Raw genomic sequence first — 576716 nt, 5'->3', positions numbered from 1 at the left:
TTTATCTGTTTTAAAAATAACACATAAATAAAAGGCATTGTCATGTACAATGCCAATAACTCCAACTCTCGTAAATAAGAGACCTATTGCATTGCAAATGCTTGTATAAATGTGTTGAAATGTCCCAAGTCCAGATGCCTCCCAGTTATTTAAGGTGGTACACCACTTACCCTGTGCAAGCTGTGAGGTGACTAAGGACCAAAAGTGGGAAACGAACGGGTATGACCATACAATATGGAACAGATTGGTGCTAGCTGAGTTGCAACGAGGACAGCAGGCATTAGCCACTGGAAAGTTTTCATTACTTTTAGTAGGGATGAGGTGAGCTCTGTGAGTTATGCTAAATGGTCGTTTCTAGAAACTGCTGATGGTAGGCCAGTATTCTCTCTGATTCCTTTTTTGTGGAACATTTTCTCTATCTCTGTTCCCCAGTTATCACAAAAGGCTGTCAAAGATATCTGTGTAAGCTCACCCAAAGCCTTAGTCAACCAGCTAATTAGATGATGACTGATACCCATAGTGTGAATGCATTGCATGACGGAGCGGGTTTGTGGTTCAGTCAACATGATGTATCAGTAAGTGCAAAAGAAGTGTGTCAGGGCCGTAAACATTAAGAATTGTCCATTGCGAATTTTGAATTATTCCACCAGTTCATCAAAGGACAAGAGTAGCCCATTGAGAACGAGATTGTTCCATTGTCATGTGCCTACAGAGTGTCAATGTTTTAGATCAAAAGGCATCAATGCATCTTTGTTCATTGGGAGACCTATTAGAGGGTTAGCTGGCACATATGGTGCAGTGGTATGCTGAAAGTAGTAAGCTGAGTTTAGGGGGACTGCATGTGGTAATGGACAAAAAAGCTGCAGTAGTTTCCCCAGTTGCCATTGATTATACATTGTGGCTTTGTCATCAAGATGGCACTTGGCCAACGACACACCCTTTACAAGAGTGTTCACAATTCGGGAATCCCAGGCCACTCATTTCTATAGCGAGTCTCAGCTAAGTATGGGCGGAAAATTTGTTCCCTCGTGGAATTTGCCGATTTTCCGCGATTTCGCAATCCGTGAATCGCGTGAAATCGCAGATAAATCCGCAAATCCGCGAGCGGGACAAATTTTGCTCAGGAAGCACTTACAGGGTTACAGCAGGTGCCCAAGTTGAAGCTAATTTCTTTGTAACCATTGCGGCGCCTCGTTGCCTACTTGCAACTATTCTCTGACCCTGCTCAGACCCTCGAAGCAGGGTCAGACAATAGTTACAATTAGGCAACGAGGCTCCTGTCACAAAAATTAAACCTCAGCAGGAAGCACTTACAGATATAAATCAGGTGCCTGAGTTCAAGCTCAAATTCAGTAACGCATTATAATCAGCCCAAGAATCTAGTGAGCACGGTCGATGCTAGGCAGGTGTGCTTTCTCCCCAAATAGCTGTAATCCGTGGTGGAGGTCTAGGCATCCACAAGTTTCTCGAGCGCAATCCGCCTGTACTTCCAGTGGCCAGGAGGCTGCTTTCTCCTCATCTGCTGCGCTGATTGGCCTCTGACCTTTATAAACAAGAGGCATGTGAACTCGCACAGAAGCCCGGCCCCACACACACTAGGCTATGCAACCTCTTCCCGCCCATTCCCCCACTGTGATGGACAGCTCACTCGAGGGACTTCGGTGCCTATGGGCGCGGTGACAAAGTTACAGACACACGGGCTCACTGGAGACAACTCTTCTGGGCCTTTACTCAGCTGTAGTGCAGGAAAAGCACGATACATTTATCCAACGAGGTAGCACTTACTGCTTTTTCCTCATCTGCTGCGCTGATCGGCCTCTGACCTTTCTAAACAAGAGGCATTTGAACTCGCACAGAAGCCTGGCCCCACACACACTAGGCTATGCAACCTTTTCCCGCCCTTTCCCCCACTGTGATGGACAGCTCACTCGAGGGACCTCGGTGCCTATGGGCGTGGTGGCACAGTTACAGACACACGGGGTCACTGGAGACAACTCTTCTGGGCCTTTACACAGCTGTAGTGCAGGAAAAGCACAATACATTTATCCAACGAGGTAGCACTTACTGCTTTCTCCTCATCTGCTGCGCTGATCAGCCTCTGACCTTTATGAACAAGAGGCATGTGAACTCGCACAGAAGCCCGGCCCCACACGCACTAGGCTATGCAACCTCTTCCCTCCCTTTCCCCCACTGTGATGGACAGCTCACTCGAGGGACTTCGGTGCCTATGGGCGCGGTGGCAAAGTTACAGACACACGGGCTCACTGGAGACAACTCTTCTGGGCCTTTACTCAGCTGTAGTGCAGGAAAAGCACGATACATTTATCCAACGAGGTAGCACTTACTGCTTTCTCCTCATCTGCTGCGCTGATCGGCCTCTGACCTTTCTAAACAAGAGGCATTTGAACTCGCACAGAAGCCTGGCCCCACACACACTAGGCTATGCAACCTTTTCCCGCCCTTTCCCCCACTGTGATGGACAGCTCACTCGAGGGACCTCGGTGCCTATGGGCGTGGTGGCACAGTTACAGACACACGGGGTCACTGGAGACAACTCTTCTGGGCCTTTACACAGCTGTAGTGCAGGAAAAGCACAATACATTTATCCAACGAGGTAGCACTTACTGCTTTCTCCTCATCTGCTGCTCTGATCAGCCTCTGACCTTTATGAACAAGAGGCATGTGAACTCGCACAGAAGCCCGGCCCCACACGCACTAGGCTATGCAACCTCTTCCCTCCCTTTCCCCTACTGTGATGGACAGCTCACTCGAGGGATCTCGGCGCCTATGGGCGTGGTGGCAAAGTTACAGACACAGGCTTACTGGAGACAACTCTTTTGGGCCTTTACAAAGCTGTAGTGCAGGAAAAGCACGATACATTTATCCAACGAGGTAGCACTTACTGTTTTTTTCCTCATCTGCTGCGCTGATCGGCCTCTGACCTTTATAAACAAGAGGCATGTGAACTCGCACAGAAGCCCGGCCCCACACATACTAGGCTATGCAACCTCTTCCCGCCCTTTCCCCCACTGTGATGGACAGCTCACTCGAGGGACCTCAGCGCCTTTGGGCGTGGTGGCAAAGTTACAGACACACGGGGTCACTGAAGACAACTCTTCCTGGCCCTTACGCTGCAGTAGTGTGGAAAAAGCACGAACATTTACCCAACGAGGTAGCACTTACTGCTTTCTCCTTATCTGCTGCTCTGATCGGTCTCTGACCTTTATGAACAAGAGGCATGTGAACTCGCACAGAAGCCCGGCCCCACACACACTAGGCTATGCAACCTCTTCCCGCCCTTTCCCCCACTGTGATGGAAAGCTCACTCGAGGGACTTTGGCGCCTATGGGCGTGGTGGCAAAGTTACAGACACACGGGCTAACTGGAGACAACTCTTCTGGGCCTTTACTCAGCTGTAGTGCAGGAAAAGCACAATACATTTATCCAACGAGGTAGCACTTACTCCTTTCTCCTCATCTTCTGCGCTGATCGGCCTCTGACCTTTATAAACAAGAGGAATGTGAACTCGCACAGATGCCCGGCCCCACACACACTGGGCTATGCAACCTCTTCCCGCCCTTATCCCCACTGTGATGGACAGCTCACTCGAGGGACCTCGGCGCCTATGGGCGCGGTGGCAAAGTTACAAACACACGGGGTCACTGGAGACAACTCTTCTGGGCCTTTACACTGCTGTAGTGCAGGAAAAGCATGATACATTTACCCAACGATGTAGCACTTACTGATTAGCCAGTAGAAAGTACTCCAGTTGAGTATAGTGTTCAATTGCAACAAAATCCGCGATTTTGCGGGAAAATCCGCTAATTCGCGGATTTTTTTTTTATTTGCGAACCGCGAATTTGCAAAACTCGCCCATACTTAGTCTCAGCTTGGCCAGTGCCCCCCTACAGTGCTCAGTTTGCCAGATATGGTCCCCCAGTAGACAGCCAGGGTAAAAAAAAGTTTGCCATAAAAATAGTTGGAGGTTTGCAAAATAATATAACAACCTGGGCAGCATACCCATTTTTGCAAGGGCAATACGACCCATCAAAGAAAGCTGTAGAATTTCCCAGAAGGTGATTTGCCTGAAAACCACTGTCACTGTCTTGGTGATATTGCCAACTTGTAAGTCTTGTTCACAGTGGTGAATTTCTCTTTTGCCCGTGGAGCGCTCCCCACGTTTATCCAGGAGCATTACGAGAAGGGAGAACAGGCACTTTTTGCAAGTTGACCCTTAAACTGCACTCCCTAGGAAAGGTGCAGAGTTTTAACTCTGTCGTCTGGGACCACAATACCATCCCCTAGGTAAAACAGGAAGTAATCAGAATAGAGGGATAATATGAATCTTCTACACCAATGGAATGCCCCAGGGAACAGGGTCAATCCTGTCCATTATGAATGTATGTCGATACTTCACATACCATTACTACGCATGATTTTAGTGCAATGTTTTTGTGAGAAGTTGGCCTGATATATAGTGCTCACTATTCTAGTGATCACTGTGTATCATTCCAAACGACCCTTATTGATGATTGGTTGTAAGTCAGCCTTATAGACCAGCTATCCTAGTAGCATGGACAAGAGCAGTCTTTAGGCTAAACTCTAGAGGGCTTGTTAAGCCAGCTGTTATACCATCACATATACCCCTTGAACACCAAGTGAAAGGACACCCCTTTGTCCAAGCTCTCCTCGCTGGAAGGACTCCCAGCAGCAGGAGGTCAGACTTGTGTCTGTGGTGGCAGCATCCATTTTGTGATGCTGAGGCTCGAGTTAGCTTTAACCGGGGTTCACAGTTACATACATGTTGTGTCCCTCTAGAAGGGTGGAATGCTAACCCCGTCGCCAGAATTGGCGAGGGGTTAGTATTCCAATTCGTATGACACCTTACTCAACATGTTTTGAAAAAGCGATACCAAAGATAGCAAATAACCGCGAGGATTATAATGCACTTAAGAGTATATGGTACGCGTTATCATAGAACAGCTATTAGGACTTGGTTCCGCAAGCTGCAGACGGGCTCAGCTCATGCCAGAGCACCATCTCACATAATTCCAAGCACTCTGCCTTCAGGATTGTTAAGGCCTGCCATAGGAGTGACTGATAGGAATACATGTGTCCATTTTAGGGTTAGATATAGGAATACTATATCTAAAGCAAAGGGTGATTACACCACCTTGCCCCAGCTGTCGTGCAGCCAGTTGTGTCAGATTTAGATGGCCAGCAAGGGGTGGCATAATACATGCTGCAGCCCCTGGTAGGCCCTGGGTACACCTATGCCCTGGGTACAGGGACTGATAAGGTGGCCCAGTACCAATTGGTAAATGTACCTAAGGTACACGTGTCAATTTAGAGAGAGAACAGCTAGGCTGTGGGTCTGATTAGCAGGCCCACAGCCAGGGAAGTCGTAAACCAGTGAAGCAAAAAGCAAAAATCTGGGGTGATCATAGGATTGCAGACCCTACTCTCCTACAGTTTTTACTTAGCATAAACCATTACATCTGAAAGAAACAGGTTAGTGTTAGATTCCTTACCTTAGAATATCCCCAGGCGTCAGACTGAATCCAGAAAGTTTTGCGTAGCAGTACCCCTGCGTGTCGGTAGGCGTTGTCTGCGGCTCCGCGTCCGTCGTTGGCGTCGGGATGACATCGTCGGAGTACTTAGACGCCGCCCTCGCCCGCTAACGTCAGTTCTTCTTTTTTCCGAGCCAGCAATTGCAGATCCGGAAAAAGCAGTACTTCTTAATCACTTTTTGACTAACTTTTTCAATGCTTTTTGGATCACTTTTTCGAGTCGGTAGACTCTAGGTGCCGATAGGGATGCCCCGGTTCAAACCTTGTACCGATTGTAACCACCTGATGTCGGTTACTGACCCCCACCGTCGGTGCCTGTATTGCCTTGGGGCCGACCACGATGACAAGTCGTGCCCCGACTGCCGGGCCTTGACGTCGAAGGCTAGGCGGGAGCGGTCCCGTAATTGGCTCGAGCTACGGCAGTCTACCTGCGCCGTTCACGGTCCCGGTTGAGGAGGAGGTCGAAGGACCGGTCACGGGGCCACAGTCATCGCAGCTCGGCGAGTCAACACCATTCATCGGGCTCCAAATCCTCAGGTAAGAGGCACAAGAAGTCGAAGAGACGACATTGCTCTTCCGACTCCCCCCGACACTCACGTGATGCGGCCGGGAGTTCGGGCGAAACTGCCCGCACGGCTCCACCGGAGCCGCAGGTGCCGCAGCCAGCTGCATACCCACCGGTCCCTGATATGAACGCGACGCCGGAGGAGATGGATGCCTTTCTCACGGCCATGATGTCGCTCACTCCTCTGTCGGGTCTCGCTGTGGCGCCTTCGGGCCCCGCGGCCCCGACTGGGAGCCCAAGCTGGCTGGGGACTTCGGCCCCGGCTCCGTCGGGTGCTTTGGCCCCGGCGCCGTCGACAACTTCGGTCCCGACACCGCAAGGCCCCACTGGATCCGGGTCCGGATCCGAGTGGCCACTGGTCGACCTTACGACCCCTCCGCCGGCGCCGACCCCCAGGGTGTCGCCCTCAACGCCGTTCCCGGACGACATTGTCCCCGGTCCCTCCCTCGGTCTGGATCCGGCGTCGGACCGCGTCGCTCGACGCCGCATTCGACGCCGAGAGAAGAGCAATTCTTCTATGATCCAGCCCCATCCTTGCACCTGACTATCAGGAGATGGGAGACGAGGAGGATTGGGAAGGTTCTGAAAACCCTCTGGCACAGGAGTGCCAGTCGTATCAGGACTGGGCAGTTGAGCTAGGGGAGGCCAGTGGTCTGGACACTTCGCCCGACACTGGATTTGTCTCCCCTCCTACCGGGGCTACGGAGAAGGGGGCTGCTTATAGCATGGTCTTGACGAGTGCGGCCAAGGCCTTAGCTCTTGAGCTCCCCGTCGCGGACGTGAGGACTAACCTCCTCAACGAGGTCCTTAAACCGCAGGCAAGCTCTTCGGAGCCTCTACTGCCGTTTAATGAGGCCCTTACTGATGTTCTGTTGGGCACCTGGTCCAGGCCCGCTACAGATCCCCTGTAGATAGGAACGTGGCCAAGGCAGGAAACCTATTGTCGAAGCCTCCCTCACTGGAAGGACTCCCAGCAGCAGGAGGTCAGACTTGTGTCTGGGGCAGCAGCATCCATTTTGTGATGCTGAGGATCTGGTTAACTATAACCGGGAATAGTAGGAACAACATGTCTTCTCCCTCTAGAAGGGTGGAATGCTACCCCCGTCGCCAGAACTGGCGAGGGGTAGTATTCCAAATCATATGACACCTTACTCGACATGTTTTGATAAAGCCAAACCAGAGTTAGCATTTAACCGCGAGGTTCATAATGCACTTAAGAGTATATGGTATGGCAATATCCTTGAACAGCTATAAGGACATGGTTCCGAAAGTTGCAGACAGGCTCAGCTCATGCTCGAGCACCATCTCACATAAAACCAAGCACTCTGCCTCCAGGATTGTTAAGGCCTGCCATAGGAGTGACTTAAAGGTATATATGTGTCTAGATATAAGGTTAGATATAGGAATACTATATCTAAGCAAGGGGTGATTACACGGCCTTGCCCCAGCTGAGTGATCAGCCAGTTGTGTCAATGTGAGTGGCCAGCCAGGGGTGGCATAATACATGCTGCAGCCCCTGGTAGGCCTTGGATGCACCTATGCCCTGGGTACCTATAGTACACTGTACAGGGGCTCATAAGGTGGCCCAGTATCCAATTGGAGATGCACCTAGGGTACATGGAGTCCATTTTAAAGAGAGAGCAGATAGCCTGAGGCCCTGATTAGCAGGATCCCAGGCCAACTAAGTCGAAAACCAGCTAAACACTAGGCAAAAAATCTGGGGTAACCATAGTCAGGTATCCACCTTCCTACATTAGCTGCCCTAGACCCTGGAGACTGGATGGTAGCGTTGGACTTGCAGGACGCATATTTTCACATCCCCGTCCTGCCAGCCCACCGGCGTTACCTGCGGTTCATGGTAGGCCACGAGCACTTTCAGTTTACCGTGGTCCCCTTTGGCATTACAAGCGCCCCTCGGGTGCTCACGAAAGTGATGGCGGTGGTCGCAGCTGATCTGCGCAGATCAGGGATGTCAGTCTTCCCCTATCTCGATGACCGGTTGTTGAAGGCGGGCTCGCCCCAGACAGTCGGCAGCCACCTCCAGACTACGGCCGACCTCCTGCACCTGCTGGGGTTCTCCATCAATGTGCCGAAGTCACACCTGTGTCCCTCTCAGAAGCTTCTCTTCATCGGAGCGGTTCTGGATTTGGTGCAGTTTTGGGTTTATCCTCCCGAACAGTGGGTTCAGGATATTCAGGCTCTGATTCCGATCTTTCAGCCTTTATCCCGGGTCTCGTCAGGTTGACGCTGCGGCTTCTGGGGCTGATGGCCTCCTACATCCTTATGGTGCATCTTGCCAGATGGCGGATGCGGGCTCTGTAGTGGCACCTGAAGTTTCAGTGGGCCAAGCATCAGGGCAACCTGTCCGACCACGTCCTGATCTCGGAGGGCACTGCGAGACAGTTGCAGTGGTGGCTCACGGACCGCGATTGGATCCCTCTCCCTACCCCAACCGGAGTACGTAGTTGTGACGGATGTGTCCCTCCTGGGTTGGGGGGGCCACATGGGAGAGGCGAAGATCAGAGGCCTCTGGTCTCCGGCGGAGTCCCGGCTCCACATCAACCTTCTGGAGCTGCGGGCAAGTTGGCTTGCACTAAAAGTCTTCCATCCCTCTGTCCGGGGAAGTGTAGTGCAGGTGTTCACGGACCACAACCCCGCCATGTGGCACTGCAACAAACAGGGCGGGGTGGGGTCGTGGACCCTTTGTCAGGAGGCTCTGCGCCTCTGGCAATGGCTGGAACGCCAGGGCATCACCCTGGTGGTTCAACACCTGGCAGGTTCCCTGAACGCCAGGGTGGACGAACTCAGCCGCCGGTGCATGATGGATCACAAATGGCGTCTCAACTCGTACGTGGCGCATGGTCTCTTCCTCTTCGACGCCGACGATGACGGGCGCGGAGCCGCAGACGACGCCCACCGACATGCAGGGGTACTGCTACGCAAAACTTTCCGGATCCAGTCTGACGCCTGGGGATATTCTAAGGTAAGGAATATAACACTAACTACTGTTTCTTACAGATATATCGTTACCGAAGGTAAGTAACTTGTGCTTCGCAAGTTTTAACTGCCCATGCATTTATAACGCAAATGGTTATAAATGTACTATGGTTTATTCTAATTAAAACATCGCACTAAAATCATGCTTACACTACACTACCTTACACTACTTAAAGACCACTACACTACCCTAAACCCTAATACACTACCCCTACACGACCTTCCCCCTTCCTGGACCCTACACTCTAACACTACACTTCACGACCCCCCCGACACTACCCTAAACCCTAAAACACTACCCTACACTACACAAACACCACTACCCTCCACCCTAGAACACTACCCCCTGCACAACCCTCACCCTTCCCCCAGTCCACTCCCTACACTACAACACTACCCTGCACGACACCCCTACACTACCCTAAACCCTAAAACACTACCCTACACCACACAAACACCACAACACTACCCTAAACCCTAAAACACTACAGTACACTACACTAGCACTAGCACCACAACACTACCCTAAACCCTAAAACCCTACCCCCAGTCCGGTCCCTTCACTGAAACACTACCCTGCATGACCCTGACACTACCCTAATCCCTAAAACACTACCCTACACTACACAAACACCACATCACTACTCCTAAACACTGCCCTTCACAACCCCAACATTACCCTGAACTCAAATACACTACTCTACACTACTCAAACACAACCCTACAACCTAAAAGACTACCCTTGCACGAATCAAAAAAACTACACTTACCTCTCTCTCCTCCGTTGTTCCTCTCTTCTCCGGCTTTTAAGCGGCTTCCAGCGACGCCAGATATGCACGTCGTTGTTTGGAAACGGAAGCGCCCTCCAAACAACGATGTGGATAGCGCACACCATTACAACGCATGCGTACCACCAACGCTTGCGATGTAATAACTTGCGTACTAATGGTACGTGTTGTAACATCGCAAGCGTAGTAAAGCTTGCAAAGCAATGGTATGCGCACTAGCAGCCGCACACTAAATGCCGTTTACCGTCGACCATAGGAATGAAGCAAACACAAGGAGATTATGAATGGAGTGCCTAAACTTTTCAGACACTCGCCCCCAGTCACAGATCAGGGTTCAATCCATCATCATTATTTAGCTAACTTCCCCACCCCAGTTCAGACCCAGCCATATGAAAATCCGTCTTGACCATGGGCCTCAAGGGAACGTCCAACCCGAACTGCCAAGTCTGGTCTTCCCTGGACCGCAAACAAGCATCCTTGGACCGGTTTCGGGTTAACACCCCTCATCAACCAGGCTAGCTTGAATCCAGTGGCAAAGGCCCACATGCATCAAGCACTTTTTCATTCGCAAACGGTGCGATTCCTTAAAATCGGCCGTTTGCGAATGCAAAAGTGCTTTTTGGGATGCATGAAGCAATTTTAGAATTCGTAACATGTTTGCGAATTCTAAAATTGCGGGTGCTTTTAAGAAGTCGCAGATGTGCGATTTCTTAAAAGCAATGCATCATTATTTTAAAAAGTGAAAATTCGCAAATAGGGTGCCAAATTTACCGAGTGGTTGAACCACTCGGTAAATTTGGAAAAAGTGTTTAAAATGTTGAAAATGCTTTTTTTTCAACATTCATGTTACGGACACACATGTCCTTAGGACATGTGTGTGTGCAACATGATGCGAAAAATACATTTCAGGGGTGCATGGGGGGGTCCTTTGGACCCCCCCCCCCTGCACCCATGAAATTTTCTAAGTGCCACTCGCAATTTGCATTGACTCCTATGGGCCTTTTGGCCCATAGGAATCAATGGGAATTGCGAAAATTAACTTAAGAATTCGGTATTTCTTTGGGATTCGGTAAAAATTGCGATTTTTACCGAATCACAAAGAAATACCGAAAAAAATGATGCATAGCATTTTGCACTTCTTAATTTGCGATTCCTTATTTTTCGCAAATTAAGAAATGCAAAATGACACAATGATGCATGTGGGCCAAAGTGAGCAAGGGACCCCCGTCTGGGCATACCCTGGCAACTTAGCGTAAACGAAGCACACACAAGGAGATGATGGATGGGCGGCTGCAACTTTTCAGACACTCACCCCCCAGTCACAGCTCTCCCTGGTGCTTCTCAGAAGCACTATGGGGTCCGAGACATATCTCCCAGTTCTGACCCATGCCTTAGGAGCTGTGTAAAGTAGCTTTATCATGTGTCTCATGTATCTAACAAGCCAAATATCTCGATTATTGTAAATAGATAGTCCCAGTCTAGAGGGTCAAATGCTTTTTCAAGGTCTAGGATCATGCAAGCTGAACAGGGATAGGATCTGGGAGCGAACACCATCATCTTAAATATTCTTTATATATATTGAGCGAAGTGCTCCTTCCTAGAATGTAGCCACTCTGATTGAGGTGCACCAGAGTGGGTAGCAACTGTAGCAAACATGCAGCCAGTATTTTTCTGAAAATGTTATAATAAGTATTAAGAATGGCTGAGGATCTATTGGAAGTGCTGTCACTTGCATCCCTTCCTTGCATACAAACAGTGGTGGATGCCTGTGAACGGTGGTGGGTCGGGTGAATGGATAAAATGTTTTTTTTTTAAACGTATCTTCTGATAGATACATCTGCCGTGTGGATTCCTCACCTTGTGAATATCCCCCTGCGTCAGCAACATCCGGAAATTCTAATGTAGCTTCGCGCCGACGTGGACCCGGACGTCATAGAGGCACGGCATCGCTCGCGACTCCGCTGTCGTCACCGACACCTATAATAGGCCCACGCCGGCGTGATGACATCAGTTTCCTTTTTTCCGCGTCGTCGATGCTAACGGTTTTCTGGGATCGTCTGTAGCCTTGGCTGTAACTTTGTTACATGCTATTTGTTTCTAGTCTCTTTGTCTTCACTTTCTTTCGACATGTCCTCGAAGAAACCGGGTTTAAGGCCTGCGGAGAATGTAATAAGATAATGTCCATCACAGATCCACATGAATGCTGTTTGTGGTGTCTGAGCTCCGACCACAACGTCGAGGACTGCCAATCCTGTAGGAAGATGACTCCAAAGGCCCTCCAGGAAAGGGAAGCAAAACTTCTGGTTGCCAAGTTTAAAGAAGGAAAGGGAAAGAAGAAATCGAGATCGCGGACTCGACGCTCGAAGTCAAGGTCTCGCTCGAGGTCGCGATCGGATTCGTCCTCAGCCCATGCTTCAAGGTCTTCTAGAAAGAAGCATAAAAAGAGAACCCATGAATCCCGACATCGATCGAGGAAGGAGTCGGGTTCCAAGCCGAAGTCGCAGGTGAAGCTGGTCGAGAAGGTGGCGGTATCTTCGGCTTCGGAGGAACAGGATGCCGAGGCTGAGGCATCGCATGCGAATTCACCGAGTTCGCCGAAGCAGAAAGCTGTTCCATCTCTGGACCCATCCCATCCTTCAGGTCGGGAGGATGAAGGTGAGGAGGAGGTGGTTGGAGAGGGAGAGGCTCCGTTGCCCGTAGGTCTGTCGACTCCGGTGCACCAGATTGAAGAGGAGGTCGACGCCGCTTCGACTCGGCGCCCTCGAGATCCGCCTGGGGGTTCGTATCCAGCCTTCCCAGGTCCAGGTCAGGATCCTTCGCATTTCCTGAATGCGATGTTCGGAATTTATTCAAGGGCTATGTATCCCTCTGGGACTCCTGCTGGTCCCCTGGGTCCGTTGGCATATGGTCTGGGTGTTCCTCAATCCTATGCACCTGCGCCCTTTATGCCCTTTATGCCGGCTCCGACGCCGCATTGGCATTATCCGAATCCGGCGAGGCCTTCGACTCCGAAGCCTTCGACGCCGAGGTCGGCGTCTCCGATTCCATCGACGCCAGTCCCATCAACTTTGAAGCCGAACCCTGAACGACGTCGTGGATCTCTTCCTCGTCCGACGTCGGGTTCGACGCCGGCTCCGGCTCCGTTGGGGTCGATTGCGGATCCGTCGGCTTCGAATGTGAAGCAAAGATCAAGGCGTGAGGCCCAGAGGTTGATGGAGGAGGAAAGATATCGTGAGGTAAATCTGGAGGAAGGCGAACTACAGGATTCTGAGGACCCTTTTGAGGACCTGTCTGTGGCTAGTGGCCTAGAACTGTCACCTGATTGGGACCTTGCTTCGGTTTCTAATGAACCCTCTAGGGATGTGACGCCTTATCATGTAGTGATAAAGAAGGCTGCAGGTTTGTTGAACATTGCTCTACCAACTGCAGAATTTAAATCTAATATGCTCACGTAGGTCCTTCATTCTCCTTCTTCAGTGACTGAACCGTTGCTGCCTTTTAATGATGCCTTAAAGGATCCTATTTTGGAGATTTGGAAAAAACCTGTATCAGCTCCTGCTGTATCTAAGGCTGTAGCTAGGAGGTATAGGGCGGCTCCTGAAGACCCGGAGTTTTTAACCTCTCATCCTCTACCTGAGAGTTTGGTGGTGCAGGCTGCCTGTTCCAAAAGGTCTACGGGTGCATTTCCGCAGGTCCCAGTGGAAAAGGAGTCGAGAAAGCAGGATCAGGCTGCTAAGAAGGTTTTCTCTTCTGCCAGTATGGCTTTGAAATCCACGAATGCTACCTGCTTGATCGGGCAATATATCCACGCACTTATGGACACTGTGAAGCAGTTGGTGCCCAAGGTACCTGAAGAGAATAGAAAAGACTTCCAAGAGGTAATCTCTGATACTCAAGCTGCAGCAAGGCAGGTTATTCAAAGTGGATTGGACACAGCGGACTCTGTGGCTAGGGTCATGGGTTCTTCCGTAGCCACAAAAAGAGCTGCATGGCTGAAGTCAAGTGAGTTTTCCACAGATGTTCAGGCGGCATTGATGGATCTTCCATTTGACGGGTCTGGTTTGTTTGGGAAAAAAGCGGACACTGGTTTGGAACGCTTTAAAGACAGCAGGGCGACTGCGAAGTCGTTGGGTTTTCAGACCAGGGGCACTTTTGGTAGACGTTCAAGAGGATTTAGCAGATCTTCTTTTCGATCCTACAAGTCAACCCAGCAGCAGCCGCAGCAGCAGCAAAACAGGTTGTATAGATCTTATAGAGGCAAGCAGAGGTCCCGGGCTCTGGGCTGTAATGCTTCCTCCTCCTCCTCCTCTTCCCTTTCCCCGCCCCCAGCCTCCGCAGCCAAGCAGCCCTAGATCCGCCATTCCGGATCATGTGGGCCCAGTGGGGGGCCGGCTTACCCATTTTCTTCAAGATTGGGAATTGATAACATCGGATCTTTGGGTTCTCAATCTTGTAGAGAATGGGTATGCTCTTCCCTTTCGGGAGTTTCCCCCAAATTATCCTCCTTGTCAGGGTTATTGTTCGGAGGACCACCTGCTTCTCCTGCAGGAAGAAGTCCTGGCACTGTTTCGAAAAGGGGCGATAGAGGTGGTTCCGGAGCAGGAGAGGGGTCAGGGATGCTACTCCCGGTATTTCCTGATCCCCAAAAAGGATGGCAGGCTTCGGCCAATTCTGGATCTCAGGATCTTGAACCTTTACCTGAAACAGGAGAAGTTCAAGATGCTCACCCTTGCTCAGGTTCTTCAAGCGCTGCTGGAAGAAGACTGGATGGTGTCGCTCGACTTGCAGGATGCGTATTTTCATATCCCAATCCTGAAGTCGCACAGAAAGTATCTCCGTTTCACGGTTGGGTCGCAGCACTACCAGTTTGCGGTCCTTCCGTTTGGTCTTACTACTGCGCCTCGAGTCTTCACCAAGGTGATGGCTGTGGTGGCAGAACATCTCAGAAGGTCAGGGATACCTGTATTCCCGTTTCTGGACGATTGGCTGATCAGAGCGGAATCTCCGGAGATAGTGCTCCATCATCTGCAAGAGACAACTCAGTTGTTGCACAAGTTGGGTTTTTCGATAAATGTACCCAAATCTCACCTGGTGCCCTCACAGCGCAACCTGTTCATAGGTGCGGTACTGGACGCTACTGTATGTCGTGCATTCCCTCCTCCTCAAAGGATTCGCGACATACAGGACATGATTCCTTTATTCTTCAATGGAGTGGTTGTTCCAGTCCTGAAGGTCTTACATCTGCTCGGTCTTATGGCTTCTTGCATTCTGTTGGTCAACCATGCACGCTGGCACATGAGGGCACTCCAGTGGTGCCTCCGCAGGCAGTGGTATCAGCACAACGGGGATCTCAGGGAGTCAGTGAGGATCTCCAGAGAAACTGCAGCGGATCTATCTTGGTGGAGCGTGGAAGGCAACCTGTCTCAAGGGAAGCCTTTTCAGCTGCCTCCTCCGGTGGCCACGGTAATATCGGATGCATCCACTCTGGGGTGGGGTGCTCATCCAGGGGACCTCGAGGTCAAGGGTCTTTGGTCTCCAGAGGAAAGGTTGCTTCACATCAACCTGCTGGAATTACGGGCGATACGTCTGGTGCTCAAGGCCTTCCTCCCTTCCCTTCGCGAGCGGTCAGTTCAGGTCCTGACGGACAACACGACCGCGATGTGGTACATCAACAAGCAGGAAGGAGTGGGGTCGCGGTGTCTCTGCAGAGAGGCTCTGCATCTTTGGTCCTGGGTTCAGGACCATCGGATTTGTCTGATGGCAAATCATCTGGCCGGAGTTCAGAACGTTCGTGCAGACAGTCTCAGTCGGCAGTTCTCTGCCGACCACAAGTGGAGGCTTCACCCGGAGGTTGTTAACGACATCTTTCAGATGTGGGGGACTCCTCGGGTGGACCTGTTCGCCACTCGCGAGAATGCTCACTGCCTGTCATTCTGCAGTCTCCAGTATCCGATGCGAGGAGCTTTGGGGGACGCGTTTCAGTTGAGTTGGTACTCGAAGCTCCTTTACGCGTTTCCTCCCATACCCTTGATTCCTCGGGTTCTGAGGAAGATTCGCCAAGACCGGACCCAAGTCATATTGATCGCCTCGGATTGGCCAAGAAGGGTGTGGTACTCAGATCTTCTCCACCTCTCCTCTCACCGGCCGCTCCATCTCCCTCTCAGGGCAGACCTCCTCTCTCAGATGGAGGGGCAGGTTCTACACCCCCACCTCCAGACCTTACACCTTCATGCCTGGAGATTGAACGGGGCAACCTGAGTTCTTTTTCTCTCCCGCCTGACGTGGTGGATGTCATCTTGTCAGCCAGGCGTGACTCCACTAAGTCCATTTATTCTTATAGGTGGTCTAAATTTGTCATTTGGTGTGGAGAGAAGTCTATAGACCCTTTGAGAGCCCATTTATCTGATGTTCTTCAGTTTGCCCTTTCTCTGGCGCAACAGGGTCTTGCTGTTGCCACAGTGAAGGGCTATCTTTCAGCGCTGTCGGCATTTCTCTGCTTGCCTGACCAGCCTTCTCTTTTTAAATCTCCTGTGGTTTTAAGGTTTTTGAAGGGCCTTATAAATAAGTTCCCTCCTACTCCTTTTGTTGTGCCTCAGTGGGACTTAAATCTTGTTTTGGCCTTTTTGATGGGTGCTCCCTTTGAGCCTCTTCACAAATGTCCTATGAGGCTTTTGACCCTTAAGACAGTTTTCCTCATTGCAATAAACTCGGCAAGGAGGGTTAGTGAGCTTCAAGCTCTTAGTTCCAAGCCCCCTTTCTTGTCCGTTCATGCTGATCGAATGGTTCTTACGACCAGGGCTGCTTTTCTGCCTAAGGTGGTAACTCCTTTCCACCTTGGTCAATCTGTAACCCTCACTACCTTTTATCCTCCCCCACACCCTTCCAAGGAGGAGGAGAGATTGCACCGTCTGGACCCCAAGAGGGCGGTGTCCTTTTACTTGGACAGATCTAAAGGCTGTCGGTTGGATGACCAGCTCTTCGTTGGCTTTGCTGGCTGCAAGAAAGGAAGAGCGGTCCATAAAAGAACTTTATCAAGATGGATTGTCCTCTGTATAAAGATCTGCTACTCTTTGGCCGGTAAGGAACCTCCAGAGGGTATAAGGGCTCATTCTACAAGGGCTAAGTCGTCTACCTCAGCATTAGCTAGAGGTGTTCCTGTAGAGGATATTTGTAGGGCGGCAACTTGGTCTTCCCTCCACACTTTCGCAAAGCATTACTGCTTGGATTCCGAGGTGAGGAGGGACGGCCACTTTGCGCGCTCTGTCCTTCAGGATTTCCTGGTTTAGAAGAGTGGACACCCTCCTCCGGGAGTGGGGACTGCTGTGGGACTCTATTCACAAGGTGAGGAATCCACACGGCAGATGTATCTATCAGAAAAACAAGTTACTTACCTTCGGTAACGCTTTTTCTGGTAGATACAATATCTGCCTGTGGATTCCTCACTGACCCACCCGCCTCCCCGTTGTCCACTCTTCTATGTCAGTGTTTCTATTATGTATTTATTTTATTGACAAAAGTTTTATTGCATTTTCTTCACACTGTGTGTGTTACCTTGATATTGGTACTGCGTATACTGTGTTTATGTCTACTGTCATTGGTCCGTCCGTGTGCCTCGAAGGCACGGAAAAAAGGGCGGAACTGATGTCATCACGCCGGCGTGGGCCTATTATAGGCGTCGGTGACGTCAGCGGAGTCGCGAGCGATGCCGTGCCTCTATGACGTCCGGGTCCACGTCGGCGCGAAGCTACAAAAGAATTTCCGGATGTTGCTGACGCAGGGGGATATTCACAAGGTGAGGAATCCACAGGCAGATATTGTATCTACCAGAAAAAGCGTTACCGAAGGTAAGTAACTTGTTCTTCTCCGCCGCGCCGCACCCGCACCAGAAGCAGCAAGGCTTCCGGACTCTCCCAGCCAATCACAACGCTGAAGAAGCATCGTCTTGACTGGTTTGAGCATCATGTTTGGACAATCAGGCAGTGCCTGGGAGCCTGCGCATGTTCTCCATGGGGTTGTGCAACACAGCCCAATGGAGAACATGCCAAGGGCGCATGACGGTTTGACCGGCCCTGGAGTGTTTGCCAAACCATCACATGCATGCCAATCACTCCTCCCCTGCTCTAGTGTCAGAGCCCGCCCCTCCCGACTCCCGCGTAGAAAAATAAAATGCTAATAACGTCCTGTTATTATCATTTTCTTTTTCTTGTTTGCACCGCTGAAATAGCAGTGTGGCGACGCTCCTTCGCCTTAGTGCAGGAGCTGCCACTGCTTAGAAATAGAAATGAAGAGGACCTCTCTGAGAGAGGGGAGAAAGTTCAGATCACTGCTGACACCTACAGTTTTTCCACTTGTGGGACCAAAAAGAGTATGCTTGGTAACATTCAATTGGTAGCCCACCAGGAGTCATGCCTGTGGCTAGGTAGCCTATTTCTTCCTTTATTTCAGTAGCACTTATAAGGGCTTCCAGCTCCTGGTGCTGCTCTCAAGTAAACTTGGACAATTGGATGTTTTCCAGAAATTCCACAAAGTGAGTGTGAGATCAGTCATGGGTAGTGGTGTAGAGTGTTTTATAATATTGGGAGAAAGCTTTCTTTATGTCAATCTGTGTGTATGCGACGGTATCTGAGGCAAGCAGGTTGGAGGTGGCGTATATTTTTCTTTTTAGTTAGCCAGGCAAGCATAGCACCAGATGTATTGGCCTCTGTGTGAGTCTCACCGCATATTCAGCAAACTTAACACCGCAGATCCGTTTGAGCAATGAGGTATACTTGGTACGTGGCTCTAAAGTGCGCCAAACATGGAATTTAAAGCTTGATTTCCTAAACGAAATAGTGATTCCTCAACGGTTTGATTTCTAGGTCTAAAGTCCGTCTGGCACTCACTACTGTGATCTCTAACCATGGTTTTAAAGGCCACCCATTCTTCAGCCCAAGATGCAATGTTTTGAATGAAGTAAAAATATGCAGCAATATTATCTCGCTGTGATTTAGAACACCAGGTCTTACAGAAGTGAAGGTTGTATGAGGGGGTGTACAGTTCCCCAGCTAAAGCCAGCCCATAGTAAATTGTGATTGGATACGGCCCTACCTAATATCAGTGCAGGTTTTTGCCGAGCATAAGGAAGACAAGCGCACTATCTTGTCGAGCTTAACATGGAGGTCATGTGGGGAAGAGTAGAATGAATAGATCCGTATTCTAGCATTGCATTGAATTCAGGACTATTGATTTAGCCAGTGTGCAATATGCCGGGCGTTGTGGGTGCTTGTGGAGTAGATTGAAACTACCTATCTAGGGACCCATTAAGCTTCAATTGAGGTCTCCGCCAAGCAGCCAAGGGATGCCGGCCCATTGTGCCTAGGTACCTGAATGTCTATTGAGAAAAGTAGCGTGTCCGTCTATTGCTAAGTGGCTGCCATGAGGACATGCTTTCCTTCGGTATCAAGGATAGTAGCATGAGCCTGAAACAGCACACCTGCTCTGTAAGTAAGGAAGATGTTTATTCTTCAAGTTTTAAGACCATACAAAATATGCATGAAAAAGAAAGAAAATAAAGATTAAAACAATAAAATCTTACGTTAACAACAAAGAGGAAGACCTTATATTATTCTACAAATGAAGTAGGCTGCAGCTATCCTTACCCTCTTCTTGGTAATAGTGATGAATATGTAGTCATGTGACTCAGTTATATAAAACCAAACGCAGTATAAAAAACCTTACAGTCTTGCAATAAGAGTTGTCAACAACCCTTATAACATTCTATGCAATTAAATGATTTGCAGTTTTCCTTCCGATCTTTTAATTGCTTTAGATAAAAATGGCGTTACTTGTCCAACCAATTTGGATGTGGACCCCTGAAAACAGACAAGAATAGCATCATGTATCGTTCTTATCCGTTCTGTGCTGAAGGAACTCTCCAACAGCTTCATCCTAATATACATTAATTTAGGAGTTAAATAAATGATATGGCCCAGCGTCTCGTGCTCTGCATTGCAAAGGCAGCACATGCTGTTAGTGCGTAGGGGTTGTTTCCATCGGCCATCGGTCTGAAGAAATGGCAGGTACAAAGTCTAAAACGTAAAAGGAGGAGATCTGCTTGGAATTCAGGTTGAAGTCTAAATATGATTGCCTTTCGATTGTGTATGATGTCATAGTATACATGCTATTTTTGTATTGGTACGCTCTTTCTACATCAAGAAGGCAGCTGGCCATTTTAATTTCTTGCTTTATCAGCAGTTTCCGAACAGTTTTTGTCATTTTGGCAATTTCACTTGGAGTAGGTATATTATAGTTAACCAGAAGAGCTTTAACACGGGAATCTGCCAGTGGAAAATCACTTTTTAGGTTGGTAAGCTATTTGTTTATAATGTATCTTATTGGGTTTTTGGACGCCCCTTACATTCAATGAGTCAATGCAGTAATTAATGCAATTGATATTAATTTGAGCCGTGGTTGATAGCAGGCCCAATTCCATCGTGATTAAACATTTGGGGGAGGCGGGAAGCTTTCTATAGATTATTGATTTTCCTTTTCTCACCCATAAATGCTGATTTTGTCTCTTTATAATTTCAGCAGACCAGCATACTGCTCCGTAAGTACAGACCAGAGCCAGATTGGCATTAGCAACAGTCACAGTAGACCCAATGGCGTTTCCACCAAATTTTCAAACCTTTTAGCTTGCTATCAATTTTCATCCCCAGATATAATTAATTGGGCACCTGCTCGATTTCATCGGTCCCGATACACCAGGTGTAACAGAGGTTTTTGCATCCGAAAGCCACAATTTTTCTTTTGCTTATATTGATCTGTAAATCATTAGCTAAATGGTGTGCATATAAACGTGTCAGCTGGTTTTGAAGCCCAATCTGTGTGATTTACAGCACAACTGCTTTGATCAAAATAATTGCTCCTTACGTAAAATTGAAAAGTCTGTGGCAAATACTTGCCCACTCTGGATTTCTTTGTAGACACTTTACTTCTAGGTTTGTAATGTGAGATTCTTGCAGTAATGAAATGTGTGTCCCTCATCCTCGCACCCTGATGGGGATATTCCTCTGGGCACTGATGTTAAGAATGTATGCTCCATCTGTGCCTTCTGTTCCATGTCGCCTTCAACCAGTCATGAACGTTCACCGATGGGCAAGGTCGACATGTTTCTGCCCACACGAAGATCTAACAGTATCGGGGCATTCCTCAGGACCAAAAAAAAAAGCAAGTAATATATAAGCTGCTGCTGAATATCACACAGTGACGGCCTTTGAGTTATGACCGGAGTCATTACTCAAAGACCGTCTCGGGGTACCGACGGAGAGAGCGGGCCCCCTTCCCTGAGTAGTTACCAGGTAGAGGTGAGGGTGACACCCAACTGATATGGGTAACCGGTAATTTGTTCCACTACAGTTTAGTTGGAGATTATCAGTGGAGTATATGAAATGTTTCATTTGACATTCATCACTGTTTTGTTTTTGTTCTTCACTGTGTGATATTCAGCAGCAGCTTATATATTACTTGCTTTTTTTGGTCCTGAGGAATGCCCCAATACTGTTAGATCTTCGTGTGGGCAGAAACATGTCGACCTAATCCATCGCTTAGCACTTGACTTTTTCAAATGTAACACACTGCTTTTTAACCATGACATGGGCACTCTGATAATAAAATGGATATAGAGATCCTTTAGTCATTTTTAAAACACTTTTTCGTATCATTTAGCGCTGCACTATTCTTCTTTTTCTTGTAGAAACCCTCTTCACTTAGTATGAATATATGCCTATGGGTTCCATGCTGTACTCTATGGAGTCATCAACCATCCTCTAGTCCTTCATACAGCTAAGGGTACTCCAGTCAATTCCCAAGACTGAGTTCTCTAGCGAGAGGAGGCCAGACCCAAATGATGATACCTCACAATCTGTGAATGATGGGTTTTGGCAATGAAGTTTCTCCTCCCTAACTGAGATGGTTGGTGTCTTAACCTGTTGACATATTTTCTTCTGTGCTTGTCCCTATCTGGGTTATATTTCTCCTTTTTGCTTAGACCCGAGGTGTTGTATGGTTTTTGTATGTTATATAGGGGAAACACACCTTGCAGGTCTTTAAAATTTCCCTGAGACATCCCTTAATGTTTTGTTTTCCATAATATGAGTTTTGACATTAAAATACATTCACAATGTGGCATATGTTTCCAATCACAGAATGTCCCAAATGTGCTTAAAAGTGGAATCACAATCCATTTGCCTCCGAACCATGCAGTTTCTGTCATCAGCACTTCTTCTCCCTTTTTCCACAAGAGCAGTTCAAACATGAATGGCGAAATATCCTAGTTTGCAGATGTTTTCCACATAATTATGACTCTGCAGTATTTGTCACATAATCTTACTCCAGTATTGGAACTTTCATAGATTCCCATTGCTTGTATCATTCCCCGTCGTCGGAATGGGAGCCTAGGTAATTATATATATATATATATATATATATATATATATATATATATATATACCTAGGTAAATACACCCTAATAGGTGCAAAAAAGTAAAAAATTAGGCCTAGGCCTCATTATATTTTGTAGCCTATAGGTGTCCTTATGTAAAAAGACCAAAACTTACATTATCAACTAATCAGATCAGCCTCACCCTGTGGAACCTTCCTGAGAAAGCTCAGAGCCTCAGATTTTCTACCGCATCGTTGGTGACAGGGAGTCTCCTTAGAGCTCTGCTCTAACTTCTACTTGAGGTACTATTTAAGCAGTTTTTTGACAGGATTTCTTTCAGCTTTACTATGGCTGATAAGGAAAAGAAGAGCCTTTTCAGGCCTTGTGCCACTTGTGGCAAAAAACTACTTTATACTGAGGATAAACACAAGGACTGTATATACTGTTTATACCCCGACCACAAGGCAGAGGGTTGTAAGATATGCAGGATGATGTCTGTGAAGACCCTCCGTGATCGTGAAGGAAGGTTACTTATTTGGCTCAGGAAATTGGAAAGGAAGGAGGTAGTGGTATCTAGTGACAAGGAAGATGCCAGATCATCATCTTCTAAGACATCTTTGAAGAGGGGTGGATCATCTGTGGAGGTTTCATCTGAACCCCCACTCAAAGGCTATGCGTGGGACCTCTGATAGGTCTGGCAAGCCTGGGCCTAGCGAATCTCCTCACGAGAGTGTAAAGGAGAGGGAAAGGCAAGCACCTCAGGTGCAGAAGGCAAAACTGGATGAGAGCTCGGCTGGGCCTTCACATCAGGAGAAAGTTTCTAAGTCCTTCAAAAAACCAACTGTAGAGGCCTCAACAGTGGTCAAAAAAGGCTCCAAAGCCTCTGTGGTGACTTTGTCTCCTCAGTCGTCGACGAGCCATCCAGCGACGACGAGGACGACGACGACGAAAGCGTCGACGAGGACTTCGACGACGATGCCGTCGACGAAGACTGGGTCGACGACAGCGTCGACGACGATGACTACGTCGACGGTTATCACCTCGTCGACGAAGACCATTCCGTCGACGATGACTATCCCGTCGACGGTGGCAATCTCGTCGACGACGACGAACCCGTCTACGATGACAGTTCCGTCGACGATGATGAACCCGTCGACGATGACGAGCCCGCCGACGATGACGATCCCGTCGACGGTGAAGGTAATCTCGTCGACGGTCCCGTCGACGACCGTTCAGACTATGGAGATGGTGGATTCGTTTATGACGCCGTCGACGGCAGGTGCTAGAGAAGGCACCAGGAAGAGGAGGATAACTCCGGATATGACATCACCTAGAAAGGTGCCATCATTACCCCCAGCCCTGTTGTTGGACGAAGAGGATTACTCGGAGGAGGAGAATGAGATGTATGGGGATGCATACAGTCCATCTCAGTTGAATCTAAAATACCATGATTCTGACCAAGATGAGGAGTATTATTATCGGCAGGAGCAGCGACCACAAAAACAGGTCGCATACCAGGAAACCCAGGCACAGCAGGGCACGGTGACAATGCCTATGAGTCTTTTGACAGACTTAAGAGCAATGCTGGAGGAGTATAGGAGCAGACAAGGGTCGCGACCAGTGGAAGGTCAAGCGCAGGTTCAGCCACAGGTGGTGGCAGCTCAGTCTGTACCTCCCTTCACAGGGGGAAGAGGAGAGGGAATATCCTCGGCAGACACAAGTTCAAGTTGATACCTCGGATGAGGATGAAGCAGGTGACAACCAGGATCAGGATCCTGATAACGAATGGAACCAGTATATAGCTCCGGATCCGACTTCTCCGGTGCCGGACCCGGTAGATTCACCTCCGGCTGATGTGGGAGGTTTCTTCAGTTTGATGGAAAGAGCCACGGCACGCTTTAAGCTAACCATGCCTGCAACATCTACGGATTGTTTTTTGTATGATTTTAAAGAGGCATACCGTAAGACAGTGTGTTCGATTCCCATTGTAGAGCACATATGGGAGGAAGGAAAGAAAGTGATGCAGTCCCCAGCGACGGTCATTCCAACTCTTCCACGCTTGGAGAAAAAATATAAAGCTCCTGATGACAGTCCCGCCTGCTTGATTGGACAACCTAGACCAGACTCGGTCATATCGCAGGCGGCGCAGAAGAAATCACGGAATCCTTCGGACACCCTCACAACTCCACCAGACAAGGAGGGTAGAAGGTTAGACAACGCTGGGAAGCGGTTTTCGTCTATGGCTAGCTAGTTGGTCAGAGCGGCCAATGCCTTGGCGATTCTAGCAAGATACGACCGCCAGATGTGGAGTGATGTGGCACACTATGTGGACCTTCTAGCGGATGACCCTAAAGCTGAAGCACAGAAACTTCTAGAAGAAGGACAACGTTCTTCTTCGGAAATGATTGACTGCGCGATGGACATCGCCACCATTTCTTTCCGTGCTCTGGGCAGCGCGGCGGTTCTTCGACGGCAGGGGGGGCTACGAGCGACTTACTTCCGACCAGGGGTCCAGAATAGGATTCTGGACTTGCCCTTTGACGGGGACATGTTATTTGGGAAACATGTGGGCTCGCCAGTTCTGGTACACAGAGTTGCTTCTTCTATCGGAGAAGCAGCCCATTCATCTGCACCCCAACCAGACTCTTCTATCAATGTACAACGGCCAGGTTCTCCACCCGAACCCGAGCTCACTTCAGTTGACAGCTTGGCTCCTGAATACAGAGAGTTTAAAGATTTAGACATTTCAGAGGAATGCAGGAACATCTTGGAACAGGCACGAGCTCCTAGCACTAATAGAACATATAGAGCAAAATGGAAGAGGTTCTATTTATAGTGCCAGAGAGAAGGAGTGCATCCATTCTCATCAGCTCCGCATCAACTCTTGCCATACATTCTATCTTTGGCACAGGCAGGTCTGGCTCATGCTTCCATCAAGGTCCACTTGGCAGCTATTTCCAGGTATAGAAGAACAAGATCGGGCCCTTCTCTATTATCAGCAAGAGTAATAAAACAATTCCTGAAAGGACTGTTTAGAGTTTTTCCGCCAGTTCGGCCCCCACCTCCGGTGTGGTACTTGAATGTGGTCCTGGCTCAACTGATGAGATCGCCATTTGAGCCAATACATAGGGCGGACCTGAAGTTCCTATCATGGAAAGTGGCGCTTCTTCTGGCACTCACCTCTGCAAGGAGAGTAGGAGAACTTCAGGCTTTAACTATCAAAGAACCTTTCTTGCAGTTCAAGAATGATACATTGATCCTACGAATGAACCCCAAGTTCATTCCGAAGGTGCCGACAGACTTTCATCTTAATGAACCGGTGGTTCTGAATTCCTTTTTTCCTCGGCCTTCAACCCAGGCTGAGAGGACACTTCATTCTCTGGACGTTCAGAGATGTTTGAAATTCTATCTACAACGCACAGCTGGATTTCGGAAGACACCCCAGCTGTTTGTGGCTTTCGGAGCCCCAAGGAAAGCATTTCCATTGTCAAAGCAAGGGATTTCTAGATGGATATCAAGTGCGATCCGTTTCTGCCACCAGGCGGCAGGCAAGCCTTTGCAAGGACAGGTGAAGGCGCATTTCACAAGATCAATCTCAGCGTCAACAGCGCTGTTTGCTGGGGTATCGATAAAGGATATTTGCAGAGCGGCCACCTGGAGCAGTACTCACTCATTCACGAGGCACTACTGCCTGGAGGCGGCTGCAAAGGAGGATTCGGCTGTTGGACAAGCAGTCCTGAGAAATCTCTTCCAATAAGAGGTGAGCTTTCCTCTCTTCCCTCCTCCTGTTTTTTCAAACATTTTGTTTATTATGCTATGGTTACTGATTTATAGTTGTTATGATGTGTGATATCATTGGTTTATAATGGTTCTGTAACTATGCACGAAATGTTTGAGGTATGCTAACTGCTATCTACTCTGATACAAGCAATGGGAATCTATGAAAGTTCCAATACTGGAGTAAGAAACAAGTTACTTACCTGTAACTTTAGTTCTCCAGTATTGGTAACTTTCATAGATTCCCATGCGCCCATCCGCCTCCCCTGGGAAAGCTCACTTTTGGGCTAGATGATTATGTGGCAAAGCAACGGCTACGAAAATCTGAGGCTCTGAGCTTTCTCAGGAAGGTTCCACAGGGTGAGGCTGATCTGATTGGTTGATAATGTAAGTTTGGGTCTTTTTACATAAGGACACCTATAGGCTACAAAATATAATGAGGCCTAGGCCTAAGTTTTTACTTTTTTGCACCTATTAGGGTGTATTTACCTAGGTATATATATATATATATAATTACCGAGGCTCCCATTCCGACGACGGGGAATGATACAAGCAATGGGAATCTATGAAAGTTACCAATACTGGAGAACTAAAGTTACAGGTAAGTAACTTGTTTCATCTGCTGCATACCAGATGATTTTAACAGAAAAATGTTTGTAGCTTAAATGGATCAAAAGTTACCAATAAATGTGACTTGTGTTGCTGCGAAGTGAAGGGTCCTTTGCAAAGGTTGACCGGTCACCTTTCTTACTGCTGCATTTGCACAATCTTTGCAGAGACTGTTAGTATGTGTAAAAATGTAAAAATAATAAAGTATCAGAAAATGTACTGCATTACGCTGCCGCCTTTTTTTGCTTCATAATTTAGTCAACGCTGCGACATAATTTTGTCCTCAATTGCTGCATAATTCAAGTGGCCTGTAGCAGGCAGCACATGTTAAAAGTGCTTGTACATGAAGCAGAGAAACGGTTAAGTTTGTGAACTTAGTTTGGTGTGTGTGTGAATCCTACATTGCTGATCCCTGGTGAGTTGCTCTACTACTGCTGAAACAAGGCCAATGGAGGGAGGCAGACGGGCCTCAAGGGCCTTGTGACCTCAGTGACAGAGTCACTCTCGTCTAGGGTGTGCTGCTTCATAGGCCTGCCTGCAAAACTCGAGGTGAACTTCAGTAACGAATGTGGTGGACAGGCCTTTAAGTTTGCTAATGCTAGGGCCCACCTGCTGGTGTAGATACCAGGGCTTCTAAGGTCTAGCAGGGCCTTCTAAGGACTAGCATGTGTATGTGCTCCATCAGGAGTGTAGCCTGGTGGACTTGTCATGAAGACTGAACCTGGCTCCCCAGTTCCAATTTTGACAGTTCTGGCCATAGTGCCACATCCTCGCCCCCACTGAACACCATACTGCCCCACTGATAGAAACTTGCACTGCCTTCAGGTACAGCCCAATTGTGCCCGCTATAAACACCTGGATGCGACGCAATTCAAACTATGCACTAGACAAGAATAATATGCTGCCTGAAAAAAAAAGTAACAACACACTAGAAAATGCAAACACCCATAGGGAATACAAGACTAAGTAAAGCATGTGAAATGTAAGCAGGAACAACATGGTTACCTTAACACTTTTACACTCATTATTCAGAAATTAATGAGTGTTTTTGCTTAAAAAGTTGAAGTACAGGACTGCAGGGCCCGAAGGGACCCATTTCAATTTCCATTGCTTTATCCGTACAAAATGTAAGCAGTGTGGTTTCAAAAGACCACATCCCTGAACACAGAGCCAAGGTACACATTTTATAAACTGAAATAAGAGAAAAAGCTGATTAGGATGACATTAAACGTTTTCCACTCCGTGCCTAAACCAGGTATTGCAGTACTTCCAGCAATGGTGAACTCCCACCCGGGGAAACAATGCTGTTCAAAGACAGATGAGAAAATGAAAGTAGCGCTTTACTGGCAAACTCTGTAAAGTGTGTGGTTGTATAAAAACAATCTGGCCACTTTGAGACCGCTCTGTCTTGCTTTATTCAAATTATTTTTTGTATTTTGAACTTTTTTTCTCCCTGTCCCAAGGCTACACTTTGAAATAGAAAAATGTTAGAAAAAGAGGAAACAAAAGTGTGTCTTTCTTTTTTGGATCCATTTCACAGCAGAAAGGAATGACGTAAAGGAGAGGAAAGAGAGGTTAAGAGCAGTTTCTTGAAGTCAATGCTTTCATTCAGCCAAGTGAGGAGGGGCGAGACAGAGACAGAAAGAGAGGGAAGAAGAGGAAGAAAGAGGGGGGACAGCTGACCGCAGCACAGCAGGAGAAGTGGACACGGTCCTTGTCTTCTCTGGGTCAGAAGAAAGAGACCAAATCCTTTTCATTCTCTGCCCACCCCACCCGTCCCAGAAATGCCAGGAAGGGCTGAGACATCTCGATAGCCTTGATTATTTCTGTCATCCTGGGACACATTTGTTTAATAAAAAAGTAGGGAAACGGATTCTATTAAATTGAAAAACCCACTTTGACAACTGATACCCACCCTCAGAGGTTCAAAAGGGCAACACCCCCATTTTGAAGTACTCGAATGGTCACGTGTCAGTAAGTCTAAATATGGACAGCGCCTGCAGAAACACAAAGGGTTTTTTTTCGTATCGAAATTCTACACAAGGGGGTCAGTTGCTACAGGATTTTGTGGCAGTATATCCTGCAATTTGTAGAATCACAGACTTTAAACTGTAAGGTTCAAAGTTGATATATCAAAGGCAGATCGAGATTTGCAGCTGTTTGTATGAGTCATGTTGTACACTTTGCAAACCTGTGATTCTTTGAGAAGTGAGCGTCCTTCCTTCCAGTTGATCTGTGTCTATGTGGCGTGTAACGATGGTTTGCAACTGATTGCACACCACTGATTGGACGCAGACAATCGAAAAAAAGTGAGATCAATATGAGTTGTGGGTATTGGGCAGAACACATAGCTGCATGAACCCCTACTGTCAGGGTTGGACTGGTAAGGAGGGCACTCAAACAGTAGGCCGGTATCTGAGTTTCAACTGTGGGCCGCTTTTCAGGGCAGTGTGGAGCAGGAGCGGCTCGTATCAGGGAAAAGAGGTGTTGCGTGGAAGGGGTTTGGGGGAGTACGGAGACAAAAAATAAATAATAAACAATTTACCTGACGCCCTCCAGGGGCGTGCTCTTCTGCTCGGCTCCCAGATTGCTCGGAGGCCAATCCTGAAGCTGCTCTCATGGGTGAGAGCAGCTTCAGGATTTGCCTGAGCGCCGATGATTTTCGCTCCCAGACTGGAAGCTCTCTCCAACCCGGCAATGCAGCCGCGGTTGGAGAGAGCTTCACTGTGCATATGGGATTGTCAGGTTTAAGACAGCCGGCCAAACCCACATGCACAGTGAAGGCAGAGCCCACCACTCCCGCCAGCCTGTCATCAACTTGGCCCCATCCCCAAGACTTGTCTCAAGAAATATAATACAGTAAAAAAACAAGTTTTTGACCTGTTTTATTATATCATTTAATTTTTCATATTTTTCAGATTGCTGGCAGGGGGGTCGAAGTTCCTCCCCCATAGCGGAGGAGCCGCCGCTGGCCTAGAGGTCGATTTGGGTTGTGGCTGTTCTGTTCAGATGCTGCCAGCAGCCAGTGGTTGCCTGAGCAGCCTTTCATGTGCAGATGGGCCTCTGTTACCTCCCTTTTACCAAGGGGGCGGAGGTGTCATTCCCAGTCTCTTGCTGGGCCGGCCCACTAATGTATGGAGATTAAGCCTGAGCATAAGTAGCATCACTTATATTCAGGTGTGGTTCGCCAGTGTGCACAAAGAGTGCTGGCAGCATTTGCATTTTTTTTTTCCAGTGAAGATAATCTCTTTTAGACAACGCCGCTCCCAATCTTCTTTTTTATAATACTTAGTAAGGTAAATTAACTTTATTGCTTGATTAAAAAAACCTTTGCAAGTTACAGAATAAAAAAAATATATATCAAGAAATGCATGTAAAAGAGAATATAAGATCATATGCGTTATGAAGATTATTAAAATATATCAAAATATACTTGTAAAAAAAAGAGCTAAAGTTCATGTCCGTTATACAGTACGGTGGCAGTTGGAACTAGCCTAGTAATTATGCTGCTGAAGATTTGCATACTTGGGTCCCCTTACAAAGTTTTTTTCTGCTTGTTACAAAAACCTTACTAGGGCACAGTTTAATTTGGTGTTCCAAGGGTCAAAGCAAGCCAAAACTGCTGCTCTTCACGATCTAATCATGTTTGTGTTCCAGAGTTTCCTCAGGAGGGACCGTCTTTCGTTCAGCAGGTTTGGACAGAGACATAGAATGTGTATTATGTCTTCTTTGTGGTTCCCGCAAAGTCTGCAGTGTTCCTGACCATGGGCTCTTTTCCATTTTGGCAAGTGGACCAGCAGGTTGATGACTCCCATTCTTAACTTTAAAAAACTTCATTTTGTTCGTGCAGTGAATGGTAGAATTAGGTACTCCTGTGGGGTCAACTGGACGTAGGATTGCAAGAACATCCATCTGTGACTTCTTTTTGCTAGCCGAGCCTTGCCCTCCACTGAAGAGAGCTTTTTTGTGCTTATAATACTTAGAACATGAAGCAGTGTTCTTCGAAAAGGTGCAATCCGCAAATATGGGTCACTTTTTTTAGGGTGCCCAGGCCTATTTTGCATCCCAATCCAACCCTGCCTACTGCCCTTTGCATCATGTTAGTTTGTTTCTGATTGTAATCCGTTAGGGATTCGAGACTCGAGTAAGATGGCGATTTGGAATGCAGGATCTCGCAAGTCTCCATCCATGTCCTCAGCCCTGTTGTTAAGAGGGGCTTCCTTAATATTAATGCCACAAACCTGTGAATCCTACAGAAAGACCACTTTGCTCTACAAAAGGTCAGTGCATCCTTCTCAGCACAAAGTAAGCTTCAGTTTGCAAGTCAGTCGCTATGCAAACAGAGCAACTGTTTTACAAGACCAGGCTATTTACATCAGGCCCAAAATGTCAGTGTTTGACCTCAGTCCAAGAGTACAACAAATCGTATTCACCCGTTGGCTGCTGCTGTCGGCCAACGGCCGCCGCGAGCACTACCTCGGTAGTGCTGCGCACGTCCGTTGGCCAACGCGGACCCGCCCGTTTCTTAGAAGGTTCGCACTGGCGCGGAACGTTCAGCGCAGCCAACGGGTTAAACTCTGGAAAGGAAGATCAAAACACGTTAACTCCATAACTCTAATGTTTTAAACCTGTAAAGAAGGGCATTTTCAGGGGACAAATCATTGAATAATCCAATACCTTAAGGTGCTCCTCTATATCCAGAAGCAGTGTTGCATTGCAGCAAGAAAAGCATGCACCCATTAGAAATGTATGCGCCCATTAGAAATGTATGCGCCCATTAGAAATGTATGCGCCCTTTAGAAATGTATGCAGTCGTTAGCAATGTATGTGCCCATAAGCAATGTATGCGCCTGTTAGAAATGTATGCGCCCATTAGAAATGCATGCGCCCATTAGCAATGTATGCGCCCATTAGAAATATATACGCCCATTAGAAATGTATGCGCCCATTAAAAATGTTGGCGCCCATTAGAAATGTATGCGCCCATTAGCAATGTATGCGCCCATTAGAAATGTATGCAGTCGTTAGCAATGTATGTGCCCATAAGCAATGTATGCGCCTGTTAGAAATGTATGCGCCCATTAGAAATGCATGCGCCCATTAGCAATGTATATTTACAACAAGGGGTGGTGAGGGACAGAGTCTCTGAATTAAACAGAATACTCTCACCCAGTCAAGAGATCAGGGCTAGATCCAACACCGTTTTTTAGCTCACTGCACCATCCCAGTTTCAGAACCTGGCTGTATGCAAATTAGTCTGTTCCTGTCCCAGTGCATGATGGGAACAGGGCAAACCAAACTACAAAAGCCAATTCTTACACTGGGAAGGAAACAAGCTACCGGGGACCGGTTTCTGGCATTTCAGCCTCTTCGGCCCGGCTTGCTTGAATCCTGATGGTGCAATGAGCAAGGGACTCACATCTGAGTATACCCTTCCACGCTTAGGGTGGACAAAAATATTTACAACAAGGGGTGGTGAGGGACAGAGTCTCTGAATTAAACAGAATACTCTCACCCAGTCAAGAGATCAGGGCTAGATCCAACACCGTTTTTTAGCTCACTGCACCATCCTTTTCATTAGCAATGTATGCGCCCATTAGAAATGTATGCAGTCGTTAGCAATGTATGTGCCCATAAGCAATGTATGCGCCCATTAGAAATGCATGCGCCCATTAGCAATGTATGCGCCCATTAGAAATATATACGCCCATTAGAAATGTGTGCGCCCATTAAAAATGTTGGCGTCCATTAGAAATGTATGCGCCCATTAGAAATGCATGCGCCCATTAGAAATGTATGCGCCCATTAGAAATGCATGCGCCCATTAGAAATGCATGCGCCCATTAGAAATGCATGCGCCCATTAGAAATGTATGCGCCCATTAGAAATGTAGGCGCCCATTAGAAATGTATGCGCCCATTAGAAATGTAGGCGCCCATTAGAAATGTATGCGCCCATTAGCAGTGTATGCGCCCATTAGAAATGTATGCGCCCATTAGCAATGTATGCGTCCATTAGAAATGAATGCGCCCAGTGGAGAAGTGTGGCTCAAGTGGTTGGAGCGGCAGACCCTGATGCAGAGTTCTGGCCCGGACCAGGGTTCAATTCCCCGCCTCGGCGGGTCTTGGGCTCAAATTTCCCCGGAATGACAATTCTCGCCTCGTTGCCTATTCCAATCATGGAGTCCCACTCTGTAACTCTGGGCAATAGCTTGCTTAATCTCCACAACGGCCCCTCGCAGCGGGATGCCTGGCTTTCACCTTGGGGATGCCCAGTAATGGGTTATCTCGCAGGGGAAGACCAGGACGGGTTCCCTAAGCAAGCGCTGGGACGCTTTCGGGCAGCCATGCGCTCTACAAATCAAATTTCATTTCATTTCATTGATTTCATTTGAAATGTATGCACCCATTAAAAATATATTCGCCCATTAGAAATGTATGCACCCATTAAAAATATATGCGCCCATTAGAAATGTATGCCCCCATTAGAAATGTAGGCGCCCATTAGAAATGTAGGCGCCCATTAGAAATGTATGCGCCCATTAGAAATGTAGGTGCCCATTAGATAATAATAATGATGATAATGATAATGATAATGCTATTTATAAAGCGCACAAATACCAAAAACGGTGTCTCGGCGCTGAGGACAACAATTAGAAATGTATGCGCCCATTAGTAATGTAGGCACCCATTAGAAATGTATCACCCATTAGGAATGTTTGCACCCATTAGAAATGTAGGCACATATTATAAATGCATCACCCATTAGGAATGTAGACACATATTATAAATGCATCACCCATTAGGAATGTATGCACCCATTAGAAATGTAGGCACATATTATAATTGCAGGCACCCATTAGAAATGTAGGCACATATTATAAATGTAGGCACCCATTAGAAATGTAGGCACCCATTAGTAACGTATGTGCCTATTAGTATGCACCTAGTTCTCCTCACAGTACCTGTGCCAGTGAACAGGTCATCAGCATTCTGAAAATAATACGGTAATAGAATCGCTGCATCAAATGCTAGGTCGGAATATAACATAGCACAGTGCTGCTGATCTGCAATACGCAGTGCTGCCCAGTATGTCACAGTATGACTCAGCACTCTGTAACCTAACAGTGCTGCTGATCTGCAATATGCAGTGCTGCCCCCTATGTCACAGTGTGACTCAGCACTCTATAACCTAACAGTGCTGCTGATCTGCAATACGCAGTGCTGCCCAGTTTGTCACAGTATGACTCAGCACTCTGTAACCTAACCGTACTGCTGGTCTATAGTACACAGTGCAGGATGTCACAGTATGACTCAGCACTCTGTAACCTAACAGTGCTGCTGATCTGCAATATGCAGTGCTGCCCCCTATGTCACAGTGTGACTCAGCACTCTATAACCTAACAGTGCTGCTGATCTGCAATACGCAGTGCTGCCCAGTTTGTCACAGTATGACTCAGCACTCTGTAACCTAACCGTACTGCTGGTCTATAGTACACAGTGCAGGATGTCACAGTATGACTCAGCACTCTGTAACCTAACAGTGCTGCTGATCTGCAATACGCAGTGCTGCCCAGTATGTCACAGTATGACTCAGCACTCTGTAACCTAACAGTGCTGCTGATCTGCAATACGCAGTGCTGCCCAGTATGTCACAGTATGACTCAGCACTCTGTAACCTAACAGTGCTGCTGGTCCATAGTACACAGTGCTACCCAGTATGTCACAGTATGAGTCAGCACTATGTAACCTAACAGTGCTGCTGGTCTATAGTACACAGTGCTGTCCAGTATGTCACAGTATTGCACAGTATGGCTCAGTGCTGGGCACCCTAACTGTGCTGCTGATCTATATACACAGTGCTGTCCAGTATGTCACAGCATTGCACAGTAGTGCTCAGCGCTGTGGAACCTAACAGTGCTGCTGATCTATAATACACAGTGGTGCCCAGTATGTCACAGTATGACTCAGCACTGTGTATACTAACAGTGCTGTTGGTCTATAGTACACAGTGCTGCTCAGTATGTCACAGTATTGCACAGTATGGCTTATTGCTGTGCAACTTAACAGTGCTGCTGATTTATAGTACACAGTGCTGCTCAGTATGTCACAACATTGCACAGTTGGACTCAGTGCTGTGCAACCTTACAGTGCTGCTGATCTGTAATACACAGTGCTGCCTAGTATGTCACAGTATGGCTCAGCACTGTGTAACATAACAGTACTGCTGATCTACAGTACACAGTGCTGCCCAGTATGTCGCAGCTTTGCAAAGTAGGGCTCAGCGCTGTACAACATAACCGTGCTGCTGATTTATAATACACAGTGCTTACCAGTATGTCACAGTATGGCTCAGCACCGTGCAACCTAACAGTGCTGCTGATTTATAGTACACAGCACAGTAAGGCTCAATGCTGTGCTGTGGGGCTGATAACGGGTATTATCCAGTGTCACTCGTACTGAGGGCCGTTGTCAGATATGATGGAGCCCAGTTGAATATGACACAGCGCTGCTGAGGGTGACAGCTTCCACCAACATAACAGCGCTGGCTTTCTTCATACCGTATGTAACGTAAGTGCTGCTCAACGCGATGCAATCTAATATTACGCTGTTTTGTAAAGTGTGACCGGGCACTTCCAGGCATGATGGTGTTGACCTGATTGACGGTGTTTCCCTGGTAAAACGCAGCACTATATTGTGTTAATAAATACACAGCGGTGTGCTAAATGCCACTTGACTGCCTGCCCAGCATAACACAGAGCTGCCCCGTATGAAACCGACCTGTTCAGTACCACATAACCCTACCCCATAGTCTTTGATTTCGATCCGTAAACCGCAGTGTAGAGTCGATCTATGCAGCAGGTGCTGACCCCTCTGAGCATTGCTTCCCGCTTGGACGGAATTGTATTCTGCAGAGATTTCGCATGCCTACACCCTGCGTGGTACTTAGAACCAGCTGCTATTTGCTGCCTACTGTGACATATCCGATTGTGCAGGCTTGTCACCCTGACAGGTGTTAGTATGCCAGTGACGTAACTGCATGTTTACCTGAAAAGATAATGGCGGCCCGCCCTGTTTATAGACACAGCATAGGCTTCCGGGCTAAGGGCGGATGCTGAAAGATCCAGAGATATACAGTCTGTTGTTAAAGGATAAAGGGGTTAACGGACTAGACTTAATGAGGAATCCTTACAGTGGGTGGTGGGAAAGAACCCTGAGCTTTAAGGAGTTCCCAAGAAATCTACAATTATAAAACAGTTTCCCTAGTGACACATGGGTCAGTACTCCAAAATGTACAAAAAAAAAATAACCAAGGTTAATGGAGCAACATGTTATAAACTGAAATCAAACGAAATTAGCAGACCACCCGTAGAGTATATATAATCATGCCTATCTCTCCCCATCCCCCAGCCTTCCAGGTCAGTCAGGATGTCCTACTTTGAAATAGGCTTCACTAATTGTAAAGTAGCATCCTAAAATGTGAGTAAAGACGTTTTAAGGCATGGCCAAGGTGAGCAATTGCCCAGGGAAGGTGACCCCGGGTACAGTGAACTTTCTTTGTAGCTCACATCTGTACATATCTCCATCTCAACTTTAACTTATAATTCAATATTTGTAGGCAACATAGGGCTTGAATTAGTTGAAATGTGTTATAAAATGCAAAGAGAGTCCAAAATCCTTAAGATGACACTGGGTGTGATGCCTGTGACCCGCCAGTACAATATCGCTTGGGATAGAATGAAAGGTCCGAGAACCATGAGGGTTGTTCGCTTCTCAAGCCATGAAAGGTTCACACTGTCTCCCTCTGCTGATCTTAGAATGCCGAAGATTGTGACGGGACCATCCATGAGCTGCAGGACTGCCAGAAATCCCTCAGCGACGCCCTCCAGGAGAAGCAGCTCCGCAGTGCCAGCCTTCAGTCCAACAGCGATGCCCTGGACGCAGAGTGCGAGAGGCTGCTGGAGAAGAAGCGACAGGTACAGCGCCACTAGCCTGCTGTGAAGGGTGGGTGAGGGAAATGGGGGAGGGGGGGGGGGGGGTTAGCCCTCCCTGTACGCATGCGCACCTGGGGTGTACCGCTGTGTACGCATGCGCACCTGGGTTAGCGCTGTCCCAGGACTCCTCTGAGGAGGCCGCTTTCGAGAGATAATTGTATTGTATTGTAATTGCATTTATATAGCGCTTACTACCCCAGACGAGGCGTCGAAGCGCTTTTTCGGCAACATAACCCATGAAGGGTTAGTGGTGAATTAGTATAGTGAAAACAGGAAAGTAATTTGAGTGGTGGATAGGTTAGTTATTTGGATTGAGAAGGAAAGCGAAAGGGTAGAAGAGGTATAAAGGTTAGCATTTGTATAGCGCTTGCTACCCCTGATGAGGTGTTGAAGTGCTTTGTTGGCGAGTAGCATGGTACTCAGGAACCCATAACGAATTAGTGGTTGCTTGTGTTGTTCTTCTGTGTAGATGTGTGTAATTATGAAGCACTTCTCACCTCTACCCTCAATATCATGCCCAGTCTCCCGTTTTCCTGCGACCACCAGTGTTAAGTTACTGCCTGCATTTCCTCCTCTCAGTCAGACTTGCTGCGAAATCGGCACTTTTGTAAAAATGCCGCAATTTTTGCAAAAGTGCCCGCGAAATCAGCACTTTTGTAGAAATCGCGGCATTTTGACAAAAGCCGCTATATCCTGGGGGTCTGACTGTGGTTACAGACAGACAGAGAAAGAAACGTCACGTTGTAACATAAAAAAAAAACTCTTTCCACGTGCACAGAAGACACATACCGTATGCTCCTGTGATCAATAACCCCCACCCCCAGCCAGCCAATCGGAGTGAGGGGGGCAGGAGAAGCTGCAGGCACACGCTGGGCAGAATTAGCAAGTCAAAGGCTGCTGGTGCCACCGGGACAGCGCAGACAGCGCACTTTTGTAGAAATCGCGGCATTTTGACAAAAGCCGCTATATCCTCGGGGTCTGACTGTGGTTACAGACAGACAGAGAAAGAAACGTCACGTTGTAACATAAAAAAAAAACTCTTTCCACGTGCACAGAAGACACATACCGTATGCTCCTGTAATCAATAACCCCCAACCCCAGCCATCCGATCGGAGTGAGGGGGGCAGGAGAAGCTGCAGGCAGACGCTGGGCAGAATTAGCAAGTCAAAGGCTGCTGGTGCCACCGGGACAGCGCAGACAGCGGCTGACACTCAATTATCACCGGCCCCACTTCTCCCCTCGCCCAGCTCGGCCCGTCCTGATCTATATCGGCCCCCGGCGATCCTCTCACTGATATGCTAATACTGGCGTTAGAGCACTGGTCCGGCCCATCAAAGGGCGCCGGGCTCCAGGCCTTGGCCTGGTGCATTTCAAAGCACCCCGCCCCCATCGAATGAGTGTCAGACATTGTGCATCAACCTGGAAACGCTCAGGTGGGCCATCCGTCTCAGTCCTGTCCATCGCCCCGTGCGAGGCTTCCTTTACATGTAAGCGTTTTCAAAAGAAAATTGCCCCAGACTGACTTCACAGACTGCTGAAAGGCCACAAGAATGCAGCTTTTTCCAGCCTTTCTGTCACAGGAGCACTGAGTCCCCCAAACCGCGCTGCAACAATTTGTGCAGTCCTCCTAGGAACAAAAACAGCTGCTAAGTCGCCTCATCATGACACGATTGAGCTCCATCAGCGTTTAGTATGTCGGGATTCTGAGCTCATCCTTTTATTTAAAAAAACTACAAGTCCCAGAATTCCTTTTCTTGAATTCTTAAGAGTCAGGGCTGACTGAACATGTAAAAAAATAATTTCTTGAAAAAAACGCATCTTGTGCAGTTAATTCTGTCATTTTTCGTCTTCCAAAAATTCCCAGTATATGCAAGTAGGAGTTCAGGAGGTTTTAACAAAAAGTAACCCCTAAACCAGAGCTTTACCACTACATTGTGGACATTCATTTTGTGTAACTGTCAAGCTGTAGGAAAAGGGAATTACTTAAACCCACAATCAAGAGTGTTTCTATGGAGGAATGCTTACATTAGTATACATACACAGCTTCATGTTGTTAAATAACTAAAAAAACGAAGATATCTGTGTTTGTTGTAGGAAAAATGGCCAAATAAAATGCCACAAAATTGCCGCTAAATTTCCACATTTGTGCCGCAAAATTTCCATTTTTGTGCAGCTAAATTTGCTAATCCATGCCGCTATATCCTGGGGGGTCTGTCTCAGTATAATTTACTTGTCGTCTCCTCGCAATACTGGGCAGCAGCTCTTCGCGCCCTTATTATCTCAGCTGATGGTATTCGCTGTGTCTACGCGCATCCCCACCTGGCAGGGGCCCATTTACTGTAAACTGCAGCAGGTGCTAAACTGTGAACGGAACACTGTGTACTGCAACCGCTGGCTGTCCCCATTTGTCATTGCATTGCTTTACACATTCGCCCCCTGCTCCGAGGCCCCAGGAACAGCCTTTGTGACTTAGGAGGTAAAAGGCCTTCCTCCTGCCATCTTTTTGGTTGTTCCACCTTGGTTGTGTGAAAAGCGTTGTCAGCCTTTGCTGCCTTCGGGCTTGCACTGGTTCAGGACTTTCAACACCTTTTCTTTCAGTCAAAGAAGCACCACCACTAGGGCCCTGAATATGAAAAGGCATATTCAATGCGGAAATTCCCAGTGGCTGGATTTATTGTTACCAGACATTACCTCCTCATGGAATTTTGCTTTTTATAAGTTAGACGCCTTGGAATTTGCAATGGCTAACTATGCAAACAACGAATTACAATGCAGAATTCCATATGGTGTTACCTATTCTTTCTGAGGGGTTTAACGCTTCCATTTACCACCCCTGCTGTGAGTTGGTGGTAAATGAGAGCACTGGGTAATGACACAGGGCGGGAGTGGAGGAAGATGGGGATGGGAGGATAGGAGAAGGAAAGGGATGAATACATTTGGCAAATCGTTTGTCAGGGACCGGGAGATAGGGTGTTGCTGCTGCTCTTGCAGCCAACGCCTTATTCACATTTTCTGGCCAGAATTTCCACCTGTTAAAATCAAGTCCAGTGATGAGGCAGAGAACTACATACGGTAATTCCACGTGACTTGGCTCGTAATCAGCGCCTAGGTGTTCATTGAAGCCTAAATTGTGCATTTGCTGTTATGGGATGTCTTGAAGTTGCATACAATAGCGGTTGGTAGCATGAACTGAAAGAGAAAATCAAAGTACAACACAAAGAAAGTTGTGAACTACTAAGACCAGCATGCATCATTGCCTTTGTAATAACATATGAAAATAACTAACTTGAAATTCCTAGTTTACCTTTCTACGTGGTGCACTGGCCAAATCATCAATTCGGTACTGATAAAATCTAAGATAAAGTACATAACAAAGCTGACAACATTAGCTAAAATGGAAATGTTTTTAAAAGAAAAAAGGCTCATAATAGCATTAAACAAATGCAAAACGTTTGCAGGGAATTTGGGGCAGATGTACCAAGAGACTGGTTGCAAAAAGTGGTTGCAAATTGCGCACCAACTTTTTGCAGCTGGTATTCGGAGCACGCGAAGGGGAGGACTACCTGCCTAATGGAAATTAATTAGGCAACTCGCTGTTTCTGGCCCCGGTGATTGGCTACAAATGCAAGAATAGTGGCTTGTAAAGAGCATCAGACGGACATCCCTGCATTTGCATTCCCAAACGGGAATCTTTTTGTAAACAGTCCATGTACCCTAATGGAACCGGTGAAGCCATACCTCGCTCAACAGGTATGAAAACCATAACTTGTACACCACATTCAATGCTCATGACCTCATCCTTAAGGTTGCAGAAGCATTTAGAAACATCATAAATGACATTACAGGTCACATTAAATATCACTTATCTTGAACACTATGAAAATGACTGATATACATGTAGTAATATTTAGAGTATGTTATTTAACAACTTCTGATAGAGGCTATAGCTGCAGATTCCTCACCTTTTGAATACTCCGCAGGCGTTAGACTTGATTCAGATTCAGAAACTTTCCAGAAACACCTCTATGCTCAGGTAGGTGGCATTGTGCGGCTCTTCACCGACTCTGTTCTGCTCCGTAATGACATGCAGAGCTTATATAGGCACCACTCCCGCGCGTTGGTCAGTTCAATTCTTTTCACGCCACCAGCTGCAGACCCGGAGCTCTCTCTCTTCCCTAAGACAGTTTACTTCAGTATTGCACCACATTTTCGCAGTGTGCAATGGATATCAACCCCTAAAACAACAGGTTTTAAACCCGTACAGACACTAGCAAGCAAATGTCTGTGACTGATCTCCATCAGGTGTGTCTCTGATGTCAGGGTCGGGTCATGACTTAAGGGCCCACATCCTCTGTGGGCCAATCAATCCAAAGCCATCCAGGACCGTAAGGCGAAAACTTAGAATGGCACGCAGAAAATGACTTACCGCAGAGACCGCTCTAAGTCACGGTCCAGTTCTAAGGTTCAGTCACAGTCCTGTTCGTGCTCCAGGAGTTGTCAAAGCCATTCTTGGGGCCATTTTTCATCTCAATCCACATTTTCAGGTAAAACTAAAAATAAACATAAGAAATCAAAGCGTGACTCTGCACCTTGCCGCCACTTGTATTCACCTGATCATGCACACTATAGATCTTGTTCTCGCTCCCTGAGTCAGCTGACTTCAGAGCTGATCCTGCAACCTCTTCCGGCACAGCCCAAGTTTATGAGGCTGTCTGCCTCTCCACAACAGATCAAGAAGCTCCTGCTATTTGAATTCCTGCTGACTCCCTCTGGCGCACCTTCAAGCCCCAAGGAGCTGAGAGGCCTTCACCTGGAGTACCACAGGCAAGTTTGCCCTCGGTGCCAGTTAGACCATCCAAGTTTGTTCTGACACCTCTGGCACCATGATCCAAGCCAGTACCTGGGGCGTCGACCCTGGCACCAAATCCATTGACGCCGGACGAGCTTCCCATAGTACTGTCTGACTCTGCACCAGTCTGACTTCACATAACTGCACTTGATGACAGTTGAGGCACCTTTTCCTCCACTTGTTGTGCCGCCTCCACAGGGAAGACAACACACCCTACATTCACTTTTTGGTATTGACTCATGTAATGATTATGACGCAGGTGATGGGTTCGCTCAGCCCTATCAAGACAACAATTGATATGATGACTTTCAGGAGGCTAGTGGTCTTGTTACCTCCCCTGAAACAGATAATGTCACCCTCTGGGGCAGCGACAGAGGAGTCCGCTTCCTACGTCCTAGTAATGCGTACAGAGGCTAATGAATTTTAATGAATTTGTAAAGCGTACTTATACCCCAACCGGGGTTTCCTGGCGCTGTACGCATACTGCTGTGGAACCCTTCCTGGTGAAGCCAGGCATCCCAGCGCTGTTGGGGCCGTTGTGGAGATTAAGCAAGCTATTGCCCAGAGTTGCAGAGTGGGACCCATGATTAGAATTGGCAACCAAGGTGAGAATTATCAGGTCTGAGGAAATTGAGCCCAAGACCCGCTGAGGCGGGAATTGAACCCTGGTCCTGGGCCAGACCTCTGCATCAGGGTCTGCCACTCTAACCATTGAGCCACACTTCTCCACTGACTAATGTATTGTCAGAAGTTCTCTAGCCACTTCAAATATCTTCTAAGCCCCTTCTACAATTTAATGAGGCCCTTACAGACACCTTATTGGGGGCATGGTCCAGACCTTGCTCTGGTCCACCAGTCAACTGCCAAATTGCGCTGCACCATTGCCCTTCCCCAGGTGATCCCGCATTTTTATCTTGGCATCTGTTCCCCGAGTGCTTGGTGGTGCAATACTAACCCCAGCATGGTGGTGCAATACTAACCCCAGCATGTTCCCAACTACTACTCTAATAGAGTGTCAAGCATGTTGAAATCTTTGGCAAATAAGTATTTTCGTCCACCAGCTATGCGCTAAAGTCACTGAATACCAGCTACATACAGGGGCACTATTGCCTTGCCATTTGAGACTTAGTGGCTCAATTACTGACAGAGCTCCGATCTGCCCTTGCCCAGACCATTCATGATGGGCAAGATGCTGCTAAGTTCATGATTCATTGTGGCTTGGACACCACTGATTCCATCTGGCAGGTCATGGGCACCAGTGTTGCCATTCAATGCATGCCTGGCTGTGGTTTACTGGTTTTCCAGGCGATGTCCAGCTGTCTCTCATGGACATAACGTTTGGCGGGACTCGCCTGCTTAGTGGGCAAAGCATACTCCGCTCTTGAGTAGTTCAAGGAGGGCAGGACCTTGGCATGCCTTTTTGTGCTTCTCCACTCCACCTTGTCAGCCACATCAGCCCTACCGCTCCTTTCATGGTTTTGGCAGAGGTACCCCATACTGCCAACCAACCCCAACATGGCACCCAACAGATTTGTTGTTGCAGCTGTCATGCCCACTGCCCATGCAGCCAAGGTCAACAAGCCGTCCAGTCCAATACCTCCCTTCCTGCAAAACCTCTTTAGCTTGCCCTTAGTGGAGCACGGCCACCCTATGAGAATCAGGATCTGATTGGTTTAGCTGGGTTCGCAGGCCTTAACATCATAACATCAGACAGGTGGGTCCTGCAAATTGTTCTAAAAGGCTATGCCCTCCCCTGCAGCAGGAAGTGCCAGCCCTATTGAGAGGGTGCCTGTGCCAGAAGTAGGACATGGTTGTTACTCCTACTACAACCTGGTGCTGAAAAATGACGAAGGCCTATTTTAGACATGCGCCGTCTCAATGCCTTCCTCCGGAAGGAAAAATTAAAAATGCTCACACAGGTGCAGGTCTTGCCCACTCCTGACTCTAGAGACTAGGTGGTAGCCTTGGACCACAGGATGCTTATTTCCATATATCCATGCTGCCAGTCTTCTGGCATTACCTATGGTTTATGGTGGGACAGGAGCAGTTTCAGTTTGATGTGCTCCCCTTTGGTCTCACTAGTGTCCCTCAAGTGTTTGCAATAGTGATGGCGGTGGTAGCAGCACATTTTCGGAGGTCAGGGTGTCCGTCTACCCCTACCTCGACGGCTGGCTGTTGAAGACATCCTCAACCCAGGCAGTCATCAACCACCTTCAGACAATGGCGAACTAATTGTCATCTCTATGGTTCACTATCAGCATGCCCAAGTCACTCCCGTCCTCCTCTCAGATGCTCTCTTCATCGGAGCCATCCTGGATGCAGTTCGGTTTTGTGCCTTTCCCCTAGGACAGGGAGTCCAGGACATTCAACCTATGATTCCAATTTTTCAGCCTTGGTCCTAGATTTCAGTGAGGTCGACTCTGAGGCTGCTGGAACTGATGGTCTCCTTCATCCTTCTGGTCGAGCATGCCGGATGGCATATGCAAACTCTTAATTGGGATCTGAAGTGGGCCCAACATCAAGGGGACCTCTACGACGACATTCAGTCTTCGGAGGAGACTGCAAAATATTTACAATGGTGGTTGCTGGTCCTCGCTTAGGTCAGCAGCAGAACCCTTTCTCTTCGCCACCCAGCGCTGACAGTGGTGGCTGGTTTGGGGGTGGCAATCTTGGAGAGGTGGAGATCAGAAGCTTCTGGTCTCAGGCAGTGTCTCAGCCCTCTATTAACCTTCTGATGCTGAGGGTGATCTGCCTGGTGTTCAAAGCCTTTGTTCCATCCATCAAGGGGAGGCAGGTGCAGGTGCTCACGGACAACACACATGCCTTTTGGTACTGCAACAAACAAGGCGTTGTAGGGTCATGGGCCATGTGCCAGGAGGCCTTGTGCCTTTGGAACTGACTGAACCACCAAGGAATTTTCCTAATGGTGAGCCACTAGGCAGTATCATTGATTGGCAGGGCAGATAAGCTCAGCCGGATCAAGCAGATCACGTGTGGCAGTTACACCTGGAGGTGGCGCAGGGTCTCTTCCGCAAATGGGGAGAACCGTAGCTCCATCTGTTAATCATTTCCAAGAACATACAATGTCTGCACCTCTGCATGCTGGAGTTTGTTTCCAAGGATCTCTTGCTCAGAGATGCGTTGTGCCTCAAGTGGATCTCAAGACTCCCATATGCCTTTCTGCCTATACCACTCCTGCTTGTGTTCTAAAGAAGTTCAAGAACGACCAGGCCAAATACATCCTAGTGGCCCCGGATTGGGCATGGAGAGCATAGTATCCAAAACTCCTGAGCTTGAGCATCTGTCCTCCAATCAGGTACCCCTTTGGGAAGGACCTACTGTCACAGCAGCACATCAGGGTTATAGACCCAGAGATTCATAATCTCCACCTTCATCTCCAGAGATTGAGCAATGACAGCTGAACACCATTGACATTCTCCGGAGGTTGTTGATGTCATCTTGGCATCCAGGCGTCCCTCGACTAAAACTATATACGCCTGTCGTTGGGATACATGTCTTAACAGATTAAACTATTATATCACACAAGAGGATAGGTACAAGGCATTAGAGGGCTCACGCCTGCCAGTAGTCACTCATCAAAACACAAAGAATCGTGTGACACCCCAATGTTTATCACCAGTTTGCTATTTAGCGAAACCTGAGGACGGGATGTGTTGACATCCCTGCCCCCACTACATACTTCACGCCCAGTTTATTGGCAATTCCAAGAATTGGACGAGGATCGCTCACTCACATAATGTGACATGCTTCATCATTTGCCACCTCTCCCCACCCTGGTTAGGTAGTGCTACCAGGGCAGACTAGCCCTCAGGCTGGGGCTAACCTAAGGCAGTTCTTAGATATTACGTATCTTTTCTGGATAATACTATAATCCAGTTGACTGGTTAAAAACAATTGAAAAAGAAGGCTTCCTTTGGATTGCTAAATTGCATATACCACTCACAAACAGACGCTCATCCGCTTATACTCACATCAACTCACACAGGGGAGTCTAGTTGCAGACCCAAGGCCAAAACATAAGAAATAGAAAATATATCTATTTTTTATTATTAAAAACATACAAAAAATCTCAAAGTCATTTACTCATTAAAAACAAGATTAAAAGAATTACATTTAAAAATTATGTGAATTTCAAGTTCATATATGGATTTGACAAAGCTTTCCTAAACAGCAAAATCAATACATTTATGGCAACTCATCAAGATAACAGATAATAAAAATAAGGAAAATACACAAAAAGAAGACAGCCCTTATTAGTCTAATGGCCACAGGTAGCAGTTGAACATTTTAGCACAGAATACGAGGCATTTGACCTAGTACTGGCAACATACCGGTGTTAAGGGAGTTATAATTGGGTCTTGAAAAAGATGGTCTAATTGGAATTTACCATCGAAACGCATCGACGTTTGAATACACAATCCGTGTGGTGGCTGGAACTACAGATATTAAATTAGGCACAGTTTATCGACTTCCAGTCTTTACATGTCTTTAACACGGATGTGTATTTTTATATGACAAATGGTCTCTTTTTGTGTACTCTCCATGACAAATTGTGCTGTCTTCTTTTGCCATCAACTTGGTGGGTAACGTATTCACAAATGGAAAGAGGTTCACAGGGGATCCCTTCCCCTTTGTAAATGTTTGCAAAAAACATTTAAGAGCAGGTGCCTACTGTAAAAAAACGAAAAGAAAACTTACTGCCTACTCTTAAAAAAAATGAAAAGAGAACTTTTAATAAAACAAAAAAAATCATCCAATTTTCCTTTATGGAAAACGGGCTGCATTTAAAAAAAAGATTGCTTTATTTAGAAGCAATCACAGACATGGTGATCTGGTGACCCCAGCAGGCCACCATCCCTGTGATTGTTGCGATTCCCAATGGGTCGCAAACCGAAACCTACTTCATTAATATTCATGAAGGAGGTATATTTGCGACCCATTGGGAATCGCAGAATGAGTCAAAGGCACTTTTGTACATTGGTGTTTGCGATTAACAAATAGCAAATCATAAATATTTGCTATTTGGTCATTTCAAGCGATTACTGACGTACATCTGGCCCTTTGTTATATAGCAACCTAATTATCATGTGCATGTAAATAAAGAATTATGTTTCTATAGTTCTTGTGCTTATTATTGCCCTCTTTTCACACCTCAGCCAGATACCTGCCTGATTTAAATTGTAACTTAGTTATGTGATTTAATGCAACATGTAGGTCTTTTTTTGACAAGCAGATGTTAAAAGACGCTCTTTTTAGCTGGTTTTTTATGCTGCTGGCTTGCCTGGTAACTGCTCCCTTTTGTCTATCACCCATCAGAACCTCCTGGAGATAATCGCGCACCAGACCCGCCAGAAGCACCTGCAGGCGGTGAAGGATGGTAAATACACACCTCTGTGCCGCAGCGAGCAAAGCCTGGACTGTGAGCAGCAGAAGCAGGAGAGCCGTATGCACAACATCAGCACCATTGTGCACCAAATCCAGCAGGAGTATCCACAGTTTCAAGGAGCCCTGCGGAAGGTGAGCCTGGCTCTGGAGGCCAGACTTGGTGCCCCACAGGACACTGAGAGAACTCAGTAGGCGTTATGCAGATGACATGTGCTGAGAGATGCTCCTTGGAGAAGATGCCCATGGAACTTTCGATGCAAATGTAGTTTCATCTTTTATTTTACACAGAGTTCTGGTTACAAAAACACGAATGTTCTATAAAATACAAGGACAAAATAAATGTCTAATGTATTAATAAACAGAATGTGCAAAGACAGTTTCTGACTCTGGGTATATGGAAACTCAGTCACTCAGAGATAAATGTTCACCCTGTTAATTGTCATCCCTCTGCACCAGCATCTGCCAGATAGGAATAGTAGAAGTTGTGAGGTAGACCTGTTTCAAACTGTTCATTTTCTAAAAGCAAAGAAATCTTAGGGCCTGATTTAGAGTTTGGCAGACAGAGTATATTGGCCCGGGATCGTGGAGGACATTACCTTCACAGTCGTAAGAGACCTTCGCCCAGCCAATTTTAGAGATGTCCGCTGGCCCCATGGACAATTCACGACATTGACAGGAAACACTGTCATGGCAGTTCCTGTCAAAGTCGAAAAAGGTTTGACGGGTGGTACCTTTACCGTTGTGCAAAAAACAAACTCCCCAAGAGCTTTTAGGAGCGCTACAGAGAGGGACTGTCGCTCCGCCCAGATGTTCGTTTATCTGCGTACAACTTTTGATCTGTCAAAAGCGGTCTGCTTTCACAGAAATAGTGCTTATCATCCAAGCAGTGTCTAGCTGCTTGAGCCAGTCTCCTTATCAAGCAAAGCTGCTTTGTTTGATCTTTCAGTCACACACATGCCTCTAATGTACACAGCCTGCCCCTTAAGGACACACAAATGCCCTAATAAATATCTTCTCCTATATAATTAAATAAGCTTGAGGTTTCTTCTTTTCTGGTTGCTATGTGTGAAAGCTTAGGCTAAATACCGCATAGCTTTGTTGTTTATGGTGGCAAAACAATGACCAAGGCTGTAAGCTAGATAGATCTGTTTATTATGAAAAGTTACAGTAAAACCAGTAGACCTGACTTATTTATTGAGAAAGGTTATATCTAATAGAGACTACTAGCCCCAGATTCCTTAACGTAGAATTATCCCCAGGCGTGAGACTGGTTCCGGAAAACTTTTGCCACAGCATCCCTGCGCGCCGGGGGGACGGCATCACGCGACTCCACCCAGGCGTTGTCCGCGTACGTTACGTCAACGAGGTCACATAAGTCCCACCCCGGCGAACCTACGTCAGTTTTTTCCTTTTCTGCGTGCAACGTGGATACGGATCATGCTCCGGACCTGTTCAGGCCTTTCTCTTTCGCTTATTGAGTTGTGTGTGGGAACAGTGTGCCAATGCCTTTGGGCTTTAAGACGTGCTCGTCTTGTGCGCGCCAGATGTCGGCGACGGATCCTCACCTCATCTGCATGTGGTGTTTGGGGAAACACCACGATTCCACTGATTGTGAGGCGTGCCAGCAGATGAAACCGAAGTTCCGGCTGGAGCGCCGGAGGAAACTTCTCTCTGCTGAAGTCGGCGTCGTCACCATGCCCGGCCCCTGCGGAGGGTTTTCGGAAGCTTCGCCTCCGCCTTGGACATCATTCCTCTCCCAGGCCGCAAGAGCGTCGCTCACCTGTCGGTAAGTGTCGCAGTTTGTCCCCGAGGGCTGGTTCTCGGCCTAATGGGGGCGCCAGCTCTCCACAGGTGGTGCGGCCCGTGTGTCGTCCCCCTATCCGCTGTTTCCCAGTGTGGAGGTGACTACAGCCCAGATGGCGACATATGCGGCGGCTTTGCAGGCCTTGCTGGCTTCTCCTCCTTCTTAACCTCCTGGGATGTCAGCAGATCCCTTGCAGTGTGCGGGGCCCTTCGCGACTTTGCCGGCGGCTCCGGCCCCGGCGCCGACTTGTTCGGATCCAGGTTTGGAGGATGTTGCGCCTTTGGGGTGATGCCCTTCGGGGGTCCATCCTTCGGCCCACGGTGCCTCTGCTTCGTCACAAACTCCAGCGGGAGTCCCTGTGGTGTCGCGGGAAGTCGTCGGGACTCGGGTCGCACCCCGAGTCCCACTCGATCCTCGGGACAGGAGATGACCTCGCGCGAGGCCGAGGTGACGCCGCTACGGCGCCGGCGGCTGCTGGCCCTGGTGGCGCCACAGGGGCTGGCGGAGGGCCCTTCTTGCCCAGTCACGGGCCGAGGATGGCGGGGGACCCCTTGTCCTTCCCCGGGTCCCTCTCGCCTCTCCACGCAGGCGGCTGCCTCGTCGGAGGCTGGGTTGACGCCTTTCCGGCGCCGTTCTCTCGCCGCCCCGGCTCTGGCCCAGCCCCGGTCTCCTGCGCCGAGCGCTGTGGCTGAGGTCGTTCCTTCGTCTCCACTGGCATTGGACGACGATGTCCTGCCTCAGATTGCAGACTCTACGGCGCCAGGCCGACGTCGGGCCGTTGACTTGTCCTCGGACGCCTCTTCTCTAGAGGTTCGACGCTTGCTGGTGTCATCCTCACCAGAGACGGGCCGACGGTCGTGGCTTTTTCCCCTAATTCGTCTAAGGACGGCTCCTCACCGTTGCCACGATTGCGGTCTTTGCCGCAGGCGCCGAAGGTCCCCCATTCCTCGGTCCCTCTTCCTCCTTTCTGGACCTGGCCCTTCTTTCCTCCGGTGGGCTTGGGGGATGGCTGCCTTAGCTTGCAGCCGTCACCTACTGAGGAGCTTCTTTCCCCACCGCGGGGCCCTACGGAGGCAGGTTCTCCTTCACTCGCGCTGTTTCCACGGCTGTGGTAATTTTGCGCATCGTGATCCAGCTGCCCATTTCCCCGTGGATCATCTTCTGCAGGTTCTCCATCAGGGCTCTGGTGGTAGGGAGCTGCTGCTTTCCTTTGAAAGTTCGCTCCATTCTTCTCTTTTGGGGATTTGGGGCTGTCCCGCCACGGGGGACCCGGTGACCCAACACCCTCTGCACCACCTCTATCCGGCGCCGCATGACCCGGTGTGTCTTTCCCTCCACCGCTCTATCAGAGGCCCTCTTTTGCAGAATGCCTTTCCCTCTCTGCCTACGCTGTTGTCTCCCCCTTCACGGGAGGCCCACTGGCTGGATTCCTGGGGGCGCAATATATTTGCCTCAACCAGTGCAGGTCTACGTGCCCTTAACACACTGTGTGTTTTGGCTAGGGCCACTTCTTGCTTGAGGAGTCCCTTATGCCTGCCACTTCTCAGGAGGGTGCCTGTGTTGATTTGAGGCACCCTGTGTTGGATAGCCGGGAGCTGGCGGCGTTTATTCTTCGCTCCGCTCTGGACATCTCAGAGGTGCTTGGTCGTGCCATGGCTTCTTCGGTTGCAGTTCGTCGCCATGCCTGGCTTCAGGACAGTGTGTTCCCGGAGAACGTTCGGGAACGGCTGGTGGACCTTCCTTTCTACGGCGCTCTTTTGTTCCACGCCCCTGCGGACTCGGCCATTCAGAGGTTCTTGGTGGGGCTTCGGCCTCCTCCTCCGCCTCCTCCTCCTCAGTGACCTGTGAGTTGATCTGGTTTTTGGGAGGTGCTCTTCCATTTGGGTGGGCCGCCCCAGTTGTGTGGTCTGTATGCTCCATGGGCATTCAAGTCCTCCTTGTTGGGACTGTGGTTCTTTTGGCTGGTGGTCGGCCCTTCTTGACTGTATGTTTTTGCTTTGGGTTTCTACGCCATGCTGGTCCTGAGTCTAGGCCTCCTGTTTTTCTTTGGCTGCTTGACAAGCCTTCTGCTGGTTTTTGCCTTATGTGGGGCAGTGGTAGCTGTTATAAAGCTCTCTCATGCGCTGGGGAGCTGTGGTTGTCTTCGGGCCTCTGTTCTCCGTAACGTTACAGCATGTTGCAGATGCAATCCTCTTGCTGATGGCTTGGAATGGCTTGAGTTGCGCCCAGGGGTGTCCTCCACAGTCACTGCGCTGTTCGCCTAGTCTGGCCAGCTGTCTGCGGCCTGACGTCTTGTCTCTGTTTGGTTCCACTTCTTTTTGGGCTGTGTGTTTGGACTCCTCTCTGGAGGGTGTCCGGACCCTTCTTCGCCTTCCTGCTCTCTGTCGGCTGCCTTCTGGCTTGCCATGAGTGCATCCGTCCGTGGTGCTCTCGGCGTCTGTCTGTGCTTGCTGGTGCCGACCTGCTGTCTATCTGCACCATTGTGCCTTCTTTTTTTTTTATTTTCTTTTTTTCAATTCAATTCAAAGAAGTCTTTATTTCGATAAACATATCATAAAAGACTGTACACATTAAAAAGACATAAACAATACATTGAGAGTGACAGGGCATCGCTACTAGAAGATTAAGTCATCAATTTAATCCATACAATATGTAATAATTTAATCTTAAAACATGATATAAAAACCTATAAAGTACGTTAAAAAATTAAAAAAAATTCCAAGGTCAAAGATCAGTAAACATCACAGAATTATTATTCACACAAGGAACGCGTAAACTAGATAAAACAGTTTTAGTTCTGGCGTAGCGTTCTAATCCGTATTGCCCACATCCAATGTAAAAAATTTGCGACAGTAATTACAATAGGTTCTGAGCAGTCAGTTTGGAGAATCCTTAGTGCCTCTGTTCCAGTAGTAATACCCTTCAGCAAGCAAATGGGCTTCAGCCACTTGTGCCTGGGATATTTATACTCTGGGCAGATAAACAAGATAAGGGCTATGCTTTCCGGCTGAAATGGACAGAATGGACAACATATATTAGTTTTAGCTTGCCATTTGCCGGTAAAAGAATTGACAGGAAGGGTGCCCACCCTGTATTGGTGGTACCGTTTCCTGTCTTCGGGAAGTGTGATAAAATCCCAGTAGCCCTCGTAAGTAGCTTGTTTAAGCTCGAGGAAGTTTCTTGGGAGTGATGGGCCAATGCAAGTTCTGAAATTTCGCATTGAACCCATTGACCAATATAGTTCCCTGAAAGCCTTTCTAGTTGGAAAAGAATTAACAGTAGGATTCTTCCACAGTAAGCTCAGCCCCATAGCAGTATAAACTGCCTTGACCTCTCTCAACCATAAAATTCTATTGACAGTATCTGCTTCTCGGACTTCGAGGAGGGCCTGGGCGTAGTGGGAGAGTTCAAGTGTGACCCAAAGTCTCCTCCAATAGGCCACAGGTCTAAAGGGTGCCATGTCCTCTAGTCGCTGGCAACCTAGATCATAAAATAGGGGCAGAAGTGGCGTAGATGGAGGAAGACCAACTAATCCCCTCACAAACTTATTTTGAGAGCTCGTGAGTTGAGCTAAGTTACTAAACCCCCATAATTCTGCCCCATAAAGAATAGATGCGCTTATTTTGGTACTATACATTTTTAGCGCTGGGGCGATGGGTTTTGTGGCTGAGAGGCGCAGTTCCTTTATTAGAGTACCTGCTAGTTTAAAATTCTTTATGGAGAGTTTTGTAGGTTTATTTGTACAATTCCTTGGCACTTGGTACATCAGTATATTTTTGCAGTTCTCATTTTGCGGCAGATGTACATGGGTGCTCCGGCATAGGCATCACATTATAGTACAACTCATACATAAAACATTTCTCAGTACTGGGAAGTAAAAAAAAAACATCTGTAGTACAGGCTTCAAACCGCAGTTGCACTGACTGAATGTTTAGCCACCTGACCCGTGCTTTATGACCATAAAGGAGAGTTTCCCGAGGGGCTTAGGCTGGTGTATTGCCTCCCACTCCCTTCTGGTGTACCATACCGATTGGTACCCGTGCTAGTATAGCTGTTATGTAAGTACCTACTCTCTGAAAATGGGGGGCAAACAAAAACCAATGAACTACAGTAACAGGGGGGTGGGAGTGTGGGGGGGTCTGGAAGGGGGTCCCGGGGGGCCGGCTGTCTATATAGGTACGGAGTGATGAGGAACTATTACATAGTGATGTCCAATCGTCTGTGGGGAGATCAGCAGTGTCAGGTTCCGTCTACGAGCAGTGTCCTCGACCGGCGGTCGGTGCTCCAGCGTGTAGGGGTCCTAGTGCTTGTGTATCCCACCCTCAGGTGTAACTATTGTGTTATATCGTTCGCTTGTGCTATTGGGGACAGGGGTGGAGTGCGGGACTGAGACGGGGTAGCTCCAGGCGAGTTTTCAAGCGCTGTCTGATGTGTGAATTGGTAAAGGAGTTGTGTCTATTCCAATGATATGGGATGTTTCCGGGTCCCTTTCACCTCTTCCTCCCTTAGTGTTGCCTCCTCTGCCGCTCCCCATTTCTTGACCGCACCTATCAACATTGTGCCTTCTTGGCGCTTTAGTGGGACAGTCATTCTTGCCTTCTCTGCTTCTTCCAGTGGGCCCTGCATTCAGTTCTACCTCTCCTACCTAAGGATGAGATGGTTCTTGTGTTCTTGCCCTCGTTTCGGGCGCAGTCTGTCCCTGCGGAGCGTTGGATGGTTCTTCCTGGGTGACATCGGGCTTCCCTGTCTGCTTCCACTGTTCTGTCTGGTCTATTGCCTTCTGGCTATGATAGCTAGCGGCCCTCTTCACTGTGGGTGTGTTCCCGGTGGGGGCGCTTGCCTTTGCTCTTCCTCTTCTCCTTGGAGTCTCTGGGTTGCTCTTCACCCTCGGTGCTCCTCTTATTGTCTTGGCCTTGGGTGGAGGTTCTGTATGGGCATGGGGTGCTTTGGCCTCCTTTCGCCTTGCCCTCTTTTCCTCTGCTGAGTGAGGACAGGCTACCTCTTTTCTTGTCTTCTCGCATCCCATCTGGGGTCGGTGGTCCTCTAAGTGTAGGGCTTTCCCTTGCCTGGGGGGACGGGGTTCTTCACCCTGTCCGTCTGAACCGTCCCCTGTGGGACACTCTGTTATGCCCAGGCGGGTGGGGTCCTCTTGCAGACCCTCCTACCCTCTGGGTATGGCTAGGGTATCTAGTCTATGTTAAGGAATCTGCGGATAGTAGTTTCTATCAGATGTACAAGTTACTTACCTTCGGTAACAATGTATCTGGTAGAGACGATTCTGTGCTGCAGATTCTTCACGGCCAGTCCTTCCTCCCCGTTCTGCGAGGACTTTTGGCTTGGTCTTCTGCCCTCGCCTCCACGTGTGCGGCTGTGTCTTCTATGAGTACATTCTTTCCCTGTTTCCAACAGGATGTTCGTCCTATTTATTTCTTCCCTTTACTCCCCTTTTGGCATGTTGGAGGATAGGTTTATAGGTACTTAGGTTCCCTTATGCTCAGGTTGCTCCAAGCAGGGGCCTAATCCCCCCTCCCCCTTTATTACTAGGGTTCGGGCCCTCTGCTATCCTCTAGGTTGGGGTCTTTTGGCTGTGCCTCTGCCCTTTGTCCCTTATGAGAGTTGTCACACTCTGTGATGGGGCTGCCTTGGAGTTTTGCCATTCCTGGTTTGTCCCAGACTGGATCCCTTTCATTGTTTTTGGTTGGGCTTGAAGTCCTGCTACATGTTATCATGACATTTTTACGTCTGTTCTTTGTCTCCAAGGGGGGCTATCTCTGAACTGGCAGGGTTGCTGCTCAGGGCTGGACTCTGTTCTTTATTCTTTTCCCTGCTTTTGGGTACCGCAGTGCCTGGCACTGCTCTTTATGGTGTTGTTCCTCACCATTACTTTTTCTGCTCTTTCGCACACTGTACCTATACTCTCACAGTTTTGTCTGCTGGCTCCGCGTTGTGGCGTGGAAATGTTTTCCGAAGAAAACTGATGTAGGTGCGCCGGGGTGGGACTTATGTGACCTCGCTGACGTCACGTACACAGACAACGCCTGTGCGGAGTCGCGGAATGCCACCCCCCCCCCCCCCACCACCACCCCCCTGCGCTCAGGGATGCTGTGGCAAACGTTTTCCAAATCTAGTCTGACGCCTGGGGATAATTCTACGTTAAGGAATCTGCAGCTAGAGTCGTCTCTACCAGATACATCGTTACCGAAGGTAAGTAACGCGTACATTAATGTCAATAGATATTTGAGTCTGAATTGTTATTACGCTTTTAACATCTATAGAGAGGTATTTTGTTAGGTGGAATCTCACAGTTTACCATAGTAAGCAAGGGTTTATAGTTGGTTACCCCTTCTGACAAACCATGGAACTAGAAAATTTGCACAGTGCTAATCCTTGTTAGGACATCTCAGAAGAGCCAGTATTTTGCTTTGCCAGCTTGAATGTTGTGTACATTTCTAAATTTGTGTCTGTATACCTGATCACTGCAGTGTTGCAAAGCTTATGCTCAGTACAGTAGGCCTGTTGGTCATGGTGATAAGCTTTAGGCCTATTTGGGTTACTCGTAAAAATATGCCTAAAGCCATAGGTCCGTACCCTCTTTTTTTTGATAAAACATTATGACAAACGGAGAAAACTTGGCTTATTTATTATGAAAAAACATTAGTAAAGGACAATAGGCCTTTAATGGTGGATTATTGTCACTTTGTAACAGGCTGTAGACAGGTATTTTGTTACATGAAATCTTGCACACTACTATAGTAAGCTAGGGTTATAGTATTTGTGTGGTCGCAGGGCATGGCTAAGTGATATTTTTTAGTCCCCCACCTTTTTTCTGCACCCGTTTGACGGCTTTCCCAAAGACCTCCCAAGAAAGAGTTTATGGGGCTAAATTTATTTTTACAAATGTTTTGTGAAGATTTGTCAAACAGCACCAAACCTATACTTATCTATATATTATCTTTTCCCCAGTATTGGAACTTTCATAGATTCCCATGCTTTACATCATTCCCCGTTGTCATCCTGGGAGCCTCGCTAAATAGAAAATACCATAGCAGTATGTACAAAATAGAAAGTAAGTCCTAGGCCTCATCTCATTTTGTAGCCTATCTACCTCTTTTTGTAAAACAGACCCAAATTTTTGAAACAGACAATCAGATTAGCCTCACCCCATAGAACCCTCCAGAGAGAGCCTCAGAGCCTCAGACTTTCTACCGCACGTTGTGCTAAGGAGTCTCCACTGAGCCCTGCTCAGTTTTCTCTTCAACTTTGGATTTCTACACCTTTTTCTCTTCAGGATGTCTGAAAAGAAAGCTTTATTCAAAGCTTGTGCTACTTGCTCAAAGAAGAGGCTATATTTGTAAGATCTGCAGGACCTTCTCGACCAAAACTCTGAGAGACCGAGAAGGAAGACTTCTGACTTGGCTACAGAAGATGAAGTCTCTGGAAGGAAGTTCTGTCTAGTGACAGTGAAGATTCTTCCTCAGCTACATTTTTGAGGAGGTCTATAAAAAGGGGTAGGTCTTCCCCTTCTACTTCAACCGAACCTCCTGCTAAAGCCTCTCAAAAGACCTTTGAAAGGTCTAAAAGGCTTACAGCTAGATTCATCAACCAAAATTGCGTTCGCAATAGCTGCGAATTAGCTATTGCGATTGCAATTCAATGATCTGCAATTCATGAAAAAAAAAGACCAGTTAGCGAAATCGCAAAATCGATTTAGCGAAATCGCAAATTAAATCGCAGAATCTAGGTGGAACCCGCTTAGCGAATCGGAATTTGCGAGAAAGCAATTATATTGCGATTTAATTTGCGAATTCGCTAAATAATCGCTAACCAAATTCATAAAAAATCGCAAATTGCGAAAAACCACAAAATTGCTATTTGCGATGCGCAACTTAAGGAGAACCCAAACCAGGTGGTAACCTTGAAGTCAATAAAAAAAAAAGAAAATCACAACCTAGCCACAGGTACGGCCCTGACCAAACACACTTAAGGAGACACAGTAGGAGCATAAGGACATTCACAATGCCAGGACTCTACATGGTGGTTTGGCGGCGAAGGCTCCAGGCTGCAGCAAGGAACAGACGCAGGATCCAGGAGCGAATATTCCGCCAGCGGGTCACACTTCTGGGCCAAACTGCGGAGCAAATCTACTCAAAGTATCGGCTGAATGGGGCAATGATTACAAAGCTCATCCGGGACCTTGACCCCCTGATGCAGCACCCAACAAGGAGGACCAATGCCGTTTCCACCCATGTCCAGGTCTTGTGCAGCCTGCACCTCCTGGCCTCGGGAAGCTTCCAGGGGATAGTTGCATATGCAGTGGGGATATCCCAGAGTACCATGTCCCGCTGCCTAAGGACTTTCCTCGAGGCCATGCTGACCCAGCTACACCATTACATCACATTCCCGACCAACCAACAGGACTTGAATCAAACCAAGCTTGATTTTTACAACATTGCGCAATTCCCCCATGTAATTGGATGCATTGACTGTACCAACATCCACATCTGCCCACCTGCACATACAGAATACATGTACCGGAACCGCAAGTCCTACCACTCACTGAATATCCAGATGGTGTGCAACGCTAAGACAATCATCACGGACATAGTCGCACAATACCCGGGGAGCACACATGACTCCTTCATATTCCGGCACAGCGGCATGCACACACGACTGGCCAGGGTAGACTTTGGCGAAGGACACCTTCTAGGTAAATACACATGCCAACAAACAGTACATTGCGACCATGTAGCTGCGCATAACATGCACTCACCCTCTGCTCCTTTCATTCAGGTGACAGCGCCTACGGTCTCCGTGAGTACCTCCTTGCCCCATACCTCAACCCTGCCACACCACAGCAACGGCGTTACAATGCTGCACACATCTGCACAAGAAATTGCATTGAGCGCACATTTGGGCTTTTGAAAAGCCGGTTCCGCTTACTATGAAAGACTGTTGGGGCCCTCAAATACCAGCCTGAGGTCTGCTGCCGCATCGTGGCCGTGTGTGCAATACTCCAGAACATTGCTACCATGCGGAGGATACCTGTAGAGATCTCTGGCAGTGAGTCGGAAGGGGACAACCGCCCACCTGCACATGTGCGTCATGTACGCGGGGAGAATCCTGCTGAAGGACACAGGCGCCGCAACCAAATCACAATGAACTGTTTCTAGTGTACCCACTCCCCTCACCCAACACTTCACTCATGCATGACAAATTAAATAATGACATGAGTCAGATTAACTTGTGCATATCAATTGTTGTTTTTTTCACAATAAATTAGTAATATTTTTATATTGCATGAGAACTGTATTAACTCATACATCCCCATGTATGTGAAGAGGGCATGCTTGTATCATCAGCATGGCCCTGCAGGTACATTTCAAAGAGTCAGTGGCGCCTCCGGGCGGACATTCCCAGTCGCCTTTCGACTTCCTCCACATCAGCATTGGCCTGTGAGGCTGCAGTGGACCTGGTGCTGCGCCGGGGTACCGTCACCAGCGGCAACGACAGGCTGCTGTGGCTGGAATTGCCCTTACTGGCATCATCCCCCCCACTAGCTTGGCCATGGCCAGTCGCCTGCAGACCCTGCACTGCTGTGGTGACTTGCTCCAGTGCCCTAGTGACGTCCTGGCAGCACTGCACCATTTGAATCTGCATCGCTAGGGAGAAACGCGATAGTTGGGAGGTGGCATTCCCGATGATATGATTTGAGTGTGTGTTAGCTGACAGGCAGGTCAGCAGCTGGCGGTGGTGGCGGCGGTTGACATCCTGCTGGGACAACAGGACCTGGCTGTTTTCATTGACAGCAGCGGTCATGGTTTGCATGCTGTCAGTGAGCTGTCCTACATTACGTGCAGTCTTATGCAGCTGCAGGTGGATGGCTGCCAAGTGACGTGCCTGCTTCTGATGGACTCAGAGCATCCGACGTTCAATGGACAGGCCAGGACCCCGGACATTTGCCCTCCTGCCAGCACGTGGTGTTGTGTCGTGCTGCTCCCTCACCAGTCCACTGGACTGTGATCGCACAGTGGCTGTGCGCCTTGTCTGCTTCCTGGCTGCAACTGTTGTGGGCTGTGCCACTGCCATGGGTGTTACACGGTGTGGTTGTGGCGCGCCTATGGCTGCAGGGGTGGCACTGTCCACAGGGTCAGGTGGTGGTACGACTGCTGCTGGTGCTGGCTGTGATGGTCCTGGTTGAAGGGAAGGATGGCCCTCTCCCTCTGTGTCGTCTGGGTTGTCGTCGATGTGTAGGGCCTCACTGTCGCTACTGGGTTGTTGTGTGCCACCTGTGATGTAAATGAGACCGTGATTAATGACATGTTTCTTGCACATGGGAGGTTGCTACATGCATGCAGGCTAGCATTCCCTGACTGGTTTTAGGAATGACTCTCACTTGACAGGTCTGGCTGTATGGGGCTATCTGGAAATTGTGAACACACTACAAGTCCCACAATGCAATTGGGCATTTCTGGTGTGCATGCCCTGCATAACTGGGGTTTTCTAATGGGTAGCTCTGGAGTCATAGCCATTGTCAGAGGACTGGGTCGCAGTCGCATGGCACTTACCTTGGGTTTGTTGGGTGGGTCGGGAGGAGTCCAGCCAGGTGACCCCGACGCATGCTTCGGGATTCAGGGTGTCCTCAGTGAGGTCCTCCAGTGGGGTGTTGGGTGGTACAGTGGGCTCTCCTCCTCCGGTTGCAATTCTCTCCCCCAACCTCTCTGCAATTTGTTCCTTTGCTCGCCCTCTGAGGTCATACCACCTGTTTTTTGAGTTCGTCAATAGAGCGCTGTGTCACTCCCACTGCATTGACCTTTGCGCGGATGCGCAGCCAAATGCACCTTTTGTCCGCCTCAGGCACCCTCCGTGAATCCTTACCGAAAAGTCGGTCATGGTCCTTTGTGACTCCCTCAATTAAATATTCTAGTTCCTGCTCGGAAAATTTAATTTTCCTTTTCCTTCCAGGGGCACTGCTCCCTGCTGCTTCCTGGGACATTTTCTGGGGTTGTTTGTCTCCTGGTTTGCTGCTGCAGGTGGTCTGTAGTGGAGCTCTGGCCAGTGCTGATTCCACTTTCAGGCTCAGTGAGCAGAATGAGGGAGGGAACTGCCTACTTCCTGGTTGTGATGTCATCATTGTGCTCAAAATGCGACTTCCCGTTTTTGCAATCTCGCTATTAGCGAGATCGCAATTTGCGATTTCGGTAATTGCGAGATCGCAATTTCTACATGGAAAAAGGTCGATTCTGCGATTTTTCTGCGATTTTGGCATAATCGCAAACGGCAATTGCGGCCGATTGCGATTCGTTTTTTTTATCTCATTTCTTCATGAATCCCATTCTGCGACTTCTAAATTGCGAATCGGTAATTTTCGCAATTTGGAATTCGCAGAATGTGGCTTTGATGAATCTGGGGGTTAGTCCCAAAAAATCTCCTCACCACCCAAAGGAGAAAGAGGGACATCTTCCTGAGGTGTCATCTGGAAAAAAAGCAAGTCAAGGCCTTTATGTTGCCTTTTCGCCATCAGAAAATGAGAAGATCTTGAAGAAACCTTCGAGTACCCCTTTGGAAGCAAAAGGAGAGAAGAAAATTCGTCCCACGGCAATCTCTTCAGTTACGTCGACGACAACGTCAAAAACTCAATTGATTTCAATTTCTGCTCAGTCGACGGGCCCATCGTCCAGAGTTTCGCCGACGACATCGTTGACGATGACTCCGTCGACGTTACATCCTACCTCGACGAGACTAACAACGTCGACGGTGATGTCGCCGACGATAGTGTCGCCGACGACGATGGCTACGGCGACAATGATCCTGATCTGACGATCTCGTCGACGGCACCATCAACGATCAGCCCTCTGTTGACGATTACTCCGCCGTGGACGACGCTTCCAATTACGACGATTCCCTCATCGACAACACCATCGACGATCCAAAAAGTTAAACATTTCCATCAGGAAAAGACTAATAACACCGGAAATGTCATCACCTCTTAGGGTAACACCATTGCCTCCACCTCTTCTTCTGGAGGAGGAATATTTTGATGAGGATGAGAGTCCATATGGGGATGCTTATAGTCCATCACAACTTCAGGTGAAGTACCAGGATTCGGACTCAGAGGACTATTATCTGGATCAGCATCATCCAGAAACTCATTTCACTCCACGTGAGACATATCAGGAACCATCAGGACAAGGTATGGTTGCCATGCCATCTTCACCTATAAATGGTCTACAACTAATGTTGTTGGATTACAAGAGGAGGTTCCCATCAGAACCCTCCGGAACCATACAGCCTCCTCCGCCACCACATCAGCAACCTCCTGTTTCTGTGGCATCAACCTCTCAAAGGTAGGGAGAACAACCTTAGACAGAAGGGCATGATTTAGTGACAGTACCTGATGATGATGATGATTCATCAGATGAGGACCAGAATATGGAACAGACCCAAGATCCTAACGCATAATGGGACGATTATGTTATCCCTGATCCGGCTTCACCATCTCCGGACCCGGGGGATTCGCCTCCTGTGGATATAGGAGGTTTCCATAATCTGATGGAAAGGGCATCAAAAAGATTTGGACTTCCTTTTCCTGTGTTACAGACTGTTTCCTCTATGATTTTAAAGAGACCTACAAAAAATCATTTTGTTCCATACCCATTGTAGAACATGTTTGGAATGAAGGCAAGAAGGTAATGCAGTCTCCAGCGACTATAACTCCGGGCCTACCGCTCCTGGAGAAAAAATATAAAGCTCCGGACGACAGTCCTGCCTGTCTTATTGGACAACCTAAACTGGACTTGGTTATTTCTCAGGTGGCCCAAAGAAAGTCAAGGAACCCGACGGCACCCCTGACAGCACCGCCAGACATAGAGGGCAGGCGCCTGGACAATGTAGGCAAGAGGTTCTCCTCTATGTCTAGCCTCCTGGTTAGGGCCTCGAACACACTAGCGATTTTGGGACAATATGATCGCCAAATGTGGTGCGATCTTTCCCCTTTCATTGATCAGCTTCCTGAGAGCGCCAAGACGGAAGATCCTAGAAGAAGGTGAACGATCTTCATCTGCGATTATAGATTGTGCAATGGACATTGCTACAACGGCTTTTCGCACCTTAGCAGGTTCAGCGGTCATGAGGCGTCAAGGTTGGCTGAGATGTACCTGGTTTCGCCCTGGGAAGAAAGCTGTGGAGATATATATATATATATATATATATATATATATATATATATATATATATATATATATATATAGCTTTATTTCACCAAACCGGTAAGAAGTTCACAGACACCCGCAGTGGCAAATGCATTTCGGCATCATATCAGCCTTCCTCAGCGCCGTGGGTGTGACGAACAGGAAGCAGGTGAGTAAGCTGATTTAAATATCGTCCCGCAACCTGCTTCGTGGACTGCTGCTCCGCCCATTCTGGTCAGTGCCAATCGCCTTAGCCTCCTACAGGACGCCTCTCATCCAGCGCCTACAGGTACCAGCATGCACAGGAAACTGCTGGTAGGCAATGCGACGGGTGGAGCAGCGCCGCCTGAAACTCCAAAGTCCGGAATTTTGGAAACAAGCCCCTTCCTCGGGTCCCCAACCGCATCTCCTACCACAGCACAGGAGACTTTGTAGCGGGGACTTGGAAAACAAAGTAGCCTTGTCCTGCGTGATGTCGATGACACCTACTCCGCCTCTTCATCTCCAGTGCGAGTAGGCAGGTTCAAGACATTCCTGTAACCAGGACAGCAAAAATCCTCCACGAAGGCGGGAACCAGTGGGGCTTGAACCCAAGATGATGCGTGAGCCTTGTGAGCGCGACACTGGAAATCGCGCTGAGATAATATCCAGAACACTCTTCCAAGGAAGACAAGGCCACAACAGGGGAAACGTGGAAAGCAGCTTTATTTCACCAAACCGGTAAGAAGTTCACAGACACCCGCAGTGGCGAATGCATTTCGGCATCATATCAGCCTTCCTCAGCGCCGTGGGTGTGACGAACAGGAAGCAGGTGAGTAAGCTGATTTAAATATCGTCCCGCAACCTGCTTCATGGACTGCTGCTCCGCCCATTCTGGTCAGTGCCAATCGCCTTAGCCTCCTACAGGACGCCTCTCATCCAGCGCCTACAGGTACCAGCATGCACAGGAAACTGCTGGTAGGCAATGCGACGGGTGGAGCAGCGCCGCCTGAAACTCCAAAGTCCGGAATTTTGGAAACAAGCCCCTTCCTCGGGTCCCCAACCGCATCTCCTACCACAGCACAGGAGACTTTGTAGCGGGGACTTGGAAAACAAAGTAGCCTTGTCCTGCGTGATGTCGATGACACCTACTCCGCCTCTTCATCTCCAGTGCGAGTAGGCAGGTTCAAGACATTCCTGTAACCAGGACAGCAAAAATCCTCCACGAAGGCGGGAACCAGTGGGGCTTGAACCCAAGATGATGCGTGAGCCTTGTGAGCGCGACACTGGAAATCGCGCTGAGATAATATCCAGAACACTCTTCCAAGGAAGACAAGGCCACAACAGGGGAAACGTGGAAAGCAGCTTTATTTCACCAAACCGGTAAGAAGTTCACAGACACCCGCAGTGGCGAATGCATTTCGGCATCATATCAGCCTTCCTCAGCGCCGTGGGTGTGACGAACAGGAAGCAGGTGAGTAAGCTGATTTAAATATCGTCCCGCAACCTGCTTCGTGGACTGCTGCTCCGCCCATTCTGGTCAGTGCCAATCGCCTTAGCCTCCTACAGGACGCCTCTCATCCAGCGCCTACAGGTACCAGCATGCACAGGAAACTGCTGGTAGGCAATGCGACGGGTGGAGCAGCGCCGCCTGAAACTCCAAAGTCCGGAATTTTGGAAACAAGCCCCTTCCTCGGGTCCCCAACCGCATCTCCTACCACAGCACAGGAGACTTTGTAGCGGGGACTTGGAAAACAAAGTAGCCTTGTCCTGCGTGATGTCGATGACACCTACTCCGCCTCTTCATCTCCAGTGCGAGTAGGCAGGTTCAAGACATTCCTGTAACCAGGACAGCAAAAATCCTCCACGAAGGCGGGAACCAGTGGGGCTTGAACCCAAGATGATGCGTGAGCCTTGTGAGCGCGACACTGGAAATCGCGCTGAGATAATATCCAGAACACTCTTCCAAGGAAGACAAGGCCACAACAGGGGAAACGTGGAAAGCAGCTTTATTTCACCAAACCGGTAAGAAGTTCACAGACACCCGCAGTGGCGAATGCATTTCGGCATCATATCAGCCTTCCTCAGCGCCGTGGGTGTGACGAACAGGAAGCAGGTGAGTAAGCTGATTTAAATATCGTCCCGCAACCTGCTTCGTGGACTGCTGCTCCGCCCATTCTGGTCAGTGCCAATCGCCTTAGCCTCCTACAGGACGCCTCTCATCCAGCGCCTACAGGTACCAGCATGCACAGGAAACTGCTGGTAGGCAATGCGACGGGTGGAGCAGCGCCGCCTGAAACTCCAAAGTCCGGAATTTTGGAAACAAGCCCCTTCCTCGGGTCCCCAACCGCATCTCCTACCACAGCACAGGAGACTTTGTAGCGGGGACTTGGAAAACAAAGTAGCCTTGTCCTGCGTGATGTCGATGACACCTACTCCGCCTCTTCATCTCCAGTGCGAGTAGGCAGGTTCAAGACATTCCTGTAACCAGGACAGCAAAAATCCTCCACGAAGGCGGGAACCAGTGGGGCTTGAACCCAAGATGATGCGTGAGCCTTGTGAGCGCGACACTGGAAATCGCGCTGAGATAATATCCAGAACACTCTTCCAAGGAAGACAAGGCCACAACAGGGGAAACGTGGAAAGCAGCTTTATTTCACCAAACCGGTAAGAAGTTCACAGACACCCGCAGTGGCGAATGCATTTCGGCATCATATCAGCCTTCCTCAGCGCCGTGGGTGTGACGAACAGGAAGCAGGTGAGTAAGCTGATTTAAATATCGTCCCGCAACCTGCTTCGTGGACTGCTGCTCCGCCCATTCTGGTCAGTGCCAATCGCCTTAGCCTCCTACAGGACGCCTCTCATCCAGCGCCTACAGGTACCAGCATGCACAGGAAACTGCTGGTAGGCAATGCGACGGGTGGAGCAGCGCCGCCTGAAACTCCAAAGTCCGGAATTTTGGAAACAAGCCCCTTCCTCGGGTCCCCAACCGCATCTCCTACCACAGCACAGGAGACTTTGTAGCGGGGACTTGGAAAACAAAGTAGCCTTGTCCTGCGTGATGTCGATGACACCTACTCCGCCTCTTCATCTCCAGTGCGAGTAGGCAGGTTCAAGACATTCCTGTAACCAGGACAGCAAAAATCCTCCACGAAGGCGGGAACCAGTGGGGCTTGAACCCAAGATGATGCGTGAGCCTTGTGAGCGCGACACTGGAAATCGCGCTGAGATAATATCCAGAACACTCTTCCAAGGAAGACAAGGCCACAACAGGGGAAACGTGGAAAGCAGCTTTATTTCACCAAACCGGTAAGAAGTTCACAGACACCCGCAGTGGCGAATGCATTTCGGCATCATATCAGCCTTCCTCAGCGCCGTGGGTGTGACGAACAGGAAGCAGGTGAGTAAGCTGATTTAAATATCGTCCCGCAACCTGCTTCGTGGACTGCTGCTCCGCCCATTCTGGTCAGTGCCAATCGCCTTAGCCTCCTACAGGACGCCTCTCATCCAGCGCCTACAGGTACCAGCATGCACAGGAAACTGCTGGTAGGCAATGCGACGGGTGGAGCAGCGCCGCCTGAAACTCCAAAGTCCGGAATTTTGGAAACAAGCCCCTTCCTCGGGTCCCCAACCGCATCTCCTACCACAGCACAGGAGACTTTGTAGCGGGGACTTGGAAAACAAAGTAGCCTTGTCCTGCGTGATGTCGATGACACCTACTCCGCCTCTTCATCTCCAGTGCGAGTAGGCAGGTTCAAGACATTCCTGTAACCAGGACAGCAAAAATCCTCCACGAAGGCGGGAACCAGTGGGGCTTGAACCCAAGATGATGCGTGAGCCTTGTGAGCGCGACACTGGAAATCGCGCTGAGATAATATCCAGAACACTCTTCCAAGGAAGACAAGGCCACAACAGGGGAAACGTGGAAAGCAGCTTTATTTCACCAAACCGGTAAGAAGTTCACAGACACCCGCAGTGGCGAATGCATTTCGGCATCATATCAGCCTTCCTCAGCGCCGTGGGTGTGACGAACAGGAAGCAGGTGAGTAAGCTGATTTAAATATCGTCCCGCAACCTGCTTCGTGGACTGCTGCTCCGCCCATTCTGGTCAGTGCCAATCGCCTTAGCCTCCTACAGGACGCCTCTCATCCAGCGCCTACAGGTACCAGCATGCACAGGAAACTGCTGGTAGGCAATGCGACGGGTGGAGCAGCGCCGCCTGAAACTCCAAAGTCCGGAATTTTGGAAACAAGCCCCTTCCTCGGGTCCCCAACCGCATCTCCTACCACAGCACAGGAGACTTTGTAGCGGGGACTTGGAAAACAAGGTTGGCTGAGATGTACCTGGTTTCGCCCTGGGAAGAAAGCTGTGGAGATATATATATATATATATATATATATATATATATATATATATATATATATATATATATATATATATATATATATATATATATATATATATATATATATATATATATATATATATATATATATATATATATATATATGGTCATATGGATACAGTTATGCTGTGATATTGTAATTCACTTGTAGCAAAATGTGCACTGGTGGCTTACTGCTAGCTACTCTGATACAAAGAATGGGAATCTATGAAAGTTCCAATACTGGGGCAAGAAAACAAGTTACTTACCTGTAACTTTGGTTCCCCAGTATTGGTAACTTTCATAGATTCCCATGTGCCCACCCTCCTCCCCTGGGAAAGCTCGGCCTTCAGCAAAACTGGTAACTGTTACACAACGGCTACGAAAATCTGAGACTCTGAGGCTCTCTCAGGAGGGTTCTATGGGGTGAGGCTAATCTGATTGGCTGTTGCAAAATTGTGGTCTCTTTTACAAAAAGAGGTAGATAGGCTACAAACTGAGATGAGGCCTAGGCCTTACTTTCTCTTTTGTACATACTGCTATGGTATTTTCTATTTACCGAGGCTCCCAAACTGACGACGGGGAATGATACTAAGCATGGGAATCTATGAATGTTACCAATATTGGGGAACCAAAGTTACAGGTAAGTAACTTGTTTTCATATTTATCATTTATGATATAAATTATATATATATTCACTGAAAAAAACTAAAGGTTATAGGGACGTTATAGTTAGGCTCAGATTTCATTCGTACAAAACCATCGAAATTGAGCAGTTATAGTTACCTGAGCTAACAATAACGTATGCCCCGCAAAGCACTGCTTATGACCTCACATATTACATCACTCATGACATGGTCAGTGACATCACTTATGACATCTCAAATGACATCACTGATGACATCATCCAGTGATTTTGAGTCTTACGAATAGTTTGAATGTTAAAGATATATACTAAGTTACTCAAAGTTAAATTAGTATACCTTGTGTACTACTAATGAGTGATACTCTTTCTAACATATATTATGTGAGTAGCTGTGTGACTGTATCTGTGTATGAGTGTGTGTATGAGTGTGTGAGTGGGTGTATAGGTGTGTAAGTGGGTGTGTGAGTGACTGTATGGGTGAGTAAGTAGGTGCGTGAGTAGCTGTAAGGGTGAGTGACTGGCTTTGTAGGTGGCTGTATTGGTGCGTGAGTGGGTGTGTGAATGGCTCTATGGGTGAGTGAGTGGCTGTATGGATGGGTGAGGGGTTGTGTGAGTAACTGTGTGGGAGAGTGAGTAGGTGTGCGATTGGCTCTATGAGTGAGTGAGTGGGTGTTTAAGTGGCAGTATGAGATTGGGAGTGTGACAGGCTGTATGGGTGAGTGAGTTATTGTGTGAGTAGCTGTAAGGGAGAGCGGCTGTGTCAGTGGCCTGAAAGCTTTCCTCTTTACCAGGAGCCAGGTGGTGGCTTTGGGTGAGTTTGAGTCCAAACCTTTCAAGCTTCCTCGTGGGGTGCCCCAGGGCTCGTCCCTGAGTCCCACCCTGTTCAATGTTTATGTTTCAACATTGGCCGTAGTCATTCGATCCCATGGGTTTGAGTTAACATCATACGCGGATGACACGCAGATTGTGGTGTCACTGCTTCCAGGGAGAGAGGAAGGCACTGCCAGCAGGTTCAAAGAGTGCATGCTAGAAGTCAGTGAATGGATGACCAGGAACTGTTTAAAATTAAACTCCAGAGAGAACTTCTGGACCCCAAATTGGTGGCCTGAAGAGTTGGGCGTCCCTCCCTCCCCAGTCATGAAGAACCTTGGGGTTTTGATGGACGACAAACTTACCTTTAGGCCCCAAGTCAATGCATTGTCATCAGCCATTCATTTCACATTGAAAATAATTCGTAAGATTCTGCCCTTTTTACCCGACGAGTATAGGAAAACAGTGGTGACAGCTCTGGTCCTGTCCCGCCTTGATTACTGTAATGGCCTACTGCTCAATGCCCAACAGGGGCTTCTCAAGAAACTACAGGTGTTGCAAAACGCAGCGGCTCGTCTTGTCACAGGCATACTTAAGTTTGCCTCCTTGTCCCAAGAGCTGGCGAAGTTGCACTGGCTCCCAGTGCGGAAACGGATCGCCTTTAAAGCCTTATGCACAGTATTCAAGGCTCTTCGGGGGTTGGGCCCGCCTTGCCTAGCCCAGTATTTTCAATGGTACAGGCCTGGTAGACATCTTAGGTCAGCTGATCAGGGGCTGATCGTGATCCCTCGAATAAGGAGAGCACGATGGGGTGGCAGAAGCTTTTCTGTGGGGGCGGCGAGGGCTTGGAATGCTCTTCCTTTGGCCCTGAGACAGACCACAGAGCTAATGACCTTTCGAAAACTTGAAAACATGGCTTTTCGTTCACTAATTTCAGGCTGGGCCAGGGGAGCTTTCATTCAGCGCCAGGACACCGTCTGGTAACAGTGCGCTTTATAAATGTCATTGATAAATAAATAAACTATATTGGTGAAATAGTGACTGTATTAGCGAGTGAGTGTGTGTGTGAGTGTTTGCATGGGTGAGTTTGTGGCTGTGAGACTGTATCAGTGTATGCGTGGCTGTGTGAGTGACTCTATGAGTGAGTGAATGGTTGTGTGAGTAGCAGTATGGGAGAGTGAGTGGCGGTGTGAGTAGCTCTACGGATGAAAGACTGTGTTTGTGAGTAGTTGTATGGGCCTGTGAATGCGTATATGAGTGGTTGCGTGGGTGGGTGAGTGCACTAGTGTTACGAAACTTGAGGGGGCTACCTTGCAGACTACATGGAGGGGCGCACCTACAGACTCAGTCAGGAGCTCTCAGGACAGACTACTGTGCTGAGGGCCCCCCACATCACGGGTGCTGAGGAAACCTATGTTACGCAGTGTGTGAGTGGCTATATGAGAGGTTGTATGGGAGTGTGAGTGGGATTGCTTCTGTGGATGATGTCATCAGTGATTTCATTTGAGATGTCATCACTGATGTTACTGACCATGTCATATGTGAGGTCATAAGCAGTGCATTCGGCGGGGGGGGGTGTAAGGTATAGTTAGCTCACATAACTATAACTACTGAATTTCGATGGTTTTGTGTGAGTGAAATCTGAGCCTAAATATAACATCCATGTAACCTATAATGAATGTTGTTTTGTTTTGGTTAAGGTTGACTAACTCCCACCCATGTTAGTGCTTGATAGAGTTACAAATGAAATGTATTTGAGAGAGTCATTGATTATGTCCATGAGTTTTAGGATCTATGATAGTGCCACTGAGTTGTTTGATTAACAATGTCGCTCACTGGTAAATGGTGATTATGTAGATGTATTAAGGTTGGTGAGTGGTTATATACAATTACCCAACACCCGTATGAAGCATGGTGTTTCTTAGATACTGGCTAACCTTTCTAAATGGTAGCTGTGTGGGTGCATGTTTGGTCATGGCTGTGTAGATTTACCTTGGTGGGTGTATAAGCATTTGATGTGCATGAATTTATGTTGGATATAATTGTGTGTATGAATTAGCCTACGTGGTTATGTCATTGGGGTTGGATCTGTGTGGGTGTCCTGGTAATTCAATGAAGCGACCTTTGACCCTGTCACCAGGTAGGTCGCCGCCACACGGTCCCCCGGTGCCACTGTCCTGCTGCCCGTTGTGTCCTCGCCTGTGATCGTTGAAGTCCTCCTCTTTTGCCTCGGACTGTTTTTTTACTTTTTTAAACTTTTTTGTGCCATTGTTACTGCCTTTCCTTTTTGTCACTACTACTGTTCTCCATATTTTCTGCTTCGTCGCCCCTATTGCCTGTGCCCTCCCTCCCTGCCCCACCCGCTCCCCTCCCTCGCGCTTCCCACCGCTGCCTCCCTGCTGCCCCGCCCCCCTGGTGCCCCATTCGCCGGCCCGCTCCCTCCTCCCAGCTGCTCCTCCCTCCCATAGCCCTTCTTATGAAGGCCGCGCAGTGGCCGATCGCAGTGGGCGCGCCAAAGGCAAGACTGTCTGCGCCCGTCCGCGCTTGGACCGCGCCCAGCGCTAGAACTCACGGCCCCCGCAGAAACCAAGAAACCCAACTGAGATACGACACCACCACCCTCCGACCAGCCGCCTGCTACCAAGCCACTCCGAAGCGCACCCACGGACCCTTCTCCTGCCAAACCTGCAAATTCACCTGCGTCCAAACCTACATCCCACCACCCAGACCAGGCAACAACAACAACCACCTCAAGTGCATCCTGCTCAACACCCGCTCCGCCCACAAGCACGCCGTCGAACTCTGGGACCTCCTCGATACAACAGCACCAGACGTCGCCTTCCTCACAGAAACCTGGATAAACGCCTCCTCAGCCCCCGACATTGCCATAGCCATCCCGGACGGCTACAAGATCACCCGAAAGGACTGCGTCAACCAAACCGGCAGAGGAATCGCCATCATCCACAGGAATACCATCGACTTCACGACCAACTCCGAAGATGCCCTCACCACCGCCGAACACCTACGCTTCCAGATCCACACCAACCCCAAGACCACCCTCAGAGGAACCCTCATCTACAGACCCCCGTACCCACGTACACAATTTAGTGAAGCCATCGCCGACTTCATCAGCCCATATGCCCTCGCCTCATCAAACTACATCCTCCTAATGGACCTGAACTTCCACCTGGAGAACAACAATGACAACAACACCACCACCTTGCTTGACAACCTCGACAACCTCGGACTCAAGCAACTGGTGAACACCCCCACCCACTACGCCGGCCACACGCTCGACCTCATCTTCTCTGCCAGCAGCCACGTTGCCTTCAGCCACTCCACCGGACTACACTGGACCGACCACAGCTGCATCCACTTCACCTTTAAGAAGACCACATCCCACCACTGCCCGCAACAGATCCCCTGTAGATGCTGGAGCAAAGTCACCGCAGACCAGCTAACCACATCACTGAGCCAGAACCCACCTATCACCACCACTGACACCAACGACGCAGCCCGCAACCTCACACAGTGGATCGTCAACTGCGCCGACGCCCTTGCACCACTGAAGAACCCTCCAGGCAAGCCCGGCAACAGGAAAACAACATGGTTCACCGACGACCTCAAAGAATCAAAGAAACCCTGCCGATCCCTCGAGAAAATCTGGCGCCACGAACAGATGACAGAAAACATGACAGCCCTCAAGAACGCCACCCGCAAACACCACCAGCTGATCCGCTCCATCAAAAATACATCGTTCAAAGGCTGGTCAACAACACACACAACAGCAAGGAACTCTTCAGCATTGTAAAAGAGCTCTCCAATCCCAACGCTAACAGCAACGACATCACACCGTCGCAAGACCTCTGTAACTCACTCGCCACGTTCTTTCACCGCAAGATTGCCAATATCCACAACAGCTTCGGCGCCCAGACTCCGCCCCCAGCCACCGAACCAACGCCCCCTACAACCACCCTCAGTGTTTGGACTCCCATCAGCACCGAAGACACCGCCCACGCTATGAACACCATCCACTCCGGCTCTCCTTCCGACCCATGCCTTCACCACATCTTCAATAAAGCCAACACCATCATCGCTCCCCACCTACGGAACGTCATAAATAACTCCCTCACGTCCGCCACCTTCCCAGAGAGCTGGAAGCACGCAGAGATCACTGCCCTACTGAAGAAACCCACAGCGGACCCTAAAGACCTCAAAAACTTCCGCCCCATCTCTCTTCTTCCCTTCCAGGCGAACGTGATTGAGAAGATCATCAATAAACAGCTGACCGCATTCCTCGAGGCCAATGGATCCCTCGACCCATCCCAGTCCGGATTTCGAGCCAACCACAGCACCGAGACCGCCCTCATCGCAGCCACCGACGACATCAGGACCCTACTCAACAACGGGAAAACTACCGCCCTCATCCTCCTAGACCTCTCAGCCGCCTTTGATACAGTCTGCCATCGCACCCTAATAACCCGGCTGCATACAGTGCACCAGCGCAAGGAGAGAAGAGAAACAAACTTTATTCGGTTTTATGGGTAAAACCATAAAAGTCATATTCATGTTCTATATCTTTGTACATATGGAGCATTTCGGCTCTCTCCTTTTCACGCACTATAGTGCAACAAATCTGCTTGCTGTCCTGCATTGTCTGAATGATTAGTAAATATGCCGCTTAAAGTTCATGTTCTGTAAAATATTCTTTGTTCTTTTTTCCCGGTGGTCTCAGTTTTTACATGACCAACATGTAAGTAGTCCGCTGCAATGGTCTCAGAATCGTGGGACAGGTCAATGATATGGCCTCCTACGCTAAGAATGACAGCTCCGTCCCCTCTATCCCCACACTCGATTACCAGCAAAGGTGAAGTCCTCACCAATCTGTTTCTGCTCAGTCTTCGCCATGCCTAACTTTCCCCATAACCTGTGGCACCCACTCTGCAGTCCATGGAGGTGCTGTTCGACCCTATATACCTAAGATGGTCTGTCTCGTTGATGACATAAGTATTAACACCATACTTTTAATTCCCCTTTCCCATTAATCCATCGGTGCATAACCCCAAAGAACTAAGAGACAGTGGGCTTAAACATAGATACCTTGATCGTGGATCCTTCAAACTTCCTTCCAAAATTCTCCACATTTTGTACATAACCACTGGAGATTAATCGATGTTTACTCCCCGCTACTTTCCCACTAGCATTACTCGAATACTTGGTAAATTGACTCAACCTGACTGGCCTTTGTACAGGATTTGTATGTTAGCCTCCCTGATGCTAATCCCCACTGTAGATCTTAGACATTTTAACTCTTTTTCTCCACATGTCTTTTTGAAACTCTCAATCGGTATATCTCACACCTCATCTCTTTCCCCTTTAGTACCCTCTTTTCACTCTCTGCTGCACATACTCCCTTTCATCTCCTGGACTTCACCAATCTCCCCGACACACACACTCCAACACTATGCACCCTTTAACCTTTATGCACTGCATTCTCTTAATCTTTTGTCCTTTCAATATTTTGATAGCTGGGGACCTCCTTCACACACTTTTGCATACAATCCCATTTATATTTCCCCCATCTGTCCACTGCTTTGCGGACTTTGCAGAGAGGCCAAGGACTGGATGAGCATGTATTTTGAACCCTTTTTAGGTCTCGGCCTGCGATGGCTGCGCACATGCGCAGTCTGTCTGGTGAGACTTAATGACTTAGAGTGAGTTTCACTAGCGAGGTTAAGCCCCGCCCCTCTTTTCCATAGGCTGGCATCACCGTTAATGCTAAACTGTGGCCAGCCATTGGAAAAGAGGTCTCAGTGACGTACTTCTTTCTCTTTAAGCCCCGTCCTTTTCAGACTGGCTTCCTTGACTTACTGCTGCGGTAAAAGGTTTCTTATCTTCTTTATGGGGCGAAAGAGATGGCCCCATAATGAAGATAAGGAACCTTTTACTCCAGCACTAAGTCGGGCTCTAAAAGAGAAAGCAGCACGTCGTGGCGAGCTACTTTGACTTTAATCGCGGCACCCACGCTTTCACTTTTAATGTTAAAAGTAAAGCGCGGGTGCTGCGGCTGCCTGGCGAGCGCTTATTTTTACCGTTTAGGCATATTCTTCTGTTGAATAGTCTGTAATGAAGAATTGCTTTCGAGTCCCAACTAGTTTGGTTATGGTGCACGGGCAGATGCCAAAAATGGAGACTGCACATCAACGCATGACTTGCATTCTAGGCTTTTAATGGCTTCTAAGGACTTGATGTGTGGCAATAGTTAACACGCAGTTCTGGTGACTGGCTTCAGGGACCTCTAGGAGCGGCTGTGGTCCTACAATGTACTGCAGCCAATGCTAATGTCTGGCCCGTGAGACCTCTAGTGACGACCTGCTGTACTGCAGTCAGTCATAGCTTTCGGCTACAGGGACCTCAAGCGACGACTTGCTGTAGTGCAGTCAGTGATAGGTTTGGCTCTAGTGACCTCTAGCGACGACCTGCTGGACTGCAGGCAGTGATAACGTTCGGCTTCAGGGACCTCTAGCGGTGACCTGCTGTACTGCAGTCAGTGATGGTAGTATTACGGCTCCAAGGACCTCTAGTGACGACCTGCTGTTGTGCAGTCAGTCATAGCGTTCGGCTACAGGGACCTCTAGCGACGACCTGCTGCGGTGCAGTCAGTGATAGGTTTGGCTCCTAGGACATCTAGCGAAGACCTGCTGGGCTGCAGTCATTGATAGTGTACACTGCTGTGAACCTCTAGCGATGGCGTGAGGCATTGCAACTTAGTGCAGTCAGTGCTGGCGTCTGGCTCCAGGGACTAGATAGAGGTGGGCGAGCCGCCAAATTAATAGCTAGAGCGGAGCCAGTGTGAGGGGGGTGTGACTTTAAGAGCCGGTACGTGAGATCAGCCATGAACATGTTTAGCATGTAAATCATGCAACAGAATTCATGTGAACGTGGTATAAGAGGCCAGAGAGCGTCTCACTTTAGTACATTAGATAATATCGTACATGGAGTGGCAACTATTGAAGTGAGTTTCTAAAGATTCATTTAGAAATCCGGACCTCTAGTAGCAGCCTGTGGTACTGCAGTAATTAATCAATGCTACTAATCCCTGCCACTAGCGACCATGTTGCACTGATTACAAGTATCTTATTCCCCCTATGTTTTTGCCTTTTCTCGTTTATAGCCCTTGTGTGCGCGCTCTATATTTGGGTGTCGTCCACATGTGTTCAGGTGTATTATGGAAGGTGGAAGGCGCTATTGAATAACCTTTAATCTTCAATCGCAGTGCATCGACGTAACCCGGGTTCCCGGTAAATGACATAACTTTTATAACAGTGATGGATTTCCAAGTTTCCTCAATTTCTTTTTGTGCGGAAGGATGCTGGGCAATGCTGGCTCTAGGCAATGCTGACACTGGGCATTGCCGACACTGGGCAATGCTGACACTGGGCAATGCTGGCGTCTGGCTCGACTGACGTCTTGTAACTCGCACCCAATGACGCACACGTGTTGCACTTCCAACGTGTGTCTTGCTTGACACAAGAACGGGAACTTTGTGGAAGATCGATAGAATCCCCCTCTTCAGCCCTCACACCTCTGAAAAGAAAGAATAGCATTGCAGTCCAAGCTCTAACCAGGCGTTACCGGTAGCTTATCAGAATTCATTTGTCTCTCTACAGACACTCAGCAGTCTGGAGATACTTCGGTGTCTGAGTAAAGAATGAACCCACTTTGGTATGTTTTGTATACACTAGATTGGCTCTTGATTAAGGAGACTGCAGCACGTCAAAAGCCCTCGGGTACATAAGAGCTTAGGTGGCAGTGACCCGCAGCCGGGTGTCACCACCTTCACATTAAAATACACACCCCTGTTTGCCGCAGCACTCCTTTTACTTGCATGTCCTTTCATTTATTACACTTAAAACATCAAGGTAATTTGCAAATTAAAAGACAATAGGTTTTTTTTGCACTTGAAAACAATGTATTCCTTTACATGCATGTGTTGTAATTTAGGACTATGCCATGAAAACATCAATAGGGACAGCAGTGTGAGAGAAAATGTATTTATTTTTTGGTTTTTGAAACATAAATAAAACGCATTGTTATTTGCAATGTCAGTAGCTCAAACTCGCGTAAATACACGACCTGTTGATTTGCAAATGCAATAGGTCTCGCATTTGCGAGAGATTAAGCTATTGGCATTGTAAATTACAATGCCATTTATTTATCTGTTTTCAAAACCAACACATAAATAAAAATGTTGTAATTTACAATGCCAATAGCTATAACTTTTGCAAAGGCGAGACTTTTGCATTGTAAATGCTTGTTTGAATCTCTGACAGGCACTGCAAGAAAGTCGTGCTGTGTTTGGCCTGAACTCCACAGCTCTTTTCATACTACACACTATACATTAGTAATGAGTTGCATGAAAAAACTACAGAAACACACCGTCCCTGCAAGAGTGAGTAAACAAGCATTTGCAATACAATAGGTCTCGCATTTTTTCAGAGTTAGAGCTATTGTCGTTGTAATGGAAATGTGTTTTATCAATGTGAGAGACATGGCAAGTGCAAAAATTATAGAAAGGTAGAGCGAGATGGTATATAGAGATAGTTAGAGTTACATGTGTATGTAATTGTGAGGTAGAGTGAAGGGCGAGAGAATGAGATAGAGACTGAAAGAAAGTAGAGTTACATGCTGGTGGCAGGGGATACTTGTAAAAAGCATAGTCAGGGTGAAGCTGCTGCCAAAGCTACTGATTATATTTTGGCATCACCCTGTGTTTATTGAAATACAAAATACAATGCTGTGGATGCATCATGGTGGCCATTAGCACACGCTCACCTGGTGCAGTGTCCACAGGCAGCTCCATTGCCCTGAACAGCCTGCCCACATTGCTGTTTCTTGCTGTGCTCTCTCTGCCCGCACAAACATCTGCCACGCAAGATGAAAATGGTGTGCCGCACTGTTTAAAAATTAAATATATATATTTTTTTTAAATGACTTTGTTAAGCCACGCATACCAAAATGAAAGAGCGTGGAGGAAATCACCCACTGTATCATTGCATCGGAGACCTGCAGGATTCGACGCTCTGTTTATTTGCCACAATTATTGCGTAGTTTGAAGTGAATGAAATGGAACCAAGCAGTATTCTCAGGTTCCCAACGGGCTATTAGGGCTGCTGGCTACCATACATTTTTAAAGGTAGGAATAAAGTTGAACATAGCTTTGAAAATAATCTCTTGCTGCATTAAATGAGTTTTTTATCCAGGCGTTACAGATACTGTCCTACCTATTAGCATTTTAAAAGTTTCCCTCGTATTCATTTTCTAAAATGTAAGTGACACCTCGTACAGAAGCAGGATTTTTTTAAATATATTACTTTCAGAGTTCAATAAAAGTTGTACAAATACATGCATAGTAGTTTTTAATGTAGAATGAAACAATTCTCAGGAAATACTCCAAGAAAAATCATTTATATTTTTTTTACTAAACTACTTCTAATAATAGTGACCGATATCAGAAAATAAATGAGATACATTAGTCACTGAGTCATGATGACTGTTAGAACGCTCACTGTGTGTATTGCCAAAAATACCAGACAAACAAAATGATTGCACATTGGCTTACATAGTCCATGCAAAACACCACTGTGTACTTGTGGCACAGCTTTACCAGTCTAAAAAAGTGAACACATGACCAAATGATTCTTCTCGGAGGTTTTTGAAGGATTGTGGCTAATACTAAACAAGTACACACACACCAAGCACCACAGAAGCTGCCCATGCGATAAGTAGGACAGCATTAAACGAGACAGTAACTTAATGTTGTGTCTTATGCCACAGTAGGTAGCCTCATGCCTCTATTACACTGTTCATATCATGGGGGATATTACATTAGAATGTAGGGGAAGCCTGGGCATTGGCATCCTCTTAGCAGCATCACTTCCTGTGACTGCAAGGGGGGATGCTTGGCTTACTGTCATTAACAGGCAGCAGTATTGTAGAGGACAACTTCTGTGTGCTTTATGGCCTCAAGATGAAAGGGGTGCACCGCTCTCCTATGGAAAATACCCAACTGCATAGTACGCCTTTCTGTATGGAAGCAAGTTTTTCCTGGACCACGGCATCAGGGTGCAAAGTGAACGTTCAAAAGACAACACCAGATTCTAAACAATATCTGGAGGATGGTATCAAATAAGATGGGCAAATCAGCTTAGGTCATCTTGGTCTTCCTGGAAATACCGTAAATGAATGCAACACTTTAATAACGAAGTAAAAAACATGAATGGAGTATAGAAACAAAATACGTGTGGCGTCATTTATTTTAGGTTATCAGGATATGTACATGTTTGCCTCAAGGTACTATGACTATGGTATAACAACCGCTCTAGCAACTAATTCCTAGAGTCCTTTTATAATGGCACTTCTCATTTATTGTATAACGGGGTATTGTCACGAGGGAACGCCGTTGGCGATGAATGACAAAACTTTGCTCAGAAACTTGTCACACTAAAGTTATCGCTAATGAGAACTGCAGACCCACAACCGTGCTACTTCTGTTCACAGTCAACTTTTCTCTTGATCTTTTGTTCAGTTAGGCTGCAGCATCCTGCAGGACAGGAGTGTGACTGCTGGGTTTACAATTGTTTCCTACTTCTATAAATAATCCCAACGAGTGTCACATCAAAGGAGGAAAGCCCACTCGACCACTGCATAAATAAATAAAACATTGCGCGCAGGAGGGGAGGGACGTACTCCGAGGGGAAAAAAGACCCAGCTTGCTCATCTGCAGCTAGCTGTCCGGAGAGGGAGCTTGCAGAAGAGCAGCTTGTGTCATGGGGTTTCCCGGGAGAACTAAGGGTGCGGAACGGTAGGAGGTTACAGAAACATTAAAAAAACATAAAACCGGGCACCATGCTAGGCAGCGCGGCACCCACTTAATAGGTCTCGCATGTATACGAGTTTAAGTTATTGGCATTGTAAATGACAATGCCTTTTATTTATGTTTTAAAAACCAAAACATGGATAAAAGACATTGTCATTTACAATGCCATTAGCTCAAACTCGCAAAAAATGTGAGACCTATTGCATTGCAAATGCTTGTTTTTTAAGTCATTTAAAAAGCAAGCATATGTCTGGCCATGTGATAATGCAGGTAAAGAAAGGCTTGCACACAGCCTATTTGCATGCGTTGGCGCATTCGGGTGAGAGATATGAATATATAGGTACCGAGTTTGACAACAAATAATAGCACATAGTAAAAGCATTTAAAATAAGCAGTTGGGTGCGGGAAAGCTCCAAAGGCGCACGTTTTTGCAGAAGAGAGGGTGGGGGAGCACAGGAGGTGGGGGGTGGGAGTGAGTTTCACGCAAACACCTATTTGTTTGCGGCATGTGCTTGTGCACAAATGGAAATGAAAGAGAAGGTCCCTTTTTAGGTTTCGCCTCGCCGAAAGCTGCGCAAGCAGCGTTTCGCGCAGGCGAAATCTTTAGTCTAGAGTATGTGTGTGTAGTCCCGCCCCTCTGTTCCATTGGCTCGCTCCATAAATGGAGGCTAGCCATTGGAACAGAGATCTGTCCATCAATGCCGGAGCAGATTCGTGGGCGTTCCGGCGACTTTTAGGCTTTTCGCAACGTCATGAAGACGTGTCCACTGTGGGCGTGTACTTTTTTTTTTTCTTTTCATGGCTGTTTTTCCTCATTTGTTTGATCGTCCTGGTCCCGCATGGTTGTATCCTGCTGTCTGCCCCACCGTCACATAATCTCATCGTGCAGTTTGGGCCCTCGGTGGAAGGGGAGAGGAGCGGGGCAAACGTTCTGCTAAAAGAGCCACTATGTCTTTCTCCAAAGCTGGGTTGCCTTTCTCATCGGGCAATCACGTCTGCCTCATGAGAGTCAATGCACCAGACTGAGCTGCTTCCTTCAGTGGTCACTCCCCAGGGGCACGTCATCCATGTTTGTCCCCTATTCATGCCTTAGGATCCCTCCCTTTTAATAGTCCTGGATTTCTATGTTGCTAACCCTCACGATTAATAATCCTTCCGCGAGAGCGCCACGCGGCCATCTCCATCGGTGTCTTGTGATGAAGCATTAGTGAACACAGCCGGCATTCGTCACGATTCTTTTACATTGCATACCAGATTCGCTGTTTCTGGCCGTGCCTGAATTCCGCTGTTCAGAGCTGCATTGCGCCGATAGGGGAAGGCTCCCCTCAACAAACGCATCTTCGGGCTGTAGAGACCCCCCACCGTCTCCCTTCCGCCGTCCTGCTGTTTCCCTACACCGACAGCGGGGCCGCCGAGTGGAGCGAGGCGAGGGGCTGCCTACAACTCCCGGCAGCCCTCGAGGTCTCCAGCCACACCCCCAGCACGCCGCGCCAGGAGGCGCATAAAGGGCGTCACTGCTACATGGAGCAGTGACACGCTGTTTCTGGCCGTACCTGAATTCTGCTGTTCAGAGCTGCATTGCGCCGATAGGGGAAGGCTCCCCTCAACAAATGCATCTTCGGGCTGTAGAGACCCCTCACCGTCTCCCTCCCGCCGTCCTGCTGTTTCCCTACACCGACAGCGGGGCCACCGAGTGGAGCGAGGCGAGGGGCTGCCTACAACTCCCGGCAGCCCTCGAGGTCTCCAGCCACACCCCCAGCACGCCGCGCCAGGAGGCGCATAAAGGGCGTCACTGTTCCCTCTTGCGGGACGCGAGCGGGACGCTGGGCGAAGCCTGGGCCAAGGGTGGGCCCGTCCTAGCCCGTCACAGACCGGAGGAGACTGGGCTGGGCCCACCCCCCTAACATCTGCTACCAGGTAATACGAATCTACAATCTATACGCGATTTTGGGGAGGAACTGCTTAGTACTTACCTCTCTCCATTAAGAGTAATCCATCATCAACAACTCACCTGGTCAAACCAAACATAATGTCTACAAGAGGTTCCAGGAGTAAAACATTGAAAAATATGACGACTTCTACAGGTCCCATAGATCAATTCATCACCAAGGTGAACCAAACAATAGATCACACTGTCATGCTGATCGACAGACGTGTTTCATATGAACTTGAGCAAGCAAGACGCTCATCAATGGGTCTGCTGGCACAAGCACGAACACCAAGTGTGCAATCTCATAATAATATCACTACATTGGACTCACAAGCTGACATTCAAGTAATTCTAAATACTATCGATCTGTCGGTATCCTTACAATTGTCTGACTCACAACTGTCTCAGGGACTTGAACAAACCCCTGACATTTTTGCAAGTCCACAGTTACCTCAAAACGATCTCATACAGAGCGAAACTAGAGGGATAAGGGAAGGAGCAATCCCAAAACACCCAACGTGCAATGAAACTCAACCAGGAAACCACGCAAAAATAGATGCTGTGATCTCAGAATCTAATTTATCATCCGATTTCTGTGATACAAATAAATTCCAGAGTTCAAACAATATCAATACCACAGCAGTTACAGTACATAACAGTAACATCAATACAGACGTACTTACAATAGAAGATCACAATAATGAAACTAAATCCAACCAAACTCATAAAAAATCAGCACCACCGCAAGTCAGAAACTTGAATAACGATAAGACTCTATCCTCTCTGACAAAAGAAATAGCGGAAATAGTAAAATATCAGCTACAACCCATCCAAAAAAGCTTAGAACTGATAGAAAAACAAGTAGCGATATTAATCGCCCTCTCAAAAAAAACCACAATTCCAAGACTTTTAGATCCATCAACATCGGCAGGGCCTACAGCCCCAACTGGAAACGCAAGTTCTGCAAATAACTCAAAACAATTAGCCAACAACTCAATTACATCAAACATTCCAAATACAAAAACAGGTCAACCAGAGAAAAAATCAAAAAATTCCACCTCTTCAATCAAAACTAAGCCTCTCCAAGAACCCCCTAAAACAGCATTAGACAGACAAAACCAACCATCAGCAAGTGCTCCCTCAGCTAAAGCCCCCCCAGTAATCGCGTCTCCTAGACCACCTGCATCTTCAGCCCCTCACCCCGACCGTACACAAAGGCACTATAATAAACCTGAACGACCAAAAAAGAGATGGACCAAGCCAGCAAACCTCCCCCCGGAGGCTGCCCCCTTTGTAGTCATTCTGACAGGGGTCCCAGAACTAAACAATGACACAGACGAACCAACCTGGTCTCTGTTAAACAAAACCCGGTATTGGCTGAACATCAACAGACCTAATCATCCCAGCAATATTACCAGAATTACCACGGTTAGAAGGGTTTCATGGATAGGTCATCAACCAAAAACGATCCCTGGTGACTGCATTATAGTCAACCTTGAAAATCCCCGCGCTGTGGACTATATATGCTCCTGGGATTCATTGGAAGGTAGTGGCGGAATTAACACCAAACGCTTATCTTTCTTCTACCCTCGACAAGGTCATCATGCAGAGGACTCTAACTGGCCATCAAATTGGTCCTGGAATCAGTACGAGCAAAGTAGCAGGAATCAGGGCGACTGGGGCTTTGGAAACAATCAAAGGAGCAGATTCCAAGGAGAATGGGGGTATGACCAAAAAGATCGTGACGAATGGAACACCTACGGCAGGAGGGCTCACCAATTACCACAGAGGGAACCATGGGCCGGAATTCCAACCTTTAACACCTATAGTTGTCTAGAGATGGTCGACTGACCATCACCACAGTCTAATGATAAGACTTTCTTGTCGGAAAACAGTCTCCCATCAAACAACGTAGTAAGTCCTCCCACAAGCAATCTACCCAATAAAGAATACCTCACGCTAAAGACTAGGACAAATGAACTAACTAGGATGCAAAAGCCCCAAATCAAGGCAAACATGGCACATGATTTAAAATGTCTATCCAAGGTTTATATGAGTCCCTCATCAACAATACAAGCACCTCAAAAGATGCAGGCAACTGTCCTAAATACGACATCTGATCCGCAACCCATCCAATACGAAGAAACTACCGCTGAGAATTTGACATCCACTGCAACCCCGGAGAACCCCGACAAGAGGGTGCTCTTCTGGAATGTTGCAGGACTAGCGACCAAATGTGCAGAAAAAAGCTTCCTTGACTTGATTAACTCGAATGATGTAATCTGTCTTCAGGAGACATAGCTTAACAACCCAATCCATTTATTGGGATATAAAACATTCTTCTCTCAAGCAATAAGATCAAACTCAGGGAGAAGTAAAGGAGGTCTAACAGTCTACGTTTCTAACCTCTGGCCACGTCTTGAAACAACTCTCACAGTAACTCATCAGAACTTCCAAATCATCAACCTTCAAGAAAACAACCGTGAGGTTTATACCATCATAAACTTTTACAATAATATGAATACGACGGAGTTGACTAATACCCTAAATGAAATTCTGAACCAGACCAACGATCTCAAAATAAAGCACGCCAAGGTATCTCACACAATAATCTGGGGAGGAGATTTTAACCTTCACATATGCAATGAAATCAACACCTTCATTTGCGGGACCCCAGACGAACAAGGACACTGCCTTACCCACTTCTCCCACACTACTGAAGGCAACAACATGCAGGCCATCATGGCCGAACTAGATATAGGGTTTGCCAACCTGCTAATAACTCCTACAATTCAATTTACTCCCACCTTTCATGGAAGAGGTCTCGAAACTTTAATTGACTATATTTTAATATCTACCAACAAAGCCACACGTATCAAGACCTTCGAGGTGCTTAATAATGTACTCAGTGACCATTTTCCAATAAGATTGACCTATCAAGAACTGATCCACCGAATGAAAAAAGATAAGGTCAATTTTGGTTTGCTCAATCAGGAAGATCTAACATTGGATAGATTAAACGGATATACCCTCAAATGGAGTAAAATAGACCAGCAAGCTGTCAACACACGAATAATTAATACGTGTAAAAATCAAATAGACAAGTGCCTAGATCCCTCAACATCTTCATTAGAGATCATGGCTAACTATGAAGAGATCGTACTGAACATAAGAAATGAACTAATTAAACCTTATAAATCTAATAAGGCAATAAGAACGGGATGGTTCGATACAGAATGTACCAAAGCCTACTCGGAACTAAAGAGGGCTCTAACAAAAAAAGACAGAAACAGACAAGAGGTAATAAATCTACGAAAAATTTATAAGCTAGCAATCAGGAAAAGAAAAAAGGACCTTAAAACAAATCTCTGGATACAACTACTGAAAAGTAGCTCCCTAAAAGATAGCTCAGCCTTTTGGGAGATAGTAAAAAACCCCTTCTTAAGAGACAACCATGACGATCCGTCCCTGGATGTAGCTATAAATGCACAGGACTGGGTACAACATTTTTCAGGAGTATTTGGTGAGGATACATCTGCAGATCTAACCGCCCAGAAATCACTTCCTCCCGTGAATTACCCAATAGCCATTCACTTCACATTGAGTGAAACAACAAAAGCAATAAAGATGGCCAAAACAGGAAAAGCACCAGGACCTGATGCGGTCCCAATGGACTTCTATAAACTTCTACCTGACCTCTGGTCCCCCCTCCTTACCAAAGTATTGAACGCGGCAAAGAACACTAATCTCCCCGACTCCTGGTCCACTTCAATACTCGTTCCTATTTTTAAGAAGGGCAATAGGGACAGTCCTTCATGCTATCGCCCAATTTCCCTCCTGGACTCTATAGGAAAGATGGCGGGCGTATACTTCTCGATCGTCTCCAGGAGTGGTCGAAAGAACATAGCGTGCTCTCAGATCTGCAATATGGATTTAGGGCAGGACTGAGTACAGTGGACCAAGTGCTAAATTTAACACTATTGGTCGGAAAATACGTAAACGCAAAAAGATCTTCCTTACACATGGTTTACGTCGACCTAACTGCAGCATTCGACTGTGTGCAACATTCTAAACTTTGGACAATAATGCTGCAAATGGGGATTGAACCATCAATAGTTGACTTCCTCCGCGAACTATACACAGGAGCCACGGGAAAGGTTAGATTCGGGACAGGTGGACAATTGACAGACAGCTTTCCTATACAGAAGGGGGTCAGACAAGGGTGCGTACTGGCCCCCTTCTTATTTACGCTTTACACCAATGGCCTCGAGAGCGCAATGCTAAAGGATGTAAAAGATCTCCCTGAAACCGGTCGTCGCCAGATTCCTGCGTTATTATACGCCGACGACGCGGTAATCCTTGCCCAAACTCCTATCCAACTTCAACGGGCTATAAATAACTATTGCTCCTTCATGACCAGCTTAAACCTGAAAATTAACATCAAAAAAATGTATGTGATGCATGTGGGCACAAAGGGGAAAAAAGTAAAAACTATCTACGTAGACAATCTACCCCTCGAAAGAACAAACACGTACCCCTATCTAGGCATCACCATGGACGAGGCTTTCAACTGGAAAGAAGCAGTCAACTCCCGAAAACTGTCCCTTATAAGAACAGTCGGTGCACTAAAAGCCTTCTCTCTTCGTCTCGGAAAAAGACCTCCGACCGAAATGATTAAAATCTATAACGCTAAATGCATAAGTACTGCAACTTTCGGAGCAGGGGTATGGGGAATGACAAACGTCGAACAAATCCAAAAAGTGGAAAATTATTTTCTTAGATTTTTACTGGCCGTCCCGAGAAGTACAACCACATATGGTTGTCACCTTGAACTCGGGGTTGACTATATCTCCGATATCATCAAAATTCAACCCATCATGTTATGGCGTAGAATATGGGCCACGGACGAGTGTCAGCTTACAAGAACAATAATTCAGGACTGTCTGAAACTAGACAACAAGAGAAAGATAAAATGGTTGGCCTATGTGGAATCCTTTTTTATAGACATTGGTTTCCCGAGGTTTTTTGACGACCCACCGTCAGTAACAGACATATCAAAAAAAGATTTCATAATACTTTGCATGTCACACTTATCTCAACTTCGGTTGCTGACTGAAATAGGGAAGCCATCAGTTCAGCATTGCTTATTAATTCAGCTGGTTCCTACCATCCAACCTTATCTGCAGTATGATTTAACACAATTTGAAAAATTTCTTCTTACCCGTTTTAGGTTTAATTTATATCATTACTTGGTTCTGTTTCCCAAACAAAATGTCTGGACACATAACACCTCAGTATGCCCTTGTGATTCAATGTCATCACAGTCCACTATTCACGTTTTATTTTTTTGTAAATTTTATACCCCATTACGCAGACGATGGATATTACCAGTATTAAAAGTTCTAAAAATCCGTAGATGCCGCCCAGCCTATCTGGCACTACAATTTTTGGAAAACAACCTGATGACCAAATCGGTTGCTCAGTATCTCAAACTTTGTATTAGGCATCGATTGAACTTATGATTTCTGATGGTGAACCCTGTTTTAATATTTGATATAAGACGGAAGTCTAAAAATAAGTTCCTATGTACAGTCTGATTTAAATTGAATGTAATTTTTAAATTATTTATTGCGTTTTTATGTACTTTTATGGTCTTCAAAAAAACCGAATAAAGATGATTTGATTTGATTTGATTTGCCTTAGGATCCCTCCCTTTTAATAGTCCTGGATTTCTATGTTGCTAACCCTCACGATTAAAAATGAACATGTGGCGGAGAAAGAAAGCAGCTGTGCTCCCCAGCAGCGCATCCAGACTAAAATAAGAAAAGGCAGGCATACATGGTATCTAGTTTGCGCCCCTAATAAAAGAAATTAGCAGGAGCTGTTACAGTATCCGATCTAGAGTCAATTGCAGTTTTTTAACAAATCGTGTAGTTAGTTCCCTTTAGCGTTTTGTATGTAGGTCTGAATATTGACAGTTTGGTATTTATCTGAGTTTGTTACAGGGTCTGATGGCAGTTGGGATGGAGATGCTGCGGAGATTGTAGGATACGGAGCATCAGTAGCAAGGGAAGAGTCTGAGGCCCCACAACATCCTTTGTGCCCCTTTCTAACACTCTGTGGCTAGGCTCTCAGATTGCTGATGTGTGACATTTCCATAGTTTCACTGTGGATCTGAGTGATACTCTAATGCCAAATGTATGACACTTCGAGCAACACTTTCTCTGGAGTAAATCAAAGCAATAACCAGTATTTAAGTAACTGAATTTTCTGCTCCTATATCCAGGCATTGCAGAGCAATAAACATATGCCTAAAACTAGCCAGCCCTATTGACTTTGCTAATGCTTGTTAGAAGTATCAGATCCAGAAGTAGCAACAAAGATTGTGTTGTGAATAAATAGAACGAAAAATATTTAAATTCACGGTATGTTAAACTGTGAATTGAAAACTACTAGGACTGTGGAAGGGGTATTGGTCTTCAGAGTGTCTCAATCCCTCCTGTTTTTTATTTCACGCAACTTTAATGTGTCGTTTTTCACTCGATAAGTCACTGATGCTGTTTTTTTTCCTCACATCTTTCAGAAACCCCCCATCTACATATATCATGTCATCTCCTTTCTCTTCACCTCTTCTTTTCACTTTGTCTCACTTCCTTGTGGTACCCCTTTCGCCAGCAAAACACACATACACACACACGTATGTTCACACACACACACACACAACCACACACACACACTCTCTCGCTTGACCTGTAAATACAGCACTATTATCAGGGTGGGTCCTCCTAAAGAGGAAGGAAGTAGCCCCACCTGCTGCGACCACAGCAGGCATACACAAATAAATAAAATGGCATGTTAATGCCATTTTATTTTGCCACTGCTCACGCTGTGTACAGCTCAAGGGTGGGGCTGAATCCTGCAAATGTAGAATGACTGCACTGGTCTACAGTGTGCATTTCGTCTACAGCCATCCTGTCACATTGTAGACCCAGCAATCCAAGGGATGTGAAACAGCCTGTGGATTGCTAGCAGAGGTCACCGGCCTCAAAATGAGCGCCGGGTTAGCCTGCTCCAACCAACCCTGGAGCTGCTCTCATGCTGAAAACAGCATGAGAACAGCTCCAGGATTGGTTGGAATCGTGTTCCACTGAGCAGGAAGGAAGTCCTTCCCGTTCCTGCTCGTGGACACAAGGATCGGGATCGTCGGCAGAGAAGTGTCGCACCGGGCATGCTCCCGCATTTATTGTGGGTTGTGCGCCATCACGCCCACCAAATTTTTCACATGCTAGCCTCCACTGAGTATCATACATGGCAGTAGACCTGATTCAGGTGGGATACTCCTGTTTTTTTAAGCCAAAAATAGCTTTATTTTGGCTGTCTCCCTCCTGAAATTGCCTTGCCCTCAATAGAAGTCAATGGGGGAAATACATTCTACCGATTATTTTTTAAAAATCTCAGAGTTTCCACTTTTAAAATGTTGGCATGTATGCAGTATTTCAACAGCTGTATACCTCCTTCACATAAAATAGTAATTTCAATTGTCATACTGTGATAGTCATCTGTGAACATGTAGTCGAAACAACTTAATGACTAATCGAGTGGCACTATGAGAAACTTTCACTGACTTCAGCCAAAACTCCAGAGGAATCAGTTGTGTCCTTCCATGCACACCCAGTCGCGTCTGGCATGACTTGCGGGTGGGGGAGGGGTTCGTTGCGCCGGTTGTTGTGCGGGGAGGTGGGGATCGCAAAAGTTTATCTTTTTTTTAAAGATAAACTTACCTTGCCTGGTACTGGGTTCTGCGTCTTCTCTGTTCTCCTGCTCTCCAGGAACAGGAAGCAAAGGCAGGCCAAGCTCCCTCCCTCCCCTAAGCCAATTACAACGCTGCTCAGGCAGCATTGTGATTGGTCGGGACGCTGACCAGCCAGGCTCTAATTGCCCAGCCATTTTCTCTATGTAGGCTGCATGCAGCCTACATGGAGAAAAGGCAAAATGTGCAATACTGGTTTTGGGCGGCCCCAGAGGGCCGACCAAACCATCTTGCTCATTCAGGTGTGGGTACACCACTCCTCGCCTGCCCAGCCCTGTTCCTAGAGCAGCCTCGCCTACCCGCCCGCTCGCACCATACACTTCGGCTTTCTCACAGTGCGAGAAGCAGTAACATAAAATTGTAGTTTTACCATTTTATGTTTCTACTTCTCGCACTGCGAAAAGCAGTGAGGCAACGCTCCTCCGCCCTAGTGGAGGAGCCGCCCCTGTGCACACCCACCCATAAGATGAACTTACCCAGATACATAGAGGCAACTCTATTCACAGTATTCACTATACAATAGTCAGGCGTTGCTTGAAAACAAACTACAGAAACATGACATCTAGGAAAAAATGTACTTCTAGGGAATGCAAGATCAAGTAAAATATAAAATGTAAACAGGGATTGCTGCCCTAACATGGCTTACTGGAGGAGGTTTATCATCTTTATTGACCTTTGTAGGCATGTCAATCATTGGATGAACACATGGTCTAACACCTTTATGAGCCACCATGTGAGAAGCTGTCAGTGCCTTAATCCTCCCCCGGGGCTTTCAGTCGTGCACCATAATGACCACCAACATATCACGAATTTACACAGACATTTAAAGGCAACTCAGTTCACCTTTTATGCATTAAGCAAGAGTTACATATTGAATGTTATTAAACTACAGTAACACAGCTTGTAAAAGTATGTATTCAGACAGAATTGAAGATGAAGTAAAACAGAACTGCGTCTCTTACATGTATTACCTGGTTTAAGCATTGAAAAAATGTGCTAGTGGCTAAAACTCAGAGCTGCAGTCTGGGTTCACCAGCGTAGCTGCTAATCTGGAAGTGATCTGTCAAAGTCTCAGACTGGAACAGGGTTGGGCTGGGATAGAATAGTGGACTGGGAAGCAAAATAAAAGTGGCGCTCACTAGCAAATTAGATAGCTGAAAAAGTGGCCCACATATGCAAATATGGGCAGTATTAAACTTGTAAAGACAAGCTGTAAATGTGTTTTGCAAGGTATGGGACGCGACATACATTTGTGATTGCGGCATGCAATGTAGTACTAAAAGGGAAATAAACAGTAAAAACGTCACAAGCAGTCTGTAAAACAGGCCAAAAACAGTGACTTTGTCGGACCAGCCCCTCTTCATACATGCCAACAGGCGTGACTCAAGCAGGAGACTCCTAATGTTTGAAGCCAAAAATGGCTTTATTTTAGTGGTCTCTCCTGAAATTGCCTCTGCTGCAATAGTAGCCAATGGGGAAAATATATTCCCAAATATTTTTTTTAATTCTCCCAATTTCCTGTTCTTAACTGTTGCCATATCTGCTTCCAGCACTTCCAGGTTGTCCTAAAGACCAGTCCATCCCTGGATTGGAGGATTGAGGAGAGCACAGAACACTTGCTCTCAAGAGCTGTATGCAGCTTATAGTCTGTCTGTGTATCTTTGCAGAGACACTTTGATCATTATTTCCATCCATGTGTCAGAAACAATGTATGTAAATTATATAAAGCTGTGGCCAGAGGAGTTTTCCATGGTAACCACAGTCACCTCTTCATTTTAGACCCAGCTCACATTGCCTCGAGATTAAACAAATGATTGCTGTCTGCTCTCAAAACAGGAGAAAGCAAAGCACCTTGAGCACTGCTCAGAAGAGCAATTTATGCATTACAATATATAGTGGGGAACGCAGTAATTTGCACTAAAATGTTCCACAATAACCCCTGATGCGTGGTACTTAGCATGGCTGCTCACAGCACCCTGTGACATGCATATAATTGAGGTGCGACTACCTGGCTTGCCTCTTGTGACCCTGGCAGTGTCTTTGGGACAAATGCAAAAAGTACAATTGATGGACAGAATGCTGAACAATGTCAAGCATTTATCTACAGGACAGAGATCTGGGCCTGAATCCATACTTCTTTTGCTCCTCATACCATTCCAGTTTAGACCAAGTCATATGCAAATCAGTCTTGACCCTGCTCCCCATGGGAACAGTCCCGGCCGAACTACCAAGCCAGGTCCTCCCTGTGAGAAGTTGGCCTGATATATAGTGCTCACTATTCTAGTGATCACTGTGTATCATACCAAACGACCCTTATTGATGATTGGTTGTAAGTCAACCTTATAGACCAGCTATCCTAGTAGCATGGACAAGAGCAGTCTTTAGGCTAAACTCTAGAGGGCGCGTTAAGCCAGCTGTTTTACCATCACATATACCCCTTGAACACCAAGTGAAAGGACACCACACAAGTTGTTATGAAAATAAAGGATATTTATTTATAACAAGTCTACCCTGAACTCTTTATGAGTCAGGGAGCTAAGCACAATACAAAACTCTTAAGAAAATACTTCAAGTTGCACAATTTACACAAATGCCCGAGGGGCACGAAAAACCATATACACTAAAAGTGGAATGCGAAATACCAGCAGGTAAGTAACATGATCCAAAGGCTTCAGGATCGCTAGGACTACACTACTGAACCCTAAGGTTAGGAGCAGGAGGCCTAGGGAGATCGGGTGCAGAGTGTGCACTCTCACGCGGGATGCGGGACAAAGTCTATGGAGGCTAGTATTTGTAAAGTCACTGTTTCCGGACGAATCCGACTAGGTAGACTAAAACGAAAAAGGATATGGACACTTAGATAGTGAACCTACGTTGGAGCACCGAAATGCTCAGGTTACCTAGCCCACGGGCTGCGGCTGCATAGGGTTCAAAAGACGTCTGGAATCCTCGTTGTAGTCTATGGAGCCTGAAAGAAGAAGTTGCTGGCAGGCGACCAGTGAAGATGTTCGGAGTGATCCAAGCCTGGATCGGTGATAGAGACGACCTGAAAGCAGAGGGGACTCAGTTCTTAATCACTAGCCAGTGATTGTGTGGGCACCAGGATGGCACCGGATGAAGTCACCTCGACCAGGTGAGTGGGCGACGCTGGACTCTGCTGTCCCTCGGACCAGGAGGCGTTGTCGGCGACCAGGCTGGAGGTGCGAGCTGTCCCACGAAGGTGTCTTCTGTCGGCAATGCTGGGACCAGGATTGGAGCAACAAGCCTTGGCAAAGGCAAGCCCACGCGGTGGAGTCAAGATGGCGTCTGGAGTGGACCAGGAGGGTCCGGGGTGCTCCTCTTTTGGAGGGGAGCAAGGGCCAGTCTGGAGCAACCAGACCAGTGGTGAAATCATTGTGGTACGTCGTCAGGAGGGCCACTAGCCAACGGGCAAGTGACCGGACAACGTGGCAAGCAGCAAAGAGCAGAAGGGCCCCACGCAGATCTCGTGGATGCTGGGGGGCTGGACTTCGGTGCTGGAGCTGCTCTGGGTTGGGGCTTCTCAAACCCCAGTGCACTCACTCGAGGATCCCTCGGCGGTCGTGCTGGGCAAGCTTCGTGCAGGTTTTGAAGATGGCCGGTCCCTCAGGTCTCGTCACACCCACGAATCTCAGCTGGGCTGATGATGCAGGTCGAGGTCAGAGATGCCAGGGAATCCGGGTCTCGTCGAGCTGGTCAGTCTTAATCCAGAGGATGGGCTTGCAGCAAACCGCAAGCGCTTAGATGGTGCCTGCTGGTGCAGGGTGGCTACTCCTTAGCCACAAGGGAGAGTCTTTAGAAACAGTCAAGAGTTCCTTTCGTGGAAAGTAGTTCAAGATTCAGAATTATCTAATTTGGGAAGGGGGCCTGCTCCTACCTTTATTCTAAGAAAAGGGGCTTGCACCCGACTAGGTCCTGCCCATGGGTGGGACCAGGAGGGGGGTGGTTACACCCCTCTCCTTTGTCCAGTCTCTCCCCAGCTCAGGGGCTGGGGTGCCCCTGGAACTGGTTTGAGCCGGCATATGCACAGTGAGCACCGGGGTGCCACTTGCAGTCACCTTCCTCTCAGCCCTGCCTACCTGGGATACACAAAACCCTGTCTGGGATGGTGCTAGCACCGCCCCTGACAGGAAACCCTTTGTCCAAGCTCTCCTCGCTGGTAGGACTCCCAGCAGCAGGAGGTCAGACTTTTTTTTTTTTTTAAATTTTTGTAAACCTTTATTGTGCATAAAAAAAATTAACAAATACGGGCCCACAACCGTCAGGCCGGCCACGATACTTTCAGCACAAGAGCGAACAATACAGATTCCCAGCGGCACCAGGATGAATAGTAATAGTGATGAAATAATTCTGCAAACGATTACGTGCCACCAGGAAAACAGGATCAGTGAAGGTTAGTTTTTAAAATTTTTAAAGGTGTAAAACAATAAACAGTGAAGAATAGAGATCAAGGAGTACTGAGTCCGTGTCATTACTTCACATCATGAGTAGGTAACAGCATAGTATGGAATCACCCGTATAAGCTAGCATCTGAGACAACATGGCGGATTAAGGAAAAACAACAGGAGCGCAGACTGGCAAGCACACGCCATGCTTAGCGCCACCCACTCCCACCAACCCTTCCCTCGGACCCAGGACAGAAACAGATAAAGAAAAGCGCAGAAAATAGAAAGGCCCATAGAAATGAACTATATGAAATTAAACCCCCCCCCCACCCTACATCAATGCAGAGGCTACGGCCTACCCCCCCCCCGACAATGTGCCTGTCGCCCACTAAGAACCCGAAATATAGGAAAAGAAAAGGAAGAAATAGAAAAAGAATACCCTAATACTGGAGGAGGGCCAATTCTAAATCACCCGAACTCCCCGGCCATCAAGTCTCTTCACTTCCCACAATAACAAGTCAGAGCGTCCATACATTTAGAAAACAGGGAGAGACATCAGAAATCGCTTCAGCACGTGTCGAGGAAGCGTCCCGTCCCGGGCCCCCACCCGTCCCTCAAGCACAGTCAACACAACGAAGGTTACACCTAACCCTGGCCAGATTTCAAGCGTCCATCCAAATATGACCCCGGATTACACTCCGCCCCAGATAGAACAAAGGGACAAGATGGCCGCCCCCCATATGGATAAGGTCCCCCTGCACAGATTGTACACACCCAGTCACAAACCATGGCAGTGATCCAGAATAGTGTCGCACCCAAGTCCACCCAATGCAGCTTATCACAGCAGCGTAAACCCACAGCAGCTCCGGCCTGGGCAGCTTGGAAACATAGTTGCATCCCCAGCTGAGCCACGAACAAGGGCAGGGGTCCATTGTTCGGCAGTGAAGGCTGAGGCAGGCAAGGAAACAAAGTAGTCTCCACGACATGGGCTGGCGGCAGTCCTGCAGAGGCTACAGTCTCAAAATGTTGCTCCAGTTGATAGGTTCGCTGCAACAATGTCCCCGTGTCGATTTCAGGAGAGGCTCGGTCGATCACACAAGGGGGGCCAGCTGGCGAGGCATTCTCCGGCCCGAGAGCGGCTGCATCCAACTTATCTCCGAGCGCACAGTAGCGATCATGCCAGTCCGCCCTGAGCTCGGTCAGCGCTGCAAGGATGGAGGCATGGGTGATGGTAGGCGGCCGATCTAGTGAATCGGCAGTGCGAAGATCAACAAAGTGTTCCGACCGCCACTTGAGGCCATGGAGGGCGACACCTTCAGGGGCAGAGACGGAGTCCATTCGTGCCGCGGAGGAGACGACCGCCATATTGTGCACCAACAAAGGGTCTCCACTCATTCGGGTGGATCCCACGATAGGCAGCTGGAGTGCGATCTCTTATAAATGCCTGAGCTCCCCTCAGTATCGTGTAATGAGTCCTGTAGGTCCCGTCATGGAAACCCGTCCCGGCGTGAAGCAATGGCGAGTCGCAGCGGCCATTTCCACCTCATCGGTCACAAAGCAGCGCGGCTCACCTTAACACCGCTATGAGGGGAGAAAGCGAGGAGAACCCACAGCCGGTCGAGTAGCACTTCCAGAGGAGGGATCGGTGCGGGCACCTGACAGGCAGTCGTAGCGGGGGGCGCAGGCACACCATCCGTCGGTGGGATCCAAGGAGCTCCGGCCGTCTCCAGCTGGGCGCATCGACCCGGGGCACTGATCCAGGGCTCGGCACCGGTCGTTGAGAAAGCCCGCCGTTACCACCAGCAATCGGGCAGGTAGGAGCACCGGAGAAACGCCACCAGCAACAGCGCGCCACACTCGTCCTTTCGCGGCTACTTTGCCGCAGGATAGTAGTCAGGATAGATTAATAGCAGAACAGGCTCGGGGAGCCGGGCGATTACACGTCCGTCTCCGCCGCCATCTTGGCTCCTCCCCCAGGAGGTCAGACTTGTGTCTGTGGTGGCAGCATCCATTTTGTGATGCTGAGGCTCGAGTTAACTTTAACCGGGGTTCACAGTTACATACATGTCGTGTCCCTCAAGAAGGGTGGAATGCTAACCCCGTCGCCAGAATTGGCGAGGGGTTAGTATTCCAATTCATATGACACCTTACTCGACAGGTTTTGATAAAGCGATACCAGAGTTGGCATATAACCGCGAGGATTATAATGCACTTAAGAGTATATGGTATGCGTTATCATGGAACAGCTATTAGGACTTGGTTCCGCAAGCTGCAAACGGGCTCAGCTCATGCCAGAGCACCATCTCACATGATTCCAAGCACTCTGCCTTCAGGATTGTTAAGGCCTGCCATAGGAGTGACTGATAGGAATCTATGTGTCCATTTTAGGGTTAGATATAGGTATACTATATCTAAAGCAAAGGGTGATTACACCACCTTTCCCCAGCTGTCGTGCAGCCAGTTGTGTCAGATTTAGATGGCCAGCCAGGGGTGGCATAATACATGCTGCAGCCCCTTGTAGGCCCTGGGTACACCTATGCCCTGAGTTACAGGGTCTGATAAGGTGGCCCAGTACCAATTGGTAAATGCACCTAAGGTACACGTGTCAATTTAGTGAGAGAACAGCTAGGCTGTGGGTCTGATTAGCAGGCCCACAGCCAGGGAAGTCGTAAACCAGTGAAGCAAAAAGCAAAAATCTGGGGTGATCATAGGATTGCAGACCCTACTCTCCTACATGACCCCCCCCCAAAAAAAACTTTGGGACAATAAACTAACCTTGACCAGGTGAGTCTTCTTGCTCTAAGTGGAAATACCTGGAGAGCCCATCTGCATTGCCATGATCAGTGCCAGGTCTATGCTCCACTGTAAAATCCATCCCCTGTAGGGAAATGGACCACCTAAGCAGTTTGGGGTTTTCACCCTTCATCTGATTTAGCCACAAGAGGGGCTTGTGGTCGGGCTGAATTTTGAAATGAGTGCCAAACAAGTATGGCCTCAGTATCTTCAGGGCCCAAACCACAGCAAAGGCCTCCCTCTCAATAGCTGACCAATTTTTCTCTCTGGGGGTCAGCCTTCTGCTTATAAAAGCAATGGGCTGGTCATGACCATCAACATTCAGCTGAGATAGGACAGCTCCCACACCCAACTCAGAAGCATCTGTTTGGACAATGAATGGTTTGGAGTAGTCTGGACTCTTTAGGATAGGTGCTGTGCACATGGCCTGCTTTAGGTCATCGAATGCTTTTTGACAGCCTGCTGTCCACTGAACTTTCTTTGGCATCTTTTTACTTGTCAGGTCATTAAGTGGAGTCACAATTGATCCATAATTTCTGAAAAATTTCCTGTAATAACCAGTCAGGCCCAAGAAAGCTTGAACCTGAGTCTGGGTGGTTGGAGGAGCCCAGTCCTTGATGGACTGTATCTTGCTCTCCAGTGGCTGAACCTGGCCTCCACCTACAAGGTGGCCCAGGTATACAAACTGTGTCTGCCCTATCTGGCACTTTGTGGCCTTGATAGTGAGACCTGCTGCTTGCAGTGCCTCTAACACTTTCCTCAGGTGGACCAGGTGATCCTCCCAGGTGGAACTAAAGACAGCTATATCATCCAGATATGCTGCACAGAAGTCATCCAGCCCAGTGAGAACTTGATTCACCAGCCTTTGGAAGGTGGCAGGTGCATTTTTCAGACCAAAGCGCATTACCACAAATTGATAATGCCCACCAGGGGTTGAAAATGCTGTCTTGGGCTTGGCTTCCTCAGCTAACCTGATTTGCCAATACCCAGCTGTCAGGTCAAATGTACTTAAGTAGTTGGCAGAAGCCAATCTATCTATAAGCTCATCTGCCCTTGGTATTGGGTGGGCATCAGTCTTAGTGACTGCATTGAGGCCCCTGTAGTCTACGCAGAACCTCATCTCTTTCTTACCACCCTGGGTGTGAGGTTTAGGCACTAGAACTACTGGACTAGCCCAAGGGCTATCTGAGGGCTCAATGACTCCCAGCTCCAACATTTTCTGCACTTCATATTTAATGCAGTCTCTGACATGATCAGGCTGCCTGTGGATTTTACTCTTAACTGGCAGGCTGTCACCAGTGTCAACCTCATGGGTACACTAATTGGTTTGACTGGGTGTCAGAGAGAACATATGTCTAAAGGATTGAAGAACTTGTTTGCAATCCTTTTGCTGATGTTCAGAGAGGCTGCCACAATAGAGAAAAAACACCATCTACTGACCCATCATCAGGGTTCTGAGTGAGCAGGTCTGGGAGAGGGTCACTCTCCTCCTCCTGTCCCTCATCTGTGGCCATGAGCAAGCTCATGCCCTTCCTGTCGACATATGCCTTGAGCCTATTCACATGGAGCACCCTGAGGGGGCTCCTGGGAGTTCCAAGGTCCACCAGGTAGGTGACCTCTCCCTTTTGCTCAATGATTGTGTGGGGCCCAGACCATTTGTCTTTGAGTGCTGCTGGGGCCACTGGCTCCAACACCCACACCTTCTGTCCAGGCTTGTACACAGTCAGGACAGCCTTTTGGTCATGCCAAGCTTTTTGGAGTTCTTGGCTTGCCTCAAGGTTTTTAGAAGCCTTTTCCATATACTCAGCCATCCTGGAGCGGAGACCAAGTACATAGTCCACTATGTTGGTTGCAGGCTTTTTGAGAGGTCTATCCCATCCTTCCTTCACCAAACACAGGGGTCCTCTCACAGGATGCCCATACAGAAGTTCAAAAGGGCTGTAGCCAACCCCCTTCTGTGGGACCTCTCTGTAAGCAAACAAAAGGCAGGGTATCAAGACATCCCATCTACGCCTGAGCTTTTCAGGTAGTCCATGAATCATCCCTTTTAGGGTCCTGTTGAACCTTTCAACAAGCCCATTGCATTGTGGATGATAGGGTGTGGTGAACTTGTAGTTGACACCACATTCCTTCCACATAGCAGTCAAATATCCTGACATGAAGTTTGCACCTCTGTCAGAGACAACCTCCTTAGGGAAGCCCACTCTGGAGAACACTCCAACTAGGGCTCTTGCCACAACAGGTGCTGTAGTGGTCCTAAGGGGAATAGCTTCAGGATACCTGGTGGCATGGTCCACCACCACCAGTATAAACTTGTGCCCTGATGCTGTCTGGGGTTCCATTGGACCAACAATGTAAATCCCCACTCTTTCAAAGGGCACCCCCACCACAGGCATTGGTATAAGGGGGGCCTTTGTTGTGCCACCTGACTTACCACTGGCTTGGCAAGTGACACAGGAGCGACAAAACTCCCTGGTATCTTCATTCATATGAGGCCAGTGAAAGTGTGAGACAAGTCTGTCCCAAGTCTTATTCTGGCCTAAGTGTCCTGCAAGGGGAATCTCATGGGCCAAGGTAAGAAGGAAACCTCTCTGTGACAAGGGGACGACCAGCCTCCTGGTTGCACCAGGTTTGGGGTCTCTTGCTTCAGAGTACAGGAGTCCATCATCCCAGTATACCTTGTGGGTACCTGTGGCGTTCCCTGCAGCCTCAGCAGCAGCCTGCTGTCTGAGGGGTTCAAGAGAAGGGCAGTCTAACTGTGCCTTCCCCAGGTCTTCTCTGGAGGGTCACCCTGAACCCAGAAACTCAACCTGATCAGGTTCAAGTTCTTTAGGCTCAGTTTCCCTCAGCTCTTTGAGGTCAGCCTCCTCTTAGACTTGATCCACAACCTGGGGCAAGGGGGAAGGCAATGCCTTAACCCTACTGCTCTTCTTCTTGGACGGTGTCTGGTCCATTGTTCCAGGATCCAGCACCTGTTCAGTGGGGCATCTTCTGGCCTGTGACCTAGTCACAGCAAGGACATGTGCTGGCACACCTAACATCTCCATGTGAGTCCTCTGCTCCACTTCTGACCATAGTGATGACTCCAAATCATTGCCCAACAAACATTCAACTGGGAGGTCTGAACTAACCACAACTTTCTTTTGGCCACTTACCCCTCCCCAGGAGAAAGCCACAATTGCCATACTATGGTGGGTAGTGACATTGCTGGCATTGGTCACTAGGTAGTCTGTACCTAGTATGATCTGTCCAGGGTCCACAAAGTTAGGTGTCACCATTGTGACACTGGCACAAGTGTCCCTATAGGCCTGAGCCATCTTTCCATTTATAAAAGGTGTCTGCCTGTATTTGCCCAAAGTATTGGGACTTGCATCAGGGGATATATCCATATCCCCTGTACAGACAAGGACAGCCTGAGTGAGTGTGCCAACTAAGTTGTCATACCCCCCAGATCCCAAGGTTAACCCAACTAATCCCTTGGGAGGTGCACTACCACTGCTGACTGTACTAGGGGGTGCAGGTGCCTTAGGGGCTGCAGTGGTAGGAGTTTGCCCTCCTTTCTTGGTGCACTCACTAAACCAATGAGTTTTACTTTTACAGTATTGGCACCACCATTTAGACTGGCCTTCCTGAGTCTTCTTTTTCTGCTGTGAAGCCTGACCCCCACCCTCTTTGGTTTGTTGGGGGCCTGTCGAAGACTTCTGGTCATTTTGCTCATTCTTAGTATTACCCTTTTGGTCTGCTTTCTTCTGACAACCCTGGTTCTGGCCCTGGTTCTGCTTGACCCTTGTTCTGACCCATCTGTCTGCCTTCTTTCCCAATTCTTGGGGAGAGGTCAGATCTGAGTCAACAAGGTGCTGATGCAACAACTGGTTCTGACAATTGTTTAAAATCTGTTCCCTCATGATCAGATTGTACAATCCTGTATAATCAGTAACCTTACTGCCCAGCAACCAGCCCTCCAAAGCCTTAGTGGCACAATCCACAAAATCAGACCAATCCTGAGACTGAGTTTTCTGGGTATCCCTGAACAGCAACCTGTACTGCTCAGTGGTTAGGCCAAACCCATCTATCAGTGTATTTTTCAGGACTTGGTAATTGTTAGCATCCTCAGCTCTAGTAGTGAGGAGCTTATCTCTACCTTTGCCTTCAAAGGAGAGCCACAAGACAGCTGCCCACTGACTCTGGGGGACGCACTGGACAGTGCAGGCCCTCTCCAAAGCAGTTATCCATTTGTGGATATCATCCCCTTGTTTAAAGGGGGGCACTATCTTACTCAGGTGTCTAGTGTCTAAACTCCTGTCCTTTTCTCTAGGTAAAATGCTGCCACCAGTGGGATCTAGCCCACACAATTTTTGCTCTCTAGCAAGGGCAAGTCTTTCTTTGGCCAGGGCAAGTTCTTCCCTTTCAATCCTCAGATTGACTTCCCTCATCTTAGCTTCATGCTCTCTTCTCTGAGGGGATGTCATCCCTCTGTGAGAAGATGCCTGAGAGCCATGGGAATGGATAGATCTGTTAGAGCCTCTGGAGTGAGACCTAACTCGTCTATTCACAAGGTTAAGCCTGCCTGAGAGTGGGCCTGGGGGTCCCCCAGTTCCATTCTCATGCATGCTTAAGTTGGTCCTGGTGAGCCTACTGACTACTACCTGACCTTTGTCTGCCTCATCCCCTGACAACTCCTGTACCTCTTCCTCCTCATCACTCTCTGTTCTATTGAGGTTGAGGTCAGGGTCCCCAAGGGTTCCCTCTAAGGGGGGCATGCTCCCATCTGGATTAGAAGGGAAGGGGTCAGAAGCCCTCCTGGCATCATAAGTCTCTAAGAGACCTATCAGAAAAGGAGTGGTAGGGTTAGGACCCTGTTTTAGCTTCCTGGAGGTACACAATAGTCTCATCTCCTGGAAGCTAAGAGCTGCATATCTGAAAGTGACCTGTGGAGGGTCAACAACCACAAGGGGAGTCTCTGAAGACTCTCCGTGGTTAGACATGCTTCTAGTGAGGTGTAAGTGATGCACCTACCTACACTATGGGTTTACCTACTGATCCCTTGCTAGAGTTGTAGTCAGGGTGTGCTAAGCCCTGTTACACTACAAAAGCTGGTTCAGTAGAACTCAGAGTATTCTAAGCTAAGTTATATGTACCTTGGTACTTATGTGATCTTTCAAATGATATTCTTAGGATACGTGTGGTAAAACAACAGCAAGTTCAAATCCCAACCGCTGCTCACCAATGTGAGAAGTTGGCCTGATATATAGTGCTCACTATTCTAGTGATCACTGTGTATCATACCAAACGACCCTTATTGATGATTGGTTGTAAGTCAACCTTATAGACCAGCTATCCTAGTAGCATGGACAAGAGCAGTCTTTAGGCTAAACTCTAGAGGGCGCGTTAAGCCAGCTGTTTTACCATCACATATACCCCTTGAACACCAAGTGAAAGGACACCACACAAGTTGTTATGAAAATAAAGGATATTTATTTATAACAAGTCTACCCTGAACTCTTTATGAGTCAGGGAGCTAAGCACAATACAAAACTCTTAAGAAAATACTTCAAGTTGCACAATTTACACAAATGCCCGAGGGGCACGAAAAACCATATACACTAAAAGTGGAATGCGAAATACTAGCAGGTAAGTAACAAGATCCAAAGGCTTCAGGATCGCTAGGACTACACTACTGAACCCTAAGGTTAGGAGCAGGAGGCCTAGGGAGATCGGGTGCAGAGTGTGCAGTCTCACGCGGGATGCGGGACAAAGTCTATGGAGGCTAGTATTTGTAAAGTCACTGTTTCCGGGCGAATCCGACTAGGTAGACTAAAACGAAAAAGGATCTGGACACTTAGATAGTGAACCTACGTTGGAGCACCGAAATGCTCAGGTTACCTAGCCCAGAGGCTGCGGCTGCATAGGGTTCAAAAGACGTCGGGAATCCTCGTTGTAGTCTATGGAGCCTGAAAGAAGAAGTTGCTGGCAGGCGACCAGTGAAGATGTTCAAAGGGATCCAAGCCTGGATCGGTGATGGAGACGACCTGAAAGCAGAGGGGACTCAGTTCTTAATCACTAGCCAGTGATTGTGTGGGCACCAGGATGGCACCGGATGAAGTCACCTCGACCAGGTGAGTGGGCGACGCTGGACTCTGCTGTCCCTCGGACCAGGAGGCGTTGTCGGCGACCAGGCTGGAGGTGCGAGCTGTCCCACGAAGGTGTCTGCTGTCGGCGATGCTGGGACCAGGATTGGAGCAACAAGCCTTGGCCAAGGCAAGCCCACGCGGTGGAGTCAAGATGGCGTCTGGAGTGGACCAGGAGGGTCCGGGGTGCTCCTCTTTTGGAGGGGAGCAAGGGCCAGTCTGGAGCAACCAGACCAGCGGTGAAATCGTTGTGGTACGTCGTCAGGAGGGCCACTAGCCAACGGGCAAGTGACCGGACAACGCGGCAAGCAGCAAAGAGCAGAAGGGCCCCACGCAGATCTCGTGGATGCTGGGGGGCTGGACTTCGGTGCTGGAGCTGCTCTGGGTTGGGGCTTCTCAAACCCCAGTGCACTCACTCGAGGATCCCTCGGTAGTCGTGCTGGGCAAGCGTCGTGCAGGTGCAGGTCGAGGTCAGAGATGCCAGGGAATCCGGGTCTCGTCGAGCTGGTCAGTCTTAATCCGGAGGATGGACGTGCAGCAAACCGCAAGCGCTTAGATGGTGCCTGCTGGTGCAGGGTGGCTACTCCTTAGCCACAAGGGAGAGTCTTCAGAAATAGTCAAGAGTTCCTTTCGTGGAAAGTACTTCAAGATTCAGAATTATCTAATTTGGGAAGGGGGCCTGCTCCTACCTTTATTCTAAGAAAAGGGGCTGGCACGCGACTAGGTCCTGCCCATGGGTGGGACCAGGAGGGGGGTGGTTACACCCCTCTCCTTTGTCCAGTCTCTCCCCAGCTCAGGGGCTGGGGTGCCCCTGGAACTGGTTTGAGCCGGCATATGCACAGTGAGCACCGGGGTGCCACTTGCAGTCACCTTCCTCTCAGCCCTGCCTACCTGGGATACACAAAACCCTGTCTGGGATGGTGCTAGCACCGCCCCTGACAGGAAACCCTTTGTCCAAGCTCTCCTCGCTGGAAGGACTCCCAGCAGCAGGAGGTCAGACTTGTGTCTGTGGTGGCAGCATCCATTTTGTGATGCTGAGGCTCGAGTTAACTTTAACCGGGGTTCACAGTTACATACATGTCGTGTCCCTCTAGGAGGGTGGAATGCTAACCCTGTCGCCAGAATTGGCGAGGGGTTAGTATTCCAATTCGTATGACACCTTACTCGACAGGTTTTGATAAAGCGATACCAGAGTTGGCATATAACCGCGAGGATTATAATGCACTTAAGAGTATATGGTATGCGTTATCATGGAACAGCTATTAGGACTTGGTTCCGCAAGCTGCAAACGGGCTCAGCTCATGCCAGAGCACCATCTCACATGATTCCAAGCACTCTGCCTTCAGGATTGTTAAGGCCTGCCATAGGAGTGACTGATAGGAATCTATGTGTCCATTTTAGGGTTAGATATAGGTATACTATATCTAAAGCAAAGGGTGATTACACCACCTTGCCCCAGCTGTCGTGCATCCAGTTGTGTCAGATTTGGATGGCCAGCCAGGGGTGGCATAATACATGCTGCAGCCCCTTGTAGGCCCTGGGTACACCTATGCCCTGAGTTACAGGGTCTGATAAGGTGGCCCAGTACCAATTGGTAAATGCACCTAAGGTACACGTGTCAATTTAGTGAGAGAACAGCTAGGCTGTGGGTCTGATTAGCAGGCCCACAGCCAGGGAAGTCGTAAACCAGTGAAGCAAAAAGCAAAAATCTGGGGTGATCATAGGATTGCAGACCCTACTCTCCTACACCACCTGGACCAGAAATAAGCCTTCTAGGACCAGTTTCGGGGTCTCACCCCTCATTAGCCAGACCAGCTTGACTCCAGTGCCATGGTGAGCACGGGACCCACGCCTGGGCATACCCTTCCCCTCTCCCGCTTTCCTGGCTGATGAGGGTAGATACCCTCAAGTCAGTCCCAGTATGCTTGTGGGCCCAATGAGGAGCACACGCCAATGATGAAGCATGCCACCTTGGTGGGTAGAGGGTTTGTGCATCCTAAGAAGGATGTTACCTAAGAAAAGTACCTAGAGGCTGAGTGGGGTCAGCTGTGACATAGCTATCATTGGTGCAGCAGGTGCAGTGCACTAGGGCCTAGAGCCCGAAGGGACACATTCAACCATGATAATTGCTGTGTATTACTACACCAATAGCAGTCTAAGGGGCCGTGTTCCTGTTTGCACCAGGGCCAGTGGCATCTTTGCTATGTTACTGGGATATGACCAGACTTCTTATTGCTTTCGGAACTGCACACAATATTTATGTTATGCTCTTTTTGGCATCCCATCAGCTCCCTTCCTTACCCACCTCTACCACTCCCTGCAGCCTTACAGAAACAACTCACTTCCGTCCTCAACAAGCAACATGGCACCAGCATGACTGAGCTAAGCTGCCAGTGATTCAAGTGAGTTGGTGGAGGTTTTGTGTTCAGAGGCCAGTCTCTGCTCTCATGTAATCAGCCAGGGACTGACCTATAAACACAAAAGGTGCCCTCTTCTGCGCGATTTTATTCACCAGTAGCATGGTGTCAAGTGTATTTCTTTCCACAGCACTATCCTGGCAAAGGGCAACTCTGGCTTTATGCCATCATTCATGTTCCGCATTTTGATAAACCTGATTGTCCACTGCCACCTAAATAGGATCCTCCCTTCTGACTACATAAACATGTTTGGCTCTCTGTACAACACTGTGCCAGTGCCAGCCACCAGCGACGGAAGAGGTGGCGGAGGTACAGGTTAGTGAGTTGCGTCTGTGTTTATGCTCGGTCACTGCCGACACAAGTCTGGGAAGGGGGGCTCAGGTTGTGCGCGTAGATAATTCACCACACGGAGCATTTTTATTGTAAAACGTCCTTTAAGCGTAGTTGCCAAGTTTTTAGTTTGCTTATCTTATCTGTGACATTTGAACGCCTGCAGTCTGATTATGTGTGCCATTTCCAAGCCTTCTGTGGGCGACACGTCGGTGGTACTTTCTCGTGCGCCTAGATCCCTCTAATCTTTGGCGCGTGCACGTAGGTTTCCGTCGCGCTGAGACCTACAAGCAGCGCAACCACCACAGAGCGTTCCACTGCTTCGGTGAGGTCTTTGAAGTGCGGCAGAGGCGGCGCAGCTGCTCTGCCGAAAGCATATTTAAAAGATGTGGTTTGGAATAGCGGAAGTGTGAACACCTGCAGTGAAGGGCAGTTCTAAAGCAGCAGGAGAGCAACCCCAAAGCTTCCACTGCAGCCCAGAGCGTGAGAACATGCAGAGAAATGCAGGGTACCCCGTCATTAGTGTGCTTTTGAAGCTGAGGAACACACCGGCATTCAGATTCAGGCGTCAGCTATCCGTGACATCCCAGAGGCTTAACCTGTGTGGCCTGGGGCGCTGTCGCTGCAGTGGTTTGTGCTGCACCGGTTGCAATTATTGTTTCATCCACCCGCTCTGATTATTTTGGTAGTGACTGCCTAGGCCTCCCTGGGGCCCTACTTGATGTTTACTACTATTGTGAGGAGAGGGAGTTAAAGGTGTGAGTTAATATTGTTCCAAGCACTGCTTTAAGTGGAATGAAAAAACTAGGGGGTCTCTCAAAGGGGCGTGACTGATGTAATTAAGGGCGCGGCTTAAAACTACGCAAGCTAAACATCTGTGTGTTGTAAACAATAAAAGGCAGGATACGAGTAATCAGTGAAGTTCAGCGTAGTAGTTTATTCACACAGATGATAGGAGCAATCCTCTTCCCAGCTGACCCAACTCGTAACTGACACAAGTTAGAATCGTGAGGAGAGACAAGAGCATAGAACAACCAAACGCTCTGGAACACAACATGGGAAAGGACACAAAGGAAGGGCTAAGCCCCGTAAGGTGAAACACAGATAAGCTAATTTACAACACATCTTATCCCTTTAAACAATGCAACAAATACATAACAATAAAGAATTTCAAAAAACAGTAAAGCAAGACATATTGAAAGAAAGTAGGCTCAACACAGATAATCATTCAAATAAGGTGGAGGGCGACGAGTTCTAGGGGCCCTTACAACAGAAGGTGAGTAAACATCAACAGGTAACGAAACGGCCTGTTGGCACACATTAGAAGCATCACCACCACCTTCTTCCCTAGGAACAACAGAAGGAATAGAAGGCACCTCTTCAAAAGAAGATAACATGTAACCAGAAGTTGAAGGTAACTCAGAATCACAAGAATTTGAAACCAGAGAGTCATCTCCCAAGGAAACAGAACCAGAAGAAAGACCACACTTCTGAAATAAAGCCACATTTCGAAGGTTCCATTTCTCACCATTCTCAAGAACAACATACTCAGGAAAAGAAAGTTTAACTTTAAAAGGACCTCTAAACTTGTTTAAGCCTTTACTCACTCTGCCAGGCTTAACCTTGACTAGGTCACCACAGGAAATTTTCCGTACAACGACATCAGGTTGACACAGACCATAAAGTCCCAGAGACTTGTTCTTCAACCAGGAAGGATTCAATTTAGTACCCGGACGCCTGCCCCTCATCAACTCAAAAGGAGACTTGCCATTAGACTCATGAGGAGTAGACCGATACGCCCAAACCATATCACGAACAGCATCATGAGAAAATCCACCTGAAGCCAAAGACATTTGAATAATCCCCTTGATGAGTCTATTAGCCCTCTCACAAACACCATTGGCACGGGGATTGTACAGCGAAGTCCTGTGATGTGTTATACCACAACTAACTAAGAAATTACGCATATCAAGAGAACTGAGTTGAGTACCATTGTCAGTAACCAAAGTATGGGGACACCCCTCCTCAGAAAACAAGATAGACAAAAAATTTATCGTGGAATTAGTAGTTATATCACGAACAAATTTCACCGTAAGCCACTTAGAAAAAAGATCAATGACCACAATAGCAAAACGCTGATCTAGGGGCAACTCAGAGATGGGACCAATGAAATCAAGGGAAATGCTATGCCAAGGTCGTTGAGGAACAACAATCTCACCACAAGTGTGAGTACCAGCTAACTTAAGTCTTTTCTCACTATTCTTACACCAGGAACAATTCTGAACCCAAGAAGCGATCTGGGCATCCATAGTTGGCCACCAAAAATCAGTTTTAACTCTACGTTGAGTGAAAGTTTGTCCCAAATGGCCTTCATGAGCCAAAGCAATAACTTTAGATCTTAACGAAGCCGGAGGAACAAATTTATCTCCTCGCATCAAAACAACACCATCAGAAAAAGACAACTCATCCAAAATTTTAATGTAAGGACGAACAGAAACAGGAACACAACTTTCACGACGTACACCTAATTTCAGCATCCTCGTCGCCAAATGTTGTAAACAATAAAAGGCAGGATACCAGTAATTAGTGAAGTTCAGCGTAGTAGTTTATTCACACAGATGATAGGAGCAATCCTCTTCCCAGCTGACCCAAATCGTAACTGACACAAGTTAGAATCGTGAGGAGAGACAAGAGCATAGAACAACCAAACGCTCTGGAACACAACATGGGAAAGGACACAAAGGAAGGGCTAAGCCCCATAAGGTGAAACACAGATAAGCTAATTTACAACACTGTGCTTAACAAAGTGTGCCAAATGCAAAAAGAACAATTGATGTACAGCATGCAGAACAATGTCATACATTCACCCCAGTACAGGGATCTGGGCCTAAATCCATCGTTGTTGTGCTCCCCATGCCATTCCAGTTTGAACCCAGCCACATGCAAATCAGTCTTGACCCTGTTCCCCATGTGGGAGCAGTCCAGTTCGAACTGCCAGGCCAGATCCTCCCTGGATTGGTAACAAGCATCCTAGGACCAGTTTCGGGTTTTGTATATGGCGGGTCTGAACTGGTGTGTTAAAGTGAGCTAAAGAACGATTTAGGATTCAACTCAGATCTGTGACTGGGGGTGAGTGTCTGAAAAGTTTCAGTGCTCCGTCCATCATCTCCTTGTGTTAACATAGTGTGCCGCCCGACTGGTATTTTGTTCCTTTTGTCATTGCATCCAGATATATAATACAACATGTAACATTATACCTACAACAAGTCAGGGATATTGGCTTTGCCAATGGTTGTTAGTTATGTATGTTAAATAAGCAACAACTATGGCTTCGCTGTATACAATATTGAAAATGCTTCAGTTCTGAAATGATGAGACTGAAAGAACTATAATGAGTCTCTTTGAAGTTACTGTAAAGTTTGGAAAAGGTGTTACTGCTGCAGAGCTAAGCTTTTATTTTCACACCGATGGTGAGGGCAAAAACAGAGGACCCGACAGGGACCCGTCTTGGTACCTGCTTTGTAGAACTGCCAGTGGAGAGCACCGGCAGGACCATGCCCACTTATAGCCCTGGTTTCAAGTTTGGGACGATACAGCATAACATTACAAGGTACCACGGTCTCGATGGCCAGTGTGCACTCTAAGCGGGGACTAAAAATACATGTCCAGGGCATTTGAAAGGCCATCGGCATTAAGGGCTGATTGTACAATCACTCATCATGTTAAGCAGCCTCTGGAAATAAACGCTCAATTCAACTGTTCAGGATTTCTACCTGAACCACTGTAGGAAAGCCTGGTGCTGGCAGAGTTATCAAGCAGCTCAGTAGCAATTATAAGGGGTTTTGCTACTGTAGTCGGTAATGCAGTCTGGTTATGCACTTTCACTCATCTGATCATAACAACAAGACTGTAGGTCTCTCGTAACATGAGCCAGAAAGCAAGGCTTGGCTGAGGACGTCCCAAATGATAGGCCCATACACACAAGCCAGTTCCCTGTGTGCTCACGCACACCTTATAGGCTGCTGCAGAGAGCCAACCACTGAAATCTGAAGGCATTCCAGACAAGTCGATAACCAGCCTGCCGGCTATCTGCAAGGTCGTTCTAGACATGTGGTGGCGTCATCCTCTTTGGCGTTTCAGATAGGTCTCCGTGGAAGCAAATGTTCTTCACTAAAAAGGAGATGCGCTACAGAGCAGTCTGCCAGGTGACTGAAGACCCCCTTACCCCTTCCGGCAATCTTCTCTGGGAACTCGAGAATGGAAATTACGAGTTAAAGATAACTGTATATTCATCTATTCATCCTTTCCATTTATACTTTGCAAATCAAAATAGTTCAAATAATGGTAATCTTTATGCTGTTACTCCATTTGAATAACTGAATTAACAAGCATGCAAGCTAAGCAGCGAGTGAATAAATTAATGAGAAATGCAGATGTATTTCAGCGTTTATCGCTTTTCTCAATGCTGGAAAAGCTGATTTCAAGAGAGAGGTCTGACAGGAGAGGCCAGTCCATGCACACCCCCTACTATGCACACCTGCCATCTGTTAGAGAGGTGTCAAAGGAGAGGCCAATCTTTCCCAACAACCCACTATGCACATCCGTCATTTGAGAGAGAGGTCTCAAAGGAGAGAACAGTCCCACCCTACTCACTAGTACGGACACCCATCATCTGAGACAGAGGTCTCAAAGGAAAGTTAACTCTATTCACACACCCTACTACGTACACCCATCATCTGAGATAGAGGTCTGAAAAGAGAGGCATGCACACCTGTTATCTGACATAGAGTTCTCAAAGGAGAAGCCAGTCCCACCACACACCCTACTTTGTACACCTGTTATGCAAGAGAGGGCTTTCAGGGGAGAGGCCAGTTCTTGCACATGACATATTTTGGATAGTTATCCTTTAAGAAAGAGGTTTGAAAGCAGAGGGTAGTACGTCCTCATACTCCAATATACACACCCATTATCCAAGAGAGGGTTCTCAGTGGAGAGGCTAGTGCTTCCCATATACTATTTCCCTACAATTGAAACCACAAAAATTCCACAAGACAAAAACATACAAACGCTCCTTCTCAGGGATGGCTCCAAGGATTTGGAATGCCCTCCCTCCAGAAATAAGACTTATCTCATCCACTTCATCCTTCAAAAAGGAAGTCAAATCGATCCTCTTGGCTAAATTCACTGGAACTTAAAACTGTGTATATATTATTTAACTGTTTCTCTTTCCCCTGTGTTACATTGTTTTTGTCTTCTCATTCTATGTAAAGCGCTCTGATATCTGTAAGGATCTTGTTTGCGCTATATAAAACCTTGACAATAAATAAATAAATGGAGTAAGGCTTGCCGGATAGGAATTGTGCGATCCCGCGGGACACGCGCAAGATTCGGATGAGAAATTGTTAAGCCTGCCACAAGGTGTTTTACTATCCTGCCAACCTCTTCTGAGACCCGCATGGAAAAATAATGGGCCTGCCACAAGGTGTTTTCGATCCCACTAGAGTTTCAAAAGATCATATTGGCGTTAGTAAAAAAAGGGTCCAGTCTCTTTCCACTATGTACTACGCAGACTTATCATGCAAGAATTATCTGTTAGCAACCCCCACAACCTACTATACATACTTAACAGCATGGGAAGAGGTATGAGCAGAGAGATACAGTTTTCTGAAACCCTACTACAGACACCTCTCACCCGGTAAGTTGTGTTATCAGATATGCCATTCCCTTCCCAGGCACCACTGCGTATCCCGGTTGGTCTTGGGAGAGGTGTCAGCAGAGAGGCCACTCCTTGCCATCATTCTACTGCACATCCATGTTGTCTTGGAGATAGGTGTTAGTGGAGAGGATAATATTTCCTCACAACTGTATATGTCTGTCATCCTGGGTAGAGCTGTGGCTGGATAGTGAAATCCATCCCCGTACCCTAATATATATGGTTATTTTCCTGGGGAGAGGTCTCAGTGGAGAGCCCAGCATTTGTCATACTTACTATGGAATAGTAAGGTCCTACAGGTGAGGTGTGTACCTTCCCCTCCCTACTATTCATACTGTTGAGACTGGGGAAAGGCGTGAGTGAAAAGGAAGTGTCTCTATGCACCCTATTCTACACACTGGGTTCCTTCATGCAAGGTCTCACTGGAGAGGCCAGTCTCTTTCTAGAGTCTACTATGCACAGTTGTTAGGCTGTGGAGAGGTCTCAGTGAGATCACAGTGTCTCCTGACACCCTGCTGTGCACTGTTGTTATACTATAAAAAGGTCGCATTTAATAGTCAACTTTCTCCACACACCCAACCAATGGGGACTATAAGGCATGAGTACTGTCATGAAGAAAAGTGTAAATTCTTCCTGAAAAAACAAGTTTACGATCTCGCAAGACTCTCGTGGGATCATTAAAAAAAGTAGTGATTTAACTTTTTCTAGTAAAAATAAAAGGACTTAGAGTATTAATGTGTGCTATCTACCACTGTTTGTCTCATGCAGATAAAACGTGTGTTTTTTCATAAACCTAAGTGATTTCTTTTTCCCCATAATTATTTAATGGGTTGCATTTCATTAAACTAAACACACTATTACTATTCTGGTGTATATAAACTATGCATACTACATTAGGAAATATTTAGTTTAAATGCAAAGACCATTATAAAAGGTACGATCCCACGAGGGACTCGCACGATCAAACCAGGAAGCGCTGAGACTTGGACTGCATATGAGGGTTTTGCCTCCCTGGCTCTTGCAAGAGTCTCACAAGAGCTTTGTAGAAGGGAAAACAAGAGAAACAGTACAAACAACATAGATCATGAAACTATAAGTTAGCTCTGAGATGAGCCATTTTTGTTAACGGTTTTCAACAACTATACGTTTTTTTGTGTTTTCAAACATTATAAACATTTTTTGGTATGTTTAAGTTTTTTAAATAAAGTGTAGGATAGAAACACACAACTTGAAGTGTTAAACAAACACCTAGATCATCTTCTTAGAAACAAAAAGAAGAAAAAGTTGCAAAAAACTGTTAAAAACAAATCCTACTGCCTTGGGGAGCACGTATAGTCTTGGACAAGTTTCACCTGGTCAGACCTGCTTGTCTCTTATTAAAAAATTATCTGCTTATACAGCAGCAAAACAGTACTTTATCAAAAAAAGTAGGCTAATTGTCTGCTTGTGCACTTAAAGCCTGTGCAGGCACAGTATCTCCTGGAGCAATTTATGTCGAAGCCCTTGTAGAGTTGTCTAGCTTCACAGCATGGGCCAACTCTGCCCGTGCAAGCCTTTGTGGATGCATTGACCTCAGGTGTCTCCACATACCTGTGGTACACATGCTATATTGTTTATTTCTGCTCCCCGGCTGAAGAATTTGCTGTAAAGCTTACAGGTAACATACTTTGCAGAAACGTTATTGCTACCTGGCCTCATATTCCTTGGGTGGCTGAGCTGGTGCAGAAGCCCCTGGCTGTTCATTTGAAACCAATGAAGACATCTTTGTGAAGAGAGGGAAGCAGGAAAAGTGAGCAAGCCAAATATTTCTACTCTCACCAAAATGTAATAGTGAAATAAAGTAAGAAAAGGTGGAATCTTCTTCTTCTAAAAAAACCATCCATATGAAACAATCACAGTCCTTTCTTATGGAGCAGTTCCTCTCCTGGACTTCTCGTGAGACTCCAGCGAATGTCTCACGAGATAGTACAAAATATTATTGCTTTATATATTTCACGGAACAATTCATATAGCATTTTTCCAGGCTAATCAACCTTTCTAATATCTTAATTTGTTCATAATAACAGTAAAACATAGTTAATAACCTAATTCCACAAGCACAATTTCGTGGGTAGATTGCGAGAGCTGAACATTCCCCTCGGAGTCCACGCAGAGAATTGTGTGTTCAAGTCTCACAAACATCTTGCGAGAGCAACCACCTTAAAAAAAAAGAAATAAAAATTACAATCATATTTTAATGACTCTTTTTATAGATTATAATTAAATAATAAATGAACAAATGAAAAAGAACTCCAAACAGTAGATTAAAACAAACTATAGAACTCTAATGAGTAATCTTACACTTAAAAAATAATTTATATTATTAAACTTAATACTATACAATATTAGAAAACGGATTACTATCTTTTCTGAATTATAATAACGACTATAAACTAAAAACACATACAAAGTCTATGAAAAGTACGCTATTACAATATAATGAACTTGCTGAGAAAATGTTTCAATATGAGAGTCAAAAGAACTGGGGAGATATGTAATCCCAACACAAATATTATGGTATTACTCTGTTTTACACTCAAACATCATTTTTTAGAAATGTTTTGCAACCTGTGCACCCTTTCTTGTTAAGTTGCAATATGAAAGCAACTCCCTTTCAGAATCATGTCCACATACAGGATATATTATTCAGTTATTGTACCACATATACACAAAAAAAATGACTTTGAAAAAACCTAGAAAATCCCTGAAAAAAAACCCAAGTTTAAAGTAACAGTTTAGTTAGGTGAATTTCTCAGTGACAACACTAACATTTTGAACTAAAAAATACACAGAAAATCATCAGTTATAGTTAGCAGCACTATAACTTGCACCCCTGCCATGAACTACTTTTGACCTCACATACGACATATTCATTACATGTTGTATGACATCATTATGATGACATCTCAAATGTCATCATTGATGACATCACTGATGACAACATCCAATGAGTGTGCTAGTTTTTGTGTGTGTTTTTTTCTGGAGTTTTATATAGCATGAACTTGACCCAAAGGTATCAGAGTGCTTTACATGAGCACCCGACCGGTATTAAAAAAAGAAATGCAGTGGCATCTGCCTACGCTTTACAAGCAGCTTCGACTTGTGGCCTGCTATCAGTAAATTTTCACTGCTTTGCGGATGGTCTTTGTGGTACGAAGAAAGCTGCCTCCCTTTCAGTTATGAGTTATGTAACATTATTTCAGATTTGTCACTGAGGCATACCAATTGCAAAGTCCTCTGTGATTTTAATGTCCACATGGACAATGACAACTGCTCCTTGGCCTCTCAGTTGGCAGACATACTCAAGGGTTTAAACCTAACTCAAAAGCAGTTTGCGCCTACCCATATTGCTGGCCACTCGCTGGATCTCATTTTTACGAATGATCCCACCCTGAAAGTAGAAGCCCCAATACCTATAACCTGGTCGTACCACCGATTAGTCCCTTTCAGTTTGACTGGCACTCTCTCGACAATAGTGCCAGGTCAAAGTATGAGGAAAGGAGAAACTGGAGGAAGGTCTCTCCTGAGACTATGGGTCCAGTGCTACAAAGTACCCCACTTCAGCTCACGGGAGACCACAGCAGAGATGTATCTACTTTGAACTGCTGGGTCACTTCAGCCCAGTGGCGGCTGGTGACATTTGAAAGTGGTGAGGCGGAAACAGATATTCATACTGCACCATAGCGAGCGAGCGTAGCGAGCGAGCCCGAACCCCCTAAGGAGGGTTCGGGGGGAATTCCAACCGAGAAAATTTTGAAAAAATAGTGGAAAAATGGTGCATTTCCAAGCAAATCTGAGAAAGCAGGAAGGTTAATAAAGCAATTGTGAAAGGGCAGGGATTACATTATTAAAGAGCTGTCATATGACATACTAGGTAGCTGCTTATTCAGTATAACAACAGAGCTTCATCACAGACTTCAAGATACAATGCTGAGAACCTCACAGATTGTATTTATTTAAACTGCAAACAACAAAAGAACCAACTAAACAGGTCACAAACTATCACCATTCAACAGTATGCAGTGACGAGATTCTTTACACAGTTACAGAGGCCATTATATAGTCTATTTTGGTGTTCTATGATCACATGAGTTGAAATTGAAATTGAAATTAAAATATTTATAAAGCGCACGACTACTAAGCGGTTTCTTGGCGCTAGGGATACGGACCAGGGGACCGAGGGAAGGGTAGGCCGCTAGTGTGGGAAAGCTTGGGTAAAGAGAAATGTTTTTAATGCTTTTCGGAACTCCAAGTAGTGTGGAGAAGACCTAAGGGAGAGGGGAAGGGTGTTCCAAAAGGCAGGGGCTAGAGTGGAAAATGTAACACCTCCAGACTTCTTCTTCCTAAAGCGAGGGACAGACAGAAGAGATTGCGAGGAAGAACGTAACTCTCTAGTGAGGAGGTAGGCCTTAATTTCAGAGGTGATAAAGGCAGGGGCCGTCTCTGCCGGGGCCTGGAAAGTAATGCAGCCCATCTTAAAAAGGGTGCGCTCCCGGATGGGAAGCCAATGCAATGCCTTGAGCAAGGGAGTGGCGTGATGAGACTTGGAGAGATTGTAAACAAGTCGAGTGGCCTGGTTTTGCACCAGTTGAAGTCGCCGAAGATTGTATGCAGGGACGCCGGTATACAAAACGTTGCCGTAGTCAAGGCGGGAGATGACCATGGCTGAAAGAATAAGTTTGAGGGCGGAAAAAGAAAAAAAACGAGAAATCTTTCGAATAGTGCGGAGAGTGAGAAAACAGGATGAAACAACAGAACTAATCTGGGAGTGCAAGGTGAGGTGAGCATTTAATTTGATCCCTAGGGTCATGACAGAAAAGGAGGGGGAAGGAGGGGAGCCTAAAGATGAGGGCCAAAACAAAGAATTCCAGGGACTGGAGCAACCACCTGTCAAAACCAGCTCGGTTTTATCCGGGTTTAGTTTCAAGTGGTTGTAGTTCATCCAGTCCCTAATAAAAAACATGACAGATTGAAAATTGTGGATGGACTCTGGGGAGGAGGATAAATTAAAAATAAGCTGGAGGTCATCAGCGTAATTGTAAATCGTGACCTCCATCTGCTGTAGTGCAAAAATAAGAGGGGAAATGTATAAGTTAAAAGAGGGGACAAAGAAGACCCTTGTGGAACCCCACATTGAACCTTACAAGAAGGAGAAGAGAAATCAGCCAGGTGGACAGCCTGAGTGCGGTCCCTCAGGAAGGAAGAAAGCCAAACCAACGCGGTTCCGCTGATACCAGCCGCCCCGACACGGGAAAGAAGAATGGAATGGTCGACCGTTGTTATACGAACACCACAACCCTTTATGATGTCACACCAGATTTAAAACAGCGACCTACCCTTTATAAATTTTGAGAGGAGGTTGGACATTCGGGCAACATTATACAATGACAGGTACTATAGCAGTGGAAAGTAGGTCTTGTGGACGGTCACTGTCGGGGTGTAGTGCAGGTTTCACAATGCCAGTCATCGCTGTCGACTGGAAGAGCAGGTCTAGCTGGGCTTTCACTTTGGAAATCATCACAGGTGCAGAGCTTTCGTATGAACAGGCCCGGTTACAGTCATGCAAAGCCCAACTTCAGGATGTTCACCTTATTTCATAGGAGGGACCCTTATTGATGCACGATTATGGTCCAGGAAGGACCTAGGGAGCACGTCTTGGGGATTGTCTTTTATAGATGGCAATACACAATCACGTAAAAGTCACGTGCTAAGTATCATTTATGTATCAACGTTCGTACCTCAGCTTTGGCTAGAAAATATACAGTCGTGCAAGTTAGGAAAAAAGTTGTCTTGCATATTTGTGAACGTATTAATTTAGTCAGGAGCAACTGATTATTCTGCATTACATCAATCAAGTTGAGTGCTCCCTTCAAATGTGTTTTGTGACTTTTTCAAAGTGTCTCAATTACTATAAAGGGGCAGCACACTGCTCTGTTTTAATGTATAGATAGAGCTACTGGTGTGGAATTGGAAAGACTCAGGTTCAGTCTGTTCTCAGTATTGCGTTCACAGATCAGATTGAAGTGGGTTTTTATTGGAAAATGGGTCTGCTACAATAACTGTAACATTTTAACATAATGAAACACATTATGTCAGACTTGAAAATGACAAAAACAACATCATCTCTGTTAAGGGCCAATGAAACTGCATGTAACTTATTGTATCCAATATGTCTTGTTCTTCTGATTAGCTGTAAAGTAAAATGTTTGATATTTCCGACGGTGTGAACATTTTTGAATTCACACAATGGAAAGAAGTGTTGCTATCTATATTTTATAGATGCCCGATTTAGCCCAAATATAGCGCGAGGGAGCATGGAAGCGCTTTACACAGAACATTTGTATTGCCACCAGAATTAACTCAAACAGAATGTTTTACATAGAACAGAATAAGGTGCGAGTCTGGGTGAAAAGATGATGCTCTTGAGAATACACAGTTGAGACAGAACTGGAAAACACCGTTAATTTGAAATCACCCAAACGTCACAATGGCTTCAATGGGGATCTTTGGCAGGATAATGAGTGTACTGGGTAAGGCGGACTTTCACAGATTTACGAGTCTCTACAAACAGGCTGTGCAGCTCACTAGCACACAAATCGTGTACTTGTGTCTTCCCTTCCATCAGTACTCCTGACTTGGTTAGCAGTATCATACCGCAAGACAGGGAAGTGGCTGAAGGAGGAAACTAAACGGCGTGGCCTGGCATTCCGACTGCAGTTTTTCACTTCTTAAAAGTCTCTCTTGCCTCAATGGATTCGAGGCCGTGCCCGTGGCTAGCAAGATTAAATTCCCGGCCCCTGACGTCATAAACTGTTTTTCACTTTGTGGATCTGCATCAGTGCTTTTAGGGAAGTGCATGTTTTAGTTGGTTAAAATCGCATATTCTGTCCCATCAATAGCGGGCAGTTACTTTGAAGGGTGTCGTTTCCCTTCACAGCAGTAAGTATGACTGCCTGCATTTTTGCACGACGACCAGAAATTAAAGTCTATCCTTCTCACATCTTGGCTTGAGCAATGGCCAAACCAGCCCAAAAATAACAAAAGTTATTTACAAAAGTTAAAGCTATTGCCATTATAAATTACAATAGCTTTTATTTAAGTATTAATTATTTAAAAAAAAATAAAAGCCATTGTTATTTGTAACATCAATACATCTTAGTCACGTAAATAATACACATATTGCATTACAAATGCTATAGGTGTCACATTTGAGAAAGTTAAAACTATTGGCATTGTAAATGACAAAGCTATTAATTTCGCTATTTTCCAAACCAACACATCAATGAAAAATGTGTCATTTACAATACCAATAGCTCAAACTTTCCTAATGCGAGACCTATTGCATTGCAAATGCTTGTTGTTAGGACTTATTAATCCCTCTGCACAGACACAGTGGACTGTTACTGCTTGAGACACGAGGCTGTCCATAGGCCTGCACAGAGACAACGTCGAGCACAAGTGACAACCGCATGACACTGTTACCAAAGACCCATTTACTCCTCGGGAAACTATTTTACAATACGATGTCCTCACACGGGAATTGCACCACGCACAAAATTATACAAAGACGTCTCCAATGCGGTGCAAACAGATCTTTCCCAGAGTTTTATCACACTGAGGGTTACAAAAAGAAGATATCAAAGTGAATAACCAATAGATTTGAGAATAACACACAGAGGAGGTAAAAGCAGTTTGATAAAATAAGAGGCAAACAAGTGCAAACCGGAGAGTTTTGGAACATTGTTATTACAGCAGTTGGCAACCAACAGGAGCTTGTTTATCAGCAACAAATAACTGAAAAACTTAATCGAAAAGAATTGCCCCTTGGAGTTCATTATCATGTTTCATTGATCCGGCGGGAGCAAAAATTGAATAATAACTCACAATGGTAGGTGTGAAGTAAAGCGCCCACCCTCTGTGTATCCTTAATTGGTGTTAAAGGCCTGACGCCCTGAATAAGCATGTTTGATTGTAGCAAAAGGCCCACCACCTTGTGCATTTGAGTATTTTCAATGTGCGCATGCATCCACACCACAGGTACTAGAGGCCGATATTAATCACAGGAAGACTCATATTGCAAGGCCCAGCATGCTGAGCCTCTGATTGAAAGCCACCCTTGACACCAAGCCACTTAATATCACTGTATTCATATGAACTCCCTGCGCACCTTTATCTCCAACGCGGACTCTTACATCAAATTCGCTTCACCTAACAGCAAAAGATGTATGGAAATGTATCAGAGTGCCGGCCCGCACTGTGATGTGAAATACACACCTCAGCTGCAGCAATCTTAACAAACACTGCGAGAGATGTCACACTGCTCCGGTTGTAATGTGAGGAAAACGTCACATAATAATGAGATATTAATTCCAGTGACACTAAAATTATGGTATTTCGTGGAATCGAAAATGAAACCTTCGCGTATGTACGGTCACACGGGCCTCACTTCTAGCCGCGCTGTCCTTTGCATTTTTTTTATATGATATAAAAAAAAATGCAAAGGACAGCGCGGCTAGAAGTCTTCCCTATATTGATGCGATGGCTGAAGGCAGAAGCCTCGGGCTAATTCCAGGCAGCTGCTCAGCTCTATTTACGGGCCTCACTTCTAGCCGCGCTGTCCTTTGCATTTTTTTTTATATCATATAAAAAAAAATGCAAAGGACAGCGCGGCTAGAAGTGAGGCCCGTGATGATATGGCCGCGCAAACTCGTCCCTAATGTTTTAGAGCGCTTCGGCTTCCATGTGTGTGTGGGGGGGGGGGGGCGAGGGGGGGCAATACAATGCCTGCAGCAGTCGAGGTGGCTCATCTGAGAGGTTAGAGAGACTCAGACTGGCTGCGGCTGGGAGGTGGGCAGATGGGCGCATAGAATAAAGGTCCAAGACTCCAAGAGGCTTGGAGTTACAGTACCTCATGTGTGTTTGGGTATCACGGTTAATGCGCAGAGTGTGACTAGAATTCATTTTGCCAATCTAATAATTCTTTTTTTGACTACAAACTACAGAGAACATGCAGTAATTTAGGAAAAGAGAAGAACATTACATCATTAGCTAAGCTCACCATGCACAGACCGACCATTTATTATGTGACTACTACACGGACCGTAAAGTTAAACAGGCAGGGCTGCGGCTGGGAGGTGGGCAGATGGGCGCAGGCACACACCGCGGAGCAGAAGCCTCGGGCTAACAGAGGCACAAAGAGAGATGAGCTTTCTATACCTGGCGTATCAACAACCACACTATGCAGTGATCAGTGGAAATACAAAAGGCTGGCTCACCTAAAAGATCCTTTCCACACTGAAAAGGAGACTTCAGTCCCACCCTTCACCGCCACCATCTTCCAAGTGACGGCACTACAGGAAGACTAATCCACAGCTCCTCTCAGCAAAAGGGCTTCAGTGAATTTCTGAAGGTGTCTTGTCTCCACCCTCCAGCTTTAGGAATGTCAGCAAAACACTTACACTGTCTGGGAAAACAATCTCACCTCCATCTTGTGTACCGGAGCAGATTTGGGGCTTCCAGAATGGAATCCAGAGGCATCCATTACATGGGCACACTTGTGTACATATTGCATGTACCAAACAAGACACAACATAAACACACACAGCATATATTTGGAATGTTAGCAGAAGGGTTAGGATTAGTGCACTGAAGCAGAACTTCACATTGGTGGGGCCTCCACACCAGTGACACAGATAAAAAGGTCTGATCATGACTATGCATTCAACAAATACAGTATGCTGTGCCGTCGATCTACATGCTTAACCCGTGGCAGGCTGGTAGTCCACTATCAGGACAAAGAGGGCATGCTTGACATGTCCCTCCAGGTCACAGGACAGGTCCATGACCTCCATCACGTCAGGGGACAGCATAGGCCTTTATGCACTAGATAACCACAAGGTTAGGGCCAAAATTAAATAATCTCTGGGAACCCAGCTGCTCACAGTCGAGTTTTCAAGATAGGCAACCTGACATACCTCACAGGGAACATTCCAGTCCCAATAACATGTTCAGGCAATATTATGTTTTCCTAAATTAATATTGCTTCCTGTATGGTTTTTCCACTATGTAGTTGTAAATCTGATGTTTTGTGGATTCTAAACAAGTGCACATGTGTGTCTTAATGTATAGTCACTGGTCTAAACAAACATTATTTCTATGCACACATGCGGTAATAGCCGCTCTGCAGCCTGTAAACGGTAAACAATGTGGAGAGCTGCTGAGTGGCATGTAAACCTGATGAGGGGCCTGTAAGTCACAAGCTACAGCCCCTCTACACGAGTTCAGAACAGAAAGGATCAGCCAACCGCAATACCTGAAGTGGTAGTACCTAAGGACAGCTTGGTTCCTTGGCAACACACCGAAAAGGCCTTCACACCCCTGACCCTGGCTGTCTGCAGGACACACCTGAAATAATTCCCACTCACCCGTCAGTCTTCCTCCTTTGCCTTCCCACTGCTTAATCACAATTCTAGCAGCACAGCTCAGTTCACCAGAAAACAAAACATGAAAGCAATTACAATTAATCACCTTTAACCTTCCTAACCATAGAATATTTCATCAATGCTGAAAACTCTTGCCTTTGGGATAAGTCTGTCTGCTTGTGCCTAGCTACCTAGGTGTAAGCAGGGGTTATCTTGAGTGTATATCCCCCTTACCCTGACTAGAAGCAACGGTCCCAATTTGGACAAAGGTACCTACCCCTGCCAAGTAGAGAACCCATTTCTAACAATAAAGTAACATGTCATAAATTGAAATATTCATGTGCGGCAAAAGGATCTAACATTGCTATGAACAATTTGGCCTTAGTAGCTAGCCCGCCACATAACTCAACCCTAGGGAGGAATATAGGGGTAAACATGGACTCCAATCTTTCAATCCTAATCAGATTGGGTTTGTCCAATGGGTCAAAACTACAAAATGTGTCACTTCTTTCCCTCATATTGGCTATGAAGATGGCTCTACCCACATTGCCTGAAATTCTTGGCCTGCACTACTTTCGGGAAGTGTTAGCCCCCCTTCCCTGACGCCCCCCCCAACGGTTGAGTCTTGTTGCTCTCCTAACCTGAGCACAGGTATCTTGCAGAGCTGCCAATTTTTCCGGGTCCATCCGTGTTGTGCTGCTCCAGTCCACGTTTTTTCCTGGAATTCTAGGACTTGTAGTCTTGTTTATTTCATTATAAAAGAGGAATACACGTCCCATAATTCAGAGGTAAAAACCTGGACTGGCGCGGCACATCACACAATGACCGCAGAAACTTGGCAGCTATGACTAAGACTCACAGGGAAAGTAGAAGCACCCCGGAGCAACACACAGTAAAGATTGTACTAGAAATTCGCACAAGTGAGACCCCATTACGAGCCTGGTGAAGAATGAGAGCTCCTGTTGTGAATGGTGTACCGTCCACGAGGGGAGACCCATCTATCAGCAGGGACGCAACAACTGCACCCGGGTGTGATTGATTCGAAGTTATCTCACTGTGACCAATGAAGAGTGGCCCTCATTGGGCCCTCTTGGTAAAGTTCATAATAAATTGTAGCGTATGACCCCCCCTATGTGAGTGACTTCGCACGTGCTTGTATGGATGTGTGTGTGTGCAAGTTGTGACAGCCTTAGGACCGCGCCTTCCCAGCAGCAGAATCCTGTGGAATGAACACCTGTGACGTGCCATGCAATCCACTGTGACGTCACTAGGTCGAGGCCAGCACCAGCAGGGGAATCCTGTGGATAGAACACCTGTGAGGCGCCAGGCCCTTCGCTGTGATGTCACGAGGTCCAGTCTAGCACCAGCAGGGGAATCCTGTGGATGGAACACCTGTGAGGTGCCAGGCCCTTCACTGTGATGTCACGAGATCCAGCCTAGCACCAGCAGGGGAATCCTGTGGATGGAACACCTGTGACGTGCCAGGCCCTCCACTGTGACGTCAGGAGGCCCAGCCTAGCACCATCAGGGGAATCGTGTGGATGGAACACATGTGACGTGCCAGTCCCTCCACTGTGATGTCACAAGGTCGAGGCTAAGTGCAGAGGGGAGGCTTCCGCCTCAGCAGAGACAAGGAGAGGCCACTGTGGGGGGAGAAGGTCGGGCAAGATTAGATCGTCTTTGAGGCTCGTCGCAGGATCCTTTTGTGATTAAATAGATTTTTGCTTTTTTTTTAGGTGATTGAATTAAAACCGTGCCTCGCCTGCTCTCCCCCCCTTACACTGCAACACCTGTCATCGCCCATAAACCGGTGATGCATGATGACAGGTTGAAGTTTTCTATTGTGACATGTCCGTGGTATACAAGGCTGGTAACCAGGCAGCCTCGGCATTGCACTCATGAGCACAGGACGGAGAGGACCACTGATGGCGGCTGGAGCCGAGGCCCCCGAGAGGGAGAGACCGAGGGGGCCGGGGCCTCACAGGCTCCAAAAAGAAATGGGTGGGCTGGGTGAAAGGGACGAGGTGAGTATAGAAACCAAATGAAAACCGAACTTGAAACTGAACTGAAACCAAACTTTAAACTGACTTGATACTGACTTGAAACTTCCCTTCCCTTTTCCTTTCTCTTTCCCTTTTTTCCTTCTCTACCTTACATTCCTATCTCTCCTCTCATATCCCCTTCTCCCCCTTTCTTTTAAGTTCCCTTTTTCTCCATCACTCTTTAATCCTCTCCCCTTCTGTCAATCCCCTCCCCTTCCCATTCAATTCATTCCGTCCCATCCTGCACTCTATTCCACCTCAGCCAGTTAGATCACGGGCCTCACTAGCGCGCGCACAGGGTAATTCTGAGTGATCAAGACAAGTCCTTATTCAATTCAGTTAATATCTTTATCTTATTCGTCCCCTCCCCCTCCCGTCGTGCTTAATTACAAATTTAAAAATAGTATAGTGTATTAGACACACACACATAAAATCATCACACACGTAAATTATTGGTTGGTGGCAGCATAACTTACGTGGGGGGGCGCGGTCTCGTCGATGTCAACTGTCACACAGGCAGGCGGTCCAGTGGCAGACACCAGTGCGCTGATCACACACGTCTGGTCACGACTCACGAGTCACGAGTCACGACGAGTCCAACAACAACAGTCACGCGCCCACTGTATGACTCATCATGAACACATCATCACTTTCACTTTCACTTACTGTTGTTGACTGCCTTGTGCCATGATTCCAGCACGCGCAGTTTGGCCAATCACTGGTGACATTGCCTTACAGCAGCCAACACCACGCGCGGCACCATCCAGCTGGAGTAGCCAATCCGGGCGCGGCGTTAGCCAGGATTGGCTAAAGAGCAGACTGATATCTGCCCATTTTTACACCCGGGGCCCCAGCTCCATGCCTATGTCCAACATTACTGTAGAGGGGAGGGGGGGGGGGAGGTCTCAAAAGTGTGCATGCGCGGGCCAGTCGAAATCTCGACTACTCCGGCCTTTTGCATGCGCACAGATCTGCTGTGCTGCCTGCTGCCTGCCTGCCTGCCTGCCTGGTTGTCACTCTGACACAGCCCCGCCCCCCACGCCGCCGGCCCATTTCCCTAATGTAGTCCCGATCCTGTCGGGCTTTTCCGGGGCCTGAGTGCGCTCTTGTTCCACTTTTAATTTATGTACAGTGCAAATACTTTTTTTATTAGTGCGGTCGGTCTGCGGTCGTCCAGGCTAGTGGGGCAACGCCCCAACGCCCCTAATGGACGCACCGCCACTGCTTCAGCCCTTGATAGTGTAGCCCAGCTTAAGACTATGAAACTTGCCAGGAAAAAACCCTCTCGCCCCAGGTTCACTGCAGGACTCAGTTTGGAGAAAAGCTTATGTAAGAAGCTGGAGCGTGCTTGGCGTAATGCCTACAATTCAGAGGCCAATTGCACTTACAGAGCAGCGCTACAAAAATTCCATGGGCTAAAACGTAACACCATCAGAGACTATGTTGCCAACCAAATTAAGTCTTCTGATAACTCAGTCAAAGAAGTCTTTACGATAGTTCAAGGCTTTATTAAACCGAAGGCCCTGGAGAGTACCATTGCTCCTTCAGCTACCCTATTTGAGGACCTATCTGTCTTCTTCCGGGAGAAGGTACAGGCTATCTACTCCTCTTTCTCCTCAACGGGGTCATCATCCATGCCAAAACCCTCTCTTGACCATCCTGGTGTGTGGTCTGAATTTCGCCCGTCATGCCCAGAAGAATCCCTGCTAGAATTGAACAAAATTAAATCCGGCTCGCCCGGCGATCCTTGCCCAGCTAGGTTTTTCAAATTGCTGGCCCCATGGCTCAATCTGCAACTAAACCCTATTGGAATTCATCTCTGACAATGGGTAATTATCCATACTCTTGGAAAATGGCCTATGTCCTGCCATTTCTTAAGAAAGCGGACGTGGATCCAGCAGAACTCAAACATTTTAGGCCTAGCTCTCTCTTGCCAGCACCAGCCGAAATTCGTGGGAAGGAAATCCCGAAGCAATTATCCAACTTCCTGGAGTCTAACAACTGTCTCCATGACTCCCAATCTGGTGTTATATCAGGTTACAGCACAGAGACAGCTCTGCTGGAAGTGGCGGAAACAATACGTGAAGCCTTAGACCAGGGCAGCTCCGCAATGCTTGTGCTGCTGGATTTGTCCGCAGCATTTGACATGGTATCTCACCGGATACTGTTGAATGGATTTGAGCACCTGGAAGTGACAGGAACCACGCTTGCCTGGTCTCGTTCATTTCTTGAGGGTCGGTCTCAGCAAGTATTTCTCCGCCCCCATGTCTCTTCACCTAATTCTCTCTTGTGCGGAGTTCCCCAGGGTTCGACTTTGAGCCCTACTCTTTTTAATGTCTATCTTACCCCCTTGCAATGCTAGTCGAGCAATGGGGAGTGAAAGTTGTTTTGTGTGCTGATGACACTAAACTGTTGTTCTCATTTAGAGAACACACAGAGGCAGATTTCAACAATGTTAAGCATTGTCTGATCAACATCTTGACTTGGATGATGGATAGCTGCATGAAATTAAATACCGATAAAACTGAGGTATTGTTTTTCAATCAATCTTCCCCTCTAAGATCCCAACTCTAGTGGCCGTCGGAGCTAAATCTTCCACTGATCCCAGTAGATTCAGCTAGGAATCTTGCGTTTAAATTTGATACTAACCTCTTCGGCAAAGCCCAGAAATGCCAAGTTTCCTCATTTTTCTTCTGGAATCTGAAAGCCTTGCAGAGATTTCTTCATTTCCTGCCTATAGATTGCAGGAAAACTGTGGTCCATGCACTAGTCACTGACTATGCCAATAGCCTGTACTTGGGTCTTCCAGCGTATTTGATCAGAAGACTGAAAATTATTCAAAGTGCAGCAGCCAGACTCATTAGAAACAGGGCCGGACTGGTAAATTCAGGCACAGAGCAATCCCCCAGTAGGCTGGATGGGGTGGGGGGCGTTTTTTTTTACAGGGGGCCTGTTTTGTTGCTGGGGCCGATTTGGCCGTGTCGGACTCGGACCGACTGTGAGCACAACCAGGCCTGAGCACAACGATTCTCTCTGCAGTGAGTGACCCTGCAGCTGCTGCCGATTTCATTTAGGCAGGCTGCTATGATCAGGCCTGACTATGATCATTATAATTTATTAAAATGAAAACCACCTGACCATGACGTAGACCCGTGCAGCGCGCAGATGTCTCCGCCTCCGCGTGCCGCGGTTTTACAGTTATTTCAGCCTTAGAGGGTAGGGACGGGGTCTGCTGTCTGGTGATGCTCATGCGCATTGGGGCTCGAGCAATGAAAAGTGTATGTGACCCTGAGGCGAGGTCGAGGAGGCAGGCATCTCAGAGGCCAGAAAGAGGACTGTGAAAGAGAGGTACCTCATAATTTAATTCTCCCTGTCTGCCGCCCGCAGGTGAGTCTATTTACGACTGGAAGGTGTCCCGTCGTTTAAATTGCATGCAATTCTGATCGGATGATCTGATTCATGGGTGGCACTGTCTGCCCCCAGACAGTGCCACCCATGAATCAGATCATCAAGTACCCGGCTGAGCCCGTTTGACGGTAAAAAATCGCCTTTGCAACAAATGGGAATGCCACACAAGCGGGCCGCTCTGTCACCCAGCTGACCTCCGCGCGGCAGAAAGAAGCACTCTCCGGCCACAAGTCAAGCTGCAGAGACAATCCGTTATTAGAATTGCTTAGAACAGGTGTGATGGAAGGCGATGAACTCATCTGGCAGTGCCTCCCTGCTCTCGTGTTTGCTGGTCAACCTTGCTAAGAAGTGCCTTTCAGATGTCAGAGGCGTGGCATAGGTCAGGCGATCGCAGTGTCAGTGCATGGTGGCAAACAGGTGGAGGTGACCCCTGTGACCGCGGGCGCTCGTTAATGCACACATGTGCTTATCGGTGTCACATGAGGCCACGCAGTGTGTGCCCAGGGCTCTCTTTTATTTCCCTACAGACAAGCCTTGTTTGACAGACGTAGGTTTAACACAACATTATGAGAGTATGACCAGTGTTATCTGCAAACATATGAATGTAGCTAGCACATGCTTTATTGAACAACATAGCTCACATTAAAAAATAAACCGAAGGGCTGAAACACATGATTTTATAATACAGCATTTTTTTTAGTAAACATGACTGTTGTTTAGCCTGCTCGTTTCATAATCCTGTTTTCAGTCTTTCGAGATGAGATAAAATTATTTTTTCTTTAATCCTGGCTGAGGCAAATCTACCCAAAATGCGTACACCACAACGGAAGGTCCCCTGAGGCAGGCATCTCATGAATGGGCTATCAAGTAGGCGGCCTTTCATAGCCAAAAAATATCAAGGTATTGCACTGTCTTAAAAATCTCGAATAACATGGTTGCTAGGATTATATGAATAGGTGTATTTTTTGGCACTTCCGCACTTTGTTGAAATGCCCCAATGCCTTAATTAATGATGTACATTGTATATAATGGCGTTAAACAGGGACCCCCTGAGTAAGATTAAATTCCTGGATCAGGGCTTAAGAATTGGTAGAGGAACAAAACATCCAGGCAAAAACAATGTAGGTGGCTGGCAACAAAATAATCTAACAAATATGGACACAAGTAAAAGAAAGATCTTTTAAAACAATAAATGTAATCATACACAAAATTTAATCACATTAATAAAAATTGATAGACATGTTCAATCAAATAAAAGATTATGTAAAAACAATAAAAAGAGAGTACAATATTCAATTTTAGTAATCTCTAGTGTTGAAGGGGAAAGTTAAAAACTTATGATGATTCCCACAGTTGATTATTAGAAAGGATGTCTTTCTGCCAACGCGTTTTGACGCAGACAATGCTTCTTCATCAGGGCAACAACAGCGTTTATCTATAATTCAAAAGATCATATTATTTAGAATCCTTTTACTTGTGTTCAAACGGATATATCTTTCATTAAACTATGATAGTTACAATAAAACATGAGAGCCAGACATTTCTTACGAAAAAGACATAATGTACCGCAAGATAAGGACACATAAAATAACTCATAGGCTGGTGCATACATAATTTTGACCCTATAGTTTTTTCTTTAGGTATACAGAACACGTCTGCATACTTTCTTTAGTAGGGTACATATATTTTCTCTCTTTCTTTTCTCCCCTTCCTCCCAATCACATAACAGAACATAAATAGTATTTCGATCTTACACAAACAATTAATCCTAGTTCATTCATTAAAAAGCTTCTAAAGGAAGATACAGATAACTGCATTAAGTAAGGACAGAACAGAGATAGACAAGAAGTCATTTTGATTTATATTCTATGGGTTTAAAAAAAAAAAAAAAAAAAAGTAACCTTTGTTTTATTATTATCTGTCCGGGGAGTTTCCAAGGTCTGATTGCACATATATATTCAAAATAACCTATTTATCCTTTACAAGATATTAGCCTATATGTATATTAATATTATGCGTCTCTGGTTCGTTTTTTTTTTTTTACATTGTATATGACACAGTGATTAGTCAATCGGTGTACTGTTGATCTCTCTTTAAATTAGCTCACTAAAATAAAAAAAATAATGATTAAAAAAAAGTACACCTTTCAACTTACCCCAGCACAGGCCTTACTAACGACAAGGTGCTTGGCGACAAGCCATAGTGACGAGCAAGGGGGCCCTAGAGCAAACAAGCAAAATGGGCCTCTGACCACTTGTTGGGTAGTCAATTCCAACAATAATCCAGGTTAAGTGGGCCCGCACCTCTTCATCTTCTACACCACTGATATCTGCGCCTCTGGGTGGCACCGATTCATGCACTGAAAAGCCACACGAAAGGCCACCTTTGGTTGTCTGTGTCGCCTTTCTTCGTGATGCCCCTGAATGCAGCTTTGGTATAGATTAGATTTGATTTATACTTTTAAAGTGCAGATTAAACCTTAACCCCTTCGAGGCTGATGACGAGCTGGGCTCGTCATGGCGTAGCCCGCTCGCACGCTGATGACGAGCCCAGCTCGTCACGCAAAGTGCGATTTTAAAAATCTCAGCGCAGGAGCGGAATTCCGCTAGCGCGCATGAGGTTAAGGTATAGTTCCGCTAGTTCTGCACTTCTTGCCTACTGGAGAAACGATCATAGGACATTACAAGTGTAGATTACAGGGTCGATGAAAACATCCCAGGATTTTAGCTGCTTTCTAAAATCGTGAGGTTTACCTGTGATCTCTGATGAAAAGGCATTTGGTTCCAAAGAATGTCCAAAGCATAACTAGATCGTGTGTGCATTGCTTTGTAAAACTGAGCCTTCTTCTTAAGTTTGTCAGTTTGTATTTCTTCTGACCCAGGAAAGCGCTGCTTTCTAGTACACATGTCAAACATAGGACCTCTCAGCAGATGTTTAGGCATTGCCAGTTTTATGAATGTTTGTATCCATGCAAGAGCTGTAAACATTGTGTTTCCAGCACCAGTTTATTATTAGCAATTGGATTTTCACAAAGATGCATACGAATTTTCAAGACTTTGGAGGGTATTTTACAATACGTTTTTCAAACATGAGGTTTATAATGGTTTTTGTTTGTGCTAAATAGAAATGAAAACGGACAGATTAGCAGATCTTTTCTAAAGACAACTGCGTAATAAGGCCGAGTGATGGGGGGCACAAATGTTTCAATACAGAAGATCAAAAGTCAATAAATGCCACATTTCGGATAATTCTGCTTACTTGTCTTTGTAAAATGGCCTTGCTTAAATGAGAAGATCATAATAATATCTGTCTTATATTACACTCGAGGATGACGTCCTCCTGTTTCTAGGTGCTGAATACCAGGTGATAATGTTACATTATAAAATGTTACCCATCCTATCAACCTGAGAATAGTGTACGACGAAGGTAGCCCAGGTGGTATTTGACTCCTTGAATGACAGCTAGACATCGAACTTAGAAGGTGGCGTTTGACTCACTGAGGCATCTTGGCCCAAATGTACCCATCAATAACGTAATTGTTTTCAACTCATGAAATGTCCCTAATTACATCATAGATGACATCACTGATGACATAATAGGCCCCGGCCCGGATCCGCAGCTCAGTGGCTTTTGTTGTGAGCTGGGGCGGAGCGAGTTGGTGGCTGGCCTCAGGCTCAGCCTGGCTCTGATCTAGGTCTGGGTATGACTCGAGGTGGATGGGTACTGCTGGCCTGATCTGCTGGTCCTCTGAGTGCATCCCTGGGGCAAACTAAATGAAATTCCGTCTGTGACATAGTTCGAAGACCTGCTTGCAATACAGATCAGAAATCCATGTCTTAAGGAGTGGGTTAACTGATGGACATGACCGGTATTAAAAAAAGAAATGCAGTGGCATCTGCCTACGCTTTACAAGCAGCTTCCACTTGTGGGCTGCGATCAGTAAATTTTCACAGCTTTGCGGATGGTCTTTGTGGTATGGAGAAAGCTGCCTCCCTTTCAAATACCTTTGCTGCTAACTAAGGGGTCGATTAGGATCGCGGACGGACTTGCGTCCGTCCGCGACCCCAGAGCAGGAGGGAACCTCCGCATGGCATGCGGAATTCCCTCCTGTGCAATTAGGATGTGACCGCCACCCTGGCGGTCACATCCTCTATTTTTAACATTGCCGCGGGTGCAGCTTCAAGCTGCACCCGCGGCAATGTTAAAAATGCACGCATTGCATTTGCATGCAGAAAGAGGCAGGCACCCCGCGGTGCCTGCCGTTTTCTGCATGCAAATGCAGGGGGGAACCATAGGTACCCCCCATGTGCACCCCCCACCCCCTTCACCTAGGGGGCCCGCAACGGGCCCCCGCAGTGAAGTTCCGTATGCTTTTCCACGGCAGAAAACCCGCCACAGAAAAGCATAACTCACTGGCCATCCTAATATGGTGGACGGTGTCTGGAAGACACCGTCACCATATTAGAGCTTTTCCGCCGCGGTTGTAATCCGACCGCGGCGGAAAAGCTGCGGACGGAAACCAGGACCCACCAGCCATCCTAATGTGGCGGTGGGTCTTTGGTCAGTCCGCTGCGGTTTTTCCGCATCCTCGGGGCCGGCGGTGGCTTCCGCCGGCCCCGAGGATGCGGAAAAACCGCAATCGTAATGACCCCCTAAGTTTTAGCCAGGCACATCAGTCTGGCGCAAAGAGTGCAATACATTCTGAGGCACTCAAAGAACATTGTTTTATCAATTCAAATGTATTTGTGTTATGAGCCTATTTTCGATTTGCAGAGCAATTGTGTAAGTTCTAATGGTGCTCTCTGAAGTCTGCATGGTAAAGAGCTCTTACCTGTCAACGGGACACAACAAAGGGAGATAGTAGAATATACTCTTCGATCTTTTAATCCAGTAAAATATCATGCACAAATTGATCAATTTTACTTGTTTTCACTTTGTTTCTACTTTAAGGAGGGCTGGGCTGCAGAGTAATAGATCGCATTTTGCTGTTTTCATGCCTTGTTCTGAGTGAATCTTTCAATTTCAGAGATTTTGTTGTTACTGTGTAAACATTTTATCACCCCTAAGAAAAATCTGCGAATCCTCCAACTGCGTTAGTAGAAATATAGGCAAAACCACTTTCTCGCCCCTCATTTCTGTAAACCAAAAATTCGTGGTTTTTTCCCCCTTGAATTTGTAATGAGCAGTGAAACTACCAAGCATCATTGCAATTTAGGAATTCAGTTTGTCCTGAATTTCTACAATTTCTGAATTTGCTGCATAGCCTGCCAGTATTTGTGAGTGAATGCCATGCAGACCACGCACTTACTAACCATTCGTCCTCAATTCCACAAATCGCCAGCCTGGTGATATATTAATGTGTGAATTTAACGGCACAACACAAATTAACTTAAATGGAATAGTGGTTGGGAAATGTTTTCTGTATATATCCTGGATGCAAATTATACTATTTACAAGTCACATCTGATCCATAAACGTGACTCTGTGAAGTGCCACCTTAAACCTCTGTGGCATGAGATGGGTTGAGCTTCATGTACGGCTTTGGTTTTGTATTTCTGTTCTTTCTGTGGCACTCTACTGTGTCGGGAAGTCGTGCTTTTACTTGCTTCAAATGTAGGATTTTTCAACATTACTTCTGTTACACTATTTCCTAGTTCTTCAGAGTACCTGGGGATGTCGTACTTTTTTCTCGGATTTCCTTAATAAGATTTTGTTAATCTATTTAGTACCTCTGGCTCAGTAGTTTTCTGTGATCTCAGTGGTGTTTAGTAATCATGCATGTAAAACCACCACTCGAGCAATTGTACAACTTTGGATGCAATAACGGTTTTTGAAATTGCATTTTTGACTGACAAGCTAAAGGCGCAGCAATTCAAATGAAAATAGGTAAAATATTTGTTTCTTTTAAAGTGCGGCCTGTTTTATACGGTTGAGTCACCTAAACAAATTTATCAGTATTTGATGTCACGCTTTGCCAGTCTGGATATCTATTTTGCTTAAGATTTTTTTTGTCTTTACAAAAAATTTGTCTATGTATGGGACAGAACAGGATGTATGGGGAGGTAGTGTAGCATGACGAATGACGTCCCAACAGAAGCAGACTGATGTACATGCAGTGTGACGTGGATCTGTGAACTCTGGTGTTGCTTCTGGAGCCCCCCCTGCCGCTACTGTTTACACAGGTTATTAATATTAAACAATCAGTTGCATGGGTCCGGTGCTATTGTATTGATCAGTTGTTTTTATCCAAGGAAGACAGGATTTTGCTAAATGCGGATAGTATTTTAATATGCCTGGAAGACCCTGAACAATCTTTGCCCAGATATTCATAAATGGGATATATGTGGGGCACGTCTGAATTCTTAGTTAAATGGGAGAAAACAATGTATATGCTGATAGCAGGTGACCATATAGACGCAGAGGAAGTGTCTACCCTTCTAAGGGCAAATGATTATTTTAAATACCTTGGCACTGTCTGTGATAATCATCATAATTAAAATTTTTGATTTGGTGCGTGCAGGTATTGTGGTCCCCCTAACAAGAAGTGGAGATGGCTACTACGCTTTTATTTGGCTTTGCACGGGTGGGAGATAGAACAGATCTGCCGGATTGTAAACCCAGATTTTTTAATTGAATGCATTACCACAATGTGTGCTTGGGCCGTGCGATTATAATATATGATGGTGCACTGTTTGTATTTTGAACCGGCGAGGGCTTTGTCTTAGATATACTGTGATAAAGCTGTTGGGCCAAACTCTTACAATGTCCTTCGCATACATCTGTGTCCTCTAATCAAAGCTCATCCATCTATCCATTCATTCATCCATCCATCCATCCATCCATCCATCCATATAGCCATCCATTTAAATGGGATTACTCTCCGTAGTCCCCTCCAGGTTCTTTTGAGATTCAAAAGGCTGTGCACATGCGATGCACATGTAAATTACATGCCTGTCATAAAGTGTCCTACAAGTTGTCACACAAGTGAATTGTCACATAAGTGCCCTTGAGGACAACCTATGCTTCATGTTCACGGCCGGGCTAAATGCTTGGTGGGGTCTGTAACTACTTGCTGCTGATACAATGACAGTGGGATATGCCAATTATTAACTCCTCAAAGTAAATGGACATAAGTATCTGCTAATCTGCTTCACATAACACTCAGAATACTTTAAAAGAACTTTAAAGATTATGCATCCGTAAACTCTCTCCTGTGTTAAACATTCAAAATGATACTGGGACTTCATGGGGAGATGCTCTTCAAGGATGGTGAACTGTAGCACTAGTTTTCCACAGGCCTCCCTTGTGAAGTGTTTTTTAGATACATATTGTTCATACTGACCTCTGAGACATGGTTAGATAAGACCTTGTCGGCCTAAGATTCCTCCAAATTAAATTCAGGTTTGATCTGCTTTATTACATCAAAAGCCATTTGTGTTGGCTCTTAGGGCTCAGTGCACTTTACCACCGCTAACCAGTGCCAAGTGCTTGCGCTCTTTCCTTTAAACATGGTAAAATTGGCTTACACCGAATTGGCAAATTAATTTACTTGTAAATCCCTAGAAATGTGGTTCTACATGTACACAGTGACTGTAAATTAAATGCTGCTAGTTGGCCTGCAACACTTATTGTGCCACCCATGTAAGTAGCCTATTTAAGCATGTGTAGAGGCCAGGGCCTGTAATCGCAGTGTGCCTGTGCAGTTGTAAAGCTGCCATTTTGACCTGGCAAAAGGAACCTTTTTCCAGGCCTAAAAATATACCTTTTACTACATATGTCAGCAGGATGTCACCACTAGCGCAAGCCCTTTCCATAAGGCAGGGTGCAGTATGCAGAGTGCAGTGTATTTAAATGGTTTGGCATATACTTTTAAGTTTTATATGTCCCGGTATAGGCGATGCTGAATTGCTACCCTTGTTCTTTGTGTGATTTTTGAATTTTTCACAATCCCGCGATTTCAGTGATGTACAGGCAACAATGATGGCAGCACCCACACTCTGGAAAGTGTTCCAGTGCCACCGGCCTGGGTGCCTTTGTGTGAATTTTTTATGCTATCTGGCTAGGGTGCCATGTGAGACATTTCTATGCCTTCTAGCAGCCTGGGTGCTTATGTGTGATGTTTCCATGCTTTCTGGCCTGGGTGCTTATGTGTGATATTTACATGCTTTCTGGCCTTAGTGACCTCGAGGCTCATGTGTGACGTTCCCATGCTTTCAGGCCTATAAGAATGCCTATGGGTACATATGACTGGGTGGGTAACCTGGTGCTCTTTAAGGTCATCATCTACTATTTACTGTGCTTTCAAAGTTGATACAATTGAATATGTAATGAGAAATGTGCTGTAAAATTCACAATTTTGGTCTGGCTTTTTTCAAAATTTTCTTGGGGTAGAACACCCCCAAACCCCTCTAGTAGCAGTAGGGCTTGCTCGCTGTGCTCAATTGCTACGCGCCGGACGGGGGGCTGGTCTGGAACCATTTGCCAGTGCTGCTTTCAGTTCCCTGACTGAAAGCAGGTTTTCAGTGCGCTGAGAGTGGGGGCTGAGCAAGTAGGGGAAAAGGGCTTCAGTTTAGGATTGCCAGTCCGCAGCCGGGAATCATTGAAAATCAAATGTGAGCGCTTCTCTGATGTAAACCACTAAAACAAATCTAACCTGTGTTATCGGTATCCCTCAGTTGGAATGAATGAATGTACTAAAGCACTTATGCCAACCAGTGAAAAATAAGAGAAAAATTATAATAGTTTTAAAGATGGTGTTCATAATGTATTATGCTGGTTGCATCAATAAGTTTTAGGTAAGCTCTTAAGGCCATATTTTGTGTTGTAGTAATGTCAGACACTACAAAAGGCAATTGTTACATTGTTGCCTTTACTCGGAATTGGGCTGGAATGTTGAGGGCATGTTAATGCAAACAACTAATTATTTAGAGATCTTTAAATAAGGATAAAATGTACATGCATAACTAAATCTCCTGATGCTTGCATTTCAATGCAATACATGCCGAAAATAAATAAAACAGCTGCTAATAATGTTGTAACCCCGTTTAGCTCAATGTCCAGCTTCTTCCAACTTGAGCAGTAAGCGTCTGTAAATATTGGCATATCCCTGCAGTTTTCCAAGCCAGCAGGAGTTCCTTTCTAAAATGGTTGCATGCTAGCCCCTCACAATACAGACATTATAAAGGGAAAACTATTGGCTTTGTCAGTGCTGGCATTCCTAAAGCTATAGTGAGGTCGCTGTGGTTTGCCGTAACTATTATCTTTCTAGACTCGAATGTTAGCCCAGTGTCGCAAAAATTAATGGAAATGTTAAGGGTGTGTGGTCCTGTCCCTTGACCCCTCAGAGTCTTGCTGTTGTGCAAATCGATAGCTAATCGTCATGACCTTCCTGGTTGGTGTTAGAAAGACCAGGCTACGCCGCCATCCGTTTTATATTTACCAGCATGTGAATAAAAAGTGGCAGGAAAAACCTAGTAATTGCATTTTCATGGCGGGTTTTCAAACAGCAGCACATTACCAGAACAAGGTCAACATGTACAGTGTCAAAGCATAAGAAAGTGGCTATTTATACAATAACCTTGATTAGAGGGACGCCATGATGTTTTGAAGTGAAGACGTAAGTAGTAATTGCCACTATCTGCAAGTCTTCGCAGCCATCAACCAATTTACATTTGCGCTAAATTCAAGCTAGGGGAAGACAAACTGTGGAGTACAAAAAATTTTATGAACATGATTGACGTTTTTGCATGGCTGGAGGAGTTTCTGCTCACACAATGCGGCAACCCTTCTTGCCTGCTCCCAACACACACACTCCCGCGCTCGCACGCACCCTTTACCCCCGCCCCCTTTCCTATTCGTTTCAGCGGGACAACATCCCATGATTATGAGCAAATCCCTTAGGGCCAGTTGTAGGTAAATAGCATTTACCGATTCCATATTTTCGAATCGGTAAATGCTATGTAGCAAATCATTCGGTAAAAATTACTGAATCGTTAAGATTCGGTATTTACCGAATCTGTATTTGCGGTAAAAGGGGGAAAACATTGAAGGGTGGCAGGGTGTCACTTTGACACCCTGTTGCACCCTCAATTGTGTATGAGTACACATGTTGCAGACATACATGCCCTAAGGGCATGTATGTCTGCAACATGGCACTGAAGCAATTTGCACAAAATTGCTTTTTGGGGTGTTTTCGTTATTTACCACCAACTTGTAGTTGGTGGTAAATAACGAATCCTAACATAGGATAAGCACTCAGTTAAGTGCTCCCTACATTAGGAATTCGGTAATTTACAGAATCAGTATGTTATATCCTGATCATCTCTTTCCCTGCTGCTCAGCCTGTGTGTGTGATGTCATTAGAATGTTCCTGTGTGCATGGTTTGAATGTGTGGTCAGTTTGAATGAGTGGGGCTGAGCAGCTGGATGCTGCTCCCGGTGGGGCCTTCCTATTTACCTATTTACCAGTTTTAATTAATAAACACGCTTTCAAGAATACCTACGACTACTGGATCTTCTTACCTTACAAATTACATTTTCTACATTGCAACAATGGCGACGATGAAGAAAGAACTACGCGTGCAGGAACTATTTCTGAAACATGGAACTACAGAGATGAGAAGTAAAGCTTTTAAAAGAAGACAAGCAACGCTTTTGATGCCCCACCGGTGTCATGTCACATCTGACAGCCTACTGGAAACATCCATAAAGGTATGTTTCAAGCGTTGGACTTTGTGTGGCTTATTGAATTTAAAAATGGCAGATTTATTAACAAGACCGTCAAAATTTCAAAGTTATGACTGAGTGTCAGAGTGAAACAGTGGAAAACTTTATTACCGTTTGTGCTACGATATTCAGATCCCAACTTAAAATGACAATTTATATTATCAAGGGCATAGATCAAAAAACAATATTAAATTAAAAGATGTGAACCTTTCAGCAATTTTTGTGAGGCGGCAAAGATTGCATATCGGCGGTTAACATCGAGCCCCGGTGTACTGATTACTGGCTTAGTGAAAATTTTGACCCTGACTGTATTTTACTCACCGTATTTCCAACGGTCGTTTTCATCAGCTGAAGAACTGTTTCTTGGCCGGCTGGATACTGAATGATGACGCAACAGAATACTACCACAGTATTGGTGATTCTGTAGAACGCGCCGTCATCTATGAACGTGCATCGGCGTCATGAAGGGTCAAGTTCACGCAGGGTTTATGCGCACGTACGTGCATCATTGGAAAAAACTGTCATGGCAAGTTCGAAGAGCATCGAGATTACGAATGACTGACTGCCTAAGTTCTTTTATTGTGCTCCTGTCTCCACAATAACATCGGGCGCATTTTCAAACTGTTCTTCATGAGAAAGGTACTGTTATTAAACAATTTGACTGAAATTGATTTCGAAACTGCCACAGGTTGCTCACCGGAGTTGTTTTCTTCGAGAAATTCCTACATTACGTACTGCATACATTAATTCTGTTCAATCTGCGCCATCTAGTGTCTATTTTTCATTATGGCACGAATACAGGAAAATATTATCCATTCGAGTTAGACACTTTGGATTCAATTTTGTGAATGTCATTTACCTGCCTTACTGAAGAAGTGGAGCTGTTCAACATGACAACGGTGACTACTTTTATTGTTTTAGTTTCTTGTTTTGGATTATTTGATAATCACATGTGTACTTGTGATGATATGTTTACGCTTGTTTACATATGTTCAAATAATATGATTTGATTTACTCTTACTACATGAAATATTTATATAATGAGATCTTTCTTAATGTGCTCCTTTACTGTCATTTTAATTGGTTAATTTACCCTTACTGAATTTAGTCACTTATGTATTGAATTTTTAGTGGTCATGTTTTACTATGCAGAGTCGTGGAAGTGCTAGATTTTTATTTTTTTATTTTATGGAAATGAACCACATTTGTGCTCAATTTATTTGAGGAGTTCATTCTTTGTAGAATTGGCTTTAATTAGTTGAGCCATAGGAGTGCGTTAATTGAGTTGAGATGCAAAAATTTAAATTAATTCTAGTGATTCTTAGTTGGAGCGTTTGGAACTACTTTAGGTAGGTCTTGTGATTTAATTTTGTGTATTTTGATGAACCACTTATTTAATAGTGCTCTATTTTAATAGAGGAGTTCACATTTTTACTGCGAAGAGTCGTGCAGAGTCTACATTTATTGCTTTGAACCACATTAAGTGCTCATATGTTTTGAGGAGTTCAATGCTAGTGTGTATTTTGGATTTTTAGTATGCATATTGTGCGGAGCCACATAAGTGCTCATTGTTTGAGGCGCTCCATCTGTTTAAGTGTATTTTCTGAAGATTAGTTCTCCAGTTTGGATTTTTAGGATGCATATTTTGCGGAGCCACATACGTGCTCATGGTTTGAGGTGCTCCATCTGTTTCAGATTGAATTATATGAGGTTGCAGAGTCCTCATTTCTGTTAATGCTCAGTTGTATACATTATTTATTTTTTTTGAACCACGAAAGTGCTCTATTCATTTAGAGGTGTTCATTTATAAAGTGTGCCATTGGGAAGTCATATACTCCGTGCATTTTATTTAGTTGGGTTCCCTTTTTATTGCTTTTCGTGACAGTCTGGCCAACTGGCATGATTGGTGATATTTTGGGTTTGGTTTGTGATGGGGGATGGTGGTTATGTGATTCCACATTGGTTTTGTGCGAGAGGATATTATTCCTCTTTTCATCTTTTATGCAACAATTTTTATGTTATGATATATTGCTATTTCATAATATTATTTACAGTCATTCATTTTCTTATGTTGACTGCTTATTTGAAATCCTGACCTTGTCATCATCAGGGCATACTGTATTTAGTTTTTCTTCCTTTCTTTTGTGTTCGTTGTTTTAAAAGAGGGAGATGTGTTATATCCTGATCATCTCTTTCCCTGCTGCTCAGCCTGTGTGTGTGATGTCATTAGAATGTTCCTGTGTGCATGGTTTGAATGTGTGGTCAGTTTGAATGAGTGGGGCTGAGCAGCTGGATGCTGCTCCCGGTGGGGCCTTCCTATTTACCTATTTACCAGTTTTAATTAATAAACACCCTTTCAAGAATACCTACGACTACTGGATCTTCTTACCTTACAAATTACATTTTCTACATTGCAACACAGTACTTAAGAAATCGGTAATTTACCGATTCCTTAAATTACCGAATCGTTAATTTCAGCCCCTACATCAGAAAAGCCTATTACCGGTGGGTAACGGCCGAAATTCCTTAATTTCGGCCGTTAACGACCAGTAATAGCCTTCCTACATCTGGCCCTTAATCTCTCCCTAAATAAAAATGATTGCGTCCAATCGTGATGCAACTGGTTCCTCATGTAAATCGCTGCGATACCTTTGGGTCGAGTTCACAGTATATTAAAGTGCAAAATACAAAAAGAGGAGACTGAGTTTAAACACATGCATTCGTATCGAGGGCGGGGACGGATGTAAAGGATGTCGTGTGCGGCTGAAGCGGTCGTCTTTGAAGCTGGAAAAACAAGTTCAAGTCTGCGGAGGCTCAACATACTTAGCTCCGAGTGCATTAAACAAATAATGTGTTTACATAAATAAAAAAAAGATGTAGTTGGAAAAAATTCTGGAAGTCCGTATGCTATGTTAAAGAAGGGATGTTTTGCAAAAAAAAACACAACTGCACAAACAAATTAGATTCAGTGGACGAACAAGCTTGATTACTATCAGCTCCCAAGCAGAAGTGCAGTTGACCATCAAGCTTCATGACAAAGAAAAAGTTGCTCAAGTACGATGGATGAAATCTGCAATAAAAAGGAGTACTTGCTCCACACTCCACAAACTCGAAAACACATGAAAACGAAAGAAATCGACCAGAAACGATCAGGAAATACCACTGCCAAACCAATAAAAACAAGGGAAGCAGAGTGGCAAGCAGGGAAACAAATTGAAAGTTGGAGGACCTTTGAAGAAATGGATGGGGTAGAGATGTTAATATGGGGCAGGTGAGTAGTACTGGAGAAAGGTGTGTGGGTAAGGTGAAAATTACTGAGATCTTGGAAGGTGAGGAGTGGCTAATGTGGCTGTAGGGGCATAGGAGGCAGGTGTGGAGTGAATGAAGTGGGCTAAAGAATTAAGAGTAAAAACTGGGTTTGAAGCATTGGCATTGCGATATGTGCATATCTACTAACGTGGAGCTATGGGCATGTAGCAGGTAAGTAGTAAATTAATGGGTGTTGGGTGGGTGCCTAGTGACTGGTGGTAGTTAGCTAATAGCCACACCACTAAGTGTAGATTAGATGTTCACATATTAGGTCTTGGAGAATTGCCACAGATGTTTGAACCAATAGTCAAGAAACATGTTGACCCCACGAGATGAGCAGAGCTTTAACTGAACCTTCATGTCAGGGAAGCTGCCACTCTATTTTCTTTTATTAGGTTGGATACCCAGCCAGAATAAAGGTGTTATTTGGATTATCTAACCCTTTTTAACGCTCTCACTGCACCTCACTGTATCTACACTTGTACGGGCCACACACCCCCACTTCATCATAAGGCTAAGGAACAAAAGATCTCAGAGAAAGAGCCCTTCGCTGGTGCCCGTTAAATATTGCAGCACCGACCCAACGAGGAGCAGGTCCAAATGAGGAAGCATGACACCTAGTTTGATGGGTGTGTGAGGACCCTAGTTCCGCAAAATTGGGATTCCCACCGAATCCCCCTCCTTTCCCTCCCCCCTCCCCCCTCCCCCTTGGACTCCTCCACCACCATCCCGATGGTGGATGGTCCCCTGATTCCAACTCACTAGGCACCACTGCAAGAGGAACGGCATTCCACTAGCATTTTTGCTAGTGACTGTGTCAGGAATATGGTGGGGTCCTGCTTGTCATCGCACTGGCTCCAGTCACCAGAGGAAGCACACAGATGTTCTCATCTCAATAATGATGTGAAATTCAGTAAAGTTAGGAATTTGGCCTAGTGCAAAAAAGAGTTACAGTAGTGTCCCATACCACAACCTGTCTGTCAACCATCCTATCCCTGTCAACCTCCCTGTCCCTGTCACTCTCCATGTCCCTCTCACACTCTGAGACAGTGTCACACTCACTGTCACCCTTTGTTTCCCTGCCACTGTTCTAGTCCTTGTCATCCTCTAAATCTGTCACCTTCCTGATCAGTACAATACTCCGAAGGCCACTGCCCCTTCCGCAGACCTCAATAATGTTTAATTCACAGTCTCATATTTTCAGAATTGAAACATTTTCAATTCTAATTATTCACCACAAAATCATTTTTGCTACTCATTTATTTGATACTGCTAACAAGCATAGGAAAAGCTAATAGGTCTGGCTTGTTTTAAGCATCATTTTATAGCGTGCACAATACTACTCAAAGGCATCTTAGCGCTAAACAACTAAAACCTGGAGAATCTTCTGCCAGGACAATAGACAAATCTAAGGGAAGTGGTTGATCTAGTGAGTAAAGAGGGGCATTCAAATACTGGTCAGTTGGGCATGCATTTGTGAGGCATAGAAATTTAGTTTATGTGTTTTAAGACACGCCCTAAATTGAGTATGCCACGCCTCTTGGAAAGAATTCATAGTTATGGTGCTTTCGCCATGGCCCTTTTAGAGAACCCCACCTTCTTCAGCCCACTTAAAACATTGCTACAAGACAAATAACCTATATTGAAACAGAGTGGAAAAACATAAAATGAATAAAACCAAGGTTGGATCACGTGAAGCTGGCACTCTACTGGTTAGGGACCAAGGAAATGAAAATGCGAGTGCAGGACTCAAAATCCCAGGATTCAGCTCTGAGCAAGAAAGTAGCTGCACGAGTCCTTCAGCTTCAATTGAAAGCTTCATCTATTGGACGCACAGCAGCGTCGTTGAAGTAGCCCCATTTTAAGGGGAAATGGCCGGCGGGAGGGATTAGTCCGTCATAACTGAGGCGCGTTAGCAAGGCGGGGGGAAACTAAAATGCGGAAGAAAGGCAGCTCTCCTACCAGGTGCTAAGGTCCTTTGCCACACAGTACTATGGGGCAAATAATTCAAAATAAAAGAAAAATAAGAAACAGGAATAAACAAGAACTGAATAAAAGCAAGGTGGGATCATTCAAAGATAGGCACCTCCTCGTGTTGTGGACCAGGAAATGAAAAGGTGAGTACTGGACTCAAAGTCCCACCATTCAGTGTCTAAGTAACAGAGCCCTTCAGTTCCACGAAGAAACAGATTTATTAGGAAAAATTCCCAGGCAAAAGTCCTTTGAAGACATAGCAAACTCTCCTGTTGTCAGTGTTTTGCCTATTAATATTTGTTTTAGTGCTTTGTTGTGAACAAAGTAAACCAGGAAAGAACAAGGGGTGGTCTGTGCTCTGAAAGATTAAAAAAGATTAACCCCTTTGCTGCTAGGCCTCACCCGCCCCCCAAGGCTAAGCCTGTTTTAATGGCTATGTGGGGAAGTTCGTGTTTAGGCCCCTGTACGTTTTTGTCCACATAAGGTATCCACACCAAATTTGGGTCCTTTTCATCCAACATCTTGATGATTCTAAAGGTATTCAGGGTTTGAGGATTGCCCTGGAGAGGCCCAAGAAATTGGCCAAAATACAGCAAATTTTTGTTTTTTTTAGGAAAAATGGGAGAAAAGTGCTGCATAAGAAGGAGTCTGTTTTTTCCCCTGCAAAAAGTATCAAAAAAGGGTTTATGGTGCTGAAATCACCATCATTCCAGATTTCAGGAACAGGCAGACTTTTGTCAGAAAACCCACATTTTCTACACAGTTTTGGCATTTTACTGGGGCATAGCCTATTTTTTATATTTTTTGTGCTTTCAGGCTCCTTTTAGTTAGTGGCAGAAATGGGTATGAAACCAATCATGGATCCTGGAGACTGAATTTAGCAAGGGGTCATTTGTGTACACCCTTTAAGCATTTTCTATAGAAACTAACAATTAAACTAATAGAGAAATTGAGTTGGAAAAAACTGCCATTTGGTGCCAACGTTTTCACCTGTAACTTCTAGTATGGAAGATTTTCTAAAGTAATATACCGATAGGTCAGTTGGACCGTTCTGGTTGCTGGGATATATAGGACTTGTAGGTTCACCAAGAACCAGAGGACCACGAGCCAATAACGAAGCTGCCTAATACAAGTAGGGGCCCCCTGGATCAGATGCAGGGCAGACCAGCAGGGGAAAAGTACCAAAGATTAGAGAAGATATGTCTGCCCTATGTATTTAAATTAAAAGCTCTTACAGAGTCCAGAAATATTGTTCAATAAACACAACTTTGAGCTCACTATCAATCAAGACCGCTTACTGTGATTCGGACACATGATGCAAAAATATATAATTTTATTTTTATATATGTTTCTCACATGGTATACAAAAGCATAATTGTCAAAAAATGTACATAAATAACAGTAATTCAGTCACATAGAATTAAATAAGACGCCACAGGTCTCCCATTCATCTTTCATTCATCATCACAGACACATTCTACTAGACTATCATCACACATTCCAACATTCATATTCTATTCATACACTCCAAAGTACTTCAGTACACATCGTACACTAATACACTGAAGTTGTCCTGCGACGTCCTCTCAGCGACTAGCTGGGGAACAACGATGGTGATAGCAGGGCAGAACGCAACCACGCTGTGGTTGCGTTCTGCCCTGCTATCACCATCGTACTTTGGAGTGTATGAATAGAATATGAATGTTGGAATGTGTGATGATAGTCTAGTAGAATGTGTCTGTGATGATGAATGAAAGATTATTGGGAGACCTGGGGCGTCTTATTTAATTCTATGTGACTGAATTACTGTTATTTATGTAAAAAATTTTGGGCAATTATGCTTATGTATACCATGTGAGAAACATATATAAAAATAAAATGATATATTTTTGCATCATGTGTCCGTAAGCGGTCTTGATTGATAGTTAGCTCAAAGTTGTGTTTATTGAACAATATTTCTGGACACTGTAAGAGCTTTTAATTTAAATACATAGGGCAGACTTATCTTCTCTCATCTTTGGTACAAAACTAAGCTGCGTCTTGCAATGTATACCGGGTATATAGCAATTCGTTTGGTAAAATATAATGAGTGAAAAATAGGTACCAAAGAAACCTATATATTTCCGAAATAGCAACAAAATATAGAGTTTAGAAGCAGTGGTTATTTTCACATCTCCGATATTGTGGGTACCCATACAATCATGTGAATTAGAGGACATTTTTCAAAGTGTCTTATGTTTTACACATTGTCTTACATTTGGAAGGCAGAAATGCAAAGAAACTCAATTGGTAATAACACTTGTTCTACTACTCTGTGCTCCCCTAAGTCTCCTGATAAAAATAGTACCTCACTTGTGTGGGTAGGTCTAGTGCCTGCAATAGGAAATGGTTCATCACACAACGTGGACACATTGGGGCCGATTCACAGAACTAATCTGAGATAAAATCCTATACTTACTACTTTTGGTATTCCCAAAAGGAGTTTAGTAGTAGTAAAGTTAGGGCTCCTAACTTTACTTCTACGAAACTAAGAAAAAATCCTAACTTTACAACTTTTGGTATTCACAAAATGCATTTAGTAGTAGTAAAGTAGGAGTCCTAACTTTGCTTCTGCTAAATGCCTTCTGTGAAAACCAAAAGTAGTAACTTTAGGATCTTACCTCAGTTTATTAGAAGTAAAGCGAGGAGTCCTAACTTTACTACCACCAAATGCCTTCTGTGAATACCAAAAGTAGTACGTTTAGGATTTTATCTCAGATTAGTTCTGTGAATCCGCCCCATCATATTTTACCAGTGAAAACTGACCCTTTTTTGTGTCTTGTAACAAATTTTGGACCTTAGCTCAACCACCACCTAGTGAACCCTACCAAACATTACATTTTTACAAAACTAGACACCAAGGGAAATCCAGGATGGGTGACAAGTGTGGCTCTCACAAGGTTCTGTTACCCAGAATCACTTGCAAACCTCAAACTTTGTCACAAAAACATATATTTTCCTCACATTTCTGTGATGGAAAGTTCTGAAATCTGCAGGGAGCCACAAACTTCCAGCTACTCAGCATTTCCCCAGGTCTCCCGATAAAATTGGTGCCTCACTTGTGTGGGTAGGCGTAGACCTTGCCATAGGAAATGGCCCATAACGTAATGTTGACACATCACCTTTATTTTAGTAAAAACTGACCCCTTTTTTGCAATTTGCCTAGCTTTGGATTTTGGACCCTAGCTCAGCCAGCAGCTAGGGAAACCTAGCCAACCTTCATCCCACCCAGCATTCCTTAAAGTCTTCCAATAAAAATGATTCCTCACTTGTGTGGGTAGGCCTAGGACCTGCCACAGGAAATGGCTCAACATGGACACATCACATTTTTCCAGCGAAAACTGACCCCTTTTTTGCAATGTGCGTAGCTGTGGATTTCGGATTGTAGCTCAGCTGGTGTTAGAAATGGGATTTCTGGTTGACTAAGGCTTGCGCCAAAGCCAGGCAGAAACCACAACTCTAGTCAGGGCGAGGGAGTAACACGCCAAAGATAACCCCTGCTCAGCCCTTGATAGCCTGGCACGAGCAGTCAGGCTTATCCCGGTGGCCTTGTAAGCAGGCTCCAATGCCCTGTGTCCAGAATGTCAGGGCTGCTGCCTATACAGCGAAATCCAATTGCGCCATTGCGCTGGGGCAGGAGTGCATCTTACTCCTATCGCTCACCAAACATGCTCCCAAGAACTGATGGCCTAAACGTGGTAGCTAGCACTAAGTGCTGCACAGCTGGCAACATCCCATAAAGGCCTAGCACTCACTGTGCCTTCTGAACAAATGGGTAAAAACGCAGCAGCTGCCCGCGCTGGTGCAGTGCAGCTGAGAAGACTAGATTTGGGCCCTGGCATGCCTGTGCCCCACTGAGGCTCTCTCCAAAAATGCCCCTCTCTTTGCAGCTGCCCTCTCGCAAACGGGGCAGCTGTATACAAATGGCCAACACGGGAAGGTGCACGTGCCCCTCTGGGCCCTCTTAACACAAATATGCCCCTTCGTAGGAGCGGCCCTCTGCCATGCGGGCCGCTCAGACTTTGTGCCTTGCACAGGCACCGACACCAAGGACCACCACGGAGCCCCACTCACCGACTGTGAGCAGGACTCCTCCGGTCTTCTCGGGGGATTCTGGCGGCTGTACGCTGGGCTTCTCTCTCACTTGGGAGACTTCGGCAGCGGCTCTTCCTAGCGGTAACGCTGTGGCTGCAAGCAGGGCTCCGTCTTCACTACAGGAGCCCCGTCTGGCATTGGCGGCCTCTCCACTTCACCCGGGCCCCCTCCTGGGACCTGGGACTTCAACGTGGAGCCTGCCCGGCTCCGGATGGGCGAACCCGCCTCCCTCCCTTCAAGACGAGGAGAGGGGGCGGAGATGGAGCCCGCAAGGCTCCCTTTTCCCCTCGCTTCATCCGGGCCCCTTCCTGGGACCCGGGAGTTGTTCCTCTGCACTCGAGGAGGCGGGTAAGCTCCCGTCTATTCTCATCACGGAGCAAACTTCCATCTGCACTTCTCTCTTGCTTCCGGCTGGCTGGCCCCGCCCACAACCAGGCGGACCACGGATCGCGGCGGCAATCTCTGCTCGGTAATGAAGGTAGGCTTCCTCTTAATTTAAAATATGAAGCGGGTGGGCTCTCGCTACTCTGCATAAAAATAAGAATAAAGCGGGTTAGGCTCCCACTATGAAAGGCACCATAATGCGGGGTGGGCACCCGCTCCCAGCAGCATCACAGGGGAATCCCTCCAGTGGGGATTCCCTCAGGCAATAGGCAGTAGCATGCTGCAGAGCTCCTGTGCTCCTTCAGGAGCCCAATTTCTGTCCCAGGGCACAAAAGTCAGCAAATGTCCTGTATCCACAAATAAGGGATCCAAGCATGCAAAAGGGTCCCAAAAATTCCTCACAGATGAAAAGGACAATGCAGGGCCCAGGGAGGCAAGCCCTCATCGTAGCCCCCCCCCCCCTGGGCCTCAGCAGCAGCACACCCTGGCAGGAACAGCAACGAAGAACTGAACATTTACATGGGGTCACAGCCCCTATATTTATACCACATAATCCTTTGTGTCAAAGTGCAGGGCATGGGAGAACCAGATGCAACTGGTTCATTGTAGTATTGGAGCACTTTGTTTGGCTCAGCTCCTCTCTCCTTTGTCAGGTGGGGGCCCAGTGCTCAGACGCACCACAGGGGGCTGCGCTAGCATTGTGGAGGGAAGGCACAGTCCTATTCAGGTCCGAGGTGCAACTCCTCCCTCAGATCTGCATGCAGTTCGCTCTATTCACCACTGGGCAGACTCCCCCTGTGTCCTGGAGCCACCCACACCTCTCAGCTCCTGTCAATCACAAGCCAGACATGCAATTCACATCAGGCAGGCAGACACACAGAAATGCCAACTTCTAAAAGTGGCATTTCTCCACCAGTCACCATAAATCTGCGCACACCATTGCGCAGCATTTATCCTCACGTGTTCATACATACTAAACTCGCCCCTGCACTCCTCTCACACCAGGAATTACTATGGACACACATATCACCCATGCATTCCTATGTGAAGGCAGGCCGTTCTCACCACACATACACAGAGAGTGCACCACTTTACACTGGACCACAGTGCAAAAGTGCTCAGAGGCCTAAAATGACCAACACCAGGTTACAGAAAAAGGCTAGGAGAATGCAAAACGTTTTGGGGTGAACCTGCCAGAAGGGCCAAGTCCAACACAACCCCCTTCCAGCCAAAATGCAGGGCAGACCAATCACTCCCCCTGATGGGCTTGCCTGCTTTGGGTGATAGAACACGGACGCAGGCCCGCAACGGCAGGGACACCCTCCGGTTCTACGCCCCTCTCAACTCACGTGGTTCCCTCTAGAAAATATCTCTCTGGCCCAACTAGGCTAGCCACTGGTACTCCCTTGTTGTCCACGTCCCAGGCCCTAGGCCATCCAGATGTCACAGGTCCTTGCCAATCCACAGAGTGGGGGCAGTAACACCTGGCACACGATAGTCATTCTCCACTGCCCCTCTCAGTGTGGTTCCAAACTACCACTGATCCTTCAACCTAGGATCCGCACCCTCAGGCTGACGAGAGGTTACGGGCAAGAGTTGCCTCACCCTACCTCTACTTCTAAAGTTCTAAACCCTCCCTGGGAAGCACCCTCCACAACAAAACTCTCCCACCAGTTCAGGACCTCTCTCCATCAACTGGTCTACCACCTGGGATCCACATTTACAGGATGCACCGGGGTCAGAGGTGAGGACTCCCTCCCTCTGCTCCCCCTTCCAGAGTTCTGCACCCTCCCACTGTAGAACAGGGTCCCTTCACTTAAGGTAGGACCCACCTGCTTTAGGGTAGTACTACCACACTCAGTCAGGGACCCTAAAGATCCCGGCTAGGCCTGCACTACCCCTTCTGGAAAACACAGGGTCTCTTCACTTAAGATGGGCCCCACCTGTGTTCACATGGGTACCCCTAGAAGGCAAACCGGCCAGGACACTGATCACAGATGCCCTGCCCTCCAGGTCAGGCTGAACCTGAAACTGGCTTCCCCACCGTCAGGGAACAACCTCCAGAAGCCCCACAAATGGATCAAGCACTCTAGGTGGTCAAATGCCCGGTGAACCAGGACTTCATGGGGAGCACGCAAGAACCTTACTGAGGGTGACACATAACTAATGTGTCGTGTGACAGTCTGCCTGGTTCTAATCTCGCGATCTCCTGTCCACCTGACAGGGTGCAGAGATCCCCGAGGACAGAAGTGGCATCATCATGGTCACTCTTTGGTGGCTCAGGCCTTCTGGCTGGCCCCTGACCCAATGGTTCTTTCACTGGGTATTCTTTCCCCCTCTCACCCCTCTCACCCCTCAACAAGGACTTCTGCACCCTCCACTTAGGAGCGGTACTGCCCAAAACCAGGACCGCTGGAGCTCTGGTTACAGACACTCCACGTCCTCTAGACACAGGAAGATCCTCCTCAAATGACCTACAAGTACAGCCTAGGCCCCGACCTGGTGCCCCTTTAGGGAACCCTTCAGGTCCTGAGACAGGGTTTTGGGCCACCATGGGACACACCGTCCCACACTCACTCCTTCTCCACTGAGACAGGACGTGAGCCCCTACACCCCTCCCATTCCACTGGGACGTAGCTGGGCTACACTGAACCTCTTCCACCACACAGGACCAGAAGATACCCAAGCCACTACTTTTGGAATCACTCCCCAATGCCCGTGCAGGACTCCTAGCACACAGCCAGAGGTCCACCTTCCATGCAAGCTCCTTATCACCAAATGAACTCACACCCACTCGTCCAGCGCAACACACCACTCATCCACAAACTCCCCCCCCAGACTGGTGACAGGTCCTCACTGCCCCTGAATCACAACCTGTACCCCCCTTACTGAGCACCAGGTACCATACTCTCGGAACAGGACTGGGACTTCATGCACTGGACACACTTCTGCTGCCACCACTGGATTCCACCCTACTGGTGAATCCAGACACTCACACTACACTCAGGGGATAACTACCCTGCCGAGCTAGCTATTCTCCTCCAAAGTCCCTCTCTTCCCTCCTATCTACCCACACCTCTGGGGACAGGAAAAGGGATGGGGCACTGGACCCATCGAGGGACTCCCTATCTATGGGAACCCTCCCACCTACTGGCGTCCCAGCCCTGTCATTTTCTCTCTTCTGCCACTAAACATAAAATCGCAGAAAACACCATTTAAAAATGGCACTCTTGAGAAGAAAACAAAATCAGAAAAAATAATCCCCAACATGTGACTATCTAAAAGGCAGAGTTTTGTAGTGCAGCCAGTTGTCACTGTGGTACTGCGCAAAAACAAGTGCTATCCTCACCGTTGACAACCAAAGTTAGAAATGGGATTTCTGGTTGGCTAAGGCTTGCGCCAAAGCCAGACAGAAGCCACCACTCTAGTCAGGGCGAGGGAGTTACACACCAAGGGTAAACCCTACTCACCCCCTTGGTAGCTTGGCACGAGCAGTCAGGCTTATCCCAGTGGCCATGTGTAAAGCATTTGCGCATGCACACAGCAACAACATCCCAGGCACACCACAAAAGGAACTCCACAAAAGGTTGTATCAAAAATAGATTTTGTATTTTCATAACATATTAGAATAGTAAACACATATTATACATGGTGCCACCTGGCACTAGGTCATATCTACAAGGGATTATATACAACTGATAGGGCCCACTGGACCACTGTCAGAACCATCACAAAGCTAACTTAGTAAAAGTAAAACAGATCGTAAACGTACAACCAGTAACCACTGGTAATCACTTTATTTAGCATTAGCCTGTAACATAAACTACATTATGCCCAGCATCACATCCGGCGTGAAATACATTCTGCGCCAACCTCACCAGCATAAACACATTATACAACCCTCTCATAAGCCTAAACACATTAGACCCTAATCTCCTAAGCACAACTCACATTAGGGGCATAAATCACACAGTGAAACATAATCTCACTAGCATAAACCATAATATGCAAAACAACCTCATAATCACAAGAACCACATTTAGAGGTATGAACCAGGGTGCGTAAATCATACTACATACATTACATTTCCTAGCACCCTATAAATCATATTAGGCCTGGTGCCCTACAATCCTAAGAGTCCCCCTGGCCAACTGGCCTTCTCAATAAGGGGGTTCAAATGCCCTGTGTCCAGAAGGTCAGGGCTGCTGCCTATGCAGCGAAATCCAATTGCGCCATTGCGCTGGGGCAGGAGTGCATCTTACTCCTACTGCTCACCAAACATGCCCCCAAGAACTGATGGCCTAAACGTGGCAGCTGGGAACATCAAATAAAGGCCTGGCACTCACTGTGCCTTCTGAACAAATGGGTTAAAACGTAGCAGCTGCCCGCGCTGATGTGTGCAGCTGAGAAGACTAGAACTGGGCAGGCACGCCTGTGCCCTCGGGCCCCACCGGGGCTCTCTCAAAAAATACCACTCTTGTTGCAGCTGCCCTCTCGCAAGCGGGCAGCTGTAGACAAATATACAACACGGGAAGGTGCACAGGCCCCTCTCGGCCCTCTTAACACAAATATGCCCCCTCGTAGGAGCGGCCCTCTGCCATGCGGTGCCGCACAGACATTGTGCTTTGCACAGGCACCGACACCAAGGACCACAACGGAGCCCCACTCACCGACTGGGGGCAGGACTCTTCCGGTCTTCTCGGAGGATTCTGGCGGCTGTACTCTGGGCTTCTCCCCCACTTGGGAGACTCCGGCGGCATCTCTTCCTGGCGGTACTGCTGTGGCTTAACGCGGGGCTCCCTTTTCACCACGGGAGCCCAGTCTGGCATCGGCGGCCTCTCCACTTCACCCGGGCCCCCTCCTGGGAACCGGGACTTTAACGTGGAGCCTGCCCGGCTCTGGACGGGTGAACCCACCTCCCTCCCTTCAAGACGATTAGAGGGGGGTGGAGAAGGCCGCACTTCTCTCCTGCCTCCGTCCGTCCGGCTCCGCCCACAACCAGGCGGGCCGCGGATCGCAGTGGCAATCTCTGCTCGGTAATGAGGGGTAGGCTCCCTCGCAATTTAAAATATGAGGCGGGGTGGCCTCCCGCTACTCTGCATAAAATAAAGAATAAAGCGGGGTAGGCTCCCACTATCAAAGGCACCATAATGCGGGGTGGGCACCAGCTCCCGGCAGCATCACTTGGGAATCCCTCCAGTGGGGATTCCCTCAGGCAATAGGCAGCAGCACGCTGCAGAGCTCTAGTGCTCCTTCAGGAGCCCAATTTTTCAGTGCTCCCAGGGCGCAAAAGGCAGAAAATGTCCTGTATCCACAAATAAGGGATCCAAGCAAGCAAAAGGGTCCCAAAAAGTCCTCACAGATGAAAAGGGCAATTCAGGGCCCAGGGAGGCAAGCCTCATGGTAGCCCACACCTGGACTCCAGCAGCAGCACACCCTGGCAGGAACAGCAACGAAGAACTGAACATTTATATTTATACCACATAATCCTTTGTGTCAAAGTGCAGGGCATGGGAGAACCAGATGCAACTGGTTCAGGGGAGCTTTGGAGCACTTTGTTTGGCTCAGATCCTCTCTCCTTTGTCAGGTGGGGGCTCAGTGTTCAGACGCACCACAGGGGGCGGTGACAGCCTTGTGGTGGGAAGGCACAGTCCTATTCAGGTCCGAGGTGCAACTCCTCCCTCCCATCTGCATGAGAATCTCTCTATTCACCACTGGGCGGACTCCCCCCCCTGTCTCCTGGAGCCACCCACACCTCTCAGCTCCTGTCAATCACAAGCCAGACATGTAATTCACATCAGGCAGGCAGACACACAGTACACAGAAATGCCGACTTCTAAAAGTGGCATTTCTCCACCAGTCACCATAAATCTGCGTACACCATTGCGCAGCATTTATCCTCTCGAGTTCATACATACTAAACTCGCCCCTGCACTCCTCTCATACCAAGAATTACCATGGACACACATATCCCCCATGCATTCCTATGGCAGTGCAGGCCAGTCTCACCACATATACACAGAGAGCGCACACACTTTACACTGGACCACAGTGCTAAAGTGCTCAGAGGCCTAAAATCACCAACACTAGGTTACAGAAAAAGGCTAGGAGAACACAAAAAGTTTTGGGGTGAACCTGCCAAAAGGGCCATGTCCAACAGCCGGCACCTAGGGAAACCTAGCATCCCTATCCATTTTTTTAAAACTAGAAAACCAGGGGACTCCAGGATGGGGTGACTTGTGTGGCTCTCACTAGGTTACGCTACCCAGAATCCTTGCAAACCTCAAACTTTGTCCAAAAAACACATTATCCTCACATTTCTGTGAAGGAAAGTACTGTAATCTTTTAGGAGCAAACAAATTCCCCCCACCCAGCATTCTACTGAGCCTCCTAATATAAATGGTACCTCATATGTGTCGGTAGGCCATGGCCCGTAACAGGAAATGGCTCAAAATGCACTTTGGTGACTTCAAAATGATTGATTACAAAATACCTCGTTTTGCGAGGGGGGCCCCTGTGTTTTTGTTCCTGGGCTCGGCAGCCATCTAGGGAAACCTACCAATCCTAGACATTTTTGAAAACTAGACACCTGGAGGAATCCAGGCAGGTTTGACTTGCATGGATCTCCGAACGTTTTCCTACCCAGAATCCCCTGCAAACCTCAAACTTAGCTTAACACATTAAATTTTCCTTCCGTTTCTGTGTGGGAAAGTTGTGGGATCACTGTTCTACACAAATTTCTTATCACCCATTATTCCCCCAGGTCTCCCAATAAAAATGGTACATCACTTGTGTGGATGGGCCAAGTACCCGCGGCAATGAAGGGCCCATATCATATTGTGGAGACATCAGAATTATCTATTACAAAATGAGCTGGTTTTGCAAGGGGGGTCACCTGCATTTTTGGTCCCGGGCAAGGCGGCAGTTTAGGTAAACCTACCAAACCCACATATTTCTGAAAACTAGATACCTGGAGAGTCCAGGTAGGTGTGACATGCATGGATTGCCAAATATTTTCCTACACAGAATCCCCTGCAAACCTCCGAGCCCATGTTGTGTTTTGGGTCATTTCCTGTCACAGGCCCTGAGCCTACCCACACAAGTGAGGTACCATTTTTATTGGGAGACTTAGGTGAATGCTGGGTGTGTGGAAGTTTGTGGATGTGCACAGATTCCAGAACTTTCCATCACAGAATGGACAGAAAATGTGCTTGTTTTTTACAAAGTTTGAGGTTTGCAAGGGGTATTGGGTAACAGGACCTGGTGAGAGCCACATACCTCACCACATCCTGGATTCCCCTGGTAGTTGCAAAAAGGTACAGGTTTCCTAGGTTTCCCTAGGTGCCGGTTGAGCTAGCGTCCAAAATCCACAGCTAGGCACATTGCAAAAAAGGGTCAGTTTTCAGTGGAAAAATGTGATGTGTCCATGTTGCATTTTGGGACGCTTCCTATTCGCAGGCACTAGACCTACCCACACAAGTAAGGTACCATTATTATCTGTGTCTCGGAAAAATGCTGGGTGTATAGAAGTGTATAGCTACCCGCAGATTCCAGAACTTTCCATCACAGAAATGTGAGGAAGATGTGTTTTTCTTTCACTAAGTTTGAGGTTTGCATGGGATTATGGGTAACATAGCCTGGAGTGAGGCACACAAGTCACCCCATCCTGAATTCCCCTTGGTGTATAGTTTTACATTATCTTTACAGGTTTGCTAGATTTCCCTAGGTGCCAGATGCGCTAGGGCCCAAAACCCAGAGCTAGGCACTTTGCAAAAGCAGAAAGAGAGAGTGGTTATTTTAGGGGGGAGGGTAGGGGCACTGGTATGCCCATTCTGGGCAGCTCCCACCCCTACGTATAAGAAAGTCAGCATAATCCCTGGCACCTAGTGGGCTCTCCACCCCCCGGGGGGGGGGCAGATAAGGGCTATTGCCCCCACCTGACTCCGGGGGGGCAGAAAGACTGTTGCAATTTTTTGGTGGGGTAGTGGCACTGACATGCCCATTCTGGGCACACTCACCCCTATGTACAATAAAAATAAAATCCCTGGTGCCTAGTGGACTTCCTTCCCCAGTGGGGTAAATCAGGGCCTATTACTCCCATCTGCATCCTGGTGTGGTATAAAGTCTGTGGCATTTTTGGGGGGGAATAGACATGCCCATTCTGGGCAGCTCACTCCCCTGAACTTTCCATGGTGCCTAGTGGGTTTTCCGCCCCCTGGGGTTACTACCCCCATCTGCCTCTGTGGGGGGAGTAAGGCTGTGGCATTTTTTTTTTTAGGGTGGGGGGTTGGAGGCATTGGCATGGCCACTTTGGGCTGCCCCACCCGGAACTTTGAAAAAAAAAGAATCCCTGGTGCCTACTGGGCTTTCTGCCCCCTGGGGCAGACAAGGCACTATTTCCCCCACCTGCCTGGGGGGAGGGGGCATTGTGGGCAGCCCCTACCCTTACATATAAAAAACACTAATCACTGGTGCCTAGTGAGCTTTCTATCCCCCCTGAGGCAGATCAGGGGCTATTGCCCCTATCTGCCTCATGGGGGGGAGGCAGAAAGCTTCAACGCGCCCATTTGGAATGGGGGAGCATAGGCCCTTGCCCAATGGGCCGCTCCCCCTGTTGTCTAGTGGGTGGATCCCTCGCCGGCGATCCCCCAGCAGGGATTCACTAGAGAGGGGTACCACAATGATATCTCTCCCGTGTGTTTCGGTGCTCGGGGTCTGAGATAGCCCCACAAGCACTGGAACAGTGAAACTGAAACTAAGTTTCAGTTTCATTTTCAATGTAATGACATCAGGGCACAAAGCGCGTGATGGCTATTGCATTGAAAATAAAAAGAATGCCTTGGGGGGGGCTGGCGAAGCTTTTCCCCACCTCCTGAGGCAGAAAAGAATGAAATCCCACTGCTGTTAACAGCAGAGGGATTTAGTGCTAGTGTGCACACAACGGAATGGTTCCATCATGAGCACACAAGCACTGGTGCTCATGAAGGAGCCATTTCGTTATGAGCACTGGAGGGGGTAAAGGAGTAAAAGAATGTAAAGTCAATAACGTGTGTGATCTTAAAATAATCCATTCACGGTTGTGGTTTGTTTTTACCTCAAGTGTACTATTCTTGTCTGTAAACAGAATGAATGGGTGAAAGTCAGTGGCAGCCTCCTTCTCCTTTACCCTTTACACCTGCTCCAGGTAATCCTGGGATGTTTTTGGTGCAGGAAATCTTTGGTGGTACAAGTCACCTGACAAGCGATCCATGGGGTTTTGACGTGTTGCTCACCAGTAGATTGCTTGTCTATTTTGGGTGGGTCAAGTTGATCTAAAATGATACTCCTTCTGACGTGGGGGGCCACCGCTCCCATGACTATGCCTTTACTACTAGTGTTGGTGACAAATTTGGTACCAGCATTTTTTAACCAAAGTCCCACTGGATTTTTCTTGAGCTTGCTTATGCTCACTCGGGTGCATCAGTGCAGCCTCCCGATTCACGAAGGAACTGAAGGCCTCTGCCCATATTTCCCTGTGCTCAGCAGGCACCCAAGGCCCTATTACATATTGGGCAAACTTTCCATGTTTGCACCATAGTGCACCTTCAAACATGTGTGCTATGGGCAAACAGAGAACGTGTGCCCTATTATGCCGAATACACTGCCGTCAGGACAGGGCAGCTGTAAACTCTTGGTGCCCTGGGGCAGCGCATTCAAGTGAAATATGAAGCACCTTTGAAGCCGGCACTCAGTGACTCACTGAGCAGGCAGCAAACCGCCTGATCTTTTAAAAGGGGAGAAAGATCCCTTTGCAGGCGAGTGCAGTGAGTGACTGTACCTGTCTGCAAGGGGATGCCTGGGGAGTCCATAGGGCCCTCCTGACCTTCTTCAAAGGGCTGCCATGAGGGGGCGCACTAGCAGTGCCTCACCTATTTGTGGCACACTTTCATTGTGTCTTCTGATAGCTTATTTGCCTTTGCTCCCGTGTCCATAATAGGGTGCAGAGCAGAGGCAAAGAGATTCCCTAATTTGCATGGGGCCCCTCCCTCATGAAAATGACGGAATGCTCTATTGAGATTGCACTGGTACTACATGTTTGCCAGTGCTATCTGTATTACAGAAGGAGCCACACTACCAAAGTGTCTGAGGGGTGCACGAAGCTGGTGCACATGGCTGTTTCCCCCCCAGAGGCACTCCATATTACAGCCCCAGGGGTTATAAAATGGCTAGAGCGCACTTTCCTTGTTTGCGCCCCAGCGCACCTTTCAAAAGGTGCTCCGGGTCCAAACAAAGGAAATGCGTAATATCAGAAAGAATGCGCTGCCCCCAGTGCAGCCGCAAATTCGTGCTACCCTGGGGGCAGTGGTCAACTCATTCAAGTAAAATATATGGAGAAGCTGCTTAAAGCTGCTCTCTGTTTCACTGAGCAAGTGGCAACCCATCTGCACTTCAAAAGGGGATTAGAGATTCTCTAGTAGGCGGGTGCGCTAAGTGACTACACCTGCAGGGGGATGTCCGGGTGGTCCATGGGCATATGGGGCACAATCGATATCCATACTAATATAATAAAGAGAGAGCCCAAACCTTTGGGGCGGGTAATCTCAGGAACCACAGCACCAATCACAACACCCAATACAGCGTTGGAAAGGGCAGTTGCAGCCGAAGGACATAGGCTATGCAGACGCCCACCATATACATTTAAAAGGTTAAAGAACCGTGCCAGCAAAGTAGTCCCTTGTGGGTGTGTCTGCGTTGTGCTGTGGGCGTGTGCTGGGGGCGTGACAAATGCTGGGGCAGTGTGGTACGTTCCGCCCTTCATGCCATGTCTCATATCGTGTGCTAATCCCACCCTGCTCCCTTTAAATACCTTTGCACCCCATAATCATAACCCACCCTTACTCCTTAAAATACCCCAACACCCTTAAACACTAACCCATCTTAACCCTATACATATACCCTGTACCCCAAAACCCAAACCTATCCCTAAACCCTAAAAATACCCTTGTACCCCAAAACCCAAACCTAGCCCTGAACCCTATAATACCCCTGTACCTCAAAACACAAACCTACCCCTGAACCCTAAAAATACCCCTGTACCCCAAAACCCAAACCTAGCCCTGAACCCTAAAAATACCACTGTACCCCAAAACCCAAACCTACCCCTGAACCCCAAAATACCCCTGTACCCGAAAACCCAAACCTAGCACTGAACCCTTAAAATACCCCTCTACCCCAAAACCCAAACCTCTACCCCTGAACCCTAAAAATACCCCTGTACCCGAAAACCCAAACCTAACCCTGATCCCTAAAAATAACTGTGTACCCCAAAACCCAAATCTACCCCTGAACCCTAAAATACCCCTGTACCCCAAACCCCAAACCTAGCCCTGAACCCTTAAAATACCCCTCTACCCCAAAACCCAAACCTACCCCTGAACCCTAAAAATACCCCTATATCCCAAAACCCAAACCTAGCCCTGAACCCTAAAAATACCCCTGTACCCCAAAACCCATACCTATCCCTAAACCCTAAAACTAACCCTGTACCCCATAACCCAAAACTATATCTGAACCCTTAAAATACCCAAACACATACCTCAGTACCCCAAAACATATACCCCTATACCCATACTTACCTTATCCAAACATTAAAAAAAACATGCTTTTACCATTCATGCATTTACAACGAATTTCGTTGTAAATGTATGCGTGGTAAAAGCATATAAAATGTAATGCCATGCGTTATAATGGCATTGCGGAGTCATGGTACTTTTGTAATGAAAGTATGCGGAGTGATGGTATGCGGAAAGAAAGTTGCAGAATAATGGGTGTTTACCCTCCCCCGGTAAGTACATTGGTGGCACAGCGGCCCACATCTCCAGCAACATACTCATATTTTTTCACCACCCATTTGAAAAATGCACAGGTCTCTCTCATTGATAGCCAGCCACGCATACACTTTTAGACACACCTCCCGCCACAAGTTCTAGAATTGCGAACTTTAGAGCTGGGGAGCTATGTTCGAATCTCGGCATCAGCTCAACATCCTGTGATTCCAGGCAAATCGCTTTGTCTCCCAGTGCCTACCACAAATTAATGTGTTCTTCTGTAATGTAAATTGTGCTCATGCCATGTTGTCGAGTTTGCGCTATATAATATTGCAAGGAAAAATAAAGTAGGGAAACTCGAGTTCACACACTAAGGAACGCGCACCCTTAAGTTCATCAGCAGTGCACTGTGAATCGGAGCGTTTCACAGGCCTGTCACAGATAAGAAATGCTATCAAAACGAAATCCTACAAAACAATATACTACTGGCCGGCAGCAATTCATACCCAGACAACGTTGGGACGGGCTGCTAGTGTATAATATGGGCCCAGAAACGCAAATTCTCTAACTCATTGGGGAAGAGGGGAGCAGCACAGACCACTGACACTGGTTTGTGTGAAAAGGGTCACTTTTATAGCAACAGGTGTACATCACATATAGTCCTTGGACCTTTTACCTAACAAAACTAGAACCTCACTATGCTAATATGTTCACCTATGTTAAACTACCTAAATGCCCCCCCCCCCATAAAACTTAAACCTGAAAGTCTCTACCTCCTCCTCATCTGCTCTTTGGCAATTGAGACCTTTAGCCTCCCATACAATGTTACTGCAACTATTAACCTGTAACTAACTTAACTACCTAATGAACCTTAAACTTCCTGCCTCGTCGAGGCAAGAGTTTGTCTACTTGATCCTTTACAGCCTGGGTTGTGAGTGTCAACAACAATGAACTTCGCTAACTCAACTGCCCTACACCTGCTTCAAAGTGACTACAATACATGATTCTCTACCCCTGTGCACTTGTTCCAAGCTAAAGCCTGCCACAAACAAGCCCAACTGTGATATATCCAGACCCTGAACCACCTAAAGTAAGTTTGGGTGGGTGGGAAAAAATGCTAACAGGACCTAACACCAGCCACTGTCTCACCTAGACAAAATGGTGACTGGTGACAGAAAATGTCGGGTTTTATACCCTGGGCTATATCATAGTCCAAAAATCTCCCCAAATCACAGCAGTTGCTTGACTGCTCCAATTCCCCAATATTCCTGGGAGGGCAGACCTCTCTGTGTCGGTCACCCATCTAGATACCACTCTCAGTTTAAAGAGATGGGGATCTGGGTGCTGGTTATCAAGGACAATGCACATCATATTTCAAAGACAAGGGTCCGGATAGCCCGACTGATTTTAGCCCCTAAAATTCTGGTCTTCATGAACAAGTGTTAGCTTAAAGCTGTATTCCACTGTTCTCAACTTGTGGCATGTTCCAGCTCTGGATGTCAGATGTAAGCACACACTACTGCTCAAAAGAGTGGGACTGCACTGAATATTTCTCAAGGTGTTTGGTGTGACAGTCAGAGGTGCTCGTTTATTTCTCCTATTCCTCTTGTTAAATGACCTTTAGTGCGCGGCTGCTAGTGCGCATACCATTACTTCGCAAGAGTTATTCCGCTTGTGTTGTTACAATGCGTTAGTACGCAAGTTGTTACATCACAAGCGTTGGTTCAACGCATGCGTTGTAATGGTATGCGCTATCCACATCATTGTTTGGAAGGTGCTTCCGTTTCCAAACAACAAAGTGCAGATCTGACGCCGCTGGAAGCCGGAGGTAAGTGTAGTTTTTTTGGGTCGTGCAGGGGTAGTTTTTAAGTTGTAGGGTTGTGTTTGAGTAGTGTAGAGTAGTGTATTTAAGTTTAGGGTAGTGTCGGGGGTCGTAAAGGGTAGTGTAGGGGAGTAGTGATGTGGTGTTTGTGTAGTGTATGGTAGTGTTTTAGGGTTAAGGGTAGTGTCGGAGGGTTGTGCAGGGTAGTGTTTCAGTGTAGGGACCGGACTAGGGGTTGGGACAGGGTCGTGCTGGGGCTTGTGTTCTAGGGTTTAGGGTAGTGATGTGGTGTTTGTGTAGTGTAGGGTAATGTTTTAGGGTTTAGGGTAGTGTTGGGGTGTCGTGCAGGGTAGTGTTTGGGTGTAGGGACAGGACTGGGGGTCGGGGGAAGGTTGTGTAGGGTGTAGTGTTTTAGTGTTTAGGGTAGTGTTGTGGTGTTTGTGTAGTGTAAGGTAGTGTTTTAGGGTTTAGGCTAGTGGTGGGGTGTCATGCAGGGTAGTGTTGTAGTGTAGGGAGCGGAGTGGTGGAAGGGTGAGAGTCATGCAAGGGGTAGTGTTTTAGGGTTTAGGGTAGTGGTGTGGTGCGTGTGTAGTGTAAGGTAGTGTTTTAGGGTTTAGGCTAGTGGTGGGGTGTCATGCAGGGTAGTGTTGTAGTGTAGGGAGCGGAGTGGTGGAAGGGTGAGAGTCATGCAAGGGGTAGTGTTTTAGGGTTTAGGGTAGTGGTGTGGTGTTTGTGTAGTGTAGGGTTGTGTTTTAGGGTTTAGGGTAGTGTTGGGGAGTAGTGAAGTGTAGTGTTAGAGTGTAGGGTCCAGGAAGGGGGAAGGGTGAAGGTCGTGTAAGGGGTAGTGTATTAGGGTTTAGGGTAGTGTAGTGGTGTTTAAGTAGTGTAGTGTAAGCATGATTTTAGTGTGATGTTTTTAATTAGCATAAACCATAGTACATTTATAACCATTTGTGTTATAAATGCATGCGCAGTAAAATCTTGCAAAGTAATGGTTTATGCTAAGTAAAAACATCGCACTAAAATCATGTGTAGTAATGGTATGCGAAGTTTCGACATACATCCGCTGAGAGGAATGAATGTATGTCGATACTTCGCATACCATTACTACGCATGATTTTAGTGCGATGTTTTTACTTAGCATAAACCATTACTTCGCAAGTTTTTACTGCGCTTGCATTTATAACACAAATTGTGTGAGTAGCAGCATACACCATTCACCTGTCAGTATTATCGAGGTGTACCGTAAACATGGATAGTCATTGCCTATATATCATGGCGTACTGGTGTGGGTTTAACAATGTCATGTCACAGTCAGTTTTTGGTGCAACTTGTGTTTATTGTGTTTTAGTTAATGATCTACTTCTTACTGCCTATGCCTGTTCTTAAAATGTTCCATTTTGTTTCTAGGTTGGCCAACCCGAGAAATGTCTCTGTATCGTTCACCACTGTGGAAGACCATGTTAGTTCGCAGTCAAAGATCCCCATGCTATGTGACATTGATGTGTTTCATCTTGATGGTCATGGTTGTCTCAATGTTTGCTTTCATCAACTGGAGCTTCTCTGCTCAGGAACCCTTCATGGACACCAGAGCTCTCCAGGGCCTTGAAGAAGTGGAGACGAGTCAGGATATTCTTGAAGCAGGAGGGTATGCACCTGCAGGTCCCCTCCAATGCACCATCTCCCCCGAGAGCAGGTTCGACTGTGCTCCTGAGAAGAATCTCACCCAGGGCCAGTGTGAAGTCCGTGGCTGCTGTTACTCTCCTGCTATGGGGGATTCAAGAGTGGGACAGCCTTCGTGCTTCTTCCCTACCAACTACCCCAGTTACACAATGGAGAACCCAATAAGCACAGACACGGGGTACCGCGCTACCCTGATTCGCAACACGGCTACGTTTATGCCTAAGGACATCATGAAACTAAGTTTGGATGTGGTGTTCGAGGACACAGGCATTCTACACTTTCAGGTGAGTGGTTTTGCTGTCCTTCAGGAAAAGCCTTTGGGCAGCCTATCTGCTGGGTAGGTGGTTATCGCCAGTAGATGCCCCTCCATAGTAACCCAGAATTTTTCACAATTCAAAATAGAGTGTGTGTGGCAAGCGCTAGTACTGCAGCTCTAAGCATTCTCCCCAAATAAGGCTCAGATTCATACACCAGTCATCTGTTCGATTAATTTAAGGTAGACATCAGATTGAGCTCCCCTTTTTAGGGTTGAGTCAGTGAGAGCATGCACTCACTGGCGAGACACTATTGCTAACAAAAAGGGATTGGAGCCAGCCCAATGCTTACCATTTGTTGGCTTACATGGCACTCTTCTTTACAGCTTCGTAATTCGTCAAGGCAGGTTTAACATCATGTATGCTCCTCTCTCTTGATTGATTCCACGTCAGTGCCCGTCCGCTGCTCCCGAGGTGATTGAGGTACTATTTTGTTCTCTTCAACTTTTAGTGCCCTGCAAACAGAAGGCAGTCGACTGACAAAAATGTGCCCAGCACAAACAAAATTGCAAAGATTTATTTTCTATAGTTAACTTTCTTTTGTTTTTCCAAGTCTTCTTTTCTCACTTTACACTCATGTTTTCTTTTGTTTTTGCTTGCGGCCGCTGTTCTCAAAAGATGAGGATTATTTTATTGCAAAGTGACATTGTTTCTTTATGTGTAATTTCTGAAATTATGCTTTAAGGCATAATTGCGCAGTAGACCACAATCCACCCCATGACAATCTGCCCCATTTCCAATCCATGCCAATACACCTCACCCCACACCAATCCAATCAGCATCGCTCAATTTAGTCAACCACAGACCACGGCAATCCACCCCACTCCAATTCAAATCACTCACCCCAAACCAATCGACTCCAGTCCATCACACTCCAATTCTCCCTACCCACTCTAATCTGCCCCATTCCAATCCAAAATACTCTGCCCTAGTTCAATCCAAAACAATCTGCGCCACTCCAATCCACAACAATGTGCTCAACTTAATTCCAAAACTATCTGCCCCAAGTCCCCAGTCCAAAACAATTGGCCCTACTCCAATCTGCTCCCCTCCAATCCAAAACAATTGGCTCCACTCCAATCTTCCCCACTCCAATCCAAAACAATCTGCCCATTCCAATCTTCCTCAGTCTGATCCGCCCACTTAAATCCAATCCAATTCACCCTAATACACCCACTCCAGCCCAATCCACCCACCTCCAATCCAGTCCATGCCACACCAATCCAATCCACACCAATCAAGCCCAGTCCAATCTACCCGCTCCAAACCAATTCACCTCACTCCAATCCAAACCACCCACTCCCCAAGCCACCCCTCTCCGATTCCAGAATAATCTGCCCTACACGAATCTGCCGCATTCAATCCAAAGTAATCTGCTCCACTCCAATTCAAACAATTTGCCCCACTCCAATCTGCCCCATTCTAATTCAAAACAATCTGCCCCACTCCAATCCAAAATGATCCACCCACTCCAATCCAAAACAATATGCCCCATTCCAATCCAAAACAATCCGCCCCACTCCAAACCAAAACAATCTGCCCTAGTCCAATCCAAAACAATCCGCTCCACTCCAATCCAAAACAATCCGCCCCACTCCAATCCAAAACAATTTACCCCACTTCATTCTAAAACCTTCTGCCCCAAACCATTCCAAACCAATTGGCCCCACTCCAATATAAAACATTTGGCCCCACTCCAATCTTCCCCACTCCAGTCCACTCCAATCTTCCTCAATCCAATCTACCCCACTTAAATCTAATCCACTTCACCCTAATACACCCACTCCAGCCCAAACCACCCACCTCCAGTCCAATCCACTCCACCTCAATCAAGCCCAGTCCAATCTATCCTGCTCCATTCCAGTCCACCCCACTCCAATCCAGAACAATCTGCCCCATTCAATCCAAAGGAATCTGCCCCAAACCAATCCAAACCAATTGGCCCCACTCCAATGTAAAACAATTGGCCCCACTCCAATCTTCCCCACTCCAGTCCACTCCAATCGTCCTCAATCCAATGTACTGCACTTAAATCCAATCCACTTCACCCTAATACACCCACTCCAGCCCAATCCACCCACCTCCAATCCAATCCACCCATACCAATTCAATCCACCTCAATCAAGCCCAGTCCAATCTACCCTTCTCCATTCCAATCCACCCCACTCCAATTCAGAACAATCTGCCCCACGCCAATCTACCCCATTCAATCCCAAAAAATCTGCGCCACTCCAATCCAAAACAGTCTGCCCCACTCCAATTCAAAACAATTTGCCCCATCCCAATCTGCCCCATTCCAATTCAAAACAATCTTCCCCACTCCAATCCAAAACAATCTGCCCTACTCCAATCTGCTCTACTCAGCCCCACTCCAATCCAAAACAAGCTTCCCCCACCCAATCCAAAACATTCTGGCCCACTCAAATCCAAAACAATCCACCCCAAGACAGTCCAATACACCTCATCCCAATCCAATACACCTTACGTCAATCCAATTCACCCCAATCCAGCCAAATCCAATCTACCCCAATCCAGTTCACTCCAACCCAATCCAATCCCCCCAAATGCATCCAATCTACTACACTCCAATCTACTCCACCCCACCCCACGCCCATCCAACATACTCCATTCCACCCATTTATTTCCACCCCACTGAAGTCCACCCCACCCAAGTCCACCCCACCCCACACCAATACACTCACCCCATTTCATTCCACCCCACTCCACTCCAATCTAATCCACCCCATCCAGTCCACCCTACTCCAATCTACCCCATTGCTGTCCAATCCACCCCATTGCTGTCCAATTCACCCCACCCACTCTATCCCAATCCAATCCAGCCCATCCCAGTTCAGTTCACCACACTCAATCCATCCAGCCCACCCTATTCCAATCCAATCCACCCATAATCCAGTCGATTTACCCCAATACAATCTAATCCAGCTTATCCACACCACACCACACCACCCCACTCCAATCCACCCCTTCCAGGCCAGTCCAATTTACCCCTCCCCTGCACTCTATTTCACCACACTCCAAACCACCCTACTCTAATCCAATTCACCCCACCCCACTCCGCCCCATCCCAACCCACCCACCCTACCTCAAACCAATCTATTCCACCCCAATCCAACTCACTCCATTTCAATTCACCCCACCTCAATCCACCACATCCAGTCCACCCACTCCATCCATCCGAATCCACTCAATCCAACCCACTCTACCCCAGTCCAAACCACCTCACCCCACTCAACTCCAATCCAATCCACCCACGACCTGAATCCACTACTAACCACTCCACCCTATTCCACCCCACTCCACTCTACGACACTCCTCTCTACGACACTGCTCTCTATGACACTGCACTCTACGACACTCTCTGCCACTGACCCATTGAACTCACTTCCCCTCTTCTCAACTCTGACACTCTACTTCCGCAACTCCACTCTACGATACTCTACTCCAACAAATCCACTCCAGGACATTCTACTCCCCCCATTCCACTCTAGGACACCCCACACCACTAACTTTTAGTCATGCTGAACAGCGTCCACACGGCAAAACCATATTGTAAAAGCATTAGCTCTTGTATATGTGGGACCTATGGGCTTTAACAAAACTTGTTAGATGTGGTACGGAGACAGATTTAGCTGCTTTACCAGCATTATGTTTTTCCAACAAAATACATATTGCGACTTCCGGAGATCCTTCTTTTTAAATGTTATTAATATTATGCTTATGTCCACGACAGCACACAGAACGGGGCACTGGATCATCCCACTTCAGCCATTTGCCCCCATCACTGTTCCTTACATCATTTTGCTGGTCCAAGTGCATATCTGCCTAAAAGATAGTCTGCTTCAGTGCCAGGGTTGGTGGGCTGGTCTCTGCTTTCATTTCATGTTTTTAATGCATTTTTGTGAAGTGACATTTTTAGTTATTATCTTTCTGCAAATATATGCACACCTCCATGAGATAGCCGCTTTTTTAGTTTGTATTACTTTTAATCTCGTAATGCCTATTGAATACACTTCCAAAATAAATGAATCACAGATTAACAAGGCCAGACCTGCTGACTTTGTTAAAGCTTGTCACTGTGAGCTGTACTACTAATTGTAAAAATAAAAATTCCACTAAGAGTCCAGCAAGCTGCTGCCCTCTCAGATCAAATGTGAATTCACACCAGAGGCTGACTAGTCTGCAGGGGAATGGCGAGAGCAAATCTTTATTGTGACTATTAGTCATCTTTGTGATGCACAGAATTGTCTTCACTAAGAAATGTACTCTCTGAGCAGCAGTATTTGCAAGTCTGTTTCTTGCCTGCTTTATTCTCTTCCTCATGTCTTCTCTCTGCAGATCAAAAATCCGGCACAAAAGCGGTTCGAGGTCCCGATAGAGACCCCCAAGGTCACAAAGCAGGCCCCCACCAGGCTCTATGATGTACAGTTTTCGAAAAAGCCCTTCGGTTTGATCATAAAAAGAAAATCCAATGGCTTGGTCCTGTGAGTTGGTTTCTGTTTTTATACATAAACATGTACTTGTGTATAAATTAAATGTACATTTTAGTATGAGCTGCTCTAATGACTGTTTGTGTGTGTGAGCATGCGCATGCAAAGTTTTCTTGTGCATGTACATCTAATTGGGGAAAAACCTCGGTTTCCAGGGCATGTGCTAGGCTAGGTCTTTACATTTTTTTATACATTTTCTACACCGATCACTAAGGAACCAGGAGCATTGCATCTGCAGAGATTTGCTGTTATTCGCAATTGAAGTACTGTTTCAACAGGAACAGCTGCCTGCCCTATGGCAGTTTGTGATTGAAAAGGAAGGGTTCTTCTCTCGTGCCACGTACATGTTTACATTTTGGCACAGTGGCACTTTAGCACAACTAGGAGAAACCAGTACATTGGTATTCTAAGAAAATTGGCCATAGAAGGTCTCACCTATACTGCTGCTACTTCTTTTGCTGTGCAGACCATTAAACTATAGTGTAAACATGGTGTAAGACAGGCGCGGCTGGCACAGGTAAGACCGGTAAAAATGGGGGAAATACATTATTAAAAAGGAAAACACTTACCTTGCGCTTTCCACAATTCTTTGAATTCTAGGACTTGTAGTCTTGTTTATTCCCTTATAAAACCAGGACTACAAGCCCCAGAATTCAAAGATAAAACCTGGACTGGAGCAGTATATCCCACAAGGACCTGGGCACCTTGGCAACCAGGTGTACAGAATGATCCCAGGGGCAAGTGAGGGGTTCCACACACGATTGCCTGGCAACAACATGGACAACATGTGGCAGCCATTACAGGATTCAAGGACATGGCCCTCGTTGAATTGTAGTGAATGGGAGGTTTTGAGAGTAACAAAAAGGAGCACATATACAGGGTGATAATAGATTTTAGTCACAATAGTAATAATTTGTTGCTGCCTTTATGCTTATTTTAGAAATGTTGTTGAGTGTTCAGGTAATTTTACCCTATGAAAAAAGCAGAGGTTACAGAAAGTTGTTCAGAAGCTAAAAAGCAAGCACACTTCTCTTAAATTCACACTATCTACCTCAGCCACGTAAGAATAAAGTCTGATATTCTAAGTAAAACAATTACTTCCAATAGCAGCAGCACCTTGACAGTTGATCTCCCAGGTTTCTACTTTAGCTCAACATCAGGGGTCTAATTTATTTATTTTATTTATTATTTATTTATTTTATTTTAAAGGTTTTATATAGCGCTGGCTAGACCGGGAGGTGTCAGGGCGCTTTACATGAGTATCAGACCATAGTTGCAGGTTACATTGTTACAAAGACTACACAGTTATTAGAGCATGGCAACATAGTTACATGTAAGGTCGAGACAAACAAGAAGGACATATACGTAAAGGAAAAAGCAGGCACGGGGAGAGATTTAGGGGAGGGGGTAGGAGAATGGGAAGTATACAGAGAATGAGGGAGGGAAAGAGGATGGGAGGGTGAAAGACACAGCATGGAAAGAGGAGGGGGAGGGGGACGGGAACACAAACCGGTAGACGAGACAAAGCTGCGTCCAAAGTCCAGTAAGCTGTGATCCCAGGGGAAGTGGTATAATTTCCCCATCTCTGTTGCGAGAGGCTCCCTATACACAGTGGACTCTCTCAGAGGGTTCTCTGAGACTCCAAGGCCTACATACTGGATCCTTCCCCAAAAAGGGGAGAGTGAGTGCTTTGGCAAGGGGTGCCATACCATACCTCAACTGTGAGTGGCTCCCTTGGCGCTGTGGACTCTCTCAGCAGGTTCGCTGATGTTCCTGAGTATAAATATTGGATCTTTTCCCAACAAGGGGAGGAGTGCTTAGTCAAAGGGCACAAAAGGGCAGGTAGCTAGGCGGTGTAGCAGGCAAGGGGAGAGATTCAGGGGAGAGGGGATAGGAGCAAAGGAAGTAGACAAAGAAAAAAAAAAGTACTAAATGGGAACAAACAGCATCAGTTTGGGGGACAGACTGTTTTCTACCTGTGGCCATGAGTTTGCCCCATCTCTAAGGTAAAAGCCTAGCACAGGCCAATCCAGAAGCTTTGCCATCCAGGACATGAAGCACCCAGTTAGTAATTCAAATTATTTTTTCACAATTCACAGAAGTTTATAGTACGCTGCACATCAGCAATCCAGATGATTTCTTAATAAGTTCTTGGGTGCAGAGGATGATGCTCAGAACTAACAGTATTTAACCCAGTCATCATCCAGGGGAGATAGTTCAGACTCATGAGGCTGAGGGAGAAGATCATGAACTCAATGAAGGCCAACTTGTGGACCGCAGGGTTTGTCTGTAGAGGACACGTATGTCAGAGGGAGCAGGCATAAGTTCTCCAGGATGTTCAAGATGAAGTTTTGTTTCAAACCTTTATTTAAAGTTTCACAGGAATATGAATGACAAAAAAATAAAATTAATGCAGGGACATAATAAAGTAAACATAATAAAAACAATAAAAGCATAATCTAACAATAGCAGATAATAGCGAATAATGGCAATACAATAATGCAGCAAGTGTATCCATGAAGTATGAACAGGAATGAAAAGTACCAAAATGAATTCTGAAAAGAGAGAACCATGATATCTCAACACTGATTTATTTCAAAGACATCCTACCGAGCGGACACCACTCCAATGACACATTTACGTATATAAGATAATGCCAACCGAAAGATAACAGCTAAGTAGTGATGCAAACTTCGGTATCGTACTGCCCCAATGCAGAGATTGAAGGGGTTCAACCCACCCCAGTCGGGGTGATGCCGGATTGTGTCAGGGACTCCTGGGCCACTCGCTGCCGGGAAATGTAGTCTCAATAGGGTTCCCATATATCAATAGGCCTGGAGGTGGGTGGGAGTAAAGTGCTGAACTCCTCGCAGTTCGTATTACAAATTGCTAAACTGTTTAACCATGAACGGAGAGTGGGGACCCTTCCACTACCCCAGAGTAATGCTATTTCCCTCTTGGCCGACATGAAACCAAGCGCTGCCAATTTACGGATGTTCCTAGGGAAATTTACAACATAGCCCAGTAGTGCAATCTCAGGGGTAGGTAGGAGTGTTTATAGAGAGTATATCCCCCAATGTAGAGTGAACGTCTAACCAGTATTGATGTATCTTGGGGCAAGTCCATCTTAAATGTGCGAAATCTGCAAAAGGGGAAAGGCATTTCCGGCAGTGGTGAGGCCGGGAGCCGTCTATTCTATGTGCACGAGCTGGGGTGAAATACATCCGCCGGAGAAATTTAAACTGTAGCAACTTATGCCGACTGTTCAAGGAGACCTCAGTCGTGGCCCAACAACAATATGTCCATGGTGAGGATAAATGTGTCCATAAAGGAGCGGTCAGAGAATCTGGCTTCCTCTGTCACGGAGAATACGTGACCATCGGGAAAAAGATCTCCGAGGGTGCTGATAGTAAATTTCTGCAAGGTGTGTTTTACCAACGCCTCCTCTGTAATGGGAAGAAGGGAGGTATTGGGAAGGGGCAATACCGGAGAATAAAGCACATCGAATCCTAAAAGTTCACACAGTTTTACCCAGGCCCAGCATGCAGTGGATAGGGTTTGTATATCACGCGGGTCTCATGGGAAGCTAGAGGGGAGAAGTGTGAGAAGCTGTCCAGGGAGAACCAAATCTGCCTCTGGACGTAAGTATGGAATCCGTGCGTCCGGGTGGAACCACGAATAGGCATAGGCACATTGGGCAAGTAAATAGTACAAATAGAAGTCCGGTACACCCAGCCCGCCCCTGTCCGTCGGCATAGTCAAGACTTTCCAGCTGACGCGTGGTGTGCGGTCACCCCAGACCAATCGAAGCAGAAGTGAGCATAGTTGCTTGAAGAAGGCTTTGGTTAGGGGAACAGGTATGTTATTAAAATAATATAAAAACCGTGGAAGCACCACCATTTTAATGATCGCTACTCTCCCGGCCATGGAGAGGGGTAGATTAAGCCATCGGTTAATCTGTTTCTCCAACACGGAGATAGCAGGGCCATAGTTGAGGCGTATCATCGATGCAGTGTCTAGGTGGATATGTATTCCTAAATATTTAAGGGAGTCATAGCAGCATTCCAGCGGGAATTCAAAAGACCAGGGTGTAGTGCTTGTAGTAAGTGGAAAAATGACAGATTTGTGCCAGTTAATATTTAGTCCTGAGAATTCTTCGAAACGTATAATTTCCCGTATTAATGGGGACAGATTACAGTGGGGGTGCCTGACGTATAATATCATGTCATCTGCGTACATGGACATCAATAAAGGGCCAGTTCGAAACTGTAACCCGCGCTGGAGGTGGTTCTTCTGGAACTGCCTGGCCAATGGATCGAGAGCTAAAATAAACAAAAGTGGGAAAAGGGGGCAGCCCTGTCTTGTACCCCGCAATAGAGGGAAGGGATCTGACAATACACCATTAAGTCGCAGACGGGCGGAGGGCCTGGTATACAAAAGGGCAATAGTTGCGATAAAGCACTCCGGCATGCCAATGCGGCGCATGACAGAAAGGAAGAAGGGCCATTCCAGAGAGTCAAATGCTTTCTCTGCATCCAATAAAATCACCGCGGCTGGAGTAACGGGGTCAATACGGTGTAAGACTATAAATAGGGTACGGAGGTTAATGGATGTGGACCTATGTGGAACAAAACCCGATTGCACAGGAGAGATAATAAATTCCATCAGAAGTGACAGTCTGATTGCTATCTATTTGGCTAAAATTTTGTAGTCCGTGTTTAGCAGTGACAGCGGTCTATATGAACCACAAAGCATGGGGTCTTTCCCTGGTTTAGGCAATAGAATTATCACCGCTTCACGAAACATCGGGGGAAGGATGCCCACATCTAAGGCTTCTGCATAGACCTCAACCAGGCGAGGCACTAGAAGGTCTTTATATGTTTTATAAAAGTCGGCAGAAAAGCCGTCTAGTCCGGGGGCCGAAGAACCACACAAGGCATCAATGGCCTCTATGATGCTGTCTGCGGTAATGGGGGCTAGTAGGAACTCTTGCATGTAACGCTCCAAATACACAAGGGCCACCTCCGATAGATACTCTTCTTGGCCGGCCCGATTCCCGAAGAGGCGTGAGGTGTAAGGAGTCTTGTAGTACGTGAGGAAGAGCTCACAGACCGCCGGGGTAGACTATATCGGGGAGCCGTCTGGACACAACATGGAAATAATGCAAGTTGGGCCTCTAGGAGGGCGTAGTGTGTTTAATAATAGGCGACCAGGTCGTTCGCCCTCTCCATAACGCCGTGCCACGCAGTGCTTATTTAAAAAGGAAAGTTCCCTATCGCCCGCGTCACGGAACTTAATATAAAGCGCTAAACGAGTGGCGGACAGGGCGTCCGAGGGGTTAGTCAGTAATTCGCGGTCAGCGGCGCCAATTTCTTCTTCGATCTTGTCTAAGGTGGAGCGCAGGTAACGGAGGATCCCTGCGTGTTTTGAAATGCACACCCCTCTGATATACGCCTTAAAGCCTTCCCACAGGACCGCCTATGTGTCAACAGAGCCAGTGTTCAAATCAAAGTAATCTTCGATAGCTTGTCACACCTCCTCGGTGAAGACGGGGTCCAGTAACGACTGTCCTGGGAAACGCCAACACCTCTCATAACCCCCCTCCCTAGGGATAAACAGTTGGAGAATAACCGGGTAGTGATCAGAGAGAGTGCTGGGGAGAGTGCGGACTGGTCCCAACCAGCTAGCAATCGTGGGAGAGACTAGCCAGTAATCCAGTCTGATCCATGTGTTGTGGAACCCAGAGTAGTGAGTGAAGACAGGGTTGATAGAGTGTAAATGTGCCTCAACGTCTACCAGGGAATAATGTGTGCAAATCTCCCGAAGGGTGTGGCGGGTATGTGGTTTGGAATTGGGGGTGGAAGCGGTACTGTCTCTATCATGGACCATGAGAAGGTTAAAGTCCCCGCCAATAATCAAGAGCCGAGTGTCAATAGCAAGGAGGTGGGTGGAAAGGGATTGATAAAAAGAGGGAGTGTCGGTATTCGGGCCATAGACACAGACCAAGGACATCCTATGACCCAGTAGCTGACCAGTGACAATCAAAAAACGACCTTCAGGGTCGCATTTTGTGGCTAAGTGTGCGAACTGGATGCGCTTATGTACAAGGATAGCCACCACTCTTGAATACGAGCTATAACTGGAGAAATACCTATGTGGGCCCCACCCCGATGCCAGGCCACCAGCCGTGGTGTCTGCCAAATGAGTTCCCTGCATAAAAAGGATATCTACCTTATGACGTGCCACATAGTTCAGGACTTGTCTCCGTTTTCTATTGTCATTCAGGCCCCGCACATTCCAAGTTAACAATGACAATCCGGTGGGACCGGGCACATTTCCTAGCACAACCATATCAATAATATCTTATAAATGGAGTCAATGTATCGGCAAACCATAGCACTCAAAAACATCCTCATACTTTGCAAACTACAATAGTCAACAAAAAAATAAAATAAAGAACACAGAAAACCCCTCCCACCCACCACCCACCCTCTCCCTACCCAGAAAGAGGAATACCCAAGAGCCATTCACACAAAAACAAACTATGGAGGTTTTCACCATGGGGCATGGCAACACCACGCCAGTCGGGCAACCAGCATTCAAATAACTAAAACATTAGAATGGTAGATATGCATTCGAACGAGCAAGAACCACCAGTTGTATTGTGAACCAAGGAATAGAACAAAACAATCATTCAGCCACTCCCGGATTGGGAAAAGAGGTGCAGCCTGGATTGCGAGGACTGCTGTGGAGGAGAGTGTGGTCGTGAGCCGCCGGGCGAACCACTTTTGTTATGCTTGAAGTTGCGGAAGAATTCCTGTGCGGTGTGTGGGGTGTCAAAAATTCTTGATTTGCATCAAAGTCCACCCTGAGTCAGGCCGGGTAGAGCATACCATAACGGAGTCCCAGATTTCTCAACATGACCTTGACGCTCTGATATTTCCGCCTAGCTTCCTGCACCATGATCGTAAAGTCGGGGAAGAAGGACAGGCTGTTGCCCTGCCATTACATGTCGCCCTTCTCACGGGCCGCTCGGAGGGCCGTGTCCCGATCACGAAAGTTCATAAGTCTTGCAATAATCGGTCTAGGGGGCAGGCCCGGCTTGGGGCGAGGGCCCAGGGATCGATGTGCTCGCTCAACCACGAAGCCCTGGGTAAAGATGTCCCTACCGAAAAGGTCCAACAAGAGCTGTTCCACAAATGTGTGTAGTCGACCAGTGAGCGTCGTCTCCGGAACGCCAAGAAGGCGTGTGTTGCGGCGTCCTCTTGCCTCCAAATCTTCGTTCTTCACAGCCACGTCTTTAAGGATCTTTTCGACTCGTTCCAGCCGTTTCAGGGAAGTAGAGGCGCCATCTTCAAGGTCAGAAACCCTGGACTCCACCACATCAAGCTTGCGGTCGTGACCCTGGATTTTTGTGTTCATATTGGCCAATTTCTTATCGAGGTCATCAAAGCGGGCATCCAGGGCTTTGAAGCCAGATCTCATTTTTGCTATCATGGCGGCAGCCAGTGAGTTCGAGTCGGGCTCTTCCACAGGGGGGGCTGCCGCAGCGGCAGAGTACACAGCAGTGTCCGCCGAGGTATCTGGAGGCTTTTCAAATTGGAGTTTAGGCTGTCTCGGGTATTTTTTGACCATTGCGGAAAGTGAGGTGGTGCCCAGAGAGGGCAACGCGTTCCGCGGCATGCAGGAGTAGTAATGAGCTGGTCAACTCGAGTTGTGTCGAGCCCTCGGATCAAAGGGAGGATGTAGAAGGGCAGTCCTGGGCACGGTCGTGTGGGATAACCTTGATCTCAGGGTGGCAGGTGTGCCAGGTCCAGTCGGGGCACCACCGGGACAAGGAGGCCCTTGAGGGCCGCACAGCGCCAAGCAGAGTTACTGCACCAGTGAGGGACCCCAAAGAGATGGTAGGTGCAGGTCCACTGCGGCTGGCCGCGGACAGGAGGCAACCAAGTGCTGATGCGTTGTGAAAGAGCAGCCCACAGGGGGCCCTCTCCAGGGGTAGCTGGTAGGTCAGGCAGGAGGTCGCCGATTGCACTTCCGGGTGAGCAAGATGCCTAGGATATGCCAAGAGAGGGCCCGAGACAGGAGGAGGGTGGGAAACGGCGCCAAATCACCCCCACCGGTCCAAGAGCGCCCCCCGGTGTCAAAAGGGGGGAAAAGCACAATCTTGCTAATCCCACCGGCCTACCGCCACCTCCCGCCCCCCCGCCCCCCCAGGGCCTCGACATGCACCTCACACACCCAAACCTACTGTGGGCCCCGGCGCCAAAAGAACGATGCAGTCCCATAGGCCGACACCACCAGCACGGGGGGGCAGCTGGGAGACAGGGCGCAGGGAAAGTCCCCAGGGCTCGCGGGCGGGCCAAGCAACAGACGAAGACTTACCCCGGCTAAAACGGCTCCAGTTCGATGCCGACAACACTTCAATGTAGGCCCGGTGTCTTCTGGCTCGATCGCCGTCCTCAGAGTGCCGCAGCCACACCAAACAGACATCATCCGGTAGCCGGGTTCTGCGTGCAGAAGGGGGAGAATTTATCGTGTGGTTCCGCTCGCTCCATGCCATGAAAGGGCCGCTGGAAATGCCCGACTGGCGGAGCTCTATGCGGATGCGGCCATCTTGGTCGCCTCCGTAGCCACGCCCCTTCAAGATGAAGTTAAATTGGCACAAGACGTGGTAAGTGGCACAAGACGTGGTAAGTGCAGGTGGAACATGACGTGGCATGATAATGATTCCAGTAGGCCACAGCCACTAGGAAGGAGGGTGCAGAGTGAAATCCAATGCAGAAGCACCAAACATACCTTTGTGGGCTTCCCCCTACTATTGAAGCGCTAATGGAGGAGAGATAATTCAGAACCCCAACCTCATCAGATACCAACTGCGCTCCTCTGGTCCTGTACTCGCTGAAACTGCAGCTCCGATTTGGTGACTGCGGTCGGTGTACAAGGTAGAGACACAATGAATCTCCCCAGGAGACAAAGAAATCTTACTTCGGGTGTGCTATGCCGCCAGCTTAGAGCCATAAAAGAACGACAAGGGAACCTTACTCACAACGGCGCCTGGGTGATTAAGCATTCTAAGAAAAACAGTGGCTCCTGTGGGAAAGATACTTAATAGTACAATCAAGGAAAGGCGAAACAATCGCATATATAAAGGCAGGGATTAAGGTGAGATATCAGATAGAAAAGTACTCAGACACATTGATTCAGTTCTTCAGTAATTATATTGAAAATTAATTTTACAGTGAAATAATCTTACATGACAGACTAGAAATTATTTACAGTTTGTGCAGTGTGTCCCAAGTGAATCTATGAAACAAAAACTTATGATTCCTACCTTTTCAATTCATTTTTTATTGCCTCCTCTTGCAATTCGCTGAGTCTGCTTAATGTTGCCTGTAATGGGTCCAACAAAAACAATTCACATTATCTGCATTATATAAGCTTCTCATTGTTCTGACCCTTGTTTTTGTTTTTGCTCATTTGCTTTGATAATCACCATAATAAAAGCCCTTGGTAATCATGTTATCACCAGATTCATGAACAATGTAATTAACAGCTGATATCTTTTTAGGTTGCTGTACAGCTTCTAACAAGATCAGAATGTATTCTTTGTTGCATACAGAAGCACCAGAGGATGTCATCAAATTCCCTTATAATCATAATTATTCAAAGTCATGTACCACCACAATGTATACTGGCTGCGTAAATTGTCACACTCAATTCATTGGCAAGACAATATGTTCTTGTTAGAACGAGCAGTTTGGCTATTTGTTCTGAAATTGAAGCAGACCAGTATGATGCTGCAACAATTTCAGAAATAGAACAGACTGCACAACATGCCTTCAACATTCCTTGATGATCTTTTATACAGGAACAATCCACAAACAAATCCAGATCAGCCATTACAATGGGATCATCTTTAATACCGGATCTTGGTTTGGCACAAAACTCTGTCACATTGATAGAATCATGATCAGGATCATCATCATCATCTTTGTCATTCTTTGGAATCTATAGCAGCTTTGAAGGTTTTAAGGCCTTGCACCTTCTGACTGAAATATTCTCAGCTGTCAGTATTAAATCTCATTAATTTCTAAGGGGGAAACAGACTTTACAACACAGGCATTACAGCGCATTGCCCTTATCATACATCATTTACCACACATTGACTTTACCATGCAATGATTTTTACCACACATGCCTTTACTACACATATACCTTTACAATGCATGCCTTTACAACACAAGGTAAGTGTATTTAAGGTAAGTATGTGTATGTGTGTGTGTATATATTTATATATGTATTTTTTTTCTACTGGCAGTTGCCAGGAGGTAGTTATAGTTAGGACCTAATTTCAAAAGGAAGAGCGATTTTCATTTGCTATTAAATTTTCCCCCGTGTGACAAATCTTCCCGAAATGTGTCACTTGATGTGTCATGAGTGATGTCACTGATCATGTCATGAGTGATGTAATATATGAGGTCTAACGCAGTACATTGCAGGGGAGTGAGTTATAGTTAGCTCACTAACTATAATGGCTGAATTTCACTGGTTTTGTATGATTGAATCCTAAGCCTAACTATAATGTCCCTGTAGCCTTTGGTGTTTTTAGTGAATTTGTAAGGTTTTTTAAATTCTAATTCCTAATTGTAACGTCCCTGGGACCTTTGTTTTTTTTCAGTGGAACGCTGAACAACAGCTAAAAGGGCAGCTTGTGCTAGGGCGACTGAAAGAGAGAATCGCATGGTTAGACCTGGCATTCTGTTTGCTGCGGGTTACTTCTGGATACACAAAAAACAACCCTAAAGTGCAATAAATTATCATGCATACGTTATTTCAAGTTGTGGTAGTACCTAAATAAAACAAAGCCCCGCAGGGAGAGTTAAGTTAATGAAACATGACGTTTGAGATTGTAAACACGCTAAATACCAGGAAAAGCATACAATGTTAGATGGCCGTTAGAATTAATAACAAGCAACATTGGAACATTCATTTTTAAAAAGCATCTCACTTTGAAGTCAGAGAAAGAAAAGTAACAGGTGCCCTTGGAAAAGAGCGCCTGACATTTAACCTCGGTCTTGGAATGCTCAGCAAATGTGACAATATAAAAAGAAGATTTACAGGCCTGTTACAGAAACGGAGCTTGGAGTGAGTGAAAACACAAGCGCTTGTGTAAAATGCTCTGAAACAAAGAAAAAAGTAGTTCCTAAAATGAGAGCAGTGGATGGATAGGAGTAATTGGTCTATTGGAGAGGGCTAAACTCAGGAAGAGGCATGACACATGCATGCCATGGACAAATGGGGAGAAAGAATATGAGAGCGACAATGGAGCCAGCAAATGGGAAGCCTTTGGTCGGCTGAAGCCCAGATATTGTATAACATTCTATCAGAGACAGCACATCCCCTGTCTAGCTAAGACCTAAAAAGGAGGAGTAAAAATACTTGTAAACAAGCATTGGCCAAGCCAATATGTCTCAGCAATTTTAGGGCTATTGACGTTGTCAATGTCTTTGAGCCAAGTGTTATAGAGTGGAGTGGATGTATGTGCTGTGGATTGGAGATTTGTGTGTTGGATTGGAATTGTTTGTTGTGGAATTGTATGGTGTTGAGTGGAGTTATTGTAGTGGGATTACATGGAATAATGTGCAGTGGAATTATGTGGTATTGAGTGTACTGGAATTAGGTGGAGTGAGACTGTGTGTCATGGAGTGTTATTATGTAGAGTGGTAGTGTGTGTCCAGGACTGGCATGTAGTGGAGTGGAAATATGTGGAATGGTGTTGGATTTTGTGGCATTTTGTGGAATTCAGTGCTGTGGATTGAATATATGTGGTGTGTAGTGGAATTGTGTTGTGGAGTGGAGTTATGTGGTTTGCTGTGGAATTATGTGGTGTAGAATAGAATTGCATGGAGTTGAATTGTGTGGTATGGAACTGTGTGGGACTGAGTGAAATTATGTTGAGTGCAATTATGTCGCATGGTGTGGAATGTATTTATGCGGATTGTTGTTATGTGGCATAGAGTGGATTTATATGGGATGTATTTATGTGTTACTGAGTAGAGTGTAATCAGGTGGAGTTGAATCATGTGGTGTTGAGTGGTATTCTTTGTAGTGTAAATATGTTGCGTGGCACAAACCGGGGGTGGAAAAAAAAATTACGTTCAGCATTGAATTTCTATCAGAAATGAACATGAGCAGGTTATTGGTATTTCATGATTGACAATGAATTTTGGAAGTGAGATTATAGTCTATTACTCGGTGCGTCCATTCCTTGAGCCAAATATAGTATCTTTTAATTGGCGCACATGAGGAAGCATCTCTGTCTGGACAATGTGGCTCACGATCCCTTTGCCTCTTCTTCACATGAGAGAGCAGGAATTCAGTGTGGATTATTGTAAATACAAACACACTTTGTTGTGCAACAGAACAAATATGCAGCCCTTGTCTGAAATCTCGCCTTTGAAAATGTGTAAGTTTACGATTCATCAGGTCTGCTAAACAAATTGAACACATCACCGTGAGTACAGAACATATTACACCAACACATTTGACTTGCTCTTTCAGATTGGTTATTAATTATGTGTTTGCTGAAAGGCAAGCCATTTGCTTTAAATGCAGTTTGTCACATAATTGCTGAAATTCTGTGCATCTACATTGTCGTTTCACAGGTCTCTTTCAGGTCACTCGGAAAACAGCATCTTTGAATGCACAGTAAATGTGATGAGATAAGAACAAGATTTACAGGCCTGTTTTTAGAAACAGAGCTCAGAGTGTGTGAAAACATGAGTGCTCGATCTACATTATTGGTTCACAGTTCTTTTTCATTTCACTCGGAAAACAGCGTCGGACATTTGATCTCGGTCTTTGAATGTACAGCAAATGTGACAGGATAACTACAAGATGTACATGCCTATTTACAGAAATAAAGCTCTGAAGTGCTCAAAAACAAAGAAAAAAGTAGTACCTAAAACTCTTTCTAAAATGGGGGCAGTGGATGGATAGTAGTAATTGGTCCATGCTCACAGGGAGGACTAAACACAGGAAGAGGCATGATGCATGCATGCCATGAACAAATGGGGAGAACGAATATGAGAGTGATGATAGAGCCAGCAAATGAAGCCCACACATTGAATACAACATGTCTCTTTAAGACAGCACATGCTCTGTCTAGACAAGAATCAAAAGGGGGGGAAGGGGTTGAGGGATCTGCCTGAAAAAATAAAAAAATTTAGATTTAAAATCATTTTTAAAAAAGAGGGAGTTGTAAGGTGCTCGAACACGTGAGAGCAGACTCACTGATACATGTCATGTACACCTACAGGAGAAAACGACCAGCACTCATGGGATAGTTAAATCATTCTATATTCAGAATGTGTTGAGGAGCAGACGTATTTCGTTTAGTGCCTTTCTCAATATATATGTGCATCACTTACCTTACCATATACTTACCTTGCATTGTAAAAGTATGTATGTTAAAGGCATGAGTTGTTCCATAGTACATCCTTTGTAAGGCAGTTGTTTATGAAGTGCCGAGTTTCAGTATGAGCTAAGAAAATCTCAACTGAATGAGGGACTAACGTAATGAGTGTAAGCCCCATGACAATTCCTTAACTTTGTTCTATTGCCAGGCAAACAGCTTCTACAGACTTCAAACAACCAGGAAGAGCTGGGGCTACTGCATATAATGTAGCTGAGAAGTAGGCAACAGGCTGCTTTACTTCACAATGCTTATGAGCTAATTACCACAAAAGCACACCCTTCTTTCTCATGGCAATAAAGTAAACATTTCTTGGCCTAATTGGAAATTCCTAGAGCAGATACACTAGCTCTAGGAAGGCTTTCATGCATTTATCATCGAATTAAATAGGCTGTACGTTGCTGCAAGTAAACCTTAGTAATGCTTAGCAATCAGCAAAATGTTTGGAATCCACTGACGACAATAGCCAACCACACCTAAAACATTCTCTTGTCCCTATGGGTAGTTATAGGACTAATTTTAGGTTTGCAGAAACACATTCTTTGGACATTTTCAAGGGTCCTTTCTCAATGTGGTGACCAAGATAAATCACTTTTTTTTACAGTATTGCATCTTTGTAGGTGAAACTTTGTAACTATTGTCAGAAAAATGGTTCAAGAGTGTAATTGTATCCAACTTGGAATCTCCTTTTTGTTTTTGATTCTTCACCAATCATTATCTACACTGTTCCATGCACTCCCTCAACTTCCCAACCTCATTGTTAAAGTTAACCGAGTACTAGGTTCATGTGTCTGGAAAAATAGGTAACTAAAAATTCCACTTGAAAAACGTCAACTACCCAAAACCTTTGTGGGCATCAACTTACCTAACTTCGGTCTATATCAAGATGCAATAAGACTAGCCCAGGCCCAATATTGATTAATGTCTACTAATTACTAGATGCCTTTGTTGCTGGGTCAGACTTGAGCACTCTCTCATGAGCCCAGTAGGGATTTCTGTCTTCTCCACTACTACCATCAAAAAAGCTAACTCCTGCATCCTAATGTCACCAAATATAGTAAGTAATTTGGTATGCCCAAAAACGAATGGCTAAACAATTTGTTATAGCCTAACAGTGAAGTTCTTCCCAGCATTTCTGAAGTACCAGTCTGAAGAGCAGCATTTATAGTATTAATCAATTATATGAAATCACTCTCACAAACCATTCAATTTCAGACTCTCCAACTGCTATATAACCTAGGGAATCAAGGAGAAAAATACTATTTAAAAACTCTCACAAAGCAACCTGAAGCCAATTACATAGACACTTCATAAAGGAGGCACACAATCTGTGCACGCAACACAATGTGCACTGCTTTAGACCCCTAAGGTTCCTTCTAATAACATAAATGGTTAGAAAAAAAATCAATACAATAAAGTTATCACTTTTTTTAATGCTTTATCTAGATGTGTTTCATCTTCATTTTCAACAATTCCAACATTCCAATTTGGAACATATTCACATGCTTAATTATGCTCTCCTGAGCCTAAAACAATGTTACATCACATTGTACAATTTCATTATTCCATCTGCTTGTACGATGATTCTCAATGCATTTTGGGTTGAAAAACTCTTCATCAGGGGAACTGTAAAAGAAAAAAATATGTACATTCACATTGATTTACATGTTGATATCCCAGGAGCAGTCTGTCCAAAATACATCACTGTGTGCATATATGAACCATGTGAGCCTATCTGCACATTTGTGTTCCTCCGTTTGATTATGACCATCACGTGCAGCCAGTGAAATGTTCATTTGAGTGAAAAAGATGCGAAATTACACAAAGTGTCCCCAATGTAGTAAAAACCATCACCGTCTACCATGTGCTCTTATGCAATAATAGTGTATACCAAACCATACACGTACCGGAGAACTCGGTATTATGCAGTTACCCGTACAAGGTAGTAAGTCATTATTTGATATTCACTAGAGCTTTGACTTATGGGATTAATCTTTCTCTTGTTATTAACTGTAGCATTTCAAAACCTTTTTTTAGAGGTTTGGCGCAAGTTCAAACCTCCGGGTTGCTGTATTTGCATAATACAGAGTTCTCCGGTACATATATGTATGCCTTTAAGGGGTGCCAGAGCATGAGAGCCTCAGTGGCATTTCTTAAGTCACTTACAGGAAGAAAGGTTTGCACGTTCTGTAGAAGAGAGAGCTGGTACCAGGCTTTCTGTTGGTTTTTTTTTGCATTCCTTCTCTGCGAGGTTGGTGTCTAATGTAAAACTAAGTGACTTGGCATCCTGTTAAAGTTGATATTAGAAGCTGTCACTATTTCTTGTGTGTTGTTCTTGACAAATAATAGGAATCCTGCCTTTGTTGGGTTGAGTTTCAGGTAGGCGCTGGACATCCAGGTCTAGATGAGGTGAATGCAGTCTTTGAGGCATTGGCTATCTGTAGCAGATAAGACTTTCAAAGGATATTTGTTAGAACAGTGATTAAATTCCATTGACATATCACTGATCACGCTCTTAAAGTGACCGTGTGTGGAGCAAGTACATTTATTAAATCACCCTCTGTCACACAATCTCTCTTTTTCAAAGAAGATTATGGTCTCCCAGCCCACTTTTCAAAACCGGACTTTTTAAATGACACCTTTCATTGGTGCTGCAAAGAAGTCAGTCCCAATATTGAGCACATGCTCTTCTTTTGCCCCAAACTGAATATCCTTTGAAATCAAATATCCTATAATATGCATTATTTTGTCACACTCCGCAACCTCCGTGAGAAAGCTTTCTTTTGTCCTTGAAACCACTCCTGCCTTTAGACAGAGACAGAAACAAACTACTGGACTTACTACTAATAGCAGTGGCGCTCCAACAAATGACCATGAGACACCCTGAGACACAAACCTACTTGCAGGGTGGAATGCAGTTTGCAAACCCACAGCATTGAGAACTAGCGATTGGCAGCTGGCCTACTACATGCATCCTTGAAACAACTATGGTCTCAATTATAAAACCTTTTAAGCATACATCCAGAACACTGTACAAAACACCTATCCCCTAGATGAAGCCACTTAAATTCTGGACTTTGTCGTCTATCTCACTTGTGACGTGCCCCTACCCAATGAAATTTTAACCTATTAAAACATGATGCATTACATCCTCCTTTCATTTCCCTTTTCAAACTACCCTTATGTACTGATTTGTATTTCAAATCTGATCAATTCAAAATCAATATAATATCTTAACTCAAAGAATCTCCTTTCAGTACACTTTAACCACACTTTGCGCTGACCATCCCAGTGCTTATGGAATTTATACTTCACATTAACTAGCCTCATTCCTCTGTGTGGGTTACAGTGTCACCAGACTCCATCCTTTTTAGGCAACTAGTGGCATTTCTTGGCCAATGGCTATGTAGCTGGTGAGAGAATATTTGCAATGGATTTAGGATTAGGCATATCTGTAGCCATGAGCATAACTTTATCTTACTCTGTTGGCATCATCCTGTTCTATTTTCAACCATTTATTTGATCATGTACAGTGAGGGCAGCGCTACAATTTGGGTAGATTTGTGCTATACAAATACCACATACATGGTAAATGACTGTTGGATGTGAATTATGACTTTTTCAACTGAAATAAGTGTGTTTAAAGTCATTTCTGTGCCTGAAATTGGTCAACATCATCAAATTAAATGGGTGAGCAAGATAGTTGAAACTGTTCTTAAATCAGGGTTAGCCAATGACCAGACTCCACACAAGTGTATGAATGAGCCCCTCCTCCAGATCTCTCCATGAGTGGGAAGGGCAGTTATGGGCATCCAAAGTGGATGGGTATGGTGACAGTGCAGGTGTAGTAATGTGGACAACACAGGTGATGATGAAGTCAAGTAGTTTTATTGAAGAGTAGATAAAACAGGTAATAAAGTCTCTCCATAGTCCTAAGTATCAATGTACAATCCCAGCCTGCTAGCTGCTCAGCCCCATCCATCCAACTGTCATTCAGCTCCAGTCATCCAAGCATTCCTCACACAGCCCACACACCAATTCCACTCAGAACACTCACACAGGCTGAGCAGCGAGGGACAAGTCAACATAAGAAATAGTAATAGGAGAATACTACAGCAGGTTTATCAGTGATGTGTCCGGAAAGTGAGTCTAAACCTCTTCCATCCAGTAAGTGTTAGTATGTGGAGTTTGACCTGACCTCATTCCTTGCTAATTGTGCTGCAGTGTTTAGTAGCTCCTGCAGGGTTCGTTCCTTGAACCATTCCCATGACATGGATCAGTTAGACAACTTGACCTTATCCTGACCTTCCAGTAGTCAGGACAAGGCCCAGTTCTTCTCCGGGGAGTTCAGTTCCTTTACTCCTATAGCTTGAACCACAATGCTTGCAGGTTTCCAGGCACGGCCCATGCCTGAGAGAGAGCAGTCCATCATCAAAGGTTCTGCTCTTGGCATTGTATCAATGATGTGAAGATTTGCTTTAAAGTCGAGAAAATGTGCATGTTTCCAGTTCTAGGGTGACTATTAACAACCTTCCTTTGTTGGCCATAGCAGGATGGCTCAACCAACCGAACGTCTGTTTTTTTATCAAATCAAAACCAATTTCTTCTTCCAGTCATGGGCTTTCTTAGCAAGGAGTCCAAGGGAAGACCAGTGCTTTTTAGGTGTTTTGCTGATCCAAGCAAGTCAACCCCATCTGAAGGCTTTTATTGCAAAGTGACAGCCAGGGGCACAGGAAGAGGCGTAATACCAGGTTGCACTCTAGCAGGGAGATTTTCACTGAAGGAAAGGAATCATATGCCTCTCCCGCTCATCAAGTAAGAGGATTGCAGGGCACAGGTTGAAATATCCACCATAAATGAAGGATAGTAAGAAGAGAGACTACCCCCTCTGTATCCAGCACTCAGTGTCACCAAATGGATATGGCCATTATGTCACATTAAAACACACACAGACTCTACCTGATTGTCGTTGACTCAGTGCTATACTCCTGCAGTATGTTGGGGAGATTACCTGGGTGCTGCCTTTGCTCCTTGGAGGTCGAATGTCATGGTTGTGAGCTGCAGAATCTCTTAGTACCCCGACTTTTCCCACCCAACAAGCTGATCGTTCCTCTAGTGATGATCAGTGGAGTTTGCTCATCAGAGTCAGCCCCCTGTGGAGTGGTAGAACCAGGTATATCTTAGTGAGGTCACAGTGGGCGCTGGTGCATCTTACCTTATGGATCCTCTCTAGGGATTTCACCCTCAGTTTTTTCCTGTGAATGCAAGACTCCCGGTTTAGTGGGGGAGTTTGCTTTGTTGCCTGCCAGACACCAGGCTGAAAGGAGGATTGAAGATAGAGGCTTCTAGATGACGCTAATCTCTTCTATCCCTACCAGGCTGAGTGGACAATCACTCCCATCCCTGAAAGAGTTTGCGCATTGGACAATGCTTATTTCTTGTAGTTTGCTAGATAGATGAGGCAAGCTAGGGATGTTGCTGAAAGTCCTGTATAGGTTGGAACAGAGTGAATGGATGGTGCAGGGAGATTATGTAGGGTTTTTAGACTAGAGGGTTTAGAGCTTGAAGCCTAGGGGGAAAGGGAGGTATCTCAGGTATGGCATTTGTAGAAAGAATCAAAAATTAGCTAGCATTCGCGCCAAGAATTTTCAATTCTATTAAGGACACGGAGGCGAGGATTATGCTTCTCTTTCATTTACTGTAAACTCACAGAAGCCAATAAACATACAGTTTAGTAAAATTAAACTACATTAACCATGATGCTTGGCACAAGCCACGCCTCCTCCGCCCTACAAGAGCCCTGACAACAGTCCCAGCTTCCTCTTTCTTTGCACGAACATGCAGAATAAGTGCGATAGCGGGGAACAGCGTTCCAACTGCAGTCTTCAGTAGAAGAATCGTCACTTCTTTTTCTTGTCATTACCTAGAAAGAAATATAAAGAACCCGTAATGTCTGTATAACCAGAATCAATCATAAACAACGGGTGGGTAAGCATGATCATAGCATGACATAGCCGGGTGGGATAATCCTCGCCTCCGTGTCCTTAATAGAATTGAAAATTCTTGGCGCGAATGCTAGCTAATTTTTGATTCTATTACAGGACCGGAGGCTTCAGATTATGCTAGTTTAACGCGGAATCAAAAACAACAGAAGTAATATCTCCCACCGGCTTATAGTAGAATTGTTTGAATGTAGACTCAGACGACCAATCAGCACAATGCATAATATCTTGAATATTCGCTCCTAACAAATATGACTTGGAAGCCATAGCACCCCTCACTGAGTGCGCCCCAAACAGTTGAACATCAACACCCGATGATAAATTTAAGCCATCTGGCAACAGTGGCAGAGGACACAGGTTTAAATGGTTTCTGAACTGCAATCAAAAGTTGCGTAACCCCAGTCGGTCTCAAGGAACGAGTACACTCCTCGTAGGCTTTCAAGCATTGGACAACACAAAGTTTGGCATTACTATGAAAGGCATTATATTCAATCATTCTAGACATAGTTTTTGTGCGACCTGTAATAGTAAAGGAAACTCCCTCTGGAGTGAATACTCTACCTGTAATATCCAGTGCCCGCACATCCGAAGATCTCCTGCATGCTGACAAACATAAAAGCATAGCGAGCTTGGCTGATAACTGCTTCCTAGACAGCAAGTCATTAGAGGGCCAACTATCAAGAAGTTTGATAACCAGAGAAAAATCCCACAGCCCCGAATATTTGGGCTTGGAAGGGTTCGCAACACGAATCCCTTTGAGGAGCTTGCACACCAAGGGGTGAACTCCCACTGGTTTCCCATCAATGTGGGAGTGTCCCGCGGAAACAGCAGACCGGAATTTGTTCACCGATCCATAGGCTAAGCCGCTGGCCGCCTTTTCAGACAAAAAATTCACGACATGTGAAAGGCCTGCCCCCATGGGATCCAAGTCCCGTTCCACGCACCAACATAACCATCCCTTCCAGGCGGAAGAATACCTTTTCCTCGTGGAAGGGGCCCAAGCCTGTTTGATGAAGTCATTAGCTGTTCCTGAAACTCCAGGCAAGTTCCACTGTTGCCTGAAAGCCTCCATGCCATCAACATTAGGCGCTGTGACAGGATCAATGGATGTTGTTCCCGCAGAGGTCCCAGGAGAAGGGACTCCGACCAAGGCAACATCCTGGGAAGGTCACAGCACATCCCCAACAAGGTCGGGAACCAAGGTTGCGACTTCCACAGAGGTGTCACCAGGAACACCTCCGCTTTCTGCTTGAGACTGTAGGACGCCACTCGTGGAATGAGAAGAAAGGGGGGGAACGCATAGTTCACTGCCCCCGTCCAGTCCTGCAGAAAGGCATCCGTTGCTGCCGCCGCTGGGTCCGGCCTCCAGCTGAAGAATCTGGGCAGCTGGCTGTTCAGCCTGGATGCAAACAAGTCGATCTGACAAGGACCCCAAAGGTCCTGCAGCCAGTGAAACATCTTGGGAAGCAGCTACCAATCGCTGTAATCCCTCAGGTGTCTCGAGTTCCAGTCCGCTACCACATTGGACTGTCCCGGTATGTATTCTGCTATAACTGTGATCTGACGGTTGAGGCAGTACTGCCAAAATTCCTTGGCTATGTGCACCAGCATGGACGATCTCGTCCCTCCCAACTTGTTTATATACCGAACCGCTGCGACGTTGTCCATTCTGAGAAGAATGCAGCACGACGTCTGGTGCGGTGAGAGGGTTTTGATAGCGAAGGATTCTGCTACGAGTTCCAGGCAATTTATGTGCAAGTCTAGCTCTTGAGGAGACCATCGTCCTCATGTTGAAACAGCGCCACAGCGCGCCCCCCAGCCCCAACGGCTGGCGTCGGATTCTATGACCACCTCGGGAAGGGAACCGAAAATGGCTCTGCCGTTCCAAGCCTCTGCATGGTGCAACCACCATTGCATCTAGTTCCTTACCTCTTGCGACAACGGCACTAGGTCCGAATAAGCCAGCCCTCTTTGGAGGTGCTGGATTTTTCATCTCTGCAGCGCCCTGTAGTGAAGGGGCCCCGGAAATATCGCCTGAACAGATGACCCCAATAGACCCACTATCCTGACGACCGTCCTGAGAGAGACCATCTGCTTGTTGAGAAGAGATAGGATCTCCTTCCTTATGTCCTTCAGTTTCGACTTCGGAAGACTCAACTGAGCTGTCTGCGAGCTGATCACAAACCCCAGAAAGTCCGTCAGTTGTGACGGTATCAGAGCGGATTTTGTCTGGTTTATTACAAACCCCAGATTCTGGAGCAATTAAATGGTTGTCTGCAGATGCTGCGACACTAGATCTGGGCTCTGAGCCATGATCAGGATGTCGTACAGGTAGATTATCAACCGTATGCCCTGTTCTCGGAGTTGAGAGACCCCGGCTTCATCACCTTGGTGAAGCACCAAGGAGCCGAGGAAAGCCCGAAAGGAAGGGCCGAGTATTCGAACCATCGTCCATTCCACTGAAATTGTAGGAATCGGCAATGAGGCGGATAGATGGGAATAGACAGATAGGCGTCTTTGAGATCCAAACGGACCATCCAGTCGCCCTGCCGAAGCAGATCTGCCAACAGATGGATGCCCTCCATCTTGAAATGGTTGTACACTAGGAAGTAATTGAATTCCTTCAGATTTAACACAAGTCTGTGACCTCCTCTCTTCTTCTGAACTAGGAAGATATTGCTGCAAAACCCGTGTGGATCGTAATCGCACACTGCTATAGTGTGTTTGTGGAGCAATTCCTCTATCTCGCTGTCTATAAAGACTCTCTCTTGTTGGGAAAAATGGAGAGTTCTCGGACCGGTCTTCTGTCTGGGAGTCTGGTAGAACTCCAGTTGAAAACCCTGTACAGTTTGTAAGACCCACGCATCCTGGGTCAGAAGAGCCCAATTGTGAATGAAATGTCTCGCGCGACCCCCCCCAATGGAATGGGAAAACAATCGATTGCGCTCACCTGCGGAATTCTGGGCGTGGAAGCCTGCTCTGTTGCCACCTCCTTGGAATCTGCCTCTGTTGAATCGGCCTCGTCTGGGATAGAAAGTACCACCTCTGGTCGAGTCCCAGTCACCTCGATCTCTACCGAAATCACCTCTGGGGGGACCTTGGTTGGCGAAGCGGCCTGGCGAGCGTCCCCAACCTCATCCGGCCCTGTTGAAAACCTGCTGGTGGAACACCCGCTTGATTCCTGTTTGAGCTTTATCTAGTGAGGTGAAGGTCCCCACGTATTTGGAGACGTCCTTAACAAAGCGATCTCCAAACAAGTTACCATCAGCTAAGGGGCCTGGTTCCACCGATGCCAATTCAGTTAGATTAGAGTCCATTCTCATAAGCAGTGACTTGCGTCGCTCCGATGACAGAGCGCAATTGGCATTGCCTAATAAACAGATGGCCCGTTGGGTCCACCCAGCCAGTATATCCGGGTCCACAGGTACGTTGGATTCCTTGGCTTGAAGAGCCATTTCGAGGATCTTTGCCAATGGACCTACCACGTCCAGCATTTTATCCTGGCAGCCGCTGCAGGCGCGGTCGATGCCCTTCTTAGGGTCCTTTGCAAATTTTTTCAAAAAGGTTAGAAGGCTAACGTCAATTTCTGGAGTCTCCGCCACCTGGTGGGCGAGATCGGGACGAGGGCATTCAGATCGCAGGCGATTACGCACCTCCTTGTCAAACCCTTTCCTAAGGTTTTCTTGCAGGTACTCCGCCATAAGGAGCAAAGCACTTATCTCTTACTGTGAGCAGCAAAGAAAGAGGAAGCTGGGACTGTTACCAGGACTCTTGTAGGGCTAAGGAGGCGTGGCTTGGGCCAAGCATCATGGTTAATGTAGTTTAATTTTACTAAACTGTATGTTTATTGGCTGCTGTGAGTTTACAGTAAATGAAAGAGAAGCATAATCTGAAGCCTCCGGTCCTGTAATAGAATCCTTCTTTGTTTGTTCAGGTACAACACAAAGTACGTATATTTGTAATTATAGGTGCCATATAAAGTTCAAGTGAGTAGCACTAAACCCAATCAGAAGCTAGTGATGTTTCCAGCTCATCCTGCAGTTCCTCTCCAAACCGTTCAACAGATATTAGTGTAACCAGAAAACGAGAGCATTCTACACACAGACGACATTCCATGCACCAGGACACTCAGCCAGGGTAGGAGGCAAGTGGGATACTACGAATGGGCTTTGAAAACCGATGACCTGACTTACAGTGGGTGCCTAGACGTAAATGCAAAAGAGTGAGGCTTTACTCCTATGAAAGATCTCCTAGCTTCTGCAATCATGAAGACATTATTTTGCTCTTTTGGAAATACATGCATGCCCTGAATGCTTTCACATCTGTCTGTATCCGTTTTACAAAGTATTGAAAAAGGAAGTGATGCCATTTCTTTCATATGCCTACAGCAACCTTAGTTCCTGCTGAAAAGTTCATACAGTCTCTGCTTCTTTGAATCCTCCAGGCACCAGAGACTGTCCTGTTTATGGGTGGTTTCTGCTACAGAGACGTGTGGTTTTCTTCTCCTGAGGGAGGCTGTTGTAACATCTTTTTTGATGCTCTTACAGTGTCAACACCACCGTTGCACCACTGTTCTACGCCGACCAGTTCCTGCAGATCTCCACACCACTTCCCAGCAGGCACATCTACGGACTAGGAGAGCATTTGACCAGTCTAAACCTCGACCTCAACTGGACCAAATTTACTTTCTGGAACTATGACCGGTTACCAATAGTAAGATAACCCGTGTTTGGGGAAGAACTTTTTTCTTTTACTGAGAAGAGGTTGGGATCTTGACATGTCAACATTACTTTGAAACAACTGTGTTTTAGGAAATGTATTTTGGGAAGGGGAGAATTCCTCCCACACACGGCGTTTATGGCCAGCAAAAGAGCAGTAGGGCAAAGACTTAATAAGTGGCTGTTGCAGGGTGCTCCATAGTTTCCACCTGCAGGAAGGGTCCTTAGAAGAAGAGGGTGGGCTGGAGATGAAGGTCTATTCTGCAGTAACATCTGCATTCCCTCCTTCTAGGAAAACCAGAACCTCTACGGTGCCCATCCCTTCTACATGGTGATGGAGGAGGATGGCAGCTCCCATGGGGTCTTCTTGCTCAACAGCAACGCAATGGGTAAGTACCTTCCATGTTACAACAAAGCTCGCCCTGTTGCACATCACTCTCCTTCCCAGTAGTGGAGCCCAGTTCATATCTGTCTCTGTTTCACTTCTTACACCCCTCTACATGTCTAGGTGTGAGCTAGCATGCGATCCGTCTCCTTTTTCATATGAAGCATTTTTTACCTTGGTAAGTCTCTACAAACCTTCTAGTCTCCCTTCTCAGGTGTATTTTCTTTTATTGCTCCTCCTTTTGCTCCTCTGTTACATTCAACCAGTATATTCATTCAGAAACACGCTGTTAGCAAAGTTTTAGGAATTAAAGCGCCAGTCTATCATTTTCGTCTGGTTGTATTCATTCCAAACGGTGTTGTAAGATGGCTCATTGGAAGGGGCTTCTCTGGGTGTAACCCGTAGGTGCAAAAGTATGACTTTTGACAGGACCAGCACAGCCTTTCATCCTTTAGATGGCAATTAAAATAAATGCTGTTGAGCTGGCCAATAACTCCTTCTACTGGAATGCTAATTTTACCTTTCACCAGACTCCTCATACACCATGTCAACAGAGTTGGTACCAGAATATCTCTTGCATGACGTAGAGTTCTGTTTCAATGTTAGTTAGCACGCATGTGCATTTGCAGTGTTTGTTGCCTTTCTGCCCAGCACACGTGATCCTTTATGCCCGAGTATTTTAGCTCATGGTTGCAATGGGTTCTCTTTCTTCGGCGTCTGCCTTTGCCTAAACCTTTGATAAATGGATTGATAAATGCTAGCCCCAGTTTTCTGAAGCTTACCTGAGCTGTATGTGCCTGCAGTGCCTGGGGCTTTTGTATCCCTGCCCCAAGTGGCACCTCTGTTGTGGTCTTTGGGGTGATTCTCCACGTCACCCCAATAGCCATGTAAAACTCCGTCCTGGAGGAGCTAAACACTTGTTTAAATTAAGGTTGACTAAGTTTGGAGTTGGAAGTGCATTACGCTTTGAGGAAGTCTGACCCATGCAGAGTGACAGCTCCTATCTTCAGTGCAGATCATATATACTCGGAGAAGCAATCAGACCAAATCTTGGCCACTTGAAGAACCAGGCCTATGGACCTGGTGGCGCAGGGCACGCCTGAAATCTTCGAGTTCATCTGCCTTGTTGCACAGAGACACAGAATACTCTGTTGGCGTAGAAAACCAAGTTTTATTAGCTGCAGCTAAGCACAGTTGTCCAAGAAGTACATCAAGTAGGTTCTCAGGAGACTGCCACTTTACTCCGTGGCTCACAGTCTTTTATAGCAAAAATACATCTGTACAAACATACACCCAATGTACAAAGTTTTAGCCAATCAGAAGAGTTCGAAAACAAGGTGTTGCTTAACCAGAATGCTCTCTGCTTACATGTTGTGTGTTATCCAGCCCCCCTAGAGTTAATCAATACTGGTACCCATAGTTCAGTGTTGCAATGGCAGGACATGTCTGTATGCTTCAAAAGAAAGGTTGTGAAATGGAAACACAGGGAGAGAATGGCGAAGGCCAAAAAGATAAGATAGGGAAGAGAAGAATACTAAAGGCTAACAGATAGTTGATACAGGGATTAGGTAGTCCAGACAAGGATTAGTTAGGCTGGCTGGTGTCTGAGATTGGTTTCAAAACAAGGATGGAGGGGTTTTTCGACACGTTGCAGTCCAAAAGGGCAGAGATACTTCGTTCATCAAGCAGCCTGTGTAAAGGCAACACAAAATGGCGCAAATGTAAAATGGAGTCGAAATTAAAGAACCTCAGCCCCTCCTTTTGCCATTACGCAGGCAATTCACAAAGACTCACGCTAATCTGAATCAATATCGATGGTCATGAGGTCGTCAAGTTGTTGCTGCAACACCATCTTCATATTCTCTGTTTTCTGTGACATGGGTCTTGGGACACACATAGTAGCACAAAGACCAGAGATTGCGGGACCACATTGCAAACAAAGGCAACACGAAAAGATGATGGCCAAGACTACTCCAATGAAAGTCAATACCTTCCATCCCCATGTGGACAGTAGTCCCCAAAACCATCCCATCAGAGACCAATTTCCTTCGTCCTGGTGGATGGACTCAGCAATGTGGTGTAATTTAGAGATGGCCTGGTATACTGTAGGGGCGTTGTCAGGTATGTAAATGCAACAACTGGATCCGATCAATTTACAGACTCCACCACGATCTGCAAGAATGATGTCTAATGCCATTCTGTTTTGTAATGTCATAAGGCGATCCGCCTGAAGCTCGGCAGTTATATTACTCAGTGCTCCAACAGTTTCATTTATTGTTGCTTTAACAACACGAATGAGATGCTTGATATTTCTACTATTGCGCAATAGGGCCCCAAATTTGGAGGAATCCCTTAAGGAAATCACCTCCTTCTTGTCCTTCTGTGTCTTCCAAAGCAATAACCCCTTTACCGTACCTTGTCTTGTGATGTCCTGAAGGAGCTGTATATGTTGGAAGGAGGAGAAAAGCTATATAACAAGTTCCTGAAAAATCGGTTGGTAGCCATGTATAAGCTCAGTCATGGCAAACGAAATATGTCCCTTGAGACGCTACCAGTGGTGGAGACGTTTGGGATGCATAGGTATATGTGATGTTACAAGTGCTCTTTCCCAATTGGGCCTTAGAACTTTGACCATTTCCTTGGAGACACAAGTGACCTTGGTGGGGTACAGTATATATAGGTGGGGATCTTTTCCTTTTGGCTCTGTCTGTAAGACTAGTGACATAATGTGTCACATTCCAATCAATGTATGCTTGTCGTTCGTCAGTGGGGAATTCATTAAATTTCTTATAATGTTTTGACATAGCCACTATTCCTTTTATTAGTGCGTCATGACTAACGTCAATTCCATCCCTATACGGACCAACAAGATGTCGATGTTGGTTCTCATAGGCATTGGCAAACATAGAGGTGTAAGCCCAAGCAGATCCTTTTAGGGAGAAGGGTAGAACTAAATATGGCATTCCTCTATCCGTATTGTGGGGTAAAAGTCCACATACCCAGCAATCGGTGGTATTGATCACCAATTGAAGCTGGTGTAACAATTGAATGAAGGAATTGTTTCAATATTCCATTCTCCTAATTTGCTCATGCTCCGGTAGCGCATGAAATTGGTATGGGGAAGCAGTAGTGCGAAAAGGTATGGGCTGGAAGGTAGATATAGGTACAGATGTTGGCTGTAAAGTGTGAGTAACCCAACCCACACAAGCTAATAAAATACAGTATTTTTTCTTCATTTTTGTTCTTTTATCAATTTCTGATTCACTAGAATTCATCCTCTAAAGTGTTGCTCGTGGCAATCTTCCTATCTCACTTAGCTGTGGTTATTAGCCGTCCTATGACACTGCAGGTCCTGCAGGCCTATTGCCACTACTCAGGTCACAAACCAAGTCTCCTACCACGACCCTGCAACTTAATTGGATTATTCAAGTATCGTATGAAAAAAAGTTAAATTCAGGAACAAAGAAAAGAAAAAAAGTCTTAACTGTCTTTGGCCGCTCTAGGCCTCAAATTGTATCTGGTCTTTTTTGGCACAGTCTGGTCCTGGGAAAGTGTCTCTGGATGAGTTGTATTTATTCTGAGATGCGATGGTACAGCTTCTTGCAAAACATCATTGTCTTCCTTCTCAGTCCGAGTCCATTCTAGGTGTGCATCGCCAAAAGGTACAAACCGGGGAATCCTTTCTCCTTCAAAATCCCCTACACCTTTGCGGACCCACTGGTCAAAGGGCAAAGGCAAGGGTACCTTTTTGCAGTGCACACCATGGATCCAGTTCTTCTTTCCAACCACTTTCACAGCTGTACGTGTCGTCGGTAGGACCTGTCTCGGCTCTCGCCAGCGAGGCTCCAAGTTCCTCGTCCTTTGGAAGTTTTTCAGGCACACCCAGTCCCCGGGTTGGATGGTGTGCCCGGGATCCGAGGAAGCCTGGGGCAAAGCGTTGTGTACCTGCTGATGGAGAACACGCAATTTAGTGGTGAGGTCATGCAAATAGTCAACCAACATTGGGTATTCTATGTCAGAGTACTTTTTGGGCCTAGGGACTCCCCAGACATTAGCCGGGTGTCCAAACACTATCTCGTATGGGCTAAGTCCCACACGAGAGTGAACAGCTGTTCGGGTGGATAAGAGAGCCAAAGATAAAGCATTGGGCCAAGCAAGACCCGTGCTGGCCTGTATCTTCGCAAGTTTAAGCTTGAGAGTGACATTATAGCATTCTACCAAACCCGCTGACTGAGGATGGTTTGCTGCATGGAATTTCTGCCTAATACCAAGACCTGCACATACTTTCTGCATGATTTGACCCACGAATTCGCTTCCATTTTCACTCCAGATAATTCGAGGTAAACCAAAACTCAGGAAGTATTCTTTTAGAAGGATCTTGGCTGTAGACAAGGCAGTATTATCCTTTAGGGGGTAGGCCTCTATCCATCTAGAAAAGGCGCACACCACCACAAGGACATACTTTAAGTTATTACATCTCTCCATGTGAATGTAGTCTATTTGCAACACCTCAAAAGGATACGTTGTGGGAGCAAAATGGCCTGCTGGGGTTGGTGTCCCCCTTCCTGGATTATGCATTAAGCAAACAATGCAATGCTTAACAAGATTATCTGCGCATTTAGGGATCCCCGAATTCTGCCATACAGGAGCTAAAAGCTTGCATATTCCTTTCGCACTAATGTGGGCTGGACCATGCGCCATGGTAACTACTGGAAGCACATAGGCGTCTGGTAACAGCAAACGCTGATGTTCCGACAATTCTATCCAACACCCCGTTGCATCCAACATTCCTATGACATCCTTCCACTTACTCAATTCTTTCTCTGTAGCCTCCACCTGAATCATTTTCACACTTTCTATTGTGTCCTCGCACATTCCTCCTTGGCTGACCTATCTAGCAGGGCCTGCAACATACATACGACTTGTCACATCTCTAGCTGTCTCTTTCGCTATCTGATCCGCAAAAGCATTTCCTTCACCCACGTCATCAGTGATCCTCTTATGCGCACTACACTTCACAATTGCTCTCTGAGTGGGCAAAGCAAGTGATTCTAGAAGGTCATTCACTAACTGACCATGCTGTATTTTAGTACCGTGGGAGGTAAAGAATCCTCTTTCCTTCCAGAGGCGGCCAAAACTATAGGCCACCCCAAATGCATACTGGCTATCGGTGAACACATTCACTCTTTTTCCTTTAGCCAATACGCCAGCTCTAGTCAGAGCTATCAATTCAGCTGCTTGGGCTGAATTATGCCTAATGCGTGCTGTCTCTACAACTGTATGCAAAGTGGTAACAGCATAGGCCGCAGTCGTTTCACCATTGGGAAGCTTGAAACAAGAACCATCCACCCATAGTATCCCATCCGGGTCCAGGAGTGGCGTATCTTTTTTTTTTTTTTTTTTTTAATTTTTGAAAACCTTTATTGTGCATGAAAAAGGGAACAAATACGGGCCTACAACCGTCCGGCCGGCCACGATACTTTAAGCACAGGTGCAAGCAATGCGGTTCCTCAGCGGCATCAGGCAATATAGCAACAATTGATAGCAGTTACACTGAATGGAATCATGTCGCCAAGGAGAAGGAGCATTGAAGGTTAAATTTTAATTTTTTTTTTTTTTATCTAAATATAATCAGTAAAGAATAGAGTCAGGAGAACTGAGTCCGTACATTAGCTTCACAACACGAGCAGGCAGCAGCAATAAGAAGCAACAGTAGTGAGGAACACCCCGTCAATATGGCAGTACAGTGCAAAACAACAGGAGCTTCAGTCCGCATTTACGTAGCACCCACAGCGCCACCCACTCCCTATCAACCTCTGTCACAGACCCAGAACAGAAAGCAGGACAAGAAAGCGCAGAAAGTTTAGAAAAATAAAGCCCATAGAAATAAAATAAGGAAAACTAAATCTACCCCCCCACCCTACATCATTGCGGAGGCTACGGCCTACCCCCCCCGACAAAGTGCCTGTCGCCCCTTAAAGAACCCGAAATATAGACCAAGAATAGAAGAGAAGAGAAGGAAACGATAAGAAAGTTCTGAAGCGCAGAAAAGAAGGTGGCAAGAAAAAGAAATTTTCACACTTGAAAATAGGGAGGAAGAAAAGACTAAGCTAATCTACCACTCCCAAAAAGAAAAAGGCGGGGAGGAGCCAGTACAATAACAGATCTCCCGGGCCTCCAGCCATTTGCAATTCCTACGCCATTTGAATCGAGAAAGTCAAAGGCCATAAAATCAAAGGGGGAACAGAATCAGGTACACCCAGGACACGGAATTGGCACATGAGTCACCACCCCATCTATAGAAATAGACAACAGGATATGAGCAGCTCCACCTCACAGTCGAAAGGGCAAGCAATAAGGCAGATACAGGAGTGAAATGTCAATTTGCAGCGTTCGAGTAAACTGGACACAAAAAACAGTCCCAAACCCGGTTCAACCAGCCAAGAAGCCGATAATAAGGAAAGCAGCCTAGCCCTGGCCCGATCGTGGATACACCCCCACATACGTTCCCCGAGAGAGGCCCGCCCACTGTAGAACAAAGAGACAATATGGCGACAGAAAGAATGAAAGTGACTTAGAAACACAAAATGGCCGTCGAGAGTCACCAGAAAGTCCGTCGCCTGTAGCAGGGAGTTCCACAGAGACATCAGGAGTGTATGAGTTATTTAGTAGCAAAGTCAAAGGACACAGCCCAGGAGACGTCGAGAGAGCCAGCAATGTCGTGGATAGGTCCCAAGGCACACGCGAAGATAAATCCAACAATGTAGCACTCTCCATTGGAAGGGGAAACAAAGTATCCCGAGCGGAGTTGTCAGGCGGGCGGTCTCGGGCGCCAATAAAGTCGGAAGCGGGCACATTTGTCCAACAGGCAGGAGGAAGCACTGTGTCCCCATGGTGTGCAGGCGGAGGCGAGTGGCAGCCTTGCGGGATCAATTCGTTACATCCCGGCCGCAGCGCAGACGCCATGTCGTCCAGCTTGCCACCCAGTATTCTGTAACCTTGGTGCATATCCGCACGGAAGTCGCACAGGGCGGACAGGATGGTGCCAAGAGAAAGTGTAGGCTGTAGCCCCTGCCTCTCACTTCCCTGGGAAGTTGCTTGAAACTCGGACCCCACCTCAGGCGGGGCAGCACAGGCCACTGGCGGGAACGGGCGCTCTCCCCCACAACACAAAGCACCAAGCGAAGCCATCATGGCAAAGTTCTGGGGCAATCACCAGGAGAGGTGTAGCACAAGCGAACGTCCATGCAATGCTGCAGGATCAATAAGTACAGTGACAGTGAGGCACAAACTGCAGGATAGGCGCCCCGCGGCAGACACAGGTAGAGAGACGCGGGGTCAGGCAATCATAGCCAAGCAAACATGGCCGAGTGAACCTCTCTCCATGCCATCTGCCCCAACAAAGGATCCGTTCCAAAGGGGTGCCGCAGCGCAGCAGGCGCTCACTTCTCACCGCCTGCTTCGAGTCGCTTCAGGTGGCGTAGCACGGGCAGTGCCTCGCGAGGATCCCACCGGTGCTCTGGCCCTCAGCGCCAATCGAGCATTCCGGCCGCCAGCAGTTCTCCGGGGCACGGCAGAAGGAGACCGTGCAGGCGGGGTCCAGGGCTGCAAACTGTTCCGCGGCTATCTCCGCCCGCCGGGCAGATCGAGAACCCGGGAAAACACCGCTGAGATCAGCGCCGCGCCACACACAATCCGTCGTCAAGTTACACCAGGATATACGCCAGGATATCGGTGCGGCGGATAAAGGCTGGCGGAGCCGGGAGCCTACAGGTCTGCTCCGGTCGCCATCTTGGCTCCTCCCCCGAGTGGCGTATCTTTTAAATCGATTCTACCTTTCGTCTTTCTCTGTACGGAGAAAACAATCATGTTGCTCCTGAGTGCCTTTCTCTACTGGGATCGGTAACAGTGTAGCTGGATTTAGGGTATTGCATCGTTTGATGTGTATGTGGCTAGCCAAGAGCGTCAGCTCGTACCCAGAGAAGCCGGCGCTCGTAAGGTGCTGAGTTTTTGTCCTATTTAGGAGAATATCTACTGCATGTGGCACCATGACAATAAGGGTATTGTCTAGAAGCAATCCAGCAGACTGGAGAATGGAAACTGCTGCAGTAGCTTTCAGACAACTGGGTAATGCTTTAGCTACAGGGTCTAATGTAGCCAAAAAATAGGCACATGGGTGCTGCTTGTCCCGAAATTGTTGTGGCAAAACTGACAACGCGCAACCTTCTCTCTCATGGACATAGAGTGTGAAAGGCTTACTGTAATTCGGAGTACCCAACACAGGAGCAGAACACAAGGAAGTACGCAGATCAGTAAAACTTTTCTGGCAGAGGTTGGGGTGTATCTTTAAGGGTAAGTGCTAACAGAGGTTTCGCTAACAAAGAAAAATTTGGAATCCACTGTCTACAATAGGAGGTAATACCCAAAAAGGCACGCACCTCTCTCTGTGTACATGGTACAGACATTTGTGCGATTGCTTGGATTCGTTCTGGGGTCAATCGCCGTCCCTCCTTCGACAAGAGATGACCTAAGTAGGTAACCTCTTGGCGACAATATTGCAATTTAGAGGGCGAAACCTTGTGATGAAGGTCAGACAAGTGACGTAACAGTGAGACAGTAACTTGTTTACAAATTTCTTCAGAATCAGCAGCAACCAACAGATCATCTACGTATTGAATAAGGGTGGCGCCTGGAGGCAAAGTGAAAGCATCGAGCTGAGTTTTCAAAGCCTGACTGTAAATGGAGGGACTCTCACAATAGCCTTGAGGTGCACGATTGAACCGGAAACTTCGGCCTCCCAAAGAGAAACCAAAAATATCCCTACTTTCCTCAGCAATGGGAATGCTAAAGAAAGCGTTCTTAAGGTCAAAGATCAAAAACCAGGCAGCCGAAGCAGGTATCATTGTCAATAAAGCAGTGATATCTGGGACGACAGGAAACTGGGGTACAACAATCTTGTTGACCTCCCGGAGATCGATCACAAAACGATAAACAGGTGGCTGGGAAGAGTCAGTACGTTTAAGGACAGGCAGAACAGGACTATTGCACACATTTCCTCTAGTCTCTTCAACCACACCTTTCTCAACCAAATCATAAATGATAGCCATCAGCGCTCTCTCACCATCACTCGATATTCTGTCGGGGAGGTTAATCTCTTACCTAAAGTAAGATGTACACCAGAAGGAGAACAATGCAGAGTCGCATACAATCTCTTTAACAAGTCCAACCCCAACAAATTCTCACCACAACCAGTCGTTAAAATAAGCGGAGCCTCCACATCATAAGGACCAATGGAGATAGGCAAAGGACAAGAAAATGGGTTACGAATTGGGGCGCCAGAAAATCCTACAGAAACATTTGTTAAGCCAGACAAAGGTGCCCCAGGGAGTTTAGAGTGGATGATAGAACTCTTTGTTGCACCAGTATCCAAGAGAAATGGCTCTGACACACCAAGCGCAACGACATCAACATAAGGCCCATTTTGGTCCACTGGAACTGAAATGACTCGCTCACTTTGTCTATGGCTGTCCTAGCTAGAGAAACCCTGATTCTCATCTTCCATATAATAATCATCATTGTAATAATGGGCAGACTGAGTATTTTGCTGATCAAAATAATTCATGGAATTTTGAGATGGAAAGGAACGTTGATCCTGGGACATTGTACCTCGCCCCCTCCCCGTAGGTGTTGACTGGAAGCCACCTCAGCCTCGTGGCCCAGGCGTACCACCAGCACGCTGCAATAAAATCGGGCAATTATTCTTGAAGTGACCTTCTTCCTTACAATAGGCACATTGATTAAGACCCAGTGGAGGCCGTGGAACAAAGGGCTCAGGTTTCTGCAACAACTTCTGAAACTGGGGAGTCGGTTGAAACTGGCACTGAGCAGGACGAGGAGGATTTATTATTTCTGAGTTTGTATAGCGCCTGGTTACACTGTCAGTGTGTCCCCGTGCTGTCAGAAGAACTAGTTGCTCAGTCGGTAAGACAAAGGCGGGGCTAATCTTTAGGAAAGAGGAATGTTTTAAGTTTCCTGCGGAAGATGAGCTCCGATGTTTCCAATCTTAGGCTCAGGGGAAGAGAGTTCCATTTATGTGCCGCCAAAGAACGAAAGGATCTCCCCCCCATTCTGGCTCTCTTGTGTCTGGGGACAGCGAGGAGGCCTGCTCCTAATGAGCGGAGTTGTCTGGTTGGCGTGTAGGGGCAGAGGAGGTTCCGAAGGAAGGCAGGTCCCTTGCCATGTACGATCCTGTGACCAATACATAGGACCTTGAAGTCGATCCTTTCATTGATCGGAAGCCAATGGAGTATTTGTAGAGATTTTTTTGAGGCGGCTCGTCTGGGCAGCCGGAGGACCAGGCGGGCGGCAGCATTCTGGATTGTCTGCAGTCGACGCCGACTAGTGGCGTTGGCGCCTAAATACAAGGCATTGCCATAGTCCAGTCTCGAAGTGACAAGAGCATGGACCAGGGTCCTCCTTGAGGATTCTGGGAGCAGGTCCAGGGTCTTACGGAGTTTCCGTAGAATAGAAAAGCACGTACCAGCTACCCGTCTGGTGTGGTAGTCGTAGTTAAGTTTAGAGTCCACCCATACTCCAAGGTTCTTGACCTGATCGCTGGGGGTAGGGAGAGGCCCCAGGGTCTGAGGCCACCAGGCAGACGACCAGACTGAGGGGGGTTTTCCTACAATTAGCACCTCAGTCTTGTCTCCGTTCAGACGGAGGCAGTTCTTCGCCATCCATCCAGCGAGCTCTTGGAGGCATGATGAGAAGTTCGCGGCGGCTTGTTCAGCCGGTTGGGTCAGAGCGACCACCAGCTGAGTGTCGTCTGCGTATGTCACTACTTCCACCCCGTAGCGCTCCGCAGTGGTAGCCACGGGGGTGACATACAAATTAAAAAGGGTTGGACTGAGGCTAGATCCCTGAGACACTCCTTGACCGAGGATAAGCCTGTTGTAAAAGAACCTTCGTCTTTAACTCTTTAGTCTTTTTATCCAATTTGTCCTTTTCCTCCTTATCCCTATTTTCGTAATACTGGGCAGTAGCCAATATCTAGGCTGAAGAAGAAACAGCCCATGAACTTTTGGAATCTTTTAATTTATTAGAGAGTTCGGGAAGCAAATTAAATACAAATTTATCTACGAACATTCGCTGTCCCCCCTCTGTGCTCATATCCTGACCACTGTAATCAAGGAATGTTTCCTCAAAACGAGTAAAGAAGTCGGAGACACTCTCATCCTTCTTCTGCTTACAGGCAGATAACTTATCCCAATTAACTCACAGAGCGGGCATCATAGTTTTCATTAAGGTGATTATTCTACCAGGAAGTTCCGCAATTAAATCATCAGGTTTAGCACCACCCACTTGGAATCTATCAGCAGCAACTATAGCATCCCAATCACCTCCTAATTCATTGGTGTGGTTCTCTTTCCGAATCCTAGCCCACAACGGTTGTGGAACAACATTTACCATCAACATATCTATATCAGCCACATTCATAATACAAGCATCATTCCTTGTAATAACCCGCAGGGTTTTTACGGGGGTCAGGTAAGGGCTGTTAAAAGGCCAGAACCTCAGATCTCTTCCAAGGTACATGTACCCATATACGCTGGAAGTGAGCTGGTATAGGCTGATTACCATACTGAGGAAATATAAATTTATGGTCAAGATTGTGTTCCCTAGCGTGTACCCCACCGTCTCCATGTGTCAGTTTAAAATGCATGTAACTTCCCTCCTGTGCCAGCTATGAAGACGCAAATACATTTGCGTCCAACGTTAACATGTCCTCTTTCAGACCCACCCTGAATGGGTTGAATAGTCCGTTCCTAAGTATGCCATGCCAACGTCTTTTTGTGGTGTACTTTACACGTTTTTCAGCTCTGGCAAAGTAGGGCCTGAATTCTGCCATCGAGCTTCTTTTTCTTGTTTTCTGACTCCGAAAGCTTCAGCCCAGGCTGTCTCTGTACCCGTGACCTCTGACTTACTTCTGTGCGGCCCCGGCGCTTAGCTCAGCCTGCTGCCTGCCAAGACTGACTTCAACCTTCGAATTATCTGTTCCGCTCCTCGAAAATACATTCCTGCCTACTAGTTTAAGTAAACATCCTCCCAGCTGCAGAGCACAGGGCCCGGCCTCGCTGTCTCCATGCAAGTAATTCATAGCTCTGTTACCATGGTAGGCCCTTGCCCCTCGCATTCTCATGTAGACACTTAGGCGCTTATACACGCACTCACAGTCAGTATAGAATAACTTCTGCCCCAGAGACCTTTCCCTCTAGATAGTATGGTTCCCAAACATCAGATATCAGATATGATAGAAGTACGAGTTGATCTGACATGCCAGACTTCTGTCTCTTTCCGCCAGTGTAAATGTCAAGTCCCCTGCACCCTCCAGTTTCACGTCAATCACACGTCATGCAGGTGCGCGCGCATCCAAGCCTCCGATTTCTGCTGACATTGCAACATTTCTGCTTTGTGCCACCCATTTGTGACACCTACCTGTGACGTTTCTAGCACACACCTCTAGTTCACGCCTTCTAATTACGTACCACTACCACGTGAATGCTGTTATCTTGTCTTCTCTCAGCTGTTACGCCCACTATATTGGTTTCTATGATGTGAATTAAGTATATAAGCTATGTATTGTCAATAAAATATAGCGCGCTCTATCCCGGCTCTATCCCTTCCTGAACCCCTTGTGGTTGCAGGAACATGATATCCAGTTCCGGAACGATTCCTTTTTAAGGAATAAAACCCCTAAGAACTCTAACACCACGGACTCTGTTTTTTTCTTTTCCGATTGAGTTATTATTGATTAAGTACTTACCTGCATAGAAATTAAGACGGTAAATTAAATATTTACGACATTTTGGCGCCCGAATAGGGACCCCTCCCCCACCCCACTCGCCGGTTGGTGCGTTGCAAGCTCTGTCCCCTGCCATCAGTTAGACGGAAACTACGCGTACTGGCAGGATTTCCTGTATCTCCCTCTGGCCCACGAAGGTGACGAAGACTGCGATCAGCACCCAGACGAGGCGGTGAGGAGTGCGGAGGATCCCGACCAGAGCCTAGCCGAAAGAAGCAAGGTCCGAGGTGTCAAGAGGCCCACCAGTTTCCGAAGTATCCACGTGTCGAGTCGAGTCGAGTCCGGTCCAGTCCAGTCGAGTTTTCCGAGGCCTTCTGTTTCCGTGCTTCCCGGTGAGTACCATTGCTGGGACGTATCTAGACGGGTTTGGGTACACAAGTCCGGTCTGCACTGTTTTAGACAGTGTATCTGTGCTGTTTAGCAGTACATCCGTTATTTCAAGTTCCTGCACTGTTTTAGACAGTGTATCTGTGCTGTTTAGCAGTACATCAGTTATTCAAGTTTTTGCATTGTCTCTGACAGTGTATCTGTGCTGTTTAGCAGTACATCCAGTATAGGGGGTAGTCATATATGTCTTAAATGTTTTTTCATGTAATAAATGTCGTGGTATGAGTGACTGTTTTTTTATGTGCATTATTGTGTTTCTTGTGTAACTAGCTGTATTCAGAATTAAGTAGCAAGGATTGAGTATTCAGTATTAAGTAAACAAGATGCCGTTTTTCAACAAGTTAAAGCAGATAGGAACTAGGAAAGGGATACTAGAGGAAGAAATTCCTATCCCCCCTAGGGACACTCCAGGAAATTTTATGTACCACAAGCATGGCTTAGATGCCATATTGTATCTAGATTTATGGGTCGATTATACTAAGCATCTAGACGAAAGACACAGATGGCCTGTTACCGGAACATGGGATGCCGAGTGCATCATGAAGGTAGAAGAAGCGCTATGGAAAAAGAAAGCCAGACAATCTCAGAAAGACGCCATAGAATTTTGGCGTAAGGAATCACATAAGCGTGCTGAAAAAGCACTCCGTAGAGAAGACAGACTTAAAGAATCAGATAAAGCCCAAGAAAACGAATTAGTTACTGAAGGGATCCGAGTAAAATCAGAACAAATAGACCGCGCACGAAACAATCTTGTAAATGGTATGTACCTCGTGGCCGAGGGTTCGCCTGAAGCCACGTCAGAAATACCGAAAAATCTGCCGCCACCATTAGTTCCAACTAAAGTAAATCACAGGACTACTAAAGACATATTTCTGAATTCCTATCTAGAGGATGTAGCACCCGCTTACACTAATCTGCCTGTCCGCGTCCCGCCTACTGACGGTGACGGAGGTGGCAACCCGCCTCCAGACCCTATTCCGCCATTACTGCAATCAGGTTTTCCCGTTCGACAGCCTGTTCCTCCACCTCCACCACTTCCCGCACCTAAAATTGATATACCGAAACTGCTTCTACCTGATCCTACTAAAAGACAAATTCAAGTACACATACCGACTCCACAGAGAGATAATGTCCAAGCTTCCGCCTCAGGAGGTGCGACAGGGGGTCTTCGGACCCCGCCAGCAACACACAGATTACACCTTAGGGACCTACAGAACACTTTTTCGCTTCAATCACCCCGTCTCGACAGACTCAAAGAACCGCTTCCAGTTTGTAGATACGATCCAGTACCCGGCAAAGACGATAGAATGTTGATAGCATCACTACGATTGCGACAAGCTACAGATTACCTAACATTATTCTCAGGAATGAAAGAGCGCCTAGATAGAATATATCATTTTGTCCAGACTGGGGAAGACCCTGAAAGTATTAAGGATGCCATGGCGCATCAGAAAGTTGACACTCAAGCATATATACTACGCTTTTTTATAAATTGCCTAATAAGAGAACGAGACAGGCCTGAAACAGAACAGGATGAATTAGATGGACTCAACAGGTGGGGCCAGAATATATCTGAAGGAAAACATGATAAGGGGACTTGCATAGCCAGTATGTACAAGAGAATAAGAAAAGCAGTGATAGAAATACACGAAAAAGAGAAAGAAAAGGCCTCCTCCGAAGAGGAGCAAGAACTTGAAGTACCAGAAAAGACTACAGATACGATAGCGTATGTAGGTAAGGGAACTTACCTTAGGAAAGGCATTCGTCCAGAAAGCAAGAGAGTTTTTCTCTCTGGCTTAACAAACCCGAATTCTCCTGAACATCGGTTCCAGGAGACTGATAAAAGACTTCGAGACCGAATAGGGTACCACGTACTCAATTCTATGGATGAACAAGAACTAACCCGGTCAGCAATATTATGGGCTGACAATCCAGACATATACAATGATGACACCGTAGCGCAGACATTCCTGAACCTCTCCCCAGACGAGCAGAAATTAGCAGGTGTATACATGATGCAGCACCTCCTCACGTTATACAGAAACCAACATTCTGATCCAGGTCCCTTACACGAAACATTAGAAGCACTACTCATGGATAGATGGAGAGGTCTAAGTACCAAGTTAATACAAATAATTCTAGAACAACGACATAGATATAACACTTTCGTAAGCTCCGAATATGTTCCCGCTCCGCCCCCAGAAAGAAAAATGTATCATATGGAGCGTCTGCATGGTCTTGAAAGTCAGAACCCCTTACGAGAAGTACATCCAGTTATGGGTACCGATCATACCTTGAAACGTGTGAATGTACACACGCCTCTGACCAAGTTAGAACTGTTAGAAATGAAGAAACTAGTACCGTGCCATGATAAAGACCCTGCAGGTTTTCACAGAGAGCTTAAAGACATGTTACTGATGGGGGATTACACATATGAAGATATCATGAAAATGTTAAAGGTACTGCTGCCTACGGGCATCTACGAGAAACTCAAGGAAAAAGAATGGGAGGTGGGAGACAAAAAGATAGTATGGGCAGAAATAGAAGACGAAGAGAATAAACGTGTCCCAGGGGTAGGCCTTGGGGAGAAAACTAAAGCATTACCAGGTTTGATAGTACAGGTTCTGCCAAGATTATTGACAACAAGAAAGGAAGACTGGGATGCAATCTCAGCCTGTAAACAGAAAACCGACGAAGATACTAGTGACTTCTATTCAAGATTCGAGAAATGTTTCATTATTAATAGTGGTCTTAAACCAAGTAGCGAGTCGTATCCACACCTTTTTGTATCAAAATTAGTCGAGAATTCCCTGTTAGCAGTTAAAAACCGTGTGTACAAGGTCGAGAGTACATGGCAAGCAAATACGCCATCCCAGATGTTACAAATGTTACAGTATCATCAGAACAGAATTAGAGAAGAACAGGATCATGAACAGAAACGTATGAAAGACACGAAAATGAAAATGTTAGTGGCCCAATCAGTTCCAGCAGACAGCCAGAGAAAGGGTACGACCCAGACAGGTCACGCCGCAGCTCCCGTTAAAGGGACATGCAACTATTGCAAGCAGCCAGGTCACTACGTACATGAATGTCCAGTTCTGAAACACAATATAACAACAGGTAAAACTAAGGAAAGACCACATCCACCTAGACAAGACCAGACCCAACAGCAGACTTCACAGAATGTACAGCCCATGCAGAATGCACAGCATACGCATGCTTCATCTCATACAGCACAGACGGTAGCGGTACCACAGCCACAGCCCATTGCCGCGACTCAGCAAGTTTCCCAACAGATGTACCAGTATGCCCAATCTGCTTACCCCGATTACCCACGATACACATGAAACAGCCTAGAGAGGGAATTTGGCTTGCCTCTTATTGAGATTCCTGTAGAACAAGAGGGTCCTTATGTACACAGTCAAGTATTGGGAAAAGACAGAAAGTTTTTAATTGACACAGGGGCAAGCCGCACAACAATCAGCCATGACGAAGTCCCAGGGGCACCCCTCTCAGGCTCACAGAATGTTTCCCTTGGTTTTTCAGGACAGCCTATTGTAAATGAGGTATCAGAACCAGTCCCCCTGGCTGTGGGTCCATTATCACGTGTTACAGACTTGTTACTTACGAAATCATGTCCAGAAAATCTGTTAGGTATCAAAACATTGAAGGCTCTAGGAGCTGTGATATGTTGTTCCCCGGAGGGAGTTAGACTCTTTCTGCGGGATTTCAAGGGTCATTATGTATTACGAGAGTTTGATGTCAGATTGAAAAATGTACCAGTTCACTTGTGGGCAAAAGGCCCAACTGATGTAGGTTGTATGCATATCACACCGTACCGTATTACACTGAAACAAGGTGTTGTTTTACCAAGAATCAGACAATACAAGTTACCGCCTGATGCTGTAGTGGCTTTACTGGAAATCATTGAAGAGCTCATTGTCCAAGGAGTGGTCGTAGAGACCGACTCCAATATCTGCAATTCCCCTATCATTCCGATTCTTAAACGTACTGATCCCAATGCACCGCCAGTATATCGGCTGGTGATTGATTTGAGAGAACTGAATAAATGCATTGTTCCACAGTATCCTGTGGTCCCCGATATCTCTTCCTTATTGACTGCTATTGATTCAGAAGCAACGTTCTTCACTGTAATTGACCTCAAGAACGCCTTCTTCAGTGTACCGATTGATCCAGAGAGCCAATATCTCTTCGGATTCAGTTTAAATGGACGAAGTTTCAAATTTTCACGCGCACCTCAAGGATTCACAGAAAGCCCCAGCATCTATAGCCAAGCACTGAAAAGACAACTAGATTGTATTCAAATGCCAGTTAACACCGCCTTACTGCAATACGTCGATGATCTGTTGATCACCGCACGAAGTGAACCCGAATGTGAACAAGCATCACTGACAGTTTTACATTTTCTGGCCGACAAGGGACACAAGGTGTCTCCTTCGAAGCTACAATTCTGTGTTCAGCAAGTTGTGTACTTGGGTCACTTGCTGTCCAAAGTGGGGAGACAGCTCACTCCTGATCGCATCCAGTTAATTGTAAATATGCCGCAACCCCAGACACAAAAGGAAGTGCGGGCCTTTATAGGCCTCACCTCGTACTGCAGACAATGGATTCCTCAGTATGCATTTCTAGCTAAACCACTCATTCAGTTGACAACACAGGAGGCAGCGACTTCGACTGCCCTCCCTTGGACTCAGGAACACACACAGGCCTTTGAAGAATTAAAGAAAGCTTTATGTCAAGCACCAGTTTTAGCGACACCATGTTACAGCAAACCTTTTACACTTTTTGTTACAGAACGTGATGGTACAGCACTGTCTGTCCTCACTCAAGATCAAGCAGGTTCACATAAGCCTTGCGCTTATTTTTCAAGTACATTGGATTCAGTAGCCCAGGCACTCCCTGCGTGCTTGAAGTCAGTAGCAGCAACAGCACTAGCAATCAGACAGAGCGATTCAATTGTTTTAGGACATCAATTAACAGTACAAGTTCCACATTCTGTAGAGGTTCTTTTAAACAGAACCCAGACTCAACACTTGACTATAGCACGATTGACAGGTTATGAATTAACACTATTCCAGCCACACATAGAAATCAGACGCTGCAGTATTCTGAACCCCGCAACATTGTTACCTTCAATTATGACAGATCCAGCCCCGCATGATTGTATAGAGATCATTAATGCAGTAACAAAGCCCCGACGAGACTTAACCGATGTTCCATTGACAAATCCAGACCTGACACTTTACGTGGATGGTTCATGTATGAGAACAAGTACAGGAGAATTAGTGGCCGCGTATGCCGTGACCACTGAAACGGAAGTCAAAGAAACATATCGTATTGACACACTGTCCGCTCAAGCGGCAGAGCTTATTGCTCTGACCCGAGCATGTATACTAGCCAAAAACAGAAATGTTAACATATACACTGATTCCCGTTATGCCTTCGGAGTTGTACACGACTTCGGAATGTTATGGCAAGAACGAGGTTTCTTGACCTCTCATGGTGCCAAGATCCAGCACGGTCCCCTCATTCAAGCACTGTTATAAGCAATACATCTGCCTTCAGGTATATCCGTCATGAAGTGTAAAGCACATACTAAAGTTACAGATTCTGTTTCCCAGGGTAACGACCTGGCAGACCAGACAGCAAAACATACAGCATTGACTCACACTCAGACAACTGACGTGACAAAGACAATAGTACCGACACATTGTATGACTGTTAGGGATCCCACACTAGATGTAATCAATATTCAGACACATGCTACCCCAGACGAAATAAAGAAATGGACCGAACTAGGAGGGATCCAGACAGATCAAGGATGGATGACGAAGGGAAAATCTACATGGTTTCTCCCCGACTCTATGGTTCAAGTCATAATCAATACAGCACATAGTCCAGCACATCTAGGAGAGAAAGCAATGTTAGACAGTTTACAGAATCTCTGGTATAATAAACACTTACGAGCAGCAGCAAAACAGAAAGTGCGTACTTGCATGATCTGTTGTCAGTTCAATCCAGGTAAAAGCGTCCCTGTAGAGCAAGGTGGATTTCATCCTCCCGATCACCCTTTTGAAGTACTCCAGATGGATTATATCCAGATGGACCGTTGTCGAGGATTCAAATATGTCCTCGTAATTGTTTGTGCACTTTCCCGTTGGACCGAAGCATATCCAGTCCCAGATTACACTGCTCCGACCACTGCCCAGCAGCTGGTTCGAGAATTTTTCCCACGGTACGGCTTGCCTCGTGTCGTGTACTCAGATAACGGACAACCATTCTCATCCGAATTAATGAAACAAGTTTCCTTGCTGCTAGGATATCAGTGGAGATTCCATTGTGTCCGACATCCCGAAGCCGCTGGCCTTGTAGAGAGGCATAATCAGACATTAAAAACACGTCTTGCTAAAGTTTGTAAAGAGAAGGGGGTCGACTGGATAGTCGCCCTGCCAGTTGCATTGTTTTATATGAGGATGGTCGCCCACTCGCGATCTGGACTATCCCCGTATGAAGTGGTTTTTGGCAGACCACCGAATATGTGGGGGACGCCCATACCGAAGAAAATTACCGATGTTGATTGTAATATGTTGACAGATTACCTTGCCTCCTTGATGTCTGCACTCCAATCATGTCGTTCACAGGTTGCCGCAGCCTTTCCTGACAACACTGATGTAAAGCCGCATGAAGTCCGTCCCGGCGACCTGGTCCTAATTAGGAACTTTGACGGGAAAAGTCCGCTGGAGCCCCGTTGGAAAGCACCGAAGACCGTCCTTCTTACTACGAGGACCGCAGTAAAAGTGGAGGGCAGAAAGGGGTGGATCCACACGAGCCATATTAAACAATGCAACGAACTGAAACCAGACCCAGACTCGTCCACCCCTTCCAAAGACTGTACCGAGCCTAGTGACTTTAAAATTCCGAAACAAGAGACAACTCCCCAAGAGGAGTATAAACTTAAACTCCGATCTAGCAAGTCAGACAGTTTAATTGTTTAAGTCCTCCCCTAGGTGAATCGGTTAAATAGTTTCTGACATGTACCCCCTAGATCGAGATAGAGAGAGAGAGAGACAACTCAAGAAACGTACATATTGCAAATCACTCCGTAGTCACTGTATAGTGACATTATTAATTATGTTTTTTCTAAGTATTCTGATTATTGTTGCAAGTATACTGCTTCCTATCTATTACCCTATTTTCAAGCGTGAACAATCTGCTTACAATGTTTCTGCTGAACATTCTTTTAGTAAATTACCCCCCATGAACTTTCTTACAGACTTGCGCTGCGCAACAACACATTCATTAGTATGTTACATCACTCCCATCAGACTAACAATGCTACAAACTGCTGGATATGTGGCCGACTTCCTCCTTACCAGAAATACAAGGGAGTTCTGCCCCTCTTCCCGTACCCGTTCACTCACAATGGTTCCTGTGGTGCCTGGTTTAGAATAATAAATTCCGTAGATCCTGATATTGCTGTTTTTAAAGGGAGCTGGGTTTGGGGAAACTTGAACTTAGTTCTGCTTAATGCCTGTTATCCTGACAAGAAGGGACTCCCCATTAGAATAGGAACTGACCTAGAAAACGAAGTATATGGATTAGGTAATTATACAATTAACCTTATGATTCTTACTGTTGAATCCGAAGCTGCTCCAGTTCCCCCCGCTATGTCAGTACTACCAGTCACTGGTGAATTATGTGTCAGTAAGAAAGGTTCAGTACACTTAGGTCATAGTAAATGTACTACTGTGGTCGAATTCAGTGATCAAGGCAAATCTTCCTTTAGAGCTACTCGTCATTCCTACTTTGTTTGTGGTCATACCGCATACATACGCTTACCTCCAGATTGGGATGGTACCTGTTACATTGCATTCCTTCTGCCACCTGTTTTTCTAGCTCCTCCTGACTATCACAGAAATACAAATCTAGTAAAGAATAGGCTCCGAAGAGATCTCCCGATTGTCGACTATACTGAAACGGCATGGGAGCAATACACAGATTTCAATAAAGGTTTCTTTTTCTTCACAGGCCCCGTCCAAAATAGCAAACTAATTCGCAGATTAACTAGAACTCTTGAAGCAGTAGTGAATGAAACTGCCTCCGCCCTAGGTAACTTAACAGAGGAGCAGTCCGCCATGCGGATTGTTGTTCTTCAGAATCGTCTTGTTATTGACGTCATCTTGGCAGACAGAGGCGGAGCTTGTAAGGTCATCGGGTCAAGTTGCTGTATTTTCATCCCAGAAAACGCGCCTACAGTATATCAAGCTATTACACGTCTTCATAAGATTGCCAATCTGATACATCAGAATCCAGGCACCTGGACTTGGTCCGGTTGGTTCTGGACAACGTTAACTGCTTGGGGATGGAAGATCCTATCCTTCCTAGGTGTTGGCCTAGTCATAGTATTCAGTTGTTGCCTGTGCCTACAGTGTGGGCCAGCGATATGTGGACTGTGTGCCACTTCGTGCATTGAACATTCCAGTTTTCTCTCAAAACGTGAAAGAAAGAAAGAAGAACAAATGATGTTACAAGAACAAACTGATCGATTCATGAGGATCGATATATCATGAAGGGTCCGTAGGGAACAAGGAGGGAATGAGGAAATATAAATTTATGGTCAAGATTGTGTTCCCTAGCGTGTACCCCACCGTCTCCATGTGTCAGTTTAAAATGCATGTAACTTCCCTCCTGTGCCAGCTATGAAGACGCAAATACATTTGCGTCCAACGTTAACATGTCCTCTTTCAGACCCACCCTGAATGGGTTGAATAGTCCGTTCCTAAGTATGCCATGCCAACGTCTTTTTGTGGTGTACTTTACACGTTTTTCAGCTCTGGCAAAGTAGGGCCTGAATTCTGCCATCGAGCTTCTTTTTCTTGTTTTCTGACTCCGAAAGCTTCAGCCCAGGCTGTCTCTGTACCCGTGACCTCTGACTTACTTCTGTGCGGCCCCGGCGCTTAGCTCAGCCTGCTGCCTGCCAAGACTGACTTCAACCTTCGAATTATCTGTTCCGCTCCTCGAAAATACATTCCTGCCTACTAGTTTAAGTAAACATCCTCCCAGCTGCAGAGCACAGGGCCCGGCCTCGCTGTCTCCATGCAAGTAATTCATAGCTCTGTTACCATGGTAGGCCCTTGCCCCTCGCATTCTCATGTAGACACTTAGGCGCTTATACACGCACTCACAGTCAGTATAGAATAACTTCTGCCCCAGAGACCTTTCCCTCTAGATAGTATGGTTCCCAAACATCAGATATCAGATATGATAGAAGTACGAGTTGATCTGACATGCCAGACTTCTGTCTCTTTCCGCCAGTGTAAATGTCAAGTCCCCTGCACCCTCCAGTTTCACGTCAATCACACGTCATGCAGGTGCGCGCGCATCCAAGCCTCCGATTTCTGCTGACATTGCAACATTTCTGCTTTGTGCCACCCATTTGTGACACCTACCTGTGACGTTTCTAGCACACACCTCTAGTTCACGCCTTCTAATTACGTACCACTACCACGTGAATGCTGTTATCTTGTCTTCTCTCAGCTGTTACGCCCACTATATTGGTTTCTATGATGTGAATTAAGTATATAAGCTATGTATTGTCAATAAAATATAGCGCGCTCTATCCCGGCTCTATCCCTTCCTGAACCCCTTGTGGTTGCAGGAACATGATATCCAGTTCCGGAACGATTCCTTTTTAAGGAATAAAACCCCTAAGAACTCTAACACCACGGACTCTGTTTTTTTCTTTTCCGATTGAGTTATTATTGATTAAGTACTTACCTGCATAGAAATTAAGACGGTAAATTAAATATTTACGATAATCCTGGGCTCCAACTGCTTCTCTCCACACTGGAGGTACCTCTCTCATAGTCTACGTCTAACAGAAGGATCAGGTTCAGACAAGGACCGGTAAAAGAACATTGATCTAAAAGTGATAAGTGTCCGTAGAGCATTCTCAACCTCAGGACCCACAATAATTCCCTTATCAAAATCAGTCCTAATATCCAGCAAACCCGTGGGATCTAAACCCAATCCTGTAGCCTCCCATTCCTGACCTAGAATGTCACACATGGCATTGAAAACGAATCTTTGTACAGAGGCAACCCACTGCTCAAAAGTATCCATGATATCTCGAACAGTATATTCGAAATCACTCAGGATCCACTTGCGAGCAAGACCCATTAACGCATCTCATTCTTGGGAATCTGGGAGTGAGCTTCATGTCTGCCTACGGGGAAGAACAGGAGTCAAACTTACTGACCCAAAGAAAGGAGATAAAATGCCAGAAACTGTATCAATCATCGGTTTACGAACAGAGGGAGAAGGCGACAAACGAACAGGGGATAAAGCATGAGATGGAGCAGAAGAGGAAGCAACAGATAGAAGAGAAGTTGAGGGCAAAGAAGGCTGAGGCAAAGGAGTCGGAGGCAGAGGAACTGGAAGCAAGGGAGCTGGAGGTAAAGGAAATGGCGGGAGTGGTGGTGCCACAAAGTTCTGTGGTGGAGGTGCAGGAGCTGGGGCTGGTGGTAGAATAACAGGTTGCTGGACGGGTGGCAAAAACGGGGGTGCAGTAGCACTTTGCACATAGGGCGGAGGTGATTTTAACAAGTGGGACATTAAAGGATCCTTCTCAGGATCAACATCGGGATTCGGAGGAGAAGTTGGCAGCACCGGGTAACATTTATCAATCGCCATGCGATGTTGCCTATCTGAAACCTCTATCGCATAATCTATTTCATCATTTTTAAACTGTTGGGCAGCCTGTATAACAGTCATGCCTCTTTCTTTCCTATCTCTTTTTGCTTGTTTAATTTTTTTTTGTGTTTGGCTTCCTTGCGCCAAAGGCGAATAGAGTCAAACATAGCCGCCGGGCTTTTCTTTTAAACAAAGTAGCTTCTAAATTGTCTAAAATATCAGGATCAAAACTACCATTATGTGGCCACTGCAAAACACCATCTTTCTTTGTATAGCGGACCCACACTTCATTAAAGGTGATGGGTCCCACACCATGTTTAGAATAGAGCTCATAAGTAGGAGTTCCAACCGGAGGAACTGGACAAGAGTCCTCCAGTCGGGAATCCCTATCGCAACCAAAACAACACAATTTCCTAAACTTACTGAAACCAGGCATTGTTATTTCACTGGCTCCTGTGCAAACAACAAGGGGCTAATCAAATAAAACAGCACAAACGTACTCACCCCTTGGCTTCGATTATTGCAAAATTGAATCAAAGAACCCAAAAACAAAGAAGTGGGCGCTACCCACGAATACTTAACAAAATGTCTTCTTAAGCCAACAGAGGTCCATCTAACGTCTCGCAATACCAGTCATCACCAAAAGGGATCAAGGCAGGACAGCAGTCAGGGCAGCAGTCACTAGCAGCCGTTGGAAAGGAGAAGCCACACTTCAAAAGACCATCGGTCAACTTTTCGACATACAGGGGTAGCTGGTGTGGGGGTGCCTCCTTTGGAATTTTCCTGCGGGGCTCCTCACGATCCTTGGGCTCAACCGCTACCTCTGAAGCCACCCCACGTTGGGCTGCCAATTGAAGAACCAGGCCTTTGGGTCTGGAGGCGCAGGGCACGCCTGAAATCTTCGAGTTCATCTGCCTTGTTGCACAGAGACACAGAATACTCTGTTGGCGTAGAAAACCAAGTTTTATTAGCTGCAGCTAAGCACAGTTGTCCAAGAAGTACATCAAGTAGGTTCTCAGGAGACTGCCACTTTACTCCGTGGCTCACAGTCTTTTATAGCAAAAATAAATCTGTACAAACATACACCCAATGTACAAAGTTTTAGCCAATCAGAAGAGTTCGAAAACAAGGTGTTGCGTAACCAGAATGCTATCTACTTACATGTTGTGTGTTATCCAGTTCCCGAGAGTTAATCAATACTGGTACCCATTGTTCAGTTTTGCAATGGCAGGACATGTCTGTATGCTTCAAAAGAAAGGTTGTGAAATGGGAAAACACAGGGAGAGAATGGTGAAGGCCAAAAAAATAAGATAGGCAAGAGAAGAATACTAAAGGCTAACAGATAGTTGATACAGGGATTAGGTAGTCCAGACAAGGATTATTTAGGCCGGCTGGTGTCTGAGATTGGTTTCAAAACAAGGACGGAGGGGGTTTTCGACACGTTGCAGTCCAAAAGGGCAGAGATACTTCCTTCATCATGCAGCCTGTGTAAAGGCAACACAAAATGGCGGCAAATGTAAAATGGAGTCGAAATTAAAGAACCTCACACTCATAATAAACTCCCCAACAGGGGCATTGAGTGAGCTAAGAGCTATTCATTCACTGTCTTGGGCTCGCTAACACTGGGCAGGTTGTTCTTCTTTTACCTCTTTGTGATGCATCACGAGGACAGGAGTTCAGATAAGGCCTCTTGACCTCCATATCCCTGGGCGGTGCCCGTCCTAGTGTGGGATGGGCATGGGAGTTGTGCTGAGAAGCGTGCACGTTGGATTACAGGTGGTAAGCATGCCTGAAGCCATCCTGATGATGCAGCATCAAGGGTGGGTCTTTGGAACAGCTCAGTATTAAAGCCGATTTATTCTAGCAAAGCTTGTTTGGTACTAGCATTAAGCCATGCAGCTGTGGCCCTAAAGGCCTGCCGACACCCTGAGCACTCTCTTTCAGTGAAATGAGGAGACTACAGCATTAATCGTGCGCACCAGGCTGCTGCAGAACCCCAGCCTTTCCCTCGCATGCGTAAGCAGCATGACTCTTGGCAGGATCCAACAGCAGATTCAATCCTGCAGGATCTTGCCATGAGGACATTAGAGGCCGAAACAACGGCAGGATTTGACTATCTTTAGCTGTCATAGGGTCTCTTCATGCTTCCCCTGAAGACAGCTGGTGTCGACCTCGGTCCTTCTCATCTCTGTGGATCATGTGCTGTAACAAACTCAGCTTTCCTAAAAATACTAATCAATAAAATGCATTGAGTGCAGAATCAGTTTGTAGGATTGTGCTTATAATGTATTCAACGAACCACACCCAACCAGTCGCTGGCTGTCAGTGAGAGAGGTTTAAGTTCATGACACAGCTGGTGTCTTACAGCATGGGTACTCATAGTACGGCCCGCGGACCGGGGGCGGCCCGCAGACCTTGCAAACCATGTACCCATGTATTTTTTATTTTTTTTAAAGAGTGTCTGCTGCAGCGTGACTCTGAGAGTCTCTGCTGCTCTGTGGGGGCCGGGCGATTCTCGCATAGCCAGAATGGAGCTGCAGGGGCCTAAGATGAGGTGTAATACAACAAAGCCTCATTAGTATGCAAATGGCCTTTAATGACCTGTGAAGTGCTTGGGTGCGGCTGTGTGTGTGCGCCTGGAAGCTGTCTCTGCCCAGGCTGACACACAGGCAGGGTGAGATGACAGAGGGTGACAGAGGGTGAGTGAGAGAGGGAGGGAGACGGGGAGGGGGAAGTGAGGGGGGAGTGAGAGAGGGGGAGAGTGAGAGAGGGAGGGAGTGAGAGAGGGAGGGAGTGAGAGAGGGGGGAGTGAGAGAGGCAGTGAGAGAGAGACAGACAGAGGGAGGGAGACAGAGGGAGGAGGAAGCGTGGGAGAGAGGGAGCGAGGGAGAGAGGGAGGGGGAGAGGGAGCGAGAGAGGGAGAAGGAGCGAGAGGGAGCGAGAGAGGGAGAGAGCAAGGGAGAGAGGGAGAGAGCAAGGGAGAGAGCAAGGGAGAGAGGGAGGGAGAGAGGGAGAGAGGGAGGGAGAGAGGGAGAGAGAGTGGGAGGGAGAGAGGGAGGGAGAGAGGGAGGGAGGGAGAGGGAGAGAGGGAGGAGTGAGAGAGAGCGAGTGAGAGAGAGAGGGAGGGAGTGAGAGAGAGAGGGAGCGAGAGAGAGAGGGAGTGAGAGAGACAGAGAGGGAGTGAGAGAGAGAGAGATAGAGGGAGTAAGAGAGACAGACCGAGAGAGGGAGGGTGGGAGGGAGAGAGAGGGAGGGAGGAAGGGAGAGAGGGAACAAGGGAGGGAGTGAGAGAAAGGGAGTGAGGGAGGGAGAGAGAGAGGGAGTGAGGGAGAGAGAGAGGGAGTGAGGAGAGAGGGAGTGAGGAGAGAGGGAGTGAGGGAAAGAGAGAGAGGGAGAGAGAGAGAGAGAGAGAGGGAGGCAGAGAGAGAGAGAGAGAGGGAGGGAGGGAGGGAGGGAGAGAGATGTGTGTATGCCGGTGGCTCAGTGGACGAAGGCATCTGCTGCAGGGACCTGTGATCAACCTCATGGTCATAGGTTTTTTTGTTGATCTAGCTCGCACCCTCCACCACTGACCCCGCCCCCACCAGTGCGGCCCTCTGACACACACCACACTGTAAATTTGGCCCTGAGAGAAAGTTTGTGAGTACCCATGCCTTACAGCGTCCCTAAAAGGCTCCTTGAGTTGCTTCAATTGGGTGTTGCCCAGTAAACACCTCCAGATGTGAGGAAAGATTCGTAGGACTCATGCCATGCTACAGACGCCATCTTGAAGAGCAGGAGAAATAAACAGTCCAGGAAGCCACTAGTAACCACACTTTGGATGCAGATATTCACACTTCCTGGCCACACCTCAGGCAACTAGGGGGCCACTGGCCCCAGTGAGCAGTCGCCAGACAAACCCGACCTCTTGGTTATTGACTGGGCCCCTTAAATGTGTACCTTTCTGCAATGTATCTTGCCCGTAAGCATTTACAAACGCTCCAAACGTTCTGAACTCGCCCCTGTGTGCGCCACAGTAATGACACATGTGTTCACTTCCTGTGTGACCTCCCTTTCATTCTTCCACTACAGACGTGCTGCTGCAGCCGGCCCCGGCGCTGACCTGGAGGACCACCGGGGGCATCCTGGACTTCTACGTCTTCTTGGGCCCTCACCCGAAGGCGGTGGTGCGGCAGTTCCTGGACGTGACGGGTGAGAAGTCCTCCCTTTTACACCTCAAAACGAGTTCTCTGCTTTTACCTTTTGCGCATGTGCAGTGACGCAGCTTGCAGTCTGTGGCTCCTGTATGTGTGATGCTGCCCCTCGTAGTGGTTGATGTCGCTGTGTGCCATTATCCAGCGTGTGTAGTGCTCTTTTGTGCCATGCATTGCAGTGTTGTTCTGTGTCATGTATTGCTGTTTCACTATGGCCAGGGACTGCCGGAGTGCCGGAGGCCCCCCCCCCCCGTTCCGTTGACAAACATTATTAAAAGGGTGCTGTATGCTGGCTTAGCGCTTTGCTGTAGTAGCGCTTTGTGTATTATATCTGTGCTGTTGAAATTTGTTTCAGCGCGTTTGCCGCTAGCGCTCCGCTGTGCCCCCCCCTCCGCCTCCATTTTGTTTGTTGTGGTAGTCCTCGTGTGCCCGCCCCGCCTCCCAGCTGAGACGCCCTCCCACTGTCCTGAAATAGCGCTCACCTCCCTACAGGCGCCGTGACTCGCTCCTCTCCCACGAGCTGTGTGGTCGCTCCCAGGGTCCCTGCAGACTGCTGGTATCGTAGCGCTGAATTGCTGATTACTTTGCCTTATATTCACACGTGCTGTATGCTGGCTTAGCGCTTTGCTGTAGTAGCGCTTTGTGTATTATATCTGTGCTGTTTAAATTTGTTTCAGCGCGTTTGCCGCTAGCGCTCCGCTGTGCCCCCCCCTCCGCCTCCATTTTGTTTGTTGTGGTAGTCCTCGTGTGCCCGCCCCGCCTCCCAGCTGAGACGCCCTCGCCCCTCCCCCTCCATTATCCATATATGACAGTTCTTCCCGCGCGCAGCGTTCACGCGCAGCGACCGCGCCCAATCCGCGCCGAAGGTGCGCCAAAGGTAAGCCCGTCTACGCCCGTCCGCGCCTGGACCGCGCCCAGCGCCAGACCCCCTGGTCCTCGCGCTGCCCAGCCCTCCCGCATTACCTACGATGCCGCCACCCTCCTAGCCCTTAACCCCGGTCGCGCGCTCAACTGCGTCCAAGCCGCTCCTGGACACACCCATGGACCTTTCTCTTGCTACTCCTGCAAATTCATCGGCACCGACAACATCTCCGCTGCGACCACACCACAGATTCCCCACCCCAACCACCTACAATGCATCCTGCTCAACACCCGATCGGTCCACAGGCACGCCATTGACCTATGGAACCTACTAGACACCACCTCTCCGGACGTCGCCTTCCTAACGGAAACATGGATGAACGCCTCCTCCGCCCCAGACATCACCATTGCCATCCCTGAAGACTATAAGATCACACGCAAGGACCGTACCGGCCACACAGGAGGAGGAATCGCTATCGTCCATAAAAAATCAATCCACATCTCAACCAGCTCTGACGCCAATCTCGCCAACTCTGAACACCTTCACTTCCAGATCCACATCGACCCCAAGACCACACTCAGAGGCACCCTCCTCTACAGACCTCCAGGACCCCGCGCAAAATTCAGTGAAGACATCACGGACTTCATCACTCCACACTCGCTCCCCTCCAACGATTACATCCTTCTGGGAGACCTCAACTTTCACCTTGAAAAGAACAACGACCGCAACACCACCACCCTCTTGGACAACCTCGCCAACCTCGGACTTAAACAACTGGTCACTTCCCCCACCCACATCGCAGGTCACACACTCGACCCCATCTTCACCTCCAGCAATCATGTCTCCTTCAGCCACACTACGGATCTCCTCTGGACTGACCACAGCTGCGTTCACTTCACCTACAACAAGCCAAAACTCATCAACCACCCCCAACCAACTCTGCAAAGAAACTGGAACAAAATCACCATCGACCAGATCTCCTCATCGCTCCTTCTAAATACCCCAGCCCACTCTTCTATCCCAGACCAAGCCGCCGCCAACTTCACCCTATGGTTATCCAACACCGCCGACATCCTAGCACCACTGAAAAAACGTCAACGCAAACCTGGCAGCAAGAAGGCCTCATGGTTCAACGATGATCTTAAGAAGTCCAAGAAACTCTGCCGCTCCCTTGAAAAGGCCTGGAAAAAAGACCCAACCACCAGCACCAGGGTCGCCTTCAAAAACGCCACCCGCACACACCACCAACTAATCCGAAAGGCTAAGAAAACAGCATTCAAGGATCGATTAGACAACAACGCCCACAACAGCAAGGAACTTTTCAACATCGTCAAGGAATTCACCAACCCCTCGGCCAACTCCAACGACATCACCCCTTCTCAAGCCCTCTGCGACTCCCTGGCTCTATTCTTCCACAACAAAATTGCGGACATCCACAACAGCTTCGACAACCAACCCGGAGACCAACCCACCCAACCATATGCTGAACACTCTCCCCCCGTGAACACCCTTAACGACTGGAACCCAATCTCCACTGAGGACACCATCCGCCTGATGAACTCTATCCACTCAGGATCCCCCACAGACCCATGTCCCCACCACATCTTCAACAAAGCAGACTCCGTCATAGCACCGCACCTCCGAGACGTCATCAACTGCTCCTTCAACTCCGCCACCTTCCCGGAAAGCTGGAAACACGCTGAACTCACCGCCCTTCTGAAAAAACCCACAGCGGACCCCACCGAACTAAAAAATTATCGCCCCATATCGCTCCTTCCTTTCCCAGCCAAAGTCATCGAGAAAGCTGTCAACAACCAACTCGCAGCTTTCCTCGAAGCCAACAAATCCCTCGACTCCTCACAATCCGGCTTCCGAGCAAAACACAGCACTGAGACCGCCCTCATCGCAGCAACTGACGACATTCAAACTCTACTGGACAACGGAGACACAGTCGCCCTAATCCTCCTCGACCTCTCTGCAGCCTTCGACACAGTCTGCCACAGCACCCTTCTACAACGCCTCAGAAACATCGGAATACAAGGAAAAGCACTTGAATGGATCACCTCGTTCCTCACCGGAAGAACCCAGAGAGTCCGCCTTCCACCATTCAAGTCCGAGGCCACTGAAGTCATCTGTGGCGTACCACAAGGATCCTCACTCAGTCCCACTCTCTTCAACGTATACATGAGCCCCCTTGCGGCCATCGCTCGCCAACACAACCTCAACATCATCTCCTACGCGGATGACACTCAACTGATCCTTTCTCTCACCAATGACCCCAGCACCGCCAAATCAAATCTACACGAAGGAATGAAAGAAGTTGCCGAATGGATGAAACAGAGCCGTCTGAAACTGAACTCAGATAAAACAGAAGTCCTCATCTTAGGCACATCCCCCTCTGCATGGGACGACTCTTGGTGGCCGGAAGCCCTTGGAAAAGCACCCATCCCGACAGACCACGCACGGAACCTAGGCGTTATCCTGGACTCCTCAGTCTCAATGAACAGACAAGTCAACGCCGTATCCTCATCCTGCTTCAACATTCTTCGCATGCTCAAAAAAACATTTCACTGGATCCCACCGAAACCAGAAAAACAGTCACCCATGCTCTGGTCACGAGCCGACTGGACTACGGAAACACCCTCTACGCAGGTACTACCGCTAAACTCCAGAAGAAACTCCAACGAATCCAAAACGCCTCAGCCAGGATCATATTAGACATCCCGCGTAACGAACACATCTCTGGCCACCTGAAAGACCTCCACTGGCTACCCGTCAATAAGAGGATCACCTTCCGACTGCTAACCCACGCACACAAATCACTCTACGACATCGGACCAGAATGCCTCAACTCACGACTATCCTTCTACACCCCCTCCCGCCAACTACGTTCTTCCAGCCAAGCCCTCGCCACTGTACCCCGCATCAACAAGACCACCATGGGAGGCAGATCCTTCTCATACCTGGCAGCTAAAACATGGAACTCACTCCCCTCCTACCTTCGTCTTTCCCAGAACCACCTAGCATTTAGAAAGCAACTTAAAACGTGGATATTTGACAAGTAATCCTCCTCCCCTCCCTAAGCGCCTTGAGACCCTCTGGGTATGTAGTGCGCTATACAAATTCTCTGACTTGACTTGACTTGACATGAGAGGGATTTCTTTTCTTTGGACCCCATTCCCACAACTGGGCATCCAAGGGGAGGCTTCCCTCTTTCATATCCGTTGATATCACTTTCACTTTCTGTGTGGCTGACAAGTACAACGTTCCCTTCATTACAGACTGTGGGGTGCTGGTAAATAACAAGGTAGTCGTGTGAGAAAATGCCTCAAGTAACACCTTCTGCTTGCCTAAAATATGTGTGCACTTTTATCATGAGCAGTCTCGACACAACGTCTAAAACACTTAATTATCTAACGCCAATGCTAATAAGAAGTATAACTGAACATGGTAAAAGGCTGGGAAAGGGGAAGGAACACCCGTTCTGTTAACCTATGACATAAACGTTGCACTCGGTTCACTGCCAAAGGTGCATAAAGCCACTAAGCTATCCTACCTCCGATACCAGAGCACAAGAGTGGTTAAATTCATTCCCACAGTATTTCTTAACTGTGCTGGTACATTCATCCGTAACAAATATTCCTAGCGCAATCCATCCCTTTCCGGGGGACGGGAAGGCATCCCGTTCACTCTCCGATGCTTCACAGACAAGGAACACTTCCTCTCTGCTGCAATATTTAAATTTAGCAACTCGTGCCTTCCTATTCCTCCCTGTGGCTGAAATAGCAAATACAAACCAAAGTGGCCCATACGGAATCGAACCAATGAACTAGGGTTCTGGGCACTACGCTAGTACTTAACTGTGCCCACAGCTCAATGTCATATTGACTTTGGGGCAGTTCACCCCGCACTACACCACATAGTGCAACCCCGAATGGGCTCCCCTACACCATAGCAGCCCCGCTGCTCAAGCACTACGTACCCAGCCAATGCAGGAGCCATAGTACCTCTATCGGTACGCCACCCCCACAGCACCCCACAACCTTCACACAATATTATACAGACACAGTGTTATTTGGAAAAGGAGCTGCAGGTTTATTTGAAATACAAATAAAAGGTGGGTTATCTTACAGGCGATCCCGTCCGCCCCGCAACCCCTAGTTGCCGGGCATCTGAAGTTTAGCCAAAGAAACACCAGTGGCCATAGCCCGGTGTTGTACCTGGGAGGATCTACTCCTCCCACCGGTGAACCTATCGACCACCCCACTCCGCCCTCTGAGCAAGGGAGAGTGACTCACACCTTCCCCAGCCGGGCGAAGCGTTATCTGGCAAGCCCCCAGTTGCTCAGGTTTACAACCGCCCTAAGGACTAATGGGGCGCCGTCGTACTCCAAGTTCCCAAGAAGGACCCCTTGGAGCATGTATGACTTATGCACGGTGCGTTTTGCACTGGAGGCTTCAGGTCCTGTTCCTGCGCCTTTCCTGTTTTGGGATCGCCCTGTAACTCCTCCACAGCCCTGGGTGTGGCATCCGCTGCACCCAGAGCCCCCACCACTTAGCTCCTCACATCTCAGCTATATGCAACCCGCTGCCTCTAGCGCTTCCCCCAGGTCTAGCAAGAATCTCGCCCTGCCTATCTTGGACCAGAGCACCCCGTCTGTTCCCAGCCGCCAAAAGCCATGGCATGCAGCCGGCCGTGCCTTATGGATCCCAACCCCGCATCTCCGTGATTTTCCGTATGGCTGCGTTTGTGCGCCTGCAGGCTACCTTCCCGCTTTTTGGGATCTAGCCCTATCCCTGTCCTGGCCAGCCAAAATTGGCCATTCCTGAGTACAGGTGTTGCCAGAAAACTCCTAGCTCCATCAATGCGGCCAAGGTATGTTCCGACCCTGTGTTCCCCTCAGAGTCAGCACCCTGCCCCTCGCTAAACAACTGCCAGCCGGCGACTGCCTGTGCCATGGATAGGGACTGGATTGTTCGTCTGTCCCCAGGTTGCTGGAGCAATGCCCTAACCAAGGGCCTGTACTATGTTGGTGCAGCTAAGGGACACTACTATTTTCCCTACCTCCTTCCCTGCCTGAAGATGTTTTCTAAGCTCTCTTTCTAGAGACAGACTAACCCCCACTTAAATGCTGCCTCAGGTCTGCGATTGTGGGCCAGAAATTAATGTACATAGTTCTACCTATTCTAAAACTACACTTCATCTGTACAGTCTCCAGCTGATGTTACAATTTCTGATAAGGTGGTACGAGGTAGAATGTGGACTAGGGTGTTGGTACACTAGTACATAATTTTCTAGCCTGAAGGCGCACCGGGACCTTCGTGTGTTTCCTTGCAATATCTTGCCATTTGTTTTAAGGAATTTAACTTGTGACAGAGAGTTGAGGTAATCGCTCTCGTCCCACTAAGCAATTTATAGGTGAATCGTTTGGTCTGCGAACAAGGAGATAGTTACTTAAAAAAAAAAAACCCTTGTACTAAACGGGATAGCGTTGTCAATTACATTTGATCTTCAATGTATACTGAGCACCACCAAGACAAGGAATCCCTTGCAATATTACTTTTATACCTGATATCAATTGACCTACACTGGTGGTAACAAAGAGAAAAGCTTGTTAAGGGCCTCCGGTGGCCCAGACCTGCTGTAAATGCTGGGTGGGGAAAAAGAATTACAGCCTCCTAGAGGCTAGAGGGGCAGGCCGTGGGGTGTGGAGTCAAAGAGGCAGACTCCTGCGTACTCCGCCCTTTTAACCCCTCATCCGCCAGGCTGGAACTAACCGGCCTCGCCTTTGTTCCATAGTGACTTGGAAGTGATTCGATCACTTCCGGGTCACTAGGGGACCCAGGGTCCAATCCATGTTGAGGCGCGCCCGCCGCGTCATGGTGACACGATGGGGGCACGCCCCACCATCGAGAGCGGGTAGCGGGTGGGGGCCGGTGCACCCCGCCATACCTGCACTGGGCCGATGTCGCCCCGCCTTTCTCTGTACGGAGCAGTGCCGTACAATGCCCCAATGTTAGCTCAGTAAACATTACGCAGAGTGTCTGTCTGAGGGATGACCCAAGTGGTGCTGTCCTTCCTGGGTTGTGTCCCTACTCCATCTCTCCATCGTCCAGTTCTTCCATCCACATGCGTAGTCCTATTTTTGAAAGCCTCTTGGAGTCCATGAAAAGTCAGGGTCTAGCTCTAAACATAACCTGTATTTGTTAAGCACACATTAACCCAGAAAGATATCTTATCCCCGAATAATAGATGTATATTGTTACCCAACTCAGTGGTACTCATATTATCGACCTCAGAAGATTTGAAGGGTGAGTAGAAACACCCGGATTTGAAGGTCTAGCTCTAAACATAACCTGTATTTGTAAAGCACACATTAACCCAGAAAGGTATCTTATACCCGAATAATAGATGTATATTGTTACCCAACTCAGTGGTACTCATATTATTGACCTAAGAAGATTTGAAAGGTGAGTGGACCCGCCCGGATTTGAACCTGTGACCACACAGTCAAACACAGGCCCCTACACTGGGCGCATCAGTCCTCTAAGCCACCAGACCTAGCCACAGTGCGCTCTTCTTGCAATTTCTAGCATGTCACATTTTATTTGATGGGATCGTAGATGCTTCTGCCCATCTGACAATGCTTTCCTTACTTCTTGGACCGTGGCCATGACGATAAGTATATGGAGAGCAATGTGGTATTGTAGGTTAGCTCGTCTTTCTCTCCAGTAATTCAGATATATCGTGATAATCCTCCTTGGAGGAGCCGTGGGCGGTAGTTGGACATCAGTGCACAGTGACCTTTCTAAGGTCATGGACCAGGACTCATATGGTAGGTTTTAAATTAACTGCTCAATCTTCCCAATGTTGGCGCCTTTTTCTAGGCCAATAGCCGTGGCATTGGTGCAGTCAAGTAGGCTTCCATGCCTTTCTTTTAAGCACAGATTAGTTCAAAAGATTTTTCCATGTGAAGAATTTTCCTTTCATGCACATTAGCTGTTTCTGCTGCTTCAGAGATCCCAGGTTCCTCCGTGCATATTCTGATGGCTTGCTTATGCACCATTTCCTTAAATTGATTCATTCTTCTAGTTAATACGTCAAGCTTGCTGGTTATGGATCCATGACTATTTCTCATTTGTGTCAGGCGACGGCAGGTATCTCGCTCACCCTATTGGGATCTCACCCACCACAGGCCATTTTTGGTCTCCATTTTTGCCTCCAATGTCTTGAAAGGGAACTTCTGATTAAAAGTAGTGTACCTGTTTTTAGCGTCCCCTGCTCATCATAGCTGTCACTGTGTCTGTTTGAGTAACATCACAAATAGTTCAGTCTTTGTGCAGAGCACCTCAACTTTCAAAATACATGGACAATCAGGATAGGAATCAATAGGGTAATAACAGCGCTAGACCCACTAATTAGGCATGAGCGGATTTTGCGGATTGGCAATCCGCGAATTTGCGGATTTGCGAACTCGCAATCCGCAAAATCCGCGAATTCCCGCGAATTTGCGGATTTTTTTTTTTTTGTGTTCGCCCGTGTTTCTGCCAGTTCGCGAGGGTTTTTACAATTTCGCAATTTGCGAACTTACCTGTCGGGTCGCAAGTTTTGCGAACTTGTTGTTTCTACGTGTCCAACCTGTTTGGGACACTCTTCTTCATCACTGCCACTCTCTGTCACCACTGCCACTCTCTGACTACTCATGCCACCCTCTGGCCCACCCATGCCACCCTCTGTTTCATCACCACACCCTCTGGTTGTCCAGTGTACATTATTTTCGGCAAAGCAAAGCACACCTTCCCTGCCTCAAGTGACCTGAATTAATTTGGGGCTGATTAATGTGTCACAGAATATTTTTTTAGCTGGCACCTGCTTCCTTAGTGCGCCCTGATTAGTGATCTTTTGCACTTGCTAAGTGCTTTCATTGTTGCAAAATTAGTTACAACACCTGCCCTGCCCCAACTGACAATAATGAATTAGGGGCTGATTAATGGATTTTAACTTCCAGCCTGGCTCCTGCTTGTCTCCCTTAGCTGTAATTCATGACCTTTGTGGCATATGTGTAACTATTCTGAGGTTCAGAGCAGGGTCACATAATAGTTTCAACTGGCAACTGAACTCTGGAGGGGCCCCTCAGGAAGCACTACAGGAAATGGCTACTAATGATGTGCCTGAACTTTTGAACCTGGTAAGTAGTTACTTTCAGTTTTGCTTAGAACGTATTTCTGCAATTTCGCACTTATTCGCGGGGCGCGAACTCACGCGAACAGTGCGAGCAGTGCGAGCAAAATCCGCTGCTCGCGGATTTGCGGATTTTGCAGGAAATTCGCAAATCTCGCGGATTGCGGATTTCCCGAAAATCCGCAAAATCCGCGAGCGGAACGGATTTTCCGCCCATGCCTACCACTAATACTAGCCTTTCCTTCCCCTCCATCAGCATGGAGACAGACACTTAAGGGGTGTATCTGTAATGCAGAACTGAGCTCCTTTCGAAGCATTCTCTTTTGCCATTTGATGAATTCTAGATTAGCGTATACATCCATTATCGCACAGTTCGGTCTGGACTGTTCCCATGAGGCACAGGGTCAAGACTGATTTGCATTTGTCTGGGTCTATACGGGGGTAGTGAAGTGAGCTGAAGAACGGTGATGGATTTAGCCCAGATCTGTGACTGGGTGTGACAGTCAGAAAAGTTCCGCGCTCCGTCCAACATCTCCTTCTGTTTGCTTTGTTCATTCTAGGTTGGCAGGGTATGCCAAGACGTGGGTCCCTTGCTCACTTTGCCACTGAATTCAAGCTAGCCTGGCTGATAGGGGGGTGTTACCCCGAAACTGGGCCCAGGATGCTTGTTTTTGGTCTAGGGAAGACCTAGTGGAAGGCAGGAGCAGCGCACAAGCGTTATTTCATCTGCAGAGGCATCCCGCAGCGCTGGACCCTCACTGTTACTTTTCGCCAAAACCAAGCACACAGGACTTTTCCCTGAAGCCCTGGTGGAAGGCAGGAGCAGCGCAGGAGCGCTATGGCAGAGGCGTCCCGCAGCGCTGGACCCTCTCTGTTACCTTTCGTCAAAACCAAGCACACAGGACTTTTCAGAGTCCGGCGGAGGCTGGGCTGGGCCCCCCTCTTGGTCCATGGTAGCCGGCTCTCTTGCAGACCTTGCTTGATTGACTCTAGGGGAAAGTGGTAACAGAGTAACTTGCGGGACCGTGGCACAAGGGCTGCGTTCAGCAGAGGTGAGAGAGGACTGAAAGGTTTTGTTTGTGGGGGTGTATCCTGTGAGTCGCCAATTGTTACAGCTCCACTACCCAAGCCAAGTTTGACTCACTCAGGGGCGGGAAAGCAACACACCCCACAGTGCCCAATTCGTAACTCCCCGCCGACATTCTCGTTAGGTAGCTTACTACGACATACAACTGCCCCAGTACTCTGAACTTACACTGGTGGACATTGCTGTGAACATTTCTTATTCCATGATGGGAAAGAGAAAGGCCTCAACCAATCAGCCTCAATCCTAAACTAAAGCAGATGGGAAATCGTGCTTAACGCTTATGAGCTATCTTACAGGGGCAATGGGGGCCATTGAGAAGCAGATTTCTACTGTCGAAGAGTAAATGAATTCTGAAAAGCTGGGGGCATTAACCGGACCCAAAGAGCTACCATCTGTACTGGCTGTCTCTTTCTCTGAGCCCCCAAGGAGTTTATCTTCTCAGAATGGCTGCATATAAAACATGTTAGATCATATATCATTTAGTGATCAGGAGCATGACACACAGCACCATTTGAAACACCCGAGAAATCCGATAGATGTGAGTCAGTTAAAAATGGGAGCCGGTGGAAGTGAAAAAATTAATAGGGAAACTAAGGGTCCGCCATTAAAATCCCGTAAAAAATTGAGCAAAGCCCCACTAGACATAGGAGGGAGGATTAAGGTTAAGCCACATTCTAAAACGTAACCCACTAATATCTCCAACGAACTAGGGGATCTCACTATGCTAGTGGTAAAACTAGATACCTTTTCAAGAGACTCACTGGCCTCACTAGCTGATAGAGTCGCTCAGATTGAAGCTAGATTGAACTCTTCCCAGGTAATGGAGGGGCAGTTCAACCACAAAATTAAGCTCAGTAGCCAAGAGGGCTCAGGAGAAGCCAACAGGTCAGCAGGAAGAATAAATCATAATGTTCAGTCAACAGTTATACCGAACAGAAATGGCACAGGGATCCAACCCAGCAAGCTGTGTACACAGACAGTGACGGGTACCTCTATAGATCCCCTTACAGCCTCTCTGGCTTTCAACCAATCCAACGTCAAGTCAACCAGGGGCAGCAATGGTACTATCACACTTTCAAGCAGCTCTGGTCATATAAATAACAACTATTGTAACCCGCCATTTACCACCTTGACAGCTCAATCCTAATTGAACTGCTTGGACTTACCACCAGCCGTTACCCCCTACACAGTTATCCTTGCAAATGTACCTAGACTGAGGACCCAGGAAAGTGAATCTTGGGATTTATTGAGAAATAAGTCACTGCACTGGCTGGGTACTAAGACAGGGTTAACGGAAGCACTTTTTATGGAGTTCAAGATGGCCCGTAGAGTTAGTTGGCTCGGTAGAGATTGTAAAACCTTATGAGGGTGTCTGGGTGGTTTTAATGTTTAAGACACCCCAGCTGGTGGAAGACATTTTCTGGGGAGGAGGTAATAACATAATGATGACTCACGGTATTAACATAATACCCCTGGGTTTTTCTACCTGCCACCCACTAATCTGGGATTGGGAACAAATGGGAGAGAGCCACAAGAAAGAAATCACTACACATAAAATATTGCGGTGAAAAAACGATTTGATCCCCTCCCCACATTGGACGGAGTAGATTGATTAAGCATACCAGCAGCAAATGTAACTACCAGAGCAACAGAATACTTACTAACAGCCCGATGCCATTGGCTCTAAGTCTAAGCAAGGAATCTTATACGGATAGAGGTATATGCACAGACCGTAGAAATAGTTCAGCAGAAAATATCTCCACTAGATCTGACACTTCACTTCATAGGAGGGAAGTAGAGCCTACTTGAGACAACAGGTATCCCTGTCCACTACTGAACTTATTGAGAGAGCAAATGTAAGCACCAACAAGGCGAATAATATCTCTATATTATTTTTAAACATCGCAGGGCTACGATCTAAGCTGAAAAATCCCCTCTGGCATGATTTTTTGGGGAAATGTAACATACTTTGTTTGCAAGAAACCTAGGTGGTAGACGCAACTCATATCAATGGCTTTAAGACCTTTCACACTGCTGCAGTTCCAGATCTACATGGTAGGCTCAAGGGGTGTCTTAGAATATATGTGTCAAATATTTTGAATGTAGCTAATACATCCTTGATGATAAGAGAGATGTACTATCAAATCATGACCATGTACACAAACAAACAACACTGTACTGTACTGATAAATGTTTATAACAATGTCCCGAAGGACCATGTGGCAGCAATTTTGAAAAAAATAATGAATGACTTGAATAAGCTAAAGAACGGAAATGTAGAAAATATTCTCTTTGTATGGGGCAGAGATTTTAATACTACATTGTGCTCACTAAGTGGAGAGGAAACCTGTGGATTATCAAATGACGATAATAATATTTGTTCTCATTTCCCTCATTCAACCTACGGGGACTCTTTAAGTGAGATTTTATTTGCATTTGATTTAGGCTTTGCTAATGATTTATGTTTCCCACCAATCCCTTGTAGTCAGATGTTTAATGGGAGAGGCTTAAACATAATCATAGATTTCATAATTCTCTCCAATAAACACTGTACACGACTCACAGGTCACAGAACACAAAAGAATGCCTTGAGTGACCATTTCCCACTGAGCATGAATCTATCCCTCCCCAATAAAGTGCGAAAACGTCAATACAAATTAGTACATGCTGCAGAGAATATAGCAATGGACAAAATAAATGGCTACTTCTTAAGGTGGGATAAGGTAGACCTGATTCAGTTTACCCAGAAAGTCTTGGCAAATAGTTATAACTCACTCTTGATTTGTTTGGATGACACTACACCTCTTCTTTGCATTTTTTGAATCCTTTGAAAATATTACAGGCGAAATAAGGAATGCACTAAGGGTGGGCTCTAAAAAGGCAGACGTGAACAACCAAGGGTGGTTTGACTCCAGATGCACGAAAGCTTACTCAAAACTGAAAAATGTGTTCATAAGCCAGTAAGGAACAGAACGAAATTATCGAGTGCAGGAAGTTATATAACCTTACTTTGAAAATTCATAAAGGGGAATTAAAAGATAAAGCTTGGGCAAATCTACACGAAGCCAGTCTAAATAGAGACAGTTTAGCATTTTGGTGTGCAGTAAAAGCTCCTTTCCTTACAGACAAAGACACATCTACTATAGAGATCGCCATAGACGAAGGGCAATGGGTGGGGTACTTTCCAAACATGTACAGACAAGAACGGGTGGAGGGCGGCACAAATGCACCCAAAATGCTGCAGGAATTAATACCCCTCCCCGGTAACCCACCCCATAGCCCTAGTCTTTACCCTAGACAAGGTGAACTGTGCTATAAAAGCTAGCAACAGAGGAAAGGTACCCGGCCCGGACAGAGTACCAATAGATCTCGTTAAATGTAATCTAGATTTATGGGGCACACTTCTAATGCAAGTCCTGGTAGCCTGTTGTTCAACTGGATTTATAAAGACCTGGTTGGAATCAATTGTCGTCCCAATATACAAAAAATGTGACCAACAGAACCCAGCACGCTACCGACTTATATAGTTGTTGTATTCCTTGATCAAGGTTGCCGAGCGAATAGTACTCATCCAGCTCCAAGAATGGGTGGAAGACAATGTTTTATCCGATTTACAGTTTGGATTCCACGAGGGTCAGGGCACAGTCGAACAAGGACTTAATATTAATACTCCGAAAGTACACGCTTTCAAAAAAGAGAAGATTATATTTGGCTTTTGTGGACATTACGGCCGAGTTCGATTATGTAGTTCATGGCAAACTATGGATCATTCTAACCGATATGGGGAGAATGCTCCATTAATACACTTTCTGAGGCAGCTGTATAGCAATGCGAAAGCTAGGGTTCGACAGAGCCGAGGGTGAATGTACTGCGCTGTTCAACATGGAGAGGGGAGTAGGACCGGGCTGGCACCTTTTCTAGTCACTCTCCATACCCATGGTTTGGGACAAACCATGGTAGATGGTGTACAGTCAAAATATCGAGTTTTTAATATCGGGTAGCAATAATATCGAGTAAAAAATATAGAATAGACATAATATCGAATAGACAGAATATAGACTACCAAAATATCGAATAGAATAGTATTAATATCGAATAGAACAGCAATAATATCGAATCAAAAATATAGAATTGACAAAATATCGAATAGACAGAATATAGAATACAAAAATATCGAATGGACAGAATATAGACAACAAAAATATCGAATTTGAGATAAGTAAGTTAATATTATTTTTAATATTTGTGTAATATAATTTTGTAGCGGGTTGTGGGTTTATAGGGGAACAGGTTGGGAAGTAATTTAATTATAATTAATTAAATATGTTGATTTATTTATTGGTATTTATTTTGAATTATTTGTTAATTAATTGGTAATTAATTAAAATATATTTGGTAATTAATTTTAATTGATTAATTGATAAATGTTAATTTTAGTAATTTATTTTCTGTAGCGGGTTGTAGGTTTATAAGGGACTAGGGTGGGAAGTAAATTAATTAAATATGTTATTTATTTATTGGTATTTATTTTTAATTAATTGTTATTTATTAATTGGTAATTAATTAAAATATAATTGGTAAATAATTGTAATTGAATATTTGAAAAATATGTTAATTGTAGTCATTTATTTTCTGTAGCGGGTTGTGGGTTTAGAGGGGAATAGGGTGGGAAGTAATTTAGTTATAATTAGTTAAATATTTTAATTTATTTATTGGTATTTATTTTGAATTAATTGTTAATTATTAATTGGTAATTAATTGAAATATAATTGTTAATTAATTTTAATTAATTGATAATGATGTTACTTTTATTAATTTATTTTCTGTAGCGGGTTGTGGGTTTTTAGGGGAATAGGGTCGAAAGTAACTTAATTGTAAGTAATTACATTTTTTTCATTTTTATTTTTTGATCTAATTTTTTATTAATTTTAAATTGTTAATTAATTTATTGTTAATTGGTAAATAATTTGTATTAGTAGGTAATTATTAATAATACTTAATTTTTATTTGTTTTTTTAATTGATTAATTAATATATTATATAAAATTGTTAATTATTTAAATTAATTTGTAATTGGTATTTATATTTATGTTATTTTTATTTATATATGAATTATTTAGTTTACCTACTGTTGCACTCACTGGAATGGGAATAGTAATTTTTACCCTCCCACTATCCAATGCTTTCCCTACTGTTGCACTTACTGGAGTGAGAATAGTAATTTTTACCCCTACGCTATCCAACGTTTTCCCTACTGCTGCACTCTTGGGAGTGGGAACAGTAATTTCTATCCCTACGCTATCCAACGCTTTCCCTACTGTTACACTCTCTGGAGTGGGAATAGTAATTTCTACCCCTACGCTATCCAACGCTTTCCCTACTGTTGCACTCCGTGGAGTGGGAATAGAAATTTTTACCCCTACGCTATGCAACGCTTTCCCTACTGTTGTACTCTCTGGAGTGGGAATAGTAATTTTTACCCTCCCGCTATCCAACGCTTTCCCTACTGTTGCACTCACTGGAGTGGGAATAGTAATTTTTACCCCTACGCTATCCAACGCTTTCCCTACTATTGCACTCACTGGAGTGGAAATAGTAATTTTTACCCCTACGCTATCCAACGCTTTCCCTACTGTTGCACTCTCTGGAGTGGGAATAGTAATTTCTACCCTCCCGATATCCAACGCTTTCCCTACTGTTGCACTCACTGGAGTGTGAATAGTAATTTTTACCCCTACGCTATCCAGCGCTTTCCCTACTGTTGCACTCTCTGGAGTGGGAATAGTAATTTTTACCCCTACGCTATCCAACGCTTTCCCTACTGTTGCACTCACTGGAGTGGGAATAGTAATTTTTACCCCTACGCTATCCAACGTTTTCTCTACTGTTGCACTCACTGGAGTGGGAATAGTAATGTTTACTGCTACGCTATACAATGTTTTTGGTACTGTTGCACTCACTGGAGTGGTAATAGTAAATTTAACCCTCTTGCTATCCTATGGTAAATATATTGTATTTTTTTTATTAATACTATGTTTATATATATATATATACTAGCAGCCCGTCCCGACGTTGTCCGGGTATGAATTGCTGCCGGCCAGTAGTATATTGTTTTGTAGGATTTCATTTTGATAGCATTTCTTATCTGTGACAGGCCTGTGAAACGCTCCGATTCACAGTGCACTACTGATGCACTTAAGAGTGCGCGTTCAGTAGTGTGTGAACTCGAGTTTTCCTACTTTATTTTTCCTTGCAATATTATATAGTGCGAACTCGACAACATGGCATGAGCACAATTTACATTACAGAAGAACACATTCATTTGTGAAAAGACAAAGCGTTTTGCCTGGATTCCCAGGATGTTGATCTGATGCCGAGATTCGAACATAGCTCCCCAGCTCTAACGTTCGCAATTCTAGAACTTGTGGCGGGAGGTGTGTCTAAAAGTGTATGTCGGTGCTGGCCATAAATGAGAGAGACCTGTGCATTTTTCAAATCGGTGGTGAAAAAATATGAGTATGTTGCTGGAGATGTGGGCCGCCGTGCCACCAATGTACTTACCGGGGGAGGGTAAACACCCATTATTCCGCAACTTTCTTTCCGCATACCATCAATCCGCATACTTTCATTACGAAAGTACCATGACTCCGCAATGCCATTATAACGCTTAGCATTACATTTTATATGCTTTTACCACGGATACATTTACAACGAAATTCGTTGTAAATGCATGAATGTCAAAAAGCATGATTTTTTTAATGTTTGGATAAGGTAAGTATGGGTATAGGGGTATATGTTTTGGGGTACTGAGGTATATGTTTTGGGTATTTTAAGGGTTCAGATATAGTTTTGGGTTATGGGGTACAGGGGTAGTTTTAGGGTTTAGGGATAGGTATGGGTTTTGGCGTACAGGGGTATTTTTAGGGTTCAGGGGTAGGTTTGGGTTTTGGGGCATAGGGGTATTTTTAGGGTTATGGGGTAGATTTGGGTTTTGGGGTACATGGGTATTTTAAGGGTTCAGGGCTAAGTTTGGGTTTTGGGGTACAGGGGTATTTTTAGGGTTCAGGGGTAGGTTTGGGTTTTGGGGTACAGGGGTATTTTAAGGGTTCAGAGCTAGGTTTGGGTTTTGGGGTACAGGGGTATTTTAGGGTTCAAGAGTAGGTTTGGGTTTTGGGGTACAGGGGTATTTTTAGGGTTCAGGGCTAGGTTTGGGTTTTGGGGTACAGGGGTGTTTTTAGGGTTCAGGGGTAGGTTTGGGGTTTGAGGTACAGGGGCATTAATAGGGTTCAGGGCTAGGTTTGGGTTTTGGGGTACAGGGTATATTTATAGGGTTAAGATCGGTTAGTGTTTAAGGGTGTTGGGGTATTTTAAGGCTAAGGGTGGGTTATGATTATGGGGTGCAGGGGTATTTAAAGGGAGCAGGGTGGACACCCGGAGCTGGAATGAACAGAACCTGGGAGGAAAAAAACAAGGAAATATTGGGCACAGCGCTCGCTTTTTTTTTTCTATAATCCCACGCCCGCACACGCCCACGCTCCCAGCACACGCCCACAGCACACGATATGAGACATGGCATGAAGGGCGGAACGTACCACACGCCCCCAGCGTTTGTCACGCACCCAGCACACGCCCACAGCACAACACAGACACGCCCACAAGGGACTACTATGCTGGCATGGTTCTTTTACCTTTTAAATGTATTGGTGGGCGTCTGCATAGCCTATGTCCTTCTGCTGCAACTGCCCTTTCCAGCGCTGTATTGGGTGTTGTGATTGGTGCTGTGGTTCCTGAGATTACCCGCCTCAAAGGTTTGGGCTCTCTCTTTATTATATTAGTATGGATATATATATATGTTTAAAAACATTTCTTTTTAAAATTATATTAATTATCTATTAGTTTTGATGTTATTTAAGTATTTTAAGTATTTTTATGTTAGTTATATTTATTATTTTATTAATTTTAAATTAACTATTTAAAAAAGTGGATAGTTTGACTGTCTATATTTTTAACATCGATATTTTTGATTCCATATTTTTGTACTTACCTGTTTGGAGATAGGAAGTCGATATTTTGGCATTCTATATTTTTTACTCGCTATTTTGGTATCTTGATATTTTTGACATCGATATTGTTTCAGTGATCCATGGTAGATAAGTGGCAAGACTTGCCACAAATAAACAACCGCCTACACCCACCCTACTCTACGCGGACGATTCAGTACTAATGGCCCAAACACAATTGGGTCTCCAACGGGCACTCGTCACTACAATGAGTACATGAAAAACCTGGGTCTGACAGTGAACACTGCTAAAACTTTCATAATCAAATGCGGGAAAGGCAGTGCAAAATGTAGGGATATATTTATTGACGGTAAAAAGGTGGAAACTACTACCACATACCCCTACTTAGGAATATTATTCGATCACAAGGGATCATGGTGCCAGGCTGTCAAGACTAAAAAATTACTTTTCATGCAAACCATGGCTGCTCTAGTCAAGTTTGCAAAGAAACTAGGAAGAAGACCCCCAGTTGAGATGCTGCATATTTATAGAGCTAAATGTGTCAGCACAGCTATATTCGGTGCAGGCGTGTGGGGATACTGCGATGTAAAACCTATCCACAGGTTGAAAACGTCTTTTTAAAATTCTTGCTGGCAGTTCCCTGTAGTACCTCAATTTATGTATGCCACACTGAGTGAGGGTGTAGCAGCGCAGTCTAGTGGTTGCACGTCACGTCCCTACGTGACGTGCCCGCGGCCATATTGGGGCTACGCGCGCATCCGCATCGATTAGGCGCGAAGGAGTCGGTACGAGCAGGATAGGCTCAGCGCTCTATAGGGACAGAACAAGTAATAAAGAGGTTAAACAGTACAGTGGCTACAGCGTATTTACTGGGGGCACCACCCACACTACAATGGCGACGAGGGTGGGATATGAGATCCCCAACCCCCCACAGTGAGAGAACCACACAGAGAGAACCAGAAAGACACCGGAAGGCAGGATCAACCCATGCCAAGCAGAACCAGAGCGCCCAGAGAACCAGAGGGCCGAGGAAGACGACGATTACCAAACAGGTACCCTATAGAGCGCGGCAGAGCCCAAGAACGTCCTGAAGTACAGGAAGGTCACCACAGGAGGGGACAGAACCCAGGGTGGCAAGAAAAGCGCGCCAGAACCAAGCTTGACCCTAAAGACTAGAAGAGCGCGCTGGATACCTCACCAAAGAGCGAGGGGGCTGATGTAGGTAGTCCCCAGACCCACATCAGCAAGGAAGAGCAGGACAACACACCAGGGAGCCCCAGAGGCCAAGTAGGCGCACAACCCAAGGTCAAGAGCGAGAGGATGAGTGCGCAGGCAGGATACGCGATGGCGCCAGTGCAGTTCCTACCCAGACCGGGAGAACCATTGATGAAATGGGAGGACTGGAGGGAATACATTGACAATTTTATTGGAGTCTTAGAAGATGAAAATGAAGAAGTTTTCAAACCCTCGAGGAAGAAACGTATCCTATTGTTGAACCTAGGCCCCGAAGGGCTGAGAGTATATAAAAGCCTGGTACCAAAGCAAAGAGCAAACACAGACGACGACGTATACGCACACGCAATTGATGACCTCAACGAACACTTCAGGCCGGCGGTGTGCGTATCAGTGGATAGATTCAACTTCAAACAAAGGAAGCAGCGCCAGGGAGAGACAATAGAGGAGTATGTGGCAGCACTGAAGCGCCTCGCGGCCACGTGCAAGTACGACAACTGGGAGGAAGAGTTCATCAAGGACCAGGTGGTAATGCACACCACGTGCACGTCAGTGCAAGACAAACTATGGGCCAGCGGAGACACCACCTTAAAGGACGTACTAGTCATCGTCAAAAGGGCAGAGTTGGCAAGAAGGTGCGCAGATGCGACGAAGAAAGAGGCAGCGCCTAGCACAATGGTGAATAGAATAGATGTGGAGGAGCCCCGCAAAGACTTCCAGAACAAGAAGACGGCTGACAAAGGGCAAAGCAAGTGGTATGGCAATGTGAGTCACCAAGGGAAACAAGGAGGAGGCAACAAGAAGTCGTGCTACAGGTGTGGAAGCTGGTCGCATGAGGCACACAACAGAAAATGCCCGGCGTTTCGCGCCAAATGCATGCACTGTGGAATAATCGGACACTACGAGAAGGTGTGCAGAAAAAAGGCCTCCAAAAGCATGGTGAAATACGTAGGTCAAAACGACGACGACCATGAAGAAACAGCAGAGGAGGAGGTCGTCACGGTGCTTTGCATATACGACCAAGTGATGAGCATTGATGGGCAAGTCCTTAGCATTGACGGCAAGAGAACAATGAAGCCCGTCCTGGAACTGACCATTGGAGGCATTACAATCAGCGTGGTGGCAGACACAGGATCACCTTACACCATCGTTCAGAGAGCAGTATGGGAGGAAAGATTTGCACCACACATAGGCCCAGAACTGGAAAAGCTAGACATCCGCCCAGTCACATACAACGGAGACCGCATTCCAATGGCGGGGTTCAGACCGCTACACTTTGAATTCCGCGGCCGATCTGCTTTCTGCAAACTCTACGTGTCGGAGAAAGGTCCCTCAGTCCTGGGATGGTTAGACCAAGGGGACCTTGGGATCAAGCTAGACCCAGGAGGCAAAGAACAGATACTGCTGACAGAACCCAAAAACTGGCCGGACATGAACAAGTGGAAGGAAGAATTCCCCAAAGTCTTTGGTGGTACAGTGGGCAAGTTAGAAAAATTCGCGCACAGGATCATCCTAAAGGAAAACGCAGTGCCAGTAGCCCACAAAGCAAGAAATGTTCCCTTAGCAGTGCGAGATGCAGTACGGGAAGAGCTCCAGGACCTGGAAAGGAAGGGGATTATAGAGCCCATCACGTGTGCTGAGTGGCTCGCGCCCTTGGTAGTGGTTAAGAAACCCAGTGGAAAGGTCAGACTGTGCGTGGACCTGCGCGAACTAATAAAGAACATTGTGGTGGAGAGGTTCCCCCTTCCCAGGATAGAGGAGATGCTAGCTAGCACCAGGGGCGTCAAATGGTATTCCACCATCGACCTGACTTCCGCCTACCACCAAATTGCACTACACCCAGAAAGCCGCCGCCTCACGTCGTTCATTACCCCATTTGGATGCTATCAATTCCGCCGCATGCCGTTTGGGCTGGCATCGGCGGCAGCGGTATTTCAAAAATTGATGCATCAACTCTTCCGGGAAACCACTGGAGTCCAATACTTCCAGGACGACATCTTAGTGATGGGGCAGGACAGACACGACCATGATGTGAAGCTTGGGGAGGTGCTACGGATCCTGGAACGGAAAGGCCTCACGGCGGAGTGGTTCAAGTGCCAGATAGGGATGGAATCAGTAACATATCTGGGGCACGAGATCGGAGTACGAGGAGTAACCCCAAAGACAGACAACGTGAAAGCGATATGTGAGGCGCCCCCCCCGACCAACAAAGACGAAGTTAGGTCCTTCATCGGCATGGCAGAATACTACGGCAAATTCGTACAGCACTTCGCCTCCAAAACTCACCACATGAGGCAACTGACACGGGAAAACACAGAGTTCCACTGGTCAGAGGAGGCACAAGGAGAGTTCGAGATGGTCAAGAAGGAGATAGTGGAGGCATCCCGCTCCAAGGTTACGACCCTCAAGGGAGGACAGTGTTAACCACGGACGCCAGCGATAAAGGGCTGGGCGCCGTCCTCATGCAGGACCGAGGACAAGGGCAGATGGACACGATTAGTTTCGCATCCCGCACGCTGAGCGACACGGAAAAGAAGTACAGCGTGATAGAAAAGGAGATGTTGGCGGTGGTGTGGGCCACCACCAGGTTCAGGCAGTTCCTATGGGGCACCCGGTTCCAACTAAGAACGGATCACAAGCCCTTACTGAAGGTGCTGACGTCGAGCGGTCACGCAGATGCAACGCCCCGGATCTCCAAGATGTCACTGAAACTCCTGGAGTTTAGGTACGATGTGGAATACATCCCGGGAAGCAAGAACAGAGTGGCAGACTACTTGAGCAGGGCGGCAGCCATGGAACCGAGTGTGGAGGACAAGACAGGAACAGAAGAATGGGTAGCGCTCACAGAAGACCAGGAGACCAACATCAGCCTCCAAGAGTGGAGACAAGCGTACGAGGAGGACCAGCTCCTAATTGAAGTAAAAGCGCACATCACCCAAGGATGGCCCGACAAGAGGCTGATCAACGGAGACCTAAGACCCTACTTCGAAATAAGAGAACAGCTGTCGATGGACGATAGGGGTATATTCGTGCACAGAGGAGAGAAGGTAATTCCCCCGACCAACATCATAGGAAAACTGTTAGACCTGCTTCACGAGGGACACCTCGGCATAAGCAAACTGAGACTGAGGGCCAGGCAAGACTACTGGTGGCCAGGAATGGACCTGAGAGCTGAGAGACACGTCAGGAGCTGCAGTCGATGCCAAGGCGCCGACAAAGTTCTCAAACCCCTACGCCCTGCACTGGGAACATTCGACCACCCAAAAAACCCATGGGAAGAGTTATCAGTGGACATACTGGGCCCGATTCTGGACGCACGAGGTGTCCAAAAGTACGTGTGTGTCTTGGTGGACAGTTATTCAAAGTGGCCGGAACTGAAAATAGAAGAAACCGTGGATGCAGAGACCATCATAAAGTTCCTGGCTGATACATTTGTGAGGGAAGGAATCCCAAAGGCCATTCTTAGCGACAATGGACCCCAATTCCGATCAGAGAAATGGAACAACTTCATGCAAAGGAACGGTATCCTGGCGAGACACACATCCATATACCACCCTGCCGGGAACGGACTAGTAGAGCGTTATAACAGAGTGGCGATGGGGTCGGTACAAGCGGCAATATCGGACAACAAGGACTGGGAAGTGGAAATATGGCACATGGTGTGGGCATACACGAGCACAGGATACAGTCCCTTCCAGATACTGAGAGGACGCGAACCATTCACCCAAGACAACAGAGTGTGGAAAGAGAAAACGATAACAAGTGAGCGGTCCCCGGCGGTGGTGAGAGCGAACTTGGAAAAGGCACAAGCAATCTACACCAAACACTATGACAACAGGAGAAATGTGAAGAACACTGGATTAGAAAAGGGAGAATGGGTACGAGTGAAGTTGGCCACATTGCAGAAAAAAGGAGAAAGCAAATACAGCGAGCCCATGCAGGTACATGAAGTTCTGGGCAGAGCGGCCCTACTAAGCGATGGGAATGTATGGTCGCAGGACCGCATGGCGAGATGCAACAGGGTCTTGAACTGGGACCATGGCGGAATGGACCTAGGAGACGAGGGACAGAGGACTGACCAGCAAGATCAGTCAGAGACAAATCCAGAAGCGAACGGAGGAGATGGCCAGGAGCAGACGGCGGGAGAAAGTTTGAGTGGAGAGGAAAGAGGCGGCGCCGCACCAGTAAGTGAAGGAAGAAGCGAAGAAGGCACCCCCAAGACCCCGGTAAGACTGACTCGCAGGGGTAGGGTGGTGACCAAGCCAGCGAGATTCAGAGACTATGATATGAACAGTGGACTATGAGTTAATCATTATTGTATTTTTCCTTTTTCCTTTGTTTCTATGGCCTTCTTATTCCTTTTGTTATTGGCTAATTCTATTCTTCCTTCTTCGGGTTCTTGTGGTGGTAGTTCTTTGTACACTTGCCTTATTTCGATTATTAAGGAGGATTTCGACTGCTTTGTTATGGCGATCGAGAGATTGTTGGTGGGTGGGCTGCGGGGTTTTTTCCATTTGAATATCCTGATACTGTGCGTAATCATTGCCTCCCACTGCCAGTTCTCCTGATTAGTGATCATCCTGCCTCTTGAGTTTCCCCTGATTTGTTTTGATCTATTTATATTGCCACAGATCCTGCTCCTTTTACTTTATTCTAAAATTAAACCTTCATTAATCCTGTTGTTTCTTCACAACACTGCTCTCCTGGGTTGCATCCGAGCATATGCGGGACGGAGCCTTGCACTGCCATGGTATAATTGCTTCGCTCTGTTTTACTTTGTTCCGATGGCTGATTATGATGTTCTGCTTTGTATCGATTGTAACTGTTCTTACTTCCAATAAAGGTTTTCCAATTTAAAAAAAAAAAAATCATTATTGTATTGATAAAAAAGGGGAGATATGTAGCAGCGCAGTCTAGTGGTTGCACGTCACGTCCCTACGTGACGTGCCGGCGGCCATATTGGGGCTGCGCGCGCATCCGCATCGATTAGGCGCGAAGGAGTCGGTACGAGCAGGATAGGCTCGGCGCTCTATAGGGACAGAACAAGTAATAAAGAGGTTAAACAGTACAGTGGCTACGGCGTATTTACTGGGGGCACCACCCACACTACAGAGGGATACCGTATATTTCTGATATAATAAATTCCCAACCGGTTCTCTTATGGCACCAGATTTGGACCTCGCCAAAAACCTCTTTCAATTGTGATATTATAAAAGAAGTCTTAAGCTTGATCGGGTCCTAGAGATTCCTTGGTTAAAATATATAAAAGATTTTATGTCTGATCTGGACCATCCTGAATATTATGACGACCTGCCTGCTATGTTTTCTGTCTCCAGAAAGGTTTTTAAAAGTCTTTGCATGTCACACTTGGAGGCAATCAGATTTGCCGCTGAAGCATCATGCTCTTCGGTACAATCGAATCAAATGATTTTAAGTACTCCCAGCCTTATTTGTTTACTATTCTTAGTGGGTACGATAGGTTTGTACTGATTCGCCTCAGACTGGGTATCTTCCATCGATTGATAAGCTTCCCCACAACAAATGACTGGTCAAAAACATTGAGTAACTGCCCGTGTGACGAAATGTCTCGGCAATCGTCAATGCATGTAGTCCTATTTTGTAAATTTTACACTATACAAAGGAGGAGGTGGATTTTACCTATTTAAAAACTGTGGGGTCTGAGACAATGTCGACCAGCATTTTTAGCATTGCAACTTTTAGACTATTAATGTTTTTCAAAATCAATCGCACTATTCCTAAAAAGCACAATTAAATGCAGAAAAGCTATCTGTATATGAACTGAGTACATCTTACAGGTCAGAGATGTAAAAACAGCTTTCAACCAATTTTTATTAAACTGATTATTGTGCAAACATTCTTAACTATTTATGTTTATGTGTTTTAAATGGACACTTTTATGGTTTTTTATATAAAATTGGGGTGGCGAAGTGAGCTAAAGAACGTTGATTGATTCAACCAGCACTTTGACTGGGGGTGAGTGTCTGGAAAGCTTCAGCACACCGTCCATCATCTCCTTGTGTTTGCTACCATGTTTTTGGACCAGACCTTTCCATCTGGGTCACTGAGAGTGTGACGTATAGGCCCTACTTGTGTGACATTCACTGATTTGTGAATGCCCAGAATCTTGCGCTGACATCTTGTGTATATGTTGAGTGTTTGTAGCACATGTGCAGTAGTAGGAGTATGTGCATGAGTGAGTCTGAGTATTGAAGATATTCAGGAATTGGCATGGCACAAGATGGAGGATGGGGACAGCTTTCCCAGACAGCGAGCGTGTATTGCCTGCATTTCTGTTATTTGAAAGTGAATATCCAGACACTGAAATGTAGTCAGGGGTACCTTTAAAGATTTCTAGAAGACTTTTGCTAGCAAAGGACAGCTGATTAGTTCTTCCAGGGTGTTGCCATTTGGTTGATTATAGGAGTGAGAGGTAGGATTGCAGTTTCTGTTGTGCAGGGTAAGGGTGTTTTGAGGTCAGGCCTGCCCTTTTTCTATCCCTGATTACTGCTTCAGAGAGGCTGAGGAGAGCCAGGTGCAGAAATTTCATAATTCATTGTGCCTGTTTTGTGCATGCTCCACTTTGGAGACAGTCCCAGTGCTGCTTGTTGTGAGAAGCATCATTCTACAGAAAGGCTGTGTTTAGAGAGCAGCCTGAGAAGGACACCTGAAAAGAGAACAACTCCAAACTGGTTATGAAGTTTGAGACAGTGTATTCACACCCACTGCCTAGAAACTGTGTATAAAAATGGGACTCAAAACAACCCCACTTTGTTCCCGATCCAAGTCTGAAAATGGAGCGCCCCACAGAGTACTCAAAAACCATGTGACCAGGGCTGGGATTTTCCTGACAGCCAGTCTCCCAGAGGTGACATCTACATTTGATGCCGGAGGAGCTGTCTAGAAGCCTGTCTGCCTACTAAGAGAGGGAAGGGTCTGCAGGAGGAGAGCTTGTCCAGATGCCCAGTATGTCCCCAGCACTGATAGACACCCAGAGAAAGGGGTCTGACTGAGAGTAAATCCGGGTGTGACCCATTTTACTGATGCATTGTCTCAAGTCAAGTCAAAATCACTTTATTCGGATATTTAAAACTATTAAAGCATGTTAAAATTTCTATCGCTTAAAAGCCAAATATCTCACAAAATCAATTGTAGTAGAATATAACCCCAGTTCAAAATACGCATGATAAGAAATTCTCTAAAATTCAAGCAGTTGAATATAAAAGGGATATTATAAAAACGAGAACCATTTCACATTAAACAAGCATTTGCAATGCAATAGGTCTCGCAATTGCCAGAGTTTGAGCTATTGGCATTGTAAATGATAATGCCATTTATTTATATGTTGGTTTTCAAAAGAGATAAAAAAGGCATTGTCCTTAACAATCCCAATAGCTTAAACTTTCGCAGATAAGAGACCTATTGCATTGCAAATGCTTGTTTCTAGTTCTGTCCGATTAGCTGTTTAGTTCGTTTTTCATTTCGAAATACCACAATACTTTAGCTTTCACAGTAAAACACGGCCTCAAGACTTCATCCGATTGACAAGTCAAACACGGACATCTCCAGCCAGTAAAATAGTCATTTTGTTGACTATTGATAATTTTGTGCGTCACAAATACATTACATAATTAGCACAATGTGGAACTTGTCTTTTCATTACAGTCCTGGCTTATTTATTGGCCTACTGATACTATTATATTAACAAAACGACCGACCAATCAGTGTTATGTGGTGATCAGTACAGTGGTTACTACCATATCTCTGATGTGTACTTCAAAGCAACTACTTAACTTCTGCTTTAGTCAGAATAAGGTTTATTTTTTCGATATTTTCCACAAGGTGTTGGCTTACAAAGGCACATTAGAACTAACTCTGATCACAATATGCATGCGTTTAATAATGGTACCTTTTGATTTCGTAATCATTTCTAGTCTTCTGGTACAGGCACACAATCAAGTATTTTTTTTTACTTCCGAATAAGAAATTGGTAAAGTTCCTGGTGAAACCTACATCCTCCTTTACGGACACTCTCTAATTAAGTTTGTTGCAGGGGCAATACTTTATACTTGCAGGAATGTCTTTTTTTTTTTACCGTCTCCAGGGTACTCGTGTATTACTTTGTCTTTTCAATAATGCTCCCATTTATGCAGGCCCCTTTTTCGCAACGGTTTCTGGGGCACACACTGGATATAAATTCACATCAGGTTTCTGTCATCACTCTTCTACTTAGTGTATGGCCAATAAGATACTGCACTTTGTAGGAACACAATTTATTGGCGAATTTTGTGGTGCAATCATATATTTTTTAGGTCGAGCCTAGACGTGCAATCAATGCGAAGCATTGATTGCTGTTTAGGTCGAGCCTAGACGTGCAATCAATGCGAAGCATTGATTGCTGTCTGCTCGACAACTATTGTCACCCGTTTCTGGGAATGTGGACACGAGATGGGCACGAGCGCAGATTTCACCTCGTGGGCGCGCACGGCGCCGTGCCCATCTCCTGCCTCGGAAGCTCCAACACCACACACGCATGTGCAGACACACACACGAGCGCCCATGCACGCACGCACCCATACATACAGAGAACCCACCCCCGCCGTTGCATACACACACGCGCAAACCACTTCTATTTGTTCACACACACACACTGCATACACACAGGCCCCCCCCCCCCCTTACCTCACCAGGCTCTTTTCTTGATGGAATCCCTGTTTTCTTGTGGGCTCCTTCTGCCCGGCTCCCAATGGATGGATGGGAGGGCAGGCGGGGGCGATGCGGCCAGGGGCTCCAGTGCTGCTACGGCGGGCGGGCGGGGGCGAGGCGAGGCGGCCAGGGGCTCCAGTGCCGTCCATCGCCTCTTGTACGCCATCAGCAAGCGAACCTGGAGAAGCAGCCAAGAACACTCTGCGTGTGCGCGGAAGTGCGTGCACCCGCCTGACGTCACTTAGAGGCTGAACCTTACGGTAGGCAGGCGCGGGCGCAGGGTCCCTCTGACCAGATTCAGATCATCTTTCACCGCCGCTCCTGTCCAAAGAATCGGATCGCGTCGCGCGCTTACAGCACTGAACCGTGTACGTTGTTTTTTTTAAATTCGGTTTTCAATATATGATTTTAAATAAAACTATAATCTTGTTTTACACCACGTTAAAAACCCACCGATATAAACGATTTTCAAAACAAATAATAAAAGCACGAACTCTTTTAGAAGTCATTACACTGTGGTCAGCAGTGTCAAAGAGAAGTTTCACCAACACGACCTCGTGCCATTCGTGAGTCAGCCCCCTGTGACGTCTGGCTCAGCACACGCTCAAGGGACTCGTCCAACATGATTGGATGAGCTCACGGTTGCCAGATGCTCCTGGGATTGTCATGCTTCCACTTTTGGCTAACCACCTGTGGTTGACGTCATGGAGGCGTGATTCGGCTTTTAGACATCTGGGAATGAACGCCACAAGTGGACCATACTAAAAACTTACATTAGGCTTGGAGCCTGCACATTGCTTCCTATTGGTTGATTTTATAGGGAGTCTCTTGCACTTGCTTCTGTGTGATGGCTTGCCTTCCTCTCCTTGTGTGTTTCCTTCTCCTCAGGGCACAAGTCCTAAAAAAAGAAGTGGGGAGACGCTGATGTCACAACAGGAAGTGACGTCACAAAAGGTGGCTTGTCTTTTTCTTTTCTTTTATTTGTAAGAGGATAGGAGCGGGAAGGCTCAGCCGGGATGCAGGCCATGTTAGCAGGTGCCCTGTTAGTCCGGTCCAAATACTCCCTCCCTCCACCTGCAGTCCCCATGCGTGTCCTTCCACAACAGAAGGCGGCACGCTTTCTCTTTTTATTGTGAGGGTCTCTGTTTACCTCCAATGCGTTATCTATAGACTGGGCAAACATGTGTTACCCTAATAGCGTATCCTAAAGTGTGATGTATTTATTCGAGGCTACCTTGTCATACATTGTTTATTATTATAGATATAGCGCCGCACTGCAAGTAGTACTGAGTGACACATGAGCGCTGCATGCCGATAATACCTCTCTGCATGATGACTTGTATGATGTGGTATTACCAAGTTACCCGATAATATCGCAAGGCCACCTGCGTTACTGGTTCCACCTACGCAGAACAAGTGAACTTTCTGGAAGGTACAGGGCTAAAGTATTGAAAAATTTAACAAATATCCCTGTAATACTGCAGACCTCCTGTTATTCCCCATTCCAGATCTCTAACTCGTAAATGGGTCATAATACTATATAATGGTCACACAGGGCTCCATTTGACAAATACTTGTGGTCAGAGCTCGGTACAGGCCCGTCCGTCAGCAGCTGTTTCCCGGGCAATCACTCATTTCAGGCTAATCTGGTGGGGGATGTCAGTGGGTTAGGGAATATTTGTTGAGTTTCTTTCAGGTCCGGATAGCCAATCGCTAGCAACTGTTGGATACGCATTCACGTTAAGGGTATTGCTGAATTAAAGTAGGTGTTCGTCGAATTCGCTGCAGGCCGGTAATAAAACCTTTCCCACTCATCACAGAATTACCTCTCTTCCTTTTCACGTCAGTTATGTAAGAACCCCATCAAAATGACGAGACTGAAGACTGGAGCATCCCTCACCTGCTCGTTCCCTCTGCACACCAAGCATGGCAAGTGTACAGCACATTACTGTGTTGAGTAAACTTCAAAGACTAGTCAAAATAGGGGAGGCTCTTGGCCAGGGAGCTCAAATGCAATCTCAGGAAGTCTGAGAGTGGTCAGAGCACTCTTTAGAGCTGACTTGGTTTATAGAATTGCCCTGCTTGCCCTATTGACATATTCATTTGATTCTGGGCAAATCACTTAATCCCCCTGTGCCTACCAAAAAATGAATGTGTCTTTGTGTAATGTATCTGGCGCTCATGTACGGCACTCCAATACTTTCAGGCCGACTTCGCGCTATATAAAGCTACAAAAAAAAACTGGACATTCGAGTACTCTCTTTAGCAAATAAAAGAAGAGCAGATAGTTAATGAGAGCGTTTGACCATTTCAAATATAAATTGCAGAGCTGACCTGGTTACTCATTGACTAATACATCCACAGCAGATGTCTGTCTCTGTTTAAATTGTGTGGATCCGGGTTCATAAAGTGGAAGGTTCCTTCAGCCTTTCATCCTTCTGAGTTATATAAAAGGAGCACTATTAAGGACTTTGTTACCACATCACTCACGGAACACCACCACATCACTCACGAAACACCACCAAATCACTCTGGGGCACCACCATATGACTCGGGGACACCACCACATCACTCACAGACACCACCACATCACTCACAGACACCACCACATCACTCACAGACACCACCACATCACTCATAAACACCACCACATCACTCACAGACACCACCACACCACCACATCACTCATAAACACCACCACATCACTCACAGACACCACCACATCACTCACAGACACCACCACATCACTCACAGACACCACCACATCATTACAAATGCTATAGGTGTCACATTTGGGAAAGTTAAAACTATTGGCATTGTAAATGACAAAGCTATTAATTTCGCTATTTTCAAAACCAACACATAAATAAAAAAATTGTCATGTACAATACCAATAGCTCAAACTTTCCTAATGCGAGACCTATTGCATTGCAAATGCTTGTTCTTTGTTTGGAGTGGCATATGAATGTTCATTTCCACTTTGGACATATACCAAACCACAAACACCAACAATATGCATATTGGGATAAACAATTGTATAAGTATTCTTCCGAACACTGATTCGTCTGAACACTGCAGCCTTGAAAAAGTCGTACAAAGACGAACACGCTATTCAGCTGCCAGAGCAACATAAGAATTGTGCTACTAACAAGGTTTGAGGGACTGTTAATAACGCAACACATTATCTGTCAACCAAAGAGGGCCGGAGTCCCTGGGGAGGGAGAGGCTGGGGTGGGGAGCAGTGACGGGGGAGGCTAAGTGAGGTTGTGGGGCGGGATGGGCAAGGGGAGGGCCACTGTCCCTGGGGAGGGAGAGGCTGCAGGAGGAGGGAGCGGAAGGGAGTGACGGAGGAGGCTGGCTAAGGATGTGGGAGGAAAGCGCCTTCCTCTCCTTGACTTGGGAACATCCGGGGCCTGCCGAGGCCCAGAGACACAATGCAGCAGGCTGGCACACACACACCACACCTTGCACACACTCTGACTCGTGCTTACACACACACTGACACTCGCACACTACTTGCTTACACGCTGACACTCTCCCACACATAACATGCTGAGACACGCACACCATAACTTGCACACACACTGACACTTGTGCACACACTCATACTTCCACACACACACACAACTTGCACACACGCTGACACACACACAACATAAATTTTGCGTCCAACGCATGCAAACAAAAGGAGAAATCGGCGGCAAAAGGCAGATAGATTCAAGTGACGATCAATATACGAACTACTGCTGAAATTCAGAGTCACTCCGTTCTTCAATAAATGGACTACTTCCAAAAACCTGCCAATGAGAAGAGCCCATCATGCTTTCCAAATTAAGATGAGCAGTCCGTGGGATACCCCTTTACTTAATAACATTTGCATCCCAAACACGTGCAAATAAGAGGGGGTTGTTCACCACTGGGACCCTGGAGAGTCCCGCGGGGGCATAGGCAGGTTGTCAAAGACAGGTTGTCAAAGAAAGGCTGGTCTGACTGCCACCTAAGGCACTGTAGTGTGATTTATGTATTATTTATTTATTTTATAGTTTTATAGAGCGCGAACCAAACCTGTGAGGGTATCATAGCGCTTTACAGTATTAAGGGTGGTGTACAAAGCAAGGGAAGGGAGGGATCAATTGGGTAAAATAGGGGATACATAATGCAAGGAAACACGTAGTCCTACATGTGGGAAGGAAATTAAAACAGGTAGATACATTGTACAAGAAGGAACATAGTCTCAACTTTCGGGGGAATGCCCAGGAGTGCAGGAATCGGTATCGACCATAGAAAGATAATAATGTAATGTGTTCATTAGGCGAGGTATTTACCCATTAAGAAGGTTTTGGTCTCCTTCTTAAAGTGTGCTAAGGATGGAAGTCTTCTTATGGCGGGTGGGAGAGAGTTCCAAATCCTTGGCGCAGCTCCGGTGAAGTCCTGATTGTAGTTTTATTTCTGGAAACGTGCAGGTTGCAGCAGTAGGTCTTTGGCAGAGCAGGAGTTTCTGGGACCTCCTGATATCACAGGTTTTTGTGCCAGGAATGTGGGGGGGGGTTTATAAAGAGCTTTGTGAGTACTGTAGGCCAGTTTAAATTGGATTCTGGCCTCTAGGGGAAGCGAGTTCATCACTTTGAGGTGGGGAGAGACGTGTTCAAATTTCTTTGAGCTGGTTAGTAGTCTGGCAGCGGTGTTGAGGCAGGCTTTCTATGGGGCCAGAGATTTCTTTGGTAGCCCTGCAAGAGTAGAGCATCTGGAAATGACTAGTGCCTGTACTGCCATTTTAAGGTCGGACACATCGAGGAAGGGTTTTAGGTTTCTTAGGTAACTCAGGTGGAATCTAGCCGTTTTGGCCATCGAGTTTATATGGCCACGCATGTTCAGGCTGCCGTCCAGGGTTATTCCAAGGGATTTCGCCGAGTCAACAATGGTAGGAGGGCAGTTTAGTGCTGAGATGGTCTTGATCCATCCCTGGATGTCTGGATTGTGTTTGGGTGGAGAGATCAGAAGGAATTCAGTTTTATTTGCATTGAGTTTAAGCTGGGTGGTGGTGAGCCAGTGGACTGTTAGCTTCAAGGCCTCATCCAGGAAGAAAATGTCCTCAGGGGAAGACATTTTTATGTAGATTTGTGTATTTTCGGCGTACATATGGTAGAAGATATTGGCGGGACGTAGAACCTCGGTGAGGGGTTCAAGGTAAAGGTTGAAGAGTGTAGGGGAGAGGGTTGATCCTTGGGGGACTCCAACCATAACCGGAGAGGGGGCGGATAGATTACCGTTGATGAGGACTCTTCGTGAGCGGTTTTGGAGGAAGGATCTAAACCATTCAAGGACGGTGCCGTGCCCTCCAACCCCATCCTGAGTTTGAGGCCTTCAAGGAGAAATTAATGGTTGACTGTGTCGAAGGCATAGGAAAGGTCTAGGAGGATTCGGAGACAGGTTTTGCCTTGGTCGAGGGCTTGGAGAGCGTCATCTACAATGTGGAGGAGGGTGGTTTCCGTGCTGTTTCCAGATCTGAACCTAGATTGGAAGTCATCTAACAGGTGAAATTTGTTGATGTGTAGGCTCAGTTGCTGTTGCACACATTTTTCCAGAACTTTGGCTAGGAGTAGGATGTTAGATATAAGTCTATAGTTCTCAGCGGAATCAGGGTCCAGCGTGTTTTTTTTTAGGATGGGGACAACTTGGCCAGCCTTGAGCGAATCAGGAATTGAGCCCTGGAGGAGGGAGGCCTTGATTATAGAAGTCCAGGAAGGGATGATAGCCTGAGAGGCTGCAGCTAGGCAGTTAGATAGGAGAGGATCATTGAAGTGATAGTTTGGGTTTAAGAAGGCAAGAAGTTTTGAGATAGAGTATTTGTCATAGATTTTAAAATTGGACTAGTGTGCTAGGTTTTTGGGTGAGGTTTGGGAGGACAGCGCGGGGAGAAGAGGTAGAGCAGGCAGATTTTGAATTTGGTGTTGAATTGCGGATTTGAGTTTGTTACCTCGGGCAGAGATTTTATTGCAGAAGAAGGAAGAGAATTCCTCACTTGTTATTAGGGGGTTAGGAATTTCTTTGGAGGTTTTTGCTAGTTTGTTGGATTGATGTTTGACCAAGTCGAACAGCTTGCGAGGTCGATTTTTGGCGTTCTCTAGTTCCGTTCTGAAGAATTCTTTTTTTTAGTTGAGGATTTTCCTATTGTAGGCATTCCTGGCCTGGCAGAGAAGCTTTTATAGCCGGAAGCCCCCAAGCATAGAGTGACACAGGATAACCCATGCGGTCCGAGCAGCCAGGACAGACCAAGAATTCGTGCAGCTGCTGCAGAGACGCGCACAGACTCCAAAAGAGATACTGCTTTACATTATGCACAGCGAACAGGCACAGCAGCCCCACCCATAGACTCAACCCGAAACCCAAACTCCGTTTGCACCTTCTGTGCAGCGTAACAGTAAACAAGTATCTGGCAGCATTGAAGAGGCTCTGCACCCTCCCGGTTACACCAAGCGAAGGATAAACAAGTGCTGAGGGGAACAAAGAGTGCCTACGAAATGAATTACTGAAAACCGTGACTTAAAGAAATGGTTCACAACCTCTCTTTCCTTCTTTCATTTAGTTGCTTCCCTGTGAAATGGATCAAAAAATGGAACAAGCCAGCGAATGGTGTGCCCGCGCCACAGCGAGACATCTGGTTTCAATTATCGCGCCCGTGTTTGGACACGATAATTGAAACCATATGGCGGCTGAGCGGTAACCGACACCAATAGGCCAGGGGCGGAGCAATGCGCCCGCCTTTGGCCAATTGTGTGCTGTCTTTTTTTTAAAAAACGCACGCAAAAGCCAATTGCTGCCGCCGAAAACAAAAGCACATGCACGATCGTGTAGTCAGCTTTCAGAAGCCCCTACATGAAGTCTCGCTGCGCGAGCAGTGCTGCTCACTGGAACACTAGGTGCGAGACCTAAAAAGGGGGAATATACACATAATAAGTGGAAAGCTCTCTAAGAAGTTCAAGCAATGTAATATAAAGTGCATATTGTACGAGAGAGGAACATTTCACATTAAAAAGAAAAAGGTATACCTTTAAACGATCAAATCATATAGGCCCTCTTTTATTATTTTGTTCTTTTTTCCTTGCTCTGACTGCTAAAAAGCTAGCGATATTAAAAATTTCCCAAGGGTTACTCAGCATTTGCAAATATGTGAGGGCCGGTCTAGCCTGCAAGAAACCTTTGTCCTTTAAAACTGAGAAAATGAAATGCTTGCAAATGTGCAAATAATGATTGAAGAACAGAACAAATTGCAAGGTATCCTGCCTCGAGAAACTATCTCAAGAGCAGGGTCACAAATACTCTATCTTTCTCCAGCCCAGGGATTCGACCAATAAAAATGCAGATAGTTAAACCTCAATCTCATTAAAAGAAAACAACATTGAGGCTTAGTAACTATATCCAGATAAGGCTCAATAAAATAGGAAGTTTTTTAAATCTGGTGAGCACGGACAGTAGGTTTCAGTAGCTCAATAGCCTCTCTTTCTACAGACGCTAAATGTAAAAATGAGGACTGAGCCCACACCAGGTCTATTTTGCCTAATATTTCTGGGTTGTCAAATACCTCAGGGCGACCTAACAACTTTGCTATGCTTTTCACATGACTCAACCATTGGATACTGCTAGCCCTATATAATGCAGTACTGTCTCGTATGATCTCTTGATTTATCATTAATTCTGGGTTAGACCAGGTAGAAATCCATTTAAGAAAGGGGGACATTCTAATCGGATCAGCCATATAACCAATACCTGCTTCTTGATGGATAATATATGAGGGTATGGATTGGGGGACCGAGAGCATACTTCTTAAACATTTATTTTTTACAATTTGGAGCTCTGTACAGTTTTTATATCCCCAAATTTCAGAGCCATAATTCGCATAATATAGCTTTATATATATTTAACTTAGCCTGCACTGGCTTATCACCCAACCTCTGAGCAAAGTCAAGCACCACACCTGTGGATCTAGCCATAGCGTTTCTCTTCACCTTCCTTTGTGGAGCACATGAGCACCTTTCATCAAATAAAACACCTAGATACGGAAATATAGTAATCCTAGTTATTTAGTTTCCATTGCAATAATGTGTTTTAGGTTTTCTTGACTTCGCTCCCATGCATTGTCCCAATCGTGGCTGCAACTGCTGTGGTGACTGTGTAGGTTCTAATTGCATCAGCATGATTGTGGCTACAGGTGGTCATCGCCCTTGTACTTACTTCAATAATAGCTAAATAGCACAATTGGGGCTAACGCCATTGTCACACCTGCATACAAACGGCCGGGCTAAAACTCATCATTGAACTGAGGTTGGGTGGCCGCATGCACAGAGACACAGACCATGTCCAGCCTCCTCACTTGGCCTTTAATCGCCTTGGTCATTAGAATTCAGATGCGATACATGTATATTAAGTGGAGAACCTTTATTCATGCTTGTGGCAGTCACAGCACCCACTTAAACTGACTGTCTGAACAGGTTTTAAATCATGCATAATTCTGTGAATGTAGAATGACAATGAGATGGCCACTGACTCTGAACAGATGAAGAAAATGTGACAACATTTGGTAATTTAACCAAAACAAGAACATCCTCTCCCCGAAGAAGGACTGATAGACTACCCATTCTGCACTGGATGAGCATGAGAGACTAGCCCATTCCCCACTATACCAGAACAAAATATATGAACTGAGTTTGCATTCGACTTGTGTGGCACCAGAAAACTGCACCTGCTTTTGCCCAAATTGCTAGGGGTGAGAGAGAGGAGACAAACCTATCAAGGTACTCCCCTAATGGATGAACATGAGGGATTCAGTGGATGCAGTACCTCAAGGGAGAATCGTTACCAGGATCACTGCGCTGTATGCTAGATTGAATTGTTTCGTATTTAGTATTACTGTGAGACTGAAAAGTGCACTCTTTTTCTAAAAATACACGCACTGGGCTGGACATCAAAGTTATAGTGTCTATTGGTTAATTATTGAGTTCTGAGCTCTGCGCATCACACTACCACCCTGGAAAACTTGTGATTGTTTACCCTGCCTGAGAAGCTTGTGAGCACTCACCATTGTTACCCTGAGAGTCAAGTGTAAAATGGGTTGTTCTTGGCCCAGTTTACAAAGCCATAATAGGACTGCAAAAGGACATCAGTGACAACTGACCTCAACCACCATGGCTGGGGCCGACTAGCCCATCTAGCCTGTGGCCCATCAAAGGGGCTATGCCAACTAAGCATGGGTGGAAAATCCGTTGCGCTCGCAGATTTTGCGAATTTTCGGTAAATTCGCGATCCGCGAACGCTCGCGAATTTACCGAAAATCCGCAAATTCGCACGCAGCGGAATTTTTTTTCTTGGTGATACAATTTTGCGGCGTGCGGTGTAAGTTCGCATTTGCGAACATGTAGGTGTGGCGGGCAACAACAATCTCGCACTTGCGAAATTACAAAATTTGCAATTCTGCACAAGAAATCCACTAGCAAGCAGCATAGACCTTCTGAAAATGATGATTTTTATCAGAATAACTCCTCAGGTTGACATTTGCCTGCCCTTTTTTGGATTTGAGGCCTTTTGACTTTCCTTGGATCACTTTTGGATGAGAAAAAAACTTTCACAAGTAAGTTTGTTTGGGGCATTACATTTGCTGTTCTGCAGAAAAACGAGTTTTGCTAAACTGAAAGCACTCAGCAGGTGCAAAAGTTCAAATTCATCATTAGTAACCATTCCCTGCAGTGCTTCCTGACTGGGGCCCCTCCAGAGTTCAGTTGCTAGTTGCAACAATTGTATGACCCTGCTCTAACCCTCACAGCCGGATCATAGAATAGCTACAAGTAGGCCACAAAGGTCCTGGAAAAAAAATTGCACTGCAACAGAAAGCAAATTACAGACAAGGAAGCAGGTGCCAGACTGGAATTTTTAAAACAGTGACACATTAATAAATCAACCCCAAGTGGAAATTGCAGTGAACAGTTTAGCATTGGGTAAAGCTGCAGGGCCCGATAGGTTGCCTGCTGAAATGTATAAACGTTTTATGCACAACATTAAGGATGAGCTACACCGGGTAATTTTAGCTGCTCGAGGTGGCAATCCCCCTGCTACATGGGCCGAAGCAACAATTGTAGTATTCTGTAAAAAAGATAAACCTACTGATAGGGTAGGGTCTTATAGACCTATATCCCTGTTGAAAGTGGACAATAAGATCTACTCAAAGATATTGGCTATTCGACTGTCCGGGGTAGTGTCATCTTTAGTGTCCAGATATCAACACGGGTTTATTCCTAAAAGGAGCACTACTGAACACATCAACAAAGTTATTACCCTGTTTGATTTGGCTGCGGTTAACAAAAAAAAATTAGCGCTTTTTTTATTAGACGCGGAAAAAGCGTTTGATCGGGTGGCATGGGAGTATTTATGGACCTTAATGGAAAAAATGGGTTTTGGTCAGAGATATGTTAAGGCCATCAAAACACTCTATCTCCAACCCAAAGCTAGGATATCCACTTTGGGCGGACTCTCCGATGTGATTAATATTACAAGAGGGACCCGTCAAGGCTGCCCATGCTCCCCCCTTTTATTTGCATTATATATTAATCCTTTTATTGAGTTACTAAGTCAGAATAGGTTGATCCCCCCTTTATAGTTGCTGAGTTTTCTTTTTCTGTATTCGCATATGCGGATGACATAGCAGTTGTGACGGATAACCCGGAAACTGCCAGTTTGGAAATTGAGAAGCTAGCCAAAGAATTCGGCAGGATAACAGGATATAAACTTAATGCTTCTAAAACACAAATACTTTGTTCCGGTGCCATAACTTGGGGGGATGAAAGGGTGGTTGATGAAGTTACATACTTAGGAATACGTATTAAAACGGACATGGATGAGTTGGTTAATGCTAACTGGAGTAATGTTTTCCATAAAATCAAAACCTCTTTGGAGAAATGGGAGCGGCTATATTTGACTATTATTGGTAGGACTAACGTCATCAAAATGAATGTTCTCCCGAAAATTCTTTATTTATTCCGATCAATACCCCTGGATTTTCCGAAACCTAAATTACAGGCGTTACAATCTCTTTGCAGTAAATTCATTTGGAGTCCCGGAAAACCCAGGCGGGCAATGAAACATCTTACCTTACCAATTGAAAGGGGCGGAATGGGGGTACCTGATTTTTTCTTGTATTATGTAGTATGTTTTTTGTTAAAAATGAGATTTTTGTTATTAAGAGATGCCAAGGAGGACATGCATAACTATCCCTCTATATTTGAGATTTTGATGGGGACACAAACCAAACAAGTGTTTTTTAATGAAATAGATGGCAATTATTACAAAAGGACACGATTCAAGGTTCTTATAGGTGCTCATAAAGTCTGGAAATGGGTGGCCCGGCTCATTGATGTACGGAATGTCTCATATTATACTCCATATTGTTTGGTTAGTTTTCTACCCATGATATTCTCGGATGGAGTGGCACGGAAACTGCAAAAAAAAGGGGTATACAGGTTGGGAGATTTTTTTTCGAGTGCAGGAGAGTGTAAATCGTTCTCAGAAATGAGTGAAGAATTTGGGTTGACCAGGGATTTTTTCTTTAAGTTCTTACAGATACGAGATTATTTTAATAGACACAAAATTACTTTAAGGGAGCATAAAATCGTAGAAGGTATAACACAACAAGTTAAGATAGGGGCTCTCTATCGCATGTTTTTGGAAGAAAAAACTGATGATTTGGACAAAGTACAAGGAAAATGGAGGGAAATACTGGGAGACAATGATATTGAAGTGGGAAATCTGATTTTGATGTCTAAAGATGTACTGATGTCCGCTAACTTAAAAGCGCAGTTTTTTAAAAGCCTCTTTGATTTATATTATACAACGGTTCGAATGCTAAAGTGGGGAAGAGGTCATGATGGCAAATGTTTTCGTTGTAAAATGGATAATGCAGACTGTATACATATTTTTTTTTCTTGCCCTATATTAGGGAGATTCATTCAAGATATTGAAAAGTTTGTATCTATTATCCTAAAGGTTAATCTAAAAATTACTCCTTCAATGATGATTTTAGGAAAGACTCCTGAGGATGGCCAAAATAAGGAAATCACTGGTTGTCGACAGTTTATTTTTGTTATAATGACAGTCGCTAGATTATGTATTGCGGCAGAATGGCTTCAAGAAAAGCCTCCATTATTCCAACAATGGCAAGCTCGATTATATAAATTGTATAAGTTAGAGTGGAGTCTTTTTTCGTTATCTGAATCAAGAAGAAAAAAAAGATTGGGATTGAAAATTTGGGGGGCTTTTTCTGATTTTTATGAGACTTAAGTATTAATAATGATATGGCTATAGTTATGTGTATCTCCCATTGTGTAGCCTTACCCTTTTCTTATTTGTAAGTTGTATTTGAGTATGTGCGCTTGTGTTTTTCATTTCCCCAAGGTTGGAAAATTTGTTTTGAATTATGAATTATGTATTGTGTGACGGTTATCTTGTGTATCTTGTATGTTCATGGTTTTTTTTTCTTTTTTGACGTGTTCCAATAAAAAAAAAAATAAAAAAAAAAATAAAAAAAAATCAACCCCAAATTAATTCATGTCAGTTGAAGCAGGGCAGGTGTGCTTGCTTTTTCCCCCCATAATCTACAGTGATGATGATGAACCAGAGGGTGGCATTGATGTACCAGAGGGTGGCATGGGTGAAACAGAGGGTGGCAGTGTTGAAACAGAGGGTGCTGTGAACCTGTGATGATGAACCAGACGTAGAAACAACATAGTCGCGACCGTTGCGTGCCGACAAGTAAGTTCGCAATCGCGAACTGGTACAAAATCCTCGCGAACTGGCAGAAACCCTTGCAAACACTATAAAAACAAAAAAATCTGCAAATTCGCGAGAATTCGCGGATTTTGCGGATTGCGAGTTCGCAAATACGCAAATTCGCGAACGCCAGATTAGCAAAATCCGCCCATGCTTAATGCCAACCCAGCAGATGATCAAGAAGGAATTAGATGTGCAACCTAATGCTTTGCTCTCTGTCATACATAAACAGCATGAAGGATACTGTGTGCAGCTTGGGGGTGCCCTGTTGATATTTTAAGTTAATGTCGCATTAACCTCTTTGTACAAGGCTGTAGCTCTACAGGTACTGATGTGGTTTTGAGACTTGCAGTCCATATCTTCTGATCCTCTAGAGTAAAATTTCATTCCTGCCCTCTCCAGATCCTCATAGCATCATCAGACCATCCAATCTGGGTTCATACATATTTAAGCATGCCTCAGAGTTTTCATTATGAATACATGTTTGAATTAGAGGTGCTGCCAAAGGTGAACTGGGAACAGCCCCCATCCCCTCCCTGCCTTATTTTAAAGTCCAGATGAGTGCCAATGAAGTTGTGATCACTAGACTTCTCGAGTAACTCATAACCAGAGTGACCTTGATCCACTGGACATGTAATCAAACAGAGTCAAAATCTTAAAACTCATGGAACCCTGAGTAACAAAGTGACACCTGTGCCCCAGCGACCATCTGTCTACCTAAAAATACCTGCTGTGTACCTCACATTTTGTCTTTGTACTTCCCAGGATTATTTAAATAAGTTAAGCTTTTTTGCTTCTACAATCTCATGTAATTTCCACAGGTTACCCCTTCATGCCCCCATATTGGGGACTTGGATTCCATCTTTGTCGCTACGGCTACCCCTCTAGCAACGTCACCAGAGAAGTGGTGGAGAAAATGAGAGCTGCCCAGATGCCCCAGGTTTGTGGTTTCTTTAAGTTCTTTGGAGGAGGAGTCTCTGGATGTAAGAGGCCAGGAGCTGTGAGTGCAGAAAGCCCACTCCCTACCCCTCACTTAGTCATCGTTGACTGGTATCAATAGAAGGGAATGGCAACTTGATCTCCTCGGGGAGAGGATGTACCCTTAAGGCTAGAGGGGTTGACCTCAGAGCTCAGGAACCGGGTTCGAGTCTCGGCAACAACGCTCAACATCCTGTGATTCTGGGCAAATCACTTAATCTCCCGTGCCTAACAAAAAAATGAATGTATCCTCGTGTAACGAAACTGGTGCTCATGTAAAGTGCTCTGATACCCGATGTTTTGGGTCTAGTTCGCACTATATAAAACTAAAAAAAATGAAAATAAAAGTCTGAAATTGTCAGTGCATTTTGTATTCTCGGGCACAGACAAGGTTTCGCTCTTTCACATGTGTGCGTTCTCACCCTGGCCTTTCAAACTTGAAGCCCGCTGTGTCTGTGCCACTTTTTAAACACTGTCATTTTCCTTTTCTAATGAGACACGCACCATCCTACACATGCCTGGTTGTTTCTGCCCTCTCCATCATTAGTGATGCCACTTAAATGGTGCTTCAGGAGAACAATAGACAGATGGTACAGTTTAGGGTCGGGGGTGTCCTTGTGAGTAAGACTAATCCACCTTCTCTTCTCACAAGGCTTTGAGCATCTTTCTCCATTTTCGATTCTTTGCATGAAAAAGTCATCTTTGGTGAGGTTGTGAATATCCCAATCTCGGTCTTAAAAGTCTCAACTTTAATTCATTTTTTACCCGAGGATGTACAATGGAACGATCTGGATTATATGGATGCCAGAAAGGATTTCACCTACAACAAGCAGAACTACAGCGATTACCCACTCATGGTGCAGGAGTTCCACCAGAAAGGGATGAAGTACATCATGATCACGGTAAGACAACGGCATAGACATCTGTTGAGGTTTGGGCTCAGTGAGCGATCCTTGTGCCCAAGAGTTGCGGTGAAGAATCTGCTGATTATGCTTTTCATGCTCTGTGCTGATGAGCAGTAAGGAGTTGTGAAAGCATGAAATAGCTTCCCTGCAGAATTGACAGAGGCAGAAGCAACAAAAAGGCAAAGACAAAGACAACTCGGTGATCAGTAGAGGAAGTAAAGATAAGGTAGGAGACCATGAGGGCTAAATGTCAAGTGAGAAAAGGAAGTTGGTAGCCCTGATGGACATAGGACTGTTTGATTGATATTATGTACGAATCTCTATACCCTCCTTAAACTAATGTATTTGGCAGTGTGCGCTACTACATCTTTATACACTTGATTCTATACATGTTTGCAGAGAAATCTTTGAAATTTGAGATAAAATTTGCTTTCAGGTTTTCTCACACTCAGGAAGTGCACACAGAAACGCTTTCTTTCTTTGTTGGGTAACAATAGCTGTTGGACTTGGTTAACAGAGCTTGTGCATTCATAGACCTCACCATGTGTCCTTGTATTTCTCCTATTAGGAACCAGTGATTGCCAGCAGCGGACCCCCAGGATCCAACCGGGCTTATGACGATGGCGTGAAGAGAAAGGTGTTCATTACTAACTCCACAGGACAGCCCCTGATTGGAAAGGTGAGTGGGATGGTGGCCTGCCCCTTCCCTGGGAGAAGAGCAATGCTTGGGGTTGGAGAAGGTAGACCTTTCCTTCCATCCAGGCCGAACTAGTCAGAGTCAAAGGACTACCTTGTTGAATATTCACCTATTAGTGTCTGGCTCTACCTCAAGCCTGATCAGTGTTGTTTCCTTCCAAATTCCAATTTAACGTTTTCTTGAGGAGGACTACGATGCACAGATCAAAAATATGCATTTCTTTACAATGGCGCGATAAGTGAGTGTATTTATTTTACAAAACAACAAATTTCCTTTTCCAAAATCTTTGAGGGGCGGAGAATCCTTACAGATCGCTAATTTATATAGCGACCAGCCTATGGGTGTGAGGAAAATCTTTACACAGGTTACCAAATTTGCAGAACTTCTTTTGTTAAATAACAATTGTTGGACAAGGGCACACTTACACACATGAGCTTCGATATGTATTATTTATTAATAATCTTGTTAAAATATCAGTACAGTACTGAAGTCACTTTATACAATTTAAAACAAATGATCACAATATTTATAAACATAATTGATGAAAACTTTCAAATTGACAATTTTTTTGAATTTTTTTTCTTTGCAACTCGACATTTATTAGCTCCTGCTGCATTAATTAATTATTCGCGGGGGCGGCTCACGGCACAGCGAGGCAGGAGTCAGTCATGACTGACACACTCACAGCCTACACTCTAGTGCCCAATCAGGGGCGCCGGGGCCTGCCCAAAATCCGATGTTACTGCTACTATGTAACAGAAATGCCATCAATCACCGCGCAGCCCCGGCATATTCCTGAAGCTGACATAATAGATGAGGTCCAGCCAGCTACACCAACCCGACCCCACCGGTAGTTTACTGAACCACGGACTGTGCCTGGCGGCCATCGGAGTAAATCACAGCTTCCTAGAACACACCTGCTTGACTGAGGCACTCGTAAGTCAGAGACATATGCGCCAGTGCCCACAGGGGCCTAAGGGGGGAAGCAAAGATGGGAGGGAAGAAACCTGCACATTCCACTTTTAGCACCTAGAGGGCAGCACAGCTATTGCAATCACTACAGGCAGTGTGCCCTTTCAGACGAACATTGAATTCTAAATTAATGAACAGTGAAACCTTCTCTATGCACAAAACTATGTCCTTTCACCACTATGCTGTGGTGATAAAATAAAGAATTCGAGGATGTAGAAAGTTAAAAAGATCAACATTTATCTGAAACATCCTGCTGAGATCCAGAGGCTCAAAGCCACAACGATATTTTACATAAGTAGGAATAAAATGCATGGGAAAAAAAACAAATATATGGTGTTGTTGTATTACACACTCCCAAATTGCCAAGATTACTCAAATACAGGAGTAACAATTAAACCGTCCTCCCTACCTTCAAGGCCTTTAAAAGAAAAGTAGCAACGTGAAGTTATTACTCTTCAATTAGGAACAGGAAGAACAACTTCTTTGTTCAAAGAAGCCAGTGGCTGTCCTCATTAAATAGATAGTAAAACCAAGATGAATCACAGCAGGTTTTGCATATGTAAACTAAAGTAATAATTATACAAAGGCATTCACTGCAAAAGTCATTCAAGTTGATCTCTACAGAATAGATAAACGCTTGTTACTTATTTTGAGAAAATGTGCCACCTTGTTACAGAAATTACTGTTTGCATCTTCGTAGCCAAAACAAGTGGCATCCTTAAAATTTAACACAAAAAATCGGACAAATATGCGCTTGTTTGTCCAGTATGAGCTGCACTCGGGTAAGTGATAATTTTGTTCAATCACTACAAAAGTGCATATTCCTATAAGTAAATCGAAGTACCTGAATGTAATGCAACTAACCTTAGATTGAACAAACATTCATTTACTAAGAATGTCCGTATTCCATTCAATCATAGATTGCAAAATCAGCTCATTATTGCAGATCACAAAGTCCCAGTGCTTAATTTGAGCCGGTGGTTGCCGTGGGGGATACCAGCACTCATATTTGGGGACCAGCACTTACTTTTCCGCATCGGACATTTAGCAAGAGAGGGAGAATCACACAAAACAGAAAGTCGGAGGAAAAGTAGGACGTAGAAATCGTCACAAAGCGAAACAAGCATTTACAATGCAATGGTCTCAGCATTATTAAAGGTAGAGCTATTGGCATTGCTCCTGACTTTTTTTTTTAGATCATAAATAAATGGCATTGTCATTTACATTGCCAATAGCTTAATCGTTTGCATATGCGAGACCTATTGAATTAGCACCCACACACAGATAAGAAGTAGAGTGAGTAGTTGATAGTGAGTGGGAGAGAGTTATTAGTAAATAGAGTATTAGAGAGCGAGTAGTAAAAAGTGAAACAGTGAGTATTATATAGTATGAGAGTGAGGCAAGATATACGACCCTTTTAGGTTTATATTAAATACAATCGTTTTCTGAAGCACAGTGCAAGTTCTATAGAGGTGAAACCTAAAATGAGTTCCAGGCATTAGCAAACGATCACCTGAATAATGGAAATGTACAGATTTGTTTAATCCTGCACTTTGGCCCTGATAAATTTGGTGGAAACCGGATACTGTAAAATATTCAAAATATATATGTTCAGAAACCGACGCACTTACTGCCCTCAACACTCTGCCCTCTGCCCTCAACACTCTGCCCTCAACCCTATGCCCTCTGCCCTCAACACTCTGCCCTCTGCCCTCAACACTCTGCCCTCAACACTCTGCCCTCAACACTCTGTCATCAGATCTGTCTGAATAATAACAGCTGTGAGCCCGTGCCTGAGGTGCATCATCGGAGCTGTTTGAATAATAACTGCTTCAGCCCCGTGCCTGAGGTACATCATCAGAGCTGTGTGAATAATAACAGCTGTGAGCCGTGCCTGAGGTGCATCATCAGAGCTGTGTGAATAATAACAGCTGTGAGCCCGTGCCTGAGGTGCATCATCGGAGCTGTTTGAATAATAACTGCTTCAGCCCCGTGCCTGAGGTACATCATCAGAGCTGTGTGAATAATAACAGCTGTGAGCCGTGCCTGAGGTGCATCATCAGAGCTGTGTGAATAATAACAGCTGTGAGCCCCGTGCCTGAGGTGCTTCTGGCAGACTTAGGGGCTGGGTGAGCTTGATCCTCTGAGAAGGTATTGCGGGTTTACTAGTACGGCTTCCACTACGTTTTCAAGGCGGAAGGCTTGTTTTAACTCAGCTACATATTGTTACTAGTATGATGGGCACTGTAGGGTAATTCCATGTATGACAGCAGCTACGCTCGTATGAATTCGACTCCACAGTGGTCATTGATGCTTGGTTGATGGAATGAATGAATAAAGAACAACACGTGGGGTGCTGAGCCCGGTGCTGACTGCACGGCTTCTAGTATTACTGTACCTGTAGCTGTGACTGAATCGTCACAGACTTGACCACCACTCCCTTAGCATAATTGCTGATCCCTGGGTGCAGTTACAGCGTCAAAGGTATGAATGCAGCCCCTCATGTTCGGCTCAATCTCCCTGGATACGTGACTGCAGGTCCCCAAGTATGACTGCAGCTCTAGCTGTCATCCCAAACCCCTGAGGGCAAAATGCATTTCCCAGAGGCTGGCTTTATTGTCACGTGTGTCTGCAGTTCTCTATGCTCCCTATGTGTAATTGTAGCTTCTCCAGTGTGTTTGGCAGTGTAGTGTAATACGGGCCACTTCAGCACCACTGGAGTAGCTACATCCCCGCAAGCACAACTGCAGCTCCTCGCGACTGTTTCCAGCAACTTAGATGTGACTTCAGCAACTCAAATGTAACTGCAGCTCACTGAGAGGGAGAGTGCAGCTCTCAAGCATCACTGCATCTCCACTCAAGGGCATAGGGAAGCCCTGCTTTGCCAGCTTAAGAGGGCAGTTTAGATTGATTTACGGCCCTTCTTAACTGTAGCTCTGGCTGGCCGGTCATTGCAAGGCAAAAGGAAAGATCTATACATTCTGGAAGAATAAATAAGCACAACTGTGGGATGGAGAAGTGGTAGAGGAGTTACTTAAAATGGTACAGAATAGTAGAGAAATCTTTTGAATATAAAAGAAAAAATAAGTTAGAGGCAAATACAATGAAAACTTGAAAGACGGAAAGAAGAATGCAAATAGGAAAAGAAAGAAGGAAAGTGAAAAGGAAGTAGGATGGAATATAGGCACAATAGTAGAATGCAAAGAAGGAGAAAAGGATGGAAAGGGGAAAGGCGCTCCTCCCTACAGCACATGGACTCCAATTACATCTGGGTTCCCCCTCCCGCTATCCTCAGTTCTCCTCGTCCTCAGGTTGAAGGGGCGGGGTGGGCTTCCGAGTAATGTGGAGGAGGCTGGAGGGTTGCAGTGCCAGGCACTGGTGAGCGCTAAACCCACGGCTGGGCCCCGGGTGACTGGGGGTGTAGGGGTGTAGGGCTGTAGGGGGGGGGAGGGGGTTTAGGCGCTATACAGGGAGCAAAGTCTGCGCGTTAGGCAGGGGGGGCGGTGATATGAAGGACACACTGGGAGGCGGGTAGGGGACGTTTATGCGTTTGGATACAGCGCAGACTTTACCCGAAGGTGTCAAAGGCTGGCGGAGAACACGGAGCAGTGCTCCGATTCTGGTGCGGAAAAAAGTTCGGGAAACGGCTGCACTGTGAGGCCTGACCCAGAGGGACTTCTCTGGCTATGGAGCTTCCTGGGGGCATCGGGGCTCTTCAGAGTGGTGCTCTGTTTGTCGCTCTGACAGGATGGCGCACGTAATTGGTCGCACACACGCCTAGCAAATGCTGTTTACAAGTCCACCCCGAGTCTGTTTCACCCCTTTTAGCAAAGAATCTACGGGACGGAGGAGAGCTGCGGGCGCATGCCGGAATATCAATCAACCGTCGCCAGACCCCTCTAACTATTACCAGAAATGTGAAACAACCCCCTGCCAGCTGGCCTCTGATCCTATTAAGACGCACGCTGTCTCTGCTAGGTAGCAAAAGACACCTGTTTAATACCCAAAAGAAGAGTAAATGTTTGATAACTCCAGGACCTTGTACTGAGTGACCTTCCGACGTGATCCCATGCTCACTCTGGGGCATTAAATTGAGTTAATTAAACTTCTGGCAAACAAACATGTCCCAGCTAACTCCTTGGCCGGCCCCGAAATGTTGCTGGGCCAGTATTCCCAAACACCCCAGCCTAGGGCCAAAGCTCCCGGCCTCCAGTGTGACGTGGAAGGGCGCGCTCCTGGCCCCGAGGCTGGTATGGTAACACCTTTAAAATGCACACTGAATGCCTTTTTTAGCATTGTGCTCCTCTGTCTCTCGACACTTTGCATAACCGGCCCCAACGCCCACTGTGCACTGCAAGGTCGGGGCCTAGCCTGTGCATGCTGTCCCGGTGTACGCGGCCTCCATTTACCCATAGCCCTCTCCCCTGGTTGCTGAATGCTGTCCCCGACCAGAGTGGACAAACGGCGTGACGGGAAGGAGCAAAGGGGGGGTTGCACAACTGCAGGCAACATTTGCAGCAGTCCACACGTGACAACTGTGGGGAGAGGGGGGAGGTGAGACCTGGGTGCCTCCTGTACATTTTGAAGGTCCTGCTCCTATGTAGGCTGCTTGCGGTCTATCTAAATTGTGTGTCCTGCGGCATATCTGGTCGATATGTCGCAGCCCTGTGGAGGCAAAGTGAAAACCGCAACTACCCTTTATGCATGCTGCCCCACTTCTAATGTTGTGCAGTCAGTATGCCTCTTGGGAGTTTGATCGTCCCCGAGCCTGCCTCTGAATTCATGCATGACCGGAGGGGCATATATTACACCCTCATTCTGTATTCTGGCCCGTGCACGGATTCCATTGTCAAAATCATTAAAATGTGGAATGGACCAGCAGCGCTCATGTTTAAAAGATAAACGCAGTTCCCCTAAGTAAATTAAAGTGACTGACGCGCCTATCGCCCGGCCATAAACGCGTTCGGAATACCTTGGCTTCCGCCAGAATCTTGGCACATTTTTAACATCCAAGGTTTGTGCCCCTTGCCACGAATGATACACATAAGCAGAAAGGTTACCCACGCCTGTAAATTCACTGACGGTAAAAGCACTCACTGACCCGGTCCCCAGTACCATTGCACTCGGGATCGCGCACTGTGCACTGCGAGGTCGGGGCCTAGCCTGTGCTTGCTGTCCCGGTGTACGTGGCCTCCATTTACCCATAACCCTCTCCCCTGGTTGCTGAATGCTGTCCCCGACCAGAGTGGACAAACGGCGTGACGGGAAGGAGCAAAGGAGCGGTTGCACAACTGCAGGCGACATTTGCAGCAGTTCACACGTGACAACTATGGGGGGAGAGGGGGGAGGTGAGGCCCGGGTGCCTCCTGTACATTTTGAAGGTCCTGCTCCTCCGTAGGCTGCTTGCGGTCTATCTAAATCGTGTGTCCTGCGACATATCTTGTCGATATGTCGCAGCCCTGTGGAGGCAAAGTGAAAACCGCAACTACCCTTTATGCATGCTGCCCCACTTCTAATGTTGTGCCGTTAGTATGCCTCTTGGGAGTTTGATCGTCCCCGAGCCTGCCTCTGAATTCCTGCATGACCAGAGGGGCATATATTACACCCTCATTCTGTATTCTGGCCCGTGCACGGATTCCATTGTCAAAATCATTAAAATATGGAATGGACCAGCAGCGCTCATGTTTAAAAGAAAAACGCAGTTTCCCTAAGTAAATTAAAGTGACTGACGCTGCCAGACGCGCCTATCGCCCGGCCATAAACGCGTTCGGAATGCCTTGGCTTCCGCCAGAATCTTGGCACCTTTTTAACATCCAAGGGTTTGTGCCCCTTGCCACGAATGATACACATAAGCAGAAAGGTTACCCACGCCTGTAAATTCACTGATGGTAAAAGCACTCTCTGACCCGGTCCCCAGTACCATTGCACTCGGGATCCCCGTTCCTGTGCATTGCGTCATAGCGGTTGTTCTACCACCGGAACACAATTGTAGAGTGTGGGGGAGGCAGAGGTGGGACATGCGACGCGAACTCCCTCTCCGAAGGGAGGCAGCACTGTTCTTATTGGCGCTAACCTCTAGACACTTGAACCCAGCACGGCAGAGTATGCCACAGGCAAGAGTTAAAAGAGCTCTCCAGAGACGCACTTTTACAAATACATGCCGCCTATATACCCCTGCTCCGGAAACTGCACTGAGCCCGCGTGACCGCAAGGATCTCCAAAAAACAGCCCGGGCTGAAATATTGAGTGACTGGAGGGAGGGAGAGGGAGCACGACGAGGGGGAGGCAGAGGTGGGACAAGCGACGCGAACTCCCTCTCCAAAGGGAGGCAGCACTGTTCTTATTGGCGCTAACCTCTAGACACTTGAACCCAGCACGGCAGAGTATGCCACAGGCGAGCGCCTAAGAAAAGAAAGGCAGGGGCATACAGGAGTTAAAAGAGCTCTCCAGAGACGCACTTTTACAAAGACATGCCGCCTATATATTACCCCTGCTCCGGAAACTGCACTGAGCCCGCGTGACCGCAAGGATCCCCAAAAAAACAGCCCGTGCTGAAATAACGAGTGACTGGAGGGAGGGAGGGGGAGCACGACGACCATGATTCTCCGAGGCAAGGCAGAAATGCCTCGGAGAAACCAGGGACATTTTTCGGATTTGTGGGCGTGTTTGATGTTCTCAGAATGGGCGTGGCCTACAAGTGGAAAGAAGAACACCGAAAACACCTCCAAATCCGAAAAGGACGGAGCCTATTCGGAGGGACAGCTCTCTCTTCCAATGGCTGGCCTCCGTTTAGGAAGCCAGCCAATGGGAGAGAGGCAAAAACAGAGGCGGGACAAATCGTCCACTCTAAGAAGCATTAAATCTCGGAACTTCTGGTTCTGCCTTCGGCAGAACCGGATAGTACCTCGACCTAAAAACAAGAGCCTGCAAAAGTGAGATAGAGGGGCATGAAGGGGATTAGGGGCAGGTGGGTTCAAGACTTTTCAGCCTTGGTATTAGACGCTCTGACATTTGATAGCCCCGGCTGAGGGCTTCTAAGCAGAACTTTGGGCAGCAGCACTTATTCTTTTCAAATTAACCACTGCAAAGTCCATTACATACACCAAAGTTCATTACAGCAAATCATAAACAATAATAAGAATGTCAGTTAAATTAGCAACAGATCCTTGTGCCAAGACATACAACATGTTTCACAATACCTGTCAATTTTTAAAGGCTGGAACAAAAAACAAAAAAACATCATCTTAGACAACATAATCAAAATTAAAAATGATAGTCATAACAGATATACTACATCAAACTGCAAACATTGCTGACTTTAAACAAAATGTCATGGCAGATTCGTCAACACAGTAAATTCACCAAAAAGAATACAACATGCTATTACATAGACATCGCAAAATGCACTCTACTTCAATGACAGGAGCAGGAGAGAAATAAGAGCTAAAGCAACAAATGTTAGCTGCAATTCTAACCTATTAGCCTAATAAAGTATAACAAAAAATTACACCTCGTCCAAATTTGATAAAAAACATTTTTTTTAATCTTTATTTTCAGTTTGACACATACCTGTCAATAAGCAATGCACACAGCGGTACAATGATAAGGCGCCTTCGCATAAAGTTGTATCATAAAAAATGTTACATGGTAGTACCCATGGCAACAGTAAACAATTGAATAGGTATGCAATCCAAGTCATAATGCCAACCACCCTGCATGAACGACTCCATCATCCTTTACAGTCCCGCCACCCCATCCCAGCCCAAGCCCCAATCTACAGCGAAAACATACATAGCACATATGAAAAATCATGGCCAATGAATAGAATACATTACAACTCTCTTAGCCAACCCCTTCAGGAACAATGCTGTTTGCAACCTGCGCGTCAGCTTCACTGTGCTTTTTGGTAATGTATGCTCTATACGGGCCCCAAATGTCTACCGGGCGTGAGGAGCTGGGTACAAGGGTCGCTTGGGCAGTAGAAATCCCAGCGCTGCGAACCTTCTGACCTTTTTGGGGAAGTTAACCTTATAGCCCAACAGTGCAATTTCCGGAGTAGGTACCAGTGCCATAGAAAGCCTGTCTCACAGTGAGGTGTGTATCTTTATCCAATAGTGCTGCAACTTTGGGCAGGTCCAGGAGAGATGAGCAAAGTCTGCGTGTGGTGCATAACATTTCTGGCAGTGGTGAGGTCTAGAGGGGTCTATCTTGTAGGACCAAGCCGGGGTGTGATACATCCTGCGGAGAAATTTGAAATGTAGCAGCTTGTGCCTATGGTTGAAACTTCCATTGTGACCCTGCAACACTGCTCCCATTGATCATCAGCTATAGGACGGCCTAAATTTTGCTCCCATGCCATATGGCTCTTAACGTCTGAGAAGGGGCGATCCATGATACACTGTTTATACAGTTTGGAAACCAAATGTGCACCAGTTGGACTTTCAATTAATAACAACAGTGGAGTGACCGGTTCAGAAGCAACCAGAAACGTGGGGAAGGTAGCCCGCAACATGGAAAGCTTATGTCACAACACAAAGACATCCATAAAGGAGCAGTCTTGGAACCGCGCCTTCTCTGATACCGAGAAAACATGATTGTCGGGAAACAGATCACCAATCGTATGAATTTTGTATTAAGCCAGTGTGCGTTGCACTAAAACTTCACCAGTAATAGGGAGCAATGTGGGATTTGGGAGTGGCAGTGCTGGAGAGTATAATAGGTCCAACCCCAATAGCCTATGTAACTTATCCCATGCCCACGGGAGAAACTTCTGTCACTTTGACAAAGCTGTAGGGTCAGAAAGCTGCTCTTTCGTGAACTCATGATTGTTGGATTTGGAGGCAGTGAAAAGATCAGCCAGGAGCAAGACAACCGAGAACAAATGAGTGAACCAAGACTCCCAACCAACGATCCTCCAGGGTAAACACGCGGTCAGGCGCGTAACCCAGAGGCATTAAGACAACTTGAAACTAAGCAAACAACTACTTCAAACCCCCACGCAGGAAATAAAAAAAGAACCAACGGCCGATCCACAAGCCCAAATCATGAAGAACCAACATGGGACACAGGAACTAAGAGTGATCACACCACGATCAAACCAACGGGGAACTCACTGGTAAAATTGCTACATGACAAGGGGGCAGAACCAACACAAACTCCCTTAAAACACACAATAACAAGTCAAAACATAAAGATCTCCTCACCAGCTGGAGCAAGTAAACACCTGGATAGCCAGGAAGCAAAACTACGCAATGGACCTATGGCTATAACACACCGATCACCAGTGAAACAACAAAGACAAGGTAACAGCCGACAGTCAACCGAGGTTCTGGTCTTTTACCCCGAATACACGTCAAAAGGATAGCAGGACCTGCTCAACCGCGGTAACATCCTCAGACTAATGAAATCAATCCCAAAACTAGGGGGAATAGGTTCAAAGGACTTAGTCTCTGTAGAATTTTTACCAGCGGCTAATTCACGCAGTTCAGAGGCAACCACAACAACTTAGAATTCAAGCAACACTTCAGACTTGATCTTAGCTGAACAGGAGCTCCTCAAAAATTGGGGAATTAGGTTGGTCCCCTTTCAAAAACCAGCCTACCCTCTACCATTCCTGAGCAGGACGAGCCCAGCGTCAAAGATACATCAGGTTCATACTTTCAGTATACTCAGGGACACACGGGGAAGCTCACCAAAAAGGAGCATAAGCAGCCCTTGGGATCGACCGGAATTACGTCCAACGACAGCAGCAGAATCATACCAAGCTCCAACAAGGGAAACACTGTCCTGCACTATCATAATACGCCCTGAGGAGGACTGACGCTCCTTACAAGACAGAGCTGGTAGCGGGGTAAGGCCAACAACCCTAGGCATCTGCTCTTGGAATATCAGCGGTCTAAGTACAAAAATGGATGACCCAGATTTTCAGCACTACATCTCCCTCTTTGACATAATAACGCTTCAAGAAACCTGGCTGAAGGCCCCACAGCACATCAAGGGCTACACATGTTTTGCCACACCAGCCGCAAGGACTAGTAGATTCGGCCATCCCTCAGGAGGACTGGCCACCTATGTCTCCACTACAACAATAGCTTCAGCAACCCTTATGGACTCATTTTCAAACACGACATTAACAGTCAAAATAAGACTTGTCATTGAGAATAAAGAAGAGGTAGTATGCGTAATCAACTCATACGTCCATCCAAAAAATAAAGCAAAAGAATCATCCAAAATTACCAAACAACTGGCTGAGTATGCTACCCAGATGGAAAATCCACTCTTCCTTCTGACAGGGGACCTAAATCAAGATCTATTTGGCTCATCAGAAGGAGAGGAAGCACTGGCCCTAAACAGAATTTATAATATACCATTGCAAATTGACCCACCAGACAGGAAAAAACACCGCAATAGCCGTTTTCTTCACGACCTAGAACATCAAAACCTTCGGGCATTTAATGGAAGATTTTCGACAGATTGTCCTCCAGTAAAATCCTTTTACTCGACTACGAGTTCCATTCTGGACTACACTTTTGCAAGCCTTGCGCTTTTTCCACACATCTCGGGGTTCAGAATGGGAGATAAGGGTGACAGCGACCACCGCCCCCAGGAATGCCATATAATATCAAATACGCCAAACGTAATCAGGCCAGATACAACTATGGGGCCGATCTACTCATTGAATCATTGAATCAGAAAAGGATCAAATGTATGCCAGTTAATAGACCCCTCAAGCGGAAGCGGCACTCCAACTTTTCGATACTCAAAAATCAACTGCAGTCGGGTATATCACTTACTGGAATCACTTCACGGCTTCACTGCTAAAAAAACTTGCAGTCACTGTCAACCCAAAAAACAATCCTCGCAAAGAGTGCAGCAAGAACAAACTAAAGAAGGAACAGAGAGCACAACTAACGAAACTAAAAAGATCAGTAAACTTGACGTTACGGAAGCTGAGAATAGCCCCTAACAACCTACAAGCAGAGTTGAAACTCCAGAGGGCAGTGCTCAAAGAAACACAATGGAACATCAAGAGATATGGTGAAAATGAGCTCTGGGCCAAACTCCTTCATGATATAAACACCAACAACAGCGCCCGCCTCTGGCAAACAGTGAATGGGATCATGCGCCCGCAGTATAAAGAAATAGGATCTCACATCACTGAAGAGATTTGGATCAAAAACCTCTCCAGTCACTTCAATGACCACACGGAGCATCCAGGAGCGCAAACGAGGACCAATAAGATGATAGAGAGAAACTGTGAAAGCGTACACTAGAGACACTGGATCAGGCCTCTTAAGGCATAAACATCAACCCCTCAGAGAATTTGAGAATCCAGCAGTCAGCCTTAATCAAAAAGCAGATAGCCAAAGGCAGGAAAGAAGACGCCTGGGACAAAATGGCATCGCACCTGCCCTCTACAAAGCAAACAACAAAGAGTGGGCGGACATCATGCAACTTTTATTCGTGGATATCAGGCTACTAAACAGAATCCTAGAGGGGGTCGACGATTGTTCCTATTTACAAAAAAGGAGACAAGGCTGACCCAAACAACTACCGCTTAGTAGAACTTCTTGATAACGAGGCGAAATACTTTGCTGGCACCATACTAGAGTAGATCGCATTTTGGGCTGAGTCTAATCTGATTATACCTCTGAATCAGACTGGCGTTCGGAAAACAACTGGAACAGCAGCAAACATCCTCGCCATTTCACTAATCATCGACACAGCAACATCTTCCAAGCTCCCGCTACACTTGTGTTACATCGATTTCAGCGCGGCATTCGATAACATCGAGAGAGGTAGATTATGGGGGAAACTGGCGCAATGGGGCCTACCGCAGTCGACCCTAAACATGCTGATGCTTCTCCATATGGACACCTGGGTGCAGGTGAAACTAGGTAGCGGCACTCACCTGTCCTCAAAAGTACGAACTACCAAAAGACTTAAACAAGGGTGTGTGCTTGTGCCAATTCTGTTTAACTTTTTTATGGCGGATCTGCAGAGAATGCTCGATGCTTGCAACTCCCACTCACCAAGGATAGGAGGGAAAACTCTGAGCAATCTCCTGTATGCAGACGACGTAGTACTACTCAGCCACACCTACATTGGTCTTCAACGTATTCTGACTGAAATGAAAAAATACGCCATGGAAAACAACCTAAAAATAAACCTCTGTAAGACACGCACAATGTCAATCGACATCAACAAAAAACAACAGAAGAGCTGGTCTCTCGGCGGTTTCAAAATTGAGCCAGCTTGCGAGTACAAATATCTGGGAGTCCTCTTCGACAAAGAAGGCGCTTTCACGCTCCAGAAGCAGGAAATAAGAAGGAGAGGTTCATTGATTGCTTTGACGATGAAAAACCTGGCAACTCAATTGATGGGCCCGACTCTGACCACGTTCTTGAAAGTAATGAAGGCAAAGCTGCTTCCCTCGATCACCTATGGCAGCGAGGCAATGCGGGGAAGAGACTCCAAAGACCTGGATAGCATACAGGTCAAAGCTTACAGAACAATGTTCTCGGTCCCGTCTTATACATCTCCGGCTCAAATAAGACTGGAGTTTGGCCTGCAAAAGCAAGATCTAGCCAGGAACGAGGCATACATCATTTGCTTGCATAAACTTAGAAGCGCCACTAGAGATACACTAAACTCTCTGCTATGGCAGGATGTACAAAGCAGGGATGCTTCTGAGGCAAGAACTTATCTTCAAGCAGCATTGGAATCCACCAAACTCTCAGAGCTCTGGGACACACAACTCGGGCATAGTACTTTCAGAAAACTAGTCTGGAAAAATGTTAAATCACTCTCCTTACTGGAGGACAAGGTACTACTCTCAAAAAGATTGCATGCATGGATGACCCTAAATTCTTATAAATCGTCAACACCACAAATATACTTCAATCAGGGTTATCCGAAAGCCACAAAAATGAACTCCTTAAAATACAGACTAGGGATTCTGCCAAGTACAGAGCACCAACCACCATGGCTCAGGAAAGACGGAAAAGAAACCTGCATGCTATTCAACTCAAAGAATGGTGACATTCTTCATGTAATCTGCTCATGCGCAGAACTGCAACAAGCACGCCAACTGCTTCTTAAAGATCAACTTAAGCAAAAAGGGATCAGCACTAAAAGGCAAGCGGTGCTCGCCTGCCTGAATCCGTTAAACACCAAACTAAACTTCAGACTGATGAAATTTCTGTCAACGGCCGAACGAAGGATGCCAAGTCTGCTGAAACTGGGAGACAATCAGCAGACGAACAATAGTACCTAAGGGCACATTCAGTGCACATGTCTGTCCAGCACTAGAGGGTCATTCTTGAGAAACGCAAAACGCTAGTGGTTAAAATAGCACACGGCCGAACAGGATGGGAACAATCTAATATGAGGATCTGTACTGCTTACCACTCAGTGTAAAAAATGAGTTGAATAGTCTTTTTGAGTTACTTCTGTGTAAATTGTAACGAATTTTCAATTTTATGATATATTTTAATGGTTTTAAATAATGATGTTTTAAGAATTTTGTAACACGCACTGCAAAGGTTTTAAATAACTATGCATAATAAACTAAACCTCAAACCTTATCCCATGCCCAGCTGGTGGTAGATACCGTCTGAATATCCCGCGGGTCTCTCTGGATCCCTTTAGGTAATACTGTGGACAATTTCTGCAGCAGAACCAAATCCGCCTCTGGCTTCAGATAAGGGATTCGGGCGTCTGGGTGGTACCAAGCATAGGAATAACAACACTGCGCAGTTAAAAAGTACAGATGCATATCCGGGACTCCAAATCCGCCCCTCTCATACGGCAGTGTCAGAGTTTGCCAGCTCACCCGTGGTCTCTTGTCACCCCATACCAAGCGCAAAAGAAGTTGGCGCAGCTGTGAAAAAAAGGACTGGGTAAGAAGAATGGGAATGTTGTTAAAAAGATATAAAAATCTCAGGAGTACTACCATTTTAACAATGGTCACTCTGCCCGCCATTGACAAAGGCAGCCGTAACCACCTCTCAACCTGTGATTCCAATGAGCTAATTGCACGGCCATAGTTTAATCTAATGATGGTAGCTGCATCTAAATGGATATAAACCCCGAGATATTTAACCACGTCATGGCACCATTCCAGCGGAAATTCAGTCCCATGTAGTCATACTATTTGTTAACGGAAAAATTAACAAATTTTGCCAGTTTATACTAAGACCGAAGAACCTGCCAAAATGAATAATTTCCCTAATAAGGGGTTCGCGGTTGAGGTGGGGCTGTCGAACTTATAAAACAGTATCATCGGCATATAGTAACATCAAAAGAGGGCTGGTGCGAAACTGCAAGCCACTGTGCAAATGTTTCTCTTGAAAATGCAGCACCAAGGGGTTCATCGCTAAAATGAAAAGCAATGGCGACAAGGGGCAGCCCTGCTGGGTGCCTCAAGACAGGCGAAAAGGCGGGGATATTGTGCCATTCAGGCGCAGTCTAGTGGTGGGTTCCGTGTATAGCAGAGCAGTGGTGGAGACAAAGCACTCAGGCATTCCCATACGGCGCATCACCGAGAGAGAAAAAGGGCCACTCAAGGGAATCGAACGCCTTCTCGGAATCAAGGAGCAGCGCAGCGCCCGATGTATTGGGGTCCATCCTATGCAATACTGTAAACAACGTGCGCAAATTAACGGAAGTGGACCGATGGTCAGACTGTGCCAGTGAAATAATATACTCCATCAATAAAGACAGCCGGATCGCGATCACTTTGGCTAAAATTTTGTAATCAAGATTCAGCAGGGACAATGGCCGGTAGGAGCAAAAGAGTGAAGGGTCCTTGCCGGGCTTAAGGAGAAGGATAATGACAGCCTCCCTGAAGGTTGGAGGAAGGATACCGACTTCGAGCGCCTCCGCATACACCTCTATCAACCTCGGAACCAACACATCTTTATATGCTTTATAAAAATCTGCAGAGAACCCGTCAAGACCGGGCGCCGAGGATCCCCTAAGTGCATCAATCGCCTCCACCACACTTTCCTGGAATATGGGAATGGCCAGGAAGTCTTGCACATGCCATTCAAGATAAACTAGGGCAATTTCGGCTAGATACTCTCCCTGTTCACGGAGGTCCCCGGTGGTTCTAGAGGTGTACAGAGTTTTAAAGTGAGACAGGAAAGGGTTGCATATCTCCGGAGTAGAGTGCACCACCTGGTCGTCCGGGCCTTTAATTTCAGTGATATAGGCTTTGGTATGCGGTGGGCGGAGCGTATGCGCGAAAACCTTACCAGGCCCCTCACCCTCCCCGTACCGTCTGCCCACATGCTGTTTGCTAAGGAATAAAAGTTTGCGCTCAGCGGTATCCCGACACTCCAACATTAAAGTTAACCTTCGAGCCTCACCGGCCTCCGACACATGGTCTGGCAATTCCACATCTAGGGCAGCAAGTTCTTTCTCAATACGGTGTAAAGTGGATCATAGATCTTTTAGGACCCCTGCATTGTTAGCAATACAAACCCCCCTGATATAGGCCTTAAAACCCTCCCACAGTACCGCCCAGGTATCCACCGACCCAGTGTTAATCCCAAAATAGTCCTCAATGGCCTCCCTCACCTCCTCAAGAAACACCGGGTCATGAAGTGCCTTTCCAGGAAAACGCCATTGCCTCTCATATCCACCGGACCTGGGAATGTTAATTCAAAGTATGACCGGTGAATGATCTGAAAACGTCCGTGGCATCATATCCAACCCACAGAACCAACCAGCGACTCCCAGTGTGACCAACCAATAGTCTATTCTAGTCCAAGTGTTGTGGAACCCAAAATAGTGAGTGTAAGATGGGAGAGACGGGTGATGTGTGCGTTCACTATCGACCAGTGAGAACTGACTACAGATGTCATGCATGGCGAGGCGTGAGCAGTGCTTAGAGTCCAGAGAGGAGGAAGTGCTTTCCCTAGCAGGATCTAACAGCAAATTAAAATCCCCTCCCATTATCAATAGGCAGGGATCAAGAGCCAGGAGGTGCACTTGTAATGCATGGTAGAATTCTGGTGAGTCTACATTAGGCCTGTATATGCCCACCAGAGCAACATTGTGTCCCAGCAGAGAGCTGACAACTATCAAAAAGCAGCCCTCCCCATCAGTTATGACCTAGTAAAGCGAGAAAGGAACTCTTTTATGGATAAATATGGCCACACCTCTAGCATAAATGCTGTAATTAGAAAAGTATCTGTTGGACCCCCAGCTCACCGTTATAGGCGGCACATCAGACTTGGGCAAGTGCGTCTCCTGCATGCAGATTATGTCAATGTTGTGTCGAGCAATATAATTGAGAACTTGCTGTCTTTTTTGAGTGTTATTCAACCCTCTGACATTCCAGGACATCAGAGATAGCCCGGAAGGACCAGGCTGCCAGCCTAACTGTGCCATCTAATGAGTGTATCAACAAACTTGATAAAAAAACATTTTATTTCTTTTTTGATAAGCCTAAATGTCCAAATAAATCATACTCCTCCTCCCAAACTCAGTCACAATGTAAAAACCCAAATAATGGTTTACCTTCCTATTCAAATCGAATATGCTTGATTACAGACTGTTCTTTCCTATTCAATACCACAATATTCAAATCTCCAGGTATGTACATATGAGAAAACACCTTCATTATCATCAATCACTTGGACTACAGAAATAATAAAAAGAAACTGAACAACACTAATGACTACCACAATAGGAACTGTGAGAGAGATAAGCATACCAGAGGATCTATATTTATCAGATACCTTCATATATAATGAATCTCGAAACCATATACCCAACTTGTGGGGTCTGAACCTTTGGATGAATGGAATCTCACTAATTAGATATAACGCATATTATGTATTCGTCCAAAGTACAATGCACCACATTTATCATAAGTATCTGATTTCAAAATTTCACAATGAAATCAATCAATCAAATACCATTAAAAGAATAATATTAATAATATTGATAAAGGTCTACAGTGGAGGCTCTATTCCATATCAGCCTGTTGGAGTTTAGAACCATCCACTTGATGTTGAAAACCCTTCTGCCATCCATCAAAGGAAGGCTGGTCCAGGTGTTCACAGACAACACTATAACCATGTGGTACTGCAACACACAGGATGGGGTGGGTTTGTGTACTCTGTGTCAGGTGGCCCTGACACAGAGTACACAGAGTAGTTGGAACACCATGGCTTGCGGTGCTACACCTGGCGGGATCTTTGAACGCCAGAGTGGATGAACTTAGCCATCACCGCCTTGTGGATCACAAATGCAGTTGCCCCCTGAGGTGGGATAAGGTCTCTTCCGATATGGGGAGAACCTTCTATCTATCCACCACCGCTGAGAATGTGTAATGTCAGCACTTCTACGCATTGGAGTTTTCAAGACCACTCTTGTTCAGAGACACATTCTGCTTAGAGAGGAACCAGGAAATCCTGTTCGCCTTTCCGCTGATACCATTAGTGCCCAGCGTTCTGAAGAAGATCAGAACCAACCACACCCAAGTCATATCAATAGCTCCGGATTGGGCTTGGTGAATGTGGTATACCAAACTCCTTAGCAGCAACATCGGTCCTCCGATCAGGTTGCCCCTCACAGCAGATTTGCAGTTGCAGCAACAGGGGTGTGCCTACATCCCAAGATACACACCCTCCACCTCCATGCTTGGGGATTGCACTGAGTGCTTTTGACTTTCCTCCTGAAGTCATCAATGTTATTTTGGCAGCCAGGTGTCCCTCAGCCAAGTATGTATATGCCTGCCGTTAGGACAAGTTTGTGGCATGGTGCTCTGCTAAGCAGATTAACCCATTGCAGGCCAAGTTATCAGAGGTTCTTTTGTTTGTGTTGTCACTGGCCCAGCAAGGTCTTGCTTTGGGCACTCTTAAGGGGTATTTCATCAACCCTACCTGAGCTTTTCTGGGAGTCCCATGATCAGACCCTTTAGGGTCTTGATGAACCTCCCAACAAGCCCATTGCTCTGTGGATGGTAGGGTGTGGTAAACTTGCAGTTTATACCACACTCTTTCCACATTGCAGGTATGTAGCTAGTCATTAATTGTGCACCTCTGTCTGAAAAGACCACCTTAGGATACCTCACTCTGGGAAAAAAAGCTCACAGAAGGGCCCTAGCCAGCACAATAGCTGTAGTGGTCCTAAGTGGAAAGGCATCTGGATACCTAGTGGAATGTTCCACCACCACGAGGATGTAACAGCGTCCAGATGTTGTTGTTGGGTGTAAGGGACCAACAATGTCTATCCTTACCCTCTAAAAGGGAACCCCAACCACTGGAAGTGGAATTAAGGGGGCTTCTGCAGTGGTACCTGACTTACCACTGGCTTATCAGGTGACACAGGAGAGACACAACTCTTTGGTATCCTCAAACATCTGGGGCCAGTGAAAGTGAGGGACAAGACTTTCCCAAGTCTTGCTTTGCCCAAGATGTCCTGCAAGGGGAATGTCATGTGCTAGGATAGAAGAAAACCTCTGAATTTCTGAAGTATAACCAACCTCCTGGTGGCACCAGGCTTGGGGTTTCTACACTCAGAAAACAGGGGCCCATCTTCCCAATCAATCCTATGGAATCCACGCACACTCCCTGCCTCCTCAGCAGCAGCTTCCTATCCGAGCTGTTCAAGAGAGGGGCAGGATTTCTGCTTCAGACTCAAGTCTGCCCTGGAAGGGTACCCTGCCTCCAAGAACTTTGCTGTGTCAGGCCCAAGTTCCTCTGGGACAGTTCCTTCACAGGGGCTGAGGTCATCTCCCTCAGGAGACTGATCCTCACTGGAAGTCTGGGAGGAGGATAATTCCTTACCCTTCCTACTCCTTCTCTTAGTAGCTAGCTGGTCCATTGTTTCAGGATCCAGAGATCCTTCAGCCTCAGTTCGTAACAGTGTGGCCTGAGCCCTAGTAACAGCAAATGCACTGGCAGAGATTCCCATTATCTCTGCATGTGTCCTGAACCCCACTTCATACCAGGCGAAAGTTTCTAAATCATTGCCCAGCAGACACTCCACATGTAGGTCTGGGAAAACCACAACTTTTCTAGGGCCAGTTAACCCTCCCAGCTGAGATTCTCAACTGTCTAGGAATTATCAGTCCTGACATTGCTTGCATTGGTCACTTGGTAAAGTTGACCGAGTATAATCTGATCAGGAGACACAAGTTTCTCTGTCACCATAGTGACACTGGCCCCTGGGTCCCTGTATGATACAGCTTCCTGACCATTAATCTGAGGCTGTTGCCTGTACTTGTCCAAGTTAGTGGGAATAACAAGTAAAGTGGCAAGTTCCATGACACTGTCACAGACAAGGACAGCCTGAGTGGGTGTTCTGTCTAGGCCAGAACCCACTTCAGAACCTAAGGTTAACCCTACGAATCCCATGGGGGCGCTAGTACTACTTGTTCTAGTGCCTTGCTAGGGGTGCTAGTTGCCTTAGGGGCCGTAGTAGTAGTTTCTTTGGTGTTAGCTTTGGAGCAATTGGCTTCCCTTGCTCTGTGGCCTTTCTCCTTACATAGGTAACACCAAGGTTTCTTGCCAGAATAAGGGGAGTTTTGGGACCCACCCCCATAGGAAGATAGTTGGGGATCTTGTGAAGACTCCTTTTTGTCTTTATCTTTCTTTCCACCCTTCTCTTGGGCCTAAGAAGAATCTTGCTTCTTCTGGTCACCTACACCACCCTTGTTTTTCTGCTTCACCTTGGTGCGGACCCATTTGTCTACCTTCTTTCCCAATTCTTGAGGAGAGGTCAGATCAGAGTCCACCAGGTACTGGTACAGCTGCTGATTCTGAGAATTATTAAGGATGTGCTCCCTCATCAATAAATTGTACAGTCCCTCATAGTCATGCACATTACTTCCATGAAGCCAGCTTCCAGAGCCTTAATAGCACTGTCTACAAAATCAACCTAGTCTTGTGTATGTGCCTTCCGATTGTCCCTAAAGTTTGCCTGTATTGCTCAGTGGTTAAACCAAACCATCTATGTGGGCACTCTTCAAGACTGTTTAGTTGTTAGCATCTTCCTCCTTGATAGTGAGTGTGAGAAGTTGGCCCGATATGCAACGTTCGCTATTCTAGCGACCGCTATGTATCGTTCCAACGACCCTTATGGTGTTTGGTTGTAAGTCAACCTATAGACCAGCTATCCTAGTAGCGTGGATACGAGCAGTCTAAGGCTAAAGACTCGAGAGGGCGCGTTAAGCCAGCTGTTTACCACACATGTACCCCTTGAACACCCAGTGAAAGGACACCACACAAGTGTTATGAAAATAAACAATATATTTATTAAGAATCACAACAGCCCTGTACTCTTTATGAGGACAGGGTACTAAGCACAAACCAAATCTCTTTAGCAAATACTTCAAGTGCACAATTAAAACAAGTGTCCGAGGACACGGAAAGATTAAGGTCTCGGGCGGACCCGATAAGGCAAGTCGGAAGCGAGGGACTCAGGACCCTAGAGTAAGGAGGCTATGCAGGCACCGAAATGCCGAGTTACCTAGCCACGAGGGCTGCGGCTGCACAAGTCTTACAGGCGTCGGGGTCTTCGCTGACGAGCCAGGAGCCGGAAGAAAAGGAGTTGCTGGCCAGCGACCAGTGCTGAATAGTTCGTAGAGATCCAAGCCTGGATCGGAGATTGTTGAAACCTGAAAGCAGAGGGGACCAAGTTCGTACTACTAGCCAGTAGTCAGAAGGTACCAGGAAGGCACCGGTTGGCCGTCACCTCGACCAGGTGAGTGGGCGACGCTAGGCTCTGCAGTCTCACGGACCAGGAGGCGTTGTCGGCGACCACGGTGGAGGCGCGAGCTGTCCCACGAAGGATGATGCTGTCGGCGTCGCTGGGCCCAGGATGGGGCAACAAGCCTTGGCAGATCTCAGGGCCACGTGGTGGGCCTAAGATGGCGTCTTGAGTGGACCAGGAGGGTCCGGGGTGCTTCTCGCAAAGATGGAAGCAAGGGCCAGTCTGGAGCAACCAGACCAGCAGTGATGATTCTCGGATGTCGTCACAGAAGGGCACAAGCCAGCGGCTAGTGACCAGACAACGTGCTGAGCAGCGAGCAGAAGGGCCCCACGCAGATCGTGGAGATGCTGGGAGACTGCACTTCGGTGCTGGAGCGGCTCAGGGTCGGGGCTTCTCGGACCCCAGAGCACTCACCAGAGAGTTACCTCGATGGTCGTGCTGGTTTTAAGAGCGTGCAGGTTCTGATGATGGCCGGTCCCTCGAGGTCTCGTCGCACCCACAGATCACAGCTGAGCTGATGACGGGGGTAGAGGTCAGAGGTGCCAGGGAAGCCGGTTCTCGTCGAGCTGGGCCGTCGGATTCCTTGAGGAAGGACTTACAGCAAACCGCAGAGTTCTTAGTTGGTGCCCGCTGATGCAGGGTGACTACTCCTTAGTCACAAGGGAGAAATCTTGAGAAGAGTCTTGAATGTCCTTTCGTAGAAAGTAGTTCTTGAGTCAAAGATGATCTAATTTGGAAGGGTCCCCGCTCCGGCCTTTATTCTAAAGAAAGGGGTGGGTACATGACTAGGTCCTGCCCTAAGGGTGGGACCAGGAAGGGGGGTAGTTACACCCCTCTCCCCTGCCGGACTTTCCCCAGGCCAGGGCTGTCGCCCCCGGAACTGGTTCTAACCGGCAGATGCGTAGTGAGCACCGGGTCGCCACTCCGCAGTCACCTTCTCGCCAAAGCCCTACCTACCCAGAATACACAAACCCTGTCTGGGACGGTGCGAACAGCGCCCTCGACAGGAAACCCTTTGTCCAAGTGCTCCTCGCTGGAAGGACTCCCAGCAGCAGGAGGTCAGACTCGTGTCTGTGGTGGCAGCATCCATTTTTTGGAGCTGAGGCTTCAGTTAACTTTAACCGGGGTTCACAGTTACGTACATGTCGTGTCCCTCTAGAAGGGTGGAATGCTAACCTCGTCGCCAGCATTGGTGAGAGGGCAGCACCCCGATTCGTATGACACCTTACTCGACATGCCTGGATAACGCGACACCGGAGTTACCGATATGGTACGCGTTATCATGGAACAGCTATTGGGTCTTGATTCCGCAAGCTGCAACCGGGCTCGGCTCGGGCCTGAACCTAGCTCACACGAGCCCACGCACTCTGCCTTCAGGATCGTTAAGGCCTGCCATAGGAGTGACTGATAGGAACTCGGGTGTCCATTGTATGGTTAGATATAGAGCTACTATACCTAAAGCGAAGGGTGGTTACACGCCTTCGCCCCAGCTGCCGTGCAGCCAGTTGTGTCAAATTTAGGAGGCCAGCCAGGGGTGGCATAATACATGCTTCAGTCCCTGGCGGCCCTGGGTACACCTATGCCCTGCGTTACGGGGTCTGATAAGGTGGCCCAGTACCAATTGGTAAATGCACCTAGGGTACATATCGTAATTTAGAAAGAGAACAGCCAGGCTGTGGGTCTGATTAGCGGGCCCACAGCCAGAGAAAGTCGTAAACCAGTGAAACAAAAGCAAAAAATCTGGGTGATCATAGGATTGCAGACCCTACTCTCCTACATGACCCCCCCCCAAACGTCGGAACAATAAGCTAACCTTGACCAGGTGAGTCTTCTTGTTCTAAGTGGAAATATATGGAGAGCCCATCGGCATTGCCATGATCAGTACCAGGTCTATGTTCCACTGTAAAGTCCATCCCCTGTAGGGAAATGGACCACCTAAGCAGTTTGGGGTTTTCACCCTTCATCTGATTTAGCCACAAGAGGGGCTTATGGTCGGTCTGAATCTTGAAGTGAGTGCCAAACAAGTATGGCCTCAGCTTCTTCAGGGCCCAAACCACAGCAAAGGCCTCCCTCTCAATAGCTGACCAATTCTTCTCTCTAGGGGTCAGCCTTCTGCTTATAAAAGCAATGGGCTGGTCTTGACCATCAAAATTCAGTTGAGAAAGAACAGCTCCCACACCCAACTCAGAAGCATCTGTTTGGACAATGAATGGTTTGGAGTAGTCCGGACTCTTGAGGATAGGCGCCGTGCACATGGCCTGCTTTAGGTCATCGAATGCTTTTTGACAGCTCGCTGTCCACTGAACCTTTTTTGGCATTTTCTTACTTGTCAGTTCGTTTAATGGTGTCACAATTGAACCATAGTTCCTGACAAACTTCCTAAAGTAACCAGTCAGGCCCAAGAAAGCTCGAACCTGAGTCTGGGTGGTTGGAGGAGCCCAGTCCCTGATTGACTGTATCTTGCTCTCCAGTGGCTGAACCTGACCTCCACCTACAAGGTGGCCCAGGTATACAACCTGTGTCTGCCCTATCTGGCACTTGGTGGCCTTGATAGTGAGACCTGCTGCTTGCAGTGCCTCTAACGTCTTCCGCAGGTGGACCAGGTGATCCTCCCAGGTGGAGCTAAAGACAGCAATATCGTCAAGATACGCCGCACAGAAGTCATCCAGCCCAGTAAGGACTTGATTCACCAACCGTTGGAAGGTGGCAGGTGCATTTTTCAGACCAAAGGGCATCACCACGAACTGATAATGCCCACCAGGGGTTGAAAATGCGGTTTTAGGCTTGGCGTCCTCAGCTAACCTGATTTGCCAATACCCAGCCGTCAGGTCAAACGTGCTTAAGTAGTTGGCCGAAGCCAATCTATCGATAAGCTCGTCTGCCCTTGGTATTGGGTGGGCGTCAGTCTTAGTGACTGCATTGAGACCCCTGTAGTCTACGCAAAACCTCATCTCTCTCTTACCACCCTGGGTGTGAGGTTTCGGCACTAGAACTACGGGACTAGCCCAAGGGCTATCCGAGGGTTCAATGACTCCCAGCTCCAACATTTTCTGCACTTCGCTCTTGATGCAGTCTCTAACGTGATCAGGCTGCCTGTAGATTTTACTCTTGACGGGCAAGCTGTCACCAGTGTCAACCTCATGGGTACACCAATCGGTCTGACTGGGTGTTAGAGAAAACATATGTCTGAACGACTGAAGAACCTGTTTACAGTCGCTCTGTTGATGTTCGGAGAGGCTGCCACAAAAGACAACACCATCTACCGAGCCATCGTCAGGGTTCTGAGTGAGCAGGTCGGGGAGAGGGTCACTCTCCTCTTCCTGTCCCTCATCTAGGGCCATGAGCAAACTCATGTCCTTCCTGTCGACATATGCTTTTAGCCTGTTGACATGAAGCACCCTGTGGGGGCTCCGGGGAGTTCCCAGGTCGACCAGGTAGGTGACCTCTCCCTTTTTCTCCAGGATGGTGTAGGGCCCGGACCATTTGTCCTTGAGTGCTGCTGGGGCCACTGTCTCCAACACCCACACCTTCTGTCCGGGCTGGTAAACAGGCAAGACAGCCTTTTGGTCATGCCAAGCTTTTTGGAGTTCTTGGCTGGCCTTAAGGTTTTCAGATGCCTTTTCCATGTATTCAGCCATCCGCGAGCGGAGGCCAAGCACATAGTCCACTATGTTGGCTGCAGGCTTTTTGAGAGGTCTCTCCCATCCTTCCTTCACCAAACACAGGGGTCCCCTTACAGGATGCCCGTACAAAAGTTCAAAAGGGCTGTAGCCAACCCCCTTCTGCGGGACTTCTCTGTAGGCGAACAAGAGGCAGGGGATCAGGACGTCCCATCTACGCCGAAGCTTTTCCGGTAGTCCATGAATCATCCCTTTAAGGGTCCTGTTGAATCTCTCAACAAGCCCATTGCATTGTGGATGATAGGGTGTAGTGAACTTGTAGTTGACACCACATTCCTTCCACATAGCAGTTAAGTAGCTCGACATAAAGTTTGCACCTCTGTCGGAGACGACCTCCTTAGGGAAGCCCACTCTGGAGAATACTCCAACTAGGGCTCTTGCCACAACAGGTGCTGTAGTGGTCCTAAGGGGAATAGCTTCAGGATACCGGGTGGCATGATCCACTACCACCAGTATAAACTTGTGCCCTGAGGCTGTAGGTGGTTCCATGGGACCGACGATGTCGATCCCCACCCGTTCAAAGGGCACCCCCCCCACAGGCATTGGTATAAGGGGGGCCTTTGTCGTGCCACCTGACTTACCACTGGCTTGGCAAGTGACACAGGAGCGGCAAAACTCCTTGGTATCTTCGTTCATGTGAGGCCAGTGAAAGTGTGAGACAAGCCTGTCCCATGTTTTCGTCTGGCCTAAGTGACCTGCTAAGGGAATCTCGTGGGCCAAGGTAAGTAGGAAACCACGCTGAGACAAGGGTACAACCAGCCTCCTGGTCATGCCAGGCTTGGGGTCTCTTGACTCAGTGTACAGGAGTCCATCTTCCCAGTATACCTTGTGGGTACCTGTGGCGTTCCCAGCAGCCTCAGCAGCAGCCTGCTGTCTGAGGGGTTCAAGAGAAGGGCAGTCTAACTGGTCCTTTCCCAGGTCTTCCCTTGAGGGTCCCCCTGAACCCAAGAATTCAACTTGATCAAGTTCGAATTCCCTAGGCTCAGTTTCCCTCAATTCCTGTAGGTCAGCCTCCTCTGAGACTTGATCCTCGACCTGGGGCAAGGGGGAAGGCGCAGCCTTAACCCTACTGCTCTTTTTCTTGGGAGGTGTCTGGTCCGTTGTTCCAGGATCCAGCACCTGTTCAGTGGGGCATTTCCTGACCTGTGACCTGGTCACAGCGAACACATGTGCTGGCAAGCCTAACATTTCCATGTGAGTCCGGTGCTCCACTTCTGACCATTGTGACGACTCCAAATCATTGCCCAACAAACAATCCACTGGGAGGTCTGGACTAACTACAACCTTCTTTTGGCCAGTTACCCCTCCCCAGGAGAAAGCTACAATTGCCATACTGTGATTGGTAGTGACATTGCTTGCATTGGTCACCAGGAATTCTGTACCTGGCATGATCTGTCCAGGGTCCACAAAGTTAGGCGTCACCATGGTGACGCTGGCACAAGTGTCCCTATAGGCCTGAGCCATCTTTCCATTTATGAAAGGCGTCTGTCGGTATTTGCCCAAAGTATTGGGGCTTACGTCAGGGGATACGTCCGCGTCCCCTGTACTGACAAGGACAGCCTGAGTGAGTGTGCCAACTAAGTTGTCACGCCCCTCAGAACCCAGGGTTAACCCTACTAAACCCTTGGGAGGCGCACTACCACTGCTGACTGTACTAGGGGGCACAGGTGCCTTAGGGGCTGCAGTGGCAGGAGTCTGCCCTCCTCCTTTCTTGGTGCACTCACTAAACCAGTGAGATTTACTTTTACAGTACTGGCACCATCTTTTGGATTGGCCTTCTTTCTTCTTTTGGGGAGCCTGACCCCCACCCTCTTTGGGTTGTTGGGGGCCTGTCGAAGACTTCTGGTCATTTTGTTCCCCTTTAGAATCTTTACCCTTCTGGTCTGCTTTCTTCTAACCACCTTGATTCTGGCCCTGGTTCTGTTTAACTCTTGTACGAACCCATCTGTCTGCCTTCTTTCCCAATTCTTGGGGAGAGGTCAGATCCGAGTCGACAAGATGCTGATGCAACAACTGGTTCTGACAATTGTTTAAAATTTGTTCTCTCATCATCAAATTATACAATCCTTGATAATCAGTAACCTTACTGCCCAGCAACCAGCCCTCAAAAGCCTTAGTGGCACAGTCGACAAAATCAGACCAATCTTGAGACTGCGTTTTCTGGGTATCCCTGAACAGCACCCTGTACTGCTCAGTGGTTAGGCCGAACCCTTCAACGAGTGTATTTTTCAAGATTTGGTAATTGTTAGCATCCTACACCCTTGTGGTGAGGAGCTTGTCTCTTCCTTTTCCTTCAAAGGAGAGCCACAAGATAGCTGCCCACTGACTCTGGGGAACACCCTGCACAGTGCAGGCCCTCTCCAAAGCAGTAATCCATTTGTGGATGTCGTCCCCTTGTTTAAAGGGGGGCACTATCTTACCAAGGTGTTTCGTATCGAAACTCTTTTCCCTATTACTAGGTACATTGCTGCCACCAGTGGGGACTGCCCCACTTAACTGTTGCTCTCTAGCAAAGGCAAGCCTTTCTTTGGCCAGGGCAAGTTCTTCCCTTTCAATCCTTAGATTGGCTGCCCTTTCCTTAGCTTCGTACACTCTCCTCTGAGGGGACGTCATCCCTCTTTGCGAAGAGTTGCGAGAGCCATTGGTTTGAAGGGATCTGCCAGAGTCTCTTGACAGAGATCGGGCTCGTCCATTCCCAATGTTAAGCTGACCTGATAGTGGCCCCAGGGGTCCCCCAGTACCGCTATCATGTTTGCTTAAGTTGGACCTGCTTAGTCTGACGACTTCTACCTGTCCCTTATCTGCCTCATCCCCAGAGAGATCCTCATCCTCATCCTCCTCCACATCTTCGTTCTCAGTTGCGAGGTGGATGAGGTCAGGATCGTCTCGGGTTCCCTCGAGGGGAGGCATGTCTCCTTCTGGATTAGAAGAGCTACGAAGTTTCTCAGCTCTTCTGGCATCATAAGTCTCCAAGAGACCAATCAGAAAGGACGTTGTGGGGTTAGACCCCTGCTGAATCTTCCTGGAGTGACACAGTCGTCTTAACTCCTTGAAGCTCAGCACAGTATATCCTGAAGGGATGACCTGTGGAGGGTCAACTGACACAAGGGGAGACCCAGAGTTTCCTCCTTTGTCCGACATACTGTTTCTAGTGTGGTGTAAGTGATGCACCTACCTACACTACGTGTTTACCTACTGTACCCTTGCTAAGAGTTGTAGCCAAGGTGTGCTAAGCCTTGAGGAGCTACAACAGCTGGTTCAGTAGAACTCAGAGTATTCTAAGCTTTTAGTTATATGTACTAACAGTACTTGTGCGATCTTTCAACAAGATATTCTTAGGATACGTGTGGTAAAACAACAGCAAGCTCAAATCCCAACCGCTGCTCACCAATGTGAGAAGTTGGCCCGATATGCAACGTTCGCTATTCTAGCGACCGCTATGTATCGTTCCAACGACCCTTATGGTGTTTGGTTGTAAGTCAACCTATAGACCAGCTATCCTAGTAGCGTGGATACGAGCAGTCTAAGGCTAAAGACTCGAGAGGGCGCGTTAAGCCAGCTGTTTACCACACATGTACCCCTTGAACACCCAGTGAAAGGACACCACACAAGTGTTATGAAAATAAACAATATATTTATTAAGAATCACAACAGCCCTGTACTCTTTATGAGGACAGGGTACTAAGCACAAACCAAATCTCTTTAGCAAATACTTCAAGTGCACAATTAAAACAAGTGTCCGAGGACACGGAAAGATTAAGGTCTCGGGCGGACCCGATAAGGCAAGTCGGAAGCAAGGGACTCAGGACCCTAGAGTAAGGAGGCTATGCAGGCACCGAAATGCCGAGTTACCTAGCCACGAGGGCTGCGGCTGCACAAGTCTTACAGGCGTCGGGGTCTTCGCTGACGAGCCAGGAGCCGGAAGAAAAGGAGTTGCTGGCCGGCGACCAGTGCTGAATAGTTCGTAGAGATCCAAGCCTGGATCGGAGATTGTTGAAACCTGAAAGCAGAGGGGGCCAAGTTCGTACTACTAGCCAGTAGTCAGAAGGTACCAGGAAGGCACCGGTTGGCCGTCACCTCGACCAGGTGAGTGGGCGACGCTAGGCTCTGCAGTCTCACGGACCAGGAGGCGTTGTCGGCGACCACGGTGGAGGCGCGAGCTGTCCCACGAAGGATGATGCTGTCGGCGTCGCTGGGCCCAGGATGGGGCAACAAGCCTTGGCAGATCTCAGGGCCACGTGGTGGGCCTAAGATGGCGTCTTGAGTGGACCAGGAGGGTCCGGGGTGCTTCTCGCAAAGATGGAAGCAAGGGCCAGTCTGGAGCAACCAGACCAGCAGTGATGATTCTCGGATGTCGTCACAGAAGGGCACAAGCCAGCGGCTAGTGACCAGACAACGTGCTGAGCAGCGAGCAGAAGGGCCCCACGCAGATCGTGGAGATGCTGGGAGACTGCACTTCGGTGCTGGAGCGGCTCAGGGTCGGGGCTTCTCGGACCCCAGAGCACTCACCAGAGAGTTACCTCGATGGTCGTGCTGGTTTTAAGAGCGTGCAGGTTCTGATGATGGCCGGTCCCTCGAGGTCTCGTCGCACCCACAGATCACAGCTGAGCTGATGACGGGGGTAGAGGTCAGAGGTGCCAGGGAAGCCGGTTCTCGTCGAGCTGGGCCGTCGGATTCCTTGAGGAAGGACTTACAGCAAACCGCAGAGTTCTTAGTTGGTGCCTGCTGATGCAGGGTGACTACTCCTTAGTCACAAGGGAGAAATCTTGAGAAGAGTCTTGAATGTCCTTTCGTAGAAAGTAGTTCTTGAGTCAAAGATGATCTAATTTGGAAGGGTCCCCGCTCCGGCCTTTATTCTAAAGAAAGGGGTGGGTACATGACTAGGTCCTGCCCTAAGGGTGGGACCAGGAAGGGGGGTAGTTACACCCCTCTCCCCTGCCGGACTTTCCCCAGGCCAGGGCTGTCGCCCCCGGAACTGGTTCTAACCGGCAGATGCGTAGTGAGCACCGGGGTGCCACTCCGCAGTCACCTTCTCGCCAAAGCCCTACCTACCCAGAATACACAAACCCTGTCTGGGACGGTGCGAACAGCGCCCTCGACAGGAAACCCTTTGTCCAAGTGCTCCTCGCTGGAAGGACTCCCAGCAGCAGGAGGTCAGACTCGTGTCTGTGGTGGCAGCATCCATTTTGTGGAGCTGAGGCTTCAGTTAACTTTAACCGGGGTTCACAGTTACGTACATGTCGTGTCCCTCTAGAAGGGTGGAATGCTAACCTCGTCGCCAGCATTGGTGAGAGGGCAGCACCCCGATTCGTATGACACCTTACTCGACATGCCTGGATAACGCGACACCGGAGTTACCGATATGGTACGCGTTATCATGGAACAGCTATTGGGTCTTGATTCCGCAAGCTGCAACCGGGCTCGGCTCGGGCCTGAACCTAGCCCACACGAGCCCACGCACTCTGCCTTCAGGATCGTTAAGGCCTGCCATAGGAGTGACTGATAGGAACTCGGGTGTCCATTGTATGGTTAGATATAGAGCTACTATACCTAAAGCGAAGGGTGGTTACACGCCTTCGCCCCAGCTGCCGTGCAGCCAGTTGTGTCAAATTTAGGAGGCCAGCCAGGGGTGGCATAATACATGCTTCAGTCCCTGGCGGCCCTGGGTACACCTATGCCCTGCGTTACGGGGTCTGATAAGGTGGCCCAGTACCAATTGGTAAATGCACCTAGGGTACATATCGTAATTTAGAAAGAGAACAGCCAGGCTGTGGGTCTGATTAGCGGGCCCACAGCCAGAGAAAGTCGTAAACCAGTGAAACAAAAGCAAAAAATCTGGGTGATCATAGGATTGCAGACCCTACTCTCCTACAGTGAGGAGTTTGTCTCTACCTTTGCTTGCAAAGAAGAGCCACAGGATAGCTGCCCACTGCTCTTGAGGGGCCTTCTGTACTTCACAGGCCCTCTCCAAGGCAGTGATCCATGTATGGATACTATCCCCCTCCTGTTAAGGAGGGATATCCTGCTGGTATCAAGAGATTGCTCCCGGATCCTAAGCTCGCTAGTGGTGCCACCATGGGACTCTAGTTCCAAATCCTTCTTAACATGTTGTACTTCTAGGGTCTCCTTTTCAAGGGATATCTGCTCCTTCTAGAGCCTGAGCTTACCTCTCGCAAGTTTAAGCAGGAGGTATTACCTTTCTAAGGAGTCCACCCTCTTGCTAGAGATGGAGGTCCTTATGGAAGTGTTAGAGGCATTGAAATTGACAGAGGAGGGCCTAGACCTCCCCTAAACTCTTTTCATCCTCCCAGGAGGAACAAAGCAGGACCTACCTCTAGGGCCCTCCTCTGGGTCATCTAACCAATTACCGGGGAGATCAGAGTTTACCAGTGTATGGTCTTCAGACTCCTCCTGGTCCTGCTAAGAATTTTGGTCACTGTGGTGAGGCACCCCTGACCCTTTCTCTTGAACCTCCCCTGAACTAGAGTTGTCCTGCTCTTCTGGCCTCCAGGATTCTGGAGGTCATACTGCAGACGCATCTTTAAGAGTTGCTCTGTGTTAGGGTTATTAACTGTCTTTATCTTTATGGATGCAGCCAGGGTCCTAGGTTTTTGGAACTTAAGACCACTGTATCTAGAGGGTTGGGACCCTCTATCTCCCTCAACTAAAGACATGATAAACTAGGTGTAGTGTGGTGTTGCGCCTACCTACCCTAGTGAGACTAAATTTCCAAATATTGGAGAAAGGGTTGCGCTAGACCCTTGACTGCCAATCCAAAACGTTCAATAGAACTTACTAATTACCAAAAGTAGTTGATATGTGCCTAAGCTAGTGATAGTTTTTCATCTAACCACACCTAGATTAGCTAGTAAAATAGTGCAGGTTTAAATCTCAACCCTTCCACACCTATGTAGGAGGCTCGCTTAGTCGATGGTGCACACTTATTTAAGAGAAACACCTTGCACTAATCCAGACAACTCTTATGGTGATTTTAGTGGTCTTTGACCCCCATCGCCGCGGGGCTAATTTCCCCGCGGCACGGGGGAAGGGGGCCGCGCGTGGCGCCGCGATGCTTATGACGAGCTCGGCTCATCATGCAGCACGGTGGCGCTGTGCTGATGACAAGCTGAGCTCGTCATGGCCCCGCCCGCTCAATGGAACGCCCAGCACAGCGGGGTAATTATCCCCACGTGGACGTTCCGCGGAGGCCATTACGAGCTGAGCTCGTCATCAGCACAGCGCCACCGTGTTGCATGATGAGCTGAGCTCTTCATCAGCACGGAAAAGGTTAATAACCTTTGAAAGCTCTCAAAGTGGTAGCTGTGGAGAGCAGCCTTAAGGTTGAAGGAGTGTTAAGCAGCTTGTTTTTACCAATTTTAATCAGGTAGTGTAGGTTTAATGAAAAAGAACGACACAATGTATATATAAAAATATGTATATTTATTACAAACCACTCACTAACACATACACAAAAATACTACAATTGCAAATAGGTATGTAAGCCCAAAACAGTGGTCTCCAGGGGGAGAACAAAACCATATGCTATAAAAAGTGGAAGGCAAACTGCGATCAAAGTTGCTACGTGGACCAGGGGACTCAGAGGAGCTGCTGACAAAAGGAACCACCCAAAGTAAGTACCTAAGAACCCCACAGAGGCTGTGTGTAGAGGGGAAACATAGCCTTTTGGCCAATAGAAGTCAACGGGGAAGTCACAGTTGTAGTATTGAAGTAGAAGGACCCTTCCCAGCGGACCTTGAAAAAACCCAGTGAGAGACAGAAGGTTGGAGAGTCACCCCACCTTTAGATACCTACCCCAGGAACTAGGATATCTACACCAGGGAAGCCAGGTGCTTTGGTGCAAGTGACGTCGGAAACCGCCGTAGACCACAATGGAGTACTTCAGAAAAGATGCCACTGACTAAGACTGTGCAAGAGTCCGGTGGAATCAAAGGGTGGATTCTTGAAGTGACTAACCTGTAAGCAGAGGGGGCAGTGTCTATGTCACTCGGAGGTGACCAGGAGGCACGGATGAGCAATGCCCACCGATGACAGGCGGTTCAGAAGATTTGACGGTGACCTTGTCCCTGCAGCTGTGGGGACCAGGCAATGCTGAAGGAAACCAGGATCCATACATGAGCTGTCCCACATTAAAGTAGAGACCCAGGGGGTCAGTGTCCAGCGGGAGCACCAACAAGCCTTGGCAGCTGCAATAGGTGTGGAAAGTGGAGAAGGAGCAACGTTGGGCCCAGTAAGGTCCAAACGACTACCACAAGCAGGGGAGTCAGAGAAAGTAAGAGAGTCTACTGGAGCAGAAGAAGCCCCTCAGGATGCCAAAGACACGGGAGTCACAAGAGGACATCGAGCAGTTCACCAAGAAGGAAAGCCCATGGTGCAGGATGTGGTGAGGATGCTCTATTTGGCACGAAGAGATACTGGAGGCTTGAGCTTCTTTTAGCCCAAAGATCGCTGTACTGCAGAGCCAACAAGCATTAGCAACGGCAAGTTGACGCGGTGCACAGGGGTTTGGTCCCAGCGGTACTGATGAGGGATACTGGCCTCAAAATTGCAGAGAGGACAGGTCAGGCCTCAAGGGAGATGAAAAACCACTACCTGTGTTGCTGAGTCTTTTGAAGTCCATGAGCAGCAGGCCGGTCAGCTTTGCAGCAGTGCCTGCAGAAGCAGGGGAGGTACTCCTTCACTCTAAGGAACATTACTTTGGGTGTCCTTGATGCCTACAGGTCTGGTGAAGATCCTGGAAGATGCACAGGTGATGAAAAAGGCTTACAGAACAGTGAGACCAGGAGCAGCAGGAGTCTTCCTTGATGCAGTCTCTGTTCCCGATGAAGTCCAGCGAACTCCAAGTGTCCAGGGGGTTGAAGAGTGACGTAGTTTCAGGCTTGAGTCTTGTCCCACAACGAATCTGAAAAGTCACCCAGAGGTAAGCACTTAAGTACCCTACGGAAAGGGATGGAATGACTCGGGAGTCCCTCCCAAAGGAGGGGCCGGATAGACTGGAGGATACTACCATGTCCTTTATCCAGTCACGCCAGAGTGGGAGCCAAGGGCTCCAAGAACTGCTTCCAAATGAAGTATGCAAGGAGGGCACCAAAAGTGTCCTTCAAAGCAGTGTGGTGGCGCTGGCAAGCACCCCTACCCCAGCCCAATATAGTAAGATATATCTGGGGAGGTGGTCACACTTCTCTGCAACAGCATACTTATTGTTCTACATTCCCTTGCTCGAGCTTGGCTAAGCAGCATGAGGGCAGAATCGTGTCTTTCTTCGGCAGCAGCACTAGCTTGCTGTCAGACCCTGAAAGGCTGTAACTGCGAGTACAGGGGGTACCCCAGTACATGGGATCATACTTCCAACACTGGAATCGGTGTTGGGGTATGATTCCAACATGTTTGATATCAAACATGACCGGGTTCAGTGCAGCCACTATATAGTTAGACATCTTGTAATGACTGATGTTCACTATATGTATTAAAATGGTTGCCTGCACTTGCCAAGCCTGGAGAATGGACTCTGGGGTTTGTAGGGATGTACTGCTCATGCAGGGACGCCCTCACACTTATAACCAAGCACCCTGCCTTCAGGACTACAAGGCCTGCTAGAGTGATGACTTATAGGTTTTAAGAGCAGTGACCTCAGATGCAAGAAAACCTATATCTTTTGCGAGGGATGCTAGCACCAACTCACACAGGCTGCAATGGCAGGCCTGTAGGCACAGTTTGAGTGGTCTCTCATGGGTAGCATAATACATGCTGCAGCCCATGGGAGACCCCTGGTGTATCTATGCGCTGGGTATCTTAGTACCAAATACTAGGGACTTACAAGGGTACAACAGTAGCCAATTGTGTATGTACAACAGTACATACCATGGTCAATTTAGGGAAGAAGCACAGTGACTGGGGCCCTGATCAGCAGGATCCCAGTGAGACTAGTCAAAAAAACCTACTGACACCAGCAAAAAGTGTGTGTAACCATGAAAGCAGATCATTTCCTACAGGAGCATAACGCTACACTGCATGACTCTGATCTAGAGTAAAATTCAAGTACTTCTGATGAATATTATATTCTAGGTTATCAGCAAAAGGCCTATAATTTACTAACTTTGAACAGTGTGTAATATCATGATTATAACTCAGTCTGGGTATCATACTTTTTAAAAACAGCTTCAAGAGTGCTAGTGACCAAGACTGAAGGAGAGTAATAGTGAATTGAAAGTGCTCTTAAGTGGTCGCATGATTTTTATTAAAAGTATACAGGCTCATTCCTTCCTTGAAGGTTAGCTCTTTAGGAGAGCTCTCAAAGAGACTTCTACCACATGCAGTAAGTTATATGGCAATCTAATTATGTTTGCCAAAGATCTAGAAAAGGCACTAACTATCATGAGCTCCAAGCGTGATGCTTGTGCCGGTGTGGCTCGACTCTTCGAGGTGATCTTACAGTGAAGCTTCCCTTCGTATAAATTTAAGATCGACCACTTATTTGGGAATGTACTCAAGTGCATAAGAAAGAGAGTGGGATATCTTTGCTCGATAGATATCGAGGAGGGATTGAAAGTGACTCCTACCCGAGGAAGAGTAAAATCTTTTTAAGGCACTTACATGCACTGTAGTCTTAAGCTCGATATGATATGAGGAAAGGGAGAAGTTGTTTCTAATGTTTGGTTAAAAACCTCTTCAAGTCAGTGTACGTCCTTACTATCTCAACAGATCTCCCACCCAATTTCCAATCAAAGTGACTGTAGTGTTTCCTCCCTCTAATTGGTTCCACTTTTGTTTTAGTGATATCTACTTTAAAAAGGTTTTCTACAGTGTATCTAGAAAGTACATCTATGTTACACTGTAGACCAATAGGTGTGAGATCAGAAATGACCACGTTATCAGCGTACATTAAAACATACAAGTTGTGCAAATCACTAAGGAATAGGGAAAACAGAAGAGGGGCTAAGAGACATCCCTGCTTCAAACAGTTTAGAGTAGGTATCTTCTGGATCAGTCACTTATCCCCCCATCAATACTCTACACCAGGTTGATGAACTATGTGGGATACCTATTTGCTACTTTCCAAGGCTTTTTCTGCTTCCTGGATGAAGACTGGACAATCATGAGTCTTTCCATTGTTTATTGTAACACATTTGATACACCACCTCCTTTGATATTAGATCAGAAAAAGTTTAATATATTCAAATTAGTAGCTATCACTAACATATTATGTTTACACGACGTTTTAAAATGGTGTTCTGTGATTTGTTAATATATATTAATATATTTTTCTCACGCTATGACAAAATTTCAGTTTCTATCATTTTCTATGTTGGAATTGGCTATATAAACCCTCAAATTTGGTGGTGAGCCTGATACTTTTTGTCTTCTACTAAGGATGCTGTCTGATTCTCTATTGATTTGCTGCACTTTTGGGACTAAGTCCATTTTTCTGTTTTTGCCTAATATTGCATTATTCCTGTAACTGAAAGCCTTCATGACAATTGATTTCTGTGCTATGACTGATTAAATGAGATTGATATTGGATTTTTCATTTTCTATTTTACACTGAAATTTTAATAAACCTTCATGCTTTTTTCTAAATTTCTGAACTCGATCTCCCTTTTTGAGTCAGTACTTTCTTATTGACTGCATTTTAAAAGGCCATTTTGAATCTTGCCTCCAGGGACATATTGACTCATAGTTCGTGAAGTTAACACCGTCACCAACCCCACAATGTGGCTGTTTCATCATTCAGATTATCTAAGAGCTAGTATGCCCACATCTATGCCTGCCCTACCTCTATGGGTGTGCCCATTATGTGTTGCACTGGCTATGTTGGAATTTATCTGCATGTTCTTCAGTCCAATTAGATTCCCATGCTAGCATGCATAGTCTGCACAACACTAGAGTAGAGGGCCACTACTTCCTTAGTATTCCTTTATCTGTCTGAAGTAAACCCATTGTAAAAAGGCTTAGCAAGCTTGGATGGTTTAATAGAGGATTCGAATGTGCCTCACTTGAATGACATAAGCTAGAAGTCCAGAGCCCCAGTTATGAGTTGCACGAGCAGAGTGCAAACTCTTCACACGTAATTGCCATTACTGTATGCTAAGATCCTACCAGTGCTGTGCATTTAGGAGTTACGTAAACCCCTTGCAATGAGAAATTGTTGTGGACCTGGATTTTCTGTGCAGTTTTACTCATTAAATGTAGTATTCTGAGGGTTTAACTCACACTCACGCTGTGGGCAGGTGGTAAATGTGTTTGAGGTACTTTGTGTGGGGGCAGGGGAGGAGGATACGCAGGGAATGGGAGGAAAAGGAAAGAATAGTTTGAGCAGGGGGAAGCATGTTAACATATTTTTGATTATTTCGTAAAAATCATTATTTCCTCAAACAATAGGAAGAAATAAAAATTGTGGCTCCATGTTGTTTTATCTTTTCTTTCTCCTTATCCTCTTGTTTTTGGTTTCTGTACTCCATCTCAGATGTGGCCAGGCGAGACCGCATTCCCAGACTTTACAAACCCAGAGACACATAAGTGGTGGTACGACTTAATTAAAGCATTCCACGATGAAGTGCAATTTGACGGGATGTGGATCGTGAGTATCTTACAGTAATGTTGTGCTTAAGTTTAGAAATGGGCGAGGTCAGTGATACTTTGACCACTTCCACTAATTACTGTGCATCTAATTACTTGATAACCCTTTCCTTAATGGTCCAAACCTCTCACTACTTTTTTATTATAGGTATGGCTTTGTATGGTGTTTACTGCAACATCAACAAGGTGATGGATGAAATGCTTGAACTAATCTCAGCCACTGATAATTGCTTCGGGACGCATTCCTGTCCAAGGTCAAGACTGATTTCCATATGGCTGGGTCCTAAATGAGGTGACATGGTGGACAAAAGAACGAAGGGTTGGAATATCCCTGAGTGATTACCAGTGGTCAGACACATTCCTCCCACCACCGGCTGTGTGTTTGCACTAAAGCCGTAAGTGGCAAGGGTATGCCCAGACGTGGGTCCTGTGCTTCGTGCCACTGGAACCAAGCTACACTGACTGAAGAGCCAAAATCAAGCCAAAGCGGGTCTTGAGTAGCTTGTGTTCCAGATCAGGCTGGACAATTCCTATTGGAGCAGGGTCAAGACAGATTTTCATATGACTGGGTCCAAACTGGGGTGGCATGGCGGGTAAAAGAAAGATGGTGTTGGGTGCTATCCTGAGCGATTGCCAATTTTATTCAAGCATTCCTCCCATCGCAGTTTGCCTTTTTGATTTATGATGTTTACAGCACTTCATGCTTCTTTTTAAGCATGTTCATTTTCCACTGGCTTGCCTCTTCAGTTGAGCTGATAGTTTGCTCCAGACGATCCAGAAACAGGCTAGAGTAGTATTGACTTTCCACTTGGGAAAGACAGTTTTAAAATAAGCAGGATAAAAAGCCGCAGGTTTTAAGGGTAGGTTGCCTCAAACATTGTATTACTTTCATTGTGCTTCAAGGCATGCTTTTAAAATTGGCAAATTACTGTAATCTACAGTCAACTTTCCCTGAAACTAAATAATATATATAATTAATTTGACAGGGTCTGTTATTGTTAATCACAATGGTGATAAGGTAAACATATTTCTCCAGCACTGGTTCTTTCATATTCACATGGAAAGTGGAAGGACAGTGCATGTTCCTGAACAAAGACCACAACAAGAGCTTAGATACTTTTTTAAACAAGACCAAATCCTCTCTAGCCACCATTATGTCAAGGATGCCCCCATTATGTCAGATTACTGCCCCTTTCCTGCACTCATAAGTTTCAGGTCCCAGGATGCCCAATTTGCCAAAAAGTGGGGGTAGGCATACAGATGGGTATGCTGCAGCACCCACTCGCAAGCATCACCATTCACACATGAACACACACGCTTGACCAACCTACACACACACGCACACATTACTCCCAATTCTCCCAGAGCAACCACGTTTCCTAAAATGTTATCACCACCATGAAGCATAACTCTCACCTTACTGTTTCCCCAGCAACGTCTGCTTCATCTAGTGCCAACAAGTAGCTTCTTGTTGGAGTAAGATGTGAAGAGACAAGAAGCTGAAAGAAAAAGGTTAGAAAGCTCCGAATAGGGACATGCGTTATCTTTTTCTCTCTGCCCTGCTCAGATGGCCACCTTCTCCCCTCCTTGAACCTCTGACCTTGATAGGCTTTAGCATCAAATCATGGATGGGATAAGGAGGCTCTTCCTCCCGCCCCCACTGATTGACTGCTTTTGTATTCCGATGAGGGAAAGAGGTTGGTGGCTTGAGAGGATTTGGTCTGGTCTAAGAAAACATCGAACTCTTGTCAGGGTCTTTGGTAATTTAAATGCAGTGTCTTTCCCCTTTGCTTGTCCAAGGGACAGTCCCTAGTTGAGGTGGTGGATCCATGGAACTGCTGCCAGTAGAGATGATAAATCCATGCAGCAGCCAACAGCAGAAGGGATAGACACATGGGACACCATAGTCATAGCCAGTATTTCCACACAATAGCCTATGCAGCTGGCTCAGCAGGAGCAGTGGATACCTGCAACAGTCACAATAGAGGCAGTGGAAACATGCAACAGCTCCCTCTGCAGAGGAGACTGATGTGTACCATAGTGATTAACATCTAGGAGACTGCATCAAAGGTGCAGCAGTGGTTCAGTCTTGAGCAGAGGTAGTCAAGGATGATCTTCTATTGCACAACACTTTTAAATGTCTGTGTGGCATTGTGTGATTCTCAGTGATTAGTACTTGATATTATAGTCAGAGATTACATTTTGTTAATTATATTGTAGTATGTGGGACAGGTTGAATCTGCTCAATGTCTGTCCTTCTGTCTTTCGGTCACAGGACATGAATGAACCAACAAACTTTGTGGATGGCTCTATGGAAGGGTGTCCAGATAATGAGCTGGAGAACCCTCCCTATGTTCCAGGTGAGTCCCTATACATTGCCCTGTAAGTTGTTTTACTTTTCTTTTCTGGAGATATCCTATATGATGGATGCATTTAGGAGTGGAGAGATGTTGGGTGACCCCAGTACAAATCGTATCCAGTGCATACCCGTGGTAAAGAGCACTTCCGTAACATAGAACTGAAGGTGGGGGAGGTGGGTGAGTACTCTTGGGTGGGACACTTGTGCAGATGTCCATGAAAGGTGAGATAGATGTGGAATGGCCTGCTGTTAGTATGCTGCCACTTCTCCCTTATTTTGCATGATGTGCCTTAATTGCATTGCATTGACATGAGCTGTCCCCTCACCTCTCCCACCATTTTGTTTGTGCGATTGTTGACTTGTGTGTACCTGTCAGAATAAAGCATTTAGCACATTGTTATGAGGCAACCAGTAGGGTGTCTTTCTCTTTACCCCAATGACATTGTCTCTTTAAAAAATAAATCTTCCCTCATCTCTTCCAGGAAAGAAGGTTTGCTAAAGGTGGAAACTCTTTGACCTGGCATAGTTAGTCACCCCCGAATAAAACAATGTTGAGTAATGGACTTCAACAGGCCATTGCTTCTAGATACAAAGCCTTTGAAAGTAAACAAGACTGTGATCCATAGAATTTACAGATAGCCAATAAATGGACTGCTTTTTGAACAGCAAGCCATAACGTTGGTTAAACATGTGCACTATAAATATAGGCAGATTGAATGCTGATTACGAGTTGTGCTGTTCACATTTACTTAATGTCTGATGTAAACATTGGTCTCTTTGGGTTAGATAGAAATGAAGTTTGCATTCAGATAGGTTGGAAATGATCATTGCTACTATTAAGTGTTATTTGTAAAGCATGTCATTTGCCATTTGCATGGTCTCTTCACAATAAGGATTTTCAGGCAGGGGCACGAGTCAATTTTATGTTATCGTGGGATTGTGCTTGGATTTCTGTCAGTGTCCTTCTGTGTCCAAGTGCTCATGATGCGGTCTCAAGATGACAATTTTGCTAATGGTTCATGACATAGGCATTGCTTGTTTCCTATGACTCACATTCCATTAGTAGCAAGAGTTTACGATGGTTTGAAATTGACATAGACATTGAGCGGCTGGATGTATTTATAGTGCTTTGTCGACATTGGATACGAGTTGGAAGAACTGTAGATACTGGGCCACAAACTTTCATCTTGTGTGGGAAGATTAGATTTATACTACTTCTAGGCGATTTTTGGTCTAGGAATGTATCTGGCTCCAGACAAGTGGACGGACTCTGCGTCCTATTGAAATATAAGATGACTCCTTTGACTGTGTGCTTGTTGTCCTTTTAGGTAACAACAACAAACCCCTGAAGACAAAAACTCTTTGTTTATCCAGCCAGCAGCATGTTTCCACGCATTATAACCTCCACAATCTGTTCAGCCTCACAGAAACTATCGCTACATATGAGTAAGTCTAAAAAGCTCACCATATGCACATGGCTGTATAAACACCAGACTTTGTGCACTGTGTTAACTGCATTTTATATCATATGCTGTCTAGCGCAGTTCCATGAGAAATGAGAAGCCTGGGTTGAGGCTTTGAGAGTGACAGATGGGGCTTTGTAAACTTCTAAGTCTGGTATGTTTGCTGCATTTGTCCACTGTCAAGTCAAGTCAAGTCAAGAGATTTATATAGCGCGCTACATACCCATAGGGTCTCAAGGCGCTAGAGAAGGGGTGGGGAATTACTTGTCGAATATCCAAGTTTTAAGTTGTTTTCTGAATGCTAGGTGGTTTTGAGTAAGGCGAAGGTGAGTGGGAAGTGAGTTCCAGGTTTTAGCTGCCAGGTAGGAGAAGGATCTACCTCCCATGGTGGTTTTGTTGATGCGAGGTACAGTAGCAAGGGCTTGGTTGGAGGATCGTAGCTGGCGGGAGGGGGTGTAGAATGACAGTCGTGTGTTGAGGCATTCGGGTCCAAGTTCGTAGAGTGCTTTGTGTGCGTGGGTTAGGAGGCGGAAGGTAATCCTCTTATTTACTGGGAGCCAGTGGAGGTTTTTCAGGTGACCAGAGATGTGTTCTTTACGCGGGATGTCTAGTATGAGCCTGGCTGAAGCGTTCTGGATGCGTTGGAGTTTTTTCTGGAGTTTTGCGGTGGTACCGGCGTATAGTGTGTTTCCGTAGTCCAGGCGGCTCGTAACCAGTGCATGGGTGATCGTTTTTCTAGTTTCGGTGGGGATCCATCGAAATGTTTTTTTGAGCATGCGAAGAATGTTGAAGCAAGATGATGAGACGGCGTTGACTTGTCTGGTCATCGAGAGTGAGGAGTCCAAGATGACGCCCAGGTTCTGTGCGTGGTCCGTCGGGATGGGTGCTTTTCCAAGGGCTTCTGGCCACCAAGAGTCATCCCAGGCGGAGGGGGAGGTGCCTAGGATGAGGACTTCTGTTTTGTCTGAGTTCAGTTTCAGACGGCTGTGCTTCATCCACTCGGCTACTTCTTTCATTCCTTCGTGTAAGTTGGTTTTGGCGGTGTTAGGGTATTTGGTGAGTGATAGGATCAGTTGAGTGTCATCCGCGTAGGAGATGATGTTGAGATTGTGTTGGTGAGCGATGGCCGCAAGGGGGCTCATGTATACAGTGAAGAGGGTGGGGCTGAGTGACGATCCTTGTGGCACGCCGCAGATGACTTCAGAGGCTTCTGACTTGAATGGCGGGAGGCGGACTCTCTGGGTTCTTCCGGTGAGGAACGAGGTGATCCATTCCAGTGCTTTTCCTTGGATTCCTACGTTTCTGAGGCGCTGTAGAAGGGTGCTATGGCAGACTGTGTCGAAGGCAGCGGAGAGGTCGAGGAGGATGAAGGCGACTGTGTCTCCATTGTCCAGTAAGGTTCGAATGTCGTCTGTTGCTGCGATAAGTGCGGTCTCAGTGCTGTGTTTGGCTCGGAAGCCAGACTGTGAGGGGTCGAGGGATTTGTTGGTTTCGAGGAAGGAGGCGAGTTGGATGTTGACAGCTTTCTCGATGACTTTGGCCGGGAATGGAAGAAGCGAGATGGGGCGGTAGTTTTTGAGTTCGGTGGGGTCAGCTGTGGGTTTTTTCAGAAGGGCGCTGAGTTCTGCGTGTTTCCAGCTTTCCGGGAAGGTGGCGGCGTTGAGGGAGTGGTTGATGACATCTCGGAGGTATGGTGCTATGATGGAGTCTGCTTTGTTGAAGATGTGGTGAGAGCATGGGTCAGTTGAGGATCCTGAGTGGATGGAGTTCATCAGGCGGATGGTGTCCTCGGTGGAGATTGGGTTCCAGTCATTAAGGATGTTCAAGGGGGATGAAGGTCCTGCAGAGGGTTGGGTTGGTTGGTCCTCGGGTCGGTTGTCGAAGCTGTTGTGGATGTCTGCGATTTTGTTGTGGAAGAAGGAAGCTAGGGAGTCGCAGAGGGCTTGAGAGGGAGTGATGTCGTTGGAGTTGGCTGATGGGTTGGTAAATTCTTTGACGATGTTGAATAATTCCTTGCTGTTGTGGGCGTTGTTATCTAGACGGTCTTTGAATGCGGCTTTCTTGGCAGACCGGATTAGTTGGTGGTGTATGCGGGTGGCGTTTTTGAAGGCGTCCTTGGTGCTGGTGTTTGGGTCTTTTTTCCAGGCCTTCTCGAGGGAGCGACAGTGTTTCTTCGATTTCTTAAGATCATCGTTGAACCAGGAGGCGATTTTGCTGCCTGGTTTGCTTTGACGTTTATTCAACGGGGCTAGGATGTCGGCGCTGTTGGATAACCATTGGGTGAGGTTAATGGCTGCTTGGTCGGGGTTTGAGGAGTGGACAGGGGGGTTTTGAAGAAGCGATGAGGAGATCTGGTCGATGGTGATTTTGTTCCAGTTTCTTCGCATGGTGGGTTGAGGATGGTTGTGGATTGTGGTCTTATTGTATGTGAAGTGAACGCAGCTGTGGTCCGTCCAGTGAAGAGCTGTGGTGTGACTGAAGGAGACATGTTTGCTGGAAGTGAAGATAGGGTTGAGTGTGTGACCTGCAATGTGGGTGGGGGTAGTGACCAGTTGTTTGAGTCCGAGGTTGGCAAGATTGTCCAGAAGGGTGGTGGCGCTGCTGTCGTTGTTCTTTTCCAGGTGAAAGTTGAGGTCTCCCAGTAGAATGTAGTCCTCGGAGGGTAGGGCGTGTGGGGTGATAAAGTCAGTGATGTCGTCACTGAATTGTGCACGGGGTCCTGGAGGCCGGTAGAGGAGGGTGCCTCTGAGTGTGGTCTTGGGGTCGGTGTGGATCTGGAAGTGGAGGTGTTCGGCGCTGGCAAGGTTGACGTCAGAGCTGGTTGAGATGCGGATGGAGTTCTTATGGACGATAGCGATGCCTCCTCCTGTTTGCTCGATGCGGTCCTTACGGATGATCTTGTATCCTTCCGGGATGGCAATGGCGATGTCTGGGGCTGAAGAGGCATTCATCCATGTTTCTGTTAGGAAGGCGACGTCCGGTGAGATGGTGTCGAGTAGATTCCAGAGGTCGATGGCGTGTCTGTGGACCGAGCGGGTTTTGAGCAGGATGCATTTTAGGTGGTTGGTGTCAGGTCTCTGATTGGTGTTGGTGGATGAGGAGCTGGTTTTGGTGCCGTCGAACTTGCAGGAGTTGCAAGAGAAGGGTCCATGGGTGAGTCCGGGAGCGGCTTGGACGCAGTTGGGGGAGCGGCCGGGGTTAAGGGCTAGGAGGGTGGTGGCATCGTAAGTAATGCGGGAGGGCTGGGCAATGCAAGGGCCAGGGGGTCTGGCGCTGGGCGCGGTCCAGGCGCGGACGGGCGTAGACGGGCTTACCTTTGGCGCACCTTCGGCGCGACTGGGGCGCGATCACTGCGCGTGAACGCTGCGCGGAAGCTCATCTGTCATATATGGATAGTGGAAAGGGGGAGGGGCGAGGGCGGCTCAGCTGGGAGGCGGGCGGGCTCACGAGGACGAGGACAACAACAATATAAACAAAATGGCAGCGGGGGGAGGGCAGAGCACAGCGCCGGGGGTTATCGCGTTCTAAAGTTAAAGTGATAGCAGCGGAAGCAAAGCGAAGCAGCGCCCAGGGCAGTACACAACAAATAAACTTTGGGTGGAATGCAGATTGAAAAGCAGCACAACGATACCAGGTCTCGGAAAGAAGACTGTGGAGCGACCTCTCAGCACAGGAGCGATGAGGGGATCACAGCGCTTCCAGGTACGGGAGCGCTGTATATAGACAGTGGGAGGGCGGCTCAGCTGGGAGGCGGGGCGGGCTCACGAGGACGAGGACAACAACAATATAAACAAAATGGCAGCGGGGGGGAGGGCAGAGCACAGCGCCGGGGGTTATTGCGTTCTAAAGTTAAAGTGATAGCAGCGGAAGCAAAGCGAAGCAGCGCCCAGGGCAGTACACAACAAATAAACTTTGGGTGGAATGCAGATTGAAAAGCAGCACAACGATACCAGGTCTCGGAAAGAAGACTGTGGAGCGACCTCTCAGCACAGGAGCGATGAGGGGATCACAGCGCTTCCAGGTACGGGAGCGCTGTATATAGACAGTGGGAGGGCGGCTCAGCTGGGAGGCGGGGTGGGCTCACGAGGACGAGGACAACAACAATATAAACAAAATGGCAGCGGGGGGAGGGCAGAGCACAGCGCCGGGGGTTATCGCGTTCTAAAGTTAAAGTGATAGCAGCGGAAGCAAAGCGAAGCAGCGCCCAGGGCAGTACACAACAAATAAACTTTGGGTGGAATGCAGATTGAAAAGCAGCACAACGATACCAGGTCTCGGAAAGAAGACTGTGGAGCGACCTCTCAGCACAGGAGCGATGAGGGGATCACAGCACTTCCAGGTACGGGAGCGCTGTATATAGACAGTGGGAGGGCGGCTCAGCTGGGAGGCGGGGCGGGCTCACGAGGACGAGGACAACAACAATATAAACAAAATGGCAGCGGGGGGGAGGGCAGAGCACAGCGCCGGGGGTTATCGCGTTCTAAAGTTAAAGTGATAGCAGCGGAAGCAAAGCGAAGCAGCGCCCAGGGCAGTACACAACAAATAAACTTTGGGTGGAATGCAGATTGAAAAGCAGCACAACGATACCAGGTCTCGGAATACTGCAAGCTGCTTTTCACTAGGTCTTTTATTTTGGCCACTGCATGGCTTGAATAACCAGCTACCACATCATCCTAAGCCCACAATGTATTTAGACACAAATTCTACCATAGGTACTTTTTTGCACCTTGAGACCTAGAGGTGTGTGTGTATTTCTGTGAGGTCACTGTATTGCCTGTAATTGGACAGGGATTTAGAAGCGGCATTGAGACAGAAAAATATCTGTACCATCTTTCATGAAAACGGCTCGGAGATGGGCTTGCTTATGGAGAATATTTTTTACATTTTGTCCTGGATGCAAAATTCCTTGAAAAGATCTACTCTTGTACCAAAATCTTTGTTTGTTTAATGATCACAACGATTCGAAGTGGGAGGCATGCCAACATGTTGATGCAACCAAATTAGAAAATGAAGGCTCTGGCTCATGAAGCCATGATGGAGAGGAAGATTTTCTTCAGGTATTGCATGAGTCTTTAAAGGAGAGTTAGAGGATAAGATGCCAAAGTAGGTGGGGAATATATTCATGCAGAAATGTCAAATATTTTTGAGTTGGACAAATAGTACCTGAGCAATTCATCATCTGCTCTTTCAGAGGCTTGGTCCTTTGGACTAATATAGCTAAAAATACCCAGCTAAGCCTACAAATCTAGAGAGAACCTTAAAACCCCATTAACATCAGCTGTGAGGCAAAAACAAATTTTACCAGCATAAGCCTTGAAAAATAGATAAACACGATGCAAAGATCATCCTCAAATGAAAACCTCCTGCAGTGGAAACCCCCACTCGAATCAAAAATCACCCTAAAGCGGAGGCATCTAGGGAGATTCCAGTTCTTCCTCAAGGATGTCTAGGGATTGCCCTCAAAATGGGAATCTCGATCTGAAAGTTGATTGGCCTCGAAAGGAGATTTTGAACCCAACTCAAAAGCAACATTATTCTCAACATAGCGTGTGACTCCGCTCCAGCCCTTGTAAGGCCAATGATCAAGCAGTGGTCTCATTTAATACACTGGTCTCCCATAGGATGACTTCCACCAACCCCAAAATTGGTCTTATTCTTGGAAACACAATGTGGCCTAGTTGCCTGGGTAACAATGCATGTGGAGGAGGAAGAGAATGATTTCCTAATTAAAACAGAAACTCTTGACTTGGAGAGAAACCAATATCTAGCAATGTTGAATGTTTTTTTTAACTCTACTAAAGACAATGTTGCAGTCCTATGGAACTTGGGGGCATATTACCAACAACTAGCGATAATTTTTGTCTCTAACTTGTTTAGAGACAAAAATTATCGCCGCACATCGGCGATTTTTATCGCAGATAAACCTTGCTATTAACAAGGTTTATCGCAAATGCGATAAAAAACGGCCGAAATGCATGAATATCGCTGAAAAGTCAGCGATATTCATGCATTATCGAGCAAAGGCTCTTAGCCATGTTATCCACCTCCCATTGGATAACATGGCTAAGAACTGCTCAGGGCAGGTGTTAGCTTTTGGAGATATTCGAGCTTAGCGCGAATATCTCCAAAAGTTGGTAATAGGAGATAGCGATGTTAGCGACTGTTTTCAGTCTCTAACATCTTGGCACGCCCACTTTGCATCTCATTAGTGATAAATATCACTGACATGCAAAGTGGGGCCCAAGATGGTCGCTATCTCCTACTAGCTGTCACTAACTGGTGTTAGCGACAGCTTGGTAATAGGGAGATAATTTTATCTCCGCTTTCTTGGCTTTTAAAGCCAAAAAAGCGGAGATAAACCCCCTTGATAATATGCCCCTTGGATCTGTGGTGGTACGCAAAGCTTGTAAGAATACTCACAACACTGCAGCTCCTGATGGGCTGCCTCCAGATATGGAAAGCAAGCACATGGACGTGGCTGGTCCCAGAGCAACCATGTGCACAGTCTTCAGTTAGTACATGGTCTAGTCGGTAGGACTGAATTCATTGGCAGAGCACAATATACAGAAGGACATAACCTTCTCTCATGTCCGTATTTGTAGAGCATTAGAGATTTTTTGCCTTCTGTTGCCTCAATATGTGAGGTTTAGCATTGCATTCTTTTGTCCTAAAAGTACGAATACATCTCTTGACCTTAATGCTCAATGCATAACATCTCTTTGGGCTGAAGGTAGATCCAGTACTCGAAAAAGATAAGGAAACTTCAAAATCAATGGAGGCTCTGAACTAGCATCAGGCACTTTTTTTTGGCCCATTTTGTTTACTCCAAATCTGTTTATTTGGGATGGCCCATTTTGAATGAGCTTCTTGCCTCAGAACGGAGATCTCTGTACTAGAGACATGCATTAGACATGCCACCAACAGCAGAGACGGAGTGAACTCCCAACTTTAGCAGATGCAGCGGGGGCCACCTCCGTGCTGGAAGAACTGACAGGCTGGGGCACATCAAAAACCTAGTAACTGCTTTGTGGGCCCCTGTCTGTCTAGGTCTGCAAACAGAGGATTATAAATAATTTTAAACAGCAAAGCTGTGACAAAGCAAATAAGTGAAGGTTGAGTTAAGGCAAATGAGCTAATTACAGCAATGGTGATAAAGAAAGAAAAACATTGAAAAATGGGAAGAAATGAGAAAGAGGGAAAAGCAAATGTGGGGACCAAAGAAAAAACAGACATTAAATGTTCAAAGAGTAAGGACATGCAAAAAAGCTAAAAAGGGGAAGAAAGTTTGATGGGAATATGGGAAGAGGGAAAAGGAAGAAAAGAAAGGAAGGAATCCCTTCAACACAAATGGGGTAGGTCAGACTCTGCAAATTGTCAGTAATTTGATTATTTCATGCATGTCCCTTCAGAAGCATGTGAAAGACATTTAACTAAAACTGAACAATTCTAGGTGAGGTTGGACTCACTTGTTTCGCTCACTAGGTGCCTTAGAAATGGGATTGAAAGTGGGACGTTTTTAATTTTCTGGCTACTCCCTTGACTGCAGCAGCTGAAGCAACAACCACATTACCATCAGATGGGCACGTTTCAAGTCAATACTCAATCCCGCACTCAATGACTTATAGGGCAGGATTCTGCTAGTACCACACTCTGTTGCCCATCCGTCCCTGACTCAAAACATGTAACAGGACAAATGAGGTGATTTCTTCACAGAAGGGTGTAGATAACCTCAGACGTGTGGGTGGCAGGTACTTCCAAGGATGGCTATAGCCATATAAGTGAAGCAAAATATATTGTCATAAACCAATCTATAAAGTCAACAATAATCTGAATGGGGTTTTTGGATTTCGGATTTCGGATTGGAGGACTCAGAGGCGGTTACATAGCGAGACTGGAGAATGGAGGCTGGAGACTGGAGAGGGGGGCCGGTCCGGTCCGACAGGGCCCTTGATATGCTGTAAAAAATGCCCAAGAAACGGACTTGAGCAGGCTCAAGCAGATCCATGTGGACGATTGGGGTGGGCAGAGGGAAGCTGTTGCACGCGCTCCAGAGGTGAGGGCTTCCGGGGGGGTGGAGGGGGGAGGGGGGTGTTTGAGCGGCTTATTTGGTTGGCATCTGCCGAGCTGTGAACCTGAGCTACCACGGAATTGTCCCTGATGGACTGGGTGTGGGCGGAGGTAGTTTTGGGTGCTCCTACTCAGGCCTCAGTCGCTCGTCTGCATCGCCCTGCCTTGCCTTTCCACTGCCTTTCCATTGCATTACCATTGCTTGTGCTATAGCCTGTGCTTAGTTTTTGACCCCTGCAACATTGTGTTGTGCTCTGTTGTACCCAGTTTCGACTTAATGTGTCCTGTTTGCTCGCTGCTCATTTACTCATCTCCTTCACCCACTAAAAGAAAAGACTGTAAATGGTGTTGCAAATAGATTTTTGGACGCTCTACTCCTGGAAAAATCTGTAAACAACAGGATCACCTAGTATATCCCTTGAATTTTTAACTGTCTTGAACTGTGTCAATCAAATTCTTTAGAGCTCTTGAGTATCTGAGTTGACTAAAACACAGGAAAAGAGGAGGAGAGACTTGTTTTAGTAGCCACTAATACTAGGTTATTTAGGACTACTTGATCTGTGTTTTGACCTGCGTCGGACCTGCGCTTTGATCTTTGCTTGATTAAGAAAAGTACCTTACTGGCAAAGTAGGGCACTATAACAGGAAAAAATAAAAAAGAGCTACCTACAAAAATGTATGGGACAAGAGGAAAACTAAAGGCCATGAAGGCCAAGGACCTCATTTTTGATCAGGGCTCAGGAGATACCATTACTGCTACTGCGAATACATCGGTACAAAAGGGGGTGGTGATGGACGGAGCATCTGAACCAATCAAACACTCACACCAAGTCAACAGATCTGGGTTTAATCCATCATCGTTCTTTAGCCCACTCTGCCACCCCAATTCAGACATGGCCATATGCAAATCAGTCTGACCCTGTGCCTCATGGGAACAGTCCAGCCCGAACTGCCAAGCCATGCCTTCCCTGGACCGGAAACAAGCTTTCTATGACCAGTTTCTGGCATTACAGCCGTCTTCAGCAGGCTTGCTTGAATCCAGTGGCAAAGTGAGCAAGGGACTCACGTCTGAGCATACCCTGCCAAACTTATGGCGAACAAAGCGGTACAGAAGGGGGTGGTGATGGATGGAGCATCTAAACCAATCAAACACTCACACCCAGTCAACAGATCTGGGTTTAATTCATCACCGTTCTTTAGCCCACTCTGCCACCCCAGTTCAGACATGGCCATACGCAAATCAGTCTGACCCTCACACCCAGTCAACAGATCTGGGTTTAATCCATCACCGTTCTTTAGCCCAGGCTTGCTTGAATCCAGTGGCAAAGTGAGCAAGGGACTCACGTCTGAGCATACCCTGCCAGACTTATGGCTAACAAAGCAGTACAAAAGGGGGTGGTGATGGACGGAGCATCTGAACCAATCAAACATTCACACCCAGTCAGTCTGACCCTGTGCCTCATGGTAACAGTCCAGCCCGAACTGCCAAGCCATGCCTTCCCTGGACCTGCCACCCAGTCTGACCCTGTGCCTCATGGGAACAGTCCAGCCCGAACTGCCAAGCCATGCCTTCCCTGGACCGGAAACAAGCTTCCTAGGACCGGTTTCTGGCATTACAGCCGTCTTCAGCAGGCTTGCTTGAATCCAGTGGCAAAGTGAGCAAGGGACTCACGTCTGAAATACCCTGCCAAACTTATGGCGAACAAAGCGGTACAGAAGGGGGTGGTGATGGATGGAGCATCTAAACCAATCAAACACTCACACCCAGTCAACAGATCTGGGTTAAATCCATCACCGTTCTTTAGCTCACCGTTCTTTAGCCCACTCTGCCACCCCAGTTCAGACATGGCCATATGCAAGTCAGTCTGACCCTGTGCCTCATGGGAACAGTCCAGCCCGAACTGCCAAGCCATGCCTTCCCTGGACCAGAAACAAGCTTCCTAGCACCGGTTTCTGGCATTACAGCCGTCTTCAGCCAGGCTTGCTTGCTTGAATCCAGTGGCAAAGTGAGCAAGGGACTCACATCTGATCATACCCTGCCAAACTTATGGCGAACAAAGTGGTACAAAAGGGGGTGGTGATGGACGGAGCATCTGAACCAATCAAACACTCACACCCAGTCAACAGTTCTGGGTTTAATCCATCACCGTTCTTTAGCCCACTCTGCCACCCCAGTTCAGACATGGCTATATGCAAATCAGTCTGACCCTGTGCCTCATGGGAACAGTCCAGCCCGAACTGCCAAGCCATGCCTTCGCTGGACCGGAAACAAGCTTCCTAGGACCGGTTTCTGGCATTACAGTCGTCTTCAGCCAGGCTTGCTTGAATCCAGTGGCAAAGTGAGCAAGGGACTCACGTCTGAGCATACCCTGCCAGACTTATGGCTAACAAAGCAGTACAAAAGGGGGTGGTGATGGACGGAGCATCTGAACCAATCAAACACTCACACCCAGTCAACAGATCTGGGTTTAATCCATCACGTTCTTTAGCCCACTCTGCCACCCCAGTTCAGACATGGCCATATGCAAATCAGTCTGACCCTGTGCCTCATAGGAACAGTCCAGCCCGAACTGCCAAGCCATGCCTTCCCTGGACCGGAAACAACCTTCCTAGGACCGGTTTCTGCCATTACAGCCGTCTTCAGCAGGCTTGCTTGAATCCAGTGGCAAAGTGAGCAAGGGACTCACGTCTGAGCATACCCTGCCAAACTTATGGCGAACAAAGCGGTACAGAAGGGGGTGGTGATGGATGGAGCATCTAAACCAATCAAACACTCACACCCAGTCAACAGATCTGGGTTTACTCCATCACCGTTCTTTAGCCCACTCTGCCACCCCAGTTCAGACATGGCCATATGCAAATCAGTCTGACCCTGTGCCTCATGGGAACAGTCCAGCCCGAACTGCCTAGCCATACCTTCCCTGGGCCAGAAACAAGCTTCCTAGGACCGGTTTCTGGCATTACAGCCGTCTTCAGCCAGGCTTGCTTGCTTGAATCCAGTGGCAAAGTGAGCAAGGGACTCACATCTGAGCATACCCTGCCAAACTTATGGTGAACAAAGTGGTACAAAAGGGGGTGGTGATCGAAGGAGCATCTGAACCAATCAAACACTCACACCCAGTCAACAGTTCTGGGTTTAATCCATCACCGTTCTTTAGCCCACTCTGCCACCCCAGTTCAGACATGGCCATATGCAAATCAGTCTGACCCTGTGCCTCATGGGAACAGTCCAGCCCGAACTGCCAAGCCATGCCTTCCCTGGACCGGAAACAAGCTTTCTAGGACCGGTTTCTGGCATTACAGCCGTCTTCAGCCAGGCTTGCTTGAATCCAGTGGCAAAGTGAGCAAGGGACTCACGTCTGAGCATACCCTGCCAGACTTATGGCTAACATAGCGGTACAAAAGGGGGTGATGATGGACAGAGCATCTGAACCAATCAAACACTCACACCCAGTCAACAGATCTGGGTTTAATCCATCACCGTTCTTTAGCCCACTCTGCCACCCCAGTTCAGACATGGCCATATGCAAATCAATCTGACCCTGTGCCTCATGGGAACAGTCCAGCCCGAACTGCCAAGCCATGCCTTCCCTGGACCGGAAACAAGCTTCCTAGGACCGGTTTCTGCCATTACAGCCGTCTTCAGCAGGCTTGCTTGAATCCAGTGGCAAAGTGAGCAAGGGACTCACGTCTGAGCATACCCTGCCAAACCTATGGCGAACAAAGCGGTACAGAAGGGGGTGGTGATGGATGGAGCATCTAAACCAATCAAACACTCACACCCAGTCAACAGATCTGGGTTTAATCCATCACCGTTCTTTAGCCCACTCTGCCACCCTAGTTCAGACATGGCCATATGCAAATCAGTCTGACCCTGTGCCTCATGGGAACAGTCCAGCCCGAACTGCCAAGCCATGCCTTCCCTGGACCAGAAACAAGCTACCTAGGACCGGTTTCTGGCATTACAGCCGTCTTCAGCCAGGCTTGCTTGCTTGAATCCAGTGGCAAAGTGAGCAAGGGACTCACATCTGAGCATACCCTGCCAAACTTATGGCGAACAAAGTGGTACAAAAGGGGTGGTGATGGACGGAGCATCTGAACCAATCAAACACTCACACCCAGTCAACAGTTCTGGGTTTAATCCATCACCGTTCTTTACCCCACTCTGCCACCCCAGTTCAGACATGGCCATATGCAAATCAGTCTGACCCTGTGCCTCATGGGAACAGTCCAGCCCGAACTGTCAAGCCATGCCTTCCCTGGACCGGAAACAAGCTTCCTAGGACCGGTTTCTGGCATTACAGTCGTCTTCAGCCAGGCTTGCTTGAATCCAGTGGGAAAGTGAGCATGGGACTCACGTCTGAGCATACCCTGCCAGACTTATGGCTAGCAAAGCGGTACAAAAGGGGGTGGTGATGGACGGAGCATCTGAACCAATCAAACACTCACACCCAGTCAACAGATCTGGGTTTAATACATCACTTTCTTTAGCCCACTCTGCCACCCCAGTTCAGACATGGCCATATGCAAATCAGTCTGACCCTGTGCCTCATAGGAACAGTCCAGCCCGAACTGCCAAGCCATGCCTTCCCTGGACCGGAAACAAGCTTCCTAGGATGGGTTTCTGGCATTACAGCCATCTTCAGCCATGCTTGCTTGAATCCAATGGCAAAGTGAGCAAGGGACTCACGTCTGAGCATACCCTGCCAGACTTATGGCTAACAAAGCGGTACAAAAGGGGATGGTGATGGACGGAGCATCTGAACCAATCAAACACTCACACCCAGTCAACAGATCTGGGTTTAATCCATCACGTTCTTTAGCCCACTCTGCCACCCCAGTTCAGACACGGCCATATGCAAATCAGTCTGACCCTGTGCCTCATAGGAACAGTCCAGCCCGAACTGCCAAGCCATGCCTTCCCTGGACCGGAAACAAGCTTCCTAGGACCGGTTTCTGGCATTACAGCCGTCTTCAGCCAGGCTTGCTTGAATCCAGTGGCAAAGTGAGCAAGGGACTCACGTCTGAGCATACCCTGCCAGACTTATGGCTAACAAAGCGGTACAAAAGGGGGTGGTGATGGACGGAGCATCTGAACCAATCAAACACTCACACCCAGTCAACAGATCTGGGTTTAATCCATCACGTTCGTTAGCCTACTCTGCCACCCCAGTTCAGACATGGCCATATGCAAATCAATCTGACCCTGTGCCTCATGGGAACAGTCCAGCCCGAACTGCCAAGCCATGCCTTCCCTGGACCGGAAACAAGCTTCCTAGGACCGGTTTCTGCCATTACAGCCGTCTTCAGCAGGCTTGCTTGAATCCAGTGGCAAAGTGAGCAAGGGACTCACGTCTGTGCATACCCTGCCAAACCTATGGCGAACAAAGCGGTACAGAAGGGGGTGGTGATGGATGGAGCATCTAAACCAATCAAACACTCACACCCAGTCAACAGATCTGGGTTTAATCCATCACCGTTCTTTAGCCCACTCTGCCACCCTAGTTCAGACATGGCCATATGCAAATCAGTCTGACCCTGTGCCTCATGGGAACAGTCCAGCCCGAACTGCCAAGCCATGCCTTCCCTGGACCAGAAACAAGCTTCCTAGGACCGGTTTCTGGCATTACAGCCGTCTTCAGCCAGGCTTGCTTGCTTGAATCCAGTGGCAAAGTGAGCAAGGGACTCACATCTGAGCATACCCTGCCAAACTTATGGCGAACAAAGTGGTACAAAAGGGGTGGTGATGGACGGAGCATCTGAACCAATCAAACACTCACACCCAGTCAACAGTTCTGGGTTTAATCCATCACCGTTCTTTACCCCACTCTGCCACCCCAGTTCAGACATGGCCATATGCAAATCAGTCTGACCCTGTGCCTCATGGGAACAGTCCAGCCCGAACTGTCAAGCCATGCCTTCCCTGGACCGGAAACAAGCTTCCTAGGACCGGTTTCTGGCATTACAGTCGTCTTCAGCCAGGCTTGCTTGAATCCAGTGGGAAAGTGAGCATGGGACTCACGTCTGAGCATACCCTGCCAGACTTATGGCTAGCAAAGCGGTACAAAAGGGGGTGGTGATGGACGGAGCATCTGAACCAATCAAACACTCACACCCAGTCAACAGATCTGGGTTTAATACATCACTTTCTTTAGCCCACTCTGCCACCCCAGTTCAGACATGGCCATATGCAAATCAGTCTGACCCTGTGCCTCATAGGAACAGTCCAGCCCGAACTGCCAAGCCATGCCTTCCCTGGACCGGAAACAAGCTTCCTAGGACGGGTTTCTGGCATTACAGCCATCTTCAGCCATGCTTGCTTGAATCCAATGGCAAAGTGAGCAAGGGACTCACGTCTGAGCATACCCTGCCAGACTTATGGCTAACAAAGCGGTACAAAAGGGGATGGTGATGGACGGAGCATCTGAACCAATCAAACACTCACACCCAGTCAACAGATCTGGGTTTAATCCATCACGTTCTTTAGCCCACTCTGCCACCCCAGTTCAGACACGGCCATATGCAAATCAGTCTGACCCTGTGCCTCATAGGAACAGTCCAGCCCGAACTGCCAAGCCATGCCTTCCCTGGACCGGAAACAAGCTTCCTAGGACCGGTTTCTGGCATTACAGCCGTCTTCAGCCAGACTTGCTTGAATCCAGTGGCAAAGTGAGCAAGGGACTCACGTCTGAGCATACCCTGCCAGACTTATGGCTAACAAAGCGGTACAAAAGGGGGTGGTGATGGACGGAGCATCTGAACCAATCAAACACTCACACCCAGTCAACAGATCTGGGTTTAATCCATCACGTTCGTTAGCCCACTCTGCCACCCCAGTTCAGACATGGCCATATGCAAATCAATCTGACCCTGTGCCTCATGGGAACAGTCCAGCCCGAACTGCCAAGCCATGCCTTCCCTGGACCGGAAACAAGCTTCCTAGGACCGGTTTCTGCCATTACAGCCGTCTTCAGCAGGCTTGCTTGAATCCAGTGGCAAAGTGAGCAAGGGACTCACGTCTGTGCATACCCTGCCAAACTTATGGCGAACAAAGCGGTACAGAAAGGGGTGGTGATGGATGGAGCATCTAAACCAATCAAACACTCACACCCAGTCAACAGATCTGGGTTTAATCCATCACCGTTCTTTAGCCCACTCTGCCACCCCAGTTCAGACATGGCCATATGCAAATCAGTCTGACCCTGTGCCTCATGGGAACAGTCCAGCCCGAACTGCCAAGCCATGCCTTCCCTGGACCAGAAACAAGCTTCCTAGGACCGGTTTCTGGCATTACAGCCGTCTTCAGCCAGGCTTGCTTGCTTGAATCCAGTGGCAAAGTGAGCAAGGGACTCACGTCTGTGCATACCCTGCCAAACTTATGGCGAACAAAGCGGTACAGAAGGGGGTGGTGATGGATGGAGCATCTAAACCAATCAAACACTCACACCCAGTCAACAGTTCTGGGTTTAATCCATCACCGTTCTTTAGCCCACTCTGCCACCCCAGTTCAGACATGGCCATATGCAAATCAGTCTGACCCTGTGCCTCATGGGAACAGTCCAGCCCGAACTGCCAAGCCATGCCTTCCCTGGACCGCAAACAAGCTTCCTAGGACCGGTTTCTGGCATTACAGTCGTCTTCAGCCAGGCTTGCTTGAATCCAGTGGGAAAGTGAGCATGGGACTCACGTCTGAGCATACCCTGCCAGACTTATGGCTAACAAAGCGGTACAAAAGGGGGTGGTGATGGACGGAGCATCTGAACCAATCAAACACTCACACCCAGTCAACAGATCTGGGTTTAATACATCACGTTCTTTAGCCCACTCTGCCACCCCAGTTCAGACATGGCCATATGCAAATCAGTCTGACCCTGTGCCTCATAGGAACAGTCCAGCCCGAACTGCCAAGCCATGCCTTCCCTGGACCGGAAACAAGCTTCCTAGGACCGGTTTCTGGCATTACAGCCATCTTCAGCCATGCTTGCTTGAATCCAGTGGCAAAGTGAGCAAGGGTTTCACGTCTGAGCATACCCTGCCAAACTTATGGCGAACAGAGCGGTACAAAAGGGGGTGGTGATGGACGGAGCATCTGAACCAATCAAACACTCACACCCAGTCAACACATCTGGGTTTAGTCCATCACCGTTCTTTTGCCCAATCTGCCACCCCAGTTCAGACACGGCCATATGCAAATCAGTCTGACCCTGTGCCTCATGGGAACAGTCCAGCCCGAACTGCCAAGCCATGTCTTCCCTGGACCGGAAACAAGCATCCGGGACCGGTTTCTGGCTAATCAGCCATCATCAGCCAGGCTAGCTTGAATCCAGTGGCAAAGTGACCAAGGGATACTCGTCTGGGCATACACTGCCAACTTAGGGCGAACAAAGCAATACCAAAGGGGATGGTGGACGGAGTGTTGAACAATGCAAGCACTCACCCCTAGTCAACTGATCTGGGTTTAATCCATCATCATTCTTTAGCTCACTCCGCCACCCCAGTTCAGACATGGCCATATGCAAATCAGTCTGACCCTGTGCCTCATGGGAACAGTCCAGCCCGAACTGCCCAGCCATGTCTTCCCTGGACCGGAAACGAGCAGCCTGGTACCGGTTTCTGGCTAATCAGCCGTCATCAGCCAGGCTAGCTTGAATCCAGTGGCAAAGTGAGCAAGGGACCCACGTCTAGGCATACCCTGCCAACTAATACCAAAGGGGATGATGAACGGAGTGTTGAACAATGCAAGCACTCACCCCCAGCCAACTGATCTGGGTTTAATACATCATTCTTTGGCTCTCTCCGCCACCCCAGTTCAGACATGGCCATATGCAAATCAGTCTGACCCTGTGCCTCATGGGAACAGTCCAGCCCGAACTGCCAAGCCATGTCTTCGCTGGACCGGAAACAAGCATCCTAGGACCAGTTTCTGGCTAATCAGCCGGCATCAGCCAGGCTAGCTTGAATCCAGTGGCAAAGTGAGCAAGGGACCCACGTCTGGGCATACCCTGCCAACTTAGGGCGAACAAATCAATACCAAAGGTGATGATGGACGGAGTGTTGAACAATGCCAGCACTCACCCCATTCAACTGATCTGGGTTTAATCCATCATCATTCTTTAGCTCACTCCGCCACCCCAGTTCAGACATGGGCATATGCAAATCAGTCTGACCCTGTGCCTCATGGCAGTTCGGGCTGGACTTTTCCCATGGGACACAGGGTCTAGACTGATTTGCATATGGCTGGGTTCAAACTGGAATGGCATGGTGTGCAAAGAAACGATGGATTTAGGCCCAGATCTCTGTACTGGGGTGAATGTATGACATTGTTCTGCATTCTGTCCATCAACTGTTGTTTTTGCATTTGTCACCCCGAGTGGGCCGGGTATGCTCAGACGTGAGTCCCGTGCTCTCCATGCTACTGGAATCAAGCTATCCTGGCTGATGAGAGCTGAAAGCCTGAAACTGGTCCTAGGATGCTTGTTTCCAGTTCAGGGTGGACCTGGCTTGGCAGTTCAGGCTGGACTGTTCCCATGGAGCACAGGGTCAAGACTGAATCAAAACGATGGATTTAGGCCCAGATTTCTCTACTGGGGTGAATGTATGTCATTGTTCTGCATTCTGTCCATCAACTGTTGTTTTTGCATAAAGAGAGGATGTGGCCATATGGCTCGAGTGGTCGACTTCGACGTTGGGGAGCTGGGATCGAGCCTCCACAGATTCACTCAACATCCTGTGATTCTGGGCAAATCACATAATTTCCCCTTGCCTTACAAAATGAATATGTCCATCTGTAATGGAACTGGTACTCATGTAAAGCACTCTGATACCTTGGGGTCAAGTTTGCGCTATATAAACCCCCAAAAAAACGCAGCCAGCTGAGTGGAGTTATTTACTGTGAGCCTCTGGAATGTGATTGACCAACTCCTCCATGTTCTCCTAATGGTACCAGTTGTACCAGGAGGGCTGCTGTGTCTATGCGCTTGATTCCTTATCAAGTGGTGTCAGTGCTGGCTGCTGGATGGGAGGAACCCAGTGAGGAGGATAGGCAAGGTCTGGCAAGGACAATCAACCAGCTGAGTTGAGTTATAGCTTAAGGTAATATAGTCTAAGCCTAAGGTGACCCAGTGAATAGTTCTAAGCATAAAGACAATGCTATATAGACACTGTTATAAAGACAGTGCTGTAGAGACAGTAGAGAGAGGCAGGAAATCTCCTTTAAATTAAGCATAACCCTGAAATGACAGATAAAGCTTCAAACAACCAATCAATCAATCAATCAATCAGAAGGTCTTGTATTGTGCAGCTTGTCACCCCAGGGGGTCTCTGGGTGCTGGTGGTCTGTGTGAGCCTTGGTCAAAGTGCCAGGTCTTGAGCTGCTTCCTGAAGTCATTGAGAGAGCGTGTGATGCATAGGTGGAGGGGGAAGTTCGCTCTTAGACCTGGTGGCGAGGTAGGAGAAGGAGCGTCCTCCACATCGGCTGAGATGAAAGCGTAGGAGGGCCAATGCGTGGGTGGAGGATCGGAAGTTCCCGGTCAGTTGGTGGAATGTAAGATGGTTGTTGATGTAGGTGAGTCTGGATGTGTAGAGGGCTTTGTAGGCATGAGTGAGGAGCTTAAAGAGGCATCTTCAAGCCAGTGGAGAGCTCTGAGGTGGGGGTGATGCTGGTCCTTATGCAAGGTTGAGGATGAGTCATGCCGCCGAGGGGGGGGGGGCGTGGCCACGAGGCGGATGGGAGCGGACACTTGAGCGAAGTGATCCGCGCCAACCCCGTCTTTCATCCTGTTCAGAGGCACTATCTGAGGCCCCCGAACCCCTGGGCAGAAGGAGAAAAGGGCCTGGGGGCATAGGCACCCAGGAAAGCGAGTCTGGAAACAGCGCAGACAGGGACTCTGCCGTGAGAAAAACGAGCTGGGGATGCAGACCCAAGATGGCAGTGTGAGGGCTCCGAGCTCCGACTGGTAGCGGGAGCGGAGCGGCCTGTGAAGACTGGCAGGGGCAGCAGGCGAGGAAAGACACCCCCCCCGTGGAAGCCCAGATCAGTTATTGCTGAGGAAGGCTGGGGATGTTGCACCACCGAGTGCCTGGGGTACCACCGATACCGGAGGCTGAGAGGAGCCAAAATGGTGGTGGGAGCAGCCGGCATAGCTCTTAAGGCGGCGATGCGCTGAAGCCACGAGCGGGACCTGAGGATCCCATTGCCCCTGCACAGACAGGGATGCCTGCTGGAGGTCTGTGGGGGTGGGGAGAGCTGTAGCACGGCTGAGTGCGGAGTGCACTTTGCGGTTGGTGCCCCCCCTTTCTTTCCCCGAGGGCGGAACCGGTGGCAACGTGGTGACCAACGGAAAGATGCCAGCGCAGCTGGGGGTCGCCTGGATCCCCCCGGAGGTCATTGTGCAGCACGGGAGGTGCCATGATTACCCTGGTAAGTTAGCTGGACTGATAGGCCCTGAAGGAGGAGGTGATAGCGGGCACCGCGAGGACTGCTCTGAGCTGCGGGGTGGAGCTTGTGGCGGTGCCAGCGGTCGGAGCCGGCTGAGAAGACCTGCCTGTGGTGGATAGATGGAGTCAGGAGACGGCTGGACGTACGGGGCAGCTGTAGATGAAACAGGGGGAACCAGGCGGGACTGCACAGGAACTGGAGCCTAGAGGCTGCAAGAACCCATAAGGGTGGTGAAGACTGTGACACGTGAGGGGAGGCAATTGTGGTGATTGCTGGGGAGCAATAAGGCAGGCTACGGCTTGGCCCCCTGGAGCTGCATGGACAACTGGGTGCAGCAGGAAGCAGTAGTTGCACCGAGCTGGGGGGTGAGGGGACGCAGGAGGACCAGCACTGGGGATCTCACCAGCAAGCTGGCGCAGTGGACATAGGCGGTCCGCCTGCTCCTGACCTGTCTTGAAGAGTGGGGCATCTTACCTGGTGGACACTGGCACTCGAGAGCGGCTGGGCAACTACAAATGCAGACTCCCCCCTTCATGGATGCTTTGGATGCTGCGTAAGTGAGTAGAGTGGTTTACGGGGGCGGCTACTCTGAGGAAATAGGAAAAGCTTGTCGCGGCGAAGAGAGCCTGAGGAGCGGAAGTAGCGACGACTGAGAAGGCTGCCGAGTGACTTTGAGAGGGAATGGCTGTGGTACTGCCATTGTGGGGTGGAGGAGCTGGTGAATGTAGAGGAGGGACCACCTGGAGCTGCTGAGAGGCCGCGCTGGGCACTGCGCGGAGGAGGCCACTGTGGTGCTGGAGCGCTCTGGGCTGCCAAGAAGGGAGCAGCAGGTGGATACTGATGGTCTGGAGCGGGCCCCGATGCATATATGGAGACTCCTTTGCATCTGTCCGGCGCACGGCCCACCAGCAGGGGAGAGCCTGTAAAGCCAACACCGGTCTGGGCCCAGAGGATGACCCTGACGGTGCCCACTGAAGAGTGGCCTTCTGGAGAACACTGAGCACATTGTGGAGCGTCCTGACTGGGATTGTCGGACGGCCCTGTTGGAGTGGGCAAGCCTGAGAGAGGGCGGCGGAGATCCCAGAGTCCTGGAAGGCCATGGGGAAGCGACGGGGGAAACAGGTGGGAGCACCACTGGACCAGGAAGATGACACGGCGGTGACGGAAGCACGAGAGGGGGTGCAGGAATGCCAGGAGGGGATGCTCCAGCAGCAGGTTGATCAAATCCTGCAAGCCATTACGGACACTAGGGAGGCCTTGCAAAAGGACATTGGTCATGTGGAGAAAGGGCTGGGCTGCTTTGGGCGGACCACATCAAGTTGACTGATAGGTTGAAACAGACAGAAGGGGCCATAGCGGTCCTGGAACTGGCCCAGAAGTCGATGACAGTGCAGATGGCGGATTTTCAAAATAGGCTGCGGACCCTGGAGAAGCGAGCGGAGGACGCGGAAGGGAGGAATCGAAGAAACATCATCCGAGTGGTGGGACTGCTGGAAGGAGTGGAAGGTCGCGACATGGTGGAATATCTGGAAAATTGGCTGAAGACAACCATCGCGCCAGCAAGACACATCCTTTTTCACTTTGGAGAGGGCTCACATGGTGCCTGCTAAGCCGTTGGCTGCCGGTAGACCGCCGAGGCCAGTGGTTGCCAGGCTACTCCATTACAAGGACCGGGATCTTCTGTTGAACCAGGCCAGGAGGGCGGGTCCATACACAGTGGACAACAGCAAGGTCACATTGTTCCCGGATTACACGCTTGAGGTCCAGCGCTGCAGGGTCTCATTTGGGGCAGTTAAGAGGGCACTGCGGGACGAGGGTATGCAATACTCTCTGATGTTTCCGGCGCGGCTCAAGATAACGGTGGAAGACAAGTCTTCATTTCATGAAAGCCCAAATGAGGCCTTGGACTGGTTGGAGATATATAAAGCAGGGATCGGAGAACCGGGTAGTGGTGTTACTAAGGATGAGATGAGACGGCAACCGCGAAGACTGCGGCGCAACCGGCGTCACCAACCAGCGGTCCAGAAGCCGATGACGACGCAGAGAAGGAGCGCACAGCCGCTTTACAGGCTGTCACAGCTATCTCGCAGGATGGGATGGAACCACACCCGGAAGGGACGGAGTCGGAAGGAGGGTCCCTGGGAGAAGACAATGAACAGTCGGAGATCGGAAGCCAGAAGCTATCCCATGTGACTGCGGGCACAGCGGACGAGATCATTGATGGGTGACGTTGACATTGGATGACCCTGAATTGAATATTGGGTGGGGGTGCCGGGGAGGGGGGCTTGCCGTGGACTTGGTTGGACGGTAACTGATTATCCGGAGATATGGAGTAGGGGAGGGCTGTAGAAAATAGGGGGAAAAGGCCTCGAAAATACTCGACCCCGGAAGGGGCGTGTTCAGTGATATGGGGGTTGAGCGCGAGATGCTGGTCGATTTGGTGTCTTATTCTCTGAAACCTGGGGCTTACCTCCCGTAAGTTTGAGTGGGTTAGCTCTTTAGGAGCTTAGTGGGTGTGTTTGAATAATAGTTTGGATGGGTCCTAATGTTGTAGCGCCTGTTCTGGGTGGGGGGGGGGCGTAGGGGGGTGGGGAGGGGCGTTTGGGAAGTTGATGACACCAGTGTGCTCTTAGACATGGGGTGGGTGCGAAGGAGGAAAGGTTTGACCAATGGGTACACTGCATGATTTGAAATGTATTACCTTGAATGTGCGGGGACTCCATACAATGCAGAGGCGACACAAGGTGCATGCATAACTGGTATGGCGAGGGGCGCATATAGCTTTCCTTCAGGAAACACATCTTAACCTAACTGAGGGGGCGGCACTAAAAAAGAGGTGGAGGGGCAATTGTTCTACACAATCTACTCTGCATTTGCCAGGTGTGCCTTAATATGGGTTAGAGCGGGGTCCCTTTTCAGCCAACGCAGCACTTGGTAGACCCGGAGGGGAGATTTGTAGCGGTGATGGGATGGCTCAATGGCGTAGATGTAGCTTTATGTAGTGTATATGCCCCTAACGTAGACCAACCGTCCTTCTTTGAGAGATTGTCGGGGAGCCTAGCGTCATATCTAACTACTGCGACAATATTGAGGGGAGACTAACTCAATAAGGGATGTGGAACGAGATAGATCTCATCCCCTGCTAGCTGGGACTTCAGTGCATAGGATTTCCAAGGCGAGAGGCACCTGGCAAACTGACACGTGGCGTGCCCAGCCTCTGGAAGAGAGGGATTACTCTTATTACTCAGGCCTTCACGATGTACATGTGCGATTAGATGCAATATTAGGCGACCCTGCGGTTCACTCTAAGGTGATAGGTAGCGAAAACCTGGCGAGAACGCTGTCGGACAATAACCTGTTGCTTGTGCGCATAAGATGGAGTCAGGAGAGGGCGGTCATACCGACCTGGCGGTTCAGACCGGAAGCTTTGGAAGATCCGATCTTTAGGGAGGAACTGATGACGAGTATAGAACAATACTTTGAGGAGAATGTAGGGACTACAACTTAATTGGTGCTCGAATGGAATGCATTTAATGTTGTGACTAAGGGGTTCTGTATTAGTAAAGTGGCAGGAGTACGGTAAACGATTTTGATTGACTTGGAGACGGAGGAAGGCCGGTTGCGGGGCACGAAGCGGATCCGGCCGGGGAATCCAGGGGTGCAGACCGAGGTCTCGGAGGCTAGAGAGGCAGTGGCGGTTCAGGTGGAGAGACTGCGCTCCTTTGACTATAAGAATTACAGGGCACGGATGCATGCTGAGGGGGACAAATCGAGCGCTCTGCTGGCGAGGTCGACTGATCCGACCCCTCGGGTACGCCAATCATGGGCCTGGTAGCCCCTTCGGGAGAGATGATACACACACAATCAGGGATAAACTACCTATTCCTGGAGTATTACACTGGGCTCTAAAGTAGCCAACTGACTCAGGGCTCTGATGATATACGGGGATATTTGGAGGAGGTGGGTCTACCGAGTCAGAGCAAGGAGCAGGGGGGATCTGCTGGACAGTGAGATTATTATAGGGGAGATTAAGGGCCAGATGTAGGTAAATCCCATTTACCGATTTTGAAATACCAAATTTTACCAATTCGGTATTTCAAAATCGGTAAATGGGATGTAGGTACCAACATCTGGATTTTTTACCGATACCTTGAAATTCGGTATTTACCGATTCGGTAAATACCGAATCGGTATTTGCTATTGAATCCTATGGGCCTTGAAGCCCATAGGATTCAATTCAAATACCGATTCGGTATTTACCGAATCGGTAAATACCGAATTTGTCAAGGGTGCAGGGGGTGTCACTTTGACACCCTCTAGCACCCCCAAAACGGGCATGTGTGCAATGTGGCACACAGACATGCCCTAAGGGCACGTCTGTCTGTCACATGGCACATGTTTACATGCACAGATGTGCATGTACACAGGAATCGGTATTTTACCATGGATTTGTATTCCATGGTAAAATACCGATTCTGAAAGCCATGTGCCAATGGAAAATTGGCTACCCACATTGCATTTTCGGTAATTTTACCGAATCGGTAAATATTACCGAATCGGTAAATTTACCGATTCGGTAATAATAACGATTCGGTAAAATTACCGAATATGTGCCCCTACATCTCCATAGCCCTTTACCGATCGGAAACGGCCGAAAATCGGTATTTTCGGCCGATTCCGATCGGTAAAGGGCTACCTACATCTGGCCCTAAGAGTGCTATTAAACATATGGATCGCAACAAAACGCCTGGGGTGGACGGCCTACCTATAGAATTTTACTCCAAATATGTAGATTGCTTGGCTCCACGGTTGCAATTGCTCTATCGGGAGGCGTACAAAGTAGGGAGGTTGCACAAGACCACCAGGTAGGCTATTATTATCCCTCTCCTGAAACCTGGTAGGGAAGCTACGGATATGAAGGCGTATTGTCCGCTGTCCATGTTGAAGACTGACTACAAAATATTAAGCAGGATATTGGCATTGCTCCTACTCCCATTTATGTTGCAGCTGATACACCGAGATCAATCCGGTTTTATACCTAAGCATAATACGGCTCTTAATGTGAGACAGCTACTGCGAATTCTAGAGACCTGCTGTCAGGCTTCATCTTCCGAAGTCTCCGGAATTGTGCTGAAGATATAGGGTTCCACCTCGTGACGTCCCCGGAGTCCGAAGCATAAATACACAGACTGCCAGGATAATCAAGCGAGGGAAGGAAAGGAAGGGGACAGCGGGGAGGGAGATCTGCAAGAACCACAAGTACACTAAGTACACGCTCAAAAGGTTTGTATATAATCCAACTGTTAATTCCTTCCTTTACCAATCAACACTAAATGTACACAGTCCTACCTGAAAAGGAATATAACAATGCTTCAATGTAAGAAGAGAGAGAGAGCTGTCAGGGATTATGCCAACTGTAAAGAGACAAAGTATGCATTGGAATTACTGGAGCTGGGAGTATAGATCACCATTAAGGAACTGTATCAATAACATACTAAACACTGTCCGTGCATGTGCTTTTGTTAGGCAAGTCCCAAGATATGACCTCCGGTATTCTCTCTTCTATGATGGAAACAAAATAAAAAGGTTGTGGAGAAAAAATCAGATAAGAACAGCAGACTTCGGTTAATGACTTCTTAACGCTATCTGCACCACTGTACTGTTCCGGAAATCCGTGGGTAAATCAACCTCTGCTCGGCTGACCCCAAAACCTCATGAATAGCATGGATAAGTCTAGAACATTGCTTGAGCCCAAACCATGATATATCCAGCTATTCAATATCCAGTGTTACGCGAATAAACCAAGACTCCTGGTTTCTCCCACCAAGGACTCTTCAATTTAGAATAAGTATAATCCTGTATCAAGACAGCTGATCGCCTGTTCCGACCAACGTGGAAGAAGGTGCTCTCCCATCCGAGAGAGCCACAAAGCAAAATCAGCAAGGAAAACAAGAAAACCTCAAAATGGGAGAAAAACACTCGCGAACGTGTTTTCCTCCAGTTCAGCAATGAGCAATGTACCCAACCCAAGACGGGGCACACCAGAGCCAGAATAGGACATCCACGGGTCTTACCACTGTTCCAACGTCTTACCGCTGATACTCCTCCGGCAAGAATAATCGGCAACGCCGGCTTCCCTGTCTCGTACTTTATTTCCTGGTTGTACGCGACTCGCGTACAACGGAACGTGCTCCCCGGGCATGATGGGGGATGTAGTTCAGAGCCCCAGAACTCCTTATAGATACGGGGAAAAAGGGGTCAGCGCTACGAGTCACGAGTTTTATGACACCTGCCAGGACTTAGCACTGTTTGCTCTGATTCTCTCAGTGGACATAGAGAAGGCGTTTGATAGCCTGGAATGGCCATTTCTCTTTCAGACTATGCGCAGGATGAGACTGGGGGAGGAATTCGTGAGGTGGACTCAAATACTGTATGCTTCGGTGACTGCTTGAGTGCGGACGGGGGGTACGGTGTCAGCTTCCTGTACAGTGAGGCGAGAAACACGGCAGGGTTGCCCGCTTTCTCCGCTGTTGTTCACACTGGCGATTGAACCCCTGGTGGTGCGAGCTAGATCGGGGAGGCACTATACCGGGCTGGAGGTGCGCGGTGACATGCACTACATATCACTCTACGCAGATGACCTGCTGATGTTCCTGGCGAGCCCTGGCGTAGAGTTGGCGGGGGCGTTTGGTGTGGCATCGGGGCAGTGCGTGAATTGGGAGAAGACTAGACTGTTCCCGGCGCATCGAGCAATGGGAATCCCCGACAACTTAAACGGAATAAGATGAGAGCCCTGCTGCCTGCCGTATCTGGGAACTAACATTTATCACGAGCAAGCAGATCTACTGGAGGGCAATGTGGATAGGGCAGTGCGAGGGATCAGGGGAAGCATGTCATTTTAGACTACGCTGCCACTCTCAGTGGCAGGGAGGGTGGCGCTTTTGAAAATGGTGGTGCTACCTCGACTCCTATACTACTTCCGGACGCTGCCGATCTGGATTCTGGGCCGGGTGTTTAAGACGCCCAGAACTATGGTAGGAGGATTTTTATGGGGGAGCGGTAGGAGGCGGGTGGCCCTGACCACGATGATGAGACCTAGAGCGGAGGGGGGATGGGCAGCCCCAGACATCGAACTGTACTACCTGGTGACCCAGCTACAGTGGCTTACGCAGGCAGTTGCTCGAGAGTTCAGGGGACCAGATGGTTCAGAGGATCATTGGTTTCCACGGCATGTGCTGTCCTTTGTCGTTCTGGGCCAGCAGCTGCGGGTTGACTCGTTGACTTCTGAAGAGAAAGCGGTAAGGGCATGCTGGAATAGAAGTAGGCGTAGGGTAGGCGGGACTCGTCCGTACGCGCGGAGATACCTCTTGGAATGTGTACGGCCCTTCGACACGGTGGGGACTGGTCGGCATTGGCAGAGTGGGAAGACCTGGGGTTACAGATAATCGGAGATTTGTACGATGGGGGTGCTCTCTTGCCATACCAGGTACTGCAGGATAGACACGGATTGCCCAGGGGGGATTTCTTGCTAGAGGCCGCCCTGGTGGCAGCGATTCAGGAACACTGGGAGGAAGGGCTGCTAGAACCGCAGACATCCCCGACATGCCAATATGTAGTAATGGCTGCAAGGACGATAAAGGCAGTAATGTGCCTGTATTGGTGAATGTTGGGGGAGGGGTTTCAGCCACTGACTCGATTGCGAGAAAAATGGGAGGTAGATCTGGGCAAAGACATACGTGAATCGACTTGGTCGAAATTGGTGGAAAGGGCGTGGAAGGGTACGCGGAATGCTAGATTCCAACTTATCCATTTGTATATCATACATAGGGCGTACCTAATGCCAGGATAGATAAATAAATACTTTATCGTGGACTCCGCGTGTTGCCCTAGATGTCGCTTTACTGCCGCGGACTTCCCACATATGATGTGGGGTTGCCCGCGGCTCGGCACATACTGGGAAGAGGTGGTTGGGGTTGTCTGTGGGGTAATTTTTGTAATTTTTGTAATTTTATTTACCACAGCAAAGTATTGTCATTCCTAGGAATAACACTGCTCATAGTATTCAGTTGCTGTCTCTGTCTGCAATGTGGCCCAGCGATTTGCGGCTTGTGTGCCACTGTACAACACTGTACAGTACAATACTTTACTGTGGTAAATAAAATTACCCGGACATAGTTTCTATACATTAATAAAGAATAAGGATAGCTCATAAAAAGGAGAGGCAGAGTCCGTGGTATCTGAGTCAAAAAGGGCTTTAATTCAAATGACTCGAGTCATTGAGAATCGGGTTCCATCACCACTAAGGTTCAGGAAGGGATATCTAACGTTTTATTAACATCACACATTATATATAGTAAAACCATACAATTGCAATGAATAGAGTAGGCGGAACACTCCAGGCGGAGCAAGTAAAAAAGAGAGATAAGAACACATGGGCGTAAAAGAAGGCGTGTAAGGAGGTGTGCACATAGGCGTTCACTCGATGATTCATAGGTGTGCCATAGGTGGGTGGATGCATAGAGGAGGTCTGCAGGGTCAGCAGAAACCTTTACCCTACATGTGCGCGCAACTGGTCATGACGTAACATTGACGTGTAACTGGGGAGAGCTGGGGGTTGACTTTAGCACTAGTAGAGGAGTCTGGAGTCTGGGATGTCAGAACGACCTGCACCTTTAGCATATCTGATATCTTGTGTTTGGAAGATGTATTGTCTGAAATAAAGGTCTCTCGAGTAAAAGGCTGTTCATCACTAAATGCTAGTGTGTGCACATATTTCTTCGTGCATTGCGTGGGGCCATGGGCCTTCTATGGCAACGGGTTCAGTAAATCACTTGCATGGAGACAGGAAGGCTAGGCCCTATGCTCTGCAGGCGGGATATGTTTACCTCTTTCACTAGACTGGAATGTGTTTTTTTTTTTGCGGAGGCTGAGCAGATAACTGTAGGCAAAATACCGTCTTGGCAGGCAGGCCAGGCTGGGCACCTCTCGGCTGAGCAGGAAGTGAGGGAGAGGTCAGGGATGCATACCTAAACTGCAGCTTTCAGAGACAGAAAAGGCTCGGAGCCATAATTCAGGGCCTGGCTCGGCTGGGCCACAAAAATGTGTGCTTCTCGATATTTAAACGTGTACCATGTAAATGCATTGGCAACGTAGGCCTCAGTGCAGAATTAACATTTCATTCATGGAAGGCCTAATAACTGACATGCTAACATTAGACGGAAATGCAGGGGCATTATTGTGACAGGCACGGAAAAGGAATTACACGATAACATGGACATACATGGAGCATAGGTACGTGGATAGGGTGCGAGGGGGGACACACTGGCCACATAAAATTTCTGTTTCCTCATTCCCTCCTTGTCCCCTACTGCGCCCTTTAGGATACATCTATTTTCATGAGACCATCTATTTGTTCATACAGCATCATTTGCTCGTCTTTTTTTATTCGTGCACGGGAACGTGAACGTGGACGGGGAATACAAGCAGTGGCACACAAGCCGCAAATCGCTGGGCCACATTGCAGACAGAGACAGCAACTGAATACTATGAGCAGTGTTATTCCTAGGAATGACAATACTTTCCATCCCCAGGCTGATATCACACTCCAGAGCCAACCGGACCAAGTCCAGGTGCCTGGGTTCTGGTGCATCTCGCGAGCTATCTTATGGAGCCTTGTTATTGCTGCATACACTGATGGTGCGTTATTAGGAATAAACACACAACAACTCGAGCCGATCACTCTACAAGCTCCGCCCCTATCGGCCAGGATGACGTCAAGAACAAGGCGGTTCTGAAGAACAACAAGTCTCATAGCAGACTGCTCCTCGGTCAAGTTACCTAAAGCAGAAGTAGTCTCATTCACTACTGCTTCTAATGTTCTGGTTAATCTACGTATTAATTTACTGTTTTGGATAGGACCTATGAAGAAAAAGAATCCTTTATTGAAATCTGTATATTGCTCCCACGTTGTCTCAGTCTGATCGACAATTGGGGACTCGATCTCCCTCTTGTGTCTTACATGTATAAGTTGGGAATCTCGATGATAATGGGATGGAGCTAGAAAAACAGGTGGCAGTAGGAACGCAATATAACACGTTCCACCCCAGTCTAAGGGCAGACGTACATAAGCTGTCTGACCAACAAATAAAATAGGAATGGCGGGAAGCTTTGAAAGTAGACTTTCCTTTATCACTGAATTCGACCACAGTATTACAATCACTGTGTCCTAGGTGCACTGAACCATTTTTCCTAACGCATAATTCACCTTTCACCGGTAAGACTGTTATAAACGGTGAACCTGTATTGGTCTCGGACTGGACGTTCAGAATCATGAGGTTAAGGGAAACATTCCCTAATTCGTACACTTCGTTTTCTAGATCTGTTCCTTTCCTTTGGGGAAGACATCTTTATCGGGAAAACATGCCTTATTCATGACTGTATTCAGGTCTCCCCATATCCATTCACTCTGGGAATTCGTGAACTGTCTGTCTTGTGTTGATGACATTAAAGCAAACCAGGCTCCGCACGAACCATTGTACGAAAACGGATAAGGAAAGAGGGGCAGAACTCCCTTCATTTTCTGATAAGGTGGGAGTCGGCCGCATACCCAGCAATTCGTTACATTGCTGGTCTGGTGAGAATGGTGTAACATACGGATAAAAGTATTGTTGCGTAGTGCTAGTCGATATGACAGTTCATGGGGTGGCAGGTCACTGAATGTGTGCTCTACAGTGTCGTCGAAGGAAGAATGTGCATGTGAACCAAGAGGAGGAAAGAAAACATGTAGCGTCAAGCTTATACATATAATCGATATACTAAGAAACAACATAATGATCAGAGTTACTATGCATCTACTGCGTAAGTTTTTGCAGTATTTTTCTCTCGTTTTCTTCTGCCTATCTCTCTGACTATTTGGGTCTACGATCTTATACATGTCAGGAACCTGTCTAACCGCTTCACCCGAGGGGGACTTAAACAATTAAACGCTGTCTGACTTACTAGACCGTAGCTTCTGTCTATATTCCTGTTGCGGAGTCTTTTCTAGCAAAGGGAGTTTAATGTCAATGTTCTCGGGGCAGTTCTCAGAGTCCTTTACTGAACCAAGTCCATGGAAACGCTTCACATGATGGGCGTGGAGCCATCCTTTTCGTCCCTCGACCTTGACGGCAGTCCTCGTCGTCAACAAGACCAATTTGGGCACGCGCCAGCGGGGCTCCAGAGGGCTTGAACGGTCGAAATTACGGACACACACCAGGTCTCCTGGAACAATTGCGTGTGTCTTCACCTGGGTGTTGTCCGGGAAGGCAGCTGCAACCTGTGAATGACAAGAAAGGAGTGCAGACATCAAGGAAGCCAGGTAATCTGTCAGCATTGTACTGTCAACATCGGTTATTTTACGTGGCATAGGCGTACCCCACATATTCGGCGGTCTACCAAAAACCACCTCATACGGGGATAGTCCAGTTCTGGAATGAGCTACCATACGCATGTAAAAGAGGGCAACCGGCAAGGCTACCATCCAATCCACACCTTTTTCTGCACAGACCTTCGCTAACCTTGTTTTGAGAGTCTGATTGTGTCTCTCTACGAGACCAGCTGCCTCTGGGTGTCGTACGCAATGGAATTTCCACTGGTACCCTAACAGGAGAGATACTTGTTTCATCAATTCGGAAGAGAATGGCTGTCCATTATCTGAATACACGACACGGGGCAAGCCGTATCGCGGGAAGAATTCACGGACCAACTGCTTGGCAGTGGTCACAGCAGTGTAATCTGGGACTGGGTACGCTTCTGTCCATCTAGATAGTGCACATACAACTACGAGGACATACTTGAATCCTCGACATCTATCCATCTGAATATAATCCATCTGGAGGACTTCAAAAGGGTGATCAGGAGGATGAAATCCACCTTGTTCCACGGGAATGCCTTTGCCTGGATTGAACTGACAACAGATCATGCAGGTACGCACTTTCTGTTTCGCTGCTGCACGTAAATGCTTGTTGAACCAGATGTTCTGTATACTGTCTAACATGGCTTTCTCTCCTAAATGTGCTGGACTATGTGCGGTATTTATGATAACTTGAACCATGGAGTCAGGGAGGAACCACGTGGCCTTGCCTTTTGTCATCCATCCCTGATCTGTCTGGACCCCTCCTTGTTCAGTCCATTTCTTGATTTCGTCTGGAGTGGCATGTGTCTGTATGTCGAGTACATCTTGTGATGGATCCCTGACTGTCATGCAATTTGTCAGTGATGGTACTTCAGTCTTCGTCGTGTCAGTTGGAATATCTGTTTGAGTCTGTGCTGTAAGTTTAGCTGTTCGATCTGCCAGGTCGTTACCCTGGGAAATAGTGTCAGTGACTTTAGTATGTGCTTTGCACTTCATGACGGCTATGGCTGTAGGCAAGTGTATTGCATCTAACAGAGCTTGAATGAGGGGACCATGCTGTATCTTGGCCCCATGAGAGGTCAGAAAACCTCTCTCTTGCCAGAGGACACCGAAATCGTGAACGACTCCGAATGCGTACTGTGAATCTGTGTATATGTTTACTTTCAGGTTCTTGGCTCGTATACAGGCTTGGGTCAGAGCGACGAGCTCTGCTGCTTGAGCAGACAGGGTGTCAATTCGTTGTGTTTCTATGACTTCAGTATCAGTGGTCACTGCATATGCGGCCACTAACTCTCCTGTGCTTGTTCTCATACATGAACCATCCACATAAAGTGTCAGGTCTGGGTCGGGTAATGCAATGTCTGTCAAGTCTTGTCTTGGCTTCGTCACTGTGTTAGCTACACCCACACAGTCATGTGGTGCAGGGTCTGTTGTGCTCGAGGGTGAAAGTGTAGCAGGGTTCAGAGTATTGCAACGTCGGATCTCTATGTGTGGTTGGAACAATGTCAGTTCATATCCTGTCAGTCTTGCTATAGTCAGGTGCTGTGTCTGTGTCCTGTTCAAGAGAACTTCCACCGAGTGTGGTACTTGTACTGTCAGAGGATGTCCTAACACTATGGAATCACTCTGTCTGATTGCTAGAGCCGTTGCTACAAATGATTTGAGGCACGCAGGCAGAGCCTGGGCCACTGGATCCAATGTACTAGAAAAGTAAGCACAAGGCTTGTGCTTTCCTGCCTGATCTTGTGTGAGAACAGATAATGCTGTGCCATCGCGTTAAGTGACAAAAAGTGTAAAAGGTTTGCTGTAACATGGTGTCGCTAAAACCGGTGCTTGACATAGAGCTTTTTTCAATTCATCAAATGCAAGTGTATGTTCTTGAGTCCAAGGGAGGACAGTCGAAGTCGCTGCCTCCTGTGTTGTCAACTGTATGAGTGGTTTGGCTAGATATGCGTACTGGGGAATCCATTGTCTGCAGTAAGAAGTGAGGCCAATGAAGGCCCGTACTTCCTTTTGTGTCTTGGGCTGTGGAGGATGTGCAATTAACTGAATACGGTCAGGTGTCAACTGTCTACCCCTCTTGGACAGCAAGTGATCAAGGTACACAACTTGCTGGACACAGAACTGTAGCTTCGAAGGGGACACTTTGTGCCCCTTTTCTGCCAGGAAGTATAAGACTGTCAGTGATGCATGTTCGCAGTCTCGTTCTGTCCGTGCTGTGATCAAAAGATCATCAACGTATTGGAGCAATGCAGTGTCAGTAGGCATGTGAATACTGTTTAGTTGTCTTTTCAATGCTTGACTATAAATACTAGGGCTTTCTGTGAACCCTTGAGGAGCCCTTGCAAATTTGAAGCTTCGGCCATTTAAACAGAATCCGAAGAGGTATTGGCTCTCCGGATGGATCGGGACACTAAAGAAGGCATTCTTGAGATCAATTACAGTAAAGTACGTCGCTTCGGAATCAATGGTAGTCAATAGTGAAGAAATGTCTGGGACCACTGGGTACTGGGGTAGTATGCATTTGTTCAGTTCTCGGAGGTCAATCACTAATCTGTAAACCGGTGGTGCATTTGGGTCAGTTCGTTTAAGAATCGGGATGATAGGAGAATTACATATATTTGAGTCAGTTTCTACAACCACTCCCTGTGCAATGAGTTTGTCAAAAATTTTCAGTAATGCAACTACAGCATCAGGTGGCAATTTGTATTGTCGGATTCGTGGCAGTACAACTCCTTGCTTGAGTGTGACACGGTATGGTGTAATGTGCATGTAACCTACATCAGTCGGACCTTGTGCCCATAAATGCTGTGGTACATTCTGGAGTCTGGGGTCAAAATCTCTCAATACATAATGTCCTTTAAAATCACGTAAAAACAATCTCACTCCTTCCGGAGAACAACAAATCACTGCTCCTAGTTCCTTCAGTGTTTTTATACCAAGCAAGTTTTCTGGACATGATTTAGTAAGCAACAAGTCTGTAGTACGGGACAATGGACCAACTTCTAGGGAAACTGGCTTTGACACTTCGTTAACAATAGGCTTTCCTGAAAATCCCAGGGAAATATTCTGTGAGCCTGAGAGGGGTGCCCCTGGAACCTCGTCATGACTGATGGTAGTTCTGCTCGCCCCTGTGTCAATCAGAAATTTTCTGTCTTTCCCCAATACATGACTATGTACATAGGGACCCTCTTGATCTACAGGAACCTCGATAAGGGGCAAGCCAACCTCCCTCTCTAGGCTGTTTCATGAATACTGTTGATAATCTGGGTAGTCTGACTGTGCATACTGGTACATTTGTTGTGTGACATGTTGTGTGGCAGCAATGGGTTGGGGTACAGCTACTGTCTGTTGCGCGTTCTGTGGGGTTTGCGTGTTCTGCGGAATGTGTTCCTGTCTAGGAGGACGCGGTCTTTCTTTCGTCTTGCCTGTAGCTATATTGTGTTTCAGGACAGCACATTCATTTATATAGTGACCTGGCTGTTTACAGTAGTTACAGTTCCCTTTGACAGGTGCCGTGCCCTTTTTCTGGCCATCGGCTGGAACTGATTGAGCAACTAGTACTTTCATTTTTGTATCTTTCATGCGTCTCTTTTCGTGTTCCTGTTCTTCTCTAATTCGGTTCTGATGGTACTGTAACATTTGTAACATTTGGGAAGGGCTATTAGCTTGCCAGGTACTCTCAACCTTTAGTACTCTATTTTTGATCTGTGGTAAAGAATTCTCTACTAATTTGGTCACAAAAAGATGTGGATACGATTCACTACTTGTCTTCAGGCCACTGTTAATAATAAAACATTTTTCAAATCTAGAATAAAAATCACTAGTGTCTTCATCTTGCTTCTGTTTGCAGGCTGAAATAGCATCCCAATCTTCCTTTTTAGTAGTCAATAATCTCGGCAAAACCTGTATCAATAGCTCGGGTAACTCTTTAGCTTTGTCCCCGAGACCAATACCAGGGGCTCGGAGTTTATCTTTGTCTTCTAATTCTGTCCAGCTAATCTTTTTCTCTCCCACCTCCCACTCTTTTTCTCTAAGCTTTTCGTAAATGCCTGCTGGTAACAGTACTTTCAATAATTTAAGGGTATCAGCGTATGTATACTCTCCCATGCGGAGCATGTCTTTTAATTCCCGGTGGAACCCTGCTGGGTCTTTATCGTGACAGGGCAGTAATTTTTTCATTTCCAATAATTCCATTTTCGTCAAGGGTGTGTAAACATACACTCGTTGAAGTGCACCCCCTGCAGTCCTAACGGGATGAACCTCTCGTAGGGGATTCTGTCTGTCTATGTAAAAGGTCTTTCTTTCTTGGTGTGGGGCAGGAGCCGAGTGCGGGATCAGAAAAGTCAAGTACTTATGTCGTTGATCCAGAATAACATTAATTAATTCGGTGCCTAGGCCTCTCCATCGTGCTAGGAGTAAATCGTCCAACCATTTATACAAGGGTCCTGGATCAGAATGTTGACTCTCGTACAATGTGATGAGATGTTGAATCATGTAAATACCAGCTAAACGCTGTTCTTCCGGAGGAAGACTCAAAAATGTTTGGGCTACTACGTCATCCTTATATATGTTAGAATTTCCAGCCCATTGAACTGCTGACCGGGCTAGTTCCTGTTCATGCATAGTACTAAGTTCGCTACTCCCTACTCGTTTTTTCAGTGCATGTTCAGTAGCTTGAAATAGGTGTTCGAGGGAATATCGCTCTGGTATTGGAGAGAGAGAACGTTTATTGTATTCTAGGCGTATGGGTCCATCAAACGGTCTTGCCCTACCTACATAATTCATTTTATTCATTTCCCCTGTTACTGCATCATCGTCCTCTGAGACTTCGTCGTCCTCTTCCTCAGCTTGTTTCTCGGCCTGTTCATTCTTGTGTATCTCAAGTATTTCTTTACGAATTTTCCTTTACATGCTTTCTACTCTATTCTGTGTATCATGCTTACCCATAGCTATATTGTCACTCCAATTCGTCATACCTTTAGTTACTTCTTTATCTGGCTGGTCTCGTTCCCTGATCAAACAATTAACCAAAAACTGTAAGAGCATGCGTTGAAGCTCCACTTTTCTATTTGCCATGGCCTCGTGTATACTTTCTGGTCCCTCCCCCGTTCTAATGAAGTGGTATATTCTGTCTAAATGGTCCTTCATGCCTGGTAGAGTAATCAAATAGTCTGCAACACGTCTTAATCGTATTGAGTATATGAGCATTGTGCCTTCACCTGGTACTGGATCATATATACAATCGGTGAGGGACTGTCTAAGGGTTGCTAATGTCATTGGTTTTGGCGTGTGTTGTAGTGCTAAATCTCGTAGTGTTCGTTTTATTGGTGGTGGGGTGTGCTGTATATCTCTAGAGGGCCCCCCTCCCGATGCTCCTTGACTTGAGTCGCCTAGGCTTGAATCTGCTTTCACTGCCAGCGCTGTCGCTGGTAATGCGGGTTGATCTTGTACCACGGGTGCTGGGCGAAACGGATTGGTAGGGAGGGTGGCAGGAGGATTAGTAGGGTTGGGAGGAGGAGGTAAATTTTCATTTACATATTCTGGAGCAGCGTCGTCTAGATAGGAGGAAAGAAAAATGTCCGCTGCGGTCTGTTTATGACTACGGAGTTTAGTCGGGATCAATGGTGGCGGCAAGTTACTAGGTACTTCCGGGGTCACTTTAGGTAGTCCCTCGGCGAGGAGGGGATACATGCCTTTAATAAGGGCATTTCTTTGTCTATCTAATTGTTCTGCCTTAACCCGTTCACCTTCTTCTTGTAGCTCTTTTTCCTTGGCTTTTTCTGATGCTTCTCTACTTCTTTCTGCTTTCTGGATTTCTTTCTCTGTTCTTCTATGTGCTTCTTTACGCCACAACTCTATGGCATCTTTCTGGGATTGTCTAGCTTTCTTTTTCCACAGTGCTTCCTCTACTCTCATGATGCAGTCAGCATCCCATGTCCCTGAGACAGGCCATCTATATTTCTCTTCCAGATCCTTCGTGTAATCTACCCATAAATCTAAGTACAGTATGGCATCTAGGCCATGCTTGTGGTACATAAAATGCCCAGGAGTGTCCCTAGGCGGGACGGGAACTGCCTCTTCGAGTATCCCCTTCCTGGTTCCTATCTGACGTAATTTCGAAAACAATGGCATGTTTGAACTAGCTTGAACGAAAACACAATAAGCACAATAGACTGTAAACCATCATTCATACCACGACATTAAAACATTAGAAACATATACTAACTAGTACATAGAATAACACAATCCTAGAAATCCTAAAATAAACCTTGTTTACTGGATGCACTGCTAGAACAGTACAGTCATACCGGTCTCATAAAGAGACACGTCTTTACCGCATCCACCTAAATGGACACGTCTCTACCGAATCTGTGTACCCAGACCCGTCTTGACCGGGCTCAAATAAATGAACCCGTCTATATGCGTTCCCAACAACGGTACTCACCGGGAAGCAAAACTGAAGGCCTCGGAAACTCGATACTGGACTGGACTGCTACGGCGTCTTGCTGCGCATGCGCCTCGGAACAGGTGGGCCTCGGGATACCTCGGACCTTGCTCTCTCGGCTTGGGCTCTGGCCGGGATAGTCCGCAATCCTCACCGCCTCGTGTGGATGCCAGGTCGCAGTCTCCGTCTCCTCCGTGGGCCTGAGGGAGTTGGCAGGAAAACCCGCGGATGTGCACAGAATGAGTCCGTCACGGCTATAGAAGGGGTCAGGGGGCTGCGCTTACATCGCCGGCGCGTGGGGAAGGGGACTCGTCCCTGTTCGGGCGCCAGATTAATGTGGTAAATAAAATTACCCGGACATAGTTTCTATACATTAATAAAGAATAAGGATAGCTCATAAAAAAGGAGAGGCAGAGTCCGTGGTATCTGAGTCAAAAAGGGCTTTAATTCAAATGACTCGAGTCATTGAGAATCGGGTTCCATCACCACTAAGGTTCAGGAAGGGATATCTAACGTTTTATTAACATCACACATTATATATAGTAAAACCATACAATTGCAATGAGTAGAGTAGGCGGAACACTCCAGGCGGAGCAAGTAAAAAAGAGAGATAAGAACACATGGGCGTAAAAGAAGGCGTGTAAGAAGGTGTGCACATAGGCGTTCACTCGATGATTCATTGGTGTGCCATAGGTGGGTGGATGCATAGAGGAGGTCTGCAGGGTCAGCAGAAACCTTTACCCTACATGTGCGCGCAACTGGTCATGACGTAACATTGACGTGTAACTGGGGAGAGCTGGGGGTTGACTTTAGCACTAGTAGAGGAGTCTGGAGTCTGGGATGTCAGAACGACCTGCACCTTTAGCATATCTGATATCTTGTGTTTGGAAGATGTATTGTCTGAAATAAAGGTCTCTCGAGTAAAAGGCTGTTCATCACTAAATGCTAGTGTGTGCACATATTTCTTCGTGCATTGCGTGGGGCCATGGGCCTTCTATGGCAACGGGTTCAGTAAATCACTTGCATGGAGACAGGAAGGCTAGGCCCTATGCTCTGCAGGCGGGATATGTTTACCTCTTTCACTAGACTGGAAGGTGTTTTTTTTTTTGCGGAGGCTGAGCAGATAACTGTAGGCAAAATACCGTCTTGGCAGGCAGGCCAGGCTGGGCACCTCTCGGCTGAGCAGGAAGTGAGGGAGAGGTCAGGGATGCATACCTAAACTGCAGCTTTCAGAGACAGAAAAGGCTCGGAGCCATAATTCAGGGCCTGGCTCGGCTGGGCCACAAAAACGTGTGCTTCTCGATATTTAAACGTGTACCATGTAAATGCATTGGCAACGTAGGCCTCAGTGCAGAATTAACGTTTCATTCATGGAAGGCCTAATAACTGACATGCTAACATTAGACGGAAATGCAGGGGCATTATTGTGACAGGCACGGAAAAGGAATTACACGATAACATGGACATACATGGAGCATAGGTATGTGGATAGGGTGCGAGGGGGGGACACACTGGCCACATAAAATTTCTGTTTCCTCAGACGGATAGACAGATAGAACCTAATATGGGAACATGCATACTGCACTGGTACCCTCACACAGTGCGAACCAAGGTAACAAGTACATTTATTGCCCTGGGGTTACTGTTGGCCAAATGTGAACTAACATGAAAATGGAAATCTACACGGGCCCTAGTATAGAGCAATGGAAAACGGAATTTATGAGCTGGGCGGCTAGTGAGAGTATGGTTAGGCTCCAGCAGGCAAGAAGAGCGAATAATGAAAAGGAGATGGAAACTGCACAAGCATGGGAAGCTCTGGTGGCACTGTTGACACTACCGGAATCAGACTCTGACTCCTTACGGATACCTCAAGAACAGGCTGAGGCACACTGATTATAGCCAGACTTAGGGTGGTTACTGGAGAGTAGAGATGGGCTCAGGCATGGAGAGAATTGAGGAGCAGCCCACACGCATTGAGATATTGGCGCATCCTAACATGTTGCTGATGACTGGACATTCTGGTATAAAGTATGTAGAGCACACCAGTGGTGGGGGTTAGGCAGGATTGGGGTGGAAGAGGCCTAAAATGGGCGGGAGTTCCATGATGGGCTCCACATAATATTGGTTGGGGTTTGGGATGCAGGTTGCCGTGTTAGTATTAGAACATGAGGGGGAGGCTGAGGCGCTTATTCTGATGTATTGATGTAAGCACACGCCTACCTGGGAACAATGTCTGTACGCACTGTTTCCCATAATTTTCCATTGTTGATGTTGGGCCGTGTATGTGGGGATGTTGTTTGGGTTGAAAACCAATTAAATACTTAAAAAAAAAAAAATGAGTCATGCCGCCAAGTTCTGAATGGTCTGGAGTAGGTTCAGTTTGTTGGTGTTTCTGGCATTGAGTGTATTACCATGGTCAATTCAGCTGGCGATGAGGGCCTGGGTGATTGTCTTTCTGGAGGAGACAGGGATCCATCGGAAGATCTTGCTGAGCAAGTGGAGGGTGAGGAAGCAGGGGGAGGAGACGGCATTAATCTGTTGCTTCATGGTGAGGTGGAAGTCCAGGATGATTTAGAGGTTGCATGATTGGTTGGTGGGGTTGTGTGAGGGGCCGAGAGCAGCAGGCCACCATGCGTAGTCCCATGAAGACGATGACCTCTGTTTTATACGAATTGAGCTTGAGGCAGTTGGTCTTCATCCATGCGGCGATGTTTGTCATGGTTTTTTTGGAAAGCTGGCCCTTGTGGAGCCGGTGTCTTCTGTGAGGGATAGGACGAGCTGGGTGTTGTCAGCATAGGAGATGATGTTGAGCCCGTGGGTGCGGGCGATGTCTGTCAGAGGTGCCATGTTGGTGTTGAAGAGGGTGGGGCTGAGGGAGGATCCTTGGGGTATGCTGCATAAGATGTTTTTGGGTGTGGAGGAGAAGGGAGGTAAGTAGATCCTCTGGGTTCGGCTTGAGAGGAAGGAAGAGATCCAGTTAATTGTGTTGCCCTGGATGCTGATGCGGTGGAGTCTGGTGATCAGAGACGGTGTTGAAGGCTGCGGACAGGTCAAGGAGAATGCGGGCTGCTGTTCTGCCTTGGTCGAGACTCCAGGCAGTAATGCATCCAATGGTGACATAAGAAACAGTGTTGACGAGTTTGCAATATGATTGCTCAGTTGATTGTGCCACAGGTTTTTAAAGGCCTTTACAGGGTGCTGTGTGCATACTACATATTTTATGGCGCCCAGTGCACGGAGTGACTACTAGCTCTGTGGTTATGGTGCTGGTCAAATTTCCAATGACAATGCACAGCACTAGGTAAATGGCAATTTTCCTCGCCAGCGTTAGCCAGCTGGGGCTGGAAGAAGAGGGTGTGAGCCTGGGAGCATAGAGGCGCAGCTTGCTCATAAGAGAGCCTTACTAGTGTTTTGGGTACCATATCTGGGTTTCCGAGAAAAGGCACGGGCCTGGGATTTGGATATCATGAAGGAGGTTAGTATGCTGCTATTTGATTGAGACAGGTCCGTAGACACTGAAGAAAGACTACCCAAGATCTCATATTTAACATCGAAAGAGAAGTAGGACTATCTCCAAGTATATCGAAGATAGAAATTAGATATGTGCATTGTTTCCCATAGTGAGGTTCATACGGTTGGAAAACATGTTGGCTAGTGTCTTACATTTGACATGTTCCATACACATCTTGTTGTGATGCATGTTTTGGGTATAGTAAGTTGCTGTAGAACAGTAGTTACTGATAATACCCTTTTCCTTTTATTGCGCAAAGAGCTTTTCTGAAAGCCACATCATCTTGAAACTGATCCCTGTATGTTGCCGATAGTCTGAATAGTTGAACTGGTAGGATGTTGCTAAAATGTATTGTGGTTTAATTCTTTGTATTTCTGCAGAACAATGGTTAAGGTGCTGAAGAAACGTCCCTTTATCATCTCAAGATCCACCTTCTCTAGTCATGGACATTATGCTGGCCACTGGACTGGGGACATTTATAGCACATGGCAGCATCTTTACTATTCTGTGCCAGGTGAGGGCTCCATTCTATTCTCCAGTGATACAGATTAGATGTAGCACCCTGTTGATGGCTGCTGCCTTTCGTGTGCTTTTTATAATTTGGTGTAGTTAGCTTTACCCTCCAACGGCAGCCAGTGCATTTTCCACAGTTGAGGATTTGCTTTCTTTTTTGATATCTGCGTTTTTAAGGGTTATTTTACTCTTTTTCAGGTGTGATGCTCTTTAATCTGTATGGTGTACCACTGGTCGGTGCGGATGTCTGCGGATTTGCAAAGAACACTACTGAGGAACTGTGTGTGCGCTGGACACAGCTTGGTGCCTTCTACCCGTTCATGAGAAATCATAATGATATTAATACTAAGGTGAGTGCAGATCTCATCTCTGCCAGAAAGCGGGTATTATTCCACTGTGTGCAGAAAAAGATGTCCCTTTATGCATCAGAGCATGAGCTGCCACCATCAGTGCAACATGACCTGTGCGTCATCACTTTATTCTATGGCTTAAGCTACGGCTCAATGCATCATGTTTCTCTAAAAATGTAAAATCGGAGGGGACTTGGTTGGCAAGGGCATGTCTATAAGGCTTTCCACTCCACCCACTCTTAAAGTTATATTTACTATAATGCCCAGAGCCCATGCTTCCACAGTGGGCTTGGCGCATGATGTGTAGTCCTCAAAAAAAGAGTGTACTGGTCAATTGCTTTTCATCTTTCCTGAGTGTGAATGGGGGGACTGCACAGCCAGAGGCTTACATGCTTGGTATACCAGATGTCTCATGCCACAGACCCCTGGAGTGTGGCAGGAGGTTTCGGTGGGGGAGTATGCTACCCAACACCCATGGAGAGGTATGGGGGAAACAGGCACTGGGCAAAGAAAATTTTATTTATTTATTTATTAATGCAATTTTATATAGCGCGGACTTTACCCGAAGGTGTCAGAGCGCTTCACAATAGGAACAGAAAAGATACAAACTGAGAACATTACACGAGCAACAGATTGCAGAGGCATACGTTACGTTACATACGGTAAAGTGATAATTGTGAGAAAACAAAAATACATGAGGTAGTAAAAATTGTGAGAAACCAGAAATACATGAGGTAGACAAGGTAATTGTGACACTTGTGAGCAAACAAAATACATGAGGTAGTAAAAATGTGGGCTACCAAAAATACATGAGGTAGTAAAAAGTGCACAGGAGGAAAAAGTGACAAGTGTGCAGGCTACAAGAGAAAATAGAGTATAATTTGCGGTATAATACTGCAATATATGTTAGACACTCAAGCACAAGAACAAACGATTACGTAGGCAAAAGTGGCACTTGTGCAAGTATCAAAGGTAAAAAACATGTGAGAGGAAGCAAACCGTGTGTTACAGGGGCAAAGTGGTGAGTGCAAGTTGCAAGAGGGTACCAAACACAAGTACATGGATAATACTGCAATAAAAGGCAAACACTCTAACCGCAAGAACACACTGGGAAGGCACTTCCATGGACATGAGAAGTAGAAATTATCAGTAGTGGGAGATCTTCCTTCAGATAAAAGAGAGTTACTTTTGGAGGTGTCTCTGGAGGAGGAGAGCTTTGAGGTCTTGCCCTCAAACAAGAACCCATTCCGAAAGTGGTTCATTTGCTAATAGAGTTGAGACGAGGGCCAGGCTAGGTGGCTATTGCACCCAAGACGCAAGCGCTCTGAGGTGTACTGGGCCTCACATGGCAGCTTATAGACAGCACCCTTTAGACTCTGGGAATGGGTTGCATCGAAGAGTCACTGTCTCTGACACCCCTATGTCAATGCCTGTCAGCGTCCACCAATACATAGTGTTTGGCAGGTGAGTACCCTCTGCTTCCACACTGGATGTGTGCTCTATTGATAGCAGGTGTGTGCGGGCTGTATTCCACCATAATACTGAGTTTTAAATATTAGACCTTGAAGTTATATGTATATATGTTCTTAGCTTGTGTTCCTGTACATACATGTAATCTGCATACTCCTGCTATCTAATGTTGGACGTTTGCATCATGTTTTTCATTGAAGAAATTTGAGTCCCAAGACCTTTGGGGAACTCCACTGTCTGTCCACAATGCACCAGCCCATCTCAGATTCCTTTTCTTCTGTTTTTGGGTTTGGATATTCGGGTATGTTGCACCGGAAGCGACGTATCCCATACTAGTTTTCTATGTGGCAGTTACTCACCCTTCAAACACTGTGAAGCCAACAACATTCCTGCATCACTGAGTAATTCTCCACCAAACACCTGGTCTTTGAACTCCATGGTCATCGACCATTAGCCTTCAACCCAGCGTGCCTCCAATGCTTGAATAACCTCGAGTCTTGTTGGTCGTCCTTTGGAGAATGCACCTAGACGACGGTATGGAACCTAGGGCCAGATGTAGGTAATTCATATTTACCGACTCTTAAATACCGAATTTTACCGATTCGGTATTTAAGAGTCGGTAAATATGAAGGGGGGAGATGTAGGTAATTCCAAATTGAGAATTACCAAATCGGTAGGATTCGGTATTTACCGATTTGGTAAATACCGAATCGGTATTGCCCATTGATTCCTATGGGCCATGAAGTCCATAGGAATCAATGGGCAATACCGATTCGGTATTTACCGAATCGGTAAATACCGAATCCTGCAAGGGTGCAGGGGGTGTCACTTTCACACCCTCTAGCACCCCAATTCCGGACTTGTGTGCCATGTGGCACACAGACATGCCCTAAGGGCATGTCTGTGTGTCACATTGCACAGGTGTGCATGCACACATGTGCATGCACACCAGGATTCGGTATTTTACCACCCAATTGGATTGGGTGGTAAAATACCGAATCTGAAAGGCCTTTGGGACACAGAAGAGTCCCACCTACATCTGGATTTTACCGAATCGGTAAAATTACCGATTCGGTATTTTACAGAATTGGTAAATTTACAGATTCGGTAAATTTACTGAATCTGTAAAATGATGCCCCTACATCCCAATCACCAAATATCGGTCGGTAACGGTCGAATTCGGCTGTTACCGACCGGTATTTGGGCTCCTACATCTGGCCCCTAGACTCTTCCAATTCTTCCCTAGATGTAACTCCAAACAGCCCTGGAGTTATCAACATGCTGTCTACCATGTGTGTCTTTTGCGAGACCATGAAGTGACTACTTTTGACTCCTGTATGCCTTCTGCTATGAAAAGACTCTCTGGTACCGGAGAGAAAGGCGATGGGCTTACCACAAGATGCAGCAACAATCCTTATTGGAAACTCTCAACATCTTCAGAGCTGAAGACTTGCCTTCCGCTGAGAAGGTAGAGGATGGGCCCTCTGGGGGTAGAGGTCTACTGAAGTAGGTGGAAAGTCCAGATGTCGAGGGTTACATCAGGGGTTTCCTTCACTCTGACACCCCCTTCAATCTCCGACTGAAATTGAGACACGAGCGTAGAGTGGGGGCTGTTGGTTCAAAGGGAGACTCTGTTATGGATTTTCTTACAAGGGTTTGATTCTTTAAGGAGAAGGAGGAACGGATGTCTCTTCATCTGGCCAAGAAAGATCTGAGTGGTCCATGTTCAGACGCTGCAGAAATTTCAAACCAATGACTGAAGTTGTTGTTCAGAGGAAGAACCTTATCAGTCGGGAGAGCCCTTTTGCATTATCTTCAGGTGGAATGAGAAATTGGCAATTGCTAGAACTCTTAGATATGCTCAGAGAATCCTTGGTGTGTCAGAAGCTGGGTTTGACAATCCAGAGAAAGGTTTACAAGAAGTGCACCTGAGAGTAGCTAGAGAAGGGGAAAGTGAATGAAGAAAGAGAAAAAGAGAAAGATCAAAAGGGCCCAGGCAACAGAAAAATAAGGGCAGAGAAAACAAACAGGACAGGGTGGAGAGAGAGAACAAGCATTTGCAATGCAATAGGTCTGGCATGTGCGAGAGTTTAAGCCATTGGCATTGTAGTTGACGATGCCTTTTACTTATGTTTTAAAAACCAATACATGAATAAAAGGCATTGTCCTTTACAACGCCAATTGCTCAAATTCTCGCAAATGCGAGACCTTTTGCATTACAAATGCTTGTTTTTGCTTCTGGTGACGTCAATTTCCAAGCAAATACTTTATTTTTCCAGCATAACCCCCAGAACACGAAGTCACTTAAACTCACGATGCCTGGCTAACGTAATCTGCGTCCCACCCAGTTGCCAATGTCTATAAATCCTGTTCCAGCCTGGGATTCAGAGAGGCAAAGTGCAATATTTTCCAGAATGTTCTGGAAATAAGCATGAGCGGATTTTGCGGATTGGCAATCCGCGAATTTGCGGATTTGCAAACTCGCAATCCGCAAAATCCGCGAATTCCCGCGAATTTGCGGATTTTTTTTTTTTTTTGTGTTCGCCCGTGTTTCTGCCAGTTCGCGAGGGGTTTTTACAATTTCGCAATTTGCGAACTTACCTGTCGGGTCGCAAGTTTTGCGAACTTGTTGTTTCTACGTGTCCAACCTGTTTGGGACACTCTTCTTCATCACTGCCACTCTCTGTCACCACTGCCACTCTCTGACTACTCATGCCACCCTCTGGCCCACCCATGCCACCCTCTGTTTCATCACCACACCCTCTGGTTGTCCAGTGTACATTATTTTTGGCAAAGCAAAGCACACCTTCCCTGCCTCAAGTGACCTGAATTAATTTGGGGCTGATTAATGTGTCACAGAATATTTTTTTAGCTGGCACCTGCTTCCTTAGTGCGCCCTGATTAGTGATCTTTTGCACTTGCTAAGTGCTTTCATTGTTGCAAAATTAGTTACAACACCTGCCCTGCCCCAACTGACAATAATGAATTAGGGGCTGATTAATGGATTTTAACTTCCAGCCTGGCTCCTGCTTGTCTCCCTTAGCTGTAATTCAGGACCTTTGTGGCATATGTGTAACTATTCTGAGGTTCAGAGCAGGGTCACATAATAGTTGCAACTGGCAACTGAACTCTGGAGGGGCCCCTCAGGAAGCACTACAGGAAATGGCTACTAATGATGAGCCTGAACTTTTGAACCTGGTAAGTAGTTACTTTCAGTTTTGCTAAAATCGTATTTCTGCAATTTCGCACTTATTCGCGGGGCGCGAACTCACGCGAACAGTGCGAGCAGTGCGAGCAAAATCCGCTGCTCGCGGATTTGCGGATTTTTCAGGAAATTCGCAAATCTCGCGGATTGCGGATTTCCCGAAAATCCGCAAAATCCGCGAGCGGAACGGATTTTCCGCCCATGCCTATCTGGAAAGCATCCAGGTCCAGTGAAATGTTGCGCTTCCATCACTGCATTATACCAGTTTATACATAAGCCATGCAGGGGTCTAAGGGAGGTGGCATTTGTGTGATAGCAGCTAAATTATCGATCGTGTCACCGGGGGACCCGAATTCCAATCCCAGCATTCGCACTTCCTTGAGCCGTGCGATCTTCGGCAAAACTCTTCACTTAAAGAGGTTTAGGCAGGGCTCTAACACACAGATTCATCAATGTCCCGATTTGTGAGTCCTTAATAGCGATTATTAAGGAATCGCTATTAAGGACTTGCAAATCGGGATTCATGTAGAAATCGCAAAATAAATTGCGATTCCTACAGCCTCCTTATTTGCGATTAGCAAATTGCTAATCACAAATAAGGAATAACTCCCCATTCATTCCCGACAGTCACCTGAAGCCCGCAGACAGGCAATGGACCATCCACCACCCTCTCATAGATGAATCACAGTCCATCTGCCTGCCAGATTCCACAGCTGTCAATGAGCTCCAGGGGATATTGGTCACTTGTCTTCCACCCCATGTAACCGACCCGTGTACCTCCCACTGTGCCAGTGATCATTGTGTATAAAGACTTGCAGCCCCATGAACAACAGCCCCACCACTCCACCCTCTGTGCACTAATTGGCCGCATGAGTGCCCACTCCCGGTTCCCCAGGCTGCACCCGCTTGAGACTCCTCATCTTGAGCAGGGCAGGAGAGTGGGTGCTGCAGGCCGCCCGCAGGAGGGTATACCCCCCAAGTACCAGCAAGAAACCCGGCGTTCCGCCATAGTGAAGGCAGTAAGCTTGTGTGCCTGGCAGGAGAAGAGAGCCAGCCGTGCTTGGCCTGCCGTGCCCTGGCTTGGGCAGGGAATCGAGCATAAAGGCGGTGAAAGCAGCTGGTATAGGCAGTAGGTATAGACTCCGGGCGAGGGATGCAGAACTAACTGAGGATGTAGGCGGGGCCCGGAGACAGGCCTGTAGGGTACAGATAACCACGTGGGAGGCAGGTTCACGGAACTTGCAGCCCTCGGCAAGAATGCTAGCATTGAACGAGTGTCCTGTCATTGCTGGGTTTAACTCTTTTCTCGGTTACGTGCCTGCACCTCTGTCCCCTGTCCAGGCCCGTTAGCCGGGTGCTGCAACGGCCTCCGCATCTAAAGCCCCACCCACACTGCATCCCAGCCTCCCACGCTCTGACTGGCACTGCCAGCCCAGGCATTGACCCCCTCTTCAGTCGAGGCCTACCTCACCTAGTCTGGTCCCCTTTTGGGGTCTTTCCCTCTGGACGAATACAATATTCTAAATACAGTATTGTGTTCTCATGAAAACCCACACAAGCGCTACAGAATTATATGCATGGAGATTAACTGCTTGGGGGGAGCACGTATGCCAACAATTGACTAAATTATGTATTTCTTTGCTATGCCGCCGTCTGTTATCTTTCAGTTACTTCATGAGGAAAATTAGTCATGTGCACGTTCTCCCAATGTAATCTGAACAGTGAACTCACAATAATTCAGTGATTAAATGCATGCCTATGTCTAATGCCAAATCCTACAGAAATGTAAAAATATGTTTAAAAATCGTCTCAGCCACCACATGGTGGCATGCTTCAAGTTCATCATTGGTTTTTTTAAGAGTATTCTTACTGAAGAGCAAGGCCTCCAGAGAGGAACTGGCGGGAAATATGGAAGCCCTCTAAGTGGAAAAAGAGACCAGGCGCTCAAGGGATATGTGACGTCACCAACAGCAGCGCTCCCAGTTTGTTCTTAATATCTAACGGCCCGTGCCGCACCAGTAGTACGGCCCACGGTGCAGCCGCCCAGCCGCGTGCAATTATTGTTGGTAACATCGCACTCCAGCAGCCCAGTGTGCCACTGGTATGCTGGAGTGCTAGCTTTACAAAACAAGCATTTGCAATGCAATAGGTCTCGCATTAGGAAAGGTTGAGCTATTGGTCTTGTAAATGACAATTTTTTTATTTATGTGTTTGTTTTGAAAATAGCAAAATTAATAGCTTTGTCATTTACAATGCCAATAGTTATAACTTTCGCAAATGTGACACCTATAACCTGGGGTTGCGCTGAGTGATGCTGTGGTGGTGCTGAGTGGTGCTGTGGTGGTGCTGAGTGATGCTGTGGTGGTGCTGAGTGGTGCGGTGGTGGTGCTGAGTGATGCTGTGGTGGTGCTGAGTGGTGCTGTGATGGAGCTGAGTGGTGCGGTGCTGTGGTGGTGCTGAGTGGTGCTGTGGTGGTGCTGAGTGGTGCTGTGGTGGTGCTGAGTGATAATGTGGTGGTGCTGGGTGGTGCTGTGGTGGTGCTGAGTGGTGCTGAGTGGTGCTGTGGTGGTGCTGAGTGGTGCTGTGGTGGTGCTGAGTGATAATGTGGTGGTGCTGAGTGATAACGTGGTGGTGCTTAGTGATAATGTGGTGGCGCTGAGTGATGCTGGGGTGGCGCTGAGTGATGCTGGGGTGGCGCTGAGTGATGCTGGGGTGGTGCTGAGTGATGCTGGGGTGGTGCCGAGTGGTGCTGTGGTGGTGCTGAGTGATAACGTGGTGGTGCTTAGTGATAATGTGGTGGCGCTGAGTGATGCTGGGGTGGCGCTGAGTGATGCTGGGGTGGCGCTGAGTGATGCTGGGGTGGCGCTGAGTGATGCTGGGGTGGCGCTGAGTGATGCTGGGGTGGCGCTGAGTGATGCTGGGGTGGCCCTGAGTGATGCTGAGGTGGCGCTGAGTGATGCTGTGGTGGTGCTGAGTGATGCTGTGGTGGTGCTGAGTGATGCTGGGTGGCACTGAGTGATGCTGGGGTGGCACTGAGTGATGCTGGGGTGGCGCTGAGTGATGCTGGGGTGGCGCTGGGTGGTGTTGTGGTGCTGAGTGATAATGTGGTGGTGCTGAGTGATGCTGGGGTAGCGCTGAGTGATGATGTGGTGATGCAGAGTGCAGAAAGGCACAAAAAACGAGTCTAACAGAGGGCAGAAAGGCACAAAAAATGTATCGCTTTGTCATTGACAATGCAAATAGTTATAACTTTAGCAAATGTGACACCAAAAGCATTTGTAATACAATATGTGTTGTATTTACATGGCTTAGATATATTGTTATTACACATAACAATGGCTTTTAATTTCTTTTAATAATTAATACTTAAATAAAGGTTATTGTAATATATAAAAGCAATAGCTTAAACGTTTGTAAATAACTTTTGTGAAGATTATGTTCAGTGTATTTTATTGTGACGAAAATCCAAGAACAGAAGTGAAATATTAACATCTTTTTGTGACATCTGTAATAAAGCTTGAAACATTGAGAGAACATATTTGAACCAGTAGTTGAATGGTTGCACAGATTGATGCTGTGGTGGCGCTGAGTGATGTTGTGGTGGCGACGAGTGATGCTGTGGTAGCGCAATCAATCAATCAATCAATCAATGACACTTATAAAGCGCGCTACATACCCGTAGGGTCTCAAGGCGCTGGGGGGGGGGGGGGGGGGGGGGTGCCGCTACTGCTCGAACAGCCAGGTCTTCAGCTTCTTCCTGAAGGAGAGGTGGTCTTGGGTCAGGCGCAGGTCGGTCGGGAGGGAGTTCCAGGTCTTGGCGGCCAGGTAGGAGAAGGACCTTCCTCCTGTAGTCGCTCTTCGGATGCGGGGGACGGCGGCGAGGGCGTGGTTGGCTGATCGGAGGTGGCGTTTGGGAGCGTAGAAGTTGACTCGGCTGTTGAGGTAGCTCGGGCCTTGGTCGTGTAGGGCTTTGTGTGCGTGGGTGAGGAGGCGGAAGGTGATTCTTTTGTTGACGGGGAGCCAGTGAAGGTCTCTCAGATGTCCGGAGATGTGGCTGGTTCGTGGGATGTCGAGGATGAGTCTGGCTGAGGCGTTCTGGATCCGCTGGAGTCTCTTCTGGAGCTTGGCGGTGGTACCGGCGTAGAGGGCGTTGCCGTAGTCCAGTCGGCTGGTGACGAGGGCCTGGGTGACGGTCTTCCTGGTCTCGGTGGGGATCCACCAGAAGATCTTCCGTAGCATGCGTAGGATGTTGAAGCACGCCGAGGAGACGTTGTTGACTTGCCTGGTCATGGAGAGGGAGGAGTCCAGGATGAAGCCCAGGTTGCGTGCATGGTCTGTCGGTTTGGGTGCGGTGCCCAGGGTGGGAGGCCACCAGGAGTCGTCCCAGGCGGAGGGTGAGGGGCCCAGGATGAGGACCTCCGTCTTGTCCGAGTTCAGTTTCAGGCGGCTGGTCGTCATCCACTCGGCATACCCGCATAGTGATGTTGTGGTGCCCCTGAGTGATGCTGTGGTGGTGCTGAGTGATGCTGTGGTGATGCAATAGATAGAGTGAGGGTGATAGATAGAGTGAGGGCGATAGATAGATAGAGGGAGGGCGATAGAGTGAGGGCGATAGATAGAGTGAGGGCGATAGATAGAGTGAGGGCGATAGATAGATAGAGGGAGGGCGATAGAGTGAGGGCGATAGATAGAGTGAGGGCGATAGATAGAGTGAGGGCGATAGATACAGTGAGGGCGATAGATAGATTGAGGGAGATAGATAGATAGATAGATAGATAGATAGATAGATAGATAGATAGATAGATAGATAGATAGATAGATAGATAGATAGATAGATAGAGGGCAATAGACAGATAGAGTGAGGATGATAGATAGACAGATAGAGTGAGGACAATAGATAGATATATAGATAGAGTGATGGCGATAGATAGTGAGTGCGATAGATAGATAGAGTGAGGGGTGATAGAGTGAGGGGTGATAGATAGAATGAGGGGTGATAGATAGAGGGAGGGGCGATAGATAGAGTGAGGGGTGATAGAGTGAGGGCGATAGATAGATAGATAGATAGATAGATAGATAGATAGATAGATAGATAGATAGATAGATAGATAGATAGATAGATAGATAGATAGATAGATCGAGTGAGGGCGATAGATAGAGTGAGGGCAATAGATAGATAGGATAGATAGATAGAGTGAGGGCGATAGATAGATAGATAGATAGATAGATAGATAGATAGATAGATAGATAGATAGATAGATAGATAGATAGATAGATAGATAGATAGATAGATAGATAGATAGATAGAGTGAGGGTGATAGATACAGTGAGTGTGATAGATAGATAGATGGTTGTGTGTGTGGTTGTGGTTGTGTGTGTGGTTGTGTGGTTGTGGTTGTGTGTGGTTGTGGTTGAGTGTGTGTGTGGGGTTGTGTGTGTGGGGTTGTGTGTGTTATGTTTGGGGTTGTGTTCGGGGTTGTGTGTGGTTGTGTGTTGTGTTTGGGGTTGTGTGTGTGGTTGAGTGTGGCTGTGTGTGTGCTTGTGGTTGTGTGGTTGTGTGTGTGCGCTTGTGTGTTTGTGTGTGTGTAGTTGTGTGTTGGTGTAGTTGTGTGTGTGGGGGGGTTGTGTGTGTGGGGGGTTGTATCTGTATGGGGGTTGTATCTGTATGGGGTTGTGTGTGTTTGGGGTTATGTGTACGGTTGTGGGGTTGTGTGTGGGTAGGATTGTGTATGGGGGGTTGTGTGTGTGTGTGTGGGGGTGTGTGGTGGGGTGTGGTTGGGGTGTGTGTGGGGTGGGGGTGGATGTGTGGGGTGTGGGTGTGTGGGTGGGGGGTTGTGTGTGTCGGGGTTGTGTGTGGGGGGCTCTGTGTGGGGGGTTGTGTGTGTGGGGGTTTTGTGTGTGTGTGTGTGTGGGTGGGTGTGTGTGTGGGGTGTGTGTGTGTTGTTGTGTGTGGTTGAACGGAAATGCTGAATCAGAAGAAAAGGGCAACGTGGCAAAAGGTTGGATGACAAGCAAGTCAATGTGAGCAGAGGAGCAAGGGTTTCCTTAGCAATGATGTTTCTTTGAGTTCATCACGCTGTCAGCAGTGACGTGCGTGGCGCCGGATGTATTTTGTTAGAAAAGTGAAAAGAACAGCAGCAACGGCTTAGTGAGAGAACCAGATATCGCCCCGGGATGCTATTTGGTGGTGCCGGTATGAGATATATGCAGCAAGCGCCCAAGGGTATATTTATTAGTGAGCGAGTAATTGAGAGCGGACACGAAACAGTGACTTCATGGGTTTCATACAAGCAACGTTTTAGAACATGAAAATGGGATAAAAAAAATCGGGAAATTTATTTTCTCCATTGATTTATTTAAAAGCAGGGGTAATTTTGAACGGGGGACAGCATAAATAAAGCAGTTTTGGCTTGAAAAATCGTCAGTCTTCGGGTTGCAGGTAGCAAGCTCATTTTCATTGGTGTTACTCTAAGTACGAGAAAGCAAGCTGTGGACAAATTGGAACGTCCGAGTGGAAGGAGAAGCAAAGCTTGTATTGTAACAATAGTATAAAAGAATTGCATAGAACGGGTAGGGAAACAGCAAAGAGGCATGTGGCGGTGGGGCTTTGAGAGCCCAGCTCCAGGGGTGTACATGCTTCCTAAGGTGAAGTGGCGAGATGAACGCACACAGATCAGAGGCAGGAAGGAGGGTGTGCAGCAGCCAGGGCGCCTCTCAGAGAAAAGAGGGCCCTTCACAGATGCCGAGGTGCCCCGGGATCCCGCAGACAGGTCTGCACTTCAGCAAACACCACAGCGCATCTGGAGCCTGCAACCTTCTCGGCTCAGTGTGACTTCGAGGAATCCAACAAGTGTGAAGGAAAAGTGAAACTACAAGTTCCAGAATGCACACTGTCGCTGCCCAAGACTCATGGACTGGCTTAAGGTGCGACATGTGACACAGTCGCACTTGGCACGTGGTTGTGGTATGCCGTCAGTATTACGACTGAACTGATGTGGTCAGTGGCCACATGGAGGGAGTTCATTTCATCGCGCGAAACCCATGTTTCAAAAACTGTTTTTTTTAAACAGACAACACTGATTATGCAATGAAGGGAAGTCAAACGAAACATGCACTAGAGCAGGGGTCTTTAAACTGTTGGGTCTGGCTCCCCTAGGGGGTCTCACGTGATCCCAGAGAGGGCACCAGACTCTGTCCAAAAGCAGCATCATGCTGACAACAGTGCTTTGTTTTTAGTGTGGAAAAAATGAGAGGAACTAAGGTGCTCTGTAAAGGGACATCACTAATCTCTTTTGTGATTTATATCTGTGAAAGCAGGGGGAAGAGATGTGTAGAGATGAACCGCTGTTCAATACATATAGTAATAAAAACTCAATTTCGTAATATGCTTCGTATAACACGCACATGTTTTCCCTGAAGGAAAGGATTATTTGAAGTAAACCTGAAACTCTTCTATCTTGCTCATTAAAAATAAAAGCTGCCTTATCTTAGCCATGAATAATAAAAAAAATCAGCTGCAAAGAAAAGTTTGCTGTACGCTGTACAAAACCAGGATGCGGGCCCTTAACCCATGCCACGGACATCCTGTGCTGTGCTCTAATGCCACCGCTGCTGGTCGCACAGTGCAGTGAACCGTGGCCATACTCGACTCGGCACGTTGCTCTCTCTGCTATCCCCATTTCAGAAAGAGGAGAGGGGCAACAGTGAGATTTGATTTTACCCGCCTATGGGCAGAGGCATCCAGTCCCAAAAGAGCGTTTCCAGGAGACAACAGAAACTGCCCAAACAGGCCAAACTCACCACAGCAACCACCGTCTGCCGACATGAGAACCTGACGCCAGTGGCGTCACTAGGGTTGGTGTCACCCGGTGCGGGTAACTCATGGTGTCACCCCCTCACGACTTACCGCATGGACCTCCTTCGCTCCGAGTCTGCCAGTGGGCACAGTTGGCAAATAACGGGACCATACAGAATCCTTAGTAACGTTTGTAAATTTAATTTGTCACACCCCTATTTGAGGGGATAGCAAAGTCTATAATCATTGCTCCTGAGGAGGGGGCAGCCCTGCTAGCCCCGAGGAGACGGCTTCCCCCTCATTTCATGGCGAACCTGGCAGTTTAACCAGGTTTTACTGGTGGATGCGTTTCTGCCAGGCAGCTCTTCACCATGGTGGCGTTGTGTGACAATGACACCGTAGTTGAGCCTCCCACCCAGGCTTGGACATCGGGGGGAGCTGCTCCTACAAGCTATTCCAAATAAAGGTCTCAGTTCAATAGCACATAAATGCCCAATAAAGGACTGCCAAATATAGCCCCTGCCCCCCTTCCTGTACTGTGATGGGAGTGACAGAAGTAAATGGTCTGAAAAATGATAGCGCCACAGATTCACCCCTTGTGTCGTCTTCACATTTCAATTTACAGATGGCTGCCAGTGGCAGGTCCCATGATACTGAATCTTACAGCACATTTTTCATTACATATTAAAATTGTATCAACTTTCAAAGCACAGCAAATAGTAGATGGTGACTTTAAAGAACACCAGGTTACTTGCCCAATCCTACGTACCCATAGACATTCTTTCAGAGAGCACCGAAAATAGACACAAGTAGTGAATCAGAGAGAGAACAAAGTAAAAGTGAGAACAGCCCACACATGGTGTGTGGCGAGCAAGCGCAGTGAGCAACCACTACTAGGGGGAGTTTGGGGGGTTACACTTCTCCCCTCCCAAGAAAATTTGAGAGACAGAAAGGTCAAAAACAAAGCTTTTTTGAACACATATTAGATTGATAATTGATTTAAGGTTATAATGAGTTATTGACAGTAAAATGTATTCAGAAAGTGGCCGTGGGATATGCTTCTAATAGCAGAATGTCTCCAAATACGATACAATGTGGAAGCAGAAGCCATTTCTCTCCGAGCCATGGAGTTTCTGTCATCATTCAGCACTTCTCCCTTTTCCACAACAGCAGTTAAAACATGAATGGCTAAATATCCTAGTTTGCAAAAGTTTTCTAAATAATAATGGCTCAGCCATATTTGTCTCAAAATGCAAGATGATGTGATCATTTCAACTAATAAATTGTTTGTAGCTCAAACATATCAAAAGTTAAGAAAAAATGTGACTTGTGTTGCTGCAGAGTAGATGACATAGCTCAATGTTCTATGTTAGGATTTTAACTTATAAACTGCAAGTAACAAAAGGAACGCTCTGACAAAAACAGTAGCCCACCACCCACTGGCCTATTTACATGATTATGTGCACTTTGTGATCTGCATGGTACATGTTCTTTGCAGCAGGTACATTAACCCTCTGAGCTACCTTTCCATGAGTCAAATCTTCCATTAGACAAAATTCCGATCTCGCTCTAGGAAGAACATTAATCACAAGTCATCATGACATTTTTGTTGTTACCGAAAATTGCTGGAGGGCAGGGAGGAGGCACTGGTTATTAACACCTTGGCTGCTAGGGATATTTTTCTCCGGTGCTGGATTTGCAGATTTATCATTGTTCATGACGAGCTCAGCTCGTCATCAGCACAGCTCAACTGTGCCTCATGACGAGCTGAGCTCGTCATGAGCATCGAAGGGGTTAAGGCTGGCTGAAGTTGGTTCCCCAGTTCCAAATTCAGCAGCTCCTCTGCCCATAGTGCCACATCCTTTCCCCCACTGAACACCATACTGCAGTGCCCCACTGAGAAAAACTCAGACTGCCTTCAACTACAACCCAATTGTTGCCACTGCGCTACAAACACCTGGATGCGGCTCAATTACGCACTAGGCAAGAAGAGCAATATGCGGCCTACAAAGCAAAAGTGACAGCATCCTGGAAAAAGCAAACAATCAAAGGGAATGCAAAATGTTGCAAACCATGTGTAATGTAAGCAGGAACAACATGGCTACTTTAACGCTTTTACACTCAGTGTTCAGAAATGAGTGCTTTTGCCTGAAAAGTTAAGGACATGACTCGGGGCCCTGAATGGCCCATTTCAATGGCCATTGCTTATATCCTTACAAAACGTAAGCAGTATCTATGGTAAAAAAGACATCTGTAGATGCAGAGTAGCAGTACAAATTTTGTTTTTGAATCCTCACTTTGCAGTAAGATTGGTGCACTAGTTCCAAGCCCTGGGAAAACAATGCCAAGACAACAAAAATAGCGCTTCACTGTCAAAGTCTGTAAAAGTGGCGCTAAATGTATTTGGGTGTGAATAAAATCTATCTAGCCAGTTTGCTACCACTAGTCTGTCTTACTTTATTTAGTTATTTCTTTTTTATATTCTTTAACTTTTATTCCCGATGCTGCACTTTGGAATTAAATGTCAGAAAAATACGACATTCATTTCCAGCAAGAACTACAACCCATTACAGGCAGTGGGCAAAAGGAAAGTATAATAGCAGCTCCTAACAGCGTGGAGAACTCAAAGGCAAATCAGCAGGGCATCCCTTTGGCACTCATGATGAACCCCGCAAGGCCGCAAAAACTATCATCTGCGTCACTCACAAAGTAAAAAGAAAAAAAGAAGAGCAGCCTGTGACTGTGTTATTATTAGTGCGTGCCCCAAAATAATGTAATGAAGTCAATGGAAATAGACAAATAGCAGAAATTAACCTCATTTGAGCAACAGGAAGTCGAAGTCTGCAGTAGGTGCGTTTAAAGCTATGTCTTAATTTCGAAACAATCAGCACCCTCCGCCCCAGGCTCTGCAGAACCACAATGCGCCTCGGAGTCAGAGGTGATCTCCTAACGTCTGCCTCCACCCCTCCTAAGCAGCAAGAGCACAGTGCAAAGACGGACCCTCTCAAGCACAGTGTGCCAGGCCACAGAATGAGCCCCATGGGAGAGTGAGACAGAGCCCCCCAACCTCAGTTCTTGTCCCAATCCCTAGTCTGCCCCCCGCAAAGCAGACACAGAACTGAGCTAAGAAGAGAAGTGTCCAGGGTAGGACAACATGGCAGAAGCACATAGTGCTCCCCCAACCAGGCCCAGACTCTTACATCCCCCTGCCCCTGTTCCAATCCAACCGCCAAAGTATGACAGACAGGGCATTGCCATGTCTCGGGGCTGTAAGCACCCTTCTCAGACCCTCCTCCCTGCCGAGAAAACATGTGGGACTGGGAGAGCAGACTCCTTTAGGCTGCACTGCTCCCCCACCCTCGGGACGTTTTCTCATCCCTCCTCCCTGCCGAGAAAACATGTGGGAGAGCAGACTTCTTTAGGCTGCACTGCACACCCAGCCCACGGGACCCTAAACGTCTTCCTTCAATCACTTACACTCCCCATCTCTGAGCAGGTGGATTTGTTCCCCAAATCGTGGAAAAATACATGGAAAAAGGCATTACTGGGTCTGTGCGATCTTTCCACATTCCAGACGTTTAACAACTATTCTGCTTTCAATGATTTTCAAACAGGCAGCGCTGCCTGACTGGCGTGTTGGTGACTCGAGACAGCTCAGGCCTCAACGAGCGAGCCACCGCACTGACCCCCCCCCCCCCCAAAACACACATCCGTCTTACTTGTTGGAGGTCCAGGTGGCTGCTGCAACCTTGACGCCGGTCATCATGACTTCGTCACTGACGTCCTGTCCCACGGTGCTCTCTCTAAGCCGGCACGGAATTATACTACATTAATATACTTGAAATGATCATCGGTCACGGTGGCCGGGGAATAAAATTAAAGTCAAGAAGTGCCGCCTCTGATCCACCTGCTGCAGTGCAGGCCAGTCACGCGCCCTTAGGGCCCAATGCTGCGCATGCAGATTCAGAGTCAGAGATGAATGGCAAGACATCATCCGCAATCCGCCTGTACGCGGGCGGCGGGCCTAAGAGGCGCGCTGACGTGGCACTGCGCACAGGCACCTCCTCCAGTCCTCCTGAGCAGGAAAGTAAGGTTGCAAGTTGCTGCGAGGCAGTGCAACTGACTGAACTTGCACGTACGTTGCGGTTGCAACGTCGTTTACTAGTTTTTCACTTCAAGCAAGTCTGCACACTGTTTAAAGCACACACTGCTGCTGACCGCCTTGGTGTCACCCCAGTGGGATGGTGACACCCGGTGCGGGCCGCACCCCCCGCACCCCCCTAGTTCCCTGCTGCTTTGTGCAAGCAAATGCAGGGGCGTACCATAGGTACCCCCATGTGCACCCCCCACCACCCCTTCACCCAGGGGGCCCGCAACGGGCCCCCGAAATGAAGGTCTGTATGCTTTTCCACGGCGGAAAAGCCGCCGTGGAAAAGCATAGAAGTGCAGACATCCTAATAAATGTAAATGTAAAGTATTTGTAGAGCGCACTGCTACCAAACGGTTTTGTGGCGCTATTACTCATACCGCTGTGGAACCCTTCCTGGCTTTCCCTGTGAAGTGTCCACTCCTGGGCACCCCTAGGGTGAAGCCAGGCATCCTAGCGCTGTTGGGGCCGTTGTGGAGATTAAGCAAGCTATTGCCCAGAGTTGCAGCGTGAGACCTATGATTGGAATAGGCACTGAGGCGAGAATATCAGGTCCGAGGAATTTTTGAGCCCGAGACCCGCCGAGGTGGGAATCGAACCCTGGTCCCGGGCCAGAGCTCTGCATCAAGGTCTGCCACTCTAACCATTGAGCCACACTTCTCTAATATGCCTGGCGGTGTCTGATAGACACCGCCAGACATGTTAGTGCTTTTCCGCCGCGGTCGGAAGGCGACTGCGGCGGAAAAGCTGCGGACAGAATACCAGACCCACCAGCCATCCTAATTTGGCGGTGGGTCTGTGGAGGCTCCGCAGCGGTTTTCCCGCATCCTCCGGGCCGGCGGTGGCTTCCGCCAGCCCGGAGGATGCGGGAAAACCGCAATCATAATAAGCCCCTATAGTCATTATTATAAGTGCTCCCGCGTAGTCATAGGTCGTAGCACGCCGCATCCCGCTAGAGGGGTGCGAAGACCCCTATGATGAAGCATGACACCAAGGGGCCTTTTGGTGTGTGAGGGATATATAGTTTTAATGCACTTAGAGAGCGCGAGTAGAGGTGCTTATTGAAAGTTTTCACATTTTCAAACACGTTTAATAAACAAGCATTTACAATGCAATGGTTTCGCCTTTGGAAAAGTTTGAGCTATTGGCATTGTAAATGACAAAATTTGTATTTATGTGTTGGTTTTGAAAACAGATAAATAAATGGCATTGTCATTTACATTGCCATTAGCTTAATCCCTCGCAAATGTGAGACCTATTGTACCCTACTGACGAGCTCAGCAGACAGCAATTACTACCACACACACACACACACCCAGAGCAGCCACACACACACATACCCAGAGGCAGTCAGCAGGGCCCGGTGCAGCTCTTCCTGGCTATCACCTCCTTTCCCTGCTGGCCTTTCCTCCCCACTGACCTTCTCCTGGTTGGTCACAGCAGCACATATTCTCCAGTGCCAAACGTGGAAAGCTATCGGCAAAGAAGGACCAGTCGCTGACAATAATCTCTTCCAGTTGAGAAGCGAGGACTTCTCAAAGTCCAGGTGAAGTACCAGTTACTGGTGCAAAGACACTGATAACTATCCTACTTTGGGTGTGCAAAAGTTAAAAAATCAACTACCAATTCTGAGACACAGAGCCCTCATCGCCAGGCAACAGCCTGTAGTATAAGAAAATGAAGTGATTTTACCACACTCTCCAGGAAAATTTTACAGCAGTGAAAAGGAGGAGCTCTTCACACACCCTGATTTAGATCTAAGACAGGAGTCACTCCTTAAACGAACTTGAGTACTGTTAAGCGGAAGAATGCAAAAACAAAGCAGATCAGAGAAAAAAGTCACTTAGGACAGGACTGCTTTTCCAAGCTTTGAAAGGAACTTCTATTCAAACAGCAAACGTTTTTTAATGTCCTTGCATCTGCACACTGGTATGATTATTGTGGGTGATCGCCCACTTTACTGGACCACAAAAAGTCCACATGGCCTTCACGAAGCATGAAATACCTCATTATTTTCTGGCAGTTACCAGGAATCGCATGGAAGCACAGAGAACATAGTACATAAACTTAATACTCTGCCGCCTCTAACCCCTGAGCCACACTTCTCCACGATGTCGACATCTGTCACTGGAAATAATTTCCCATTCAGGGACTTGCCTCAGATCAAAAAGGATGAGAAAACCAAAACAGTAGACGTATCAAATGTGGAGTTCCCCATCCATGCCATGCACAAATTCCACACGTGGCGCATTAGCATGTATTTTTTACCCTAGAAGGGTCACCACAAACCTATATGTTTATCAAAACAGGCAAAGGGAATCTGAGAAGGGGTCCTATGTTTTAATACCTCAAGTTTCTCTTACTCGGAAAAACTTAAGGCGAACAGCCTGTCTGGGTACATGTGGACGTGTACCGTCAGATTTTTTCATACCCATGGCCCCTTTGAAAAAGATATTACACACGGGGCCAATAAAGCGATAGAAAGGCAGAGACCTACTTTGGTCATGTCAAGTAACACAAAAGATATGCTTCAAAGAGCAACTCATTTCTTTTTTTTTTTAAACATTTTAAAAAAGGTACGGTGGTGGGAGGCAGCAACAGGATCTTAATGCACACCCTACCCTGGGAACCCGAGTTGACACCTAAGCAAGCAAATGTGCCTGAATGCAACGGATAACCTGATGTTCAAGTTCATGCTGAGAAAATGTTCTGGCATCTCACCGCCTGTGAGCAAGCACCGCTATCGTTGACTCCGCCTTTTAATTAGCATCAAAGACTTTCAGTTCTTGTTCACAAATGTAGGTATGTAACATAAATATAGACAGCCCACAAATATTTTTCTGGAGTAAGGCCCAAAATGTTCTTTTTATTATTACTAACACAGACGCTGTACAGCAACGATGCAATATGTTTGACTGGAATAAACATTTGAAGAATTTGAGTATTGCTGAAAACCATTTTACTCAAATGCCAAAGTAACCACTGAGAATTGTCATGGGCCGTTAGCTTAGAGCAACTGTTTCTAAAGCACGATCAATTACATACAGTACGTGGGCCATCAGTAGCGCAATGATTCATTGGGGCGTGAGCAGTCTACGCGGGACGTGAGCAGCTTTCCCCGAAGGAATAAACAATTCGCCACGATCATACTGGAGCGTAGAACAAATATATAGCTTATAGCCTTTCCAGCAAAAAAATATATACAGAAAACAAGACATACAGAAAACTTCCAAGTTGTCGGTATGCAATAAAAAATCCTGCCGAAAGGGAGCTACTAAACCACCTTTCTGCGAGCAGCCTCAAGGCAATAATTACATCCAGCTGAATGAAAAATAATATTCCTTTAGTTAGTAATAATGCATTTTTGCCGGCACACGACCACACGTAATGTTTCAAGTGGGTTCCTAAGCCTACTACCATATACTACACGTGTTTTTAAGTCCTATAAATATTGACATGTAGAGAAACTAGCTGCTAGAGCGACAAAATTAATAATAATAGGAAACCTGGCGACTAAACATGGATTTCGACGTACAGCTACGCGCAAAGGACTTTTCCTGAACACAAGGACCGGAAAGGTGGGAGGGATTCCTCAACTGAAAATAATTTCCAGATGGTAATTTTCCATAGAGGTCCGAGTGACCCGATGGTAGACATTTCAGGAAAGAGATTGATGCACCCAGTACAGCCTGAGGCGTGGGAGGGACAGGGTGCGCCCTTGAGCGGCACCTAATTAAGCGATGGTGAGCACTTCCCTTATTAACCTCAAACGTGTTAGTATTAAGCTGTTATTGATGCGAGTTTGGTTTACCCGCTTCGATCTGCTCTACATTGATCGATGCAGAAATTAAGTTAACAGCAAACCTATGTGTATACCGACGAGTATTTCCCTAAATAGTAGAAATTTACTTCCACCCCATTGCCAGAATACTCCCCAAAGCGATGGGCCACGCTTCACCAATACTGATTGATTTTTTAAAAAATACAATGGGAGAATAAAGTGTCCTTTCCAATACTAAAACATCCCATGAATGTGTTACTGCAAAAATCCGTAGCAAACCTCCAAAAATATTGTCGCAAGGCTCTTAAGGAAACCCAGATGCACATCGTCCAGAGCGAACAAGACCTCAAAGGCAAGCTGTTACATCTTGCTTATTTCTTGCATTTCACTTGCATAGATTTTCCCCTTGCTTAGCCACTGCATCTGGTAGAATGTATGATGACATCTTAGAATGTTTGGTACCTGACTGCTCTGAGTAGAGGCAGTTGATGGCAGGCAGGCTGAGCGAGAGAAGAACTGCTCCTGGTGGGGTTTTTATCATTACATCTATTGATCATTTAATTGTTAACTTAACTTGAATTAACCAACAATAAATCATACCTACTTATACTTACTGGATTCAAGAACTTTATTTGCAACAAATTGGCGACGAGGTACAGAACAGAACTTATGCGTGGAAAGAGGACTGTTTTAATGTTTTAATGAATTACTACTGCAACCAAGGAACTACTTAAGCCGGAACAGAAAAGGTAAATTTACAGAAACGCCCTGGTTAGCCCCACCAGTGTCCCCAGTCATCTGGACAGCCTACTATCCCAGGGTGTTTAAGTTCTTACTGTGTGACTTGACCTGAATCTGGGAAAACTTGAAGAAAAGTATTAATATTTAATCCATTTTGCCCTGAATTGTCAAGAACTTTTAAAAAAGGAAGTTGTGTGCCATGTTTGGAAAAAATACGTTTTTACCAGCTACTATGGTGAATGCAGGTGCAACATTCAATTGTATTAGACGTTTAAAAAGGTTGAGCAGCGTCAGAATGGACTTAATGTTTTGCTTTGGCCCCCCCTCCAAGAAAAATGCTGGATTGGGTGTGCGGAGCACAGAGTGCGGTGTCTGCTATAATTTCTACACTGGCATCTTTGAACGGAGCACTGTGTGCAGTGTCTACTGTAACTTCGGCAAGGGTTCTTCAAACGTTTCAAGCCTGTATACTGTTTTAAGGCTCTGTACTGATTTTTACACGGGAAGCGCGTGTGTGCAGAGTAACTCTCTTTGCCTAACATTGTACACTCACCGTCTTATGTGGAGATGACGGTTGGTCGTCGAATGGACAACGGCGATCTTCTCTCGGTCCCTGCTGCTGTGCATTTGATGACGTATTTGGAGAGCATCAGGGAGTTGGTGATTCTTTCACCTCACGTTCTGCCTTACGTTCTCTTCCTGCTGTGACGTCAAATTTGCCGATGCTGTCACTGTCCGGTGGTTTCTTTTCAGCACGCTTTCACCGTGAACCATCCGGCGGATACATGTGACGCCATTTTAGAGACGTAATTTTTTTTCTGCTATGAGGATGCCTGTTGTTCACGATTCTGGATGCCATTAAGTTAATAGGAAAGCGGCAAAGATGCCTGCTGTTCACATTTCGGAAGAAACATTTATTTTGGCTATGGAAGTTGTCGAAGATTATATGAACATCTGTTTAATTTTCCCTAGGAAGGGGGATGGGGTCACTATATTTGAGAATGCAATTATATTTGAGAATGCAATTGTATGTATATGCAAAAATGCAATTGTTTTTATTTTTCAGAATGCAATTGTCTTATCTTTTAGAATGCAATGTAATGTGATCTTTTCATTTTGCATTGTGTTCTTTTCTCTGTTTTGTATATATTTTCTTACATTCAGTTTGTTGTTTTATAAGAAAGGGGATGTGTTACATCTTGCTTATTTCTTGCATTTCACTTGCATAGATTTTCCCCTTGCTTAGCCACTGCATCTGGTAGAATGTATGATGACATCTTAGAATGTTTGGTACCTGACTGCTCTGAGTAGAGCCAGTTGATGGCAGGCAGGCTGAGCGAGAGAAGAACTGCTCCTGGTGGGGTTTTTATCATTACATCTATTGATCATTTAATTGTTAACTTAACTTGAATTAACCAACAATAAATCATACCTACTTATACTTACTGGATTCAAGAACTTTATTTGCAACACAAGCACACTAAAACCATGGAGGAGATATGCTTAGTATTGGCGCAAGGGGATCGTTTAAAAAAAATAATAATAAGCTTGTTATGAAGTGTGAAAAAGGGTTAGAGAAAAACAAGAAACGAAGCACAGGAAAACATGTCATCTGAGGGACACAGTGTGAAAAGACAAGAATCGGTAAATATGTGGCTCTGAGATGGAGAGGGTGAAATAACGGTTGAGCCCCGGGCACAGGCCGAGGGTGCTGAGCACACAAGAAAGGTGTGGCTTTGGGGGTCTCAGATCTAATGTGACTCCTACTGGTTAGTAGGGGCGCGTCCATACACGCAGGGCGCGGAGTCAGCCGTCATTCACCCGTCCCCGACCACCACACACTTGATGGCCTGCATGGTGGCTGCAGCGGCCCTGCTCTAGAGGACGGCACTGACACTGGCGCTCGAACGGGTTAGCAACCCTCCTGATCCGACCTCGGCCGCAGGCGTTCCCAGAGACAGATCGCAGACTGAAGCGGCCACCACCCTAACCAGGACTAAGCTGCAGGGAAACAGGAAGTGCCGCGCAGGCGTACATCCGGCCTCACCTCACCTCCCGGCGCGCGCGGAGTTGATAGCACTCACTACCGCATTATAGAAAGAACAAGTCAGGTCCCGGGCCGGCAGCCAATCACAGCGCGGCCCGGGGAATGAAGTCACAGGGGTGTCCCGGGCCGGCAGCCAATCACAGCGTGGCCCGGGACACACGGCATCAAGGGGCGGGGCTTAAAAAAAGACCCAGAAACGCCCCCGAATCGCGTTTTCACCGGGAAAGCGTGATTGACAGCCAATCTCTTCCAATGGCTAGCCTCCATTTATGGAGCTATTAAGGGAAAGGACAGCTGAAAATAATTTAAGACCTTGGGCGGCCTGGCAGATGCCAGCTGTAAAGTAAACAAATAGGTTTATTTTCGAATTCTTTTGTTTTGCATCAATCGCAGCACTGGAGGATTAGCTTTCAGCATATTAAAGTAAAGGGACGATGCCGCGATTAAGGGAATGGATGCATGCTTGTGAAACAGGCATAAGGCTGATCAGGGAGCTGATGTGGGACGATGGCGCGATTAAGAAGAACAAGGCTGCACTGAAAGAGTAAGCGCAACGACGACGAAGCAGCGCTGGGGAGTGGCAGCTCTGATCGTCGACGCTGCACTTGAATAAGGCATCCCTTTGAAGTGAAGCTCTTGGCGCGCTGGAGAAGCGTGAGCCTGGTAGGGGGGGGGGGCGGGATGCCAGCGAGTGGGAGGGAACGGGCTAAGCGCGCGCTCGAGAAGGCACGGATGAACAATTAATACGCATTGTCAGAAATCCGGCTGGTTGTTTTGAGAGACTTTGGTTCAGCAGTAATAGGTTCGAGTAAACTCGACCTAAAAAAATGCCGCCCAGCCGCAGCCCGCATCACTCCACAGCAGTCCCGGCACCAGTAGGGCCAGCACCGGACCACAGATCCAAAGGGGGTGGCAAGCCCATGGGTGTCACCAGGGCTTTAAGTCGAAGCTTTTTTAATATTATATACAAGCCATAGTTGCTGCTTATTTCTCCTATGTAACTAGCAACCATTGACAAAGCCAATAGTCCTGACTTGTTGTAGGTATGATGTTACTTGTCGTATCATATATCTGGATGTAAGCACAGATTTTTAGTTTACGTGTTTTTAAGCCACGCCCTTAATTACATTGGCCACGCCACTTTGTGAGATCTCCCAGTTTTTTCATCCCCCTTAAAGCCCTGGGTTTAGGTAACAAAAAGTAGAGGCGTCATGCCGTCTACATAACAAAAATGTGGTCAGCGATATCGCTTGAACAATAGATTAAAGCTGAGCTAGGTTTTTTTTGCACCAAGAGATTACAAACTGTTTTCCAGCTCCTGTTCAGTTAAAAGAAAAGTACGATGGTTTTGGACCGGACCCCACGCGGGATTCCATAATCACACCAGCCATTATTTACCAAAGAAGAGGGGGTGCCAACTCTCTCGCACTCCCCTTCCAGAACATTTTATGCATACCATGGTAAAGTCAATGAACACTGCCTTAGAGGCACCTCTGTGCTGGCAAGGTTCATGACATTGAAACGATTTTCAAAACTGCAGAGCAATCACCATCCATGGCGATGTACTTAATGGCTTAAGATTCGAAGATCTGCGTGGCATGTACATATGTACAAGTTGCTGCTGAAAGTCAGTATAAACTTTTACATCTTTTTTCAGTTTTGCTAAGAGCCAGCATTCTGGGATTTGTGGTCCTGATCGTCCCATTATAAATTCAAAACGTTGAGTCCCAGATTGCAAAGAAAAATCATGAACCGGATAAGCTACTCGCACATAAACTGGTCACCATGAAACCTCTGGAAATAATCACAGTGAATAGACCTTAAAGCTTACAGAAAGAAAGATGTTCGAAGGATACCATTCGCTAACAACTGCAAATATCTGCTGATCTGTGAGTACTGAATCAATTTGCATAGCTAACAGGCATCCCTGGGATGTTGTTCTTTCTGCAGCAGGTTTAGTTGCACCCACAAAATGCACAACCTGATTGCAAACTAAGTGAGACCTATTTCAACTAGCTGCCTTTAACAGATACACCATTTTGCAAATAGCAACAGGGCAAGCTTTAGCGATCTAAATACACAAAGATAGCTAAATACCCTTCAAGGGCTACGCTAAATATTGGGTGACTTCTCCCTCCATGCTAAATACAGCTAATAAACAAATTATATTCCAGTGTTCCTAGCCCAGAGATAAACAAAAAAAGAATAAAGTATATGTGACCTAATTTCCAGAGCTGCCAAATATGAAACCGTAGAATGAGGTTCTTATTCAGTCTCCCCTTACATAAAGAAACAAACTGAATTCTACCCCAGGGAAAGTGCTCCAATGCCCTCTTTCCCAGTTCGTGCTACAAAAAACTGCAAAATGGAAAGCCTTTTTTAGGTCTCGCCTCAGACAGCGCATGCGCTGCTCTTTGAGACATTTAGTAAGTGGCTTTTAAAAGTGCCATCAGAGGCTTTGCTGACCTACAGCTTGCGTTGACGATCTTGTGCACGTGCAAAGCTGCCATCTGTGTTTTTATTGCTGTAATCAAGCTCCTCTGCTCCTCCTGGTCAGCTTCATTTGTGTCTTCTAGCTGTGAATCATGCTCCTGCTCGCACTTCCCCCTCCCTTCGCCCCCTCCCTCTTCGTCCGTTTAATTTGTGTCTTCTATCAATGTGAATGCTCCTGCTTCCACCAGGCACACACACTATTAGTCGTCAGTGCACGCTTTCAACAGGCACACACCACTAGCTGTCAGTGCACGCTTCCACCAGGCACACACACCACCAGCCATCAGTGCACGCTTCCACCAGGCATGCACACCACCAGCCATCAGTGCACACTTCAACCAGGCACACACACCAACAGCCATCGGTGCACGCTTCCACCAGGCACACACACCACCAGCCATCAGTGCACGCTTCCACCAGGCACACACACCACCAGCTGTCAGTGCACACTTTCACCAGGCACATACACAACCAGCCGTCACACACTACCAGCCGTCGGTGCACGCTTCCACCAGGCACACACCACCAGCCGTCATTGCACCATTTCACCAGGCACAGACACACCACCAGCCGTCGGTGCACGCTTTCACTTGGCACACGCACTACCAGCCATCAGTGCACGCTTCCACCAGGCACACACATCACCAGCCGTCAGTGCACGCTTCCACCAGGCACACACACCACCAGCCGTCAGTGCACGCTTCCACCAGGCACACACACCACCAGCTGTCAGTGCACACTTTCACCAGGCACACACAATACCAGCTGTCACACACTACCAGCCGTCGGTGCACGCTTCCACCAGGCACACACCACCAGCCGTTATTGCACGATTTCACCAGGCACACACACCACCAGCCATCAGTTCACGCTTCCACCAGGCACACACACCACCAGCCGCCAGTGCACGCTTCCACTAGGCACACACACCACCAACTGTCAGTGCACGCTTCCACCAGACACACAAACAACCAGCCTTCGGTGCACGCTTCCACCAGGCACACAGCACCAGGCCTCAGTGCACACTTTCACCAGGCACACACACCACCAGCCATCGTGCACGCTTTCACCGGGCACACGCACCACCAGCCTTCAGTGCACGCTTTTACCAGGCACACACACCACAAGCCGTCAGTGCATGCTGCCACCAGGCACACACACCACCAGCCATCAGTGCATGCTTCCACCAGGCACACACACTACCAGCTGTCCGTGCACTTTTTCACCGGGCACACACACCGCCAGCCGTCAGTGCCCGCTTCCACCAGGCACACACACCACCAGCCATCAGTACATGCTTCCACCAGGCACACACACCACCAGCTGTCAGTGTACGCTTCCTCCAGGCACACACACCACTAGCCGTCAGTGTACACTTCCATCAGGCACACACACAACCATCTGTCAGTGCACGCTTCCACCAGGCACACACACCACCAGCCATCAGTGCACACTTCCACCAGGCACACACACCACCAGCCGTCAGTGCACGCTTCCAGTAGGCACACACACCACCAGCTGTCAGTGCACCCTTTCACCAGGCACACACACTACCAGCTGTCACACACTACCAGCTGTTGGTGCACGCTTCCACCAGGAACACACCACCAGGCCTCAGTGTATACTTTCACCAGGCACACACACACCACCAGCCTTCAGTGCACGCTTTTACCAGGCACACACATCACAAGCCATCAGTGCATGCTGCCACCAGGCACACACACCACCAGCCATCAGTTCATGCTTCCAACAGGCACACACTACCAGCTGTCCGTGCACTTTTTCACCGGGCACACATACCACCAGCCGTCAGTGCCCGCTTCCTCCAGGCACACACACCACTAGCCGTCAGTGTACACTTCCACCAGGCACACACACCACCAGCTGTCAGTGCACGCTTCCACCAGGCACACACACCACCAGCCATCAATGCACGCTTCCACCAGGCACACACACCAACAGCAGTCAGTGCACGCTTCCACCAGGCACACACAACACCATCAGTCAGTGCACGATTACAGCAGCACACACACCACCAGCCGTCAGTGCACGCTTCCACCAGGCACACACACCACCAGCCATCAGTGCACACTTTCACCAGGCACACACACCACCAGCCGTCAGTGTACGCTTCCACTAGGCACACAAACCACCAGCTGTCAGTGCACGCTTCCACCAGGCAAACAAACAACCAGCCTTCGGTGCACGCTTCCACCCGGCACACACCACCAGGCCTCAGTGCACACTTTCACCAGGCACACACACACCACCAGCCATCATGCACGCTTTCACCGAGCACACGCACCACCAGCCTTCAGTGCACGCTTTTACCAGGCACACACACCACAAGCCGTCAGTGCATGCAGCCAACAGGCACACACACCACCAGCCATCAGTGCATGCTTCCACCAGGCACACACACTACCAGCTGTCCGTGCACTTTTTCACCGGGCACACACACCACCAGCCGTCAGTGCCCGCTTCCACCAGGCACACACACCACCAGCCGTCAGTACATGCTTCCACCAGGCACACACACCACCAGCTGTCAGTGTATGCTTCCTCCAGGCACGCACACCACGAGCCGTCAGTGTACACTTCCACCAGGCACACACACCACCAGCTGTCAGTGCACGCTTCCACCAGGCACACACACCACCAGCCATCAGTGCACGCTTCCACCAGGCACACACACCAACAGCAGTCAGTGCACACTTCCACCAGGCACACACAACACCATCAGTCAGTGCACGATTCCACCAGGCACACACACCACCAGCCGTCAGTGCACGCTTCCACCAGGCACACACACCACCAGCCATCAGTGCACGCTTCCACCAGGCACACACACCACCAGCCGTCAGTGCACGCTTCCACCAGGCACACACACCACCAGCTGTCAGTGCACACTTTCACCAGGCACATACACAACCAGCCGTCACACACTACCAGCCGTCGGTGCACGCTTCCACCAGGCACACACCACCAGCCGTCATTGCACCATTTCACCAGGCACAGACACACCACCAGCCGTCGGTGCACGCTTTCACTTGGCACACGCACTACCAGCCATCAGTGCACGCTTCCACCAGGCACACACATCACCAGCCGTCAGTGCACGCTTCCACCAGGCACACACACCACCAGCCGTCAGTGCACGCTTCCACCAGGCACACACACCACCAGCTGTCAGTGCACACTTTCACCAGGCACACACAATACCAGCTGTCACACACTACCAGCCGTCGGTGCACGCTTCCACCAGGCACACACCACCAGCCGTTATTGCACGATTTCACCAGGCACACACACCACCAGCCATCAGTTCACGCTTCCACCAGGCACACACACCACCAGCCGCCAGTGCACGCTTCCACTAGGCACACACACCACCAACTGTCAGTGCACGCTTCCACCAGACACACAAACAACCAGCCTTCGGTGCACGCTTCCACCAGGCACACAGCACCAGGCCTCAGTGCACACTTTCACCAGGCACACACACCACCAGCCATCGTGCACGCTTTCACCGGGCACACGCACCACCAGCCTTCAGTGCACGCTTTCACCGGGCACACGCACTACCAGCCATCAGTGCACGCTTCCACCAGGCACACACATCACCAGCCGTCAGTGCACGCTTCCACCAGGCACACACACCACCAGCCGTCAGTGCACGCTTCCACCAGGCACACACACCACCAGCTGTCAGTGCACACTTTCACCAGGCACACACAATACCAGCTGTCACACACTACCAGCCGTCGGTGCACGCTTCCACCAGGCACACACCACCAGCCGTTATTGCACGATTTCACCAGGCACACACACCACCAGCCATCAGTTCACGCTTCCACCAGGCACACACACCACCAGCCGCCAGTGCACGCTTCCACTAGGCACACACACCACCAACTGTCAGTGCACGCTTCCACCAGACACACAAACAACCAGCCTTCGGTGCACGCTTCCACCAGGCACACAGCACCAGGCCTCAGTGCACACTTTCACCAGGCACACACACCACCAGCCATCGTGCACGCTTTCACCGGGCACACGCACCACCAGCCTTCAGTGCACGCTTTTACCAGGCACACACACCACAAGCCGTCCGTGCATGCTGCCACCAGGCACACACACCACCAGCCATCAGTGCATGCTTCCACCAGGCACACACACTACCAGCTGTCCGTGCACTTTTTCACCGGGCACACACACCGCCAGCCGTCAGTGCCCGCTTCCACCAGGCACACACACCACCAGCCATCAGTACATGCTTCCACCAGGCACACACACCACCAGCTGTCAGTGTACGCTTCCTCCAGGCACACACACCACTAGCCGTCAGTGTACACTTCCATCAGGCACACACACAACCATCTGTCAGTGCACGCTTCCACCAGGCACACACACCACCAGCCATCAGTGCACACTTCCACCAGGCACACACACCACCAGCCGTCAGTGCACGCTTCCAGTAGGCACACACACCACCAGCTGTCAGTGCACCCTTTCACCAGGCACACACACTACCAGCTGTCACACACTACCAGCTGTTGGTGCACGCTTCCACCAGGAACACACCACCAGGCCTCAGTGTATACTTTCACCAGGCACACACACACCACCAGCCTTCAGTGCACGCTTTTACCAGGCACACACATCACAAGCCGTCAGTGCATGCTGCCACCAGGCACACACACCACCAGCCATCAGTTCATGCTTCCAACAGGCACACACTACCAGCTGTCCGTGCACTTTTTCACCGGGCACACATACCACCAGCCGTCAGTGCCCGCTTCCTCCAGGCACACACACCACTAGCCGTCAGTGTACACTTCCACCAGGCACACACACCACCAGCTGTCAGTGCACGCTTCCACCAGGCACACACACCACCAGCCATCAATGCACGCTTCCACCAGGCACACACACCAACAGCAGTCAGTGCACGCTTCCACCAGGCACACACAACACCATCAGTCAGTGCACGATTACACCAGCACACACACCACCAGCCGTCAGTGCACGCTTCCACCAGGCACACACACCACCAGCCATCAGTGCACACTTTCACCAGGCACACACACCACCAGCCGTCAGTGTACGCTTCCACTAGGCACACAAACCACCAGCTGTCAGTGCACGCTTCCACCAGGCAAACAAACAACCAGCCTTCGGTGCACGCTTCCACCCGGCACACACCACCAGGCCTCAGTGCACACTTTCACCAGGCACACACACACCACCAGCCATCATGCACGCTTTCACCGAGCACACGCACCACCAGCCTTCAGTGCACGCTTTTACCAGGCACACACACCACAAGCCGTCAGTGCATGCAGCCAACAGGCACACACACCACCAGCCATCAGTGCATGCTTCCACCAGGCACACACACTACCAGCTGTCCGTGCACTTTTTCACCGGGCACACACACCACCAGCCGTCAGTGCCCGCTTCCACCAGGCACACACACCACCAGCCGTCAGTACATGCTTCCACCAGGCACACACACCACCAGCTGTCAGTGTATGCTTCCACCAGGCACACACACCACCAGCCATCAGTGCACGCTTCCACCAGGCACACACACCAACAGCAGTCAGTGCACACTTCCACCAGGCACACACACCACCAGCTGTCAGTGCACGCTTCCACCAGGCACACACACCACCAGCTGTCAGTGCACGCTTCCACCAGGCACACACACCACCAGCCATCAGTGCACGCTTCCACCAGGCACACACACCAACAGCAGTCAGTGCACACTTCCACCAGGCACACACAACACCATCAGTCAGTGCACGATTCCACCAGGCACACACACCACCAGCCGTCAGTGCACGCTTCCACCAGGCACACACACCACCAGCCATCAGTGCACGCTTCCACCAGGCACACACACCACCAGCCGTCAGTGCACGCTTTCACCAGGCACACACACCACCAGCCATCAGTGCACGCTTCCACTAGGCACACACACCACCAGCTGTCAGTGCACGCTTCCACCAGGCACACACACCACCAGCCGTCAGTGCACCCTTTCACCAGGCACACACACTACCAGCCGTCACACACTACCAGCCGTCGGTGCACGCTTCCACCAGGAACACACCACCAGGCCTCAGTGTACACTTTCACCAGGCACACACACACCACCAGCCATCAGTGCATGCTTCCACCAGGCACATACACTACCAGCTGTCCGTGCACTTTTTCACCGGGCACACACACCGCCAGCCGTCAGTGCCCGCTTCCACCAGGCACACACACCACCAGCCGTCAGTACATGCTTCCACCAGGCACACACACCACCAGCTGTCAGTATATGCTTCCTCCAGGCACACACACCACTAGCCGTCAGTGTACACTTCCACCAGGCACACACACCACCAGCTGTCAGTGCACGCTTCCACCAGGCACACACACCACCAGCCATCAGTGCACACTTCCACCAGGCACACACACCACCAGCCGTCAGTGCACGCTTCCAGTAGGCACACACACCACCAGCTGTCAGTGCACGCTTCCACCAGGCACACACACCACCAGCCGTCAGTGCACCCTTTCACCAGGCACACACACTACCAGCCGTCACACACTACCAGCCGTTGGTGCACGCTTCCACCAGGAACACACCACCAGGCCTCATTGTACACTTTCACCAGGCACACACACACCACCAGCCTTCAGTGCACGCTTTTACCAGGCACATGCACCACAAGCCGTCAGTGCATGCTGCCACCAGGCACACACACCACCAGCCATCAGGGCATGCTTCCACCAGGCACACACACTACCAGCTGTCCGTGCACTTTTTCACCGGGCACACACACCACCAGCCATTAGTGTCCGCTTCCACCAGGCACACACACCACCAGCCGTCAGTACATGCTTCCACCAGGCACACACACCACCAGCTGTCAGTGTACGCTTCCTCCAGGCACACACACCACCAGCTGTCAGTGCACACTTCCACCAGGCACACACACCACCAGCTGTCAGTGCACACTTCCACCAGGCACACACACCACCAGCCATCAGTGCACGCTTCCACCAGGCACACACACCAACAGCAGTCAGTGCACGCTTCCACCAGGCACACACAACACCATCAGTCAGTGCACAGTTACACCAGGCACACACACCACCAGCCGTCAGTGCACGCTTCCACCAGGCACACACACCACCAGCCATCAGTGCACGCTTCCACCAGGCACACACACCACCAGCCGTCATTGCACGCTTTCACCAGGCACACACACCACCAGCCGTCAGTGCACGCTTCCACCAGGCACACAAACAACCAGCCTTCGGTGCATGCTTCCACCAGGCAAACACCACCAGGCCTCAGTGCACACTTTCACCAGGCACACACACACCACCAGCCATCGTGCACGCTTTCACCGGGCACACGCACCACCAGCCTTCAGTGCACGCCTTTACCAGGCACACACACCACAAGCCGTCAGTGCATGCTGCCACCAGGCACACACACCACCAGCCATCAGTGCATGCTTCCACCAGGCACACACACTACCAGCTGTCTGTGCACTTTTTCACCGGGCACACACACCACCAGCCGTCAGTGCCCGCTTCCACCAGGCACACACACCACCAGCCTTCAGTACATGCTTCCACCAGGCACACACACCACCAGCTGTCAGTGTATGCTTCCTCCAGGCACACACACCACTAGCCGTCAGTGTACACTTCCACCAGGCACACACACCACCAGCTGTCAGTGCACGCTTCCACCAGGCACACACACCACCAGCCATCAGTGCACGCTTCCACCAGGCACACACACCAACAGCAGTCAGTGCACGCTTCCACCAGGCACACACAACACCATCAGTCAGTGCACGATTCCACCAGGCACACACTCCACCAGCCGTCAGTGCACGCTTCCACCAGGCACACACACCACCAGCCATCAGTGCACGCTTCCACCAGGCACACACACCACCAGCCGTCAGTGCACGCTTTCACCAGGCACATACACCACCAGCCATCAGTGCACGCTTCCACTAGGCACACACACCACCAGCTGTCAGTGCACGCTTCCACCAGGCACACAAACAACCAGCCTTCGGTGCACGCTTCCACCAGGCACACACCACCAGGCCTCAGTGCACACTTTCACCAGGCACACACACACCACCAGCCATCGTGCACGCTTTCACCGGGCACACTCACCACCAGCCTTCAGTGCACGCTTTTACCAGGCACACACACCACAAGCCGTTAGTGCATGCTGCCACCAGGCACACACACCACCAGCCATCAGTGCATGCTTCCACCAGGCACACACACTACCAGCTGTCCGTGCACTTTTTCACCGGGCACACACACCGCCAGCCGTCAGTGCCCGCTTCCACCAGGCACACACACCACCAGCCGTCAGTACATGCTTCCACCAGGCACACACACCACCAGTTGTCAGTGTACGCTTCCTCCAGGCACACACACCACTAGCCGTCAGTGTACACTTCCACCAGGCACACACACCACCAGCTGTCAGTGCACGCTTCCACCAGGCACACACACCACCAGCCATCAGTGCACACTTTCACCAGGCACACCCACCACCAGCCGTCAGTGCACGCTTCCAGTAGGCACACACACCACCAGCTGTCAGTGCACGCTTCCACCAGGCACACACACCACCAGCCGTCAGTGCACCCTTTCACCAGGCACACACATTACCATTAGTCACACACTACCAGCCGTCGGTGCACGCTTCCACCAGGAACACACCACCAGGCCTCAGTGTACATTTTCACCAGGCACACACACACCACCAGCCATCGTGCACGCTTTCACCGGGCACACGCACCACCAGCCGTCAGTGCATGCTTTCACCAGGCATGCACACCAACAGCCATCAGTGCACGCTTCCACCAGGCACACACACTACCAGCCTTCAGTGCACTCTTTCACCAGGTACACACACCACCACCCGTCAGTGCACGCTTCCACCAGGCACACACACCACTAGCTGTCAGTGCACGCTTCCACTAGGCACACACACCACCAGCCGTCAGTGCACGCTTCTACCCGGCACACACCACTAGCCGTCAGTGCACGCTTCCCCAGGCACACACTCCACCAGCCGTCAGTGCACGCTTTCACTGGGCACACACACCACCATCCGTCAGTGCACGCTTTCACCGGGCACAAACACCACCAGCCGTCAGTGCACCCTTCCACCAGGAACACACACCACCAGCCATCCGTGCTTTCTTCCACCAGGCACACACACCGGCAGCCGTTAGTGCACACTTTCACCAGGCACACACACTACCAGTCGTCACACACTACCAGACGTCGGTGCATGCTTCCACCAGGCACACACCAACAACATTCAGAGCAATGAAAACAAGTTTATTTGATGCAAAGAACTGTTAACAAAAACCATGTCCAGCTATTGTAGATCTAGCAACTTAAACAAAAAAGCAACAAAAAACAAACCAGCTTTGGCATAGCCAATAGGTCTCGCTTTTTGGACCCTATAAGTATTTAGTTATGCAGCAGAATATCCTTGGTGCAACAACACCAACTGTTGCATGGCTAAAAACTTATAAGGTCCGAAATGCGAGACCTATTGGCTATGCCAATGCTTGTTATCAAATGGTTTAGAGTGTCTGACCAGCTGCGGAGAGCAGATAGGCTTCTGCTATGGCCCTTCATCATGTGCTCTTTCAAATGCTCTCCAGGAGGTGTAGCCCGAAAAAGGCCGATCCCCAGTGTGAGGAGTATGGCTGTGGACTGGTCTGGACTGGTAACCCAGATCAGTTGACTGGGGGTGAGTGCTTGTATTGTCAACGCTCCGTCCATAATTTCCTTTGGTTTTTCTTTGTTCGCCATAAGTTGGCAGGGTATGCTCAGACGGGAGTCCCTTGCTCACTTTGCCACTGGATTCAAGCAAGCCGGGGTGAAGACGGCTGAAATGCCAGAAACCGGTCCTCGGAAGCTTGTTTCCGGTCGAGGGAAGGCATGGCTTGGCAGTTCGGGCTGGACTGTTCCCATGAGGCACAGGGTCAGATTGATTTGCATATGGCCATGTCTGAACCTGGGTGGCAGAGTGGGCTAAAGAACGGTGATGGATTAAACCTAGATCAGTTGACTGGGGGTGAGTGCTTGTATTGTCAACGCTCCGTCCATCATTTCCTTTGGTTTTTCTTTGACTGCCAACAACCCCATGATGCAGCGGTGCATTAAGTTAGCAGTTACGAGCAAACCGAGCCAGTGCTGTGAAAGCTTCGACAAAACAAGTAGCAGTGGGTTTGCTGCTCACTGTTCTAGACCCAGTGGAGCCCGATAACACCCCCCCGCCCCAGCTGACAAAGTAGGGGGTTCGTGATGCCACTGCTTTTTCTGCACCATGTCTTGTACTAACTTCGTGTGCTGTGGCTTACACTAACTCTTTCTGGGCTTTGGCTTATGCTGCCTCTCTGCGTATTGCTGATGGTGCTGCCTCTCTGTAAATATATTCCTCTTTACAACTAGAGATGGGAAAGCCACACAGTTCATGGAAGGGGCCGAGCTAAGAGCCAAGCCAGGGGTCCAGCTTCGTTCTAAGAGCCGAGCCCACAAATCAAAATCAGCGGGAGCAGCTTAGAATGGCATAAAATGAAAGAGCAATCAGGAGAAAGGTGGGGGAGGGCAGGGCCCACTTCCCTTGCTGATGTGTGAGGCTGCAGTGCTCACCTCCCGCTCTATAAGGATGAATAGACAGTGCTGTGGAGTCAGTGCACCTTTATCCCAGACCTTGTTCCCTCCAATTTCAAGAGCGCCATTAGCAAGGTTGTCAAATCCATAATTCCATGTGCTGCTGGTGGTGGGGCAACCAAGGGAGGGCCTTGCACATTACACCCTCTTTAAGTTTCCAGCTGAACCAAATACTCCACAAAAGCCAGCACATGTTTTTGTCTGCAAGTGCGTTTAGGGAAAGCCTTATTGCCTTGTTGAGGCCCATGACTGACAATTATCCCGCTGTCCAGACCTGAGAAGAGGTAGCTGAAATTGTAAAAGGCCCCTCCACTCGCCCTGGCTTCCACGAGTTGCCATCTTTTCAAAAGAACAATACTGGCCATTTGTTCATGTTTAAAACGTCTGCAGTAAGGCCCAGGCATTATACTTAAAGAGAGCTTCATATAAAGTCATCTGTATTCATTTATAACATGATCCTTCTGTTTCTGTTTATTTTACTTATCAATCAGGCACCAATAGGGCAGCTCTAGAGCACCTTTTTGAAGTGCTTTGTTCTTATATTTGCTGTTTAAAGGATGCGGCCGTTGCTGCCAGAGCTTCAGACTTTGGAACGGAGCTGGGGAACCAGGTTAAATTCTTAGCATTGGTTCAACATTCTGTGATTCTGGGCAAATCACTGCGGGCCTGATTTACAAAGGGCCTGCGCACTCGTAGAGGAGGCGCGCAGCTGTGGGGGAGTCTCCACGAGTGCGGAGAATCAACTATGACTGCAGAGGCCCTTTGTGAATCAGGCTCTTAACCGCATTGTGCCTAAAGAAAACATGAATGTGACCTTGTGAATTGTAACTCGTGCATATATATACCAATATTTTTGGTAGAGGCTGCGCTAACTAAAAGTGCCAAAATTAAAGTACTGGTAAGCGGAAATAACAGTGGCTTTTGCACTCTTTAGTGCCCCGTCCCTTCTCTTAATCGTTGTTTTTGCAGTTTTATATAGCATGAACTTGACCCAAACGCACTTTATATGAGTACTAGTTACATTACACAGGTGTAGGAGGTTGGCTTAGTATATGGTGCTCACTTCTGTAAGTGTGGCACCCTGCACTAATCCAGACAACCTTTATGGGGATTTTAGTGATCTTAGACAACCCTAAAAAGCTCTTTAAGTGGTAGCTGTGGACAGCAGCCTTCAGGTTTAGTCCAGAAGAAGTGTAAAGCAGCTTGTTTTACCAGAACATAATCTCATCGGTATAGAACAAATAAAAAAGAACCACACAGTGTATTTATAAAAATATGTATTTATTATAAGACACTCACTAACACATTTAGATATCTGCTGCCCGGAGATATACACAATGCACACAATACATTGCAAAGAAAATGGGTAAGTAGCACAATATACTTAGTGGTCACCAGAGAGGACCAAACCCTGTGTCGGCTCCTCCATAGCGCATGTGGGTGTTCCCCCATTGCTTTCTCGCAGTGCGAGAAGCAGAAACATAAAATGGTAAAACTACCATTTTATGTTTCTGCTTCTCGCACTGCGAGAAAGCAGAAGAGCCTGGTTGGGGGTGGACGGTCCTGCTCGAGATAGTGGGGAGTGGCTTCCCCATTGTTGTGGGTACTGACTGTTTGGTCGGCCCCAGGGCCAACTAACTCAGTCATGCGCACTCTCCCTTTTTCTCTATGTAGGCTGCATGCAGCCTACAAATAGAAAATGGCCTCCCAACAGGCGCCCGGCTGGGGCGCTCTCCACTGCGCCTCACCAATCACAATGCTGCCATTTCAGCGTTGTGATTGGCTTAGGGTAGGAGAGGGAGGTTGCCTGCTGGGCTGGCTGCTTCCTGTTCCTGCAGAAACACGCGGGACGCAGCTGCACCATTACACGCCTGGAGCGGAGGCGGCGCTTTACCCGGCGGTAAGATAGATAATGTTTTATTTATTTATATATTTTTTTATTTCCTACCCGCGCCCCCTCCCTCCCGCGATCATGCTGGCTGCGGTGTCAGTAATTATTTCTTATCCTCTTGGAGTTGTTAATATGATTTCAGGTCTTACAGTTATATGGCCTTATTTGCACTAGCTCTGTTTGTACTCGCTCGAGTCAATAAGCTGCCCCCACCTGTTTCCCCCAATTGTCTTACCAGAGACACCACCAGAGTGGAAGCGCCCCGAAGTCCCCGCCATGTCCACCTGAAGTGCTGACGGGGCTGTGAGAGATGCCAAGTCTGACTATGCATCCATGAGATACATTATCAGCCGCTGCAGACGGATCAATAACTGATTGGAGCCGAGCGGATCAGTGTCTGCTTCACAGCCAGAGCCCTCGCGCATTCAGAGAAATGCAGCATTTAGAGTGAGAACGGGCTGAGCAGCACTGGCTCTTGCAGGCAGGGCCGGAATTAGCACGCGTCTTCCCATGTTTAATTGCTGCAGGAGGCCCGAGGAGGCCGGGGTAGTGACTATTGTAGCAGTGGGGGTAACCTTTGAAAGGGATCAGAGCCCGGGCTGAGTCAAACTCTTTTAGTCTTAGCATGAGCCAGGCAAGTGGAGGCGATTAATACTGGTAAGATGGCTCTGTGAGCTACACGCTCACTGCTGACATCTGCTATGATCTGCAGGCCACATGAAAGAATACTGAGAAACCCTATTCATCCTCTCAGCATTCCAAGAAGCAGCACCTCTTGCGTGCAGTGCTTAAAACCAGCAGGAACACAGCACAGCGTGGGTCGTAAAAGACAAACCTCCACCCTGCTGTTCCAGTGGCCCCAAAGTCAGGATACCCCTGACCCTGCACCAGCCCGAACAGCTTAGAACCCACGGATTCACTTTAACTCTGAACTCCAGTTTATGCTGTGCATCCATGCAGCTGTCAAATCCACCACCAGCTTCCACTCTGCCACAAACCCTTCCACCTCTCCAGAGTGATCCCTGGGACCAGTTCACTAAAGCCATTGGCATGGCACAACAGGATTACTGGATCATCTACACAGACCTACTCTAGACAACCATCTCAGGCCTTCATGGCAGCGTGAAGGTGGCATTGGTGGATAGTGTGAGGTGCCAGAAACAGTAGACACTGTAAAAGTTAGCATAGGTCTGTTACCATACTTTTTTTCTGCCACACTCTTAACATCTCTGTGTGGTCCTCGGTGTAATAACTTCCCCCCAAAAAATCCAACACCCAGCAATTTCTTAAATGATGAATAATTCAATCTATTGCTTTATTAACCTTCCTGCTTCCTCAAGTTTGCTTGAAAATGCATAATTTGTCCACTCTTTTTAAAAAAAATTCTTGGGAGAGAACCCCCCAAATCCCCCATAGGTTGTTCCACACGCTCGCTACACTCGCTCGCCGTAGTGCAGTATGACAATAATTTTAGCCCACCACTTTCAAATGTCACCAGCCACCATTGACCAAACCATATACTAAAATAGTAGAATGTGGAACCACGACCCAAGTCAAGACTACACCCAGAAGACGTAGAGTTGCTGGGGGCCCAAAGAACCACCCAATGGTAAGTAACCAGGAACCCCAAGGAGGCCGTGTGCAGAGTGGGAACACGACCGCAAGCTCAAACTCAAATCAATGGTTAATTCAAGGTTGCAATTGTGAAGAAGAAGGATCCTTCCCATTTGACACTGAAGAAACTCAGTGGAAGACAGAACGTTGGAAAGCCACTCCACCCATGGATACCCTATGAACCAGGATACATAGACCAGGGAAGCCGGGTGCATAGGTGCAAAGTGGCGCCGGAAACCACCGTCAAACCAAATGGAGGACTTCAGGAAGATGCCACTGGCAAAGTAGGTGAATGTGTCTGGTGGAACCTAAAGGCGAATTGAAGATGAGAAGTACCTGCAAGCAGAGGGGACAGAGTCTATGTCACTCCGGAGTGACCAGGAGGCACAGAAGACGAATGCCCACTGATGTCGGATGTTGCAGAAGAGTTGACGTGACCTTGGAGCTGCAGCTGTGTGTACCAGGTGATGCTGTGGAAGACCAGGAGCCATTTATGAGCTGTCCCATGTCTGTTGAGAGCTGAGGGGTCGATGTCTGTCATGAGCACCAACAAGCCTTGGCAACTGCAAACAAATTGGCAAGCGAAAAAGGTGCAGTGTCCGGACCAGGAAGGTCCATGGGACCAAAGGACTCACCACAAGCAGGGAAGTCAGAGTAGGCCCGAGCAATCAGGGGAGCACTTTGAATTAAAAGAAGACCCTCAATAGTACCCACAGGCCGAAGGCACAGGAATCACAAGAGGACCTTGAGCAGCTCACCAAAGATGTAGGCTCACAGTGTAAGAGATGCAGTGGGGACAAAGATCTTGGTCACAGGAGATGCTTGAGGATGGGGCTACTTGGATCTCTGAGGAAGAGAGCCAACAAGCCTTTGCAACGACAAGTCGACGCGGTGCACAGGGGTCCTGTTCCTGCAGTTCCGATGAGGGATACTGGCCTTAAACTTGGTGAGAGGACAGTGCAGGCCTTGAGGGAGTTGATGGACCACCACCTGTGTTGCTGAGCCTTTCAGAGTCTATAGGAGCCCATGATCAGCAGATCAGTCAGCTGCTTTGCGATGCCTGCAGATGCAGGGAAGGGATTCCTTCACTTCAAGGGAGATTCCTTCAGGTGTCTTGGATGCCCACAGTCCTTGGAAGGATTCCGTATGGAGCACTGGCAAGCATGTTGCAGCAGACTTGCAGTAAAACCAGACTAGGAGCAGCAGGAGTCTTCCCAGTTGTAGTCTCAGTGCCCAGAGAAAAGTCCAGCGCAGTCCAGAGTGCTCAGACAGTTGAAGATGAAGTGGTGCCTTGATATGAATCTTGTCCCACGACAAATCTAGGGACCCTCCCACAGGTAAGCCCTTAAGTACCCTAAGGGAAGGTTTGGGACGATTCAGGGTTCCCTCCCAGAGGAGGTGTCGGACAGAGTATGCAAAGAGGGCACCAAATGTGCCCTTCAAGCAGACGTACGTTAGTGGCGCAGGCAGGCACCCCTAACCTGTGCTAATACACTAAGTCCTGTCTGGGATGTGGTCACACCTCCCTGTGACAGAATGCCTATTATCCTGCCTTCCGCTGCTCGAGCTTGGCTCAACAGCGGGAGAGCAGAATCGTGTTTCTGGTCAGCAGCAGCAGCCATAGTTGCTGTCCTGGTCTAGAAGACTGGTACTGAGAGCACTGAGGGCCTCTCAGGAGAGCTTTACGGTGCATGGAATCATACCTCCCACACCATTTACAGTGTGGGGGTATTATTCCAACAAGTTTGATACCAAACAAAACAGGGTTAGTTCCAGCCAGTTTAGAGATGGTCATTGCATAATGATGCATGGCCACTCTATATATCATAATGGCTGATGGACTTACAACATGGGAGAATGGACTCCGAAGGTTGTAGGGGTATCCTGCTCATACTTAGAACTGAGCACCCTGCTTTCAGGATTGAAAGATCTGCATTAGGGGTGACTTATAGGTTTAAGTGCCATGACCTCAGATATAAGCAAACTTATATCTTTTGTAGTTTGTGCTAGCTCCAGCTTACACAGACTGCAATGGCAGGTCTGTAGAAACAGTTTGAGTGGTCTCCCATGGGTGGCATAATATATGCCTCAGCCCATGGGGGACCACTGGGGTACCTATGCCCTGGGCACCTCAGAACCATACACTAGGGACTTACAAGGGTACACCAGCAGCTAATCTGGGATATACCTAAGAACTCACCATAACCAAGTTAGAGGAGAAAACACCGAGATTGGGGCCTTGATTAGCAGTATCCCAGTCAGACTAGTCAGAAACAGCATAACAACAGGCAAAAAGTGGGGGTAACCATAAAAGTAGATCCTACTTTCCCACACAAAGTCACATTCAATTTTTGTAGGCATGGGCCGATTAAGTGATTTGGCCAGTATCACAGGATGTTGAACTGATGCCAAGACTCGAACCTATTTCCCCAGCTGGGAAATCAGAGTCGGTAACTCTGGCCATAAGGGTACATTCTCTTCCTCATAGTGTGTTAAAACTCTAGGAATCACCAGGACGCCTTGGTTATTGTTCAAAGGTGCCAAAAGTAAGTGTGTTTGTTTTGACGTTTTCTTTAGAGTTTTAACACAATGCAGGTTTTCACAGCCTGTAAAAATCAACACTGTGTTGAAACTTTAAGAAACACCAACACAGGTGTATTGTCTGTTGGTCACAGATGCCAATAGACAATGCACCCCTGCAGTGGCGTAGCATAAATTAATGCCCCCTACCCCCTCCCAGAATGTGATGAAGGGGCTCCTGAGTTTCCCATACCTTCCAGATACAGATTGGCATTGGGGTGAATGGTTGGACGCCCCCCTGGACAGTAAGGGCCTGCTTTACGCCTTACGCCTCTGTTTATGTTTCACAATCTTTGCTTTCACAACAGACTGACGGGTTCGGGGTCAGATACCTAGGTGATTCAAGGTGAAATCAAAGACGCCCAATCAGCACACTATGGAGAACAAATTAAACTGGCTTCTCATTCCCCCAGAGAGATCTTCAGTGTTGCAAAGGGTCTACTAGAACGACCTAGATCTGATACCTCTCATATGGCTTCCTCTACACAATGCAATGAACTTGCGGAATTCTTTCAAGAATTTTGTTTAAATATCTACTCGGCCTTTCCTAGCTCACCTTGCCCTAGTGATCTCATCACTACAGACATGCTTTTGCATAGCCCAGACCCTGCACTCAAATCATTTCCCCCTCTCACGTTACTTAGATTACTGGAAATTCTCACTCAAATTAGGTCCAGGTCCCCATTGGACCCTGCACCCCTGCAAGTACTACACAAAGCAGGAAAAATGATACTACCCCAAAAGCTTAAACTTATTAACTTGTCTATGGCTATCGGTTCAGTTCCAGCACCCTGGAAGCATGCAATTGGTGAAGGCTCTACTAAAGACATCTAATCTAAACTCAGACGATTTAGGCAACTATTGTCCGATTTCTTTACTCCCTGTGATTATTAAGGCTCTAGAGAAGCATGTGAACTTGACCATCTCTGAATACCTGGAATCCCACAACCTTTTACACCCCACCCAAACAGGCTTCAGACCTCGTCATGGCACGAAAACTGCCCTACTCTCTGTGGTGGAGGAATCTAAATTGATCCTTGATCAAGGGGGAGCAGTGGCCATCATTCTCCTTGACCGGAGCTCTGCCTTTGATACAGTGAACTTCAAAACCCTAGTGGAAAGACTTAGGAGGAAAGTCATCTCAGGTGAGGCACCTACATGGATTGAATCCTATCTAGAGAAGAGAACCTTCCAGGTTTTCTCTGGGGAATTCTCATCCACAGTTCTAGAGATCAGCTGTGGTGTCCCTCAGGGATCCTCCCTGAGCCCCACATTATTTAATGTCTACATGCAGCATTAGCCGACATCTTGCTACCGCATGGGATAAAGATTGTCACCTACGCAGATGACACCCAGCTGGTCATCTCGCTTAATGGCCACACAACTCTCTCAGACCTGGGAATTTGCTTACGGAAAGTGGCTGTGTGGATGGAATACTCCTGCCTAAAGATGAACGGTGGAAAAACAGAGTTAATGATTCTAGGTAACTCCTCAGGTCTTGATCTGAAACAGGTCTGACCCAGCTGTCTCTGGCCTGCTCCCCTCCCATAGACCAAGATAAAAAGCCTGGGTATTTGGCTAGACAACTCCCTTAAATTCGATGACCAAGCTGTAAAAGTCACAGGTGCATGTTTTGGGACCATGCAACTTCTCCGCAAAATTCTACCCCTTCTCCCAATGAGCACCAGGAAGGCCTTGATACAGGCCCTGGTTTTATCTCGACTGAATTATGGAAACTCTTTATATCTGGGAGCACCCATTGCAACCCTGAGGAAACCCCAGATCACACATAATTGTGCAGCTAGACTATTGATGGGTGTACCTAAAAATAAATCTGCCAAACAATCCCTTAGAACTCTTCGATGGCTACCAGTCATGGAGAGAGTTAAATTTAAGACCCTTTGTATAGCCCATAGGACCTATTGGGGTCTGGGACCAGCCATTAACAGACCTCTCATCACTCCCTACCAACCAAGGAAATTCCTTCGCTCCTCCAATCACCATCAGCAGTCACACTGAAAATAAAAAGGTCGAGAAGTGGAGACAGATTATTTACCTACAATGTAGCCAAACTCTGGAACACGCTGCCCCCCCTTATCCGTGGCGAACCCCTTCATCTTACATTCCGGAAACTGCTCAAAACTGGTTATTCAATCAATCTACTTAATAATTATACCGCTCTTTGGCTAGTCGCAAGCGCTGGGATGCCCCTGGGTAGCTACATACTACATAAAAATCTAATAATAATAATAATAAGCCAGACCCTGGTACCTAGCTCAAACCCAGCTGAAACTTTCAAGGGTTTGCCCACCTCTATTTTCAACACCGCAGGTGTGTCCGTTCCTATGCACCAGGGTGCATGCTGTTTCTGTTTATTGTACCTTCTTCTGCTTCCGTGCCCTGCAGCTTGTGATGTCTCTGCACCATGGCCATCACAGGACCCTGTGCACCGGGCTTTACGTGGGCCGGGTCTCATCTGTGCTGAGCACCAGCAGTTTTCAGAAGGGGGCCTCGAAACGGGTTTCTATCATGCTCTGTTTTGTACCCTGGCACAGGTGGTCCGTTTTTTTCGACTGCAATGACAGCAGGCACATCGATGTGCACGTGCTCACACTGCTCACTTCTCCCTAGGAAGTTACGGCATGACGTCATGCCAGGTGATCGTCAATGGGGAAGAGAAATCCTTTAAAGAGAGTCAGTTTCTCTCTGGATATCCCTTCTCTTTTTGAAATGCAAGAGCAGCAACATTGTTGTGGTGTTCCCAGGGCTTTAAGTGGAAGCTTGTTCAATATTATATACAAGCCATAGTTGCTGCTTATTTATATCATGCAACTAACAATCATTGACAAAGCCAATGGTCCTGGCTTGTTGTATGTATGATGTTACTTGTTGTATTATATATATGGATGCAGTGACAAACAGCAAAATACCAGCGGGGCAGCACAGTATGCTAAGCACCAGGCGCGCAACGCCCATTGGACTCACAGGGATTCAGCCCCCCGTAGTGTGTGTCAGCCGATATGAGGCAGCTTCCAGGGCGCACACACACAGCCGCACCCGAGCACTTCACAGGTCTTTAAAAGACCATTTGCATGTTAATGAGGCTTTGTTGTTGTTTTACCCCTTCTAAGAGCCCCTGCAGCTCCACTCTGCCTATTGCTTAAAGATTCAGCCCCCCCCCCAAAATTTCTTAGCCCCCCCCCGAAATTTGGCTCTAGTTGCACCTCTGCTAAGCACAGATTTTTAGCTTAGGTGTTTTTAAGCCACGCCCTTAATTACATGGACCACGCCCCTTTGAGAGTCCCCCCCAGGTTTTTTTATCCCACTTAAAGCCCTGCCTGTGTACCCGAGCATCATCTACGGTCCTGCTCAAACTCACTTTCTTTCTTCTTTTCAGCTCCAGGAGCCGTACCTCTTCAGCGAACGGGCCCAGAATGCCATGCGCAGTGCCTTGAACCTGCGCTACTCCCTGTTGCCGTACCTCTACACCCTTTTCCACGCTGCCCATGTGTCGGGAGAGACTGTGGCCCGCCCGCTCTTCCTGGAGTAAGTATTGTGACGTAATGTTACAGGGTGAAGCTCTCCGCTTTCTCCACATGCTCCCTACATGTACGAAGCTCAGTTGGTCGCTTTGCTCAGGTGGCGCTCCTGCCCAGTGTGTTACTGCATCCAGATGTGTGATAGTTCCCTGCTCCGCCTGGAAGCGCTTAGCTTGTTCCCTGCATGCACCGCGCAGTAGGTGAGCTCACGTGCGCGCTTCGCAGAAAAGACAAGAAGGTGATGGAATGAGTGTTTTAATTAATCTCACCTATTGGCAATTGCTCGAGCCGTTTGCCAGACCATTGGGCGGGACTGTTGCTATTGGGGCAGGGACAAGGCTGATTTCCATATGATAGGTCTCCGTGGAGAGCGGCATAATGGGTGAAAAACTATGGTTTGGTAAGATATTTTTCAGGAAGGACAGATGCACGTGCATGCATGCCCACCTACGCCCTGTGTCTTGCATCTACACCTCTTCTCCTACCCCAGTCAAGTTGTCTTTGTGAGTGGGGGAAGGCGGCCATTTCCCTTTGATGTAGTCACGGTTCCCGGCCCAAAGTGAAACCTACCTCGCACCCTCTTCTTCTGGACATCCGGTTTTCTTTAAACGCGTCCTCTTTCCGAGAGACAATCCACATGCTCTCGGAACATGACGAAAGCAGTCTTCGGAGGGCCAGCATGCCTGTGTGACGTGGCTGTGATGGGCTTATGTAGGAGTTGGACCTTCCAGGGGTGGAGAAGCTGTTCAAGATTTGAAAGTTGCAGCCCACCTGGTTGGCCAGCTCTAGCCACCGGTGAAAGATGAATGTTCGCCTCCCCAAGCAGTGAGATTTCAGCTTTTCTGCTGTACGACTAAGAGATCTGCATGCCCGCACAGGACAATGGCAAAGAATACAGAAGAGCCTGGGCTGGGCCTGTTGCTCGTGTTGCAGAAGTCTGGAAAGCCTCTTATTAAAAGTATACAAATCCAAATGAATGAGTTTTGAATGATGATTCATTCCAGCACGGCTATGTAGTCTATTCATGTGAAGGTCCAGATGCAACTGACTCCAACACAGAATGTCCAAGTACAATACAGCAGGCCAGAACTTAAAATCTTATCTAAAAATAAACAGGTCGCATGCCAGGCTGACAAGCATAGTATGACAAGGTTAAAGAAATAGAAGAAACATGTAATGAGAGTTAAATACAATATGAGAGATGTAACACAACCCCCTTTATCAATAAAAGAGCAATAGAACATTAACATACAAATTCCAAAACAATTAAATGTCAATTTACAAAATCCATAAATTTCTTTGGTAAGTGTCTCACACATTCTTAAAGCCTTAACTCTAGAAGCAACAGTTCCATTATTCGAAACACAATCAGATGAATTAGAATATTTGGTGGAATGATGCATAGCATTGTCATTATCATTATCCAGATGATGATTACTCCAACGTGGACATTTAGCCAATCTCCTCACATTCCACACCTTACCATCTTCGGTGATAACACTATTAGCAAATACTTTTTTTGATTTGAATAGCTTTTCCAAACTTGTTTGAACATTTACTTATCAAACCTGGTTTAAGAATCATAAGCCAATCACCAATTTGGAAAGAGAATGCTTTAGTTTTTCATTTGTCATTATACCATCTGGCAGTTGTCATCTGTTTTATACCAATTCTTTTAGCAGTATTGTGAATACATTCTCTATCAGTAAATGTATTCTGGCATTTGGTCCTGAACCTCCATGGACACACATTAGATGCAGGATCTCTTCCTTTAAGAAGTTTAAAAGGAGTGATTTTAGTAGTGGTATGAGGAGTAATGCGATAATTCCACAAACATTCTCTTAACGCATTCATCCACCACCACTACATTTCATTGACTCATTAATAAATGACTTTAGCACTCTGTTAAATCGTTCCACCTCTCCATTTTCATGTGTTTCATAAAGTGATGTTAGTCTATGTGTTATACTACGATCCTTGAGAAATTCTTGCATTTCTGTAGATGTAAGCTGTACACCATTATCAATGACTAAAATAGAAGGACAGCCTTCACAAGAAAAAATGTATTTAAAAGAAACAATATCAGCATTAGATGTGGCATTTGGAACAAATTTAACTTCTGGCCATTTAGAATGATAATCTATCATGACCAAAGCAAACCTTGCATTTTCAGGTAAAAAATGGAACGGACCAGAAATGTCGAATGCAACCTTTTTCAACGGTTCTGGAGGCCACACCACAGGTTTCAAGGGGGGAACTTGTACCCTTAACATTTTATCACTTGACACACATTCGCTGCACTCTCTTACCACACAATCAATACATTTATCCATTCCGGCCACCAAAATAAACTTCTAACCAAGCGTTTCAAAGACGATATTCCTGGATGGGTTTTGTGAGCGATGTTGAGTATAATATCTTGGATACCTTTGGGAGGAATACATTTGCCAGCTTTGAATTTTAGATTTCCTTGCAGTTCAAGTTCTTCTGAAATATTAAAAAATGGTAATAAATCTAGACATTTTTTGGCCAACCTTCAATAATTCACCTTTTCAATCCAATCCATTTGTTATCCAATTGTTCACACTTACACCTAGACTCCTCCATTATTTCTTGGAATTGTTCTGGGATCAAATCATTAATGGTGACAAAAAAAACACACTATTTAATTGCTGACACAACACCCAGATCACATGGTAAACGAGAAAGGAAATCTGCAGTGACATTTTTTTTCCTGGTAAATATTCTGTTTTAAAATTATATTCCTGCAATTTCGACGTAAACCTAGCTGTAACATTCCAACCTCCTCCTGTCGCTAAAATATTAACTAATGGCTAGTGGTCTGTTCTAAGGGCGAACTTACTACCCCACACATACAGTCTATATTGTTCAACAGCCCATACACAAGCAAGAAGTTCCTTTTCTATTACTGCATATTTGCGCTCACATTCATTCAATGTACGAGAAGCAAATGCCACATTCCACTCCTCTCTCTGTGAAAGTACTCCACCCAAACCATATAAGCTAGCATCTTCTGTGATAATGCATTCTTTCTTCATGCGGAATGGTTTTAATGTGGGAGCATTTACAATTTCTTCTTTAATGGACTCAAAACTTTTTTGTTGTAAATCACCACATTCACATTTCATATTCTGTCTCAACAGTTTTCTCAACTGTTCCATCTTGGTAGCAAAGTTTTCCACAAACTTACTATCCCAGAAAAGGAAAGTAGTTGTTCCTTATTAGCCGGTGACGGAGCTTTAACAATAGCATCAATATTAGATTTTTTAGGTATCACTCCATCGCCAGATAAAGTATGTCCTAAGTATTCCACTGATGTTTTGAATAATTTGCATTTGTGTGCCTTGAGTGTAAGCCTATTACATTTCAAGCTTTTGCATACCTCATTTAGATGTGTAAAATATCGATTCATTTTTTGAAAATATTAAAATATCATCTTGGAAACATTTCACAAAATTGTCCAAATCTCTAAATATGTGAAACATAACTCTCTGAAACACTGACGCCGCAGACGCCAACCCAAAAGGCATCCTACTATATTGATACAGACCAAAAGGTGTTATGAATGCTGTATATTTCTTAGATTCTTCCATCAATACAATCTGATGGTATGCCGATCGTAAGTCTAGTGTTGAAAATATCTGTGCACCTTCTAACATGCTGACTACCTCACTAATGTTGGGCAGTGGGTGACAATCAATCACTATATTTGAGTTAAGTGCTCTCAAGTCCACACAGACTATAAGTTTTTGGTCAGGTTTGCGAACAAGAACAATGAGAGAAACCCATTCTGAGGATTCTATAGCCTCAATGACTCAATGACTCCCTCATCAGACAAATCTTTCTTTTAACATTTCCTTCAGAGTTTTTGTTTAACTGGGATTACATTTTCTTTCAAAACAATTTTGTGCGAAAAGTTCTTTAACTTCCCCAATTTGGCACAAAATACTTTGTTAAAGGAATTAATTAATATGGTTTCTCTTCCACTAGTGTTGTTGTCTCCAATTTTGATCGTTGCCACTTTATCAAATAAATAATCATCACATAAAGTTACGGGATCAGAAGCACGTGGAGTCAATACTATACCAAGTTTCCATTGGTCACGCCAACCTAAAACATTTACACCTTTTTGTGTTATATATAATTTTACACATGCAAATCTGTTCTTGAAATATAATTAAACATTGAAGAAACCATAAAAATCAATTCTTGTACCATCAAAGCTTTCAGCAATTATGTCAGGAGGTCGAAGTTTGTCATATTTAATGACTTTACTTAATTTCTCTTTATAGTATTGATGTGTAATGGTTGTCCGTGGTGAACTAGAATCAACCATGAGCATGAAGTGACTACCTAAAATGTGAAATTCACACTTAGGAGATAATAGTTTGATTCTTAGACACCTTGTCAATAATAGACATCACAACACCTTTATTGGTATCTACAGTGTTATCTACCAAGGAGGTATTGTCGCTGCTGGATATGTAAGACACCGAACCATGTTTTTGCGATGATTGGCGTCTATTTTCCCTGCACATATTGCTAAAATGACCAATTCTACCGCAATCTCTATTGATAGCAGGACAACCTGGAAATGAAGCGATGTGAGATCTATTGCCACATTTGTAACACATATTCTGACTGTGCGAAAAAGAGTAATCATATCTCTTGTTATACTGAGGTGAATTGAACCTATTAAATTTAAATGTAGTATTATTGTGTGGTCCAGTTTGAGGATGATCATTCTTAATCTCATTTCTAAATTTTAACAATACAAATCTCTTCTTTAACAGTTTAGAATTTTGTTTGACCACTTCCATCCATTTTTCGGATTGTTCTGTTGCTTTGGCTTCAGAAATAGTCTCCGACAGACTTGGATCTCCCATAACCCATAGTTTCTCTTGTATCTTCTTATTATGGACATGCACAATTATTTAGTCTCGTATCATTTCATCTGTGATAGTACCAAAATTGCAGTGTAAGGATAATCAGCCGCGTAGCTAGGGGGGGGCGAGGGGGGCGGACCGCCCCAGGCGGCACTATTTTGAGGGCGGCCGTCGCGCGGCACTGGCCCGTTGCTGCGGCCTTTATAATTTATTTGGGGACACTCAGAGTGTCCCCAAATACATTATAAAGGCCGCTGCAACGGGCCAGTGCTGCGCGGCCGCGGTTTGAACTGGCCACGCGGCCGCAGCGGGGCTCCCAGCCATTGGACAGGCTGATCATGTCAATTAGGCTGGCCTGGACAAGGTTCAGTTGTTGACGCAGTTTCAGATTGGCCCGCCCGTAGCGATGCAGGAGGACGCCTGACGTCACATCCTGCTTCAAGAGAGCGCGAATTATGTTGCGAGGTCGGAGGACTTACTCTGGTGCGGACTGGCCGGGCTCACGTGTCTCGGTATCTGGACACACAGTGCGCTGCGCGCATAACTGTCAGCAGCCTCGGCATTGTGTCTGAGAGGCAGGCCTCTGCTGCATAGTGTGACGATGTGGCTCACTGCCAGGACCGATGCCGGACCGAACTTGCTCATACAGGGTTGCAGGTGTGTTACAGGGTGTGCAAATGCGTGCATATTTAGCCTTAGTATATAGTCTTTATTAATGTAAATGTCACATTTAATTTTACAGCGTCATGATTTTCACTGCTGGGAGCTCTGCTCACTGCCTAATTTTCTCTTTTGTTGGATGCACGTGACGTGACCAGACCCTGCCTCAGTGTCTGGTGCCCCTGTGTTACCAGTTATGCAGTTAGTTCACCGCTCTTCGCTGACATATGTGGTGATCTAAGGGTGCCGAGTTTGAATCACGCAAGACCGACTCATGTTTGCAAATTCGGTCGGTAATTTAGGCACCCTAATTCAGGGAATTGTAAATAAAAGCTGCTGTGTGCGTACACACTGCTTACAAATGTCGGGAAGGAAGTAAGCACCGAGGCTGACTTTGTACAGCTCTGAGTGACACCTATCCCCTTGAACATGCCTCGTGCAAGCTGGCCTGCCCTGCACTGTAGATTGGACGGATGCTTTAACACCATGATGGTGCCCTTCCAACTACTGCAAATATCCTGGGAGACTTCAGACGGTCATATGAATACATCCCGCTTCTAGGCGCCTTGTGATCATGATCGGCGGATAGTGCTCAAGGCGCGGTACATTTAATGAGCTGAACATCGTTTTCAGCAGGCGTGCGGGTGAGAGGCCAGGGCAACTTTTCCCTTTTAGGGCGAGGGTGCCTCTGGATTCTTATTTGTAGACGTTGAAAATCTGTTAAGTGTTCTGTGAAGGTGTGGAGCATGTGTGCTGTTACACTCGCCAGGAACACAATGAAAGGCTGCTACAGTAAAGCCCCGCCGATTTTTACAATTGTGACTCATTGAAAAAAGAAAGGCTAGACACGAATAAGGAAACTGGAATGACATTTACACATGAATAATATTCCAATATAATTTTCGGTTACATCACCCATCTATCGTTTTTGTGTAGGATGCCAGTGGTATAGTTAACCTCTTAGGCTTAAGTCATCTGGAACAAAACATTTTATGGCACAAAAATATTCGAGATAACCATAGCATGCAATATTAGTGTAGTGGATACACAATGTTAATACAATTACTAAACGATCAATCTTTGTCCATAAAAACGGCAAAATAATTAAATTATCGCTCACACCATATAACACTGACAAACCAAAACATCATTAACATATTTTTGTGTTGACCTTGACCATTAAGAAGAAATGGTTATTACAATTTCTTAATAAAACGACATCCTTCTAAAATAATTCTAAAAATGCCTTCCAGGGACCTGGATATACAGTGCATAATGATTAATTCCTAAGATCAAACTCTTCCCAGCGTGCACAGGGTTGTTCCAAAATAAAGATATAGTACAGACTTATCCCTGTATAAAACTGAAAGGAACATTGCGATTGGCAGAGTAGAACATGAAGACTGGGGTTTCCAAGCCAGATCTCCGGACTTGGGGGGCAAGTGGCCAATCCTTGCAGTACATGTTTTTGGTGTTCCGCACAAATGACATGCAATCACTGAGATTCATTAGTCTTTGATGTTCTAATTGTCAACAGTTAGGACTAATCGTGATTTTAATGACTGAATGTGGGGGTATACGCCTGTGCGCCTCATAAGCTGTCAGTAATGAGCTTTACTGTGATAGTGTGATGGCTGTGTTCATATGCTTCGCCCGTTCAGGAGGCCAATCTGCTACAGGGAGTTTTGCGCATGTAGTGCCAACTGTGGTTTACGTGCAGTCTTGCTCCACGCCTAGTGTGTGTGTCACCTGCAAAGGTCGCAGTGAAAGAGACGCACTGCCCACTCATGCTTAATTGCGCAGCAACATTTCAGTGGACACAGAGGGAGACAGGAACATGAGGCTCATTTGCAGGCAGTATGGCCTCCCACACCCTGTTTGGTACAGTCTGGTCTCACCGTACCCTTCCAAGGCCTATGACTGACTGCATGGTCTTAAATATGTCCATGACCCTAGATTTCACAGTGCACGGAGCATGGTAAAATTATCTAGATGGCATGATGGCACTGTCAGTAGTGATAGTTTATGGCACATCTCAGTTCTCTTGGATGCATGCCAGCAACTCTAATGTATGATTTGGGATGTTTTATGTAACCTGCTTTGGTTCATACTGGTTTAGTCACCCCTCATAGCCAACTACACAGCATATCTTTATGAGGGCTGCTCTCTGTAATGTACTTTATGCGTTGTCTTTTGTTGATAAGTATGATGTGATGTGATTGCCAGTTGTAAGGTATGTAGTTATGTGTCTGTCTCTGCCCGTACTTGGTTGGCATGCTGCAGAATGTGATGAAAATGCATGGATTGTTGGCACCCCTACCACCACTCCCCGATGACGGTGGGTGAATCAGCTATGGTGTCTGACACCCCCCGGATAGGACCCGTTTCCTTGAAGTGTCCTACTGTGCCGCAGGTGGGGTGGTGGGTAGTGGGAGGGGCATGTGGGATGGCTTCTACTGAGCTCTCATGGGGGGCGTGGGTGGAGCGAGAAGTCTTTCACTGCAGGGCTGCTACTGCCCCAACTGCATTACTCAAGTTAGTCTAGTGATCAGGTGCATTGGACTCACCTGTAGTATTCTGAAGGTGCTGCTAGGGGAATCGTGGTCAAACCCAGTGTGGTGGACCGGTCTGCAGACATTACTGAGGTCATGGACGGGGCAGATAGGGGACAGGGGACAAGGGTCCTCCACAAGCTGTGTTGTTACGAGTGAGATGTCACAAACAGGGAAGGTAGAACTGATGTAAGTTTTGGGTTTCCTTCTGCTTTTCCTTCAGCGGTGTAGCTAGGTGAGGGCGGTCCGCCCCAGGTGGCACTATTTTGGGGACTGGGGCTGTCAAGCCCTGGACCGGTTCATGTATGTGCATGTAACTTGCATGATCAAGGTAACTATTAGCGGCAATACTACGTGTCTCTCGGACCTCTTTCAGGGGCTCGATGGCCTTTTTCCCCAGCATCCCCCTTGGGGGGCGGCAATCTGTAGGATAGCCCCGGGCGCCACAAGCTCTAGCTACGCCCCTGAGGATAATGCCCTAAGAGCCGTTAAAAAATCATCAAAAGATTCTTCTTCTTTTTGTATTCTAGTATAGAATTTAAACCTGTTCAATGCAATACTCGCTACTAGTTTAAAATGTTTCTCCATTCGCATTAATGCTTCAGTATACACATTCAAATTGTCACCGCTTCCATCACTAGGAGCAACAATTTGAGGTAAAGTTCTAAATACGACTTGCTCCTCAGATCCTAAGCAGTGTAGAAATATACTTTTCTTTCTTTCAGAACCCATACGTTCCCCATCAATGGCTTTCATGTATGTAATAAATTTGTCTTTCCACCTTGTTCAAGGCATAGGTGGATCCCCTTTAAGTTGCAGAAATTTGGCTGGTGGGTCAAATTGCATTGTGGATGAATATGTATATAAAAATTGTCTAAAACTTCAATATGACCCAAACATCAATTGTATAAAAAGAAATCGAGTAAAACCTATGAAATATATATAACAATATGTGTGATAAATGTTTAGCAGTATACTCACTGTAAAGTTGAAAACAAAAAACATGATCAAGATGTTGCAGCTGAATTTTGTAAAATCAGTAAAAGAAACAAAATGTAATAAAAATGGGTATATACGCTTCAAATCCTGTTAAAAATACTTTGAAATGTGGAGCGCTGTTGTAAAAGTCCTTTCACGTGCTGAAATAATGCTAAAATGCTGTTGCAAGCACAGTTATAAATGCTTTCTCATAGTGTATATGGTGACCATGGAATGAAATGAAAAGAATTTTTATTAAGCGCGGCTGCTGCCCTGAGGCATCCAGGCGCTGAGGATTAGATTGGTGCCTCCCCAGGTAGTAACCTAGGGGCTAGTCTACAGTGTTAAACAAGAAGGTTTTGAGCTGTTTGCGAAAGGTCGTCAAGTTGGAAATAGATCTTAAATGGAGGGGGAGTGAATTCCATAACTTGGCGGCATTATAGGAAAAGGATCGGCCACCAGCTCTAGATCTTCTAATGCGGGGAACTGTCGCCAAAAAAGCATGATCGGAGCGAAGCTGTTTATTTGAACAGTAGGGAGTGCTCAGAGAATGGTTGATTTTCGGGCCAGTTTTCCAGTACGCTTGATGGGAGATGCACATGGACTTAAATTTGACTCTCTCCCTAACAGGTAGCCAGTGCAGAGTTCTCAGTCCAGGCTCCGCCGAGGCTCTGCGTGGGAGACTAAGCAATGTTCGTGCTGCGCAGTTCTAGATCCGCTGCAGATTTTGCAGACAGTAGTCAGGCGCCCCTAAGTACAAGGCGTTACTAAAATCGAGGCAGGATTGAATTAAGCCCTGCATAACGACTTGCTTGGCTTCGAAAGGTAGGAGTGGAAAAATCTTCTTCAGCATCCGGATAAGTCCAAAGCAGGTCGCTGACAATTTAGTTGCCTGGGTGTTAAAGGTCAGAGTTTTATCCATCCACACGCCAAGACTTTTTATGTCGTCTCTGGATGTGGGAGGCATACCCATACTAGTGGGCCATAACAAGTCTATGATAGGCAGGGCTGGTGGGCCGAGAAGCATAAGCTCGGTTTTATCACCGTTAAGCTTGAGGTACGACATAGTCATCCAGCTCTTAACCTGTTCCAGACAGGTTGTCAAATCCGTCTGTGGATGCTGGCAGTTCCTCTGCACAAGAGAGACCACTAGCTGAGTGTCGTCCGCATATGTAATGATCCTAATGCCATGTGGACGGACGATCTCAGCCAGCGGTCTCATATACGCATTGAATAGCGCCAAGCTCAAAGATGAGCCCTGCGGTACCCCGCAGCCCGGAGGCTTGCTTAAGGAGACATGAGATCCCTCAAAGACTTGAAAAGTCCTATCACTTAAGAAGGACTTGAGCCAGGCCAGAGCTTCTCCTGACACCCCTAAACTATGGAGCCGGCGTAATAGAGTTTTATGATTCACCGTATCAAACGCGGCGCTTAGATCAAGGAGGATAACTGCCACTGATCCTCCCCAATCCAAGATCCGCCTAGCTTCCTCTCTGACCGCCAGCAGAGCCGTTTCCATCCCATGCTTTGGGCGGAAGCCCGTCTGGGTGACATCCAGCAGATGGTTACTCTCGAGAAACCTAGTGAGGCAGATGTTAACTTTGTATCTTTACCGTGCTTCAGCTGACACCGGCATCTTTTGAATTTACACGGTGCCTCTTCTCCGACCACTACCACGTGCACCGAAGTTCTTTGTCTCAGCGTGCATTTCCTTACGCTGCACTATACGAGCGCTCACTCTGAGGGTCTGAGGTACGCCAGAAGAACATTCATTCATAACAACACGCAGATTCTCAAAATGGCAACTCAAAATGGCCGCCGCCGACGTCGTGCGCAATGAAGTAACACGTATGAGAATCTGCGTGTTCCTGTCACTGGTCAACGTGTGAGTGACCTCTGAACTCCCCAGTGTGGTGGGTGTTCCATATTCCATGAGTGTCCACGCCACAGGTAAAAACAGCGACCTGTAGGTCCCCAAGTGCCGGCCGCTGGCCCTCTATTAAGCACTGTCTGTCCACATCTGTGTCCCACACAACTGCTGGTTTGGAAGGGAAGATGGACAACACTCATTTTTTAAAGTTTACAGACTACCTACAATTTCTTCAAGAAACTCTAGTACTTTTATGTAAAGTACTTTTCTATGCTCTGCATTTCTGCAGTGAAAGCGCTAACGTGAATTCCTTGGGCTAACAACTTGAATAAATAATGCTGATTTTAAGACCAGGACTAGTGGTAGCTTGTGTATGCAAATAACCTTGTGTTTTTTTAAGGTGTGTACATGGTCGCTGTTAGACCTGGCACCATTGGCGTGGGTCTCCCTTCCATGTTTCGCTGTTGTCTCCTCTGTTTTTTCTGGTATTATATACTCTGGGCACTGTGCCACTGTCATTCAGTGCCACAGCGTGAATGCTCCCTGTGTAAATGTAACTGTGAATTGGTATATCCCTGATTGACTTATTTGGGTTACCTGTTAGTCCCTAGTAGTGTGGCCTGTGTGTGCCCAGGGTTGGTAGCCCAAATGCTGCTGCTGGGCCTGCAGTGCTGGTTTGCGCCACCCACAGAAGCAGCTTGTAAATGGTACCTCAGACCTGCCACTGCAGTGTCTGTGTGCAGTCCAGAACTGCCATCCTTGGCTGTGAAGTGCCCACACTTCCCAGCCCCTGAACCTTCCCTTAGCATCATGTCAGTCACCCCTATGGTAGGTGCATTGTGTGTGTAAGACAGGACATGCTTGATATGTATAGCATGTCCTGGTAGTGAATTATGCCGTTACCGATGAAAAAGTTTTGAAGGAGAAACCCTTGTATGAAAAGGGAGGGGTTAATTACAGTAAGAAAAATATGAGGAATCCCTTTTCGTGTATTTATGGAAAAAGACTGCTGTCTCTTAAGGATCCGTATCTAATTAGAATGGTGATACATTAAGTTGTATCTAGGGTTGTGACCGGATCGACAAATTTACAGTTTCTGCAAAATACATCAATCTCTAGCATACTCAAACATGATTTCAACTGAAGAGAATGTTGGGACAAAAAGGTTTTATCTATAGATTTTGCAAAAGTTTATTGTGTATTTCAATTACAAAACATTTAAAAATTCACATTTATTAAAAAAACATTTTCATATATTAAAAAACAATATAATATTTCTACAGTGAAAAATGTGTCGACGCAGCGTTTCGGTGATTTGAATGGTCACCTTCTTCAGGACAATTTTTCAAGATTTAAAACCACTAGAGTTAAAAACAGAGAAATATATAAATACTTCTTGTAAAAACAGGATTGTTATCATCAAGCATTCATTTATACATTATACATTATCGTCCCTCCATTCTCATTGTCGTTCTTCAACTGCCTCATGTCAGATTTTAAAAGAAAAAACTTTCACTATTCTGTATGGTAATGTTTATGGTCTCATTGTTACCATTGTACAAAACTAAACATCATTTCCGCGAGCGAAACACATTTTCCGCCCATACTTAGTCTGATGGCAGACCCCCTCTTTCTGAAAGAAGGATGCAGCCTGGTAACCAAAGTGCTCCAGGCCTGAGCAGAACTGGTTCTGGCTGGGTTCAGTGACTAGAGACTTTTGAAAACAAAGACTTTTGGGGTATAAATATCTGTGCCCAAACCCCTGATTTTTTTATTGCTCCTGGATGTCAAGAAGAACCTCTGTCCGTTTCACTGAAGGGCTCTGCAGGAGAGGACTGTCCTTGTGTGCTGTTTCTTGGGCTAGCCTGCAGTAGTTTCCCCTGGACTTGGAAGAAGAGGGAAAAGGACTTTTGAGAGAACTTTTATTTTGCTACAGCAAACACTCAAGGGCTAGAAGAAAGCTAGCCTCCTGCTGGAGTCACCGGTACATCGGACTCCCCCACCAACCTCCTGATTCCTCCCTGCAAGGATTTCTATATGAAGGTGAGGCCCCTGTGAGTTCCAGGGCTTCTAGTTCTACTTCATAGAAGAGAGTGCTGAAATCATTGCTAATGCCCGTTTGCGAGCCGCCACAGCTGAAGAGCTTCAGAAAAATCACAGCGCTTCTGCCGCCGAGTGCTCGCAAACCAAGAACCATCGCATCGCACGCTTGCTCGCCCCAAAGTGCTCGCTACTCCCAAAGATCATCGCACGTTTGTGGGCCGCCGAGTGCTCGCTAAACCCAGATCACCGCATCGAGATTGTCGCATCACAGTGTGGGTGCCGTGCGTCTGCCATTTTCCTCGCATCACGCCCGGATCCTCGTTCCCTCGCGGAGCGCCATTTTCTTTCATCGCAACAGGATCGCACGCTCAACAGGCTCAGTGCATCATCCCCCCTTGCGGCAAGGATTCAATGCATCACTGGCCTAGTGTGAAGAAGTTTGTCACTTTGTCCCGCCCGCACCCGCAGACCGGCACATCATCCTCCCTTGAAGCAAGGATTCCACGCATCGCCGGCCTCGCGTGAGGAAAATCATCGCCACAGCTCCTTTGTGACATTTTGTTGGTTTTGCTACGAAATCCAGGTACTTTGTGAGTAAAAGGGTCGCAGAGACCACTGCTTTGAACTGAACTCCTATTTGCACACTCTGAACTATTTTTACAGCATTCCAAGAATAATCCTATTTTACAGTATTGTGGCTTTTTAATGTTATTGGTCTTGTGTTAAGTCTATTTATAAAGATACTTAATTTTTATAACTACTTGTGTGGTGACCCTTTGTAGTGTTACTCACTGTGTTACTGTGTATGATCATACATGCTTTACACACTGCCTCTGAGATAAGCCTAGCTGCTCGTGCTACGTTACCACAGGGTTGAGGAGGGGTTATCAAAGGGTGTAGCTCCCTTACTCTGACTTAGGAAGAAGGGTCCCTGCTTGGACAGTGGCCAGCCATTGCCAACTAGGGACCCCAATTTCTAACAGTTGCCTGGTCCCTTATGCCAAGGAATCACTCTCCTTGTCCAAACTATTGCATTTGACGTCATTAAACCAACATGAGTCTTCCAAGTATAATTATGCTAGTTGCCTGGTACTGTTGGGAGATTTTTACTACTGGTGGGTAGGGCACTGGGGAAGATGGGGCAGGGAAGGATTTGTCCTCTCCCCAAAGAGGTACATGATTCAGACTAGGCACTAGGTGTAGCTACACCGGGTTGTTATAAAGGGCTCAGACATTCGTCTAATGTTTGGCTGACGATTACTTGATGGTCACTGCATCTCTGGCATACCTTCTTATTCCACATTCAGTTGTGGCACAAGAAACACAGGCTCAGACATCCAGTCATTAATGACACATGACTATGAAGCGAGGTAGTATGAGAATGGGAAAGAGAAATACCCACTTCGTAGAGTGGCCTGTTTAACTCCAAAAGTGAAATCCTTAAGTCTTTGCTTCCTACAAAAATGTCCCGAGGTCCCCTTTCGCTTGGTGAAAGTAAGTGACCGGACCCAATTAGGAGTGTTTTGCAAAGCATACAGGAAGATGGGGAGGGACGCCATTTTGAACGATCCTGCCCATCTCATCTGCCCAAGTGGCAGCATCCTATAATGTAACACATCTCTTGTGAAGGAAGCAAGCAACAGAAACGTATTCAGATCCAGGAATTGTTCATACACGTGATCTCCACTCCCAAGAAATTAAAACAACTCTGAATCACTATGAACTGAAAACTGCGGTGAGTCCCAGAGGATCACTCCTGAACCCATGATAGGGTGGATTCAACACAGATGCCTTGTACATAAGCCAGAATGCAACCCATTGTTCTCAGAAAATGCACAACAGTCTGGGAACTGTACACTAAGGGCCATCCCTGTGCATATATACATCGAGGAATCCCATCACTAGCGCAACCCAAAACCTATGTTCCCTGACCAGATAATCTAAACGATTAAATGAAATGAAAGAGCCTTTTATATAGCGCATGGCTACCTGGAGGCATCCCAGCGCCACAGCGGGTGCTAGTGGGGGGGGGGGGGGGGGGGAGGCTTTTATGGGAATAGCCAAGTTTTCAGGTGTCTGCGGAATGCCAGATGGTTAGATTCCTTACAAATAGGGAGCGGTAGGGATTTCCAGAGCTTAGCAGTATTGTAATAAAAAAGGCGACCGACCACCTGTTCTGGCCTTTTTGATTCTGGGTACTTCCGAGCGAAGTCGTCTAGTAGCCTTGTATGGTCTAACCAGATTTTTGGTGATAGGTGGACCTTTTCCTTGCAAGGACTTATGCGTCATGCAGAGGGCTTTAAAATGTATTCTCTCCTGTACCAGGAGCCAGTGAAGGGAGCGAAGGGCAGGCTTTGCTGAGCAACGTTTTTTTGTGCCCTTGAGCAGTCTTGCTGCCGAATTTTGCACGGTTTGCAGTTTAGCGATCACTGAGTTGGGAGCACCTAGGTAGAGAGCATTGCCATAATCCAACCTAGAGAGGATTAGGGGCTGGATCAATAGCTTTCTTGAGTGGCAGGGTAGAAGAGGGAGTATTTTTTCGGTCGTTCTGAGCAGACTGTAGCAAGCGGCGGCAGTCTTCCTTGCTTGGGCTCTGACAGTAAGATCTTGGTTAAGCCAGATGTCCAAGCTTTTTATCTCCTTTTTTGGCGCTGGAGCTGGGCCCATGCAAATCGACCACATAGTGCTCGAGTTGAGGCTTGCTTGTTTGCCTAGCAACATGAGCTCAGTTTTATCACCATTGAGCTTCAGGTTGAGATGAGCTCATCCAGCTGGCGACTTCCTTGAGGCAGGAGCACAGATCCGTGGGTGACTGTTCCACCTGGTTCAATGTCACGACCAGCTGAATATCATCAGCATATGTGACTATGTGGATTCCAAAAGGAGCTACGATCTCTGCTAGAGGGGCCATATATATATATTAAAAAGAGTGGGGCACAGGGACGAGCCCTGGGGAACTCCACATTGCAGCGGGAATGGATGGGATAAGGTATTGCCTTCAAATACCTGGAAGTGCCTTTCTTCTAGGAAAGATTGTAGCCATGATAAGGCTGTGCCTGTCACTCCCACCTTTTTGAGACGGTGAAGCAAGGTGCGGTGGTTCACCTTGTCAAAGGCTGCACTTAGGTCCAGGAGGATGCCTTGACCGGGGCGAAAGCCTGTTTGTGAGGAGTGGAGCAGTTTATGGGTCTCCAGCAGGCCCGGACTGGCCGTAGCGGGCACCGGGCAATCCCCCGGTGTGCCGCACGGGTGGGGGCCGGTTTTGGGCCCCTGGGGGCCGATTTTGTTACATAGCTGCAAAATCGGCCCTGTAACAAAATCGGCCCAAAAACGGCCCTGGCAAAGGGGGGGGTGCATGGCCAAGCACTTTGCCAGGGCCGGTTTTGGTTTACAGTCCGGCCCTGGTGCGCAGAGTTTGCGATTTACATATTTTTCAGCAAATTTTCTTATTCCGGGGTGTAGCGCAATGGGGCGATTCCAATCACGGGGGACTGTGCCCGATGCTAATGAGGCATTGAATAAATTGGTGATGAGAGAGGCAACAGTGGGTGCTACCAGCTTCAGAATGTTAAGAGGTGACAGGTCGAGCGGTGACCCACTCTTGATCGAGGCTAAAATGGGAAGGAGTAATTCCTTAGTGAGTGGAGTGTATAATTCTAAGAGGTGGTTGTTATTTTGATGTTCTGGTTCAGAGAGCTTGGGTATGTGCTCATTGTCTATTTGTGGGCGATATCTGAGGATAGTTTGGATTTTGGTGGAAATAAATCCTGCTAATTCATTGCATCGGCGTCCGGACAAGTCAGGGGCCGCAGGAGGGTCAGGGAATTTCAGGAGCTTTTATAGCGATCCGGAATATTTGTCTTGATGAACTAGAGGATGCTAAGATCTTTTCCTCATAGTAAGCGGCCTGAGCTGCCTTTATTTCTGTTTTGTATGATGGGTTGGATGACCTATATTCGGATTTCTTGTCTATTCAGAAGTCTTTCCTCAATGATCTTTCAAATCTTTTACACTGTTGTTTCAACAGACGTAGATTAGGGGTGAACCATGGGGAATTAATAGGTCCGTTTTTTTTAAATATTGTTTTTCTGTGTAGTACTGCATCGAGTGAGTTCTCAATCCAAGAGGAGAACTTTCTGTTCGCTACGGAAGGATCGGCGTCATGATTGGGTTTAGTTAAATTCCAAATTGCGGGTCCAGTCATCTATGGACAGTTTTGGCCAGGGACGAATTTGGGTGCGTGTTGCTAGCGAATGAGAGCTCGTGATAGGTGAATGCCAAGAGGAAGGGACTAAAAAGTGGTCTGACCAAGGGAGGGGGATTGGGTCTTTCCCTTTTAGTTCACCTATACTTTAAAAAATAGGGTCAGGAGATATCCCTTAATATGCGTTACTTGCTGTACCTTTTGGTGTAGTTGGTAAGCTGCAAGGTCATGGGCTAGGTCAGTAGCCAACCTGTTCAAGGTGTCATCAAAATGTAGATTAACATCTCTGAGAAGGGTAAAATTGGTCGAGGTACTAGCAAGATTTATGACTATTTCCAGTAATGAACTGCAAAATTGTCCCTGTGCTCCAGGGGGGTGGTATATGAGAATTCCAACAAGTGTAAGTGAGGGGATGAATTCAATAGAAAAATTGGCATTTTCACAATCTAATAGAGGCTGTCCAGAATGCGGCAAATCAAAGGGGTTTTGTGAATGAATGCGATCCCACCACCCTTCCCGCTTGTTCTGTCTAGACACTGAATCAGGTAGCCGGGGCTAGTGCTTGTACAATGTCAGGATCTGAGCTTGGGGATAGCCAGGTCTCTGTGAGAAACAGGACGTCCGGTCCTGTATCTTGCAGTAGTATTGAGATTTCCATGGTGTGATTGGGCAGGGATCTACAGTTAAGCATAGCCAAATTGAAAAAGTTTCCTGCCGGGGGAAGGGGGAATGGGTAGCTAGTGGAGAAAGTTCATATGGACAGTGTGTACACCTGTCCTGTGACTTCTCAAGGGAGATGGAATGGATGCATGTTGACTCTGGGGCTTTATTCAGTTTTAGTTCTTCTCTTGTATAGCGGAAGAAGGCTGAAGGTAAAGGGGCAGGGGTGCTGGCCCCCGGGCCCAGTTGGGCGCGGACGGGCGCAGAAGGGCTTGCCTTTGTCACGTCATCAGGTGCTTTTATATGGGTCCGTGGTTCAGCGTGGTCTGTCACCTAGACCACTGACCCTGCGCAGTCGCACAAGCGTCCCTCCCCTGAGCTTTAACTCAGCTCACCTCAGTGAGAATATTCAATTTTAAAAACGATACAACACAGTTAAAACAAATTTGAGCAGCAAGATCAAATGCAATTTTTAAAAGAACAGTCTAGCGAGGTCTTCACAGGGGGCAGGACCCCTCTAGCTACCGCCAGAGACTATGCGTAATGTATGAAGGAGAGAGCAAATCCCTAAATTCTCCATCTTCCTGGAGGGAATGTCGTGGACAAAACCTTACAAAGCATCCCATGAGCTAATCAGGTCCAAGGCCTATCTTTGCCAGGACCATAAGGAAAAACCCCTGCTTGATGGTGTCAAAGGCCTTCTCCAAATCTTGTGATGATCGCCAGGGGTTCTTCAACATCCTGTGCCCATTCCAGGCAGTTGGGCAGTCTATGAAGACGGGGTCTGCTGGACCTGCTGGGTATGAAGTCAGGCTTGTCCGATGAATAACAGAGGCAACAACTCACCCTCGCCTTTCAGTCATTACCTTGGCTAACATGTTTGTTTTGCTGCTCAGGAGGGAAATAGGGAATATGGGCAGCACCCATCCACCTGCTTGTACTCATGTGTTTTAAGGTCACTATTGCCTGTCTGAAGTCCATGGGCTGTTTCTGTTCTCCCTTGCTCTCTCTTATACACGTTTAATAATCCATCTCTGATCTGACCAGAGTCAGGCAGTTTTTTTATAAGTCATATGATAATAATATTCAGACCTGATCCTAAGTAGCGCATATTTCTTTTGCATGCTGTTTTTTTAACCTTTGTTAAAATTTATTAAATGACTTCAGTTTGATGGTGTTTTTGTGCCTTTTATACAGATTTCCTACAGATGAGAAGGCCCGCACTGTGGACCGGCAGCTCATGTGGGGTGGGGGCCTACTTGTCACACCTGTGTTGGAGGAGGGTCAGGCGGAAGTGAAGGGATACTTTCCGAGCGGTATATGGTATAACATGACCACGGTAAGCCTGTCCTGGCAGATTTGGAGCTGTGCGGTGGAGGGATGAAAGGGGCCAGTCTTTTAGATCTGATCTCTAAAGTCAAGCTAAATTAAAGTGAGGAGGTGCATTTGATGACTAGAATACTCTAGAGAACCTAGAGGGTACCTTATAGCAGGTAGCTTTTTTAGCTCTCTTGATAGTGACATCAGATTGCTTTTTAAATCTATGCAATATTTATTTTCCACGCCTGTTACAAATTTGTCAACCCATGCTAGACCACGGAAGGCGGGACTCCCTTTTTCATGCCCACGCTCTCACTTTAATGTTAATAGTGTTTTAGTTAAGGCCACCAAATTACTATACTCAGATGGATAGTTCTTTTTTTAATTTGTAAACTCTTTATTTGCATTTTAAAAGACGGAAGAGGGCTATCACGTAGTTGATTACATGAATCTTAACTTTATAGACAGTATGTCGGTCAGTACCCAGAGAGAGAAAACCAAGGATTACCATTATGCATATGTATATGACATGGGAAGAGTGAATGCAGGATAGGGCCGTTCATATAGCAAGAAGATCCGTAGTAAAGTTTGTCTCTTCAAGCATCGTTGGTCCGATGCAGGGAAGAGAGAATCACAAATTTGAGAGCGTCGGAGTGTCCAATAAATCCGATAGATGACCCCAGCACTGGAAACCTTTTCATATGTGAAATAAAAGAAAGCCATGTTCTATCGAATTTATCGACTCTGTTGTGTAAGGTAATGGACATCCTGTCCATGGCAAAAAAAATTTTTTTTTTTTTGCCCTACCACATGTTAAGGACAATTGAGCCACTGGCAATAAATGCCGCATTGGGTTCCACCCACGGGTACGGTTACCTGCAAATCATTATTCTGGTCTGAGTCTCCAAACAAAAGGACCAGTGGATGGAGTGGTAGAACTTCCCAAGTAATAGGAGGTAGTACTTCGTATCAGTAAACTTTAATATGTGTGCACGTCCACAAGTAAAGGATGAATGTACCTCTCTTGCCACATCCCTTCCAGCATGAATCAGACCCTTCGAGGGTTGCCCTCATCCTTGCTGGGGGAAGATACCATAGCGTCATGAAATTAGATGCACTTTCCTCTATGCTGTATGCAAATGGAAGACTATATATTTCTCCTCCAAACTCTAGGCTAGGTGTTGTCTGTGATTTCCATCATGAGATGCTTTTCCCGTTGTAAAACTTATTTATGCTTTGCCTGTGGCTTGAGGTTTTGCAAGTGTCTGTAGAGCCAGGTAATGCCTTTGCATCTGATTCTGTTGATAAAAGGGGTCTCTAACTGTGTTTGCTCCCTGCTCACTTTGACCCTGAGAACCTGCCCAGAGGCTTAGTGTCTCAATTGGTGAAGGCAAACATTTCCTCAACTGGGGAGGACAAAGCGGTCTCTACTGATATCTGATGACAACAGCTCCCCATGTTCAAACATCTCACAAAGACATGGCGGGTGTCCTGAATTCCACATGCGGAATCTAGGATCAGGTAAGCCTGGGGACGGAGAGAACCTGAGTTGAATATGATGGGCTTCACCTTCCTAACGTTCTTTGCTCCACCTCACCTCTCAAAAGAGGAAGAGAGATTTATTTGATTGGACCCAAAGGTGCACAAAAGAACAATGGGAGACCATTCAGCTTTTAGTGGTGCTCTTAGGGGTAAAGAAAGGTCAGGCAGTGCAGAAAAGGCCTTTGATAAGGTGAATAGTCCTCTTAATAACGCCTGCAATGCACTGTCGAAGCAGCCGCCTCTGGATTGGAAGAACTGGGACCTCATTTAACATCAAGGCTGCTACAACTGTGTTGTTATGTGGCGTGTCTTTTCTTGACATCTCCCTGCCTCCCTGCGATATGGGCATCATAAGTTCACGAAGCACTACTGCCTTGATAGCCAGGTCCAATGGGAAGGACCAATTTGCCCATTTGGTCCTGCAGGAATATTTGCTCTGAGGCAACTCCACATACTCAACCTTTGGTTGTATTCTAAAGGTGAGGAATCTGCCGTTAGAAGTATTCATCAGAAGAAAAAGTTACTTACCTTTGGTAACACTGTTTCTGGTTGATACTGTAACAGCAGATTCTTTATGGCCCTGTCACCTCTCCATTATGTGAAGTGGCCAACTTTTATCTTCTACTCAGTAGATTGGGATTGCCTAATGGGTTGTTTGTCTAGATTAAATTGCTGTATTCAGCAGAGGCGGTTACTCCATTAGGGCTCCGGGGCTGCCCCCACTGGAATTCCTGCACGTTTACCTCAAAAAATATTAAATGGATCAATTTATTTAGCGATACAATCATATGTCTAAACAAATCGACCTATTTCAGTCTGGGTTGTCTATCTTAGAGTACCTGCCCTGCCTCGCTCTGAAGCTGAAGATGGAAGCCAGGCAGTAAATCAAGTTTCTTCAATGTGACACACAATACAGGGCTTACCTTTCTAAAGCCCTTCATTGTAATCTATGGTGGTATCCACCGTAGGCCAGTGACGCTGTCAGTGTCACAGTTTACGGCACCAGAGTCTGTATCCCTGCGTGAGGTCAGACATCCATTATTTACAGGTAGAGAAGTGGAGAAGTGTGGCTCAATGATTAGAGCGGCATACCATGATGCAGAGGTCTAGCCCGGGACCAGGGTTCAATTCCCCGCCTCGGCGGGTCTTGGGCTCAAAATTCCACGGACCTGATAATTCTCGCCTCGGTGCCTATTCTAATCATGGGTCCCACTCTGCAACTCTGGGCAATAGCTTGCTTAATCTCCACAACGGCCCCCCACAACGCTAAGGATGCCTGGCTTCCACCTGGGGGGTGCCCAGGAGTGGGCACTTCACAGGGAAAAGCCAGGAAGGGTTCCACAGCGGTATGCGTACAAGAGCCTTGAGACCCTTGCGGGTGAGTAGTGCGCTATACAAGTATCAATTTACAGGTATAGACCCCACAATCCAATTTATTGCACCATGCCGTCAATACTAAAAAAGTAAATAAATACACGACAAAGGCGGGCCGCCACCTTTACAGAATTGTCGCCATTACCTTTTAACATAGCGGCCACCCGCCTTTAATTTCTATTTATTGGCTTTACTACCATTGATGGCACCACACTTTAAACATATAAAGTTAAAGTGCACCATACCGCAAATGTTACAAAAGCTTAAAAACAAAATGCTCACGCTAGTTTTTTTAGCCAATGGGTAATGGAATTCCTATATTAGGTCTTAAGGAAAAGGTGCAGTATACATATATATATATATATATATATATAGGAATTCCATTGCCCATTGGTTAAAGGAACGAGCGGGAGCATTTTTGTTTAGGCTTTTGTAGCCTTGGGGGGGGGGGGGGGAGGGGGGGGGGGAGAAATTCCGCTAATGAAGGGAAAAATGGTCAGGCTCCTTCCTTAAGCCACTTGGTAAATGTAATTGTTATGATGGTCCCATCTGCTAACTCTTCATCAGGCTCCTGCTGTTGGTATAGTCGCTTTCTTTAATGTCTGTGAAACAATCACCCACATTCATGTATTTCTGCCTGTTATAACGAGTCTCAAAAACTACTAGGCATGCTCCAGATGACAGTAAAACATGATTCACAGCCTGCTTCAAGCACAGCAAACTCCCCAGTCCAAAACTTTGGAGCCAGACTTACTGACTAGAGAATAGAGCGTGTTCCTTAGCAGGAGAGAGGTAAAGGTTTTCATGATCGATTCTTTGCGGTGAAGAGAAACAGCAGCCACCCCTCGAATGCGCATGTAACTTACCCTGCCAGCTGTTAATTTGTGGATTTAGACCATTTAGAAGGAAATCTGATTAGGAAATCTGATTGGCAGCAACTCGTACGGCAGACAAACAAGTCATAGTTTGGACAAACTCAGCAGATTTATTCTCAACCCTTCACAGGTGGACTCTGTACCTAGCATTTTCAGAATCATTCAAGTGTTGACTTACCCAATTGACTTGTTTGCAAACTCGATACCACTAGTGTCTTTTGTTTGCAAAGTCATTGGAATAATATGTTGCTGCCCAAATAATTGTTTGCACACGATCCGCCATCTGCCGCCTAGTTCCAGTTTAAAAGAGCATCTGACGTGTCTAACTGCTGCACGTGAAATGCAGTTCAGTGGTGCCACGCTGCCGGCGTCATAAATAATATAGGAATTCCATTACCCAGTGGCTTAAGGAACGAGCTCCAGCATTTGCGAGCATTTTTTTAGGCTTTTGTAGCTTTTGCAATAAGGAAAGAAATTCACTAATGAAGGAAAAAATGCTCGCGCTCGATCCTTAAGGCACTGGGAATGGAATTCAAATATTAGAGTTTAAGGAAAGGGTGCATTACCACAGGCTGTTACTAAACGACACCTAGTAACAGCCTGTAGTACTGCATCCTTTCCTTCATTAGTGAAACTTATTTTCTTATTATGCTACCGCTGGTATAATTTTAAATGAAGAAAAAAAATGGGCATTTGCAACGCCAATTGCTCACATTTCCTCTAATGCTGGACCTATTGCATTGTGAATGCTTGTTTTTATCATACTTAAAGCCTGTCTGCACATATTGTGGTAGCAACCACAGCTGCTGGCTGCAATCACTCATAACTCATAACTGAATGCAGTCAGCCGCTGTGGGTGCTTCCCGAAGCCTGGTTAGAGCATTTTCTTCCACAGTCAATGCCGCATGCAGTGCAAGACACTGAGCAAGGGTCGGATTGGGATCACAATTCGGCCCGGGCACTGACGAAAAAAGTGGCCCACATTCAAGAGGCGTGGCCCATATTTAAGGGGCGTGGCCCACATTCAAGGGGCGTGCCCTTTCATGAAACACCATTTGCACAGACAAGGAATGAAAGTGGGAGGATACTGTTCTTGCACACGACACAGGGCCAAGGTGACAATGGCCTACATGCTGAGCAACTAAAAAAAATAGCAAGGCCCCTTTTTGTCACAAAATTATTCCAGCCCTCCTGCACAGGAGCACCTGAAAAGCGGCAAAGCCCCTGCTATTACTAACCTACTCAGCCCTCCCCAGACCTTCATCTCAGGAGCACATGAACAGAGGTAAGGCCCCTGCAATTAGTAAATTAATCAACCCTCCAGGCCTTGGGAAAATGCCCTGGCAGGGGAGCACAAATACAGCTTTCTGGGTCATCCAAGGCAGCCAGGTAGCCAGGGGGGAGGCTGAGGTGAAGCTGGTGCATGGGAAGTGCCTTCCCAGTGTGTTCTGGCAGTTTGAGTATTTACCATTTACTGTAGTATTACCCTTGTACCTGTGTATGGTACCCTTTTGTAACTTGCACAAGTCACTTTTCTCTTGTAACACACTGTTTGCTACCTCTCACTTTTGTTTGCTTTAGATACTTGCACAAGTGCCACCATTGCCTACGTAACGTTTGTTCTTGTGCTGGAGTGTCTGCCATTAATTGCAGTATTATACCTCTACTTGTATTTTGTACGCTTTTGTAACCTGCACCCATATCTCTTTTTCCTCCTGTAATGTATCGTTTGCTCCTCTTGTATTTTGGTTGCTCACTATTGTCACTTTTGATTCATGTAACTTAACGTTTGCTTTTGTAATTTATCCACTTATAATTTTTTCCTCATGTATTATTGCTGTTCCTAGTGTGAAGCGCTCTGACACCTTCGGGTAAAGTCCGCGCTATATAAAATCGCATAAATAAATAAAACAAAAAAATTCCAAACATCACCAGGCCCCCACAGCGAGACCCATTCTTCCTCGCCCACTATGCCCTGAATGTGAAGGGCTGTGGGGGAGGTGTTAAGACTAACACCGTTTCCGGGCTGCATGGGCGCCAGGGGGCCGAGGTGCAAATGGCTCAAAGGCCTGAGAAACACCTGGCCCCCAGGGAGGCCGATTATTGCAAACAATCACCCCTCCCCAGCCCAGCCTCAGCTTGATTGCTTGGCAGGGTAGGGGTGAAGGAGAGCCCACAGCTGACAATCGCTGTCTGGCCGCACAGCGAGGCTGCTTTCATTTTCTCAGTCTCTGTCTCCGTGCACTCTGTGGGCCGTTTTTTTTCTCCCCTTTCCTAGTCCACTCTCTGTGGACTGGGACAGGGGAGAAAAAAAACTGCCCACGAGGGCACTGAGGCACCGGCCCTTCGGCCCATTCCCGAATGCCCGCCTTGCCAATCCGCCCCTGTGAGCAAGCACACACTTTAAGGGGCCTCAAGTTGTTGCACTGTACAATCTGCCCATCACAGTAACTGTGGAACATATTAATACAGTAACATATGGGACAGTTTTTAATGCATTTAGTATTTCCAGACTGTATGTTCCCACTGATTTATAAACCCATTTTTGCATTAAATTTAATTTGCTTTAAAATGCACAATTTTCCAATCTTTTTATTTTTTATTTTTCTCGGGAGGAAGACTCCCCGGCCCATGTTTGTCCATTAAGCTTGTTTGCTTCATAAAAGTCATACCTACATTTTACGCCTCGCCTCTTTCAAATATCACCAACTGCTAGTGCTATTCAGGCCCAACAGCATGTATTAGAGAAAATGGGGTTCTGTCCTCCAATCCCGATAGTCCAGGGCACAAGGCAGGGTTGCCCCCTCTCGACAGTCCTTTCATTGTGATCATGCTCAAACCTCTAGCCAACAAGCTCAGAGATCCCTGCGTTAGCCTTAGTCCAGTTGTGCAGGAATTAATAAAATTAGCCGTATTTCAGGGTGAAGTGGAGTAAGTCAAAAATATTTCCACTCACTGACAGCACTGACAGCACACTCTGTAACTGATTTCTAAAGAGCTCCATTAAGTATCTAGTAAACCGAGTCCCTCAAGACGCAGAATGAATCATTTGGGAGAACTGTGGCTTGGCTTCCCCTAAACTAGAATAGAAAGTGAAACAATAGATTGTAGCTCCATGGTTGTTAGCTGGGCGCTTTGCACTGATGAAAATGATTGTACTCCCAAAGTTACTATACTATTATGTAAATATATCACAGAGGTCACTTGCAATCAAATTGGCATGCCCAGACTTAGATGAGAGACGTTTACAATTCCTTTCTTTGTGGGGAATTCAGCAATCATTGATTGATACGGTTGCCTACGTGGGACAATATGAGGCTTCTCGCAAGGCTGGATGTTATCTCCTCCCCGAAGCACCCACTGACACAACACCCGAGGTTGAGAGCTACTCATGGTGGGAAAGCGATGGACCCCTGTAGATAGAGGCTTATGACTCCCACACCATCAAGGACAGAGATAACCCCACCAGTTGCGGCCTGGGTCCTTGCAAAGTGGCGGGCGTGGGGACCAGGGATGATAGAAAACCAAGAGCACACAGAAGGATACAAAGTTCCCCGGGGAGAGTACTACAGTGTGGAGAAGGAAGTAGAGGTGCAGAGTTGGGGAACTACAAAGGTTCCCTTGTCGGAACTAGAGAGCCTCACACACCCAGAGCGTTAGGTGTGAAACACACCCTGGCTGTAGGATGTCCAGTTTCATCATCGGCTCACTGCTCCTCGTCAGACCGGCACTGCAATGTCTGACGGAGTGCCCAAAGGCACTCTTTTGGCGGAGTTCTTTTGTTCCTTGCCGATGGTGTGTGTGAGTAAAAAAGGGAAGTGTAGTCGGTGTAAAGTGAGTGAATATTAAAACAGGGTAAGCAGTCCACAATGGGTTTTATTGACGTGGCTGATTCCCTGATTAAAAGGGGGGGGGAGGGGAGCTAGAATCTGTGGAGGTATACAGAAAACTAACTCAACCCCCTGGTGTGGTCAACATGTTTCTCGCCAACCGGCGATTCGTCAGGACCTAAACAAGGTACTACACAAGAAGACAAGTGATATAATGCTCATTCAGGAAGAAAAAAAGCAAATACAACCTCACTGGGTCGGGTACAAAGAGGGCCAAGGGGTCCTGCTCTAATTAGGCGACGTAAAGGTAGGAGGAAAAAGTGATTAAAAGAGAGCGGGTCAAATCATATCTCAATTTTGTGGTTATACATTTAGATGATATGGAGTGACTTATAGTGAATGCTCTCCACACTGTGGGGGGGTGAGGGGGGGTGCAGGGAAAACGTTCATACCGGACACTGGGTGGATGAGAATTTCCCTTCATAATCGGTCTAGATATGGCGCGATTATTATCTCTCAATGGAGAAACCAGAGTGTAAGAAAAACACTAATCTAAAGTGTATAGCCGAATCTATCAATGCCACACCCATTCCTAGGAGAATAATAGGAAGGTTCTTACCCTAAGGGAGAGTAACACGGGCCTCGCAGCAAGCTCCCGTGAGGCCAGCGCTGTCTGGTTGGTGTACCTATAGGGTATGTAAGGGAAGGATTGGTTTGTGTGTAACAAATCCCAGGGTAGTTTGCTTGTGCCTGGTGGTAAAGGCTAGTTCAAAAGGTGACCTCCAGAATTAAGACACCCAATACCACACGTACAGTCATAGGGTTGGTGCAGAGCCGACTACTCTGTCTGTGTATGGTGTCTACAGGCCAAAGGAGTTCCCAGAGCAGAGCCCAGCGCGCACAGTCAGCACCAATACAACGTTGCATGCTAACCCGTGAGCATGCATGAAGATAGCGCCGAAATACGGCGGGGCACCGCGCGGGTAAAAGCCCTCAGAGTGCAGGCTCAAAAGCGTTCGTGTGATCGGGTAAAGGCGGGCGCTCCCCCCTCCTCTAAACCGCTGGCCGCAATGTGGCGAGTGGGCGGGGGGCCGGGCGGAGCTGAGAGCAATCCCCGTTACCGCCAGAGATGTCGGGCTGCAAACATGGATACGAGCCTCAGGTAGTCAGGGCATAGGGACGGAGCTTACCTCTGTACAGACGCTGGGACGGCGGAGACACCTACCCCTCACGCTCGCGGCACCTGGTCAGGGTGCGGAGCAGCTGGTAGTGAATCCCGAGAGGGTCCATCTTTAAGTAGGTTGTCTGCTACCTCGCCAGAGCGCCGCGGGTATGGTGGCGCCTATCGCGCGTCATGCGCATGCGTACAGGGAGCGCGGTAACTAGAACAGTTACTGGGTAATGATGGCAAGCGTGGCGGCCATGTTGGAAAGGTCGCTGATGCCGGCAGACGACGGATGTGTGGTCTGCTAAGGGTTGGAGTAGCGCTGTGCTGTTACTGCTGACAAAATATCATTAAGGTATTGGGAAGGATAATAATAGTGTTAACCTGACGCGCGGGGGGCCGTGCACCTGCTGGAGGGAGGGGGCTACTACCAAATAACAACCCCGGGGATGGCATAGGTGCCCTGATGGTGGCCGGGTTGCTAGGCTCGTCTAGGAGACAACGGGGGTCAGTCAGGTACTAAGGGGGCCTTCGTGTAGGGATACCTCGTTCGTAAATCATCAAGGGTATGACATAAACCCTCTGTGGAGGGATGGCCTATGCCGAGCTTCGGTGTTTCTGATGTATAGGACGAGTAGGTATAGGGGCTAGCTAGGAAATGTCATCTGGAAACGGTAGCCCAGGGGACTGCATCGTTGAGCCCTACTATATCAAGCTGAAGGCGGTGCACCCATCTCTGTTCAAGCCTAAACAGTGCCTGCCTGGTCATGGCTGGTTGGGACTCGAGCACTAACCATTGGATGTTGTCTGCAGAGTGATTGTGTAGTTGGTAGTGTTCATACAATCTCGTGTGGGTCCTGGAGCACCGTATGATGCTTTTATGCTGCGTTATTCTGAGCTTCACCTGTCTCATGGTCATACCTACATAGAATTTGTCGCAAGGACAAATCAGGAGGTAGATACATTTAGTACTGAGACAATTGGTGTGTCTATTGAGTTTCCACGTGAAAGAATCAGTGAGCTTGATTTCTTTACATTGTCTGGACTGGGGACACACCGCACAGCCGCCACAAGGGTAGTGTCCAACAACGGGGGGGGAGGTGCCACAATGTCTGCTGCCCACTGCTAAGTTGTTTCTTAGGGCGTGTATGTATCAGGGAGTCTTTTAGGTTGGCCGTCCGTTTAAAAGCGAACCTCGGTTTGGGTAGCTCAGCGCCCCCTGAGTTAAGGATGCCCCGATGCTTGTTCACAGTTCTTTTAATAAAGTTGGAGTTTCTGGTAAAACTAGTGACGCAGGTTATCAGGTCATCACGCTCCTTTTGGTGTACTTCAAGGAGGGCCTCCCTATGGTTGTTTAGTGCTCTTTTGCTGGAGTCACGTATCAGTTTAGTGGGGTACCCTCTATCCTGCAGTTTGTGTTGTAGGATATTAGCTTCTTGCCTATAGTCATCCCTGGAGGAGCAATTTCTACGTACCCTCAGGAATTGGCCGAAGGGTAGATTCTCGCGTAGTGCTCTTGGGTGATGGCTATTGAACAAGAGAAGACTGTTTCTGTCCGTGCCCTTGCGGAAGAGGGTAGTGCTCAGACCGGCTGGGCCCAGCCGTATCGTGAGGTCAAGAAAAGGGAGGGCTGTCTCAGACATGGAGCCTGTAAATTTAAGATATGGGGACACAAGGGATGTCCTACGCCTAGAAATTGCTCCTCCAGGGATGACTATAGGCAAGAAGCTAATATCCTACAACACAAACTGCAGGATAGAGGGTACCCCACTAAACTGATACGTGACTCCAGCAAAAGAGCACTAAACAACCATAGGGAGGCCCTCCTTGAAGTACATCAAAAGGAGCGTGATGACCTAATAACCTGCGTCACTAGTTTTACCAGAAACTCCAACTTTATTAAAAGAACTGTGAACAAGCATTGGGGCATCCTTAACTCAGGGGGCGCTGAGCTACCCAAACCGAGGTTCGCTTTTAAACGGACGGCCAACCTAAAAGACTCCCTGATACATACACGCCCTAAGAAACAACTTAGCAGTGGGCAGCAGACATTGTAGCACCTCCCCCCGTTGTTGGACACTACCCTTGTGGCGGCTGTGCGGTGTGTCCCCAGTCCAGACAATGTAAAGAAATCAAGCTCACTGATTCTTTCACGTGGAAACTCAATAGACACACCAATTGTCTCAGTACTAAATGTATCTACCTCCTGATTTGTCCTTGCGACAAATTCTATGTAGGTATGACCATGAGACAGGTGAAGCTCAGAATAACGGAGCATAAAAGCAACATACGGTGCTCCAGGACCCACACGTGATTGTATGAACACTACCAACTACACAATCACTCTGCAGACAACATCCAATGGTTAGTGCTCGAGTCCCAACCAGCCATGACCAAGCAGGCACTGTTTAGGCTGGAACAGAGATGGGTGCACCGCCTTCAGCTTGATATAGTAGGGCTCAACGATGCAGCCCCCTGGGCTACCGTTTCCAGATGACATTTCCTAGCTAGCCCCTATACCTACTCGTCCTATGCATCAGAAACACCGAAGCTCGGCATAGGCCATCCCTCCACAGAGGGTTTATGTCATACCCTTGATGATTTACGAACGAGGTATCCCTACACGAAGGCCCCCTTAGTACCTGACTGACCCCCGTTGTCTCCTAGACGAGCCTAGCAACCCGGCCACCATCAGGGCACCTGTACCATCCCCGGGGTTGTTATTTGGTAGTAGCCCCCACCCTCCAGCAGGTGCACGGCCCCCCGCGCGTCAGGTTAACACTATTATTATCCTTCCCAATACCTTAATGACATTTTGTCAGCAGTAACAGCACAGCGCTACTCCAACCCTTAGCAGACCACACATCCGTTGTCTGCCGGCATCAGCGACCTTTCCAACATGGCCGCCACGCTTGCCATCATTACCCAGTAACTGTTCTAGTTACCGCGCTCCCTGTACGCATGCGCATGACGCGCGATAGGCGCCACCATACCCGCGGCGCTCTGGCGAGGTAGCAGACAACCTACTTAAAGATGGACCCTCTCGGGATTCACTACCAGCTGCTCCGCACCCTGACCAGGTGCCCCAAGCTTGGGGGGTAGGTGTCTCCGCCGTCCCAGCGTCTGTACAGAGGTAAGCTCCGTCCCTATGCCCTGACTACCTGAGGCTCGTATCCATGTTTGCAACCCGACATCTCTGGCGGTAACGAGGATTGCTCTCAGCTCTGCCCGGCCCCCCGCCCACTCGCCACATTGCAGCCAGCGGTTTAGAGGAGGGGGGAGCGCCCGCCTTTACCCGATCACACGAACGCTTTTGAGCCTGCACTCTGAGGGCTTTTACCCGCGCGGTGCCCCGCCGTATTTCGGCGCTATCTTCATGCATGCTCACGGGTTAGCATGCAACGTTGTATTGGTGCTGACTGTGCGCGCTGGGCTCTGCTCTGGGGACTCCTTTGGCCTGTAGACACCATACACAAACGGAGTAGTCGGCTCTGCACCAACCCTCTGACTGTACGTGTGGTATTGGGTGTCTTAATTCTGGAGGTCACCTTTTGAACTAGCCTTTACCACCAGGCACAAGCAAACTACCCTGGGATTTGTTACACACAAACCAATCCTTCCCTTACATACCCTATAGGTACACCAACCAGACAGCGCTGGCCTCACAGGAGCTTGCTGCGAGGCCCGTGTTACTCTCCCTTAGGGTAAGAACCTTCCTATTATTCTCCTAGGAATGGGTGTGGCTTTGATAGATTCGGCTATACACTTTAGATTAGTGTTTTTCTTACACTCTGGTTTCTCCATTGAGAGATAATAATCGCGCCATATCTAGACCGATTATGAAGGGAAATTCTCATCCAATTAGTGTCCGGTATGAACGTTTTCCCTGCACCCCCCCCTCACCCTCCCACAGTGTGGAGAGCATTCACTATAAGTCACTTCATATCATCTAAATGTATAACCACAAAATTGAGATATGATTTGACCCGCTCTCTTTTAATCACTTTTTCCTCCTACCTTTAGGTCGCCTAATTAGAGCAGGACCCCTTGGCCCTCTTTGTACCCGACCAAGTGAGGTTGTATTTGCTTTTTAACTTCCTGAATGAGCATTATATCACTTGTCTTCTTGTGTAGTACCTTGTTTAGGTCCTGACGAATCGCCGGTTGGCGAGAAACATGTTGACCACACCAGGGGGTTGAGTTAGTTTCTGTATACCTCCACAGATTCTAGCTCCCCTCCCACCCCTTTTAATCAGGGAATCAGCCACGTCAATAAAACCCATTGTGGACTGCTTACCCTGTTTTAATATTCACTCACTTTACACCGACTACACTTCCCTTTTTTACTCACACAAGCCATCGGCAAGGAACAAAAGAACTCCGCCAAAAGAGTGCCTTTGGGCACTCCGTCAGACATTGCAGTGCCGGTCTGACGAGGAGCAGTGAGCCGATGATGAAACTGGACATCCTACAGCCAGGGTGTGTTTCACACCTAACGCTCTGGGTGTGTGAGGCTCTCTAGTTCCTACAAGGGAACCTTTCTAGTTCCCCAACTCTGCACCTCTACTTCCTTCTCCACACTGTAGTACTCTCCCCGGGGAACTTTGTATCCTTCTGTGTGCTCTAGACTAGGACATGTACACTGGACCTCATTAAATATCGTCCTATTTCTGTTCCTCTTGTTGTTTCACATGATAGGAAACCAACCCACATTTTTTTCAAAAGAACTTCCCTGTCCCTCCGACGCTCCTCTCTGGCTCCGTGCACTGCAGGCACAGACTCCCAGAATCCCCTGCGGTCAATCTTGATGCTGCTTTCATGCTGACAGCAGTGTCAGTATTGGCCGGAGTGCTCAGAATTTGTGCTCCCAGGTAGACTGAGAGCTTGTGCCTGATGTCTCCATCCCTTTTTATGGTAAATACAGTGGTTCAGGGTTGGCCTGAGAAGGTCCAGTGACACAAGGTTAAGTATTATTTAGTTCATTTAACAAATCTGTGAACAAATTCTGGGAGCAAGCTTCATAGGGCAACAGATAAATATTTAATCATAGTATGCATATTGATAGTTACAGGTGCTCACATAAGTGACACGGGTGCGCAATGAGACTGAGTGAAAGTGACAATACACGACATCACACAAAACAGACATCGAAATCCAGGGCAGTATGTACAAGTGGAAGGATTTTCAACAGGGGGTCGACGGAGTTTCAATCTTTTGTAACTTGTACATACTGCCCTGGATTTCGATGTCTGTTTTGTGTGATATGTCGTGTATTGTCACTTTCACTCAGTCTCATTAGTCCTTAGAGTGGCGTTGCTGGGTGAAAGAGCTTCCCGGTTCTGTACGGAGGTTGGCACGCCTTCTAGCTAATTATCAAAGTAGCATGCCAGTGGGGCAGGGGTAGAGTCCTGAGCCAGAAGAAATGGTTACAGTCCCCTTTCTACTGCAATGCACAGTTGGAGCTTAACGCAGATCAGTGTCAGTCCAAAAGGCCTGCTACAGAGGCACCAACCGATAATTCCCAATCCACATAATGTGCCTGGATGTAGATTTACCAGCATCGCTATGCCCATGAATGCCCTCTCCTGTATAAACTTATAGTTGTCCTTGTTTGATCTTGAATAGACACTCAATTATTGTATCAGCATCATTGATTGTGCATCCTCCCCTGGCGTTCACAATGCACTGTTTGTTTGGCGTCAATGACCCTCAGTAAGTGGCGAGCTATGTGATGCACCTGTCAAATGTTGTTATCTACCCTATGTGGGTAACAGCTACACCATGAATACATTTCAAACCGCAACATATAGTGTGACCTTCTATATGCTTTGTGTGCCCCTGCAGCCATCTTTTGTGTTTTAATAATTTTTGAAGTTATTTCCCTTCTTGCTTGTGTTTGTTTCAGGGCACCCCCATCAACAGCAAGGGACGGTGGGTCACTCTGCCAGCCCCCCTAGACATCATCAACGTGCATGTCCGTGGTGGCTACATCCTACCAATGCAGGTGAGTTTACATAAACACTTGATGGATTTCTCAGAGTAGATTTTTGGTCTTGTTTCTTTCGTGCTTTAGGTAGACTTCATGGACTGGACCTGTGCTGGCGCACTTTGCACTGACATTTCTATGTTACGTAGATGGCACTGGCGCCAGTGGAATATTGTGCTACAATTTGAACCACATGACAAGTGCAAAAGTGATGCACATGTAATTTGGCTAGTGCAGAAACAATAATCTGTGTTTATGCTGTAAATGTTAGTCCACAATTGCTTCTCCCCTACTGGTAGTGTAATTTGTGCAATCCACAAATGTTGGTGGAACATCACACCTGTGGAGCCTGAGAAAAACCCAAAAGTACCGCCTGGATCTGGGTGGTCGACATGTTAATCTTTAGTCTTGAAACGTCTTTGCTGCCCTACTGCTGCTGGTGCCACACATATATTTTTAGGTACTAAGGATTATTGCCAGTATAGTTCTCTGCACAGTCAGTCAATCAATCCGAGATTTGTGAAGTGCACTACTCAACCTTGATGGTCTCAAGGCACTGGGGGGAGGGGGATTTGAGCAGCTTCGTCTCATCCGAAGAGGCGAGTCATACTTGGTGAAGAAGGACTGACTAGATCCGCAATGAGTCCGGACATTTAGGATATGATCCCAATGTTTCTAGCTCAGTCCCGGGTTCTGACAGGGATGGTTCTCAGAGAATTTGCACACCCGATCTTTTGTACCCGTCTGGTCCCTTAAACCTGCTAGCACATGTATAACTTGCAGTGAAACCCCTAGTTCCAGTGGACGCACAACCTCAAAGGAGACAGCTCTGTAACTTCTGTGGGGGCTGTTGGACTTCAGATAGCCGTGCGGCATACATTTCTCCCTTACCCAACTAGAGCTCACAATAGTGATAGAAGCTTTCTCTTTGGGTGAGGCTGTCATCGGGGAGAGGTAGAAATCAGGTACCATCCATCTATCAGGCTCTGAAGACTTTTCTCGCATCCATAGAGGGAGGCTGCTGCACGCCATAATGGACAACATGGCTGGCATACAGGAAGCATGGTGGTGGGGGTCTTGAAACTTGTGCCAGGTGGCTCTGTGGCTTTGAATGTAGCTGGAAAACCAGGGGATCTCCCTGGTTGATAATCATCTTGGGGGAGGGGGTTCTCAGTGCCGTTCAGCAGACATCAACTTTCAGACCTCGAATAGGGCCTTCATCCTGGAATGGTTGAGGATGTCTTTGACTAGTGGGATGTCCCCTTGCTGTATCATTTTACCACCACCGAAAACGTGTAGATTTGAGATTCCTGTGTGTTGGAATTCCTGCAAAGAGGATCCTCTGGTAAGCAGGGTACCAGCGGTGCAACACTGCCTCTCCTGCCTCAAGTTCTGAAAAAGGTCATGAGTCAGGATGGACTGGGCCCAAATAATTTTGCTAGCCCTAATTTAAGCCATGGCCAAGGTCCCCTGAACTGTTGAGCCTGAGTATTTGCCCTCAAGTACAAATCTAACTCTCAGGGAGGAACTTCTGTCTCAGCAACAGGGCAGGGTCCTTAACCTTAATGTCTACAATTTCCATACGTGGAGTGTGAGCGGTGGCAATTGAGCTTATTCAACTTACCATTTGAAATCGTAGTTGTGATTCTTGTGGTAGGTACCTCACGACTAAAACCGTGTATTTGTGGTGTTGGGAAAAGTTTGTGGTCTGGAGTAGGGATCGTCTGCTTGACCCTCGCAGGCCAAATTACTAGATATTCCGTTATTTGTCCTATATTTGGCCAAGCAAGGCTTTGTGACAGGCACAGTTAAAGGTTATTTGCCAGCGTTCGCACCTTTTTATGTGTGCCTAACCAGCCGTCTTCATGCCTGTTTTCATGAGGTTTTTGTAAGATTTGGTGCACCAGGTTCCGCCACAGCCCTTCATTATGCCTTAGTGGTACCTTAACTTGATCTTCACATTTCTGATGTACAAACATTTGGATCCAACTTATAGTTGCTTTCTACGGCTCCTCACTGTCAAGACACTTCTACTTATCACAATCACTTGTGAGTGCTGTGTCAGTGAGCTGCAGGCTCAGTCAGTGGCAGTGCACCTAACCTCTTTTTGCCAAATTCGTGATGAGAACCCGGGCTTCTTTTCTACCAAAGGTTTTATTCTCCTTTGCAGGGGCCAGTCTGACACTCTGCCACATCTCTGAAAAGAGGCGAGGCTTCACCGGCTTGGTCCCAGGAGAGCCCTCGGTTTTTATTGAGATTGCACATGGGATCACCCTATAGACGATTAGCTCTTAGTCAGCTTTGCTGGTTCTGAGAAGGATAGGGCCTCACAGAAACAGACCCTACCCTAGCAGATTGTAATGTGCATAAGCCCCTGCTATACCCCGGCCAAGATGAAGCTTCCTGGGGCTCTACAAACCGGGGGTTTGCCAATAACGCCACGCCTGGCTGGGCAAGGTGTGAGTTGACTCTCCCTTGTCCGGGGGGCGGGGCGGGTGGACGATAGGTCCGCCGGTGGGAGGTTTTTCTCCCAAGTTCCACACCGGGCTATGGCCGCTGGTGTCCGCTTCTTTGGCTCAACTTCAGGCGCCCTGCAACAAGGGGTTGCGGGGCAAAGGGGGTCGCCTGTCACTTAACCCGTTCTGTTATTTGTATCACAAATAAACCTGCAACTTCTTCATCCCAACATGCTTGTCTGTGTATCATTTGGGTGGGGAGGGTTGTGGGACGAGGTGTACTGATGCAACTACTATGGGATTCTTTGCTGGCATTCACCAAGCACCACCGCTCCGACAGCTCTGCAGATAGTGCCATATTGCTTGCTCAGGTCTGCAGAACGTTGTGATGGGAGTCCCCTCCTCAGACCCCCACCTTTTTTGGTCACCTTCAATTTGTCATGATTGCGGAAAATGAGGGTGCCGAAGAGTTCAAAACAAAGCTGACATCGGCGCTTAGGGGCAGCACCTATATGTGGCTCCACCCTGCTACTACCAGAATGGCACGAGCCATCACAGAGTGTTATGGTACCACCTGCTGGTACGCAAGAGCAATTGTTGTTAATTTGGGGCATGGGATTATTCTAAAGCTGAGATAAGAGAATTCACCCGAAAGAGGGTTTGAGAAGCTAAGTTACGTGTTCGTTATTCTCACGACTGAGATGGTATTTAGCCATTCGCAATTCATCAACTTTCCAGCTACTTTCAAAACACTTGAGAGAGGCTTTAGGTCAAGGCTTTAGGTCAAGTGTGTCAGTGGGTATCCAATATCGACACAATCAGTACTCTGTGCGGTAACAAATGAGCAACAACTTTATCAGTAATCCATATGGTAATAGTTGGGCCAATACGAGGCTGATTAAGATTAGTTTCCTAGTAGGACTGTCCAGTGCTATATTTATCATCGATTTGTTCATTTAGTTATATGGGACGAAATAGTGGCCAATTAACATGGCAAGAGAACATATGCATGCTTTATTCTAGGCAGATGATGATGATGGAATCCGTGACCATAGGTGTTGAACAGTTTTTTTTTTTTGATTTATGCACACTGGAATGCTATAGTAGAGAATCTCAATAAGACTCGAATTATGGCCTCTGCTCATTAGAGAACAGCATTTAGGTCGTATTTGGGTTTTCATTAACTGAAGGTAGTATCAGCATATCAATAACTTATTCTTAAAAACAATCAATTTAGTCAAAATCTAGCTGGCTTGAAAACATTTGAAAAACGTAGGAAAACTTTAGGATAGCATTCTTTAAGTAGTTTGAATCTTCACCCGCTGGAAAGTGAAATCTAAGTTATGCAAACAAAATTACTCTATTTTTAAGAAATAAGGGAATGATTTGTAGTTTAGTGGACAGGGTATTTCATCGCAAACGTGACTTAGTACCCAGTCAACCAAACAGACAGTCTTCATTTAGAGACAGATGGACTATTAGATTTCTGTCGACTCAGCGCACAGTGGAAAGCCACCTCCATACAGAGTAGGAGCCATCGAAGTAAAGCTATCCGACACAATCCACTCTATTTAGAGTGGAAAGTAAGGGGGCGTGGCTTATGCGTCGCCTAAGATGGCGGCGTAGCGGCGGAGTTTCGGCGCAGACCTCCATCATATTCGAGCTACTAGCGACATTATCAGCGGACTTTCACCGCAAAACACCGTTTTGCAGTTCTAAGGATGAGGTGAGCCCAGCGCCCTCAAGTTTATCCGTTTTGGCTGCTGTTTGACCCTATTTCTGCTGCGACTCGGATCTCCCGATCCCGGACGCCATTTTGTTTTTTTTCATTTCGCGCGATTTTCATCTGAGGCGCGATGAAGCTTCATTTCTATATCTGTCATACCCCATTATGCAGATGATTTTTCCTGCATTCTATATTTACCTGAGCACTGTTTTTTTTCGCTTTGTACTGCTTCATGGATTTTCTGCTTTTTATTCACTGAATATCCGGTCTCAATCGGGCTAGCCACCATTCCTTCCTCTTTTTAACTAACTACACATCCATGAAATGACTTTTGGTGGCCTACTCTCTGGTTAATCAGTCCTTTTTGTTCCTTCATGGGGAAACTCTGTAACTTGAAGCTCTCTACCACTACCAAGTTGCCTGCTTGCTCAGACTCCGACTCTACATTACAGGATATGGAAGATAACGCAACGTCAAAACCTGAAATGCTGCCTGGGACAATTCCTAAAACTCATAATGGCAGTAAACTTCCAACAAACTCAGTGTCAACTAAGAGCCTGAAGAAAGACCTTTCCTTCACCAGGTAATGCCTCATCCTCTTCATCTATGGATCTTATTTTGGAGGAGATACGAGCTCTCAAGCCACTTATGGAAATAACCACTAAAACCCTACAAACTATGCATGATCAATGGTCTTCCTTGGACTCTCGTGTTCTGATTATAGAGCAATCGACAGAGTCTCTTCAAATTTCCTGTTCTTGTAGCCCATCCATGGAGGCTGACATACTTCAACTTAAAAGGCAGGCGGAGGATTTGGAAAACAGAAATCGCAGAAACAACCTACGCCTGTATGGTCTTCCTGAACTTTCAGAGAGGTCAAACCCTACTGCTTTTTTCTAATCCTTTCTTCCAAAACTTTTGGACTCACCTGCTTTGTCTTCCATTAACATTCAGAGAGCACATCGCCTTGGTCCCAAGATCTCTACCAAACCTCGAGGTGTCATCATGTTGAATATACAGATCTTCTACAGGTTCTTTCAGCCGCCAAGGCCAAGAAGCAAATTATGTGGGAAGGTCACCGTCTTTTCCTGTGACAAGATGTTGCTAAAAAAACAACGGTCCTTAGGATAAACACAATGAACCATGCAATGACAAATATAGACTAGAATCAGTACTATATCAAGTAGTTTCAGTACCCAGCCGGGCCTGAAGGACTTTATTCAAGTATATACATGAATAAGGAAGACCACCAGAGGGGTCCAATACAATATCTGATAGGGTACAAGCCTGTACCTATCCAAAAGTCACTCAAAAGAGATTCAAGATTTTAAGATAGAAAAATAGAAAAAGAAAAAGACAAGAAATATCAGGCAAGAAAGACGTGGGAGCCAACTGTCCCTTGCATTTACATCAATCATAAGCAATTTCGGACAAACAATTACTGTAATAAGGTAAACACAGTGGAAAATATTACAGAATTGCTAAAAATGTCAACGGCGTTTCGATCCCTGGCTCCTAGTGAACTGGGATCATCATCAGGACTTTGTGTTAAGTTGCCTGTTTTGCTAGAGAAAAATACTTAGTTAAAAAGCGACACATCTGTCCACCTTGGCACTTTTATCACACGTACCGCCTGTGCACTAGTCCACAAAAACTGGGACGGTAAACTATGAAATGAGAGTAAGAACAAGTGTGCATAATCAGCTTGTGGGCACTATGACATGTTGTAATAAGAAAAACATGTGGAATTCTGTTTATACTGTCTGACAGATGTGTCGCTTTTAACTAAGTATTTTTCTTTTTTTCTTTTCTGTTTATTTCTCTTATTTCCTAATCTGAACAGGCGCTTCAATAGCAAAACAGGCAACTTAACACAAAGTCCTGATGATGATCCCAGTTCACTAGGAGCCAGGGATCGAAACGCCGTCGACATTTTTAGCAATTCTGTAATATTTTCCATTTTGTTTACCTTATTACAGTAATTGTTTGTCCGAACTTGCTTATGATTGATGTAAATGCAAGGGACAGTTGGCTCCCACGTCTTTCTTGCCTGATATTTCTTGTCTTTTTCTTTTTCTATTTTTCTATCTTTCACTCTTGAATCTCTTTTGAGTGACTTTTGGATAGGTACAGGCTTGTACCCTATCAGATATTGTATTGAACCCCTCTGGTGGTCTTCCTTATTCATGTATATACTTGAATAAAGTCCTTCAGGCCCGGCTGGGTACTGAAATTACTTGATATAGTACTGATTCTAGTCTATATTTGTCATTGCATGGTTCATTGTGTTTATCCTAAGGACCGTTGTTTTCTTAAAAAGATAGTTTGCCCATGGTCCCTAGGTATCTATTGGGTTCCCTTGTTACAATTGAAAAGATGTTGCTAAAGCCACTGCCCATCGTCGGAAGAAATTTCTAGACATGCATCCACAGTTGCGAGCTCTCAATGCTAGATATGGTCTACTTCACCCGTGTCTTTTCAAAGTTACTTACAAGGATAAGACTACCACGTTCGAAGATCCTGTAGCTCTACAAGAATTCCTTCGTCATCATGGAGCAGACGTTATGGACTCCTCCAGAAATGTTTAATTGGACCCTATAACAGTTTGGTCTTGTTGATCCTGCTCATATCTTGTTGTTCCTGTTCTGCTTGTCGTTCTCTTTTGCCCTTTATATTTCTCCTTTGTTCAGGAATGTCCTGATTCCATGTTTTCTCTTTTCATATTATATTTCTTCTCTCCTTTTTTCAGATGTCCTCTCCCCCTTCCTTTTCTGATGTGTCACATTGTTTTAGTGATTTTTTTTGAGTTTTTACGGCGGAGGTCTGGTGTCCGCTCTCGTTGTCGTCGCCGTCGTCTTTTGACGCCGTCATCCTCGTTTTTCATTTGTTCTCGTAAGTATGTTTTTCAGTCGTCTGTTTTGGACCTGTACTGTCTTCTTGTTCTTTATCTCTTTCTATTCTTTATTTATTTCATCAATAATTCTTCTTCCTTCCCTTCTTTATCCTTATCTTTGTTTTTCTTCTGCCTCTCTTTTTTCTTTCCTCTTTCTTCTTTCATTTTACGCACTGGCTTCTTTTTCTTTATTCTTGCATTGTTCTTTACACTTTTTCTTTTCTGTACTAAGTAAGCATACTACTGCTTTATATTTTTTCTTTGATTTACCTTCCGGGTTACTACTTGGAATGTTAAAGGTTTAAATAATCTGATTAAAAGGCAACGGGTGTTATCCCATCTCGCCAGACTTAAAACTGATGTTGACCTCCTTCAAGAATCCCATCTCTCAGAGACAGAGGCTTTGAAACTCAAACGCTGTTGGGTGGGACATGTATTTCTTTCTCCTGCTGCAGGTAAGAAAAATGGAGTTGTGATTTTGTTTGATAAAAAGTTAAATGTTTCTACAGTTTCTCATGAATGCAATGCTAATGGTCGCTGGGTAATTGTTAAATTACTTATAGATAAAATTCCTCTTGTTATATTCAATGTTTATGCTCCCACTGGAGTTGACAAACCCTTTTGGCCTTACATTTCTGATAAGTTGGCTACAATTACTGATGAATATATTATTTTAGGTGGTGACTGCCATCAAATTTATGACCCTATCCTTGACAGACACTCCAAGGTTAATTTTTCACCATCTAGAATGCATTCCCAATTCACCAATGCTGTCCATCATAATGCATTTGTAGATATCTGGAGAATATGTTATCCCGACCTTAAAGAATACAGTTTCTATTCTCCTTCCCATCATTCACAATCCCCCATTGACTATATTATTCTCAGGAAATCTTTAGCTCAACATGCCATACACTCTGACATTGGTCCCATTTTAATTTCAGTTCATGCTCCTGTTCATGTTGATATTGACCTCATCCCCTTTTCCCCTCACTCCGGCAGATGGAGATTCAATAATTCTTTACTCCTCTACCCCATTTTTTGTACAAAATTTACTACTTTTTGCACAGAATTTTTTCTGCTTAATCATACCCCCGATACCTCCTATGTTATGGTGTGGGATTCCTTCAAAGCAGCTTCTAGAGGTTTTATCATCAATTTTGTGTCACAGAAGGAAAAACTCATGGAAGCTAAATCTGCTCAACTTCTTACTAAAATCAAACATCTTGAACTCGCTTACCCTTCCTCTAATACTCAATCCTCTCTCAAAGATCTCATTGAAGCCAAAATTTCATTCAATAAATTGACCACAGACGCTGCCTCCAATCTTTTATTAAAATGTAATTCACAATATTATGGCGGTCAGAATAAAATGGGGAAATTACTCACCAATTATTTGAAAATACGGAAAGAACGAACAAAAATTGAATCAATCAAGACTTCTACTGGTGACTCTTTATTCAAAGACAAAGATATTCTAACGAATTTGTCAATTTTTACAAAACCCTCTATACTCCGGAAACCATCCCTACTTCAGCTGATCTTCTTTCCTATTTTCACTCTATCTCTCCACCTCCTTCTGTCCATGTGGATTTTGAGACTCTGGAACTTGATATCTCGCTTGCAGAAATCTCCCATGCCGTCTCGAAGTTATGTCATGGAAAAGCCCCCGGTCCTGACGGATTCACTATTGAATTCTACAGCCATTTTGCTTCTCTTCTTTTACCAAAACTTTTACTTTTATTTCAATCTTTTCTTGATGCGGGTTTGTCGAGTGGTGTTAGGATTCGGTCCCCAGTCCTCTTTTGATGACCATATCTTCGCCGTCACATGACACGCCAGTAGTATAAAAGGGAGTCCTACCATAGTGTCGTTGCTTGTTATTGCTAACCCGTGGGTTCCCGCTATCTTGGTTCCTGTGAAGCTTGTTGGCTGTTGCAGATTCTCACGGGCTCGTGAGAATCGTTGGAGTATTGCCTTTTTACTTCTCCCTTTTCCCTTGCCCTGAGTCCCGCTGTTGCTACCTACTTGTTCCCTCCCTCCTGTTCCCTAGTCTCCCCTTCCTGTGTACTTCGTAGTTAGTTAGTTAGTGTACTTTCCTTGTTTTTGTTTTTCCCCCGTCTCTTGTTAGAGATTCGCCAACGACATCCAGGGGCTTCTGTTTGTCAGACACCTTTTGGTGTCTTTTTTCTTTTGTACACAAGACATTGCAAGACAAAAGTTTAACGGACGCTAGGCGTTCGCGTTGTAAACACGTCTTGTGGTAACCGTTCCGCCTCGTTATGGGCGGATCTGACGTTTGAGTAGTATCCCGGCTGGGTATTGCCTTTTGGTCTTTTCCCGAGAGACGAGTCGTGATCGATTCTCGGCTCCATAGCTTTTCCCCCTCACACTCCTTTTAGAGGCACAGGGGTTTTTTGTTCATGCCCGTTATTTTGGCATGTTTTTTACCCTGTGAATCCCTACACGCCCAAACCAAACATCCGAATTACTAGTCCTGTTTTATACAAGAGAAGTCATCTTGGAGTTTATATACCCCAGACTAGAAACCCCCTCGGAGCAAACCCTGCATTCGTTTCTGGTAAGTGCATGTGTGGTGAACTGCTGGATATGGTCAATTGTTACAGAGGTAGGATTGGGGACTGAAAGGTTATTGTGAGGTGTATCTTTTTGTCTCCCTGGTTATGCAGGTGCGGAAGCGAGGAGGAGGGTGTTATTTTGAACTACGCTCTACAGGGGTGGAAGGTTTGGTGCCTTTGTTCATATTCCACCCCCTTTTCTGGGTCACCGGTTTACTCATCTGTACCATCTAGTGAGTGACCGGTGAGTCGGGGAAGTGGTTGGGACACGCCTCGTTCCTGCAGTGTGTGGGTTGGGCAGGAGCCTAACAAGTGGCACGTTTCAGCAAGCTTTAATATGTTTAATTCCTAAGGATGATAAGGATCACTCTTTATGTAAAAACTACCGACCCATTTTCTTGGTCAATACCGATTACAAAATTCTGGCCAAGATTTTGGCTCTTAGAGTGGACCCTCTTTTACCTGATTTAATCCGTCCTGAACAATCCCGTTTCGTTAAGGGCCGTCTCTCTTCCGACAACTCACGTGTCTTTTTCGACATTCTCAGTAAGGCTTCATCTCTAGACCTCCCTCTAGCTGCTATTTCTTTAGACGCTGAGAAAGCTTTTGACAGGATTAGTTGGGATTTCATGTTCCTGACTCTTAACTGGGCAGGATTCCCACCCAAATTCATTTCTATTATCTCCTTACTGTATTCTGGTCCTCAAGCGTTGATCTTTGTTAACGGTACGGTTTCAGATTATTTTGCTCTCCAAAGAGGTGTTCGACAAGGTTGTCCATTGTCTCCTCTATTATTTGTTTTAGCTCTAGAACCTTTCCTTACCAAGATTCGACAGGATAATACCATTTCTGGTTTCCATTTTGGTTCCCAGCAAGTTAAACTTTCGGTTTATGCTGATGACATTCTTTTCTATAGTTCAGACCCGCTTTCTTCTCTTCCTTCTTTTCTTCAACAAGTCTCTTCCTTTTCCGCTGTGTCTGGTTATCTTCTTAACGCCGACAAATGTGAAATTCTGACTCTAAACCCTCTATGTCAAAAGCACCTCTTCCTCTTTGACCACTCTGGTTTTTCGTGGCAACCATCCAAGATTAAATACTTAGGCGTTTGGTTTCCCCATCTCTTGTCTGACACTCTTAAAATAAATTTTGATTGTACATCTAAGAAATCGGATGCTGCTGTTATCCGATGGAACCGTCTCTTTTTATCTTGGTGGGGCGCCTAAGCTCAATAAAAATTATGTTATCACCTCTTATACTATATACCATTTCCATGATTCCTATTCATATTCCCGATTATTGTTTTAAGAAGATTGATTCTATTTTACTGAAATTTTTATGGAACGGCAGACGTTCTCGTGTTGCTCTTGCTTCCTTAAGGAAGGACAAAACTCATGCTGTAGTCCGTTTCCCTGATTTTAAAGCTTACCATCGTGCTTTTTCCCTGAAACAGGCATTCGTTGGCTCTCAACTGATCTCCCTTTTTATCCTCCTCTTTGGCTGAAAATAGAATCCTCTTTTATTTCTCCCTTTGATTTCCGTGAAATCCTATCTTTTGCATCTATTTTGACTTTTCTCCGTAATCCTATTATTTCTCACTCTCGTAAGCTCCTTCTCCATTTTTTGTCCTCTTCTTATCCCTCTCTCTCTTCGGCACATGTTCAACCTATTTGATATAATAAACAACTCCAGCTTCGTAATCGCTCCTTTTTTTGGAAGACTTGGCATTCCCAAGGCCTGCGATGGATTTCTCAACTCCTCTCTCACAACCATCCTCTTTCCGGAGCTCCAGTCTCCATTCTCTCTACCTTCCAGTTTTCGCTAGCAATATAATTTGCTGCTCCTCATTCTTACTCAATACCTTCAGTCCCTACCACATTCTAATGACATCCCTACCAATTATCAATCTTTTACTCTGCATTAGATTCCTCTCCCCCCGCATCATTTCTTTATAAATCTTTTCATCTCTTCCTAGACTGATCCAAGACTAAGACTGAACTAGCCTGGGAAAAAGACCTTTCACAAGATTGGCGGGTTCCCTTTTGGGATAAGATTTGGTCTAAAATCCATAAAACCTCTAGAGCTGCCAATACCACCCAAACCCTTTATTTAATTTATAATCGAATTCTGTTTACTCCATTAGTTTTTTCAACTGCCTTCTCAGACATTCCCTCTACTTGCTGGTCATGCCCTTGTCCCTCTGCAGATTTGAAACATATGTTATTTGATTGTCCTCCCATATTCCAGGTTTGGAAACTGGTTTGGCTCCAAATCCAAAAGATTTTTCAGTTTCAAGTCCCCTTTTCCCTTACTCACATTTTTCTAGGTTCTCTCTCTCCTACTTTCCCTCAGTCCCATCAACACTACATACTCATTGATCTTTTGATAGCTATTGATTTTCACCTTATTACCTCTAATTGGAAACAAGCTACTAACGTTACATTTCGTGCTTGGTGGAATGCGGTTTGTTTTCATCATCGACTCGATACTAATTATGTTTCCCCCATTTCCCTGGCAATTAAAAGAGATCTCCTCTGGCTTCCTTTTGTAAATTATTTTTCCTCATCTGCTCCCTCAGTCACTACCTCGAATGCAAGATCTGTTGAAGTACGGAAACCACCTTGATTCTCCCATTGCCTTTTCTCAATATCACTTATTGAGTGTTCTTTATTGTTGTTTTGAACATATTGCATAATTTTTCAATTTTTTTCAATATTGCTATGCTTGCGTTGTTTTCTCTATATACACAATTTTTATTGCATTTCTTATTTATTTATATATACTTTATAATTCCATAATTTTCTTTATTACTGAATAACCTGATGGCTTACTATTTTATCTGTTTCTTCATTTTCTGTTCTGCTCTTTTGTTCTTTAATAAACTCAAACTTAAAAAAAAAAAAGAGTGGAAAGTAAGATGTTTTTTTGCTGTTCATCACTGCCAGGACAAAGCGGCAGAGAGGAAAAAAATGGCCTCCAAACTCCCAGAATGGATGAAGCTCATTCGTTTTTTCTTTTTCAATACCACAGTGATTTTTAAAAAAAGATATACTTTTTGTAAAGTGTGGTAGATGGTTGTCAGAACCAACAATTGTCCACCAAACTTTTTATATCTTTTAAATGTACAAATATGACCGATGGGCTGACCGTTATCTCTAAATAGGACAGACGTCTGTCCGCTAAGCTGGCGGGAGTTAAGTCCTCCACCATTCTGACAGACGGACAAACAGTGACAGCGGCACTTGCGTTTCACCAATATCTGAGTTAAGGGCAACATGGGACAGTACTAGCCTTGAAAAGGTGCAGCCAGACCAACTAGTTTGTAAATGCACAAGAAGTTATTTCCAAAAGGTGTTCAGATGGGCACTTTATGCTTGTGCTTCATGCAGGATCAGTGACGGGACTAGGAACTGTCTATATTTAATTTTAAAATAATTCTCTCTGCCCTGGTGGCAGATCTGAGGTTAGTCTCGAGACGATAGAGCCTTGCATTACCTGATAAATCATGTCAGTAGTACCTCAATGCCTCATAATGAATTAGGTTTACACCATTAAGTTAACCCGTTGCGTGCTCGTGACGGAACCGCTCCGTCACGAGCCCCGGGTGGGCTGTGCTGGTGACAGAACGGTCCCGTCACGGCCCGCTCGCCGCGCCTGCGCGGCGCTGATTTTGCACCTGTGCGGCGTGTTCTATTAAGCGGGCGGGGCCGTGACGGAACTGTTCCGTCACAAGCACAGCCCACCCGAGGCTCGTGACAGAGCGGTTTCGTCACGAGTACGGGAGCGCCGCGCAGCCCCCCCTTCCCCTTAGCATTGCTGCGGAATAGCCGCCACAGCTAAGGGGTTAAACACTATTGGCAGAATCAATATCACACTTACAACCATTGATATGACCAAATCAGAAAATGAGGACTTAAGCCATTAACAGCATTGAATTTGTGTTTTTTAACACCATCATTGCTGCAGCAATTCCCCTGCTGTGCTGAAGAACTCAGAAAACAATGTAATCATGACGAGCTCAGCTCGTCATGAGCGTACGAGAGGTGTACCTCATGACGAGCTGAGCTCGTCATGAGCATCGAAGGGGTTAAAAGAGTGCATGTACTTATGGGAGTGGGGTCCATCGAAATGACAATTTAATTGTGTACACAAATGAAATATTATTGCACTTTTGCTTAACGCGCTTAGTTTTGCCTGTAACTTAAGTGCAAGTTTTGTTGTAGAGATGGAAGGAAGTTATGCCACTATTCCTAATAGTTGTGTGAATTAATATGCATAAATTTGCACCAACATTGTTGATAACAGAAATTTAAAAACTCTGTTTTAAATATGATTAATATATTTTGTATACTTTTGTGAACAGATATAAAATCGATTAACCGTAAACAATGTTCATGAATAATAAATAATCTCACTGCCCTTATAACAGAATGCCATGACACTTAATCTTGCACCTAAGTTTTTGAGTTTTAAAGGTGGTTATTTAATGTGACTAAACTATTTTAGAGTGGGACTTACACGGGCAAGGATTTATTTGTGCTGGTGGTTACTGGTGGTGGTGACCAGCACTCACTTTTGGGGAAAGGGTCCTATTTTACATTGTTTCAATCAAAAGAAGGAGGGAGCAAGGAAGAAGTCAAAGTCCATTCAGCTTCCAAGGTTAGATAAAAAAAAACAATTAGGGGAGAATGGACCACTTGTAACTACGTAGCCAGGGTTTCTTATGGTGCTGGTTAACCCTCATAAAAACCCCTCATAAACGCACATAGATGGTATGGCGGTATATCTTGATTCTCCGCTATTTATGTTGCGTTAGTGCATCATCATAGGGTTTTTGTTTTCTTGTATGCGAACCTCCACCCGGAGGTAACCTCTGGCTTCGTAGTAGTGTCCAGAGAAAATATCTAGTGCTCAAAAATAGTGAGTTAAAATTCTTTGAATCATCTTTAAGATATTTATATTGAAAAAAGAGGTGATTCAAGAAAATAAAAATTCTGGTGTGTAGTTATGGATCTTGTTAAAGAATCCTCTGCATAACATTTAAAACTGAGGTCGACATGTTTCAGCCCCACTATGCCCAGCCAGGTCTATGGGGCTTTCTTCAGGACCAATTAAAAACATACACTTACACAATTTGTTCTGCAACTAGATGAGGTTCTGTATTCCACTGTAAGTAGACTGAGGTCAATAGTACCATAGCCAGAAATAAAAAAAAGAGAAAACAAGAACAAAATAAATATATAGAGCAACACCATGTCAATTTTCTACATAGCTTTTACCCCACTGTTAAGCTTCAGCTATATTATGCTGGACTTCTGTGTAGAATTTGCAACTTGCACTCAAATGTGGCTAGAGATTGGCTTTGCTAATTTATACTGAAAACTACAGATTATTAGCAAGATCCGATTGTAGCTTATTTCGTGCAACAAGACAAATCTTTAGTAACAGGTTGATTCAATGAGGCAATTTACAATAGCGGGAATGTGATGTTTCTAGGTTCCCGCCATTCTTTCGGTTAACGTTTGTACGTGCATTCTATTTTAAAGGCATCTCACTGTGCATTTAGTATGAGGGGATTTAAGTATCAAAGGCGATATGGTTTAATCAGGCGAGGTAAAAATAGCACGATTGTGATATTGCTAGTCTCGCGCCATTAGTTTATATAGCGCTTGTGCATTCTGTTTAAAAGAGTGTCACCAAGCAAACATTGTGCATTTTGTTACCTTAGTTTGTGAAGTTCTAAACTTCCTTGTGGAACCGGATAAAGTATCTTGGTATTCTGTAGTAAAAAAAACATATTGTTAAAGCGGTCTTACTTCTAGTGGTGGTTGGAGGTTCCCCTTGTTCCTCTCTCATTACTGGCATGTAGGAATTCCCTTCTTGTGCTTACTCTGCCCCCGGAAGTATGCAGTGGTTATGGGAATGTCCGTTTTCTACCTTCAATATAACGAAGATAGATGACAGACTATGTGATCCGGTTCTTGTTACGGAAGAAGTATTGTTATTTCGAGATAGCGAGTGCAATGCTCATGTCGGTGTTATGTTTACAATAAAAATAAAAATATAAGGATATTCTTAAAAAATGTGTAATGGTGAAAAGTGCAATTTATTAATATGTGCTTTCATTTGATACTGTGTGGGTGCACTTGGATTATAATAGTGGCAAAGAAATTGAAGGGACCAGTGGTCCTGATTATTTTCATGGAAGTGGTGGTCTATTTTGCGAAGAAGCGAGTTCAATTCTCATGGCAGTGTTGAATGTATTTTGTATACCTCTGTAAATTAACATTGAAGTGAAAAACATTGTAATGTTAACTAGAGAGATACTGTTGTGTTTTGACTATTAGTCCTCTTTGTGTAACACGATCTTGGCAAGTAGATTCAATGCACCAGTGAATAGCAGCTTAGTGATAAAAAGAGAGGATCTCAATATTTTTTTTAGATGTCTCTATCCCCAGTTAATTCTCAAGGTTTTCAAATTTGGCTCTTACGGTATCACTCAGCCATTCATATGTTCTTATAGAGCAGGGATGAGTGTCAGTTTCAAATGTCCAAATGAGGACTCAGCAAGGGTCTTAATTCTTAATTATTTGATGTCTGGATTCCTATTTTGCAGTCTTCATCAATGCACAGATCTGATCAATACAGTTGGTGTCAAGGTACATCATCATTTAGTCCATGGCTGTTCGTTTTTAAACCAGCACCATAAGAAACCCTGGCTACGTAGTTACAAGTGGTCCATTCTCTCCTATTTTACATCCTCAGACTTAGGCCCCCATTAGGGGATCGCCCCCGCCAGGCCGGCAGTAGCCACCAACGGCCTGGCGGGGTCGATCTGGCCGCCATCCGTGCCAGAATGACCCCGCCATATTAGCATGGCTGGGGGGTCCGCTACAGACGGAAACACCGTCCGTCGCTTTTCCGCCCCGGCGCCTTGCGACCGGGGCAGAAAAGGGTTTATATGGTGGCAGTGTCTATCAGACACCGCCAGCCATATTTGGATGGGTATTTACCAATGCCTTTTTCGTGGCAGCAATGCCGCCACAGAAAGGCATGCAGAGTCTATTTTGGGGGCCCGTTACGAGCCCCCAAGGACTCCGGGGGGGGGTGCACATGAGGGGTACCTATGGTACCCCCCTGCATTTCAAAGGACAACGTGGCAGGCACCACACGGTGCCTGTCACGTTGTGCTTTGAAATGCACAACATGTATTTTTAACATTGCGGCGGGCGGTGCATTCAGCACCGCCCGCCGCAATGTTAAAAATACAGGAACACCCGCCCTTATGGCGGGCGGTCCCTTTCCACGATGGGATGGCAGCCGGGCAAAGTCCGCCCGCCATCCTAATGGGGGCCTTAGACTCTGAGCAAGGGTGAGAAAGGAAGAAAGAAGGAGGAAGAGAAAGAAAAATGCCAAAGGTGAAAGTAGTTATAACAAGCATTTACAATGCAACGGTTTCGCCTTTGCCAAAGTTAGAGCTGTTGGTATTGTAAATAACAAATCCTCCCTCTGCCCGTGCTCTGTGTGTACACCAGTAAGAGGAGCTGTGGAGGTCCGGGCAGCCCTGCGAGCTGACACAGCGGGAGCCCAGGAGAGCTGCCCTGGGCAGAGCAAGGAAGAAGCACCGGGCGGGGGGAGACGGAGGGGCCACCCAGACAAGGGACTGAAGGTCATCCTCCTGCGGAGAAGACTGCGCGCGCTCTGCCACCTTGGACTGAGGGGCTGGACGCTCCCACATGACCGGACTAGGGGGCTGCGGACACCCCCTACAGAGCACTAGTAGTTGCTCACACTCACCCAGAAGAGGAGTGGGGGTGGTCTGCTGACACGTGGGCCTCAGTGGTTTCGAACATCTGTGCAGGCACAGGGGGCTGGTGCTGTTGACACAGCAGAAGACTGAAAGGTACAATCATCCTGATTGCAATCTGTTATTTCCGTGGCAACGAATGTCCCAGTCTGATTGGAGCATTCAAAGAGGCGTGGTGAGATGTCCACCGACTCCTTCTGCAACCTGGGCGTGAAAAAGATTGACACTTGGTTTACCAGCCAGCAAGTTAGCTCAGTGAGTTAAGTGCATGCTTCTGCTATATGGTGTGACCGACATATCACGAGTCTGTATTCCACCAGAATCAACTCAGCCTCTAATCCTTCTGTGGTTGATAAAATTGAGTATCAGTAAATTGAGTAATAGCAGCAATTGTTATTTACAGCACATAGAAGCGGCTACAGTCTTCGGCGCTCTGTAAAACATGAAGCTTTAGTACACGTAGCCCGATTGTATCTGAACCATGAAAAGATCACAGGAAGCACCCATGTGCCCTCAAATCATTCATTGTCATCACCTGTTCTTCTTGAATCTGCCTTGATCACAGAAGCCCAGTGAGGATGACTCGGGTAGCTCGTGAATATATTTAAGGGCTAGCACCATCAGCACTATGTTTGCTTAGTTACATGAAGGGAGCGTATGTTTTGCTCGCTTTATCCCCACAGACATATTTCCAAAAATGCTATTTTGCAATGGCCGAGAGCAGGAAACTAGCTCTGCAAAAACACTGCCAAATGTATGACTTTGTAGTTGCTTAATCACTCAATGTCCGTCAGTCAGCCTAACGCAGCGAGCGGGAAGCGGAGCTGCAAGGGAATGCCGTGATAAAAAAAATAATCATGTGCAGCGGAGACTTGGGGACAAGTGTAACGAGCATTAGCAGCATATTGCGCCGGACAGCGGGAGGGAGGCGGGCAGGCACACGGACAGCGGGAGGGGGGAGGGAACGGCAAGAAAGGCACTCACCTGGCCTTCCTCCGGCAGCGGTCGGCCACGGAATGACGAAATGAAACCTCGACGTCCGAAAAAATAAACCCCGCCCACGGCCGCGATGACGATGCAGAGGGAAGAAATCGTGGGAGCGCCCCCGAATCTGGTCCGGCCTTGACGGACAGATCCGGCTTCCAATGGCTAGCCTCCATTTATGGAGCTAGCCAATGGGAGCCGGGGGCGGGTCATCGATCCCACATTATACTCATAAGGTTTTTTTTGCGCATGCGCACTACGTGCGCACTTGCAGGCAAAACCTAATAATGAATTTGGAGTAGAAAGTAGGATTTAAATTTACCTGGAAGAGTAAGATAAAGAGAGAGGAACTGTAGGAAGAAAGAGGTATGAGGTGGAAGAATAGGTAGCATTGATATTTGGCACACACACCAGCACAGTGAAATAGTAGGCTCCTTCTTCCTCTTAATCCCTAAGAAGAACTAGTCTCTACTAATGAGCCTCAACCTCTGGCCATTAAACCACTACATCCTGGTGGAGCATTTTCATAAAACAACCCTGCGGGATGTTGTCCTGCTGTTCCGACAAGACACTTCATGGCAGCTCAATTTAAAATAAGCCTTCTCTCACATTGCTGTATATCCAGCACATCACCAGTACTTAGTGGTTTGTAGACAGGACTACCTATTGAAAATTCTGCCCCTCAGAGTCACTACAGTTCTGAGGGTCATCACACAGGGTATGGCGGTGGTGGCGGTGTATGTGCTGAGAAACGCCATTCCTGTCTTGCTGTTCCTAGACGATTGGGCGACCAAGTTGAACCACTAAAAAGCAATGCCTAGCACACACTCAACGGCTGTGATTTTTGGGGATGATTATGGGATGTACCATAGCTCAGTGACTAAATATCGAAGGACATAATATAGAATGCCCAAAATATCGACTCCAAAATATCGAAGTACAGAATATAGAATCCCTATCTACAAACAGGCAAGTACTAAAATATTGAATCCAAAATATAGATAGTTAAAATATAGTTAACTAAAATATCGATTTTTTTAAATGTATTAAAAATAATATAAAAGTAATTAAATATTAAAAACAATTAAATAAAAAATACTTAAAATAATGTACAAAAGCTGAAAATGTAAAATTAATAAATGACATGTAAAAAAAAGTAGAGAAATTGTTGGATAGTGAGAGGGTAAAAATTACTAATCTACTCCAGAGAGTGTAACAGTATGGAAAGCATTGGATAGCAGAAGGGTAAAAATTACTATTCTCACTCCAGTGAGTGCAACAGTAATGAAAGCGCTGGATAGCGGGAGGGTAAAAATGACTATTCCCACTCCAGTGAGTGCAACAGTAAGGAAAGCGTTGGATAGGGTAGGGCTAAAAATTACGATTCCCACTCCAATGAGTGCAAAAGTAGGGAAAGCTTTGGATAGCAGGAGGGTAAAAATTACTATTCCCACTCCAGAGAGTGTAACAGTATGGAAAGCATTGGATAGCAGAAGGGTAAAAATTACTATTCTCACTCCAGTGAGTGCAACAGTAATGAAAGCGCTGGATAGCGGGAGGGTAAAAATGACTATTCCCACTCCAGTGAGTGCAACAGTAAGGAAAGCGTTGGATAGGGTAGGGCTAAACATTACGATTCCCACTCCAATGAGTGCAAAAGTAGGGAAAGCTTTGGATAGCAGGAGGGTAAAAATTACTATTCCCACTCCAGTGAGTGCAACAGTTGGGAAACCGTTGGATAGCGTAGGGGTAAAAATTACTATTCCCACTCCAGTGAGTGCAACAGTAGGGAAAGCGTTGGATAGTGGGAGGGTAAAAATTACTATTCCCACTCCAGTGCGTGCAACAGTTGGGAAAGCGTTGGATAGCGGGATGATAACAATTACTATTCCCACTCCAGTGAGTGCAACAGTAGGGAAAGCGTTGGATAGCGTAGGGGTAAAAATTACTATTCCGACTCCAGTGAGTGCAACAGTAGGGAAAGCGTTGGATAGCATAGGGGTAAACATTACTATTCCTACTCCAGAGAGTGCAACAGTAGGGAAAGTAATGATTTAATATTAAAATAAGATCAAATTAATTATCAATACCAATAAAAAATTTATTTAAAAGAATAACCAATTAATAAAAATTAATTACCAATTATTTTTTTTAACCAAATAATAAAAATTAATTACCAATGAATAATTATCAATTAATTATTAATACATATAAATAAAAATAAATATTTACTTTATTACAATTACATTACTTCCCGCCCTATTCCCCTATAAACCCACAACCGGCTCCAAATAATAAATAATACAATTAACATATCTATCAATTAATAAAAAATAATTAATTGCCAATTAACAATTATTTACCAATTAATAAAAATTATTTACCAATTAATAAAAACTATTTACCAATTATGAATTAATTATCAAACAATTAATTATCAATACATAGAAATAAAAAAAAAATTCTTCATTACAATTAAATTACTTCCTACCCTATTCCCATATAAACCCACAACCCGCTCCAAATAATAAATTATACAATTAAAGTAATTATCAATTAGTCAATTATTAAAAATGAATTGCCAATTAATAAAGAATAATTACCAATTAAAATGAATTACCAATTAATTCTTAATTATCAAACAATTATTTATCAATACATATAAATAAAAATTAATATTTAATTTACTATAATTAAATTACTTCCCACCCTATTCCCCTATAAACCCACAACCGGCTACGGAATTAAATTATGCAAAAATTAAATTACATAACATTCATTATTTAAAAAAAATTAAACATACATTACAAAAATAATACATAATTTTAACACATACACTACCATTCATAAATCTAAAAAAAAAAAAACGATATTAAGGAAATCGATATTTTAAATTCAATATTATGGAAACCAATATTTCCTACCCCAATTTCGATATTCTGACTAGCTATATTTTGGTGATTCGATATTCTGGCCCATCTATATTTTGGAGTCGATATTCTGGCCAGTCTATATTTTGGATTCTATATTTTGGGCGTTCATCATGTAACATAATAGTGCTACAAGCCAGACTGCACATTCACCCACTGCAGTAGAACCTCATGAAATATATAAAAAAAGTGATGGACGGAATGGTTGAATCAATTTCAGACATTGGAAATTGCTCAGGGCCGCATCCCATTTCATCATCATTTTGTACACAACGCCAACTCAGTTTTTACCCAGCCATGTGCAAGTCAGTTTTAACCCTGGTCCAATAGAAACAGTTTAGCCTGAACTACCAGGCCCGGTCCTCCCTGAACTGGAATACAAGCAGCCCAAGACCGGTTTTGCCCATGAGACCCACATCTGGGCATACCAATTCCACTTAAGACATTGCATTTAAGTATACAAAAAAGTGATGGATGGAATGCTTGAATCAATCTCATCCACTTTTAATTACTCGGGCTGCATTCCATTCCATTGTTATTTTGCACACAATGCCACCTCAGTTTGGATCCAGCCATATGTTATGTTATGTTATGTTAAAATGGGACTTTTATAGCGCAACGGCTACTCCGAAGGAGTGTCCCGGCGCTTTGAGCTCCAGACCATGTAAAAGAGCTAGAAAACATAACAATAACAGAACAAGGGCCAAAAAGGAGGGGACAGATTATCCAGCAAACAACCAGGTTTTCAAGTCCTTCCTGAAAACAAGCAGATTAGCGGTGTTTCGCAAGGACACCGGTAGCGAATATGCAAATCATTCTTGACCATGCTCAAATAGAAACAGTCCAGCTCTAACTGCCAGGCCAGGTTCTCCCTAAACCGCAAGACAAGCATTGGAAGACTGGTTTCACCGTAATAAAAGTTGATAAGTGGGGTATTGCTTGCTCCAGTGGTACCGTTTGCACAAAACCCATGTCTGAGCATAGTCTTCTCAGTTAGGGCATTGCACTGAAGTATACATAAAAATTGATAGATGGAATGCTTGAATCAAACCCAGCCACTGGTAAATACACAGGGCCACATTCCAGCCCACTGTTGTTTGACACGACATGTTACCTGAGTTATCCTTCTATATGCAAATCAGTCTAGACCCTGCTCCAATAGGAACATTCCAGCCCAAACTGCCAGACCAGTTCCTCCCTATATCAGAACATAAGCAACCAAATAGCAGTTTCACCCTTATTAAGGCTCATCAGTCTGTTCTAGCTTGATTCCAGTGGCACTGTGTGCATGGGACCCGCATATGGGCATACCCACCCACTTAGGGCATTGCACTGAAGTATACAAAAACTTGATGTACGCAATGCTTGATCAATCTCAGCCACTGGTATCACCTGAGGGCTGCATCCCAGTCCATCATTATTTTGCACACCATACCACGTCAGTCTGGACTTAGCCATATGCAACCATGGATTGGGATGTTTCCCGAGCACTTGAGAGTGGCTGAGATTAATTCAAGCATTTCATCCATAACTTTGTTTATGATGTCCGGTGTGTCTTATGAGGCAGTGGTCACAAGTAGAGGTCAGTGGGACGATCTAGAGGTGGTGAAGGCCAGAGCTCAGTGCACTGTCCTGTGCTGGATAGCAACAACCTGTTGCTTGTGAGACTTTTCTTTGACCCACTTCTGATGGTGCAATTACTACTGATGCCTCACTTGTGGGGTGGGGAGCTGACTCCAACCACATGACTGTTCAAGGTACCTGGATTCCATATATCAGGTATGCTGTACCAACTGCTTGGAGCTCTTGACCATCCGTCGAGCCCTCACACCTTTCTTCCAACTCATTCGAGACAAAACAGTCCTCATAGAAACTGACAGGATGGTGGCCGCGTAATACATGCAGGGAGGGACACTTTCACTAGGGTATACATATGTGGCAGTGGGCTATTCACAACCATCCCCAGCTCTTGGTGGAGCATCTTCCTCAGTACCAAGAGAGAACTATTGCCTGCCTGATGTAAACAGAACTATCATAGGCTTCCCCAAAACCTGCACTGTATGACTGCCAAAGTCCTCAGGCCTCCTGCCTTATGCCATGTGTTACTTTCCCTGGACAGAGTCCAACACCATGCACCGGGTAACTTCCGAAGTCCAGCAGGCTCCACGCGATGCAGTGTATTAGCGACAGCGCAGGATTGTTAAAGGGGACAAGGCACTCAGTTGCTTTTGGCGGAGAGGTTTTGTTACTCCCTTTCCGTCAGGCTCTGCACTGAAATGGCCTCCTAGCTTTCAAGATGGCAGCAGCTAGATTATAATTTACACATAATCTCCTTTAACAAAAACCAATACATTTACCACTAACGTGGTGGTCTGGATAAAGATCTTCAGTGCTTTGTCATGTAAGTGCTTTATAAATGTATTTAAAATACAATACCAAACAGTACAATAATCTCTAATTATGTTTTACTATGTTGTGTGCAGAGAAACAGAATGAGGGTGAGCTAAATCATGTTATTTTTAAGTTCCTGCTCTAATGAAGTGGAATATTTACATTTTTTATACTCTGCTTCTAGACCCCAAATGATGGTCATGAAAACGTTCTTTTAACTCCTGGCGACTAGTTGTAAGCTAACAGATGTATCTAGGCCAGGAGGCTCTTGAGCGAGGTCTTCCAGGTGAAGAGGCAGAGTCTTACAGATTGTTATTTAGCACCGTGGCTTCATTGACTGGATTCCTATTTGTTAAATACGGATTCAAGAGTTACTCGTGCTTGGTCTGGTGAATTCTTGGACCTGCTAGCATAATACGCTCCAGGAAGTACGCTGCTAATCTACACAAGCGCAGAAAATTACTAAAGATCACAGCTGCTCGGAATTTACAGTAGAGTTTTGCATTATTTCCTACACATTTTTTTCCTGCAGAATTTTAATATGAATCCCTTAAAGGCACCCAAGGACGATGTTCTCTACCTGTTCTGAGCATTTTCCATGTGATTGAGGCATTTCCTCTCTGATCATGACCTTTTATCTGCTCGCAGTCATGCTTGCCATCTTTCATAGGTGCCCGCCTTGACAACGGTGGAGTCTCGGAAAAACGGGATCCAGCTCTGTGTGGCATTGTCTACCAACGGCACTGCCCAAGGAGAGCTTTTCTGGGATGACGGCGACAGCCTGATGACTTTCGAGAAGGGAGACTATAGCCACATCAAGTTCCTCGCAGAAAATGTAAGTCTTGTATTGGAGAGGTAGGATGAGAGGTGGGTGAAGAATGGGCAAGACGTCTGCAGCTGGTCAATTCATCCAGCGGAGGACAGTAGAGTTGGTAGCATACTCTGCATCAAGGTGAGGAGTTCCTCTTCTAGTTTTGTTGGGAAGTACAAAAGGTTGGGTTTCATCATCAAAAACCACCTCTCCTAGAGACATCCTATCCACAGGGTGGTAGTAGGCAAGTCTCACCACGGAATGTCAATAAAGGAGACAGCACTGTAGCATTACTCCCCTGCATCAAGGCAAGGATATCGTCCCTTTATTATGGAAGGAACACAAAAGGTAGTTTCATCTTTATAAAGCACCTCCCCATGGAATGTCCTATCCACAGAGCATTATTAGGCAAGTCGTACTTAAAAGACCAGCATGACTTGCTCCACCATTAGACTCACAGAGGCTTTCTTCTTTGCTTCAACAGATGTTGGTGTGGAGTTCTCCACTCTGATTGATTGTTTTTTTCCTTCAGAATATGCTGCAGAATGTGCTGGCCCATGAGTGTAGCCAGGTGGACACCCTAAAGCTTCAGGACGTGATGGTGTACGGTGTGCTCACACCACCCAAGAAGGTCCTAGTCAATGAGGTTCCCAACACAGACTTCTCCCATTATCTGGACACTCAGGTAAGGATGTTCAGTTTCCTTAGAATGACACTTTGCCTGTCTGGGTATACACCCGTTACAACGCATCTTTTACTCCGCACTACCATTACAACGCAACTTTTACAACGCATACCATTACAACGCATTGCGCTGGGGGGCGCTCTAGGATAGGGAATAAGTATAATTTACTATCCAACACCTTCCCTAGGGTCCACGGGGACTGGAGTTAGAACAGTAAATTATACTTACCACTATCCAGCACCTCAAAGCGCTATGCGTTGTAATGGTATGCGTTGTAATGGTCGCGTTGTAACGGTAGGTAGTTGTAATAGTATGCGTTGTAACGTCATACATCCCCTGTCTGTCATTATATCTATATCTAGGATTCGACACAGGTGGAGTAAAACACTTGAAAGTACAAACCCACAGCCAAATTAAAATTGCTCCTGGACTTTACCTTCTGCTGTATTTATTTCCTAAAAGAATAATAAGTGTAACATATGAAAACAACATTTTAACATGACTTTGCTTATTTTTTTCTTGAGTTGCTGGCAGAGTTTTCCTGATGGTATTGAGCCTTTTGGTTTGTGGCGTTGTGCAGTATTATTGGACCTGGTGCAGTTATATTGAACCAAATAAGTGAATTTGCCACTATTCTCTACGCGGTTATCTGTATAAATGCAGTATATTTTGGTTAACACCATTCTCTCACAGAAAATTGAATTTACATTGAACTTTAAGTTTAAGAGGATGGACTGGCTGGGCTGGGACTGCAGCCCTGGAGGTCCAGCACATCCTGTGGTGCATGCGAGGACATTCACAAGTTTGGTCTTGCTTTAGCTGCCTGGGTGACCTCATGTTACTAATACTTTAAAAAAGTACACGTGCGAAGGTTTACAGAGAGGGTGGAATTTAGATCAGCCCATTCAAGCCATTGACTTTTATGGATTTTTCATGGCTCGCCATTGTTTGTATGGGCTGTCAATTAAGGCTGTGGCATTTTGTGGATTGTTCCATTTGTGTTCCCACTGGTGGTAGTGCTCAAGTAATCCTTTTGTTAGACTGCAGAAGCAATACAACATGTACAACATGTAGTTTGTACTTCAGACAGTGGATGTTCTTTGATGAATATACCTTGCAGATATAATATTTTAATTGCTAGCTTATGGATTTTAGGGGTTTATTTTGCGTAGGAACCTCGTCCTAGTTGTCTAATTACCCTTGCACGTGAATTTACAGCTTGTTTACTCATAAATTAAAGGTGTGCATGCACATTAGGCCACATTCTGAGACTCATTGACATTTGTTAAGAAGAAGATGATATTGTTTTCTTCTATGCAACATTGGAAAGTTCAATGTTTTCTTAGTAGTGTATTATTATAAATCCGCAGTCGGTTAACAGGTTAGCAGTTCTTGGAAGTACAGCAAATATGTATTTCGCCTAAGCCAAGCCAATCCAAGTGCTTTTTCAGTACTATGTGGCACTGTAAGTGTTGGTATCTCGTTCAACATCTGAGGAAGTTATGGTATTACAAGTAGTGAGGTAACACAGTTCAGGTGGCGTCTGGGAAAGTAAAAGCAAAGCTGTGTTTTACCTCCAGGCAGTCTGGGAATTGGTCTCTGGTCACATTTTGGTGTCTCACGTGGTAATGCTACAGTGGGCTATCCAGGAGTCTCATGCGATAATGTGCTGCATTAACACATGAAACACTTGAATGCCACCACAGCTGTGCTAAGTATCAGTTTTGGGACCAAGAGAGGGACAGTCCATACACGAAATCCTAACCACGTAGATTTGCCTAGAAACTAATATGGCGCACTTGACTTTGGAGTCCTGGTGTTGAATGAATTGACAAGATAACTCTCAGTGTCTACTTTTAACCAACTTGAAGATCCACTAATGGTTTGCACAGTACACCCCACGCACAGAGAAGAACCTACAGCCACGTCCCGATGAATACACGAGCAAGTGGACTCTAGGGTCTTAATGCAAGGCATGGACACACGGTCAGGAACACCAATAGAAGAAGGAATCCAGGAGAGCCCCCGGGCCAAGGGCTACAAAAGGCTGTTTGACAAAGGCCCATGCCCAGACCTCGTCTGGCCCCATGATAGGGCTGCAGGCAAACAGTACTGCTGTACTCAGTAGCCCTGAACAGTAGACAGTTCTGATAACGAACTATCACATTACCATCATGGTCTTCCCTTTATAGGCTGATTGTGAACACCACACATGTGCCGTCTGCATATTTCTATCCCTCATAGGTGTGATTCACATTTACACTGTCCTTTCATGGTGAAAGACTAGACTGCAAATTTGCTGATAATATATAATCATGACATATGTGAAATATATTTATACATAATGTGTTGGACATGATTGTTATAAACACAGGGCCTTGGCAATTCATTTAAACTTCACGGTATCTAACAAACTCTTTGATTAGTTCTCACAGGACTGCGATTAATTCGGATTTCCTGACAAAACTGCCCATATTTCTCTCTAATTGTTTCAGTATTATTCAGACTTACCAGGCCTTGCGCCATCATTGTCATGGCACCATACTTCGATCATCTTGGTTTTCAGTGTCTTCTGCTGGGGCTTGTCTCTAGTGCTTCTGGAACTGTGCTGTGGTATTGCTGAGTCTTTGAAGAGTTCTCCATCGCAGAGTGGCTGTGCGGCTGCTTGCTGCTGGTTTCATGGATGTTGCTGGAGTTTGTTCCCAGACTTCCTGGTGCTTCAGGAAGTGCAGGGACATCTGAGTCTTCCATATGTTATGGCATCATTTCCGTTCCTTGCACATTGAGAGCATCTTGTGCTAAAAGCAGGGTACCTACCAACTTCTATTGCAGGGGGTTTCTACTCCTGTCTTGTCTCTCTTTGTGGTCCTGCTGCCTTGAGACTTGGCGAGACCTCCACAAACTGCATTTCCACAACTAAGCATGATTCCTAGAGTTTGTTTATTTTCAAGTAGAACATTGAGAGTGTAAACCACCCGTCTGCGGCCACCTTGTCTATCTGAGGATCAGACTCAGGGCGAGTCCCATCAAAACTCAGGGTTTTAACACTTTCCATAGATTTGATGGGAACTCCCAATATAGTTACAGGCAGAGGTAAGTATGTGCTTTTGACCCAAAGGACAAACTTTTATTTTGTCTACGCTCAATTTCGGCACACTGTTTCCCAGCCAGTCATCAATATTGTTTAACCGATGCAACACCATTATTTATCCTCGGCCATTTCACTCAACAATAAAATTGCATGTTGTCATGCCTGCTGTGTTATTTTCTAACATACCACGCATGTGCGTAAGATATAAGATGCACCCCCTTTGAATTATGTCTTTGAAAATCATGCACCTCAACTAACGTACATCCTTCCAACCAAACAACTCTGAAAAGGGAACACAGGAGCAGATAAAATCTCAGCACTTTGAGGCCTCATCGGGAGTCTTGGGGCCATATGTATCAATAAAAGAATTGTGCGATTCTCTAATTGCGATTTTTATTGAATCGCAATTAGAGAATCGCAAAATGCAATGTATGTAGGATTTGCTAAAAGTTTTGCGAATCCTACATATTCCTTATTGTGACTCGCAAATTGAGATTCGCAAATAAGTAATACCTTCCCATTCATTCCTATGGGCTAGGAGGTCCATAGGAATTAATGGGATGACATTCGCAATTTGCGATTACCAATTAGAGAACCGAAAATTGAGAATGAAATTTCAAGGTTGGAAGGGTGCCAAAAGGACACCCTGTAGCACCCCTGAAATATGCATGTGTGCACATTTTTTGCACATACATGCTCAAAGGGCATGTATGTGCGGCAAATGGCACTTTGAAAAAAGCAAAAAAGTGTTTTTTTCTAGAAAATCGCAAATTACCACCAACTTGAAGTTGGTGGTAATTTGTGATTCCTTAAGGTCAAATAGCAAATTTCTGGTGCTTCTAGAATTGCATTTAAGGAATCGCATTCGCAAAACAGAGAATCACAAATTTGGCGATTCTCTATTTTGCGATGGCCTTTTGGGATGATACATCCCAAAAGGCTTTTTCCCATTCGCAAACGGGCTGATTCTGAGAATTGGCCCGTTTGCGAACAGGAAAAAGGATTGATACTTATGGCCCTAAATTCCTAATACAGCACAGTGGCAGCAGGAGGATGAGAGGGATGGAGGTTGTTGCCAGGAATTCTGGATTGCAGTGAGAAGAATCGGGGAATGTCACACTAGCAAACTTCTGTATACTATCAAGAATCACTAAGGGGGGGAGGAGCCTAGCGACGAACGAAGATGGCCGCATAAGCTCTCGGCTCCGTCGACCTCCGCCTGTCGCTTGAAGATCCTGAAATATATCCTGCTTTCGCGCCTCACCCCCGTGCGGGGTAATCTTTGCTGACACTGGCGGTGTGGTCCCGAGAACTTTCCCACCCTGATTGGCGGAGTTGTGTCGTGTGAAAGATCTTGGCCTAGAGTCGTGTGTAAGCCGGGACCTCGATTAATGACCCAGCCGGGTTACAGTGCAACAGCGGCGGCTGGGTGCCCCAGACGCGGTCCGGACGATTAACCTGGAGTGTTTCCCAACCCTATATTGGTGAGGTGCCTGCGGTCCTGTACACACTGCGGAGGTGTACGTATCCTGAAGGTGGCTGAGAGGTCGGGGGTCCCCTTCCCGGCGGCTGGCCCCCTCGCCGGGTTGGTGCCACCGCCCGAGAGGCCCCGTCACTGATCGGAAGTGCGCCTCCAATCCCCGCCTGCCCGACCCGCACTTCGGTCCCCGGGAGAATCGGGTGCTCCGAATTCAAATGTCTGGAGCTGACCGCGTGGAGGCGGTGCGGGGTAATAAAGAGCTGTCTTTGAGGACCGTGATGGCCGCCATTAGGGAGCTACGATCCTTCATGGCCTTTACCCTCCAGAAGACGATCGCGGATGTCACCGAAACTGCCCGATCGTGCAAGGACCCTGACCTGCCTGGTGCACCTAAGCTGGCTGTTTTGTCTACGCTATTCCCGGTACCTACGAATCGAGACTCCCTTCATGTCGCAGCCTCGCAATTATCGCCTGGAACACAATGTGCTAGTGGACCTGTTGTCCCGGAGAGACGCCCGCCATTATCGGCGCATCCGTCCACGGACGTGTTTGTGGTTTTCTCTTCTCCTGAGCCTACGGCTAATACGACCCGGCGGATGCTGCGAACATTACTCGATTGTTTTGACTTTGCCCTGAGTTTGAGATCGACATGGTCGTATTTTGGCTGGAAGACGGCAAGTGTCATGGCAGCTGTGGATCGTGACGGACTGAGGTGCTTGATCGGACTCCTTATGCAGGTTCACAGACTGGCTGGGACTTTGATTTTTCCGGGATACGTGCTGGTGCAGTTGGCTGAACTCACTGTGAACATTCGAAGGGGTCAAGGGTGAGACTGTTGTAGATCTCGACTTTAGGGGTGCGTGAAGTTCGGGGGATCCGCCATTTTGTTGCTTACGAGTGGTGGGGCGGTGTCGGACGCCTTCCCTGGGTTTTATTTTCAATACCTTGCTTATATAATCGCTAGACTTAGGACTGGGGCGGTGCGTCGCAGGGGGGGGTAAGGGGACCGAGGCCAAATGTGATTTTTCTCCTCCTCCGTCTTTTTTCCTTTTCTTATTTTTTCCTTTTTCTATCTTTATATATTTCCCTTTTCTTGCTATATTTCGGGTTTTTGGAAGCTGGGCGATAGGCACGCAGCTAGGGGGGTAGGCCGTAGCCATCTGCAGGGGTGCAGGGTGGGGGGGGGATGGGGTATTATTGTTTTTCCGTTTCTTGTTTCTATGGCCTCCTTTTTCTTCATTAGTTTAACTGGATTGTCTGTTCCTTTTCCTTCTTTCTGGGTTCTGGGATCGGTACAGTAAATTACCTGATTTTGAATTCTCGACGTTGGACCGTGGGTTTCGCTTATAAGTGTTCCTCGTTATGCCTCTCCATGTACGGGCAATAGCCGGGTGTGCTTAGTGTTTGATTGCATGCGTATACTGATTGCCCGCCTCAAAGATGCCGATATATATGTTGGATTTGCTTGCTCACGCGCCCGATTGTTTTCTATGATCTAGATTCTGTGACTGATCCCTCCTTTCTTTCTCGTTTTCTGCTCTTTTTTGTTATTATATTGAAATTCATTCCTTCTAACGGTAAATATACTGTTTTAAAAATTTTAAATTAACCTCATTCATCCTGTGCAAAGATTTGTGTGTACTGAAACAGTTTTGGTCTCTAATCCTGCTGCCGTGCCTCCGGAATGTTCGGCTGAATAGCTGTGTGCACCCTGTTTATAAATAAAGGTTTTCAAAAAAAAAAAAAAAAAAAAAAAGAATCACTAAGGGAGGTCTGGTTGCACCCCATAAAGGTAGATTGCCCTGCTTTTTCACATTGTCTAATGTCAGACCTTTCGTGAGCACAGCCCTAACAGCTCCATTGAGCTGTGTGTCAGTTTCTGAGGAGGGTTGGAGAGAGATCATGGCGTCTGGGAGACAGAGGCGATCAAAATGAGAGATGTTAGGTCTTTAACAGCGTTATAAGATGGTGTGAGGCTGTGTACTAACTAAAATGTGCAGTGCTTGAAATGGGCAATACTAAATGAAGGTATTCGTTGTCTTGGAGTAACTGCTTCCTGCTCAAGAGAAATAGTACTCTACATCTGAAATCAGCAAGTTTATGATTAGTTGTGGAAGGCCTGTGTATCAAACTGAAACTCGTTCCTTCTTCAACACTCAGCCATTACTCTGTAGGCAAATCAGTCTTTTTCTCACATTGTGATTATTATTATCAAAAGCCTGTTTTAATGTTTCTGATTCTTTTCGAGGCTAGCTTCATGCATTTCCCATTCATACTTTCTGGAAGTACCCTGTTATGCTATCACTAAGCATTCCCCTCGGGAAGGCTTCTTTAATGATTCCTTTGCCTCACACAAGAATTCTACTAAATATATACTCACCGTGCCATCTCCAAAAACATACATAAAAATACCACAGCCTGAAGTGGTATCAGTTCATCTGCATGCATAGCTGACAAATATGTTCATGGAGTGTATTACATTTTTTGTTGTCCTCATTTGTCAAAACACTTGAAACTTGGAGATAAAATGGGTTTCCGGCTTTTTTTTTTCGGGCATTCAGTGCGAGGGATGTCCGGTCACTCCTTTACGGAGGAGATGTATTACATCGCTGGCCCTCAGTTGGCCTAGCCGCTTTTCCATTTTCTCTGATCATACAGGTGCACTCGGATTTTCCAGCTCAGGGCTGCCAATCCTTCTTGGCAGCTCCTAAACAATCTCTGGCAGCCTGTAGTACTGCTTCTTGATCATAAGACTAAATAATAAAACAAAGAAAACAGAGAAATAAAGTTAAAACAAGGAAGATATCGAGGGTATAAGACTAATCTAAGATACTAGTGGCGTTTTCCCCTAAAGAAGATGTATTCTCACACCAGTTATCCCATAAACTCCAAAATGTTGTTCTTTTTGTGCTATAAATTGCTCTATCTAGTTTTGCAATTCTATGTATTGACGAGCACCATTCGTGTTCTAAAGGGGAGACCGTAAAATCCATTTAATACACAGCTCTCTACGAGCCAGTAATCTATACTAATATAATAAAGAGAGAGCCCAAACCTTTGAGGGGGGTAATCTCAGGAACCACAGAACCAATCACAACACCCAATACAGCGTTGGAAAGGGCAGTTGCAGAAGTAGGACATAGGCTATGCAGACGCCCACCATATACATTTAAAAGGTAAAAGAACCGTGCCAGCAAAGTAGTCCCTTGGGGGCGTGTCTGCGTTGTGCTGTGGGCGTGTGCTGGGGGCGTGACAAACGCTGGGGGCGTGACAAACGCTGGGGGCGTGTGGTACGTTCCGCCTTTCATGCCATGTCTCATATCCTGTGCTAATCCCACCCTGCTCCCTTTAAATACCCCTGCACCCCATAATCATAACCCACCCGTACTCCTTAAAATACCCCAACACTCTTAAACACTAACCCATCTTAACCCTATAAATATACCCTGTACCCCAAAACCCAAACCTATCCCTAAACCCTAAAAATACCCCTGTACCCCAAAACCCAAACCTAGCCCTGAACCCTATAAATACCCCTGTACCTCAAACCCCAAACCTACCCCTGAACCCTAAAAATACCCCGATACCCCAAAACCCAAACCTAGCCCTGAAACCTAAAAATACCACTGTACCCCAAAACCCAAACCTACCCCTGAACCCTAAAATACCCCTGTACCCCAAAACCTAAACCTTGCCCTGAACCCTTAAAATACCCCTGTACCCCAAACCTAGCCCTGAACCCTAAAAATACCCCTGTAGCCCAAAACCCAAACCTAGCCCTGAACCCTAAAAATACCCCTGTACCCCAAAACCATACCTATCCCTAAACCCTAAAACTACGCCTGTACCCCATAACCCAAAACTATATCTGAACCCTTAAAATACCTAAACACCCCAAAACATATACCTCAGTACCCCAAAACATATACCCCTATACCCATACTTACCTTATCAAAACATTTTTTAAAAAACATGCTTTTACCATTCATGCATTTGCAACAAATTTCGTTGTAAATGTGTGCGTGGTAAAAGCATATAAAATGTAATGCCATGCGTTATAATGGCATTGCGGAGTCATGGTACTTTCGTAATGAAAGTATGCGGAGTGATGGTATGCAGAAAGAAAGTTGCGGAATAATGGGCGTTTACCCTCCCCGGTAAGTACATTGGTGGCCCGGCGGCCCACATCTCCAGCAACATACTCATATTTTTTTCACCACCCATTTGAAAAATGCACAGGTCTCTCTCATTGATGGCCAGCACCGACATACACTTTTAGACACACCTCCCTCCACAAGTTCTAGAATTGTGACCTCTAGAGCTGGGGAGCTATGTTCGAATATCAGCATCAGCTCAACATCCTGTGATTCCAGGCAAATCGCTTTGTCACCCTGTGCCTACCAGAAATGAATGTGTTCTTCTGTAATGTAAATTGTGCTCATGCAATGTTGTCGAGTTCGCGCTATATAATATTGCAAGGAAAAATAAAGTAGGGAAACTCGAGTTCACACACTACTGAACACGCACTCTTAAGTACATCAGCAGTGCACTGTGAATCGGAGCGTTTCACAGGCCTGTCACAGATAAGAAATGCTATCAAAACGAAATCCTACAAAACAATATACTATTTGCCGGCAGCAATTCATAGCCGGACAACGTCGGGACGAGCGGCTAGTATTAACATAAAAATAAGGGGTTTATGTTGTTTAGATAAAGTAGTTGTTGAGTCTTCAACACCCAATACAGCGTCGGAAAGGGCAGTTGCAGAAGTAGCACATAGGCTATGCAGACGCCCACCATATACATTTAAAAGGTAAAAGAACCGTGCCAGCAAAGTAGTCCCTTGGAGGCGTGTCTGCGTTGTGCTGTGGGCGTGTGCTGGGGGCGTGACAAATGCTGGGGGCGTGTGGTACGTTCCCCCCTTCATGCCATGTGTCATATCCTGTGCTAATCCCACCCTGCTCCCTTTAAATACCCCTGCACCCCATAATCATAAACCACCCTTACTCCTTAAAATACCCCAACACTCTTAAACACTAACCCATCTTAACCCTATAAATATACCCTGTACCCCAAAACCCAAACCTATCCCTAAACCCTAAAAATACCCCTGTACCCCAAAACCCAAACCTAGCCCTGAACCCTACAAATACCCCTGTACCTCAAAACCCAGACCTACCCCTGAACCTTAAAAATACCCCGGTACCCCAAAACCCAAACTTAGCCCTGAAACCTAAAAATACCACTGTACCCCAAAACCCAAAACTACCCCTGAACCCTAAAATACCCCTGTACCCCAAAACCCAAACCTTGCCCTGAACCTTTAAAATACCCCTGTACCCCAAAACTACCCCTGAACCCTAAAAATACCCCTGTACCCCAAAACCCAAACCTAGCCCTGAACCCTAAAAATAACCCTGTACCCCAAAACCCCAAACCTACCCCTGAACCCTAAAATACCCCTGTACCCCAAAACCCAAACCTAGCCCTGAACCCTAAAAATACCCCTGTACCCCAAACGTAGCCCTGGACCCTTAAAATACCCCTGTACCCCAAAACCCAAACCTACCCCTGAACCCTAAAAATACCCCTATACCCCTAAACCCAAACCTAGCCCTGAACCCTAAAAATACCCCTGTACCCCAAAACCATACCTATCCCTAAACCCTAAAACTACCCCTGTACCCCATAACCAAAAACTATATCTGAACCCTTAAAATACCTAAACACCCCAAAACATATACCTCAGTACCCCAAAACATATACCCCTATACCCATACTTACCTTATCAAAACATTTTTTTTTTAAAACATGCTTTTACCATTCATGCATTTACAACGAATTTCGTTGTAAATGTGTGCGTGGTAAAAGCATATAAAATGTAATGCCATGCGTTATAATGGCATTGCGGAGTCATGGTACTTTCGTAATGAAAGTATGCGGAGTGATGGTATGCGGAAAGAAAGTTGCGGAATAATGGGCGTTTACCCTCCCCGGTAAGTACATTGGTAGCACGGCGGCCCACATCTCCAGCAACATACTCATATTGTTTTCACCACCCATTTGAAAAATGCACAGGTCTCGCTCATTGATGGCCAGCACCGACATACACTTTTAGACACACCTCCCGCCACAGGTTCTAGAATTGTGAATTCTAGAGCTGGGGAGCTACGTTCGAATCTCAGCATCAGCTCAACATCCTGTGATTCCAGGCAAATCGCTTTGTCTCCCTGTGCCTACCAGAAATGAATGTGTTCTTCTGTAATGTAAATTGTGCTCATGCCATGTTGTCGAGTTCGCGCTATATAATATTGCAAGGAAAAATAAAGTAGGGAAACTCGAGTTCACACACTACTGAACACGCACTCTTAAGTACATCAGCAGTGCACTGTGAATCGGAGCGTTTCACAGGCCTGTCACAGATAAGAAATGCTATCAAAACGAAATCCTACAAAACAATATACTACTGGCCGGCAGCAAGTCATAGCCGGACAACGTCGGGACGGGCGGCTAGTATTAACATAAAAATTAGGAGTTTATGTTGTTTAGATAAAGTAGTTGTTAAGTCTTCATCCGGAATTACCCCAAATATTACCAGCGCTAAACTCACCTTAACTTCGCGCCCCGCAATACCGGACAACGCTACAGCCACTTTCTCCCAAAAGACTTGGATGGAGGGACACCGCCAAAACATATGCGCTTCATCTGCATTGACTTCCCCGCATTTGGGGCACTTCTTTGCGGCTTGTAGGCCCATTTTTTAGAGCATTCGAGGGGTCCAATATGCCTTATGGATAGTAAATACATGAACTATCTCCAAATTCAAGTTCTATCAATTGTTAAGTTGGTCCAAAGCCAGAAAAAAATGCAAGAAAATAAACAAGTTTTTTGAGGCAAAAATAATTTCGTGCCCACTTGGACAAAAAGAAGTTTCAATATGGTACTGGATGCTGATACAACCACGTGAAGAAGCACAGCCTTGGTTTAAAACGACTTGGAGGAAGGAGCTGCAGGATTATGAGCTAGACTTATTATGGCAAGTATCTCTATCTTTTTTATGGCAAAATGTGAAGTCTGCACTACTGAGAAAAAACATTTATTTACTATCCATAAGGAGTGTATCACTTTTATCAGTATTTAGTATTCTACTTTTAGCAGTATCTGTGGGTCTGGTACAAGCTTGTGTATCAGTTCTGCCCTGCCATGGTTGTCAATTCCCCAAAATACCAAAGTGAGTGGAAGTTACATCACACATCGTTTGACCACAATCAGCATCACACTGTTGACTGCTTTATCTACCATTAGACAATCAAGAGAGTCGTATTTACTACTCAGAGGCTCCCGGCAGGCACAAAGTGTAACCGTAACAAAATAAAATAAGCATTTGCAATGCAATAGGCCTCGTATTTGCAAGAGTTTAAGCTCTTGGCATTGTATGACAATGCCTTTTATTTATCTTTTTTGATAATTAACACATAAATAAAAGGCATTGCCATATACAATGCCAAGAGCTCAAACTCTTGTAAATGCAAGACCTATTGCATTTCAAAGAAGCAGCCGCCATTGTCCCGGGCTGCATGGCACACTGAATGTTGCAGGAAAGCATGTCATGCCTGCAGTAGGTGAAACTCATTAAAGAAAATAGTGCTTACAGACTAAATAAGACGTATCGTATAACAACCGGAGAAAAAGGGCCAGTCCTCATGGGAGGTTACAAATGAAGACAAGGCGGTACTTAGGAGGGACTAATAAGCCTATGAAGGAATCAGAAGCTAGCATTTACAAAGGCCAATGACACAAGCCAATGAAAAATATGGGCGGGGAGTGGGTGGGGCTTCAACCCATACTCAAATACAGCATGCCTCGCAGAGCAGTGCATGCGCTGCCCAGGCTCGACCTAAAAAAGGCAGAAATGGAGGAACTACATTTTATTTTGCATTTTACAACTGTAAGCTTTGGCACTACAACATAGGACACCATCAACTATTTTTTGGGTGGGGGTTCAACCAACAGCATGCTGCATTGTGAGGCTTATAGTTTTGCTTTTAACAGTTTAATTATGGGCTTAAAACACTAACATGCAAAGTGCTGTTGCCTAAAATGGTGGACCTGAATTGAGGTATTATTCATGACATAGAGCCACTTGTCAGCAATGTTTTAAAAGTTTTCAAAGTCGCCTATTCCATTTTAAAAACTGCTTGTTTTGTGCCAAAAATCAAAAATACACTTTGCTTACATATTTTGTGTTCACTATTTCACGCAGACACATTATGCATTAAAAGAAACATTGGCAATGTGGATAGATTTTTCTTATTTGCAATGGAAAGATTTATACCTAGAGTCACGACATGAACAGCAGCGCAACCTTCTCTAACACAAAGGATACTAAAGGACAGGTGGCAGTTGCAAAAGGAACTTCACATGATTCTCTCACTCATGCAAGACAAGTACGACTTAGGTAGCTAACAAATTCTAGAGAGAGTGAGATTAGGTGAAGGACTGTTGAACATTTTCCCTAAACAGAAATAACTAACTGTATTAAACTCTCTGATTTAGATTAAGAAAATATTAGGCTACAAGCCAACATCTATCATCTGGTTGATGCAAGCAAGGGGCACTAACCTTCTCTAAGCACCCTCATTGCAATGCATTGCACAAAACCCCCCAACCTGTCATAGAGACCTTTTTGTGAAATGTTATACACCCACTGGCTCTGTCCCCAACAACACATCCAACTCAGGATCTCCATCCTGACCCTCATGTCTTGGGCCTATCAAGCTTCACGTGCTCCACTACAAGATTGTCCACACTCAAAGAACCCAACTGGGACTTCCCCACATTCCAAGTCAGTCATCCATAGGCCCTAACTCAGGACACCATGATCTTCCTTAGAAACCCTCCTTAGGCCGTCCCTTCTACCTTATCCGAGATTCCCACCTCAAACACCCTCTTGCCTCCCGCTCCCTCTGATAATGTTGCATCAACTCTGCTGCTTGTCTAGCTGCACCCTGGCAATATTCGTGCTACTGCTCTAGGCACTACAACCAGAAATAAATATCCACTTCGGCTTATATACCCCAACAATAAATGTATTCCAGTGTATTATGTAACGTGGTGGCTTCTCCAGCCCTATTGGACCTTCCCTTAAAATTTCCATGGAAAATGAAGTCTTATTTAAAAAAATTCTGTCCCTGCAATGAACCACAAAAACATTCCTCATCAAATGCATTCACGCAAGAAGTTCCTGGCACAGAGGTTTTGTTCTATAAAAAGTAGTTTAAGAAAAGATTGTATTCTCTAATATATAGTTCATGTCATGTTACTGGTTTATACTGCATGAACATCATATATGTGAGGAAGGTTTTCTTTACTGTTATCAACCCTGTACCCATCAGTGGCATTAAAAGGCATGCCACACACAAAATTAACTAAATCTATATAAATAAATGAAATGCACCCTAAGCAGCAATGCTTCAATTCATCTTTAAATTAATATATATGTATATATTCACTTAAAAAACCATAGGTTTCAGGCCTTATATAGTTAGGAATTAGCATTTAAAAAACCATTGAAATTGCTCCTATATAGTTAGTTGTACTAACTATATTTCGCGCACCCGCAATCCACTGCTGATGATGTCACATATTACATCATTCATGACATGGTCAGTGACATCACTGATGACATCACTGATGCCATCTCAAATGACATCACTGATGACATCACTGATGACATCTCATTTGACATCACTGATGACATCACTGATGACATCATCCAGTGACTGTGTGTTTCTGTAAAGTTTAAATATGTTTTACATATTGAAGAATGAGTGGATGTATAAGTGTCTGGATGAAGGATTTAGTAGGTGCGTGACTGACTGTATGAGTGAGTGATTAAATGTGTCTTACTAAATGCATGGGTTAGTGACTAAACTGTCTGAATGTGTGCATCAGTATGTCTGTTGTTGTGTAAGCTGCTGCATGTGTTGATCAGTAGCTATATGAGTGGCTATATGGGTTATTGATTGGTTGCCCAAGTATTTGAATGGGAGACTGAGTGTGTGTGTGGGTGGCTGGGAGGTGTGTGACTCTGTGTATAGATGTGTGAGCAGTTGATTCACTAGATGTATGAGTTCAAGAGTGCATGTGGAAACAGCTATATGGGCGGTTGACTGTGTGCATGGGTGTGTTGGTGAGTAAATGGATATCTCAGTGTTACATGTGCAAGTAAGTACATATGTAAAACACAGTGCATGTGACAGTTGGCATATATAAATGACTATACATGAGAGCCAGTGAATGTGCGAGTGGCTATATGGATCATTGTGCACTTGTATCAGTGATTGTATAAGAGAGTAAGTATGTGTTAGTATATGTTTGAATAAGTAAGGTGTTGTGTGTATAACTGTATAGTTGAGGAAATGGAAGTTTGATTGATTCTTTACATGACTGACTAGGTGTGTGAGTAACTCCATGGATGAGTGGCAGTGTGTGAGTGTCTGTATAGGTGTACGAGTGCATATGATAGTGTTGTATTGATGAGTGACTGTATGTATGAGTGATTCTATGGGTGAATGAGTGAATGTGTGTGTAGACCTAGGAATCAGTGAGTGCGTATGTAGTAACTGGTATTGGTGTGTCAATGGTTTCAAGAATGGTAGTCTGTATTTAACACTAGGTGTATCAAAGGTTATATTAGAGTGTGAGGAGGTGCATCGTATTATCACATGAATGATTTCATCAGTGATGTGATCAGTGATGTCAAATGAGATGTCATCAGTGATGTCATCAGTGATGTCATTTGAGATGTCATCAGTGATGTCACTCACCATGTCATGAATGATGTAATATGTGGTATCATCAGCAGTGGATTGCGGGTGCGCGAAATATAGTTAGTACAACTAACTATATAGGATCAATTTCAATGGTTTTTTAAATGCTAATTCCTAACTATATAAGGCCTGAAACCTAAGGTTTTTTTAAGTGAATTTGCAAGGTTTTTAAAACGCTAATTCCTAACTATATAAGGTCTGAAACCTATGGTTTTTTAACTGAATTTGCAAGGTTTTTTAAATGCTAATTCCTAACTATATAAGTCCTGAAACCGATGGTTTTTTAAGTAAATTTGCAAGGTTTTTTAAATGGTAATTCCTAAGTATATAAGGCTTGAAACCTATGTTTTTTTCAGTGAATTTGCAAGGTTTTTTAAATGCTAATTCCTAACTATATCAGGCGTGAAACCTATATTTTTTTTCAATAAATTTCAAAGGTTTTGTAAATGCTAATTCTATTAGCGGATAAAGTTTATATATGTTATTATCCTTCTGGGACCACCTGAGCAGCCATCTTGTTTCTCAGGAGAAGTGAGGCACAAGAGAGCACAAAACAAGAGTGGAAAATGCGAAAAGGGAGCAGGGTTGAGACCCCCTGACCCCCTAGCCCTTATCAGGGGGTCACAGAATCGCAGGGTACGCGCACGGTACGCGCACGGTACACGTACGGTGTGCGTACCCCGTGATTTTTTTTTAGATTTTTTTTTTTGCCCTTGGGGGTCCTTTTGGGACCCCCTGAGAAGGGCTAGAGGGTTGGGGGGTCTCTACCCTGAACCCTTTTCGTGTTTTCCACTCTTGCTTTGAGCTGTCTTGTGCCTCAGTTCTCCTGAAAAAGAAGATGGTGGCCAACACTTCCTTGATTGGACAGTTTGGAATGTTGACAGTCGACTGCCAGCCAATCAGAAACTCGCTCGCGCACGTAAGGGTACGTGCACGTACGCGTACGGTGAGCGCATATAGATATATAATTTGATCAAATTCAATTTTTTCAACTACTGGAGGGATTTTCACCAAATATAGAAAAGGCACTCTTGCATACCTGTCCTTACCATTTTGTCAAGTTTGGTGTAATTCCGTTCAGCCGTTCGGGCTGTAGCTGTGTCTAAAGGTCCCATAGAAAATGCCATGTGAAAAATTTCAAATTCAATTTTCTCAAGAACTACTGGAGGGATTTTCACCAAACATAGCAAAGGCACATCTGCATACCAGGCCCTACCAATTTTGCCAAGTTTGGTGTAATTCCATTCAGCCGTTCGGGCTGTAGCCGTGTCTAAAGGTCCCTATGGAAATTAACATGGGGAAAACACGTTTTGGGACCCTCCTTTCGGCCCCCGCTTGACGAATCCCCCCGAAACTTTCGGGGAAGGAGCGAAGCGGAGCTGGCTAAAATTCTGGAAAATTACACACAGATTCCTCAATCGGCGCCAAAGTTATTCACAATAGAATGTTGAGCGCATATAGATATATAATTTGCTCAAATTCATTCTCTTAACAACTACTGGAGGGATTTTCACCAAATATAGAAAAGGCACTACTGCATACCTGTCCCTATCATTTTGCCAAGTTTGGTGTAATTCCGTTCAGCCGTTCGGGCGGTAGCCGTGTCTAAAGGTCCCATAGAAAATGCCATTTTAAAAATTTCAAATTCAATTTTCGCAAGAACTACTGGAGGGATTTACACCAAACATACAAAAGGCACTGCTGCATACCAGTCCCTACCATTTTGCCAAATCTGGTATAATTCCGTTCAGCCGTTCGAGCTGTAGCCTGGTCAGAATGTCCCTATGGAAATTAACATGGGGAAAACACGTTTTGGGACCCCCCTTTTTTCTCGGCCCCCGCTTGACGAATCCCCCCAAAACTTTCAGGGAAGGAGCGGAGCGCAGCGAGGCAAATTTAAGGAAAATTACAGGCAGATCCCTCAATCGGCGCCAAAGTTATTCCCAATAGAATGTTCGGAATTTCCTATGGTAACTAGGTCCTAACTATATATACCTACTGGCGACCGCCAGTAGGTAATATATATATATATTCTGTTCATGTTGTAACTTGACAAGAAATCCATGTATTGGTCACTTTAAATGAATATGATATGCCGCGCCTACATTGGAAAGTATTTAAGACCCTCCCTTGTTTCAACTCACGTCATGTGATCAAGCCTCGTTTGAGAGGTGAAACGCGTTATGACGGATGTCTGGTGTAATTGAAAAATAAATCACCGAAGAACTTGCACGAAATCTGGGCTTGCTCTTGTTATTCCTTTCGGTAAAGAACTGGTGGTGAATGGCGTTTTCATTATCTAATTGTACCAAGGAGCGTTCGTGGTACGAGTAAAAGCCCCTCTCCGTGCTTTGGGCGTGGTGCAGCAGGAAGCTGGGATTCCGTGAACCGGAATTGGAAACTGTACTCCGGTCGGAGGAAGCTGCCTGAGCCCCTGTGAGAAGAGCACACATACCTATCTGGGCGAAAGGAGTCGTGGCTGACCTGACAAGTTGGGGGAAAGCTGCTGATAGCCGAGTCCAGGTAGGACAGCAAATGCAAATCACAGAGGAGAGAGTGTCAAGCGGCAAGCGCTGTGCAATTTAAAAAAGCGCGTTGACTGTTTGTTCCTTCGGTGTGAGTCGCACATAAATCACCACAGCTAGCCGACATGTCCGCCGACGTGTTGAAACACAGAGAGGAAGTTGCGGGCCACATGTTTGTGGAAAATCCAGAGGGGTTAATTACAACACCCGTACCGGGAGGTGAAGCGGGAGTGGGTGGCAGTCCTAGCGTAAGGGAAACGTTTAGCAAATTGGAGAAGTTAATGAAACGTGAACAGTCTAAGTGGTGGGAACATAAATCCCTATCCCAATATCTAACGGTTATACGTGTTTCACGAGGTCTTAGGAGCACTTTGGCTCCGAGTTACGAAAATCCGGACCCAGCCATGCTGGCTGAGTGGGCGGAGACGAATTTGGAGTACTCCGCACGCCTAATGGCGACTTTAGCCAAATATGCGGACAGCGATAGGACAAAACTACAGACTGAAATAGAAGCTGTTGAAGCTGAACTGACAGTAATAGGTATCACGGAACAAACCACCAAGCTACGAGAAGAAATGATGATAAGGCTTGCAAAGGAGGAAGATATCATCAAAAAAAGAAAAGCCTTTAAATTTGAACGAGATAGACTCGATTATCTCCATGGCCAGATTTTCACTTTTGCACGCCGCTTTGATAACATTAAAGCGCAAGTGGGTAAAAACAATCAAAGGATTAGGCAGGGTGCTACTACATCAGCATCATCCACGAACCTGAGCTCAGCAGCGGAAAGTGACTCTGACAACGAACAAAGGAGAAAAAACTTGCAAGAGGGGTTTACCAAACTGTCTCCGGCACAAGAGGTGAACTGCCTCTGCGAGAGCCGTCGAGACACACTGAGATCGAAATCGAAGGTAGACCCCCAACAAAACAACAAAGGGCCAACATCAAACGCCGCCAGCGCCGGGAATGCCACGAGAGGAAATACGGCCGGAGGAAAGAGGGGCAATCGAGGAAAGAGGGGAAATTGGAACAGATTCCAAACATGAACTCAAGCGGCAACTTCAGTACAACAACAACAATTGTAAACTTGACTGACATTATTTTAAGCGTAAAAGAAAAGCAGATTCTGAGTTTGGGACTATCTTACTGTCCCCCAAGCAACATGAACTATGCCAATCTCAGAATGGATACCTTCCGCTTTGTCAGGAAGTTAAAATTGAGCAAATATCATTGCTTGCATCCATATAAAGAACGTGGCAACTTGGATGCAGTTAGCCCCACACTGCACTCAACTGGAATGGATGTGACACTCAATGAATTGTGGAGCCTACAACAGGAGGATCAGCTTGAGACACAACCCCAGCAAACAGGCAATGATGTGAGTAATATTCCAAGATTTACTTCCTTCAAAAAGAAATCGACTTTTTTGCCCATTATGACCCATGATAGTATAGATCTATATCAGGATTCTGTCATCAAAGACTTGAAGAAACTGTATACAGCTACAAACAAGAAACATGCCATCTTGAGTAGGCAGAACCAATGCTATAACAACCTGATCAAAAAACTTAAAGCGGACAAAAACGTCATTGTGAAACAGGCGGATAAGGGAGGAAATATCGTCTTGTGGCATCGTGACGATTATGTGAAGGAAGCAGAACTTCAACTGAACGACTTAGATTGTTACAGGAAAAGCAATCTTATCGCAATTAAGACAGCTTGGTCAGAGCAGAATTCTAAATTAATGGCATGGAGGAGTGCAGGCCTCATTTCCAATGACGAATTTAAATTTCTCAAAAAAGACTGTCCGGTGATACCCACCCTATATCTATTGCCGAAGGTCCATAAAAACCTATCCTCACCACCTGGGAGACCCATATTATCGGCAATAAACAGTTCAACTGAAAACATTTCTAAATATATTGACTTCTTTTTAAAAGAATGGGTGTTATCACTTCCGTCCTATGTAAAGGATACAACAGACTTCATTTGCAAGCTAAACAATCTTGAATGGAATGACAATTATATCTTGATGACATTGGATGTCACTGCCTTATATACATCCATAAGGCACCGTGACGGTACAAAAGCAGCCGAATACTACTTGTCTAAACGTCCTGATAACTGTTCTAGCCATAATCGTATGATTTTAGACATGTTGAAACTCTGCCTAGAACAGAATTATTTCATCTTTAATGGACTGATTTACCAACAGCTGAGAGGGGTCGCCATGGGGGCTTGCTTCTCCCCCAGCTTTGCATGCTTGCATATGGGGCTGTGGGAGGAGCGGGTGCTCATGGGTTTGCATGGTGCTACTATGAGAACACATGTCATAATGTATTTAAGATATATTGACGACCTCTTTCTAGTTTGGAAGGGTTCAAAATCTAAAGCAGAAGAATTTGTTAAACTGTTAAATATGAATTCGTTGAATTTGCAGTTTACTTCTCATATAGATGATGTCACTGCTAATTTTTTGGACGTTGAGATTTTCATCAAGAATCACAAACTTGAGACTAGATTACACAGAAAAATAACTGCAGGCAATACGGTTCTCCACGCCGCAAGTCAACATCCGCGCCACTTGATCAACAGCATCCCCTATGGGGAGATGCTGAGACTGAGGAGAATTTGTAGCACGGATGTTGATTGTGAAATGGCCCAACAGGAAAGCAAAAAGCGCTTCCTGGAAAGAGGATACAAAGAGAGTGTCCTTGACACAGCAATAAAGAAAACAAGAGTTAAAACAAGAGAAGAATCTCTTATACCTAAGGACAAGGAACCCATAACCAGCCCTGACAGCTTGCATGTAAATTCTAGGGTCATAGTCCCATTTTGTCAACAGCATTCTGAGATTAAAAAGATTTTTTTGAAAAATTGGAACCTGATAAAGGGGGACCCAATAATTGGGGGTGATGTCTCAATTAGACCTGAGATCACCTTCCGTAAATCTCCATCGATGCCCTGGTTAGCAATAACTTAGAGACGACCATATCAGGGACGTGGGAGGCCCTGAGTAAGGGTTTCAGAAAATGTGCTTTTTGTAAAGCTTGTAAATATGGAGTGAACAAAACTCATTATATGAGTCCTTTTAGAGAGTGTCCCATACCCATCACCAAGAGACTGACGTGCAAAATGGAGTTTGTTGTCTATGTTCTACAGTGCCCGTGTGGCCTCAATTATGTGGGCAGCACGCGACCCTTGGCACATAAACGCATTCTCCAGCATATCAGAGCCATAACCAGTAAGGACCAATCGTACCCGGTGGCGCGCCACTTTGAAGCCATGCACAATAGTGACCCTAGTGGCCTTCAGTATTATTTAGTGGATACGATACTGCCTTTGAAACGGGGAGGTGATAGGGAAGGAAAGCTTTGTCTCTTAGAAACAAGGTATATCCTGGAAATGAATAGTAAAGTCCGGCTGGACTTAATGACCGGGAGGATCTATATACCTGTTTAAAAGAACTATGAGACCCTGCCAACACAATATGCTGAATAGGACTTTCCTTATGTCTATCAAATTGTCTGTGTTCACAATTAGCTCTTTTATAAGATTCCACCTCGTCTCATTTTATATCTTGTGATGTTTCCCTTTTCTTTTGTTGGGTATTGGTAGTCGCTCTTGGTCATTTCCTGGTTAGGGATGTTAAATATACCCCGGCTGATACATGAGATTTAACTTGTTACAGCAATTGAAATAACCACAGAGTTTGTCTAAATATTCTGGTATCCACGACTTCCATCTTTTCTGTGAAACAACTTTCTTTTAAAATGAAACAATTTTCCTTGTTTAAATTAATTATGTAGCACGAGCACTTTACATTAATTTTTGTATTATATATATTTCACAGCTGCTTTTGAGGGTCTTTGCTTTTAATAATGGTATATGGTTAATATAGGCATATCCATGAAATCTAACTAAACTACTTTTGCACATTTATCCAGGAAGAATCATACCAACCAGTGGATTACTAAATCTAGGTCAAATATGACTGTACAGATATATAGTTTATTCCCAAAAGATATGTATACATGACTAATTTTAATGTGTATATTTGTAAATATTGGTATGATGTATATATAGAGATATATATTTATATATATGTATATATTTTTTCATATATATATTGTTGATACTTTTTTATATTTGTGATGTAAATATAAAGAATATTTTTTGATAATAGTGTATATATAGATAGATAATTGTTAATGAATTGTTAATGAATTGTTTTAAGTCATTTGCAGAAATAATTAGCTGTGTACATAGAGTGGGAACTAACCCACATGTATGAAATTGAACATGTGACGGCATATCGGATTGAATACATTGGGCACTGGCCCACAATTCTGTTCATGTTGTAACTTGACAAGAAATCCATGTATTGGTCACTTTAAATGAATATGATATGCCGCGCCTACATTGGAAAGTATTTAAGACCCTCCCTTGTTTCAACTCACGTCATGTGATCAAGCCTCGTTTGAGAGGTGAAACGCGTTATGACGGATGGCTGGTGTAATTGAAAAATAAATCACCGAAGAACTTGCACGAAATCTGGGCTTGCTCTCGTTATTCCTTTCGGTAAAGAACTGGTGGTGAATGGCGTTTTCGTTATATATATCTATATATATATATATATATATATATATATATATATATATATATATATATACATATATACATATATATATATATCAAAAGCCAAGGTTGCTCCTTCCGGGATGCTTGGACCCAAGAAGGGTGGCGCACAGGCTGGCAGAGCGTTGCCGGCATTCAATATCCAAATCACAATAGTAGTAACGTGCGCTCTCTGGAAAACGGAGGCAGAACACCAGTGTGGAAGTCCAAGTTTATTTCACACAACACGTTTCAAGTGTAAATGTGCACAGAACAAACACTCCCTGATAAAGTTTTTGACACAACCACAAAGTAAACGAAATAAACATAGGACTGGACTGTGTCCAAAGTCTAACAAAACCTTGGCGGCCATCTTAGAATGGTAAAATCCGTAGCCTTACACGTGAACGAGGCTGTTGCTGAAACGCATTGTGTGAAATAAACTTGGACTTCCACAGTGGTGTTTTGCCTCCGTTTTCCTGAGAGCGCAGAATACTACTATTGTGATTTGGATATATATATATATATATACACACATATATATATATATATATATATATATATATATATATATATATATATATATATATATATATTGTTAACACACTCGCTTTCTTTTTCGAAAAAAGTAGACGGCACTCTGAGCTTAAATGTAGAGATGTGATTTATTGGCAGACCCCCCTGCCACCAAGAAGAAGAAAAAAAAAAAATATATATATATATATATATATATATACATAAAGCTCGGAAAATGAAAGCCAGCACTCGCTGGGGTTAAATCCCAGTAGAATTTATTAGGCACGAAAGAAATTGGTACAAACTCATTTCAGTGGTATGCCTTCGTCAGTATAAGGCGGCCGCCATGACGCTACCCCTTAAATAAACAAAACAAACATCATGCAGTTACGTGGGATATGTCACTACGAAACGCCATCTTAATGTCAGGCATGGCGTGTGTTTAGCACAAAGAATTAAATAAAACATTGTTGTAAATGAAGAAATGGCGTAATGCATCAGCGTTCCTACACAGCTTCAGCCAAAATTCATTTTGCATAATCAAGGCACAGGAATGAATTATTGCCACAATGCAGGTAAATTGTTGTCTGTTATAGTCACATACTTGAATTTTAACCCGATTTAAAAATTTCATTTTTTCAAAATAAATCATACCGTGATTCAGTCTGGGTGCTCTAACCAAATTAATAATTCTCCCAGCAGGTCTATCACTTCATTTCATTATATAGCCCTGAATGGGCACACCTTCTCACAGAGATAACAGGTAGCCCCCCTTGGTAAGACCGAACACTCAATAGAGCCCTTAGATGGGAAATGTTTCAAAAAAGAAAAAAAGGAAAGAAAAACACATAATTCTACAGCATCACACGCTGGGACTATACTGGCATGACAATAATAAGCTGGAGACGCTGACAACAATCAGTCACGTGGTGACCTAGAATCCCACAACTGAATACAAAACCCAAATGTGATATATACAATATTTACAAGTGTACCCTGAGTTTCTCCCCCATGTTCAGTCCCAAAGGAGTTTTCATGGCCAAGTCTATAATGTAGCGAGACTCTAGTCTCCTCAGGCATTTTTCCCTATCACCACCTCTCGGGTCTCGAGCCACGTGATCTAAACAGAAATATCTCAGAAGTTTGCGGTTGCTGTTATGATAAGCTTGGAAATGGCGTGGTAGGGGATAATTACTGTCGTTATTTTGGATGGCCCTCTGATGTTCCAATATGCGTATTTTGGCTGGGTGAATCGTGCTGCCTAAATACCTAAGGCCACATGGGCAACTTAGGCAGTAGACAACATAAGGTGTCAGGCAATTCATGAACTTATTGATAGTTATAGGATCTGTTCTCCCTGGTGTGGAATAGGAAGTTTTTTTTTGCTGTCGGCACACGACTTGCATTTGCTGCATGGATAAAATCCTGTTAACCCCTGTATGCCTCTACTTATGGTTGGTAAGTGGCTTTGTACCAGATGGTCTTTAAGCGATCTGGTTTTGCGGAAGGTCACGGATGGATGTGCAGGAATATCCCAGCCAATGATTGGATCGGATTTCAATAATCTCCAATTGGAATACATTATTTTCTTTAAACTTTTGGCCGCATTGGAGAAATTCATAATGAGTCTAAGATTACTGGTACTTGTACTTTTCTCCTTGGGGACATCCTTTATCAACTCAGTTCTATTTTTTGATTCAGTTTTTTTCCACACCTCACTCAAGACCTTTTCTTTGTACCCACGCTCCCGGAATCTATTGAGACACTCTGTACCAGCCTCCAAGAAATCTTCAGATCTAGAGCTATTGCGTTTTATACGCAAGAGTTCCCCGTACGGGATACGATTCTTGAGGCTGATTGGGTGGCTGCTACGTGCATGAAGCACTGAGTTGCCTGCTGTGGGTTTCCTAAATAATGATGTTTGCATCCTGCCATCGGCTACAAAGACCCTGACATCCAGATAGGTGACCTCAACAGCACTTATGTCGCCAGAAAACCTTAGATTCAGGTTGTTGCTATTCAGATGTCTGATGTATTCTAAGACTGACTCCTTGCTGCCTCGCCAGACAAGAAAGAGATCGTCTATGTACCGTCTCCAAATAACGGTTTTCTCAACCCAATGGTCACAGGAGTCCGACCATGCCACCCGTTTCTCCCACCAGCCAACAAACAAGTTTGCCAAGCTGGGGGCGAAGCAGGCTCCCATGGCTGTCCCCCGTTTTTGTCTATAGATCTGATCCTGAAAAATAAATATATTATTAAACAGGCAGAAACGTAAAAAATCAATCAGCATTTCACTGTGGTCAGTGAGTCTCGACGGTCGTTGTTGCAAAATCTGTTGAATAGCATCAATACCTTGTTCATGAGAAATGCTAGTATATAGACAAGCTATGTCTAGAGTCACCATAAGGAAGTCAGACTCCCATGGGCTTCCTTCAATGTACCGTAGAAAATCTTTTGTGACCCTGGTATAAGAGGGCAATTCTTCGACGAACGGAAAGAGATAAAAGTCAATGAATCTGGACATGTTCTCCAATAGGCCACCAATGGAAGAGATTATCGAGCGCCCTGGCGGTTTCTCCGCATCCTTATGCACCTTGGGCAGGTGATAAAAGGTGGGTAATCTTGGGTGGGAAACTTGGAGAAATACGTACTCCTCCACAGAAAGCATTCCTTTGTTGTGCCATTTTAAGATCAATGCCTCATACTGGGTGATGCTCTCCAGGTAATCTTTCATAGTGATTGGCACATAATTGTCCCGGTTGCTTAGTTGAGAAAGGGCTTCATTGCAGTAATTGGTGCGTGTCTGCAAGACCACATTTCCGCCCTTATCGGAGGGTTTGATTATTATACTCTTGTCCGATTCAAGGTCTTTCACTGCCTTCCTTTGTTCATATGAAAGATTCCACATAGGTTTATTGTTGCCTCTCTCATTCTCTCTGAGTTGACAAAGATCTAGCATCACTTTTTCATGGAAAACATCTATCGTGTCCAGTGGTGTCAGCGGTACAAATTTGGACACTGGTCTAAATGGACTAGCCTCTTTGATTTGTGGACCCGTGGTACTCATTCCAGTAGCTATAGTTCCTGGATCGTTGGTATTGACTGTGGAACCTTCCATATTGAGATCCTCTAGTATTGTTAGTAGCTCCAATTGTTGATCGTTAATTGAACTACTGTCTGAAGACTGAGGAGGAAAATCCGAACTGCTACCTTTCAATTTGAAGAACTTGAAGAGTTTGATTTTTCGTACAAGTTTGAACACGTCAATACGCGCCTGGACAAATTCAAAGTTACTAGTTGGGCAAAAAGTTAGTCCTAACTGTAGGACCGATTTCTCAGATGGTGTCAGCGTTTTAGGTGTCAGGTTTATGATTGTCAGATTTTCGGTGTTGGTATCCTGTGTGGTCGGCATTACTTGTAGTGCGTGGTTGTCTTCGGTCTGGTGTAGGTACCTGCCCCTCTTTTTGGGCGGGTGCCCCCCACCTCTCCTGGTGCGTCTGTGGCTGTTGATTCCGGCGGTCTTCCCTTCCCCCCTCGTAGCCACGACTGTCTGATGAGATCGAATTCCTCGTGAAAATGGGGAGGCGTTGGTCCACTTGCTCCTGCCCCTCCACCTGTTTCTCCCCCTGACAGTTCGGCCCCTGAGGCCTCGGATTCTGAGGTGTCTCGAGATGCTGCTGGTTGCTGGGATCGATTTCTCCTCAAGTCTTGTCTCGGGGCGTCGTATTTTCGAGCGAATGTAAGGATTCTGCCTTGCTCGTAGTCTATGGTATCCCTCACTACGAAACGCCATCTTAATGTCAGGCATGGAGTGTGTTTAGCACAAAGAATTAAATAAAGCATTGTTGTAAATGAAGAAATGGCGTAATGCATCAGCGTTCCTATACAGCTTAAGCCAAAATTCATTTTGCATAATCAAGGCACAGGAATGAGTTATTGCCACAATGCAGGTAAATTGTTGCCTGTTATAGTCACATACTTGAATTCTAACCTGATTTCAAAATTTCATTTTTTTTAAATAAAACATAACGTGATTCAGTCTGGGTGCTCTAACCAAATTAATAATTGTCCCAGCACACCTTCTCACAGGGATAACAGGTAGCCCCCCTAGGTAAGACCGAACACTCAATAGAGTGTTCGGTCTTACCTAGTGTAAAACAGGAGCCCAGATTACTACCGATGCCCAGGCCGCTGGCGCAAACCGCCTCTTAGTTCCCATGGTGAACAGTTACCAAATAAAGAGACGGGCGCTGGAAGCAGGAATCAAGAACAGAGTTTATTTCTCATGAGGAGAGCCAGTCATTTCGGACACGAAGCACAGTGTCTTTCGGGAGTTGCTCTAACAAGTGAGCTGAGACTCCTTCTTTTATACCCTACAAAACACTCGACATTACAATCAGGGCAGTGTGACGCAAAAGAAAAGACATCCCTATAATCCTCGTGTCAATCCTACCCCATATATGTTCACAATAGGGACCCTTGACCTGCTGATAAGAGGGGAGGGCAATCACGCAGCTGAGTGTTCCGTCAACTGTTTAGGATGTGTGCGCCTGATCATAGCCCAGGGGGTGGGGTGGCCAGGATCAATAGTGGGTCCTTTGAAGAGGAGTGACTTCATACAATAAGGGCAGTAAATGGTATCTCCTGGCTCGGGCGATGGCCTCGGACATGTGTGGTCAGCCGGACTCGGGGGAAGGGGTCATCAAAGGAGTGGTATTCATGCCGCGTGGACAATTGAGCGCGGAGGGAAGGCTTGTCAACAGAGGGGCATTCATGGAAGGAAAGGAGGTGTTGGTCAGGCGCGGCCGTGGCTCCCAAGGACAGGGTATTTGCAGAAGAAGAAGGTTTATGACTTGCCCATGTGAGGAGAGAAGGGGGGGGGGGGAGGCCAGGGTGGACACAGGGACAGAGTCACAGAGAGAGAGAGAGAGAGAGAGAGAGAGAGATCTTATGACCCGTACATGAGAGAGCGGGGGCAGTCAGGTGCAGCTGGGGAGGGCTATGTCAGCTAAGGCGAAGGATGCCTCTTCAAGAGGGAAGGGGGGGTTTGTGCGGGTCTAGCAGAAGGGTTGCCTTTCACGGCAGGGTCGCGCAGAGGGAGAGGGTTTCATGGTCTATGCATGAGACACGCGCAGGAGGGAAGCCGGGGATTCCAATGGGAAAAAGGCCATGGTGCCTAGAATGGCTGTACATATGCATATGGGTACGGGCTCTTACTGGCAGAGTGATACAGTCAATAATTTACGGTATTCATGGTGCTCACGGGGAGAGGAGTGGGAGAAGAAGGGAAATGAATGCTGTTTATGTACATCAATTTCTTCAGTTTCCACAGTCGCCCCTTTTTACATTACAGCGTTCATTTTTGCAATTGATGGGGTTACAGATAGACAGGCATCGTTGAAGAATTAGCATTCGTTGATACTGACATTTGGCGTACAATCATAGACAGTTGAGGTGATGGGCAGAATGCAGCACATAGGAAATTGCATTTCGTTGAGTTCCTAACAATTAAACGCACTACATAGCATAAACGTTTCTGACTTAAAAAATGTGACCATTGAACAGTTTTGACCAGGTAGTTGAGAGCGGAATTCAGTTCAATACACAAGATCTCTTCGTCACAGTGTCTTTTTATCAGTGAGCCATCACTGGTAGGCTCTAGTCCGTGTACTTTCGTTGGCGCTGTTGAGCACCGGCGGTGGAGCTATAGGTCCAGCTCGGTTCTATCCTTACGCGTTGCAGGGTGCGGTCAGTCCTCTGCTGTTAGACCACAGTCCTGTTCCCTAAAGAATCCGTTTGGCGGCGCCTTATGCTCGGCACCTATATTTCCGTGGCAATCACCCTATTCCCACTTGAATGCAGTTCTTCCCTTTGGCAAAAAGTCACGTGGAAAAGAGGGCGAGTGTGGTTCAAATAGTCGATAGGAGAGAGAGCGGAGTTGGGTCAGAGTTCCTGGGACACACAAAAGGGACCAAGGGAGCAAAGGATAACAAGCAGGCAGGCCCATCAATCGGGCCCAAAGAAGGGGGACAGAGACTCCTGGCACACGTGGGTTAGCAGACAAAGGGCTTCAAGGCGGCCCATCATTTTTCATTTTCCACGTTGAAATTGCGGTCTCGTCCCGTATCTTGTTGGTTGCTCTGCAGCTCCACCTTTGGTCGAGGTCACACGTGTCTCAAGATCTGCAGCCAGGCTGTACGTCACGTCTGACCCTTCTCCTGGTGATCGTGAATCTTTGAATAGGTAAAAAACAACTTTTTAGAGAACTGGCAGAAGAAGACATCTACGCATGTGAATTCCTCCCTCAATCCTGCGCATTTGGGAGATACGCTCATTGGTCACAGTCAGAGGTCTATTACCAGGCAGTGCATATGTCGGTATTCCTACTGAGTTCATGCTATCTTTATTCATTGTCCTATCTATAACTCAAGTCATGATAAATGAGTTTCCCAACAACTGTGCATTTCATCATTATTCAACATTTCGGAGCATTTCCCTTCAAGGCTGGCTAACCTTTTCAAACAGGGCGGGGGTGTCATCATCGATAGTCAGGTAAAACAAGTTTCTCTCGAGGGACGACAGTTACCCATGGTCATCATGTTTATATCCGAGACAGCAACTGGGGTCTATCAAAATGGGGCGGGGATGCATCGGGCGCTCGCGCTTGGGGGTCAATCTAGACGTTGGCGTTCGTTTCTTGAAGAACAGAAATGAGGTGCCATTGACATACAGTTCCCCTATAAATGGCCAGATCTGGGGACCTTAGTCGTCTTACCTGTCCTTTCCTTCTCAGCCAATTCAAGTTCATTCATTTTGCAGAAAGGAGAGGTAGTAATATGGCGAGATACAATCATTTTAGTTTCGGTCAATTTCGCTGAACACCTTCGCGTTCAATAAGTATCCAATCAGACTGGTGCCGGAGGGGCACAATTTTACCACAAAGAGGGAGAGAAAATAGGGAGACTCTCATAGAGAGTGAGAGTCGTCCGCAATCTAAACGAGCCATTCGGTACACGTATGACATGTAGAGAGAGGGAGAGATAAGGGGGTGGTGAGAGAGAGAAGACGTGTACGAAAATAGGTCATTTAGTGCGCTCACAACACAGAACAGCAAAGGTCAGGTAACACGTAAATACAGACAGAGGGAAGACATAAATCCGTACATTACATACACACAAACTCAGACAAGGAAGACAGCACATGCATTACATATATATAAGACATTCACGACAAAACAGAAAACAACAGGTGGCCAACAAAATCCATATTATATCCTACGTATCTTTACTATCCTATTTATCTACGTGCTTAGCTCTTTCTACCCTTCCCTCCTTCTCATTCTCGCCAGTTATCTCTGCGAGCGTTCTCAATTGCCAATACTTACACCTCGGCTAGTCGATCAGAATTTAACCTGGTCGCGCTATTTACCCATGGTTGGATCTTAAACCATTTTTCAGTTCCTTCCTTTGGTGGGAAGTTCTCCGGGCTGAGGCAACGGCAAGTATTGATCGGGAGAACAGTCGGACAGCTTGGCTATATCTATAAGAGTGTGAGAAAGGGGGCAGTGCATTTTGAACATCAGCAACATTTCTAACTTCCCAGACGGGTGGTGCCGTGGTAACCCTTACCCACATATTTTTCTTTGTCCTTTCCCTACCTAGTCAAACGTCTAGTTACATTATCTAACGTGTTATTTCTAGTCAATTTTCGTCATACAGTACCCGTCAAGTTTCTATGTCAGTCCATCCTCCCAGTCGCTATGTTCTAAGGAGGAACAGTCAAGTTTAAGTCTACGTCTTTTAAGAAACTTATCGTTATAAGGACTATGCACATATTCCCTCCTTCCCTTTTCGTCGGTGGTTTGACCATCGCTCTCCCACACTTCAGCCGACGTTCTGACGTGACCTGCAGAAGGGAGGAGAAAGAAGGGGTGGGGGGCAGCATTCAAAGCACATCAGCATGCAGTAGTCCGAAAATGTTTTTACCTACCACTTACTCGACCTATCTCCACGTACTGCATTTCGTTACCATCTCGGCGTTTAAGCCCAGAGGGACCAGTAATGTCAGATAGATAATCATTGACGATCCGTGTATCTATATGAGTTACTTGGTCGCAACCCCTTTTGTTGGGTGCAAGGGTGGCGGTCAGGTGGTATTTCTGTGGTGTCGTTTTAAGGGCGTCTAAAACACTCTTCCGGCTACCTGTGACACATAATGTAGCTGCTAAATATCTGATCCTTTTTAACCTTCAGCTTTCATCATACTTATTCTTCGCTCATTGTAGTAAAACATCCAAAACTCATTAATGCAACTGCTACAACTATACTTTCCTTTTCAAAATACTTTTAATAAAAAGTGTTGAGGTACAAATACAGGCCTACAACTCAGTGGGCCGGCTACGAAGCAGATTGAAACTGTACATAAGAAGAACGAAGTTGGTGGCAGTTCATTGCATAAAGTGCAGCAGTGCAATAAAATCGTATTAAACTTCCCTACGAAGCAAGCATGATGCATGTCAGTAATTCATTTTTAATAAATTCATAAATTCATTATCCAATGCTCATTCATTATCTAAATTACACCAATTCATTTTCCAAATCATAATCAGTACCCACTCTAAGTCAGTTCATTGTTCGAGCACATACTCAATATCCTTCATATCTACCTTCACTATCCAAAGACTGCATACATATCTCGGGACAAAAAGCTGTGCGGTCAGGATGCAACAAAGTTTATTTAAAAAGTCTCATTTTGTGTCGGCGCCATTTTCGGGTGGGGTCAGGCGAGTTCCAGCACAGTCAGAGTGTTTCCAATGACTCGTGGTTGGATCAAAACCTTCCGTTGGTAGTTCAAAAAGTTTTTGCACAATGTGGTTAACAGTCTAACAATATGGACCATTAGTCAAAGAGTGGGGAGGGCGGCAACATTTTTCCTACCGGGTCATTCTGGTGTTCCACCGGAACTGAACAAGTCTGTGCCGTGGCTGCATGTTAGCCATTTCCAATCCGAGGCTGGCGCCGGCAGGAGTTGCACCGATGTCGTGGTTCCCAGTGAAGGGGGCGGGGGCGCCCATGCGGAGGGATCGGGGTGCCCCCCGGCTCTTATAGAATCTTCAAGGTTGAGGAGAGAAGGCATGGGGCGTGTGCCCGTCCTGGGCAAAAGACCGCTTTTTGATGTTGACCCTCTTTAAGTAAGAGCATTGGGGTGTCGCTGGAAGCCTCCACCTGGAGGGAGGTGGGGGAGGCTCGTTCGCGCCGCCTCCCCCTTCCAGCGACCCCGCGCCGTTCTTCGGCACCAGCGCTTCGGTATGGGCCGTGCCAGCCATTGAAGATGGGGGGGGGTCGGTGGCTGAGGCAAGACATCCCCCCCTTGACATGTGGCGGGACTACCTGCAACTATCCGGGCGTTGGCATGTGGCGGGACTACCTGCAACTGTCAGGCGTTGGGTGTTGTTGCGGCCATTATTGCACAAAGAAATGCCGCCATCCTCGCTTTGGCTTCGGCCTTCGACGAAACCGGGATCAGGTGAGAGAGAGAGGTGGTCGGCGGCCGAGGCAAGACAGCCCCCTCTCTCCCCGTGGCCTGCAGGGCGGCAGAAGAGGGAAAGGTGGAGAGGTCCCTATTATTCTTTGGGCCGCCTGCCCAACAGCGTCTCCTTCTGACCGCGGCCAGGCGAGCCCCGCATGCTTCGAGGCCTCGTCTTCCGGATGGGCGTAACCGCGGACCTGTTGAACTTCGGGAGCTTCCGGAGTGGGGGTAGGTACCTATTGAATTGTTTCTATTTCATGTGACCGTTATTTGGGCGTGGTGGGCAATGAGGCAGACATGTTTGGAGTAAGCATGGGCGAATTTTGCGGATCTCGCGTTCGCGAATTTGCGGATTTTTGAACTCGCAATCCGCAAAATCCGCGAATTCTTGCGAATTTGCGGATTTTTTTTTTTTTTTGTGTTCGCAAGGATTTCTGCCAGTTCGCGAGGGTTTCGTACCAGTTCGCAATTGCGAACTTACATTTCGTCGCGCAACGGTCGCGAATTATGTTGTTTCTACGTCTGGTTCATCATCACAGGTTCCCAGCACCCTCTGTTTCACCACTGCAACCCTCTGTTACATCAATGCCACCCTCTGGTTCATCATTACTGTAGATTATGGGGGGGAAAAGCAAGCACACCATCCCTGCTTCAACTCAGATGAATTAATTTGGGGTTAGTTTATTAATGTGTCACTGTTTTAAAATTCCAGTCTGGCACCTGCTTCCTTATCTGTAATTTTGCTTTCTGTTGCAGTGCATTTTTTTTCCCCAGGACCTTCTTTGTGGCCTACTTGTAGCTATTGTATGAGCCTGCTGTGAGGGTCAGAGCAGGGTCATACAATTGTTGCAACTAGCAACTGAATTCTGGAGGGGCCCCAGTCAGGAAGCACTACCGGGAATTGTTACTAATGATGAGTTTGAACTCTTGCCCCTGCCGAGTGCTTTCACTTTTGAAAAACTCGTTTTTCTGCAATTTCGCGGGGTTCGCGGGGTGCGAACACGCGCAAGATCGGATTCGGAAGCCGCAAATTCGTGCGAATATGCAATTTGTTTTTTTTGCGGCGTGTTAGTTGGCAAGGTTTTGTGCGTTTTTGCGAGCCGCTCGTAGCGCAAGACGCGAAGTTACCCTCGCGGTCGTTCAAGGGCGCAGCCATCTTGTTTGCCTGACGTATTTCCGTTTCCGGGCGCGAAGTGTAATCTCGCAAAGTCCGCGGTTTGCCAGTACAGTCTCGCGCGTGTTCGCAAGGAAAATCTCGCGCGAACTTACCCGCGCGGTCGTGAACGGGCGCGGCCATCTTGTTTCTCATTCATTGCTATGGTTCTGGGCATGGTCTTTGTATCCTCTGTCAATCTCTGCCATCCTTTGCTTGTTTGAAGTTTTTTTTTATCTATTTTACTTATTATCTATCCCTCTATTTTTCTAGCCCTATATTTTTGTGTTTACTGCTACTTTTGGTTAATTTTAAACTACTTTTGTAAACTCTTTTCTTTTCTTCTCTTCCCTATTCTATTTTCTTTATTCCTTTCCGCCCAGACCATGGTGAAGGGAGCCGGGAAGCATCCCGAGAAGGGGAAGGGTCCCGCACCCCGTGTCCGGCTCCCGTGCGGGCGTTTGAGGGGGGAGCTAGTGATGCCACGGGAGATCTTTACCCCGGAGGAGGTGGCCCAACTCATTTTTTATGTTCAGCGCCGCCTCCCCAGGACCATCATGGGAGGCGGCAAGATCAGTGCCGGGTACGGGGCCCGGGAGCGCCGGAAGCGGTGGGAGAAGGTGTGCCAGGCCATTTACCACCACTCTCGGGTCTGGCGCACCTACAACCAGGCCACCCACCGCTGGACGGATGTCCTGACCCGTGAGCGAGATCTGCTCGACCTCCTTGGCCTTGAGATCCCCGGGCTTGGTGAGTAGTAGTAGCTATGTCTTTACTACTATGTTTTCTCCTGCTGTGTTATTATATTGCAAATTTTTGTTTTTTTTACAAGAGCAATAATGCTGCTCATTACATTGTAGGTACATTTTATTTCAAAATCTTCTGTGCATTTCAGGTACACTGCTCTCCTTCTCAGTAGTGTTGCTACTATGCTTATTTGTTTTAGATTTTGTGTTCATTTCATTGGCCTGTGAAATTATGTATGAGTGTAGTTGAAAGAACTGCGCAATGCTACACACTAAGGTTCAGATTTTTAATTACCGGCGCATCCCTGCAAAGTTGCAGGGATGCGCCAGTAATTGTGCGTCACGCCACCATCACCCATGGTGCGCCGTATTACAATGCGGCGCGCCATGGGCCCAAAACGTCACCAAAGCGTTACGCATCTGTGCCGTAAAGGTGGCGCATTGCTGGAGTTGCGTCGCAACGATGGTGCAGCTCCATCAATTCTCTGGGGTGCCCTATCTCCCCAATGCTGCGTCAAGCCGTACGTCTGCTTCAAGCAGGCGCAGGGTTTGAGTCACGCATCATTGTCCTCAAAGTGACTGATTGAAATCTTGTAGATTTCCCTCAGCCACTTTTAGGATGCGTTCCTGCGCAGGAACGCCCTCCCTTGCGCCGGAACACCCCTATTGGCGCAGGGCTTTACAACGTGATGCATCTCCCAGATGCGTCACGTTGTTAATATACGCCGCACCATTGCGCCTCTTTTGTGCTGTCGCTGCGTCACAAAAGTCACGCAACAATGGAGCAAAAGAGCCGCAAGGGCCTTATAAATCAGCCCCTACAGACTCAAGTCCAGTCCTTCCTTTGTACACATGGCGATAAGAAGAAATAGTGGTGGTGGATTAATAGTTTGAGTATTTTAATGACTGGTGGATGTAGTAGGAAACTTTAGTGTTGTCGCTGATCTTCAATCACGATGGACTTTGGCTGTCACTTTGCGTGCTGCGGACTGCTGCCTGCCAATCCTAGGCAAACCTTTTTAGTACTTTGTTTAGTGAGTTACATAGGGTAGTTTCCAATTCGACGGTCCGCAAATCAAGCAATACTAAAGTAATGACGTAGTCGACCACATGAGATTGGTCAATAATATATCCCGTGGAGTCGTTCCCTATTTGCTATTTCGCAAAAATATTTTGTTACTTTGTTAGTTCTTTTTTAAATGTTTGATTTGGTTGAGAAATAAATATCATCCATGTTTTCTGTTTTTCTTTCTTTCATGTTGTACATCAGCTTCCCCCAGGGGCAAGAGGAGGACACAGGAGGAGGAGGAGGAGGGTGCTGTTGTCGATGCAGGCCAGGACCGGGCAGTCGAGGGCTCCTTTGCTGGCCCCAGTAAGTTTTAATTTTAATATAGAGTACTTATTTTTTCCTAGCGTTCCTCATTCGATTTTTTCTAAATCGTCTTTGATCTTCTTGTAGACAGGATCTAAATTCTTATCCCTATGACTCCGTGTGGTATTACTAGATTATTCTTATTAGTCTGTCTGTGTAGCTAACTAAGATTGCACATTTGGCATTTCCATTGGACTCCCATTCTAGTCAGCAATAGCTCTATGCACTGAGTGTAGTCCTCTGGGATTGTCCATATTGTCTTTTCAAGTATTCTAAATGTTTATGCTTTGACCATTGCCAACAATAAAAAGGTGAATGACCACCACCAAGAAATAATAAGATACTACTTTACTTTTGGTTTGGATAGGACAATCCATTCTACTACTGTTGCAGGGACAAATCTGCACAAACAGAACTATGGACACTAAATAATGCATCGCTTAGCTTATCAATTATAATAGGTGCTGTAACTGTTAGACTTTCCACATACCTCAGTGATAACAGACTTTGTAGTTGAACCCCGGCCCCAATCTCCTTACTGACTAGATAGTGTGGCAGAGTCATTTAGCTCCCAAAGTCACCGATGGCAGAGGCACGGACTCATGCTTGCAAAAATTCGAAAACCTTTAGCTCATCCACTCTAGTCTGGAGGACCAAAAACCACAGAGTCTATTTAAGTTTAAAAGCTTTATTAAAAGTAAACACATTTATTAAATTCAAGTTTGTCATAAAAGTGAACGTGTAACTGAAAATGGAAAAGTGCTTAGTGCTGACGATTAATTGGACACATTTCTTGTGGTCGAGCCGAGCTCTCACCTGGTTTGAACTTGATCCTGCTCGTGTTCTTAGAAGTCAAGGTTCTGTCTGTTAGGAGAAAAAGTGGTGCGTGTTAAAAAGTAAAAAGCAAACATTCATCAGTTGTGCCAAAAAGTGCAGCAAGACAACAGCCTTCCCTGGAAAAAGGGACATTTTTACTCTAGAGTACACAGTCAAAAATTATTAAATTGTACACTTTTTTTCACATTTCTTTCTTCCTCCTAGACCAAATATTATATAGTAGTGAGTGGTGTATTCTAACATTATTAAATGTACTTTGTAGGTGGAACATCTGGAGACGGGGCCAGCGCGGAGGTGGTGGCATTGGACGAGGAGGACAACTCTGGGGAGGAGGCGGTGCAAGTGCCGGAAAAGGACATGCCTGTGAGGGTTCACACGGTGGTGGCGGGCAGAGGTAAGCTATACATTCCTTAGTCATTGAGATTGAAGACTGCAGAGTGTGCTTTCTGCACGGGTGTATTATAAAAAAAGCAGGTAGTAGCCTCCTCTAAATGTACTTCGACTTAGCTGTGAAGTTTTTGGCGAGAAGAATCCCAATCAGATCTGAGGTGAACTTGATGGATGGGATGAACGAAAAGCGAAAGAAGGGTGTAAGTAAGTGTGGAAGCACGAGAAATGTAATGATGACTGGCAAAGAAGAATGATATGTGTTTGCTTGGTCCCCGAGGTGGCTGGGAAGGTAAGAAAATGGTATGGTGCATGGCTGGGTGAATGATGAAGCAAGGATGGGTGGAAGGAGAACAGCCTGGGTGGGTGAGACAGAAACTGTATGTGTGCAATATACTTTGAATGGATGGATGCCTGGATCATTCATGCTACTATCTGACTCTTAGATAGCATATGTGAATCTAGAGAGAGTAGACGGTCACTGGATGAACTAAGTGTTACTTTGAAGAGCATGTAACACCGCACCCGCACGTCCGTTCCAGTGTAGGAAAGGCAAGGAAAAGAAGTTGTAACGTTGTCCAAAGACTACCATGAATAGTAGCAGTAGTTTGTATTGCAACTGCAAGCACAGCATATATCCAGTTATTACGGTGGGCACTCCCTACCTCCCTTAATAACTTTAGTTTAGTAGTAGTACGTCATTCATGTGTGGGGGTATCACTGTTCACTCAATAATAAGCAAAGCACCTAAAGTCATCCCATATGTCATCAAATACATCCCATGTGAAGTGATAGATAATCAGATAATTTAGCTTCTTCATTTTCCTTTTCTAATACTCATTTGCACTGTAGGGTGAAAGCTAAATTAATTAAGCAGTAGCCCTTTTAACAGAGTATTCTCAGTGCCACCCGTAATAGAAAAGTAAGAGCTTCACCACCTGCATGTACTGGACCGGTACAGTAACGCAAGTCTGTCTCACTCACCATGGTGTGCGTCTGTTTTTCTCGGGTGCAAGTTCACTGCGCTGGCATTATGCCGGCTTGCATAAGATAACGTACCAATTTTCCTAAACAAGAGAGAAGAAGAAGAATAAGAGTGGTGTACTGTCATAGTCGACTGTAATAGAAGTCCATAGTGCTCGTAGAATTTGTTCCTTAAACTCCCACTAATGTTAGAGCAAGGATGAAGAAGTCGGAGGTTACATAGATACTGTCCTCAATAGTTATGCACTGTGCTTTCAATTTGCTACTTGTACTGTGACAACTTTCTGCTCAATCATTTTGTGTTAATCTTAAGGAGCATTGGTTACAGACTATGTCTTTCTTTTTTCATGTAGTTGCTCCTTCCAAATCCAAGACACCATCAAGGAGGAAGGAGCAGGCTCGAATGGCCCGGCAACGGAGGCTGGATGCCACTGTTGCTGAATATCGGCGGCTGGTGGCCCTGGAGGAGGAGGAGACGCAGTCTGGAACAACAACAACGTCCACTGGGACAGCTGCCTCCTCCTCCGTGCGGGCTGCCAGCCAGCGCAGTGCTCCAGCGGTACGGAGCCGGGCTACCAAAGCCAAACGCCACCGCCCAGCAGCAAAGAAAGCAGCTGCCCCTCACAGGATTTGCAAGGCACACCGGCGCCGCTTATCCCTCAGACTGTCCTACCTGGAGCAGGAGGTCCATAATTATAAGAACGTGGTGGAGGGCCTCCGCTTCGAACTTGCCACCCTCCGCAAGGAGCATGATGCCCTGGCTGCTAATTCCAACAGCACCCTGCCATAGTGTCCCTTGCCCCTTTTTTAGAGACTTTTGGGGGGTGGGAATTGGGAGTTGTGATTTTTGGGGACTTTTGAAGGACAATCGTTGGGGTTAGGGAGGGTCTTGCGGGAGATTCTTTTGTTAGGGCTATAAAAATATACTTTTTGAAACTTTATCTGACCATACCTGTTTTTTACTGCTTTTGAGTCTGGTGGGTGGGGGTTTAACATAACAGTAAGTTTGTTTTCCTGAATAGTCCTAGGACTTTAGTAGTACTACCGTCAATCAAATCTCTCGTCTCTCCTAATACTCCATTATACTACCTCCAACCAAACGCCTATCTTACCTGTAATTTCTGTTTGCAAGTAGGGCTAGGCCCAGGGCTGGCTCCACGGGAAACAGCAAATAAGGTTGGCAATCCTGGGCGGATAAAATTTCCTCATAGCGGTGGTACTACTGGTGTGACACAGTGGCAGTTGCTTGCCTATGAAAAAAAGAAAATGAAATCTGGTTTGTCCTCCTGAGCAATACAAAGGTACAATACAGAATATAGCAGGTGACAGAAGTACACTAGAACAGTGCCACGTTGTAGCCTAACAAATGTTAAAGTATAACTAATTCGGTTGAAGTTCTTTGACATTAGCCATGGGTCTTTGTCAAGCAGAGTAAGAATATATCCTCGGATTTCTTCACCAGCCTGTTGCTATCACCTTATCCTCCCCAGCAAGTGTGTGGATTTATTGCTGTAATTTAGTCACACATCAATCAAAACCACACAGCCCGGGGGAAGAGGGTTAGGGTTTGAAAAATGGATGGGTACGGGGGTTTTTGGGAAAGGTTTTGGGAGACAAGAAAAAGTAGCACAGCATGGACGAACAATTGTGAACATAAACAAATCTTTGGGTACAAACCTATCCCTCAATCTTTGAAAGTGCATACACTACTGTAACTGCATGCATGTCAGTTAAAAGTAATTAGTACTTTCGACAACTGTGGAAGAAAGAATGCGACAGTACAGGGCGTGGGTGGAAATATTGATAACTATATTCAACATAAGGTCTCTGTAGCCAGATACCTGAGAGCCTTGCTGGTCACTATAAATCCATTCACAACAACACTCAATGGGGTTGGTCTGGAAGGTGTCAGGTTTACTCCCCGTGATCCAGTCGATGCAAATATGGTTCCACCTCCAAATGTCACCAACACCCAGAAGTGTAAACACAGGGTGTTCGAGGCATTAGGCGGGGGAGAAAAATAACAAACTAAAATAAAAAATGTGGGATGGGTAAAGGTAGGGTCAGCAGGGAAAGGATACCTGTAACAGAAGACAAGACAGGCATCAGTGAAGTGCTGTCCTAACATACAAGGGTACTCTCATATAGTCTCACTAAATAGTCTGCAAGTCTCCCGCCTACTCATGGGAAATGTAGTTTCATAGTACGGTAGGCGCTTAGGGGCTGCGTAACCTGACAGAAGGTATAGTAGATAGAAAAGGAGAAATTGCTTTTTTTCTAGGTGTCCCCTCACTCACCAGGGTTGCCCCTTGGTGACATGCTTCATCATTGGGGCCATCCCAGTCCTCTACGGCCTGGGGCGTGCTGCGACTTGCGAATTACGTAGGAGCACTTACAAATGACTATGTGTGGTGCAGATGTGATAGTGGAGTGGACTAAGTGATGTGTTAAGGGATCAATGTAGAAGCAGAGAGAGAGCCAAGAAATGCAGTCACAGTCAGAGAAAAAGGCAAGGGATACTGTATCTATGTGGTTGTAGTGGTCCTGTTGGAAGTGGTAAGTAAGTTGCCCGCAGAAAAAAAATCCTCCTATTAGCGGCACTCCTCCATTGCAGCCGACGCTTCGTCCATCGATGTTGGTCACCAGAAGACACCCTGTCCACTGCCTGCCTGATGCTGAATTGTGGCTCGCTACTGTGAAGCCTGACTCCATCCTTTTTTCCCCATTGCAGAGACTGAAACCCGGCCTGTAATTATTCAACGAAAAACAGGAAGTGATATAATATTACAACACCACTGATAAATAAATATAAGGCATGTAGGCTGTGGAGTGCAAAAAGTCACAATTTGTTTTTCCTAGTAGACAGTACAATGTTTTTGAAAGTGCGTACTCTGAGTCACCTTTTGAAGGATGTATGGGCAAATTAATGTATCGGATCTTGCCCCTCAAGCTAGGTGTACTGTAAACTGTGTTTTAGAACAAAATTAGATCTTCCTAGCAGTGCTCCCACCCAGACCCTTACTAAAGCCAGTCGCAAAAATGTAGAAGACCCCCAATCAAATCTCAAAAAACGAGGCCTAGCAGAAAACTGGTGACAAAACTTACTTTGAAAGTAAAAGTAGGCCGAAGTACCCTAATTACCCATTACCCACCGTGGATTGCATTCAAACCACTTGCAAGCAACCAAGCAAAAGTAGCCATAGCCAGCATCGCTCCAAGACTCGAAATCCCCCCCACTCAAACACATGCAATAGAAATACTGCTAACCCTAACGAACCCTAAGTTAAGAATAGTGGCAAAGGCTTTCTTTAACTATGCCAAATCCCCCCTTTCCCACCATGGATTTTCTTCAAATGACTTGCAACCAAAATTACACATTCTCACGAGTGCTCTAAGACCCCAGAACTCAGTTTGAAAAATCTAGAACACCCCGAAACACATGCAATCCTGCTGCTAGGGCTAACCCTAACGAACCCTAAGTTACAAAAAGTGCCAAAACTAAAGGCTTTTCCGCGCGGATTTTGTCCCAACCACTTCTACCCGGTATTAGACCTTCCCAGGAATGCCCCAAGACCCGGCAACCCACCCGCCAAGAAGCGTAACACCCCCAAACAGGCCAAAAGCAAAATCTCATACTTGCAATATTTCTGGGCCTTCGGTCCAAACGCGCTGCGTAGCTAGGCCATAAGTCGGGGTTGGCACGACGGATTTCCTGAAAAGCAAATGCAATCAAGATTAGAGTGTCCCAGCAGTGCTCCCAGACCACGAAACTCACCCGCAAACAGACGGAACCCCCCCTAAGAGCACCTCAAAGGCAAGCAAGTCATCAAAAACACAAAAAAAATTCCGCCTGGGATTTGGTCCAAAACACTTTTATCCGGTATTAGAGCTTCCCAGCAATGGCCCCAGAGCCGTCAACCCAGGAGAAAACGAGTAGAAGACCCCCAAACAGCCAAAGAGCAAAAGTACAAAAATGGGGACTTAGTCACTTTTTCACAAATTTCCCAAATCACTCCGCGCGCGCTCTGCAGCTAGGCCCTAAGTCCCCTCAGCCACCATGGATTTGCTTCAAACCTCTTGCAAAGTAAAGTATATATAGCCAGCAGTGCTCCCAGACCACGAAACTCACCCGCAAACACCAGGAAGCCCCCCAAACAGGCCCCCGAAAACGCTACATAGAGCAAAATGTCAGAAATAGCCCAAAAAAAAATCGGCCTGGATTTTGTCCCAACCACTTCTACCCGGTATTAGACCTTCCCAGGAATGCCCCAAGACCCGGCAACCCACCCGCCAAGAAGCATAACACCCCCAAACAGGCCAAAAGCAAAATCTCATACTTGCAATATTTCTGGGCCTTCGGTCCAAACGCGCTGCGTAGCTAGGCCATAAGTCGGGGTTGGCACGACGGATTTCCTGAAAAGCAAATGCAATCAAGATTAGAGTGTCCCAGCAGTGCTCCCAGACCACGAAACTCACCCGCAAACACCAGGAAGCCCCCCAAACAGGCCCCCGAAAACGCTACATAGAGCAAAATGTCTGAAATAGCCCAAAAAAAAATCGGCCTGGATTTTGTCCCAACCACTTCTACCCGGTATTAGACCTTCCCAGGAATGCCCCAAGACCCGGCAACCCACCCGCCAAGAAGCATAACACCCCCAAACAGGACAAAAGCAAAATCTCATACTTGCAATATTTCTGGGCCTTCGGTCCAAACGCGCTGCGTAGCTAGGCCATAAGTCGGGGTTGGCACGACGGATTTCCTGAAAAGCAAATGCAATCAAGATTAGAGTGTCCCAGCAGTGCTCCCAGACCACGAAACTCACCCGCAAACACCAGGAAGCCCCCCAAACAGGCCCCCGAAAACGCTACATAGAGCAAAATGTCTGAAATAGCCCAAAAAAAAATCGGCCTGGATTTTGTCCCAACCACTTCTACCCGGTATTAGACCTTCCCAGGAATGCCCCAAGACCCGGCAACCCACCCGCCAAGAAGCATAACACCCCCAAACAGGCCAAAAGCAAAATCTCATACTTGCAATATTTCTGGGCCTTCGGTCCAAACGCGCTGCGTAGCTAGGCCATAAGTCGGGGTTGGCACGACGGATTTCCTGAAAAGCAAATGCAATCAAGATTAGAGTGTCCCAGCAGTGCTCCCAGACCACGAAACTCACCCACAAACACCAGGAAGCCCCCCAAACAGGCCCCCGAAAACGCTACATAGAGCAAAATGTCAGAAATAGCCCAAAAAAAAATCGGCCTGGATTTTGTCCCAACCACTTCTACCCGGTATTAGACCTTCCCAGGAATGCCCCAAGACCCGGCAACCCACCCGCCAAGAAGCATAACACCCCCAAACAGGCCAAAAGCAAAATCTCATACTTGCAATATTTCTGGGCCTTCGGTCCAAACGCGCTGCGTAGCTAGGCCATAAGTCGGGGTTGGCACGACGGATTTCCTGAAAAGCAAATGCAATCAAGATTAGAGTGTCCCAGCAATGCTCTCAGACCACGAAACTCACCCACAAACAGACGGAACCCCCCCTAAGAGCACCTCAAAGGCAAGCAAGTCATCAAAAACACAAAAAATTTTCCGCCTCGGATTTGGCACAAACCACTTTTAGTGCTTCCCAGCAATGGCCCCAGACCCGTCAACTCACCTGCAAAGAGGTAGAACAACACCCCCACAAGTGCTGAGTCTTTCTTCATTGGGCGTAAACCAGCCCTCTGCTTTGATGGAAATAGGAGTCTGGAGGAGGAGGATAGAGGAGCATGTTCTTCTGAACTTGTGAACCTGAGGAATGCAGACTGCGGCACCTTCAAATAAATTAGCAAACAAGTGAAGACAGTTCTGCTGATGGGCTTGTCTTTGTGATTATCTGATTAAAGTTTGAATTATATTAACTGTGCACAACAAAGAAAGACAGACACACAGGAATAAAAGTGAATAAGGATGAAAAAGAAAGTTATTGATTCGTTGTCTCATTTTCAGGGCTCGAAGTCGGTATCACGGTCCAGGAATAAGAATAAGGCTTCGTCATCATACTCTGCGAATTCAGCCCGGGTGAGGTCAGTGCCACCTGACAGAGTAGAAATTCCCTCATCTATGGTGCTGGCCACCTCCTCTTCATCCGGCACGCTCTCTCGTACTCTTATATCTGGTGGTATGAGGTGCTGATTCATCTTGATCATTGTTAACCTCTCCACATTTTTGGGCGAGAGGCGGCTCCGTTTGGGAGTTACAATCCCACCAGCCGCACTGAAAACCCGTTCAGAAGACACACTTGCGAGTGGGCAAGACAAGTAGTTTAAAGCCAGGTTGGTGAGCTGTGGCCACAATTCTTTTTTCCCATGCCAATACGCCAATGGGTCAGAATTAACATAGACCTCTGTGGAGTCATTCAGATAGTCCTTCACCATCGACTCAAGGTCCTCCTCCAAGGTTCCTCCACTTTGCGTAGCTCTTGCTGTGCCTCTGACCTTTTGAGAACCAAACCCACGCAGAGCTAGCCAATCCTCTTCAGCCTCCAATGTTTCTGTTGTCTTTCGTGCAGATGATGCGGTTGCCGGTGTCTTTAACGGCTGAGAGGTCACTTGTGCCACAGCCACAGGTGCAGAAGTGGATTGTTTTGACTGGGAATGGCCTGCTGATGTACTGCCATTTCCTTCAATTTCCAGCCGTTCTGTTTCAAACTTCTTGGCTGACAAGGCTAGCCAACGTTTGTACTTTGTAACATCTTCATCAGCAAAAGGAAAGAATGCTCTGCCTGCCAGCGCCTTTTTGTAGCGTGGATCCAGAATAGTAGCACAAATGTAATGCTGTTCTGAGTGGATCTTTTGAAGACGTTCATCACCTTGTAGGAGCTCTAATAATTTCTCAGCCAGAAGCAAAGAGTCTTTCTTTTTGTCATCTTTTCGAAACACAGAACACACCTCCTTCAGTTGGTCCTCCAGCATGTACAACAATGGGATAGCTTTTCCCAAATTAGAGTCCTCCTTGCTGACTGCACGTGTGAAGACCTCAAAAGGACGAAGCATGCGTGTTAGGCTTTCAACTATGTTCCATTGCGGCCCACCCATCCTCAGCTCCTCTATACCCTCTTTCAAGAAATATTGATCGAGTTGCGTATACTGCTCATACAGACGCTCAAGCATGTAGAAGGTTGAGTTCCAACGTGTTACCACCTCCTGGATGAGTGCTTTCACTGGCATTTGACTTTGATATAGCATGCTCCTCAGCTGCTTGCGGGCCTTAAAAGAATGCCTGAAATGCTTGCAAATTTTTCGGCAGTTCTCCAATACACTGTACGCTGCACTGCGTTTATTACCCAAGAATTTTTGGACAACCAGGTTTATACAGTGCGCCAAACACGGCACTCTGAAATAGTAACCGTCCCTCATGGCCTTAACTATATTGGAGCCATTGTCTGTGGAAACATAACCAACCTTGCGTTTTAGTGGGGACAGACAGTTAAGGACCTTTGTGTTAAAGACATCCAAAATGTTTTCTGCTGTGTGACGTTTCTCCAAACCAAACATGGCTAGTGTTGCATGTTTCCGAGCACCTTTAAAAACAATGTTAGTGTCAACACCTGAGTTTAGCTTTGCTTTAGCCCCTGAAAAAGAGACCCAGTGTGCAGTGATGCACATGTAATCAGCGCCTGCGCCACTGGTCCACATGTCTGTTGTCAGATGTATAGTGTGAACAGCACTCTTCTGCAAAGCTGCCCCAATCACCTTCAGAACATCTTCATGTAGTGCTGGAACCGCAACTCGGGCAAAATAGAACCGGCTAGGAACCTTCCATTTAGGGCAGAGCGCTGTCACTAATTCTAGAAAACCAACCCCTTCTACAAAAGAAAAAGGGAGAAGGTCCAGAGCTAGCATTTTAGCCAGCTTAGTGTTATACAGACGGGTCATTGGGTGGTTGCGTTCATATTGCGCTTCTGTAAACAACATCTTTTTAATGTTGCCCTGGACCAATGATTTACGGGATGATGATGATCTCTTCGACCCAGTTACGCTCGCTGATGAACTTTTCCGCATTGATGTCTCACTCTCTCCCACACTCTTAGTGTGGCTCCCATGGGGTGTGCTGCTGACATGGGAACTGGGTGTAAGTGAAGTGTTTGAATCGTCTTCTACCTCGTCATCAGCAGATGACAAATCAACGTTTTCATTACGTGCAATTCCGGCTTTCTTGACCGCCTCTAGGTGCGGAAACCATTCGACAGGGTGCCTTCTCTCAAGATGACCTCTCTGGCCTCCGGTACCATAGTTAGAACCAAGCTTACCACGACTAAATCGAAGCTTACAAAGGCTACAAATGGCTACGTTTTCCTTTTTTGGGCAAACACTAAAGAAGTCCCAAACTGGAGACTTGAAATGTCTTCGGGGGCCGGAGGAGGCGGCGATACTGGTGGTGGTGGTCCTGCTGCTAATGACAGATGAAGTGGAGGATGTGGATTGCCGAACTTCAGTACGTTTTGCACTTTCACCACCACGAATTGAGGTCGAGGACGAGGTGGGTACCTTCTTGCGAAGAAATATGGAAGCGGTAGGTTTTGGTGTACTACTTAACTCCAAATCTAATGATTCCATTTCCATTGCCTCCTCGCCGACATCGTCATCACGCTCAGCAGCTTCTCGGGATAGGGTCAAAATGTCTCTTTGCTGCATGCCCGGTGGGGCTGCAGTGACCTTTGTGATGACTGGCTCGTCGTCATCGTGAGAGGCTTCATCACCAGCAGTATCTGTCACTTCTTGTTGAGCCTCATCACACTCCATAGGTTTGAGTTTTTGGACGACCTTCCTTTTACGCTTAGGTAACGGTGTCAGATCATGGTGTGCCTCTGCCTCACTGTCAGACCGCAGTTGTGGTTCCCAAGACAGATCACTTGCACCAGAACGAGGTGGGCTTGAAGAAGATGTAGACACCCCCCTTGATCTTTTCCTTGCTAGGGATGTGGAAGACAATGAATGATCATCAGGAGGAGTGGCTTCCAATGATACCTCAGCTTCATTGTCGATTTCCAAATGTGCCCCTACTTCGGGAGGAACAACTATTGTGGGCACTTGTGAACGTCCATGCACCTTTGCTTGCGCATCTCCTTTTGCTGCCTCTCCTTCCACATGTACTTGGGCGTGTACTTGCACATGGTGTTGTTGTTGCGGCTGTGGTTGTTCAACACTTGTCAGATGAGTTACAACAACCTGTGTTGATTCAGGGACATTGCTGCTACTTTCTTGCGATGAGCCAACATCACTGGTCGATGGTGATTGGAGAAGTACACTGACTGCCTCTGAAGCACTCAAGGGCTTTGACTTAAGTTGGCGTGGTGGTGGAGGCACTGAACCCAATGGAGCAGGGGTGCTGCTCTCAGGTTGGTCCCCAGCAGATCCTGCTGCTGCAGGCGTACTTTTTTTTTTGCTCCCAAAAAAAGTGGCGGGTGGCACACCAGCCTCCTTGGTAACTTGCTTCTTCTGCTCCTTACTAGCAACTTTCTTGCTAGAGGAGCTACGGAGAACTTTCTTTGGGGCCATCTTCTTCAGAGCAGGTCAGACAGCAGGCCGCAGTTGCACGAATTGTAGAGTTGTCTGAGGCCAGACGTGACGTCGCGTGACGTTATGCTGCACACACACACCGCTGCAGGACTTCTTCCTGGCACTGGTGGTTCTCTTGAGTCTTGTGCACCTAAAAAAAATGGAAGACAGAGGAACATCAGTTCAGTTATAGAGCACAAAAAAATCGAAAAACACTGCAAAATCAGCACAATCCCAATCCATCCATGCCCTCCATAATGTTTAAATTCAAGACAACCCACAGAAAGACTAGGCCCATGCAAGACTCACTACCCCTGGGCATAAATAAAGGTTGAAAAGTAGGCAAAATGGTTGGAGGCCTAACAACAAAGCCTGCATTCAAAATGGCCACTTGCCTGCCAGCACATGGCCAGTGCCTGTAGCTGCACTCAAAATGGCCACCAGCCACATGGCATGTCCCTCCCCATGAACACCCCCAAAAATCGAAAAACACTGCAAAATCAGCACAATCCCATTCCATCCATGGCCTCCATGATGTTTAAATTCAAGACAGCCCACAGAAAGACTAGGCCCATGCTAGACTGAAATACCCCTGGTGAAAAGGCCACAAGTACAGGCCCAAAAATCGAAAAACACTGCAAAATCAGCACAATCCCATTCAATCCATGGCCTCCATGATGTTTAAATTCAAGACAACCCACAGAAATACTAGGCCCATGCAAGACTCACTACCCCTGGGCATAAATAAAGGTTGAAAAGTAGGCAAAATGGTTGGAGGCCTAACAACAAAGCCTGCATTCAAAATGGCCACTTGCCTGCCAGCACATGGCCAGTGCCTGTAGCTGCACTCAAAATGGCCACCAGCCACATGGCATGTCCCTCCCCATGAACACCCCCAAAAATCGAAAAACACTGCAAAATCAGCACAATCCCATTCAATCCATGGCCTCCATGATGTTTAAATTCAAGACAACCCACAGAAAGACTAGGCCCATGCTAGACTCAAATACCCCTGGTGAAAAGGCCACAAGTACAGGCCCAAAAATCGAAAAACACTGCAAAATCAGCACAATCCTATTCCATCCATGGCCTCCATGATGTTTAAATTCAAGACAGCCCACAGAAAGACTAGGCCCATGCTAGACTCAAATACCCCTGGTGAAAAGGCCACAAGTACAGGCCCAAAAATCGAAAAACACTGCAAAATCAGCACAATCCTATTCCATCCATGGCCTCCATGATGTTTAAATTCAAGACAGCCCACAGAAAGACTAGGCCCATGCTAGACTGAAATACCCCTGGTGAAAAGGCCACAAGTACAGGCCCAAAAATCGAAAAACACTGCAAAATCAGCACAATCCCATTCAATCCATGGCCTCCATGATGTTTAAATTCAAGACAACCCACAGAAATACTAGGCCCATGCAAGACTCACTACCCCTGGGCATAAATAAAGGTAGAACAGTAGGCAAAATGGTTGGAGGCCTAACAACAAAGCCTGCATTCAAAATGGCCACTTGCCTGCCAGCACATGGCCAGTGCCTGTAGCTGCACTCAAAATGGCCACCAGCCACATGGCATGTCCCTCCCCATGAACACCCCCAAAAATCGAAAAACACTGCAAAATCAGCACAATCCCATTCCATCCATGGCCTCCATGATGTTTAAATTCAAGACAGCCCACAGAAAGACTAGGCCCATGCTAGACTGAAATACCCCTGGTGAAAAGGCCACAAGTACAGGCCCAAAAATCGAAAAACACTGCAAAATCAGCACAATCCCATTCAATCCATGGCCTCCATGATGTTTAAATTCAAGACAACCCACAGAAATACTAGGCCCATGCAAGACTCACTACCGCTGGGCATAAATAAAGGTTGAAAAGTAGGCAAAATGGTTGGAGGCCTAACAACAAAGCCTGCATTCAAAATGGCCACTTGCCTGCCAGCACATGGCCAGTGCCTGTAGCTGCACTCAAAATGGCCACCAGCCACATGGCATGTCCCTCCCCATGAACACCCCCAAAAATCGAAAAACACTGCAAAATCAGCACAATCCTATTCCATCCATGGCCTCCATGATGTTTAAATTCAAGACAGCCCACAGAAAGACTAGGCCCATGCTAGACTCAAATACCCCTGGTGAAAAGGCCACAAGTACAGGCCCAAAAATCGAAAAACACTGCAAAATCAGCACAATCCCATTCCATCCATGGCCTCCATGATGTTTAAATTCAAGACAGCCCACAGAAAGACTAGGCCCATGCACCACTCACTACCCCTGGTCAAGGCCCCAACAACAGGTCAAAAATCGAAAAACACAAAATTTTACAAAAAAAAAAAATCGAAAAACACAGAAAAATCAGCACAATCCCAATTCATCTATGGCCTCCATGATGTTTAAGTTCAAGACAACCACAGTCCACCCACCACTGAGTACCCCTGGGGAAAAGGCCCCAAAACAGCCCAAAAATCGAAAATCCCAAAATTTTAGTTGCAGCAACTGTAATGCCCCAAACAAACTTACTTGTAAAATTTCTAATCCAACAGTGATCCAAAGAAAGTCAAAAAGGCCTCAAATCCAAAGATCCAGCAGCATCCACAAAAAGTAATCCTTCCAGGTCCACATCCCAATGAAAAGTGACCAGGAGATGGACAAAGCACTGGGAGGAGCCTGCTGAACAGGAACAGGAAGTTGAAGACTATGGGGCACTTCCTTCCTCCCACCCCCCTGCCCCCCTCCCCAAAATGGACTCCTCGCTAAAAAAGTGCAGGAAAATGTCAAACTAAGGAGTTATTCACATAAAAATCATCATTTCTAGAAGGTTTATGCTGCTTGCTGGTGGATTTCTTGTGCAGAATTGCAAATTTATATTTTCGCTCGCCGCATCTCAAATCTCGCAATTGCGAAGTACCGCGAGACGTGATCTCGCCGTACTCGCGTTGACAAACTATCGCTGGCAAGCCGCGATGACGTAATCGCGCTCGCCAATTCCCGCGGGATCACACAGCAAGATCCAAAATGGCGCAGCACTCGCAAACTATCGAAAAAAACAACTCGGCAAACGATGATAAACGCCGCGCGCCGCAAAAATTGTATCACCAACGCCGCGCGCCGCCAAAAAAATCCGCTGCGTGCGAATTTGCGGATTTTGCGGGAAATCCGCAAATCTCGCGGATTGCGGATTTCCCGAAAATCCGCAAAATCCGCGAGCGGAACGGATTTTCCGCCCACGCTTAGTTTGGAGCAGAAGTAGGCAGTGGAGTCTAACTACCTCGTGGCTGTCTTTGCTGTCAATTTTTCGCCATTTTATATTTCTTATTACGAACTATTTCTAATGTTTCTTATTTTTAGTGAAGTCAAAAGCTCATCAGGGGGTTACTGACTTAGCCTGATTTCATTTTATTTTTCCTTCTTTTCCTTAGCGTGTTTCGAGCTAAAGTTTTTGTTAGTAGGGAACGGTGATCACTTCATATTTTTATGTGTCCTTTTCACTAGGGGGTACTTCTGGACGGACCAGGCGAGTTCCCTCCAGTAAATGGTCCGGGGTGGAACGAGATTATCGATCAAAAGGGGAACATATATTCCTTCATTAGGGTATCATACTGGACGGACCAAGCGATGTACTTCCACTTACTAGGGTAGCCTCCTGGACGGACCAGATGGTCTACTTCCACTAAATGGCCCATGAGCGCGGAGCATATGTCCTCCATAAGGGTAGTCTCCTGGGCGGACCATGCGAGCTACCCCCCAAATAACCAAACAGTGGGGAGTGGGTAGGACTGACGAATTCACAAAGGGGCATAACCTACCCTTTACTACTTGCAAAGATTAGATAGAATATTTCTACTCCACGTTGTTTGCAGGCAGAAAATACCTCAAACGAAACAATTCCTGGAACAACAATGTCCAGGCAACCAATCAATCAGTGGGGAGAAAAACAGGCATGACGGATTACAACGGGGACAAACGTCTGCATTACCTGCCCTTCGCTATCCAGAAAGGAAGACAGAATATCTCTACTCGTCTCAGTTTGTAGACAGGGAAGATCTCAAAGAGCAATAATCGATTATTAATCGATTTCAAACAATCAGTGGGGAGAAAAGTAGGCATGACGGATTACAACGGGGACAAAAGTCTGCATTACCTACCCTTCTCTATCTGCAAAGAGGGGCGACGTTCCTATTCGCCGCTGTTTGCAAACAGAGAATGTCTCGTTCTCCAGAAGAGAACCAATATGTCAAGTAGCATTCAAAGCAATACCAACAATATCAGTATACAAATACCGATTCCAATACAATCAATCAATCAATCAGGTGGATAGAACCACCCTACCAATCAGGCGTAAAAACACCCTACTTAATCTTACCCGGACCGGACCATACGGACAGTTCTTCGTGTTCCTCCTCCAGCGCCCGATCGTTCTCTTACTCCGTGTAGCATTCCTGTGGGATTCCAGTCAGGACAATAGGTCACTCAAGAGAGGTCCGTTCAGAATTGGTGAAGTTCTTTCGATCGGCAGCCGGGCGAGGGCCCTCTCAAGGCAGGCATACCCCGATCATTTTAGATGTTCACTTCTTCGTCTGGATCTCTCTTACCGAACCTTATGTCACTGATGGGCCCTACGTTGGGCGCCAATTGTAAAACAGGAGCCCAGATTACTACCGATGCCCAGGCCGCTGGCGCAAACCGCCTCTTAGTTCCCATGTTGAACAGTTACCAAATAAAGAGACGGGCGCTGGAAGCAGGAATCAAGAACAGAGTTTATTTCTCATGAGGAGAGCCAGTCATTTCGGACACGAAGCACAGTGTCTTTCGGGAGTTGCTCTAACAAGTGAGCTGAGACTCCTTCTTTTATACCCTACAAAACACTCGACATTACAATCAGGGCAGTGTGACGCAAAAGAAAAGACATCCCTATAATCCTCGTGTCAATCCTACCCCATATATGTTCACAATAGGGACCCTTGACCTGCTGATAAGAGGGGAGGGCAATCACGCAGCTGAGTGTTCCGTCAACTGTTTAGGATGTGTGCGCCTGATCATAGCCCAGGGGGTGGGGTGGCCAGGATCAATAGTGGGTCCTTTGAAGAGGAGTGACTTCATACAATAAGGGCAGTAAATGGTATCTCCTGGCTCGGGCGATGGCCTCGGACATGTGTGGTCAGCCGGACTCGGGGGAAGGGGTCATCAAAGGAGTGGTATTCATGCCGCGTGGACAATTGAGCGCGGAGGGAAGGCTTGTCAACAGAGGGGCATTCATGGAAGGAAAGGAGGTGTTGGTCAGGCGCGGCCGTGGCTCCCAAGGACAGGGTCTTTGCAGAAGAAGAAGGTTTATGACTTGCCCATGTGAGGAGAGAAGGGGGGGGGAGGCCAGGGTGGACACAGGGACAGAGTCACAGAGAGAGAGAGAGAGAGAGAGAGAGAGAGATCTTATGACCCGTACATGAGAGAGCGGGGGCAGTCAGGTGCAGCTGGGGAGGGCTATGTCAGCTAAGGCGAAGGATGCCTCTTCAAGAGGGAAGGGGGGGTTTGTGCGGGTCTAGCAGAAGGGTTGCCTTTCACGGCAGGGTCGCGCAGAGGGAGAGGGTTTCATGGTCTATGCATGAGACACGCGCAGGAGGGAAGCCGGGGATTCCAATGGGAAAAAGGCCATGGTGCCTAGAATGGCTGTACATATGCATATGGGTACGGGCTCTTACTGGCAGAGTGATACAGTCAATAATTTACGGTATTCATGGTGCTCACGGGGAGAGGAGTGGGAGAAGAAGGGAAATGAATGCTGTTTATGTACATCAATTTCTTCAGTTTCCACAGTAGGAGGTAGGATATATATATATATATATATATATATATATATATATATATATATATATATATATATATATATATATTGTCGCTCCAGGTTGTCCACCTCTTGAGTAGCACACGAGCAGCAGCTTAATTTATGTGTAGGTGAGGACGGGGATCTGCTTGTAGATGCCGCTCCGTAATGGACCTACCTGACGCGTTTCGAAGCTCCATCTGCTTCTCTTCAGGGGCTTTAACGGCAGCGGTGTGCGCACCCGCTGACACACTTCTCCAATTTCCATATGACACACCAGCCGATGGGAGGCTCCGATGAGACTGTGCATTATAGGAAGTGTGGTGCGGAAAGCACACAATCAAGTCCTGTATGGACCCCACAAGTGGGCCCGTCCTCGATCCCATGTACGGCTGCTGTTTCACTTCCGTGACCCCCAAGGGTGACGGGGTGGTGCATACTCCGCGGCTGGACTGCTGCGTGTAAATTGTCGCTCCAGGTTGTCCACCTCTTGAGTAGCACACGAGCAGCAGCTTAATTTATGTGTAGGTGAGGACAGGGATCTGCTTGTAGATGCCGCTCTGTAATGGATCTGCCCGACGCGTTTCGAAGCTCCATCTGCTTCTCTTCAGGGGCTTTAACGGAAGCGGTGTGCGCACCGGCTGACACACTTCTCCAATTTCCATATGACACACCCGCCGATGGGAGGCTCCGATGAGACTGTGCATTATGGGAAGTGTGGTGCGGAAAGCACACAATCAAGTCCTGTATGGACCCCACAAGTGGGCCCGTCCTCGATCCCATGTACGGCTGAGAATGCTCATTGGACCAAGCCAATCAGCCTATCAGAAGACAGAGAACGGTAGTAAGATGCAGGAAGAAACGCTGTGCACTTGGTAAACCAGCCTATGAAGAAGGAATATTATCCAAAATGCTTCGGCTAAATCCCACTGTGTGTTGAGGCCTGAGGAGATTTTTTGCATCCAGAGTGCGCTTTGCCAAATGGACAACTTGGAGCATTATATATATATATATATATATATATGTGTATATATATATATATGTATATGTGTATATATATATATATGTATATGTGTATATATATATGTATATATATATATATATATATATATATATATATATATATATATATATATATATATATATATATATATATATATATATATATATATATATATATATATATATATATATGTGTGTGTATATGCGAAATAAAAGAGCTTATCTTCATTCCGAAAAGTTACAGAAAGTGTAAGGCTGGCTATGAAGGCAACATATGTACATGAAGCATACAGAAAATATATTGAGTGACTATTAAGGTTTATCTGTTCAACTGTAATGTAAAAAGGCAATTAATGCTGCATATTGAAGGGAAAAAAATGTGTGGCCATATTCAGAAAACATAACTGACAGGTCTGAATAACTAATAGTGAGCACATGCTGTTACAGCATTCAACTCTGCTATAAGAGATGGTGAAATGGTTTTCAGCTTGTCTATTTTTCCTCCAAGCGACCGCCAGTTTACCGTGTCCTAGTTTCAAAAGAAACGTCAAGCCAATCTTAGTCAGCGGAATGGTAACAATCAAAATGGCAGTTCCCTCTGGTGAAACTTATTACTAATATGTGAAATTACCTATCTGGGTATTTGCATTTTACCTGAAAATGAATTCTGATTGTTTTTTCCACCCCAACTTGAAGCACGAAAGATACTCATTGCTTCCAGCTGCCAAGCATCTCCTAACAATGAAGGAACATGGGAGCTTATTTACAAGCCCCTTGTGCCACTGGTGCGTCACTTTTAATATGTCCCAAATGTCAGATGGCATATACGGGCCCTATAGTGGAACTTCTGGTTTAATTAGTTCCAACAATACGGCTGCCTATCAAACTCCATACAGATCTCTCAGAAGACAGTCAGGATCATCTTTGCTGTCAAACACCAACCTGGACCAAATTGGCACTCTCCTATCCCCACCCAGACTTCATGGTTGTGACAGATGCATCCTGCTGAGGTGGAGATCAAAGGTCTCTGGTCTCCTGCAATGAGCTTGCTCCATATCATTGTCAAGCAATCCATCCGCTACTGAAAACCTTTCTGTCATCCATTAAAGGAAGGCTAATGCAGGTCCTCATGGACAGTACAACCACTATGTGGTAATGGTACTGCAACAAGACGGATGCAGTGTGGTCCCGAGTCCTGTGCCAGGAGCCATACACCTATGAAAGTGGTTATGTTATGTTATGTTAATAGTATTTTGTAAAGCGCACGGATACCCAGGGGCTTCATGGCGCTAACTAACAGAGCATTCTGATGGAAGAGGGAGAGTGCCTAAGCCGATGAGAAGAGCCAGGTCTTAAGCTGTTTCCTGAATGCCAGGAGGTCGGTGCAGGAACGCATCCCCAGAGGGAGGGAATTCCAAAGTCCGGATGTAAGAGTAGCGAACCTGCGTCCGCCCTGGCTTTGCAGTTTGAATGTTGGCGTTACCAGAAGATCAAGATGAGCAGACCGAAGGTTACGGGAAGGAATATTCCAGGGCAGGAGGATGTTAATAAATTGAGGGCTACGGACATGGAGGGATTTGAAGACCATACAGGCTGTTTTGAATTTTACTCGCTGAGCAAGAGGAAGCCAGTGGATTTGTTTTAGCAGAGGCCTAGCTGACTGCCAGTGGGGCTGCCGGTGAATCAGTCTGGCAGCCTGGTTCTGAGCCAGTTGGAGACGTTTACCCAGGTAAAAACGGAGGCCCAGATAGATGGCATTGGCATAATCCAGGTGGGACAGTACGAGTGCTATCACCACCTGGATCAGGGCCGACTGGGTCAACATACGGCTGATTTTCCTTATTCTGCGGAGTTGTTAAAAGCAGGAAGATACCACAGAGCTCACCTGGGCCTTCAATGACAACTCACTGTTGATGATTACTCCCAGGCTCTTAACCGATGCGGTGGGAGTGGGCGGGAGACCTAATTCAGGGGGCCAATAATGTGGGCCCCAGAATATTTGGCTTTTACCATTAAGGATGATTTGTGTCTTGCCCGGATTCAGTTTTAAATGATTCGAGTCCATCCAGCGACAGATATGTAGCATGGTCTCTTGAAAATCCCTGACAGAATCAGGAGAGCTATCCACAGTGAAGATGAGCTGTAGATCGTCCGCATAGTTGAATGTAGCGGCCTTAAATTTCCTCAAGGATTGGATCAGAGGGACTAGATAAAGATTAAACAGAAGAGGGGACAGAGAGGAGCCCTGAGGAACCCCACAGGTAATCGGGAGTCTAGGGGCAATGAAAGGGGCCAAGCGGACCGCTTGAGTGCGGTCACTGAGGAAGAGCTGATCCAACTGTACGCTGAGCCCCGGATGCCAGCTTGTGCGACACGGTCGAGCAGGATGGTATGGTCGACCGTGTCGAACGCGGCAGACAAATCTAATAAGACCAGGGCCTGAGGTATTTCTTTGTCTGCATTAGCACGGAGAGAGTCCATGACGGCGGTTATGACAGTATCGGTTAGACCAGTAGAACATCCTTCAGGGAGCCATTCCAATCATCTGGCAGAGTTGGTTGATCACAAGTGGCTTTTCCACACCAAGGTGACAAGGGGCATCTTCGACCAGTGGGGTGTGCCCTGTTGACCACTGGCAAGTACTCGTAATGTCAATACTACTGTGCTCTGGAATTTCATTGAGGAATGTCTCTAGGAGATGCATTTGACACAGGTCTCCTTTGTTCATTCCCACCACTGCCTTGCCTTCCTCAGAAGGACAGGACAGATCATTCCAAAGCATCGTAAACGACTGGGCCTTAAGAGAATGGTATCCATTGCTCCACGGCATTAGTGGTGCTGGAACAATTTTTAGAGTGGTTGCTGCCATCAATGTATCATTACTGAACTCATAGGGATTGTGAAAAATCTAAGCGTAAATCTAAGCGTCACACAAAGAAAAAGTATAGCAAATGAACCACGCAGTGCATAATTTGTAAAATAATGAGTGCCAGTGCCCAAGCTCTGTTCAGCAGGCCACGCCAAATGCAATGTGCCAAATACCAAGATTGTGTATTCCTCTTTAAGTTTCAAAAGATGAGTTTAGTGAAAGTAGAGGGCAATCAAAACAGCAATATATCACATATTATATCATCAAAAGATAATGCTCACCTCATTCCTTTTTAATGTACAGCCAGCCACTCCCTGACCCTACATCTCACTCATGCAGGTTCCTTCTTTCTCCCTTCATGACTCTTTCTCCATCTTTCTCTTCCTCCATCTTTCTGCTTCATTGGTTTTCCCTCTCTTGTTCTCAATAAATGCCTAATGCAGGAAAATAAGTGCTTTCTCTAAAAAAGGCTGCTGGTGGCCGCCACCAGCAACCATTGGCTCAAATTAAGCACTGGGTAAAGGTGTGGTATGTAACTGGTGTTGGAGTTTGGAGCACACTGTCACAAATATATTACTAAATCATGGTGTGGTAGCACTCGTATCATTTACAGACAGCCCATTCTCAATTGAAATGGCCACTCATTTTGCACAGACATACAGTTTTATTGATAAAACTACATAGCCCACAAACAATGTGCGGAAAGCGGGTTTCTTTAGATATTTTTAATTTGCGCATCAGCAATGAAAAGTGTCTTGATTTGTCTTGATCCTACTAAAATCTTTGTTTCCATCATACTTCTGAATTTAAAACAGGGATTAGTTTGTACTTTCCTAACTGCTCATATATTTTGAAATATTTGTAATTCATTTATAGGTATTTCTATTTTGTTATGCATTACAAAAACAGGACATCTTACACCTTTTCCAGTGACACCAGCGAGAGAATCACAATGTTTCACTTAACAAAATCCTCTTACTGCATCAAAACAAAAAAGTAGACACCACTTTCTATGTTAAGAGAATAAGCAAAAATGTGTCAGAAGACATAGCCTGACATTTGACCACAGTCTTTGAATGCACAGCAAATGTGAAAAGATAAAAATAAACTTTAAAGGTATATTTAGTGCTCTTTGACCTTGGGAACTCCGCCATAGTTATTTCGAGGTGCTACATCAGCCCCCGCACTGTTACTCTAGTGCACAGCATGAACATTTGCAGTCGATCCAGCTACCACTTCGGGAAGACCTCCTGTCTCAGCAACAGGGGAAGGTAGTGTACCCAAGTCTCTACAACCTACTTTCCATGTGTGAAAATTGGGCGGCAACAGTTACATTTGTTCCATCTGCCGGTAGCAATATTCAATTATAGCCTTGCAGCCCAAAGCCCTTTGACAAAGTCCATCTACACTGGGGAGTGGGAGAAGTTTGTCTTTCTGGTGCGATGCTCAAGATACTGACCCTCGGCAGGCCAAACTTTCAGATGTGTTGTTTGTCTTATTGTTGACCAAGGAAGGCCTTTCAATGGGTAAAGTTAATGTTTCATTGTCAATATCATCCCTTTTGGCTCTTCTGTGTTTACCTGATCAATCATCGTTATATAAATCACCTTTTGTGAGGCGTTTTATGAATGGTGTGACTAACCTTTCCCCTACAGCTGTTCGTTATGCCGCAATGGGACATAAACATTTCTTATGTTCGCATTTTTTGAGCCAAGGCGTAGCTGCTCAGTGTGACTACTGACACTCAAAACAGTCTTCCTAATTGCCATTTCTTCTGCGTGCTGCATGAGTGAACTGCATGTGCTTTCGGTGCGACATCCCTGCACAAGTTGTTTTCTAGCAAGCCATGTTATATCGGCCAATCCATCTCTTTGCCAACATTTTTGAGCCCTCGGAGGAAACACTTCATTGGCTTGATTCTCAAAAGGCATAGTGGGGCCGATTTACAGAACTTATCTGAGATAAAATCCTAAACTTACTACATTTGGTATTCACAGAAGGTATTTAGTAGCAGTAAAGTTAGGACTCCTGACTTTACTACTACTAAACTGAGATAAAATCCTAAACTTACTACTTTTGGTATTCACAGAAGGCATTTAGTAGTAGTAAAGTTAGGACTCCTAACTTTACTACTACTAAATGCCTTTTGTGAATACAGAAAGTCGTAAAGTTAGGATTTTGACTCAGTTTAGTTGTAGTAAGGTTGGGAGTCCTAACTTTACTGCTACTAAATGCCTTCTGTGAATACCTCAAGTAGTAAGTTTAGGATTTTATCTCAGATTAGTTCTGTGAATCGGCCCCTAAGTTTTTACTTTGACAGCACAAGGGACCATCATGTGGCTGACTAGCTCTTTGTAGGATTTTCTGGATCAAAGAAAGAGAAGGTGATGCAGATAAGGACTTATTCAAGGGCGGTAGTCCTCTGCATTAAAAACTGCAGTGTGCTGGCCAGGAAGCAACCTCTTGAATGCCTCAGGACTCCTTTCACCCAGGCCAAGGTCACTACAATGGCACTGGCAAGCGGGGTACTGGTTCTGGACATAAGCCTATCTGTGACATAGGTGTCAGTGAACACAATCCTGAAAGGATATGTCTTGTCAGCCAGGTCAAATGGGAGGACTTTTTTGCTTGTTTGGCCCTCCAAGACATTCTGGTCTGAGTCCACAACCCATACCTCACACTTTTGGGAGCTACTGCTATGGTATCTATTCTTAAGTAGAGGAATCTGCAGTTAGGTGTATCCATCAGAACAACAATGAATTTCCTTTGGTACAGTTATTTCTGGTGCAGACACTGTCTAACCACATTCCTCACTGCTCTCCCCGTCTGTGAAGTGGACTTCTGAACATCATAATAAGATTCCAAGTTAGATTTTGGTACACTCTCACCTGCTATTTTTTTTGTAGTGATCGGCATCTGTGGATGCGGAAGGAGAAAGATAAGAAAGTGACATCAGTGTAGAGGTGTGATATGTTTTAGCAAAGTGATCTGTCACTTCTGAGACAGTCATCACGTAGACAACTGGAACCACCTATTTGCAACCATTAGCATTTTTCTGAAATTTCCCCAGATCAAGTGCGGCACCTGGAGATATTCTTAAGGCCAAATATCTGCTGTTAGGTAAAGTAGACATCAGAAAGAGTTCTTCCAAACGTAAGTAAATTGTTCTTTGCTATTGATTGTCCCTGAAATTAGATACTGAAATTCCAAATCCTACTTGCTTGATTGGTCAAATGTGTATTAAAATTCAGAATTTTCCATCCATTCTTCTAAAACTCTTGAGGAAACCCTTCATAGACCTCCCAGGATACGGCGGCATGGATTAGCAAATTTTGCAACACAAATTTGAAATTTTTTGGCATTTTTGCAACCCTTTATTTCACTATACTGCATAATAAAATACCCCCCTGTGACCACTGCCTGCCCTGAAGGAGGTGGCCAGAAACTGCATAAAAATACTCCCCTGGGCCCGCTGTGTGCTCCATGGATGGTGGGCCCTGGATGGCGGGGGCCTAAACATGATAAAAATAAATTCCCCCTGGTCCGGCCGCCCCTGAGGCACCCAAAGTGCATTCATTTTTATCATATTATGGGCCTTCCGCCCATGGGGCATGTGGTGGGCCCACGGGGCAATATCTTTGACTTAAATCTAGGGCCTACTGCCCATGGGGCAGGCAGCCGGCCTAGGGGGGCATCTTTTTTAGTCTTTTTATAGTGCGCACTACCCCTGACGAGGCGTCAAAAGACTGTTCGTCGAGTAGCACACTGATCTGATACTCAAAAATCCCTTAATATCAAGCAGCCTGTACTACAGGTGAATGTATTGGGGGTAAGAGCGGTATGAGGTTCAATTAAGGAAGGAGGGACACCCTTGTATATTACACACCAGGCCAGGAATGTAGGAGGCACACACTGGAGCAAGAAGGTGACGCTTTATCAAGGGCAGCACACTGCTAGAAGCATATGCCAACTGACAGTAACATGGTGTGTCTTTACAGGGGCATTGCTACAATTGGTGCAGCAGGCGCAGTGGTACCAGACCTTAGACTCCTTGAGGAAATAGAAATTTTACGTGGCCAGTGTGCCCCCTACATGCACCCTATGTCTGTACATATACCCCATGTATGTCCATGTCATCACGCATTTCCCTTCTCCTGCCTGAAATAATAATGCCTCTGCATTTCCGTCCAATGTTAGCATGTCAGTTATCAGGCCCTCCATGAATGAAACGTTAATTCTGCACTGAGGTCTATGTTGCCAATGCATTTACATGGTACACGTTTTTAATGTCGAGATGAAAACGTTTTGTAGCTCAGCCGAGCCAGGATCCGAATCCAGGCTCCAAGCCTCTTGATATTCTGAAAGCTGCAGTTTAGCTATGTATCCCTGACCCCTCACATACTTCCTGCTCAGCCGAGAGGTGCCCAGCCTGGCCTGCCAAGACAGTATTTTGCCTACAGTTATCTGCTCTGCTCCACAGAAACACATTCCTGCCTAATGAAAAGGATAAACATATTCCGCCTGCAGAAGATAGGGCCTAGCCTTTCTGTCTCCATTCAAGTAATTTACAGAACCCGAATCCATAGAAGGCCCATGGCCCCACGCAATGCACGAAGAAATATATGCACACACTAGCATTTAGTGATGAGCAGCCTCTGCAGCTTTTGCTCTAGCGACCTTTAATTCAGACAATACATCCTCCAAACACAAGATATCAGATATGCCAAGGGTGCAGGTCGTTCTGACATCCCAGACTCTTCTACTAGCACTAAAGTCAGCTCCCCCCAGCTCTCCCCAGTTACACGTCAATCCCACGTCATGACCAGTTTTGCGCGCACAAGTAGGGTAAAGGTTCCTGCTGACCATACAGACCCCCTCCATGTATCCACCCACCTGTGACACACCTATGACTCATCGAGTGTACACCCATGTGTACGCCCTCTTTCACGCCCATGTGCTCTTATCTCTCTCTCTTTCACTTGCTCCACCTTCTCCATCCAATTCAATGTATGTTTTAACTATATATAATGTATTCTGTGAATAAAGACTCAGATGACGATCCTTCCTGATCCTTAGTGGAGATGGAACCCGATTCTCCTTTAGCTCGAGCTACTGAATAAAGCCCTTCTGAATCGGACACCACGGACTCTGCCTCTCCTTATATGCATGATCCTTATTTAATGTATAGAAATTATGACAGGGTAATTAATTATTTACCACATTAATCTGGCGCCCGAATAGGAACCAGTCCCCTTCCCCACGCGCCGGCGATGTAGGTCCAGCCCCTGACCCCTTCTACAGCCGTGACGGACTTCAAGTGTACACGACAGCGGGACTTCCTGCCTACTCCCTCAGGCCCACGGAGGAGACGGAGACTGCGACCAGGCATCCACACGAGGCGGTGAGGATTGCGGACCATCCCGACCAGAGCCCAAGCCGAGAGAGAGCAAGGTCCGAGGTCTCCCGAGGCCCACCTGTTCCGAGGCGCATGCGCAGCAGAAGCAGCCGCAGCCGCAGCAGTAGCAGTCCAGTATCGAGTTTCCGAGGCCTTCAGTTTTGCTTCCCGGTGAGTACCGTTATTGGGAATGCATAGAGACGGGTTCATTTATTTGAGCCCGGTAAAGACGTATCTGGGTACACAGGTACGGTAGAGACGTGTCCATTTCGGTGGACGCGGTAAAGACGTGTCTCTTTACGAGACCGGTATGGTTGTACTGTTTTGCAGTGCATAAAGTAAACAGTTTTTCAGGATCGTGTCTTTTCCTATGTACTAGTTAGGATGTATCTGTTTTTAATGTTTTAATGTTGTAGTGTGAATGGTTGTTTCCAGTCTATTCTTGTGTATATTGTGTGTTTGTTCAAGTTAGCTCCAGTATGCCACTGTTTTCGAAACTACGTCAGATAGGGACCAGGAAAGGGATACTCGAAGAGGCAGTCCCCGTCCCGCCTAGGGACACTCGTGGCCATTTTATGTACCAGAAGCATGGGTTAGATGCCATACTGTTTTTAGACTTATGGGTAGATTACACGAAGGATCTAGAAGAAAAGTATAGATGGCCTGTCTCAGGGACATGGAATGCTGATTGCATTATGAGAGTAGAGGAAGCACTATAGAAAAAGAAAGCTAGACAGTCCCAGAAAGATGCCATTGAGTTATGGCGTAAAGAAGCGCATAGGAGAACAGAGAAAGAATTCCACAAAGCAGAGAGAAGTAAAGAAGCCGCAGAAAAAGCCAGAGAAAAAGAGCTAAAGGAAGAAGGTGAACGGGTTAAGGCAGAACAAGCAGATAGACAAAGAAATGCCCTTATTAAAGGCATGTATCCCGTCCTCGCTGAAGGACTAACTAAAGTGACCCCGGAAGTACCTAGTAATTTGCCGCCACCACTGATCCCGGCTAAAGTACGCAGTCATAAACAGACAGCCGCGGAGGTTTTCCTTTCCTCCTATTTAGAGGAGCCCGCTCCAGATTATGCTAATGCAGGTTTTCCTCCCCCTCCTGGCAACAATCCTTTTCTCCCTCTGACCGCATCACAGGACCAGCATGCACCATTGCTTCCGTCACTGATAGTGATAGACGATTTAAGACAAGGGGCAGTCGGAGGGGGGGCGACAAGTACGCCGCAAACAACGCCACCATCACGAGCACTCCAAGAACTAGCATTACAACGAACGCCGCAAAGGACAGCATCACCCCATAAGCATAATGTAACAATTGCACACTGTATATACGATCCAGTACCAGGTGTGGGCCCAATGCTCATATTCTCACTACGGTTAAGACGCGTTGCAGAGTATTTGATCACATTACCAGGCATGAAAGACAATTTAGACAAAATATACCATTTCATTAGAACGGGGGAGGGACCCGAGAGTATACATGAGGCTATGGCACAACAAAAGGTGGAGGTTCAACGCGCACTTTTACGTTTTTTGATTAATTGTCTGATCAGGGAACAAGACCAGCCAGATAAGGGAGTAACTAAAGGTATGACAGAGTGGAGCGATAATATAGCTGCTTGTAAACATGATACAATGTCAAAGATAGAATGCATGTACAGGAAAATTCGTAAAGAAATTCTGAACTTACACAGGAATGAGTCAGACGCACACGGGAAAGAGTCAGATGAGATAGAGAATTCAGCATCAGATGATGACGAACACACAACAGAGGAAGTGAGTAAAATAAATTATGTAGGCAGAGCACGACCGTTTGATAGGCCCATATGCCTCGACTACCGTAAAAAGGGACCTCCTATAAAAGAAAGATATTCCCTCGAGAATCTATTCCAAGCTACTGAGAATGCACTACAAAGACGAGTAGAGTGCGATAGACCCCACACCATACACGAACAGGAATTAGCCCGGTCAGCAGTTCAATGGGTGTCTAATTCTAACATATATAATGGTGACGTAGTGGCTCAGACCTTTTTGAGCCTTCCCCCGGAAGAACAGCGTTTGGCTGGTATTTACATGGTTCAACATCTGATCACGTTGTATGAGAGTCAACGTTCTGATCCAAGTCCCTTGTATAAATTACTGGATGATATACTACTAGAGAGATGGATAGGCCTAGGTACTGAATTAATTAATGTCATTCTAGACCAACGACATAAGTACTTGACCTTTCTGACCACGCATATGATTCCTGCCCCACACCACGACAGAAAGAGTTTACACATAGACAGACAGAACCCCCTACGAGAGGTACATCCCGTCAAAAATACAAACAATGAGCTTCAACGAGTATATGTTTACACACCCTTAACGAAATTAGAAATACTGGAAATGAAAAAGTTGCTGCCCTGCCATGATAAAGACCCAGGGGGATTCCACCGTGAATTAAAAGACATTCTCCGCATAGGGGATTACACATACGCTGACATCATTAAATTATTAAAGGTACTGTTACCAGCAGGCATTTATGAAAAGCTTAAAGAAAAAGAATGGGAGGTGGGAGAGAAAAAGATAAATTGGACAGAATTGGAAGATGAGGATAGAACACGGCTCCCTGGTGTTGGTCTTGGGGATAAAGCCAAAGCCCTACCTGAACTCTTAATACAGGTCCTGCCAAGATTATTGGTTACTAAAAAGGAAGATTGGGATGCTATTTCAGCATGTAAACAGAAACAAGACGAAGATACCAGTGATTTTTATTCCAGATTCGAAAAATGTTTTACTATTAATAGTGGCCTTAAGCCAAGTAGTGAATCGTACCCACATCTTTTTGTGAGCAAATTAGTAGAGAATTCCTTACCCCCGATCAAGAATAGAGTACTGAAGGTTGAGAGTACCTGGCAAGCAAACAGCCCTTCTCAAATGTTGCAAATGTTACAATATCACCAGAACCGAATTAGAGAGGAACAGGAACACGAAAAGAGACGCATGAAAGATACGGAAATGAAAGTACTAGTTGCACAATCAGTACCAGCTGATGGCCATAAAAAGGGCACGGCACCTGTTAAAGGGAACTGTAATTATTGCAAGCAACCAGGTCACTATGTAAATGAATGTGCTGTCCTGAAACACAATATAGCTACAGGCAAGACAAAAGAAAGACCGCGTCCGCCTAGACAGGATAGCACCCCGCAGAACACGCAAACGCCACAGAACACGCAACAGACAGTAGCTGTACCACAACCAATAGCTGCCACACAACATGTCACGCAACAAATGTACCAGTACGCACAGTCAGACTATCCAGAATATCAACAGTACTCATGAAATAGCCTAGAGAGGGAGGTTGACTTGCCCCTTATTGAGGTTCCTGTAGATCAAGAGGGTCCCTATGTACATAGTCGTGTATTGGGAAAAGACAGAAAATTTTTGATTGACACAGGGGCGAGCAGAACTACCATCAGTCATGACGAGGTTCCAGGGGCACCCCTCTCAGGCTCACAGAATATTTCCCTGGGATTTTCAGGAAAGCCTATTGTGAACGAAGTGTCAAAGCCAGTTTCCTTAGGAGTCGGTCCATTGTCCCGTACTACAGACTTGTTACTTACTAAGTCATGTCCAGAAAATTTGCTTGGTATAAAGACATTGAAAGAACTAGGAGCAGTAATGTGTTGTTCTCCGGAAGGAGTGAGATTGTTTTTACGTGATTTTAAAGGACATTATGTGATGAGAGATTTTGATCCCAGACTCCAGAATGTACCACAGCATTTATGGGCGCAAGGTCCGACTGATGTAGGTTGCATGCACATTACGCCACACCGTGTCACTCTTAGACAAGGAGTAGTACTGCCACGAATCCGACAATACAAGTTACCACCTGATGCCGTAGTAGCATTACGGAAAATTGTTGATGAACTCATTGCACAAGGAGTGGTAGTAGAAACTGACTCCAATGTATGTAATTCTCCTGTCATCCCTAGTCTTAAATGAACTGACCCTAATGCACCACCAGTCTACAGACTAGTGATTGATCTTCGAGAGCTGAACAAATGTATAATACCGCAATACCCAGTGGTCCCAGACATCTCTTCATTACTGACTGCAATTGATTCTGAAGCGACGTTCTTTACTGTAATCAATCTCAAGAACGCCTTCTTTAGTGTCCCAATACATCCTGAGAGCCAGTACCTTTTCGGATTCTGTTTAAATGGACGCAGTTTTAAATTTACGAGGGCTCCTCAAGGATTCACAAAAAGTCCTAGTATTTACAGTCAAGCACTGAAAAGACAACTAGACAGTATTCACATGCCTGCCGACACCGCCCTGCTCCAATACGTGGACGATCTCTTGATTACAGCACGAACAGAACAAGACTGTGAACGTGCATCACTGACAGTCTTGTACTTTCTGGCAGACAAGGGGCACAAGGTGTCCCCTTCAAAGTTACAATTCTGTGCACAGCAAGTGGTGTACCTTGGATACTTGCTGTCCAAGAGGGGTAGACAGCTGACAGCCCAAGACACAAAAGGAAGTACGGGCCTTCATTGGCCTCACCTCTTACTGCAGACAATGGATTCCCCAGTATGCATTTCTAGCCAAACTACTCATACAGCTAACGACACAGAAGGCAGCGTCTTCGACTGTCCTCCCTTGGACACAAGAACATACACTTGCATTTGAAGAATTGAAAAAAGCTTTATGTCAAGCACCAGTTTTAGCGACTCCATGTTACAGTAAGCCTTTTACACTTTTTGTCACCGAACGAGAAGGTACAGCATTATCTGTCCTTACACAAGATCAAGCAGGAAAACACAAGCCTTGTGCTTATTTTTCTAGTACATTGGATCCAGTAGCCCAGGCTCTGCCTGCGTGCCTGAAATCAGTTGCAGCAACAGCCCTAGCAATAAGACAGAGTGATTCCATAGTATTAGGACATCCTCTGACAGTGCAGGTTCCACATTCAGTGGAAGTTCTCTTGAACAGGACTCAGACACAACATCTGACTGTAGCAAGACTGACAGGATATGAACTGACATTATTCCAGCCACACATAGAGATCAGACGATGCAATATACTGAACCCTGCGACACTCTTGCCCTCAAGCACAGCAGACACTGCACCACATGACTGTGTGGAAGTAATTGATACAGTAACAAAACCAAGACAAGACTTGACAGACATTGCACTGACAGACCCAGACCTGACGCTTTATGTGGATGGTTCATGCATGAGAACAAGCACAGGAGAGTTAGTGGCCGCATATGCAGTGACCACTGATACTGAAGTCATAGAGACACAATGAATTGACACACTGTCGGCCCAAGCAGCAGAGCTCATCGCTCTGACACAAGCCTGCATACAAGCCAAGAACCTGAAAGTAAACATATATACAGATTCACAGTATGCCTTCGGAGTCGTTCACAACTTCGGAGTTTTGTGGCAGGAGAGAGGTTTTCTGACCTCTCATGGGGCCAAAATTCAGCATGGTCCCCTCATTCAGGCTCTGTTAGATGCAATACACTTACCTACAGCCATAGCCGTCATGAAGTGCAAAGCACATACGAAAGTCACTGACGCCATTTCCCAGGGTAACGACCTGGCAGATCGAACAGCTAAACTTACAGCCCAGACTCTAACAGACATTCCAACAGACACGACAAAGACAGAAGTATCAGCACTGACGAATTGCATGACAGTCAGGGATCCCTCACAAGATGTACTCGACATACAGACACATGCCACTCCAGACGAGATAAAGAAATGGACTGAACAAGGAGGGGTCCAGACTGACCAGGGTTGGATGACAAAAGGCAAAGCCACATGGTTTCTTCCTGACTCCATAGTTCAAGTCATTGTAAATACCGCACATAGTCCAGCACACTTAGGAGAAAAGGCTATGCTAGACAGTTTACAGAATATCTGGTTCAACAAGCACCTGCGTACAGCAGCAAAACAGAAAGTACGTACCTGCATGATTTGTTGCCAGTTTAATCCAGGAAAAGGCATTCCCGTGGAACAAGGTGGATTTCATCCTCCTGACCACCCTTTTGAAGTCCTCCAGATGGATTATATTCAGATGGACAGATGTCGAGGATACAAATACGTCCTAGTAGTTGTATGTGCATTATCTAGATGAACAGAAGCGTACCCAGTCCCAGATTACACTGCTGTGACCACTGCCAGGCAGTTGGTTCGTGAGTTCTTTCCACGGTACGGATTGCCCCGTGTCGTGTACTCAGATAACGGTCAGCCATTCTCCTCTGAATTAATGAAACAAGTATCTCTTCTGTTAGGGTACCAGTGGAAATTCCATTGTGTACGACACCCAGAGGCAGCAGGCCTCGTCGAGAGACACAATCAGACACTTAAGACTAAGTTAGCGAAAATCTGTGCAGAAAAAGGCGTGGATTGGATGGTAGCCTTGCCGGTTGCCCTCTTTTACATGAGTATGGTAGCCCATTCCAGAACAGGATTGTCCCCGTACGAAGTGGTTTTTGGTAGACCACCGAATATGTGGGGTACGCCTATGCCCAAAAGGATTACAGATGTTGACAGTAATATGCTGACAGATTACCTGGCTTCCTTGATGTCTGCACTCCTTTCTTGTCGTTCACAGGTTGCAGCTGCCTTCCCCGACAACACCCAAGTGAAGGAACATTCGATTGTCCCTGGGGATATCGTTTTCATCCGGAACTTTGATCGTTCAAGTCCTCTCGAGCCCCGCTGGCGAGCACCGAAGCTGGTACTTCTAACAACGAGGACCGCCGTCAAGGTCGAGGGAAGGAAGGGCTGGATCCATGCCCAACACGTGAAACGATTCCATGGAAACGGAACAATAAACGAATTTAAGGACTGCCCAGATACCGGTGACTCAAAACTCCCTTTGCTAGAAAAGACTCCACAACAGGAGTACAAATTAAAGTTACGGTCTAGTAAGTCAGACAGCGTTTAATTGTTTAAGTCCACCCTGTGGTGAAGCGGTTAGACAGGTTCCTGACATGTATAAGATCGTAGACCCGAATAATAGACAGAGAGATAGGAAAGAGAAATACTGCAAGACCTTACGCAGCAGATGTATAGTAACTCTGATCATTATGTTTCTTCTAAGTATATTGATTATATGTATAAGCTTGACGCTACATGTTTTCTTTCCTCCTCTTGGTTCACATATAAATTCTTCTTTGAATGACACTGTAGAGCACACATTCAGTGATCTGCCACCTCATGAGCTGTCATATCGACTAGCACTACGCAATAATACTTTTATTCGCATGTTGCACCATTCTCATCAGACCAGCAATGTAACCAATTGTTGGGTATGTGGCAGACTCCCACCTTATCAGAAAACGAAGGGAGTTTTGCCCCTCTTTCCTTTCCCGTTCTCGCACAATGGTTCGTGCGGAGCATGGTTTGCTTTAATGTCATCACAAGACAGAAAGTTCACAGATTCCCAGACTGAAGGGAATTGGGGAGACCTAAATAAACTAATGAATGAGGCATGTTTTCCAGACAAAGATGGTCTTCCCCAGAGAAAAGGAACAGATCTAGAAAATGAAGTGTACGACCAAGGAAATGTTTCCCTTAACTTTATGATTCTGAATGTCCAGTCCGTGAAAAATACAGATTCATCGTTCATAACAGTTTTACCAGTAAAAGGTGAATTATGCGTTAGAAAGAAAGGCTCAGTGCATTTAGGACACAGTGATTGTAATACTGTAGTCGAGTTCAATGATAAAGGAAAGTCTACTTTCAAAGCTTCCCGCCATTCCTATTTTATTTGTGGTCAGACAGCCTATATACGTTTGCCCTTAGACTGGGGTGGGACGTGTTATATTGCGTTCCTGCTGCCACCTGTTTTCCTAGCCCCATCCCATTATCATCGAGATTCCCGACTAGTACATGTTAGAAATAAAAGGGAGACCAATTCCCCAGTTGTCGATCAGACTGAGACAGCTTTAGAGCAATATACAGATTTCAATAGAGGATTCTTTTTCTTCATAGGTCCCATCCAAAACAGTAAATTAATACGTAGGTTAACAAGAACTCTTGAAGCAGTAGTGAATGAGACTACTTCTGCCCTAGCGAACTTGACAGAGGAGCAGTCCGCGATGAGACTTGTTGTTCTTCAGAATCGCCTTGTTCTTGACGTCATCCTGGCAGATAGGGGCAGAGCTTGTAGAGTGATTGGCTCCAGTTGTTGTGTGTTTATTCCAAATAATGCGCCATCCGTATACGCAGCAATAACGAGACTCCATAAGATAGCTCACGAGATACATCAAAATCCAGGCACATGGACTTGGTCCGGTTGGCTCTGGAGTGTAATATCAGCATGGGGATGGAAGGTACTGTCGTTCCTAGGACTGATCCTGCTAGTTCTATTCAGTTGCTGTCTCTGTCTGCAATGTGGCCCAGCGATTTGCGGCTTGTGTGCCACTGCCTGTATTCCCCGTCCACGTCCACGTGTACAAAAGAATAAAGATGAGCAAATGATGCTGTATGATCAGATATATGGTATCATGAATATAGATGTGTCCTGAAGGGCACAGTAGGGGACAAGGAGGGAATGAGGAAATAGAAATTTTACGTGGCCAGTGTGCCCCCTACATGCACCCTATGTCTGTACATATACCCCATGTATGTCCATGTCATCACGCATTTCCCTTCTCCTGCCTGAAATAATAATGCCTCTGCATTTCCGTCCAATGTTAGCATGTCAGTTATCAGGCCCTCCATGAATGAAACGTTAATTCTGCACTGAGGCCTATGTTGCCAATGCATTTACATGGTACACGTTTTTAATGTCGAGATGAAAACGTTTTGTAGCTCAGCCGAGCCAGGATCCGAATCCAGGCTCCAAGCCTCTTGATATTCTGAAAGCTGCAGTTTAGCTATGTATCCCTGACCCCTCACATACTTCCTGCTCAGCCGAGAGGTGCCCAGCCTGGCCTGCCAAGACAGTATTTTGCCTACAGTTATCTGCTCTGCTCCACAGAAACACATTCCTGCCTAATGAAAAGGATAAACATATTCCGCCTGCAGGAGATAGGGCCTAGCCTTTCTGTCTCCATTCAAGTAATTTACAGAACCCGAATCCATAGAAGGCCCATGGCCCCACGCAATGCACGAAGAAATATATGCACACACTAGCATTTAGTGATGAGCAGCCTCTGCAGCCTTTGCTCTAGCGACCTTTAATTCAGACAATACATCCTCCAAACACAAGATATCAGATATGCCAAGGGTGCAGGTCGTTCTGACATCCCAGACTCTTCTACTAGCACTAAAGTCAGCTCCCCCCAGCTCTCCCCAGTTACACGTCAATCCCACGTCATGACCAGTTTTGCGCGCACAAGTAGGGTAAAGGTTCCTGCTGACCATACAGACCCCCTCCATGTATCCACCCACCTGTGACACACCTATGACTCATCAAGTGTACACCCATGTGTACGCCCTCTTTCACGCCCATGTGCTCTTATCTCTCTCTCTTTCACTTGCTCCACCTTCTCTATCCAATTCAATGTATGTTTTAACTATATATAATGTATTCTGTGAATAAAGACTCAGATGACGATCCTTCCTGATCCCTAGTGGAGATGGAACCCGATTCTCCTTTAGCTCGAGCTACTGAATAAAGCCCTTCTGAATCGGACACCACGGACTCTGCCTCTCATTATATGCATGATCCTTATTCAATGTATAGAAATTATGACAGGGTAATTAATTATTTACTGGGCCATTGAACCATGATCATTTCTATATTTTGCTAACCTAACAGCAGAAAGGGGCCATTTTACTTGCTTGCACCATGGCCCATGGCATTCTTGCTAAACTACTGGGGGTGTATGTCAATCAGACTAAGCCACAGCTGACTACACACCAGGGAGAACATATCCAGAGGCAGGAGGCTAACATAAAAAAAAGACTGGGGAGACACACAGTTGGTCATGTGCCCGAACCCAAATCGGCTGGCATGGCACTGAGGGGAGCGCACATACTGGCTAGCTGCCACCATGCAACCGTTCTTTGTATAGCCAAAGCGATAGATCACAGCGAGGAACTCTTGTACTCCATAGTGCATGAACAGAAAACCTAGCTCAGCACACTGGGCACATAGGATAGAGGTGCCCAGCGAACAGTGTGAGCACATGGAGATAAGAGCATATAGACAGCCGAGAGCACAGCACCATGGGTCGGGACACCAGTCCATATGCAGTGCAGAGGCCAGGTGGGCCGGTTACAGCCTCGTCCACATCGGGCCACTTGCTCCATGTACCAGTAGGGAAGGGTGTGATACCCCAGGTGGGGAGGGGTCCAACGGGGCCTTTTAGGGGGAGTGGAAACCAAGGGCAATCCCTGGGGTGTGCGGTCGGGGCTACAACCGTCTTCTGGTGGCTCGGGGTAAGGTAGTCCTAACTCCTGACAGCAGAGCTACAATAATGGACGTTTACTCAGTTGCTCCTTGTGTGCCGTCAGCCACGTGCGCTGACGCCACCCTTTATTATATACTACTCAGTCCGCGCCTGGCCCAGGGAGTTGAGTGTGTTACATTGAATTGCAGTGGCCGGGTGGCTCACTACAACGGGGACGATTCTCCCACAGAAGACAGAAAGCACAGCAAACCGTGGCATAGTACCTCTAAACCCCGGGCGCAGGCTCGCAGCAGGTGAGGCAGCATTGCGCTGCACACAGCTCCAGGCAGCCTGGCTCGCAGCATTGGCTCGGTGGCCTCTACCGCGGTCCTCTTGGGCGGCGCTTGAGTAGGGCTCAGAGACAAGACAAACTGAGGCGGGAACAGCTGCTGGGAGGTAGAGGTGGGAGCAGCAGGAAGGCTGAGCAAAGCAGGCACAGCTATCTCTTTTATGCAGTTTAGGGCTGTGAGACACTCCTTCAAATTTCGACTTCACGTTTGTAAAAAGCATGGCCTTTTTATAAAACTGCAGATTTCGCAATTTGTTTGCAAGTTGCAACATCACAAAATCCTGGAGGGTCTGCCTTGAATCCTTTAAAGGATATTAAGCTCACATCAATGTTAGTGACCCAGTGTACAGTAACATGCACCATTGGCCACATACAAATGAATCTCCGCATTCTGTAGTGTACCACAACAGTAAAAGGAGCCCCACTTTGCTCTTCTTGCTAATTCTGACGATTGCTTTGCCCCCAAATATTTTTATGTGCATACAGACATTACCCGTGCAACCTTACCAGAATAAAGACGCTTGGTGTTGTTTCTGCACTTTTCTATCTTATTTACTTGATACATTCAATTTCAGAGGTAGAATGGTCCTAAAGAATGCTGCTGCACCTCTCCGGGCGCATTTGTCTGAGGCAGAAACAGGTTGACCACTCTCTCTGGGTGAATTTAAAAACCTCTGTCTTTTTAACTCTGCTCATTGGGTCTATAATAAAGTTTCACCTCACCAAGAGGCAGTTTTAATCTCACCTCCCTTGTCACTTCTCTACCCTGTGCATTATTTAACATACCTTAACCATATGACTATCAAAGGGACGCCCAGGTTGCATCTTCTAAAGAGCTCCCATTCAAGGAAGTTTCTAGCCTACAATAGTATTCTGCCTTAAGCCAGTGTGACGATGAAGCATACCACCTCTCGGCGGCTGAGAGCTTCATCCTAAAACAAAGGACTCCTTTTCCTAGTGCTAAAAAATACGCACTCAAGGAAAGAGGTTATAAACACAAAGATGTAAAGAAGAGCTTGGAAACTTTGGTTACTAAGAAGGAACAAGTCACAGATAACAATTGAGGCTTATCTTGACCGACAGCAAAGAGAGTACTAAGATTCGCAATATATTCAACAAGGATTGCCATTTGATTTCAAAAGACCCTAATATTGGTACTCAGTTGGAGAATAAACCTCAGGTCATCTTTAGAAAAGTGCAATCACTAAAGGACATACTAATAAAGAGCCACCTCCTGAATCTAAATGCAAAAACGTGGCTGGATGATTTACAACTTGGATTAACCAAACGCAACAACTGGAAAGTATGGAGAATTGGGAGTAATAGAAAGGCTGTCTTAGACCGACACAATGAATCAATCAAAATCAAGCATAAGATCATGTATAATTCCCAATATGTAGTATATGTAATTGCCTGCATATGGCAGCGACTGTTGCCCAGACTGTATTAGTCTGCTCCGTACTTTTGTTCAAAGCCATCCTCTGTGCTACTCCCAAAACCAAAGCCTCCATGCACTATAGCTCGGTGTCTTACGTTCTAAGTGGCAAGCAGTGTTGGTTATTGTGGTATTCCATTACATTATGTCATCTGGAACTTTCCTATGTCACTCAGTAGAGTGTTTGCTTCTTGGAATGTTTCTCCTTGAAGATGTACTGGTCTGCTGAACCGATGATGAGGATACCTGTTTGGGGGGCGTGGCTTGAGCGCCGAGGGAAATGGCGGCGTGACCCCGGAGCTCCGTGCCTATTCCCCCACAATAATCCTGCAGAATGGGCCGAAGAGCCAGTGTGTGCCCCGGCGCCGACCTGAACCTTGACGGTGACTGGCTGGGTGGAATCTGGACGGCTAGCGGCAAAGCAGAGGCGAGAACGACCGCCGATCGCGGCGGCCACCAGGGCGGAGAGATCGAGAGCGGCACGCAAGATGGCGGCCACGGCGGAGCCCTGAGGGTCGGGGGGACAGACAGAGGTCCGCGCTGCCGGAGCTTGAGCAAAGGGCGCGATCACCGGCTCGGGTGTCCCCGGCGGCGATACCCCCGCTGTGGAAGACGCTCCTTCGCCCTCGGCAGCGGAGCGCTGAGACCGCGAACGCGGGAGGAGGAGATCCGCCCGGGGAAGCCGAAGCGGGAGGTGCAGGCAGACGGCCCCCACCGCCGTAAGGACGAGCAGCAGACCAGCGTCCCGGCTCTGAGCCCCAGTCATACCAGCGGGTGAGAGGGGGCCACTTAGAGCAGTGCACCTCGAGGAACGGAGCACGGTACGTCATAACTCGGGGCCCCCTCCCCCCCCCCCCCCCCCCCTCGCCTCGCTGCGGAAGCTATAGAGGTGTGCAGGGGCATAGCGGAGGAGCCCAAAAACCAGCGAAGGGTCCTCGGCGGCGCCGGGTCCTCTGTGGCGAGTCACACCAGGAACGCTAGCCCAGGGGGGTGAGGACAGGCTGCCACAGGCCCCAGGGGACGTGCTGTGAGGCGGACGATACCTCTGGAGCACGGCTTCAGCGCAGAGCGACCCCATAGCGCACAGGAGAGGGCCACGTGGCTGAGGCCCAGGGCAACGCAGACAACAGGGGAGGACGTGGGCGGCGAGGCCTACTGCGATGGGGAAGCCAAAGGCCAAGGCGGAGGAGGCGGCAACATCTGGTGCGGCGGAGGGGGGCCCCACCGAGCAGACAGACCTGCAGCGGTTGCAGGATCGAATATTGGATGCCATAACGGCCACTCGAGACGCGCTCCACAACGATATAGCGCAGGTGGCGTCGGGGCTGGGCTTGCTCCGGGCGGACCACGACAAACTAAAGGACAGGGTCAAGGATGCCGAAACGGTGATCAAGGAGCTAGCGCCGGCCCACAAGGTGGTCGAGAGACAGCTGACGGAGGCCCTAGACCGCATACGCACCCTGGAAAGGCGAGCGGAAGACGCCGAAAATAGGAGCCGGCGCGGTAATGTGCGGATCGTAGGCGTGCCGGAGACGGAGGGGGCAAAGGACATGGTTGCCTACATGGAGGAATGGCTAAAAACAGTGGTGGCACCGGAAGGACTTTCGCCATTCTTCACTTTGGAGCGGGCTCACAGAGTCCCCTCGGGACCTCCCAAGCCCGGGCTCCCGCCCAGACCGATAATAGCCAAGTTGCTTCACCACAGGGACAGAGATCTCCTCCTACGGAAGGCTCGGGAGGATGGCCCCTTTCAGATTGCGAACAGCAGGGTCACACTTTTTCCGGATTTCACCTTCGAGACACAGAAGCAGCGGGCCTCCTTCCTTACAATCAAAAAAGAGCTGCGGACTGAAGGGATTGCCTACTCCTTACTTTTCCCTGCCAGGCTACGAGTGGTGGTAGACGACAAGGCGATCTTCTTTAGCACGTCGGCGGAGGCCTGGGACTGGTGGGAGACATACAAAGCTGGAACCGACGGAGCCAGGGCGCAAGAGGAACGGGAGAAGGAGCAAGAACGCTCACCAGCACGGCTGCGGAAATCAAAGCGGCTGAAGAAGCGAGGAAGGGGGAGGCTGGGGCCGACGGCCTCCCAGACTGAAGCAGAACGGCAGGCCGCATTACTGGAAGTGGAGAAGCTTGGACGGGCGGAGGGCCCCGACTCCAGAGGGGCCACGGACTCGGACACTCATGTATCGGCCTCGGGCTCAGAGTCGGACCTCTGGGATTCATCGGACTGGAGGGCCGCTGGTGACACCGCAAACGGCGGACGAGATCCTGAATGTCTGAACTACTGGCAGAAGACGATGGGTAATGTTTGGGAGCTGGGAGGAGAACCCATGCCTACGAGTATAGCGGGGGCCGGGGCACAACGGGGTGCTCAGAGCGGGGAGGGCATGGGTAATTGGGGAGGGGGCAGGGAGCTAGGCGGCGCAGCCCCCCTCTGGCCGAGTCCGCGCTCCGTAGGCCCTTAAGGCACCCACAGCTGCGGCTGTGTAGTTGAGACCTGGGTCAATCAGGTATGGGAGTTTGGATGGGGACTGATATCATGATATTGGGGCCTGTTCTGGGGGATGGGGGGGGTTCCACAGTTGGGGATTGTTTGTTCTTCTTGCAGGTATTGACCCTGGGTACACCATGGGTAGGACTGTTGAGATGTTTTGTTTTGTTCAGGGGGGGCACCACCACCACCGAAGGACGAGAACTGGAGGGAGGGTTTCGACCGGATCACTGGGACAATGGCTAATGTGCAAAAGTTGAACTGTATTACCTGGAATGTGCGGGGCCTACATACTATGCAGCGCAGACACAAGGTACATGCCTATTTAGTACGAAGGGGAGTGCACATCGCAATGCTGCAGGAGACACATCTTACACGGCAGGAGGGGGAGGCGCTACAGAGGAGATGGCGGGGACAGGTTTTCCACACCAGCTATTCAGCCTATGCTAGGGGGGTACTAATATGGATTAGAGCAGGCACACCTTTCCAGCTTACGCGCCAATGGGTAGACCGGGAAGGGAGGTATGTGGTGGTGGAGGGGAAGCTGGAAGGTAGAGAGGTTATCTTAGCTAGTATATATGCCCCAAACGTGGACCAGCTGGCTTTCCTCGCAACGCTTTCAGGACAGCTAGCTCACTCCCTGGCGGGCCCGATCCTTCTGGGGGGCGACTTTAACTCCATTGCGGACCCCTCTTTAGATAGGTCTCACCCCCCCTTACACGATTCCCCGGTCCACAGACTATCTAGAGGCAGAAGGGAGTGGCAAGAGAGCTGGGAACTTGTGGATGTCTGGCGCGGGCAGCACCCGACTGACCGGGACTACTCATTTTTCTCCGGGCTCCACGACTTACATGTCCGTCTGGACACAATACTCTGCTCCCGAGGGGTGCTGCCATACGTTACGGGGTCTGAGTACCTGACGAGAATGATTTCAGACCATAATCCGCTCCTGATCCGGCTAGCGTGGGTGGCGGAGCCACCCAGGGTCCCTACCTGGAAACTGCGGCCCGAGACCCTGGAGGACCCCCTCTTCGGGGCAGCCCTAGCGGAGGGGGTGGCTCAATACTTCTCGGAGAATGAAGGAACGGCGTCCACTAGGGCGACGGAATGGGACGCCTTTAAAGTAGTGGTCAGGGGTATCTGTATTAGGGACTATGTGGGCGTGAGGAAGGTGTTGCTGGGCGATTTGGCCAAGGCGGATGCCAGGCTGAGGGAGGCGGAGAGGGAGCGGCCAGGGCGCCCAGAATTCCAGGAGACGCTCTGCTCGGCTAGGGAGGCAGTAGCCATTGAAGTGGAGAGGCTCCGAGCCTTCGACTATAAGCGTTATGTGCTGCGCTCCCACGTGGAAGGCGATAAGGCGGGCACCCTCCTGGCGTGGCTCTCGAACCCCACTCGTCGATGCGCTCCCATACTCCAACTGAGGAATGCGGCGGGCGCGGTGCAACACACTCAGCTGGGCATAGTCGACGGCTTCCAGACGTATTACGAGGGACTGTACAAGAGCTCCCCAGGCGACAGGACGGGGCTGGCGGAACCCTTCTTGACTGGATTGCCCCTGCCTCGGCTAGAGGCAGAACAGGCAAAGGACCTGGGCTCGGACATTGTGCTGGGGGAGATCAAGTCGGCGGTGCGGCGCATGGCACGGAACAAATCGCCGGGTATTGACGGGCTCCCCATAGAGTTCTATAGTAAGTACCTAGACGCTCTGGCACCGCGACTACTGAACGTGTATAAAGAGGCCAAGGCAGCGGGCCGGCTGCCTCAGTCAATGCGGGAGGCGTTAGTGGTTCCACTGCTGAAGCCCGGCAGAGAGAGTAGTGACCCCGCGTCCTATCGACCACTCTCCATGCTCACCGCAGATTATAAGATCCTGAGCTCCATACTAGCGGCGAGGCTCCTACCTCACATGACGAGCCTTGTGCACGAAGACCAGAACGGCTTTATACCGACGCGCAACACTACCATAAACGTCAGGAGGCTTGTCCGTCTCATGGACGGGCTGGACGGCGGGGCTGGGACGGAGCTGGTCCTCTCGGTCGACATTGAGAAAGCCTTCGACAGCCTGGAGTGGGACTACCTATATGCTGTGATGGAGCGGTTTGGGCTGGGAACGGGCTATATTCATTGGACGAAGGTCCTTTATGCGGAGGCGTTGGCAAGGGTGAGGGTAGGATCGACGGTGTCCCTCCGCTACCCGGTAGAGCGCGGCACTCGGCAGGGCTGCTCCCTCTCGCCGCTTCTATTTGCATTGGCTATAGAACCGCTGGCGGCTGAGGCCCGGACGGGACGACATTTCCGTGGAGTGCGAGCCCGAGACGGACAGCATTTTATCTCGCTGTATGCCGATGATTTACTGCTATTCCTCCGCGACGGCGTTGAGGACCTGCAGGGAGCGGAAGCGTTGCTAGGAAGCTTCGGAGAAATGTCGGGCCTGAGGGTCAACTGGCCCAAGACGAGTCTGTTCCCGCTGCAGGAGGGTACAGCCCAGCCACAACACCGGTCAGAGGCGGCCTGGGAACCTGCCTGCATCAAGTACCTGGGGGTCCATATTTACCATACGGCGGAGGCCCTGCTTGAGGGCAACCTGGGGAGATGCGTGCGAGGACTGCGGGGCTGCATGACCTTTTGGGCCACGTTGCCGCTATCGGTGGCGGGCCGGATCTCCTTGCTAAAGATGATTGCCCTGCCGAGACTGCTGTATTACTTCCGGACGCTCCCAATCTGGCTACCCAGCTCCTTCTTTAGGCTGCTTAAGTCTCTGATAACGACGTTTATTTGGGGAGCGGGGCGATGCAGAGTGGCGCTCGCCACGCTTTCTCGCCCGAAAGATGAGGGGGGACTGGCGGTGCCAGATTTTGAGCTTTATTATCTCGCAGCCCAACTGCAGATCTTCACGCAGGAGGTAGCGAGAGTATATCGGGGCCCGGAGGACGACAGCTTGCGGGGAACACCCAGACACGTCCTAGCGTATATTACCCTCCAGCAGCGGCTGGACAGTCGGGATTTGTCGCTAGAACAGCGCACGTACCGACAATGCTGGAACAGAGTGCAGAGGAGGGCGGGGGTTCGGCGCCCATACGCACCGGAGATCCCTCTGGGCATGCTCACGGCCTTGCCACATGGCGGCGACTGGTCGCAGCTTCAGGGGTGGGAGGAAGCGGGAGTGCAGGTGGTCGGGGACCTCTACGAAAATGGCGCGCTGCTCCCGTTCCAGGAGTTAATGGACCGCTTTGGAATCCCGAGAGGGGGATTTTTGCTTCATGCGGCAGTGACCAGAGCAATGCAGGCCCACTGGGGTGCAGGACTTGAGGAACCTGAGACGGCGGCGGCGTGCCAGTACGCTATGATGGCGGCGGGCACGGTCAAGGCGGTAACGTGCCTATACAACCGAATGGTTAGAGAGACCGCTCCCCCTCTTACAGCCCTAAAAGCCAAGTGGGAGGCGGACCTGGGTAAGGACATACCTGATACAACGTGGGCACAGCTTATCCGTAGGGCTCGCAACAGCACGAGAAACGCTCGATTCCAACTAATCCACTATTACATATTACACAGGGCGTATATGACCCCGGGAAGGATCAGGCGGTATTTCGGTGCGGTAACAGCGACCTGTCCCCGATGCCCAGAGGAAGGGGCAGAATTAGTGCATATGTTATGGGCGTGTCCGGCCCTACGGGGATACTGGCAGGACATAGGGGAGGTGTTGAATGAGGTGACAGATAGGGCCATAGACTATGGACCGGCGGAATGCCTCTTGCACTGGTTTCCCCATACCCCCAAGAACAAACTCACGAGCAAGTTCATTGATATGGGGTTGATGGTGGCTAAGAGGGAGATTACTAGGAACTGGAAGGCGAAGGTGGGACCAACTCCACGGAGGTGGCGGCAGGAATTCCTAAAATGGGCGGCGGCTGACAGCACACATAGGTACCAGCTTGCGCGCAGGACCCCTAGCCAGACTGCGGCAGACACTGCGACCTCGTGGGAAGTGATGGTTCAAGCACTCAGGGATAGCGAGGCTAACGAGGAGGAGGAGGCCCCCGAGGAAGATAGGGTGGGGAGGCTAGCTGAGCGCCCAGGAGCAGCAGTTATGCAGGGGGGCTATTGCCAGTACTCCAGGAATGTCCGCTATAGGAGCCTTAGATGGGTGGTGGTGGGTGGGATGGGACAAGGGGGGGGGAGTTCTAGGATTAGCGCAGGGGGTGGGAGTTGGGGGTATTTGCGCACAGTTGGGTAGGACTATAAAAGTAGGCATGCACAAGATCCGAATGACAGCCACTCCTCTATCTTGAACGTCAGGCATGGAAGAGCAGAGACATCATCGCCGCCCAACCCCCGGGCTGTGGGCATAACGGCTGTGTACTGTCCGACAAACCACATTGTATAACTGCTCGCTCTTATGACGCTGATTATATATGTAAAGGCCTGTACAGGGATGCCTACAATAAAAATTATTTAAAAAAAAATAAAAAATTAGGATACCTGTTTCCTGCTGTGGTTGTTAAGCTGTTCTTCCTTCTAATAAACCTGCTTGAACCTACTCTTCGTGTAGTTCTCCTTACTACACAATTATTGGCGACGTTGGGAGCAGTGCAGTTTGGAAGACAGCGTTCACTCGTTTACTGTGTTTCCTGTTTCATGCAAAATTGGATTTTGCCTACTTAAAGTAACGTTTTCTCTGTTTCTGTGAAGTGAGGAGCTTCTGTTATCAGCCTCGTCTACCAGAACTAATTTGTTACTATCGTCATCCAGTTTATCTACAGTTCACCTCAAACGTGAGTCACTTTTCTGGATTTTATTACCTGCTCTGTGCTTCTACTTTCCGACCGCATTATCGAGCGGTGTTTTTCAAGGCATTACGAATTTCAAATTAAATACTTAAATACGCTCTTCAATGAGAGCGTATTTCCTGTGTTGTTTACATTTGAAAAGACTCACCTCGAGCGCATTGGAGTTCGTTTATCTTCTAAACTCCTCACGAGGCATTGCTCGAGTCGCGCTTCATCGTCTTTGTTTACACGAGTTGCACTCTGGGTTTCACGCGTCATTGCGCACGCCATCGCGCATTGCAGACGCTCTTGGCGGCCATTTTAGTAAAGGCTGAAGCGGAATTTTCGTATTCGTCTGAACGTTTCTGCAAAAGCTCATTTCAGCCTCCTATTACTTACAATTCACATGGCGATTTAAAGCGATTTAAAGACAGATACGCTTATTTTAAGAAAGATTAACAGTGACTTAAAGAGAGAAAAACGACATTTAAAGATCGTAAAAATTCATTTCAGCAAATCTTTTACTACGGTGATTTGCACACCAATTATATTAATATTTTTACTTTTCAGGTTGAATTACATTAATATTCTTATTATTCAAGTTTCATGCTCATTTAATTGCTTATATTGTTCATTTTGATTTTTATTTACAAATGTCTAACATTGCAGCACCTCCTCATTTTCTTCAGGTTGCAGGCGATCCTCCTATAGAATGGGATCTTTGGTTTCCAATGTTTATTGCTTACGTTGATGTCTTAGAAAAAGAGGATTGTTCAGCAAAAAGAAAACTCGCTCTTCTAAGACATTGTCTTGGTGGTGCAGGAATAAAAGAATTCGATAATTTACCACCCTTGGAAGATGCCGGTGATATGGATGTGTTTAGCAAAGCTTCTAAGCAAATGAAAATTCGTTTTGGTAGACGAATAAATACTGTGATGGAAAGGTTCAAATTTTACTCTCGTGAACAGAAACCGGATGAGACAATTGAGGATTACGTTGCAGCTTTACGTTCACTTGCTTGCACTTGTTCTTTCGAAACTATATCATACGAGCAAGTTCTCAGGGACCAAATCATGATGAAAACAAAAAGCAAAAAGATCCAAGAAAGGCTTTGGTTGGGTACTGAGACTACTCTTGCTGCAGTAGTGAACATAGCTAAGGGTATAGAACATTCTGAAATGTTTGTATCTGAAATAAGAAGTAAAAATCTGAAAGGAAATGTTCCTGAAGTTGAAGTGGCCATTGTTAAAACTCATACCGGTAATCCCACTTCGAACACTTTCAATGCTAGACCTACCTTCAAGAAGGAATATGTAAGGAATGCTAGTGATAATAAGAGTTTTACTAAGAAGAGTACAATAGTTTGTTACAGATGTGGTAGCACCAACCATGTTGGCAATTACAAAGGTTGCCCTGCCTGGGATAAAATCTGCATCAAATGTAAAAAGAAGGGACATTTTGGCAACGTGTGCAGATCTGGTCTTAGAATTAATTATATCTCTCCTGAAGAAGAAGAAGTCCTAAATAGTCTAAACTGCATACTTTCTGTTGATGAATGTATTCAAAATAATTTTCCTTCTTGTACAATTTACATTGATGACAAACCCATTGAAATTTTTGTTGATTCCTGTGCATGGTACACCATTATTGGTAAGGATATTTTTGAACAACTTTGGAATAAGAGAGAACTCTTAAGTCCAGATATATATCCTGGTGGGTACACAGGACGAAAGATAGCTTTAGAGGGTTTCTTTTGGGCTAAATTGTTTTTTAAGAACTGGGATATCAAAGCTAAGGTTTATGTCGCTACCAAGGGCGTTTCTATCCTTGGTTGGCCTCACCAACGTGCCTTAGGGATCAAGCTCGATCCAAATTCTGTTCCACCAGTTTATGTTGATGAGCCCCGGCTTGAAAAGCACGTTACTGACTCGTTAGTTAACTTAACTTTGAACACATTTAGCAACACTGATTTCACTAAGAGTGTACTCAAGAATTTTCCTGAAATTTTTAATGACAAACTGGGAAAATATATTGGTTTCAAGCATAAAATTGTCTTAAATGATAATGCTGTTCCTGTCAGGCATAGGGTAAGGAATGTCCCTTTAGCCTATAGACCCAAATTAAAAGAAATCCTAGATGATTTAGTAAACAGGAATATAATAGAACCAATTGAATCTTCCCCTTGGGTTTCGCCTATTGTGATTTCTCTTAAGAGTTCTGGCGAACTTCGCTTATGTGCGGATTTGCGCAGCCTCAATAAAGAGATATGGATTGATAAACATCCTTTGCCAAATATTTACGAGTTAATTTCCGCACTGTCAGGCGCTACTGTGTTTTCTTCAATTGATTTGGCTAGTGCATATCACCAAGTAGAATTAGATGAAGACTCAAGGAAATTGACTGCTTTTGTTACCCCAGAGGGCATGTTTCAGTATTTACGCATGCCTTTCGGGTTGGCAAGTGCGGCCTCCGTCTTCCAGCGTCTCATGAAAGAATTATTGGCAGACTGCAAAGGGGCCATAGCTTTCCAAGACGACATTTTGATTTTTGGGAAAGACCATACTGAACATGATGAGAATCTTTCTTGTGTTTTGGGGAAAGTCCGTTCTAAGGGTCTCACTCTGAAATATAATAAGTGCAAATTCAGACAAGACAAAGTTGAGTACCTTGGACATGAAATATCAAGTCATGGAATCAAACCTAAGGTTAATCATGTCCAAAATATTGTCAATGCTCCTTCTCCCAGTTCAAAGGAACAGCTACTTTCTTTTTTAGGATTGACTGAATTCTACGGCAAATTTGTTAAAAATTATTCTGATATTGTGCATCCCTTAAGAATTCTTCTAAAGAAAAATGCAAAATTTGTTTGGGGGAAAGAACAAGAGAATTCCTTTGAAATTTTGAAACGAAAAATTGTTGAAGCTCCATTTTTGAAACCTTACTCTGTGGGTAAAGAATGTATCGTTTATGTTGATGCAAGCAATGTCGGTTTAGGGGCTGTTCTAATGCAAAAGGATAAATCTGGTGAGTTTGTTGTTTCTTACGCTTCTCGAGCTCTACGTGATGCCGAGAAGAATTACTCAACTATAGAGAGAGAATTACTTGCTTGTACTTGGGCTTCTCAGCATTTCAGACAGTTTTTGTGGGGAACAAAATTTTCTTTAAGAACTGATCATAAGCCTCTGATCACCATGTTAGCTGCTGGTGGTGGAAGTGTTCTTACTGCTCGCTTAGCGAGACTAGCGGCCAAATTACAGGAATACCGTTGTGAGGTTGTATATATTCCAGGTCGTTTAAATGTTCACGCGGACTGCATGTCGCGTTTTCCAGCCAGTGTAGAAGTTGGTGACAGCATAGATTGTGATGTTGCGTACTCGTTTGCGGATGTCAATATAATTTCAGATCAAGAAAATTCTTTAATTCTTTCAGAAAAGAATTGGTCAGAAGCTATGGAGAATGATGTTGTCTTGAATCTAGTTAAGCAGTATTTGATTAAAGGTTGGCCTGAAGAAAGGAAGCTTTCTGGTGAGTTAGGATCGTTTTACAAAGTTAAGGATGATTTAATGTTATGTCAAGACATCATTCTCAGATCAGATAAAATCATACCTCCCACAAGTTTGAGAGAAAAGATTTGCAAATTGGCTCATGAAGGGCACATGGGAATGTCCACCACCAAAAGAAGGATCAGGGAACACTACTGGTGGCCTGGTATTGATGCCATGGTAGATAGTTGGGTCAGGAATTGTTCCCCTTGCTCTTTGAGTGACAATCTGTGAAGAGTTTGGCTGTTGACACTACTCCCATTGAGTATGCTAATGGTCCTTGGCGAAGGTTAGCAATTGACATTATTGGACCTTTTAGTTATCAGTCCGGTAAGGAAATGTTTGCATTAGTTTTAATTGACTACTTCTCTAAGTGGCCTGAATTAAAAATTGTTGAGAAGATCTCCTCAGAGCATGTAATTGATTTCCTTGACAAGATTTTTGCTAGAGAAGGTTTGCCAGAGGAACTTATTTCAGACAATGGCCCACAGTTCATCAGCAACGAGTTTGAGTGTTTTCTCAGAAATTGTGGTATTATTCACAAAAGGACCTCTAATTATTTTCCACAAGCCAACGGCCAAGTTGAGAGGTTCAACAGAGTCATCAAAGAATCTTGCCAATTGGCCATTAAAAGTGGTTTGAATTGGAAGAAAGCACTTCAGGCTACCTTATTAACTTATCGATTGTCTCCCAATTCAGTCACTGGCCTATCCCCTTTTGAATTATTCCGAGGGAGGAAACCAAGTTCTCGGCTCTTTCCCTGGTGGTTAAAAAGTGATACTCCCTACGAGGTAGACTTTAAGACACTAAGGAATAAAATTGGGAAATACCAAGAAAGTATGACCCAGCACTCTGCCAAAAAGAAGTATAACACTTGCAGTGTAAAGGTGGGTGATCGAGTTCGTGTAAAAATGGGTGGTTTGTTTCACAAGAATGTCTCTAGATGGTCTGATCCCATCAAAGTAATTGACATTTTTAGCAAAGCTGTCAGAGTTGAAGGGGGGAAAATATGGAATTTGAGAAGGATTTCCTTATGCAAACCCTTTGTTACCCCTTCTCAAAAGACTACTCTTCCAGAGAAACTTGTTTCAGATAGTTCCTCCGGTATGCATGAGAAACCTGTCTCAGATCATAGCTCAGATGGTTTCTCTGGTATGCATGAAGTTTATGACAATTTAGAAAAGGAGATTGTAAGTAATTCTGATGTTGTGATCAATTCTGATGTTCGACCTGTTCCGTATGTTGCTATAGACAACCAATCAGATGTACTGTGTGAAGATATCTCATTAAGACGTAGTGAGCGTGTTAAGTTTGCTCCTTCAAAGTTTAAAGATTTTATTAGAACTTGAATTCTTTTTGCACTATCTTGTTTTTTTTTTATTTTGTTGTTTTTTTTCGTTTTTTTGTTGTTTTTTTTTAAAGGGGGGGAGGTGTGTGGTATTCCATTACATTATGTCATCTGGAACTTTCCTATGTCACTCAGTAGAGTGTTTGCTTCTTGGAATGTTTCTCCTTGAAGATGTACTGGTCTGCTGAACCGATGATGAGGATACCTGTTTCCTGCTGTGGTTGTTAAGCTGTTCTTCCTTCTAATAAACCTGCTTGAACCTACTCTTCGTGTAGTCCTCCTTACTACAGTTATGCCAACAACTTTTCTCATCTTTCAAGCTGTTTGATCCATCACCAAATCATACCTACGAAAAAAAGAAATGCCATATGTTCATACAGTTGTTAAGGAACAATCAGTCTAATGAATGGAAGAATCTGGGTTACACTCAGACTGTTCAAAGTTTGGCAAAATGATGATGATGAGTGAGAGGGGTATAAATTGTTTCCTTCAATGATCTTGAAAGTCCTTAATGGGTTAGATACATCTTCTGGAACAGGCATTTTGTTTGCAGAAGGTTATGCCTAAGCAGAGCAAGTTTATTTCTTGGAGATCATAAAAGCATCTGAGTCCCTGTCAATCCCACTACATATAGGGTCACATAATACATCCGTCTGGACAGAGGTAATGGTGGTACACAGCCCTCTAAAGGAGCTCTCCTATCAGGGAGCCTCTCACGGATGAAGTCTTGCAGACATCGGGCAAGCCAGAGCCCATCATAGCAGTTGATAGAGAGGCAGCCTTCAGACTCTACCTAACTCTCCTCGCTCCCCCAAAGAGTTTGTGGTTCAAGCTTGTCCAGCCACACAGAAAGGGCATACTTTCACAAATACCCCTCCAGATAGGAAATTAAAAAAACTTCGACCAATTGAGCAGAAAGATAGTCACTTCTGAGAACTTGTCCCTTAAATCTACAGTGTTTTCTTATGCAGTGTTAGACAAGGGGCTCGGACTAATGTGGTCTTCATCTGGTGTCCTTAAGTTATTCTTCCCCATTTGTAAAGGACTTCTCTCTTGCCCTCCCCATAAAAATGATAGTGATTAAAAAGAACTCTTCCTTTCTAGCCAGCGAGCGATCGCATGTGTACTCTCCTAGCAGAAGGGTCATGATTGCTATTCGCATTATCGTAGTCTTTAAGAGGGGGGAGGTTTTCATGCAATTCTCAACCTCAGGTTCTTGAACAAGTTATGGAAAAACGAGAAGTTAAACCTGGTGGCCTTCCAACATATCTTTTCTGCACTTGACTTCCAAGATTGGCTCTTTCTCTGAATTTGCAGGTGACAGATCTCCATTTCTAATTAGCAGTGCTATCAATCAGACAACCTTCTGCCCCGAGGGTGTTTATGAAGATTAAAGCACATGCAAGCTGTGCCCCTGTACCCATACTGAAACTACTGGCTTTTGAAAATGGACCCTCCACGATGATTGCAGCACAGCCTTCAGATTACTGTCACTCTTTTGGCAAGAGCTTGACAACAAGGAACAATCCAGCCTGCTGATTCCGTTGCAGCATATTCACTTTGTCGGGCCGTGCTAGACACAGTTCAGATGTGAGCCTTCCCTTCTCAGGAGCACCTGGTTATTTTCAGGAGATGGTCCCCACCTTTCATGCTTGGATGTTCAGCATACAAAGGTATTTTGCAGGTCCTTAGCCTGATGGCTTCTTCCATTTTTCAAATACCTCAAGACAGCCTTCTGATGAGGCGACTTCAGTGGTTGCTCAGATGGCTAAGGTCATCTACAGGATCATATTTAACTAGAATTCGCAAGTCTGGAGTCACTTAAGTGGTGGACACTTCATTCAAACCTTTTCTGAGGGGAACCATTTCAACTTTGGTCACAAGTAACCTTAATGATGGGTGCCTCCCTGTACGGATGAAGAGCTCAAGTAGGGTCTCTTCTCATCGATGCTAGATGGACTCAAGAGGAATGCAACCTCCATATTAGTCTGTTGGTCCTGAGAGCAATAAGGCTGGCTTTGAAAGCATTCCTTCCTTAAATTCAGGAGAAGCATATGTAAGTACAATATCTTTGCCATGCACTAATTGAGCAATCAGTGAGGAGTAGGCTTCTTTCGCCGTACTTTTAGGCTAGAGTTTTGTGGCTACTGGTTGTTGACAGTGAAACTGGTCTACCGTTAGCTCATCTGGCCAGAAAGGAAGGTCAGAAAGGAGACTTTCTGAAAAAGTTACTCACTACCAACTACAAGTGAGAACTGACTTTAGAGATTCTAGATACGTTTTTTGCAATGAGGGTTATCCTCAGACAGACATTGGCCCAAACAAACGAAACTGTACAAGTCCAAAGGTTCACCTTTTACCCAGATCTTCTCTAGCTCAGTTGATCACTGAAAGCTTTCCCACCAGGAGGACCTTCCCTCTTGAAATCAGGGGCAGTTGTTTCATTCCAATCTGACAACATCAAGCTGAAAAGCTAGAATGTTTAAGGGGTGACTTTTTCCAATTGTAATTTACAGGCAGATGTGTGAGATACTCTGGTAGCTGTGACGCATCAATTAAACAGAGAAGTGTACTCTATACTGTCCTTATACTGCACTAATTCATCTTAGTCATAGCTCACTAGGGTTTAGACCCAAGTACCATACATTAATACATCCCAACCATCGTAGAGTGCCTTTTTACCCTGGAGGAAGGCTATTTGCTCAAGATTTCTGTCGTAGTTCGTGTCCCTAAAGGTCTACAGAATCCGTTTCCCAAGACACCGTTTCCAAAAGCTGAATGTGACTTAATTTTAGTTTTTCCTTCTCTAGCGTGTGAGCCCTTCCAATAGTTACATTCTTGACACGAAATTAGGTAGTCATGGAATTTCAAATTTCTGGCTAAGAGGGAAAGTCAGAAAAAAGGAAGGCAGAGTCATAACAAATATCAATTCATTTCTCTACCCTCTTTCCATCCTCCTACTCGTCCATCCGAGGGGGACGAAAACTATATCGTTTGGATTTTAGGAGGACCTTAAGGTATTATATTTAAAAACAACTGAAGTAACCAGGGTAGATGAAAACAGTTGATAAGTCTAGGAAAAGACTGCTAAAAAACAAATGATTTCTAGGTCTGATGGTAACCACTTACAGTGAGATACCGCTTTGCCGGCAATCCAGCTTCAAGTTTCCATGCTCATTGTACCAGAAACAGGGTTACCCTCTCATGCGAGATGTATCTATTCAGAGAATCCCAGGGTAGCCATTTTATCTTCAGTTCATTGGTTTGCTACGCATTAGTTCTTTGTGTCTATTTCTTGAAACTTTATTTCATTCCTTCTTGCTTAATTTGGTATGGCACTTCTCCTACTTACTACTTTCTGATGCTTTTGTTAGAGCAGACCGCAGTTGCGAGTGACCATTAGAAGAAAAAGTTACTTATCTTTTGGTTTCTTTGCTTCTGATGGACATTCACGCTCCCGAAGATTCTTTAAAACCCTCTGACCTATCCTCATGTGGATGTCACTTACGTCTATCATTATGATTTCTGTTGGCTCCATCCACTTCATCAATATCCTCTGTGTGGGCTCAGAACATGTAGAAGGATCTGACGTCACTGGCCCTTGTGCACAGTACATATTTATGTCACACAACTCCATTTTGGGTACCACTAAGCACAGCTGCCAATGTTTTGTCAAACAAAAGTCTGGATCCAGTCTAGCAGCTGGGACGCGATGTATCTTGTTAACTAGGAAGAGCTATTATGTCCATCAGAAAGATAATTACCAAAGGTCACATGTTCTCCAAACTATGAAACTCTTGAGTAGTGTTCACCAAACTTAACATATCTAAACATGTGATTATCAGAAGGTTGTTCCAAATTTTGCAAGTACCAGTCAAAGTATTCAATGATGTTATAAGCACAAGAGGGTTGTGGAATTTTCTATGGAAAGCCCCTTATAGCATTGCTCGTGATGACATTGATTTGAAATTTATAACCATCATCATACAGCACATTACCAAACTTCAACATTCGTACAAAGCTGATACTAATTGGTACAACTCTCATACCCTTACAGATCTCCAGCTTGTTTTCACTTTGGACAGATTCTTCTTCTTACTCGCTCCTACACACTAATATGCATCTCCACAAAATTGTGAGGAAAGGAGTCCTTACTCAGTCTGAAGTCCGGGCAATGGCGTGGAGTTTAACACCAGCAGCAGAGTGTGTAGTATTAGGTTCACAGATTTGGTTGTGGGCTAAAATAAAGTGAATTCCATTGTCAGTGAGAGATGGAGTAGGGAGACCTCTCCTCCATATTGGAACATCAGAGTCATACACCTTTTCTTGGTTACGTCAGATTTCCACTGTTAGGCTAAAAACACTCTGAGCCAACTGCATCTGCATCTATGTCTATCTTTTTCTTTTCTCTCCAATAGTTGGAGTGAGCATACCAAATGTCACTAATCACTTTTGCCTACTCTTAAGTTCTCATTGGCCAGTAGTACATACTTATATGGGTGGAGTAGGTACCATTTGTAACGGACGCAGCTATAACTGTAAACCACTCTGAGCTTTGGCCAGCCAAGGGTAGGCAAAAATTAGACAAAGCTTGCCCCCAATCCACCATCCTTTTTCTCATTTCACAGATATCAGTGAAGCAAGTAAAGTTTCATGTTAAGAAAAACAAAAAGTGATCGATAGAATATTTTATCTAATCTTAGCCTCTGGCAATTTCTCTGGGTTGAAAGTTGTTTTTTTTACTCAATGTACCGCTTCAATCACGGAGTGGAGAACCCATATGGAAATTAGCCTTATTCCTGCTCCAGTAAGTAGAGTCATCCCCTAATTGCTAGGCCACTTCCTCAAGCAACCCCAAACTGTTTTCAGCTTTGTTAGGCCTCCTCAGGGAGCTGTAACTTGCATCCTGTCATACAAAGAGCTATGGGCCCCATGTCTGGGCATATCCATCACATTTAGGGCATCACACAGAGGAAAGAAATGATGGGTGGAATGCCTGAACAGGAGCAGTCCAACTAAAACAGGCTACACTAAAAAAATGGTCATGAGTACATTCAGGATGATTACCAGTGAGTGAGATTAGTTTAAGCATTCCATCCACTGCTGTTTGTGTTGTCTAAGTGAGTCTCCCTAATTAGCATGGGTATACCTGGTCAAAGGCACCAATCTCAATGTGCGTGTAACAAGAGGGAGAGAGAGGACTAGTTAGCTAGTCCGAGTCCCCAAGGGTTTATATGTGATTAAACAAAGAGGACTAGCTTAAGTTGACCAAAGTGTTACAGTACTCAAATTAGTTCTGTCACGGGCACCTTGTTGGTGTATTCATGAAGCCCTCACCAACCAACCTAGTTGGTGGCATGCTTCATCATCGGGCCCACCCAGTGACACCTAGTATGTCCCGGGTGTGCTACGACGCCTGATTACAGTGGAGCTGGTATATTGCTGAGAGTGCAGTGAGGTTGGGTGAGTTGTGATTTAAAACGGCTTGGTGGTGGTCCCAGTACCCGAGGGTAAATTAAATTTTAATCACTGGGCCGTCACCAGCGGTTAAAAGTAAGGCTACAGGACGAGTCTATTTTTAACATTGCCGCGGGTGCAGCTTCAAGCTGCACCCGCGGCAATGTTAAAAAGGCACGCATTGCATTTGCATGCAGAAAGAGGCAGGCACCGCGCGGTGCCTGCCGCTTTCTGCATGCAAATGCAGGGGGGTACCATAGGTACCCCCCATGTGCACCCCCCACCCCCCCTTCACCTAGGGGGCCCGCAACGGGCCCCCGCAGTGAAGTTCCGTATGCTTTTCCGCGGCGGAAAACCCGCCGTGGAAAAGCATACTTTACTGGCCATCCTAATATGGTGGACGGTGTCTGGAAGACACCGTCACCATATTAGAGCTTTTCCGCCGCGGTTGTAATCCGACCGCGGCGGAAAAGCTGCGGACGGAAACCAGGACCCACCAGCCATCCTAATCTGGCGGTGGGTCTTTGGTCAGTCCGCTGCGGATTTTCCGCATCCTCGGGGCCGGCGGTGGCTTCCGCCGGCCCCGAGGATGCGGAAAATCCGCTATCATAATGACCCCCCTGATGTCTTCAAACTGAGAGGAGCCCTGAAGGACTGGACCTGCTCCCTCTTGTACCCAGGACAAAGAAGTGGGTTCTAATGCTAATGCTGACCGCCTGTTCAAGCTACAAGGACACAACAAGTTACAATATGCCTTTCCTGCAACTGCCCATCTAACCATTGGCAACTGGACCTGGCCAGAACCCTTGTATTGGCCTGTGCCTGAAAAGCTGTCAGTCTCTAGGTGCCTCCCCTGAGGTCCTAGGGGCTAGACATATACACCTGTGGTGGATTGGGACTTAAAGGACTATGTCGGAAGGTAACATCTATGACCAGGATGAAACTGTTTGGTGTATCCGACCCACGCTCCATCACAGCCAGCCTCAAAATGCACCTAGGTCCCAGTCTATAGCAACCTTTGACTATCATTGCCACTTTGTGGTTCTTGCTGCTATTCTTATGTAAAACTTAAACAATTCATATCTGCCATTCCTCCTTATTGAATTTCTTTCATTTTGGTATCTTTTTTTATTTTACTCTATTTTTCAAATTCGGTTTGGGATTTTTATTGTTTTGCGTTTTGACTTTATTACTGTTTTGGTACTGTATGAATACTTTACACATTGCCCTAAGTTAAGCCTGTATGTTCTGTGCCACAGCTACCATGGTGATGAGCTGAGGTCAATATAATGACTTTGAGGGTTCAGCCTGACAATGGTTGTGATTATTCCTTGAGTTGTGTAGTCACCCACCCCAAATAATAATCCCATTTCATACAGAAATCATCTCACAGTCTTTACTTTATGTGTATGTTATCTCATGTTGGTGATCAATTATAACAGGTAAATTTGTCTGGTGTAAGATGTCCTGCCACAATGGTTATATAATGAGAGGAACAGTGTGTGTAGCAGAGTAGACTCTGCTTACTATGGTTACCCCCACTTTTTGCTGGTGTTTCACTGTTTTTCAACTTTAGCCTGGCTGGTGCCCAGCTAACCAGGACCCCAGCCTTGCTGCTTCCTCTCTAAATTGATTGCATGTACATAAGTACACTCCAGATTGGTTACTGGGTTACCCTTGTGAGTCCCTAGTATATGGTATCTTAGATACCAAGGGCATAGGTACCCCAAAGGCCTACCAGGGGCGGAAGCATGTATTATGCCACCCCTGGGAAGCCTTACAAAATGGCACCACAGGTCTGCTACTGTAGCCTTGGTAAGGTGGTGCAGACAACCTTTACTAAGATATAGGTTACCTATATCTACCTTTAATCACTGACACATATAAACCTATAAGTCACTCCTATGGCAGGTCTTATCAATCCTGAAGGTAGAGTGTTTGGTTTTGTGTGAGAGGGTGCCCAAGCATGAGTTGAGCTCCTCTGCAGCTTTCAGAGCCTATTCTCTGATGCTGTTCTGTGATGAAGCCAGACCATACAAGCTTAAGTGCATTATAACTTCGCGGTAATGCAAACCTTGGAATGGCTGCATGGAAGCATGTCGTTATTTGTGTCATACACGTTTGAATCCTACCACCCCCCCCCCCCCCCCCAGTCCTGGTGGCGGGGATTGAATTCCACCCTTCTAGAGGGAGAGACATGCACACACTGGTCTAACCGGTAAAAGTTTAAAAGAGCTCTGGCATCACAAAATGTATACCACAGGCACAGGTCTGACTTCCTGCTACTGGACGAAACTCCAGCAGGGGAGGCCTGGACAATAGGTTTCCTGTTACAGGGAGGTTTAACCAACTCCCAGACAGGCTTTAGTGTATTGGCGCTGGGTGGGTGCATACATGGAATGCTTTTGCTTTTCAGACAGTGCTGGGGGCACACATGGTGTCCCTGTGCATACCCAAGTTGAAACCGGTTGCAGGGGTACTCAGCCCCTGCTCTGACGCGAAACTGGACAAAGAGAAAGGGGTGTAACCACCCCTCTCCCCAGACCCTCCCATAGGTGGGTCCACAGAGTATGTCCAACCCCCTAACTTAGTATAAGTATGGAACCCCAGTCCTTAGGACTTCAGATTACACCTGGAAGAAACTCTGCAATATATACCCTGGAGCTTCGACATTCTACATCAACTAGAAGACGGAAGAATCTCCCTTGGGGTCATGGAGTGACTCTCCTGTTCAAGCAGGCACCAAAGAATCATCTTGCCGGTATGCATTTCCAGGGCTCCCACCGGATCCCAATGGATTTGCGACTCAGGATATGGACTTACGGACTTCCGAGAGGCCAACACGAGATCCCAGCAAAGCTGAGACCCGCAGCCCTCACGAATGACTTGGGACCGGTACTCCTGGACACCGTGCACATTGGCTAGTGCATCTACTTCCTGAGCTTTGCTGGAGTTGTGCATTGGGCTACTTGTAGTCCAAGCCCCGAGCACCATCTGCACTGAATATTGTGGGGCTACACTCCACAAGTGTTCCGTGAGCCTGCTTCTAGCATTTCTGCTTGAGGCCCCTTCGCAATCCCTGGTCCGTTGACTGGTGGGTCCCCACAAAGGTAACTCTTCTTTCCTTTGGGCTTCCCTGGTTGCTCCAGACATACCCTGACTCCACTCCAAAGGGTGAGTCCCTCGGACTTTGCTTTTGCTTTCTGCATGGGTTGCTGTTGCCAAGGTTTGTTGGGTCCAATCCAGAAACCGACACCGCAGCACTCAACATCCTTTGTGGGACAGCTCGAATCCAGCACCTGGTCATTGTCGACACCTCCTGGTCCTCGTGGCTGAAGAGTCAAGCTTCACCTTCTTCACCTGAAATCACCCGACATTGGTGGGCATCTTCTCACCGCCTTCCTGGTCACTGGCAAGTGACCCAGACTCTGTCCCCTCTGCTTTCAGGTTCTTCACATCTCTGATCCACTCTTGGAACCACCCGGACACTTCGCACTTGGTCGCCTGCTGCACTTTTCAGCAGCTCGCCATTGAAATCGACTACGAAACCCGACACGAAAAGACACCTATGAACCCGGATTCCCTCTGTGAGGTAACTCAAGTACTCCGGTGCTCCCGTGGGTGTTGACTCTAGAACTGCCTAGTTCTAAAGGGGTTTGCTCCAAGTCCTCTTCTAAGTGTCCTTAATCTTTAAAATTCCAACCGCGACTTTCCCCATAGAAGTTAATGGTGATTCGAGGCTGTGTTTAGACACTGCGCGCGTCCCCTGTGGTTCCCCTGTGTCACTACCTTGGGTGGTTCCTGGTGACCCCAGCAGTTCTAATGGCTCTAGGCTATGTATCTATGTCAGTTGTGGTTCTTATACCACTTTCTTAATATATGATTTTGTACGCCCCTAGGGCTCAACATATATTGTGCTAATTTACTGTGTGCTAAATAAGTTTACTGAATGTACTTTTGCCTCTAGCCTCATAAAGAGACTAGAGGGATGTGTTTAGAATAAATACATATATTTTATATATATACCTGGTGTGGTTCTCCTTTCATTTGGTCATTTATGAGATTATAGACTGGTAAAACAAGCTGTTTTACATTCCTTCAACACTTAGCCCGAAGGCTGCTCTCCACAGCTACCCCTTGGATAGCTTTCTATATAGGTTGTCTTTAAACCATCAATAAGGGTTGTTTTGACTGGTGCAAGGTGCCCACTAGAATAGTGGACAGCACATGCCAGGCCAACTTCTCACAGTGTCCCTGATAGTTTAACACGTCTTGCCACACTATCCTTTGCAAAGCATGCAAGTGATTTCTAGTCATCTCCCACTGGGTTCACGTTGCTACGATCCGCAAGTTATGTCTCTTATAATGTGTTGTCATCTCATGGTTGTTAACCACATCGATGCTAGTGTTATTTTCCTCCTGTGCTGACTTTGCTCCATTCCCATTGTTCATGACGAGCTCAGCTCGTCATGAGTGTATGGAGGTGTACACCATGACGAGCTGAGCTCGTCATGAGCGTCCAAGGAGTTAATGGATACTTGGAAATTTAATATTTTTGCTTTATGTCTTCATCTGTTGGTCCGTGCTCTGTCTACTGTACTTTTTTAGGTTTCGCCTAGGCAGCGCATGCGCTGTCTCGACGAAAGATGCTGTATACAACTATAGTGTGGGAAGCCCCACCCACTTTCAACCTAGCTTTGTCATTGGCCGCCATCGTAAATGCTGCATGCTGATTGGTTTATGGAAACGTAATCCCGCCTCATGACGGCCATGTCGTCATTATTGTTCTTCCACAGCTATCGGCACCATTACCTTTAAAAAAGTTTCGTTTCCCTGCCTCCTCCTGTTCCATCCTGCAGTTCGTGACTTCTCAGGCCAGCAGCACCCCCCACCCCCTCCCGTCCATGCCTTCTTTCACGTCTGCACTTCTGTAGAAAATGCAATATGTCTCTCGTAAATAAGAGTCATATTGCATTTTCAGTGCTTGTTTGGTGCGTGATTGGTTGATGGCTTCGCACACTTTGTTGCAATGGGTCAAAGTGAGCCTCTTTTCATATCCACCAGGACCAGACAATTGGCCTCAAACGAATTTGCTGCGGTGCAAACAAGCACACGCTTCGTGCTCGCGGGCACAATATTTAAATGCTTTTAAAGCTACTTGCGTATGCGCAAAGGGAGTTAGTTGCCTGATTCTTAAATGGCCGCCGAACGGGACGTGCAGTACCACCTGCGCCGGAGCGGGTGCGCACTGCAGCACAGCCAGCACTCCACGCTACTTCCACTGTTACAGCTCCCAGTCCCAGTTTATGTGCCTCCTGAGGGCGGGCGCCTCCAGGTCGCTGCAGCCGTTCTATTCCTGGAGCCCCCTCCCGATCCTGGCCCATCCGACCCCCATGTCTTCTCGCCGTGGTCTCTAGTCTGCATTACAGAGGGACACAGAAGCGGCGGTGCTGGTTTTATATAGCGTGAACTCTACCCTTAGGTATCAGAGGGCTTTACACGAGTACCAGTTGCCCTACAGCAGGGCATATTAATTTTATTTTTAGGCATGGGGAGATTGTGATGTGCCCAGAATCACAGGAAGACCCTAATGCAACCAATATGGCAAAACCAATTGGCATGGCCAAACCTTGTCTTCCTTTATTACAACTCTGTGGGCTAATTGCCTAAAGCTGATATTAGCCACATTAACTGAAGCATTGACAAGGGATTAATTTTGCCCCCTTTCAAAATCAGTTTGGCTTGGGCTTTAGTTTCCTCCTGCAACTTTTATTGCGGAAGCACCATATTATGCAATAATTGATAGTCAAACCTGTAAAGAAATGGCATGGAATGTTCCACCTTCATGGATATAGTTTGCAAATTGATTTAATTTTTCTTGATGGCATCCAGTCTTTTTACCTCTGAAGGGAGTGAAACACGTTGTCTTTTCACATCATTGACAGTAGCGGTTCGTAGAGGGAGTGCCGCGGGCGGTGAGGCGGGTCGGGGAGGGGCAGGGTGGGGGGTAGTAAACTCCGGCTCATGGCCAACCGCAGTAATGTAAATAAATAAATAAAAAGAATTTCATTGCGCGCAGAAAAGCATTTGGCGCTACTGCTCATTGGCCAAAGTTCAGGTCCCATAAGGAGATAGATAGACTGCAGAAAGTGCAAGGCTAGGCAGTATTAAACTAGTGAGTAATAGCACTGCTGTTTAAACACTGAATACCAAGGGTTACAGACTGATATTCAAACAACAAGAACCTATGAAAGATACCAAAGCTGAAGAACTGCAGTTACAGGTAAGTAATCTATTTCTTGTGCCTCAGACCAACATGCGCCCTTTTCACAGCCATGTGACAAGCAGTGTATCTTGTGAAATTGCAATGCCAGTCAGTGTCTAATTGCCCCTTCCTGCATTTTGTGCTTCTTGTAGGTGCTGACTATCCCAAAGCTTGCCCTACCTCTTGGAAAGAAGTTTCAGATCACCTGGATTTGAATGAAGATGCGACCTGCTCTTTTTGCACTTGATGCTGCTGCTGCACACTCTGATCGGGGATGAACTTTGGGTGCCATTGATTGTAGTTGCTGCTATTGTTTTGCCTCTGAGAAGAGAGATGTTCTCGCATTTTCTTTTTTTAATTTTTTTTTTTTTTATTTGAGTAAGTTCAGCCGTATACAATAATGCAAGGAAAGAAATTCAGTTCATATGTATCAAATAACATAAATAATTAATAATACAAAAATATATCAGAGGTTCCCAAATCATGACCTCCTATTGGACAAAGAAGATTGTTCACTCTTGAAAGATCTTTTTTAATTTTCTTTATCAGTGGATCGTAATAAAGTTGGTTAATTTCTTTCACCTTAGGAGAGATACAAACTCCAATATAAGTAGCTTGATTGGCTCTATATGGACTTTCGAAAGAGGTATTGTCTGTACATAAAACCATTGTCTTGTCCCTATTCAGGGAATACCCTGAGTAGGAGCCAAAGGTCTGAGTAATTTGTTCTATCTCTTGGAATGCCTCAGTGGGGTTAGGTGTTAATACCGCCACGTCATCGGCATAAGCCAGAATCTTGGTATGAAATATACCAACTGTCATGGGTTGAATTAGTTTGGAAATAAACAGTTTTGAGATTAGTGGGTTGATGTAAAGGGCAAATAGGATTGGGGAGCATGGACACCCCTGTCTCGTGCCCCTTTGAATACTGATAATTTCCAATCCGATCCCCCTTATGGTAAGTTTGGCCTTTGGATCAACATATAGAGCTTTGATGGTTTTAATGAAGCTCGGTCCAAAGTTGTTTAGTTCCAAAACTCGCCATAGAAATTGCCAGGAGACTCGATCGAAAGCCTTCTCGGCATCAAGCAGGATCATCGACATCTGGCCCCCGACACTCCCATGATGTCAAAAAGGGAGATGGCTCTACGGGTATGATCTGTAGTGCCCTTTTCGGGGATAAAGGTATGTTGCCACGGGGAGACCAGATGTTCGATAATCCTGCTGAGCCGGTTAGCGAGAATCTTGGCATAGAGTTTCAAATCGGAATTTATAAGAGAAATAGGCCGATATGAAGACGGCAACTCAGGGGATTTTCCTTTTTTTGGGAATATGGCTATATTTGTACATTTCCATGATTCAGGTGGGTTGCCGTGCCATTGCACGCCAAGAAACAAGTCTAGTAAATATGGGATTATTTGCTTTCCGAGTATTTTATATAGATCCAGGGGAATTTTGTCTGGACCGGCTGCTTTACCATTAGCGAGCTCGGAGAGTGCTAATTCGAGCTCGGTAAGTGAGATTTCTTTATCCAGATCTTCCTTAGTTAACCTCTTAAGTGCTGCGCCTATACCAACGGCCGACAGCACCACTACCTCGGGAGTGCTGCCGTCGGCCGTTGGACGTTCCAGCTGCACCTGCGCAATGGAACGTTCAGCACTGGAGCTGGACGTTCCAAAGCAGCTAAGGTGTTAATTCATCGATCGTCCTAAGTAAGTCAGAGTCACCTAGCCAATCCCTTAGGAAGTCTTTGGTGGCCGCTACTACAGCTTGATCCTCATTCTGATAAAGCCTTTGATAATAACATTGGAAAGCACCTGCAATATCTACAGGTGAAGTATGTTTCTGCCCCTCAAACTCAATAGATTGTATAGCACTATAGGATTGTTTTTGGCGTGTACGGAGGGCAAGCTGTTTTCCCACATTTTCCCCATTTTCGTAAACATTTTTTTGGTTCACCTGAAAAATTTCAGCTGCTTTTTGTGTCAGACCGCTATTGATCTCTGTTTTAAGAACCAGTATTTTACGCAGAGTGCTCTCACATTCCTCCCCACGGTGTATCTGCGTGGCATGTTGTTCTTCTAAGTTTATTAATTCGGACCTAAGTTGTTCTTTTGCCCTATCCTAGTCCTTCTTACGTTTGGCAACAAAAGCAATAGTCTCCCCCCTTAGGGCTGCGTTAAAGCAATCCCAGACCACCAATCTGGGGGCGCTGTACTGATTGTAGTCAAAACATTCCTGTGCCCAAAGCGTTATATATGTTATATACTCCCGGTTTACCAAAAGTTTCCAGTCAAATGACCACTGAGAGTAAGGCCTCTTATAGTTGGTGATATCAAGGGTGAGAGTAAGTGCATTGTGGTCTGATAGTGTTTTGGGGGATTTAGTTATAGCCGCAGTTCCAGCGTTTCCCATAGATGTCATTATATAATCGATCCGGACATATTTGTTATGTGAAAAAGAAAAATAGGTATATCCAGGATCGTATTTATTTTCCAAGTTCCAGATATCAGTTAAATTGTGGCTATCCATGAGTTGCCTTACTGCCCTGTAAACTTTAGGCTTACGACCCTTATAAGTCTGCTGTAATTGTGTATTCTGTAAGAACCCCAAAGCTATATTAAAATCGCCACAGATCACTAATGAGCCTGGCCAAGACGCCAGTTCTAACTCAAGATCCTGAAATATCTGAGGATCGTCTTGGTTCGACCCGTACAGTGAGCAGATGGTAATGCCTAACTACAATTGAGCTATTGCCCACCTACCATGGGGATCAGCTAATCTACGTCTGGGTTGACCCAAAGCGGTTTTTGCTAAAATAGCAACCCTTTGTGTCTTGGACGTTTGTGTTGTTAGAGCAAGAACGTTATACCCAGGTATCTTTAACAGCTCTTTGTCTCCCACAGAAATGTGGGTTTCCTGTAAGCAGAGCACATCATATGAACCTTGTCGAATTGTCTGATTCAATTGTGCTCTTTTACCCCTATCATTGAGACCTGCAACGTTCCAACAATAGAGTTTTAGCTTCCCCATCTTAGATATTGAGCAGTCAACCCATCACCAGGATCATATATCATTATTTGTCTAAATAGAAATAGCATCAAATTCAACTTTCTATATTTCCTTAACCAAGATTGTATATTATTTGTTAAGAGTTTTAGTAAGATCTTTGTACATTTGAGCTTGCTCTTTTTTTTCTGTTGCCCCCCTCTCCCCTCCCCTTCAGGGCCCACCCAACCCTATGCCCTCCCCCCCTCAGCCCCAATACTTGGGCAATGAGACTCTGTAAGAGTCTGTGGTGATGGAATAGTGCTAGCTAACCGGTGCTCAATGGTATTGAAACAGTGAGAGAAAAAGAAAAAAGAGAAACAATTACTGTACGGGGATAAGAGAAGCAGACAGCGAGATCGAGAGGGAGGGATAAGAGGAGGAGAAAATAAGCACAGATGAGATAGAGCCTTCAAGGTTGTTCTACCATATCATAAGAAATCATGTGCTAAATATCTATACACTTATTATTTTTCTCTACTAAGTAAGGTTTCCAATTCCTTCCATCTAGTTCTTAGAGACCAATGAATTGGTCTTAATCTCATTAACCTTTGAAGGAAAGAAAAAAAAGCAACATGTAAATCACATGCAATACCATTGTTAATCAAAAAATGCAGGATTCTGTTTGTAACTATAGAGAAAATATAGCAATATTGTCCCCCTCTACTCTCCTAATTCTATAGTTAATCCAGGCTGTCTAAATATTCTTTCGCCTTAACCTCAGAGGTAAAAAACCTCGTTTGACCCCTAAAAACGATTTTCAGTTGGCCAGATTATTGACATATGCCTGTGCATTTTTCTCTAAGAATGGTTTGATCAGTTGTCGGAGACGCCATCTCCTTTCCACTGTAACGTGGCAAAAATCCGGTCGGACGAAATATGAGATAGAGTCTCTGCTACGTCGTTTCTCGGGCCTAGCCTTGTTAGAGATGGCTTGTCTTAAGAGGAAGTTCCCGAAGTATACTAGAATCGCACGAGGGTAGGCCCCCGGTTTCACTGCAGATTTCAATGTCAGTGGGACTCTATGGGTACGTTGTACTTCCAAGTCCCAGCTCCAGCTAGAAAGTTCAGGGAGAGTATCCCCAAATAGCTGTATAATGTATGCACGGACGTTGTCGCCCTCGATTTTTTCGGGAATGCCTAGGACGCGCAGATTATTTCGACGTAGGCGGTTTTCACAGTCTTCCAGCTTCCACCTTACATCTTCTAATTCTGCCCCGTGGGAGTCGACTCGTTCCTGGACTACAGCGGCCTCGGCTTCGTTGGCCACTATACGAGTTTCCATCTCAGTCATTCGCTCATTAAAGGTGCCCACAGTTTTTGCTAACTTGCGCACAACTCCTTGAACTTTGTGGAGGGCTGCCTGAGCCTTGCGCCCATCTTTAGAGGTCTCCTCTCGATGTGAGGCAATGGCTTGAAGAACAGTGTCCATAACTGAGGTCAGTGTGGTCCCTGGTTGATCCGGGTGATCTGATGATGGTGACCCAACAAAATGGGAAGGATTAGTTTGATTTATAGCCTGCAATGTTGGAGAATAATCCCAGGCCAGGTCTGTTGCACCGTGATGACTCTTTTTCTTTTTTAAGACTGTTTTCCGGCCAACTCTGGGGCCATTGTCTTTTAAGTTTTGACCACTTTCAGTGGAGGAATTGGACTCGGGGTCATCCACAAGATCCTCTTCAGTATCAGCTGACCAACTGGCATCCTCTCGCATTTTCTTTGTTTAATCTGCATTCGGGTAATGCTTTAAAGCATTTTGGGAATGTTAAAATGTTTGAGGCCAGTAATGGAATGGAGACACTGGAGCAATAGCATTTACTGGTGGTGGCATGGAATTATAGGTCTTGCTCTGGCTGTGGCACAAATGTGATTGTGTGACAAAGATCGGGGTTGCTCATACTGTGCAGCTTTCTGGTTGAATGTGTGTCAGAGATCTCAGTAGCTCATACTGTGGGTTTTTCTGGTTGATTGTGCGATAGATCGGGGTAGCTCGTACTTTGGATCTTATAGGTTGATTGTGTGTCAGAGATCTCGGTAGCTCCTAATGTGGATCTTAAAGGTTGATTGTGTTTCAGAGATCTCGGAAGCTCATACTGTGGGTCTTTCTGGTTGATTGTTTGTCAGAGATCGGGGTAGCTCGTACCGTTGATCTTACGGGTCGATTGTGTGTCAGAGATTAGGGTAGCTCCTACTGTTGATCTTACAGGTCGATTGTGTGTCAAGGATCGGGGTAGCTCCTACTTTGGATCTTACAGGTTGATTGTGTGTCAGAGATCTCAGTAGCTCGTACTGTGGATCTTACAGGTTGATTGTGTGTCAGAGATCTTGGTAGCTCCTAATGTGGATCTTACAGGTTGATTGTGTTTCAGAGATCTCGAAAGCTCATACTATGGGTCTTTCTGGTTGATTGTGTGTCAGAGATCGGAGTAGCTCGTACTGTTGATCTTACAGGTCGATTGTGTGTCACAGATCAGGGTAGATCGTACGGTGGATCTTACAGATTGATTGTGTGTCAGAGATCGGGGTAGCTCGTACTGTTGATCTTACAGGTCGATTGTGTGTCAGAGATCGGGGTAGCTCCTAATGTTGATCTTACAGGTCGATTGTGTGTCACAGATCGGGTTAGCTCATACTGGGGATCTTACAGGTTGATTGTGTGTCAGAGATCCCGGTAGCTTGTACTGTGGCTGTAACAGGTTGATTGTGTGCCAGAGATCTCAGTAGCTTGTACTGTGGATCTTACAGATTGATTGTGTGTCAGAGATCGGGGTAGCTCATACTGTGGATCTTACAGGTTGATTGTGTGTCAGAGATCTTGTTAGCTTGTACAAGATCTATCTGGTTCAGACCCTGTTTTATGATTATAGGAGAGGTGTTAGGAGGAAGAGACCTTGTGGCGTTTTGATCACTGTTTGGATTACAGTGGCCACCTAGCTCCATTTTGTCACGACTTCGGCTCTTCTTTATCAGTCCAATGTGTTGTAGTAGATGTAGTCATGGGTTGTTTCCATTGATTTGTAACAGAAAAGACCAGGTCCGGAAGTGTGATGAGGGGTCTCCTGGCTTAGTGGAGTAATATGTTCACTTTAGGGGCTGGTGTTCGACCTCATGGTCACAGGTTCAACTCCAGGTGGGTCCACTCAGCCTTTCATCCTTTGGAGCACCTCTTTTTCAGTGCCAAGATGCCCTTAGGTGAATGTGTGCTTTAAAAAATACCTATTTTATTTTAAGATAACTAAGAACTGGTACAGGAGTAATACTAGTTGGGACTGCTGCAAACGTGACCCTGGCTTTATGGATACTGTGAGGTTTTCTAGTCTTTCTAAACCTACTCACTTCAAGCGCTGCAACAAAGAGGACATAAGTAGGTGGAGGATATGGTTGAAAATTACCGTAAGATAGTCTCTTAGGGGCGATAATGACGGAGGTCTCTGTCCTGCTTAACACCTGAGCTGTATTTGTGCCTTGTTGGGCAAGGTCGAGCCCCAGATTCCTGCAAATGAGAAGTTGATCATGTTCTAGGTGGTGTTTTCTACTCGGGGCATCTCTCCACAACCTTGGTTATCCCATTGTTTACCTCAACAAAGGCGCAGCAGTGAACCAGAGCTGAGGTCGCCCTTCCTCAAGGATTCTCTCAGCTAGCTGCACTGTCCACCAGTGCGTTCCTAAATCGGCATGTACTGGTGGACACTGCAACAACCTGAAAGGGGTCATACCCACATTGTTTAACAGATTCATAGCGTCTATGTCCTAGCGTCTGTAGGTAAATACAAACAAATAAAACTGTGAAATTTCAAGCTTTAAAAGCCACAGCTAGAGGTGGGTAGATCATTTGCCTCCACTCTCTTGGAAAGCTGGCCATTCACTGCACATACAATTGGCACCATAGGAGATATATTTCATTCTTAAGTGGGCACACTCACAATTCAGATATTGTAGCACTTTTTGTTTTAAATGATTGTATTTCACATATGTTGGATACAGAAATGAATGACTAAGCCAGCACAGCACCATTGAAGGGGGGATTTCTGAGATTTTGAGCCGTGTTTAAGTCACAAAAATGACGCAAATAAGCAGAAAATCTTCTTTTTCTGATTTACTTTTCAGCGCTAAACTTGTTTAGCGCTGGAAATAACATGAAAGTATGCGCTGCTTTGCATTACTTAGCACCAAGGGAGCGTACCATGGGTGGAGCATGAGCGTTCCCATGCAAACACCAATGTTTTCTGATTCTAAACCCTATTTACTAAATAAAGTAGACAGGGTTTAGCGTCAGAAAACTGTGCCCATTTGAAGTAGGCGCAAAGAAGGAGAAATGGTTTAATTTCTCCTTCCTTTTCCGACTTTGTACGTGTGCTGCACTTTACAGCACACACACAAAGAGGCAAAAGGGTTAAAGTCAGTCTATACATAGATTTTGTACTGAAAGGGTAATCTTCCAGTACAACTCACAGACACCATGGCGCAAAGGTGTCTCTGTGGTGAACGGCAGCTGATTTCAGCGCTGGCACTAGTGAAAGGGAGAGAGAGAGCCATATTTGTGTAGATATGGAGCTCTCCTCCTCTCACCTTTTCGCGCAGCACCTGCACAGCATTTGCGGCTACTGCGCTGCATGAGTAACTGGTAAATCTGCCCCTCAGTGTGCACTGTTGTGGCACTTGATTTGCGTTGCCTTAGTATTAGTTTAATAGATCCATTTCTAAAAACATTTTTCAGAGATTCCTTTGTAAAATACCACCAACGGCCTGCACAGTGCGATGACAGGGAAATAAGCCGCCCTTCATTTACCGCAGCCACTTGTCATATACAAGGAGGTAACCACGTCAACTCAATGTTTAAGGCTTTTTGAGAGTGTTCGTCATTTTAAACGCAGTTTCTAAATAAAATAAATCAATAGCTTTTGTAATTTGGGCTGTCAGTGTCTGATTTCTTGTGATTGTTCCTTCTCTGTGTGTCTCCATCGCCATGCAAGGTCCTCACATCATTGGCAGCAAGGCTGAGTCTTAAATCTTCAGCTGTAAGGGGAGCCTCATGTCCCTTGTTCGGTAGCTTGTTCCCATCTAGATGGCTATTTCTGACCGTAGCATAGATATGTGGGTATCTCCACCGCGCCCCACTCTGCAGTAACAGATTAGCTTTGAAGCTATATTCTACTTTGTCAAGTGAAACTGGTATTTTAATTTGGTGGAACGTGAACATATCAGTCATTGTCACTTCCCCAATCTTCTGTGCCTAATTTGTAAAAAAGAGAAGAGCCAGGGCTCTCATTAGGAGGCCACTGCATCTTGCACCACACATTGCCCCTGCCAGTGCTGCCAATTACAGTACCAATACAACTACTAACCATCACACTACTACACGTGTGACAATTCAGACTATTTTAGACCACAAAAACTATAAGAATGGCTTGGGCAGCGGGTAATACTCCTCTTTAATGTTGATTGATGTAATATTGTGCATGTACTTGCTCCTTACATTTACATTTCATTGTAGTGATCTTGCTTATGTTTAAAGGTGCACCATGGTGATAGAACCCGGTGTGAGGATGTCACTGATCTTTGCTGTTAGTTGCATCTGACACTGGCTGCTGGATGGCTGGGATAATTTTTACTGGAATAAACCTATCCTACAGTTTTACTACTTGAAGCCTCTTCATCTTTATTTCAACTTGAATTTTACACTGGTGACGAGGATGAGGTACGAACCCACGCGTGCAAAGCACAATGGATTAGCAATCCATTACGGATCATCGACGTACAAGCAGGTAATCGCTATCATAGTTTTGACAGTGGACTCTGAACATTACTCATATTGCTTCACATCGATTTTACCCAAAAACGATATTGATACTACAGTGCCATCTAGTGGGCCTTCAGCATAAAATCTTTGCGTTTTAACATTTATTACCTTTCAGCATTACTTTATAGCAAACTCATTTTAGTCACTTTACGGTGTTTAAAATAGGTTTACCTTTCTTGTATTCCTTATGGTTTGTTAGACACGTTTTCATGTCAAAATAATCTCCACTTTGTCTTTAATTATAATTGAATTTTGGTGCTTTTGAGGGAAATATCATCATGCAGAATGTGGCAACTCCTCCATTTTTCCTTTCCACACCTGCTGATCCGCCAATCAAATGGCAAAAGTGGAAGAAGGTTTTTGAGAGGTATGCCAAAGTGTGTGTTACAAATCTGAGTGCCGAAAGGAGGACTGCTATTCTCCTTCTTTTCCTCGGCTCTGAAGAACAAGAGGTGTTTGACCATTTGCCAGATGTTGATGATCAAACCTTGAATGAATATTAGACGTGCATTTTGAAACTTTATAAGCACTATTTGCCTAAGGTCAGTACCATTCTAGAACAATATCATTTTGGTAGGAGGACATAAAATGAAGGGGAGTCTGTAGAATTATGTCACTGCTCTTAGGAAGTTAGCATCCTCATGTAAATTTGGGGCCCTTCTTGAGGAAAGAATTAGGGACCAATTTATGTTAGGGTGCAATGTGGAGAAGGTTAGAAGTGATTTATGGCAAAAGGATGAACCCACTCTTAAGGAGGTTATATCTATTGCTAAACAAATTGAGCACTCTTTGAAATGTGTAGATATAATTTCTAAACATGAAAACAAAGAAAACACTGTTCATTCTGTGAAAGCTAGTACAAAGGAATTTTTTTTTTAAAGTACTTTAACCAAGGCACAGAATAAAACTGTGAGAGATGTAAGACTTAAGTGTTACAGATGTGGGAGTGAGACTCATTTGGCAAATTATAAAAAATGTCCAGGCCTTAAGTCGACGTGTGCAAATTGTAAAAAGGTAGGACATTTTACCTTTGTGTGCAAAATCAAGAAAAACAAAGGAAAAGTCCTTGCTATTGCAGATAACAGCAATAGAGATAGTGATAATGAGTTTGAATTTTACTGTGGTCAAATTGTATCTCAAGTCTCTTATAATCGCAAGAAAGTTCCTTTGGACGATATAAGTGTTGAAGGTGAGTCTACTAGAGTCTCGGGAGCGAAAATGACCATAATATCAAAACAATTTTCTATGAATAAACTTGCTAAGACTGTGAAACTGTTTAAAGCTGACATCCAACCTAGAGCCTATGGGGGAGAACCTATAAAATTGTTGGGTTATTTTTCATGGTTGATAGAGAATAGAGGCAGATATGTTTCTGGGAAAATATATGTCTCACATAAAGGTGACAGTATTCTCAGTTCGTTTCACCAGAAAGATCTGGGAGTAATGTTAGACCCAAACAGCGATCCTCCCATTATCTTGAAGGAAGATATTCAATTTAATGATGTTTTGGCTCAGAACTGTTTCTGTGACTTTACCACTCTTCTCAAGAGAGAATTTCCCAATGTTTTTAAGGAAGAGTTGGGATGCTTACGTGGTTATTCTCATACTATAAGGTTAATTTCTGGGGCCATACCCATAGCTGGTAAAGTGTGCAGTGTGCCATTAACTGTGAGGGACGAAATGAAAGAGGAACTAGAGAAACTAAAAAAAGATGGCATAATTGAAGAAGTAGAAGGCACTAAGGGCCATATGTAGGTGGCCAAATACCGGTTGGTAGCGGCCGATTTCGCCCGTTACCGACCGGTATTTTGAGTTTCAGATGTAGGTGGCCAAAATATTACCGATTCTGTAAATTTACCGAATCGGTAAATTTACAGAATCGGTAATATGGGATGTAGGTGGCACCGAAAACAGTGCCACAGGCCCTTAGGAATTCGTTATTTACCATGAAATACAATTGCATGGTAAATAACGAATTCCTGTGTACATGCACATCTATGCATGTACACCTGTGCCATGTGGCACACATACATGCCCTAAGGGCATGTATGGGCATGTATGTGTGTCACATGGCACACAAGCCAGAATCATGGGTGCAACAGGGTGTCAAAGTGACACCCTGTCCCCCTTGACAAATCGGTAATTTTACCGAATCGGTATTTACCGATTCGGTAATTGACATTGATTCCTATGGGCCTCAAGGCCCATAGGAATCAATGGCAATTACAGAATCGGTAAATAACGATTCGGTAATTACCTATTTTTACCGATTCGATAATTGTTAAAGAATAATTACCTACATGGCATTTACCGATTTGTAAATACCGAATCGGTAAAATTCGGTATTTACGATTCGGTAAATGCCATTTACCTATATATGGCCCTAAGTGGTTGGTGCCAGTGGTAGTTGCTCGAAAATCCAATGGAAGTCTTCGTCTATGCATCGACTTAAGCAAATTAAACAAACAGGTCATCATAGACAAGTATCCTCTACCAAAAATTTCTGTTTTGCAAAAGAAGGGTGGGGACACGGAGAATGTAATTTTGCTTCTGTCACGAAGTTTTAGAGGTGCAGAACTATGATACTCTGTCATTGAAAGAGAGGCCTTAGCTGTTCACTGGGCCAAAAAGAAACTTAAGAATCTTCTATGAGGTTTGAAATTTGAAGTACGGACTGATCACAAGCCATTGTGTCGAGTTTTTAATAAGAAGGGAATTGATGCAATTTCAGGAAGAATTTCTAAATGGGGAGTAGCACTTCAGAGATACAGTTTTAAAGTTGGGAATTTACCAGGTGCTAAGAACAGTGTTGCAGACACATTGTAAAGGTTGGTTGTACAAAGTGATGATACCGCCAATGCTGAAGAGGACCATCTTAAATAATGGGTTTGCACCATTGAGACTGGTGAAATAAAGGAAAGTAGATGGCGGGAAAAGAGTGCTATTGATAAAGAATGCCCTGAGTTAACCTCATTACTCAAGAAAGGATGAGACAAGAAGGTGAAAGGCAATTGTGAAAAGTATTGACTAGTAAAGGATGAATTATCTGAGAGTGAAGGCCTTATTTTTAGGGGCACTAGGTTCGTTCCACCAAGTGAACTTCATGAAGAACTTCTTGAGATGGCACATGAAGGTGATCAGGGGTTGTCTAAAACCAAGGAGAGATTAAGACTTACATATTGGTGGTCGGGTTTGGACTTGCAAGTGGAACGACTTGTGGGGGATTGCATACCTTGTTGTATGAGTGAGAAATGTCATAAGCCCAGAGTTCAACCCATGGTTATTAGGGAAAGGCCAAAGAAGCCATGGGAAGAGTTAGCGTGTGACATTTTGGAGCCTATTCGTGGGAATGGTTGTGAAAATTATGTCTTTGTCTTGATTGATTTACATTTCAGATGGCCGGAAGTTAAAATCACAAGGTGCATTGATACAAAGCATGTGATAGAGTTTCTCAGGGAGATTTTTTGGGAGAGAAGGTTTACCTGGAGTCATATTAACTGATAATGGGACGTAATTGGTCTCCAATGAAATTGAGGAGTTCTCATTAAAGTGTTCCATCAAACATAAGAGGTGTGCTCTATATAATCCCAAGTCCAATGGTATGGTGGAACGCTTTAACCATGTTTTAAAAGAAACCATTGACTTACCCAAAAAAAACAGTTTGGATTGGAAAGAGGGAGTTATCAGAAAAGTTGAAATTTAAAGGGTGTCTCCCCATGTCATTACAGGTCGCACCCCTTTTGAATTACTTAAAGGAAGACGTGCCAACACATTGGTTGCTCCTTTCTGGATCAATGACACTGAATCTAAGAAAGGTGTGAAAGTCTCTGGTAATGATTGGAGGCTCAAAGACAGTGAAAGAATAAAAGCACGTAAAATAGCTCATGATCAAAGAAAAGCTGTGAAAGTTACTGCCATCAAAGTGGGTGACTTGGTTATGATCATAGCTCCTGTTGGTAGGAAAACTTCCAGTGTGTTTCAAAAACCTCATAGGGTAATCAAAGTGTTGAACGCTATCAAAACCGAGGATTCACGCATATGGAATCTAAACAGAGTGGAAACAGTAAGTTGAAGGTCAATGAAGGTGAGTCTTCCTCACATGCTTCTCAATTGAGTTCTGCAGAGGATAGTAAAAATGGTAGCAATTCAAGAAATAAGAGGATCACCAGACTACCATCGAAATTTGATGATAATCAGATGAAACTTACATGTTTTATTTTATCCTGTCTTATTGTAGTGTTTCTTAGTTTTGTTTTTAGTCTTGTATATAGGGGAAAGGTGTGTGTATTTTTGTGCCTGTACTTGATCCTTATATTTACATATCATTGTAGTCATCTTGCTTATGTTTAAAGGTGGCCCGTGGTGAAAGAACTTGGTGTGGTGATGTTACTGTTCTTTGCTGTCAGTTGCATCTGACACTGGCTGCTGGATGGGTGGGATCATTTTTACTCGAATAAGCTTATTCTACAGTTTTACTACTTGGAGCCTCTTCATCTTCATTTCAACTTGAATTTTACAATTGAATTATTAATTACCTGTTGCGATCACTTTAATATTATCAGACTGCGCCACCTTGTGGCAGTCTGCTAAAAAACGGTGATGGATCAAGCCCTGATCTGTTGACTAGGTATGAGTGTTCTGCTTAATTCAGATACTCTGTCCATCACCACCCCCTTTTCTGAATCGTTTTGTCCACCATAAGCGTGGAAGGGTATGCTCAGACATGAGTCCCTTGCTCACTGCACCATCAGGATTCAAGCAAGCCGGGCCGAAGACGGCTGTAATGCCAGAAACCGGTCCCCGGAAGCTTGTTTCCTTTCCAGTAAAAGAATTGGCTTGGTAGTTTGGTCTGCCCTGTTCCCATGATGCACTGGGCCAGGGACAGACTAATTTGCATGTAGCCAGGTTCTGAGCTGGGATGGTGCAGTAAGCTAAAAAACGGTGATGGATCAAGCCCTGATCTGTTGACTGGGTATGAGTGTTCTGCTTAATTCAGATACTGTGTCCATCACCACCCCCTTTTCTGAATCGTCTGTCAGAAGCGCCAGTGTTGGCAATGAAGTGCTGGTGACTCGCTCCTCTCACAGGCTGAGTGGTCGCTCCCAGTGTCCCTGCAGACATCTGGTATCATAGCGCTGCATTGCTTCGTTTGCTTTCTATTTTGCCATTTATTTTGCCTACTGTGTGCCGATTTACCGCTTTGCTCATTTGCGCTCTGTGGATTTTATTGTGCTGTTTTAAGGCTGCTAGCGCGTTCACCTCCAGTTTGCTCCCCCCTCCGCCTCCATTTTGTTTGTTGTTGCCCTCCTCGTGTGCCCGCCCCGCCTCCCAGCTGAGACGCCCTCCCACTGAATAGAAATAGCGCTCCTCTCCCGGTAAGCGCCGTGACTCGCTCCTCTCACAGGCTGAGTGGTCGCTCCCAGTGTCCCTGCAGACATCTGGTATCATAGCGCTGCATTGCTTCGTTTGCTTTCTATTTTGCCATTTATTTTGCCTACTGTGTGCCGATTTACCGCTTTGCTCATTTGCGCTCTGTGGATTTTATTGTGCTGTTTTAAGGCTGCTAGCGCGTTCACCTCCAGTTTGCTCCCCCCTCCGCCTCAATTTTGTTTGTTGTTGCCCTCCTCGTGTGCCCACCCCGCCTCCCAGCTGAGACGCCCTCGCCCCTCCCCCTCCACTCTCCACATATGACAGTAGTTCCCGCGCGCAGTGTTCACGCGCAGCGACCGCGCCCAATTCGCGCCGAAGGTGCGCCAAAGGTAAGCCCGTCTACGCCCGTCCGCGCCTGGACCGCGCCCAGTGCCAGACCCCCTGCCCCTCGCGCTGCCCAGCCCTCCCGCATTTCCTACGATGCCACCACCCTCCTAGCCCTTAACCCCGGCCGCTTCCCCAACTGCGTCCAAGCCGCTCCCGGACACACCCATGGACCCTTCTCGTGCTACTCCTGCAAATTCATCGGCAACGGTAACATCTCCGCTACGACCACACCACAGATTCCCGACCCCAATCACCTACAATGCATCCTTCTCAACACCCGATCGGTCCACAGGCACGCCATTGACCTATGGAATCTACTAGACACCATCTCTCCAGACGTCGCCTTCCTAACAGAAACATGGATGAACGCTTCCTCCGCCCCAGACATCACCATTGCCATCCCTGAGGATTATAAGATCACACGCAAGGACTGTACCGGCCACACAGGAGGAGGAATCGCTATCGTCCATAAAAAATCAATCCGCATCTCAACCAGCTCTGACGCCAACCTCGCCAACTCCGACACCTTCACTTCCAGATCCACATCGACCCCAAGACCACACTCAGAGGCACCCTCCTCTACAGACCACCAGGACCCCGCACAAAATTCAGTGAAGACATCACGGACTTCATCACTCCACACGCGCTCCCCTCCAAAGACTACATCCTTCTGGGAGACCTCAACTTTCACCTTGAAAAGAACAACGACCGCAACACCACCACCCTCTTGGACAACCTCGCCAACCTCGGACTTAAACAACTGGTCACTTCCCCCACCCACATCGCAGGTCACACACTCGACCCCATCTTCACCTCCAGCAATCATGTCTCCTTCAGCCACACTACGGATCTCCTCTGGACTGACCACAGCTGCGTTCACTTCACCTACAACAAGCCAAAACCCATCAACCACCCCCAACCAACTCTGCAAAGAAACTGGAACAAAATCACCATCGACCAGATCTCCTCATCGCTCCTTCTAAACACCCCAGCCCACTCTTCTAACCCAGACCAAGCCGCCGCCAACTTCACCCTATGGTTATCCAACACCGCCGACACCTTAGCACCACTGAAAAAACGTCAAAGCAAACCCGGCAGCAAGAAGGCCTCATGGTTCAACGATGATCTTAAGAAGTCCAAGAAACTCTGCCGCTCCCTTGAAAAGGCCTGGAAAAAAGACCCTACCACTAGCACCAAGGACGCCTTCAAAAACGCCACCCGCACACACCACCAACTAATCCGAAAGGCCAAGAAAACAGCATTCAAGGATCGACTTGACAACAACGCCCACAACAGCAAGGAACTTTTCAACATCGTCAAGGAATTTACCAATCCCTCGGCCAACTCCAACGACATCACCCCCTCTCAAGTCCTCTGCGACTCCCTAGCCTCATTCTTCCAAAACAAAATTGCAGACATCCACAACAGCTTCGACAACCAACCCGGAGACCAACCCACCCAACCATATGCTGAACATTCTCCCCCCTTGATCACCCTTAACGACTGGAACTCAATCTCCACTGAGGACACCATCCGCCTGATGAACTCCATCCACTCAGGATCCCCCAGAGACCCATGTCCTCACCACATCTTCAACAAAGCAGACTCCGTCATAGCACCGCACCTCCGAGACGTCATCAACTGCTCCTTCAACTCCGCCACCTTCCCGGAAAGCTGGAAACACGCTGAACTCACCGCCCTTCTGAAAAAACCCACAGCGGACCCCACCGAACTCAAAAATTACCGCCCCATTTCGCTCCTTCCATTCCCGGCCAAAGTCATCGAGAAAGCTGTCAACAACCAACTCGCCGCCTTCCTCGAAGCCAACAAATCCCTCGACCCCTCACAATCTGGCTTCCGAGCAAAACACAGCACTGAGACCGCCCTCATCGCAGCAACAGACGACATTCGAACTCTACTGGACAATGGAGACACAGTCGCCCTCATCCTCCTCGACCTCTCTGCAGCCTTCGACACAGTCTGCCACAGCACCCTTTTACAACGCCTCAGAAACATCGGAATCCAAGGAAAAGCACTTGAATGGATCACCTCGTTCCTCACCGGAAGAACTCAGAGAGTCCGCCTTCCACCATTCAAGTCCGAGGCCACTGAAGTCATCTGTGGCGTACCCCAAGGGTCCTCACTCAGTCCCACCCTCTTCAACGTATACATGAGCCCCCTCGCGGCCATCGCCCGCCAACACAACCTCAACATCATCTCCTACGCGGATGACACTCAACTGATCCTTTCTCTCACCAATGACCCCAGCACCGCCAAAACTAACCTACACGAAGGAATGAAAGAAGTCGCCGAATGGATGAAACACAGCCGTTTGAAACTGAACTCAGATAAAACAGAAGTCCTCATCTTAGGTACATCCCCCTCTGCATGGGACGACTCTTGGTGGCCGGAAGCCCTTGGAAAAGCACCCATCCCAACAGACCACGCTCGGAACCTTGGCGTTATCCTGGATTCTTCACTCTCAATGAACAGACAAGTCAGCGCCGTATCTTCATCCTGCTTCAACATTCTTCGCATGCTCAAAAAAACATTTTGCTGGATCCCCACCGAAACCAGAAAAACAGTCACCCACGCTCTGGTCACGAGCCGACTGGACTACGGAAACACCCTCTACGCCGGTACCACCGCAAAACTCCAGAAAAAACTCCAACGCATCCAGAACGCTTCAGCCAGGCTCATATTAGACATCCCGCGTAAAGAACACATCTCTGGTCACCTGAAAAACCTCCACTGGCTTCCCGTCAATAAGAGGATCACTTTCCGGCTCCTAACCCACGCACACAAAGCACTCTACGACATCGGACCAGAATGCCTCAACTCACGTCTGTCCTTCTACACCCCCTCCCGCCAACTAGGTTCTTCCAGCCAAGCCCTCGCCACTGTACCTCGCATCAACAAGACCACCATGGGAGGCAGATCCTTCTCATACCTGGCTGCTAAAACATGGAACTCACTCCCCACTTACCTTTGCCTTACCCAGAACCACCTAGCATTCAGAAAGCAACTTAAAACGTGGATATTTGACAAGTAATCCTCCTCCCCTCCCTAAGCGCCTTGAGACCCTCTGGGTATGTAGTGCGCTATATAAATTCTTTGACTTGACTTGACTTGACTTGCCGGCCACCTGAAACCACCGGCACAAATTAAGCACTGCCCTTCTTTGCCTCTTGCATGAGGCCGCCACCCCACCCCCCTCTCTTCTACCGAGTGACCGGGCTCCGCCTTCCACTTCCCCCTCTTTTCGAATGATCCGCGCTTAAGGCTCCTCCACATGTGTTACTATTCAGTTGCTTTCTATCTTCTTTCAGGACCATTTCCTCCGAGAATTCCCTTGTTCTGACCTGAATTGATCTTATCTGAAAGGTTAACGTCTTGACTGCATTTCCAGAAAATAAGTAAATATTTTTTTTTCTTTAATTGTGATGTTTTCAAGATGTTCCACGTCTTCTAACCCAGCTACTCCTATTCCAGTTCCTGGCATCTCACGTGAGCCCGCTCCTTCTTCGAGTTTCTCCCTTCAGCTTTAGTGCTTCCTCTGGGAGTCACTCACTTGTGGAACACCCTACATACGCACACCTTTTCTTCCTTTTCAGTGTCTCCTACAGGCCCAACATACTCTTCTTGGGTCACCTGTGTTTCCACCTCGGGTAGAAGCTCCTTTAACATAGAGATTGGTTCATGAATCATGCATGAAAGAGGTTTCACCAATTTCCAAATAGCACTTCCACTGATGGCTGAGCTTTGCCTGCAAGGAAGCCCTGGCCACCTGAGACAACCAATGACACAACTGATGTATCTTTTAAGGATGGGTGGGGAACTACGCTCCACCGGCAGAGTTAGCAGAGTTTTTTAAACTCCACTTGTAACGCAGATGTCAGCAAAAACTTTGCATTCTGCCGCATAGTGGAGTTTACTGGAGCCCTGGAGGTTAGGTTTCATCATCAGTTACAACGAGAGACAGCACTATGCATGTACTGACCAGTAGATTGCAGCATGACGCAAAATAAGCTGCTCTAAGCTAGCATCCCAGGGTCATGTTGTATTTCTATCTAGGACCCTAATTCGATATTCCCGATTCATGCCCTTATGTGGTTTTAATAAATAGTACCCTTATAAAGGCATAAGAATCAGATCCATATTTAGTAATAGCCCATGCAGTCCAAAGCACGGCAAGGCTACTCCCATAGACTCCTAGAAAGCACAACGCGTTCTTTAAACAAACCAAGCCTCCAGCAGCCCGGGAATCCCTCTCCTGCTTTTGTTTTGATTTGCACAAAAACTCCTGGAGTCCAGCAAGAACTGTTAGTTCTTAATGACGTCTTATGTCCAACCTTACGTCAAACCCAACTCCTTTCAGGTATAAATATACCAACGATGCCTTAAGCAAACACACGGTGGTGGGGAGCAGAGCGACGTTCTACTTGTCCGAGAGCCCAGCTGTTGCCAGAGCCGAAGGAAGCCGCCCCTCCCTCTTTGACGCGCTGGAGAAGCTGCCTTTTCTCACGCAGAGAAATCCATCTCCGGTGTTCCCGAGTTACCCTCGCGGGTTGCTGGGAGATTGAGTCCTGAGAAGCAAGATACAAGACCTCCTTCATTCTATAACCAAGGTACGGAGCTGACTAAAACCTTAGAGAGAATTCTTGATTCCGATCCTTGGCAAAAACCTAACTTTAACTTAAAACTGCTACTTACTTACTCCTTCCCACGTATTAGGCTTAGGTCAGGTACACTGGGGTAGGCGTATCTTAGAAGCACCAGTTGAGTTCATTTAGTCAATGTTTTTATGTATGTATATATTTTATCCATTTTAAAGTATCATATGGCTAAGAAACCATATCAATGCTTTTACAGTATTATTTCATAATACTACTTTTACTGTACGCATTTTACTTTATGATAAGTATTGCAATTGTGGCAAGTCATTTCTCTTGCATGAGAAAGAAGACTGCTCAATAAAATAACACCTTTTTATTGAAAACGCCCGTCTCTCTATTTCTCTGCACTCTGGTGAAACTAAGCATGCACAATTGACTGAGTGAAATAGCCGTCTATTGTTTTCACACGACTCTAGAGATACACTCTTTATTCTGAGGGAGCAAAGTTGTCATGTTTATGCGGTTGTCAGAAACTAATCCCTTCTTGTCTAAATCAGGACAGTTAAACCCTTTCCTGAACATTCAAGAAAGCTTCTAGTGACCTCTGAGCTAGCTGGCAAAACTAATTAAGTCTAACATAGTCAGTAGAGACCTAGATGACCTCAGTCCTACGTCTACACTGCTGTTTATGTTATTCCAATGCGCAGAGCCTATTGGGAATATAGGAACTACACTACATGGCGCCCAACGTTTGGTAAGGAGATAATCTAACGCAAGACACTAGAGTAACTCAGTCGTGCTTTTCACACAGACCTCTTTTTCCCCGTAAAAACTCCAATAGACGTCTGGAGTGGGTGAAAGGTTAATATCCGCCGGAACTTAGTAAGATGAGAATCCTATGTATTAGTTCTTGGTTTAGTCAACGTTGAAGGATACAGTGTTCCAAAATATTGTGCACCTAATCTTTGTTTCCTTGAAACTTGATCTGCAACAAAACTTTCTGTCAGTAAAATGGGAGCAAGTGAAGACGAAAGAGAGAAAGAAGCATTAGCATCTCGACTCTTAGCGGAAGACTCAAGTCTTCAAGAAAATGGCCCGAATGCTATACTCATTCCGGTCAATATAAGAAAAATTATAACTCTTAAACTTAGAGAGAATGGAGTATCACCAAGAGGTGGTACAGTCATATTTGTGATAGAGGCACACGAGTTTCGGCAGACAGAGGTATTCTATTCATGGATACATTTTCCAGCAGCACACGCTGTGACAAAAGACTTCCACTATTACAAAATAGAGGAACCTCCGGATATATACACTCCTTTCAAGGACGTTGAAAACCCACTAACATACCAAGAGCACCTGCTCTGGTTTAAAGGCACCCTAAAACATCAAAATCACATCACCAGGCACGGTCCACTAGGTAGACCAGGAGCCACGTGGCCGGTTCTAGCCAGCTACACACCACACCCAGAGATTGATAAAATGTCGGACCGGGAACTTTTAGCTCAGCTAAAACTTTTAATTAAAATTCATAGACAATTGGTCCAATATGTCATGCGGACTGCAACAGTCCAACCAGCAACTAACATCCCACAACTGACCCCTCATCAGGGTAACACAAAGAAGATTACACCACAGAACATACAATCATGTGTTGGTAAAACACCTGCAAAACGGGAACAAATTCCATTCTGGTTAGCTCAAAATATCACCCAGATAGAGGCAGTATTTCCTGATACTACCCCACACGAAAAACACAGAATTCTGACTATCTGCCTCCCAATGGGGATCGCACCACATGTGGAGGACTGTGACACTTGGGGTACAGTCTTTACTTCTATCTACACAAAAACGCATGGTGTTCCGTCTATGGCGGTTATACCAGATGTCCTAAGACAGATTCAAAATTAATACGGTCCAGAACCTGCTTTAACTCTGGGTATGAAATTACTGAAGGACTTTAAGCAGGTCTCGGCTATATTATTAGCCAACATAAAAGGAGAAGCAGCATGTGTGGCAATCCGCTAGAAATTGAAGGAGACAGATATAACAGACCAAACATTTGAGCTTGCTAAAATCATAGAAAAATCCTATGAAGAATTAGGAAGAGATAGTTTGGGTGGTAAACCGGTAAAACCCCAACTAATTGAAAATCCTGAAAAAACCTATATTAAAAATAATCTAAATACTCCACAAAAGAGCTGGGATGGTAATAAACAATCCAATCCCAGAGAAAAACAATTCCAGTCCAGAGGAGGTCTCCCCAACGGAGGAATAAATCACCGGTTGGAAGAGACAAATCTCCCCAAAGGGAACCCTCGGCAAAAAAGATATAACCTTAGAGATAGGAATAAAATAATAAAACCTGACGATATCAAGTCATTGATACACGTCCCTCTCGATCCTTCTCACTCAATCTTTCTCGAACTTCCTCACAGAAATCAGAAAGAAGAGGACGGTCAGAACACAAGGAAGAGCACGTCAAGTCCAAAGACAAAGAACCTGCTCATCAAAGTAAGAAAACACAATTTCCCAGAAAGAAGGTAGCAAGTATTAAAATTAAACATGCCGAGGATTCTGAGGACACAACTGAAAACGGAGAGTGGGCCCAGACAATGCTAGACAGCGCAGGAGAAGTGACCATAGCTCGCAAGATCCTGATGAATCTTCTGGAGACAGTGGACACGAATGAATACATTCAGGTGGAAACCTCAGACACACGAGTTAGTGTGCCCCATAAACTACATGAAATAACATCGCGTATAGAGGGAGATAAAACTAGAAAAATGTAAGGTCTCTTTTGGGAAAATCTTTCTAAAGGCTATGACATCCTGTTAGCTGAAAAAGACTGGCCACCAAAGTTTGTCAGGGAGTGCCCTCATGGCGAAGAAATGATTATGCCTGCCTTCTCAAATCATATTCAGATTCATAAAAAATACACATTTGCAAGAAAATAGGCTGTGGCCCAAGCCCCTGCATTATAAAAAAATCATGTAGGATGGGATGAGGACTCTCCTCACCACAAAATCCAGTTAAAAAATCAACCGACTGCACAAAGACAGTACCCAGTTAAACAAGAAGCTAAAAAGCAAGTCAGGGAGATCTTAGATCAACTTGAATACCAAGGGGTGATTGAAACATGCACCTCACAAATGAACAATCCTTTGTTTCCTGTCTCCAAGCCAGACGACTCATATCGTCTAGTTTTGGACTACAGACATTTAAACTCCTGCTGTAAAACATTTGCAATATAAAATTCACACAGTGCAGCACTAATGAACAACATTGTGCGCAAAAAATATAAAACGACATTAGATATCTCTAATGGATTCTTCTGTCAAAACATTGCACCTGAAAGCAGGTATTTGACCGCTTTCTCAATAATGGGATCGCAAAAACAATTTTGCCAACTCCCACAGGGATTCAAGAATAGCCCAGGATTATTCTCAGCAAGGGTAACAGAATTACTACAAATATTTGATGATGAAGCATTATCATATGTTGATGACATCTATCTGACAGACGATGACCTGGAGACTCACTTAAAAAGAGTGAACACCATAATTCTTGGGTTCGCTTCGGAGGGTTACAAATTCAACTTTAAAAAGTCAAGAATTGCCCATCTAACAGTTCTATTTTTAGGATATGAATTATCAAGTGAAGGCAAAAGCATGGCAGACAACTTCTTAGAGAAGTGTGCAGTACTCCAAGCACCGTAAACACTGAAAAAATTACAATCAATACTAGGCTTCCTGAATTTCGGAAGAACATACATTCTAAATTATGCAGAGAGGGTTAAAACTCTCTATGAATTAATAAAACCTGATTTCAAACCCATACATTGGACTCAAAAACACACAGAAATTTTGAGATCATTACAGACAGACATGTTAGCTAAAACATAACTGCAAACTCGCGACAACGTACGCAACCTTGTAATCCAAGTAATACCAGGAAAATGCGGATTCACATACCTGACCTCCAATGAGGGAGAAAAGGTACCAATAGCTTACAAATCACACTTGTACACTCAAGGTGAAATGAAATTCAGTTCTACAGAAAAAATTCTCACAGCGGTTCAAACTGCTGTAGCAAATGAAAGAGCCCTAGCCCAAGGCAAAAGAATAACTGTTTATACAGCAGAATCAGCCCTTGAGGCATTAACAAGTCCACCGAACCTGAAAACAGTGGCATTAGATCCAAAATGGATACAATGGGAAAATTCTCTTGCTACAGAAGACGTGAAATACTATTTTGACCCGAAAATGAAAAAACTAGATGATCTAGAATATGAACAAGAATATCCTCTGCCAATCGGAATTCTGCCTCTCGAACAATATACCTGTGTAATCTATATGGACAGATTTGCACACCATTACGATGTAGAGAAAAAATCCTACAATGCAGCGTGTGCGATTGTTAAAGGTCGCTGGCGCTCTGGTAAATTCAGACCGATGATTACCAAAACTGAATCACTCAGAAACTGTTCAGCTCAGCGAGCTGAAATAAGATCTTTAAAGATGGCGCTTGAAAATGCCGATCGCGAATTCCCCACACTAATAGTGTGCGATTCGCATTTCTGCGTCAAGTCATATAACAGTGACATGCAGACATGGAGCAAAAACGGTTACAGAGATGACACAGGTGCCACAATAAAACATAAAAAGCTTTGGGAACAAGTAGTTCTTTTACAAAACGAACTACAAAAGACTCACGTCATACATACACTGAGTCATCGACGTGATGGCGTTCACGTTGCAGGGAATTAATTGGCTGATAGAGCCACAGCGGCGGCTGGTCAACCGGCTTCTGTAACCACTAAAAATCGTTCAGAAAAACAAATAGATGGAGAAACCATGCTGGCGGTAAAAGCCTCATTAAAAGGCGATTATGCAGCATTACCTCTCAACTATCCACTCAATAATACATCCATAATTGATGCAAACTCCGTTCCTTTTGCTCGAATCCCTGGAGTGGGGGATAGAGTAATTCCAAACACGAACCGGAGAGTTTTCTTGATTGAAGACGCACACATGAGATTGGGTCTGAGGCACCAAGAGATCCTGAAATCTCTGATAGAATTACAATCAAATTATTGATGGCCGGGAATGAGCGTAGATATCTACAATTTAGCAAGAAATTGTGTGGACTGCAACAGAGATCGCAGTTGTGAACGGGACCAGACAACAGCCCAGACACCACTATTAGACAGCATCAGGCTATCTATGCGCAGATGTCCGACCAGACAAATGCGGTCCCATAATTATTAAGATTTGATTCACTAAAAATGTAGGCCCCAGCGCTCGGCTGACGCCAGAACTGTTATAAAAGATTTGCGAGTCTTTATCGGCACATAAGCAATTGGCATGCTACATTCTCACCAGAGTCCTGCGTTCAGCTCTCGAGCTTACAAAGAGGCCATGACCAGCATGGGCATCGTATTGCGGTACTCTTCTCCCTTCCATCCTGAGGGAAATGCGGTAGTGGAAAGAAAAAACCATGACATAAAGCAATCTATAACGGCAAGGGTATTAGGTTCGGGTGATGGGTGGGTCAAACATTTAATAAGTGTCCAAAGTAGTCTTAATACCATGCCAAGAGATTCTCTAAAAGGTTTCAGTCCGTATAAACTTTTGTTTGGAACTAGAATGATTATCCAGGATTTGGATCGTAAGACTTCAGTGGTAGAAGAAAAATCTTTTGATATCAAAGATCGTTTGGCTGTTTTACAGGACTTGAATGAAACAAGAAAGAGTCTAAGTAACATAAAGAGTAAGCCAACAACCACTGAAGAACCACCTGTCCCAGCAAGACCTGTCTGGATTCCAAACATTGGGGATCTGGTCAGAGAAAAGATCGCGGTGAAGAAGGAATTTGGGCCTTCTTACAGAAAAGCAGTACCTGTCTTAGCTATCAGCGGAACAAGATTAGTATTACTACCGCCACTTGCTGGTAAAAAAGAAAACAGAATTGTTTCAATCGACCTGGTGAAACCACAAACATGTGGCCGATAATAAATAGCAGGCCCAGTGGACTACCAAGAAATAGCAGAAGACCAAACTTTGCTACAATCCAAGAGGTTCAAACTGAGAGACTAATCACATTTGATAAACCTGCAGTAAATAAAAAAGGACTATGCAAAAAAAGCCATGGAACTTGTGCCTCTGAAACCCAAATTGCAACAATGCGTGATGATACACCAATCTACAACGATGTAGCTTCAGAATGTACAAACGTAACAAAAGAAAATGCAAAGATCAATGGAAATCCGGAAGCGATCCCACCAATTGACAGAACTGCATCTAGCTATTTTATCAACTTTGATGACTTTTCCAATGATCCAAGTGAACATGGAGATAAGCCAGCAACAAAAAATTTCAAAGAGAAAATGACCGAGCTGTTTCACCAACTGAAAGATACATATCTGATCTCACCATGGATTGAATTTTGGACCGTGTTAGGTGTACTTTTCCTCCTGCTTTGGCTCATCATGGTTTTATGTTTGCGTAGATTCATTGATGGAAAATATAGTACAATGGACACAGCAAGTCAGAACATCAACTTGGTCCTAAAGTCGCACAGATCCTCTCACATCGAGAAAAGAGAACTATCATCAGTGAACATCACAGCCAATCCAATACCTGGGGGTATTGTATGGGACAGAACTGACTATGATATTTATGTCCTGATTGAGCTCTTGAAGTATCCACACCAGTTCAAGATTTCCTTAAGTGATTTTGTGAAACCAAGTTCCTTTTCTGATGATTGGGATTTTGAAAATATTAATAATATGATGTCAGATTTAATAATGTCAGCTAAATTTGCAGAACATGATTATTTACAGGGTTCATCAAATTATGAAGAATTATACTGTTACAATCACTATGGTCATCACTATTTGCATAAATCTGCACAACCTAGAAATGTTTTTACTTATAATCAATGGGAACATTGTCCAACACCACCAAAAGGGAGTTCGAAAACATTTTTTGAGAAATATCCATACTTC

At 46.5% G+C, this 576716-nt stretch overlaps 2 protein-coding genes across 2 annotated transcripts in view; both read left to right on the top strand.

Annotated features, from left to right (window-relative positions):
• Window positions 1-48003, top strand: part of CCDC40 (coiled-coil domain 40 molecular ruler complex subunit) — a 762745-nt gene extending 714742 nt beyond the window's left edge. Inside the window, exons 20-21 of the mRNA XM_086931053.1 lie at window positions 36545-36703; window positions 46908-48003. Of these exons, the coding sequence (XP_086787179.1) occupies window positions 36545-36703; window positions 46908-47168 (420 nt within the window). The 3' untranslated portion in view covers window positions 47169-48003. The remainder of the gene's footprint in view (window positions 1-36544; window positions 36704-46907) is intronic.
• Window positions 48004-104369: 56366 nt separating this feature from the next.
• Window positions 104370-550839, top strand: GAA (alpha glucosidase). Its single transcript, XM_086931052.1, has 20 exons — window positions 104370-104461; window positions 161665-162221; window positions 166608-166753; window positions 190786-190951; window positions 191249-191345; window positions 219375-219494; window positions 261238-261356; window positions 262165-262296; window positions 262868-262978; window positions 300860-300973; window positions 303248-303332; window positions 304660-304777; window positions 346030-346163; window positions 346361-346512; window positions 392411-392559; window positions 411624-411765; window positions 426438-426536; window positions 450952-451116; window positions 451625-451777; window positions 550639-550839. Exons 1-20 carry the CDS (start codon window positions 104392-104394, stop codon window positions 550699-550701), a joined length of 2892 nt encoding a protein of 963 aa, XP_086787178.1. The 5' UTR covers window positions 104370-104391; the 3' UTR covers window positions 550702-550839.
• Window positions 550840-576716: the final 25877 nt, after the last annotated feature.

This window comes from Lissotriton vulgaris, chromosome 7 (assembly GCF_964263255.1).
Source record: "Lissotriton vulgaris chromosome 7, aLisVul1.2, whole genome shotgun sequence".
Lineage (NCBI taxonomy): Eukaryota > Metazoa > Chordata > Amphibia > Caudata > Salamandridae > Lissotriton > Lissotriton vulgaris.
The sequence above is the reverse complement of the archived record's forward strand: the minus strand, read 5'-3'. Positions and strand labels throughout refer to the sequence as shown.

Coding starts and splice junctions, on each gene's coding strand:
- GAA (XM_086931052.1), top strand. CDS start 104,392: ATGTTTGGCTCTCTGTACAACACTGTGCCAGTGCCAGCCACCAGCGAC. Junction 219,495..261,237: donor GCAGTTCCTGGACGTGACGG/GTGAGAAGTCCT, acceptor TAATTTCCACAG/GTTACCCCTTCATGCCCCCA. Junction 303,333..304,659: donor GAACCCTCCCTATGTTCCAG/GTGAGTCCCTAT, acceptor TTGTCCTTTTAG/GTAACAACAACAAACCCCTG.